Source organism: Rhinolophus sinicus, chromosome X, assembly GCF_036562045.2.
Source record: "Rhinolophus sinicus isolate RSC01 chromosome X, ASM3656204v1, whole genome shotgun sequence".
Taxonomy (NCBI): domain Eukaryota; kingdom Metazoa; phylum Chordata; class Mammalia; order Chiroptera; family Rhinolophidae; genus Rhinolophus; species Rhinolophus sinicus.
The window spans coordinates 114,916,370-115,437,148 of record NC_133768.1 but is presented as its reverse complement, the minus strand read 5'-3'; the positions used below and the strand labels follow the sequence as shown (position 1 = coordinate 115,437,148).

At 40.7% G+C, this 520,779-nt stretch overlaps 7 protein-coding genes and 1 non-coding gene across 13 annotated transcripts; 1 reads left to right on the top strand and 7 right to left on the bottom strand.

The window, feature by feature from the left end:
* Nucleotides 1–6,970: 6,970 nt before the first annotated feature.
* Nucleotides 6,971–13,259, bottom strand: AWAT1 (acyl-CoA wax alcohol acyltransferase 1). The gene is made up of 7 exons (XM_019747949.2): nt 13,119–13,259; nt 12,108–12,215; nt 11,767–11,837; nt 10,704–10,908; nt 9,861–10,032; nt 8,347–8,546; nt 6,971–8,174 (listed from the first exon to the last, which is right to left on the bottom strand). Exons 1-7 carry the CDS (start codon nt 13,192–13,194, stop codon nt 8,020–8,022), a joined length of 987 nt encoding a protein of 328 aa, XP_019603508.2. The 5' UTR covers nt 13,195–13,259; the 3' UTR covers nt 6,971–8,019.
* Nucleotides 13,260–32,584: 19,325 nt separating this feature from the next.
* DGAT2L6 (diacylglycerol O-acyltransferase 2 like 6) lies at nt 32,585–52,394 on the bottom strand. The gene is made up of 7 exons (XM_019747948.2): nt 52,231–52,394; nt 41,362–41,472; nt 40,809–40,879; nt 40,242–40,446; nt 38,706–38,880; nt 34,570–34,781; nt 32,585–34,129 (listed from the first exon to the last, which is right to left on the bottom strand). The coding sequence occupies exons 1-7, from the start codon at nt 52,313–52,315 to the stop codon at nt 33,975–33,977; spliced, it is 1,014 nt and encodes a 337-aa protein (XP_019603507.1). The 5' UTR covers nt 52,316–52,394; the 3' UTR covers nt 32,585–33,974.
* On the bottom strand, nt 44,822–45,025 carry LOC141569777 (small nucleolar RNA SNORA73 family). The gene has a single exon (XR_012493573.1). It is a non-coding gene; the product is annotated as a small nucleolar RNA SNORA73 family (small nucleolar RNA).
* A 13,087-nt stretch (nt 52,395–65,481) lies between the features above and the next one.
* On the bottom strand, nt 65,482–86,020 carry IGBP1 (immunoglobulin binding protein 1). The gene is made up of 6 exons (XM_019748003.2): nt 85,500–86,020; nt 84,828–85,121; nt 79,091–79,286; nt 77,588–77,667; nt 76,749–76,861; nt 65,482–65,943 (listed from the first exon to the last, which is right to left on the bottom strand). Exons 1-6 carry the CDS (start codon nt 85,868–85,870, stop codon nt 65,798–65,800), a joined length of 1,200 nt encoding a protein of 399 aa, XP_019603562.1. The 5' UTR covers nt 85,871–86,020; the 3' UTR covers nt 65,482–65,797.
* A 27,394-nt stretch (nt 86,021–113,414) lies between these two features.
* OTUD6A (OTU deubiquitinase 6A) lies at nt 113,415–114,290 on the bottom strand. Its single transcript, XM_019747904.2, has one exon. The coding sequence runs from the start codon at nt 114,288–114,290 to the stop codon at nt 113,415–113,417; it is 876 nt and encodes a 291-aa protein (XP_019603463.1).
* An 11,552-nt stretch (nt 114,291–125,842) lies between these two features.
* AWAT2 (acyl-CoA wax alcohol acyltransferase 2) lies at nt 125,843–131,770 on the top strand. Its single transcript, XM_074323332.1, is given in 10 exon segments — nt 125,843–125,894; nt 125,897–125,961; nt 129,289–129,418; nt 129,421–129,447; nt 129,824–129,894; nt 130,075–130,198; nt 130,201–130,272; nt 130,530–130,647; nt 131,238–131,414; nt 131,587–131,770. Coding segments are annotated over 10 exon segments (1,020 nt in total).
* A 1,088-nt stretch (nt 131,771–132,858) lies between these two features.
* Nucleotides 132,859–421,762, bottom strand: EDA (ectodysplasin A). Of its 6 annotated transcripts, none has more exons than XM_019747910.2 (8): nt 421,169–421,762; nt 213,594–213,699; nt 148,336–148,359; nt 143,528–143,707; nt 142,215–142,249; nt 141,282–141,333; nt 138,360–138,490; nt 132,859–136,576 (listed from the first exon to the last, which is right to left on the bottom strand). In XM_019747910.2, exons 1-8 carry the CDS (start codon nt 421,571–421,573, stop codon nt 136,325–136,327), a joined length of 1,185 nt encoding a protein of 394 aa, XP_019603469.1. In that variant the 5' UTR covers nt 421,574–421,762; the 3' UTR covers nt 132,859–136,324. The 6 variants fall into 6 exon arrangements, with proteins under 6 accessions (XP_019603469.1, XP_019603470.1, XP_074179803.1 ...); XM_019747911.2 differs by having other exon boundaries at nt 138,366–138,490; XM_074323702.1 differs by having other exon boundaries at nt 138,402–138,490.
* Nucleotides 421,763–489,206: 67,444 nt separating this feature from the next.
* On the bottom strand, nt 489,207–516,744 carry NALF2 (NALCN channel auxiliary factor 2). Its single transcript, XM_019748004.2, has 3 exons — nt 514,897–516,744; nt 492,514–492,685; nt 489,207–492,104 (listed from the first exon to the last, which is right to left on the bottom strand). The coding sequence occupies exons 1-3, from the start codon at nt 515,752–515,754 to the stop codon at nt 491,719–491,721; spliced, it is 1,416 nt and encodes a 471-aa protein (XP_019603563.1). The 5' UTR covers nt 515,755–516,744; the 3' UTR covers nt 489,207–491,718.
* Nucleotides 516,745–520,779: the final 4,035 nt, after the last annotated feature.

Below are 520,779 nucleotides of genomic sequence, written 5' to 3'. Positions count from 1 at the left end.
TTTTCAACTTTAGTGTATCTGCATGAGGAGCCAGGATTTGGGGCTGCTTGAAAGTGGTAGTTAAGATCATGACAAAGAATGAACCCTTGAGTGTGAGAAGCAGAGGGCTAAGAACTGATCACTGTAGTGATGGATTGGGAAGAAACAGATTGGGACTCTGGCATTGTATCAAGGGAAAAAAGTTTGAAAAAGGACTTATAAAAGTTATTTAAAAAACCCTTTGAACAAAAGAAAGATTAAGAGAGTAAGCAAGTGTCAAATGCCTAACAGAATTCAGGGAGGATGAGACACTCAGAAAGATAATGAAAAATACTTGATTTCCTGCCAACCTGGAACTATGCATATAAAAAGTATTAGCCAATGATGTTAACTAAAGAGGCCAATCTCAAATAGCTTTTGCCACCAAGATCTGTTCACATGTATTTATACTCCTCTTTCCATTTGAGTTCATAGGTGCCCCTACCTCTTCCCAAAAATTTAAGAATGACTCACTGAATGGGTTACTTGCCAAAACCTACAGAGCTGAGATTCCCAGTATGAGCTGAGATGTGGCTTGTAAACAAAATGAAGTGCAAAAATACACGAGTACAATCAAAAAGCAAGTCTGTCTATGAGGGCACTATCGTGTGTGTTTGATTGCCAGCGCTTATGTATTTAGGTCACAAAATGGAAAGAAAACAAATTTTCCCTCCTCAAGTCAAAGCGTAAATGGTTAATACGTGGGAATTGTCGAAGAACCAGCTGTACTTGGAAAACTCAAGAGAAAGATCAACTAATGCCCTCTCAGGACATCTTGCTGCTGCTGATACCTGCTCAATTTGTGTGCTTCTCATTGATATTTCACTTACTGCTATTGTAAGCCTCATTGCCTTTACTACACCAATAATCCTTCACCTCCAATGTGAATAAAACGTTTCTTTTTACCCACTCAGACTTATTAGATTCATTTGTCAGAGAGTAGCCATTGCTCTGGTTCTTTGAGGATTTAAGCTAGTTTGCGTTTATCAGTTTTTGTCATTATTTTTTTCTCTAACACAGTTTCCTAATGCATATGTTCCAGGATAGTAAGTAATAGGTGTTACTAAGTTTTTTAAAGGATTCGGTTAAACAATGTCAAGCAGATTTCTTTACTACAGGATTTATCTAGAGCCTTTAACATCACAATGTCCACTGAATTTCTAAGAGGAAGGGGTTCAGTATGTGATATCTACCAAACTTACTGACCAAGGGACCTTTTCTTTCTTCTTTCCTTCCTTCCTTCCTTCCTTCCTTCCTTCCTTCCTTCCTTCCTTCCTCCCTCCCTCCCTCCCTCCCTCCCTTCCTTCCTTCCCCTTTCTTCCTTTCCTTCCTTCCTTCCTTCCTTCCTTTTCCTTTCTTTCTTCCTGTTTTCCCCCTGAAGTGCATCTCAAGAACCTACTGTGCCAAGACACACTTTAGGAGACACTGCTCTAGTAAGGAAAATCTAATATCTTCATTCCACTTAATCAGAGAGCAGGAGTTTTCTTATATCTCCTGCTCTCCTAGATTTGCTGTTCTCCACCATGGGTGGATACGGAGCAAGAAAAAAAAGTACTTACCCCAGCCCCGCAGGAAATCACCTTGCTTTTCAAATCACAAGAAAGGCTCCTTCTCCTTCTCCTAATAAAAAGTAAAAAAAATTTGCTGCAAACCTTTCTCTTTTGAGGTAGAGTGTACCAGTTAGGAATGCATTTGACTGCATGTAAATAAACTCTATTGTGGTAGCTCAACATAATAGGTGTTTTCGTTTGTTTGTTTGTTTGTTTGTTTGTTTTTAATTCTGAGGTAGGCAGTCCAAGGGTGGGTGCAGCTGCCCAAGATAATCTTTACAGCTTCCTGCTTCACCATCTTTTCAGTGTGTGTTTTTCATCCTTATGGTTGTGAAATGGCTGCTCAATTTCCAACAACCTTGTCTGTGTTCTCGACTGGAAGAAAGGAGTAAGAGCATGAGGCGAAGAGTTAAAAGATCTGATCAATGAAATTGTTTTTCTTTGTTAGAGAAATAATAGCCCCCCTAGAAACCCCACCCAGTAGACTTCTGCTTAAATCTCATTGGCCAGAATGAGGTCATGTGGCCACCCTGGGCTATGTGTATGGGAAGTTGGGTTCATTGCTGCCCCAAACAAATTTGGGGTTGTCTGAGTAAGGAAGATGGAGATAATGGGTAACCATAACATAAAGCCACTGTAAAGGACGTTAGAGAATCACTATTCATACCTCAGTGTATATCCTTCTAGATTCTTTCTTATGCACAGATACAAGGGCCATTGTAGACCCATTTTGGCCAAATGCTGAATGGCCAACCGTTGAAGTCAATATTCAACTGAAGCTCAGAACAAAGTTAAATATTATTATCCATTTTAGCGTGAATCTCTGGGACATAAGAATAAACTGAGAGTTTATATAAAAGTAAATATTACTGCAACTTAAAATCTTCAGTAGTAATTTTTTAGAAATTTGACATAACAGTGCAGGAACTATAACGTCTTAGCACTGTGCACTGCTCAGTTCTTTCTATGCTCACTATTTCATACATTTGACATATTAAATAAATGTTCACTTTCAGCTGAAGTCACTGGAAGAGCATGACTCATGGCCTAAATGGAATTAGGTAACTAAAATTTAAATATAGTTCCCAAAAGTTATTTTAATATTGTTAATGCTAGTACATTAAACAGATCTATAAAGATTAGAACTGAGACATAGCTTAATGTTTATAGCTAACATTTTCATAAACATTTATTAGTTCAAAAAGCATTCTTTCTAAAGTAATCTAGATAACACATTCTCCCTCAATGTTCATATTAATTATCAATCTAGTTCTATATTTCGTGAACTACTTGAAAGGTCTTAATTGTTTTTGTGCACAAAATGAACAGTTTTTACAATTATCATTAATTATTAACTGTTACAATTATATATATAATCATAGCTAATCAGCATAAAATCATGATATTATGAATGGGATGTTATTGGAATATTATTAATATCTGAATATATACTTTCAAATATAGAGCATTCTAAACATAATTTGGAGTTAAAAACTTCTATGCTTTAAAATTAAAATTTTATGAAAGCTATATATATATAAATTATATATATTGCTAACACACTCTAGCCAAAGACCAGCAAAAACATATCTGTAGTAGAATAAATCGGGTTTATTACTCATTGCTGTGAGGGAGAACACATGTCATGGGGAACCATGGAGTGTTTTACTAAGAGGGTATTAGAGAAAAATTATTATAGGATTTGGTTTTTGGTGGGTGGTTTGGGGGAAGATCTAAGGAGCTGAGGGTTTGCTCTAGATTGGATACTATCAAAAAGTATGGGGGGGTGAATTCTGTGATTTGGTATCCAAATAAATCTTATTTATAGGGAAGGGAGAGTAGAACGAGGATAAAGTTGTAATTGTGAAAGAAATAGCAGTCATTCACTTTGTTGGTGAGAGGGGATGCTAGGTATTTTGTGCGTGGCAAAGTAAACTTATTTTTCTGTTACTTAGACATTATGAAATGGACTTGTTTTGTTTCACTTTATCATGGTGTAAGAGAACCTAGTCTGAGGTCTGTTTTTTGTGAGATGGTTTATGTCCAAGTTTTACTCTGTTTAATTTCAGTTTTTCTTTTACATAGTTTTATGTTATCTTATTTAGTTTATTTGACTTTCATTGAATAGCATACTTTTGACCCATATGCTCTGACATTATCTCTTTAGTGCCTTTCTTCTATGAAATCTCCTGTGAAACCTCTTCTTCCCCTCCTGGAAATATACATTAGGTGGCTGTCACATGCCAGGCACTGATTTAAACATTGGGAGTGTTGCGACAAGTAAGATATAGTTTTCATTCTCAAGACGTTCTCAGACTTGTAGGAAAGACTTGCCTAGAAGCAAGCTGAATGGGCTTTCCTATGTAGAGAGAACAGGTTTCAAAGGCAAAGAAATGTGAAAATGCTCAGAAAACAGTAGTCCGTGTATTACTTTAGACCATGGTAGGGAGTGGTCAGAGATCAGTAGGAACCAGAGTGTGAAGGGCCTTTGTTGGCCTCCATGATGGACCAATCAACTATTATCTGTATGGGGAGGCATCGAACTTCCTGGCTGATAGCCTGGGTCCAAAAAACGACGACTAGGTACAGCTCTTCCCTCTGAGGGCAGACTTCTGGATACCACTCAAGTACCCTGCTCACTTTCTGCCTCCATGTTTACCTCAGACAGACCCCTGGCTGTTTGGTCCACTAGGGTCGCCATCCTGGCTACTCTTTGGAAATGTTCCTTCCTGCCCTCACATTCCACGATTAAGTCCTACTGGTGAGTTTCCTTGTTGATCACCACATAAAAGTCACCATAACATCCAGAGTATGGAGCAAAACCTTGAAATATTAGAATAGTATCTTAAAAATATTCGGAGGGGAGGAGGAAGAGGGAGAGCAACAGACTGCAATGTGGGGAAAGGGTGGGGAGAAAAGATATGGGGGCATGAATTTTTGAGAAGGAGCAAGTAGCTGATGCGAATAAGAAAGCAAGGGCTTAAACAGTAATCCATCTGTTCTTTTACTCTTTCAGCTATAGCCTCGTTCCCATGTGTGTCCTTCAGACTGTTTTCTGGAAAAATTCTGCTCTCATTTCCCCTTCCTGGACAACTCAAACAGGTGAGAACAATTCAAATCCAATTCCCCTTTTATTCAGTTACCTTCTGGTCACCCCGTACGTGGCCTCCATCCATCCAGTTAGCCCCAATGACTCCTACCAAGGCTTCTCAGAATCCGACAGGTGCTCAAATGAAATGAGCCACTCTCCTTAAATTACCAGCAGCCTTCTCTACCGTGATAAGGAGTCTGAACTTTATCCTATATTTCCACAACCAATATTTCCAAGACTATATTTAGAGGAACCCTAAATGTTCCATGAGACGGCAATAGGTGCTGTTTGAAACAAGGGTTCTATTGTCAGATACCTTTGGGAAATGCTAACTACTCCCTCTTGGGAGTATTAGGCATAACACGTATTAGTGTAGTAAAGACTCTGAAAATATTTCAGTAAATACATCTATATAACTTGGTGTGGTCCAGCATCTCCCATAGTTATTTAACCACAGAATCATTTTTTCCTGTGCAGTATTCATTAACATCTATGGAACATTAATGTACTGAGAACATAATTTAAATTTAGGATACGCTGGTAGAAGCACTGTAGGAGCAATAATAGATTTTAAGCAGAGGACTGTCATGCAGGAGACCCTGCTCGCTGCACCATTTGTCGTGCAGGGAGTCCGGCGGGGTCTCTGTTCCCGCTCCCCACATAAGAACGCAGGACATGGTGAGGCCAAAAAGGAACACTCACGGAGCCATAGGTAGGGGAGTCATACTAATATATTCTCGCTGGCAGCACTATACTCTCACTGAAGGCTGGATCCACACTGTCCGCAACCCGCTGTCCTAACTGCAATCCGCACTTGCCAGCCCAGCCACCATCTTCTTGCTAGCCCCCATTCGCTGCTAACGTAGCCACAGCAGTTCTATTAGTGGCCAATGGCTCACTGGTTACAGCTGACGGCCAACTAGCCACAGCTGATGGCCATGCAATCACAGTTGATGGCCATTTACTACCTGAGCCAGCACCTGTCTATGTGAGGCCGAGAGCCTGGAAACTGCTTTCTGGGGCTCTGCCCCCACACATGGTTATAATTTTTTTTTAAAAGATTTTATTGGGGAAGAGGAACAGGGCTTTATTGGGGAACAGTGTGTACTTCCAGGCCTTTTTCCCAAGTCAAGTTGCCCTTTTAATCTTAGTTGTGGAGGGTGCCGTTTAGCTTCAAGTTGTTGTCCTTTCAGTGTTAGTTTTGGAGGATGCAGCTCAGCTCCAGGTCCAGTTGGTGTTGCTAGTTGCAGGGGGCGCAGCCCACCATCCCTTGCGGGAGTCAAACCGGCAACCTTGTGATTGAGAGCCCACTGGCCCATGTGGGAATCGAACCGGCAGCCTTTGGAGTCAGGAGCATGGAGCTTTAACCGCCTGAGCCACCGGGATGGTCCTGGTTATAATTTTTTTGTGGTGACAATATTTAAGATCTACTCTCTTAGCAATTTGCAAGTATATAATACAGTACTGTTAATTATAATCACCATGCTGTGCAGTAGATCCTCAGAACTTATTCATCTTGTCACTGGAAGTTTGTACCCTTTGACCAACATCTCATTTCCCCCCACCCCCCAGCCTCTGGCAACCACTATTCTATACTCTGTTTTTGTTTTTTTTTAACTTTTTAATTTATTTTAAGTGTGTTTTTCTGGGACCCATCAGCTCCAAGTCAAGTAGTTGTTTCAATCTTGTTGTGGAGGGCATAGCTCGCAGTGGCTTATGTGGGGATCGAACCGGCAATCTTGTTGTTAAGAGCTCGTGCTCTAACCAACTGAGCTAACCTGCCGCCCCCTAGTAGTTCTATTTTTTAAGGAACCTCCATACTACTTTCCATAGTGACTGCACCAATTTACATTCCCACCAGCAGTAGCAGAAGGGTTCCCTTATCTCCACATCCTCCCCAACATTTGTTGTTTGTTGATTTATTGATGACGGCCATTCTGACAGGTATGAGGTGATAGCTCATCGTGGTTTTTATTTACATTTCCCTGATAATTAGTGATGTTGAGCATCTTTTCATTTACCTGTTAGCCATTTGTATGTCTTCTTTGGAAAAATATCCATTCAGATCCTCTGCCTCAGTTTTAAATCAAACTATTATCATTAATTTTTTTTGCTATTGAGTTATATGAGTTTCTAAATGTTCTTTTAACTTTTGGTTCTTTGCCGTGTTTTTAAGTGGGTCTTTTGTTGATTCCATTTAAAAGAAGAGACATTTGTGTTTTTATTTACTCTTTTAAAATTTTCAGAATACAGCATTTAAGAAAAACTTTTAAACAAAACTTAGTAAGCGTTTAAAATGTAGACATAAAGTGGATTTCCCATAGTAGAGTCTCAGGAAGGTATCAGATACCTTTGGATTATGGTGTTAGAGGACCATCACGAGGAGTAAGTGATCTCTGCCAATTGAAAAGTAATCCTGAGTAAGATGCCTTTGATCGATGTGAAAAGAGTGCTTGTTAGCTTAATGGTGTGGACATAAGGTAAGCCTTTGTATTTGGACGCAGATCACCACACAAAAAAATTGTACAGGAATGTTTATAGCAGTATTATTTATAGTAGCCAAAAAGTAGGAACAACGCAAAAGTCCATCAACTGGTGAATCGATAAAAAAATATGGTATATACGTACAATGAAACATTCAGCCATAAAAAGAAATAAAGCACTGATTCATGCTACAACACGGATGGATGGACCTGGAAAACGTTAGTCTAAGAGCGAGAGGCCAGTCATAAAAGACCACATAATCTGCAATTCCATGTACATGTCCAGAATTGGCAATTCTGAAGAGACAGAAAGTGGATTAGTGGTTGCCAGGCCTGGGGGAGATGGGGAAAAGGGAGTGACAGCTAATGTTAACTAGGCTTCTTTTTTGGGGGGGCCTGAAAAACATTCTAAAATTAGATAATGGTAGTGGCTGCACAGCTCTGTGAATATACTAAATACTACTGAATTTTACACTTTAAACGGGTTAAATCCATGGTATGCAAAATATGTCTCAGTTTAAAAAATGCATTAAGGCAACAATAAAAACAAGAGTGGTGGCTACTCAGGCTGCTTAGCTATCCTTTAAGTCCTCCAGGACCTGGGGGCTTGGGCTCAGAGAGAACAGCAGGTAGGGAGCCAGGCAGGGACTGTGCCTGTGTCTGGGCCTGGGGGCGGGAGGGGCTCAGGACGTCCCATCTGGGGAATGAGTGAGAGAAGCTCTTCAGGACTACAACCACAAGGGCTCTGTGGCAAGTCAGGAATGCCGAATGCCCTCCCCTAGCACACATAGCCCCCCATCTCCCTTTCCGCCTTCTGGTTAGCAGCAAATGATTCTTCTCTCTGAGGCACTCACTCTTGGGCATGCAGCCCATTCAGTCACAAGAAAAGCAGCTTTTGGGTCTCTGAGCAGCCATATTGGGTCTTGTGCTGGTCAAACAGTCTGCGCAGGGCATCCATGTAGAGTGCGTGGTATTTGTCCACCATCTCCTGGCTTGGTTTTTCAATTTGGGGCAGTGGCAGAGGCTCCCCGACTGCCAGGACAGATGGAAAAAGAGAAAGGGCAAGAGTTAGAATCCTTTCTTCCTTTAACCTCCTTCTCTTTCCTGGGCCTGATTGTCTCACATCCCACATCAGCTCCCGGCTTCTTTGGTGGGGCATGGTAGGGAGGGTTGAGGTGGCCTTGGGGCTGACAGTGACACTCACCCACAGTGATGATGGGCACCGGGTATGGCAGGAGTCCAACAGAGCCTTGGCGGAAGCCTCGTCCATAGAAGACGCAGAAATAGAAGCCAAGGATGCGACGGAAGCAGCTCTGGAACTTGTGCATGTAGCTGTCCTTATGGAACAGCACCTGATCATATACCTCAGTTTCTCCAAAAGTGAAGGTAGGGACCAGATGCGCCCTGTAGGAAAACCCCGATTTATTTCCCAAACACAGGTTAGAGTGGGAACCACACAGGAAGACACTTTGCTTATGGCCAGACTGCCATCTCTTATGGAATCCTTGTGGCATAAAGTATTCCTTCTTGCACTAAACAAGCCTCCTGTATTTAATGTCTCTTGTCCTGAAATGTTCAAGGCCAGTCAGAGTGCTAAATCTGGGCCAGGATCACAAGGGCAAGATATGGGGGTACAGGGGAAGGGAGAAGAGTTTGGGCAGAGATCCCCAGAGACCCATGTTGTGTAAAGGAAAGTTTCCAGGGGGTGTCAGGGAGAGGAATAGCTGACTGTTTCTGCTAGTAGGAAGCACAGAGATGATGGTCATTTTGCACAGATGCGTCTATGATATGCCCGTCACCCACAGGGACTTTGCATAAGGTATTCTGTTCTAGGGTCTTGGGATTAGAGCAAAGTTGTTTCCCTCTCATGGGCCATGGCAATCGACCCTGACAGTGCCCTAGGTAGAGAATCAGGCTCCTTAAGCCTTCCTGGGAGAGAAGAGTAAAGACAACACAATCCCTCTTATACAAATATTTATGAGTTACTAATAACAATTTCTCAGCATTCTGACATATGTTAACCTACATTTGCTCCAAGCTGATGAACAGGCCACTCAGGCAAGGTCCTTAGAAGAAATACTTCCCTCTTTTCTGAGTCTTCAATAAGACAGTTGTCCCTGTGTCCAGTGAGCCGACCTGCTCACCTAATGGGGCACCTCACAGCTCCACCCTTGGGGTCCTGCTCTTTACCTCCTGTCTGTATCCCTGAGTCAGAATGCCTAACGTTCATCCATCGCTTACTGTGTGCCAGGCACATGGTAGGTGTTTTATGTACATGAAATCATTTAAACGCTACAATAACCCTATGAAGTAGTTAGAATTATTAGTAGCCACATTATAAAGATGAAAACATGAAGGCTCAGAACATTTGAGTAGGCTGACGCCAATCCTAGCGCATACTGGCCATACCGTACTGCCTCTTGCACTTAGCATTAACAGGCCGATGGACACATGGATGTTGATAGAGATCATGTAGGAATCATCTCTATACTGGGGCATCTCTAGCCAATTCCCCTGATAATGAATCTGCGTTTCTGGTATGGCTGGCTGGGAAGTGGTCCAGCTAGCTCAGAAGGAATAGATGACCTAAACATTTTGGAAAGTCTATGGCCATCTCCCCTACTCAGTAGTAATTTCCACGAGGGCAAGACTCATGTCTGGGTCATCTTGGCATCACCTAGCAGGTCATGCTGCTCAGAGAAGGGGACAAACACCTACCCGTGCTGGAGGGCTGTGCGCACAAAGCCCTTGCGTTTCTGGAGGATGAGGGTGGTGGTGTTGGGCACACTTTGCAGGGCCTCTCCCACCCCTCCCACTACAATGCCCACGAGGTTGCCAGTGCCGTGGCTCAGCAGGTAGTCGATGGCCGGCTGACTCACGGAGCACAAACCTAAAGAGAATCAAGGGGCAGAGACAGGAACAAGTGACCAGGAGAGGAGAAAAGGCTGAGGCAACACCCTCCTCTGCTTGTTTGTGTGTCCTCTGTTCCCATGGATCCCAGGAGGAGAGTCAGTGAGATGGGACAGTGTGGAGAAGGGTAGGCTGTGGGCAAACACATTTCACGTGGAAGCACATCTCACTTTGTGGGAGGCACTGGGTCAAATCTACAGGAGGAAGGTTTTCAGTGCAGTAACCAGGACTTTCTAAATTCCAGCTATAATTCTACCCTCTTCTTTTTCTTGATCGCCATTAATAGCAACAGGTATTATTTATTGAGCACATACTCTGTGGCAGGCACTGGAGTGAATACTTGACTTGTATGATCTCATATAGTCATTACGTCACACTTGAGGTCGGGCTATTACCAGCACCCCACCTTACAGATGAGGAAACTGAGACCAATAGGGGTCCAGTAGTTTGTCCAAGACCACACAGTAAGTGACACAGCCAGTATTCAAATCTGGGCAGTTTAGCCCAGAACATAGGCTTTTAACTACGATGCTATGATGACAGGGGAGGGGAGGTTGAAAGGGGGGTGAGAGGTAGGGGATGGGGCTTAAAAAACTGCATCTCCAAGCAGAGAAATAGGCCAGAAGCTCCAGTAAGTGTGGTTAGAAGCACCTTTGGCCATGAGGTAGTCCCTAATCAAGGGGATCTTAAAGAACCAGGACAGCGTGGCCAGGTGAGGAGTGATGCCCGGGAAGATCTTCGAGAAGCCTGTGGCCTCAGTGCAGAAGTTGCAGAAGGCGCCAAAGGTCAAGAGGCCATGGGGGTGAACCCCCATGAGGTAGTTTTGCTCAGGTGACAGGTCCTTAGTCTTCACAATCTGCAACCATGGAGAGAAACAGCACAGGGGTGAAATAAGGTCACACGGGAAGCAACGGGGAAGACCCTTCAGGGAGCAGGGCGCTCTCCAAAGCATGAGTGGGCTTCAGGGGGCTGGGATACCAGTCTCCTCGGCCCCTGGGAAACCAGGTTGCACCTGAGGCAGCTGACTTGCTGGGTCTCTTGCCCGTGGCTGCAGGTAGTCTCGGCCATTTATGGCAGTACACCTTATGTGTGGTATCCTTTTCTGGGAGCACCATTCTGTGGAAAAGGTCAGTGACCTCTGCTCCAAAACTCGGGGCTGTTCTTGTTGTCTACTCCGAAGTGTGCTGAGAGGATCCGTGTAGCAGTCCCTTTCTAGAACCTCTTCCTGGTATTTCTCCACCACCCCCTTCCAGTGCCCATCTAAGTCACTTTTATTGAACTTTGAAAGCCCTGCCTGGATATCACCATGTATGTCTGTGAAGCCTTTTCTTACCCCTCATCTGAACTACTTGTATAACTTGTACCAAACCATAAATATGTACATTACATGTGAGCTCCTGGATGACAGAGGATGGTATCCTCCTCACTTCTCTGTACCCCAAACTTGTGGCACAGAGTAGGCTTTCAATGTTTGTTAAAGCAACTGAACTGTATTTGCATTTCTGACTATGTCATCCGGTAGTTCATGCCAAGGGCATCCAAAGGGTCCTAGCAGAATAACGAGTGCCCAGTAGCAACGTTGGATCCTGAAGTATGTTTAGCCTGCACTGACACTCTCTGGGATGCTCATTTTCCTTATGGACAACTCTAGTCATTTGGCATAAATGCCTACTATTGGGGGGACTGTGAGGAATGCTAAAAAAGAGACACTTACCGTGATGGGGAAATAGTCCCTAATGTAGGTCCAGACACTCCAGTTCCTTACCCAGCTGGAACGCCTGCCACCTGAGACAAAAATATCAGTAGGGGCTAGTGTCTGCGTGTGCCAGACATACCCCGTCCTCTCACCCAGGGTTTCCCTAGCAGCACGGAGGGACCATGGCTCTGCTAGAGAAGGGGCAAAGGAAGGGACGCCAGGATGGCCCTGACTGGCCCAGTTCCTGTGGCTCTAAGAACTTGGATGAGAGGCCTGTGGCATGGTAGGTAGGACTTCCTAGTTACAGGGTAAGATGGAACATTCTTAGGTCCTGTTCTTTCTAGGTCCATGAGTCTTACCTTGTTCTGGGGTCTTCCAGTCCAGGAAAAACCAAGCAAAGTAAAGTGCTGGTAGTGGCCACCAGGATGTAAACAGCAGGCAAATGAACAATGGCTGTATGATCCAAACTGATGAGGGAGCAGGTCAGACCAAATTTGTGCTGCCAGGAGAACTTGACCATGTCCAGCCCCATTAAGAGCCCTTTGAAGTACCCAGGCCTCTGGTCCTGGTCTTCTGTGCATTTCAGCTCCTTCCCATCCACTATGCACGTCTACTCATCCTGCCGACATTTCCTCTATGGTCTGCCACACAGCAATCCTATTTCTCTGCTTGCCTGTCATCCCTGTCCACCTGTGTCCCTGCCCACCTACCATCCCTCTCCTCCTGTTCCCATTCACCCACCAAGTGGTCCTTCTTATCTCCCTCCCCATCCTTGTTAAACACTGGCCCACCCTCCCTTGCCTATCCATACTATCCGTATCTCCCCACACCCCACCCACACAGCATCTGCATCCCTCTACTATTTTCCATCCACCATTCTTGCCCTCTTGCCCTTTACCATTCCTTCCATCATCTCTGTCTCCCCTCATGCAACCAGCGCCCCCCTCCCAGAAAGGAAAACTCTATGGTTTAAACGCAGGCTATACTTCTCTAAGTCTCTAATGCTAATGCTCCCTCTGTCCCATTCTCCACACTCCCTTTTGATCATGGACCTATCATGCCTGTTCTCTGGGCCTCATTTCCCCTCTCCAGACAGGGAGAATTAGGAAGTGGTTGAAATGAGCTAGATCGACTCATATCTGTCATGACCCTGTTCTACCCTCTGCCTGTCCTCACTATTCCCTGGGACTCTATCTCTTCCTTCTCCAGGGCATGCATGGAACTTGAGACTCCTCGGCTTTTCTCTGTAGTGCCATCTGAGATGATGAAAGGCCAGAGATGAAAGTTTTCATGAGCTTAAAAATCACCCCAGATCTGGCCCTGGCCTCTGACTCTGGCTTCTTGCCACGCACTCTTAGATCAGTACTCACATAAGGCAACGTAGCTCAAGGGCCAATGCAGAACTGTCAGACTGTGGAGGCGCGTAGGCTGCTTCATACAACACATGATGTGCAGGAGCCTGAGAGAGCCAAAGATCTCAGAACAGTGTTCCAAACAGAGATGCCAGCAGCGTCCAGAAGCTCACTCAACAGTGACTATGAGGCTTTTCAGCTGCTCTCTTTCCTCCTTGTTCTGCCTACCACCCACTGCAAGGGGGCAGGCTCTGGAGTACCAAGGACTGCCCCGGCAGGTCTGAGCCCTGGGCCTCTGTCCTCCTGCCCTTTGACTCTCTCTGCTGGGATGATTGGGACATCAGGATGGAGAAAGGTGAGGACTGCCATCTAGTTCCAGCAGCCCAGAGACCCAGAGAAGGGAAACATCCCTCACAGACTACTCTGAGACTACAGGGAGACAGACGGCTGGGGGTGTGTGTGGCGTGGGAGCACTTGGGGTTGGGTCTCTGTTGAGACTGACTGTTGACCTGAGGCAGCCTGGCTTGGGGCTGTCCCCCTCTTTTAACGTCTATTATAAAAATTTCCAAACACACACAAAACTAGAGGATGTAAGAAATTTTTATCCTTGTGTTCAGCTTCAAACTATTAATATTTTGCCGGACTTGTTTCCTCTATTTGCCCACTCTGTTTTTCCTCGCAGTATTTTAAACCAATTTGAAGACATCACTTTACCCCTGAACAGTTCACTACGCATCTATACAAAAATATGGATTTTTCTTCCATAATAACAATATCACTATCACCCTGAACAAATTTAACAATTCTCTAATAACATCTAATATCCAGTCCATATTCAAATGTCCATTTTATAGTTGTTTAATTTGAATGAGAATCCAAACAAGGTCCACTGATTGTATTTTGATGTTGTCTCTTAAACCTGTCTGTGTCTCTGTCTCTGTTTCTCTCTCTCTGTTTCTCACTCTCTCTTTCCCTTTCTTTCTTTCTTTTTTTTTATTTTAAAATGTATGGCTTAATGACTGATAAGACACATACCTTGCAGCCACCACTAAGTCAAGAAATAAAACTTTCTCACCCACCCCAGAAACCTCTCTATGTGCCTCATTTCAATCACAAGCTTCTTCCTCTTCCCAAAGTATCCATTATCCTGACATTTAGAGTAATTTTTTCCTTGCCTTTCTGTGGTTTTACTCCTCAAATGTACTTCCCTAATGACTGTGGTTTAGACTTGCCCATTTAAAAAAATTGATGTTTCTTAACTTTTCTCCTTTTAAAACTTTTTACTTTGGAATAATTTTAGATTTATGGGAGAGTTGCAAAGATAATACGGAGAGTTTCCTATACCTTTCACCCAGCTTCCCCTTATGTTGACATCTTAAATAAACATGGCAGAGTTATCACAGCTAAGAAGCCAATCCTGGCACACTACTATGAACTCCAGACTTTACTCAAATTGCACTACATTTTTCTACTACTGTCCATTACGTGCTCCAGGATTCCATCAGGTCTCACATTGGATTTAGTTCTCATGTCTCCTTAGTCTCCTCCGATCTCTGACAGTTTCTTGGTCTTCCCTTGTCTTTTTTGACCTTTTGAAGAGTTTAAGTCTGTTTTAATGTATAGGTTCTCCTCCATCCCTTTCCTTTCCTGATGATTTATCTGATGAAGACCCCATGACAGCTGACTGCACTTCTCTTACTCTGTCTTCGTGCACTTCAGCAGGTTCCTCTCTATTTCCAGTAGATTGGCAGCTGGATACACAGACTGGATTGGACTCCGGTTTCAGCTCTTTGGTAAGCTCTTGATTTGCTTTTAATACAGAACAATCCCCCTTCCTACTCTTCTTTTTTCCCTATACCATTGACATATTGAAGAATGTTTTCACTTGGAGTAAGCCAGTCTTCCAGGCCTCAGCACCAGCTCCCATGGGCAGGGCTGGGTGTGTGGAGCGTGGTTCCTAAGTGAGTCCCAAAAAACAGGCCAAGGTGGAAAGGGGGAAGCAAAGACGCAAAGACTCCATTCCTCTCTCTGACTCCTGTCTCTTACCTTGTTGAAACTTGATGCCCATTGAAGCAAATTAAGTTTGGGGTTGTTTTTTGTGTGTGTGGTTTTGTTGGTTTGTTGTTTTGCTTTTCACACCTGAAGACTGTATGCTTCTAAAGGGGTGAGGACCACATCTTATTGTCAGTGCATCTGCCACAAATGCCTGGAAAGTCCTAGGCCCTCACTAAGTGCGTATCTTAGTTTGAGGTCAGTGATCAGGATGGTGTCATATGGGTCATGAGATCACAGGAGTCCTACGGAGTAGGGTGTCCTGGGGACATGAGTGATGGATAATAGGCTACACAGAAATAGAGGACAAGGGACATGTTACGAAAGAGAAGAAGAATAAGGGAAAAGAAGGCAGGTGCTGACCTTTGAGTCGGTTTGGCAAAAGACAAAATTCTGCATACTTTGCCTCCTCTACACCTGGGGGCCCTCCCCACTCCAGATGTTTCTGCTGATTGGCCCTCCAGCAAATATTAGCACTCAAGTATTGCAGCATCTCCACCCCGCTTGGGTGTTGACATCCCCGTGGCTGAGGCTGGAGACCAGTCCCCGGCACTTTTCATTTTTTCCCTCTCTTTCCTCCTGCCGTCCTGAAAAAAGCAGATAAGTTGTTGAGAAGACACTCAACTCCAAAGACGTAATCTGTACATATATTTTTCCTTTTAGCAGGAGATCCCATCCCTTGTATTTGTTTTTTAATGCTTAAAGTGCCGTGGACTTCCGCTTGATAGTAGTTGTATTTTCCTATCCACTGATTGATAAATATATGATAAAGTAAAGGACTATGGGTACACATCATGACATTAAAAAAATGTACAAGCACATTACTTATGCACTCTAGACATGCTTGGGCCATGTAGGAATTTTCAGAACCCTTGTAATAAAATGACTGTCCCCGCTCTCCAGCAGTTTGCTGCCTACAGATTTGGAACAATGGCTTGCTTGCTTTTTTCAAAATGGAAATCGATTTATTGTTTTTCTTGATTATAAAAACAATCCATATAAATCCTAAAAATATCTGACTACTGAGGAAAGAATAAAAAGAACAAAAGTCACTCATAATCTCACCACGCAGAAATAACCACTGTTAACTGTCAATATCCTGGTATCTCTCATTCTTGACTTATTTCTGCACAATTGTAGTCATAGACATAGTGTCACTGTGAAGAGTTTGGGGTCTTGAGTTTAACATATATAGGTCGGAATCTCAGCGCAGCCACTTAAGTGAACTACGGCAAAATTACTTAACCTCTTAATGCCTCCGTTTCCTCATCTATAAAAGGATGAGTATAATATCTGCCTACATCACAGGGTTGTCATAAGGATAAAGTAATTAATGTAGAGCACTTTACTTAGTGCCTTGCTCATATATATACTCATATTTGAAGCTCACTAAATGTTAGTTATTCTGTATAATTTATTAACCAAGATGGAATCACATTCTTTATACTGCCTTATGACCTGCTTTTTCACCTAATCGTGGACATTTTTCATGTCAATTTTCTTTTATAACATTATACACAACATTTCATTGTATGGATGTGCCATGATTCATTTAACCAATCTCCTGTTACAGAGGAAGCACTAATTTTCAGACATGCCTCTTCCACTAGCTGGGCAGATTTCTAGGTCTTTTAATGGTAGGCGAAAGGTCACTGATCAGAAACCCTCACTTACCCACAGCCCTTTCAACAGCACTGCTCAGTTCCTCTCTCCCAGCAGTTTTTAGGATTTATTGGTGCAGAAGGTCGGGCATTTCCTCAAGCCTCCATTAGCTTGGGTAGGGTCCAGGGACCAGGTAGCCCAGTCAGCAGAATTGGCCTCTCTCTCTAAGCAGATAACTTGGTCTGAAGAGAGGGCTTGACCCTCTTATCCAAACAGGTCTGGAAACAGGTTTCATGAAGGCTCCCCAAATTCTACTACACCTGGCAGGGCTGCTGCATAGATTCACCTCAGCTCAAGCTCAGAGAATGTTTAAATGCAAGCCACTTCCAGGACTGAGCTGCGGCGTGGGGAAAGGGGACTTGTTAGCTGTGGACCACTGAGATCAGCCTGTACCCAGGAAAAACTGAGGTAAGAAATCTGTTTTATCACCATGTTGCTTTCTCTTTTTTTTTGAAAAAGGAATTAATCAGTTCTCGCCTGAACTAAAGGTGAAAGTGATTGTGATTTCCTAGACCTGGAACTTTCTTGGTATGTGGTCGTCCTGGCCACCCTGAATTATACCAACTAAAATGGAGTGAAGGCCAAAAGAAATAAGGAAACCTGGAATGTGAGAACTTGTTAGGAAGTACTAATCACGATCCTTGGTTGATGACAGACTCTCATCATTGTTGTATGGACAGCCTTTTGCCCTTATCTATCTTTATTGATCCACATTTCCAGTAGGGATTTTCCCTTTAGCACTATACATGAGAAGAACTGTCCTTGTCCCTGGCTCATAATTTAGCAGCTAATTGTCTGGTCTGGCCTCCATTTCCTTCTTAGAGGCCCACCTCAGCTTATCCCCCTCTGGCTATCTGCCTGTTCCTTCTAAGCCTGTTTTGCCTGCTAAGCAGTTGGGTGAATTCATGCTGTATGGTGTGTACAAGAATAGCCGAGCTGGGGGCGGCCGGGATCAAGGATTTGTTTAGTGTGAGAGCTGTGGGAGTGAAAACCAGAGTTTGCAAAGAAAGCACCTGTCATGTCACTGAATATGGCTAGGCAAATGCTAACAGGAAGCAGCTTCAGTCTCCCCAGTGTCCTTGGACTCTGAGGAGCTAAGAATCGATCAGTCTGAAGAGGAACAGTTTATTGGCTGCAAACTCTCTGGTGCCTATGCGCCCTCACTGGGTTCTTTCTCACTGCCAAGTGCAGGCACAGGTAACAGCCAGTTATCTCATACATTATGTCCCTGATATAGGAGTTTACTCCACTGGCCCCTTGATGTTCCTGGGAGATGTTACTTTCCCACCCTTTCACCTTGGTGCCAGAGAGACTACAAGAGTCATAAAGAATCATAAAATTCTTCATCTTATCTTTTGGGATAGGTGTCCCACCTTTGTATTGGAAGATACAGTACACTTGCCAAAGTTACTGTAGCTGCTGGCAGGTGGGTAAAGAGGGCTTCCCTGTCCACTGTAGGGTTGTGGGGAATTACATCAGCGTGTGTTGTCCTTAGCCTGTTCTAAAGAATGAAACTCTGTGTATGGCTATTTGGTTTATGGGAATGAAAGAAACGCCTGTCATGCCCCTACACCATGATCTGTTTATCTGCAGGGGACAGGGAGGTCTAGGAGGGGCCCGGGCCTACAAGCAGGGCCACAGGTTGCAAACGCAAATGTGTCTAGGAACCAGAGGTACTAGACATGAGGCAGCAAGGCTGAGAGCTATTAATAGGGGATCGTGGGGATGGTACACTCGAGAGGGCATGCTCCTCCAGGCTTCAAAGTTCATTTTGTCAACGTTTTTGTGTAAAAAAATCAAAACATAGAAGAAAGTTGAAAGAACAGTATAATATACACTTGTATATCATCTACCTCTTCAATTAAACAATTGCGAATATTTTGCATATTTATTTTATCTCTCTATATATGAACGTATATATATATGTGTGTGTGTGTGTGTGTGTTTTCTTTTCCTGAACCATTTCAAATTTTAAAAACAATAGCTGCACTGTCTAAACAAAATGCAACCACAAATAGATTTGGCCCAAGGGCTGCTAATTTGTCACCACAGGAGAGGGACTGGGTATGAAAGTCACAGACCAAGTGTGGCGTACCAGGAGGAAGTCCCAGAGGTCCAGTCAACATCGAGAGATCTGACATGGGACAAAGGGTGGACTCGCAGAAATAGGCGTGGCCTTGTAGCACCTCCCAAGTCTTCTTGTTTCGGAAAAGAGTATATAATCCTTGTCAGATAGGCTCATGTTTTTCTTTTCTTTGTGTTATTGTGAAATGTATCATACATATAAAAGAGTTGAAAGAATAATGATGAGAACATATATATTTACAAACCAGCTAAAGAAATAGTATCTACCAGTACTTTGGAAGGTCTCTGCATGCCTCCCCCTCATCTCTTCTCTCACCACCAATAACCACTATACTGATGCTTCTCAGACATAATCATGCTTCCAAGACATTCTTACACATGTCTATCTTCCCCTTGCTTTTATTTGTTGTTTCGTCACATATGCATGTATATCTCCCTAAACTGTAAAACATTGTTCAGTTGGCCTATTTGGTGTATACACACACACGCACACACACGCACACACACACACACGCACACGCACACACACACACACACACGCATTATGGTATTTCTCTGCAACTTGATTGTTTTCACTCAACACTAAGATTTTGAGGTTCATCATTGTTGACACGTGAACCTCTGCTTTTCGTATTCTGTTGTATGAACGTGGATGGATATACCATGACTTATTCATCCATGATCTTATTGATGGACTTTTGGGTTGTTTCCAGCTTGTTTTTGCTATTACGAACCATGCTTCTAGGACATTCTTATACGTGTCCTCTGGTGCTCATGTGTAGAGGTTTCTCTAGGATATATGCCTAGGAGTGGAACTGCTAGGTCATAGGTCCTGTGCAAATTCAGTTTTACTAGGACATGCTAGATTGTTTTCCAAAGTGATTGTATCAAATGCTTTCACCACGCATGAGTTCACATTGCTCCATATCCTAACACTTGGCTTTAGCTGACTTTTTAATGTCTGCCAATCAGTTTAGTGCTGAATTTTATCTTATTGTGGTTTTAATTTGTATTTCCTTAGTTATGAAAGAGGTTGAGCTTTGGTTCACATATTTATGGGCCATATTTTTTCTGGAAAATACCTGCTTATTATGTATTTTACTCACTTTTCTATTGTTTTTCTCTTATTGATTTATAGGAGCTCTTGATATTGTCCATATAGGAATCCATTGGGAGTTAGGTGCTATGAATGTCAATATACCAATTTGCAGTAAGGTATAGAGGACATGGCCTCTAGGGCCAGGCTACCTGGGTTCAAATCCCAGCTCCACCCTTTACTACCTATGTGATGTCAGGCAATTAACCTCTCTGTGTCTTAGTTTCCTCAATCTCTTTGAGATTTTTTATCATCTGTAGACTAGCTCACTCATAGAGTTATTGTGCCAATTAAATAAGTTAATGTATGTAGAGTACTTAGAATGGTACCTGGCCCATTGTCATCAATCTACACATTTTCAATAGAATGCTCCTGAATGGCGGGGATTTTGTTTTGCTTTGTTCACTGGTTTATTCTAAGAACCATTAACAATGCCTGGCACATAGTAGGTGCTTAATAACACTTATTCAGTGAATGATCCTTCTCCTTGCTTGTGGATTGTCTTTTCACTTTCTTAAAAGATTTTTTTAAAGTTCTTAATTTTAATGTGGTTGACTTTATCAATCATTCCCTTTAAACTTTGTACTTTTTTGTGTTGTTTAATAAATTCTTCTCCACTCTGAGATTATGAAGATTTTTTTTCTATATTTTCTTCCAAAAGTTTAAAAGTTTGTTGTTCTTAAACATTTTTCATAACTTTGGGGAAAACACAAGGATGCAAAAATAGCAGGTTTAGTTAGGTACAGAAAACTTAAAATGCTGCACAAAAGTTGACCTAGTGCTTTTCAGTTTGCAAAGGGGGCTGGGCTAAGCCTCTTAGCTCCTCTTCAACCAGCTTCCCTGTGTTTTTAGTCTTGGGGCTGAGTCTTCCATTCTGGCCCTTTGCTCATCTCTGTTGCCTCACATTTTCTTTAGCTAAGACTCCTTGAAGTGAAGTACTAGTAGAAGGACTTAAATGAAATCTATTTTATATCTTGTTCATTCATTCAACAAATATTTCTTGTGCGCCAGCTATGTCTTATGCAGCGTTCTAAGTGTTGGGTTACAGCAGTGACCTAGACAAAGTCTGTCCTCATGTTACTTATATCCTAGGGAGGGGATACAACAACAACAACAAAATAATGTATAATGTGGCATGCCAAGTGGTGATACATTCTGTTAAGTAAAAGAAATCAGAGTAAGGGGGATGGGAAGTGGGCTGCCATTTTAGGTAGGTTTGTCAGGGAAGGCATGTGGCTATTTGGGGGAAGAACCATTCCAGACAGAGGGAACAGCAAGTATAAGGTCCTGAAGCAGGAGCATACTCGTTCAAGTAATATATTCAAGGAACAGCAAGCAGGGCAGTGTGGCTGGAGTGGAGTTAGCAGCAAGTAGAGAATATAGCCAGAGAGGTGGTGGTGGTAAGGTTAGCCCTGGTAAGTCATTGAGGAAATAAGTTTTCTTGGGTCACCAATGACTGCCTGTTGGGTAGAAGTAAGGCCAAAGGCTGGATCCCTATTCTGGTCTCCTAGTCTCTGGTTTCTCTTCCCTTCTGTACTAGTAACCACTTAATCTTTTGAAAATCCCTATTGTCACTTTCAGGGGCTCTCTATTGCTTATGAGATACAGACCAAATTACACAGCCTCTGAAACCTCATCCATGCTATTCCTTCTTCCTGGAACACACTCTCACCTCTTCTGTGCTCAAGGTCACGTGACCAGTACAGTCAAGACTAGAAGCCTGTTGTCTTGACTCGCAGTCATAATAATCAGAGCATATCAGAACTGGAATGACTTGCATTAGTTAGGATATAGGCTCAGAACATGTGACAGAGAGCTGAAATAAAATGTAGCTTAAATAAGGTAAAGACCTATTTCTCTCTCTTTCAGACACTGCGAGATGTCTGAGCTGTTGTGCAGGTCTACTCAGTGAAGTTGATAGGGGCCCAGGCCCCTTCATCCTTAGTGTTGGGGTGGTTTACATGACCCAAGATGGCTCATCACCACGTTGCCCTAGATGATTGTAGCAGCCTTTTAATGATAGCCCTGCTTTGGTATTTGCCCGTTTTCAAATCGATTTTTTAAAAAGATTTTATTGGGGAAGTTGTCATGCGGGGGACCCTGCTCGCTGTGCCATTTGTCATGCAGGGGATACCACCGACTACACCATGTGTCGTGCGGGGTGCCAGGCGGGGTCTCTGGTCCCGCTCCCCACATAACACAGGACATGGTGAGGCCAAAAAGGAACACCCACGGAGCCATAGATGGGAGAGTTACACCACTGTAGTCTCACTGGCGGCTGGGCGAGACACAGGAAGCAGGTGCCACACTGTTCTCAACCTCACTGCGCCGCTTGCAGGCTCAGCCACCATCCTCTTGCTAGCCCCCATTTTTTGCTAGTGTAGCCACAGCAGTTATATTACTGGCCAATGGCTCACTGGTTACAGCTGACGGCCAACTAGCCACAGCTGATGGCCATGCAATCACAGTTGATGGCCATTTACTACCTGAGCCAGCACCTTTCTATGTGAGGCCGAGAGCCTGGAAACTGCTTTCTGGGGCTCTGCCCCCACACTCCACCCCTACAGGCTCTCGCCTCACAATCTACATGACAAACGTCTTCTGCAAGGGGCCCTGTGCGAGGAACCTGGAGGTGAATGCAATATCCTGGACACAGATAGGCTCTCTGGGCACAGACAGGGTTTCTCAGGGCACCACCAGTACTTCTGGGCACAGCCAGACTTCCTGGGCTTCTTAGGGTACCACTAGTTTTCCCGGGCACAGCCAGGGTTTCTCAGGGCACCACCAGTACTTCTGGGCACAGCCAGACTTCCTGTGCTTCTTAGGGTACCACCTGCCTTCCCGGACACAGCCAGGGTTTCTCAGGGCACCACCAGTACTTCTGGGCACGGCCAGACTTCCTGGACTTCTTAGGGTATCACCTGTCTTCCCGGACACAGCCAGGGTTTCTCAGGGTACTGCCACTCTCTCTGGGAACAGCCCGACTTCCTGGGCACAGCCAGGGCATCTCAGGGCTCAGCCAGACTTCCTGGACTCAGCCAGGGCTCTCAGGGCACTGCCACTCTCTCTGGGCCTCTCAGGGTACCCTGCTGGAACAACAGCGACTCACAATCAAGGTGCTTACATATTCTCAATGGCGGCCAGTCAAGACACAAAAGCAAATATCCCCCAGTTCCACTACATGGTGGTATGTTCCCAAACAAACAGTCAAGCTGTCCATTAAATTAGGGATGGAAGGCAATTCCCCATAGTCCATAGTCATTCACCAGGGCTGTCCTGGGGGTGAGGGACGACCTTGACCTCACCCTCATCTCCCACGGAGGACTCAGCAAGCCTTTCCTCCTGGGACAAGTCCTGCATCCGGGCTGCCTGAGCAGGAACTTCCCAGCCCACAGGGCCGCAATGACCTTTGCTTTCTCCGGCCTGTGCTGGTTGAGGAACCGTCCACATCTTTCCACCTCTCCACGGGGCTCCATCTCTCCAGCAGCTGCATTGCTTTTCCTGTGCTGGTGGGAGAACCGTCCACGTCCTCCCACCCCTCCACGGGGTCCAGCTCTCCGGCAGCTGCTCCGCCTGGTCTTCCAGAGACTGAGTGTTCATACACACAAACTTCTCCACCACTCTTCGGAGAGCTTTGGCCGGCACCATACCCTGCTCGCTGCGCCATTTGTCGTGCGGGAGACCCTGCTCGCTGTGCCATTTGTCGTGCAGGGCGTCCGGCAGGGTCTCTCCTCCCTGCAATCCGCTCTTGTTAGCTCAGCCACCATCCTCTTGCTAGCCCCCATTATTTGCTAGCGTAGCCACAGCAGTTATATTAGTGACCAATGGCTCACTGGTTACTGCTGACGGCCAACTAGCCACAGCTGATGGCCATGCAATCACAGTTGATGGCCATTTACTACCTGAGCCAGCACCTTTCTATGTGAGACTGAGAGCCTGGAAACTGCTTTCTGGGGCTCTGTCCTCACAGAAGGGGAATGGGCCTTTATTATTGGGGCACAGTGTGTACTTCCAGGCCTTTTTTCCAAGTCAAGTTGTTGTCCTTTCAATCTTAGTTGTGGAGGGTGCCGTTCAACTTCAAGTTGTTGTCCTTTCAGTCTTAGTTGTGGAGGGCGCAGCTCAGTTCCAGGTCCAGTTGCCGTTGCTAGTTGCGGGGGGGAGGGGGGGCGCAGCACACCATCCCTTGCGGGAATCGAACCGGCAACCTTGTGGTTGAGACGACGCTCTCCAACGAGCTGAGCCAGCTGGGAGCTCAGCGGCAGCTCAGCTCAAGTTGCCGTGTTCAATTTTAGTTGGAGGGGGCGCTGCCCACCATCCTTTGTGGGACTCGAGGAATTGAACTGGCAAACCTTGTGGTTGAGAGCCCACTGGCCCATGTGGGAATCGATCTGGCAGCCTTCGGAGTTAGGAGCACGGAGCTCCAACCGCCTGAGCCACCAGGCTGGCCCTCAAATCTATTTTTTACAAGACCACTAGAGGAACGCTTGTAAACTATAAGTCAGATTTTGCCATTCTCCTGATCAAAACCAATGATGAGGAGAATCTTTGTCCAATGATGAAGAAGATTTGACGATACAGATGTGGACTGATTTCCAGGATATGTTTAAGTAAAAACAGGAAGATACAGAATAGCATATATAGAGTAATGCAACTTTTCATCAAGAAGGAGGGATACAGATATAATGTGTACATACAAATGCCGCTCATTGCAAAAGGAACTGTAGGAGGAAAAACCCCCAAATTAACAAAAATGCTTATCTGTAGGGAGAGAGAAGGAACAAACTAGAAAGGGTATGGTTGGAATGAGCCTTATCAGTATACTGCATTATGGGAACTAATAATTGTGTCAGAATTATAGAAATAGAAAAGCATTGTACGACCTGTGATGAAATAATTGAGTTATGCAATGATCATCATCGACTGCTAAAATCATGATCAAATCATGAGGTGAAAGGTCGGTGCGGAATGTCACAAAGAAAAAATTAGGCTATCACTATCCACACTTTGGATCAATCTTAGAAATACTAAAATAATGTAGCTCCAATGTCAAGTACCTACCTACCAGTACGTATAAAGCATTCTTACCTCCAAAGTTGAATTTGGGCATAAACAAGCCTCTGGCTAACTTCCAGTTTATAGGAAATAGAAGGAATAAAGGAACAAGTTAAAAGACAGCATAAGGAGGCTAACTGACACATCCAGAACGTGGGGCATTTTACAGGATAATGCTCGAGTTTCTTTAAGAAATCAGTGGTATGAAAAAATGGAGGATGGGAGAGGGAGGACTTCTCTAGATTAAAATAATTTATGGGATGTCATAAACCAACTGTAAAGAAAACTGATGAGGGAAATTTCACTATGGACTGAGTATTAGATGATGCTAAGGAATTATAGTCATTTTTTTAGGTTTGACAATTGCCTTGTGGTTATGTAAGAAAATGGTCATAATTTTTATACATGGGATCCATAAGGGTGAAATTTGTTTTAAAAATAATTCAGCTACAAAAGGAATAGTTGGAATAGATGAAGCAAGTGGCAGTATCTTGATAATTGTTGAACCTAATTGATAAGTTTATGGACAGCATTCATTATACTATTGTCTCTAGTTTTGTGCTATAAACCTTCCAACAAGTTCTCATCTCACTTGGCAGAAAATCCAAAGCCATCACATTGGCTCATAATGTTGTACTTGATCTAGCTCTTGTCTCCCTCTCTTACCTCATCCCCGATGCTCTCCCTGTTCATTCCGTTCCAACCAGTTACCAGGCAATCTTGCTGTCCCCTGAACCTAAATAGATTCCCTCAGGCTTTTGGTCCTTGCTGGTCCCTCTACTAGGACTGATCTACCCCCGGTGTTAACATGACTGCTGTCTCACTTTATTGAGATCTCTGTTCAAATAATCCCTTTCTTGGGAAGGTCACCCTCACCACCCTAGCTGAAATTGGACTCCCCATCACACGCAGATCCCTCATTGGCTTTATTTTTCTTCATGGCACCTATCACTATCTGGTGGTGTGCTTGCTGGCTTGATTATCTGCCTCCTCCAACTAGAATGGAGTACCTTCTGTGAGGGCAGGGTCTTTGTTTTATGCAATGCTATAATCCCAGCGTCTAGAACAGTGCCTGACGCATAGTAAGAGCATTTGTCAAAATAGTGAAAGGATAGTGTCATAATAACTTGAAAGCACCAAGTGATGTGGGACAATTCAGCCTGACACATTTGCTGAACTGCTAATCCTCTACAAACAGCATGTGCTGTAATGATCTGTATCTGTCATATGATGTGAGAAATGTTGGAGATAAAGAATAAGGCATCTCCCAGACTCTCCTTGTCTTCAGGGAGAACTTGTTTGCACAGATGCTTTTGGGCTGTGTCCCCTGGCTTACCTCCAGGCAGTTGGCTTTGTCAAGAGGGTGGAGTGCCCCACCAGCTATCATCTTGACTGCTGTTTTCTGATTCACCAATTCCCTCCCCTACATCACTACATTGGTTTTCTTCCAGTTACTGGGGAAGAGAGGAAAACTGGTTACTGAGAAAAAGCTCCACCAGGTCCTGAGATGTGGAGATCAGGCTCCAAAAAGGTCTTAGTTTTTCTGCAGACATTATGCCTTGAGACTGTGGTGGTTTCTGTTGGGGAGGCCCCCAAAACGGTGGGTTCCCTATGATAGTCTTGGACCTGGGGGCTCCTTCCTCACTGCCCAACCACTTCTTTCCATGGTACCTCTTGATACTCTTTTGTTACGTTATGCAGCCATAGGATAGACATGAGCTCGGGCCTGCATCGCTTGAGGAAAGCCTGTCCGGGGATGCCTGTGCAGAGACCCCGTTTCATTCTTCAGCTCAACAAATTCTGAGTGAGCTTGGCCACTGATTTTGCTGCACGCTCAGACAACAGTGTTGTGCCTTTGGGTTGGGGTCTTGCTTTGCCCTAGAAAGCACCAGGGCCAAGAAAAAATCTCCATGAAGGAAGAGACCATGAGGGAACTGTACGCAGGGAAACTCCAAATCCTGAGCCCATGTTCCGAGGTCCCCTGCATTTTCTTCTGCTGTTTTTCTTTTTTTAAGGTTTGAGGCTTTAAAGGAAAGCATTGAATCTTCTTAGAATATATCTAGACATATAGTATGAAGTGACATTATAGCTCTCCCCCTCAGGTGCATAGTTCTGCTACGATACCATTTATTGAAGAGTCTACTGCTTCCCATTTATTTGTGAGGCTTCCTTTCTCCTGTGTTCAGTAAGGCACACCTCGTTTTAGTGCACTTAGCTTTATTGTGCTTCGCAGATACTGCGTTTTCATCAACACGGAGGCAGACCCCCCTCCAGCAAAAAGATTAGACTTGCTGAAGGCTCAGATGATGCTTTTAGCAATAAAGGATTTTTAATTAAGGTATGTACCTTGTTTTTTACACATAATACTACTATACACTTAACAGACTATAGTGTAGTATAAACATAGCTTTTATAAGCACTAGGAAACCAAAAAAATTTGTGTGACTTACTTGACTGTGGTAGTCTGGAACCAAACCTACAATATCTCCAAGATACGCCTGTGTCTATCTTTCTATATCTATCTATCTAGATATCTATCTTTCTATCATTCTCTCTCTCTCTCTCTCTCTCTCTCTCTCTCTCTCTCTCTCTCTCTCTCTCTCTGTTTCTGGGTTCTATGATCTGTTCCATTGACCTATATATCTATTTTTGTACAAGTATTATTCTATTTTAATGTGTGAATATTTATAATTTTTTTTTGGGGGGGGGATATTTGGGAACAGTGTGTTTTTTCCAGGACTTGAAAACAAGTCAAGTCGTTGTTTTCAATCTACTTGTGGAGGTCGCAGCTCATTGGCCCATGTGGGAATCGAACTGGCAACCCTGTTGTCAAGAGCTCACACTCTAACCAACTGAGCCATCTGGCAGCCCCTATAATGGGTTTTAACATCTAGTTGTGCTAGTTCCTCCTCATAACTCTTAATTTTCAAAAATTGCCTGGTTATTTTTGACTGTTGATTCTTTTGGATGAATTTTAGAATAAGTTTCTCAAATGTCAAAATCCTATTACAATTTCAACTGGAAGTGCATTAAACATTCAATTTAATTTGGAAATAATGTCTTCACAATATTGGGTTTTCTTATCCAGGAACATGGTATATCTCTCCATTTATTTACCCATTCCTTTATATATCTCAATAAATTTTGTAGATCTTTTTCCTACTGTGTTTTAATTGGTTACTATCAGTATACAGAAAAAATGATTTTGAATATGTTACCTTGTATTTAGCCACTACACTGAACTCTTATGAATTCTATTTCTCAGTTTAGTCTCTTGAGTTTTTAAAGGAAACAATCATTGTTTGCAAGTAACTTGTACTCTATTGATTCCTGGACCAAGTTCAGGCATTAATCTCTCCTAAAGTAAACACATATTCTATTATTGCAATATAATGCAGGCATACTTTGGAGATATCCCAGGTTAAGTTACAGATGACTATAATAAAGTGAATATTGCAATAAAGTAAATATCTCAATAAAGTGAGTTGTAACCTTTTTGCTGATGGAGGGTCTTGTCTTCAATTTAAAATAATGCAACATTGTTACCAAACCAAAGTCCTTGTGCCTGATGCTTTGAAAGGCCGAAACTCAAAAGGTCAGCTTGGAATAAGGAAAGCTTTATTGATCGAGAAGTCACCAACCAAGAAGATGGAAGACTTAATGGTGCCTCGAATCCCTCTTTCTCACTGGACCAGGCCAAAGGTTTTTAAGGGGCTAGAGGGAACAAGTGTGCGGAAGTGCTGGCAGGGCAAGTTTTAATTGGAGGACCTGGGAACTTGGCCATTTATGATAAAGGGGCATCAATATCAGATCTTCCCATCAACGGATCCTTGGCTTCTGAAAGCGTCCAGTGTTCAAGTTCTGCTCATGTCCTGGTCCTTTGGTTCCATATGTGTGGAGGAGTAGGGGTGGGGCGTAGGGGAGATCGAGACTTTGGTTCTGGGTGCAGCTGCAGGTCGAAGTTCTGTCCTCTGCACATGCTTCGCTGCATGACTTGTGGTTTTGGTCTGTTGTCTCTGAAAAGCAACTCAGCACCTCATCAACACAGGATAGGACCATTTTGAACTGATTCTGCAGTTACAACATCTGTGAAGCCCAATAAAGCAAAGAAAAATAAAACGAGGTATGCCTGTACATTGGAATTTGTTCCTGAAAACTCATCTCACAGTGTAAAAATACCAAAATTGATAATGAAAAGAAAATCCAAATACATGTTTTTTTTAAAAAAGCCCTTTATTAGCTATGTGAAACAAAACACTAAATAGAAATGCTGCATCATAAATACTTATTTTGGGGGGTTACTTTCCCTCATGGGCTGGCCTAAGATGTCCATGGTGAATATATGAAAAAACATTGAATTTTACACTTTGAAAGGGTGCATTATGTGGTCTGTGAATTATATCTCAATTTAAAATATAAAAGAAAACATAAATTCTTGATGTTTCAAATTAAGATGTCATATTTTTCTGCTAAATATTCATGGAGTAAGCATAGGTATTCTTTATTACTCTCAGGACTTTCCAAGTACATTTTAAAGTAGGGTCATCTTTCTGAAAAATTTTTGCTGTTGATGAGATATGTATTGACACATTGTAAATATTTAGAGCAGGAAAATTTCTATGGCAACTCTAACAAAGACCCCTTGCTCTTGTATTTTAATAAAATCTTTGTGGCTGAGTTCCTTTGAGAATCTAACAATTCAACCACCTCTGCTTCACACCCAGGCCTTGATTTGTATTTTTTGGCATTGTAGATTTGTGACAGCATTAGATGACAAAAAGTCCTGTTTCATTGGTATTAGACACCTGTTTGGAAATGGTAGCCTTCCTCTTCAGTGATTTCAGTTACGTTTGCCAGGAACCTCTTCCATGCTTCTGTGCCTGGCCCTGCAGATACCAACTCTTCTAATTCTGATGTTACAACAAACAGCTGTTAAACCAGAAGCATACTTTGTTCAGGGTGAAATATTTTCCTTTGATACCTCATTGCCTATTTTTTATGTATTCTTAAAGTGAGACAATGTTTTCGTCCAAATTGTTGCTTGGCTCATTATGCATTAATAGAATCAAAAGTCAAAATATCACATTTCAATTTTAAGTTATAGCTTTTCTTCAATTTTAAATTACAGCTTTTCTTTAAAAAATGTTTCGGCATTTCTTTTCACATATATTGCAGAGAGTGAAAAAATTTCAAATTTGAAGAAAACTGACCCCCCCCCCAAGAAAAGTGAAGAATGTTGTAAAGGGGATTAGATATTATCGCTTTCTCATTCAAAACTTTTCATTGGTTTTTCCATATAACTCAGAATAGAATCCAAAGTACTTACCATGACCTCTACCACCTTGTGTAATTTGATCCCTGCCTACCTCTTCTGCTCTTTTCTTATTCTTTTCCTTGGTCACCTACACTTCAGCTTATTATCAATTGATGTTGTATCAGTGTAAATAGGAATTTGGGTATTACTGCAGGGATTTTAGTTTTGATAAGAAAGAAGTCACTTCTAAGCATAATTTGATTGTCTTCTTTTTTATATTTATTCCTCTCAATTCTGTTTCACTTTGTGAAAAAGAAAACCCCAGGGCCAAAATTGTGTCACTTGTGCTAAGGCCTAAAATACCAAACTCGGATTTAATACCTGACCTAATTATTGTTTTAACCTCTCCCAGAAACATAATTAACCAGTCTGGAATTTTCCAGTAATCTGTCAGTGCTGGTCATTTTCATTGAAATGTAAGTGTCTGACATTAAACTTTTGATTTCAAAGACATACATCTCAAATAAACATTGCCAGCTACATAAACAGATAGAGCCAGGCCACTCCACTGGTGAAGTCCCCCTTTCAGAAAGCCCTGGGTAACCTAGATTGCTGACCTTTTGAGTGATCTGGCTTTCCCTTCTCATCCTTTATTTCCCACTCTTAGGTTTTAAATTCACCAATAAAGAGTGAACCAGTGAAATACTAGGCACCCCACCCTTGAGCCCAATAAAGACCAATAAAGACAGAACCCCAGGTCCACATTCTCTGTCTCTCTCTGTCTCTCTCTGTCTCTCTCCTTCTCTGTCTCTGTCTCTCTCTCTCTCTCTCTCTCTCTCTGTCTCTCTGTCTCTGTCTCTGTCTCTCTCTCTCTCTCTCTCTCTCTCTCTCTCTCTCTCTCTCTCTGCCTATCCATAGTGATACTATCAGCTAGAAATGCCTAGGGCACTCACCTGTGCTACTGTGGTGCGCCTCCACAGGCATTTATATAATTTATGCAGTGACTCCCCCCTGACTAGCCTAGTACTCACCTGACACCATATATAATTGTACACTATTATTGACTATATTCCCTTTACTGTACTTTACATCCCTGTGACTATTTTGTACCTACCAATTTGTACTTCTTAATTCCTTCATCTTTTCCACCCATTCCCCAAACCCCCTCCCATCTGGCAACCATCAGTTTGTTCTCTGAATCTATGAGTCTGTTTCTGTTTTGTTTGTTCCTTTATTTTATACTTTAGATTCCACATATAAGTGAGATTGTATGGTATTTGTCTTTTTCTGTCTGATTTCTTTCATTTAGCATAACGTGATTTTTTTAAAACCCATTTTTTAAAAAGATTTTATTGGGGAAGGGGAACAGGACTTTATTGGGGAACAGTGTGTAGTTCCAGGACTTTTTTCCAAGTCAAGTTGTTGTCCTTTCAGTCTTAGTTGTGGAGGGCGCAGCTCAGCTCCAGGTCCAGTTGCCGTTGCTATTTTTAGGGGGCGCAGCCCACCATCCCTTGCGGGAGTCGAGGAATTGAACTGGCAACCTTGTGGTTGAGAGCCCACTGGCCCATGTGGGAATTGAACCATCAGCCTTCGGAGTTAGGAGCACGGAGCTCCAACCGCCTGAGCCACCGGGCCGGCCCCAGCATAACATTTTTAACGTTCATTCATGTCGTATCATGTATGAGTACTTCATTTATTTTATGGCTGAATATTCCATTGTATGGATATACCACATTTTGTTTATTCCTCCATTAGTTGATGGACTTTTGGGTTTTTTCCACCTTTTTACTAATTATTTTACTAAATAATTGTGCTATGATCATCCATGTACACATTTTTGTGTGGCCACGTGCTTTCAGTTCTTTGGGCATATATGTAGGAGTGTAATTGCTGGGTCATATGGTAACTCTATGTTTAAGTTTTTGAGGGACTGTTTTCTGAATGGACTGCACTATTTTACATTACCATCAGTAATGTCAGAGGGTTCCAATTTTTCCATATCATCATCAATACGTGGTATTGTCTGTCTTTTTTATTATAGTCATCCTAGTGGGTGTGAAATGGCACTCATTGTGGTTTTAATTTGCATTTTCCTAATGATTAATGATTTTGACCACCTTTTCACTTTGTGTATTTTCAATGGGAGAATAGGTCTATTCAAATCCTTTGCCCATTTTTTTTTATTGTGATAACACTAGTTTAACTTTATATGAGTTTCAGGTGTGCAATATTTTTAATTGGGTTGTCTTTTTTTCATTGAGTTGTAAGTGTTCTTTATATATGTTCTGGATACTGGACTCCTATCACATACATGATTTACAAATTTCTCCTATTCTGTGGGTTGTCTTTTCATTTTCTTGATAGTGTCCTTTGAAGCACAAAAGTGTTTGATTTTAATAAAGTCCAATTTATCTATTTGTCTTCTTTTGTTAGGTAGGGTTCCAACTTCATCCTTTTCCATGTGAAATGCAGTTGCCCCTGCATAATTTATTGAAAATACTATTCTTTCTCTCCATTGAATTGTCTTGGCACCCTTGGCAAAAAGCAATTGACCATAAACGTATGGGTTTGTTGCTGGACTCTCAATTCCATTCTATTGATACAAAAAGGTTTTTAACTAATAAATTATTCTCCCTGAGGCCTAACCGGGGACCACTCTAAGTAGAATCCATGCCATTTTTGCCCACACTTATGAACTAATTTAAGTGGGGTGCCATGGGACCTCACCGAGGAAAATGAAGCATAATAATAGGTGTCCAGGAAATTAGGAATGGGAGGTGTGGTGGTTGGTGCATTAGAAAGATCTTTGGTTGGTACTTGACATAAAGTAAACTTACAGCAGGTGTACAGTCTTGTGGCTCCCTCCCTTCTGACCCAGGGGGGCTCTGTGGGATGAAGTGACGTGGCCTACTCAGTGGGAACCTGTGCCAATACCCCTTGGTTCTGCTCCTGTCTCCGACACTGTGCAGCAGTGATGGTTCCACTCCCTGACATTCTGTCAGGAGCAATATAAAGGAAGGATGAAAAAGAGGAAAATGACTCTCCACAGACTAGATTTTTGGCTGGGTTTGAGGGAAATACAGTAGTAAACCACAGAGTAAATAGAAAATAGTCCTATCTAGTTTTATGTATCTAGAGCTTTATTTTTTATAAGAGAAACAGCATAACTGCATGCAAAAGTTTTTGCCATTGGAGAACTGTCATAACTGAGGGAATCCTGTCTCCTTGGATCAGGAAACCATGGTTCCTGTCCAAGGTTTATCTTGTGGTGGCCCCCAAATTGTAAGGAAAGGGCCTAGGGGGGAACAACCATCCCTGTTCTCAACAAGGCTTTTAAGCCTAAACCCAAATAGTGGTGGTGTCACTAAGGCTTGGGAGGAAGGGGTATGGTGTTCTTTGGCTTCTCATTCCTCTGATCAGATCATTGGCTGGATTCAGGGGGCAGAAAAGATCTGTGGACTCACAAGATTCTGCTTGCTAAACTGGGTTGTTGCCCAGTGTTACCCTGCTCCTCTGGTTCATTCCCTCAAAGCTGATTCATTTAGTGCTTTGTGGCTTTGTTGGCCTCCTCACCCATCCCTGAGATCCTCACTTCTTCATTCTTCATTCCATGTGGCCTTATTTGGATCCCTCAAGGCTTTGGGGGTTTGGTAATAAGGGAATCCAGCTGCTGTTATATGATGGTCAGCTCCTGGGTCTCAGGAAGGCCATACTGAGCTTTGTGCTCATCAAACAGCTTGCGCAGGGCATTGATGTAGAGTGTGTGGTATTTGTCCACTGTCGTTTTGTTTGGCTTCTGAATCTTGGGGATCGGCAGTGGCTCCCCAACTGTGGGGAAGAGGAGACAAGCATCAGAGCTCCCTCCCAAATCACGTTACCCATCCCTCAGAGGAAGCCACATACTGAAACTCAGTATCTGGGTCCCCTCCCCTTCCTTTGGTTTTTCCCTCTGCTCCAGCCCCATCCTGTCCCATATTCTCCAAATACCTAATCTCACACATGCTCAAGAGAATGAGAGCAAGCCCAGGAGAATGCTGAAGGAATGTAAATGAATAAGGATGCTCTCATGGCAGCTCTTGAACTCTGTCCCACTGTGAATGGCTACAACTCTTATCTGTTCAGCTGTCCTCCCCACCCTGCCCTCAACCACACCCACCGGAATCCCCATTGCCCATCCCAGCTGTGTGCCAGGTCCCCTGGGACTTGACGTATGACTTGGGTGGGGGGAATCAAGGAGCGGTGTGGTTCAGAGATACTAGAAAGCTCACCAACAGTGGTAATGGGCAGATTGAAAGGCAGGAAGCCCCAGGAGTCTTGAGTGAGGCCTCTGCCATGGAAGGTACAGAAATTTATTCCTAAGAGTTTTTTGAATGTGTCCTGGAAGCCTTTTTGGAAGAACCTCTTCCACGTGCCATCAGGGAAGGTCTCTTGATTGTAAACCTCATTCTCTCCAAAGCTATAGGAAGGGACAAGGTACGCTCTGTAAAAAGAAGCGCAGAAGTGTGAGTTCTCCTAGGAAAGTCCGCCCAGTGAAACCCTCACCAAGGTGGGAAACCTCTACAATCTCCCCATTATAGGACAAGAACCCAAGCACTCAAGCATCTCCAGCCTTGTGTCTTATTCTTGCCCCACCCTCCCAACTGAACCCTTTGTGGGGAGCTGCTGCACATTTTCCTGTGATGGGGAGAAACTAATCGCAGGCAATCTAACTGCCTTTATTGTACCAGCATCCAGAGCGATCATCCTAAATCGCATATCTGCACATGTCACTCCTCTCTTTAAAACTTTTTCAGAACTCCTCAGCTTGTACCACAGGGCTTAGCATGGCCTCTGTGCTCCAGCTCTGCCTACCCAGCTAGCTTCCCCTCTCCCCGCCCCTTTTGGCCATACTAAGTGTGTGAAGTTATCTTGTTTGTGTGTCTTTGTATTAGGTTAGTGCAAAAGTAATTGTGGTTTAAAAGGTTAAAAATAATTGCACAAATCTCAATTACTTTTGCACCAACCTAATACATTCTGCTCCCTCTGCCAGAAATGCCTTCTCTCTATCTTCACAAGGCACATTCTATTTTGCCCTTCAGTGCTCAGCTCCGATTTGATAGAAAGACTTTTATCCAGAGTATAAGTTTCACAAATGGGTGACATCTGAATTGTGATATGAAATATTGGTAGGAATTGCCAATCCCCTTGAAGAAAGTTTCTTTGACCACCTCTAATTCTTCCCCCCACAATGTGGGGTAGGTACCCCTCATCTAATGCTCATCTTTCTCCTACACTAACACTATCCTCACTCTAATACAGTCATCTCCTTACCTGGCTGACTCTGCAGTTGTTTGTTAAGGTGATCAAAGGTGGGAACTGTATCATTTATCTATGGATCCCTACAGCCTGGTGCAAGGCCTCATATGTTGTAGGTGCCCTGAGTTCTTTCTCCCTTTTGGTCTGACTGGTAATTCCTACTAATATTTCATATCACAATTCAGATGTCACCCACTTGTGCACCTTCTACTTTGGGTAGAAGTCTCTCATTGGTGCTCTCATAGCACTTTGTATATATCTCCATTATAGCATGTCATTCCTTCAGCAGATATTTATTGAGTTCTTTCTATGTGCCAGTAATGTTTCAAGCCCTGGGGATATATCAGTGAACACAGTGGATTAAAAATAATCTCTGTCATCATGGAGTTTACCTTTTATTGAGGGAAGACAGACAATAAAAAAACCTGATATATAAGTAAATAAAATTGATGGTATATAAAAAGATGATAACTGCAATGTGAAAAATACAGCAGGCTGGTCATGATAGATGATATTGATAAGAGATATTTGAGCAAGACCTGGAAGAGGTAAAAGAATGAGCTGAGCGATTATGTGAAGGAATGGTGTTCCAGGCAGAGGGGACAGCTGGCACAAAGGCCCTAAAGCAAAAGCTTGTGGGAGGAATAGCAAGGAGGCCAGTGTATCTCTAATGGAGAGAGCAAAGGAGAGAGCAGTGGGTGATGAGGTCGGAGGCGTGGACAATGACTAGATTATTTAGTGTCTTGCAGGCCCCTGTAAAGGCTTTTTGGCTTTTGAAGAAAAAAGAACTATAATGGAGGTATCACACTCCCTGACTTTGGCTTGTACTACAGGGCTACAATAATCAAAACAGCATGGTATTGGCAGAAAAACAGACACGTAGACCAGTGGAATAGAATTGAGAACCCAGAAATAAAACCACATAAATATGGACAGATAATTTTTGACAAAGAAGCTAAAAACATACAATGGAGCAAAGACAGCCTCTTCAATAAATGGTGCTGGGAGAATTGGATAGCCACATGCAAAAGAATGAAACTGGACTGCTCTTTGTCACCATGTACCAAAGTTAATTCAAAATGGATCAAAGACTTAAGCATAAGACCTGACACAATAAACTGCATAGAAGAAAACATAGGTATTAAACTTATGGACCTTGGGTTCAAAGAGCACTTTATGAATTTGACTCCAAAGGCAAGGGAAGTAAAAGCTAAAATAAATGAATGGGACTATATAAAACTTAAAATCTTCTGCACAGCAAAAGACACTATCGACAAAATAAACAGGCAACCAACTGAATGGGAGAATATTTTTGCAAATAGCATCTCTGATAATGGGCTAATATCCAAAATATACAAAGAACTCATACAACTCAACAACAAAAAACAAACAACCCAATTGAAAAATGGGCAGAGGACCTGAAGAGACATTTCTCCAGAGGACATACAAATGAAATGGCAAATGGACATATGAAAAAATGCTCAACATCACTAATCATCAGAGCAATGCAAATAAAAACCACAATGAGATATCACCTCACCCCAGTCAGAATGGCTATCATCAACAAGACAAATAGTAACAAGTGTGGGAGAGGCTGTGGAGAAAAAGGAACCCTCATATACTGTTGGTGGGAATGCAGACTGGTGCAGCCGCTATGGAAGGCAGTGTGGAGGTTCCTGAAAAAATTATGAATAGAATTACCATATGACCCAGCAATCCCTCTCCTGGGTATCTACCCAAAAAAATCTGAAAACATTTATACATAAAGATAAGTGTGCTCCAATGTTCATTGCAGCTTTATTTACGGTGGCCAAGACATGGAAACAACCAAAATGTCCTTTGATAGATGAATGGATAAAGAAGTTGTGGTATATATACACAATGGAATACTATTTGGCGGTAAGAAAAGATGAAATAGTACCATTTGTGACAACATGGATGGATCTTGAGATTATAATGTTAAGTGAAATAAGTCAGAAAAAGTAGAGAACCATATGATTTCACTGATATGTGGTATATAAAACTGAAAACAACAGAAGAACAAGACAAACAAATGAAGAAACAAAATCTCATAGACATAGACAATAGTTTAGGGGTTACCAGAAGGTAAGGGGGGTGGGGACTCTAGAAGAGGGTAAACAGGGTCTAATATATGGTGATGGAAGGAGAACTGACTCTAGGTGGTGAACACACAATGGGATTTATAGATGATGTAATACAGAATTGTACACCTGAAATCTATGTAACTTTACTAACAATTGTCACCCCAATAAACTTCAATTTAAAAAAAAAGACTTTGGCTTTTGCTTGGAGTGAAATTGGAGTCGTTGGAGTATTTGGAAGGGTGATGTGATCTGACTCACATTTAATAGGATCATCCTGGCTACAGTTGGGAATAGATGCTTGGATGTGGGGGAGGCCAGGATAGAAACAGGGAATGCCCTTAGGAGACTATTGTAGTCATCCAGGGTAGAGATGGTGGTAGTTTAAACCAGGGGATGGTAGTTGAGATGGTGGGTGTTTGCCTTCTGGATACATTCTGTAATTATATGCGCATATGCCTGTCTTCCCTACTAGACTGAGTTTCTTAAAGGTGAAGACCAGGGCTTCCTTATTTTTATATCCTCAATGCCTAGGACTATGTCTGACACACAGTAGGTGTTCAATAACTGCTAAATGGATGCATTCTATTTCTCAAAGCAGGTTATATGGGCTTTGGGGGGCAGTAGCCATGTCTTACTCATCTTTGCAATCTCCATAGCATCAACCCTAGTGCCTTCCTTGCCCTGAGTAGGTTCTCTAAGCCTCTCAGTTAATAGGTTGATGGAGAATCAGTTGTACTTCTCTAGACCCCCAGCCTACCAGGCTAATGGGCAAAAGTAAAGATCTCCTATTGTTCTTTCTCCAACTTCAAATAAGAAAAGTGCCCACCAAAATGTGTCTGGAGACCCAAACACCTTTACTGTACAGTGTGAAGGAATAGAGAGAATTAATCCTAGTGAAGAGAGAGCCCCCTCTAACGGTTTCCAAGGAAGGACACCATCCTGGAGAGGTGCTACAGAAAACCTATGGCACCCTGACAACAGGGCACCAGAACCAAGGGACTCACCCTGTCTTCAGTGCCAACTTCACAAAACCTTTCCGTTGTTTAAGGAAGAGTGTAGAAGCTCCTGGCTGGCACAAGAGGGATTCAGCAGCTCCACCCACCACAACAACCACGGCATTGCCTGAGCCATTCTGGGTCAGCAAATACTTCAAGGCCAACTCACTCACTGGGCACACACCTATGAAACCAAAGAGTCAAGTGGCATAACAAAGTTGGTGATTGAGGATGGGGTAAGCGGTTCCTCTGGGCTCTTCGTGATGGAGAGAGTTCTGTTTCCTGACTGTTGTTTACACATGCTGGGTTAGCCCTAGCCTGAGGTTGGTCCTTACGGTCAGCTACTTGCCTTAGGAGCCTGTGTTACTACAGTTGGGGTGACACTGAGTTCCTCTGCCTACTTCCTTTTAGCTGAATATTATTTAAGCCCATCTTTTCCCTCTCTACCCATGAACCACAGCCTTCTTCCACTCCCCCCGCCTGACAACACTGGAGACTCACCAGAGTTTTCTCCCTAAGGGTTATCAGGTCTAGCCACCATTAACCTGCTTCCTCCGTAGGGCACCCTGATGAAGGGGAGCCATTGGCTGGGGTTTCTGGAGAGTAGGCAGACACAGGAGCCTGCCCAAGCCAATTGAAATGTAGGTGAACAATGGAATGAGGGTGACACCCTGTTGTTCAACAGCAGTTACAGTCTTTCCTCACTTTTGCTTCCCTCCTTCGCCCTGCACTTAACTTCTGTTCTCTCCTGGGACGGCAGACATTGCCTCCAGTACTCAGTCATGACCACTGCTCTAGGTTCATGCCAACCTCAGAGGGGACTCTCATGGTTCCACCTGGCCCCTCCAGATAAATATATCTTACCTTTTATTATTTGGCTTTGGTTGTTTCCTGGTGATCACAAGAATGGGTATTCATCCAGAAATAAGGACATTTGTAACAGTACCCAGGCGTGAAGCCTGGCATGGGGAGGTTGTCCTGGATTCTGATGGATGCTTATCCTTTATCCCTTGATGTCTTATGCAAGTTTGAAGGGGTTCCCAGGAGATGAAGGTCATGGGCCAGAAGGGTACCAGCTATTACGAAGGACTTTAAAATGTCTTTAAGGTGCCCTGGGATGACAGCTGCTATATAAAGGACTAACCAAAAGAAGCCAACTGACATCCCAGAAAGAGTCTGGCAAAGTTCATCTGAGCTGCCCCATTTATGTCTGATTTCCCCTACATTTGGGTTTGATATTTGGCTTTTGCCTTCTGCTTTCCACTTTGGCTTTGATCTTGAACTTCAGCCTTCTGATCCTCCTTTGAACGTATTCCTGGAAACTTATGAATGGCCATAACTTACGCTGCCGCCTAACAAAACCCTGCCTCCCAGATCGTGGCCAGAACCTGGTGCTTAGCCATATACTACTGGCGCAGTGTGTTCTGGACTCATTTTCTACTCCATCCTCTTCCGGCAGGCAATGACAATTGGACTGACTGTCAGGGCTGATTGGCGTTGGAGCCCTGAGGTAGGTTAGGGAATGGAATGCTTTCTGATACTCACCCAGTGACATTACATACTCTCGCACAATTGGGATCCAGAAAATCCCTTCCAAGGTCCCTACAGAAGGAGTGATGTCCGGGAAAATCCGAGCAAAGCCAGTGGCCTCAGTGGCAAAGTTGATGAAGACACCATAAGAGACAATGCCATGGGGGTGGTTGGCAATGATATAGTTGTGTTTGGGAGAGAGGTCATGAGTCTTCACCAGCTGTTAGAGGGAGATGGAGTCAGAACAGCAGACAGGAAGAAGGAAGATAGGACATGTGAACTCAGATTCCAGCAGGTAGACCTTGTTTCCCTTGGGGCGCCCCCAACTCCTGTTCATTAGGATCTCATCACTGTCGTAGGATTACCAGGGTTATGATGCTCAGAGGCTTTATCACTGTAAGGAAAGGCTGCTATTCGTCCATCTCCTCACCTGCCCATCCATCTTGGGCCTCTAATCTGCATTATGCCTCTGGGCCTTGACCTTCACTACTGGCCACCAAAGCCTTTGAAAACATGGAGCTGAGCGGGGAGGAAGAGTCTGGGCACCAAAGACTGAGTGCGCCCAGAGGAAAGGGTAGTTACCTTTACTGGGAAGTAACTTTGGAAATACTTCCAGAGAGTCCAATTTCGTACCCAAGCTGACCGCCTACCACCTGTGAGTACAAAAGGAAGGGGAAGAAGGGTGAGTGAGATAGTGCCAGTGCTTCTACCTTTCACAGAGATAGAGGGTTCTTCCTCAGGAGCGGCCCCTTTCTCACACTTTTGTATTTCCAGGGCACAGAGCGGTAGGTGCTGTCCCTGAATCCAACCCCCAGGAAGACATAGGAAGCCCCTCTTTTCTGGAGCCAGCCAGAAAGGTGAGAGGGAAACAGTGTGAGGCTAGGTACCTGTGCAGAAACTTCAACCTTCTAATTCTTCCTGGGCTGCCTGGCAGACACCTCTGTTCCTTGCTGAGCTTTGTTTCCCTCTCTCCCTCCCCTTCCCTCTACCCCTTTGCATCTCCCCTTCTCTCCCCCTTTCCAATACTCCCCTTTTCTTTTCCCTTTCCCTCCCCACCCCTTGTCCCTTTGCCTCTCCTACCCTCTCCCTCCACGTCCTTCTCCCTGTGGTTCCATCCTCTTCCCGTACTTCTTACCTTGACTGTGGGTGTTCCAATCATAGGCGAGCCAGGCTAAGGCGAGCACAGACAAGATCCAGTACTTAGTGTACACCAGAAAGTAGGGTATAAGAATAATCGAAATACATCCTGGGGGGGCACAAAGGGTTCATGCACTTCAGTTCTCTTGAAGTTTAATACACCCTTCGTCACTCCGATCTTTGCTCTATACAGAAGGAGCAGGTCAAGGCTGGCGTGAGACCCATTTCTCCCTCTTTTGCCAACGCACCTAGTTCTGCTGTGGTCCAGGGGGACTGCTGAGTCCCTGAATCTGGGCCCCCTTGATGACTGAGACCTTAACTGAGGAAAGAGTAGAACCATGACACTCTCAGAGCAGACCCCTGCCAGAGTCAAAAGACAGCATTACTTGGCAAGTGAAAAGAACAGCACCTCGGGCCAGTGGTTGCCATCCCCATCTGGGACCTCAGAAGTCCCTTCTAAAAGCTTGACCTTCCTTCCTTTGTGAAACTGCTAAGTCAGCACGTCCCAGGGGAGAGGGACTGCCTTGCAGTGTACAAGTTGTTTGGTGTGGAGAGGAAAACACGTACTAGAAACTGCTTGGCTGCATTCAATTTTGTCCCATTCAAAACGTGTCAAAAGTTCAGAAGGGGAAAAAATGATCTCTGTTAGCAAAGGGCCACAGCAGGCTGCGAAATGCAAATGTGATACATGTTACAGGGGTGGGAATTGAATTCCCTTTTTAAATCTGCTTTCATGAGAAAGGGGCTAAGTATACATATAGTGAATAAAGAAAGAGCCAGCTAAGGGAATGCTTTCTTTGACCAGGTAAGCACAGCATGGTGGATAAAATTTCAGAGAAGGGGAAGAAACTCTAGAGTTACCTACTAGCAGGTTTGTCTCCCACATTTTGGACATAGATGAAAATAACAGGAAAAAGACGGAGTGGGCATTTCTTTAAAAAGTCGTGTCATGGAGTAGAAAAAACCTTAGCGACGGACTGAATTCCCCTTACAAGAGCTGGCTGAGATGGTTATTGTAAGCATGTGAATTAAATAGGCCATAGTGGTGGGAGGATTTTATATCTTGCTTCAAATAAATTTAGTTTGTATCCCCAATATTTAGAACAGTGCCTTGCACACAGTAGGTGTTTAACAAATACCTGTAGACTGATCGAAAGATAAATGTTTTCTGTTCTCAAGAATAGATAAACTTAATTAATTTGTGTTTAGTCAGCATTTATGTCATTTAAAAACTTAAAAAGCATAGGTGGATTAACTGTGTGCGTTTTATACACTATCTCCTTCAGTTATACACAAATCCTAAAGGCCAGTCTAACAAGAGCCAGACCTTGATAAACACCATCCCGCCCTGTGGAATCTACTTGGACTACAGGTCTGGCAGCCCAGGAGACTGTAAGTGTCCTTGGAGGGCAGGCCTGCCAGACCCAACCTGTTTGAATGTCATCAGTGTCACTCGTGGCGACAGAAGTATGCATTAAAGAACTAGGAGAAACAGAGGCCAAACATGGAAGAGCTAAGTCTCATGGAACAAGGAGTTCCATGACAAAAAGCAAGGGGCTCTGAGGCAAGAAGGATGAAGTACAACAACTTGTGTGTATGTGTGTGTGACCCTCCCTTAGATATTGTGGCCTTGACATCAGGAGATGCTTCCAATATCTTGTCCATGTTCAAGTGAGGAATCTTGGAGTGGATTATCAAGGAGGAAGTTCATATAAGGCAAGCTCCTATTTTAGTTTGTACTGAAGATGGCCAAGTCATTCTACTAGACGTGTAATGTGGTACTGATATGGGAGAGACCCATATCTCCCTACAGAAATTTTAAGTCGCCTTTTCCCGAGTTTCTTAGCTCCTTAGCCCCTGGCTTTCATTCCTTTTCTGCTCAGTTTCTGATTCCTAGACTAAAGATTGCAACTAGCCTGAGTCACAGGATGTCTCTCAGATAACTGCTCATAAGCCTGTGACTTCCCAACATCCCCCAAGCCATTCTGGACCTGACTCTTGGATAATTCCATCCCAGAGACCAAATAGGCTTTAACATCCCCCCAGGCCAGTATACTTGTTGTTGTTCTTTCCAACCCATTCTGGGCCCAGCTCCTGGACAATTGCTGCCACCTGAATGATGGGTTGAATGGCCACAGGCTCTATAGAGCTGACAGATTTATTAATTAAAATCTATTTTGCCTCATGCAGGGGCCTTGGGGATGCAGAGGATACCGCAGCAAGATTGCCAGTCACAGCCAAAGAAGCCAACATGGTCTTCCAGGCGGATCTCAAGACCTCCCTCCCCTCATCTAAGATCAGATAGGGCGAGAGTTCCATGAATCCCCAATAGGTAGGGACAGCTCTACGCCCCTGCCCAGCAGGAAGCAGACACAGAAGAAAAGACCTTCTGTCCCTCAGCTTCCCATAGAGATTTTATGGGGATCGTGTCTCTCATGGGAAAAACAAGGTAGGCAGTTAGAGATAGACATCAGGTGTGTGTATTACCGCCCAAAAGACCTCCCCTCTCAGTCCCAAACTTCCCCTTTTCATTGTAATTATCTACCCCTAGGAGGAACAAAATACCTAACTAGATTAAACTGGCCACTCACACCTGCGCAGTAAAGGCCACAACGACCTTCATTTCACCTGGGCCTCATTATCAGTCTAAAAAGATGAGGTAATAGTCTCTTGTCAATCACAGGTGTCAATCAAGTGGTCCCACGCCCGCAAAGGAACAGCCCAGTCTAGAGATAAAAAGGATAAAAACTCTAAGTCTTCACCAGTCAGGCCCTTTTGGAGCCTGGGCCCTTGGCCCTTTTTTGAGCCTCTTCTTTTGCTCAGCCCGCTCCACACTCTTTGGTGTTTACTATCCCTTTTAATAATGGCCCTTGAGCCACTGCTTTCTGCTCGGGCCCACTTCTATTTCTTTGAAGTGTACCGTTTCTTCTAATAAACTGCTTTTTCACCACTTTATCTGGGTATCTTGTTCAATTCTTTGCTCTAGACGCCAAGAACCTGGACACCACACAGAGAAGAGCCCACCCTCCAGTAACAGTATCTCATGGCAGTTTTAATTTGCATTTCCCTAATACCTAATGCTGCTTAACTGCTTTTCCTGTGCTATCTGCCTTCTGTGTCTGTTCAAATATTTGGCCCATTTTTCAACTGGCTTGTTTGTTTTTTCACTGTTGCGTTTTGAGAGTTCTTTATATATTCTGGATACAAGTCCTTTGTTGGACATGTACTTTCAAACAGTTTCTCCTGGTCTGTGTTTATCTTTTCATTCTTTCAACAGGGTCTTAGAGCAAAAGCTTTTAATTTTGATGAAGCCAATTCAACATTTTTTTTTAAAAGATTGTGCTTTTGGTGTCAACTCAAAGAACTCCCTACCTGACCTCAGGTCATGAAGGGTTTCGCCTACGTTTTTTACTAAAAGTTTCACAGTTTTGTGTTATTTATTTATTTATTTTTATATGAGATGTTTCCTGCTTGGTTTGTCCCTCAGTGATTGTCCACAGGACTCTGAGAAGCTGTAAGAATATGTAGGCGTAGACTCGAGGCCCAGCTTCATCTCCAATGTCGTGGAAAGGGACTGTATATCACAGGGCAGAGCCCTACGCTCCCCTACGCCACTTGGACAGAGCCCGGGAAGAGTGACCTCCTGGGGGTATCTACGTTGGAAGTGCGTTTTATATTTAGATCTGTGATCCATTTTGAGGTAATTTTTAAATAAAATGTGAGGTTTTCTTCAAGGTTTATTTACTACATATTGATACTCAATTGTTCCAACATCGTTTGTTGAAAAGACTATCCTTCCTCCATTGAATTGCTTTGCATGTTTGTCAAAAATCAATTGGCCATATTTGTGTGGATCTATTTCTGGACTCTCCATTCTGTTCCATTGGTCACCATGTCTATCCCTCCAGCCATACATCACTGTCTTGATTACGGCAGTTTTATATTAAGTCTTAAAATCAGATAGTATGATTCCTCCAACTTTATTCTTCTTCAAAATTGTTTTAGCTGTTGTAATTCCTTTGTTTTTTTATATAAATGTTAGAATCAGCTTGTCTGTATCAACAAAAACTCCTGATGAGAGTTTTTAAATTAAACTTTTTAGTTCGGAAAAAAAAACCCAAACTTGAGATCAATAGAAAATTTGCAAGAATATTTTAATCCCATATTACCTTCACCTCAATCTACCAATTGTTAACATTTTACATTTGATTTATCTCTAAATATAAATGTATAAACATACATATATGTTTGTACTTGAGAGTACTTTGCAGAGATTATAATCCTTTGCCTCTAAATACTTAAGTGTATATTTTCTAAAAAAAATTATCTTCCCTTATAGCACCCACACTGCTATTATCAAATTTAGGGAAATTAGTATTTATGCAAAACTCTTATCTAATGTATTCTACTGGGATTTAAATTAAAATTACATTACATTTACAGATCAATTTGGGGAGAATTGACATCTTTACTATGTTGAGTCTTCCATTCCATGAACATAGTATGTCTCTAAGTCTTTAATTTCATTTATTAGCATTTTATAATTTTAAGCCTACAGATACTGTAAAGATTTTTTTTAATCTACTCATGCGTATTTCATTTTTTGCAGGTATTGAAATGGTATTGCTTTTTAAATTTGTATTTTCAATTGTTCTCTGCTAGTATATAGAAGTGTGGTTGATTTTTACATGTCTTTTATCCTGTGACTTTGCTAGCTTCATTTGTTAGTTCTTGAAGGTTTTTTGTTTTTAATAAATTCCTTGGGATTTTCTACACAGACAATCATGTCATCTGTGAATCAGGACAGTTTTATATTTTCTTTTTCTTTTCTTTTTTTAATTAAAGTTTATTGGGGTGACAATTGTTAGTAAAGTTATATAGATTTCAGGTGTACAATCTGTAATCAAATATATGGTGATGGAAAGAGAACTGACTCTGGGTGGTGAACACACAATGGGATTTATATATGATGTAATACAGAATATTTTATTTTTCAATCTGTATGCTTTTCTTTCTGTTTTTTTCTTCTTGCCTTATTGTCCTTATTAGGATTTTTTTTTAAATTTTATTTTATTAAATTTATTGGGGTGACAATTGTTAGTAACATTACATAGATTTCAGGTGTACAATTCTGTATTACATCATCTATAAATCCCATTGTGTGTTCACCACCCAGAGTCAGTTCTCCTTCCATCACCATATATTCGATCCCCCTTACCCTCATCTCCCTTTTTTTATTATTAGGATTTTGAGTGTGATGTTGAATACGAATGGTGAGAGTACATATCCTTGCTTTGCTCCCAACCTTAGGGAGAAAGCTTTCATTCTTTCCCCACTAGTATAATGTTAGCTGCAGGCTATTTTTGTAGATGCTCTTTATCAAGTTAAGGAAGTTTTCTTCTCTTCCTCATATGCTGAGAGGTGAATGGTGCTAATGTGATTGAAGTTGATGTTTGTCAAATGCTTTTTCGACCTCAGTTGATATGATCATGTGTTTTTTTCTTCCTTGGATGGTTAATATAATGTTTACATTGATTGATTTTCAAATATTTACACTTGCATTCCTGGGAAAAAGCCCACTTGGTCGTGGTATATTATGCTTTGTAATATATTACTGGATTAAATTTGCTAGTATTTTGTTGAAAATTTTTGCATTTATATTCATGAGGAATATTGATCTATAGTTTGTTTGGTTTTTTTTGTACTGTTTTTGTCTAGCTTTGCTATCAGGGTCTGGTCTCATAAATGAGTTGGCTAGTATTCCTTCCTCTTTTATTTTCTGGAAAAGATTATGTAGAATCTGTGATACACAGGCTCTAAAATGTTTGGTAGAATTTGCCATTGAAACAATCTAGGACGGCACATTTCTGTTTTAGAAGGTTTTTAACCTTCCAAAATTAAAATTTATTTTAATGAAATTAATAATTATAGGTTATCTATTTTATCTAGGATAAGTTCTGGTTGTTTGGGGTTTTTGAGGAAGTCTCCAAATACCACTGTTAATTTGTCTATTTTTCTTTTCAGTTCTGTCAGTTTTTTTTAATTAAAGTTTATTGGGGTGACAATTATTAGTAAAGTTACACAAATTTCAGGTGTACAATTCTGCGTTACATCCTTGCTTCATGTGTTTTGAAGCTCTATTGTTAGATGCATACACAGGATAGTTATGTCTTCTTGGTGAACTGACCCTTTTCTCATGTCCCTCTTTAACTCTGGTCCTGACTTTCTAAAAAAAATAAATTTAAACCTGTACAGCCTTGAATTACTAATGATTACTACCTTAAGTTAAAGATGGTGCCAATATGAATCTAAGTCTGTTCTTTCTTCAAATCATCTCTGATTCATCTCGCTTGCTCACTGTCCCCATATAGTAATAGCCAATATTTATTGTACACTCATCATATCAAACTAAGTGTTTTATGTGCATATTTTATTTAATCTTTGTAAAGACCCCATTAGACAGTAATCATTCTCATTTTATGGATAAGTCATGTTGTCTGCTCTTTGCCTGCTGGTCTCTTCCTCTCCAGTCTGTTTTGCATGCTGCTGCCAGATATTTTTTTAAAAGCATAGTCAGAATGTTGTTTGCCTCCTCTGAAAACTTCAATATTTTCCCACTGCTGACAGAATAAAGTCTGAACATGTTAGCCTGGTATCTAAGGCCCTCCATGGACTAGCCCCCCACACCTTCCTAGCTTCATCTCTCAATACCTGTACTTATGCTCTAGCCCAGTATTTCTCAAAGTGTGGTCCCCATACCATTCTAGGACACTACTAGATTATCTGCGGTGGTATATGGATGGAAAGCTATTTTACAGTGTAGTGAACGGAAGTCAATTCATGGCAGTGATATAAAGTTTCCTGTTAAAATACATTAATTTAGGTTGCAGAAATGAGTGAATTTGAAAAAAAAAAGTTGAGTAATAACAGCATAGATGGTACTCAGTCATGGAAAGAACCAGACGGTGGGATGCAAATGGCTGAAGTATGGAACACAAGGCCTCAATCACCTTAGTTTACTAATTCCTTCAACCCACCATGCAATTTCACATGTTTATGACTTTGGAGATGCTATTCCTTATCCCGACTACACTCTCCCTAACTTTCTGCATATCAAAATTCTCTCTAACTTCAAGGCTTAGCTCACATGATACCAATTTGATGATATCTTTGCTGATTCTCTGGTGAGAGGCTTCCTCCTCCACACACCCACAGAACATTATTTATGCTTCTATTTGGCCCTATTTGATTTTGCTGCTAGTGTAGTTAGTACCTCACACATCTGGCCCTTACCTTACTAGACAGTAGCTTCTTTTAAACAGTCTTTATTTAGCACAGTACCAAGCATGGGGAGATGACTTACGATAAAATTTGTCAAATTGTAGCACAGGGAGAAGTTTGATTTGAAAATTCTCCAAGTGGCAGGTGAAAGCTAACAGAAAGAAAAACTACGAATGCCCTTATTCCAAACAAGGAAAGGTTTTCTGAGATTCCAGCGTGTGCATGTGTGTATAAGGCTATAGGCAACCAGTTATTTCCAGTGTAAAGCGAAAACCCAGCATCCAAATCAGTTGGCTCAAAGCCTTCAGAAATCCAAGAACATGACTCGTTTGTCAAAGATGAATTTCTGTGACTTTGTGGTTACTTATTGGATTTAAATTGACTGTAAATATAAGAATCTGTGGGGGTAAAAGGTAATTTAATAATTCAGCAAACATTGACTGAGTACACCTCATGTGAAATCTCTGTACTGGAAGCTGTGGGGACAGGGTTGGGGACTAGAAGGAGGAGGATGAACAGAGTAAGTATGGTAATGATGAAAATAATACAAGTATGGTCATTGAGACCACGTAGCCAGTATTTATCATTAAGAAGAATTCTGTTTAGCCTTTAATATATATCACCTCATTTAATATTCTCATGACCCTGAAAGGTAGATAATTTTATCATGTCCATTTTACATATGAAGAAACTGAGGCTCAGAGAGTTCACTCCAAACTTTGGGGGGAAAAAGTATGGAGCATTTGTTGAATCTTTATTATGTGCCAAGAGCTATCTTAAGTACTTTGTGTGTGCTAACTCATATTAATACATGTGGAAAATAAAATTCCTGTTTTCCAGAAATTCAGAGTCTAGTGGAGAAGACTGATACCATAAATAACAGATGCATGCCAGAGGATGAAAATTATATAGTCAGGGTTCAAATGTCATTCTATGGGAACATAAGGAGAACACCATTCCTTACTAGTGGGGAACCTAGAAAGGCTTCTTGTAGAAGGTAAGATTTAAGTTGAATTTTGGAAGAAGAGTAGGATTTTGACAGCTAGATTAGTGAAGGAAGAGCCTTCCAGACACAAGGAAGAACTTGAACAGCGGTCTGGAGATGGAGGAGTCCAAGGCCCATGAGTAACACCATAACCTCCAAAAGTACAGGGAGCCTGGGGAGCCATGGAAAAGGAGATGGAAGGAAGCTGGGGAGATTAAGCCTGAGGCTGAAGGTAATGGGACACCAGTGAAAGTTACTGAGCAGAGAAGTAGCATGATCATATCTGTGTATCATGAAGATAATTTGGGATTAACTGTGGGAGCAGGAGAAAATAGGCAGATCAGCTAAGAGTTGCAGTGATATAGATGAGGCAATTGGAACCTAAAATGGGTTGTTATTTCTCAAACCAATTTGGACAATAATATAGAGACAAAATTTTTAGGGTTTGGCAGTTGGTTGGATGTAGGGGGTGAAGGAGAGGGATTCTGAGCAAGACAGAAGGAATGAAGGAAAGAGAGCGAGCAAATGAAGAAGGAGATTAGGAAGGAAGGAAGGAAAGAAGGAAGGGAGGGAGGGAGGGAGGGAGGGAGGGAGGAAGGGACACTTTTTTCATATGCAACACTTACTGTGGACTTGGCTGAGAGGATGGGGATACTGATGTTTAAAGGGGTTACAGTGCTTGTCCAAAGTCACACAGCTAATCGTTATCCAAATCTGACAAACTCTAGAGCCCATGTCCTGTTCACCATGCCATACTGCTTCCCTTTTCTGCCTTATCTGATCCTTTCAACTTGGTGTAATGTTTTCTTTCTCGGAAACCCTAATATGGCTTTGTTTGGCTCTTTTACTTACCAATATGTCTTACGTTGTAATGACTTGTGTATATGTCCAGCACTGATATGTAAAATGTGTACAATGGTGGGATGAATAATTGGCCTATCCTTGTTACTAGATAGTAAAGGTCCTGTACTTAATTCATTGTAGTCTCAGCAAGGACAGCGAGTCTTATAATGAGCATTTTCTCTATAACTATTGAACAGATCGAATATCTCAGGCACCTCTGTGTGCATCACAACCCCAATTAACCTCCAAGGCCCAGGATTCGTATTGTAATTTCTAGTAGAATCACTAAAAGAATAGAAACAGAATGTATAACACCTAAACTAGTAGAGGAAGACAAGTGGAATGATAATCAATTGAAAAGAAGTCAAGACAAATGGCCAGCAAGCATATGAAAAGATGATCACCGCCACTGATCGTGAGGAAAATGAAAATTAAAAGCAAAAGGAGACAGCATCTCATGTCCATTAGGATGGTTACTATAAACAAAACAGAAAATAAAGAAGTGTTGGCAATAATGTGGAGAAATTGGAACTCTTGTGCACTGTTGGGAATGTAAAATGGTGCAGCTGCTATGGAAAACAGTATGGACGTTCTCTAAAAATGTTTTAAATGGAATTACCCTATGACCTGGCAATTCCACTCTGGGGTATATATCCAAAAGAATTAAAAGCAGGGTCTCAAAGAGATATTTGAACACCCATTTGTTTAGACCCTTCTCTGAATAATATTTTTAAATTCACAAAATAAAATATACAGATTTACAAAGGAAACTCATCATATTAAAACACAGTTTTGAAAACATTCCAAAAATGTGATATAATAACACGAGCTTCTTGATCTATGCATTAAATAACCAGACCTAATGGTAGTTCTAATAACTAAGAATTTTGAAGTAGTCATGAGCATAAATGAAATGTCGAGATGCCTGCAACAACTGGCATATGATATGCAAATCTCTGTGATTTCTATTACTGACAAATTCACAGGTCCTGCTAATACTTCTGTGGTTTGTTGCTTACAGTCATTGCCATTTGAAATTAGTGAAAATAAAGAGGTAATTTTTTCCATCCAAATTCAAAGTTGTCCACCCCTGCTCCCCAAATTTGAGGTCCATAGGCCCCTGGTTAAGAACCTCTGCTCTAAGGGGTCATACAGCCTTCGATGGGTTGGAACAGGCTGCCTCCTACATGTCTCATTCTTCAGGATGACATTTCTCCCAGTCCAGTTTCCAAGCTTGCCCCTATAACTGGCTGCCCACAAAGCCCTGGTTTCTGGCTGGAAAAAGCTTGGAGCTCTCAGCCTGTTTGTCTAGCACTGATGACTGCCACACCCTGAGTCCACTGAACAAGTGGCCTTTTCTCAAAATTCTGTCTAATGAGTCAAGCAGCCCTCAGGTTTTCTAGAATTCTGTCACCATTACCATATGCTGGAAAATCACCTTACACCTACCTAGTAGCACCAACTCTGCAAGCCACCACTGCCTTTGACCCATCCCTGAATATGACTATGAACTAGAGGGGCAGTCCTGAGAAGGCTGGGGTGATCCTTAAACGAGAACAACCACAGCCTCACTTCTGGCCTTCACACCCCTCAGTTGAGAGGGGAGAAATGTAGTGAACTCAACAGTAGCCATCTCCTGGGTGAGGAGGAACAGTCCTGGCGTGAGGGAGGGGACCAACCTAACCATCTCTTCAGAGCCCTCATCTGGGGATTCCCGGCTTGTTCCCATGTGCTCTGCAGCTCCTGGGGTTTACTCACCTAAAATTATGTAGACTGGGATCCACTGCAAAACAGAGAGGGTTTGGAGGATCTCCTGAAGATCTAGTTGGGAGAGGAAGGCCATGTGGTGCTGTTCTGTTGCGGCAAGAAGCCCAAACAGAAGGCCAGCACCCTTAAAGCTGAGCTGCTTACAGGTGCTTTGCTCTGATCTCTTACCACTGAGTCCCTTTAGCTGTGGAGCTTTTAGGGTTGACCTAACCTTTCCTCTAATCTTCCCCGTTTCTCTGCCCCGCCCCAACTTCCTACACACACATGTTTCGGATCCGACTATCTAACCTCCCAAATACAAATCCTTTCTCCATGTGTGTCAATTGCAATGAGGCAGAAATGGCCTTGGGGTGGTTCTCGCTGTGTGTGTATGTGGGGTTGGGGGAGTTCTTGATAAATTAGGGCAGGAAAAGACAATGGCTTAGGCCTCAAATAGGACCTCTGAAAGCAACCTGCTAGTTTTCACTGCTTAAGAAAGGGACCTGGTGACCACATTCATGCCCTAGTCGCTGCTCTTTGCATTTTCCTGTGTTCTGCTGAGAGCCACCTAGATGAGTAGGGCCTGTTTTTGCATAGATATCTCGACTTCTCAAATCCTTCCTTGTGCCTCTACTCCCAGGGTCTCTGTATCGGCAGCCAGATACTATATGATAGCACGGGGAAAGCATCACACAGAGAGAGCAGATTTGGGTTCCAGTCCTAGGTCCACCATGTTCTTCCCCTGACACCTGTGGAAATTGCTCCATCTCTCTAAATCTGTTTCAGCATTCATTATTGGAAGGTAGTATAAAGGTCAGGGACATGGACTTTAGAGCCAGCTAGCTGGGGTTCAAATCTCAGCTGTGCCGCCTACAAGAGGTGAACTTCTGTACCTTGGCTTGCCCCATCTGTAAAATGGCTATAATAATAGTACCTACTTTATAGGATTATGTTCTGAGGATTAACGGGGTGAATGAATGTAAAGTGCTTGGCAGAAGGCCTGGTACACAGCAGACATTATGTGTTTCCTGTTATTATCCATTTAGTTCAATTAATGTCTACTGAATATCTATTAGGTTTCAGGATAAGAGGCTTGCTTCTGCATACCAACCTTTGAAAAATTAAAGACTGTCCCCAGGTCCCAAACCTCTGGATTCATTTTTTTCTGTTATTATCTATTGAGTGACTAATTGTTCGCCAGGCACTGTTATAGGTGCTGAGGATTCAGTGGGGAAGAAGATGGATATGATTCATGCCACTGAATTTACAGGCTAGTGGAGGAGACAGACATAAAACAGACAAAGAAATCACACACAAAAAAATGTCTATACACTTGAATTTGTGATTACGTGCCCTAAAGGAAAAGGCCAGTATTCTCAGTATAAAGCCTTGAGCATACAAGGTGCTCAAAAAATTATTCTGAATGTAATGAAAAGGGTTGCTAGTAAAATCAAATACAAAAATGGTATCAAGTGTTCTACAAGTGAAAGGAAATGCTGATTCCTTAGCCTTCTCCAGGGAGATTAGCAGAACTCTGTCTTCCTCTCTACTCTCCAACTCTGGCTTAGGCCTCTTGATTAGACTGACTCTTCAGAGTTGAGCTTAGGGAACTTTTTTGGTATGTTGCAGGGGTGTGCTTTTATTCTTCAATGTACCCTAGATGGCCACCTGATGTGTTACCCCTTTCTTCGCTTCTTGTTTCTTTTCTTTGCCCTAGCTAGCTGGGGTTCTTAAGCTGCTTCTTGGGGCTACTTGGCTACATACAGGGTGAGATGTATTGGAGCAGGTCTGCTCGAATTTGCAGGGGAGGAGGGTGAGAGGTAAGAGAGTCAGGCCTGGCTCTTCTTACAGAAAGCACAGAAGTGAAGAGGGATGGCGTATCCAGTATAGACAAGATCCACAATTTGAGAGCTCCACGTCCCCTTACAGATCACGTCTCTACACTCCTTCACTTTCATATTGGTAAATGGAATAGACCTAGAAAGGACTCAAGGTCATACAGTGTGCCAGAGGCAGGGCAAGGTCAGAGTGATTTTCATTTCTGTCTTCGTAATGTCTGGCTCAGGGCCTGGTACAGAGTAGGGACGCAAGTAAATGTTTGTAGAACAAATGAAGGAGGTCTGGTGTCCTAGTTCCTCAAGCAAGATGGACTCGCAGGGCTGGGCCAACATCTTGATTGGCCACCCCTTTCTCCCCCACAAAGATAGCGTGCTGTCTGAGATGCAGCTGTGTTGAGCCAAGTGGACAAGTGTAAATACCAGGGAATGTAGACAGAGCAGGAAGAAGAGAAGTAGGCCGCCAGCAGACAAACCCTGAACAGCCAGCACTCATGATTTCCCAATTACAATTAAACCAATCAAGAAGCAAAAGCTTCAGCTGCCTCACAGTAAGCAGTGCCAAAGGAAAGGTAGCCAAAAAGCGTAAAAGGTCTGCCAATTTCATTTCCAAACATTTAAGGCTGACATAATTCTAACCCTTAAGAAACTCACAGTCTAGCATGTGAGGTAGATGTAATCCTAGCACCTGTGTAGGGTATTTGGGGTGCGCAGGAGGGAAGCATCCACTAGCCTGAGATCAGGGAAGGCTTTATGGAAGAGGAGATGCTGCGGTGAAGACAAAGCGACTAGGCACAACAGCCATGGAGGGCAGTCCAGGAAAGACTGCAATTAGTTCACCAAACTAGAAGGAATGGGGGTCTGGGATAAGCTGGAAAGCTAAAAGCTTTTAAGGAGCAACAGAAAAACGAAGAAAGGAGAAGAATGGAAGTAAAAGAAAATCAAGGTAACCCGGGAGTTCAGAAGGAGTGTTCGAAGTGAGGGTGACCCTGAAAAAGAAGCAGTCCCAGAATTATTTTTCCTGGCTTCAAAGGTTCACCCTCAGTGTTCAGAATGAGTCATTTCCAGAAACCTTTGGATAGCTGAAGTTTTGCAACAATGTGTTTTCTTCAGATCAACCCCTCTTCCACCATACTCTTATTTGGTTAGGTGTTGCAACTACAGCTCAATTAAAAGCATTTGTAGAGAGAATAACAAGATGGCGCAGTAGGTAAACGCTGTGTTTACCTTCTCTCACAACCATATCAAAATTACAACTAATCTACAAAACAACCATTATTGAGAATCACCTAAAATCAAGCTGAACGGAAGCCCTACAACTAAGGACGTGCAGAAGAAGCCACCTCCAGATTAGTAGGAGGGTCAGAGACACAGAACAGGCTGGTCCCACACCCGCGTGTGACCATTAAAGATTGGGAGGCCTATTTTGGCTGCAGGGGTCCTCCCATTCCCTAGAAGGGCAAGAAATCCCAGCCCAGGGCTCAGTGCTGGGGAGAGAAATCCCCATAATTTCTGGCTGTGAAAACCAGCAGAGATTGTGACTGAGTGAGGCTGAGTGCGGCTGCACTCACAGGCGCTCCTCTTAAAGGGACTGCGTGCGGACTTACCCACCAATGAAATCACTCGCTCTGAGCTCCAGCGCTGGGGCAGCAGCTGGAAAGGCAGCAGGGACAAATGGTGGGGAACTGAGTTGTCTGGCTTGGGACGGGGGCTGGAGAGGTGGCTTTCTCATGGACAGGAGAGCTGGCAGAGGCCATTGTTTCTTTGTTAAGCTCTCTTGCCTCCCGACGTGCGAACACAGGTGGCTGCCATTTCCGGGTCTCCGCTGTTCATTTGCCCCACCCTGAACATTCAGACCTGGCCCTGCCCAACTTTTGGGTACACCCAGGGCATTTCCAGTGGCTTTTTCATGCAGACCGCCTGCCTTGGCTCAAGCTGCAGACTCTCCTAGACTCTCAAAGGTTCGCGGAACCCAGACAAGCAGCATCCGCCTTGAGTGTGTCCTGTACCTCTGGCTGAGCAGCCCTAAGTTGGCACCAGCGGCAGCCGGCCTTGGTTCACGGCTTGGCCTCTCAAGGAGCTTCCAAGCACAGCACGGGCAGCAGACATCTGTGGATTTCTTTGTGCCTCTTGCCAGGTGGCTCACGGTGGGACACGTGCTGTGGCTGAACTTGACCTACAGCAGATTCCTTCCAAGGTGGTCCTGGGGCTGGTGCCCATGGTGGCCAGCTTCAACATGAGCTGGAGCATCACCCAGCCGCCTCCAAGGACGACACACCCAAGGGTATATTGGGCAGGCACCAGAGTCCTGCTGAGGCAGATCCTGCTCCACAGGGTCAGCCCCTGCACAACAACTCTTCCACTGTAGTCATGGCCAGTCCTCACAATCAGTGAGCCCATGGGTCAGTCCCTCACACTGTTGTGCAATTATCAACCAAGGCTCAACTATAAGAGGAGGGCACACACAACCCACACCAGGGACACACCTGGAGCGTGTCACTCAGGTGACCAGAAAGACTGTGCCATTGAAGCCCACAGCACAGCTACTACATAAGGCCACTCTACTAAGACTGGAAGACATAGCAGCCCTACCTAATACATAGAAACAAACACAGGGAATGAGCCAACATGGGGAGACAAAGAAACATGTCCCAAATAAAAGAACAGAACAAAGCTCCAGAAAAAGAACTAAACAAAATGGAGACAAGCAATCTATCAGATGCAGAGTTCTAAACACTGGTCATAAGGATGTTCACCGATCTCAGGGAGAACTCAACAGAGAGATGGGAAACATAAAAATGGAGATAGATAGCATGAAAAAGAACCAGTTCGAAATAAAGAATGCAATAGTGGAAATGAAGAATATATTACAGGGAATCAACAGTAGACTAGATGAAGCAGAGGACTGAACCAATGATGTACAAAATAAGGTAGCAGAAAATACCCAATGAGAACAGCAAAAAGAAAAAAGAATCTAAAACATTGAGGAGAGTTTAAGGGGCCTCTGGGATAACATCAAGTGTACCAACATTTGCATTATAGGGGTAGCAGAAGGAGAAGAGAGAGAGCAAGGAATTGAAAACCTATTTGAAGGAATAAGGACAGAAAACTTCCCTAACCTGGCAAAGGAAATAAATATACAAGCTCAGAAAGTGCAGAGAGTCTGAAACAAGATGAACCCAAAGAGGCCCACACCAAGACACATCATAATTAAAATGCCAAACGTTAAAGACAAAGAGAGAATCTTAAAAGCAGCAAGAGAAAATTGGTTAGTTACCTACAAGGGAGCCCCCATAAGACTGTCAGCTGATTTCTCAACAGGAACTTTGCAGGCAAGAAGGGAGTGGCAGGAAATATTCCAAGTGATGAAAAGCAAGGACATACAATCAAGATTACTCTACCCAGTGAGGCTGTCATTTAGAATTTTTTTTTTTAAGGACAGATAAGGCACTTCCCAGACAAGAAAAAGCTGAAAGAGTTCATCACCACCAAACCAGTATTACAAGAAATCTTAGAGGGACTTCTTTAAGATGGGAGGGTGGTTAGGGATGGGTGAAAAGGGGAAGGGATTAAGAAGTACAAATTGGTTGTTACACAGTAGTCATGGGGATATAGGGTATAGCATGAGGGGTATAGTCAATAATACTGTAATAACTAGGCATGGTCCAGATAGGTACTAGATCTATCGGGGTGATAGATGGGAATGGGGTTGGGGGACTGAGTGAAAAAAGTGATGTTATTAAGAAATACAACTTCGTAGTTACACAGTAGTCATGGGCATGTAAAGCATAGGGAACATAATCGATAATATGGTAATAACTATGTACACTGCCAGGTGGTACTAGTCAGGGGGATCACTGCATAAAGTATATAAATGTCTAGCCACTATGCTGTATACTTGAAATAATATGAAATAGTATTGAATGTCAACTCTAATTGAAAATTTTAAAAAGGGGGTGGAAAATCAATAATATTGTGATAGTGTGTGGTACAGTGTCAGATGGTTGCTGGACTTATGATGGTGATCACGTCTTTAGCATAGGGAATAAAATCAATAATGCGGTAATAACACTGTATAGAGCTAGGTAGGTACTATTGAATAACTATGGTGTATACCTGAAACTAATATAGTATTGTATGTTAGCTGTATTTTAATAAAAAAAACTTAAAATAAAAAAAATCATTTGTAGATAATATATTTAATGCCAGGAACCAGGCTAAAGTACGATAAAAGGTACATACATAGTTCCTTCATTCACCAAATTTTTATTGAGGTCCTACTATAAGGCTGGTATTGTTCTAGGTTGACAATTGTATGTGTTGTGGGTCAGGGGGCAGGTAGACAGTGAAGGAAGTGCATACACCATCAACACAAAGATTGGGGCCATCATAGAATTCCAAAGAAGAGCGAGGGGGAAGTCTAGTAGCTGTGTGACCTTGGACAAGACCGTTTCCCTCTCTGAGTCTCAGTTTTTCTCACGGGGAAAAAGGGACTAATTATATTTAGTTGATGTGAGGATTAGTGGTGCTGTTTGAAAAGCTCCTTGGGCAGTGTTTGACACTTGTATTGAGCTGTGGGGAGGTGGTGTTTGCAATGGGCTCCAACAGGCAGAGAAATAGGGAGCATGATCTTTCCTATAGTGGCCCAGTGGACACAAAAGTTTAAAGGTTCGCTTTGGCACAGGGACTAGTTTGGTTTGACGGGAACCTCAGTTTCGTGAAGGGAGTAGGAAAGAAGGCTGGAAATTGGTACATGGGGAGGTTTTCTTACAAATTTCTTTATGTCTGGAGGTCAGCAGGTCTAGAATCAAGTGAAAGCAGACACGGGTGTGGTGGTTGGAGGAGGGGACTGTGGAGGTGGAGGGTAGGGAACAACTGGGTGGGTGTTTCAAAGTCTCCTAGAAGTCACGGGGAGGCTAGGGTGACCAAGCATTTCTGTTCGCCAGGGAGTGGTTGCACAGCACATGGGACTGTCAATGCTGAAACCAGGATGGTCTTGGGCAGGCCAGGATAGCTGGTACCCTAGTTCAGGCCCTTGCCACTGTCTCCTGGACATCAGTAGGATGTTCTCTGCTGGTCTCCCTTCCTTTACCTCCATGCTGTTAGAGGATCACGGTGACGTACAGGTCTTTGTATCTGCCCTGTTTCAAGCCCTCCAAAGTCTCCCATTGCCTCTGGGATGCAGTTCGGACCTCAGAGCCTGGCAGCCACAGCTGTGACCACACTGGTTTCTGCCCTCCTTGAAAATCTCATTTCCCAACACTTTCACCCCACACCAGATACAGCCTCCTTCCCCAGACGGGAAGTGCCCTTTTCAATTCTGGGCCTCTGCCCATAGTGGTCTTTTACCAGCCGGAACAAGGCATACCCAGGCTTCAAAGTGCAGTGAAAATGTCATTCCCTGAGACTCCCTACCCTGCTTTCTCCTCTGGGAGACCCCATATCAGGGAGTTAGTTTGGGAGTGTGGACCCCACCTTATACCCAGCTTCCACGCCAATGCTTGCTAAGCTTTTGGTATATATATTTTGAACAGTCAGAATATTCACAATTCAAAATTCAAAAGGGATGATAGTGAATTCAGCGAAAAGTCTCTGTCCCACTCCAGGCCTCTTCCAACCCAACACCCCTTCCCTCCAGGGATATTTTATGTGCATACAAGGAAATGATGTAATTTATTTTGTTAAATGAATAAAGGAACAAACAGTAAAAACCTGGAAATAATCCACATGTTCAAAATCTGGGGCTGGCTAAGTAAGCTATTATATAGCAACATTATAAACTAATCTGCAGTCATTAAAAGTCATTAAAATTATTGTAAGGCAGACTCTGTAGTATATGATATGTTAAAAGCAGAATATAAAGCACATTCCTACACTGAATGCACTTTGTAAAAATGTGGCCTCTTCAGTGTTAAGATGAAAAGGTCTGAGAGAGAAATGATTGCCGCTTTAAGGTGAAGGGATTCTGGATTTTGTTTTATATCAAGTTGTTTGAATATGAAAAGAAGAGGCTGGATCCTTATGAATATGCCTGATGAAGAAGCGTGATTCATGATGGGACTCATTCATTCAGTAATTCATTCCACAAACATTGAATGCTTGCTTTGTCAGGAGGAAAAAGCCAGAAACAATGCAGAGCTTCTGAGGATGAAGCACTAAGTAGGCGATGTGGACCGAAGAAGCTGTGATGGAGCGCGAGGGGTGGGGAATGTGATGAACTCATTTCAGGACCGTTGAATTTGAGTTATGTTTGTTCATGAAGAGGAACCATAGGATATAGATGCGGGGGCGAAGCAGTAAGGTCAGAGCTATCACTGGCGACAGCACACATGTGGTCAGGAGGCCGGAGGCGGGGTTGAGCTCCCCCAGGGAGAAGGTGAAGAAGACACGTTACCTCCAGCTGGTGAGAAGTCTTTCTGCAGATCTCTCCGTGTGACTGGGCCAGGGCCAAAGGCACCAGGATAGCAGAGGTGGTATCTGTTGGTTAGTGGTGAAGGATCTTAGAGTTCAGGCTGAAACCTTCCTCCCAGCCCTGGCCTCCAGCCTCATACACGGTTGGGCTGGGCCTGGTCTTAGTTGTCTGGGCGGGCCTGGTGGACCAAGGCGGGCTCCGACAGGCTTAGAAAATATGTAGGAGCATCTAAGTGAGAGGCTGTAGTAGAGGGTTTGACAGATTTACTTGTACAAAGACCAGCTGGGCCTGGAAGGGCAAAGCAGGTGGGAATGGAATGTGGGGCTTTTCCCCGTCAGCAGATCTCAGCTGAACTCCTGAAGGGACTGTATTGGAACACTCTCCCTACTCAGCCTCCAGGAAAAGGCGATGGAATTGTTACTCCAAACTTAGAGAATGGGGAGAGGGTGTCCCCAGAGCAGCGTGCCACCAGGCTGTATTGCCCGTCTTCCTGTGTCCCCTGTACTCTGCTTCCCAGGGAGGCAGTGTGGAGCGCTGGGAGGATGTTGCCTCTGGAGTCAGGCCACCCGGAATCCGAGCCCAGCTCTACCACTGACAGCTGAGTGATGTTTGGGAAACCACTTCTCTGAGCCTCAATTTCCTCATTTACAAACTGAGGCTACAACACCATCTACTTTGGGCTGTCGTGAGGATTAGAAATAAAGTAAATCTACTAGTATACAAGGACTGACAATTAAGTTTGCGAACGCACCCTGGAAAAAGTGCTACCTCATTGCTGAATATCACTACGGTCACCTTCGAAGGACTCCCCTTGGGAAGCTGTGCACTGATGCCAGCGCATAGTCCACCATTCAAAGCAATTTTGGGACTCTTTTTCTGGAATGGCCGTCAGAGCTGTCGTCATATTACACTTGATGTCCTGAATGTCATTAAAATGACTTCCTTTCAATATTGCCTTTGTGTTCAGGTAAAGAAAGAAGTCATTGGGGGCCAGAGCAGGTGATCAGGGAGGGTGTTCCAATACAGTTATTTGTTTACTGGTTCAAAACTCCCCCACAGACAGTGCTGTGTGAGCTGGTGCATTGTCGTGATGCAAGAGCCATGAATTGTTGGCGGAAAGTTCAGGTTGTCTAACTTTTTCACGCAGCCTTTTCAGCACTTCCAAATAGTAAACTTGGTTAACTGTTTGTCCAGTTGGTACAAATTCATAATGAATAATCCCTCTGATACCAGAAAAGGTTAGCAACACCGTTGCAACCAGTGTCGAACTTAATTGTCAGACCTCATAGAGTAGGTGGTCAGTATATGGCTGGCCTAGCTCATTGGTGAGGGATTCATTGCCAGCTGGGACAAGAAACTGAAACTGAAGACTTTGCTACATGCGTTTGTCAAAAGGTGGCCTCGTGGGCAGGTATGTAAAAACCGGCTCTCAGTTCCCAGTGCACATAGCAATTCTCTCCTTTGTTGGTCATCTCAGCATGCAAAGAAAAGCATTTCACAAACCTTTTCACTGCTGGTGATACACAGAAGATAGATTGAGAGAGCATCGGAGGTGCAGGATGGAAATGAAGTTGTGAAACCCCGAATAAGAAAAAATACATCCTGTACCCTGTGCCCCTGGCTTCCTAACAGCCTGCCGCTCTTCCTCCTCCCCCATGGGCCCCGTTTGGAAACGTTCAAAGGGCTCCCACAGATTCCACTTCATTGGCTCCTCAGTCTGGGCTGTGAGTAAGCAGGGCATGTGTTGCCTGCACTTGGGAGGAGCTGGGATTCGAAGCCATGTGTTCTTGTTACTGAGCACGAGTGAACAGGGTGAGGTGAAGCTGTGCCTTGGATGAATGGGTTGGAAGCAACCTGTGAGGAAATGATGTGCGGGCATTGGAGAGATTTCTGGCAAGGACACAGTAGTAACTACAGCAATTTGCTGTAGGGTGTCTGACAGACATGGGTGGCAATGCACCTCTTGTGCTGTTGAGTGGACTGGAGGCCCCAGGGAAGCAGAGGACGACTTTGGGGTTCACATGACACAGAGAGGTGGATTGACTTCAATTGTTTCTCCCTTTTCAAGTTATTTTAAAAAATAAATTGTGCATCTATGATTTATTTAATGCTTTGTAGGGACAGAGTCCCAGCGAACTGTTTCTAGGCTCTCAGCCTCACGTGGAAAGGTGCTGGCTCGGGTAGTGGATGGCCATCAGCTGTGACTAGTTGGCCATCAGCTGTTACCGGTTAGCCATTAGCCACTGATGTAACTGCCGTGGCTGAGCTAGCAAGCGTAGATTGTGGTTAGCAAGTGGGGTTGGTTGGCAGAGAAGCAGATGGCGGATTTCGGATCTTGTGGCTCCTGCTTCCTGTGTCTCCAACCCAGCCTCCAGGGAGAATATAGCGGTATAACTCCCCTACCTATGGCTCCGTGGGTGGTCCTTTTTGGCTTCACCCTGTCCTGCATTCTTGTGTGGGGAGCAGGACCAGAGACCCTGCATGACATGCTTCAAGTTGTTTTAAATGACAGAAGAGATGCAGGTGACCTGGGTGGCCCAGGGTCACCCAGCTAGGGACTGGCAGAGTCTCGAAAATTAAGACTCTAAGGGCTCTTCACTCCACTTCTTGGGCTTGAAATGAGCACATTCAGTCCCCATACCCTCTGTTTCTCACAGGGGTGTCAAGAAGGAGAAGAGTATAAAGGACAAATCAATGCATAATGCTCTGTTTCCCTGAAAATAAGACCGGGTCTTATATTAATTTTTGCTCCAAAAGATGCATTAGGGCTTATGTTCAGGGGATGTCATCCTGAAAAATTCTGCTAAGGCTTGCTTTCAGGTTAGGTCTTATTTTCGGGGAAACGCGGTAGCATTAAAAGAAATAGTGCTCAGTGCCCACATTTTCCAAATCGAATTGGCCCGCAGGTGAGAGCTACTGGGGGCAAACGTTTTGGCTCCACTGATGCCTGCCAGGTCTACTTATTAGCTGTGTGACTGAAGTCAGAGACAGTTTCTGTCTCTGTAAAATTAAGGCATCATTTCCTGCCTTGCAGGTTGCAAGAATGAAATAAGCAGCACACGTGAAAGCATTTTGTAAACTGTAAAGCAGTCTTATTATCTGTTGAAAGCTTTGAGTCCTCTCTTCCCCGAGTTGACCAAACCCAACTCACTCTAGGACCCAGAAAGGCTGAGCTCTGGTGGGAATAGAGAAGGTGGTTCTTTTTTGGTCTCAGGCAGTCAGGCAAAACGAACTGGGGAGGGAAACAGGAAGATGGGCTTGTTCACTGCCAGTGTCTTCTTATTCTGAGCTGAGGGGGAAATGGTAGGGGGAGCTGGCATAACCTTTTCTTTGGTGAGTCAGCTAAGAAGGAATTTCTAGAGCTCCAGTGATGTATAAGTGGTGGTTTGGGTTTGGATTTTTAAAGCTGCTGCTTCTTTTAAAGCAGCTTTAAGACATAACTCAAAGCACAAGCAATTGGGAAGCATGTGGAAAATGATAGCATAGCTTCTTACTAGGGTAAACTTGAGAAAAGCACTCAGCTTCTCGGGGCGTTTTCTCATCTATAAAATGGGGATGAGAGTATTGTAGGGTCATTCAGTATTAACAGTATGTGAAAGGGCTGGGTCCAGGGCCCTGTCTATTTCCTTTCCTGTCCTACGGACAGACTGCAGTCATTGAGCTCAAGAGCAGAAAGCACTTATTATTCAGTTGTTTGATTCTATTATCATGACTGTCATTATTCATTTCATTCTCACAACCGTAGGAGACAGCTCATCTACAGACATCCAGGAAACGGGAGCAGTTCAGAGAAATTTTATTCGAACCCACCTTGTCTAGTTTGCTTCTTAGGTATTAGAATATGTGTGTAGGCTTAATCAAGCTGGATCTTCTTGGTCCCATCTTTAAATAGACTCGGACCAAGGGGGCAGCCCCAACCTGGCCCACTTTGAGAATGAACTCAAGGTGAAGCTTCCAGGGCAGGAAAGAGGCCATTGTCAGAGGCAGTCACTGAAAGAGCTAAAAAACGACTGTTTGCTTCCCCAATTCTTTGGGCATTTAATCTGTACTCTACCAGTTTCACAAACTCATCTGAGGGGGAGATGAGTCCTTTATTAAGCAGTATGGAAATGTATTACTGGTAGTCTTCCTTCTGCCATCTCCCACTAAACACAACCTCCTCCTCATCACCCGACAGCCACTTATCACCCTATAAACAAGAGGGAACGGGGAGTCTCCTTTTCAATCCCCTCTGCTGGCTAGACTGCAGAAGCCAGAATAGGAAGGCTGAGTCATCTTCCTCTCGAAAGAAAATCTAAGTGTACCAAAGGCACATAGAACAGAAGTATGTTCTCTATACAGATCATTTGTTTCAACACATGGCTGCTTTTTTAGGGTATCAACCCGAGCTGAGGATGTCTTCTATCTGCTGCACACAGTAGTTCCCTTTCAGTGTCATCTGTGCCATCTCGTCCTCCACACCTGGTCATCGCATGACTGCAGGCACCCCACTAACCGGCAAAATGGCCACATCGCACATTTACCACTTCACACTAAGCCACATATTGCACAGCACAGGCAAGAAGGGCCCGCTTGAGGCCTGCTTCATCCTCGGTTATGGCAAGTAGCTCCATGCGAGTCAAAGCCCTGGCCTCAGATGCAACCAGCAGGATGGCACTCCCAGCGCCTCATCTGTTTCTTTCTCCCAGCCAAGGCTAGGAAGACCAGGTAGATGGGACTGTTCCGTTTCATTCATGTACAGCTGTGATTCCTGAAAATTGTGCTGTGTGGTAGGGAAAGTCCTGGCTTTTGTGCTTGCCCCTTGGAATGTGGTACTGGGTTATTTCACAGTGGTGGGGTAGGAAGAATAAAGCCCCAGCTAGCCTGCGCTGCTCTGCGGTTGGGAAATTCACAGCCCAGGTCAAAGGAAGACAACCAGAATCTGTGCATAAGCCCAGGGACCCACAACTGAGCTCCTTCCCCACAAAAAGCAGGGCATGCCCATCTCTCTGCGCAGGCTCGAGCAATAGAAGAGACTAGCATTATTGTTATTTTATTTGGACTTTCATTATTTTTAAGCAGAATTCATACAGCCATTGATTATACAGTCATTTCTTAGTACTCTTTTCTTTCCACTTAAGAAATCAGAATACACCATGATGAGGATGCCAAAACAAGACTGCTGGTTAATTACCTAGGGTATAAATACACACTTAATTGCTTGACACTTTATTGAACACAAGGCAGGATGAAGCATCTATGCTTTCGTGGTAGAGCTGAAGCAGCAGATGGCACAGCTTTCCTTTGCGGGAAGGTGTGTGCATCCCCATCTTCCCGTCTTGTTGTGGGAAGACTAACCCATGTTCTGTCGGTTGCCATAGCCCCTGGGATGGGTGTCCTTCCAGTCGTCCCACTCCCGAGCTTGCTGGAGTGTTCGCTTGTCGTCCTCTTCCTCCTTCTGCTCCTCATCCTCCTGTTGCCGACCTGCTCTTTTGACCTCTGCCAAAGCAGCAAAAAGAGAAAGCGGGGGTGAGAAACTGAGGCAATGTCGGGGCCTTGGCACCGCTCTGAACACAATGACCTAAAATGAGAACAAGGAATATAGCCAGCTGCCTACCCCAGGCCAGCCCAAGTGGGGAGAGGACATGTTCAACAACAGAACAAACGATGCTCTGAGTGGTTTTCCTAAGAAGGCAACAACAGAAAAGTTGCCCCTCAGAATGAATTCTACTTTGGGAAAGAAGTCTTGGTAAAATGGCCAAACACCACCCGCTCAAAAACAAAAACACACCAAAATACCAACCGACCAAATCCCCAGCAAACCAAAAATATTTTGGATTTATAATTTGTGACATGCAAGGGAGGCACGGGCGGAAGGTGACTTTCCCTCCTCCACCCATTTCCTGTTTGGGTTCTACAATTCTGCGTGTGTGTAAAATGAGTAATCCCAGGGTAACTGAAAGTACCGGAAAGGAGTATCTGTGTTATTTTGCACACACTTGGAATTGGGTCCGAGGTCCACATGCCACTTGTCACACAGTGTACACCCAAAAGAAATTGAACCAACTGCTACAACTCTCTTTTGCATTATTATTATTTTTTGTGACGTGAAGGATCATTTCCTGGTGGCCCTAAGTTGGCCCGTGGGAACAGTGTCATTACTATGATGAAGAATGAAATACATGGCGACCTGATCCTTTTAATAGCTTAGGAGTCTTACGTTCTTTTCTTAAACCCTTTATCGTAAAATAAAGAATACTAGAAATCATATATATAATGTTTCCCTGAAAATAAGACCTAGCCGGACCATAAGCTCTAATGCGTCTTTTGGAGCAAAAATTAATACGACCCAGTCTTACATTATAGTAAAATATAAGACCGGGTCTTATATATTAATTTTTGCTCCAAAAGATGCATTAGAGCTGATGGTCTGGCTAGGTCTTACTTTTGGGGAAACACGGTAATTAAGTTTTTATAAGGGGGCTATACCTTTATAGCTTTCACCTGGGTCAACAAATAGATCTGTACCCATCCCCAAAGCGTCTCCGTGAGCGTCTTGTAAATCACAGGCCCTTCCCTGCCCCAAACGTAACCACTGTACCACCTTTTACAGTAATAACTTCCTGGATTTATTAGTTTTATGACCCAAGTGTGCCTCCCAAGACACCAGACTTGTCCATTTGTACATTCACGTTTTAGTCAGTGATCTTTAATACAAACTTGTGCAACCATCACCACAATCCATTAAAAAACTTTTCTCTCTCAGAAGATCCCTTGTGCCCATTTACAGTTCTTCCCCATTCCCTCCCTCCCCCAGCCCTTGGCAACCACTACTCTGCCTTCTGTGTCTATGGACTTGCCTATTCCAGACATGTCATATAGAGAATCATGTAACACGGCCTTTTGCGGCTGACTTCTTTCCCTTAGCAGAATGTGTCTGAGGTTAGTCTTGCCCATTTAAAATATTTTGCTATCTCTTTAATCTACGGGTGCCTCTTCCATCCAAGTTATGTCTTGAAGAAGCTAGAGCATCTGACCTGTAGTTTCCCCAAATCTGGATTTGGTTGATTGCAGACATGTTCCGTATTTCTGCAGATTGGCAAGTTCATGCACACGCTTGATCTGATTCGGGGTTGATCTCTTCGGTGTGATTACAGGCGGCGCTCTGTTCCCTCATGGGAGGTGGGGCACATAATACTTGTGTCTCATGTATTGTCATGTTACCAGCTGTTGATGCTTGATGCCTGGATCCATTAATTTCCCAGGGGTCTCAAAAAGGTGATACTCTTAATTTCAACATTTATATTTTATTAAATAGACTGGTTTTATAAAGACAGGCTTCTCCTCATCTACTATTTAGTTACCCAAGAGAAAGGGCAAGGTAAATGCTTGCCTCTTTTCACTTTACTTATCACGTTTCAAGATAGTAAATTGGTTCCTTATCATCCTCTGAAGTTTTTGTTTTTAATTATGAACTCATGGATTTAAATATATTTGATGGGTTTCAACCAATTGCAATGATTTCTAAAAAAATACTTAAACTTTTCAGTTTTAGAATTGTTCTAGATTTACAGAAAAATTGAGAAGATAGTAGAGTTCTTATACTTTTGTACCCAATCCCCTCTATTGTTAACATCTTACATCACTATGGTTTATGCATCACAACTTATGGACTGAACTGATACATTATTAACAACTAAAGTCCATACTTTATTCTGATTTCCTTGGGTTTTTGACATTTTTCCTAATGTCCTTTTTGGTTCCAGGATCCCATTCAGGTCATTAACATTATATTTAGTCATCATGTCTTCTTGTCTCCTCTGGCTGTGACAATTTCTCAGACTTTCCTTGTTTTTGATGACCTAAACAGTTCTGAGGAGTGCTGGTCAGGTATTTGTAGACTGGGCCTCAGTTCGGGGCTGCCTGGTGTCTTTCTCATGATTAGACTGGGGTTAAGGGTTTGGAGGAGAAGATCACAGAGGTGAAGAGCCCTTCTCATCACATCAAGGTTCACACCATCAACATGACTGATCACTACTGGTGTCAACCTGGACCACCTGACTAAGGTAGTGTTTGTAGGGTTCCCACCTGTAAAGTTGTGCCTCCCCACTCCCCAAGATAGGAGTATATACACAAATTATTTGGAATTTTTCCGTAGTGGCGATTTTTCTCTTCTCCTCCCACTTATTGATTTAATCATTTATTTCAATCACTATAGACTCATGGATATTTCTTTTATTCCTTGTGTTATATTCCAATTCTGTTATTTCCCTGCTGAAATTCTTCCAGTTTTGGCCAATGAGAGTTCTTTCAGAGCCTTTATGTCCCAGTAACATACCCCAATTGTCCTTTTTGTGTGTGTGTGCACTTGTTTTCTAGGACTACAAGATGCTTCAGACTCATCTTACAGATTTCCTGCCCCATCCCTAGAACCAGCCATTTCTCTAAAGAGCCCTGGTTCCTTTAACTAAAGAATAGTATTAGAAACTAAGATCTGGGTGCTGGATGCACTCGTTGCTACTGGCAATTGTCCTTTTTAAAGCCAAAATGGTTCTGGCCAGTGGAAATACCTTCAAACTAGTTTTTGAGTACTTTTGATATGACCCTAGTAGTCTTTGAAAGCTTTTTCCCTATCTTTTATGACAAGATCTTCCAAGCTCATCTTGTATATTTCCTGCCCCAGACTTGATTTCTCTAAGACATCCTGGTTTCTTTTAATGGGAATGGTATTTCAAGACCACAATCTGAATTACTAGGTAAGCTCATTGCTAATGGGCTGGTCATTGTCTCTAAGCCTTTTCAATGAATAAAGCAAAGGTGTGTATGTGAGTGCGTGTGTGTTTACTTTTAAAGAAAACTTCTCATGAGTTCATATTCAGAACTACAGGGTTGTTTTATTTCTGACTTAAAACTCTTTTGAATTACATCTGTATTCTTCCACACTAAAAGTCTTAGTTGTCAAAGACAGGATGACAGACTCAGAATATCTCCTAAGTACTCACTTCTATTATCTCACATTACACACAATCTTGGAATAACGCTAATAACACACTGTAACCAATATAACTATTGAGAAGTTTTTTTGTATATGCTTCCCCCATTTCTCCATTTAAAAAATACCTACATTATCTGAGCGTTGAGATAAAGGCATTACATACTCTACTCTCTCCCTTTTAACCCTCATTTAGTCTTAGTTCTACAAGTAACTATTTTTTTAGAGCCCGCCACCTGTCCTTATGTTAACGTATCTCTCATCATCTTGATTGTCTGAAGCTCATTCTCTGGCAAATTCCTCAAGAAGGAACAATAGTTCCTGAATTCCTGCATGTTGATAAATGTCTGTAGCCTTCATACTTAAAAGTCAGTTTTACCAGATATAATGGCCTTGGCTCACATTTTCCCCCTTGAGTATTTTAAATATGTTACTTCATTTTCTTTTGGCATAAAGTGTTGGTGTCAAAAAGTTTGAGAGTGATCTAATTTTCTTTCTGTTATAAACCACCTGCTGTTTTTGCTGAAACATCCACAGCATTTTTTCCTTTTCTTTCAAATCTAGTAATTTTATTAGAATGTATCTTGTTATTGGTCATTTGGGGTCAGAATTCTCAGGTACACAGTGCTTTTTCAAATCAAATTTTTTTTTTCAAGTTCCAGGAAAGTTTCCTTGATATTAGTTTTAAGCATTTATTCTTTTTCCTTGCTTTGGTTTTCTTCTCCAGGTAATCCTATTACCCATATGCTAGGTCTTTGCTATCTTTAATATTTGTCACTTTTTCTCTAATCCTGTTTATTTTGATTTAAAACATTTTTCTTTTTACCTTAGTAAGGCATTTTCTGTTGTGTTCACTCCTTGTTTTCCTCTGCCTTAGCCTTCATTTCTGAAATGATTCTTATTTTCCCCAAGTTGTCACATTTGAGTTTTTCTAATCCTGCTTTATATCGTTCTTCCACGTCTTACATAATTTTCTTAATGTCTTCCAACTCATTTTTAAACAGTGTATTTTAGATTTATTTTTTGAGTGTGTATTTCTGGAATGCTTTTGATTCTCTTTCCCCTTATAATAATTTTGTGCGGACTTTGACGCTGATAATTTTGTTCACTTTTTAACAATTTTATTGATATGTATTTCATATACCATAAAACTCACCCATTTACACTGCACAGCTCAATGGTTTTTATTAAATTCAGAGCTGTGCAACCAGCATCACTATCTGTAGTTCATTCATGTGTGTAATACGTTTTCCTGAACTTTTAGAAATAAGTATGGTTCAGGGTGGCTTTTCTAACTTCACAGAGGCTCCCTTTCTGCTGTTTTTATGTGTGTTAAGAACTATGACTTGCTTGATTAGAGTTTCTGGTTCTGATCCTCTATTCTACTTTGAGTTGGACTTTCCTTTTCTTTATTGTGCCTGTTCTGTTCAATCTCAATTCTATTCTCAGCAGTTTCTCCTCAGTGTGGGAACCTGTCCTCGAAGGGAAATCTAGTGGGTCATTTTCAAGAGTTCATTAAGGACCAGACTACTCCATCCCTTTCAGACATTTGGACCATGGATCTCTTGTATCCACAGTTTTTATTGGTGGGCAAAACCCCTCTCGTTTCAACTGCTATTCATAAATTGGACTGCCGCACTTTTTAGTGAGTATGTTTGTTGTTATGGAATTCTCCTGTTTGTCAGATCGTTCATATGGTCTGTCAACTCTTTCTGCTTTCCTTCTACACAGATGCCAATCACTTGTTGATCTTGTGGTTGATCTTATGGGTGATTTCCTTTACCTGTTTTCATTTTGAGGTTCACAGGGATAGTGTCACCTAGTTTTATTGTAAATATTGTCCATAAGTTTTTTCTTTTGTTTTTATTAAAGTAGAATGTACATGTAGGAAAAAACACACATAGTATAGCTCAACAATTTTCACATATGAACACATCCATGTAATCAGTACAAAATTCAGCAAAAAGGTTGAACTAACTATGGGTCTTCAGCCGTAAGTGACAAATATAGCTGAATTTTGTAAACATAATTATGAATGAAGAAAGCTAGATACAAAAGTATATACTGTATGATTCCATTCATATGAAGTTCAAACCCAAGTGAAACTTGTGACTATACTAAAATTTATTTATCCATTCTATTATGTATGGGCATTCAAATAGTGTCCAGTCTGGGGTATTACAAATAATGCTGCTATGGACATTTTGCAAGCCTTTTGTGGACATATAGTCTTATACTCTTAGGTCTATACCTAGGGAGTAAAACTGCCAGGTCACGGGGGTATACATATGTTCAATGTTTGTGTGTCACCATCACGCCCTGTCCCAGATTCTCCATTTCCATTGCTTCCTCTTTTCTATGTACTCTGGACTTATTTTGTCCTTATTTCCCTCAACTTCGTAAAGTAGGACCTTAGGAATTGATTGTATCTGTTTTTTTTTCTAATATAAGTACTGAGAGTTATACGTTTCCTTTTTAGAACTACTTTAGTTGTACCCCACAAATTTTGATGTATTTTCATTGTCAGTTAAAAATGTTTTCTAATTTTCTTCCTGACTTCTTCTTTGACCCAAGGGTTAAGAAATGTGCTGTTTAAGAAATATTTGGGGGTTTCCTAGGTATGTTGTTACTGATTGCTAATTTAATTCCACTGTGGTCAGAGAACAAATTCAATGTGATTTCAATCTTTGAAAATTTATGGAGACTTATTTGATGGTCCAGAAGATGGTTTATCTTGGTGAACATATCATATGAATTTGAAAAAAGGTTTACATTTTGCAGTTGTTGGATATAGTTCTTTAAATGTCAAATAAGTTAATGTGGCTGCTAGTGTTGTCCGTATCTTCTGTGTTCTTACTGACCTTCTGTCCAGTAACTCTATCAATTACTGAAGTATTAAAACCTACAACTATGATTGTACATTTGTCCATTTCTTCATTCATTTATGTCAATGTTTTCTTCATGTAATTTGAAGCTTGTAATTAGGCACAAGCATGTGTGATCGCTACATCTTCCTGATAAATTGCCTCTTCTATTGGTATGAAATGTCCTTTTTTAATATCTAGTAACACCTTTTTTCTGGAAGTCTACTTTATCCGATATTACTATAGCTTTCTTGTACTTACTGTTAGCACAATATACCTTTTTAAATTTTTTACTATCAATCAGTCTGTGCCTTCATAATTAAAACGCATCTCTTATAGACAACTTACAGTTGAGTCTGATAATCTGATTTCTAATTTGAAAGTTTATTGCATTTACATTTACAATAATTATTGGTATGGCTGGCTTTGGCTCTGCCATTTTGCTATTGGTTTTCTGTTCATCTGTTTTTTGTTCCTGTTTATTCTTGCCTTCTTCCCTTTTAATTTCTCTACTGATTATAGCTTTGTTTCTTTGCATTATTTTTTTAAATAGCCTTTTTTAGAGAAGTTTTAGGTACACTGCAAAATTGTATGGAAAGTACAGAGTGTTCCCATATACCTCCTGCCTAAATGTAAGCATAGTCTTTCTTGCCATCAACATCCTGACCAAAGTGGTACATTTGTTGTAAGTGATGAACCTACATTGACATGTCATCGTCATCCAAAGTCCACAGTTTACACAAGGGGTCACTCTTCCTGTTGTACCTTCTGTGGGTTTGGACAAATGTATAATGACATGTATCTACCATTAGAGTATCACACAGAGTAGTTCAACTGCCCTAAAAATCCTCTGTGCTCCACATCTTCATCCTTCCTTCTCCTCTACCTGTGGCAACCACTGATCCTTTCACTGTCTCAATAGTTTTGCCTTTTCCAGCATATCATAGTTGGAATCATATGATATGTAGCTTTTTCAGATTGGCTTCTTTGGCTGAGCCATATGCATTTAGAATTCTTCCATGTCTTTTCATGGCTTGATAGTTCACTTCTTTTTAGTAGTGAATAATATTCCATTGTTTGGATGGACCACAATTTATCCATCACCCACTGAGGACAACTTGGTTGCTTCCGAGTTTTGGCAATTATGAATAAAGTGCTATAACCATTTGTGCGCGGGTTTTTGCATGGATCTAAGTTTTCAACTTATTTGAGTAAATACCAAGGAGCACAACTGCTGGATCGTATGGTAAGAATATGTTTAATTTTATAGCAAAATGGCTGCACCATCATGCATTCCCACCAGCAGTGAATGAGAGTTCCTGCACAGCCTTGCCAGCACTGGTGGTATCAGTGCTCTGGATTTGGGCTCTTCTTATAGGGGTGTAGTGGTATCACTGTTATTTTAATTTGCATTTCTCTGATGATATATGATGTTGAGTATCTTTTCATGTGCTTATTTATCCTCTGTATATCTTCTTGGGGGAAGTGTCTATTCAGGTCTTTGGCCCATTTTTTTTTTAGAGTATTTGTTTCCTTATTATTGAGCTTTAAGAATTACTTGTATATTTTGGGTACCAGTCTTTTATCAGATCTTTTGCAAATATTGTCTGCCAGTCTATGGTTTGTTTTCACATTCTCTTGATGTGTTATTTTTTAAAATGGTTGCTCTAAGGCAGGGGTGTCCAAACTTTTTTCAACGTTTTTTACCAAGGGCCATATGCAGTAAAATACACAAACAGCCGGGCTACTCACTCGAGGTGAAGTACGTATTGCCTCACCTGGTTTATTTAAGTAAACTAAATATATTTTTGGAATTTGCTGTGGGCCAATTAACAATGGATTGCAGACTGCAGTTGGCCCACGAGCCGCAGTTTTGACACCCCTGCTCTAAGGAATACAATATTCCACCCTAACCTCACAGTCTACTTAGAGTTAATATTGTACCATGTGGTATAGGCAGCCTCAAAGATGGAGCCCAATGATCCCAGTCTTCTGGTATTTGTGCTCTTAAGTAGTCCCCTCCCACATTGTATCAGGTTGGGGACCAATGTAATATGGCAGAAGTCATGGTATGTCACTTCCAACATTAGGTTATAAAAGATACTGAAGCTTCTATCTTGCTCGTTCTCTCTTCGATCATTCATTCTGAGGAAGGAAGCTCTTAACCTGTGAGCAACCCTATGGAGACAGCCATATGGGGAGGCCTCTTGCCAACAGCCACATGGATGAGTCAAAGAGCTGGAAGCAGATCCTCCAGCCTGTCAAATTTTCAGAAGACTGCAGCCCTGGCTGACAGCAACCTCAAGAGATCCTAAGCAAGAACCACCCAGTTAAGCTGCTCCTAGATTCCTCACCCTCAGAAACTATGTGGGATAATAAACGTCTATTATTTTAAGTTACTAAGTTTTAAAGTAATTTGTTACACAATAGACAATATGCGCCACTTCATATAAAATAGAAAAATCTCACAAAAAATAGTGCCACTTACCCATCCTTTTTGCTATAGCTGTCGTATGTATTATATGTATATACATTATAAGCCCCCAAACAATATATAATTTTTGCTGTAAGAAGCCATATGTAGTTTTAAAAAGTTGGGAGTGGGGGGAGATAGCCCTTAGTATTTACCTACATAATTACCATTTCTGCTTCTCTTTATTCCTTCTTGAATATCCAAGTTTCCATCTGGCATCATTCCCTTCAGCCTAAAGAACTGCCTTCATTTTTATGGATATTGTCACTGGATATAAAATTCTGGGATGACAGGGTTTCTTCCCCCTGGCCCTTTACAGATGTTCTCTACTACCTCTGGCTTCCAGTTTCTAATGGGAAGTCAGCAATGATTCCCATCATTGCTCTGCTATATATAATGTGTACTTTACACTGGCTGCTTTTAACATTTTCTTTTTTTGGTTTTCAGCAATTTCATTATGATGTGCCTATGTGTGGTTTTCTTTGTATTTAACATGCTTGGGGTTTGCTGCAATTTCCGTATCTGTACGTTTGCATTTCATAGATTTGGGGAAATTTTCAGCCATCATTTCTTCAAACATTTTTTCTGGCCCCCTCTCTTTATTTCTTCTCTCCTACTGATATTCCAATTGTATGTCTGATAGACCTTTACATTGTTCCACAGGTCACTGAGGCTCTGTTTACTTTGTTCCAATCTTTTTTATTTTTCAAATTGGCTAATCTGTGTTGATCTATCTTCAAGTTAACGGACACTTTCTTCTATCACTACCAATTTATTAAGCTCATCCAATCAGTTTTAAACTTCTGCTACTGTAGTTTTCAGTTCCAGAGTTCTTCCCCTTCTCTGCTGAGACGTTTTATCTTTTCATTCATTACAAGCATATTTTTCCCTTTGCCCTTGAGTATAGAAATAAGCTGCTTTAAAGTTATTGTCTGCTGATTTCAGCATCTGAGTCATCTTGGGGTCGTTTGACTGCTTTTCCTCTTGAGTATAAGTCACATTTTCCATTTTCCCCCCCATATGTATAGTGGTTTATGATTGAATTCCTGACTCTGCGAATGCTATGCTGTAGAGATTCTGAATTCTGTCTCATTCCTCTAAGAAGTACTGATTTTTCATTTTAGCAGGCAGTTAATTTGTCTAGAACCAAAATTCCAAATTCTATTCCCTCTGCACTGGGAACCAGGTGAATTCTCCCAGTTGTTGCAGCCCTATCTAGGGTGCATGGAGAATATGTTGTACATGCAGAGCTAAGGAGTCAGCCAGAGATTTGGGAAGGGTTTATATAGAGAATTGGGGTTCCACCTCTGTGGTTCTCTCCTTTTTGGGATACCTTCTAAATTTCAGTTGCTATAGTCACCCTGAACTCGGTGCTCCCATTGTTCAAGCAATAAGACTGCAAGTTTCCAGTTTTACCTACCCCCACATCGCAGCACCTGCTGCCTGTCTATAGGTGAAAGGCCATAAAAAACAGGAAAGCCTTTCCAATGACAATGACCACTCTTCTTTGTGCTCTAGTGGAAACAGTACTGGAACTGGAAAATTTAGGGTCCCGCAGTCTGTATCTGCTGTTGGTCACGCTCCAGTGCCTTCAGGTAGTTGTTTTATAATAGTCTGTCCAGCTGTAATTGTTATCTGTAGGATGGTTGACCTGATACAACCTGCTCTGCTATTACCAGAAGCAGAACTGCTACCCGTGGATTTTTGGTTTTGCTATCTAGCTGCTCAGTCTGTTTTTATGCCACGATATTTGAAGAGATTCAAAAACTATGCTGTCTCACTGCCCCCATCCTCCCAGAAGCATCTGCTATTTATTTTAATAATAGATGAAATAAAATACTGCCTAGAATCTACCACTCAGAATCTTTGTTCAGATTCTTTCTGCTCCTAAAGGACAACAATACTTGGCCTGAACGTAACTGCTAGGGAATAAGGGACCAGTAAGTGTAACTACTTCCCTCCCGCCCCTCCATACCTGATGTTTGCTTGGCTATTCCCTGATCTGGTAATGCTCCAAATTTCCGATGCTGTTCATACCAGTCATTCACCGTCATAGATGCCAGGCTTGGATAACCAGCTCCAAACACTCTGCGAGAATCACACTACTTTTAGAAAACTCAACATAAACAGCACCATTAAAAAGCCTCTTCTCTTTAGCGACAAACCTGTGTCTATTCCATCCTCCCTCCTCTACCCAGCCACCTACTGAGGAGTTGTGCCAACTCCTGTGAGGATATGTAAAAGGGGGCACCCAGAAAGGGGCATTAAAGTCAAGAGCTTTCATGAGAAGATAAACAGCCCAGGATCACCTTCCAGTGAGCAATCCCAGAGGCCAATGCCCCCCAGAGCAGTGATGACACCATGACAGGGGTATTTATAGTTGGTGCATCTGAAAGATGCACAGAGGAAGGAGCCTCCCCTGCCACCCTATGGAAAAACATCTCAAGAACTCAGGGAGGCAACTACATTCTTTTGAGAACTGTAGCTAATGGCAATAATGGGAAGCAATTTAAAAGTGTACAATTGTCTATTAGATTCCTTTCTCGTTTCTGTTTTCAATTAATTAATTCACTAATTACTTTAGCTGGTTTCCTTTTGAGTCTCTTTTTAAGCTCAAGTGTGAGGGAAATGTCTGCTGAAGACAGAGAGAGAGAACATATAACAGATGAGGTAATAGCCCTTTGATGAACAACAGCCCCCCAGGTGGGGCTATGACCTTTTAGCAATGCCCATTCTGTCTACTATCATGCAATACAAGGGAACCCCAACAGCAAGGGGCATGCAAAGGCACCCCACTTTTGTAGCACTACCTACTTGGCTTGGGCCGCATTCCGAGTGAGAATGAAGGGTTTCATTGGAGGCCTGTCCTCACGAGATGAGTGAGAAGTTGATGCCTATAAAGGAAATTAATTTCAGAAATGCATTTGCCTTTTGCCCACCCCATTATGCTGACTCGTAAGTCTTCGGGCGCTTGAAAAGCCTGGATTCAAAATTCACTCACTCCCTACATATCAGTCTCTGAGACGTATCATAACACTAATGGTGGAGGTTGCTTAGCTCTTCTGAGGATGCCTGAGAGAAAGAGAAAGCTCTCAGGAATCACCTCACCATAAGTAAAACATTACTTGGTTTAAAAATATCCCCCTCCAAAGGAGCCAATAAAGCCTTCCTCCATCTTCCATCTGAATCCCTTGGGCCTGGCCTTCAGTGCTAAAGCTGAATTAAGACCCTTCTTCTAAAACCCCTTTCAGAGTAATTATGCTATTAACTGTCAAGAACCCCCCAGGGGACTTAAGAAGGGGCTCTTCCTAACTCAAGGCGGGAAGAATGGCTGAGTGGTTTCCATATATAGATGTATTGAAATGTTTCAAGGACCTTGGCTGTCCAGGAGCACAAGGAAATAGTCTGGTCAAAGAAAAAGTGTTCACTTAGATCTAACTGCATCACTTCCAAAGCCAATCTCAATACCAAATAAGAGCGTTAAAGAAAAAGCGATGATAACATAGGGGGCAGGGAGGACCCAGAAGAGTCCAGCCTCACAAGGTTTGAAAACCACTCATCTACATATGCTCCAGGGCCCTTATGGTCTCAGACCACTCACTGTTCATTCTTTGATCCTTTAACAGGAGGAAACAGGTAGGTGTTACTTCTAGGCAGAAGCTCCTGGACTGATTAGCATAAATTGAATTAGGAGGAGGTTTCTCTGAGGACTGAAATCAATGCCTGTGACCAATTCACGCTGTATCAGAACCATGAATAAGTGGCAGCAGAGGCTGGTTTTCTGAGGTGGGAGCTCCCAAACAGGGTTCTGATTGTGTTACCCCGGGTTCTCTGCCAGCAGTGTCAGAGGGTGTCACTGTGTATGCTTCAATTCGGATTCCTCCCCAACCTAAACACATTCCCCGCCTGTCATTTTATCATCTTCTTTCTACTCTCTCCTCTCCCCCAGTTCCACTTCTGCATTACCACCCTAGTCCTCGGCCTCTGTTTCCACACACAGCCAAGCACAGATTTTAAAGGCCCACCTCCCAGTGCCTTCCTTTAGCACTCATGACCTCCCACAGCCCAGGCCAATTTCCACAATTACAGATCACCCCAAGTGTTACAGGTCAGCAAGCACTGGGGAACACTCCTGTCACTAGAGGGAAAGCCACCCTACTGAACCTTGAGCTTGAGCCTGCAGCCACTGATCTTAATACATAAGAACACACGTTTTTCTGGAGACTCACAAGGATGTTCATTCATCGCTCTCACAGAACGTTCAAACCTCCGCTAGCAGCTTTCTGAGCTGCAGAGGCAGCGCAGTAGCAAGCTCACCTCTTTGGAAGAGTCTTTTCCTTTCAGGATTGTTATCTCCTGGTCAATGCTCTCAATCTCTTCTAAGCTGATGCCAATCCACCTTCGAAGGTGAAGGAGGTAATATTCACGGACACGTTCATCATCTGCCTCACCACTTTCCACCGCAGATTTCAGGGCAGACAGCCTCTGCTCCATCTCCTTCTTCTGTTTGTACCTGTCCCACAGAAAAGCATCACAGTGAACTTCAAAATAAAGAGGTTTCCTTCAAAAGAAGGCCACAATAAGACTTCACCTTTGCAAGTGACCAGCCAGTCAGCATGCCGATTTCCACTTTGGCAAAAACAGACTCTATACCCGAGAACCTGCCACCAAGGCAGTTCTCTACAAGGCAAGACTACAAGGCAAGGACGGGACTGGCAGGGGCTGACCAACACATTGTGCAGCCAGGAAAACAGAGGAAAATAGAGAAGTAACCTGATCTGAGCAACTGCTCCCATCGTCTTTAGAGATGGGAGTGCCTTAGTCATTTTACCTTTCTGTACCATTTTACCTAGTATCAACCTTTACTAGGCTGGGTACTTAGTAGCACACGATATCCATTTGGCAATTACAGCTTCAGAGAATCTCAGAACCTCAGGGGCATTTACCTGCCATTGATGCAGGAATTCCTTGTGAAACAGGCTGAAAAATGATCATCTTTTCTTTTCTGCTGGGCAACACACCTCCAGCTCTGACTCATCCCACTGTAATTTAAAGAGTCATAACGACCCTGCCAACCTTTTCCAGGATGCATTCTAGTATCTCATGTATCATTCCTTTGATAAATATTTACTGAGTTACCTATTATTCGACAGGCACTGTTCTCACTGCTGGAGACACAGCTGTGTATACAAGAAAGTCCTTGGTTGGGGCGGCTGGTTGGGTCACTTGGTTAGAGTGCAGTGCTCATAACACCCAGGTCACCGGTTCGATTCCCACATGGGCCAGTGAGCTGCGCCCTCCACAACTAGATTGAAAACAACGACTTGACTTGGAGCTGATGGGTCCTGGAAAAACACACTGTTCCCCAATAAATAAATGGGAAAAAAAGAAAGTCCTTGGTCTCCTGAAGCTTTCATTCTAGTGGGAGAAGACAGACAAAAACAAATAGATAAGGAGTCAGGTGGTGGTAAGTGTCGTGAAGAAACAAAAAGCAAGGTAAAGTGCACAACGGATGGTGCGAGAGGCTGCTACTATGTACAAAGTGATCAGGAGAGACGTCTCTGAGGAGGTGACATTTGAGCAAAGACTTCAAGGAAATAAGGAAGCAAGCCATGCCAGTATCTGGAAGGGTGTTCCGAGGGGGGAAAGCAAATACAAAGGTCCTGGGTGGGAGCATGCCAGGCCTGACATGTGTGAGAAATAGCAAGGAGGCCAGTATGGCTGGCACGGAGTGAAGAATGATAGAAAATGAGGTCACAGACATGGCTGGGGCCTCATTTGTAAAACCCTATAGGGAATAAGACACAGTATATCAATATATTTTGAGTGAGATGGAAAAGCCACTGGAGACTTTTGAACAGAATACATGACATGAATAGCGTGACATGATAATGTTTTTTTATACGGGCCACTCTGGCTGTGGTGTGTGGACTGTAGCTGATGAGGGCTGGGAGACAAGGGTGGAAGCAGGGGAACCAATTAAGAGGATACTCCCACAATCCAGGTGAGAGAGAGTGACTTGAAACAGGAAGATGGTGAGACATGGATGTATTTAAAACATAAAACACACAGGATTTGCTGATTGATTGAATGTAAGGGCTTGAGGGAAAGACGAGTGAAGGAAAATCTCCATGGTTTCCAAGAGAAGTGTCCTGAAATATCTACGTCTGGAATCCCATTCTTTGCAGGTGTTCACCCAAATCTGAGGTCCACGGAGAGAGGTGCTTTTTTGTTTTTGTTTTTCAGTGGGGGGTCCTTGAACCCTGAGATTTTATACAGAATTCCACATGTATGTGTTTTTCTTTCCCCCATGGAAAACTTCTGTCATTTTTATGGAATTCGCAGTGAGGTCCATGACCCAGGCGAAATCAAGAACCACTGCTTTGGAAACATTCTTTATTATAAAACCTGTTGGGCTCTTCTGCGCCATTTACCCAAAAGTGGGCACTTTGTGTAACGTTACCAATAACTCACAGCATCCGAGGTAGCCCTGTGAGCAAAACAGTACAAAGGTCAATTCCTAGTTCACAATGAGAACTGGGAATTTCAAGATTTGTGTGTATTTCCTAACCTGGCCACTTTACTAGCTATGTAACTTTGGGCACATCAGTTCTCAGAGCCTATTACCTTATCTCTAAAATGTGTATAATAATATTTGCTTCATGGGGTTGTAAAGAGAATCACATGGAATAATACCCATGAAAGTGCTTTGTAAGGAGCAATGTAATACAAATATTAATAGCTGATAAGAAAATTGAGGCTACGAGGGGCTGGAAGATGCCCCACCAATTAAGTGGTAGACGCTGGATTGGTCACCCCAGGTCTGTCTGACTCCTAAGTCCAGGCTTTTTCTGCTACATCATATTGCTTCCATCTTCCTGATGACCACTCTATCTGTCCCTCCCAAAGACACCTCAAGTACCTTCTAGGATCCAATGTCTGGGCTGGGCACCAAGAATCCAAAGATACAATTAAAGTACTAAAGATGCAATTAGTTAAGGTGTCTGACCTTTAGAAATTCCAAGTCTAGAGAATCACATAATTGATGCATAACGTAAAGTACAGTAGCTGGGGGTGAGGGGAGGCGCGGGCGGTGTGGCTGACAGGTAGGGAAAGGCTTCAAAGAGGACAGACTTTTGCTCTCTTTCTGCCCCAGGCTTCTATAAGTATTTCTACATGTACCTTGCTGAGTCTCTTACCTTTAATTGTTCTTTCCTTCCTCTTCCTTCTCCTTTAACTTGTCTCCCAGGCTTTATCCTTGGCGTTTTTCTCTACACGTTCTTCCTTGGCAAACTAGCCACACCCACCAAAGCTCCTAAATTTTTAGCACTAGCTACAAAAGTGCCTCACAGGTTTTAGTTACACATGTCCATTTGTCCATGGACATGGCTATCCAGTTGTCACTTCAGGAATTAAATTCAGTAAATCTAAAGTTAGACTCATCACTTCCCTAGCTTCTACTTCTTTATTGCTTTCAAAAGAATGGAGGTGCAGTTAATCAACCAGATTAATACTTCCTAAAGCTGGGAATTAGAGTAGAGAAGATACACGAAGATCCAGGTTTTGAGAGAGAGAGAGGATGTACCATTTAAGAGTTTTAGGTAGGAAGGCCTCGGTATGTAAAATCGTGGGGTGGGGGAGGGAGGACTTACAAAAAGTCAATCAGACCTGAACAATCTGTTTTCCAATCACATCAGTGTTTCTTGCAAAAGCATTCTCTCTGATAGCGGTAACTTCATTTTTATCACTTCTTCCCAGCTGAAGTAATATTGTAACACATTAACCTGTCTTTCTGCCTCGTTCTTCCCTTTCAACATTCTATACACATCACTTCTTCCACTGACCTCCCACTACACCACTCTGACCTTCTGCCAAACCGGACCAGTCTCCATTCTCTCTACATCCCACAAAGTACCCTGCTTTGGGCTTCTGCTCATGTTGTGCCACTTCCTATCAGTCTATCCCATTTCCTCACCAGCCCCGAACCATACTTTCTTATTCTTTATAGCCCTCACCACCTAAAATTACATTATTATTTACTAGCTTATTGTCTGTCTCCTCACCAAGATAAAAGCTCCACGAGGGCATAGACTATGTCTGGTTCTCCATTACCTAGAACAGTTCCTGGCACACAGGAAAGGCTCAGTAAATACTTGTCAAGTGAATGAATGAATGTTCAGTTTTTTAGATCAGGCCTCTCCTGAGTTTCAGGCTACCAGATACATCACTTGGATGTGTCCTCGGCACCTTAACTGCAACATGACTCAATCCCAAGTTCGCCGTCTCCCCGACACCTGATCTATTCTTCCTCCTCCATTGCCCAGCTTGATGAGCAACACAGCCATCCACCTACGTCAGGAACACACATCTTCCTTGCTGCTTCCTTCTATCCTACATCCCACAACTAACTGATCACCAGGTTTTCTGCAGATTCAACAGTCCTAAATAGATAACTCCCCCGTCCCTTCTGCCATTGCCACAGTGAGGCCTCATCAGCTCTGTGACCTAAGGGGATCTAATCTTCATCTTCATATTGCTTCCTAACTGCCCGAGTATGCTAGTTAAAATGCAAACATGGCCATGCTGCTCTTTAAAAACAGGAAAACTCCGGTGGATCCCAATGACCAATCAAAGTTTCAGCTCTTTGGCATGGCCTAACAGTAACATTTACAGAATATTTACTAGGTGCCAGAGACTGTACTGTGTTCTATGCCTTATCTTATTTACACTTCTTAACCCTGACGTAGGAACCATCATTACTTAGATCTCACAGATGAGGAAAACCAAGGCCAGACAGGTTAAATAAGTTACCCAAAGTCGAATGGCTTATAAGTAAAGCTGGTTCTCAAACCCAGGTCTCTGATTCCACGACCTGTACTCAGCCACAAAGATATGACCATAGCTGGCTGTGAGTGCTTAGACACTGTGCTAAGTGCTTTTTATGTATGAGGAAGGACCTATTATTGTCCAGTTTTACAGAGGGGGAAATTAAGGAACTGAGAGATTAAGCAATTTATCCAAAGTCAGAGTCACTGAATGGTGGAACTGGAATTCAATGTCCTTCCCATGTTCCGAGCAACGAGATTGTTCCTTCACCTTCCTCACACCCCACCTGTCCTTGGTCTGAATGCTGCAATTCTTCGGCATCATTCCATCTCCCTTTCCACCACCCCTAGTGTTCTAACATCAGCCAATCACTTAGTTAGGCCCCACCCACACATCTCCACCCCAGCAGGGCTCTTCAATGGCTCTGCAGCTGGCTAATGCCCTCCTCCCCTCTTCCTCTAGATAATATTCCTGTTCATCCTTAAACAACTGGTCACAGGGTCACCTCTTCTAGGTAGCCTTCTCCTCTCTCCTGCTCCGTCTTTGGTTAGTTGGCCTCCTGTCTGCTCTTACAGTACCTTGTACATCTTCCTAGCACATCATTTATATTGCTACTGTGTCTACGCATCTTTTCCTCAGTGGACTGGATGCTCCTCCACGCAGACCACTCAGACTCACACAAATATTTACACTCAGTCCGCACCCATGGTGGCCAGCATAGTTCCTAGACACTGAGCACTCACTGAATGTTTTTTATTTATTTTAACTGACAATAAGCACCTTGTTTAAGGTCACACGATGAATTTGTGCCAGGACTAAGATTAGTTCAGGATGTTACACTGACGCAGTCCTGTCACAACAGAGCTTTTCAATCAATGGGCTGAAAGCACACCACAGCTGCAAGACGTTGTGCCCTTCAGACATCTGCCCACTGTGCCATGTGACTATTGCTATGCTGTGATGTGCAAGTGATTGGGAGACATTCTGCTAAACCACACAGCTGCTGTTGGCAACCATAGGGGAGTAGGGGGTCTGATGGTGAGGCACGATCGTCTCAACAAAGGCAGAGGTTTCTTGAAAAACTCAGGAGAGTTTGCTCTCGCCGGAGCCTATGCTCAATAAAAACCAAAACAGTGACACCCCCCCAAAAAAACCACAAACAAACCACATGCACGCCCCCCAACAGCAGTGCCATTGGACAGTCTTCAAATTATAGCTATTGACTCACCTCTGTATTTTAGCTTGTCTTTGAGATGCCATAGCAATGAGGTTAGGATAGGCCATGGAGGCCCCAGTGGTGTTATTCTCAGCTGAGTTGTTCTGGGTTTTGGGCAACTCAAACTCTGCCACGTGATAGTTTTGGCACTGAGTTAAGTATTTTAAAAAGTGTTCTCGAGCCCACTGCAGATGATCCAGACGCTTGCTGGCGTTGACTTGTTTCAAGGTGAGCGCTCCTTGAAATGCTGGCAACATCAGGTACTTGAGGTCGGTGGAAGCAATCTCTTCCAAATCTTCATTTGGGCTGCAAAGAGCAAAGAGGACACTGTGAAGCTTGGTCGGGCATTCAAACGGCAGCCCCCGCTACCTGGGGGGAGGGGAAGGCTAGGCTGGGAGTGAGGCAAAGGGAGGAGGTACCGGGAATGGAGGCCGTTTTCCTTCAACGAAAAGTGGCTGAAGGCTCACACTCAATGCCTCTGCAAAGAGCCACACTGGGGAACAGGGGCGCATGTCGTCGACTGCTCGGAAGAGAGGGGGAGAATGTAAACAATGCCCAGGTGATGGCAGTGGGGAGTCGGCAGGAAAGGTCGCCCATCTCAAAGGTGTCCTGCACCCAGGCTCAGCGGCTACCGAGAGGGGACCATTATTACCCTCCTTCTCAGCTGCTAGCCCCTCCCCATACCTGAACAAGTCGAGCTGCGATATCATTTCGGCAGCCGTGTTAAGGAGTTCTAGTCCCTTCAACACCTTCTCCTGGATCCTCCGGGAACCGGTGGGCTCAGCCGCCACTTCCACTTCGTCCAGAAGCTGCTTGCTGGTTTCGAACAGCTCGGGGAGCCGCGGCGGCAGTAACTCGTCTTCCTCGGCCGCTGCCATCTTGGGGGAGGGAAGAGCTCCAAACACCTCACTTCCGGGCGCAGGGGCCACCCCGTTAAAAACCTCGGCCAGAACCGACGAAACCGGAAGGGGCGCTGCTCTGGGCCCGCCGCCCATTGTTACCGAAGCCCCGAACGACTTTGGGGAGCGGCTGGCGGCGCTAGCAACCGTTACCATAGACTCCCCTGACCGGCTGCCCGTTACAGGCGGGCGCCCCTAGGGAAACCAGGACCGCGAGCAAAGCCTGGGCGCCGGCCCCGCCCTGGGGGCGCCCGGCTGAATGCGGAGCGAGCCCGCCGCGCGCACGTCCCGCCAGGCACCCCCCCCAGCTCCCCACGCCGACGGCCCGGGGCCGGCGGGGCTGGACGCGCCCCTCCCGGCTTCCGTCGGCCCGCAGCTGGAGCTCGGGGATCCGCCCAGCCAACCCGCGCCCGCCCTCTTCCCGTTCACGTCATCCTCCGGCACTCGCACCACAACACATGCACACAACACACACACACACAAACACACACACACACACACACGCTTTCAAAAGTTACTTCCTCTGTGAAACTTTCTTGACCCCCTCTCCCCCACCAAGTCACAGAAAAATTTCATTTTTCTGTGCATCTCTATCAGAGCATCTATGACTGTATTACCGTTTAATGATTTACGCCTCTAGCTCCCGGACCCGACTGAGTCTGATTCATGTTTGCACCCCTCTGGCCAGCCCAGTGCCTGGTACTTACTAAGTGCTCAGTGTCATTGTATGAATAGAAAAATAAGTGATCGGTTTGGAAAGCAGCCCAATGATGCAGATCTTGTGCCGTTCAGTATGTAGTTACTGGCCGTGTGAGGCTATTGAGCCCTGGAATGTGGCTATTTTGAATTGAGATGTACTGTCGATGTGAAACACACCAGGTTTTGAAAACTTATTACAGAAAAAGAACATCAAACATCTCATTTTTTACACTGACTACATTGTTGAAATGCTAATATTTTGTATATACTGGGTTAAATATTAAAATTAATTTCACTTGTGTCTATTCACTTTTTTAATATGCCTACTATAAAACTTAAAATTACATATTGCACTCACATTTGTGGCTCACATTATATTTCTACTGGACAGCACTGATGTAAAAATAGAATTCCAGGACTTTGAAAGAAGGGATGTCATTGCTTTGAACAAATCAATATAAATATACACTGATTACCTTACAACACATCCCGAGTTGTCCTGGGAGATTTAAGTTAAGTAGAATGCATGCTGCCTGTCCCGAAAAATAAGCTTTTAAACTATATTTTAAATTAACTACAGCTGAGAAGAAAAAACTTTCATGTAAAAACAACTAGAGGGCAATATAGGACAGTATATAACTCAGGGATATGTCATGTTGCATAGGCTGCTGGAAAACTAAGAAATCACAACTCATTCTATGCTAGGCGTTCAGAAAGCTTCTTAGACATGACATGCAGTCATGGAATTTCAAAGTTGGAAGAGAACCTCAACAGAGGAAAACACTGACACCAGAAAAGTTAAGTGACTTGTCCAACCAGTTGTGACAAGCCAGTGTCTTTCTTCTAAATTCAATTGTTTTTATTCCACCAATCTTAAATTGAGCAGGATTTAAAATGATGGATAGGACCTTTTGTGTGGGACAGAATGAAGCCCTTATCTAAAACCACGCTTTGCAAGAGGGAGAGGAGAGTGGGGGCATACCTGTAGGTTGAAAAAGCTTCCCAGGTGATTCTAATAAACCTCCCCTTGCAATACCCCACTTTAGAAGCTGAGGAGGAAGGCAGGCTCTGGCAAACTACCTAGTATTTGATTTGTCTGGAACCTCTAATGAGTGGACTACACTTTCAGGGTCATCTAGTGAACGTTCAGGGTCATCTTGGGCCAGAAATACAAAGGAGAAAGTACTTGTGGAGGAGACTTGGGGACTCAGTAATGGTGAGACTAAAGAAAATCTGTTCCTGTGCTTTTTGCTTGGATTAAGGCAGTGTAACTGTTGCCTAAGAGAGAGAGAGAGAAAAAACAGAACTTGAATTTGGTCCTGAACTTTGTAAGTCATTTTTCTATGGCTTTCAAAATGATCGTCTTTATGGGAGTAGCCAGTTACTTTCAGAGTGCATATTATACATTTGAATTGTCATTTTAAGCATTGCATCACATCTTATTTTGAGATGATACCAAGATTAAAAAGTGGTTAGAAAAAAGTGATAATAAAAACAAGTTCTTTATTACGTCTCTGTGTGTAAACACTTTATCGTATTTAATTCCTGTTGTGTGTGGAAGATTTTCATAAAATCTTGGTTTAGGGGAACCAGAAGGGCCCTTAGAAATCATGGAAGTATAATAGCATTTAAACTGTTTGTCATAGGAGAATTCTTTTTTCTAAAGCAAGTTTTAGACAGGCCATACTTTCTACAAGGGCTCCTGTGTTTGAAGTGGATACACAGAAGCCTGCTGACTCAGCCCATCTTTTTCCAACCTGCTTGGTGGCACCCAAGACACTGAGGCACCTTTGATGGACTAACGGGCTCTAAGAAACAGTATAAAAAGTACTCATCTAGCACAGTCCCCTCACTTAGCAGTTGAGGAAACAGACCCTGAGAAGTTATGTGAGCTGCCCAAGATCACACAGCTAAGATGAACTGGACAACAATATATACCGTGTTTCCCTGAAAATAAGACCTAGCCAGACAGTCAGCTCTAATGCGTGTTTTGGAACAAAAATTAATATAAGACCCTGTCGTGCAGGGAGTCATGTGGGGTCTCTGCTCCCGCTCCCCACAAGAGAACGCAGGATATGGTGAGGCCAAAAAGGAACACCCATGGAGCCATAGGTAGGGGAGTTAAACCACTAGAGTCTCACTGGATGCTGGGTTGGAGAAACAAGAAACAGGAGCCACACTTTTTGCAACCCTCACTGCGCCGCTTGCAGGCTCAGCCACCATCTTCTTGCTAGCCCCCATCTTCTTGCTAGCATAGCCACAGCAGTTATATTAGTGGTCAATGGCTCACTGGTTACAGCTGACAGCCAACTAGCCACAGCTGATGGCCATCCAATCACAGTTGATGGTCATTTACTACCTGAGCCAGCACCTTTCTATGTGAGGCCGAGAGCCTGGAAACTGCACTTCTGGCTCTGTCCCCACAGACCCGGTCTTATTTTACTATAATATAATATACAATGAAGACTGCATTAAATGAAAGATTACAACCCCTCTTCCTCACACACATTCGTCGTGTGCTACCTGAATGCTAGGCGCTGGGAAATAAAAAGAAACAAGACACAGGGGTTGAGTCCTTAAGGGGCCCATAGTTCAATGCAAGAGACCGGTAAACACATAATCAAATAGGACTTTGCTAAGAATGGAGGGACTAACTCTGGCATGAGGGGCATTCTGTTAAAGGTCTACCTCCATACCTGACTTATACGATCCTTTCTGTTCTGATAAATGACATCCTTTTGCTCCCATTCCTCCATGGGTCCTAAGCTGCACCTCTAGCAAACTCTCCTAGTTCTCCAAACTTATCATATTCTCTTAGGCCTTCAGGCATGGGTTGTGCTTTCTGCTTCGAATGTCCTCTTCTCCCTTGTCTGCCTGGCAAATTTCTGTCATTGTAATAATAATTAGTTCTGGCCTGACTCAAGGCTCCCTTCTTCCAGGAAGCATTTCCCGATCTTTTGCCTGCAGGTGAGATGCCCTCCTCTTAGGTCTTCAAGCACTTCATTCATCTCCCTATGTTAGTACTGGAGTATGGTTTTCTTTACCCACAGCTGTCTCTCCCTAGACAGAGCTGCTTGAGGCCAGGGGGTGTGTCTTATATGTCTGTTTACCGCAGCATAGCACCTGACACCTGTTAGGTAGGGACTCAGTGTTAAAAGAACAATGTTACGTAGTAATAACACTACCTAACCTTCTGAGTTACCTTCTTGGCTCACTTCCTGCCAAGTAACTATGCTAAGTACTTTACATGCATTTTCTCAATTACCCCTCACAGCTGCCACAAGAAATAGGTTGTTATATCCTTGTTTTACAGATGAGAAAGTGTGGCTCAGTCACATCACATATGCTCCCACCTTAGGGACTCCCCTGGCTGTTTCCTTATCCCGGAACCCTCTTCCCACAGACATCCCCATGGCTACCTCTCTTACCTCCTTCAAGTCTTCTCAAATTTTGCCTTCTCAGTGAGGCTTTATTTAAAATGGCACATTTAAAATTGCAAAGCCTCTGCCTCTCCCCTTTCCCTGCTTTTTCTCTACAGCATTCATCACCATCTAACACATAATGCCATCTACTTATTTTTTGTCTGTCTCCCACCACTAGAATATGAGCTCAATGCTAGCAGGCATTTTTGTTTTGTTCACTGCTTTATTCCCAGTGCCCAGACTGTGTCTGGTATGACATACCTTTGTTGACTGAATGAAAAAATGAATGGATAGATGAATGGATGAATGAGTGAATGAAGGAATGCTATGCGCCAGCGCCCAGCTCAATTGAGCAGCCTCTTATGTCAAGGCAGGACCTTAGCCCCATCCACTTGCCTCTCTAAGTAAAACCACAAGGTGGCAGTTGGAGCCCGGACTCCAGCCTCATTTGCTCCCCTCTGCCTTCTCCCTGCCACCTGTCAGTCTTGCCCAGGAATGCCTGACCTCTGTCTAGCACGGCCAGGGGATTTGTGTGAGCTGTTGAAGTTGTCAGGGTCAGTATCTGAAACTTTGCTTTATTTTCTCCTTAGAAAGTTATGAGTTTCTTTGTTGTCATGCTATGTCTCAGATAGAAGAAGCCACAGTTACTAGCCATTGGGCTGCCCCAAAGTCACTGCATCCTCTAGGACCCCAGGGCACCCAGACCTAAAGAAATTTCATCTCTACTTCTGCCCTGCTTCTGCAAACCTCTCCCAGAGTTACTACACCCCTTAAACTGGTAAAAACTAGATACTGAAGTACCAGGGTTAAACCTTTTGAGTCAGCCTAGATTTGGATCTCCACCGTGCTGCTTATTAACCCTGTATCCTGGGTGATGTTGGGTAATTGACCTAGATTATTTAATCTTTAGTTTTCTCAGCTGTAAAAATGAGGATAATAATGGTACGAAACTTATAGGGTGGTGTGACGATTCAATAGGAGTGTCTGGTATAGAATAAGGCTCAACTGAAGAAAAGTCGGGACAAGAGGGGATAAACAAGACCAGACATGACAAAAACTGGCCAGGGAGTATGAGGGGGGTGCTGCCCAGTTGACTAGAAGGCTGAAGCCAAGGAAAGATGGGAGGTCAAGGAAGACTGCACAAGAGACCACATTTTAGTTGCAGCTTGTAGAATAGGTCAAATTCTGCCGGAAAGTCCATCTGGAAAGGGCATTCCAGGAAGAAACAACACAATGTGGACCGGGATCCTTGTGACTTTGATTAAATTTAGCTTTAAATCCTAGCTCTAGAAATCACCTCTCTCTCTCTCTCTCTCTCTCTCTCTCTCTCTCTTTTCCCCCTCCCCCACTCAGAGACCTAGCATCTCCCCTGGATACTCAGCAGCCCCCAAGGCAGCAGAAGACAGTAGCCCGGACCTGACTAATGGTCGCCAGGTTCAGACCTCTGGCAGGATCAAGAGAACACCTTGACCTCAGTTATGTTCTGGTTCCTGAGCCCTAAGGTAGAATGCTCCCCTAGCGACTTTCTCTTGAGACCAGACAGAGGGAAGCTGGAGCAGACCTCAGAGCTCTCCTCAAGACCTGAAGAAATGATTCATTACCCTCACCTCACCTCCGACCAATCAGCTCTCAGCACGACCCCGAACCCCTAACCCACCTGTCTTTTATTTACTTATTTATTTGTTATTATTATCATCATTATTATTAGCTTCAGGTGTACGAAACAATGTCATAGTTAGACATTCACAATAATTGACTCTATTCCCTATGCTGTACTCTACCTGTCTTGTGATTTTGCCCCATAGCATCTGTAACCTACATACCATTGGGGAGTTTGGGCTTTTGAGCATTGGGTTCCCATTCTCCTGGGTGGCGCCATTCATCAATAAAATAGCCAATATTTCTCCACAGCACTTCTCGGTGTTTAGTGTCTGGTTCTGCTGGTGCCACGTGCACGAACTCTTTCTGTTCTGTAACAAATGTACAAATAAAGAGAGGTGTGTAACAGTGTGGGTATATTCCAGTAACTGTAAGTAGTTAGGTATGACTGAAATGCATGTTTTTTTGGGGGGAGCGACAAAATGTAAAGACAGCTAGCAGGGACCAGATGACAAAGGGCCTCAGGTGTCAGGTGAAGGAAGCTGGACTTGATCTGCCTGGCAGCGGGGAGCCGTCAAAGAGTTGAAAGCAAGGAAGTAGATGGTTACAATTGCTGGCTTGGAGGTCCCGCTGCCTTTGAGGAGGGTAGGCTGGAGGCAGGTGGAGAGATAAGCTGGGCTTAGATTAGAGAAGTGGTAGGGATGTAGACCAAGGGATGAAATCCATGGGTCTTTTTTTCAGAGGGAGAAATCAGTAACCAAATTTTTCTAAGAGCTTGCTTAAAAAAAGAAAAAAAAAAGAAAAAAAAGAAAAGAAAAAGAAAAGGAGAGCTAGGGCCAGAGAAGTCATGGAATAGTTTTTGTTTTATGTATATGGGTGATAATTGAGGCTCTTCTATTTCCCACAAGGCCTGGCACTAATTAATTGAATGAGAGGAGGAAGGGGTACCCAGCACAATACCTGCCAAGTGGTAGGGCTTATCCCACATTCAGCCTGGCCCCCACACTCTGACTTCCCGCTCATCTCTGAGCCAGAGTCCCATGAAACGGGCTGAGAGGCAGGCCGGTTTACTCAGTGCTTGGACATCTCTTCCACTGAAGGGGTTTCCTTATACTGGCTGCCAAGGACTGAGGGAAAATTATAGGCCAGTTAGGGGAAGTATCCCAGTTTGTTCATTTCCTGGCACTCCCAAGATGTTAGAAAAGCCCAATAACTCTCCTCTATTTCTTTTCACTTTAAAAGGCTTTTATGCCCCCCCACCTTTTCTGTCTTATCTTTCCCCCAGGGAGTATTGTTGGTTCTTGCTTTTTCCCATCCTATATGGGCACTTCCTGCCCTGGTATAGCTTATTTAAAAGTACCCCAAATCTGGCCCAGGTTCATGGTTTGGAGAAAAACTGAAGGAGCCGAACAGCAAGGCCCCACCTGCTCCTGGCCTTGCTGTCTCTGCAGCTCATGGGCCTTCCTGGCCCAGACTGGGGTGAACATATGGGGGCTTGTGGTGGATAAGACAGGGATAAATGAATAGTTATAGATGCAGACTTAGTGTTAAGTGCTGTATAGATATCACTGTGCTGCATCTCCACAACTACCCTATGAGGGAGGTATTAGTATCGATAGTTTACAGATGAGGAAACAGGCTTAGGGAAATTACAGAATTTACCCAACATTGCTAGGCTAGTTAGTGGTGAAATCAGGAATTAAACCCATGTGTTTTTTACCTTAAAACCCATGTTTATCCAGTAAGTGATGTTTTTTTGGTGGGAGGCAATGGGAAAGGGTTGCAGGGGTAGGAGAACCTCCCTGGTTGACCCTTTCCCAAGGGAAAGGGCTAGAAATAGGTTTCTTCTGTTCTAGGTGGGTGCCCCATCTCCAAGTAAGTGTTACTAGGGATACGTAGTGCCCACCTAAGGAATCCAGAAATGGATTCATTGTTGCCTCTCCCTCTTTTCTTCACACCTCCTTGGTGAGCTCCTGGGACAGAGGGTGAATGGGCAGACTCAGGTGTGCCATGCCCTTGGACAAGCCTTTTCCCCTTTGTAAGCCTTTTGTTGTTCCAGTTTTAAAATGAACATTGTCAGAGAGAAATGGTATTTAAGGTCTCTTGTAGCTCTAGCTAACATTCGAGGATTGTATTGTACTGTACGATTGCCTGATTCATTCATGGATAGAAACAAATTTCCTGTTGCCATAGAGAACAAGGGGTTCTTGAACTAGAAAAAGATACACTCAAGGAGGCAAGATAAATAATGGAAAGGCAATGGGGCTTGAGTCAGCCAGACTTGGGTTAAAACACTGTACCCTAGACAGGTCATTTTGCTTCTCTGAGCTTCTTTCATCTATAAAGCAGGAACCCATGCCTCTCCCCCGCCCCCACCACACACACACTTCTTGGAGATGATGTATTTGACAGTAACAAGAGAGGCGCTCAAGACCTTTTTATTTTTTTTTTGAGTAAAAGGGGTCCAGCTCTTCCTCCTTAACTCCACCCTACTCTCTCTGGCTCACAAGACAGTCTTTTCTCTCCCCAATGCTGACAGCCAGGCTGTGTTTCCTACCAGGGCCTTGGCATCCAAACTTTGCTGACAGGGCTCCCATGGAGTGTGAAACAGCTCTACCTCTCTCACAACCTTCTATAAACCCCAAGGGTGGATGGTGCAACTGAGGCCAGACCAAGGCTTGGACCTTCGGGGCAACCAGCTGGAGGTTCTGGCCTCAGAGGCCCCCAACCAGCTTTACTGACTCAGCTCCCTCATCCTGGCATCCAACCTCTTGGACCGTAACCATCTGGCTAATGACAGAGCGCTCCAGTTTGTGTGTCACCTTCAGGTCTGGACCTCTCAACCAACTGCCTCTGCAGTGACATGACTGTTTACTAGGAGGCCAAACTCAGCTCCTTGGAGAGCCTACATCTCTCAGAAAACCACATGGCTCACCTGGCTTGGATCCCCTTTGCTGCTGGACATCAACCTGAACAGCAAGTGCATCCTGGGAAGTGGCTGGTTTGCCCCTGCTGTGGGAGCTCACTTTGGCCAGGAATTCTTCACTACAGCTCTGCCTTCAGCCTCCTCAACCTGTAACAGCTCCACTTGAGTCCTAACGGCCTATCTGCAGCTGAGGAGCGAAATGGAGCATACCAATTTCAGGTATTAGACCTGAGTCATAACTGGCTGAGTACCTCCCTACTTCACCCCCATCAAATACCATCTCCTCTATCTTAACCTCTTGAGAACCCCCTGGCCTTTCTAGAATCAAATCCCCTGTCCTCAGCTTAGGGGGTTGCCAGTTGTTACCAAGATGTAACTAGGTAGAGTCTGACTGGGAGGGACCATGACATAACATCCAACCTGAATGGCATTATATTGGTATATTCCACTTGATCTAAGTAAGCAGCACACCCAAGAGACTTCTTGGTAGATTTCTTGCCCTTCAGGTCCTTGGCACGGCCTGGAACTGTCTCCAGAATGTGACTGCCCACAGCCCCACAGAATCACCAGTTCCGAGAATAGTCCCTAGTTCTCCACGGTCCTTCTGCCCTTAACATCTCTGGATCTCCAGAGGAACATTTTTCAGTGTTTTCCCAGCTGGTTCTTTGAGATTATGTCCAGGCTGGAAACTATGAATTTGGGGGACAAGTGGTTGCACCTGTTGTTGGATGCATGGTGACATAGGGGAAGAGACTCTCAAAAGCTCCCACTTCCAACACTTCAGGGAGAATTACTAGTGAAGCATCTGGGCTTTCAAAGAAACAAGCCCAGGGTCTTACATTCAAGAGTCTGTCCCTGCCACTGTTTGCTCCCTGGATCTCTCTGGCCACATGGGGCTGACTTGAATCGCAGGGAGTTTCCAAGGTCCGCAGTTCTCTTCACAGAAGCTCTCTCTGTAAGGCATTGGGATGAAGGGCTCCCAGACACTGCCTCTGTGCCTACATGAGCTCAATGCCTTGACTTCTCTGACCACAAGCTGAGCAGTCTTCCCAAGGGTCTTGGCAGTTCTCCTCTGGTTGGTTTGGACCAATAGCTTGCAGGCCCTGAAGGATGTGACCCTTAGGCCCATGGCTAGCCACCTCACAAGCTTGGCTATTTCTAGCAATCTTCTCTACTGCTGGATGCTTTGCTTAGGGCCAGTGTGAGTGAGCCAGACTTAGAGGAAGGCCAGAGTGTGTGTCTTGACAGTAAGAGGGGCTTCTGGGCCTGATTCATGGGTGACTATAATTAACCCACTATGAGACAAGGGGGTCTTTTGGTCATCTGCTATGGTCTGACCACCCTACTGAGAAAGAACCATCGCTTGGCTCTTGGTCTACAGTTTCATAACAACAATTTCAACCCAATGCCTGAGTAGGAAGCTGGGGAAAAGACTGTGGGTGTGATTCTTTGGCAAGGCATGGCCCAAATCCCCTTGGGAGGGGACAAGAGAATTAGGAAATATGTGAAGGAAGATGAGCATGAGCAGCCCATGGGGGCTTTCTGTTTATAGAGGTGGACATGTTTCTCTCTGGTAGCTGAAGAGTGGATCCCCAGAGGACTTTAAAGGAGTCAAGTTTGGGTCTGTAAGCCAGTGTACAGTCAGATAGTAGAGATGTGCAGCCCATCAGAACTGCAAGAGACCTTTAGGCACATCTTCCCCACCCCCATTCCTGAATGGTCATGCAGCCTCTGCTTAGACATCTTCCTTACTCTCCAGGAAGCCTGTTCTAGCCATGGGCAGCTCTGAACCAAAGGCAGATATTTTCCTTGTATTGAGTGCAAATTTGCTTCCATTCTTGTGCTCTAGCTATGCCCTCTGGGGCCACATACAAACACATCTGTTCTCTTGGATTCTGATAGGACTCTAAAGACAAGAGACCCACGCTCCCTTGAATCTTCTCTTCTGCAGGCTAGACAGCCCTAGCCCTTTCAATTTATCCTCATGGTACAGAACTGTCACCCAATGTAACCTCTCTGTGCCTCAGTTTCCTCACCAATAAAATGGGGACTAAATCAGATAATATATACAAAAAGCTTACAAAAGTATGTGGCATATCATGAGCACTCAGTGAATGTTGGTTATTATTAAATTTGTATTAATCTCTGTATGCCCTGTGCTTAGCCCAGTGTCTGGCACACAGTAGACACTTAATTCATGTTGACTGTGAGACAGTGACATGGTCCAAGTCCCTGTTCCATTCTCCTCACTCTCCCTTGGATGTAATATAGTTTCTTCCCTTTAATGCATGGGAATACTGTCCAGGACTGAATACTGTCCAGTCATTTCAGGTTCAAGTAAACCACAAATGTAAAATCTCAGATTCCTAGAATCTCACATTGGGATGGACCTTAAGAGTAATTTATCTACTCCATTGAGACCACCTTGATACTCCAACTCCTCCATCTGATGCTAGAGGCCCAGCAAGTTGTAATATCACAGTGAGCCAGGTTCTGGGAGGACACAACAGAAGAAGAGAAAAGGGGGCGTGGTTTAGCATCCCAACTGAGGCAAACATCTGTGCTCTGAGTAACCTCCTTTCCCTTCATTTCTAAGTGAAATTACCTTTTTAGATATGGGGATGTGTCAAAAGGAAAAAAGTAGGAGTTTCTGTATTTGGGCATATGGGGTGGGCAGTGATGAGAGAATGAGAAAGAAGAGAGACACACTCGGACACACACACAGAGAAAGAGACACGCTCAGTCAGAGAGAGAGAGAGAGAGACAGAGAGAGAGAGAGAGAGAGAGAGAGAGAGAGAGAGAGAGAGAGGAGAAAGTGACACATTCAGACACAGAGAGGGTGGGGAGAGACAAACTTAGAGGTAGAGAGAGACAGAGAGGAGAGAGAGACGAGAGAGACACATTCAGACAGAGAGGAGAAAGAGACACACAGAGAGAGACACACAGGACACACAGAGAGAGAAAGAGAGAGAAAGGATGGAGACACTCAGAGAGGAGAGAGACACACTCAGACACAGAGTGAGAGGAGAGATTGTCAAACTCAGACAGAGAGGGGAGAAACACAGAAAGACAGAGAGAAAGAAGAGACAGTAGAGGAGAGAGAGACTCAGAGAGAGAGAGAGAGAGAGAGAGAGAGAGAGAGAGAGAGAGAGAGAGAGCTGACATAGCAAGACCCAGCATGAAATTCAGGCTGTCTGTGGAGCATGGAATCCTTGCTCGCCTAAGAGATGGTCCTGAAGACTTTGGAGCAACACAGAGATCAGCAACTTAGATTTTCCAATAGGAAGAACTCCAAAGACCAGTCAGTAGCAGACCCTGTAAGTGGCCAGGTTCTGGTTTCTGTCCTATCAGCTGCCCCTGAAAGTGCTTCCCTCAGGTCTTAGTCAGCAGCCTGGGTACCACAGGGATCGCCCAGTCCTTTCTGCAGCCACCGCATGGCAGGAATACATATGCAGGCATCTCTGGTGATGCAGGCCTGCAAGGAGTGTGCCAGTCTTCCAGACCAGGGTGATGCCAAGGCACTTAGACCCACAGCCCAGATACAAATCAGCTAAGTCTGAATTCTGGGGGAGTTTGGACTTGCTGCCATGTATTGTCCCAGCAACCACCTGCTTTGCCCTGTGGTTCCCTAAGTTTTCATCCTCAAAGAACCCTTTTCAAGCACCTGGGGAGGGGTGGGGCTAGAGCAAACCCTGCACGAAAGGACTCCAAGGCCTTTCTGCTCACAGAAGGGTACCAGAAAGAAAAAGCCAAAAAGCTGCTGAGGCATAAAAGGCATGTGATTAACTGAGTGAACAGGTAACCAGGGCAGAATGAATAATCGACCAACACATGCCCATTACGTACAAGAACAGGGATAAATGCACATCTGACAGCAGAGAGTGGACGGAAGCACGGGCAGAGCCAGCAAATTGGTCACTCTTCTAACTCATCAGGAAAGGCCCTCTGGATAAGGTGGGGTTTCAGATTGCTGAGCGTGTGTGCCCTCTCTGTAATGTGATTAAAATTGGTTTAGAGATTTGTGCGGTATTTCAAGTGAGTGCTGTGCTTAAAATATAATTGCATTTGGCCGTGTACTTGACACTCTTGAAATCAGAGCAGCTTGCATGCAATAAGGAAATTTGTCTAGAATGGAATTTGATTTTGAAGCCAACACACAGAAGAGCAGTTGCAATCTGAGCCTCTGGTGGCTGGTCCCTTCAGGGCTGCCTCTCTCTGCACACTTGCACACTTCTTGTTCATGTGGGAACTCTTCTCCAACACTCAGCAGGAGGGAAGTTTCTTGACCTCTGGCTCCAGGAACCACATTTCTCCTGGCAGTCGGAGTCTCAGCAGTCCTGACTCCCCAACCTAGGCCTCCCCTACACATCTGTCAGCCTGAGACCATCTGCCAGGATGGGGCAGTTAGGGATTTTGTCACCCAGGACTTACACCTTGTTTTGAGATCAGAAACACCCAGAGCTAGTGCTATGTTCATCCTGGCTTGCTCTCCTTTGTCAGGACCCACGAGAGCTTATGAGGATTGCTGGCTAATTCTCTTTCTCCTCTGTGCTGGAGGCTGAATGGCCACTGCAGATTCTGTCACCACCTCAATAGGGATGCTGATGAGAAAAGAGAGGAAAAGAGGGGAAAAGAGATCTGTCACGTTTCAGGGTACCACGAACACTTCTCAGGACTCTGGCTGGTTAGCCGTGGCCCTGCCACTGGGAGTTATAGAAGAACAGCCTGCCTTGTGTGACCCTAGAATCCTAAGGCTGAGAGGGACCACAGGGATATCTAGTTAGTCAACAAAATAGTTTGAGCACATTCCATGTGCCAGGTACTGTTAGCTGCTGGAGTTATAGAGCCCAACAAAGCAGGCCTGTCCCTCCCTCAGGAACTTCTAGTCCAGTGGGGAAAAGGCTTCTCTGCAGAAGTCATACTTAAGGTCAAGGTGAGTAGGAGGAGAAGTTAGCCAGGAGAAGGGTGGGTGATGGGGATTTGTGAGGACTCGGCAAAGTTCAGGAGGGGGCAAAGTTCAAAACACTTCATGGATTAATTAGCTTCACAGAAAAACTTTCCTCAGACCAGCTGTCTTGCAAATGACTGCTTTTGGTCATGAGAAGGCCAGATTGTGGCAAGCCTGGTGTAGAGGAATGACCCCGCAAACATGCCCAACAGGCTCAGCGATGTGTTTGACGGACAGCACACGGCGGACAGGCAGAGGGCAGCTTTACTTAACCTTGTGGTCTTAGTTTTGTTTCTTGAGCATGGAATCTGGAGGCCTCTGATTTGGCACCAGTCCAAGGAATAGAGCCCCCCCCCCCCTTAGCAAGCATATTCTGCCAAGCCAAGAGAGGAGAAGGAACACATCACTGAGCACATGCTCTGCATCAAGTGCTTTCAAAGGACATCATTAAATCCTCGCAGTTCAGAGGCAGGTACCTCTTATTTTTACAGATGGGGAAAATGAAGCACAGAGCAGTGAAGCAACTTGCTCAAAGTCACAGAGCTAGAAAGTGGGGGAGCTGGAATTCCAATCTGATGGGATTGATTCTCAAAGCAACCTTTTCCTGCAAGCTCAATACAGCCTCTTTGCGACAGCTCTTATGTTTCTATTTGGGAGCAGACCCCACTGGGTCCTGTTAGTTCTCCATCCTGGGGCATATTTTCATGTCTAGCTGGAGCTCCTATCATCCATCTCATCTCACCTGTGAAGGGCCAGCTGGCATTGACCTTGGCTCCTCTGAGTTTCAATCAGCCGAAGGATTGATCCAGCACAGAGGTGCAATTTGAGTGGGAGGGTTCTGAGAGACAGACTGGTATAGGTCTCATTGGATACCCCTGGGAGTCAGTCTCCCTCCACGTGTTCAGAGAACATTATGAAACGGATGATGCCCTAGAGCCTTGGAAGCACCTCTTCACTCCCCTTAGGTGAGGGAGCTAGTTCTCTTAGTCCTTTCCCCTCCTTGGAATCCTTGGTGTTTCCCACTGCTGGCTCATTTGGCTGTGTGCCCAGGTTGTGTGCAATGAGAGGCTGCCCACTCTTGAAAGTTAGCATGATTCCTTTTGGAGAGGTATTTGTGCTTGTATTATGACAGAGGGTTGGGGGTGTGAGAAAATGAAGTCCAGTGTCCTGTCTGTTCTGTAGAATGAGTGGGTTTTACCTTCCAGTGCCACTTCCCAAGTGGACCACAGGGGTTGAGATGGGGTTTCCTATCGAAGATTATAAACCTGGGCTTAAGTGGTTTTCCCTACTGCATTTTTCCTACTGGATGGGCCTTCTATTGAAGAACAATACTTTCACTGAGCATTGTGACTTCTAGCACCTGACCCTGAAATAAAGGACTCATACTCACTGAAGACTGACTTACACCCAAGACCTGAGCCCAACAACAGTGCTTTCCCAGCAGGTAAAATTCTTGTTTGGGGGACAAAGGTTACTCAGGAAAAGAGATGCCAAATCTGCTTGAGGAATAGAGAAGACGTTGAGGTGTTGCTGGGTGGGGGGTGGCAGTGACGAGCTGGACTAAATAGCATACTCTAAGATCTCCTCCCTCTGGGAAAGTTCAGGATGCCACAAGAATCAACAAAGGCAAACATTCATAGGGGTGCTTTGATCTGGCTTAAGTGACAGCTTGAGAAATAATCCTTTCCCTTTCCAGATGAGTGTCTCTCCCCAAACCTAGGGACAGAGTAGTGGACTTGGGACTGGATTTGTAGAATTAGATCACTTCCTCAAGGCAAAATGGCTGTTTTCCCATCATTAAATCTCCGTACCATTACAACCACTCTCCTTTCCAATTTCCTGCTCTGCTGGAGGGAGAAATAATATGTAGGACTCTCCTGTGGCCCAGGACCTGACTCTGGCCTTTGCTAAATTCACCTCTTACTGCTCCAACAGGGGGTTTGTCCTGTAGTGCACTGGCCAAAAATGACCATGACAAACCTTCTGTTTAATGTGTCAGTATGAGGAGGGATGGCTTGAAACAGATACCCATTGCTAAATGTATTGAATGAAGGAAAGTGAGCCCTTTGTTTCAAAGGGATAAACTTGAGGAAAATGCCAAAGAAACCTTCACTTTGTCAAAGAGGAGGTGGTCTAGGTCCCAGGGAGTCCAGAGGTACCTTAAGAGCAACTGGTTTATTCTCTTGTTCCCCTCTCAGAAACCCTGGGACTTCTACCAAACGGAGATCAAAACGAGGGGCCTCACAAAGAATTAAACGCCCATGCACACACACAGGAAGTTGACGTAGACTAACAGAGCTCCCAGACTGGTACCTGCTAGGTGCGTACCCTCTGCATTTGGCGTTATGCTGGGTCTCAATCCAAACAGCTTATCATTCATTCAGTGACATCTGGTTCCCCTACCCATTTGTATTAATCCTCATGGGCATTGGAGTTTGCAACCCTTATTACAACTCTGCCATGAAACAATGAGTGATAACCGCAATGAAAACTACAACCAGAGCAACAACCCTGACATATGTATGATTTCGATCTGTGGACCAGCGGCATCAGCAGCACACATCTCTCTCCCTCTCCTCCCTATTGCCTGAGATACAACAATATTGAAATGATGCCAGTTAATAACTCTTCAAAGTCCTCTAAGCATTCAAGTGAAAGGAAGAGTGACACATCTCTCAAACTCAAAAGCTAAAAATGCTTAAGCGCAGTGAGGAAGGAGTGTCAAAAGCTGAGGTAGGCCAAAAACTAGGCATCTTGCACCAACCAATTAGCCAAGTTGTGAAAGCAAAGGAAACATTCTTGAAGTAAATTGAAAGTGCTACTCCAGTAAATACACAAATGGTAAGAAAGTGAAACAGCCTTATTGCTGACATGGAGAACGTTTTGTGGGTCTGAATAGAGAGCAAACCAGCCACAACATTCCCTAAGCCAAAGCCTAATCCATAGCAAGGCCCTAACTCTCTTCAGTTCTAGGAAGGCTGAAAGGGGAGGAAGCTGCAGAAGAAAAGTTTGCAGGTGGCAGAGGTTGGTTCACGAGGTGTAAGGAAAGAAGCCGTCCCCCTAACATAAAGTGCAAGGTGAAGCAGCAAATGCGGATGGAGAAGCTGCAGCAAGTTATCCAGAAGTTCTAGCTGAGTAATGAAGGTGGCTACACTAAACGACAGATTTTCAGTGTAGACAAAACAGCCTCATATTGGAAGAAGATGCCATCTAGGACCTTCACAGCTAGAGAGGAGAAGTCAGTGCCTGGCTTCAAGGCTTCAGAGGACAGGCTGACTCTGATTAAGGATTAATGCGGCTGGTGACTTGAAGTTGAAGCCAACGCTCAATTACCATCTGAAAATCCTAGGCCTGATGACAGCACATCTGTTTACAACACGGTTTACTGAATATTTTAAGCCCACTGTTGAGACCTACTGCTCAGAAAAAGAGACTCCTTTTAAAATATGACTGCTCGTAGACAGTGCACCTGGTCACCCAAGAGCTCTGATGGAGGTGGACAATGAGATTAATGTGGTTTTCGTGTCTGCTGACACAACACCCAGTTTGCAGCTCACGGATCAAGGAGTAACTTTGACTTTCAAGTCTTACTATTTAAGAAATACATTTGTCAGGTTAGAGCTGCCATAGATAGCGATTCCTCTGATGGATCCTGGCAAAGTAAATTGAAAACCTGCAAAGAATTCACCATTCTGGATGCCATTAAGAACATTAGTGATTCATGGGAAGAGGTCAAAATATCAGCATTAACAAGAGTTTGGAAGAAGTGGACTCCAACCCTCCTAATGACTTTGAGGGTTCGAGACTTCAGGGGAGGAAGTAAGTGCAGATGTGGTGGAAACAGCAAGAGAACGAGATTTAGAAGTGGAGCCTTGAAGATGTGACTGAGTTGCTGCAATTTCATGGTAAAACTTGAGTGGATGAGGAGTTGCTTCTTACGGATGAGCAAAGAAAGTGGTTTCTTGAGATGGAAGCTACTCCTGGTGAAGATGCTGTGAAGACTGTTGAAATGACAACAAAGGATTGAGAAGATTACATACACTTAGTTGATAAAGCAGTGGCAGGGTTTGAGAGAACTGACTCCACTTTTGAGAGTTCTGCTGTGGGTAAAATACTATCAGACAGCGTCACATGCTACCGAGATGTCATTCATGAAAAGAAGAGTCAATCGAGCATAAGAAACTGCCCCAGCCACCCCAACCTTCAGCAACCACTGCCCTGATCGGTCAGCAGCCATCAGCATCAAGGCGGACCCTCCACCCGCAAAAAGATTACGACTTGCTGAAGGCTTAGATCATGGTCAGCATTTTTACAAAAAATGATTTTTAAATTAAGGTGTGTACATTGTTTTATTAGACATAGTGCTCTTGCACACTTCACAGAGTACAGTGTAGTGTAAACAAAACTTATGTGCATTGGGAAACCAACAAATCTGTGTGACTTGCTTTACTATGATATTCACTTTATTGCAGTCGTCTGGAACCAAAGCTGCAATATCTCTGAGGTGTGCCTGTATATGTCAAGTGCTTAGAGCAGTTCTTGGCACATGGTGCCGCGTTTCCCCGAAAATAAGACCTAGCCGGACCATCATCTCTAATGCGTCTTTTGGAGCAAAAATTAATATAAGACCCGGTATTATATTATATTTATTATATTAGACCCGGTCTTATATTAATTTTTGCTCCAAAAGATGCATCAGAGCTGGTGGTCCGGCTAGGTCTTCTTTTCGGGGAAACACGGTAGGTGTCCACTATAATTATTAGCCATATACATGGTAGTTATTGTTATTCACACTATCCATCAACCTACTTAGTCTCAGTTCTCATTCTAAAATTCTGTGACCTTCAATTGTTTGACTTCTTCCTCTTTTTAGTTTTTAATATTATTTATTGAAGAATAATACACATACAGAAAAGTGTTTATTTCATAAGGGTACAAGTCCATGAGATTTTCCAATGAATATACCTATATCACTAGTGCTCAGATCAAGAAATACAGTACCATAACCCCCAGCCGCCTCACTCTCCCTGCTCTCATAATTATTGCCCCATTTGTAAAAATTTATTTTTAACATTTATGGTTTTTACATAATACCTAAAAATTTAGAAGGACAATTAATTTTATCATAGGTTACCTATTTGCTTGTATGGTCTTGTTTTACAAATTACTTTGCAGCTTTACTTTTCTAATAAGTCCTTAAAATATGAAGTTATTTTTAGGAAAACATTGAGTTTTTTAATTTTTAATTTTAATTTTTCGTTATAATGGTTTTCAGGGTTTAAAGGAAGATTTTAACTTTTAATGATGTTAGCTATTGGGTACAGAGTTAGCACACTACATCATTGAAACATTTAAAAATTTAACATCTAGAGCAAGCCTGTTTGGGGAAATTTTATTCATTGACAAAAAATCACGACTGATTCTTTTTTCATTACAAAAAAAGCATTTGCGATTTAAAATGATTTTTTTCTTATTTAAAGAAAGGTATTTTATTTGCAGTAAAATACTACAAAATCAGTTTAATGAGTCTCTTACAGTACCTAGGAATGTTTACACTGATTTGTTTTTATTAAAATATAATATAAAATAAAATATGTGTTCACTGTCCATAATCTGGAGAAATTAAATTCACCTATAATTCCACTGGGAGAAAACTTCTGTTAATACAGTGGTGTCTATTCTTATCCTGCTAATTCTATGCATACAGAACTGTAAGAGTTACTCCCTGCCATCCTATCTGCCTATTACGCTCCCTGTCTTAGCCTCTGGGGACTTCCCTTGTATTTTCAAAGACCAGTGAGGGGAGTACACGGAGGCAAAAAATCTGACTTGGCTCAAAGTAAAACAAAACAAAACAAAACAAAACAAAACAAAACAAAACAAAACACACACAGCAAAACAAAAAGTTCTTGAATTTCAAAGCTGCTGCTACAGTTTCTTGGTGTCACCAGGGTTCGTGGTTCTGCTTTAGGGTGAGCTATTGCAGTGTGCCTTAGGTCTCTGTGACAGTAGAAGGAGAAGAAAGAAAAAGTGCTTTCTAAATGATGCAAAACGCAAAATACATCGTGGGTCCAAATTCAAGAAAAAATGATATTGCCTTTAACATGTGGATTTAAACTTTATTATCTCTGAGAATCGTTGCTTTCCTTGAAAGGGGTGGGATGTGAGGATGTCAAAGAGAAGCTATGGACATTGGTCAAGCAGTTATGTACTGGACAACTACAGGAGGAAGGATGCAGAGTACATTACACCTGCAGAGAGAATGCCCCAGCCCTACCTACATTGTCCTGCTGAAGCGTCTGTCTTATTATCAGCTGAGTAATTCCCAGTTTGGTGACTGTATGGTTGAGAGTTACTGCGGGTGACTGTTGAAACATGCTTGGCTTGATATTGTCTTTATTTTTTTAATTTTCTATTTAGATAGCTCATGCTCGCTCATATTTACACACTCCCTTTAGTTTGGCTCAGAGGTACAAAAAAACTTTAGTGTACAAAGGCTGCATATACACGAAGCTAGGGATAGTCTACTTGATTGGCAATTTAAAGGATTTTAAGGGCCTATCTCAGTGAACCGTTTCCTGAGTTACTGCAGCCAGAAACCAGAGAATCACCTCTGATCCTGCCTTCGTCTTTACTTTTCACATAAAACAAATGTTAATTCTACTCCCAGCGTCCATCACTTTGGTCCCCTTTTCTCTCTCTGCTGCCACAGCCCCAGGCCAGGTCAGCATCATGGATTAAAAGAGAGCCTCTCAAATCATCTTCTTGCCTCCAACCTCTCTCCTCGCAATCCATCCTTTCCCCCAAATGCCATCAGATTCCTTATCCCTAAAGCATAGCTCTGATGTCTCATTCCTTCTGAAAAACAAACTTTTAATGGATTCTACTGCCTGCCTAGAGTAACACTCTAACTCCACAGTACAGATTTTTTCTAAGAACTTTGAACTCACTCACCTTCAATCCCAGAAAGGCCTTATTAGCCTCTTCCTAGGAGCTAATTCAATTTGGTGCTTTCCCATGGTGGCTTCACCGGAGCTGCCCGTAACTGCAGTGCCCCCACACCACCACAACTGCTCCAGATTGTTTCCCACGGGTTCAAAAGAGCAACAAACACATACGCTCATCAAATCCTGTTTTTTTCACTCTGATTGGACGGGTCCCAGATTCATCTTGAACCAATCACTGTGGCCAGGAAGAAGTGGTGATTTGATTAGCAGGCCTGAAGTGGGGTGGGGCCCTGGCAGTGAACCCCTTTCACCCCAAGAGGGTGACAGAAGGATAGCACCTCAAGAGGCAGGTGGGAGCTCTTTGTGGGAATGGAGGGAAACTGCTGGAGATACAAACAGCTGTTCACTATTGGCGTCTTGCCACTGCCACCTGTGTTTGCCTAATGGCGTCCTCTCAGCCTGGAATAACCTTCCCATCATGGCTGCCTGCCTACATCTAAGCTGACCTTTCAAGGCTACCGGTTCCCTCTTCTTCCCCGCTCCAATCAGCCCCAAGCCGTCCCAGTTCATTGCCTCATTTTCTTAGTGGACCCCAGCACTTATTGGTGGGCTTTGGCTCGGCGGTCACAGGATTTGTGTGAGTCTCACCTCCGAGGCTGTGAGGTTACCTTGGAGAGCACGAACACAGTACTAATTATTTTGGGGCTCTGGCCTTGGCCTTCCTGGGCCCCTACCTAGCCAGCAGTGTCTGCTATTGAAGATACTCAATATATTTGGTTGAACTGAATAGGATACTTAAGAGAACAAGCTGTTTTCAAGCCCCCTCAAATATTGCAGAAGCACTATTTACACACTTGAGAATGTGTTCCAGTCATTCTAGGCTATTCATTAGAGCAGGTCCCTTGAGCAACTCTCCAAGCTGGCTGAAGCAGCAGGTTTGCACTTAGGAACAAGGGCTGGAGTCAACATTGCAGGTGTGGTGTCTCCACATCAGGCTGCTCCTACAGCTCATCCATACTGGTGTGTTCCCAAACTCCTGCAGACTGGTCAGGCCTGGGGGAGGAATTCACATTTCCGTGGCTCTAGAAAGAGGGCTCAGCTGGGTAGAAGGGGCCTAGCAAATCTCCTTTGCTGCTCCCCCAGCTCCCGGGCCAGACTGTCCTATGTCCTGGGGCTTTTCGTGCCTGTCTTCTGGTTCATTCCCCACCTCCATGCAAAACAAATCACCTTGGTGTTCTAATTGCTCAGGTGAGGTGGAAAGCTTGTAAATTGCCATTAGATGCTTGAGTGACTTGAAAGCCTCTGGGAGGGGGTGGTTATCCAGCCTGGGCTTACAGCACATCCCATTACAGAGAGCTCACCACCTTATGAGATGGTTTTTATATCTTTGAATACCTCTGATTATCAGAACAGTCTTTCTTAGGCCAAACCAAAACTGCTTCTCCATTGCTTCTGCTTTGTGGTGCTGTGGGGTCACACACAATGCATTCAGAGACAGATCCTAGATTTGTGTGTGTGTGTGTGTGTGTGTGTGTGTGAGAGAGAGAGAGAGAGAGAGAGAGAGAGAGAGAGAGAGAGACAGACAGACAGACAGACAGACAGACAGACAGACAAAAAGACAGAAGGAGCTGAAAGGCCCTGTAGAAATCATCTCGGTCAGTGGTTCACAAGGTTTTCTGGCAAGATTAATTCAAAAGCAATAAACATTTTTAGGGGACACATTTTTCCCATTCAAAGTGAAGTTGGGACTTGATGATTGAGTAAATATGCATTCGTATAATGCCCTAGGAAAGACCCACTGAAATAAAAAGGAACCCAAAAGAGATGTCTTCTTTCTGAAACTAGGTACAGACCGCGGCAGCATAGCACAACCTTGGTATTTCCATATGCAAAATAATTTAAATCAAAGTCAAAATGAAGACGTCAGGAGAAAAATGCACAAGCTACCTTGTTCCTCCCACACCCATGTTAAAAGGCCTTTGTTTCCTATCTGTTGCACCAAGCGCTAGATATCTTTTTTTTTGTTGTTGTTCTTTTCTTTTTAGTCTTCTAAGTGGGATCATAGGCAATCTGTTTTTAGTTCTACTAGTGGTTATTTTTATAATGCTAAGCACCATGTATCTCAATTTTTTAATTTGAAAAGTGAAATGGTATCTTTGAGTCACCCACTGAGAGATAAGAAAATTGTCACATTCACTCATACCTCCAGGTTTGTTTCTTTTCTGCTTTTTGTCCCTATGTATTTTAGATAAATTATGATTGTTTTCACATTGCACAGCTTGTCTTCCAAGGACTGTACCTGACTGTCAAAGACCCTCACTTTAAAAAAGGCCCAGGCCCAGTTTCACAAGTGAATGGATTATTTCAAATTTTAAAGGAGCAGATAATACCTATCCTATTTAAATTATTCCAGAGCAAAAAGAAGAAAGGAAACCGTCTTAATGTTTTTAAATTAAATTTTCTATTTTTAGATAATATATAGATTAAATTTTCTACATAAAAATTCAACAATATAATAAATAAACAAAACACGGTGAACACACACAGTGGCATATTATTCAGCTCTGAAAAGGAAGGAAAAATTCTGACATATGCTACAATATGGATGAAACTTGAAGACATTATGCTCCCTGAAATAAGCTGGTCACAAAAAGACAGATATTGTATGATTCCACTTCTATGAGGCACCCGGAGTAGTCAAGTTGACAGACAGAAAGTAGAATGGTGGTTGCCAGGGGCTGGGGAAGGGGGGAATGGGGTTATTGTTTAATGGACATGGAGTTTCAGTTTGGGAAGATAAGAAACTTCTGGAGAGGAGTGGTTCTGATAGTTGCACAGCAATGTGAATATACATAATGCCACTGAACTGTATACTTCAAAATAGTTAAATGGTTATATACACATATATACATATACACACACACGGGGGTGCCAAAAAAATGTATACGACTGTGGTTAACATTGCTAATTTTTAAATATTCAAATGACAAGTGGAAAGACCTATTAAGAATCTTTAAGAAAGAAAACAAACTTAACCGTAGAAAATTAAGCAAAACTCAGGAACAGGCAATAAATGAAGAATTATTTGTTTCTGCATGATGAAATACACAGGCTAATAAACACTCAGAGAATTTTCCACCTCACTAGTAGTCAACAAAGTGTCAATTAATACAACATTTTCCATCTAACAAATTAGCAAAGATGATAATTGTCACTGCTGGCAACTTCATAGGAAAATAACACTCTCAGACCCGAGAGTGTAAACTGGGCAATCTTTCTGGAGGGCAGTATACCAGTATGCATTAAAAGCCTCTTCTTTTGACAGAGGTCCCTTCTAGAAATCTTATCAAAAGAAACCAACCAGAAATACAGGCAAAGATTCAGCTACAAGGATATTACAGTGGTCTAATGATGGTAGTGAGAAATTGAAAGCTGTCTAAATGTCTAAGAGCAGAACAAGATAATTCAGTTATGGCAGATTCACAGGCTAGAATGCAGGCGTTAAAATAACCGTACTGAATGCTTATAATGTATTGTTAAGTAAAAAAAATCGCTTGAATCAAATGATGCCAATTTTGTTTTTCAAAGCATGTGCTTGTATGTATGCACTTGTGTACAAAAAGCCAGGAAGGAAGACACTGAGTGGCCTGAGGACTCCCTGCTTGGAAGCCACCTTGCCCCAGGAGGGCACTCTGGGTGAGTTCCAGTGGCTTCTGTTTTTGCACTGCAGCCCAGGAAGCTGTGGCAGCAACAGCTGGGGCAAACAGCCCTGGGAGCGGCTCTGCTTCCACCGCAGAATCTGTGGGAAGAGGCCAAGTGGTCCCAAAAGTCACCATAGACAAAATCAAGGGATGGTTGCTGCCACAGCTGATGTTATGATCTTGGACTCCTAGATAATGAAACTTGAAACTAACAATAGCTAACATCTATTGGGCACTTTATATGTATTTTCATTTAATGCACCTAACATGCAAAGAGATATCTCTAAGATAGGTATTAATTATCCATGTTATTGGTGACGAAGCTGAGGTCCAGAACAATTTGGTGACTTATCCAAGTCACAAAGCTAAGATGTGGATAGAGGAGCTGGGCTTCAAACCCAGATGGATGTACCTTATTTTTGGCTGCTATGGCAAAAGTGGGAAAGACATGACAGTGAGCAAATGAAAAACAGTAAGTAAATGAATGAAAGTGGCTTCTGGAATTGGGTTTTTTCGGGAACAGTGCCCCATAGCTTTTGTCCATGAATAGTCACTGTCCCCAGGGACTGTGGTCACTGGTACAAAATGCAACATGCTGCAAATCCCTCAGGTCCTGCCACATCCCAGTGAAGGTTTGTGGCCCTGGCCCGGGGAAGAATCTGGCTTGGGTTATCTCTTCCCTCTTCTTGCAGCTGAAGGCAGACCCAGGGGAGGCAGCTGGGACAAGCCCAGTGAAATCTTAAGGGTTCCCAAGACTGGAACTTTTGCATTCAGGGAGAAGCCTGTCAAATGGGACTCTGTTGTCTTTGGTATCCTTTGCCAAATAATTTCTTGGGTAGCACCAGCCGCTGCCTTCACTCCCAGCAAAGCCCACATTACCCAGGCAGTGCCCTCTCCTCCAGCCAGGGTCCATGCCCCCTTCCTCAGTCAGTGTACCCTTACCCTGCAACTGCCCCATCCCCATCAAACACCCCTCCTTTATGTGCAGATAACCCTCTGGCCAGTGCCTCCTCCCTAGCCCTTCCCCTTTAAAAGCCAGGAATCCGTTTTTCATCCTATATCAGTTTAGACCCTATACCAGCCAGGCTTATGGTCCTGGTCACCAGCCTGTACCCCCTTCATCACCCATGTCTACTTCCCTAGTCCTGCTCCTTCATCTAGACCTGCTTAGAGCCAGGCCATCCAGGTGGTTCCCATTCTCCATGAAACCATTTCATGTTTTTCATAGACTGAAACATCAACTCAGGACAGCCTCAAGATGAAGTTCCCCCTAAAGCTTTCCCTGAGAAACGCTCCGCTCCAGGCTACCACCAAAGCCGCAGGCCCATTCCTCCTCTCAGAGCCTCATCTGTCCCTCGACCCCTACCCCACAACCCTCCAGATTCCTTTGCTGGGATACAAACTCTGTATGAGCTAAGTCGGCTACATAAAAACAGAGAACCAGGTATTTTGTCAATTGTTTTTAATTTTTAAACAAATCACTTAAAAAAATTTTTTTGGACTGCATATATTTTATATTTTATTTTAGAACATTTAGTGTATATGAAGAATTTTTTAAAACAAATTTAAGTAACATCACTGAAACACATCTGAAGATTAACAAAAATTTAAATTATTTACTGTAAACCATTTCATTTTTACTATTCTTTTGGCAAATTCAAACTATCAACAAGTGTCACATATCGAAAAAAGTATATTGCTCACTTTTTTGTCTCATGCCAATTGTAGATATAACAAAATGGATCATCCGCTTTAATACATTTTAAAATCTTTTACAAATACTTCTCTATCTCTAAGAACTCATAAGAATGAACGAAAATGACTAAGATCAGATCTTTCACATTTCACACTAGTTGTGGCTATAACAAAGTGGATCAACTATTTGAATAAACTCATACTTTTATGTTTCTGAAAATAAAGGAAACTTAGTTACCCCTTACAGCAAGTTAAACTCCCTATCTGTTTGTCTCCTTGCTTCATACCAGTTGTAGTTATAATGAAATAGATCAACTACTTGAATAAAGTCATATCCCTTCCTATGTTTAACAAATTGAGATCTTTCACATCTTAAAGTAAATCTTATCTAGCTTTCAGTGTATATTTATATATAAATCTATATTTAACACTTACATTTAACTTCTAAATTTAACAAACACTATTATTTAGAATTTAGCAAACATAGAAACAACTAAAATTAATTTGAAATCACACATTTTTTATGAAAAAAAGCAATACTAGAGGAGGTCATAACTTGAGAGTTTTCCTGAGTAGGTGGGCTTAAGTGAAAAGGAAAGCAAAAAACAGCCCACGATACATTTTTGTCAAAGAATTAAGCCAAAGGCAATCACAAAGCATTTTGTGCACGTAAACACCAACTTTATCTAAGTAATGCAATACAGCCATGCAACAATCTGAAGATTCTGAGCTAAACTAATTTCTCCTAAATTAACAATGCATCAAACAAAGCTTCCACTTTTATCCTCCAGTTATTGTAACATGACTAATTCTTATCAGCGAGAGAGGCCAAGACCCTTAAGGGCAAGAAGTGGTTGGAACTTATCAAACTGACCTCCCTTGAGGGGTACAACATAGACATTTCCCTGTACTGAGTCCCTGTACCCTGCTGGGTAAAGGACCCAATGAAGGAAGAGAGAAGAGACAGAATGGCAAGAAAGGAAAGCAGGAGGGGGAGAGGGCTGGGGCGGAATTTTGAGTAAAACGAAGAAAGAGAAACCTGAGAAAGAGAAACCTGAGAAACGAAGAAAGAGAAACCTGAAAAAACAGCCTACTGAGGAGGCACAGCAGTGGCTTTCTGCTCTGGTGGCAACCACTACGGCAGCGGTGGCAACAGCAGCATCTGCGGGAACAGCAGCGGCAGCGGCAACATCAGCGGCGGCAGCGGCGGCAACAGCAGCATCTGCGGCAACAGCAGCACCTGGGGCAACAGCAGCGGCGGAGGCGGCGGCAACTGCAGCATCTGCGGCAACAGCAGCATCTGCAGCAACTGCAGCGACGGTGGTGGCGGCAGCAACAGCAGCGGTGGTGGCAACAGCAGCAACAGCAGCAATGGTGGCAACAGCAGCAACCGCAGCAACAGCAACGACAGCAACAGCAACGGCAACATCTGCGGCAACAGCAGCAACAGCAGCAATGGCGGCAACAGCAGCGATGGCGGCAACAGCAGCAACCGCAGCAACAGCAACGGCGGCAACAGCAACGGCATCATCTGCGGCAACAGCAGCAATGGCAACAACAGCGGCAGGAACAGCAACAGTAACAGCAGCATCTACGGCAACAGAAACGGCAGCAGCGGCGGCAACAGCAGCAACTGCAGCAACAGCACCAGCAGCCGTGGCAATGGCAGTGGCAGCAGTAGTGGCAACGGCAGCAGCGGTGGCAACGGCAACAGCGGCAACGGCAACAGCGGCAACGGCTGCAACAGCGGTAACGGTAGCGGCCTAGAAGAACCTCGTGGGGACGCCCCCGACAGCCCCAGCCTCCAGAGGCTTCACCGAGTTGTAGTGCTCACCGAGGTCGCAGGCGTAGTGCATGTAGACGAGGGTGATTGGCTTCCGGGTGTACTCCTCCCCGATGATTAAGATGGGTGCATCGGCCTGGATCACCTCGATGGGGCTCTGCAGGATGTGCGACAAGGCCCTCAGCTCCACCTGGCTTCCCCACGACGCGCTGTACACAACCTTGTCGCAGTAGCGCAAGAAGTCGTCGTGGGTGTAGGCATCGCCGGTTTCAGATTCACTAAAGAAGGGCAAGAACTCATCGACGTGCAACCGCATGTATTCGGCGGTGCGGGCCCGTAGGTTCTCCACAGTCTCGAAGGCCGTCACCTGGTCTAGGATGGCGCGGTACATGCAGTGGCCATCAGCCTGGATTTCCTTCATCTCCAGATTCCTGGCCTCTAGGATGATGGCCAGCCTCTTCTCCTCATCACGCTGGTAGCTGGTCAGCTGCTCGACCTGGGCCTCGGTAAGCCTCTCCTGGCGCTCTCTTTCGAGCGCCGCCTTCCTTTCCCTCCTTTTCTGGGCCCTGAGGAAGCGGGGATGCTGGTTCTCGAGATCCATCTTTGCCAGATCTTCAGTGACGGAAACGAGGCTGCTGTTCTCAGGGAGCGTACTTCGGAAATCCTCCAGCTCCTGCTTCTGCTTCTGCTCCAATTCAGCCTCAAGGCGAGCCACCTCAAGGAGCAACTGCCTTCTTTTCTTCCTGTCACCCTTCGGGACCTCGCTCTTCATGGCCATGATGTGGGCCTGCAGCTCCCTCTTTTCACGCTGGTGGCGTCGTAACATCCGCTGGTATTCATTCTGCGCCTCTTCCATGGTGTTTAATGGTAGACGAGAACCGAAGTGCGGTGATCGTTCAAATACCGGCTACAGTTCACACTAAAACCTCAGACTCCCGACTAGGCCGCAGGTCTTCACCCTCCTCTAGCCACTGCTCCTCCACACCTCGCGGGAGCTGGGTGCCCCACTTTTATTCATGGCCCTCTCAGCCATTGGCTACTGTCTCTCAATGGTCACGCCCCCAATACGTCTCACACTAGGATTGGCTGTTGGGAGACCCTAAATACGCCCCCCGTAGACCCCGTAGCAACGGCCGGTTCAAAATTCGACACGTAAGATTCCGCCTTTGCACGGTACGTGCAGTGATTCTACCTTTGCATGGTACGTGCAGCGATTGGGCTTGTAGACTTTTTCATAGACTTTTACTCTCTACTTCATTTCCAAGGCTGAACACAATTCAGGCACTGGTTGTGCTTGAGAATTGCATGACAAATATATCACCAGCTGAATGGTGCTCTGACACTGGACCTCCCATTACTCCTAATGTTCAAAAAATAATGTGGCTGTTTCCAGCTTTTGAGGTCCCTTGACTGGTGAACCCTTAATTTTGTATATTAGAACAAAGACATTTCCTTGCGTTCCTGGGAACATGGGTCCTTTTGGTTTAGGTCTCGAATCTACCCTGTCCTATTTCAGTGTAAAAAGGTAACAGCCCCTCTCCCTAAAGTCATTCACCACAACTGCACAGACCTCTTGGCTTGTGCTAACAGATTGCACCTTTCCTAACCTCCTCTCCTGGGTTCCCAGCTTCCAAAATGGGCTCCCTAGGATGCTCAGGAAGCACAACAGCTGGCCTTCATCAAGTCCCGTCTTTCTGATTATTCTAAATCTCTAAAATTTCTAAAAAAGTCAACTCAGTTTTAAGAAGCCCCGAGCTCTTTTGAATGTGGTCTCATCGTGTCCCACCCTGCTCAACTGTATCTTGAATTCCCAAATGGGAAGTCCCTTGAGACAACCTCCCCCTTGTTACAAATGAGGAAAGTGGATATTTGTTCAAGTTGTTGCATATATCAAAATTTCATTCCTTTTTATTGCTAAGTAGTATTCTATGATGTGGATGTATTGTAGTTTGTTTAACTGTTCACCTGTTGAAGGACATCTGGGTTGTTTCCAGCTTGGGGTTATTTATAAACCCACTATAAACATCAATATACAAGTTTTTGTGTGAACACATCTTCATTTCTCTAGGGAAAATGTCCAGGAGTGCAAATGCTGGGTCATATTATAAATGTATGTTTAGTTTTTAAAAAAACTGTTTTCCTGAGTGGCTGTGCCATTGTACATTCCTATCAGCATTGTGGGAGGGACCCAGTTTCTCTGCATCCTCACCAGCATTTGGTGTGGTCATTATTTATTTTATTTTAGCCGCTCTGATACATGAATAGTGACATCTCACTGCGGTTTTCATTTGTATTTCTCTAGTGACTAAACATGTTCATATTTCATTTTCTTGTTTGTCATCTGTGCCATATCGTCTTGGGTAAAATGTTTACGTCGTTTGCTTCTCTTATAATTGGACTTTTTTTTTTTACTGTTGTTTTGAAAGGTTTTTAAAAAATATATTCTAGATATTAGTTCTTTGGGGGATATGTGGTTTGTAAATATTTTCTCCCACACTGTAACTTGCCTTTTCATTTCTTTAACTGGTGTTTCACAGAGAAAAAGTTTTATATTTTGGTGAAGTCCAATTTATCCATTTTTCCTTCTACAGGTTGTTGCTGGTGTCAAAACTCTGTCTAACCATAGATCCCAAAGATTTTTGTCCTGTTTTTTTACTGAAAAATGTATAGCTTCAGGCTTTCAGTTTAAATCTGTGATCTATTTTTTGTTTATTTTAAAAAACAGCAATCTTTTAAAATAATTTTATTGGGGACTATTGGGGAACAGTGTGTTTCTCCACATCCCATCAGCTCCAAGTCATTGTCCTTCAATCTAGTTGTGGAGGGCACAGCTCAGCTCCAAGTCCAGTCACTATTTTCAATCTTAGTTGCAGAGGACACAGCCCACCATACCATGCGGGCATTGAACCGGCAACCTTGTTGTTCAGAGCTCGTGCTCTAACCAACTGAGCCATCCAGCCACCCTATTTTGTGTTTATTTTTGTGTTAGGTATGAGGCTTAGGTCAAGGTTCAATCTTTAGCCTATGGCTGTCCAACTGCTCCAGTATCATTTGTTGGAAAGACTATGCTTCCTCCATTGAATTGGTTTTGCACTTTTGTCAAAAATCAGTTGGGCATATTGTGTGGGCCTATTTCGGGGTTCTCTGTTCTGTTCCATGGATTTATGTGTCCATTCCTCCACCAGCGCCATACAGTCTTGATTACTGTAGCTAAGTAATAAGTCTTGAAATTAGGTAGACCTTTTCCTTCAATTTTATTCTTTCTCAAAATTGTTTTAGCTATTCTAATTCCCTTACCTTTCCATATAAATTTCAGAATAATCTTGTCTGTACCTACAAAAAAGAAAATCTTGCTGGGATTTTCATAGGAACTGTGTTAAAGCTGTTTATCAACTCGGGGAGGTTGGCCTCTTTATTTTTGAGTGGTGGTGAAAGTCCTGACTCTCTGCTGCATCCTCTTTGACAGTCATCTCAGGGAGAGAGAGGGGGTACCTCATTACTGCTAGGTGGGGGTGGAATTCTATGCTCCCCACATTATCTCTGCTGGTAGAGCGTGTGGGTGGGTCTTGTTACCTGACAGTGGGGATGAAAGTCTCTTCTCTGTTCTTGGCTTTGTCTGACATGACACCAGCAAGAAGGGGTGTGGGGTGGTGCTCCAGCCTCGTGAAGGTGGAAGCTTAAGCCCTCCCCCTGCCTTAGCCTTTGCTAGTGGAGGTGGGGACAGGGCCATAGTTTGTTTTCTGGTTTTGGCTGGAGTTGGAGTAGGCTTTGGTCAGGGCTCTTTCAGTCTGTGCCTATTGGCGTGTCTGGGTTGTTGACTTTTTCAGCTCCAAGTCTGAGATATATGAGGCAACAAGAAAATTGATATCATTCCTCCCCTCCTGAGGACCTAGGTGGTCTGCCTTCTCTCTTTCAGAGTCTTCTTTGGTTTGTTTTATACATAATGTCCAGGGTTTTTAGTTGTAATAGCAGGACAAATAGGGCAAAGTACATTGATTCCATCTTCCCTCATCTTATTTTAAATAAACAGATATACTTCATACCCTCCCTTACTGTCAATTGTATCTTTCAAAGAAATTAAATACTGTGGCTTAAAAATGAACCAATGCAATAATTTTAGAAAACCATTATGCTGAGCCTGAAAGACACATCTTTCAGACTTTGATAGCATGATAGTTACGGTGACATTGAGTGCGCTTGTTTGCTGCAATCCAGATTACTTTTTCAGATTCAGCAGAAAGGATGACAGGTCTCTTTGAACGTCAAGCCCCACTGTGTGCATGGTTTTCTTGTGGCCTGAAGTGCAGAAAAACCAGCTTTGCAAATGTTGAGTTTTACTGTCTGTAGTTTGTGTTAAGAACCCATAGTTATTACAATATAGAATGTGCTTTTTCCAGCTCTGCACTTAAGTCTACCACCCTCTCTACCCCCACTACACTCCCCCCTCCCCCCAACACACACTGTCCCATCTGGAGATTGTGATCTAACCTCCAGGTAATGGGCCCTGCCCGCATTGTCAAGCAGGACATCTCTAGCAATGGATGGGCTGCCTACTCTTTAGGAAGCTCTCTATGAGTCTCATTTCTCACAGCTCATCTTTTGATAAGAATTAGACAGCCAGGAGTTCAATGTTACTTTTTCCAACATGAAGCAGTGGGAATGGCGATAAGCTGTCTTGCTGATTTAACAACATTTAACAACATATGCTTTGCCGGTCAATGAGGAGGGAGGGGCAAGAGAATGAATGCCTATCTTGTGATGATCAAATGTATGTCAAGCCCCCAGCTCAGTGTCTGGCACCAAGGAAGACAGTAAAGAAGGGCAGGTGCTTCCCTCTACCATACCCTAGGCCCTATATCCCAGCTCCTGCTCCCATTCCATCCTCCCACATCTTCCCTTTCCACTTCACCACCTTCATTCCTCCTCCCCTTCAGAGGCCACCAGAAACAGCAGTTTCCATGGTAATCAGCATCCTCATTAGCTTAGAGTTTAATGGTCCCTAAGTGTCTGTCTGGACTGGGCTCCTAGCTCACATCAGAGGGAGCTTTCCAGTGAACTCAAGGGCTGTTGAGAAATTGTCAAATACAAGCCATTATATTCAAGTCATCCTAATTAGACACAATAGCACACAATGATATTTTGGTGTAACAAGAGAGGATGTGAGGAAATCATCTCATACTATCCAGGACTCACAGCTCCTGGGCATCTGTAGAATCACTTTCCTCCCAGCACTCGCTAATGAGGGATTACATCACTGGGCTGTAGGTGTTGGAATGTGAGTAAGGGCATATGGGAGATTGGGCAACAGGGAGCCAACCTCACTGAAGGTTTCTGAGTACATCACTGAGGACTTGCTCTTTCTTCATCCTCCCAGCTGTCCCTTAAGACTCCAAGGTCACAAGAGTTTCCTGCTCTGTTCATGGTTACTTTCTGTACTGACCCCAACCTTGTTTCTGACCTTGCTCTTACCCCGATCTGCTTTGCTCATTCACTGATTCATTCATTCTTTCAGCCCTCATTTATCATTCCCGCTACATGCCAGACGCTGTTCTAAGCAGTGAATAAAATAAGCAAAGATCCCTAACCTCCAGGAGCTTATAGCCAAGCGGGGAAAGACAGACAAAAAACAAATAACTACAGAATGACATGCAAAAGTTAAGCTGAGCTTTGGAACAGATGTTTACAATCTCACTCGTGACTAGGGTTCTAGCCCTGCTTCTCCCTTTGTTCCTCCTCATTGATGACCTCTATACTCAGAGTAAATTCTGTCCCCATCCACATCTGCTAAGGGACCACATGAGTACACATGAGAAAGTTTTAGACTCATTTCTATTCCAGTGGCATGAGGTTAGAGGTGGAGGTGAGTCTTTTGGGAGAAATTGCCAGGTGATTCCAAATCCTGGGGGCCCTTTGGAAACAGGAAAGTTATCCATTGCCCAGTACGGCAGAGGAGAGCAGCCATCTCAAGTCCTTTGAGGCATTTGGGGCTCGCTCTGGCACCTTCCAGCTGAGTCAGTTTCAGCCTCTCCTTCTCCCATCACTAACCTCTTGTTTTGGTTTCTTGGTCAGGACTCCACCCCTTGATCATTCTTAGTTTGGCAGATGAGACAAAGGGAAAACTGGCACTTGAACCACAATGCCTGCCCAGCAAGCAGAGGAAATGGATGGGATGGGGGTGAGTGCGAGGTGTGCAGGAAAAATCCCCCAGCACAGTGAGGACACCCTTTGAAAGAATTTGACCTAACCATTAAGTGCAGGGGATAGGAGCTAGCCTGATCTCTGGGATAGCTGAGAAATTGAGGGCAACATAGAGACCTCCTGAGCCACTGAGTGGGGTATGCCGTCTGGATGTGATAGACAAGGCCTGGCGTTGGCTGCCACACTGTGCCAACTGCTGACTATGTGATCCTCGGTCTTAGGGTTGCCAAATTTAGCACACAAAGGCACAAGAGTCCATTAAATTTGAATTTCAGATGAACAACAAATAATGTTTTAGTATAAGCATATCCCATGCAATAATTGGGACATACTTATACTAAACCATTATTGGCTGTTGATGTGAAATTCAAATGTAACTGGCATTCTGTATTTCATCTGGTAACCTTACCTGGGTGGGGTAAAAACTGCCATGTAAGGGAAGGACTAGCTTTTAACACATCTCTGAAAGCCCAGGGTCAGCAGGACACACTTTAGAAATAGCAGTGAGCTTGCTTAGCCATCACAGGGCCTGTGTGTCCTGCAGGCCCCTCTCACAAATGGTGGCCCAAACTAAGCTTATAATCTACTCCGTCCCCCTGCAAGAAGTGCTCCTCCTCCCATTTTCCTCATCCTCACTATCGACCCAGGGGCCGAGTCAGAATCTTGGCTGTGGCTCCTCTCACTCCCGCCCCCCCGCCAACTCCACACCAGATAGCCAGGACGGACTATTTCGTACCTGCCAGAGCCTTCTCTATTATTGTCTGTCTCCCAGGGCCTAAAGTAGGGCCAGTGGGGAGTTGAGCCTGGGTCTGAGAGCAGGAAGAGGGATTTCACTGGCAAAGGGCTCAATGAAGGCTATGAGGAGCCCTCCCTGGGTAGCTTGGAATTAGAAATCTCAGAGAAACTTTGCAGTTCTGACAGTCTCTAATCCTCAAAATCTACAGAGATTTTGAGAGGACGAGATGGGGACATGATAGAGGGTGGTAGGACTGAGGACTGGAAGCCCCCAAATAGCCTTGACCATTTCTCTGTCTGGTGTTAGGATGGTGGGATGTGTGCAGATGCATGAGCTGGGCACATGGCCTTCTCTGTGCAGATGGGGAGTCAGAGCTTCTAGAATATTCCAAATGCTCACCCTGTCATTGATTCTGCTCTTGACTTTCTGACACGCTTTCTCCAAGGTAACACTGTTTGCAGGGAAGCACATCCCAGGGTAGGCCCAGTTGAACTCTGGGCTTTCTTTCCTCAGTGCCGTGCCCTCCCCTCCCCACCCCCTTCTTAATGATAGTAACAGCAGCAACCTACAGGTAGACAATATTTCACAGTTCACAAAGCGATTGGCCACCTGTTACTTGTCTGCATTCTCACAAGTTGAGAAATTTACATCTGAGGAAACCAAGCCCCAGAGATTTGCCTAGTGGTAGTCACACAAGTCAGGCCTCCACCCACTCAGGCATTTTTATAACAAACATCAGCGTGTACCTACTGTGTGGCCTGTGTTGGGGGCCGGGCATATGAGAACAGTATGACCCAGTATCACCCAGTTTCTGCTCCTGAGAGCTCCCAGATCAGGGTGTGGGGGTGAGAAGTCAGGGTTGGTGTCATGCAGGGTCTCAGCTCCTGCTCCCCGCACAAGAACGCAGGACATGGTGAGGTCAAAAAGGAACACCCATGGAGCCATAAATATGGGAGTCATACCACTATAGTCTCGCTGGCGGCTGGGTTGGAGACACAGGAAGCAGGAGCCACACTATCCGCAATCTGCCATCCGCGTCTCTATCAACCAACCAACTCCCTTGCTAACTACAATCTGCGCTTGCTAGCTCAGCCACGGCAGTTATATTAGTGGCCAATTGGCTAACTGGTTACAGCTGATGGCCAACTAGTCACAGCTGATGGCCATCTACTACCCGAGCCAGCACTTTTCCACATGAGGCTGAGAACCTGGAAACTGCTCTCTGGGGCTCTGTCCCCACGGTTGGTGAACAGATGCACGAAGAAGGAGGAATAACAAAACACGAGTCCTCAGGGCCAGCTGGATATGAATGAGGACCCCTCAGGGGTGGGTCAATGCACGGGGTGCCAACTCAGCCTCCAGACATTCTTTTTCTCCACTAGCAGGTCTTCCTCTCTTTTCAGGCTGGCCACAGTCTCCACTTGCTTCCTTAGCGCTGGCCCCTGGTGTTTCTGGGCCCCATGCACTTGGCCCACAGCCCACCATGGCAGCTTCTCTTTGGCAGGGAACTTCAGATCCTTTCCCTGCTAGGCTCCCTCTGGGCCTCGCAGAAGCTTCTTCTCCCCCACCCCTGCCCTTTTGTCAAATACAATCTTTGTGGACTTCCATTGGAAGCAGATTAAAAGAGAGCCGGGGGGCGGACGGGTGGCTCAGTTGGTTAGAGCACGAGCTCTGGGCAACTGGGCTGCTGGTTCGATTCCCACATGGGCCAGTGAGCTGCGCCCTCCACAACTAGAATGAAGACAATGAGCTGCAGCTGAGCTGCCGCTGAGCTCCAGGGCTCCCAGGTGGCCGGGTGGCTCAGTTGGTTGGAGTGCGTCCTCTCAACCACAAGGTTGCTGGTTCAACTCCTGCAAGGGATGGTGGGCTGCGCCCCCTGCAATTAACAACAGGGACTGGACTTGGAGCTGAGCTGCGCCCTCCACAACTAAGATTGAAAGAACAACAACTTGACTTGGATGGAGCTGATGGGCCCTGGGAAAAACACACTGTTTCCCAATGAAAAAAGTCCTGGAAATACACACTGTTCCCCAATAATGTCCTGTTTCCCTTCCCCAATTAAAAAAAAATATTAAAAAAATAAAAAAAGAGCCAGTGCTTTATTTTAAGTGGGAGCTGACAAGTCCAGAGTCTTCTGCTTGGCCCCCACTGTGGTTGACCTTGGAACACGTCTCTGAAAGACCAGCTCAGCAGAACACAGTTTAGAAATAGCAGTGAGCTTGCTTAGCCATCACAGGGCCTGTGTGTCCTGCAGGCCCCTCTCACAAATGGTGGCCCAAACTAAGCTTATAATCTACTCCGTCCCCCTGCAAGAAGTGCTCCTCCTCCCATTTTCCTCATCCTCACTATCGACCCAGGGGCCGAGTCAGAATCTTGGCTGTGGCTCCTCTCCCCATCCTCCCCTCCCCCAACTCCACACCAGATAGCCAGGACGGACTATTTCGTATCTGCCAGAGCCTTCTCTATCCCTTGCCATTCACCTTGTTCAGTGTTTATGGACCTTTGTTCCCCAATAGGGGATAGTCTCAAGAAGTTTCCTGAACAGGAGCCTGGATAAGGTATGGGCTATCAAGTCAGTCTAATGGGGAGAAATGGCTAGGCCCATAGGCTTTTCTGTGTTGGAGAAAGTCCCATAAGCCCATCCACTTACTTTGCATGGAGGTGAAGCTGGTCTTGCAAGTAGGTACTAGAGGAGAAAAGGGTGAACCTGTGTGTCAGTCATGGGGGCAGGTGGGCCCCTGGGCCCTGACAGCTACCCTGTGACTGAAAGTCATCCTGATGTGGCATTTGGCACAAGTCACCATCACTGTTCAGAAGCTGATCTCATGTCCTTAGTGCCCATAGGATTTAGCCCAAACTCGTCCCCATGTCCAGACTCTTGGAGATTGGCTCTGCCGCCATTTTCAGCCTCACTTCCTACCAGCTCCTTCACAGAACCACTATTCCATCCAAGCAGGTGAGCTGCACCCCACACTCTGCACATATTTCCCGCAGAACTGGATGGGACCAGGCTGAGTGCAAGGAAGTTACCTGGGCCAAAGTGGGGTCCATGGTGGGTGCTCACCAATGGGACTCCCCCTGTAGAGGCATCTGAGCTTCAGAAAAGAAAGTACCCACGTGGAGCCTCTACTTCAGAGGCGACATCCAGAAACTGACCACTTTCCACCATCCTGACTAGCACCAATCTGGCCTGAGTCACCATCATCTGTCATGTGGAATATTGTGCTAGCCCCTCATAAGTCTCCTCCTCCTTCCCTGGCCTTTTAAAAGCACGAGGCAACCACAAGTTCTCGTCCGCTCCAAACTGTACAATGGCTCACCATTTGAATCAGAGTGCAAGGCCAAGGCCTTACACCATCTGGCCCCAACAAGCTCTCTGACCTCACCTCCTCAGTTCCTCTCACTCACTTTGCTCGAGTCTCCTGCTCCTCACAACCCACAGGGACACCCCACCTTAGGGTCTATGCACTGGCTGTGCTCTGCCTGGAACATTCACAGTCCAGACAGCCACATAGCTCACTTCGTCATCACCTTCAAGCTTTTGGTCAGTTGCCACCTTTTGCAGCGTGGCCTTTCCTGAGTGCTCCTTTTAAAATTGCAAAACCTGCTGCTCTTCCTACCCAATCCCTTCCCCCCTCCAACGGGTCCGTCTTACTCTGTCCCAACGATTTTTCTCTTTTTAGAACATAGCACTTTATAACACATTATATAATCTGTTTATTAATTAACCAATTTCTATCATCTGTCTTTCCTTACCAGAATGTAAATGTCACGAAAGCATGAATTTTTAAATTTCTTTTGCTCACTAATACCACACAGCTGCCTGGAACAGTTCCTGTCATGTACTATGCCCTCGCTGATCATGTGCTGCATTGAGAAACGCTTTCTGCCTGTCACACTTTCATTTGATTGGCCCGTAGCACACACCTGGCTGGACTGAGATGCTTTCACACTCACACATCGCCTTAGCTCACCGACACATACCTGGAGATGCCACCTACTGATGTAGAATATAAGCACGTATTGACGATGAGATACACATGTACCTTTGTACATATAGATGCACACACAAAGGCCAATAGGCATGGTACACATGTGGAGAAACCACATTTAAAAAGATTTTGCAAAATCCTGTTATACAAAATTTTCAAATCTACAAAAGAGTTGAAAGAATTGTACAGTGAACAACCCACAACTAGATTGTATAGATATTTCATTATATTGATTTAGCGCATCTACCATCAACACACCCCTCAATCCATCCATCAATATATCCTATATGCATTTCAGAGTTAATTGCAGCCATCAGTAATCTGCATCCTCAAACACTTAAGCATTAATGAATACAATATTTGTTTACAGATAAAATTTAGATGCAGAGAAATGCACATATCTTAAGTGTGTATTTGTTGAGCTTGACAAATGGGTTTTTTTTTTTCTATTTAAAAAAAATTTTTTTTTTTCAATTACAGTTGACACACAATATTATATTAGTTTCAGGTGTACAACATAGTGGTTAAACATTTATATAACTTATGAAGTGATCACCCTAATAAACCTAGTAAATTTAATAAAATAAAATTAAAAAAAAAAAAAAAAAAGGGAAAGGATTAAGACGTACCAAATGTCAATTATAAAGACAGTGACGAGGATGTAAAGTACACCATAGGTAATATAGTCAATAATATGATAATAACTGTATGCTGTCAGATAGATACTAGGTTTATTAGAACAAATGGTTTTTTGACCTGTGTAACTCAAAAGCTCTCTCAAGATAGAGGACATCATTGCCACCCTCAAAATTTCCACCGTATCCTTTCCTAGTCAATCCCCTAGCAGAGGCAACCAGTGCTCTGGGTTTTTTCACTATAGGTTTGTTTTACTTGTTCTAGAATTTCATGTACACAGAATAACTTGATATGTAGTCACATTTGTTTGCTTATTCAATAAAACATGTATTCAGTGCCTACTATACACTTGTATCTGCTATCTGTTCCTGGAAACTAGTGAGTTCTCCTAGACTGACCAAAAGGCCAAAGTCTTTCTAGGCTGGCCTGTGGCCTCTCTCCTCCCCTCCGTCACACTGTCACCGAGAGACCATAGACAGCTGGGCCTCAGAAACAGGAATGCTGGCTCCTCCCTGCCGCTCCTCCAGCCACACTGGTTCTGAAGGCTCCCATCAGCCCCACCCCCACTCCCACTCACCTCCCACACCACAGCTTCATCCACACTTGTCTATGCAGGTGTGCAAGGGGGTGTCACAATCTTAGCCCAGGCCATGTCCAAGTGGGTACAAGTGCAGGTGGGTAGGCAGCTGAAAGGAACTGGACAAGCAGAGGTAGCATGGAGTCCTGTGATCCTGTGGAGGGGTGGGGAGACTAGGCAGGGGGTGGAGAAGAAAGAATGACGAGAGGAAACAACACAGGCCCCCGAGCCGAACAGCACTTACCTGGAGCCACTGGACCCTGGGCATCATGGTCTTGCCCCCCATGAAGGACGTCAAGGCTGCCCTGGAGGTCTTTGCTATTCCCAGTGGGCTCTCAGCATCTTGGTTATCAGTGAGTCTTCAGCCTTTGACAGGGCGACCAACTGGGTTTGCCTGGGACTAAGCAGGACCTGTGATGCTAAAACCTGGACTGCTCCCAGCAAATGAAGATGGTTGGTCCCCCTGGCCTCTAGCCTGACTTACGTGGGCATGGTACTCGTGGGATCTGTGAGTGCCTATGCAGGGGTGTGCGTACACGTGTGTGTGAGAGCCTTGCTGCAGATGTGTATGGTGAACCGTCCTGGGTCTACACTGTGGCACGGAGGGCAGTTCCACTGAGGCTAGCCAAGGAAAGGGCTTAACGGCAATGGCAGGGGCTTGAGCAGAGCGTTGGTGGGAGACAGTTGTCCTGGTGACAGAGGGAAGCTCTGCAAACCTCTGGGCCACAAGAAATCGTTCACCTATGAATCCACATGTCCCAGCATCTCTGCCACAAACACTGTGTGAAAGTGAGTTAGATGCTGGCTGGAGGCAGGGGGCATGGACTAAATGACCTTGTATGATATCCACGAAGAAAGAATGCTGGCAGGCTCTGTGAGCCTGGGGCTTGCCACTGAATAGGGAGGGTGGGCTAGAGAACAGGGAATGGAGGCTTTAGAGGCCTGATGGGGTGGGTACCAGGACCCCCCAGTGCTGAGAAGAGCAATGTTAATCCAGGAATGACAGGCAGTCAGAGCCGAAAAGACCAGAAGAAAGCAATTCATATGCATCAGGTACTTTGTACCAGGTATTTTCACAGCTATTATTTCATTTTAGCCTCATGCCGACCTTATGAGCAGAGACTATTATTATATATAATAACACATCCTCATGACTACACACTCCTGATGATAGCCAACACGCACACAGTATTAGCGAACATGTATTGCACTCGTTTTCTTTTTTTCCTGCCAGGCACTGTTCTAAGTACCTCATGTGTCCAATAACCTTCATTGTTCAGATGAGGAAGCTGAAGTTCATGTAGAATAAGGTCTGGCCAAGGTCACACAGCTGGGAAGTGGAGGAGCCGGCCTGGGAGCTCAACCTGCTTCTAGCCTATGGGTTCCTTTCCCTACCTCTTGCATGTCCTCAACTCATTGCAGATTGGGAGGGTGGGTATGGACGTGGCCTTGGAGAACATGCTAGACCAGAGAGGAAGGAGGAAGCCAGGCCTTCTGCATACGTAAAAAGTCCTGATGAAACGTGAAAAACAGCCAATCAGAATGGCCTCTTTCTGAGGACAAGGGCCCCGCTGGGCTTCTGCATGCCCCATCCATGTGGCGGCGGCTTTGGGGGCACGCTCTTCAGTGAGGGCTGAGTCCCTTACTGTCTGGTTGCAGTGGCAGCTGTCCTAACTCTCATCCCTTCAGCTACCAGGGCTCAGAAAAGTCTGAGGTGAGTCTGCCGGAAGGGGTCTTTTCGGAGGTGGACTGTTTCAGCACCTGCTTTTCCAAATGGGCCGTAGCTTTGCCGTTTGCTGCTACTGTTCTCAGGAAGAGCAGCTTCGCTGTCTGGGCTGGGGCTTTTTCTGCTTTGTTAACAAGGCCACTTTCTTCCTTGGCCTTGGCTCCAGGTTCCTCAGAAACCAGAGTCAGCATCCTCGTGGCACTTGCAACCAATGTCTGTGTATAGCTCCTGTTCTGATCCGGAAGCTTTAGGATGGTCGGCTCTGTCCTATTGTCTTTCTTGAATTCTTGTCCTAGTGCCACACACTTGGCTCACCCCCAGCCCTCAACGCCACTATGTTCTCACAGAGAGCAGAGTCCCCAAGGCTAGGAGCTGACACTGCATTGGCGAAAGCATGGCCATTTATTGAAGGCCACTCTAGCCAGGCCACATGGAGGGAGGGGCTTGGTGTCCCTCCTCAATCCATCACTAGTCACACTTTTCAGAGCAGTTAAAGGTTTTCTGAGTATATAGCCAGAATTTATAGACACACACGTGCATGCACATATATAGGCACACACCTATGGCCAAGAGGCAGTGAAATATGGGTATTAACAACACAGCCTCTGGAGCCGGGCTGCCTACGTTGAAATGCCAGCTCTACTGCTTTCTATCTCCACACCATTAGCAAGTTATGTATTCTCTCTGAGTCTTGCTTTGTTCATTTGTAAAATGGGCATATCCAAGTGTATTCATTGGGATGGCCTAGGTAGGCCGTGGTAACAAATGAACTCTGGAATCTCAGGAGCAAACCTAGCAAAAGTTTACTTCTTGTTCATCTTGAACGTCCAACACAGGTTGGCGGGAGTCTGTTCCCTGTGGATGCTAAGGTGCAGGCTGATGGAGGTCCCTCCAAATGGGGATGCTGTCAAATGTGGCTTCAGAGACTAGCACAGCAGAGGCAGGACAAAGGATGGAGAATTCATGCACACTACTTCCTCCAAGCCAAAGTGATAGGGAAACAATGAGTTGTAGCCTTATTTCACACTTCCTTAACCATGAGTTAGGTTGAGCATCTTTTCATACGTTGTAAGTACTTCTTTGATAGACTTTCAATCAAGCCTTGAGCGTCACACTTGCTTTTTGTGACACCTGGTGGCTCCAAATTCTGAGTCGTTCCCGGGTTTGCTCTTGTAGGCATTGCCCTGGCAGGTAACTAGCTTTCAGCTCTCTTTGTTCGAAGTCAGTTGCTCCCTCCTCCTTATACTTTCCAGCGTGCAAACATTTTGCTGGTATCTCTAACCCACCAGTGGCATCTCTCTAATTCTCTTTCTCCTTGTGGATATACATCTTTTAAAATATTCTTATGGTAATTTTCATGAGGCTCCCTCGAGGAGTCAATATAAAAACTTGTGTTCAATCTGCCATGTTCAATTTCTATCCTTTCTCACCTTTATTTTGACCCATTTTTCTCTCACACAGTCTTACTCACGGCGATTTTCAAAACAGTCCAGGAATAATTCTAAGAGAGTGTGCTTCCCTATGAGTCATCTCCATTAAGTCTGTCCTAACTACTCTAACCTACAGTGTTCCTGATCTTATTGGAACTTAACACAGCCCCAAACTTGACTCTATCCTAGCCGGCGTGTGTACTCCCAACCTAGCTGGAGGTGGGTCTTCTCACTGGTATTCTCTCCACTGATGGAAAGTGCTAGTTGGAGGCAAACTGTTCCTGCCTCTGTCTTTCTGGGACTCCCAACCTCTGGTGGCCACATCAGTGTGACCCACTACTGGCTCTTGTTGAACGCCGCCCAGAGCAGTGCTGGAGCAGGTCCTGGGGCGTAGAGGGCTTACTGCCTGGGGTACAGCTGGGGAGGAAAACACCTTGCCTTCTAGACCTAAAACACATTTCCTAGGCCAGAGAGCACGTGGGGAACTGGGGACGTGGGCATGTGAAAACGTTGAATGAGTGAGCATGGGTGACAGTGTGTGCCACCTTGGTGGGGACAGAACCCCGGAGGGAGGGCAAGTGTTAGGGACTGTTTGCAACTCACTGATACAACCACTGTGATCCTTCTCAACCTGTACCTGGTGGTGTTCACGCCCTACTGGCCTGTCACTGTGCTCATTCTTACCTGGCTGGCTTTGCCTGGAAGACCCCGGAGCGAGGTAAGGGCCTTGCTGGGGCTGTGTTGCCACATGCCACGTGCTCTTTCCTCTTCTCTTCCTATAATCCTGAGAGGCTCTGGCCAATTCCCAGGTAGCCCCTCAGCCTGTCCCTCCCTGACCTAGAGAAGCTGAGGGGATGGGTCTTTTCAAGGTGCTAGAAAGGCCCAGATCAGAATTGTAGTGGGTTGGGGAGGGCAGCTAGTGAAGCAAAGCTAGGCTTGTCCTATCTTGGCCCTGATGTACCATAGCCCATCCCGGTCATCATTTTAGAGGCCAGGAAGTGGCAGGGTGTGACAGTTCCCTGTGGCAGCCCCAGAAGGACTCTCAAGAAGAAAATGGGGGTGGCAAAACTTGGCTACATTGGCTCCGTTTTCAGGTGGCTGCTGGTTTACCTGGGTGAGGTGTTGGTGCCTATGGAAACAGTACCATGAATACTTCCCACTCCAGGTGAGTAGCCCCAGATCCCCACTTGGGCCCCAGGGCTAGAAGCTGGGTCAGGCTGGGGGTCAGGGACATCATGCACATAGAGGCCCACGTAAATGATGACCCCCGGAGTTGTGCGTTACCCGACCTGTATGGCCGGACATAGCAGACCTCTTCCGTGCCATGCCCCTCCTGACTCCACAGGTTTTGAAGACTTGTATCTCCCCCAGCCGTAACTACGTCCTTGCCCGCCACCCTCATGGGCTCATGTCATATTCATGCTTTGGCCACTTTGCCACAAACACCTCAGGCTTCTCCATGATCTTCCCGATATCACCCCTTAGATGCTCACAGTGGGAGCCTTTTTCTGGGTGTCTTTCCTCAGAGACTATGCCATGTCTAGGGAGTTGGCTCTTTCCTCACCTGACTATGCCAGGTGAGTTGTCTCCTAGTGTTAAAGCCAAAATGAAAATGGCTCCTTGAGGAGGAAGTGTTGGGGGAGTGGGTGAGAGCAAGGCCAAGTCTGTGATTCCCTCTGGTCTTAACAAGCTGCCCCAGGCTCACTTGCCTGATATGATGGTCCCCCCTCCTTTGAAGAGGTAAAAGAAAGCTAGGAGGTTTGGGAAGCAGCCAATGACCTTTCGGCTTTTTCTGCCTGCCAGAGGCCTGCTCTGTGAGCCAGTCCCCCATGGACTGTCCGCTTACCCAGAAAGGCACAGGCAACATGCTGGCTGAGTGCAGACACAGCTTGCCAGGCTCTACCACTCTGCTTTGTGTGCACGGTCCTTAAGCATGGGTAAGGATACTTCTGGTCCAGACTGGGGGAGGGTCCACAAGTCCAACAGGGAAGGTGAAGGCATTTTAAGGAAATGATACCCAAAAAGGGAGGTGGACAGCTGCTTCTGTGTTGTAGACCCTGGGCTCAGTCCTGGAGCAATTTCTGCTTATGAAGAAAGGCTAGAGGGCCCGTCCTGAACCTGGTGTCCCTCACAGTAGCCTCTGATCTGGGGCGGTCCCTCTGTGAAAGGTGATCAGGTGCAACCCCATCTCAGAGAGAGCTGAAATTACCGTGTGGGTTAAAGGGACGCAAGCTGAATGAAATGTTCCTTGGCTCGTGTTCCAGTGTTTTAGATCTGTGGGTTCCCAGGAGAGTTGGGGCATGTTTCCTTTAGCTTGCTGCTACTTTGCCCCCACAGACAGTCTGGGGTAGACCTTGAGGCCCTCCCACTTGGCCTGAACTTAGGCCTAGCTAAGTTAGGGGCTGAGGAGCCTATAGGCAGATCCAGGCTCCAATAGCGGGGAGCATGTCTGCTTTCAGCAGGGTCTCTTCCTTTCTGGCTAACAAAGGACATGCCTTTCCTCTGCAGGGGGGCTCTACTCCCGGCCTATGCCTTTGGGGAGACAGACCTCTACAATCAGTACATTTTCACTCCCGGAGGCTTGGTCGATTGCTTCCAGAAGTGGTTCCACAGTATGGCACACATCTATCCTCGTGCCTTCTATGGGTGCGACTTCACTGAGAACTCCTGGGAGCTGCGCCCTGTGCTCGGCCTATAAGCATCATCGGTGAGTGGGCCCATCTGCTGGCAGCCTTGTCTAGGATCTAGATCCAGTTCTGAGGCTGCACCTGTGTGCACAGGAGGTTGGCCAGGATGAGTGATGAGGTGGGGGACAGATGGGGTGAAACTGGGCTTCAGGGCTGAGGCCTTTTCTCAGGACTGAGCTGTTCTGGTGCTTTTCTCTCTTCCTCGTGCCTCTCCCAGTGCCCAAGATTGAGAAGCTGAGCCAGGAGATGGTGGACAAATACCACATATTCTATATGGATACCCTGCGCAGACTGTTCGACCAGCACAAGGTCAAGTTTGACAGCTCAGACACTCAGGAGATGGTGAAAGTTTGACAGACATCCCCAGCAGCCTCTCAGCCTGGCTGAAAGGTGTGGAACCGCAGAAACAGGGGGACAGAAATCACTTATGGGGCTCCTGCTCCCGATTTGGCCAGCCCTCAATATGACGAGGGGCTGTTTGGTTGTTTGCCGGACCCCTCTTCCTCTTTCCTACCTCTCCTCCTTCCAGCTCTTCTCTGCCTTTCTTTGGGGCTATGAGAGAGGGCCGCAAAAGGCGGGGAAGGCCCTGGGGAGAGGTGCCCTTTAGGATCCCTCACATGTGGCCATTCATCAGCATTGAGGAAGACAATGGACGGAATAAAAAGCCAACCTTCTGATATTGCTTCTGTTCCAACTAGTCTGTTTTCAGGGCCTGGGATCCCCACACACCTTTCCTTCTCCAGCTCTTAAGCAGCCCCATCTCCTGGCATCGAGACTCCTGCAGGACTGGGTGACTTGAGATCCAGTGGGCTTTGAGTTCAGGCTCTACCACCTTCAAGCCATGTGACCTGGAGCAGTCAGTCACCTCTGAGTCTGTTTCTTCATCTGTAAAATGGGACTAGTGATCTCTCCTCTGCTAACCTCAAAGGCTGTTGGGAAAGATCAAGTGATATTGAATGTAATTGAACTTTGTAATTGGGAAAGCTACACAGAATTATACTTCTACAACCATTAAGTCCAGTAGGGTGACCTTAGGTGAGCTACTTAAACTCGTCGAACACTGGTCTCCTCATCTACAAAACTGGATGACATCGTGCGGAGCCGGAGGCTTGATCTACCCAAGCTGTTTTGGGCCCAGGCCTGAAATTTCTGTTATAGACGACACGGCCTCAAGCTGAGGGTGACGCCTTGCTGTGTCTGCCTCGGGATAGTGTTCCTTTTCACAGGACCCGACATGGGGTTACAGGAAAAGACCTAAGGTGATGGGATGGGATGTGTGGTCTGGGCCACAGAGAGGAGGAGGCATTTTCTGACAGGAAATTCAGACTACCATCCCTCTATTGCCCCCTCTGGAATGGGTGCCTTGGTCTTTCCCCGGCTCATGTGTGGCATCACTTACAAAGAAGCACCTAGCACATCGGAAGTGCTCAAGCCGATTTCCAGAACAGAGGGGAAAAGAAGCTTTATTTGCAAAGAATAAACCATTAATTTACACAAACTTACATCCCACTTTATATACATTATGTATAGTTTATGTACACAGTATCTCACACTGGATGCTGACCCCCAAAGCAGCACTGGGCCTGCTCCAGGCCATAACAAAGCCCACCCCTACCCCAGCTGGAAGCTTTCTGATTAAAGAAATGACACATACCCCACCTCCCCTTGGAGAGAGCCCTGAAATGGAGTAAAAGGAAAAACCCGGTTCCTTCTTTGTGCTCACAAGGTCTAGGAGAGCCTCCAGGCAGGAATGGGGCCCGAGGCTGTACCAGGGCGGCCTCACAACTTCCTGGTGTTAGGCCAGTCCAGAGCCTTCCAGACCAGGGGCAGGAGCTGGGAGAATGCCGTAAGGGGAGGAAGAGTTCTGACGAAGGCTGCAGCCACTCTCTCCCCGCCTGGCCAGGCTCCTGAAGGGGGCCAAGCATTCCAGCCTTGAGTCTGTGGGTGGGAGCTAGAGGGGGGCTGCGTGCGACAGGTACTGCTCCACCCCCTCACTCTGCTGAGTCTGCGAGCCGTGGCTCATTCACCTTGGGCAGGCCACCTGCCCTCTCTGGGCCTCAGTTTCCACACGAGTAACAAGGGGTCGAATGTAGGTGGGGCTACATTCCCTCGTAGGGCCTTTCTAGCTGTAAAGTTCTCTGAATCTATTTGCATCCACCAGAAGCTACATAAAACGCACGTACTCACATGTGAATCAAAGTCTTTTTCACCTCCAGGGTTCCTAGCCCTTTCTTGCTCAACAAAAGAAATGTGGCTCAGGATGAAGGGGGATATAAAACTCCTTTCTCCAGGGAGCCAGTATCTGAGCAGCCCCTGACAGCTGCCTTTTGTGCCATGCAATTGTCCTTCAAATCTGTCATCTGCTAGCTGCCCAGTGTCCTTGTCCCATTGTCCATGCCAGCCTTGGCCCACTGCATAATTCTAAATGGTAACTCTAGTTCCACATTCTCTTACTAGTAAATTGCTTCAATACTTCGCCAATATCTTGGCTACAACAGGGCTCCCCAGCTACCTCTAGGGTAGCCTTTGAGGGTTCACAATGAATAAAGGGTCCTGTGGGAATCCTAGTTCCCCTACAATGCCCTCCACATTGGGAGAATAGCATGGGTGTCAGAATGTCCTTTAGGGGCACAATTAGGAAGCCCTTTCCTTCCCTTCCTCACAGCCTTTGGGCTTTAGAACCAGTCCTTGCTCTTTCCGCCATTCCTGAGTGATCCTGCTGGTACCGAGTTGTCTGTGGTATGGTCGGAAGACATAGGAGTCACTTAGTAGCTGTGGGAGGTGGGCCAGCTGCTGTAACCCGTCTGTAAGGTAATCACTTGCAGTGCAGTAGGGGCTCCATATATGAGGGGTGTAAGTTCTGTGGGTGCGAAGGCCTTAGCTGCTTGGACGTGGTGCCAAGATGATTCTTCTGAACACAAGAGCTCTAAGGCTGATGGCCGTTTCCCAATGGTATGTCCTACCATTGTGCCACAGAGCCCCTGGCAGCCAAGAGAACAGGTGTTACCATTAAGGGATGAAAATGAGCATCTCTGGGTTCCTCCCTAGAACCCTCAAGGATTTGGGGTCCAGGTTACCATTTATATTGGTTGTCTCTGGACCCCAAATTCAATAAAATGCGGCAGTGCAATGGAACAGTCTTGGAGTCAGACCTGGATGAATGAACCCCAGACCCGTGACTTAAACTGGGTGAAATCCCGGTCAAGGCACTTAACCTCTCTGCGCCTCGTCTACACAACGGGATTTGTAACATTATCAAAGGAGATAATAGAGAAATACTTTCTAAACTTTAAGGAGAAATTCTCATGTGCTCCTGCTACAAATGAGGACTGTCGAAGGCACTTGATAGGAGCTGGGGTCAGACACATGCCTCACGTTTGCTTCACCTGGGTTTGCAAGACTGACATTAACAATAAGACAATGGTGTCGTAGCCCATCACCTCCTGCCCTGACAAGTGAAAGACCAAGCAGTGCAGTTGCTTAGAAAGGAAGGCACAGCTGAGGCATGAGTACCTGTTGTTCGTGGTAAATTTCAGCTGTCTGAAGGAACTTATTCCCCATCTCCTCAAAAGGAAACTTATTTCAGGAGCAAGAGTAGCAGAGTGGACAAGACCAGACATCCCAGCTTTGGGCTACACCCAGCACCCAGGAGCAGGCTGGGCCCAGGCATTTAGAAGTAAGACCCTTGAATGGTCCCACCATATGATCTGGTGAGAAGCTGCCCTTTCAGGTAAGGCCTGGGCTAATGACCTCTTGACTTGTAGCAAACTGGAAGAAAATGCCGTCCTATTCCCACCTCTTGTCCTTTCTGGGTCAGGCAGAAAAGCTCTGCCTTGCCAAGGCCCAGCGGCAGGCCAGGGTTTGGAATTTAAGTAGGCTATTAAGGTAGCTGCATAAATATTAGGACTTGAAGGGACTTCTGGAGGTCATTCAGTCTAACACTTTGGCCCCCCAAACAACGAGACTAGATGAACATTTGTGTTGCTTAAATCTTAAATGGAAGATTCTCTGTGCCCAGGTAATAGAAAGAGCATCCCAGACTCACATAAGCACAGGTCCCAGGTTAGGCACCTGTCTCAGACAGAGGTAGGCTCTGTGGAGAAAGAAGACAGGAGGTCTAGTCGGGCTGGGAGGAGGGCAATTGGGAGGGGACCCAGGGAGTTTTCTGAGCCTGAAGCACAGCTGTAAACAAAGTGAAACACATGTCGCCCTAAGTCTGGCTTCAGGTTCTCATGCAGGCAGGTTTGTGGCCAGTCCTTGCAACCGCTCCAAGGAAGAGCACACCTCCTGTCCCCAAAGCCTGGCAAGCTGCTGCAACGTGGCTCTTGGCTTGAGTGGGAAGAGCTCTCTGACCCTCTGGCTGGCTGCGGCACAGAGCTGGCGAGGATGCCCGCTTGGCAGGTTTCTCCCTTGGTCTCTGCCACAGGCACCCACCTTTCCCCTCCCTGCCCATCTCCTTAGGCCACAACACGTCCCTGTCACCCACCCGTGCCCCACCCCCACCCTAGAGAGGAGCAGCAGCCCTCTTAGGGTTGGACATTTCCCCCTCAGTCTGGAGTACACCTCTGCTTTCTCTTGCCTGCTGCCCTGGACCCTCACTGTAGTGCAACAAACGGTAACTCTGACACAGGGACATTGAGCTTGAAGAGTCAACATGGAGCCAAGGAAGAAGGTTCTGTGTCATGTCATCCCTGGGCCTCCATCAACTGTCCTGTGAACTCAAGGTCATTCTGGAAAGGCAAGCAGGCCTTGTCATCTTGGAGTCACTGGAGAATAAATAGCAGTGGGGTATTTCTCTCTGCAGCTGCGACACCCATATACCTCACTCCACAGCAGCACTTAGAGGTTCTGGGGCTCCCAGCTCCCAAACCTGGGGCAGGGGCACGGGCGGGGCCAATCGCGGGGAGTCTAGGATGCAGGAGCCTCGCCCAGCCTGATGGCTCCAAAGAAGGTGGTGTGCTTGCTCATGTTGATGGAGATGTCGGCGTGCACCATCTTCACAGCGATCTTCTGCCGGGCTTTGAGGAGGCAGACACCCGCTGTGTAACATGTGTTGTAGTTGGTCTTGCCTGTCTCGATGCTGCGGGTACATTGCAGGAAGGGCTTCTCATCCACCACCACCTCATAGCTGGCAAAGTCCGTGAAGTTGATGTAGTACACCTGGGTGAGAGGCAACAAGAAGGGATTGGGGGAGAGAGGAAAATGGTGGGGCCCTCCCCTGTGACCAACGGATGGGACTTTCCCTGGGAAGGCGTGCTAGTTAGCCAACAGGAAAGGCGGGATGGCAGAATTTTTCACTGTCCTTCCCCCACTTCATGGGGCTCGGGTGGCTGAGTAAACCTCTTTTCCAACAGCACACCCTTTGTGAGGGCAAGGACCACGCCTCATTGGCCTCTTTACCTCCCATTAACCCCCCTTCCCCCACCCTGGCATGAAGCACAGTGCCCTGCACACATCAGGTGCTCTGTCAGTGCTACAGACACAGACAGATACAAACTCACTGCAAGTTTCAAGTCCCAAGGACTATTTGCTGATTAACTTAGAAGTCACTGATTTCCTATAGAGGGAACAGTGACAACTTCCTATTTCTTCAGCTCTTTAATGGCGGCCGCTCACTCAGCTTGCAATGCCCCACCCTGCTCTGTGGCTGAATTTCTTTCACTGATTCTCAGTGTCCCTTGGCCCTCTTGTCTGATGAGTGAGGAAACAGATCGAGAGACATGGAGAGCTATCCACCACAAATGAGATAAAGAATTTGGAAGGGTAAAACCCAGGCCCCTAACTTTACTTTGTGGCAAGAAGGAAGTGCTAACCTATGCTCAAAGGCCGGGTGGGAAGGGGATTTTCCGTTTGCATCGAGTTGCCTGAGGCGACTCCCAATTCTCTCCTAGGCCCAGAAAATTAAAGTTTTTTAATCCTTCACTACCCTTATCCCTCACACCCCACCGCAAGCTTTGAACCCTTCCCCCACCAAATGGAGTTTAGGACAAACAGCCTATAGGACATTAGGATTACATCCATGCGCCCCCTGGGGATTGGGAACCTCATCTGTCACCCTAAATCTCTTAGCGTTGTTTCCTTCACAGGCTCTTCAGGAGGGAGTAGTATATTCAGCTGCCACGTAATTTCTTGGATCAGGTCCCAATCTGTGCCAGGATGCTCGGTGAGCTTAGCAAAGGCCTGTTAACCCACCTACTCTGGCCACTTTCCTGTGAGACCCTTGTGCTGGCTCCACAGTCCTCCTGTCCATCTGCCTGCCTGATGTCCGCCCACAGAAGTGCTAACCTCAAGGTTCAGCTATCTCTAGCTCTGAGGAGCCACCCAGTGGCAGCAACCAGCAGGGGTGGAAGTGGACGGGCACTGGCAGACCTGGGGAGTGGGCCCCGGGCAGGACAAAGTCAAAAACAGAAAGAGAAAAGGGCTGGGAGAACGACAGGAGGAAGGAGGCAAGAATAACAGAGAAACAGAAAGGTAGAGAAACAAATGGGCGAGACAGGAAGGAAAGACAGTCAGAAATCTTTTTGAGGTGGAGAGCACTATTCATTATAAAGCTAGCGATGTGTGTGTGGGGTTCTCAGCAGCTCTGGAACTGCCTTTCAGAGAATGTACTGAGACAGAGTTCAAGTTTGGCAGTAGAACCAAACAGCTTAGCAGGGGAAACAAGGGCCTGGGGCCCTGCAGGAGGGGATCAGATGGCAGGGTGTGGTAGGGACCTCTTTTCAGTTTTTCAATGATATTTGGCTAGGAAAAACAGAACAAAACAGCTCCCTCTCTCTTTCCTCCTTTCAAATCCCTCCCAGTGCGGTGCCCCCCAGACCCCTCACCCGCCAAAGCAGGAAGTTAGCCATTGGCTGGTCTTGGCTGGCTCCACAGTGCCCCTATGTGGCGTGCACCGGATCTGCATTCTGGATATAAGAAGAGTTAGGCCTAAGACCGTACTCACTTCTACCTGACTATAGATGAAGTAGGTGCCGTCCACCAGTACCTCCAGCTCCCCGCTGCGGGGATGTAGCTTAAACACCTTGGGGTTCATAGTGATGCGAGACCAGTCATTGAGCACTCCACCTGAAAGATCTCAGTATGAGAGAAGGGCAGTCACTCAGTACATGTCAGAATAATCTGGGCAACAGAAACAAAAACTTGCAAGCAGTACACACCCCCGCCCCTCTCCCAGTGCAACCTGGAGAGCCCAGGAGGCCAAGCTTCAAGAACAGTATTTGGAAGCTGAGAGAGTGTTCTGTTTGTAAAGCAGCTGCCAGGCTGGCCTCAGGCCCCTGGGGTCTGGAGTCTGTCTTCCTCTGTCTTTTGCTGACCCCTCCATCTGGAAGGGTCTTGAACCAACACCTTCTGGCTGGAATTCGGGGTGGGGAGTAAGAAGAGAGTGGGCACCCTGACCTATTTTCTGTGTTGTTCTGAGGCCTGCACAGGCAAACTTCCGACACTGAGTGGCAGGCTAGGTCTTATTATTCCATTTCACCAGCCACAACTCCTGAATCCCTCTCCTGTCTTATAGGTTCATGGATTTTCTCCTTCTCCTTAAGAGATTCCTGCCCTCCCACTCCTTTCTGCAAAGTCTCCCTGGGCCCCCAGGAAACCGCTTGGCCCAAGGAATTGTCTACCTGGAGAACCTTAGGCATCGGGGTGAGTCAGACTTCATGGCAGCCATAGCGCATGACCGCCAGTAATAAGGCCCCATTGGGGAGAAGAGTATTTATGAGAGGGAGGGATAGACTGCCAAGAAGCATCAGAACCAGCCAAGGGGGTGGCAAGAGTGTCTGGGAACTGAAGCAGCCCTGGCAAAGTATCTGTCTGTCCGCCACACCCCATTTGGGGTGGTGGGGCAGTCCTATTGCCTTGGCTAGACACTGGGACTGAGCATGTGAGGGTGGAGGAAGAAAAGTTTTCCTTTCCAGCCCGTGGAAATGGGGTGGTGCCTTCCCACCACTACAGCAGGGAGTAGAAGCCCATTGGGTCTTTCCCCCTTGGAACCATTCTTCACCCAAGAAATTACATTTCCAACATTCATCCTTGGCAAGTCTCAGGAGGCCTCCCTCTCTGAGGTGTGAGGAAACTGGCCTTCTGGAAAAGGCAGCCATCTTCCCTTGAGGTGATAAATAGATGGGTTAGGAGTTAGGAGGAGTCCTGCTTCAGGCCCTTTGAAACTGCTCTGCATGACGTCCTCCTACCCCTGACCCCTCACTTCTGCTCCTTGTAACTCCAGATCAGCATAGACGGGTTGGAACTTGTGATGTGGTAATGGGAGCAAAATCAGTTGCTTCTGGTACAGAATAAACACAGGCCACCCATCCAGATACCCAGACAAATCTATTTCCTGCCTGTCTCACTCCTTCCTGGACAGGTGGTGATCACGGCCCAGCCAAGGCCCTGGGGCCCAAGGCACCTGGTCCCAGCAGGACTGTTTAGGTTTTGGTGCCATTCTGTTCCTACTTATATTTCTGAGGCTATTCAGTCAGGCATACAGGTGGCAGTCCAGGATGCAGCCAAGGCCAGTCATTAAGGAAGCTTGGCCCAGCCAGTTCAGGATTGACTGGGCTATTCAAAGCTGTCCCCATGCAGCAGGTTTCTGAACCCTCATTTATTCTGTCTGCACTCACAGCCCTTCCCATCCCCTCCGAGCTCTGTAAACACCTGGCATCTTGGCTGGCTTGCTGCTTCTCAAGGTTCCTGGGGGTTCATGCATTTTAGGCTTTGTGTACCCTGGGGTCTGGACATTATTTCAAAGCACTGTTCTTTAATGAATGTTCATATCTCTTTGAGGAAAACACTAAAGCTAATCATTCAGTGGAGTGTACCCACACATCACTGCGGTAGCACAGTGCAGCGGAAAGAGTCAGACAGATAGGGTTTTGAATCCCAGCTGAAACCTTGGGCCAGTTCATTAACCTCTCTGAGCTTCAGTTTCTATCTCTGTAAGAAGGAGCTAATACCTACCTCATAGAGCTGTCACGAGGATCAAATAAAAGACAGCTACCAAAATGGTCACGGGGATGTCAAGTACAGTATGGGGAATATAGTCAATAATATCGTAATAACTACATATAGTGCCAGGTGGCAACTAGACTAATCGGGGGAATCACTGCATGATTATATAAATGTCTGACCAGTACGCTGTATACCTGACACTAATGTAAAATAATACTGAATGGCAACTGTAACTGCAAAACTAAATAAATAATTAAAAAGGAGGAGACATCATTATAAGTCTTTTATATAATAACTTGATAAACTGAAAACTACTTCTCCCCCTAAATAAAAATAAAATAAAAAGCAAAGAAAGCATGTTGAAAACTAAATACCACACAAATATAAGGCCGTGTGAGTTATTATGGTATTACCCAATCTCTCTGGGACTCTGGTTCCCCATCTTTTAAACGAAGGGATTACATTAAGTCAATGTTTCTTAACCTCCTTAAACATATTCCCCCTTTTTGTAGACACAAGGCATCACGTACTCCCTGAAACACTCCCTCCACCCATTTTCTGTGCAGACCCATCAGACAACAAGGATTGAAGTATATGTCGTTTTACCTTCTCTAATGTGTATTGTGAACATGTTGACCAAACTACACATCTCCTCATGGTGACGTGGAAATGACCTCCATCTGCCAAGAATTCCAGGTCTAGATGACATCTCAAGTCCCTTTCAACTCCTCATCAGTGTTTCTAATTACAATTTGGGTGTAGCAACCGGCCTTGGTGCAAGCAATTACCCAGGGCAGACAGCAGAGGGCAAAATGGAGTAGAGGCTGGGCCCTTAGTGCCAAGGGTACCTGGGGGCAGGCAGGAGCTAGGCCGGGTGACCCTGTGGACGCTCCCCTTAGAGACAAGCGACTCGGACTCTTACCATTCTTGACTTGAATTGCTGACCCTTGGCCCTGCAGATGCACCACAGCGGGCTGGGAGGACGAGAAGGACAGAGAGAGGCGTCACTAGGAGAAACGACCACCAGTTTCCATGTCTGCACCTGTGACTTCTTGTCTCCTTCCGTATCTCACTTCTGGTCCCTCTCCCCTGTCTGTAGGATGCTCGTGAGCACATTGCTACTAGACGGCAATATGATTTTGTAGCTCTGTCTCTTCCTAGTTATGTGATCTCAGCCGAATGTAGTGCCTCTGAGCCTCATTTCCCTACCCATAAAATGGGGATTATAAGAATCTCTGTCTGGCCTCTTTCACAGGGATATTTGAAGATCAAATGAGGTGATGGATACAAAATTGCCCTGCAAGCCATCCAGCACTGTGCAGCTGTGGAGATTTAACTGTGGCCACACAGCTGTAGAGAGGGAGGCTGAGATGAGACAAGGGAAGGCAGCAGAACCTGCCAATAGAGACAGATTAGGAAGCTCCAAGACGAGGGAGGAGCCCTTCAGGCCATTAAGGCTGGGCTTGGCCTGGAGCTGGTTGGCTGATTTTCAAGGACATACTCTTAAACTTTTAAGCTCCTGATCCCGGGGGGTCTGAGGGCAGTCTGAGTGTCGACAAGGTGTCTGGGTGGCTGGGGACTCAGAGGCCCAGGTGAGTAGGCCTGTCTGGCTGCTCATTTCAACTGACTACTGAGCTCGGATATGGTGACACTCTGTCTCCTGTGGAATGGGGAAAATGACCATAGCGAGATTCAGTTCCCTGAGCTAAAGGCAGGCCCTGGGGCAAAGCTTTTCTGTCTCTGAGAACCTCAGAACCTGCAGGGTATCCTCACAAATTTAACAGGCAGCAAACTCACAGGTGGCTCAGCCTGTGGCCTTCCCTCCTCCCCAGGAGAAGAGCCATTCCCAGCTAACCTGGTTTTCTCGAGTTCCAGCTTTATCAGCAGCGCCTGCAAAACAGGAGCGTCCGTCAGAGGGCATGCTTTCGCTACTTCCGTTTCCCCTCACCCAGGCAGCCACAGGCAGGGAGCCGGACTCCCTGCAGCCACGCCCCGGGGTGGGAGACACCCCTTCCTTCTCTGTTGTCCCTGACCGGCATCTTTAGTGGGCCTGGCACCCAGTACTGGCCTCTTGCCAATGCTGGCCCCAGACAAGTCCCACCGAGCGCCCATAGAGCCAGGTGAGAGGGCATTGCTGTCATTGTGTGGCCCTGGGATGATGTTGTTTGCTTCTTTAGCCTTTTGCTCCCTTTCTATTAATTTTCTTCATAGAGTGCATTGTCATTTGTAAGTGTCTTGCTTCTTTAATCGTCTCTCTCCTCCTCTAGGACATAAACTCCACAAGAACAAGGACCACTTAGTAATACCGCTCTTAAATGGAGAAAGTGCTCAATTAATATTTGTGGAAACTGAGTAAAAAAACTCCCCAACTGCATTTCTTGTGGGCACAGTAATATTGATTAGCTGTGTGTGAACTGTGAGTCAAAGAATCTGAGTCCTGTTACAGAATTCTTGGACCCAGAGAAATCAGCTGTAAGGAGTCCATTTCTTTAAAGCCCCAAGATACAAGAGGGGAGCAGGAGAGGGACATAACAACTGACCTCAGCCCAGGCAGTCTGACTCCTGTGAAGTCCAGTTAGTCACGTTAGGATCTTCATCTCTACCTCTTGGATGCCCTTCTGGGCACAAAGGGAAAGATGCAAAGAGATTGAATGCCATTCAAATGGGCAATGTGGTGAGGCAAGGAGCCCTTGGTTCCTTGACGGGATGGTCTTGGTGCCTGGATTGCTTCTTTCATAGCCTAAGTGCCTCGTAAGTCTTTAACTCCCTGGCCATCAGCGACTACTTGTCTACCTCTATGAGGAGGGCGCTTTAGAGTTCATGGGACGAGACTGTTGTTTCCAAGTAAACATCAGCTTGTGGAGCAGAGCCAATCCATCTCCTACCAGAACTCCAGCAATCCCTTAGGGCCTCTGTGTCAGACTCATATGAATTTACTGGCCCATTCCAGAGAAACCTAGAGGAAGGGACGGCTTGAGATGGAAGGGTTGAGCAGGTCAGGCCCTACTGGCTTGTTTAATCCCTAGCTCTACACTGAGCCAGGAGACCTGCATTTCCTACAGCACACCAATGCCACCAGCACCATTTGAAACTGCTCCCAGGATCTCCCAGCCATGCTCTATTAAAGTACTGGGAAGAAGCCTGAGGGGTGGAGAAACAGGAGCTCACCAGAAGGTCCCTGGATGCCAGGGGGTCCTTGAGGACCAGGAGGACCTGGAGGGCCGGGTGGTCCCATAACAGTTGTTCCTGGAATTCCAGGAATTCCTGGAATCCCTGGGGGTCCCTGAGGTCCTGGGGGTCCTGGAGGTCCTGGGGGACCATTGGGCCCAGGAGGTCCTGCTTTCTTTCCTGGAAGACAAGATTCAATGTTATATTTGCAGTTATTGACTCACAATGTACTGTCAAGAGTTCTGCAGACTTCTAATGACAAAGTCAGCCCTCTGGGAGTTGTGGCTGCTGAAGAGGTGACACCTTTATCGTCTGTCTCTCTGTCTCTGTCTCTCCCCCCCCATGCCCTTTCATGAATAATCATTTACAGAGCTGAGTTTGAATATATAGAAATAAATGGCCGTCAAGTTGCTTAGTCTAGTGGGAGAACAGACAAAGTCACAGTAAAGTAGAAAAGCTACCTGAATGGACAAATGTTGAAGAGATCACGTCAGGGGAGGCTTAAAACAGGAGGGTACATTGCATCTGAGTCCAAAGGATGTGAATCACCAAGTGGGCCAGACCTACGGGTCACTTCTTAGAACTGAGAGCTGGGCTTTCATGTTTACTTCCCAGTTCAGTTGACTTGATGCAGATGAGACGAGGAAGCTAGGAGGACAGCCTGCCCTTACAGATAACATCAGCTCCGGGAAGGTTTCCTATAGGAGCTGCGGCGATGGAGGTGCTGCTAGCTGGGGATGAGGGACGGATAGGAGTTTGGGCTGTGAGGGGGGCGTGGAGAGAGGGGGTGAGGAGAAGTGGAGTAGAAAGAAGTGATGAGGAGGCAGCAGACAGGTTTTGCTCTCTCAGCTGACATCTCTAAACCCCATTTGTTCCAATGTGTATCATCCTCACTGTTAGGAAGTTCTTCTGTATATTTAACGGAAATCCTTTCTGTGGCAGTTTAAGCTCTTGTTCGATTCTTCGTGTAGATAGAGAAGAAGAGTTATCATCATACACATAATAACCTATGAGCTCAAAGACATTAAGTCACTTATCAACCCCCATTTGTATAGGCTAAATAATCCAGCTTCCCAGAGTCTTTCCTCAGAGTCCCAGCAAATCCCCCTTTCAGAACAGTCTTGGCCCCGTTCCATATTCCAGTCCTTCCAACATTCCCGCCAGGATGTACTTATGCTAACTGAGTCTTCAATCCAAATCTCTAGCTCCTTCTGTTGACTTCCTCTGCTCCTTGCAGCCCAATTCAAGCACTGCAGATGGTCAACAGGTGGTGGTCTCCTTCCTTTCTTCCTTCACCACTTTCTCACAATTTTGTGCAAGTCCCAGGAATGGAAGCCTTGTATCAGACTCCATCACCGTGTCTTGTCGTACTTTCTTAGTTTTAAATATAACTCTCCCAAGTCTCACTTACATACCTCCTTACTGACTCCAACTCCCTGCTCCCCAGACTCTCAGGCAGGAGAATCCTATCCTATCCAGGTCCCCCTTGAAGAATAATTCTGCATGTTCGAAAACCCAATCCCCATGGCAACGTTGCTCAAAAGGCCAGTTGTCCACATCTAAGCACATCTGCATTTGGAATGAAACAAGGGGTCATTGTGGGGCCCTGTCTCCAGGGAAGAAAGGAATGAAGGCACAGAGAGCCACTCCCGGGGTGTCCCTGTAGCCTTAAGGGCCTAGAGGCAGGAGCTTTAGCATTTTCCCTGAACTTAGCAACAAAGACTGGATCTGCCCAGTTTCTAGATCTAGCCAATTTCAAGATGCTGAATGGGAAAGCCATCTCCCTTCAGATTTGGGTAGCTTCCAAGTCAGGCTTATTCGGCGCCCAAGTTTCAATTCCAGCCAGCGTAGTGTAAAGGACACGGAATCTGTAGTCAAGAGATAAGGCTATTAGCCCCAATTCTGCCATGGACACATTTTGGGCAAATCCCTTCCTCTCCCTGAGTCTTAGTTTCTCCATCGGTGAAATAAGGAGCTTGGCCTCAATGATTTCTGTTTCCTCCCAAGACTGAGCTTCCGTGAGGAGAAATGACTTACCCCTGGCAGTCAGGAAACTTCCCTAGCCTGGGTATAAGGCTTGCTTCTCCCATATTGTTCTCTGGGCAGCGTAGACACAGAGGCTGGTGCATATCAGGTTGGGCTATATCCCAGCTTTTCTAGCCTAACACTGATTTTCGAGCAAGAGGGCGTTCTGTGGGTAGTACAAACTTCAGTGTCAAGAGTGAATCTCCTGTGATTGGTAATGTAATTTTGGAAGAATTACAGCCAGAAACTCCAGTCAAAGAGAATAATGGTTGCAGTGCAAATAGAGAATGTTCACTTATGAAATTATTAGAAGGCATTTGGGAAAAAGCTCTTGCTGTGATCTAGTTCTGCAGCTGGGCGTCTCTGCTCCTCTGCACACAGGTTGGAGCACGTGTGCTTCTCATACTTGTGGAAAGTTGGCCCAGAGAGGAGCACGACCCCTGCACTGAGAAGATGACTTTAGAAGATCGAATTCTTTCTCCGATTTCCTTACTTTAACAGAGCACTTCGTGACACAAAAGCCCAGAGACTTTTGTACTTAGAAAGTTACCCTTTGTAGTCTTAGATAAAAGAATGTATACATCTTTTCAAAGCTAACCTTCATGAAAGGGTATTTTGCTAACCTTTTAGCGAAGTCCAAACTGTTGAAAGAACAATGAAAAGTGAGTGAATGAGAGAGAGTGAGAGAGCGAGAGAGAGACAGAGAGAGAGAGAGAGAGGAAATTCCATTAAAGAATGGAAATTAAATGAACAACTCAATTCACCTCTTCAGGCATGTGCCTATTCACTATGTCCGAGGAAATCTATATTAGATGGCTTCTAAATCACTTTCAGCCAAAGTAAATGTTTAAGGCTTATGTGCATTCTCCCCTCAGTAATGGCCCTTATACAGGGTAGCAGTGCCGGGCAGTGATCTGAGTCCTTCCCAGAGGCACTGAAATCTGAGTTTTAATTCCAGAGCTTCTAGCCTAGACAATTGCCTTCTGTTGCCTCTGGCGAGTGTGTTCTCTCGGTGCTCGCCCACTGGGGCCTTCCGCCACCCACATGCCCCATCCTCTAGTAAATCACTAGCTTACTGGCTGTTCCTCAAGCATGCCATGTTCTTTCATACGTCTGAGAGATTTGAGATGCTATTCCCTTTGCTGGAATGTCCTTCCCTCTCTTTTCCCCTCATCCTTCAAAGTCTGGCTCAAATATTGTTTTCTCTGAGATGGGGTCCCTCACTCCCCCAAGGAGAACTACTTGTTCCTTCTCTGTGTGCTCCCACAGCACGTTGTTCACGCTTCTATGATGGTATGTTTTACACTGTACTGTAATTACTTATGTGTACTTCCACGACTCTGACTACACTGGGAGATTTTTGAGGGAAGGAACTGTTTTTCTTCATGTCTGTATCTCTACTCCTCACAAATATAAGATGCTTATTCACTGTCTAGTGAACAACTGAGTGGGGGAAGAAAAAAACCAAAACTAAATTTGGAGCCATAATTAAAAAGTGCTCTCAAGTCTACTTATTAAAAAGAGAAGTCATCCGGGACTTGTATTAAGAGCAGAGAGTATCCTTGTCCAAGCAAGGGGAGCATTCTAGCTTTGTTATAATTTCTGTCTTAAAGGGATGTGTGACAAGAGTTACAAACAACATCATTGAAAGTCAAATTTACTTTCTTAAAAGACAATATCTTGAATGCCCAGGCTCCACAGAGAAAGGTTTCCTCACTGACTCTGGCTCAGGTCTGCAGGAGGCTAGGCCACTCCTCAGCTTCTTCAGCACAGGGATGCAGCTTTCCACAGGGTACATGGCACATCAAGCCACCAAAGTCCCCTCGTGCTCAGACAAGAGGCCGGCAGCAGCTGAAGCCAGTCTTTTGGGCATAGTTTGGGTTGATAATCCATTCTATAAAGCTCCAGAAATCTTAATAGATGGAATAATTTCATTTAAAGCATTCTAGTGAAAAATCAGTAATTTCAGTCTATTTTTCCTCCCAGCTCAGAACACAAACAAATAGGTACTTAGAGTTGGTTTAGCAGTTGGTTCTGTAATCCTAAGGAGGGGCCCCTTTTGCCTGGTCCTGTCTTTGGGAAACTGTGCTGTCTTCGGGTTGTCCTCAGGTAAGCACTTGTACAAGCTCTTGGGCCAGTCCTGTGGCCAGACTTACTGACCCAACGAAGGCACAATGGATCCACTCAACTAGAGCTTCTTTGAAAAGACTAAAAGATCAGGGTATTACTCTAGCGTAGTTTTTCTATTGCAGAGAACATGATATTGAAACCCCAAAGCAAGAAATACCTTGCCTGATTAGCTTAGAAATAGGATAGGGATAGCTTTTAGGCCAAGAATTAGGGTACTGACTTCTCTCAGGAGGTAGTATCCCTAATCCCTACAAGCTGTCTCCCGACTTCATTCATACACGATCGCTGATTTGATAAAGGAGGGGGAAAAAGGAGAAAGGAGAGGGAAGGGGGAAAGAGCAACAAAGAATAAAGGAAAGATATGTAAGCTGAATTGTATGGAAGAGGGAGCCAGAAAGAAAAACGAAACCAACTTTCATATGTTGCCATAGAAGCAATTCTATCATTCATGTATCATCATTGAGAAATGATCTCTATTTCTTGTTCTTTGGAAGCTACAATACTCAAGAAGATCCCATGCGATTGACTAACATAATAGACAACCATCACTGAAAGACTGTAATATAAAAATCCTACTCCCTGGATTTTTTTCTTCTAATTTTAGAAAAGACGTGACATGACAGCAATTTTATAAAATCAGGAGCTTAACTTACCCTTTTTCTTATTTTTAACTGGACCTGTTACAAAAAGAAAAAGGAAAATTAATGCACTGGAAATGAACAGAAAGTTCAAGACAGTCCCAGGAGGAACCCCAAGACGCTGCAAATTTGAGGGAGCATCACGCCAAGGACTAGGTAATTGGCAAGCTACCTCCCAACTATCAAACTTCCCCAGTCTGTTTCTGACTGTTTTCTGACCGCTGCAACAAGGAAGTTGCAAGGAAGATGCTTTCTAAGGGAGAAAAAAAATCTTTCAGGCGCAGTCTTTGGAGTGAGGGAATGGGTGCTACTCCATAGAGCAGGAATGTCCAGAAATGCAGAACTCAACCTTAGGGTGGCATTCCCATCAGTCTGCGAGTCCTGAGAATGAAGAGTCATGCATTCGGGTGAGGAACTGATATGAAGCTGGAAGGAAAAAAGGGTCATTTTCATGTAAGGCGCAGAGCAGCGAGAATTTACTTTTCAGTCATTTCCTTATTGTGATTGAAGTAGTTAGTTATTAAAACAGTGCAACCATACTACTCGTATATTCATATGGGGGCCACATGCACTCTCACTGTAATTTACCAAGAGTTAATGGACACTTTAAAAGAAGTGTCAACAGTTTTATCAGCAATGAAATCACAAGCATTTTCTTGGAAATTACTTCCAAAGGAAACGATTCTAATCAATTGAGGGCACTCAGAAAATCCAGGGCTTTTCTCATATAGTTGGGTGACAACCACTACCCAGACATACACAGTCTACGTGTTTCCCTCCTGGGGACTCAATTCTCTTCATTTTGTAGGTGTATTTGACTTTCTTTAGATACAGGTATTTAAAATCTGTTCCACACCCCCACGAGGACACTATTGGACAGCATTAAGCCACTGAACTCACAGAAAGAATACCAAGCGTTTGTATATTGTTTTATAGTTTATGAAACCTATTTCCATTTATCATCTCATTTTATCCTTGCAACGAGCCTGGAATGATTTTTACCTAGAAGAGCAGGCTGTCTCAGAGGTTCTATCTGAGCAGGCTCGATTAGAAGTCAGTCAAGTCTCTAACCTACAGGGCTGACAAGTGTGGCCAGCCGAGCTGACACAGGTCCTTTGAAAATAGGAAATCCTTTGGATTCTTTCTTTGTTGTCCATCCTTTATGTTTTTAACAGCATTGAGAAATTCCTGAGGCTGTGCATGGAGGTTCTGGCAAGGAAGCACAGCTATACACATACTACTAAGAGGCAGCAACTACACCGGGGAAGGACCACCTCATTGAATAGGAAAGTTATTTGGGGGAGAAGTTACACAGAAGGCCCAGCCCATCGGCCAGTGACCAGCCATCAGCCAGCCAGCTCAGCCTGGGAAAGCACCGGGTGACAGCCATTGCGGCCACAATGCCCTCCCAGACAAGTTGTACCAAGTTGCTGACCATTTCAGCTGGTGAAAGGGTTAGCACTGTCACATGAGATTTCAAAGCAGGCTTTGAGGACATCAGACCATCAGCAAGCACCCAGGTGTTAACCAGGAGGCCTATGGAAGGTTGCACAGTAAATAAGGAAACACAACTCCATCGTCAAAGAACTTGCAGTTGGATAGGAATATACTAAAGAGGGGAGACTTAAGGAATTATACTGGCTAGCTGAGGAAAACCAACTTCCTGCAGGAAGTTTCACCTATATGTACAAGTGCAAAGAGGGAAAGGGAAGTTTAAAAATCTCTAACTTCTGTTATCTTTCTACCAGAAATACCTATTCATTATACAAACACAAATGTACGCATAAAAAAAGGGGAGCAAAAAGGAAAAAAAATAGCTTATTAAACTACACACAAATGACCACTATTAACATTTTTATGCACATCGAGACATTTTCTATGCATATAAATATGTGTTTTTACAAAATGTACTGTTTTAATAACAACTTTAATTACAATCAAATAAAAATGCCTGATAACTTTTTTATGCCAATGACTGCACTTCTACATTATTTGTTAGTATGGATGTACCAGGTAACTATATTCTTCTAGTTGTTTTACAGTTTTGTTTTTTAATTTAAATCTTTAATTAATCTGGTGTAGTATATCGTGTGAGGTAAGCTGTTAACTACAAATTTTATTTTTATTTTCCAAAATGACCATGATATGAAGAGTGCGAGAGCAATAGGGGCTCAAAGCCAGTCCTTTTTTCCACTTCATCTTGTGTCACAAAAGGGCTCTCAGAGAGCTTCTACTCAGTGGACAATGCATTATCCCTTGGGACAAAAGTGAGGATGAAAAAGTATGTAAAAGATCGTCATCAGATGATCACATTTCCCACAAATGCTAGTGAATACACCATCTGAGCAGTAGAGGACTTCCTTTTGTTCTAATATAGCTCAACATGGCCAGTAAATAACTCTGATGAGTTTCAACATGAATCTCTAAGTCCTGGCCCTATAACCGCCATACCCATTTCTTTCCCTTGAGGCCATTGTAGTTTTCCAGCTTCTAGAGAGAAAATGCCAGGGAACTAGAACTATTCCATACTATACATGAGCATCTTGAACCAGAGCAAAAGCAGTATCCTCTGCTGAGTTCTATGATCTTTCAGAGTTATTGACTTATTTTCTCTATATGATTCAGAACCTGTCTCATACCTACTCGGAGCACTACCATTGTCACATGCCTGTTTCCATAGTAACAGGCTACATTTCTATACCATTTTCCAATTCCCTCTGTTTGCAACCATCATGCTTTCTGTAGGCCAAAAGCACAAATGCATTAGAGCAAGACAGACAGCTGTGCAGTCCCTGGGACTGCTTTGAAAGGAGGAAAATTGAGATCTGACAGGTTGGATCAATATGGACAGGCAGTTTTCTATCTGACATTAAGAAAAGGGGGTCTCATAACAGCATCAGGGCTAGCCAGATTCTGGTCCTGACTCAACCACAAACTGACCATAGGACAAATTATCCTTTTCTTCTGATTCTTCCTCTTCTAAATTGGGGAACACTTTGTATATGTTGTCTGTTTTCAAGGCCTAGGGTTCTGATGAAGATAGATGAAATAATAATTAAAGCTAACATTGAGTGAATAGATATGAGCCCTGCACTTTGCTAGTTAAATATCTATCTCATTTAGGTCTTAGAACAATCCAGCAAAGTAGAGATTGTTATGCTTATTTTATAGATGAAGAGATGGATTAAATAAATTGCACTAGGTCACACAGCCCATAGGTATTTTAAGGTAAGCTGAAACGTCAGAAAGATGCATGTTATTCTAGATGTGTTTTGAAAATGTCAAAATAAATGTATATACTTCCAGTTTGTGGCTTGACATGTCAAGAGCTTGGAAGTTGTCACTCCCATACTCACAAGAAGAAAAAAGCTGAATAAACTTACAGTCAACTCTTAGGTTCGTCAGAGAATTGAATTCACAAGGCAAACCACTGTTCTGAATGATGAAGAGACAGACAGGTGGATAAAGAGAATCCCAGATTACGGGGAATAGAAGTCTGCAGGTAAAGCCAGTATCAGTAAGAACACTTTAAAAATGTAATGGAAAGATTGCTAGAGGCTCAGTGTAGACTAGCTTAAGAGCTAAAAACCCAAAGAGGGTCCAGTCTTATAGGGGCCCCCACATTTTCACAAATTTTACCTTTAAGAGCCCTACCAAGTTCTTACTGTGACGACTGGAGAAAAATTCCCTTGTATTTCTGGCAAGGGGAGAGGAACAACAGCTATTTTGCAATATACCCAGACCTCTCTACTCTCGTTAACAAGGTCTGCCCTCAAAGAAAACTATTTTTTCAGAGCCTGACTTGGGTTTTCCCAGAGCATAACTGACCCGGGGGACAGGAAATACCTGATATCAGGTAAAGGATTGATACCTAATCCTAGGACCACCGAACACTTCCTCTCCCCTCACACTTTAGCACCACTTGAACAGGGCTCCTGTGTAATAACGGGATGACAGCTAAGAACACTGCAAGTCTCACATTCGACTTAAGGAGTCTCTAGAGACACCCAAAGACAATAAGAGGAGACTGAAACAAGAACAATAGAAGACATTTTAGCATCTGACACCACAGCTACAGCAAACAGTAAACACAAACTCCTACTAGTAAGATAACTATAAAACCTTATACTATAGGCCTATGTATCTCAGTTACTTTTATCCAGTACATCATGTCTGACTTTCAGCCAAAAAGTCTAAGGCATGCTAAAAGGCAAATATATATATATATATATATATATATATATATATATATATATATATATATATATATATGCTGAAGAGGCCAACCAAGCATTAGAACCAGACTCAGATATGGTAGAGATTCTGGAGATCACACCTGGAATTTAAAATAGCTATAATTAATATGCTAAGGGAAAAACTGGACAACATGCAAAAACAGGTGGGTAATATAAGCAGAGAGATAAAACTCAAAGAATCAAAAGGAAACGCTAACCCACATAAATGTAGTCACTTGATCTTTGACAAAAAGCAAAGGATACAATGGGACAAAGATAGTCTTTTCAACAAATGGTACTGGAACAACTAGACATCCAGGTTAAAAAAAAAATGAGTCTAGGCACAAATATTATGCTATCCACAAAATTAACTCAAAATGGATCACAGACCTAAATGTAAAATACAAAACAATAAAACTCCTAGAAGATAACATAAGAAAAAACATAGATGACCTTTGGTATGACAATGACTTTAGATCCATGAAAGAAATAATTTATGAGCTGGACTTCATTAAAATTAAAAACTTCGCCTTTGCAAAAGGCAATATCAAGAGAATGAGACATCTGGCACATCTGATAAAGGACTGTTATCCAAAACATGCACAGAACTCTTAAATCTTCACAATAAGAAAACAATGCAATTAAAAATGGCTGAAGACCCTAACAGACATCTTACCAAAGAAGATATACAGATGGCAAGCAATCATGAAAAGATGCTCCACATCGTATGTCATTAGGGAAATATTAATACAAATTAAAAGAATAATGATGTACCACTATACACCTATTAGAAGAGCCAAAATCTAGAACACTGACACCACCAAATGCTGTTGAGGATATGGAGCAGCAACTCTCATTCATTGCTGGTAAGAATGTAAAATGGTACAGCTACTTTGGGAGACAGTACCGTGCTTCCCTAAAAATAAGACCTAGCCAGACAATCAGCTCTAATGCGTCTTTTGGAGCAAAAATTAATATAAGACCTGGTTTTATTTTACTATAATATAAGACCAGGTCTTAATATAATGTAATGTAATGTAATGTAATGTAATGTAATGTAATGTAATGTAATATAATATAATATTATATAGAATGTAATATAATATAATATAATATAATATAATATAATATAATATAATACTGGGTCTTATATTAATTTTGCTCCAAAAGATGCATTGGAGCTGATTTTCTGGCTAGGTCTTATTTTTGGGGAAACAGGGTACTTATGGAAACATACTCTTACCACACAATTCAGTAGTTAATGCTCTTTGGTATTTACCCAAAGAAGGTGTCCACAAAAAAACTAACATATGGGTGTTTATATCAGCTTTATTCATGGTTGTCAAGACTTGGAAGCAACCAAGATGTCCTCCAGTAGGTAAATGGATAAAGAAAGCATGGTGCATTCAGACAATGGCATATTCTTCAACACTAAAAAGAAATGAGCTATTAAGCCATGAAAAGACATGAAAGAAACTTAGATGCATATGACTAAATGAAAGATGCCAATCTGAAAAGGCTACATACTATATGATTCCAACTATATGACATTCTAGAGAAGGTAAAACAATGGAGACACTGAAAGGATCAGTGGTTGCTAGGGGTTGGGGGCTGAGGGATAAATAGGTGGAGCACAGTATTTTTAGGTCGGTGTAGATATTATCTATAATACTGTAATGAGGGATACATGTCATTATACATTTTCACAAACCCATAGAACATACAACACCAAGAGTGGACTGTAATGTAAACTGTCAACTCTGGGTGAACTCTGGGTGGCAATGTAGATTCATCAAGTGTAACAAATATACCACTCTAGTGAGGGATGTTGATAGTGGGGGAAGGCTTTGCATGTGTGGAAGCAGGGTATATAGGGGAAATCTCTTGACCTTCCTCTCAATTTTTCTGTGAAAATAAAACTGGTCTATAAAATAAAGACAGAAATATAAAGAAAATGCTTAAAAAAAAACACCTCACACAAACTAAGAGCTGGTTCTTTGAAAAGACAAATAAAATTGACAAACCTATAGTTAGACTCACCAAGAAAAAGAGAGGACTCAAATAAATAAAACCAGAAACGAAAGGGGAGATGTTATAACTGACAACACAGAAATACAAAGGATCATAAGAGACAACTATGAACAATTATTCACCAACAAATTGAACAACCAAGAGGAAATGGATTATTTCCTAGAAAATACAACTTACCATGACTGAATCATGATGAAATATAAAATCTGAACAGGCCAATTACTAGTAAGAAGATTGAATCGGTAATCAAAAACTTCCCAACAAACAAAAGTGTGGGACAGACGGTTTCACTGGTTAATTCTACCCAACATTCAAAGGAGAATTAATACCAATTCTCAAATTCTTCTAAAAAATACAAGAGAAGAAAACTCTTGCAAACTCATTTTATGAGGCCAGCATTACTCTGATACAAAAACCAGACAAGGATCTCTCTCTCTCTCTGTCTCTCTGTCTCTCTGTCTCTGTTTTTTTTTCTCTCTCTCTAACAGACACACACACACACACACACACACACCATGCAGACCATTATCCTTAGTGAACTTACAACAAAAATCCTCAACAAAATATTAGTAAACTGAATTCAACAATACATTAAAAGGCTCATACACCATAATCAAGTGGGATTTATTCCAGGGAGCAAGAATGGTTTGACATCTGCAAATGTCAACGTGATACACCATATTAACAAAATGAAGGATAAAAATGTAATCATCTCAATAGATGCAGAAGAAGCATTTGACAAAATTCACCATCCGTTTCTGATAAAAACTCTCAAGAAAGAGGGCATAGAGGGAATGTACCTCAACATAATCAAGTCGATATATGACAAGCCCACAGCTAAAATCATACTCAAAGGTGAAAAGCTGAAAGCTTTTCCTTTAAGATTAGGAAGAAGACAAGTATGTCCACTCTTCCTGCTTTTGTTCAACATAATATTGGAAGTCCTAGTCAGAGCATTTAGGCAAGAAAATAAATAAAAGGCACCCAAATTGCAAAGGAAGAAGTAAAACTGTCACTATTTGCAGACCACATAATACTGTATACAGAAAACCCTAAGGACTTCACCAAAAAACTGCAAGAAATAATAAACAAATTCAGTAAAGTTGCAGGATACAAAATAAATACACAAAAATCTGTTGCATTTCAATAAATGAATAATGAACTATGAGAAAGAAAAGTTAAGAAAATGAAGCAAATAGAACACCTAGTTACCTCAATCCCAACAGGCCTTCTCCAAGGCACATTGTATTGAAGCTGTCTAAAATCAACGACAAAGAAAGAATCCTCAAGGCAGCCAGGGAAAAGAAGACGGTAACATACAAAGGAAAGCCCATTAGATTATCATCAGATTTTTCAGCAGAAACTCTACAAGCCAGGAGGGAGTGGAACCAAATATTCAAACTATTAAAAGAGAGAAATCATGAGCCAAGAATAATATATCCAGCAAAGATATCCTTTAGATATGAAGGAGGAATAAAGACCTTTCCAGACATACAGAAGCTGAGGGAATTTTCTAATACACGACCTGCACTACAAGAAATACTAAAGGAGGCTATTCGACCACCATCAACAGGGACAATTTGTGGCAACCAAAACTCAAAAAGGGGAGAGTAAAGGCCTGAACCGGAATATGGGAATGGAGAAAGTAAGCGTGCTGAAGAAAATGGAATACTCTAAATATCAAACTTTCTTTTACATAAACTTAAGGGTAACCACTCAAAATAAATCCAGAATTGAAATATATACTGAAATAAAAGAAGAAACAGAGGAAACATCATAGAATACCACCACACAGAAATAATAGACAACAACAAAAAGGCAAAGAAACAATGGAGACACAGCCTTACCAGAAAACTAAAGATAGAATGACAGGAAATCCTCACATATCAATAATCACCCTAAATGTAAATGGACTGAACTCACCAATAAAAAGGCACAGAGTAGCAGATTGGATCAAAAAACTAAACCCAACAATATGCTGTCTCCAAGAGACACATCTCAGCTACAAGGACAAGCATAGACTCAAAGTGAAAGGGTGGAAATTGACACTCCAAGCAAATGGTACCCAGAGAAAATCAGGTGTAGCCATAATGATATCAGATGAAACAGACTTCAAGGTGAAAAAGATAACAAGAGACAAAGATGGACATTTCATAATGGTGAAGGGGACTGTACAACAAGAAGACATAACAGTCATCAATATTTATGCCCCCAATCAGGGAGCACCGAAATACACCAAGCAACTACTAACAGAACTAAAGGGAGAAATTGACCAAAACACAATTATACTAGGGGACTTAAATACATCATTGACAGCTATGGATAGATCATCCAAACAGAAAATAAATAACGAAATAGTAGCCCTAAATGACACATTAGATGAAATGGACATAATTGACATTTATAGAGCACTTCATCCTAAAACATCAGACTATACATTCTTTTCTAGTGTACATGGAACATTCTCAAGGATAGACCATATATTGGGACATAAAATCAGTCTCAACAAATTTAAGAAGATTGAAATCATACCATGCATATTCTCTGATCACAAGGCTTTGAAATTGGATATCAACTGTAAAAACCAAGCGGGAAAAAACACAAATACATGGAGATTAAACAACATACTTTTAAAGAAGGACTGGGTCAAAGAAGAAATTAGAGGAGAGATCAAAAGATACATAGAAACAAATGACAATGAAAATACATCCTACCAAAATTTCTGGGATGCAGCGAAAGCAGTTTTAAGAGGGAAATTTATCTCATTACAGGCCTATCTCAAGAAACAAGAAAACTCCCAAATAAATAACCTCATGTTACACCTTAAAGAACTAGAAAAAGAAGAACAAGTAAAACCCAAGGTCAGCAGAAGAAAGGAAATAATAAAAATTAAAGCAGAAATAAATGAAATAGAGAACAAAAAGACAATAGAAAAAATTAATGTGACAAAGAGCTGGTTCTTTGAAAAGATTAACAAAATTGACAAACCCTTGGCTAGACTTACTAAGATAAAAGAGAAGACACTGATTAACAAAATCAGAAACGTAAAAGGGAAGTTATCACGGACACCACAGAAATACAAAGGATCATCCAAGAATACTATGAAGGACTATATGCCACCAAATTCAACAACCTAGAAGAAATGGACAAGTTCTTAGAAACATATAGCCTTCAAGGCTGAACCATGAAGAACTGGAAAATCTAAACAGACCGATCACCAATGTGAAATTGAATCAGTCATCCAAAACCTTCCCAAAAGCAAAAGTCCGGGACCAGATGGCTTCACTAGTGAATTCTACCAAACCTTCAAAGAGGATCTAATACCAATTCTGCACAAACTCTTCCAAAAATTGAAGAAGAGACAGTACTCCCTAACTCATTTTATGAGGCCAACATTACCCTGATACCAAAACCTGGTAAGGACAGCACAAAAAAGAAAACTACAGACCAATATCTCTAATGAATACCGATGCAAAAATCCTAAATAAAATTCTAGCAAATCGAATACAACAATGCATTAAAAAGATTATTCATCACGACCAAGTGGGGTTCATCCCGGGGCACAAGGATGGTTCAACATCCAAATCCATCAATGTGATACATCACATAAACAAAATAAAGGACAAAAATCATATGATTATATCAATTGATGCAGAAAAAGCATTTGACAAGATACAACATCCATTTATGATTAAAACACTTAATAAAATGGGTATAGAAGGAAAATACCTTAACATAATAAAGGCCATATATGACAAGCCCTCTGCTAATCTCATAATTAATGGAGAAAAGCTGAAGCCCTTTGCTCTACGTTCAGGAACACGACAGGGATGTCCCCTATCACCTCTGCTTTTCAACATAGTGTTGGAAGTCCTTGCCAGAGCAATCAGGCAAGAGAAAGAAATAAAAGGCATCAAAATTGGGAATGAAGAAGTTAAATTATCACTCTTTGCAGATGACATGATGCTATATATAGAAAACCCTAAAGACTCCACCAAAAAGCTATTAGAAACAATCAGCGAATACAGTAAAGTTGCCGGCTACAAAATCAACGCACAAAAGTCCATTGCCTTCCTATATACTAACAATGAAATCTCAGAAAAAGAAATACAAAAAACAATTCCTTTTGCAATTGCACCAAAAGAATAAAATACCTAGGAATAAACTTAACCAAGGATGTGAAAGACCTATATGCTGAAAACATAAGACATTTTTGAAAGAAATTGAAGAAGACACAAAGAAATGGAAAGACATTCCGTGCTCATGGATTGGAAGAATCAACATAGTTAAAATGGCCATATTACCCAAAGCAATATACAGATTCAATGCAATCCCCATCAAAATCCCAATGGCATATTTTAAAGAAATAGAACAAAAAATGATCAGATTTGTTTGGAACCACAAAAGACCCCGAATAGCCAGAGCAATCTTAAGAAAAAGAACAATAATGGAGGTATCACACTTCCTGACTTTGGCTTGTACTACAGGGCTACAATAATCAAAACAGCATGGTATTGGCAGAAAAACAGACACATAGACCAATGGAATAGAATTGAGAACCCAGAAATAAAACCACATAAATATGGACAGATAATTTTTGACAAAGGAGCTAAAAACATACAATGGAGCAAAGACAGCCTCTTCAATAAATGGTGCTGGGAGAATTGGATAGCCACGTGCAAAAGAATGAAACTGGACTGCTATTTGTCACCATGTACCAAAGTTAATTCAAAATGGATCAAAGACTTAAGCATAAGACCTGACACAATAAACTGCATAGAAGAAAACATAGGTACTAAACTTATGGACCTTGGGTTCAAAGAGCATTTTATGAACTTGACTCCAAAGGCAATGGAAGTAAAAGCTAAAATAAACGAATGGGACTATATGAAACTTAAAAGCTTCTGCACAGCAAAAGAAACCATTGACAAAATAAAGAGGCCACCAACTGAATGGGAGAAGATTTTTGCTAACAGTGCCTCCGATAAGGGCTAGTATCCAGAATATACAAGGAACTCATGCAACTCAACAACAAAAAAACAAACAACCCAATTGAAAAATGGGCAGAGGACTTGAAGAGACATTTCTCCAAAGAGGACATACAAATGGCAAATAGACATATGAAAAAATGCTCAACATCACTAATCATCAGAGAAATGCAAATCAAAACCACAATGAGATATCACCTCACCCCAGTCAGAATGGCTATCATCAACAAGACAAATAGTAACAAATGTTGGAGAGGTTGTGGAGAAAAAGGAACCCTCATACACTGTTGGTGGGAATGCAGACTGGTGCAGCCGTTATGGAAGGCAGTGTGGAGGTTCCTCAAAGAATTACGAATAGAATTGCCATATGACCCAGCAATCCCTCTCCTGGGTATCTACCCAAAAAATCTGAAAACATTTAGAGATAAAGACACGTGTGCTCCAATGTTCATTGCAGCTTTGTTTACGGTGGCCAAGACATGGAAACAACCAAAATGTCCTTCGATAGATGAATGGATAAAGAAGTTGTGGTACATATACACAATGGAATACTATTCTGCAGTGAGAAAAGATGATATAGGAACATTTGTGACAACATGGATGGATCTTGAGAGAGTAATGCTGAGCGAAACAAGTCAGACAGAAAAAGCAGAGAACCATGTGATTTCACTGATATGTGGTATATAAACCAAAAACAACAAAAGAACAAGACAAACAAATGAGAAACAGAAACTCATAGACACGGACAATAGTTTAGTGGTTGCCAGAGGGTAAGGGGGGAGGCGGGGGGAGGTGAGGGTAAGGGGGATCGAATATATGGTGATGGAAGAACTGACTCTGGGTGATGAACATACAATGGGATTTATAGATGATGTAATACAGAATTGTACACCTGAAATCTATGTAATTTTACTAACAATTGTCACCCCAATAAATTTAATTAAAAAAAAAAAAAAGAATTTTGTTAGTATTTAAGCACAGAATTATTAAAATTAAATTATATGAACTTACAATTAAGTAAACTATATTAAAACAAAGTTAATAAATATTTGAATATTCCTAATTATTTTCCTACATTTTACTATTATCTATAATCTTGAGAAATACTATCTGATGGTGTGTTACCGCACAAATCTTTCGAACTCCACATTCAGTTATGTCACATTGGTAGATTGAAATCAGTCACAGTGGGAGTATTTATTCCCTGGTAATTGTCAAATGCTATAAACCAGAGCTTGCTTTATTACATTGTTGATTTTCAAAACTAAGATGATAACTTAAAATGTTAATAATACAGATTAATTTAAAGTGAAAAAAAAAAGAAAAGAAAAGAAAAGTTAAGAAAACAATCCCATTTGGTATTGCATCAAAAAGAATAAAATACCTAGGAATAAATTTAATCAAGGAGGTGAAAGACCTGTATATTGAAAACTACAAGACATTACTGAAAGAAATTGAAGAAGACACAAATAAGTTGAAAGATATTCCGTGCTCATAAATTGGAAGAATTAATATTAAAATGCCCATAATACACAAAGCAATCTACAGGTTCAATGCAATCCCTATCAGAATTCCAATGGCATTTTCCACAGAAACAGAACAATCCTAAAATTTGTATCGCACCATAAAAAACTCTGAATAGCCAAAGCAATCTTGAGAAAGAAGAACAAAGCTGGAGGTTATCACACGCCCTAATTTTAAACTATATTACAAAGCTATAGTAATTAAAACAGTAGGGTATTGTCATAAAAACAGACAGATCAATGGAACAAAATAGAGAGCCCAGAAATACTCATGCATATATGGTCAATTAATTTACAACAAGAAGCCAAGAATATTCAATGGGAAAAGGCCAGTCTCTTCAATAAATGGTTCAGAAAATTGAACTGCCACATGCAAAAGAATGAAGCTGGACCACTATCTAACACCATACACAAAAATTAACTCAAAATGGATTAAAGACTTGAATGTAAGACCTGAAACCATAAAACTCCTAAAAGAAAACATAGGTGGTAAGCTCCTTGACATAGGTCTTAGTGATGATCTTTTAAATCTTACATCAAAAGCAACAAAAACAAAAATAATATCAAGTGGGATTACATCGAACTGAAAAATGTCTGCACAGTAAAGGAAACCATCAAGAAAATAAAAAGGCCTTTAATTAAAAAAAATGAACACACAATGTGATATATAGATGATGTATTACAGAACTGTACACCTGAAATCTATATAACTTGACTAACAATAGTCACCCCAATAAACTTTAATTTTAAAAAAAAGGATAACAGACCTAAATTTAAAACACAGAACTCTAAAACTCTTAGATGATATAGGAGAAATTCTAGCTGACCTTGAGTTTGGCAATAGGTTTTTAGGTAGAATTCTAAAAGCACAACCCATGAAAGAGAAAAAAAATAAGTTGAGCATCATGAAAGTTAAAAACTTCTTTGTCAAAAATTATCTGTCCATATTTATGCGGGTTTATTTCTGGGTTCTCAATTCTATTCCATTGGTCTGTGTGTCTGTTTTTCTGCCAATACCATACTGTTTTGGTTATTGTTGCTTTGTAGTACAAGCTGAAGTGAGAGAGTGTGATACCTCCAGCATTGTTCTTTTTTCTTAGGATTGCTTTGGCTATTTGAGGTCTTTTGTGGTTCCATACAAATCTGATGTTTTTTGTTCTATTTCTTTAAAATATGCCATTGGGATTTTGATGGGGATTGCATTACATCTGTCTATTGCTTTGGGTAATATGGTCATTTTAACTATGTTGATTCGTCCAATCCATGAACACAGAATGTCTTTCCATTTCTTTGTGTCTTCTTTACTTTCTTTTAAAAATGTCTTATAGCTTTCAGTGTATAGGTCTGTCACATCCTGTGGAGATTCCTCAAAAAATTAAAAATAGAATTACAATATGACCCAGCAAGGTTTTGTTTGAACATAAGTTTTCACACAAACTCATAAGAATTAAAATATGACCCAGCAATCCCTCTCTTGGGTATCTACCCAAAAAATCTGAAAACATTTATCTGTAAAGACATGTGCTCTGATGTTCACTGCAGCTTTATTTACGGTGGCCAAGACATGAAAACAATCAAAGTGTTCTTTGATAGATGAATGGATAAAGAAGTTGTGGTATATATACACAATGGAATACTATTCTGCCATAAGTAAAGATGAAATAATACCATTTGCGACAACATGGATGGATCTTGAGATTATAATGCTAAGCGAAATAAATCAGACAGAAAAAGTGGAGAACTATATGATTTCACTGATATATGGTATATAAACCAAAAACAACAAAAGAACAAGACAAACAAATGAGAAACAAAAACTCATAGACACAGACTATAGTTTAGAGTGTAAGGGGGGAGGGGGGTGGGAGTTGAGGGTAAAGGGGATCAAATATATGGTGATGGAAGGAGAACTGACTCTGGGTGGTGAACACACAATGTGATATATAGATGATGTATTACAGAATTGTACCCCTGAAACCTATGTAACTTTACTAACAATTGTCACCCCAATAAACTTTAATAAAAAAAAGAGAAATGGGCAAAATATGTGAACAGACACCTCACCAACAAGATATAAAGATTGCAATTAAGCATATGATGTTCAACATCATACGTCATTAGGGAAATGCAAATTAACACAATTAACACTACACACCTAATAGAAAGGCTAAAATCCAAAACACTGGCAACACCAATGTTGGCGAGGATATAGAGCAACAGGAACTCTCGTTCCCTGCTGGTGGGAATGCAAAATGGTGCAGCCACTTTGGAAGATAGTTTGGCAGTTTCTAAACAAAGCTAAACATAGTCCTACCACACAAACCAGCAATCACACTCTTAGGTATTTACCCAAATTTGCTGAAAACTTAAGTTCACACAAAAACCTGCATATGAATGTTTATAGCAGTTTTATTCCTAACTGCCCAAAATTAGACAACCAAGATGTCATTCAATAGGCGAATGGATAAACAAACTGAGGTCCATCCATACAATGGAATATTATTCAGGGATGAAAAGAAATGAGCTATCATGCCATGAGAGGACACAGAGGGACCTTAAATACATATTGCTAAGTGAAGGAAGCCAATCTGAAAAGGCTTAATACTGTGTGATTCCAGTCATGTGACATTCTGGAAAAGGTAAATCTATGGGGACAGTAAAAAGGTAAGTGGTTGTCAAGTGTGGGGGAGAGAAACAGTATATGGGAACTCTGTTTCTGCTCAATTTTCCTGTAAACCTAAAACGACTCTAAAACATACTATATTAATTATGAAAATAAATTTATAAAACATCCACTAGTTTAAAAGCAACACTGAACTGCATGTGGTTCAACACGGACCTCAAAGCCCTGGCTCTGTATCCATCACACCCCCTTCCGCATACCTCTTGACTGTACCATTCTTCATGCCAGCCTGTCGGCCTGAAGTTTCCTTCTCCATTCCATCTTTCTCTCAATGCCTACTTATCCTTTAAGACCCCACTCAGTCAACACAGAATTGTACACCTGAAATCTATATAATTTTACTAACAATTGTCACCGCAATAAATTCAATAAAATAAAATTAAAAAAAAACTATTATACTTATCAAATTGCAATTTTCTAATTATGTGATTATTTTATTTACTAGATTGTTAAATCCTTGAGGGCAAGGTCAATGCCTTATTCATCTCTGTATGTCCTGCACTTAAAAGTACTTCTTTTATAGTAGGTGCTTGATACAATTTTTGTTGAATGAATAAGTGAATAACTGAAGAAAGTGGTAATGTTGGGACGTGAACAAAGATTCTTCTGACTCCAAGGTCATTGTACCTTCTACTGAAACATAGTCATGCTAAGAATACCAGTAATAGTATCAAATTTGCCCATTTGTAAAATGAGCATAATTCTATCAATTTTTAGAGTTGTCTTGTGGCCTAAATAAGTGAAAGTGATGTGCTTATAGTAGGTACTCAATAAATGTTTATTTAATTGTATTTGTTCTTTAGTGATACAGGTAGTAGGCTCTACGATTTCATGCCTTCCTCCATTTATGAGAGCCACACCAGAGAACTGGACGTGGCCAACATTTTTTCAGTACCACAGTGAAACAATAAGTGGGGAATAAGAACAATGGCTGGCAGATGAGGAGGTATAGGATTGAAACTTTTATTAAAAAGAATGAAAACCACCTTCAACATAGTCTATATCTTCAAATATTGTAACTTTAAGAGTTTGTTTCATGTTCTATCTCACAGTATTAGAATTGTAAACAGAGAGAATGCACAAATACGTGTGTCAAGTTTAATACATTTGAAGAAGATGGAAACCATTAGCTTCAAAGAGTGAGAATTTTGAATGAGAACCACATGGAATGCCCATGTTCAGAGCCCAGATTACTGTTCTAACATGTGCTTGAAGCATGGCAAAAAGGCAAGAAAAGGTAGGGTTGTTCAAATTGATTTCCTCCCACCCCACACCAACCTAATCTCTGAAAGTACTTCCGTGGTGAGAATGCTTGTGTTGTTCATCCAAGGATTTCCTCTCTAACCCTTGCACCAGGGGCTCATGCCTGGAGCTTGGGGCTCCAAAAACATGAACTATGATCAGCTACAAAATTTTTTGGCTCAGTTCTGGTTTGGTTTGGGAAAGACGTAAAAATGGTATAAAAAAATATTACTGTAGTTCAGGCAACACTAAAACAAGTCCCACTGACTGCTGACATTTCAGACGCTTAATGGTCTCTCAAACTTCCATGAGATGCAGGTTTCTTCATGTCACCAAAGATGTTCCCTAAGTGACAAGTCTGTATTCTTGCTAAGGAAGTATTTTGCAACACTGAGCTGTTGGTCACTTTAATGGGTAGGATGAAAAAGCCAGGGCTAAGAGACACAATCTCTGAAGAGAATTACAAAGATGAATGGAATGGACTATGCAGTCTAGTGCAGTGTTTTTCACACCATGTTCCAAGGAGCACCACCGTCCTGTGTGATTTAACAGATGTTCTTAGAAAAAGGATTCCTTGGTCAAAAAAGTTTGGGAAACAAAGGATTAAGTAAAAAGAAAAGATTTCTTCACTGAAGACTTCTCACATCTTTTAAAGACAAATGGGAAATGTGACTCTGAAATGCAATATGAAATAAAGCATTTCCCAAACTTATTTGGCCACAGAACTTTTTTCAAGAAATACCTATCTTTTGTTGAATTAATGTTCTGGACTACATTGTTTGGGAAACACTGAGGTTGTGGAAAGAGCATGACCTTTGTTATTCTTTCAGAACTGGGTTTGAATTCAATAGCTGTATGACCTCGGGCAAGCTACCTTACTTCTCTGAATCAGTTTCTTCATTTATGAAAATTGGGACAATCATGTAGACCTCTAAAAGGATGTCAGGAGGATTAGTCAGATAATGCGCAGTGTTTAGCACAAAGCCTGGAACATATAGGTACTCAATAAATAGCAGTTATAATCATCACATTCAGTTTTCATCACCATTATTATCAAGCCACATACTTGACAGGCCTGCTAAGACAGCTTCAAAATAGGTCTGGTCTGAGGACCCAAATGGTTACATTTCTGACTGCTTTGGGAACTGAGTAGGGAGAAGAGAACTGTACTAAGTTGTCCAGAGATACAGCTCTAGGATTTATTTGGTATCTGACCTTGGGTGAATCACTTCACCTGTCTGCATTTCTCTTTCCTTCTGCCAAATATAGGTATAGAGTGGATGACCTCTTACTCTAAAATTTTGTGAACCTCAGCTCTAAAATGCTATATAAGAGATTTATAAATCTATTGTTGAAGAAATCTTTGGTACAGGTTAAATCCAATTACAAAGGATGGTCCTGTATAACAAAGCTATTTTTATGATTCAGCAGATGGCTGGCAGAAAGAGTGCTTTGCCAATCTGGTGACAATAAACTCTGTATAGTGAATAATTCTGTATAACAATTGCTTTCTATGGTCCTTGACCCTACAATCGTCACTCTCTAACATTGCTCTAATCAGCTAAAGAACTTGATTATGTGTTGTTTTCATTGTACACACAGAGAGGGGAGCTAAGCTATAGAATTTCTAGCTGAGATGCTTATGTCCAATTTCATTGTTTTACAGCTGAGGAAACAGTACAAGAGAGGGTAAGAAACTTGTCAGGGGGTCACACAGCTAGTAAGTGCCAGACCTTTGAATGGGTGCTTGGACTGAATGATTTATCATCTGCGAACTCACAGATTTCACTGCAAGACCATATATGAAAATGTTAAAGGAAACCAGAAAGAGCTATTATAGAAACTCCACTGTTTATGCTTCCCAACCTAGCAAGATGGGCGTTTACTACTATCCGTTATCCCTGAGTTTAAGCCCTGTTCATAGGATGGTTCCTCTAATTCTACACTGCATGGTGACACAACTGAAAGCATAATAACCTTTGCTGCAGAGCTTCAATGAAAGGTTTTATGAATGTTTAAATAAATTACATCCATTGATCCCTTCAGATGTATGCACAGCTCCTTCCACAAAGGCCTCCATTAGTCATATATGATTTTTTCATTATTAGTGCATTAAAAAAGAAAACTAGGTTAACAGATAAATCTAAACACTATGAATAGGAAAGGTTAGCCTTCAGGCCCCTACTTTTCTCTAGTTACACACTCTCTCACGAGTATATTTCTTTCCAGGGCTTCAATCCTTATGGAGAATCATACTCCCAAGTTTCCAACTATCACTGTGACATTGACATTGGAATGCATTCCTGTTACCTGGAACTCATGTGCTTCAGACTGAACCCATCTTCTAAGTTAGTGGTTCTCAAATCTGGCTATACATTGAAATCACCAGGAGAACTTCGAAAACACAATGCCTGGACCCCATCCCAGATATTCTAATGCAAGTGGTCTGGAGCTGGGCATGGACATGAGAATTTTTAAAAGCTGCCCAGGTGATTCTAATATATGGCTACAGTTGAGAACCACTGCTATAGGTCAAGCTGTGAGTGCCAGTTTCCTCATTTCTGTTAATGGTAGCGCCATTCTCCTCTTCATTTGGCCTTGAAATCTGGGGTATTCAATCTTTACCGTGTTTCCCTGAAAACATGACCTAGCTGGACAATCAGCTCTAATGCGTCTTTTGGAGCAAAAATTCATATAAGACACAGTCTTATTTTACTGTATTATAAGACCGGGTATAATGTAATGTAACGTAACGTAACGTAACATAATATAACATAATGTAATGTAATACCAGGTCTTACATTAATTTTTGCACCAAAAGACACATTAGAGCTGATTGTCTGGCTAGGTGTTATTTTCGGGGAAACATGGTAGAAATGGGGGGGTCGGTAGATGAGATAATAGAAACAAAATCAAGTTTTGGAAAGTGTGGAGTGCTAAGAAAATGCAAGGAATTATTTTATGCAGTATGCACATGAATCAAGTGGATTTCTTTAGTAGTTCAGAAGTGTTAACACATTGAACATGTTAAAGGTTACACTAGCAATTTATCATCCTTTTTTGCTGGGCAGAGCAGAGGGGTCAGAGAAAAATCTACTTTTGGGACATGACATAAATCCTCAGAGCTACACTATCATCCTGTGGGCAGGTCAACCCCATCAATGGGCTCAGATGGTTGGTACTGGGTGCTGTTCCCAAAAGTAATTCTGTCAGCCTTGCTAAGAGTGGGTGTGTGGTCCCCTGGCTCTCCTTCCCTGGGGAGGAGTGCAGTCACACCAGCTGATCAGCCAAACCACAAACAGCAGTTACACAGAGAACCACACATATGCAACACGGTTCTAGACTTAGTCCTAGAATAGTTCAAGATGGCTGATGTGTTGCTATGCATGTGGTGTCCCTTTAATCAGAGACGGGGCTCAACCTGAGTCACACTGGGTTCGTCTTGCGATGCAACAACCTGGGGATTTCTGATGCTCAACTTGTGTGTACTCTGGTGATTTACATTAGTGCCTGCTCTGGGATGGAAGTGCTGCTCAATACTTTGACTCAGGAAGAAACAATCCAATTTTTTTTCCCCAGAAGGAAAATAAATGCCTGGCTTCATCTGAGGTTATCCTGCAACATAGTGTTAGCCTGTATTTTCTATTTTCAGTGTTGCCTCCCCCACTGTCCATACTATCTTCTACACATTGTAGTCTGCAGAACTTTGTTCCAGGAAATACCTTTTCCCTTGTAGGGAAATTGAATATATAATCGTAAGCCACAGAATTGCATTGAAGTCCCAGTTCTGCCACTTACTAAGTACTGTATGACGTTGATCAAATTGCTTCATCTCTGAGTGCAACCTCATTTGTACAATGGGCATACTAGTACTTACCTTACAGAGTTATTGTAAGGATTATAAGAGATAACATAAAAGGCATGTATATGGTAGTCTCTAGGCACTCAATAAGTACAAAGTCAATTCTTTGCAAAATTTCATAATCATATAAATATTATTCATTCAAAACCCCAGCAAACAGAAAGCTCAAATAACCAAGCCTTTTAATCTAATATGAATTGATGTTCAGAATTATGATCCTAAGGCCCAACTATATTCTGAAATGGCCTTGAAGGATTAAACTTCCTGTAGAAAGTCTTTTTTCACTTCAATTGATTCTTTCAATTATATTCAACTCTTAAATGCTGCTTGAACACTAGGAGTTTAGTAGTATTACACACAAAGGCCTGGCCATCTTGGTGATCTCTTTTATTTATCATATTTTTCAATCAGTTTTCTTGGGTTTTCAGGCTATAGAATCATGTCTGTAAATAATGATAGTTTATATAATTCCCCAATAGTTATGCGTCTTATTTCAGTTGCTTGCCTTATTGTGTTGGTTAGAACTTCAAGAATACTGTTGACTGAACATCAGCAGTTATACTGAGCCTCTTCATCTTATTACTGATTTTGGCAGGACTGCCTCTTACTTACCATTACGCACTATGCTATTCATTAGGCCAAGAAATTCTTTATCATATTAAATAAATGAATGTTCTTTTATTATAAATAAATGTCCTTTATAAATAAATGTCCTTTTATTCCTACTTTCAAAGAATGATCAGAAAAGGATATTACATTTTTATCAAATACCTTTGTGGCATCTGAGGTGATCATCTCATTTATATCCTTTGAGCCGATAATGTAATGTGATATTAAGAGATTTCCTATGATGGAAGCACTTTTGCTTTCGTAGGACAAACCCTACTTTGTCACGACATATTATACTTTAACTATATTTCAGCGTTTGGTTTGCTGGTAGCTTATTTAGGATTTTTATGTGAGACAGCTTTAGTTTCCCTCTTGGTGCTGTTTTTGAAAGGGTTATCAAGGTTATACCAATTTCATAAAATGAACTGGGAAGCATTCCTTCTCTTTCTATACTTTGAAACAGTTTATACTATGATAAGTATTTGTTCTGTCATATCTTGATTTGGGCCTAACTCCTCTGTTTCCTAGGATGTCATTGGGTAGTTTTTCTCCCTGGTAGAAAAAAAAAAAGTAGAAGACCCTTCGTTTAAAAAATGTACTGCTTTTCCTAGTGTGTACCACTTCCTTGAGGAACAACTGATATACGAACTCAGTTGCTGTTGTTTACCAGTTTACTCAGTCACACTAACTTTAAAAGTGTCCATTGATCTCTTCTTACCGGTTTTCTGTGTACTTTCATTTCAGGTACCAATGTCATTTCCTCCAGAGGAATCAGATGTGGGAAGAATGAAAGACGAAGTGTGGAAGGAGGGAAAAGAATGGATGGACTCAAGGAGCATGAGAAATTAAGCCTAAGGGGTTTGCTCTGGAAAGGTTTGCTTTGCGGCGGGGATGCAGCTTAAATTGCTCTTTGGAGGAGGACTAGTTGCTGGCCAAGGTGACTAATGAGGGAGTTGGAGAAGGAAATATGATTTCAGGATTTATTACCATTAATATTTACAAAACTATTGGCATGTCTTCATTTATTAATGCACAACTGTCACTGAAACAGATCTCTTATGGGAATGTAGTGATTACATTTACAAATTGCAGGTACAGAGCTCAGATGGTAAGTATCTTATGTTTCCTTGTGATGTTGTTTGTGGAAAGGTCTTTGCCTTTTGTCCTTAGGAAATTAGCTCCTCAGACCTTTGTTTTCCTTAGGGTGCCCACTCTGGGCATAGACACAAACAGAAGTTTGTGTGCTGGGACATGTGGACTGGTTATAGGTTGTCAGAGAGTGCAGGGTTTCGTGAATTTTAGTTATTCCTAATAATTTGAGAAGTCAGGCCTCAGGAACTGCCCTATATGTGGAACAGGAATAGCCTGGAAAGCCCATCCACCTGAGCAAGTTTGGACTGGCTTCAAGCTGTATATTTCTAATTGGTCTACTCTTTCCCTCTCCCCTTTCTTTGTATAGCAATGCTCCCACTTGCCTAATTTGCTAAGAGCATCTGGGTCAGTAACTTTCTTTGGGCACTTGAGTTTATTTCCTCTGAGCTACAGGGCTGTTATAAAATGCTTGCTGAAATCTAGGCTGTGATTCAGTGGGGTCTGATACAGAGCCTAGATTTAGCATCTGGAAAAATCCCACGTTTCACCCTTCTATTCCCAAATTTGTCACACTGTCTTTAACAAACAACTGGATGGAAGTGTCTCTGCTCTGTCAGGACTCTGTTCCTTCTGGCCTAGTGGTTGCCTCTTTTGGAATTGAGGAGTGAGGTTAACAAAAACAACAACAAACTAGATTTGCCTCTTAATAAAAATTTATAAAAATGTTGAACACATTATTTAAGATAACTATTTTTAAACAAAGCCTTTCCCCCCACATTACCCCAACAGTCTACTGCTGGCTCTTCCCATTCCAAGGAATGAGGTCATGCTTTATGGGAGACATCTGCTTCTGAGGATATTACTGCACTGAGCACAGAACATGTCTTCATTAGAGGGAACAGTGGACCAGGGAGATTCAACAGGAGACTTGCATATGTGACAGCAAAAACAAAAAGAGCCAGTTGAGATTCTCCGCAAGTCTCTAGCCTTCAGGATAAACTGAAGATCTGGTGATTTCACTCTCATATGACTTCCTCTTGCTTTCAGATCATAAACTATGTACGAAAACGTCCAGAAAACGGTAACTCATAGCAACACCACCTGTATTTGTAAATAGAGAAGCTGTCTTCTCTCAAGGGATTGGATGGATTACAGTCTGGGAAGAGACCAGGTGTTTAAAACTTTGGGGTTGCTACTGAATGCACACCCATGCAGAGTAAGCTCTCTTTCAAGAAGCATTGTTTGAACCAGCACTGCAAATGTATACGATGCCATCTTTCAGTTTTGCAAAGCAAATTCAGAACATTAGTAGGGATTTTGGCTTTCCAGGAAGATGATTCCCAGAGCAGTTTTATAGGATTTTTGACATATGTTGTTTATAACCTTAATTTTTAAAATGAGCAAGTCCAATAAATCTGTTACCTACTAACCAAGCTGTGGTCTAGTTGCATCTGTTCCCATTTTATTTGATACTGTAAAGAAGTTTCAATAGACAGCTAAATATTTTGGTGTTATTCATAGTCTTATGCTCCTATTGACTAAGACGTTTCAAAGAAAACCCTTAATATCACTAGCATTTTAACAGGCAATAATTGCTAGCTTAATTTACCAGGCTTTTCTTCTAAAGACTCATGATGCAGCTGGAATCACATAAGTGGAAGGGAATGTTCAGAGATCATGTGGCTAGGTCCCCTTTGACCCAGGAGGGGTAGGAGTTTGGAACGTTATGGAAGGCTGGTTTACAACCTCTTACTATAACCTGCTTTAACCCTGAATCCCACCCAAGTTCAAGAAATTCTTACTGGTATATAATGACAATTGCTCTTGCTACCATTTAAGCGCACTGCCTATTGTTGATTTCATTTCATAAATGGAGAACATCTTGTTTGAGTCTTCACAAAATCCACTACGGAATAGAAAAAAAGCCAGGAAATGTTCCCCTTTCTTTGGTCTCATATACTCTAGCTCTTTTCTGCTCTCCTCCAAAGATCCAATTTTCTAGCCTTGTAGTCATATGGATTGCTCTTTTCCAGAATTTCTTTAATTTAACAACTGTTTTCTGACTGTCTCTCATGTGCAGGATATTGGAGCTAAGTGTTGCAGGCAAAGTGGGGTCTACATCTGGCTGTGTTTAAAGAATTGTCTGGAGAGAATTTTAAAAATACAGATTTCAGGGCCTCATCTCCGATCTACTAAATAAAATCTGGGGTAGAGCCAGAAAATCTGAATTTCAAAAGCAAGCCTTAGGTGATTCTTATGTAGTCAGCCTGGTACCAGCCAAGGATTAAAATTTAAGAATAAGGGCATTAGGGCTGGTGCATGAGGCTCCAGTGGGATGCTGATGGTACAGATATGACAAGAACAGAAACGACTTACAGAGAACAACTGATGGGTAAGAAAAGTGCCACCTCCCTTTGAATATCATTTTACAAAGTGAATTTGCAATTTTTCAATTTATTTAATCCTTACATTAACTCTGTGGGTGGGTGATAGAATCTCCGTTTTACAAGGAATAAAAGATCACTTGTCTAGGATCCTTCAGCCAAAAGCAGGTCAAGACTCAAACTCAGGTTTTCTGATGTCCAACCTTTCATTTTTTGCCACTTATTACAACTTTCTTCATAACAGTCTTGGAAAACAATGGACACTGGTTTCGAAGGAGGAAAAAACGATAGTTCAATATGACACCAACATCCAGTGGTGGCAATATGATAAAATTACACTACGGCTTATATCATATAGGCCTTATATTAGGTGACTTTAATATATGAAATCCATTCCTGTAAAAATTATCTCCTGGCCCTCTAATGAGGGGCAGAAGATGAACCAGGCTCAGGGATTTCTGAACCTCCACCCAAGACCCATACAGAACCTGTGTTTCCTGGCACTCTATCTAGCAGCAGAAAGCATCTCAGTTAAGTGATTTCTTCCCCTGTTAAGTACCAGCAGAGAGAGAGAATGGAGGGCCCAGCAATGCTGAGTGGCCAGAGAACAGGCATGGGAAAATGCTCTCGGTCCCACATTTCTGGCATTCCTAACCCTCTACCTGATGACACTGGGTGGCCAATGGAAGCACCTTATGCCCCCACAGGTGGCACCATCAGAGGCCAAGCAGGAGCTCAAGAGCTCAAGTAGAGCCAGCGTAACACTGTAAGGGCTTAGAAAATTAAATTGTTCTTGGAATTATAGCTCACAAAAAATAGGGCAGAATTGACACATGACACCTAAGCAGTCCTGCTGCTTGCTAAAATAGAAGATTGGAATAGGATCTAGAGTCTCCTAATATGTTATCCAAGGATACAATAAAACAACTCAAAATACCAAGAACCAGAAAGTCACAACTGAATGAGGAAAGAAAATCAACTGATGCAATACTGAGATGAATTAGATTGTTGGAACCATCTGGCACAGGTTTTAAAGCAACCACAATAAATTGTTTCACTGATTAATTACAAATTCCTTTGAAATAAATGAAAAAATAGAAAACTTCAGCAAAGAAATACAAATAAAAAAACAATGAAATGGAAATTATAGAACTAAAAATTAAAATAACTGAAGCCAAAAATCTCCCTAAATAGTCTCAATAGTAGAGTGAAGAGGACAGAAGATAGAAATAATAAACTTGAGGAGAGATGAATGGAGTTTATTCAATCTGAACAACAGAGAAACAATGCACTGATAAGAGTGAAGAGAGACTCAGGGACCTGCAAAACAGTAACAAAATAGCTAACATTAATGTAACGGGAGGTCTAAGAGGAGAGGACAAAGAGTGTCTAATCACTATGATGTTTTGTACACCTGAAACTAAGGAAAAAAAAAGAGTGGAACTGAAAATGCATTCCAAGAAATAATGGTTGACGATTCTCCATATTTTGGTGAAAGACATAAGCCTACCAATTCAACAAGCTAACACCAAATAGATAAGCACCCCCCTTCCTTCTCTTCTCTCTTCTCCCCTCCCCCTCCTTTCCTCTCCTCTCCCTCTCCTTCTCTTCTGTCTCTCTCTGTTCCTGTCTCTGTCTGTCTGTCTGTCTGTCTGTCTGTCTGTCTCTCCCTCCCTCTCTCTCTCCCTCTCCACACCAATAAACATAATTAAACTTCTGAAAACTAAAAGCAAAGAAATTATGTTGAAAGCAACTAGAGAGAAATGATGCATTCCTTTTAAAGGGACACTAATTTGAAGATCAGTGGATTTCTTATCTGAAATCATGGAGGTTAGAAGGAAGTGGCACAGCATTATTTATGTACTGAAAAAAAAGAAGTGTCAAGCACAGGTTCTATATCCAGTAAACCTATCATTCAGGAATGAAGAGGAAATAGAATCCCAAAGGTAGACTAGGAGAATCTTTGGCTAGCAGATATAGCCTTTAAAAATGGCTAAAGGAAGCGCTCCAAACAAAAAGAAAAGACTAACACAAGGCTCAGAGTTCAGAAAGAAAAGAACAATGAATAGGTAAAAATAAAAGTAAATACAATACATTATCCTGATTCTCATGAGTTTCTTAAACCATATATGATGGTTCAGTAAAAATTATAGCAATGTCTGCTGTTGTGCTCAATTTGTGTAGAGGAAATCCTTGAGACAATTATATTTTAAAAGTGGGAAGGATTTAAATGTTCCTAAATGTCGTAAGTTTCCTACTTAATTCAAAATGATAAATTGTTGATATTTGTAGGTGATGATAAATCTCGTTCTCTCTCTCGTTTTCTCTCTCGTTCTCTCTCTCTCTCTCTCTCTCTCTCTCACACACACACACACACACACACACACACACACACCTGCATAAATAAAACATGATGGGATCCTAAAATATGTGCAAAACACACACAGTGAGGAAAAAAAATAAACAAAAATAAACAAATGGTATACTTCTTAAGCCCTAACATATTAAGTTACCTTAAATATAAATGGTCTAAATAAATATACATCAATTAAAAGACTGAGCTTGGAAGCATGGGTTCAAAGGAGGACTGGCTGCATTATTAGGAGATAAAGTAGACTTCTGAGCAAAGAAAATTACCAGAGACAGAGAGGGATATCACAAAATGGTAAAAGTCTGGATACACTGAGAAGACATAGCAATCCTAAATGTGTATGCACCAAACAGTAGAGCTTCAAAGTGCATGAAATGAAAACACAATTGAAAAGATAGACAAATCCCACATTATAGTTAGGGAACTTTTAACACCCCACTTCCAGCAACAGACAGACCTACTAGACAGAAAATTAGCAAAGATAAGAAGAACTGAACACTACAATCATCCAAATGGGTTTAATTTTCATTTATATAACACTCCCCCCAACAATAGCAGAATACACATTTTTTTTCAAGTGCTTATGGCACATTCACAAAGACAGATCAAATCCTCGGTCAAAAAACAAACTTCAACAAATTTAGAAGCATTTAAAGAATACAGAGTGCATTCTTTGAGCAAAAGGAAATCAGACTAGAAATCAACGATACAAAGAAAATAGGAAATTCTACAAACACTTGCAAACTAGAAAACAGTTCAAACAACCCATGAGTAAAAGAGAAGTCCAAAGGAAACAAAAAATACACAGAACTGAATGAAAATACAAACACAACACATCAAAATTTATGGGCTGCAACTAAAGTACCACTGACAGGGAAATTTATAGCACTAAATGCTTACATTAGAAAAGAGGAAAGGTCTCAAAGAAATAATTTAAATTCCTACCTTAAGAAACCAGAAAAAGAAGAGCAAAATATGCCCAAGGTAATCAAAAGGAAGAAATTAATAAACACAAGAGCCGAAATCAATGAAATTGAAATCAGGAAGACAAAGAGAAAATCAAAGAAACATAATTTTGGCTCTTTGGAAAAGAAATTTAACAAACGGCAAACCTGTAGCAAGACTGATAAAGTAAAAAGTACAATAGACACAAATTACCAACATAAGGAATGAAACAGGGAATCATAGATCACGTAGCCGTTAACTGGATAAAAGTTTCCTGGAGTAGACATACCTTTCCTTATTCTTTCCACTAAATACAACAAAAGTCCTGAATACTGTATGATAAAACAAATGTAAGAAAACTCTGAAAGGTGAAGAGAAGAAGGCAAACCGGCTAGGGACCTTGGGACCTGAAGAATGACAGAGTGATAAGTTTCCCAGGTTTTATTTTTGCCTCATATACCAGACTTGGAACCGAAGAAACGAGAAACCCAGAAATACCAACAGGAACAGACAAAGAAAAAGCCCTAACAAAATCCTCCTCTCTCGTGACAAAGGATCAGGAAAGGAACAATCTGGCATGAGCAAAAACTTTTGGAAAATAACATCTCTACTCCAGCCAAACACTACAGAAAAAACACCTGGGACCCCACCCCCACCCATACCAGCAAAGGCCGAGTGGGAACCCTAGAATTCCACCCTTATGAAGTTACAACAAGGTGCCCCAATCCCCGGCTGATATGGTGTCAGAGAAGGCCACGTAGGGAGCTGGGACTTCCATCACAGCCAGCAGGTAACTGGACCCCACCCAACTCACACACACAGTGTCAGAAAAGACTGACCAGGTGATGAGTTGGAACTCCCATTAGTAATGAGAAGCCCTCAGGTGTCAAAGGAGAACAGGTGCGGGACCTGTACTTCTACTTCTACCTGGCAGTAATGAGATGGCAACCCCTTCTTCCCCCGACAGAATAGTGTCACAAAAAGTCAGTTAAAGCAGAATGTTTAAATAAGACACAGAGCCTTAAAACAAAATGTAAAAAAATCGAGGTTTCAATAAAAAACAACAACAAAAAACACTTGTCATACCAAGAACCAAGAAGTCCTGTGCACCTGAAACTAATAAAATTAAAAAAAAAGGAATGTCTCAAACTGAATGAAAAAAGACAATCAATACAAGCCAACAGTGAGATGATAGGATTCTATGACAAAGCTCTCCTTTTTCTTCTTCTCCTTCTATTCTCATTCTCCCCTCCTCCTCCTCATTATTATTATTATTATTTATTATTATTATTATTTTCCAAACCTGTAGAGAATTTTTTTTACCTGCAGAGAATTGTTATGAGTTTATTTGAACTCAACTGTTGTTATGTGCCTGAGAGCAAGATTTTAAATGCTCCCGACAAAGGTTTTTAAGTGTGCCATTATAAGAATGCTTCAATGAATAATTATGAACACGCTTGGAAACAATGGAAAACCTCACAAAAAATAGAAAGTCTCAGCAAAGAAATGGAAGATATAAAGAAGAACCAAATGGAAATATAAGAAGTGAAAAAGAAAAACAAATAAAAAGCTCAGTCGATGGGCGAACTAGCAGTCACATCAAACTGAAGTTCTAAAAACTAAAGACAAAGAAAAAAGCCTTTGCAGCCAGAGAAAATTGAAACCTTACCTATTGGGGAAAAACAATTCAAATGGCAATGGATTTCTTGTAAGAAATCATGAAGGCCAGAAGGAAGTGGCACAACCTTTTTTAAGTGCTGAAAGAAAAGAACTGTCAAACACTGAATCCTATACCCAGTGAAAATATTGTTCAGGAATTAAAGGGACACCAAGACATCTCAGACGAGGAACAACTAACAGAATTTGTCACAAGAAGATCTAACCTAAAAAAGTGAGTAAAGGAAAAAGATAAAAGAAGGAATCGTCAAACATCAGGAAGGAAGAAAGAACAAAAGAAAAGAGTAAAATAAGGTAAATATAATAGTCTTTCTCCTCTTGATGTTTCTGAATTACAGTTGACAATTGAATCAAAAGTTATAACACTGGGCAGGCCGGTGGCTCAGGCGGTTGGAGCTCCATGCTCCTCGGTCCGAGGGCTGCCGGTTCGATTCCCACATGGGCCAGTGGGCTCTAAACCACAAGGTTGCCAGTTCAACTCCTCCAGTCCCCACAAGGGATGGTGGGCTCCGGCCCTTGCAACTAACATTGAACACGCACCTTGAGCTGAGCTGTCGCTGAGCTCCCGGATGGCTGTTGGTTGGAGCATGTCCTCTCAACCACAAGGTTGCCAGTTCGACTCCCGCAAGGGATGGTGGGCTGCGCCCCCTGCAACTAGCAACCGCAACTGGACCTGGAGCTGAGCTGCGCCCTCCACAACTAAGACTGAAATGACAACAACTTGAAGCTGAACGGCACCCTCCATGGCTGGGATTGAAGGGACAACAACTTGACTTGGGAAAAAAAAAAGTCCTGGAAGTACACACTGTTCTCCAGTGGAGTCCTGTTCCCCTTCCCCAATAAAATCTTTAAAAAAAGTGCTTTAAAAAAAAGTTATAACACTGTCTTGTGTAGTTCACAACACATGTAGAAAAATATTTAAGACAATTATAAATGGGGTGGGTGGAGAGTAAAGGGACTTAAAGACAGGTAAGGGTTCTAAAGTTTACTTAAACTGGTAAAATGTCAACACCAGTCAACTGATAAGTTGTGTACTCATAATGTAATACAAGAGCAAGCATTAAATAATCCACACAAACTGATACATTCAAAAACACTACTGAAATGGAATTCTAAAAACTGTCAAGTACCTCACAGGAAAGCAGAAAAAGAAAACAGAAATGAAAAATGGAGAATAAAGAGAAAGAATAATTTGGCAGATTTAAGCCCTAACATGTAAAAAATTACCTTAAATGTAAATGGTCTAACTACACCAATGAAAAGACAGATTGGCAGAGTGGATTAAAAAACATAACTCAAGTACAGTGGTCTACGTGAAACTAACTTCAAATATGACAAGTGCCTATAGAAATGTATTTGAATTTCGTTTTGATCTTGTATCCTGAGACTTTGCTGAACTCATATATTAGTTCTAGGATTTTTTTTTTTTGTAGATCTCTTGTGAGTTTTTATAGTCATATCTGCAAATAGAACGTTTTATTTCTTCTCCAGAAAAAGCATTTACAGAACTATGTTGAGTAAAAATGGTGAGAGCATATATCCTTGCCTTGATGCAATCTTAGGAGGAAAGCATTCAGTGAAGTAGGATGCTAGCTGTAGGTTTTTCTTTTAGATGCTTTTGATCAATTTGAGAAAGTTCCCCTTTATTCCTATTTTGTTGAGGGTTTCAATTATGAATGGGTGTTGGATTTTGTCAAATGCTTTTTCAACATCAAATGATATGATCATATAATTTTTCTTCTTTAGCCTGTTGCTATGTGGGGCTAAATTTATTGATTTCCAAATGTTAAGCCAGCCTTGCATAAAGGCTGCAATAAATCTCACTCATTGTGTATAATTGTTTTATACATCGTGACATTTGGTTTGCTAATATTTTGTTGAGGATTTTTGCATTTAATTTGATGAAAGATATTGGTCTTTAGTTTTCCTTTTTAGCACTGTTTTGTCTGGTATTGATACCAGGATGATACTGGTCTCATAAAATAAGTTGGGAACTGTTCCTTCCTCTCCTATTTTTTGGAAGAGAGTGTGTAAAATTGGTGATGATTCTTAAAATATTTGGTAGAGTTATTCAGTGAAACCATCTGGGCTTAGAAATTCCTTTTGGGGGAGATTTTAATTACACTGAGGTCTTTGTATTTTTTAATTACCTTTGATAACTTCTCTTAGACCCATTGATTATTTTGATGCACGCTGTTTAATTTCTAAGTGTTGGGAGAATTTCCTGCTGGTTTTCTGTTATTGATTTCTAGTTTTACTCCATTGTGATTGAAAAACATACTCTATTATTACAAATCTCTTAAATTTGGTGATGTTTATTCTATGGCCCAGGACATGCTTTTAAAAAAAGTTTTAAAGCTAATTTATTTATTTCTAAAATAGAATATTTGATCCCTCAAATAGATAAGGGAATTTGACGAATCAAACACAAATATACTAATTTCAACAGACAACACTAAAGCAAAGTCTAGAGCACACAAGAATTTCATGACTTTAAATTTTTGACTCCTGAATATTATTTTTTTATTTTCAATTACAGTTGACATTCAATATTATTTTATATTAGTTTCAGGTGTATAGCATAGTGGTGAGACATGTTTTATCTTGATAAATGTTCCATGACTGCTCAAAAAATTGTGTAGTTTGGTGTTGCTGAGAATAGTGTTTTATATGTATCAGTTAAATTTTGTGGATTCATTGTGTTCAGTTCTGATATCCTTGTTGATTTTCTGTCCAGTAGTACTATTAATTGTTGCAAGTTGTTGAAGTTCCAAGCTGTATTTGTGGATTTATCTCTTTCTTCTTTGTTTCATATATTTTGAAGCTCTGTTGTTTGGTGTGCACACATTTAGGATTGTGTACTTCATCCTGATGGATTGATTGTTTCATCATATCAATGTCCCTCTTTGTCTCTCGTAATTCTCTTTGCTTGGAATTCCACTTTATCTTATATTCATATAACCACTCCTGCTTCTTTTTCATTAATTTTTGCATGGCATATCTTTTTCCATTCTTATTTTCAAAGACCTATTTTGTTGTATTCAAAATGAGTTTTTTGTAGACAGCATATAGTTGGGTAATATTCTATAATCCACTCTGCTAGTCTCTATCTTTTATTTGGTGCATTTAGACCATTTACATTTAATCGATCAGTTAGGACTAAAGCCTGCCATTTAACATTTTGTTTTCTGTTTGTTTCCTTTATTATAATTCCTGTTTTCTCTTTCCTGCCTTCCTGTGGGTAATTTGAATATTTAAAAAGAATTCTATCTTCATTTATGATGCTTTTGAGTATTTCACTCAGTCTAGTTTTCCTAGTGGCTCTTAGTGATTGTTGTAGGCATTGCAATACATACATAACTTAGGACAGTCTACTGGGATCAATGATTTAGTACTTCTACTGAAGTCTAGAAATCTTACTTACATTTAGGTCTATTTACCATTTTTAAAATGAAAGCTTTATGGAGGTGTAGTTCACATGCCACACAATTCATCCATTTAACATGAACAATTCAATGGTTTCCAGAGTTGTGCAAACATCAACACAATCAATTTTAGAACAATTTATTATCCAGAAAAGAAACCTTGTCCTCTTTAGCAGTCACCTCTCATTTCCATCCAACTCCCCCCACCCCTCCAGAACCACTAATTTACTTTCTGTCTTTATTGATTTGCCTATTCTGAACATTTCCTGTAAATGAAATCAGAAAATGGTACTGGTTTCTTTCACTTAGCATAATGTTATCAAGATTCATCCATGTTGTACCATACACCAGTATTACTGCCAAATAAAGTTCCATTGTATAAATATACCACATTTTATTTATCCATCCATCAGTTGATGGATATTTGGGTTGCTTCCAGTTTGGGCTACTATAAATAATGCTGCTATGAACATTCATGTACAAGTATTTGTTTGAATATCTGTTTCAATTTTTTGGTTATATACTTGGGAGTGGAAGTGTTGGGTCATATGGTAATTGTATGTTTAGTCTGAGGAATTGCCAGACGATTTTTTCCAAAAGGGGTACATCATTTTACATCCCCACCAGCAGTGCATGATCGTTCCAATTTCTCCATGTCCTTGTTGCCTTTTTTTTTTTATTATAGCCACCCTTGTGGGTGTGAAGTTATATCTGATTGGGGTTTTGAGTTACATATCTTGTTTTAAGTATTTCCTCTACATACATTGGGCACTACATCAGATGGTGTTATAATTTTTGCTTCAATCATCAGAAATGATTTAAGAAAATCATGAGAACTAGCATAATGTACTACATTTACCCCTAATTTCACCATTGTGGTATACTTCTTTCCTTTCTTAAGTTCTGTGTCTTCTTCTGTTATCATTTCTGTTTATAGAACTTCTTTTAGCCATTTTTTAAAAATAAATTTTATTGGGGAACAGTGTGTTTCTCCAGGGCCCATGAGCTCCAAGTCGTTGTCCTTCAATCTAGTTGTGGACGGCGCAGCTCAGCTCCAAGTTCAGTTTCTGTTTTCAATCTTTAGTTGCAAGGGGCACAGCCCACCATCCCATGCGGTAATCAAACCAGCAACCTTGTTGTTGAGAGCTCCAGCTCTAACCAACTGAGCCATCTGGCCACCCCTCTGGAAGCTCGTTGGCAGCTCGTTGTCTTCAATCTAATTGTGGAGGGAGCAGCTCACTGGCCCATTGGGAATCGAACCGGCAACCCTGTTGTTCAGAGCTCGTGCTGTAACCAGTTGAGCCACCTGGCCACCCCTTTTAGCCAATGTTTAAGTGGAGGTTTGCTACCATGTTTCCCCGAAAATAAGACTTAGCCGGATAATCAACTCTAATACATCTTTTGGAACAAAAATTAATATAAGACCCGATTGTGTTATGTTATGTTTGTTATGTTATGTTGTTATGTTATGTTATGTTATGTTATGTTATGTTATGTTATGTTATGTTATGTTATGTTATGTTATGATATATAAGACCCGGTCTTAATTTACTATATTTTACTATAAGACCGGGTCTTATATTATTTTTTGCTTCTTAAGATGCATTAGAGCTGATTGTCAACCTACGTTTTATTTTCAGGGAAACACGGTAGCAACAAATACTCTGATTCATTTGAAAATTCCTTTATTTTTCCCATAATTCCTGAAGGGATTCTCTTGATATAGATCTGTGGTTGACAGTTGTCTTTCAGCATTTGAAAAACATTGTACCATTTCCTCCTGGCCTCGATGCTTTCAAATAAGAAATCTGTTGACAGTCAAATTGTTGTTCCCCTATAAGTAAAGCATCATTTTTTTCCTGGCTATGCTTAAGATTTTTTTCATTCTTTAGTTTTCAGAAGCTTAATTATGATGTGTCTTGGCATGGATTTATTTGGGTTTATTATATTTGGGTTTCACTCAGCTTCTTGAATCTGTAGCTTTATGTATTTGCCAAATTTGGGGAGTTTTAGCCATTGTTTCTTTTTTAAATTAAAAAATTGTCATAAAATTCACATGATATAAAATTTATCATCTTAGCCATTTTGAAATGTACAGTTCAGTAGTGTTAAGTACCTCCACATTGTTGCGCACTCAATCTCTAAAACTTTTCATCGTGCAAAACTGAAATTCTATACTCATGAAATAACTTTCCATTCCTCTCTACCCCCAGCCCCTGTCAGTCATCATTCTACTTTCTCTATGAATTTGACTACTGTAGGTACCGTGTTTCCCAGAAAATAAGTCCGGGTCTTAAACTGTATTTTCCCGAAAATAAGACCGGGTCTTATATTAATTTTTGCTCCAAAAGATGCATTAGGGCTTATGTTCAGGGGATGTCTTATTTTTTTCATGTACAACAATCTACATTTATTCAAATACAGTCACATCACCTTCTTCTGGAACATCATCATAACATACTAAATGTGTCCGTCTGGCTGACAGTCTTAACTGGGACTTATTTTTGGGGTAGGTCTTATTTTCAGGGAAACACGGTACCTCACCTCATGTAAGTAGAATCATATAGTATTTGTCTCTTTGTGACTGGTTTATTTCACTTAATATAATATCCTTGAGTTTCATTCATGTTGTAGCATATGTTAGAATTTCCTTCCTTTTAAAGGCAGCCATTCTTTCTTTGAGTCCTCTTTCGGTACTTTTTTCTCTCTTTTTGGAAACCGTTGATATGAATGCTGGATCTTTTGTTATTGTCCCACAGATTCTCTGAGACTCTGTTCATTTTTTCCAGTCTATTTTCTCTCTGTTATTCTGATTGAGTAAATTCTACTGCTCTGACCTCAAGTTCACTGATTCTATCTTCTGTTATCTCCACTCTATTGAGCCCACCCACTGAGTTTATTTCAGTTATTGTATTTTTCAGTTTTACAATTTCTATTTGCTTCTTTTTATGTAATTTCTATTTCTTTGCTGAGATTTTGTATGTCTTTATTTGTTTTGAGAGAATTTGTAATTATTTGTTGGATCTTTTTTATTATGGATGCTTTATAATTCTTGTCCGATAAAATCTGATTCATCTCAGTGTTGGTGTCTGTTCTCATTCACAAGTAATTTTTGACTGAAGGTTTTTGGGTACTATATTATGAGACTCTGGATCCCATTTAATCTTCTTTTAAAGCAGGCAGTCCCTGTGTCGGGGTATAAAGTGAGGGCTGGGTGCATGTGTACATTCCCCCTGGGAAAAGTGGGGTACTGACTCATACTTCCTTGTTGCAAATGGGTGGAGTGGAAGTTCAGTTACCCCCTTGGCTCTAATGACACTATCCCAGTGAAAGTGGGGTACTGATCCACAGGGCTTCTGGCTTCTGTTATCTTTGAATGGAAATATAATGTCAGCTCCCTGGTGAGCCCTGCTGACACCAGGAAGGAGGGGGAGAAGCAATTAACAACTAGCTCTACCTTTTACCACCTTGTTAAGCCTCATTACTGCTGTTAAGCCTCATTACTCCCCACTGGGCCCCACTGACACCAGGGGAGGGGGGACATGAGTGCTGACTAGCCCTGCTTAACATTGCCTCTTTCAGTCTCATTGCTGCCAGGTGGGTGTGGAGGTTCAGCTTCCCACTGGGCCTTCCTGACACCAGGGCTGGGGGGGGGAAAGTGGAGTGCTTACTAGCTCTGACATGCATCCCTTTGTCTATTTGATGTGAAAGAAGTGGAAGCTCAGCCTCCCCACTGGGCCCCACTGACATGGAGATGAAGTCCAGTGCAACTAGCATTGCCTGCACCAAGCAGCTAACTCTCCTCACTTCTGGGTGGCAATTTAGCTTGTCACTGGACTGGGCTGTCACTACTCTGGAAGAGAATAGGAGCTCCATCTGCTAACACTACCCCAGCAGTGGAAGGAGAGCACACTGCCTGATATTTTATGGGAAGGGGTGAAGTGGAAGATTCACTTCCTACTAGGCCCCATTGAAGCTGTGGGGCAGTAGGGGGGGGGGTGCAATTTTTTCCATTGGTGTTTGTTTGGCTGTAGTAAGGCAGGTATTGCCAAAAAGATTCTCTGTTGTTAGGCAACTCTTCCCCCCTTTCCTTTAGGTATGGGGATCAGGCTTTTCTTAGAGGGTTGTTTGTTTGGTTTTTTGGTTTTGTTTTGGCTGTGCCTGTTGAAAGTTCTAGATTGGAGGCTTCTGTACAGTTCTGTCTGCGATATATGGGAGGCAGAACGGAAACCCACAGAGCCCACTGCTGCATTGTTTCTCAAGTTCCTAGGTAGTCTGCCTTGTTCTGTCCACTTTTTCAGAGTCTTGTTTGTTGTGTCATGTCCAGGGGCTCTTAGTTGTAAGAGGGAGGACCTAGAAAGAGTGGAGTTTCTCCATCTTGGCAGAAACACAAACTTGCCTATTTTCTTTTTTAAGAAAAAAATCAGCAGAGCACAAAACATCCTCAAAAATAGATTTTTTTGATAGCAAAGGGGATTTCTGACAGTAGTAACGATTTAAGGAATAAACCATAGTGAAAGAGTGTCTAGGAAAATTTAAAGAGATGGAGATTCACGAGTGTTATGGAAAGCCATGTAAGATACCGTTCCTAACTTTACTGGAAATTTGTGGAATGTTAAACTGATCACTCTTGGTGTGGCCCAAGTCCTCTTTCTATACAACACTACTCTGTGGGTTTGTAAAGCTCTTTGTGTTTCTTGGGGGAAAGATATAAGTAGCAAGGAAACTGGCTCCTCGAGCAGAAAACAAGATTTGACGTTCACAGTTACTGTTAAGTAAAAGTTAAGAATGGTGGAAGTAGGATCCCCGGGGTGGGGGTTGTAACAGCCGGTGCTTTAAGTCTCAAAAGCAATAGCAGCAACATTTCCCCATCCAGACCATCTCAACTCTAAATACTAGTGACTTTTTGGGATTCTTGGTATAAAGTATACAATTTGAAATTAATCCTTTCAGAAAAGGTGAGGCCCATGTCTTCACTTCGAAGCCATTTTCTGGCCCTTAAACACTCCCCTCCCTCTCAAACCGTATGCTTCAGATGCTATTGCATTATTAGGAGTAGGCTGATTATAGCACTGGATATTACAAAACAAAAAACAAACAAAAAAAACAACAACAACTGTCTGACCATGCTAAAGTCACTTGGAGGCAGTATGGTTGAAAGAACTCTGGAGTCAAGAAGATCTTGGATCAACTCTTGCATCTGCCACTAACGATTTGTGTGGCTCTAAAAAATTACTTAATCTTTCTGTGCCACAGTTTGCTCATCTGTAAAATGAGAATAATACCAAGTCTACAGGATTGTTATGAGAATTCAGTGACATAAAATACATAAAGTGAGGGCCCAAAGTTGGTGCTTAACAACTCTGAAAAAGTTTTTAAAGAACATGACTAACCTCTGACAATTATGTCTGTATTCATCTAATATTTCTACCACTTGACCATATAATGGTTGTCTTCTGCTTCTCCCATGTCTTAAATTCAATCTCTGTACTTATGTATGTTACAGCTTATGGGACCAAGAGCCATCATTCACTTGGAACAGAAAAAGACTGATATGTTCATCTTATCCTAATATTTATAATTGCTTACCATCACTAGTTTCCAGAATATATGCCCAAGATGCTCAAAGAAAGGAAAAAAACAACCAAAATTTTTTCTTTTCCTTTAGGAAATATGTACTTGGCAGATGTTTAACAGCTATAAATAAACTTTTAAAAAATTATGCTATGCGAGTGTAATGCTGAGCGAAATAAGTCAGACAGAAAAAGCAGAGAACCATGTGATTTCATTGATATGTGGTGTATAAACCAAAAACAACAAAAGAACAAGACAAACAAATGAGAAACAGAAACTCATAGACACAGACAATAGTTTAGTGGTTACCAGAGGGTAAGGGGGGTGGGGGTGGGGGGTGGGAGATGAGGGTAAGGGGGATCAAATATATGGTGATGGAAGGAGAACTGACTCTGGGTGGTGAACACACAATGGGATTTATAGATGATGTAATACAGAATTGTACACCTGAAATCTATGTAATTTTACTAACAATTGTCACCCCAATAAATTTTTAAAAAAATTTATGCTATGCAACCTAAACATTTTCTGTTCATTTCTCTTCTATCTTATAGTATAGGCTTCTTTTTATAGTACAAGATTGTTTCTCTGGTAGAGGAATGGGAAAATTGAAGCTAAATTTTGAGTTTTCATGGTGTATTAATGATACTGTATACCACTGGCAGTAATGTCCAAGGTCCTATCCACTAACCTAAAACAATTTAGTGGTAGAGAGAGACGGACATTACCAAGATAGCACTTTGGGGGTGGGTCCATGTCTTGCAGCTTTATTAAAGAGTCTAAACTTTCATTTAAAAAATTCACTTTTATTTTTTCCCTATATCTCTGAGTCTATTTCTGTTTTGTTTGTTTGTTTATTCTGTTCTTTAGCAAAGCTATAGGGGAAAAAAACTGAGGGTTGCTAGATGGGAGGGGGAGAAGGTAAAGGGATTATAAAGTACAAAATAATAGTCACAATATAGCCATGGGGATATGAAAGACAGTTTGGGGAAAATAATCAATAATGTTGTAAAGATTTTTAGGGGGTCAGATGGGCATTTGTCTTATTAGGGAGACCACTTCATGGACGGTGTAGATGTCTGACCACTGCACAGTACACCTGAAGCTGAAGCTGGATAATAATGAATGTCAACTATGATTATATATATATGGATGTGGAGTACAGCATAGGGAATAGAGTCAATGGAATTGTAACAGCTCTACATGATGTCAGAGGGGTAGTAGATTGGGGGAAGGGGGTTATCACTTTGTGAGGGTGTGTAAATGTCTAACTAGTACATTGTTTTGTACACCTGAAACTAATAAAAAGATTCACTTTTACCTTTTTTCCACCCAGAGACAGTAATGTGAGTTGATGCCCTGTAACCCCAGTGGAATGCTTATGGCCAGCAAAAGCTTCCAGCTAAGTAGCTCAGAAAGCTCGGCCTGCCCAAAACTCAGGCAAGAGAAGTGCAACATGAATATTGACTTTAAAGTTAAGATTAGGTCTGGATGCGTCAAAAAGGCAAAACGGACTCCTGCCCAGAGGGGCAAACAAACACAAGGAAGACTTGCTTTTTGTTCTCATCTTTTCTCACTACCTGTTCCCTCTGCTCAAATGAGTTAACAGCTCAGAGGGTGATGCCTATGTCTGTGTAAAATGAAAATCACTTCCATGTATGTGCGGGGCTGATGGGAGGATGAGAGAGCCTAGCACAGTGCTTGGAACAGTCAGAAAGCGATAGATGGTAGTTTTTTCTCCCCATCCCCCCTCTCCCCCCCACAACTCTGAGTCAAGCCGTTGTTCTCGGACTCAGCTCACTGGCCCATGTCGGTCGCCTGCCGTTGGCTGCTCACGGCAACACACAGCAGGTTGAGCCGTTGTTCTCAGTCTAGCTGTAGAGGGTGCAGCTCACTGGCCCATGTGGGAATCGAACCGGTGACCTTGGTGTTAGGCGCACGCACTCCAACCACCTGAGCCACCTGGCCACCCTGATGATAGCTATTTTTCAGAACAGAGTTTGAGGTCTGTATCACAGCACTTGCCTTATTTAGTCCAGGATAAATGAATTAGATGTGTTAAATAGTTTCAATGAAATAATTTCAACTCTGCCTAAAATTAATATAATTTCATGGCTGAAAGGAACCCTGGAGGCCATCGAAGGTCCTTGATTTAAATGTGTAACAGTTTTGTTCTGGCAGAAATTTTATCTCGGATAGCAATCAGCTCAGACAAATTCTTTTGCTAAAACATTCTGTAACTAAGCTATTCTGAAAAGTACAGGTTGCTAGAGCCTAATAGCTAATATCATAGTTAAGTGTTACAGAATAATTACTATAGTAGGTCTTTGTAAGCAAAATTCAATCGATTATTAAAGAGACCATGTATAGGTTGATTAGATGTTAATGCACAGATATCTCTATGACTATAATCTCACTCCATTTCTGCCAACTGTAAGCAGGAAGGAACAGTCTGCATAGAAAGGCGAGGAAGAGGAAACAATGGCTCCTTGTCTTCCAGTTTAAAGTATCCAGTTCTGCAGGGAAGCTAAGATGGCAAAGGTAGACTACAATTGTCAAAGAAGCTATGGAGACCTGCAAGTAAATAGAAAAAGCAGGGCCACTTGAGTTGTGACCGAACATCAAATCACATGGGGAGTAGAAAACATATCCTGCATTTTTATTTTCTAAATTATAACAGAAACAGTAAAAAAATAATGAGGAACACAAGTGAAAAAAGAAAAAAATAAGCTGTACTTCATCAAAATTAAAAACTGCGCTGCAAGTGATACCACGAAAAAAGTAAAAAGACTACCCACAGAATAGGAGAAAATATCTGCAAATCACATATAAGACTTGAATACAGGAATATAAAGAACTCAATAATAAAAAGACAAATAACCCTCTTGAAAAATGGGCAAAGGATCTGAATAGACATTTCTTCAAAGATGATACAAATAGCCAATAAGCCCATGAAAAGATGCTTGACTAATGAGTCATCAGAGAAATATAAAGCAAAACCACAATGAGAGACCACTTCATACCCACTGGATGGCTATAATCAAAAAGACAAGTGTTGGTGAGGATGTGGAGAAATTAGATTCCTCATACACTACTAGTGGGATTGTAAAATGGTGCAGCTGCGTTGGAAAATAATCTGGCAGTTCTTCAAACGGTAGAACATAGAGTTACCATTTGACCCTGAAATTATACTCCTGGGTATATACTCAAGAGAGATGAAAACATATTTTCATTAGAAATGTGTATGTGGATGTTTGTAGCAGCAGTATTCCTAAGAGCCCAAAGTGGAAATAACGCAAGTGTCCATCAACTGGTAAATGAATAAAATGTGGTCTATTCAGACAATGGAACATTACGTGTATTCATCCATAAAAAGAATGAAGTACTGATTCATGCTTCAACATGGGTGAACCTTGAAGACATTATGCTAATTGAAATAAGCCAGACACAAAAAGACAAATATTGTATGATTCTGCTATATGAGGTACCTGGAATAGGAAAAGTCATAGAGACAGAAAGTAAAGGAGTGGTTATCAGGGGGATGGGGAGTTACAGTTTAATGGATACAGAATTTCTCTTTGGAAGGATGAAAAAGGTTTGGAAATGGAGACTGGTGATGGGTTGCACAGCACTGTGAATGTACTTTGTGCCACTGAATTGTATTCTTAAAAATGGTAAATTTCATGCTACATATATCTTACCACGTTAGAAAAAAGGAATGAAGTACTGATACATGCTACAAAATGGATGAAGCTTGAAAACATGCTAAGAAAAAGATCACATATTGTATAAATCTATTGTCCTGAAAATCCAGAATGGGTGAATCAATTGAGGCAGAAAGTAGATTAGTGGTTGCCTAGCGCTGGGGGAGGAAATGAAGGAGCTGGGGAAATGATAGCTAAAGGGTTTCTTTTTGGGGTGATGAAAATGTTCTAAAATTGATTTTGTTGATGGTTGCATAACTCTGTGGACATTCTAAACCCCATCGCGCTGTACATGTTAAATGGGTGAAGTATATATAGTATGTGAATTACACCTCGATAAACTTGCTTTAAAACTAATGAGCATCATAACAGTCAATAATTAGTGAGCGATGTATTATTTAGATGCTTTGGAATTTTGCTGTGTATCATATTTAATATATTATTCTTATTACTGTTTCGGTATTTTAATAAAGTGTTCTATTTTAATTTAAAAAAATAAAAGTGAGCTAATATTTTTTCAAATAAATTACACGTGTGTCTAAAGGCTGGCATTTTTTTTTTACCAACAAGTGCCAAAAGAGAAATGGCTGGATCATATGGTAGCTCTATTCTTAATTTTTTGAGGAACCTCCAAATAATTTCCCAGAGAGGCCGCAGCAATTTACAATCCCACCAACAGTACACAAGGGTTCCCTTTTGTCCACATCCTCGCCAATATTTGTTATTTCTTGTCTTTTTGATAAAGGCCATTCTGACAGGAGTTAGTTTTTGTGTATTTGACACCAATAGCAAGGGAAACAAAAACAAACAAATGGGACCACATCAAACTAAAAAGCTTCCTGACAGCAAAGGAAACCATCAACAGAAGAAAAAGTCAACCAACTGAATGGGAGAATATATTTGCAAATGATATTTCTGATAAGGAGTTAATATCCAAAATATATAAAGAACTCATACAACTCCACAACAACAAAAAACAAACAACCTGATTAAAAAACAGGTAGAGGACCTGAACAGACATTTTTTTCCCCTAAGGAAGACATACAGACGGCTATCAGGTACATCCAAAGATGTTCAACATCACTAATCATCAGGGAAATGCAAATCAAAAGCACAGTGAGATCTCATCTGATACATTTCTGATGTATTGGTCCTGTTAATACCCTTGTGAGGTGATCAGGATGGGTATTTGGCTGTTCCTCTCCCTTGCCCAATAAATTAAACAGAGGCTGATTCACCTAAGTGCTACAGGTAGTTAGAGACTGAATTACATCTGAATTCCAAATCAATTTTCAACCAAATGCTCTGTCTAGTCTACCATTCTGTTCAATAAATTAGATCACACAGTGCTCCAGAAACGGGACACATTTCTATACAGCAAAAGCAAACTAAAAAGGTGAAGAATAGGCCACTAATATGTAAAACTCTCACAGGTTGTCCATTTGTGTTTCTAGATCCAATTTATCTTTTTGTGAGCTCTGATCAAGTTTACCATGTTATGTGCAGTTACGGCTTTTAAACAAAGGCATGGGTAGCATAAGATAAACCCAGCAGGGTTTGGGGCAAATGGGTTTTAAGGTAATAATTTTGTTGATAGGTATTTTCTGGACATGTGTATTATGTTGCTATGGAACTAAACCTAGACATGGTTTCTTAGTTCAAGGAACCGCCAATCTAATAGGAGGAGGAGGCAAGACAAAAACAAATATGTAACCAATAAAGAAACAAACAAATTGGAATTAGGAGTGAAAAGTTAGGTTAAAAGAAAAATGATAACAGACTCAAGGGTAGATAGGACAACTTTGAACAATGGCTAAAAAAGTGTTTCAGAAAAGCCTTGGTTGGAATGCCTAGTTCAAGTCTGCCATTTCGCTGTAAGAGGGCGAGGAAAGAGATCCTACTCAGAATAGCAGTAAGGGTGGCTTGTACTTATTTCTCTCACGCAGGTCTGAACACATGCAAGGGCTGGGATCATGGGAATATGGTTTAAACATTCATTGGTATGCTTCTTAAGGACACGATGTTGAATGAATTCATTTCATTGAATGGACAACAAGGAAACATTTTAAATTATTTGGTGTTTGTTCCAAGAAATGCATCCCAAATCTTTGAACTTATTAATCAATAATGTGAACAAAGCTTCTGTAATCTCCATGGCACTTAGCCCAGTCTTGGAGAGAAAAAAGCTATTCCTTTATTAATGATTTTGTATAGGACCTCAGGGAATTTGGAACGAACATTTTTAAGATCTAGCACATAATCCAAATCTGACCTATGGATTCTTTTTCCCCCTGACAGCTACCTCCATTAAACTGTTTCCTGAGAATAGAGAAAAACCTAAGACTGAAGAAAAATGGATGCATCATGTTTTCTCCAGATCATGACGCTTCCATCAGAAGCCTATTTCATCCCCACTGGGAGAAAGGATCGGGTCCTTTGTTGGAGACCAATACACCAAAGCGGTGATTCTTAGTTCTGGTCTTACAGTATCCCATTGGGTCTCTGATTTGTTTGAGGAGATTCTTGAAACATTAATTTCAGTTCACTTTAGCTTTTTGTATAAATATATGTCAAATGGCACTTCTTTTAGGGAGGAGAAGGAGTCTTGGCCTGGGGAAAAAATCCAAAATCCAGGCAACAATAGAGATTGTAACTCCTAAGGTGGGGATCCCTGCTTTAGCTCTCTGCTTGGCATGGACTTCAAACCATGACTTTTCATTGCAGAGGCCCAAGAAACATTATGAATGGCAGTTGGTCCTAGTTCTCCAATTGCCTTTTGCTCTCCTGGGCTGTAGCAAGTGGAGTGAAAGCTTGGAACAGTAGCAGTGGGTAGGGCCAGGCCCTACCACTCAAGGTTCCTGTACAAATTTGGACGATGCCAACACATCTAAAGAACTGAGGTCCCATCTTCCCTAGACCCTCCATCCTTCTTGTTCTTGGCATTCAATCCCTTTTCTCTGCGTCCCCTAAGTTGTCTTTCTGTACTGGGCCGTGTACAGGTATATACTGGGGGTACTGGCAGGGCAAGAGAAGAGCATTCTCTGGGAGTGGAGGAGAGATGGAGAATTCTAAAATATGGAGTTTTATTTTCTGTCCTAGAGGGCATTCACGTACATGACTAGGAGCACAGTAAGCAGAACTTCTAGGAGTTAGGACTTAGCATAGCTGGTTCTAATGGAAAGACAGGGATCTGAGAGTATTAGCTGGGTCAACTACAAGGAATGATTCTGAAGGAAGAAGTACTGAGGAACAGAAAGTTGGGAATGAAACAAAGCAATCTGTAGTTGAGGGCCTAAGCCACGGGCCAAGTGTGGAAAAGGAGAACAACACAGGTGCACGTGGGGATGCAGACCTCAGATTTGTCCAGGGCTTATATTTGAAATGTGCTTTTCTTTTATTGTTATTATTATTATTATTAGTTTCAGGTGTACAAAACAATGTAATAGTTAGACATTTATACCCCTCACAAAGTGATAACCAAACTCCCCAATCGACTACCCCTCTGACATCGTATACAGCTGTTATGATTCCATTGACTCTATTCCCTATGCTGTAGTCCACATCCCGTGAATATATATATATATATATATATATATATATATATATATATATATATATATATATATATAAAATTATAGTTGACATAAAATATTATTCAGCTTCCGCTTCAGATGTACAGTGCAGTGGTCAAGCATCTACACCATCCCTGAGGTGGTCTCCCTAATAAGACATGTGCTCATCTGATACCCTACAAAATCTTTACAACATTATTGATTACATTCCCCAAACTGTCTTTCATATCCTGTGGCAATACTGTAGTTACCCACTTATGCTGTCTAATACCTTCCCCTTCTCCCTCATCCCCACCCCACCTCCCATCTAGCAACCCTCACTTTGAAATGTGCTTTTCAAATCATACTATATTTAATCTCCACAGTAACCCAGCGAAGTAGCTTTTATGGTTATTGCCATTTTATAGGAACTGAGGCTGAGAGATTAACAAGCATGTTCAAAGTTTCGTAGCAAATCAGTAGCATACCTGCAACTTGAACCCATGCCCCTAAATGTAAAACCAAAGTCTGTGTTACTGTCCCAGCGATTTACAACTAAGTTATTGCAGTGTGTTGGAAATACTTTGTTCCTAACAGAGTACTGAAGTTCACTCATGATTTACTTAAATAAAAACTGGAATAGATTTAATAGTGTTCCTATCATAGTGTCACTCTCATTGGTATTCTGATAGGTTTCCTTGAGCAGGGAAGAAAAGGGCCTCTTTATGGCCAGCATGCTAGGAAAATGCAGAGAACGGCGGGCAGGGACGCCAGGGAGGGAGTCCCTCATGTGAATTATGCTGAGAAAAGGTCAATATCTGCCACACGATGCCACAGCAGTCAGAGAAGTAATAAAACTTGGGGAATGAAGGGTGAGATAATAAAAATGTGATGATAAATTACAATGCAACTTTTATTTCTTCCCTTGTATTTATTTAAATGTGAGAATGGAACATTATGTGTGTTGAACAGAATTGCCCTTGGAAAAAGCCGTTAGTGGACAGCATCATTACTGTGGTACAGGAGTAGAACTGCAAAGGGCCCACAGGTTGCTCCCTCATGAACAAACATTGATAACAACCCTTCCCTCAATCTCTCAATGACTCAGCAAATACCTGCCATTATGTGCAACTCCTGTGGCCTCCGAGACATGTGCACTGTCTACTGCCTATCTCTTAAGGTTTTTCAAATACAGCATTCTCCATTCAAAGAGGGCTTTAGCACGGGCCTATATAGCATGTCTCCTTCCAATCTGCAAACACTCATGAACTACTTGACTGTTTGCTCATCCTATGCAAGTTGCTATGCTGAGGTAGAAGGGATCCCTAACCTCTTGTGGCTCCTCATCTAGAGAAGTCCATGAACGAGATCTACAAACTGCTTTGTAAGGACGCACATGGAAGACTGTCAACTAAGCAGATGAGCTCTCTGAATGGAGGTTCATTAAGGCCATGTAACTTTCAAGCGGGGCCCTGAAAAGATGGGTAAGGATTAGAAGTGGGAAAGTAAGAAGGCAGTCCAGGAGGGGGGACTGATTTAGTAAAAGCAAGAAGTTGTAAGCAGCAGGGTCCGGTGACAAAGGGAAGACCGCTTACTTTGTGGCTGTGGTTGCCACCCCATGGCAATGCTACACGATAGACTAAGTACAAGTAGGCCTTTGGTTTTCTTGTACTTCCCTATTTCTTTGAAACTCCCCAAACCAATAAACGCCTACAGACTATGTTTTTTTTCCTGCATTCAACTTTTACGCGAAGTCACACGTCACACTTGAACCTCACTGTATAGTTTACGTAGGATTTGCACTTATGTAGCATACATCACTTCATTTGACCCTTACAGCCATTCTGTGACACGACAAGGAGGCTGACTTGCTACAAGTTAGAGAACCAGCAAGCGGGGAACTCAGCACTTCAACCCAGGTCAGAGGCAGTCCATCTTCAACATTTACATGTACAGCTTTGACCAATACTTGACATTCATAAGTGATATAATTAGGCTCTTAGAAGATTCTGATATACATCTTACATCAGGAATTATTCAATTATGTCCTGGGTAATTTTTGTGTTTAGCATATTTGATTGTTATTAAAGATTTAAAAATCCTTATGAAATATTTTAGAATTTATTATGTAATTTTAAGACCGTTTCTAATAGAGTTGGTTGAACACACTATACCTCAGATTTCTTTATAATTACAATGAGATATTGTTCTCACCTAACAGCTTTATACACAGTTAACACTTCACTTACTCGGCACCATGTAAGAGGCCCCACATTCGTGGGTTTTCTGGGTAACTTAAAGTACTCCATTAACGGCAGATTTTGAAATGTGAGGGAAATCTTTCTAGAATGTTTTGAGATTTCCCTGTCCTGTCATGTCAGATACAGTTGTCTATTGAGGACTAAGCATCACTATGAAAATGACCTACTGGAACATACAGTGAGACACTCAGTGTTTACCAAGGTGTAGGGGGAAGTTTGAACCCCTACGTTAATAGTCCCGAGTGATTTCATTTGGCCAGTTATTTTTAGAATTCTTCTGTGGTTTGCACTACTAACTGTGCCTTCTTAGGTATCAGTTTTCTCATATCTAGTAGACACCTTCTCGCATTCTAATTAGTTCTCCGACAAGTTCATTATATTGGTAAGTAACTTTTGTTTTATGTATTAGGTTGGTGCAAAAGTAATTGCGGTTTTTGCAGTTATTTTTCACCTTTTAAACCGCAATTACTTTTGCACCAACCTAATACAACACTAAAATAAGAGGCTTCGTGAGATTGGTGCCAAGCCTCTCTTACAGGTACAGAGTGAGAGGCCTCAGTGCATTGAGACTTTGTTCCCAGACATGGGGTTTTCACCCTCTGTCTTTGCGGGGTTCTAGGCTCTGTTCTAGATGTTTGAGGTTGCTAAATAAAGGACCTCTGAATAATTGGGGTGTACCAATAATAATTCCATTTTGTTTACAAAACTCATATTCTGTATATTTCTGAAAGATGGACAAAATGTGATGTAACAATTAAATTATAATAGTAATAGCAGTTTGTGATACCCAATTTTTATTGTTTAATTTTTAATTCATTGGTGGGAGAAAAAAAAAGAACACTTAAGACAACCCTTATTTAAAATAAAGATTCCACCTTACTCTTGGACAGTACTTTATATTTTTTAAGTGCTTTAGTATGTCTTCTCTCTTTCGATCATCACAATCCTGTGAAATAAGCAGGAGAGCTTCTTTTCTCAACTGTTAAAGTGGCTAACTGATTGCAGTGTTTGAGAAAACACCTGTTACGTGCCAGCACTGAATTAGGCATTTTATACTATCTGTGATACTTATACTAGCTAATCAAAGGAAGTATCATCATTACTGTCTTTATACAATGAGAAAACTTATGCTGAGAGAGGTTACATGACTTGGCCAAGGCCACAGAGCCAGGATTTGAAATTAGGTCTCGGTGATTTTAAACCTGAAATCAGGTCTATGTGGCTTTAAATTCTATGCTCTTTCCTTAACCCACGCGGCCTGAGAGAAATCAAGGGTCATAAAGGTTGCTTCCTGATATGAGCTGAATTTTCCCTTCTTGCATGCTTATTTCGTCCATGTCCTGGGAGCTTTACTGTACTAAATTCGGGCCTTGTTTCTGAAAGCTTCTGGATTTGACATACCATGCTAGGGGGTAGGGAGAACAGATTAGCTTCAAAATGCTGAACTGAGATAAAATATGTGCACCACTAATATACCCTTTGCCTTTAAATAGGTTACAATGTAAAGCTATGTTTTTAAAGAGCTTTGGAGATGACTCGTAAAGATAGTGCACTATCCAAACCAATGACTTTATGACTCATGTAAGAAGTTTGTTTTTTCTTTTGAACAAAATAGAGATTTAAATGTGTGACCTGAAATACACAATTTCATTTTTGGAAGCATGCAATTCATACTTTACAATTTGATCATTTCACTGTAGTTTTTTTTTATTTTTTGAAGAGAGGATGTATATCTGAAATTCGAAGAGAGAATCAAATTGCTGTATTCGTAATAACTGAACATCCTCTCAGGAGATACCACAAAGCTATCATGAGAAACACATTCTTTTTCTATTTCCTTTTTAAGAAATCATATTTCTAAATAGATTAGGATCAAAACATAGCAAATTACTAAGTCACTCTTCTGGCACAATGTAAGATCATGATGCCCTGAATTTCATCAATAAAGATGACAGCACTAACTTTTTGGCAGCAAGCCAGGCCCACGAATTGTTTTGCTATAGGGAGAATAGATCTGCACAAAGCCACCTTCTTTGTGGTATACCATGTGACAAACAGCACAGGTTGGTAAGATCCCTGGCTTGGGGTATATATAACCCCAGGGAGGCCAGACACTAAATGACTGACCTAATGCACCACAGTACTAGAGACTGTCTACTGGAAGCAGTGGTAAGATGCAGCCGAGATTCATAAGCCTACAGCAAAGCATCCTTGGTACTTCACCATTTCAAAAAAAGCTCTGTCTACATTTCTATGCATGTTAATGGCATAGGATCCAGGTCTTCTAAGTCAGCTTGGAGTCCATTTCTCAAGTGCATGGAGGGTACAGGAGAGATGTAGTGAGGTAGGGAATATCCCAAGATAATTTGGGATTAAAATGCCATTTATCAAATGCCTGAGTGGGCATTTGAAAGCCTCTCAGGCGGTTCTGGGCTCTTGTTATCTTGTCTGCCCAATGATTCTGGCTTACTTCAGTCCTTCCTCCAAGCCTCCTATGTTACATATTAGGTTTCCTAAGCCAAAAGGAGAGGCAACAAACCTAGGGGATTGGTTGGAATTTTCACTTGCTGTTCCCTTTGTCAGAAATGCACTTTCTACTTTTCTTAATCAAAGTCCCGTTCACCCTCCAAAATCCAATTGAAATGTCACCTTATCCATTCATGTATGCATGCTTAGTATGTGCCAGCCATTGTGTACTTTTCTTGGAGATGTATTTGCTGTATTTGATTGGTCATTCTGTGGCTTCCTCCTCTGTGCTTCCACTGCAATCTTATCATACCTCCATATAAGTACTTATCACCTCTGGGAATTATTTACAAGATTCTCTCTTTGATGAAGACCATGGGCTTCCAGAACTAAGAAACCTTATCTTACGGATTTTTGTATCCCTGGGTATAGTATGACACAGTGCTTTGCAATAGTATATGCTTACAAAATATCCCCCTCTCTTTCATTTACATTTGTTATTTTCTACTTACTCATCTGACTTGACGCTCAGCCCTTCTGTCCCTATTACTCTATTAAAGCTGCTCTCACCAATTTTGCCAACAACATCTTTCTTATTGAATTCAATGGATGGATAAGACACATTTTTTTTCCATTGGCCTTGCTAAATTGGTAAGATGTAAGCTTAGAGCTGCTAGTACGTAGCTATTTTTGCTACCTTATAGGGAGAACCTGCCTGAAGAATGAGGTCAGTACAAAGGAAGGCTGAGAAAGTCTGATGACATCACTTGAGCCCCAAAGTTCTGCCATGTTATAAGCCAGCTTCATCAGGGACTTTAAAGTTAAACGAGCCAATAAACCCTATGCCCTATTTTTAAAAATCTTAATCCAGTTTAGTCCAGCTATCTGTCACTTGTAACAGTGAGTCCTAACATAGCTAACGATCTCCATATCTATATTTCCAGCCCAGGTATTTTTCCTGAGCTTCAGATGCATATCTCTTAACTGCTTACAGGTTTTCTCCTCCCAAATTTCCCACAGATACCTGAAACTCAATCTGTCTAAAACCACACATCTTCCTCCTCTGATCATTATCTCAGTGAATAATACGGTACCTTGCCAGAAACCTGGGTGGCTTCCTTGACTCCTCTTTTTCTCCCTTCAATCAAATCACCAAGTTCTAATTTTTTCTATCTGTCTACTTCTGTCTGCTTTGCTGCTCCTCTAATTCAGCCACCATCGTTCCTTCTGTGTATCATGGCGGCGGCCTCCTGATTGATTTTTTTATCTCCCTCATGTCCCCTTCAGTCCATTTTTCTCCCCATTTTATTCACTCTTTTATTACACTTTTATCAATTACGGTAACACATATTTATTGTAACAAGTCAAACAATACAGAACTCTATAAAGAACCACCTAACAGTCATCCCTTTCCCATCCAACCCCCTTCCACCCGAGGAAATGAGTAATTCCTTTTGGTGCCTCTGTTTCCCACATCTGTTCATATCTATAGATATGTTTCTATCTATATAGCTATATCTACATTTATAAATATTTTTAGAGTTTTAAAATCTTTCTCTTTTGATGAAATGGGATTATATTGTACACATTACTCTGAAACTTGCTTTTTATTACCTACCGTGTTTCCCTGAAAATAAGACCTAGCCAGACCATCAGCTCTAATGCGTCTTTTGGAGCAAAAATTAATATAAGACCCGGTATTATATTATATCTGGTATTATATTATATTACATTATATTATATTATATATTATACCCAGTCTTATATTAAAATAAGACCGGGCCTTATATTAATTTTTGCTCCAAAAGACGCATTAGAGCAGATGGTCCGGCTAGGTCTTATTTTCAGGAAACACGGTAGCAAAGGAACATGGCTATTCTTTCAGGTCCATACATAAAACTCTAACTTATTCCTTTTAATAACTGTATAATATTCAATAGTATGGCTATGTTATAATTTAGTCAACCATTTCCTTATTTATAGATATTAGGGTTATCCCTTTTTTGCCACTAAAAAAGTGCTATAATAAACATTCTTCTATATATATGACCTATGATCTGGTATTTGTATTTCTGTAGGACAGATTCCCAAAACTGTAATGCTGGATCAAAGGTATCCTAATGTTTAATTTTATTAGAGATTTGGATTAATGTCCAGAATGGGTGTAACACTTTGTATTCTCAAATGTGATACACGACATTAACAAAATGAAGGATAAAAATCATGATCATCTCAACAGATGCAGAAGCATTTGACAAAATTCAGCACCCATTTCTGATAAAAACTCACAACAAAGAAGGCAGAGAGGGAATGTACCTCAACATAATAAAGGCCACATATGACAAGCCCACAACTAACATCATACTTAACAGAGAAAAACCAACAGCTTTTGCTCTAAGATCAGTAACAAGACAAGCACGTCCACCCTCACCACTTTTAAACAACATAGCGTTATACTTGAAGTCCTATAGCCAGAGTCATTAGGCAAGAAAAAGAAATAAAAGGCATCCAAATCAGAAAGAAAAAAAGTAAAATGGTCTGTTTGCAGGAGTTATGGAAAAGAAATAAAAGGCATCCAAATTAGAAAGAAAAAAAGTAAAATGGTCTGTTTGCAGGAGTTATGCTCCTGTATATAGAAAAGCCCAGACTCTACAAAAATAAAAAGCAATGGTTAGAAATAATAAATGAATTCAGTAAAGTTGCAGGATAAAACCTCAACATGTAAAATCAGTTGCATTTGTATACACTAACAACAAACTATCCAAAAAAATAAATGAAGAAAATGTTCCCATTTATAATATCATCAAAAAGAAAAAAATACTTAGGAATAAATTTAACGAAGGGAGTGAATGATCTGTACCCTGAAAATTGCAAAAACACTGATGAAAGAAATTGAAAAAAGACCAAAAAGAAGGGGCGGGGAAGCCATCCTGTGTACTTGGATTGGAAGAATTGGTATTATTAAAATGTTCATATTATCCAAAGCTATCTAAAGGTTCAATGCAATCTCTATCAAAATTCCAATGACATTTCCTACAGAAACAGAATAAACCATCCTAAAATTCATACGGAACCACGAAAGACCCCAAATAACCCCAGCAACCATAAGCAAAAAGAACAAAGCTAGAGGTATAACATTTCCTGATTTAAAGATATATTACAAAGATACTGTAATCAAAACAGTATGGTACTTGCGTAAAAATAGATGTATAGCTAGACCAATGGAAGAGAATAAAGAGCCCAGAAATAAATCCATGCATTTACAGAGTATTGATCTTCAATAAGGGTGCCAAGAATACACAATGGGTAAAGGACAGTCTCTTCAATAAATAGTACTGCGAAAACTGGATATCCACATGCAGAAGAATGAAATCGGACCCTTATCTCATAGCATATACAAAAATCAACTCAAAATGAATTAAAGACTTAAACGTAGACCTGAAATTAGAAAACTACTGGAAGAAAATATAGGGAGAAAGCTTGTTGATATTGGTCTGAGCAATGATGTTTTGGCTATGACCTCAAAAGCACAGGCCATGAAAGCAAAATAGACAAGTGGGATTGCATCAAACTAAAAAGTTTCTGCACAGCAAAGGAAACAATCAATAGAGTGAAGAGACAACTTGCAGAATAGGAGAAGATATCTGCAAACCATATATCTGATGAGGAGTTAATATCCAAAATATGTAACGAATTTAAACAACTCAATAAATAGTAAAATAAATGAATGAATAACCTGATTTTTAAAAATTGGCAAAGGACCTGAATAGACAGTTTTCCAAAGAAGACATATGAGTAGCCCACAGATATATGAAAAATACTCAACTTCATTAGCTTTCAGGGAAATGCAAATCAAAACCACAATGAGATACTACCTCACACCTGTTAGAAGGGCTATTATCAAGAAAAAAGACAGCAAGTATTGACAAGGATGTGGACAGAAGGGAACCCTTTTACAATGTTGGTGAAAGTAAATCGGTGCAGCCACTGTGGAAAACAGTATGGAGTTTCCTCAAAAATGAAAAATGGAAATACCATATGATCCAGCTATCCCACTTCTGGGTGTATATCTAAAGGAAATGAAATTAGGATCTTAAAGAGATATCTGCACTATCATGTTCATTGAAACATTATTCACAATAGCCCAGATATGGAAACAACCTAAGTATCCATCAATAAATGAATGGAAAATGAAAATGTGAGAAATACACACATAATGGAATATTATTCAGCCTTTACAAAGGAGGAAATCTGCCACTTACAACATGGATAAACCTGGAAGACATTACTTTCTAAGTGAAATAAGCCAGACAGAGAAAGACAAATATGGCATGATATCACTTTTATGTGGAACCTAAGAAAGTCAAAGTCATAGAAGCAGAGAGTAGAATGGTGGTTGCCAGAAGCTGGGGTGTAAGGGAAATGGGGAGGTGTTTGCCAAGGATAAAAAGTTTCAATTATGCAAGATGAATAAGTTCTGGAGATCTAGTGTACAGCATGGTGACTATAGTTAATTATATTGTATACTGTACTTGAAACTTGCTAAAAGAGTATAGATCTTAAGTGTTCTCATCACAAAAATAAGGTAACTATGTGAGGTGACAGGTACGTTCACTAGCTTGATTGTAGTAATCATTTCATGTAGTCACACAACAGCCTAGCCAACTGTCCCCCGTGTCTTTCCTTAAGGAAAGAAGAGTCGGTGAGACTGTGCCTTTCTGGGACTCTGTTCCATCCTTGCGTTTACACCTTATGTCTCTCTGTCTGGTCCCCAAAAGATGGTTTGCAGCCAAAGACGGGTAAGATATCTGACGGGAGATACAACCTAAGCCAGGCGGAACTGACTGGGGACCCTCAATGAGCTGCTTTAGAAAAATATGGGAAGGGGCCTTGCCTCCCCTTCTCCTTGCCTGGGAAAAGTCATTGCTGGCTCTGCCTTTTCCCTTGCACCTGTTTGTGAGAGAAGTCACGAAGACAATAAAGATCAGTTCTCTCCACCTATCTCAACGGAACTGTTACAATATGAGAGACTTGACCCTGAGAAGGTACATACCTTAATTAAGACATCATGGGACCTTGTGCTTTGGCTGTTGACAGACAAAGGGTAATTGGAATAAACTTTTTTTCTGCTATGATGTATGAGTCTCACAGACCACGTAAGAAACAATGTTACTTTCTTGTATTTGTATACCTATCAATAAAAAACTCCGGTCGGCCTTATTCTGGGCTCCAGTCCTCTGAGACTGACAGACCCCTGGCCTTCGAAGAGATTTAACTGCATTAAGTCTCTGTTTGTTTCTTTCTTAAAAACTTAACCCAAGCTGCCCCTTCTGGCACCCTCACTGCCCGTGTTGCGCTGGACGCGACAATTTCACAATGTATATGTATATTGAAATATCACATTGTACACCTTAAATATGTACAATTTTTAAAATGTCAATTATACCTCAATAAAGCTGGAAAAAACTAAATTTATATTCTTTCCACAAACATATAGGTTTTCCCACCTCCTCATTAACAATGTATTTGGGTGATGGGTAGAAAATGACATATGCATGTTTTACTTATTTAAAAAAATAAATTCATTGTTTATTTTAAATTAGTAACACACACACAAGGTTTAAAAAATTCAAAAGATACAGAAGCATGGAAATTAAGGTGACTCTCTCCCTACCCCAACCTCAAGCACTCAATTTCCTTCCCCAGAGTAACCACAGTTACCAGTTACAGATTTATCATAATTTGTTTAATCATTTCCTAAATAATGGACATTTAGAGTCTTTCCAATACTCTGCTATTACAAATGGTACAGCAAATAATATTACTGTTGGCAAATGATTTCCTACATGTGAGTATATCTAGAAGTAAAAGTGGAATTCCTGGATCCGAGTATGTGCATTTAGCATTTGAGGATATTTCCCATATAATCTATTCTTGCCATTGATCCAGTGCCTCCCCATTGCTGTTAGAATCATTTCAATGCTCCATAAACTGGATTCTGAGGCCCTGCATGGTTTGGCTCCTGTTGGCCAGCTCATTTATTATCACCTCCGCTTTAGAAATGTACACTAACCACACAAATTTCTTTCAGTTCCCCAAATGAGCCCAGTTCCCCTTTACTGGAAGCCTTCCAACACGTGTTATCTGCCTGGTTTACCTTTCCCTCACATCTTCACTTGGCTAAGTCGTTAGGATTGGTCAGGTTGCACGTCACATGTTACTCCCATTAGAACTTGTCGGAATTTCCAGGTCTAGATCAGCTGCTGAGATGTTCCCTACCATGTTTCCCCGAAAATAAGACGTAGCCGGACCATCAGCTCTAATGCGCCTTTTGGAGCAAAACTTAATATAAGACCCGGTCTTACTTTACTATAAGACCGGGTATAATACAATATAATACCGGGTCTTACATTAATTTTTGCTCCTAAAGACACATTAGAGCTGATGGTCTGACTATGTCTTATTTTTGGGGAAACACGGTAGTACCCTGCATGGTTCAAACACAGTGTTGAACCAACTGTGAGATTGACGAGGGTAGCGACCTACTCATATCATGTCCACCACTGTGTCCCCCTAGTGTTCTGAATGGTGATCAATAAACATTTATTCAGCAACTAGTTGGTACTTAATAATAATTTATTGAATGGATGAATGAAAAAAAAAAAAGAAGCTGTAGTAGTTCCTCACCTGTGAGACAGAAAAGGCCCTGCCGGTCTAGGAGTAGACTCTAGAACAAGGCAGGGTAGCATAAACAATACACTACAGAGCCAACAGCAGCCATCTGCCTACACATCTACCTGCCTGTGATATTTTGAGGAGCCACCCAAAAGGGAGCTGGCAGTTCACCACTTAGCCAACAGGTTAACCGTCTCAGCCTTCACTTCTTGAAGCCATGTGCATGCTCTTAACCCTTCCTGAGCCTCTTCATGGATGGTAATGAAAAGGCTCATCTGACCATCTACACTGAAACCCTCAGTGTTTAATCATCCAGACATCATGTAACTGGCTAAAACTACCCAAGCTATTATCATATTATAGAAATCAGGAATAGCTAGGAGCAATTGTAACAGAATTGGAAGAAAACAATCAGACCATCTATTCTAGGAGTTGAATATCGTTTTCTTACTGTTATACATCTGAGGGATATGATACAATCTCATCAGTAATAGTACTACCTCACTATAGATTTCTTCATGGTGTGCAGAGTGCTCATAATTTCCAGGGGTGTGTACACCTTGAAAAACTCCTTAGATGACTTTGAATCTCTTACACCTGAGTTGAGAATCACCAATTCTGGTCTAACCTTTAGGGAAAAAAAATTAAGAGCAGAGAAGTAAAGACTTGCCCAGGGTCATACTGCTAGTATAACAATTGGGACTAGAATCTAGGTCTCCTGGCTTAGAGTTCATCACCTTTCTTAATATTGAGAAAAAAATAACTAGAAGGAATTTAAGAGAGAGTGAGATAGACCAGAAGTACCTTTAGAGAACCTCAGCTCAGGTCAGCTGGGCCTGTGACCCCCTTTAGGCAAGTGAGATATTCCTCAAAGATATCTTTTCTTTTTTTAATTAAAGTTTATTGGGGTGACAATGGTTAGTAAAGTTGCATAGATTTCAGGTGTACAATTCTGTATTACATCATCTGTATGTTGCATTGTGTGTGTTCACCCCCCAGAGTCAGTTCTCCTTCCATCACCATATATTGGATCCCCTTTACCCTCATCTACCACCCCTCTCCCCCTTACCCTCTGGTAACCACTAAACTGTTGTCTGTGTCTATGAGTTTTTGTTTCTTCATTTGTTCATCTTGTTCCTTTGTTGCTTTCAGTTTTACATCCCACATGTCAGTGAAATCAAATGGTTGTCGACTTTTTCTGTCTGACTTACATGGCTGGATCTTGAGATTATTATGCCTCAAAGATATCTTACCTTCACAGCATGTTCTAATAGGAGGCAGGCATGTTCACATTTTACCTTACATTATTTTGTATTCCGTATGTTTGTTACAATGAGTATGTATTATTTTTGTAATTTAAAAAATCTCATAAATATTTTTCAGCAGCCCAATCTTTAACTAACCTCCATATACAGTTCACCTTAGGACTTAGATATGGAAACAGGAGTTTGTAGCTATACTGACCACAGAGTCTGGTACAATGTCTTATAAGTAGCTGCTACTCTAAAAATGCTTGTCAACCAAGTGTCAGCGGTAAACGACTGTAGAGATCATTTACTGCAGTTCCATCAGTGAAAATATAGCTTTAAAGGGCATTTTGAGGGATGAGCAAGCTAAGGCATTTTAGCTTACTTAGTGTCTTTTTTTTAAGTTTATTGGGGTGACAATGGTTACTAAAGTTACATAGGTTTCAGGTGTACAATTCTGTATTACATCATCTATACATCCTATTGTGTGTTCACCACCCAGAGTCAGTTCTCTTTCCATCACCATATATTTGATCCCCTTTACCCTGATCTACCTCCCCCTTCCCCTCTGGTAACCACTAAGCTATTGTTTGTGTCTATGAGTTTTTGTTTCTTTGTTTGTTTTTCTTGTGGTTTTGTTGTTTTCAGTTTTATATCCCAAATATCAGTGAAATCATATGGTTTATTTGACATAAAGCTACTTTACAGAGTGTTTTGCTGTGGGCACCTTGGCTGTTGGCTTCTATGACCAGCAGACAACCCTTAGGACTCTACATCTGAAATCAACATCCTCTTCAAGGGTACACACATAGTAAACCTTCAAAACTTTAATTTTGTCTTATGGACAAGCCCCTGAGGCTCTATCAGCTCTCAAAATTATTTTAGTCTCTTTCATTTGATAATAGCACAGTGATGGCTCACTGAAAAGCAATAAATGCTAGAGCAATACGAGAATGAGGGCACTTCTTAATTCTAGCATTTCTATCGGCAGAAAGTCTGTTTCTTTGAGTTATAGCCTTTCACATCCATCTGTATCAATGTAATGGTAGCTGTGCCCCATTCCATTATTATTGTTAAGAAACAACTGACAAAGGATATATTTCAATCTTAGTTTTTCCCTTTACTCTTTTATAATAGCAAAAAGAATGCCAAGGGTTTTTTTTTAATCACTCTAAAAGTAAAGATAACTACAAAGAAGTGATACTGACCAAAAGGGACACACATCCTCAGCCAGCCAGCCAAACTATACAGCTGTGATCATTTGTTGTGATGAGGGAGGCCATGATTTGAGGCTTCGAGTCTTCTTCCTATGGGCTAGGATAGCATCAGTGAGCTTAAAAAAGGACAATTGGCTGAAAGAGAGTATCCTTGCGGAAATGATAATGATTATCTGAAAATTAATGAATATGTTTGCGACAACATGGATGGAGCTTGAGAATATAATGCTAAGCGAAATAAGTCATACAGAAAAAGCAGAGAACCATGTGATTTCACTGATATGTGGTATATAAACCAAAAACAACAAAAGAAGAAGACAAACAAATGAGAAACAAAAACTCAGACACAGACAATAGTTTAGTGGTTGCCAGAGGGTAAGGGGGGGTGGGGGGTGGGAGATGAGGGTAAATGGGGTCTAATGTGTGGTGATGGAAGGAGAACTGACTCTGGGTGGTGAACACACAATGGGATTTATAGATGATGTAATACAGAATTGTACACCTGAAATCTGTGTAATTTTACTAACAATTGTCACCCCAATAAACTTTAAGTTAAAAAAATGAATATGGGTGCCTAAAATGCCTGAGAATCCATGCTATTATGTTCATGTTCCAGAGAGAACACAGTAACAGCAGTTAATAATTTCTGAAGCACTTTTGCATACATTAACACTTTTGGTTAGTACAACAACTACACGAGGTAAGCAGGGCCAATTATCCTCCTTTATAGCTAAGGAAACTGAGGCTCAGAGAGATGTTATTCCTCCAAGGTCACACAGCTGGATTGGGATCCAGAAATAATGAGTCAGTCTAGTACCTTTTCTATTACTGCACTTTTATTTTTACTGTCTTAATAGGACAGAAACATGGGGAGAGGGTGGGTGTGGACAGAGATTCATATTTTGATTGATTCCTGCAAATGCTCTTACAGGAAGAGAACAAATGGTTTTACAATAATATCGTTAAACTAAGGAAAGTATCTCCATGGGAATTTTGGATCCATGTAATCTGATTCTAAGCCCTCATGACCCTGGGGTGGGGGGTGGGAGATGAGGGTAAGGGGGATCGAATATATGGTGATGGAAGGAGAACTGACTCTGGGTGATGAACACACAATGGGATTTATAGATGATGTAATACAGAACTGTACACCTGAAATCTATGTAATTTTACTAACAATTGTCACCCCAATAAATTTAATAAAATTAAAAAATATATATATATATTCTACACTTCATTCTGACTAGAAAATAAAGTTCTGCAGATTTCTGGAGTGCCCTGCAAGAGGTGACCAAGAAGTCACCTAGAGTTGTGATTACTTCAGAAACACAGCACAAGGATGGGTCCCAGCAGGAAATCCTGGCACGGATTTCTGGAACTGTTGTGACTCACGACACCTACAATGAAGGGATCATGCTTTCCTTGCAGAACAACAACAACTATATAATTAGCATATAATTAGCAAAACTGAACTTAAAACCTGTATCAAATACTTTTAGCCAACTCAAGAAAAGAAGAGTGAATTTAAGGCAAAGCTGTAGTCAAGAAAAAGACTTCACTTATTTTTTAAGAGTTGAAGTTATAAAGTGCCAGGATTTATATCAGAGGGGAACTAACCCTATATTTGGGGCTCCTGTGTCCTACTCAGCACCTTCATTTATAGCGTAATACAAGTGGAGAAATGGAGATGAAGCAATCGTTTCTTGAATAGTGGGTCAGAAAGATTGGGGCAAACAGGGCCATAGGCTTCCATAGCCTGACTTATTCTTGGTGAACCTTGAACCTACACAGCTCCTAAGAATCATTACATCCCTTGCTTTTCCTCAGTATAAATTAACCAATTTTTGGAAAAAAATTTCTCCCACAGGGATTAGTGAAGATCACCAAAATTAATATCTGTAGCTCATTGATGGAAAATCTAGACTCCTCCCCTGATTTGTCTGTTCCGTCATTCATTTAACAAATATTTGAGGGCCTTTTACGTACTGGTAAACCCCAGGACCTAACTCCCCATTGCCTACAAATGTATCTGCTCCCTCATTAAACTGGAAGCTTCTCTGAAGGTCTTGTTCATTGTTATGCTTCTTCTGGTACTGCCTAGAAGGCTTGCTAAATAACAAATAAAGTTTTGTGAAATGAAATGAAATTAAAGGATAGTAACACATCAAAAAAATTATACAAGGCGCTAGAACTGATTTCCCTGCTCTCTTTTTAAACTTATCTCTATTTTTGACTTTAGAAAAATGTTTTCTTCCTGAAATCTCTGTCATGTTCTTAAATATTCAAGGTAAATCACCTTTTCTTTGACGGTTGTGAAACAAATCTGATCTGGATAGCTACATTTTTGTTCCAATATATAAAATCACTTGTGGGTTTAGAATCAACACCTGATAGTTTGTTTGTTTTTATTTTTGGCCTTAAATCACCCCACTCTGATTTACCTATCCCATCCTACCTCTTACAGGGTTTATATAATAGATTGACTCACTTCTTCAATGAGAAGTTCTTTCTTTTCATAAAACAGAGTCAGCTCATTGTCATGAGACATAGTGCAGACTTAAGTATCCGGCTGCCTCTTTAACATATATCCATGCCTAACGGAATTCTTAATTCCTTCTCTACATCCCTTTACCCTGCTCCTCCCTGGTTTTTCCCCCATCTCAGAAATGTCAATTCTACTGGTCTAGTTCCTTATGTCCAAAACTGGGGGCCATCCTTGACTCTTCTCTATCTCTCATACCCCTTATCTAATCAAACCCCAAATCCTGTCAGCTATTCCTTCAAACTCTATCCAGAATCTGACCACTTACCACCCACACTGCCTCCATCTTGGTCTAAACAACCATCATCTCTTGCCTGGATTAGTTATACTCCCCTAACAGATCTTTCTGCTTCTGTCCTCACTGCAGCTATTTTCAGTGCAGCAGCCAGAGGGATTCTGTTAAAACACAGACCAGATTCTGTCATTCCTCCGCTCAAAATCTTCTAGTGGTTCCGCATCTCAGGCAGAGTAAAAGTCAGAGTCCTCACCTTGGCCTACAAGGTTCTAGATTGGGCTTTGCTCCCCGATCTCATCTCCTTCCCTCTCCCTCTTGCTCACTCTGCTCCCAGTCACACTGATCTTTGTGGAACATGCCAAGCCCATTCTTCTGCTTCAGAACATTTGTGTTTACTAGTTCTTCTCTCCTCCTCCCTCCCACCACAAAATATCTGCATGGCTCACACCTTCATTTCATTCAGGTCTCTTCTCAAATGTTCACTTAATAGAAGGACCTTTCCTGATCACGTGATAGCATACCCAATCACTTCCTCTTCCTCTTGCCCTGTTATTATTTTTCTCCACAGCACTTACACCAATTTTGTTTATTGTCTGTCTCTTTACACTGTAAGTTAAACTCTTTGAGGGCAACAAGAAGTATTTATTGAGGGTCTACTATGTGTCAGATCCTTTTCTAGGCAGTGGGGATGCAAAAGTAAACAAAACAGACAGATACCAATATCCTCATGGCATTTCCATTCTAGTACTATATAATCTAGCTGCTATATTTTCTCAGGAAATATTTGATAAATATGTTGCGTAAATATAGCATCCACTCAGCAGAGTAAAAGGAATGGTTCACAAGTAAAGGAGATTTGAATTGGCTTGTCACCCTTTAACTCATTGAAGCACCCACCACATCTAAAGAAATGGTTCTATAGCCTCCCAGGTAAAAGGCTGGAAATCTAATCAAATCTCAGGACCTACAGACATTCTATACTCTTAACTCTATGAGACTCTTGGATTCCTCCCAGCTATACTGTTTAAAGAAAAATAGCCGTGATTACAAGAGAAAGTTGGCATTGGCACAAAGTAACTAGAGTCTAATGACTGACTAGAATATGAGGTCAGGAGGAAATTGGATAAGAAGTGCTAAAACTAGGAAGAGAGGCTTAGGCCTTCACCAGAGAGAAAAACTATTTTGTATCAAAACAGAATAAACACTGTGAGGAAGATCAGTAGCAAAGATGCTGGTAGCCAGATCCAGATAAAGTGGTTTAGGAAAGTGGAGGAAGCTGCCCTCTTTAAGACAAAACGGGAGGTCAGATGAAGAGGTAAACTTTAGAAGTTATTAGACTTCCCACTTGGACAGGAAGGGAAGACCATGCCCACCACATAAGGGGATATTGCTTTTACCATCTCTCTCTTCTCCTCCTTAGTAACCAGGGAATATAAAAGATTTCATGGTACTGGGAGTAGCCTCAGGGGAAGAGTCAATGATGGAAAGACCTACATGCATCGAAGGGTGAGATGACTGCGAGAGGAAAGACACCATGACTCTTAGTTCTGAGCTTCCTCTGCCTTCTGACACTTCTGGGAAACGGGTTGCAAGCAGTATGCAAATAACAGGTGCCTTTTACTTCATGGGCCACATTCCTTAGGCTTAAACTTGGTCATCAATTGTACGCAAAGTGTCTGCTCTAGAAAATGGCCCTACTGGTCCAGTTCTCCATTCAAGGGCTCAATGCTGCTGCCACCTGCATTGACTAGCACACTCCACTTATCTCATTTCTCTGAGTCTCTCTCTTTTTTTATTACAGGGTCCTTGTTCTGGGCTCTTTTTCAGACTTCATCCAGCTCTATTTCTTCTTGCCTCTACTGACAAAATCCTGGCCCCATTTCTTTAATAGCTTATGCCTCCTGGTACTGCCTCCATCATTGGCCCTTACTCACATTGACAAATGTCAGCTTAAAATTTTCATTTTCATCTTTATAGAGTCATATTGCTTTATAACCCCAGACATATATCTTTGGCAGAGGTAGCCAGCACATGCTGCCTCTGAATCCAGATGGCTTTGCAGCAGCCCAGAGCTATGCATTCTGCAAATGCCTGTGCCAAAGAGGTAGCACTCTATCATTGACAGAGTAATATTGAAATAGAGCAATTCAAAGACCCTGCCCAGGAACTAGCTCAACATTTTGTTATGCCCAACGAAATGCACTGCTAATTGACTCAAATCTATTTTACCCTCAGTAGGGATGGTTTTCATGGCACATGATAACCTAGCTGAAGGGGCAATCAACATCATCAACTTACATTATAAACACGAACAATTTGCCACATGCTAGTCTAGATTTTGGGGTTATACAAAGAGAAAGAAATTCCTGCTGTCAAGGAACTTACAAATAAATTCTAGAAGCTCTAGCTCATATTTGAACATGGTAACTGAAATCAATTCCCAGGAGAGATGAGGTCCTTATGGAGGGTGATCTTGAGAGATACAAATGCTACCATGGCTCTCAGACACATACTGTGAAAGGACTGATGGTATCTGGGGTTGCAGGAGGGAGGGTCCTGCATGGTCAATTCTATGTAAAAGGACTGACTAGTAGGATAGGCTGGAAAAACCTTGTTCTATGACCTCGGGTCTGTGGACAATATATGAGACGGTGAAGCACACTTGAGAAGGTAGTTCACAGGATGGTACTCTCATTAACTGAGATAGGATAAAGGACCACCCAAGTAGACTTACCATCTGCTCCTTCACTGCTTTTGCTTCTTTTATTGCGACGAACACGCCTACTTTCTGCTTCAGAATATGACTTTTCTTCAGGGAAGAAAAAATTCAGAAGGGCCATCTGTAAAAATAACCAGTAGATGAGTCAAAAGTTGACCCCAGTCAACCACAGCCAACATAAAAAACTAGTTTTGTGTAGACAGTCTACCTTCACCTTAAATTCAGCATCTAAAGTCTGAGCCCATATCCCCCCCCACTGTACAAATCCTTTTATTCTTGATACCATTAGGCATGGCAGTTTGGCTAAGCTCTGAATCCCCTCTCTTCTGCCCCAAATATCTAAGGAGTAATACTTCAAGTCCCATTTCTCCATATAGTTCTGGGATTCAGAGAGCCCAGGAATGGATTTCTAACGTTCCTCACATAGTACTGATGTCTGCCCAGAATTAGACTTGAGTTTGCTACTCCCTCTTGGACTTCATTATTATGCTTCCATGATTTTTCCACATTCCTATTTACACTAAACTTTTGGTTTGTTCCCAGAATGTTGTGCATTCAATTATGATCGGAAGATACCATTTATGTCAACGCTCTCCTGGGAGTTACTCATGACAGAACGCACACTTATTTGCTCCCTTACAGCACTTGGGTCTCTAAGACTCATTTTGGTACTTGATGTGCTGCTGTCCTTTGATGACTTCTCATAATATTTCAGATGTGAATGGGCCTGGTTCCACTAACGATAATCACAGCTTAAATATATACTTGCTGAAATGAATCATAATCTTTCAGCATGAGTGCCTCTTTGTGGTTAAAAAATGTGCTCGAGGTAAACAGTGGACAAAGTGGTAGGACGAACAGTGCTTCTAATCCCGACTTTGCCATTTATAGCTGTAGAACCTTGGGCAAGTTACTTAAGCTTTAATTTCCTCATCTGTAAATAGGGATAATAAATAGTACTTTGCTCATAAAGTAGTTATAGGGTTAGCACAGTACCAAGCATGTAGTATGCACTCAATAAATGTTAGCTATTACTATTATTAAAATTAAATTTCAAAATTGACTGGTTAGATAGTTTGAGGGTTAAAGAAGAAAAAATGAATCTGTATTTTCACCCTAGTGTTAGCTCAAAAAATAAACAATTCCAGAATCTTCATGTCGGCTGCATCTCTCACTAATTGAAAAAAACATGGGTAGGACTCAAGAAAGCCTTAACATGCTACACAAACTTTCTTTAAAACCCTGTGATTTACTGTTTACATAGAACAATTATACCAAATAGCCTTAATGTGCAAGATTAGCATCTTACAGAATATATTGATGTGTTAAATACAAAGTTAATAAATGAATGTTGAGGTAATCTCCAACCTGCCGTAAGGTTAATTTAAAAACACTGAGGCTGAACCATATGAAAGTGTAATTTTTTTTTTTAATGTTCAAATTTTCAAATTTTTTATTGTGGCAAAATATGCATAACATAAAATTGTCCATTTTAACCATTTTTAGGTGTACAGTTCAGTGGCGGTAAGTACGTTCACATTGTTATGCTACCATCACCACCATCCATCTCCAGAACTTTTCATCTTCACAAACTGAAACTGAGTCCACTGAACACTCTCATTCTCCTCTCCCCTAGCTTGTGGCAACCGCCATTCTACTTTGTGCCTCTGTGAATTTGACTACTCTAGGTGCCTCATTATAAGTGAAACCACACAACATTTGTCCTTTTTTGTGTCTGGCTGATTTCACTCAGCATGAAGTCTTCAATCCTCATTCATATTGTAGCATGTGTCAGAGTTTTATTCCTTCCTAAGGCTGAATACGAATTCATTGTGCATATATATGACTTTTTTTTTTTAATCCATTCATCCCTCAGGGCACATTTGGGTTGTTTTCCTGCTTCTGTCCTTGAACTACCTGCATTCATTTTTTTTTTTAATTTTATTTTATTAAATTTATTGGGGTGACAATTGTTAGTAAAATTACATAGATTTCAGGTGTACAATTCTGTATTACATCATCTATAAATCCCATTGTGTGTTCATCACCCAGAGTCAGTTCTCCTTCCATCACCATATATTCGATCCCCCTTACCCTCATCTCCCACCCCCCACCCCCCGCCCCCATTACTTTTGTATGTCAAAAATGGTTGAATATCAGCAATTTCTCATGGTTCAACTGAGCAGTATTTTTGAGACACTTGATTGAATTATAAAATGCATTTTCCCCTAGAATCAACATAATAAAGTCTGGCTAGGTTTCCAGATAAAGCCCACAGAAAATTACTTAACCCACAACAGAAATAAGCTATTATACTACTAATAATATAAACCCAAACTGCTATAGAATCACAATCATCTGCAACACCAAAAGAACAAATTATTCTGGATAGAAGAGTTTTCTTGATAACTTTGAGTACTGAAACTTATTTTAAACAGAAATTGTACAATATATGATTTAACTCAGGGCTTACTGAATATGTAGAAGATTATTTGTACATTCAGTGGGCCCAGTCCACTATGGTTTTGAGGTTTTTAAAAATTACAATTATATTACAGAACAATACATGCTTTGTTAGAGAGAAATATAAGGTTCTCTGGGAGCAAGAAGAAAAGAACCTAATACAGACTGGGAGTGGACAAGGCTTCTTGGAGGAGGAGCTCCCTCTCTGAGTCCTGAAGAATGTCAAGGATTTAGTGATGAATGGGCAAGTAAAAAGGAATTCCAGGCAAACGGAGCATTGTTTTTAAAGGTTCGGAGGAAAGAGGGAGAATAGCAGTTTTTGGAAAGATAAGTAACTTAGAACAAGTGGTAGGAGGTGGAGAAGAATGGTAAGTAATGAGCCAAAAGAGATGAAATAAGGGCCAGACCCTGTTAAGGAATTTAGACTTTATCCTGCAGCAGGGGCTCCTCTGAAGGATTTTTTTTCCCCTTTATAAATTTTTGTACTTTATGAAAATTTCAGTTATATGAAAATTTCAGTTGTAATCTACATACAATAAAATGCACACATTTTAAGCATCAAGTTGGAAGAGTTTTGAAAAAATGTACACATATTTGTAACCACCACCCAAATCAAGATAGAACATTTCCATCACCCCATAATTTTCCCTTGTGCCCCTATCAGTCATTCTTCAGGGTGACTCCCCACCCTAGGCAACCACTGTTCTGATTTCTCTCACCATAGCTTAGTTTTTCCTATTCTAGAACTTCACATAAATGAAATCATATAATACGATTGCATGACTTTTGTGTGTTGTTTCTTTAATTCCACGTAACGTCTCTGAGACTCATTCATGTTGTTGTCGGTATCAGTTCAATCCTTTTTATCACTAGGTAGTATTGTACTGTATGGATGTACCTCAACTTTTAAATGCATTCACCTGCTGAGGGATATTTGGGTTATTTCCAGTTTGTGGTTATCATGAGTAAAGCTGATATGGGCATTCATGCACAAGTCTTCGTGGGGACATCTGTCTTCTTTTATCTTGGGTAAACACCAAGGGGTGGAACCTCTGGGTTCTATGGTAAGTGTTTGCTTTAAGGAACTACCAAACTGGTTTCCAGACTGACTGTACCGTTTTATAGTCCCGCCAGCAATGTCTGAGGGATCCAGGGCCCTGCATCTTAATTACACTGTTGTCAATATTGTTAATTCTAGCCATTCTTGGGGATGTGAACTAGTGCTTCGTTGTGGTTGTGTTTTGAAAGCTTAAGCTTCTTTTTAATGCTTTTTTGCTTCTTACTTCACTGTCAGCTACAGATTTCACTTTATCTACCTGTAAACATCTTTTCTAGTAAGTTCAAATTTGCTGCTTATAATCTGCTATAGGCTTGACATCTTGTTAAAACTAATTAGAACCATGTACAAACAGAATACAAAATAAACAGGCAGTCAATGAGTTTTTGAATGGCTTTTCCAATACATAAGATGCATATTCTCTGGTGGCTTATAGGCCATTTGTTTATTGCTCGAGTCCTGGCTGTGGTCTGGATGGGTGAATTTGTCAGATAACTGAGTTTTAAATGGGCATGTTATTACACAGTATACACAGTATAACGCTATGTCTAGGGGAAAGGAATTTTGAACTCCACAGGAAGTACGTCTCCACCATCACAGCTACAATTCCAGAATTTCTTTCATACTCTTTGTGTTCCCTCATGGGCTCAGCTCTTATGGGTGTCCTGGCAGGGCCTCCAGCACCTTCTTGCCTCCTGGCGGCAGCAGTAGGAGAACGTGCTTACATAGTAACTGTTCCTAAGCGTCTGATGGGAGCTTGTGAGAACTCAAGCTCCCAAAAGAGGGGACTGAGGGAGAAACAAAGTCGTGCAGACAGCAGAAACAACTCCAGTTTCCATGGGTAGTAGCAGTAGCTTAAAGCCCCTTAAGAGAGTCTATTGATGAGTATGACACATTCATGAACCAAGTGTTTATTAGAAGGGGAGTGCCTGCATGTGACAATGCTTTGAATATAGTTTCTATTTTCTCCATAGAAACCGGAAGAAAAAAACCACAAACCCCTTCTTAGAATGAAAGAGGATCCTTATTCACAGCGCCCTTATTGGAGCTTCCGTTAGGGGCAGGAGGGAAAACTACCCTCCTGCCCCTAACGGACACAAAGATCAGTGGCTGCTCATACCACAAGTCTGGAAGCCTCGCCTTCAGAGGCAAGTTGCAGAGTATAAACAAAGCAGCTTTCTCTCTTTGAATGTTGCTTTCCTATTGCACAAGAGGGGAGGCATCAGGAATGTTGGCCACAGCCAGGCATTTCGCTCAAGGGAAAAAAAAATCTAATTCTTTACACTTTATTAACTGATTACACCCTTGTTTCCTATGGTAAAATTACATGGTAAACAGCACCTGCAGATTACAGGGATCTCAGCTGGAAACAATTCGTTCATCGTGAGACATAGGGATGCATCCATTATTGACTCTCCAGATATTACTACAAAGGTATTTTTCCCTAATATCTAAACCCACAAAATTATTGGGTACTTTTTTCTTTTTACCATGACATGGAATAATTGAATTTATTTTATATTTCATGGATAATGTATTTGATTGTATTAGATAATTCATAGGAAATTACTCATAAGTTTCTTGAGGGTAGAGGCCACATTTTATCCATTTTTGTATCCCCAATGCATCGCTCTGGGCCTGGCACATAGTAGGGCTCTAATAGGTATCTATCTGTTGAAAGAATAATAGTATGACCAGTAATACATCCTTTAGAGGCAGGATTGTTTTTCACCCTAACTGGACCTCATTTCTTACGATCAACCATGGGGACGTAGACTAAGGACTCAGTCATTACTGGCAGTACTCAAATCAAAGGGATCTCAAGGAAGAGAGACTATAGACCAGTGGCATCAGAATCATGAGGCATGAGTGTTAAGGTGCAGAATCCTGGCCCTTCGACCCTCCCCAGTTCTAGATTGAGTAGGCTGAGGTGGGACCCCAGAATGTGACTTTCTAACTTGCTCACCACCGGATTCTGATGCACGTAGTCCTTGAACCACATTCTGAGAAACTGCTGTATTGTTCATTCCTCGACCTCTTCATTATCTGGACACTGAAAATGCTAAGTGATTCCACCATAGCAAAATGTGAGCATCTGAGTACCAATGAGTGAAGTAGGTTTGCCCAAACTAGTTTGATGGATATGTCATGGACAGAAAATGGATAAAGAAGCTGACATTGAACATACTTCCAATCTTGTAAGAACCCTTAACTCAACATGCTCTGATTTTCAACAAAAGGCCTGGAGAAAGTCACTCAGGGTGGTGGTGCCTGCTGAACAAACACTGAGTACTTATCATATGGAGGGCAGTGAAGTCGACATGATCTTTAACAGACAAACAACATGCAAATACTCCTGAGATGCTTTGTAGTGTAATGACAGCACCACAGCACAGGAGGTAGTAAGGTTTTAAAAGCACTGTGACAAGAAGGGAATCGCAGTACGAGCTGTTTGCTGAATGGAGTGTGCCTGCTCCAAGAGAGCACACGAACAAGAACACTCAACAATGATCACAGTATCCCATGGGGCTGCCAACAGCAGGGTGGGGACAGAGGTGGCAGCAATCAACCCAAATGTCAAAGGAAACTGACACCTTTGACATCTCTGGTATGAGTGCCAACGACTGCTATCCCCTGTTGTAAAAATGTCTGACGGCGACTGAAATTATAGAGTAAAGCAAAACATGGAAGCTAAACATAAGCACCATTTGCCACATACAGCTAAAAGCAGTCACTGAATTTTGCTCCCTAGGCAGCTTGAGTTAAAAAATCACTGCTCAACAATGCAAGTGACTGTAAAGTAGAAAGCAAACCAAAAAGGAAACTATCGCTCTTTGAGGATATTATCATAGTATGGAATCAGAAAGAAATTATGCTACAGAACACTTCAGTCTCTGGCTTTTCTTACCTCCGATTTTTGGGCTGTATGGATCAGCTAACACTTAATCAAAAAATGCCTAATGTATCTTTAATATTAATTTTTCTTAACCCTGTTGGTAATAAGCCACTCAAAGGTAGCTCTATTTGGAGGTTCAGAACCTGTGTGGACTTATCCTCTGGACAAGGTGAAATCTGTTTAAGATGCACATTAAGGGGAAAGATGAGCTATTTTCAAAACACAACTAACTACTAACACAAAGGGGGAAAACGGACTCCTGCTGTGATCATCTGTAGCCTAGCTTCAGCTCTATTCCTAACATCCAGAACAGAACTGACAAAATAGAAGCTTACTGAGTTGATTCTCATCAATGGACAATGCAAGCTGTGCCCAGCTTTTGTATGACTTTGAAATTCACACCCACCACAGATGTCACATCTACCTCATTGAGCTGTTTTATTGTCAGAATTGGAGTCATGCTTAATGTGAAATGGCAAGAGAGGACCACCACTACTGAGATTCTGGAAGTCAGCTGCTTTATGAACTTAAAACAATATTCACTGATGACATGTACAGAGATGCAATGACAGAAGGATACCCAAGTATGTTTGGTATGGTGAGCTTTATGGCATAACCATAAGCAGGGGTGGCATACGAAATACTCTAAAGGACGCACTAAAGCATAGCTTCAAATAACATGACATAGTTGTGGGCTGCTTGGGCAAACAGCAGCAGAGACCAGCTTGGAATGCAACACTATGGAATTTGGAAACTCTTTTTGAGCAAAGGGTTTTAGCTGACCACAAGATGAACACAGAAATACAGACAGTGACAGGCTGTATAAATAGCAGCTGCAGCCCTAGTTCAAAAAGCAGTGTGTATGTAAGTCATATAGAAAGAACGTCTGGTGGAAGATTCAGTCTTTGCTTCCCACAAGGGTGGGTGAAATCAGTAGTGACATCTTTGCATAACAAGAAGGGCAGCGATATATACTGCATGTCACTGAGTTCACTTGGGAGTTCCTGCTTATTTAATTTATAATTCCCTACTTCTAAAGTGAAAGGCACTTTGACACATAAGGAGAAAAACATACATTCCCACTTGTAATACCTGGAAATCACTAAAGGCTATAATTTGTGAATCGAATAAGTTTATAAATTAGAATGTATCTATAGAACTTATAGAAGCACCAGGATAAAACCATCCCAGCCAAACCTGAGCTCTTGATTCAGAAAACATTAGCTTAAATGCATCCTCGTAATTATGAATTCTTAAATGGCTCTTGAAAATTTTCTAACAATGTTGCAATTTACCTGTATACAGTTGGACTAATGAGGGTTAGAGTAGCATTATGACCAAAATGAGATTGCCTGTGCAATCTATTTATTTTAAACTATGGTTTTCCCTTGTCTAAAATTTCCCTATGATTAGCATTTTACAAAATCCGTTTTGGTTCCCAATGGAGAACTAAACCACATAAACAACCTCTAAGTGACATTTGACCACAACATTCAAGATTAAAAGTGAGAATTGCAACAGTCAGAAGTTGAGGCAGAGGGGACTAGGACACAGGTAAGAAGCAAATTAAGAAACAGATGGCTATTGATTCTAAGAAGGCACAAATGTTCTACACATTGTAGAAAATTAAGCAGTGAAAGATTTTAGGGAAAGATGAGTCAAATTCAGTTTATGTTGATGTGGAAATGCGTTGCAGACAAAAGTTCAACTATTGTAACTAGGGCTCAGATAATAAAAGGCTAGATACAATGGTCCAGGCATACGTATGGGGCTGGATAGGTAACAGGAATGTGAGTACAGATGGTGAATCTCAGAGATCAGTCCAAAGGGTGATGTGAGGCAGGATAGGGTGTAAGTACAGGAAACTGAATTCAAAGGAGAGTCTAAGTTACAAGGATCTTAGGGGAAGAGAGGTTAATCAGTGGTGACGTAATCAGCAGAGCTTCACCTGTAATAAGTGCCTGTGAAGTAGAAACCTGAGAATTGGGAAAAATGGTAAAGGGTTTGGGACACAACTTCAGAACATTAAACACTGTGAAACTAGAATCACCAAGGGCAGAAAACTGCGAGGCCAGGAAGACCATTCCACTGTGAGGTTAGCTAAATCTAAAGCCGCTGTGCTGTCCTCAGATAACTTGGCTTTTAGCACCTCTTGTATGCAAGTGCAGCCAGGGCCCCCCTTGAGGTAAATACAAGACAATTGGTTATGTGACATGATGGTGAACTGATAGCTGTAAAAACTGAGAGAAATTTTTTTTTCAATACAGCTGTTGATTAGAATCCAGTATCGGGGTGTTTCTATGGAAATCAGAAGAAAATTCTTGACTCTTGCTTATGACCGTGACAGTAAGTGAAGAAAGTCTCATGCTGGGTACTGCCTCATAAATCTTTTCCAGAACATCTCAACAGAGATACCCACTCTAAAAGAAATTAGGATAAAATATAAACAAATGAAATGAAGTATAGCAAAATGGTCTATTCATTAGAGTCAATTTTATGTATATCCATTGTTTGATTGTTAGTTTAGGGACTAAAGCCATCTTTCCACAGAGTAATGGAGAATTAGATTTCATTGCTGTCCACTAATCTCTTTCACAGAGCTTTAACCCTAATGAATCCTCTAATTTCTACTAATGGGTAAACAATGTAGGTTTGCCCAGTTTATAGCTAATTGCTCCTATTTACAAATATTCCCCCCCCCAATCACAAAAAGCTTACAAACTTTAAAATTTGACAAATATATAGACATCTGGATCAAGGCGGCTGACCAAACGATTTTAGCTCGTCTCCCTCTCAAGATTCCATTAAACAAATAAAAAATATACAATGAAGAGAATAATAGAGGGAATGAATCAACAGAAGAGAGATTTCAATGTCTTTCTGAAAGACAAAGTGGATAGGATGCTGACTGGTAAAGAAGGGCAGAGAAAGTGACAGAGGGGGGCTTATAGCCTGGGAGGATGCTGGTCTGCCCTGTAGGACCCCAGAGAAGTTTGAAAATTGAAAATGCCAAGTATGGGAGAGGGTGAAAATGAAATGTGAGGAATTCATTAAAAGCCCGTGTACTAAATAATCATCTCCCACCCCCATGTATAGAACCCCTAGCATTCAGGCATTTATTTCCAAGGCAAAAACACACAAACAAACAAACAAAAATTTGGAATGTTCTTCTCTGAAGAGATTAAGTTATGTAAGAATTGAAGTAGCTACAGTCCCAGAGCAAAGACATCTACATTCTAGAATTTATAGACGCCCCCCCCCCAGTATAATGGCTCTATGTACATGAATGAGGCTTACAGTCCTCATATTTGGGGTAGATAGCCATTTTGCTCAACCCCTAGACACATTATAAAATTTCAGATAATCAAAGATGAAAAGAAGACCCTAAAAGCTTCCAGAGAGGAAAACCATTGACAGGTAAAGGAACAAGAGCTGGAATAGGTTGGTAGTCTCATCAGCAACACTGGGTGTTAGAGAGAACAATGGAGAAACGCCTTCAAAGTTCTGAGGGAAAATTATTTTGAACCTATAATTTTATTCCTAGCTAACTATAAATTGAGCTTGCTAGCAAAAGAAAGACATTTTCAGATTGCAAAGAATCCAAGTTCACCTCTCACTTCCTTTGCTAGGAAGTAAGGAATCTACTTCAGCAAAATGAAGGAGTAAAGAAAGTCAGAGAAACACACTGGATTCTGAAAACAGTGGACCTAAAACTAGAGACTAATAAAAGTCCAAGGTTATACAACAGATCTCAGGAGCATTCACTCTGAATGGAAGCAAGGAGGGCTCCAGGATGGAGGCATCCAAAAAAAAAAAGAGGAGTGGGATCAAAATTGTATCCACCTTTAAGAAATACTACATACAGTGCAAGAAAAAATAAAAATAAAGGCAATTAGAAAAACAAAACTTCATACTAATTAAGAAATGCTAATGTTCTCATAACACTTGACAGGAGAAAAATGTTAAATGCCTATAGTAATATAAACACTGCATATTGATTTTCAAATTTCAGAAATAACCAATATACAAAAGCATGATACTTAATTTTAGAGATACTTAATTATAGATAAAGGACAAAATATAAATGTTATCCCTCTTGGCAATGTGAAGCATAAAAGTACAAATGACATGAGTTAGTAGGTCGAAGAGATGAGAGATAAAGGGACGAGCAGGGCTCATCCTACAAGCAGAGTTAAGAGATACTGTCTATAGTTTATGGAACAAGAAATGAAGGTCTAAGTATGTTCCTCAAACAAACGAACAGAGGAAATAAAAAGCATGACAACTACATTGGGATGAGAGGTAGAATAATTGAGGTAACACCTCATTTATCATAGCAGAAAATTAATAAAGTCTAAAATAGATCAATCAAGTAATAACAGTATATAGGGAAGGATTCACCAGAGGAACTAAACAGAAACAGTTAATAAAGTTAAAGATAATAATCTTAGAGGATTAGGACTGGGGTGGGGAGGGTTAGAACAGTGAAATGTTGCTTACGTTGTAAGCCTTCATGTACATAGTTCATATTTTTTAGAACTACATGCAGATATTACTTGGCTACTTCAAAACCTACCAGGAGACTTGAAACAGAAATCTTTTGCCCCTACTAAACTCAAACCAGCCTCTGAGAACCCTCACCTGAAAACGAGTGCTGGCAATGGGCCATCTAAGCGTAACTCCTGTCTCTATTACTCAACCTGCCTTTCTTCCAACCCTTGTGTTCTTTCTCTCTTAACACGGGAATTTAACACAAACGATGCTTAAATTCTGACCAGCTTCATTCTCAGCCACAGGGATAACTTTTTATGGCTTTATGGGATACAATAAACTGCACATACTTAAGTGTACAACTTGTGAAGTTTTGACATACATGTGGCACCTGTGAAACCATCGTCACGATCAAAATTATGAAGATATCCATCGCCCCCAAAAGTTGATTCCTACCCCTTGGTAATCCTGTCCCACTCATCCCAGTCTCCGATGCCTTCTGCATTCCCAGGCAACCACTGACCTGCTTTCTGCCACTACAAGCTAGTTTTCATTTTCTAGAATTTTAGAGAAATATAATCATACAATGTGCACTCTTATTTATTTTTTTGGTCTGGCTTCTTTCACTCAACATAATTATTTTTGAGATTCATCCATGTTATATATAACATGTATCAGTAGTCCATTTCTTTTTATTGATAAGTAGTATTTCATTCTGTGAATGTAACAGAGTTTGTCCATTCACCTGTTGATGGACATAATGGGTTGTTTCCAGTTTTTAGTTACTACAAATAAAACTGCTATGAATATTGATGTACCAGTTTTTAAACTATCAAACTATTTTCTAAAGTGGATGCATCATTTTATATTTCTACCAACATTATGTAAGAATTGCAATTTCTCACATCCTCATCAAAACTTGATATTGTCAGTCTATTTAAGTTTAGCCATTCTAATAGGTGTGTAGTAGTCTCTCATTGTGGTTTTAATTTGCTTGTCCACAATGACTAATGATGTTGAGTATCTTTTCATATATCTTTGTGAAGTGTCTGTTTAAATCTTTCATCCATTTTAAAAAATTGAATGTCAACTGTAATTGAAAAATAAATTTTAAAAATTGAGTTATTTGTTTCTTATTATTGAGTTTTAAGAATTCACTAAACATTCTGGATACAAGTTCTTCATAAGATATGTAATTTGCAAATATTTTTTCAAGTCTATGTCTTATTTTTAATTGTCTTAACAGCATCTTAAAGAAGAAGAGTTTTTAATGTTGAGAAGTTCAATTTATCAATTTTTTATTTTATGGATCATGTTTTAGGTGTCAGATCTCAAAAATTTTTGCCTGATAGTTTAGAATTTACATTTAGGTCTATGATCCATTTTGAAGGTTTTGTTTTTGTTTGTTTGTTTTTGCATCGAGTGTGAGGTGTTCATCAAGGTTGGTTTTGATAATGATGATGTCCAAATATTCCAGCACAATTTTTCTTAGCAAGACTATGCTTTCTCCATTGAATTGCTTTACGTTTGATCACGTATAGATGTGTGGGTCTGTTTCTGGACTCAGGATTCTGCTCCTTGATCTACCATCTATCTTTATTCTAATACTGTGTTTTCATTACTGTTGCTTTCTAATAAGCCTTGACTCAAACAGCATAAGTCCTCCAAGTTTGTTCCTTTTTAAAGTTGTTTCTAGGTCCTTTTTCCCTTCCAGACAAATGTTAGAATCTCATTGTGAATTTCTCCAAAAAAAAGTTAGGACAGATCAAGTTGGGGAAAACTAACATCTTAACATTATTTCATATATTTGATGCTATTGTGAGAGGTATTTGCTAAATGTCAATTTCTGATTATTTATTGCTAGTATATAGGAATACAATTGATTTTTAAATAGTGATTCCGAGTCCTGAGAACTTGTTATAGTCACTTACTAGTTCTAGTAGTTGTTTTGTAGATTTCATGTGATTTTTACTGTTTACTTCCTGTCAAAACTGGCTGCCTGTTACGTACTTTTTTCTGTCCTTAGTGCACTGGCTAGAATTTCTAGCACACTGTTGACTAGGAATGATGAGAGCAGACATCCTTACTTTGTTCCTAGTCTTAGAAGGAACACTTTCAGTCTTCACCATGAAGTCTGACGTTAACTACAGGGTTTTTGTAGATGTCCTTTATCAGATTGAGGAAGTTCCTCTCTATTCCCAATTTTTTGAGAGTTTTTATCATAAATTGGTATTGGATTTTATTGAATGTTTTGTCTAAATTGATTGGTTTGATCATATGATTTTTCTTCCTGAGCCTTTTAGTAGGATGAGTCACTTCGATTTCCCCCATTTAAAAAAATAAGTTAAGGCATAACTGAGACACAAATTGAAAGCAACCCAGTGGGCACCTACTTCTATATTCAGGGGCCTCAATTAGGACATTAGGAGAGGAGCTCAAATTCTTGTTCTGGTGGGTAGACACTGATGAATGGACATTTTCCCATCCATCCATCCATCCATCCATCCATCCATCCATCCATCCATCCATCCACTGTTTGTTAGGCACTTACTCTAGTTAAATACCGTTCAAGGCACTGGGGATATAAAGAACCTTGTAGACCTTGTTCTTCCGAGGCTTACAGTCTATCTAGTGAGGAGATAAACAGCTAACCATATTAATGGGATGAATGCCATAGTAAGGTGATGGAGGAAAGTCAATGAAATCTCAGAGGAAGGAGTTACTCTGCTTGGGGAAGGGAAGTTGGGAAGGAAGACTTTTGAACTGGCTTTTGAAAAGTAAGTTGGAGACTTATAGGCAGAGGTGAGAGACAAGGGCATTCCAGAAAAGGGGCCATAACTCAGGGCAGTGCTTTCCAAGTTTTCCCACACTTCCCAATGCTGTCCCTACCCATTCTAGAGAAATTTTGCATTGTTAAAATATAAATTTGTTTAAGGATAATGAAGTGCTTTTCTTTAACCCAGAGTAGAATCTATGCTCCAGGAAGGCACATCTTGAACCCTGGCTGACCACTGCCAGTTTGCAAAGCACAGGTCTGTGTGAGGGAGTTGAGGGTCACTGGTAAACAGTCAGAAACTAGGAGCAGCTTCTCGGGGTAGTTGTCTAACCTCAGAATCATGTCAATCAAGCATTAGGCATGCAATTAGAAATACTCTAGCTTCAAAGCTTGTATGTTTGCCTAAGGACCTAAATTATCATTTGCTCATTCTCTGATTACCCCAGCTCCATGATGAGCCAAAACACAGCAAGAATGCTTCTAATAGTTTTAAAGAAGTTTTCAAATTTCTTTGGCAAATCAAGTCAGCTGTACAGTGTCTTGCTGGGGTCTTGAATTGACATTGAACTGGGAACATGCAGAGCCCAGTTCTAAGAAATAAATAATGCGAGGAAATGTTAGTACTGAGATCCTTAAGCAATTTTCATTTTGACTTGTACTAATGGTAACTGTTGAAACAGTAATCAGAGCCCTCATCTCTGATCAGCTGATAGCTAGTTGTGTGGGAAGTGCTGCCATATCCTGCTTGAGAAATGATTAGAAATGTTTTATATTATTTCTTGCCAGTAAAGGTCAAAGTCTGTTGAAACAATATCTTTCCCATTTAATGGAAGCCTCTAAGTGTAAGTTGGTGGCACATTTATTTCTAGCAACATTCAATACAATAGAGCTCAAGGCAATCAAAGAATTTCAATTACCAAGGGGAGTTTGTTTTTTGTAAAGGATATTAGGTTACCAAAACTTTTCTGAGTTCTTACTGTAGTGTTTTTCAACTATTTAAAAATGTAATCTCTGCCTGCTTTAATACATGTTTAACACTTGATGCAGTTCCTCTTTCCGATGGCAACCCATTTCCCCAGGGAAGTATCCCTGGTTTACAATCATCTGCTGTGTATCTGCACCAGCTAAACAGACGATCAGACTGTACTTTCTGCAGTTTGCATTATGAGAACAGTCGTTTTTTGTTTCCAAAAAGAACAAAAATATGACAAGCAACCTCTTCCTTCCAAAAATCACTTCTATTGCTCCCCAAAGATTTAGAAATTATCTGAATAAATTTACTCAAATGGTTCTAAATCTACCCACCCACAGTAACACGAGTACCTGCATTTCCATAAAACCCCAAATTATTCATTTACTAAACACTGACTCATAAAATACCATGGAATCCAGAAGATACTGTGCAATGTAGTAGGAATACAAATATCAGGACGATACGGCCCTTGACTTCTACACAGACACACTTTAGCACAGTGGCTCTTAACACAGGGCAAGTATCAGAATTACTTGGAGAGTCTTTTCGAAATTAACATGGGCAAGGCTGAGACCACCACCTAGGGAAGTAAAGTCTTAAGTGGCTTCTGAAAATTTGGTAGTTTGATAGAGATAGAACTGAAGAGGCATCCGAGGCAGAGGGAATTGCATGGACAAACGTATTAAAGCAGGCCACTTTGCTCTAAATGTTCTTACCTATAAAATGGGACTAACAGTCACCTCCTGGGGTTGTTGTGAGAATGAAATGAGAACATGTGTGAAAGTGCCTAGTGCACTGTAGACGTTCAATCCAGGTTAGTTGCATTCTTTTTTTTAATTAAAGTTTATTGGGGTGACAATGGTTAGCAAAGTTACACAGATTTCAGGTGTACAGTTCTGTAATACATCATCTATATATCACATTTTGTGTTCACCACCCAGAGTCAGTTCTCTTTCCATCAAGTTGCATTCTTCTCCCTAACATTTAAAAGAAAGTTGATTTAACCAATTAACTTTTTGTACCTAGTGTGACCCTGAAGGAATGACACACAGATAAGATGCAATTGGGACTGAAGTGGGTAAGGCCAGTTTGCAGTGTGGAAGGGAAAGGGGGAACATGGCAGTACTAGGTATGCTCAGAGAGGGAGGACCTAAGTTTGGGTTACACGGCAATCAAAATCAGATGCAACTTATAGTTTTAGTTATTACTAGTGAAATGCAATTTAAAATAACAATAAGATACCACCACACACCTATTAGAAAGGCTAAAATCGAAAACACTGACACCACCAAATGTTGGCGAGGATGCAGAGCAGCAGGGACCCTCATTCATTGCCAGTGAGAGAGCAAAATGGTGCAGCCACTTTGGAAGTCAGTTTAGCAGTTATTTTTTACAAAGCTGAGCATAGTCTTAATATACAACCCAGCAACTGCACTCCTTAATACTTACCCAACTAATCTGACACTTATTTCCACATAAAAAGTAGTAAATGTTTAAAGTGGCTTTATTCATAATCACTAAACACTAGAAGCAACCAAGATGTCATTCAGCAGGTGAGTGGATAAATAAATTTGTGTACATACATAAAATGGAATACTACTCAGTGATAAAAGAGCCACACAAAGACAGGGATGAATCTAAAATATATATTGCTAAGTGAAAGAAGCCAGTTAGGAAGGCTACATATTGCATCATTCCATTTACTGTGTTTCCCTGAAAATAAGACCTAGTCAGACCATCAGCTCTAATGCGTCTTTTGGAGCAAAAGTTAATATAAGAGCCGGTATTTTAGACTAGACTAGACTAGACTAGACTAGACTAGACTAGACGACTAGACGACTAGACGACTAGACTAGACTAGACTAGACTAGACTAGACTAGACTAGACTATATTCCCGGTCTTATATTACATAAGATCCAGTCTTATATTATAATAAAATGAGATCGGGTCTTATATTAATTTTTGCTCCAGAAGACGCATTAGAGCTGATGGTCCGGCTAGGTCTTATTTTTGGGGAAACACGGTATGTAACATTTTGGAAAAGACAAAGCTATAGAGACGGTAAACAGGTGACTGGTGGTCGTCAGAGGTTCGAGTAGGAGGAGGGAAGCTTGAATAGGTGAAGCACGGAATTTTTTTAAGGTAGTGAAACTATTTTGTACACTACGATAGCGGTGGATGCATGACTGTGCATTTTTTCAAAACCCATAGAACCTTACAGCACAAAGAGTGAATCTTAACGTACACCAAAAAAATGTAAAAAGTCGTTTAAGAAGTCATCAGGGGATTGATCTCAGGATGGAATGCAGAATGTGACAGAAGAATCTAATTATATTACATACGTATGAAACAACCTCACTGAAGGGAGTGGGGAGAAAAAGAGGTGACCTAAGTAACTTTGGAAATGAGTAGAGTTTGTCAGACGAAATACAAAAATTAGTTATAGATAAGCATGCATTCTAGTTGATCAAGTTGTCCCACGGAGGTACAGGTTAACAATTCTGAAATCACTACACATGTGTACTGGAATTGCATGATTAAGTAAATGGATATTAGATGGGAATGGGAGGTTACCGACAAACAGGGCAGAAGGCTAGAATGATCCATCTGGTAATGGATTCGAGTTGGAGACATCAGTATAAAGTCATGTGTAGCTTAATGTAGGTACAGATGGTTACACATAGAAAAGTTTATAGATATGTGTACACATGTGCGCTAGTATGCGCACAGATATTTCGTCTGTCAGCTGAGAAGACCTAGAAGTAATGACACCCCATTAGCGATAGTACACTGAGCACTGAGATCTTGCTTTTTAATACCATCTCCAATAAAAAGAATCAAGGATCCTTGGAGAACTGGTTGACAATAGGACTGACTGGGGCAGGAAATATGCATATGAGTCTATAGCATCTTGTAGTGCCATCGAGTAAAGAAATATTCAGTAAAAGTTCACGTGGATGGTGGTATGTCAAAAGGACACAGGAGCCAACTGTAAGAGCTCCCAGTGACCAAAGCTGGAACAATTTGAACAACAAAATAAAGTAGCATTGGATTATAACCCAAAGTATAAAATAAATCTCCTTGTGTCTATACTTTTATAAATAAATGATCAAACAAACAAATGGGTGAGAACAGACAAATGAACCACGCAGAAGCACGCCAAATAATTTACATAAATACTTCACCATCAAGAAAGTAGAGTATAACTGCCCATCCCTTAAATGTAGGCTGTGCATCATGACTTTCAAAGAGTACAGCGTATAAAGGGGGAAACCAATAATTTTACAGTGGAGAAACCCGACGAACCCTACCTCCGCCAGGTGACCAAGATTAACATCACCCGTGAAGTATTTACCTTTAATATGATGTGTTGAGAATGGAATTTACCTCTGTGGTCTTAGTCCCCCAAATCTATATAACCCCAGTGTGATCATGGGGGAAACATCCGACAAATTCCAGTTGAGGGACATTCTACAAAATAGCTGACCAGCGGCATTCTTCGAAGCTGTTATGGTCACTGAAAACAAGGAAAGTCTGAAAAATTGCCACAGTTAAGAGGAGAGGAGACATGACGACTAAATGTACTATGGCATCCTGGATGGGTCCTTGTAAGAGCAAAAGGGTATTAGGTAAAAATAAAGGAAATGTGAATAAAGCATGAATTTTAGTTAATGATAATATATCAGTCTTCGTTCACTTGATGTGACAAATGTATCATACCAATGTCATAGGATACTGGGATAATGGGGATGGAGTATACGGGAACTCTGTACTATTTACTATCTTTGCAACTTTTCTGAAAATCTATAACTGCTCTAAAATAAAAAAAGTTTATCTAAAATAATGCATTAAGTATTACTTACCTAGGAAAAAACTCGACAAAGAAGTATGTAATCTAAGCTAAAGCCAGAAGAACTTGTCAAAGCGATGGTGAAGAAGAAGACAAAGATATTTCCAGAGTGGGATCACCCTATGAAGATCCCCAACACAAAGGAAAAAGGACGAGAAAAGTATGCATACAAAAGAAGCTGCTTTCACTGCAGTGACATGCCAAATCTTATCTGGCTGTGGAATGTCATGATAGCACAATAGGAATTAGCCAAATAACTTAGCCTGCAGTTACCCACAGAATAATTTGTTTTCTGAAGAACCACATTCCAAAGTTTACACAAATCATGAAGTCTACAAAGATTTATATTTAGTGTCTTTTTTTCCTTCAGATAATGCTCCAATTGAACTTTTTAAGATGCAAAATACAATTTGAAAGTTCACTATGGGAGATTCCAAACATAAACAGTATGACTTCTGATTTGTTTTCAACCCCAAGCAGAATCCAAGATTTTCTCACCTGCAGATTTGGTCCCTTATTTTGGTGCTTTACAATTGAATTCGCAGTAAATCCTAAAGGAAGGGCTCTCCTATGGCCACTATTGGAATTAGACTTTGAAAGACTCACAAGCACCAATAAAGGCACAATTATATAGACCTGTGTACTAGGCTGGACTTGAAATGTGCTGTAACAATATAAAAGGCAAGACCGTTGGAGAGGGGGTGGGGTGGAGGGCACTCGATGGCATCAGATGATTATTTCATACCACATGCTTGTTAATCTGGACCAGACTAGGGTTGTAAGTGTCTGCGACTGTCTCCTTGAGAAAAAAGTTGGCAGTCTTATGGTTCTGAGTTTCCCTGAGATATTTATTCTGTTATTCCTTTGGGTAATTATAGCTTATTAGCCCTAGTTATATTCTCATGTTGCATAGTAAATTATTCTCCTCTCTCCTTGGTGTTTACACCCTTCAGACAGTTGTGTCCCCACCCCCTCCCTCCTTAGTCATCACTTAGCTAAATTGTATAGACAAAATTCTTTTAATCTTTGCTCATAAATCAATCCCTCTGGCCCCTTAATCATTTTTGTTACTCTTCTCTGAACTCTCTCCAGTTAATCTATATCTTTTTAGTTAATGAGTTTGGAGAAGCTGAATAGCCCAGGTGTGATCCTAGTTATGTTTGGTGTCTATGTGCTTGTAAATGCACCCAAGGGTCTTCTGTAATGGGGATGAAAAACGCAATAAATTAACAGTGGCTTTTCTGCCCCAGTCTATAGTACTCCAAATGGTTAATTATCTTTCAGCTATGGGTTTCATCGTCAATAGCCATTTCTCAAGTTTCAATTCCTGCTAGACTACAAAATCTATTATAGTTCCTCCTGTTAACCAGTCACAAATACTTCAAGTATCTGTCAAAAATAAATCTATTTAGGTTGAACACAACCAGTTACTTTCAAAAGAACCCTATGCTTAATTCTTCCAGAGGTTTTGTTTTGTTTTGCTTTCTTTCAAGCCAGGCTGTGTGTAGAGGTACCACAAGAGTTGACTGCCTTCACTTGAGAAACTCAGATGAAGTTAAGAAATGGTTTTGAAAAAAACCTGAAAGGAAATGAACCCACTTGGCTGTTAAAGGAGTTAAGGTTCTTTCTGTAGGAGAAGGTAACACATTTCTAGAGAACAGTCACTTCATGGTAAGGCAGATTATTTCAGAATAATGATTTCTTTCCAGAGAGTTCAACTTACCTTTCACTTTCAATAGGTTTTCAGCTCTCTTTAGCAGAAACGATGGGTTAGTCTACTCGATTTTGGGAAATAATTCGGTTTGTGGGTAATTCATCCCCATGAGTACCTTACCATCATTAATTCCCTTCCATTTCCTTCCTGCTGATATTCCTTTGTTTTTTTTAAGTATAATTATACCCATGAGAAGATATACAGTTAGTTAATAGATGGTTACTAAGCATCTACATTGTGCAACGTTTGTAAATTACCAGATGTTACAGAATAGGCTATACATGAAAAGAGAACCTCAAAATACATTTGTATGTGCACAGGGATTGGTGATCTTTTTAGGGTAGTAAAAAATCTGAGATTGACTTAAACCATATTGCATTAAACATATTATTATTAAAAAATAGAAAATCCAAATGGCAGGGGAGTTAGAAGTAAAGCGGTGATTAGCATAAAATAGAGTTACACTAGGGATGACTTGGTGGAGAAAATGAAAAGTGAAATTAGTCAATTTTCCTCCTCTGGCATGCAGTTCTTGATAAGAAAACGTGTTCAAACAATAGCTAAAGGAAGGTTTGAGGATGATCTGTGCATCCTATTTATCCAGGTTATGATATTCCTTTGCCTAGGAGTTGGGCTTCATAAGCTTACTGTGGTTCTGAAACAGTCTCTTAGTTTTAAATTCAAACTCTGTAATCTCTATGAGCTCAGATATACAAATGAAAATATAACCCAGTGGGGGAAAGGCAACATATTTTCTGTAAGTAGAAATTACATTTTGATTCATTTTCAAGAGTTTTTTGAGGAGGTAAATAAGGACGTAACCAATGGGAAACAATGGATGCAATTCATTTGGGTTTTCAGTTAAGTTCATTTTTTAAAGATCACACACTGAAGATTGCCTAAAAATAAAAATGAGTTAACACAGAAGTTGTCGGACCAGGGGAACAGTTTTAAAGCTAGTAAACAAAGGAGAATGTTCTAGATGAGCAATTGTATATGATGAGCATTCCCAGATCTGTGTTGGTACTGATCCTATAATTTATTGAGCTCCTACTATGCACTGGGCACCATTCTAGGTATTTTCACACAGCGCTTCTCAATTTTTTTTGTATGAAAGTAGCCAGAAGAGCAGAGGAGACTAATGCTACTAGTGTCTGGGAGTATGTACTGAAATAGAAAATTCCTCCAGTTAATCTTAGACATTCACATAATCTTTGCATTCTACTTCATACTAAATAAGTTTTACTATAAAAATGGTGTTTTAAATCACTTACCATTGATTAAAACCACTAAACAGCCATGGTGCATGTTTAGCCAATGGCAGTTCTGTAATCCCAGCTTTGCATATCTGGTTTCATTTAATTCTCACACCAGCATCCTGAAATAGTTATTATTCCCATTTTTGTAGCTGGGGAACTTGGGGCTCAGAAAGGGTATCATATTCAGGTGTTTCTGCGTTCAAAGTCTGCTTAGGGTATCGTACATCACCACTGAGACCGAAGAATTCACTAGTTAGAAAAAAATGTTGAAGAACACCTTGCCCAACAACTTCCCTTTAACTCATAAGAAAACTGAAGGCAAAAGAAGAGATACGACAAGGAAGCCGCCCAAGTTAGTGGCAGAACAGGGATCAGAATCTAAGTTTTCATGTGGAAGACTCTCGCTACCTTCCGCCTCCCAGACAGGTACTACTGCACCCTGCACTTCTCCTCACGCCCACACTTACTTTTCTTTCAGTGATTGCGTATTGAGTCACCTGACTTTTCCACTAGACTACAAAAGCCCCAGGAGGGCAAAAGCTACGTCTGTTTTGCTCATTATTATACCTCCGGCTCTTAGCACCGTGATAGGTGCAGGGTAGTTTCTGCATGCATCGCACCTGCTGTGATGTTCTTTTTAGTCATTATACCTCACGGCCCATTTTAACATTTTCGCTGGTGATCTGGAAGAGTGTGGTTCGTTTAAGATGAAAGATGACACAAAGTTCTCTCTGTAGAAGATACTATAACAACAGGAAAGCATTACAAAAATAAGACTTAATGAGACTCATGAGAGGGCAGAAAAGGTAAAATTTCCTGTGAGTGTTGAGTAGGGTAATACATTTAGCAGGAATGAGAATAATCTGAATTATGGAAGATTACAGTCTCCAAGCTTCTACTTTTCCATATAGATGTGATATCTATAAGAGCCCCATAAGCTCTTCCATAAAGACATTGCTGGGGCATCCGACAGGTCAGTAGAAAGAAAGGCAAACGTAACTTTCCTCCTCTTATGCAATGAAACCCACTGCTGAACTATGGTTGGAACCTAAAGGCGATTAGCAGGAAGTTGGGAAAGATTTAACGGGCATCTACAGGAAAAATTAATAAAGGTGATGGGAGTAATAGGTATTAGGTGAGGAGAGACAAAAGAAGACTCACTCATCTGGGAGAATAATGCCTGAGGAAGAGAAATTACTGACATTTAAGAGTAACATATAGAGATACTGTGGATTTGGATCCAGACAACCTATATTTACCCTGTAGCTCTGTTACTTTCTAGCCACATTGGGAAGGTCACTTAATCTTTCTGAGTCTGTCTCCTCTTCTAAAATGTTTGAGTAGATACATTACAGGATGGTTCCACTTCTGCTAATGGCCAAATAAGGTCCTGTCAGACTAACCCTCCTGCAGATAGCAACTGTCCTTCAGGATAGAACAGAAAAAAAAATACCTCAAGGCACTGGAGAATAAACAAAAGCAGGCAGATGTCAGGTACGGAGGTGGGGTGTGTGTGATTTAGATTTGAAAGATGGGAAAACGAATGAATTTCCCAGTTTCCAAAATGGCTTTTAGCACCTCATGGGGTGGCCAGAAGTCAGGAATCTGTGGTCTCACTGGCTTGCAGAACTAGAGGACAGAGTTCCAGGGCAACCACAGCCGTTGGAAAGTGAGAGGAATTCCTGGAAAGGAGAAAGCCAGAGGGGTATCCCAAAGTCTGCATATGAATTCTGTCTGACTCTGGTTCACCACAGAATTCTATGCGCAGAGCAGACTGCAAGCAGCCCAGCTAAACCTACAAAGACTGCACTTAGATTTGAGCTGCCTCCCACTGCAGGAAAGACAGGGTTTACACGTTTTCAGCCAACTTAAATTCGTACTTTAAAGAATATAGAAGAACATAATAGAATCGACTGCATCTATAACATAATCTGGCATGATATCCAGTATAGCAATCCAAAATTATTTAACATATAAAAAATGGGAAAGGTGATCATTCTCAAGAGAAAAGACAATCAACAGAGACCAACTCTGAAATGATACATACATTTGAAATCAGTAGACAAGATTTTGAAGCACCTATTGTAACTATACTCTGGGATATAAAGGAAAATATACTTGTCATGAATTAAAAGACAGGAAATCCCGACAAAGAAACAGTAACTGTAAAAAAGAACCAAATGAAAAATTTAAACCAGAAAAATCCAATCTGAAATAAAAATTCACTCTATGGACTTAAAAGCAGCTGTCCCTGGAAATGACAAAACCGTCAGTGAACTTGATGATAGACTCATAGAAATTGTACAATGTGAACAACACAGAAAAAAAATTAGAAAAAAATAAACAGAGCCTCAGAGACCTGTGACATAGCAAACAGTCTAACACCTAAATATAAATTCATAGATTCAAAGATTCAAGAAGTACAGTAAACCCCTAGCAGGATACACACACACACACACACACACACACACACACACACACACAACCACACACACACACACCATTTTACCTGCTCACATCAAAGAAAACCTGCTGAAAACTAAAGTTAAAACCTGTGAGCAATGCCATTGACTTCACAAGCACTTTCAAAAAGGAGCAAAGATAATAGGCATGAAACTACCTAGCACATAGGCAATAACTAGCACATAGCTCAATACCTGTTGAATATTCACTTAAAAGAGAGATACAACAATACCAAACATCTGTGCCAAAGAAAACGCATACTACTTTACCCAAGGTTTAGGAATTCATTATCATTATACTAAGAAATGATTTAGACCAGAAACAGAAATGCATAAAAACAGTTCAAGAAAACTTATATGCATTGGTAGACGAGAGAGGGGATAACAGAATGCTTGGACTATATCCTTAATCTTTTCAGGTGACATCCTAAATGACAAAACAGTCCTAGAGACATCTATAAGACAAAATATTTCACTGTGTGAATGGTGGACACAGAGCAGCCTGCCCCTTCCACAGAATGATTATTGACTTATTCCTTTAAAACTGTGCTTAGCAGTGAGGGTTTTTTCCTCAAGCACATACTTACAAAGGAAAAGAGCAGGCATATTGATAGCTCACTCTGGTGGCACAAAGAATCTTTTGTACAAAGTAGAAACAAGCAGGGCTCTGATGATCACTGTGAGAACATTACTAATTTAGTATATTTTTAAATGGATACATGGGAAGGAAAGAAGGGAGAAAAGGTAGGAAAAAAGGCGAAAAAAACATTTGGGGAAAAAGGCTTTATAGCTCTCTGGGTGTTTCCCCTCTCCAGATGCAGTATTTCCCAATGATTCTTGAAGTGTGACATTCAGCCCCGGTTAGTACCAGGCTGGCCAATGATGAATACATATAACTGTGATTTGAATCTTGCTGCCTATAATTCAAGCCTTCCTTAATTTCGAGGCCTGATTTTGTCATGCACATATTAGCTATGATTTCTAGGTCTGTATGATCTAAAGACCTAACATATACACCTTCAATATCTTGGTCCAAGTTAGTGATAAAAATGTTGACCAGGAGAGTGCTCTATGGTAAGGCACTGCATAGTTATGTGAAGGTTGAAATAAATACAGCGAGTTTAACTAAGGACAAATCCCTCTAATTGCTCTCAAAGTTCTCTTCTGTCCTCTTTTCCACATGGATAACACAAGATGTAGGGTTAACTGTCTTACTGGATCCCTATCTCACTATGTCTCTCCCTTAAAGGCTAACTTAGGAATCCTATCAGGAAATGACACGTAAGTATTCTTTTCTTAAGGACTTATTCTTACAGGACCAGCTTGGAGAGCTCGGTGATCATTATTTTCTTTAATGAATATCTATCAACTTGTCTGAAAATCTATTTTAGAATCGTGCTGGGAGTCACTGGTACATTTCAGAGCTATAGTTTCAGCAACTCACTCCCATTCCACCGCCCCCACCCCTGCTTTGAGAAAATCAGGGCATTTGTCCATTTCTGGTCTTATGGAACTCATCCTTTATGATGCCTCAAAAGGTGGTAAGTTTTGTGATTACCTCTGCAGTTTTTTTCAGTGCCCTTAGATCCTGGAGACTTAAGATACTCAAAATGAATAGATATATATTTTTGGGCCTAGAGACTTCAGATACTCAAAATGAATAGATACATATTTTCTACATTTTCATCTACCTTGAGCTTCACATTGCTTCTTTTTTTTTCACATTGCTTCTTAACCATGTTTCAACCACCCTTTTCTGTTTGAACATCATTCCTATTGATAAAGAACCCTGGGTGAATAATTCTGACAGCTGTTGTTGTTAACAGCATGCCAAGCAGGCCTAGCTCTTCCTTGTTCTGGTGTAAATGGAACTAAATATATGTGCACACTGAGTGGTCCTTACATTTTTTACAAGGCTCTGGTCTTCCTGACATGATTCTTAAAATTATCATAGTCTTCTCTGCAGTGTGCACTTGCTTCTATGCTCTTCCAATTATTGTATCACATAGGAACTTACCAAAGAACTTCCTATGAAGTCACACTGATCAATGATGCTTTAGAGGCTAGAGAAGGGAGAATGCCTCTTTTGGTTGGGTTTCAAACTGCACATTGTTCTCTACAAATTGTGGTATGTGTTCTTGTAGCTTCTTGAGTACTATTACTAGGTATGTGTCATGTCCTTTCTAGTGTTTTGGGCATAAGAAAACGTGAGTATGACAGTTTTAGACACTCCCTTCCTTTCTCTATCACCCAGAAATTAGGAGTATTTGATTCTGAGAATCGCTCATTGTTTAAGAAAATGTGGTATGTCAGGACAAGGGGGACATACTTATCTTTCATTTCCCAAATTTTTAAAATATGTTTTTTAAAGCCTATAAGAGATGTTGGCCCATAAACAACAGAACTTCCTTCCTTCATTACTACAAACTCTAAGATGACACACTCACTTTCTCCCAAGGTTCCTATCACCACTATTTTACCAACCAGCTCGTCCTTCTTGTGCAGCGTTATGACCAGAGTAGCAGTTCCTTGTTTAAATTACTCCACATTCTGAGAAGTGAAATTGTCATCAAGGCAACAATTTTAACTTTGCCATATACTTATTAAATGTCTTCTATGTTCCCAGCTATGCGTGGTAATAAAGAGAAGACACGATATTATCTTTAGCTAAAAGTATTCCTCTTTTTCCTGCATAAATACTGTAGAACTCATACTCTAACAAGCTGTGGGATTTTTTTTTTTTTTTTTGCCAATAAACCTGACTTCATGGTGCTCCTGTCAATTTGCACTGATGACTGGGAATATAGACAGCACCACTGTAATATATCCCATCATCCTGGCTCTCAGGAGGAAACAATAGAAAGACATCCCAAAAGCCACAGCATTCTGTGTTACCACTCCCAATTCCAAACCTTCACAAAATCCAATTCAAATGGCAGATGTGTCAGTGTGATACCCAGAGGAGAGAAGAGGAAGGCAGACACTTGCAAATTTAACTTCAGGAAAGTACTTTCACACCATCACCTCAATGTGATATTTTAGAAATTGCTTTAAAAAAGTGGAATCACCCTGCTTCTTTGTGTCCTTGTGTTCAAAAGCTCCTTCCCACTGTTTGCAAGTTGGGGTAGCCAGTCTGCAGGGTAGAAAGGAGTTGTCCCTTATTGTGCAAACAGAAGTAGAAATGTAAATTTGTGCCCTGTAGGAGGTCAAGCAAGAGACTGACTGCAAGAATGGGACATTGCATGAAATGTGTTGAACCCACGCAATCTTAAAAAAAACCGTGCACAATAAATAAAGGAAAGAATGAGTCAGAAATGAAGGAGGATGATCAGTTAGGAGAGAAATTTGGTGTGAGACGAGGTCACTTGAAGAGTTTCATGAGTGGGTGATCACACAAATATTGTAATTAGACATGGGAAGGTAGTTGAGGGTACCGATTTATAGCAGTGAATAAGACAGACACTTGGGCTGGGAAGGGTTGGTGGGGGGTCAACATTGACAGACTCAGTAAAATGGATCCAGGCAAGAAGAGGTTCTGACATTATACTGTGTACATCTCATTTTCTAACTGCCATAGTTTATATTCTGAAATTCCTCACATGCTAGCGGTCTCTTAAATTTTCAATATCTGAGTGTTATCTATTGAAAAGAAGAAAATAGTCCAGAGTTACAATCATAAAGTCACAGCCCAGAGAAGGGGCTGACCTTAAGACTAGTGACGCGGCACAAGAAATGACCAGTAAGAAAAAGTCAGGAGCTTCATTTGGAAGTTTCTGGACTTTAAGCACTTTTTGTCTTATTTCAGAGGAGGAACCAGACAGCCAAACTAGTAATTGGGGTCCATTTACCAAAAAAAAGATTGTTGAGAGTATTGTGTAAGTATAAAGTATCAATACATAAATATTTAGAACTACCTTAGGACCCAGCAATTGCACCCCTGAATATTTATCTGACGAAATCCAAAACACTAACTCGAAAAGATATCTACACCACTATGTTCACTGCAGCATTTACAATAGCCAAGACATGGAAGCAACCTAAGTGCCCATCAATAGATGACTGGATAAAGAAGAGGTGATATATATATTACTCTGCCATTAAAAAAGAATGAAATCTTACCATTTGTGACAATATGGATCAACCTAGAGGGTATGATGCTAACTAAAGTCAGAATGAAAAAGACAAATATCATATGATCTCACTTATATGTGGAATCTAAAGAACAAAATAAATGAACAAACAAAACAGAAACAGACTCATAGATACAGAGAAGAAAGTGATGGCTGTCAGATGGGAGGGGATTTGGGGGACTCGGTGAAAAAGCTGAAGGGATTCAGAAGTACAAATTGGTAGTTTTCCAAAATAGTCACAGGGATGCAAAATACAGTACAGGGAATACAACAATAATATTTTAAAAACTGTATATGGTGTCAGGTGGGTACTAGAGTTATCAGGGGTGGGGGGTCACTTCATAAATTATATAGATTTCTCAGCTGAACGCTGTACACTTGAAACTTATATAATATTGAGTGTCAATTATAATCTAAAATTTTTTAAAAAAATAGTTGTAAATATAAAAATCTTTGGTCTTAAGTATAAAGTCTGATATTCCTACTATAGGAGAGAGAGGGTAAAGGCAGGAAAAGATAAAGGGCAGCTGAATAATACACCTGGTGCTTAAGGCCACTTCTCCCCACCATCCTAGCCAGTGCACTCCTCATCAATCAGTTGGCTGGTCCTTTCATTTAACCTTTGATTATCCCTGACAAGGATAAAGCATGTCCCACAGAAGTAAGCCTTTTCTGGCAGTGCTGCCTCAAAGCAGAAAAATAAATGTTTTGGAGATTTGTTTTCATTTCCTCAAAATGTACGCGTATTGGGGGGGAGTGGCAGTGAGGGAGTGTAAAGAAACTTCAGAATAGAAAAGGTGAAAGTCAATATGTAGTGTGTCAGGGCCATTGGCTTTCTCATGTAAGCTACAAACTCCAAGAACCATGTCTTCTGAAGCCAACTGCTTCATACTGGGGTCAGCATTCAAGTATTTAATAAACATTTTTTGATGGCAATAATTCAAAGGATATATAACAAAAGAGCAAAGATGCGAGCTCAACTAGCCCTCCTTTTTATTAACGAATACAAGTTAAAGCATTGAGAGGGGCTAGACTACATGATCTCAGAAGACCTTTTCATCTCTAAAGAGCTTTGAATGTGAGTGGTTTTGTTCAGAGAATTCAAGTGGCTAGTTGCATACATGTAAGTAGCATGGCAACAAAGTATTCTATTTGGTCCTGGGAGAATATGAATAAACAAAGAAAAATGAAGTGAGACCCTACGAGATTATAAGATCACTAAGTCTTTCTTGCTAGCACATCTTACAATTGCACGTTTGTCTGAGTTAAGAGTGACTTAAAATGCCTTTTTTTTCACCCAGAATAGAATGACCTCAACCTCTTCCAAAGGAACACAGAAAGCTGATCTCTAAAGTACAACAGCCGCTTAGAATTGATTCAGAACAATAAGTGATTTCTAGCTCCACGGGAAGGGATGCCTCCTCAGGAAAAGGAAGACTGCCAAGTTTCTCAGCGTGCTCTTAAGTTACCAGCCCCAGTAATTACTGGATTTTACTCCAACATCCTGCAATGGTAACTTACTGGGCAGAGTGATGGCTAATATTGACATTCCTTCAGAGTAAAATAAAAATAAACCTAGAAATGTAGATGAAATCCTTTAAAGAAGCAATTAAAACATCAACAGTTGTTAAACTGCCAGATCAAATAACTCTGAATATCAAACGGAATTTTTTTTTAATGTTATAGCTTTAGAGGAAAAGGAACTCTGCCTTTGCCTGAACATGCAATATTTAAAATTGGGAGCAGCTTGTTGTTTCATTACACACTGTTCCCCGTGGTTCAGCATGCGGCTTTGAATCCAGCAGGAATGAATCAGGGAAGGGGTCAAACAGAACGAAAGCAAAGAGGAAGACAAAGAATCAACCGTCAAACTCTACCCCCACCTCTTCGGAAGCAGCATGTTGCTATGTTTTCCTGAGGGAAGCTATAAAATCCGTATTCCCAGAGAGCTTTGTCAGTCAGGGAGCCTCCAAATACCCCATGTACAGAGTGTTTGCAAACTCCCTTTGGCTAGAGCCTGCTCCAACGCAGGAAGATAGAGAAAGAAGAGCTGAGTCAAAGGGAGGAAGACGATATGTCTATAACCAGACTGACCATTCATGAATGGAGTCTCAGCTTTCCATTTGGGATACCACAATTCTGAATTCAACTCTGGCAAATACTTAGTATTATGTACATCATGGTAATTAAGGGCACAGCTTTATAGATGTGACTGCCCTGGCCAATAAAAAGCAAATGGATTCAGCTATGACATCATATCTGATTTTATATCAATGTATGTTGTGTCCTACACCTACTGCGTACTAGGTACTGTTGGAAGCAGATGAGTGAATAAGAAAGCATTTCTGCCTTCCAAGAGGTGGTCTAGCAGGGGAGAGAGGTCACATGTGAAGAACAGTAATACAGGAAGAATGTGTGGCTAGAAGTTCAAAAGGTGCTGGGGTAGCATGGAAAACTCCCTTTGCTTTCTGCTGGGAGCCTGTGCGCGAGTGGCGCTCCCACTTGTCTTCTTCAACCGTTCACTGTGCTTACTTAACGCCACCTTAAACAATCACATATTCTCACACAGACCCATATCTTCCCTGTAAATCATTCTTTCTTCCCTTTTTCTTGCCCAGTTACTTCAAAGATAACCTGCCTTTCAGTGTCTTTGTTCTATTTGTGAACCCCAAATAACTGTAATCATGTGTGATAGCTGTCAGAACACTATTAGTGAGGTACCTGTATCAAGGAAAAGGAAGGCCACCCTTTCTGAAGTGAAATTACACATAAAACCGGTGCCAAATTCTAATGTCCACTGAAAGTACCCAGAAGCACTCTTCAGAAAGAATCTCCCAGAGCCCCCGTCTACATCCCCAACCTGTAATTAACTCTGCCATTCTCATGAGATGGCATTCTTGCACATGACATTGTTTCTACATAGTATGTAGTATTGTACTAATTTCAGTCCCATCACAGGTTAAATCCAATTTTGTGGACTCACCTGGGAGCTTTGCCATCACAATAACATTGCTTGTACAATTGCCAAGCAACCAGACTGAAAATGACCTTCTGGAATAAAATCATCCCAGAAACTGAGGGATTGCCCAGCAAGCTGTGCATAGGATCCACTCAAGTGCTTAATAAATGAGATCTAGCCAATTGACTTCTAAAGTAACTGCTAAAAAAATCTCATTTGCCAATTAACTTATAATATAGTACTTGAAAAACCTTCAAATTCAAACTAGAAACATTTTCTTGTCCCTAAACATAGTATCATGCCATCTTACCAGTGTAGGCCCATTCCACTATAGGCTGGAAACTACAGCTTCATAGCATAAGTGGTAGAAAGAAAAGAGGGTGACTGGGAACTTATTATTTCTTACTCTTGCTAAAATACTTTATGTAGGCTCCATAATTTCACTTGAAAGCCCATTCAGCACTGGAACTAGATCTCCAGTGAATGCTCATTTTACCATACCACATTGATTGACCAAAAATAACTTTTTATATGACGAATACATTCCTACCGAACAAGTACCATGACAACCAAACCACTGGCTTGTGTGATTAGACTATAGAGAACTGATGAATTACATATGCCATATACGTTACACAACTGCCATACAGACACTTCATAGGTCTGAGTTTGCAGCAAAGATGTTAGGAATAAGGCAAGTGGGGGCTCTATGCATCGAGTGTTAGGCTAAGCATGTTACATGGACTCACTCATTTAATAGTCACAGCAGCCTTTTTTGTGTGACCAGCATTTTCTATGTGCGGAAACTGAGGCACAGAGTGCTGGCGTAACTTGCCCGAGATCACACAGTTACTCAGTGGTGGAGTCCAGATTTGAACCCAGACAATCAGCATTATGACTCTGAGATCGTAACCACCACACTGCAATAATGCTGCTACTGACTAATAGAAGCATCCAAGGCAACACTGATATAATGCAGACAATTCAAGACACTGTTCCAAGTACCTTCTACATACCGACTCGTTTCATCACTGAATGACTTGGCTGAGGTCATGCTACAAGGAAGTAAAAGAACTGTGCTTTGAATCCAGGCAGTCTGGCTCCATTATAACACACAGACTCTGCAACGACGAGAGCTGGGGTGTAACAGGCAAAATGTAACGGGCTAGGAGCTGATGGAAACAATGGAGGTCCAACTCTAATATTGCCTAGCTCCGAAATTTCAACCGTACTTTCTTTATCTGTAAAATGGAGAACAATTTTAAACTCACAGGGCTCGCTCGAGTAAGGGTATAACAAGAATGTATGTGAAAGTACTTTGGAGAATGCAAAGTGCTATGTAAGTGTATGGAATTAATCAATAGTGATAGAGTGGGTAGGAACGGTTAAGAAATCTTACGTTTACATATGTCAAGTGTGATAAGTGGACCATTCAGTACTCAGACAGGAATTATGACCTCCATCCTATTTGCAACATGGTCTTTTAGAATTCTGGGTTGTTCTACTAGGAATAGCGTATTTCTGAAAATGTCTCAGGTTTGGTAAACAGACCTGAGGCCTGTAGTCAGGCTAAGGACACTTCATTACAAAACAATCAAAGAGTGTGGTAAACAACAACCTGGAGCAATGCTAAAGCAATTGCTGGTTGCTCTGATTAGCATGGAACATTCGCTAAATCCACTGCGGCAAATCTAGCCCACCAGATATATAGCCCACAGAGCGAGTTCTATGCCTCTGATGAGCAGTGGCGCTGGAGAACAATAGAAGTGGTTCTCAAATATCTGCCTTCAGTACATTCCTCTGCGGCTTATTGGATGCTATGATCTCACAAAAAAACCATCCACTAGAGCTCAACAGTTCTATCCCACTACACAATAGCTCTTCTTCAGAACGATACTTCGTAATAGAGAAAAACACTTAAAAATCACAGTGAGAGTAGCAGCCACCAAATTACGGCAGTGCAAATGCCTTAATAAGTGTAAAAGGAGAAGAAAGCAAGAGTACTTTGTCTGTCAGAACCTGGCTCCAGATACGACAAACATAGTGGCTCTTGCTATTCCAACCAGTGAAAACAAGGATGGGGAAAAGCTGGCGATGCGTGCGCACTGTCACCGTGCAAAGAAAACGTGTTCAATATGTGCCGCCACCAGGGCACCAGGGCAGTTCCAACTTCATCATTTTTAATAAAAAATATTTAAGGCTATAACAACACTAATTTTTATTTTATATACCTAAGATTCTTTTATATAAATATATTCACAAATCAGGAAGAAATTCTTTCTCATAGTACTTTAGAACATTTTTTTAGAAGGTAAGGAACTTTTTATTCAAATAAATTTAAATAGAAACTAAAATTTTGAAATACAAAAAGTAGAACTTTACGTTATTTATGTTTTAAAATATATATATAGGAAATGACAGTTGAAATGACTGTGTAGGGGAAAGACGAGAGCCCTACAGCCAAACCCTAACTGCCAAATCAGAAATTCCTAGAATCTTGAGACAGGAATCACGGCTTTATTATCTCATGTTGTCCAAATTGTTTATTAAATAATATAAGCCTGCACTTATTTTCACTCCATATTCACATCCAGTCTGAGATCATGCCAATGAAATTTAATCTATGTTTCTATCTCCCAGGGAGTCAAAATCATTAAGATTGTGGTGCCACACAGATCTGCTTGACAGATACAGATTTCACTGCCTTTTGCACCTCAGTGGCACAGGCATCTCTAATATTTTAGTGCCTCCCAGTGTTTCTGTCTGCACTGAATAAGTGGGCAACAAGATCAAGCTCTGACACATCACACCAGAGGAAATAGGGACCGAATCCCTGCCCCTCTCATGTCTCCATAAGGGATGACTTAAGCAGATGGCTCTCTTTGTCATCAGCAGGGTAAGAGAGGGACAGCAGGGGGACCATGTTACCCAAAGAGACTCGTTTAAAGAATGGCTTTTTGTCATTAAACACCTATCTCTCAAGACACAGACAACTGGGGATTTAGAGAAAGGAAAGTGTTCCCTGGTCCACTGAGGTAACTAACTGACTGTTGACAATAAATAGCTTATGCCAAGAGTTTAAGTAAAAATAAGCCCTCAAGAATGACATGGAAGACATACCTAGTTTTAATAAATCTTTGGAATGTGCAGATCCTGCACTTTCCAACTCAAAATTCCTCCTACTTTTTGTCTCGGTATTTCACTCTAAAAAGGCAGAATGTAAAAGATTTACAAGTGAAGAAAAGGTACATTTGCAATAAGAATTTTCTTTCCTTTCAGGTTCCAAGGTTTGAGCTTAAATACCTCTGGCTAAAGAAAGAACATTCAGACAGGTTTTACACCACCATTTCAATCCTGCTACTTATTGTCTTGAGAGGGATGAGGGGGGATGCGAAGGTAGGTGGAGAGGAGGGGTGTGTATCAAAGTTTCTACTTTTTGACTTCCTACTGTAAGACGAAAGAGGCCAGGTAAAAAGAAAGGGGAGATACGTAGGTTTGTGCTAATCTTCTTTTTCCACCTTGGATCCCCAGAAGGTGGAAAAAAGCTGAGGTTCCTTTGATTTTTAGTCCTTTGTCTATCCAGCTAAGGACCAGTTCATTTACTTTAGAACAAATCCTGTTATTTCAAAGCAAGACCGAAAAATGTATGTATAAAATGGAAAAAGTGATAAGAAATTAAGCAGAAAATCCCTTCATTTTTTTTCCTTTTCAAAATATGAGTTGTAGAGGAGAATGCGTATAGGAAAATAGAAATAAATATAGTTTTAAAAGAGCTAACTGCATATTTTGTTAGCTCTATCCCAAATGAGAGACAGAGAGCGAGAGAGAGAGCAAGCAAGCGAGAGAGTGCACTAGTGCAAGAGAGGGGTTAAAGACATGAACAAATCAAATGAACTAAAGTAGCAATATGGATGGCTGGCGGAAAGGGCATGGAACTTGGAGCCAGGGGAGCTGTTTTGTAATTCTGCCTCTGCCACTCACTCCATGAGAGCACCTTAACCTTCCTGTGCCTCAGTCTCTACCCCCTGCAAAATGGGGGATTGTACTAAGTTTCTAAAGTCCCTTCTAACTCTAATATCTCAAAATGTGTGAAATAGTATGGTATGTGTTAGGGGCTGAATTGTGTCCCTGCAAATTCACATGTTGAAGCCCTAACTCCCAGTACACGATTTGGAGAAGGGGCCTTTAAAGAGGTGATTAAGTTAAAATGAGACTGTCAGGGCAGGCCCTAATCCAATCTGACTGGTGTCCTTATAAAAGAGGAGACTAGGACACAGACAGACACCAGGGAGGCACACACAGAGAGAAGACTGTGTGAAGAGACAGCAAGAAGGTGGCCTTCTGCAAGTCAAGGAGAGAGACCTCAAAAGAAGCCAACCTAGTTGATACCTTGATCTCAGACTTCCAGACTCTAAAACTGAGAAAAGAAACCTCTGTTGGTTAAGCAACCCAGTTTGTGGTATTTTATATAGCAGTCATAGCAAAGTAATATACTGCATCATTTGCATAAAAACTCAATTTATTTTAAAGGGAATAAACTTTCACATCTTTGCTAATGAACTGTACTCAGGATGATTTCGCTGGAAGTTCAAATTTCCTGGCTCCTCATTCAGACCTTGTAAGCTTCCCAAACTAGCCACAGAACAAATGATAATTGCTGTTTTGGAAAGTCATAGCCTATGAAGTTGAATGTCGAGGGGATCGAAACCTTAGAGCACAATGAAGAAAAACCAGGGTGAGAACAGTTTATCAGAACAAATTTCATATAATGTAAAATCTTTTATTTTTACTCTTTTACCTAATTTATAATCAAAATAGTATTTTGTTTGTTTGTTTGTTTGTTTTAGGATGGTGTTAATATGTCTAAAATCAGTGTTTGATATCTTGGTGTTCCAGTTGCCTTGTTGTTCAGTGGCATCAGTGTCCATATTTGTAGGTCAGGAAAGGCTACAAAGAAGGGGTGGGGGAAGACGGCTATGGATGGTTCAGCACAAATCCATTCTCACTATTGAAAACTAAGCGTAAAGTACCCCCAACCAAGCTAGTGTTACAGACACCTTAGCTGAACAACTAGACCTCAAAGCGGCTGACTAACCATATTAGAATAACTCTGCAAAAACAGAATTCCACGAAGTTGGACCTGGAGGGAAATTTAGAAGTCATCTTGTGCATCTCCCTTATTTTGCAATGGGCAAATTGCAGCCTAGACAGAAGAGACCTGCCCAAGGTCACACAGCAAGTTAGTAGCAGAGCTGGGCTTTGAACTAGAACAGTATTTTCTTCAGACAGCTTTGCATTAACATGCAACTGGGTTTTTTTTTGGTTTTTTTTACTAATCTTTGCTGTTTTTATATAGAGTAATGAAGCTTTCAAAGGAACTGTGACTTTTAAAGGTCTCCATCATGCAAAATAACAAACAAAACTGCTGTTTTTATATAGAGTAACAGAAACCTTCAAAGGAACTATGACTTTTAAAGGTCTCCAACATGCAAAATAACAAACAAAACTAGAGGCAACTTATTATTTCTGTTTGTTCTCTATTTTATTCGGAACATAAACTGATCAGAAGTGAACCATCAGCACAGGATGGTGGAAAAGAAACTCATTTGGGGGTTAGGAGACTAGGATCCTTGAATCAACTCTATCACAAAATAGTCATATTTGGTTGGTGCAAAAGTAATTGCTGTTTAAAAGGTTAAAAACAATTGCAAAAACCGTAATTACTTTTGCACCAACCAATATAATTTTGGATGGGTAACTTAACCTATATTAGATTCAGTTTTCTTATTTGTAAAATGGGGGTGTAATGGGTTGAATAGTGACCCCAAAAAGATACATCAAAGTCCTAACCCCTGGAAAAAGTGAATGTGACATCATTTGGGAAAAATAGTCTTTATAGATATAATCAAGATCTCGAAATTAGATCATCTTGGATTTAGGGTGAGACCCAAATCCAGTAACAGGTATCCTTATAAAAAATAGATAGAGGGAGAGTTGAGACCCTCAGACACAGATGAGAAGGTGATGAAAAGACAGAGGCAGAGACTGTGTGGTGAGTCTACAAGGCAAGGAAGCTAGGAGAGACGAATGGAACAGATTCTCTCAGAGCCTTCAGAAGAAACCAAACCTGCCAACATGTTGATTTTGGACTTCTGGCACCCTAAAGTATGAGAGAGTAAATTTTGTTGTTTTAAGCCACTCAATTGTGGTAATTTGTTACGACAGCTTTAGAAAACTAATACAGAGGGCAATTATGGAATCAGGTGTGAGGGGCCAGGCAGGTAACAGAAATTAATGAAATGCATTACTACATAAAACACAAGTGTAAGTGCAATAATGAATGGAAATGAAACAAGCATCTTTGTAGCAGGGAGAAAATAGAGTGATGATGTGAGAAACACACTCTTCAGTTCCAGCCTAACATTACAATGTAGGCACAGTATTGCCACAGAGTCTAGATTTCAAGAAAAGTTTAAAGTTCAACCTTCTTATTTGAAATCTCTTTATTTAAAAAATTGAGGAAATGAATTTTAATTTGTACAACACTATGTGTCAAACAAACTAAACTTGAGGGCTAAATATTAAATGATTTCTAATGTTCTTATGTTTCAATTGGTGCATACTAGTGTTGTAATACGGTATGAGAGCTGAAAGATTTTTTTGGTCCCTAGCATTGTTGAGACAATAGTAGCTGGGGTCACACAATAATTATGAAATTTTTGTTCATTCATGTCTAAAAGAGAAGCCATAACAAACGCTTATTTTCTGGGATTATTTAAAATTGACAGGTCATAAACTTTTCCTGTTAAAATAAACCTCAGGAAGTATGGTATCTACCTGCATCATTTCCGTTTACTAAAAGTCTTATTGGGTATGAAAGAGAAATGGAAAGAAAATGTAGTATTAGTTCACATGTGGCAAGACTCTTACACCAGAACCCAGGCTGTTCAGCAGAAAAGGCATTTAAAAACGCAGTTACCTTTCTGTATACTGTATTTATATTTGTGCGTATTTACCCAAGAAACATACCTGTGGCTTATATTTGCAAATGGTGAAGTTACACACTTTCTGAAAATGTGATATGTACCTTCCAATACTTTGTAGTGAAGCAGTATCTTACTAAGTTCATTAACATATTGTATTCATGAGAAACATGAAGATTTAACAACCTTAAAGCTGAACTTCTAAAGACCACTACATAAGGGGGGTGGGGGGTGGGGGTGGGAGATGAGGGTAAGGGGGATCGAATATATGGTGATGGAAGGAGAACTGATTCTGGGTGATGAACACACAATGGGATTTATAGATGATGTAATACAGAATTGTACACCTGAAATCTATGTAATTTTACTAACAATTGTCACCCCAATAAATTTAATAAAATTAAATTTTAAAAAAAAGACCACTACATAAGATTTTTTTTCTCTCCTGTCCTTTTCTGACAACCCACACACCTTGTACATTCTCACTCTGAATTAAAGAAAAGGGAAGAGGATGCCAAGACAACTAAATGAAGAAAGAACAGGCTTTTCAACAAATGGTACTGAGACAACTGAATACCCACATGCAAAAGAATGAAGTTGGATCCCTATGCCATACCATAAATAAAAATGAACTCAAAGTAGATCATAGAGACCTAAATGAAAGAGCTAAAACTATAAAACTGGAGAAGAAAACAGAAATCAATCTTTATGACCTTGTGCTAGGCAATGGATTTTTAGATACAATACTAAAAGTACAAGCAATAACAACAAAATATAGATAAATTAGACTTCATCAGAAGTAAAATCTTTTGTGCTTTAAGAACCATGAGAAATTAAAATGAAAATCCAAAGGATGGGAGAAAATATTTACAGTCATATATTTGTATCCAAAATATATAAAGGGGGAGTTGTATCCAAAATATATAAAGAACGCTTAGAAATCAATAATAAAAAAGACAAGAACAATTACAAATTGGGCAAAGGATTTGAGTAGATTTATCCAAAGGATATATACAAGCAGCCAATAAAAGCACATGAAAACAAGCTGAACATTACTAATCATTAGGGACATGCAAATCAAACTACAGTGAGATACCACTAGTCATAACAGTCAAAAGGTGGGAACAATCCAAATGTCCATTAATTAATAAATGGATAAACAAAATGTGGAATATCCATACACTAGATTATTTAATGGAAATGAAAGAGAATGAAGTCCTGATTCATGATATGAGCTGGATAAACCTTGCAGATATTAGCTAAATGAAAGAAGCCAATCACAAAAGACAAACTTTTACATGATTCCATTTATATGAAATATCCAGCAAAGGCAAATCTACAGAGATAGAAAGTAGATTCAAAGCTACCTAGGGCTTGAGGGAGGGAGACATGGGAATGTGGAATAACAGCCAATAGGCATGGAGTTTCCTGTTGGGGAGATGAAAATGTTTTAGAATGAGATTGTGGTGATGGTTGCACAACTCAGTGAACACACTAAAATCCAATGAAGTGTATGTACACTTTAAATGGGTGAGTTTAAAATTATAAGTGTTGTTCTTTTGTTGTTTTTGGTTTATATACCACATATCAGTGAAATCACACAAACAAATGAGAAACAGAAACTCATAGACACAGACAATAGTTTAGTGGTTGCCAGAGGGTAAGGGGGGTGGGGGGTGGGGGGTGGGAGATGAGGGTAAGGGGGATCGAATATATGGTGATGGAAGGAGAACTGACTCTGGGTGATGAACACACAATGGGATTTATAGATGATGTAATACAGAATTGTACACCTGAAATCTATGTAATTTTACTAACAATTGTCACCCCAATAAATTTAATTAAAAAAAAAGATAAGTGAATTATTTTCAATTCTAAAAGAGCAAAGAAGAGAAAGTGAAATGTTTCTTGTACCATGTTTCCTTGAAAGTAAGACCTAGCCAGACAAGCAGCTCTAATGCGTCTTTTGAAGCAAAAATTAACAGAAGACCCAGTCTTATTTTATAATATGACATGATATGATATGATATGATATATGATATGATATATGATATGATATGATATATAATAATACCGGGTCTTATATTAACTTTTGCTCCATAAGATGCATTAGAGCTGATTGTCCGCTAGATCTTATTTTCGGGGAACATGGTATGTATCTCTCAATTTAGTATTATTTTTTCCATTCTCCTTCAAAAGTTAACAGTTAAGGCCAAGCACTATCTCAGCACAGATGTCATTTTGCATTTAGTTACTCCTCACTACAGCTACCATTATCTTTACTACTATATCTAAAACTCATATTTATTTTGACACAATGAGTTCTGTGGTCAACTTATATTGAAATAAAATGTATATGAAAAGATCATAATTCATTAAGATTAGCCAAACACAGCACAGAAATACTGTCCTTCAATAGAAGTAGTTCTGTATACTGTAACAATACCTGGAACAACAATTTAAATCTTTGATTGCTATGTGCAATAGTGAACACAGAGATGACTGACGCCTTTTAAGATGATGATTTGTCAATTTCTATTGTTCTACACACAAGGTCAATCAATCACATATTGTGAGATGCAAACACAAAACACACACGTGCATGCACAGAGGTTAATAATCCATTGTCAAGAGACAAAACAATTAATAGAACCAGGCTCTGATGTGGGAATTTACAGGGCATTTAAGACAACTATAATTAACATGTTAAAGACGTTATTGAAAAAGGTGGACAGCATAAAAGAACATATGAGTAATTTCAGCAAAGAGATTGAAACTATACAGAGTTGGACAATTAAGTTCGTGAACTCATCCTAGAAAAAGTTCTATGTACCTTATTGCTGAATATCACTATGGTCACCTTCGAAGTACTTACCTTGGGAAGCTATGCACCGACGCCAGCGCCTAGTCCACCCTTCAAAGCAATTTTGGAATTCTTTCTGGAATGGCAATCAGAGCTGTTGTTGTATTACCCTTCGTGTCCTGAATGTCATCAAAATGTCTTCCTTTCAATGTCTCCTCTATCTTCAGGCAAAGAAGTCACTGGGTGCCAGGTGTGTAGGGAGGGTGTTCCAATCAAGTTATTTGTTTACTGGCTAAAAACTCCCTCACAGACAGTGCCCTGTGAGCTGGTGCATTGTCGTGATGCAAGAGCCATGAATTGTTGGCGAAAAGTTCAGGTCATCTTTTTCACGCAGCTTTTTCAGCACTCCCAAATAGTAAACTTGGTTAACTGTTTGTCCAACCAGAACAAATTCATAATGAATAATCCCTCTGATATGAAAAAAGGTTAGCAACATTGCTGTAGCAAGTTCACAAACTTAATTGTCAGGCCTTGCAAGAAAGAATGGACATGCTATTAAAAAACAAAGTAACACATATGTCCTTTATTATGCTAAGGCAAATTCCTTTTATAACTAGTTTGTTGAGAGTTTTTATCATGACAGGGTGTTGAAATTTGTCAAATGCTTTTTCTCAATCTATTGAGATGATCATGTGATTTTTATCCTTCATTCTGTTAGTGCAGTGTAGCATATTAATTTATTTAGATATGTTTAATCATCTTTTCATTCCAGGGATAAATCCTGTTTGGTCATGGTATATGATACTTTTGATGTGCTATTGAATTTGGTTTGCTAGTATTTTGTTGAGGATTTTTGTATTTATGTTCATCAGGGATATTGGCCTGTAGTTTCCTTTTCTTATAGTGTCTTTGTCTAGTGTTGGTCTTAGGATAATGCTGGCCACATAAAATGAGTTTGGAAGTGTTCCTCTTTCAGTTTTTTTGGAAGCGTTTAAGAAGAATTGGTGTTAATTCTTTAAATGTTTGGAAGAATTCACCAGTGAAGCATATGGCCCTGGGCTTTTTTTATTGGAAGGTTTTTGATTACTGAGTGATTTAAATTCCTTACTCATTATTAGAAATATTCTATTTCTCCATGATTCAGTTTGGTGGGTTGTATGTTTCTAGAATTTATCCATTCCTTCTAGATATCCAATTTGTTGATATATAACTATTAATAGTAGTCACTTATGAACCTTTGTATTTCTATGGCATCAGTTGTAATCTCTTCTTTCAGTTTTGTTTATATGTCTTCTTTCTTTTTTCTTATTTAGACTAGCAAAGCATTTGTTACTTTGTTTATCTTTAAAAAAAACGAGTTTATTTGTTGTTGTTTTTTTCTATTACATTTCTGTTCTGTATTTAATTTACTTCTGCTCTAATCTTCATTATTTGTTCTGCTAACTTTGGGATTCATTTGTTCTTCTTTTTCTAGTTCCTTGAGGCATAAAGTTCCTTTGTTTACTTAATATCTTTCTTAATGTAGAAATTTATCCTGATAAACTTCCGTTAGTACTGTTTTTGCTGTATCCATAAATTTTGGTATGTTGTTTTTTCATTTTCATTTGTCTCAATGAATTATAATAAAGGCCATATATGAACACTCACAGCTAACATGATACTCAATGGTTAAAATCTTAAAGATTTTCCTTTAAGATCAAGAACAAAGCAAGGATGCCCACTCTCATCATTTCTATTAAACATAGTACTTGAAGTCCTAGTCAAAGCAATTAGGCAATAAATCAAAATAAATAAAAAGAATCAAAATTGGAAAGGAAGAAGTAAAATGATCTGTTTTCAGATGACATGATCATATATGTACAAAAGTGTAAAGAATCTACAAAAAAACTGTTAGATAAAATAAATGAATTCAGTAAAGATGCAGGATACAAAACAAACATACAAAAATCAGTTGCTTTTCTATACACTTATGAGCTACCAAAAAAGGAAATTATGAAAACAATCCCATTTACAATAGCATAAAAAAAGAATAAAATACTTAGAGATAAACAAGGAAGAGAAAGACTTTTATGTTGAAAACTATAAAACATTGATGACAAATTGGAGAAGACACAAATAAACGGAAAGTTATCCCATGTTCATAGATTGGAAGACTTAATATTGATAAAACGACTGTATTACCCAAAGCAATCTACAGATTCAATGCAATCAATATTAAAATCCCAATGGTATTTTTAAAAACAGAAATAGAAAAAAGAAACCTAAAATTCATATGGAACCACAAGGATCCCGAATAGCTAAAGTAATCTTGAGAAAGAACAAAGATGAAAACATCATTCTTCGTAATTTCAAAATACATTACAAAGCTACAATAATTTAAATAGTATAGTACTGGCATAAAAACAGGACTATGGACTAATGTAATAGAAAAGAAAGCTCAGAAATAAACATATGTCTATACAGTTACCTCGTCTTTGACAAAGGTGTCAAGAATACACAGGAAAGGATAGTGTCTTCAACAAATGGTACTGGGAAAACTGGATATCCACATGTATAAGAATGAAATTGGGGTCCTATCTTACACCATACACAAAAATCAACTCCAAATAGATTAAAGGCTTAAACACAATGTGATATGTAGATGACGTATTACAGAATTGTACACCTGAAACCTGTGTAACTTTACTAACACTTGTCACCCCAATAAACTTTAATTTAAAAAAAAAAGACTTCAATATTAAGACCTGAAACTATAAAACTCCTAAAAGAAAACATAGGGGTAAAGCTTCATGACATTGGTCTAAAGCAATGTTTTCCTGGATATGACACCAAAAGCCCAAGTATCAAAGCAAAAATAGACAAATGGGACCACATCAAGCTAAATGGCTTCTGCACAGGAAAGGAAACCATCAACAGAGTGAAAAGCAATCTGAAAATGGGAGAAAGTATTTGCAAATCATACCATTTATAGGGAATTAATATTCATAACATATAAGGAACTCTTACAATGCAATAGCAAAAACACAATCCATCTTTAAAACGGACAAAGAACTTGAATTGATATTTCTCTAAAGAAGAAATACAAATGGCCAAGAGGTAAATGAAAAGACACACATCATCACTAATCATCAGGGAAATGCAGATCAAAAACACATTAAGATGTCTTCTCATACTTGCTAAGATGGCTACTATTAAAAAAATAAATTAAATAAGAGGTAACAAGAGTTGGTGAGAATATGGAGAAATTGGAAACCTGTACACTGTTGGTGGGCATGTAAAATGGTGCAGCTGCCATGGAAAACAGTACGGAGGTTCCTCAAAAATTAAAAATAGAAGTGCCATATGAAATAAACCTTCTTCTGGATATATGTCTGAAAGAATACCAATCAGGATCCTGAAGAGACAGCAGCACTCCAACGGTCAGTATAACATTCTTCACAATAGCCAAAGTGTGAAAACAACCTAACTGTCCATCAACAGACAAATGGATAAGAAAAAATGTGGTATATACATACAATGGAATATTATTCAGCCTTAAAAAAAGAAAAGAAAGAAATTCTGCCATATGGAACAATATGAACGAACCTGGAAGACATTATACTAAGTGAAATCAGCCAGTCACAGAAGGACAAATACTGCACGATTCCACCTATATGAGGTATGTAAAGTAGTCAAACTCATAGAATCAGAAAGTAGCATGTTGTTTTCCAGGGGCTGGTGGGAGGGGGAAAATGGGGAGTTGCTTTTCAACGGGTATAAATTTTGTTATACAAGATGATTAAGTTCTAGAGATCTACTGTGAAACATTGTGCCTACAGATAACAATACCATATTAAAAATTTGTTAAGAGGGTAGATCTCATATTAGGTGTTTTTAACCACAATTTTTAAAAATAGGTAGCTAAAAATACATAGTAAAAAAACATTAGAGAAGTATGTTGAACTGTTAATTAAGGATAGTAGGTAGCTAGCTAGGTAGGTAGATAATATGTATATACAGGTGTGATCGAAAAATACGGTGAATACTGCTGCCAAGTGCCATCCACGTAATGTTAATTGTGTTTTTTGACCCTGATAAAATTCTGTGAGCTGAGTTTGTACCCAGGAACACTGTGGTGAACTCTGAATATTATAAGGGCTTATTAGAGCATTTAAGAAATGATGTGTGTAGAAAACGGCCTGAGAAATGGGCAAACGGTTTTATCCTCCATCATGACAATGCCCCGTGTCATACATCGCTTCTGGTATATGGCAATTTCTCTCAAATAAAAACATTGTGGTGTGTCCTCATCTATATTATTCACTGGATCTGGCACCACGCAACTTCTGGTTCTTCCCCAAAGTCAAAATGACCATGAAAGGTAAATGTTTTGAATCGATTCAGGACACTGAGGCAGCAGCAACAGCGCAACTAAAGACACTCCAGGACTGCTTCAGAAAGTGGCAAGAATGATGGGATAAGTGTGTTCAAATTGAGGGGAAGTATTTTGAGGGGGATTAATAGCAATGTGTCTTTCACTGTAATAATTTTTATTTTTTATTTTAAACACTCACTGTATGTTTTGATCACACCTCGTATAATGTTAGAATACAAGTAAAATCTTCCATAGATGAGTCTGGAAGGCTAGGCAGGGACCAGGTAACTGAAGGCTTTGGGTGCCATCCTAAAGACTAGATTTTTATCATTTAAGCAATGGGAGTCATGAAAGCATTTTAAGAAGGAAAACCATTATCCACCCCACAATGACAGTTTAAAAGATGTTTTAAAGAGGCAGATTAGACTGTATGCAGAGAAAATGTTAATCCTGAAGAAATAGGAAACTCTGAAATAAGGCAGCAGCAGTAGTATGAGAGTAGAGCATCGACTCAAGAGATGCTATAGAGCTAGACCGCATAGGGTTTCGTTCCTAATTGGATGAAACAAGTCAGAGAAAGGGAAGAGTTAAGGGTGACTCTTAAGTTTCTGGGTTAGATAAGTAGCATCTGAATCAAAAAGAATTTCACAAGATGGCAGGGGCTCAAGCCTTTCCTCCTCCTTTAGACCTTGTAAAATGGCAAAAAGTCCAGTTTCTCAGCTACCTTCTGAAATACATCAACTCTACCAACAAGCCACAGCAGTGCTGTATACTGTTATCTTGTCCTTTGGGATATACGGCTACATCCATATGTGCAGAACCAACAGACCAAGGCACTAACCATCTGTTTTTTAGGATTGTCTAAACAATGAATGGGACTCATCACATGATGGATTCAGCCACAGCAATTAATATTGATTATAAAGATGGTGAAAATGAGCAGTTTGGCCATGCCTGTCATGGATCAGTATGCAGGTCAAGTATAGATACAGCCTCAATCACACCCTCACATCATTAGTTATTCTCCACTGCAAATTATGAACACATTTTTATAAGCAAACAATAAACAATACACACTATTTAAAGTTGTGTTATATCCCAGTAGATCTGCTTACATATAATTATTTTCATACTGGTTGTCACTTTAAGAAAGTAACTTTGTGGCATTCTCCACCCGTTCTCACCAACAGTTGTCTCTACAAAGGTCAGTGTGTTGTTATAATTACCTAATTATTCATTTGTTCACTTATTCAGTGCTAGAAAAAGCTTAAAAGAAAGGTCCCTAACATGAAGGAAATTTAGCTAGCTCACAAAACGAGACACTCACCTGTGGAGAGCTAAACAAAGCGAGTCAAACAACAAAACAACCCTATGTTACCAGACAATCTATGTTATGTGTCAAATAAGATCTATACACAGAAAGAACTAAGAGTTCACAGGAAGAAGAAACCCTCGTGGGCTTGAGTGGTAACAGAAAGCTTCATGGAGGAGGTGGGAACCACTGTGGGACTTGAATAATGGGAAAGATTTGGGCAGGAAGGGAGGATGGTACATGAAATTTTGATGGTATGAGTAAAGCACTGAGGAGCAAGTGGAATGAACATTATGTGTTTCAGGGACAATCATGCTTGGCTAGTCAACACACTACGAAAGCAATGAGACATTGCTGCTTCTTCATATCACAAATACTTAAGATATTTTAAAGTGTCAATAGGATGCTCAAAGGCTTAAATCAATTTAGCACTGCAAGTAGAAAGTATTTCAAATCAAAGGCAAAATTCCCAAAGCTTTACATCATCGCTGTTCACAGAGTAACTATGCGTTTGAAAAATGATTAGAAGCAATCGTTCTTGAATCTCAGAACTCCACTACCAGGAGGGATGGAAATAATATGTCCAAATTTAGATGTCTATAAGTGAAGGTCAGTGTGTCTTCATATTTCACAAAGTTACTAACACATTTAGAGTACCTAGATGCAAGAGAAGGTGTGTGGACCCTCTTCCAAGAAGAATGTACTGGTTTCATTTACTATCCATAAAATTGACCTTTTCTAGCTACTGTGTATGTACATGTCACCTGTCCTTATTTTTCCCAAAGGGCCAGGAAGGCAGAAAAAAGACAAATTCAAGGAATGAGTAATGGAAGAGGGAAAAGCATATACAAGATTTAATGATACAAATTTGTGTGTGTGTGTGTGTGTGTGTGTGTCTGTGTGTGTCTGTGTGTGTGTACATGAGCCATATGCTTTGTTTTCTCTTTCACTGCCTTTTCTTTCTCTCTTACTCTCACATTCTCTCTTTCTGGTTTACTTTCTTTAGCTCAAATACACATATATATATATATATATATATATATATATATATATATATATATGTATATATGTATATATATATACACACAAATATATATGTGTGTGTGTATATATGTAGATATATATATTTGTGTGCATTATATCATGCTATATTACACTAGACACATGTTAAAGAGGGGTATGAAACGAATCCCTATCCTTCAGTGGATTATAAATTAAATCATACTTATCATTTAAACCACAATAAAATATAATAGATGAAATGCCAAAATGACTGCTGCTGACAAATTGAAATTGGAGGAGAGTTCTACAGTCCTTTAGAAAAAGGTAAAATCACTGTGGAATGGGAGACACATACGATAGCTTCACCAAGACAGGACTTTAGCATCCAGATTCTAAAGCTGGATTCAAGGGTCTGCATACTCAGGTTTGCCTAAGGATCACATATGGAACATTTGTTAGAATGCATATTGCTGCGCAGTCCATCACCAGAAAGTCTAACTCAGTAAGCTCAGAGCAAGGCCCAGAAGTCAACATATTTAACAATTCCAGATTATTCCAGCGCAGATGTTTCTCAGAACACACTTTGTGTACCACTGAGTAACAACTTGGACAATAAATAGGATTTGAATAGGCTTGAAGGGCATTTCAGAGAAAGGAGAAGACTGGGGTCCCATGAGGGACAGCACACTAAGTGAGGTTGCTGGAAGCAAAGTAGTAGGGGATGGTAGAAGAGAAAGCTAAAAAAGGTAGTGGGAAGAAAAATAATGAAGCATCTGAACTGTCACACCACAAAGTTTACATGTGACCCTACAAATGGTGGCGAGACAGTGATGACTTATCTAGTAGGACCCTTCAGTAAAAGGAATTGACTACATTGATCCATGCATTCTTACAACAATATTAATGCCAAAATAACAAGTCCTAGACTGTAGAGATCCCAAAGGCTTGTCAGTAGACCAATGCATAGTCACACTCAAATTTCAACTGGCCTGTGGTAAAATAAACATAATCAAGACAATGTGCTAATACTTTCATGACGCTACAATTATTTACTTTTTTGATGTTAAAATGGTCTTTTGTATTTAATTAAATATCTTTTGCAAAATAAAAAATAGGCAGCTGAGCATATGAAAGGATGTTCAACATCATTAGCCATTAGGGAAATATAAAATTAAAATCACTATGAATATGCAACTACACATTTATTAGAATGGCCAAGATAAAACAAAACTAGTGACAACACCAAGCGGTGGCAAAGACGTAGACAAAATGGTCCTCTCATACATTACTGGTGGGAATGTAAATTGGCACAGCCACTGTGGAAAACAGCTTGGCAGTTTCTCATAAAGTAAAACATAAACTTACCATATAAACCAGTAACTATATTCCTAGGTTTGTATTGAAATGAAAACTTACATTCACACAAAAACTTGTACCTAAATCTGCAGAAAACCTAAATGTCCTTCAGCGTGTGAGCAGATAACAAACTGTGGTATATCCATACCAAGATATATTACATTATTCAGCAAAATAGAATGAGCTATTGACACAAGCGAAAAGTCAGATAAATCTCAAAGGCATTGTGCTGAATGAAAGAAGCCAGTCTCAAAAGGCCGCATGCATTTACATATGTTTATATAATAGTTTTGAAAGGACAAAACTACACTGACAGAACATATCAGTGATTGCGAGGGATAAGTGGAGAGAGGAGAATATGACTATAAATAGGCACTACAAAAGAGTTTTTCTGAGTGATGGAACTGTTCTGTATCCTGACTGTGTGGTAGTTGAATGAATCTCTATATGTAAAAGTGTCCTTCGATGAATGATTGGATAAAGATGTGCTATATATCAATGGAATACTATTCTGCCATGAGAAAAGATGAAATAGTACCATTTGCAACAACATAGATGGATCTTGAGATTATAATGCTAAGTGAAATAAGTCAGACAGAAAAAGTCGGGAACCATATGATTTCACTGATATGTGGGATATAAAACTGAAACCAACAAAGGAACGAGACAAACAAATGAAGAAACAAAAACTCATAGACACAGACAATAGTTTAGTGGTTACCAGAGGGTAAGGGGGGAGGGGGTGGTAGATGAGGGTAAAGGGGATCAAACACATGGTGATGGAAAGAGAACTGACTCTGGGTGGTGAACATACAGTATGATATATAGATGACGTATTACAGAATTGTACACCTGAAACCTATGTAACTTTACTAACCGTTGTCACCCCAATAAATTTCAATTAAAAAAACCTCATTGAATGGTACAACTCTCCTCCCCAAACAAATAAATTTTACTGTATGTCAATTTAAAAATTAAATAGTAGGCATTTATTTATCAGTTCCCCCAATATTTTTGAAACCATGCTTGTCCAAATGTCTGGTATATCTAGCAGAGGCCACTGAGAAGCATATGTCTATAAGAACCTTGCTCACTGGTGCTAGAAAGGTACTTGCATTACTGCTGTTTTGGATCTTTCAATAATCACCAATAATTCTTATCACAACCCTGGGTTCCATTTCACTTTTCCAAATTCCATACACATGACTTATTCCACAGGGCGATCCATCAGTTATTCAAAAGCATCTAGTCCTGCACTCTCGATAACATCTGAACAAGCTGCTTAGTTACATCTCTGCCGCTCTCATATGCTCAAAATTTTCTGCTCTCTTCGATTTTGCAGTGAGGATTATTAGGTAAGAGCGGGGGAACAATGTAGTTTGTAGCTGGTATCAATGGGTTCCAAAGCACATTTTTTTCTGGGAGTCTGAAGAGACCAAGATTTCCTTTTAGTATGTCTCAGAAATTAATTAGACAAATGTTACTGAAGATTTCCCAGGTGCCCAGAATCATGCAACTATTCCTGGGAGTTATGTATTTGGTAATATGGGAACAAACTGATATTCCTTCTTCTCAATACTAACAAGACAGGTGGGTGGAGGGAGAGACCACATTTTTGTTGTTTTCTAACACAGGTAGTCTCTTCTCACTTTTTTTTCTTTTTGGTGACTGATGGAATTAATAACACAAACAATAACATAAATAAAAAATAAAACCTTCATGACTTATATTTCCCATTAGCCCTGTTTTCAAAAACCTGTTTATTTAAAAATTACCTACTTGAAAATTTCTTTTTTGAGCCTGGCCCTGAGTAAATCAGACCATGTTTGAATTTCAACAATATTGACTCCTGTATTAGTTATCTATTGCTGCTTAACCAATGACCCCAAAACTTAAGTGTCCTAAAACAACAAACATTTATTATCTCACACAATTTCTGGGATCAGAAATTCAGGAGCAGCTTAGCTAAATAGTTCTGGCCTTAGGGTCTCTCATGAGGTTGTAATCAAGATGTCAGCTAGGGCTGAAGTCATCTGAAGACGTAACTGGGACTGGAGGATTCTTCGAAGATGGTGCAGTCAAATTGCTATTGGCAGAAGACCTCAGCTATTTTCTGGCTATTTATAGGAGGCCTCGATTCTAGTCTCTCTATAGAATGCTTGAGTACCCTCATGACATGGCATTGGCATCCTCCAGAATAAGTGTCCAAGAGGCAGCAAGGTGTAAGCTTTGATGTTTTTCATGATGTAGCCTTGAAAGTCACTCTCCATCATTTCCATAGTATCCTACACAGATCAGTCCTATTAATTGTGGGTAGGAACAACAAAGGCGTGAAAGTACCAGGAAATTGGGATAAGTAGAGGACATCTTGGAGACTGGCGATCACCACTCCAGATCAAGGGAAGAGTTTTATAACTTCTCAAACTAAAAGATTTGATCGAGGCCAAAGGCTAACCCATTAACCCTGGCAAAAGAAGGCTAACACAGAAACAATACGTAAGGTTGCTAATTGTTCTTTCCTATTAGGACGTCAAGTATTTGGCAGATAAAGCCTTGTACAGGTTGGTCTGAAGCTACAATTAGGCACTGGGAGACAAAAGCATGTCAAAGAGAAAAATGAAGAATAAGTATCCTGAAAAATACTAATGAAGAGACCAATTTCACTTATTTTCCAATTAGTCAAATGTATGAAGAATGTATCCAAGATTCAGACAGATCTCTGTGTTAAAAAGACCATCACTAAAACCAACTGTAACAAAACTAGATGTAAAATGTTATCCACAAACTACCATACAAGCAAAGTCTCTGTTTCAAATCAAAGACGTAAACTGAAAATGTTTTTTTCCTGTTCAACTGTGTTTGAACTAGAGCTACCCTAATATATGAACATGCTTGAATATGTCTGGAGTTTCTAGGAGAATAACTGTAGTTGAATACACTCTGCATGCTATTTTATGACGCCCATGAAAAGCCAAGTTTATGAGGTTACCAACTGGTGATAATTACTTATTTTCCTTTCTCTCATTTCCTTCTTCTCCACTCATCAGGGCTTTAATTACACATTCCACGAGAATCAAATTTAAGCCTGAAAAGGAGAAATGTACTTACACTGAGGTCACTCCTGGGAAACAATGAGTGGAATTGGGCTGTAGCTGATGTCAATTATGTCAGGTGGCAGTGGGAAATAAACTCATTGGTCACCACTATAACAGGTTTCATCATCCTCATTTCATGCCATTTTTATATAAGATTGAATGAATTGTGCTTGTGGGACTTTGGAGACAAAAGCAGATGTGGAGTGTTCTAAACAAATGTCTGCAGAGGAAAACCACATGCAAGTGGTGGCCAAAGTTGCAGAATCCAACCAAAAACTATTGAGAGAAGGGGCCCTGCATTACACGGTTTGTTCTGCCAGGTCTAGGAAGACTGGGCTTGTGACAATTTAGTAGGCTGATACATTTTTTCCAATGCACCTCAAGCCTGAGGTATAAGGGATAGGCACACAATGTCTAACAGTACTGTGTGGCTGTGTCAAGGCAGGTAAAACTTACCATGTTTGAGAGCGTTACTCTGTACCAGAAATTCAAACACCTTGATTTCTACTAGAAGATCAACACAACAGCACGAGATCCATTATTTCTCACCATTTATATAAAAGGAGCTAATCAAAAGTCCATTTGGATATTTAAGAAGTCAGAAAATAGTTATTCCAATCAATAAGATTTTTCAGAGTTTATCTTTCAAAAACATGGGGATATTCGAGGTTTTCTCATCCTCTCTTCTTTGACCCAATTTTCCATCTCAGTTGGGTCAAAATTGGGCCAGAGCTCTGTTATGGATGCCTACAAGCCATAAAAGGCTAGGTTACAAATTCACTATAAACTACATTTCTTTCTCATTATATTTCCCCCCCTTTTGAAAGTGTTGTCTCATTTATACACTGCTTCATTTTAATGAAGTCTTTATAATCCCATTCAATATACATGATACTTCACAGTTTACAAAGTACATCTATGAGGTAAGCACGGCAAGTCTTATCCCCATTTCACAGAGACGGTAACTGACTTACCCAGCTAATGGGAAGCAAAGTTAGGATGGAAAAATCTGATCTCTTAACTCCAAATCTAGTATGCTTTCCACTGTACTGCATTGACTAAGAAATATTTTACATAATGAAATGAAAGGTATGACAAATATCTCTCAAGATGGAAATGGTCAAATAGAAGAGAATAAGGACAACCTATTAAAATTCAAGTCTTTGCAAAAGAGTAAAATTAGCACATTTAGAGTGTTGAAGGATTGCTGCAGTGGTTTAGTGGAGGTTATATCTTAACTTTTTAGAGAAAATTGTATTCCTTTGTTCACTTATTTTTATCAAATGTAGTTTACTAATCCATAAGCTCCTTTAAGGCACTTTCCTCTTTAGATGCACCTTTGTATATCACACCTTACAGTCTCTAGCCTTGAACAACATAAATGCTTAGTAAACCAGTTGTTCAAAGAAATGAGTTTAGTCTATATAGTAGATGATACAAATATTTTTCTTTCTTCTCAAAGTCAGAGAAGCAGAATGACAAGACTGAAAGAGTCCTATAGAAAACCTATCTTTTCCATTACCTTCAGGTGGGACTACGCTCAGGCTAGTCCAGACTAAAAATTAATCATCCAGATTCCTTGTTACTAACAGCTCTCCTGGGTAGAAGACGCCAAAAACCCTGTTTGTCACAAATTCATTGCTTTTAAAAGTCATCTCCAAAAGTTTATTTCTATAATTCCATAATTTACTGTAATTCACATCCCGTACTGCTTATCCAGCTTTCAATAGAGACTATAAAATAGAATTGTTCTGCCTGAAGGAAATGAATTGCCTTAGTGTTTCTCCAGTAATTCTGTATCCCAACTCTCCTAAACCTTCCATAGTTCTCCATATCCCTCAAGACAAAATTTGGAGCACAAACCTTGGCACTCTAATCATGATTTTTGAAATTTCCGTTGCTATTCTCTACACCATTGTCCATATTAAAAAGGCTAATACATTGACATTTCTTTTGGTCAACTAGACTCCGAGATACATTACTTCCTACATTCTTTTTGACAACATCTCTCTCGCTTCATTCATTCATTCATTCATTGAACAAATATTCACTGGGCCCCTACCATATGCCAGGCACTGTTCTATATATTCTAGAAACGCAAAGGCAAACAAGATAAGCAGAGACCCTGCTTTCATTCTAGATGAATGACTGACCGACAATAAAGAATAAAATTAATTAAACACAATAACTTCAATGAAATAAATCAACAGATAAAAGAATGGGTTTGGAGACCTCTCTTAGGAGCTAGCGTGTGAGGCGAGACATGAAAGAGGAGTGATCTCTCTTTCCAGCCATGCATAAGCTTGGTGAAGAGTTTTCCAGGCAGAAGGAAGAGCACATGCAAAGTCTGAATTAGGAACAAGCTTGGTGATTTTGAGGGGGAAAAAAAAAGTCAGTGTGGCTGGAGCACAGTTGAATTCAGAGCAGCATGGCACCAGATGAAATTCTAGAGGTAGGCAGGAACGGATGCCAAAGTACAGCTATTGAAGAGTTTCAGGCAAGGGAGTGATAAGTAAACACAACAGGTTAAATGTCATCACATTCCCCTTCTTTCTTATAACACTTGTTAACATACTGCAGCAGAGTTTGGGAGAGAATGGGACAGAGAGTCAGTCCATTCTAACTCTTAAATAGTTTTGGGCTCATAACAAATTTGATCACATATTGCTACCCAACCATAGCTAATAATGCCATTCTTAAACTAATTTACCATCTGACTGATTGTCACCTCTTGATGACAGAGTTGGCCTCCTCTCCCTACCTTCACCCTCTATCTCATTCTTTGTCAGCAAAAAATTGTGGCATACTCTCTAAAAAGTAAGGAGGAAACTCACATAGATGGTCATGAAGAGCATATACACAATGGAATATTGAACAGAATATATTTTAAAAAATAACATTATCCTATGACTAGGCAAAGGAGTAAATAATTATTGTGATGTGACAAAGTTAAGACAAAGTAGCCCAGTAGTTTTAGACTGAGATAGGAAAAGGGTGCATGACTTTTCCCTCAATTATTTTGTTAATGCAAAATGATAAAATGAGCATGTGGGACTTCAAGAGCTTCCTGGATGAATGAAGGGAAGAAGCTGAGGTACTTAGGGTAGGAAGTTCCAAGCCCAAGTTATAGCTTTTGGAAAAATTAAACTGTAGGTCTAGGTTAAAAAAAAAGGATGAAGGGGATAAATAAATGCATTTCATGAAGAGAGGAGGATAGATGATGAATAGAAGCAAAAGGAAATAGGCATGTCTGAAGTGGCCTGGTGAATGGCTTTAAAGCCATTTGGACATAATCTCTATAAACAAAAGTAACTTTTGGCCTGTTTGTTACCATACTGTTGAAAACAGCTATATAGAAATTCAACAATTCAATAAAATTGGTATAGTCTAACTTAAAATATAGGCTAGGATGTATCTCACTTAAAATGTTGATTAGTTGGATTCATAACTTTACATATTTTGTATCTGTCATAATATGGGCCTGTCACTATGGGCTCAGTTTGCAGCATGGCCACTTCCAGGTTCCTCCAAGCCCAGCACAGGCAGCTACCAAATATAAGTCACTTCATAGCTTCTACCAGGTGGCTTAGGACTGGGCACAGATAGAGGCTGACCTTGGCCTGCACTGGAGCCCCTCTCAAGAGGATCCAAAGAACACACCCAGTGGCCAGCTTCAGACTCCCCAAAAATATGGGAAACATCCAAAGCAGTTTTAAAAGGGAAATTCATAGCAATACAGGCCTACTTCAAGGAACAAGAAAAGTCTCAAATAGACAATCTATCCTTGTACCTAAATGAAATTGAAAAAGAAGAACAAAGAAAGCCTAAAGTGAGTAGAAGGAAAGAAATAAAGATCAGAGTGGAAATAAACAAAATAGAGTCTTAAAAAACAATAGAAATAATTGATGAAACCAAGATCTGGTTATCTGAAAAGATAAACAAAATATATAAACCTTTAACCATACTCATCAATAAAAAAATAGAGGACCTATATAAATAAAATAAAAATGAAGACGTGAAGTAAAAATTGACACCACAGAAAGTACTATAAGAAAATATTATTAACAGTTATATGCCAACACATTGGACAACCTGGAAAAAAATGGACACATTTCTAGAAACATACAATCTTCCAAGACTGAATCAAGAAGAAACAGAAAATCTGAATAGACTGATTACTACTAATAAATTTGAATCACTAATATAAAAACTACCCCCAAAACAAATGCCCTGGACCAGATGGCTTCACAAGTGAATTTTACCAAACATTCAAAGAAGAATTAACACCTATTCTGATCAAACTATTCTAAAAAATTGAAGATGGGGGAAGGCTCCCAGGCTCATTTTATGAAGCTGGCATTACCTTGATTCCAAAACTAGACAAAGATATTTTACAAAAAAGGAAGAAAGAAAGAAAGAAAATTAGAGGCTGATATCCATGATGAACATAGATACAAAAATCCTTAACAAAACATTAGCAAACCAAATTCAGTAATACATTAAAAAGATCACATACCATGATTAAGTGGGATTTACACCAAGGATGCAAGGTTGGTTCAATATCCACACATTAACGTGATACACCACATAAAAAAAACTGAAGGGTAAAACCCATATGCTTATATCAATAGATGCAAAAAAAGCATTTGAGAAAATCCAGAATCCATTTATGATAAAAACTCTCAGCAAAGTGGGAATAGAGGGAACATACCTCAACATAATAAAAGCCATATATGACCCCTCAGCTAACATTATACTCAACGGGGGAAAGCTAAAAGTGCTTTTTTTTTTTTTTTTTAAGATCAGGAAAAAGACAAGGATACCCACTTTCACCGTTTTATTCAACATAGAATTGGAAGTCCTAGCCATAGCAGAAGACAAGAAAAAGAAATAAAAGGCATCCAAATTGGAAAGGAAGAAGGAAAACCATCATTATTTACAGGTGGCATGATACTATATAGAGAGAATTGTAAAGATTCCATCAAAAAACTATTAGAACTGATAAATGAATTCAATAAAGTAGCAGGATAAAAAGTTAATATTCAGATATCAGTTGCATTTTTATATACCAATGAGGAACTATCAGAAAGAGAAATTAAGAAAACAATCCCATTTACAATTGCATCAATAAAATAAAATAAAATACCTAGGAATAAATTTAACCAAGGAGCTAAAAGACCTGTACAGGAAAACTATAAGACACTGAAGAAAGAAATTGAAGACAATACAAATAAATGGAAGCATTCACCATATTCATGAATAGGAAAAATTAACATCATTAAAATGTCCATACTACAATCTGCAATCTACAGATTCAATGCAATCCTTATCAAAATACCAATGGCATTTTTCACAGAACTGGAACAAATAATCCTAAAATTTATATACAACCACAAAAGACCCCAAATAGCCACAGCAATCTTGAGAAAGAAGAACAAAGTTGGAGGTATCATGCTACCTAATATCAAACTATACTGCAAGTCTACCGTAATCAAAACAGCATGCTATTGGCATAAAAACAGACACATAGATCAATGGAACAGAATAGAGAGCCCGGAAATAAACCCACACTTATATGGTCATTTAATCTAAGACAAAGGAGGCAAGAATATACACAGGGGTAAAGTCAGTGTCTTCAAAAAATAGTGTGGGGAAAATTGGACAGATACATGCAAAACAATGAAACAAGACCACTTTCTTACACCATATAAAAGAATAAACTCAACATGGATTAAAGACTTAAATGTAAGACCTGAAACCATAAAAGTCCTAGAACAAAACATAGGCAGTAAACTGATATTGCTCTTAGTAATATTTTGGCTATGTCTCCTTGGGCAAGGGAAACAAAAGAAAAAACAAACAAATGGAACATCAAACCAAAAAAAAAATTGCACAGCAAATGACATCATCAAGAAAATGAAAAGATGACTAATTGAATCAGAGAAGATATTTGCTAAGGATACATCTGATAAGGGTTTCATATCCAAAATATATAAAGAAATCATACAACTCAATACCAAAAGAACAAACAATCTAATTAAAAAATGGGCAGAACACCTGAAAAGACATTACTCCAAAGAGGACATATAGATGGCCAACAGACATATGAAAAGATGCTCAACCCCATTAATCAGGGGAATGCAAAGAAAAACCCCAATGAGATACCACCTCACACCTGTCAGAATGGCCATCATCAATAAATCAACAAAGAAGTGCTGGTGAGGATGTGGAGAAATGGGAACCCTTGTGCACTGTTGGTGGCATTGCAAATTGGTGCAGCCACTATGGAAAACAGGAAGCGGGTTCCGTAAAAAGTTAAAAATAGAAGTACCAAGTGATCCAGCTATCCCACTTCAGGGTATTTATCTGAAGAAATCCAGAACACTAATTAAAAAAAAAAATGCACCCCTATATTCACTGCAGCGTTGTTTACAATAGCCAAGATATGGAAGTAACCTAAGTGTCCATCGATAGTTAATTGGATAAAGAAGATGTAGTATATATATACAATGGAATATTGCTCAGCCATAAAAAATGAAATCTTACCATTTGAGACAACATGGATGGACCTAGAGGGTATTATGCTATGTGAAATAAGTCAGACGGAGAAAAACAAATACCTTATGATTTCACTCATATGTGGAATCTAAAAAACAGAATAAATGAACTAATAAACAGAAACAAACCCAAATAGAGAACAAACTGATGGCTAGTAGATGGGAGGGTGTTGAGGGGCTGGGTAAAAAAGATGAAGGGATTAAGAAGTACAAATTGGTAGTTACAAAATAGTCACGGGGATGTAAAGTACAGCATAGGGAATATAGTCAATAATGTTGTAATAAGTATGTATGGTACCAGGTGGGTACTAGACTTATGGGGGGGGTCGTCGCTTCATAAGTTATACAAATGTCTCACCACTGTGCTGCACACCAGAAACTAATATAATTTTGCATGTCAACTGTAATTAAAAATAAAATAATATGGGTATAAGTGGTTTCTAAATATTTACAATATTGGACTTAACTTTTTTTCGTTGTGTATGCTCAAGAAACTAGACTAAGAAAATGACACTTTGAAAACGAAGAAATCTGGATTGCCAAAAACTAAAGGCTAATGAGAATTGTGAGAATCTGAAAGTCAGTGTGAAATAAATAACTTAAGAGCCAAACATGAGAGATAGGCAGTTTTGAGGGCAAACAAAAGAGATACATGACGTGACGCTCATTTTGGCAGTTGATTCGAAAGGTAGTGTGCTCTTTCTACTAGAGTAGATGAAATAGATTTTCACTACTATGTGCTACATGCTCACTGAAAGGGAGAGTCTGTTCTTTACCGTTAAGTATACGGTGAAGTTCAAAATGAGGAGATATGTGGCTATGAGAGAGCCTCAACTCCGTTGAAGCCAGACTGCTGATGCAAACAAAAACAGTCCTCAGGTTTCACTGGCTTCTATTTCTTTATTCACAGAAGTAGCACGTTGTACTCAATCATCTTTGAAGTCCCTCTTAGCTCTAATTTTCTGTGACATTTTCTTCTAAATCCAGATGTTTAATATACTGAATATCCTTAAAGCAGAATACATAATAGTTGATATTGCTTGTGATTCAAGACTAAAGCATGCTCATAAGTTTAAAAAAAAGTGAGAAGTCCTTACATTGTTGAGATATTAGGTTGGTGCAAAAGTCATTGCGGTTTTTGCAAATTTTTTTTTTAAACTATTTAAACCGCAATCACTTTTGCACCAACCTAATACTATGGCAGAGAAAGCGAACAGTGGTTTCAAAGAGGAGCCCCAAAGGAATCTAATATCTGTATGAGGTCTGAAATGTGTCACCACTGTCAAGCTCTAAAATGGAAAGGTCAGTTTAAATGGAATGGTAAGATCACATTGGGATCAGTTTCTTAGTTCCCAGGTCCCCCTGAAAGCTTAACTTGGAGAACACCATAGGGAATTCACACAGCACTAGGTCTTACCAACACACATGTCAACAAAGTGTGGTAAAGGGGACAATTAATTCCAAGATAACACTAATTCCCTTGGATGATCCATTTGCTTTCAGAGATCTGCATTTCCTGCTGAGTGTATATCTCCACGACCATTCATAAATCACAAGGTCAGGTACTCTGAATTGCAGGCATAGACTTTCAGTTGAGCTGCTTGTCACATAGAGAACTCTCTGTAGCACGTTATACAGTGAGTAGAAATAGGGATTTATTCATATGTGCCTTGGAGAATAGAAAAAGAAGCATGGTGCTAAGAAAAGCTGTGGTACAATTATATAAAATTACTACAACTCCATTTTTAATTGTTTCTATAAGCTTTCATTTAACTCTGGTTTATGAGTCTCTTAAGCAATGCCAGGAAATTCAGTTAGTCTTCAATACAATGTTCCATCATCCCATGGAACAATTAAAACAAAAGAATCCAAAATGAAAGCCAGAAGACAGGTTCTGCGGCAGTGGCACAGGGTTGTGTGGTGGCACCATGGAGTGACTGCAGAAATAAGGAATGGAAAACTGAACAGGGACGTAACTCTGATTGCAGTGCTTGTTTCAACTGTGCATTCACCTTTAGACAGTTATCTAGACTTTATTTTTCAAGTTTGTTGATGAGATACATCAGACACATTAACAAACTTGCTAAAGAAAAGATATAGCACGTTTCCAATTAGAGAATTAAGAGAATGGCTTATCCAGCTAGTAGATTTTGGGGGATATTCTAAAACAGAATTTTCAAAACTGTGCTCTGAGAAAAGCACGTGTCTCATAAGATACTAATATTTGACCCATAATAAAAGGAGTTCTCATCAAGTAAGTTTAGAAACATTGGCTAAAGTAAGGTAAAGAAAAAATATTTTTACTGCTTTTAATACATTAACTTATAAGTATCCAAGGGGGGAGTACATTATGTGGTGTTCCCCAAACTTCTTTGGCTGCAAAATCCTCTATTCCTCTCAAGTAAAATTATTCATATCTTATGTTACACTAGAGTTCTGAAGAACCAAGTCTGAGAAAAGCTGCTCTACAAACATACACATTCAAGGCTTCAGAATATTCCAGCAGAGGCTGGTATTTGGGGAAACACTCGATTTCATCAAACACTCACTTAGCCCCCTGATCATTTCTACAAGCTTATTTCACATCAAATACTATCCTATTCCCTGTTTCAGGCAAATTTCCATGGGATACCCAAAACATACATGGTCAGTTATCATACTTTTTATTTTTTGAATGGTTAAAAGTCATTTATGATTTTATACAAGTACTGATTTTCCTTGAATTCTTGCCACCCTTCTTTCCTGCCTTCCTGCCTTACTCCCTTCCTTCCTTCATTAATTTCTTTTGATTTTCAGTGGCAATCTTACATGGCATACATGCAAATAATGCTTATGAAAGTTTAGTATTTTGAGGTCTATGCAGAATTGGTTTTTGTTTTGTTTTGTTTTTTAGTTTCTAGGATTTCTCATACTTGGAACTTTAACAGCCATAATGATAACATTTAAAACATGTGGCTAACTTGCCTAATAAATCATTACCTCACCAGCAGCCAGTATTCTGGCATTAAAACACACACACACACACACACACACACACACACACACACACACAAATTTTTCTGAACACTGGTTTGTGGCTTTCAAAGGATCAAAAACCCAGGGCCCAGATTAGCAGGTGTAGACATGAACAGCTTTTTGTCTTTGGAAGGAAACAAGGAGCTATTCTGGCTTCAAATAATTCAGTTAAAATTTGCAGTAAATTCAAGAAATAATTTATTGATGAAACCATTTCGTCAGTGATAATTCATGGCACATCACACAAGAAAAAAATTCAGGTAAATATAAAAAATGTATTGGGAAGAAGCAAAATGAAAAGATAGGAAGAGGCAGCTGGATGGCTCAGTTGGTCAGAGCATGAGCTCTGAACAACAGGGTTTCCGGTTCGATTTCCACATGGGCCAGTGAGCTGCACCCTCCACAACTAGATTGAAGACAACGAGCTGCTGCTGAGCTGCCAGAGGGGCGGCCGGATGGCTCAGTTGGTTAGAGAGCGAGCTCTTAACAACAGGGCTGCCAGTTTTATTCCCGCATGGGATGGTGGGCTGTGCCCCCCGCAACTAGATTGAAAACGGCGACTGGACTTGGAGCTGAGCTGCGCCCTCCACAACTAGATTGAAGAACAACGACTTGGAGCTGATGGGCCCTGGAGAAACACACTATTCCCCAGTATTCCCCAATTGAAAAAAAAAAAAAAAAAGGAAGAAAAAGGAAAGAAAAGATAGGAAGAAAGAATATAGGGGTAAAAGACAGAGGAAGACTAGGACTAATGGAAATATTTGACTCTCAATATCAATAAAAAGTTGACCAAAATGCCTATCCAAAAACATTAGATAATACTGTAGAATATAGAAAATAAAGTCACGGCAAACTATAACACAAGATCATTGCAAACTAAAATGTTTTGATAAAAAGATGTGCTTTTAGAGAATTTATGAAAAGACAAATGTGACTTTGTATCAGTAGAACTGATGAAATTGTCCTTAAAAATCATTAAAGTTAGGAGAAAAAAACATGACTGGTGATTATAGTTGACATGCGATATTATTTTATATTAGTTTCAAGTGTACAGTGCAGTGGTTAGGCATTTATGTAATTTATGAAGCAATCTACCCAATAAGTCTAGTATCCATCTGACACCATACAGTTTTTACAACATTATTGACTATATTCCCCATATAGCATAGGGAATATAGTCAGTGGTATTGTAATAGCTATGTATGGTGTCAGATGGGTAGTAGACTTGTTGGGGTGATCACTTTGTGAGCAGTGTAAATGTCTAATCACTATGCTGTTTTGTACACCTGAAACTAAAAAAAAAGAAAAAAAGAAAAAAGAAAAAAAAGAAACATGACTACGTAGTGAGCCTAGAAGTAAGGAAGTAAGTAGGTGGGGAGCTTCACTAAACCCTAGGGGAAATGCCATAAAGATCATTTTTGTAGTGATTTCAGAAGCAGGTGCTACTATAATGTCTCAGGTGTTTCTATTTTCTGATGCCATCAGTTAAGTAACTAAATTATAGCAAATCACTGGAGGAAGCCCAAGTAACCAAGCATGAACATATATGTTTGCAAACAACCTTCTGTTATGGCCATCATTTATTCTTAAATAAAGCACACAAAATTTTAATTGCAATAACATTCTTTCCCATGAATACTCTAGCTCTTGTTTTTGTATTTTAGAAAACTTATTGAAAGGAGTGTCAGAAAAAGGGCCATTTTTTGATACATTATCAACCTTGGACATCCAAGGACTTGATTTGGGGTGGTAGAGAAGTACCAAACCTCTCTGAGCAAGGACCTTCCAACTCCAGAATGGCTTTAACAGAAAGCCCAACATGTGTGAGAGGGTCTTTGTCTAGCCATATAACAAACATTTACCAAGTTCCTACTTTATGCAAGGCACTGTCCTGAGAATAGGAATTTGACTAGGAATAAAACAGACAAGGTTCATGCATGCCTCCATGGGGCTTACATTTGTGTGGAGAAAGACAGAAAAAAGCAAACGAGAAAATAACGGAATATATAATTGCTCTGAAGGAAATAAACAAGGTTATATGATAGAGAGTAACGGGATGGAGACGGAGGAGGGGGGTGAACTATTTTTAAAAGGATGGTCAGGGTGATGATGAACACACAATGGGATTTATATATGATGTAATACAGAATTGTACACCTGAAATCTATGTAATTTTACTAACAATTGTCACCCCAATAAATTTAATTAAAAAAAAAAAGTCATAAAAAAAAAAAAAGGATGGTCAGGGAAGGCTTTTCTGAAGTGATGGCATTTCAGCTGAGATAGGAGCAATAAAAATGGCACTGTTATTTGAAGCTCTATCTACAGGAAGAATACTCTAGCCGGAGCAAACAGAAAGAGCTCAAGGGTACACTGGGTACCATTGAATAAGATGGTATAACAATTTACAAAGGTTAAGAAGGCTGTTTCATTGGTGGGTTAATGAAAAATATGATATAACAGGAAACATGACTACCATTTAATGCCTTTTCCATCTTTAATTGAATCACGGAAGAACATCAAAATTCATTTAGTCTACCTCCCACATAACACACTCCACATGGTGGTCACCACTCTACTGCTTACACACCTTCAGTGTGTAAGGCATCCCACTCAATTGTGAGGCATCTCAGATACTAGAATATTTTTTTCTTAATCTAAGCCAGTATTGGCTTTTCAGAAATCTCCCTCATTGACTCTAGTTCTGCCCTTTCAAATATTCAAAGGCAAGTATTATATTGCCTCTTAGTGTTCTGCTCTAGGACCCATATCCTTCAGCCATTGTTTAGGGATTCTAGATCATCTAGACATTTTGCTTCCTCTGGACACACTATTTCTTAGTCAGTTACTTTAAAACCATACTACCTCTGGGAGCACCTACAAAAATTTGGAAGGTAAAGAGTTAGGGCCCCAATTCTCAATAACAGAGTTGTGGCATACTCACCAAGTGTATTAAACAATCATCTGTTAAGAACTTGATATATGCAAAACACGATGTTAGGTGCCAGAGAGATTTAAAATTGAATTAAAAATGGTCCTCTCAAGAAGACTGCACTCTAGTGGGAGCAAGAGTCATGCACTTCAGTGCCCTATAGTAGGTATAGATACAATACAATGGGTACTCTGAAGAAAACGTGTTGCAAATGGGCAAGGCACCACTGTCATGCTACCTCATTTTATTAACCATTTGCTGGCATATTAGACTTCCATGTGTATGCTTTACACACACACACACACACACACACACACACAGATCAGGATTTTGGCACTAAAATTTGAACTACTATCAATCTGCGTTAATATTAAAGTTAAGCTAATGAAGGTTAATTACCAAATTTATAAATTCAGGCACCTTTAAATTATTAGTAAGACTAACCACATATTAAGTATTTTATTCCTTGATTGCAGAATATAACATCAATGATATTGGATGAACCTGGATCACAGTTGTGAAATCTGAGATAAATGGTATTTGAATACAATTTTGGAAATTCAAACACTATCATTACTGACAGCTACGCACAGCTTTATTAAAGGCAGGGCATTTGAAATAGACCATGTGAGCGTGCAAGATGGTACTCACAGTAATTAATATTTATCAGAATTGGTCTGTATAAGTAAGTTAGAGGACACTGACCAAGGAGGGTTATGTACAGCTAGATAGCACTGCAGGTGACATAGGGAACCTAATTTATTACAAGCCTTTTTAAAAATGGAACTAGACTCTACAGTAGTTCCAAATCAGGGAAATAAAGAAAAGCGTGCTTGGAAGTTACTTTGATTTTTTGTTTGAAGAGAAGATTGCTGCCTAGCAGCATAAATGTGTGAGTCCACGTGTATACGCTGCTCTGGATTACTTATTTACTTTACTGTGATGTCTTTTACTATAACAGCATTTTTTATGGGTAAAATGCAGCAACATGCTAATATTTCTTCTTTTTACCTTCATTGAGGTGCATAAGCAAAAAGGAACTTCGTAACTTAGAAGGACATGGCAAAACGGGACAATGCCAGGCGTATTTGTAGAATACTAATGCCACCAGCCTGGGAAACCCCTTTAGGACAGAGCTTCTATTCTCAAGTAGCCAGATGTTTTCACCCAGGCCTGAAAGCACAGATGGTGTACAGCTGTCAGACAGCTGTCTTTGTTGAAGTTCTCTAAAAATTTTTTCAGCATATAATAAATGGAAAGAAAGTTTCCTAAAGGTTAAGAGAAAAAGGAAGCAGTGATATACCATAGAAAATTAACTTAAAAGTTTGAAAGTAATAAAAAAGTGGTTTTGTGTTCTCAAAGAAGCTGCATACTTCTAATATTTATGTTGTTTCCTTCCCCTTTCTCCCTCAATAAATATTTCTGTTTATGCCAGGCACTATACTAGGAACTAGGGATTCAAAGATAAACGAGATAGTTCCTGCTCTCTAGGACTTTGCAGTTTATTAGAGAAGATAGTTATAAAGGTAAACAAGTACAATATAGTATAATACATTCTATAGCAGCATAAAATACTACATCCAGTGATGCTGCAAAGGAAGGAATGGCCAGCCATGCTTGGGCTGACAGAGAAGACCTCCCAGAGAGCAGACACGTGAAATGAGTCTGGAAAAAAGCAGCACTTAGTCAAGTTCGGTGTCAGGGGGTGGATTCCAGGCAGAGCGAGGACTTTATGTTCAAAGGTACAGACACCTAAAGCAACATGGCCCACTCAGTAGTCAGACATGCACAGAGCATAACTGTCTCAGAGAATGATAGAAGGTGAGGCTGATAAGACTGGCATGGATTATACCAAGGAGAACGCTTGGAGCAGTGGTCATGAGAAAGGTGGAGAAGATTTACCGTGGCAGCCACTGCCAATAGGAGAGGGGGATAATTAAGGATACATACAAGGATTGCTAAATGGTGTGCCAAGGTCCCAGTTGAGGTCTTTGGAAACCATAATTTTATAGTATTAGCAATCTGCACAGTTGTGTCATTTGTTCCAGCAGCAATCAGCCATTATGGTAAGAGGAACACACAGTTCCATAATCTGGAGAATAAGACCATTAGAAACTACAATTGAATCTTAATTAGAAATACATCAAACACTGTCCCAAAGTAATTCAAATTCTAAAAATATATTTTAAGAGGACCAAAAGCTCTAAGTACTTAAGCTCAAAATGAATAAATTACACAAAAGGAGGCATGGTATTTACTTGCCATTTTGTTTTGCTTTATATATCTCAAAGTACTTCAATATGGTTGTTCTCAACTTATTTCCCTCCTAGTGAGGAACATAGCAAAATATCATCCATATAATTATTATTCCCAGCACCATGTAGACACTCTTCACATATTGCAATGGTAGACATGTCCCCCACCAAACCAAAGATCTCAGTTACTGTGAGGCAATATTTGGCTTTAAGATAGATAAGAAATCTTTAGGAATAAAACCATACATGTTTAAAATAAAACATAACAACTCTATATAGGACTCCTAAAAATAGAATTACATAGTGGAAGGGAAATAAATATCACTACTACATTTTAATTTTCAATATAATGGCAAAAAGAAGGCTCATGTATTTAACAAGAAGAAATCTGAGATTATTAATATCACTACTTTAAAATGCTAGTAGTTATTTTACAAAGCAGAACATGCTTTCCTTTTCCCTCTAGCCTTCTTGTTTAGCTGGTAAGCTTCTACTTTGCCTTCTATTGGAATTTATTTCTAGAGATGACAATTATAATAGAGTCTGATTCTATTTTTGATGTATAACCAATGATAGAGTTCAAGCCCCATCCCTCTTTCTTTCCCTTTTTTGCCCCATTTCAGGGCGAGCTGATAAGAAAGGCCTGGACATGGCTCAAGGTGCTGGCAGAGAAGTTCAAACCATGCCAGTCACACCCAGCATAATAAAGCTCACCTTGCTCCTACCACCAAACCACATAAAAACCAAAGCCACTCACCTTTCTCTTCACACAAGCCATTTTAGACAGGCTTGGGAGCCAGCTCTGCTCTCCCCAGAAAACCTTATTGTATCAGTAATAAAACTTTTCATAGTCTTTTAGCGTGTGTGTGACATCCTTAGTCTCGACATCCAAACCACATTTTGGGTCGGTGGTTGATCCCACCCCTTGCAGGGTAACTACTGTACGACTGGCACCGTAAGTGGGATTTGGGGCCAATAACCCACCATCTGGGGGTCTTTCTTCTCTTGTTCTTGGCTTTCTGTCTGCAGGCCAGGGTGCAGTCTGAGCTGTGCTGCTGCCTGCTGGCCAGCTTGTGCTGAGTTGTGCTGCTCTATACCGTGTTTCCCCTGTTCCTCTGTTATGGATTTAGCCAACATAATTCAGACGTTTCGGTAAATGACTTTTACGGATAGGAGTATGAGATTGGGGCCATCCTTAAAGTAGCCTTGGGTTGTACATACCTTCTGGGGCCTAGCTGTGTGTTTCATATTGAATTACGTGTTTTGATTCTAGCATAAGGCATGGCTAATGCTTGGCTCAGGGGAATGACTCCTACCCAATGACCATTGGTTATACATCTTTTTTTTTAAATTAAAGTTTATTGGGGTGACAATTGTTAGTAAAGTTACACAGATTTCAGGTGTACAATTCTGTAATACATTATCTATATCTCACATTCTGTGTTCACCACCCAGAGTCAGTTCTCTTTCCATTACCATATGTTAGACCCCATTTACCCTCTTCTAGAGTCCTGCTTATATGTCTTAATGAGGCCTTTGCACTAATTTTATAGGTTGCTCAGGGGAACTACTATATCCTATATAATATATGGGCCCATGAGGTGGTTGGTTATTTGAAGAAAAGAAGTCACCATGTGGCAAGCTGAAGTCTACACTCTGCAAATCAGATGGCTCACTAGGACTCTATGAAATACCTTTGTTGCTGCCTATGTCACCAAAAAGATCCTGATCCTCAGGGTTATAAAACACACCCACGGCACCCACTGGCATAGGACCTTATGAAAAGCAGCCTTGAATGCTTCACTCCCACCCCTTTTAAAGATTCAAAGGACACCATGACCCTATTCAACAACTGTAAAAAGGACCAAGAAAGACCTTGGGTTCAATTGAATGCCGTAGTTTGTCAACATGTCATGAGATTAATTCAAACTCAACTTAAACCTAGGGTCATTAATCCCAATAAAGCAACAATCATCACGGAGAGGCCCTTAACTTTGAAGGTACTGAATTGGGACTCTCTGGAGAAAGAAACTTATAAATATGAGCAGGGAAGAGAGGATCTCCACTCCCTAAAATACGTCCAATAACCACAAAAACAAAAGAAAAAACTTGAAAAGAACTAAAACAGAGGTCCATGGTTTTACCCCAATGAGAAACCCAAAATTTACTTTAAAAATTTATGCAATAGAAAGATTTACAGGGTGCCATTTGGCTTTTGCTCTACAACACAGATTCTAAATTAATTTCAACATCCATAGAGATGCACCGATTGGCAAATCTTCATGGCCTTAATCAATACTGGCTGTCAATTTATAATTATACCTGAGGATCCGACTAAATTTAAACAAGGTACCCCCTATACTTTTAGGGGAGTCACCAAACATAAAATAGAGGACAAATAGGTATGCCTCATCGTAACAATTGAAACTATTATCTTGCCTAAATTTCCCACGGTCATAGTGCTCTTTGAAGTAAAATATCCCATAATAGGCATTGATTCTATTACTGAAAGAATAGCAGAATGAAATATAGTTAAGTATTTGGCACTTACAATAAGCTTCACAAGTGGTACCCCAAGGACCTTCCTCCTGACACAGTTAAAATAATTAATGTGGCTCAAGATGATTCACACAAGGCCTATGGGAGTTAAGACCCATTATACAAGATCTGCTGAAGATAGAGGCCATTATTACCCTGGATTTCCCTTGAACAGCCCAATTTGGTCAATGCCTAAAGCTGATAAAAATGAATGAAATTTAACAATGATCACTGCAACCTTAATGCCATGGTACTCCTGATTAAGGCCCCCATATCCAATAACATTAACATTACTAACTCCATCCAATCAACAATTGAAAAATATTTTGCTTTATAGATTTGGTTAATATTCAGTGCCTATTTCAATATCCTTTCAGTTGCAGTTTGCCTTCACCTTCAGAGGGATACAATACACATTTACCTGGCTACCCATGGGATACCTCAAAGTGCTGTTATCAAACACAATATTTGCCAGTGAGACCTTAACTGCATCTAACTTTTCCCAGGAGTGCAAGTATATTATACACCTGAGAATCTTAGTGTGGGGGCTGGCTATGCCAGAAAGACCAATGATATCAATTAGGACGGGGGCTTTGGGTCAGGCAGTATCAGTCAACCTAAAGATTGAGTTCAGCCACATGGGCAATCAATCAACCAATCATATCTACATAATGAAGCCTCAATAAAAAGTGTGGACGCTGAAGCTCAGGTGAATTTCCTGGGTTGGCAATACTTTGTGTGTTGACACATATTGATGCCGGGAGGGTAACTCATCCGAGGACAGTGGGTGTTTCCTATTTGTAAGCCTCCCTGACTCTGCTCTATGGGTTTCTTCCTTTGGTTGTTGTAATTTGCATCCTTTCCCTGTAATTAATGATCTATAATAAATACACAATATAAAAATAAGAAAAATAAGAAAATTAACAAAATAGGGATAAAAAAGATGAAGCTGAAATATAACTCTAAGGTCAGTATAATTGCTGTCACTAGTTAAACAATCTGGTTTGGTATACCCTGTCTGATTCCAAAGTTCACATTCTTTATACTGACACACTCAGGTCTTCTCCTGCCCCCACTTCTTTCTTTAAATGATATCTCTCTGAGTCTTCCCTGTTAGTGATCAGATGGGTGGACATGGATTGCTCTGAACCAATGCACGACAGGAGCCTGTTTCCCAATCTATTCAATAAAGGAAGTAGACCAGATGGTCTCTAAGGTACTGTTGTACTTTGAAAGTATATGGCATTAGAAGTGGTTGCTAGATAAACACACACAGGATCTGGTCTAGATGACTCCTCAACTTGTCTTTAGATTATCTACTCTGGATGGATGGGAGAATTATGGCAGCAGAGGCAAAGGCTAAGAAATCAATTTCCTTTTCTCTATCCTTCAGAATCTGAAATTATTACTTTGTGTTTTTGAGACACAGTAGAGTTATCTAATATGCCCTCCTCCAGTAATCCCTATGTTACTTAGTACCCAGGGAAGAATTCAGCTCCAATCACCCTTATAGTGTGTTTTCCCAGACTGCTCTAGCCCACAGCCATTTCTTCTTTGTCTCATTTCCATCAGCACTAATCTGTCCTGATTCATCAGCACTATCAATACCCACTTTAGCTCTTACTTATATACAGTACTATTTTCTTATTTGGCAGTATTTCATACAATATCTGTTCAAAAATATTATATATTATATATACCATATGATTTCACTTATATATGGAATCTAAAAACCAAAACAAATGAGCAAACAAAACAGAAACTCTCATACACATATATCTATATCTATTTATCTATCTACATATATATATATATAGAGAGAGAGAGAGAGAGAGAGAGACGGACAGACAAAAAAATGTATACACATTTTAAGAAAGCAAAAAAACTGTATTAAAATTGTAATACTCAATAAATACTGATAACAAAAGATGAATACAAGTCATGTGTATACATATTTTTGGCACCCCCAGTATAATAGCAATTTCTAGACACACCTTTATTTATAAATATTTTAGTATCATTGAAAGATAGGAACTCTTTTTTTTTTTAATCCTCCTTCCACCTCCCCCAGCCCCCACTCTGGTTCAAGCCATTGTTTCTCAGTCTAGTTGTGTAGGACACAGCTCCCTGGCCCAGGCTGGTATTATGAGTCTTGTGCCCCACCCTGGCTGAGGCAGTTGTCGCCAGTCATCGGTGGGCCGCTCATGGTGGGTCACGGCAGCTCTCGCTGGCTGCCCACCTCCAGGTGCTCACAGCAGCCCAACTCCAGGAAGAGCCGTTGTTCACAATCTTAGCTGTAGAGGGCGCAGCTCACTGGCCCATGTGGGAATCAAACAGGCGACCTTGGTTTTAGGAGCACGGTGCTCCAACCACATGAGCCACCGAGCCGGCCCAGGAACTCTTCTTAATATAACCACATATGCACCTCTATGTTCATTGCAGCATTGTTTACAATAGCCAAGATATGGAAGCAACCTAAGTGTCCATCAATAGATGATTAGGTAAAGAAATCGTGGTATATACAATGGAACATTACTCAATCATAAAAAAGAAATCTTGCCATTTGCAACAAGGATGACCCTAGAGTGTATTATGCTAAATGAAAAAAGAAAGACAAATACCATGATTTCACTTATATGTGGAATCTAAAAACCAAAATAAATGAGCAAACAAGACAGAAAGAAACTCATAGATACGGAGAACATGTTACATTTTAAATTTTGCCTACGTAGTAGATTGAATCCTCTTAAGATACTATGTCTCAGATTTTAATTCTCCTTATCTAGAATTTTCTTCCTAGTTCCCATTCACAACTGTACGTCACTTAGTCACATTTCCAACTTTCTTTACTCTTCTTAATTGCCTGAGGTGTAGCGGACATATATCTACATAATTTCTCTGTGAAAACATTGGGTAAACAGAAGTATACAATATAAAATTGCATCATTCCTTTTTTGAAAAGTCCAAAGCAAGCTGGATTTAATCAGAATGTAACCAGGTTCTTAACATGGCCTACGAGCCCTGGAGTGGGTCAATCTCTACCTACCTTTCAGCCTCCTCTTACTTCACTCTCCCTCTTCTTCTCTGATCCATCTCCACTCGAATCCTTTCATCTGTTCAAATTTGCCATTCTCTCTCCCACCACAGGACCCTGCATGTGTCATTCCCTCGTCTAGGAAATATCTTATTTATTCCCCTCTCTGTCTAGTTAACTTCCACTCTTCCTTCGGATCTCAGCCTTATCATCACTTCCTCTGGGAAGCCTCCATCATTGTCATAATAACTGAGTCAAGGCACCGTATCATATGCTCTCATGGCATCATATTTCTCTCTTTTGTAGCACATAACACAATTATAAATTTTACATTTATTGGATTTTTGGTGTCTAGCTCTCCCACTAAGTTACTGTAAGCTCCGTGAAGGAAGGGTTTATTGTCTTTTTGTCTCTCCATACCATTGTATCTCCAGCACGTAGCACAGTGCCTTGAATATTTCCAGTACTCAACAAATATTTGTTGGATGAATAAATACGTACTTCCAACAAAATACAAAAGGGCTTAGCTATGTTGATAGTCACAGCATTAAATACTCTCTCCTGTTCATAGAATGAGTCAAGACTATTCATTTAGGAAATACTATCATGACAGGCATACCCTAACATTGACAATAAATGATCTTTCGCCATTATATAGAAAAACTGAAATCTAGAGGATTAGGTGACTTCCCCAAGGCAGAACAAAGTCTAAACTTCAGAGCTCTTGATTGCCTATTCAGCATTCCTTCTACATCACAAAAGGTGCATGGTACAATAGAAACATCATAGATTATCAATTCAAATTAAATTGTGTCATACAATGTGACAATGGGTAAAATACATAACTTCTGCAAGCCTGGTTTTTCTGTGTGTTGAGGATAGTGTCTACCATACAGGGTTTTTGCAAAAATTAGAAAAAAATATATAGAGCCCTCAGCATGATGCTTGGCACACAGTAGTCAATAAATAGTAGCTATGCCAGAACTTAAACCTTAGTTTGTTCATCTTAATATTTAAATTTTGCATATTGGGTTTTCCTATATCAGAGCATGTTATCTACCAAGTGAAACACATGCATGTAAATAATTTAGGAAACCTATTTGTCATTTGTAGAGATGAGTCCTTTTATACATACAGCATGTCCTGATCAGTATTGTCTGAGAGCACAAGCAGGGACCACAGCTGCTTAATTTCAACCAGCATCTTGGGCACGTGGTTGCTTAATTAAAGCATTTTGTGTTGGTACTGAGTTTAATAGCATAACATGTTGTTAATTGTTACAGTGAGTTTGACTTAACCACAAGAGGCAAACCAACATGGAAACTCCTACCTGGGAAATAGTGAAAGGTTTTTTGTTTAGTTTAGCTTTGTCTCATGTTTCTAAGAAAAGAGGGTAAAAAATAAAAGAAAGGAAGGAAGGAAGGAAGGAAGGAAGGAAGGAAGGAAGGAAGGAAGGAAGGAAGGAAGGAAGGAAGGAAGGAAAGAGGAAGAAAAAAAGATTTATTTAGGGGAAGCATTTTGAAAAACAAAAGAGAGGAAGTACCCAGCTTTAAAAATATCCAGTGGCCCAGTGTAACAATATACACCTGTTTAATAATAAAGTTAATTTTATTCAGAACTATTCATTAATTTAACAGATATTTACATACCTTGTCTGTGCCAGGCACTGTACATTCAGTAGTGAACAAAATAAACCTGGTTCCTCTGAGTGTAGTAGAGGGAGACTGACTACATAATTACCCAGGCCACTCCAGAGGCAGGGAAAGCCATAATGTTTGTTAATTCAAGGCTTTTGGAAGCTCCTCCTATACTTCTTGTAGCTCTGATACAGAACAGAATTTGACTTTAAGTAAATTGGTGCAGGACATCTCAGGGGAGTTGGTTAGGATGTTTCAGAAAGCCATTGTTAAAAGAAATCCTCACCTCCCAGCAGTCCCGGAACAGAAAGTCCGGGGTTACTAGAGTGATGTGCTAGAAAACTGTGAACGAGGAGTAGAAATGTGGCTGGGTTCTAGGGCTGTGCCATTTTATGACCTTATGCAAGTTACTTAATGTCTGATCCTGAGTTTTGTCATGTATTAGATTGATGTTCCAGCTGAAACAATAACAACAGTATCAATAACAAAGATTCTATAACAACATTATAATGAGGCTACAGGGTGTTCCAGATTTCTATGCCAATTTGCTGGACACTTACTGTAAACTTATGAAACAATTCTACCTAGTATTAAAAACTACATATTGATTTTGGTAACAGGTTTTATTAACTTATTTTTACAGAACCCAAAATTTGGAAGGAGTCCTAAGAGACCGTTTAGTTACTTGAAGATCATTCCCACTAGCCAATCATATTAGATGATTGCCTATCCTATTTCAAAAGGATTTTCTCAGGAGGGGATTCAGCTATCTCCCTTGACTGACTGACTGATCAAGCATTTAATAAACCTCATTACTGAGCATCTCTTCCTTATGTGTAACTGAACACTCTCAATATAGTTCAAGCCCGTGTCTTTTATTATAGCTTTGTCCTCGTGAGAGAACTGGTGGTTGGCACCCTCTTGAAATAATACTTCATGGATGTGGAGACAATGATTAAGTCACAGCCTCCGCATCCTCAGCAGACTAAACAACTTTATGTTTCCAACTCTGATGTCTATGATCCTTTGGGTTGTATATCTTCAAAGAAATAATCATAACTCTTATCTACATTATAACAAAGAAATATTAGAAAGTAAAGCACACCCTTTCTAAAAGATAAGTTAGGACAGTGATGATTCGAGCAATAGAATTCAGTGATATTAGGGATCACGCATGGCATGTGAACCATTTTTCTAAAACAAATTTTAAAAACTCATCCTTTGAATCATCTTTTTCAAATACTGAAAAGAAAAAATCCATTTCAGTACAGAGAACATTCACAGAAGGGTTGGTATGGATGCAGCTCAAAAATCTCCGTATCTGTATCAGCTATGCATAACTATTACAGCCGCCACAGAAAACCTTAACACACTAAAAGAAGAAACAGCATCTACCGAATCTACTCTTTGATCACTTAGGTTTGCTTGTTTCAGGTCTTTAAATACAGATGGCTGGTTCTCAATCATTTAGAATCTTCCATTTGTAAGCCTAGCAAGATATCAAGGTAGCCAGGGATAGAATAAAGAATTCAAAACAATTTAAACACCATGTGGTCAGGTATGTGTTAAACCAAAGGCAAAGTTTATGACATTGCAAGGTTTTATTTTCGTATTTTATGGCCTTTGTGCATAATTTTATTTTATGAATTTGGGTGAAACTCAGAGAAACAGCACAGACATTACCAGACAGTCATTGGCAAGTGCTTGTTATAGTCTGACAATGTTTAAATAGGCCCAACTTTTGCAGTTGGTTCGTGGCAAGCTAGGTTCTCCTTCTGACTCTACTCCAATCTAAGACACTTCCTAAACCATTTGTAATGTTTCAAATGTATAAAAAGGCACAAAGAATAATACAATGAACACCCATGTCCCTGCTACTCAACTTAAGAAATAAAACATTGCCAGTACAGTTGAATTCGTACCATGTACCTCATCCCTGATAACCTTACCCTTCTTTGCTCAGTAGTTAAATACCATCTTGAATTTCACTGTTTATCATTTCCATGCCTCTCTATATACACGTCTATGTTTATGATATTCATTTATATTGATTCATGTAGCGCTAGTGTATTCATTTCCCTCTACTGTATACTATTCAACTGTATAAATATACTATAATTTATCCTCCTCTTTGTGGAGATTTGAATTGTTTCCAAAGTCTTGCTATTACAAACAATGTGCCTGTAAACATATATTCATGTACACGTCTCATGACTTATCATGAGAGGCTCTCTAGGGATTCACCTAGAAGTGAAAGTGCTGGGTCATAGCTAATATACATCTTCAACTTTAACAGATATTGTCATATTGTTCTCCAAAGTCATTGTACCTATTTCCACCCCCACCAGCAGTGTAGAGAATGTCACAATGTTCTACATTTTGGCCCCAAAGTGAAACTGTCAGACTTGGTAACGTTTGCAAATTTGATAGGCATGAAATGTTACCTTGGTGGTGTTAACTTGCATTTTCCTGATAGTGAAAATGAGTCTTTTCATGTTTATTGATCATATATACTTTCTCGTATGTGAATTGCCTATTCAAACCATTTTTCTAATGGGTGTCTTTTCTTAAACTGATTTGAGAAATTCTTTATATATTCTAGGTAACAATCCTGTTACATATGTTACAAATATTTTCTCCCAATTCTGTAGATTGCATTTTCACACTGTAACGGTATCTTCGATGAACAGAAACTAAAAGTTTGAATGTGTCAAATTTATCAACTTTTTATGTTATGGTTGATCATTGGTTTATCTCAAGCAATTTTGTCAAAGTCAAAATAACCTAATTTTGATCAAATTAGATTTAAGACAAAAAAATCTGTTCCCTTTCCTATGATAGGTGATGGGTACACAGGTATTCACCTTGTAATCCTCAAATTTTATGTATATATTTTATAAATTATCTTATATGTATGACATTTTAAAATAAAATATTTTTAAAAGAAAAAAGAATTTCCCTACCCAAGTTCATAAATACATTTCCCATGCTTTTAAGAGTAACTTCTCAAATATGCTTTGCTTTAAGGAACAGCAAAAGTTTGATACAGAATGAATTCTAGAGAAACAAAATTTATTTTCCTAAAACATAGAGAAATTATCTAATATTTTAAATAAAAAATACACAGTGAGGAATGGATAAAGATGGTTAATATCATAACATACTCTATCAGTGGCTGATGGAACTTTAGACACTGTTTTTCCTTAGCAAAATTTTCTAAGTTTCTTTCCATTACTGTCAGGCCTCTAGCTTCTCTTAGAATATTAAACTCTGTTCCATGCCTGGGAATCCACTGACTCCAGATAGCACTAGAAACGTTTTTGATTGATTATGATGTCTCTTGGTGCTTAACAGCGATATCATAATTTACCAGGAGGTCTCAAGACCTTCTACATCAAGCACTCTAACTTAAAAATTGTTAATAAAGCGTCAGATTATGTTTTTAATGATTTAGAGAATGGTATTAAAAATAAAAAGACATGTGTTCTTTGGTTCAGAAATCGCACTTCTGGGAATTTATCCTTAAGAAATAATTATGGATGTTAAACAAAGATTTATCTACAATAATGTTTACTGTACCACTGTTTGTAAAAATAAAAACTTGAAAAACAATTCTGATGTCTAACAGGAATGGGTTATTAAATATGTCATGGTACATCCACACTACAAAACACCAAATAGTCCCTCTTCTGAGCTTCAAAGACTCTTCTGTTTCACATCCAACTGCCTATTCAACAGTTCCATCTGTCTATCCAAGGGTGAGCGTCTGATCCCCCCCTCCATAAACCTAGTCCTTATCTTAGGGAACAGTACCACCTTCTATCCAGTTCTCCAAGCCAGAAACCTAGAAATCATCCTTAATTTTTCTTCTCTCAACATCCCATTAAATGAATCACCTAGTCTTGTTTATGTATTTCACCTCCTAAATATCTGTTGAATCTAACTTTTAGCGTCTCCACTGCCAACATCCTCGTCTGAGTCACCATCACCTCACCTCACAGTTGCAATAGCCTCCTCAGTGGTGTCCCCACATCTGCTCTAGTCCTCCAAAGCATTCTTTATACTGCAGCCAGAGCGATCTTTTAAACAGTTATAGCTAACTGGTGAAATGCGAAAGAGGTCTGTAGTTTATTAGTAGTGTATCAACGTCAGTTATCTGGTTTTGATAATTGTACTATGGTTATTTAAGATGTTATCACCGGGGAAATATGGTGAAGGACATAATGGAACTCCCCACACTATTTTTGAAACTTCTTGTGAGTCTAAATTATTTCCAAATAAAAGTGAAAAAAACACACACACAACTTTAATGTGAAGCTAATCACAGTATCCGTTACTTAAAGCTCTTCAGTAGCTTCCCATCACGATTAGGCTAAAGGCTAAGAACCTCGCTGTGGCCTACAATTCCCTGCAGTCTGACCTCTGCCTAAGTCTCAAACCTAGTTGTTTTCTTTTTCTTTTTTTTTTCTTTTTAACCACTCTTCCCTTTGTTCTCTGCACTTGCCACACTAGTCTTTCAGTCCCCTGAATATACCATGATATTTTTTTTACGCTACTTGGTCTTGGCACAGGGTGTTTCTTCTATCAAGAATCTCTCCAAGTCACTCCTTTCTTTGCCTCGTTAACGCCTATTCATCCTTCAGATTTCAACTCACGCATTCCTGAGTGAAAAGCATTCATTAAATATTTGTTGAGTTAAAAAATACTGGAATGACAGGTGCAAATAGTGAGCCCCTTACTAAGATATATGTAAAGATATATTGTTTTGTTAAAGCCACTTGGAGTTACTTGGCTTTTCTGTTACTTGTAGCCAAAGGGATCTTAACTGATAAAGGGATCTTAACTGATAAAAGAAAGAAGACTACAAAATAAAACCTGTATCAGAGGGTTTCTCTCATTTTAACTGGGTTCCCTTTCACTCTCCAGGTGTGCCTTAACTTTGTGAAACAGATGTAGCCCTGACTGAGTTAATCAAATTTTTATAAAATTTGAAATTTCCTATTGGCATACATTATTTCATATAACTCAGCTTTCATTTCTGATTGGTCTTCAATTGGATCACATTTACTCTCTCCATCTTATCCCTCTTGTGATGGTTAGTAACATAGATTTTTTGAGACAGGTTTCCTGGGATCAAATCCCAATTCTTTCACATACAAGCTGGGTACCTTTAGACACATTATCTTTCTGTGTCTCAGACGATTTTTTTTTACCTGAAAAATTATAATAATATAGTTCCTATAAAATGGGTTTTTGTGAGAATTAAATTAAGTATTTAATACAGGGAAAACACTTAAAAAGGGATTTGCACCAATACATAAATATTTACATTTTCTTTTAAATTTTATTTTATTAAATTTATTGGGGTGACAATTGTTAGTAAAATTACATAGATTTCAGGTGTACAATTCTCTATTACATCATCTATAAATCCCATTGTGTGTTCATCACCCAGAGTCAGTTCTCCTTCCATCACCATATATTCGATCCCCCTTACCCTCATCTCCCACCCCCCACCCCCCATCCCCCTTACCCTCTGGCAACCACTAAACTATTATCTGTGTCTATGAGTTTCTGTTTCTCGTTTGTTTGTCTTGTTCTTTTGTTGTTTTTGGTTTCCAATGTTCATTGCAGCTGTGTTTACAGTGGCCAAGACATGGAAACAACCAAAATGTCCTTCGATAGACGAATGGATACAGAAGTTGTGGTATATATACACAATGGAATACTATTCGGTGGTAAGAAAAGATGATATAGGAACATTTGTGACAACATGGATGGATCTTGAGAGAGTAACGCTGAGCGAAATGAGTCAGACAGAAAAAGCAGAGAACCATGTGATTTCACTAATATTTACATTTTCTTCTTCTTCTTCTTCTTTTTTTCAATCTGCAGAAATTCCCAAATTATCTCTGAATTCTATCAAGTTCTTAGATAGAAATAGAGAATCCTTAATTAATTTTCCAATATTGCAAATTCAAATATTGTTTTCAAACAATGACCATGGATTGACGGTTGTTGAAGATGGATGATGTATGCATAAATAGGGAGTCCATTATACTATTCTATCTGTGTATATGTTTGTATTTTCCATAATAAAAAGTTAAAAAGCTCAAAGGAGGTACATTGCCCCTGTCATAAATTATGCACAAGCATATATGCCATTCAAAGGGCAATATTTTATTGCAATGCAAAACAAAGCACTGTATTTCACTTATACTACTTCAATTGCCTGTTTTTGGGGGGGATGGGGTGTGAAAAGACTATACAGATTTAGAGCATTTGCTTAAATAAACCAAAAATAAGTAACAAGAAAATTACTGGCTGCCAAAATTTGCAATTCATGCAAGAAATTTTATGAGGCACCTTGGACCACAGGTGAACAGCTGGCACCAGTGGTATATTTATAAATACAAATATTATAGTGTGGAAAGATCAAAGATGGAGAAGCAGATAAACACTGTGCCTGCTTCCTTCCATGAACAAATTAAAATTACAACTAAATTATAGAACAATCAACCTGGAGAACCATCTGAAGTCTGACTGAACAGAAGTTTTATAACTAAGGATGTAAAGAAGAAGCCATGCCAAGACTGGTGGGAGGGGCAGAGATGCAAACTGGCTAACCCCAAACCTCCGTGTGGTGGTTGAGAACCAGGAGGGATATCTCAACCGTGGAGGTTCCCCCTAGAGGAGCAAGGGGTCCCAGCCACACACCAGACTCCCCAGCCCAGAGTACTCGTGCTGGGAAGAGGAGCCCCTACATCTATCTGTGAAAAACTAGAGATTCTGACTACCCAGGTGGGACAGAAGGCAGCGGGAAACACAGGTGTCCTCTTAAAGGGCCTGTGCACAGACTCTCTCACTCCCAGGCACTCACCTTGGGCTCCAGCAAAGGGACAGTCACTCAGGAGGTGTCGGAGACATTTGGGGGGCAGACTGAGTTGTGTGGCTTTGAGACGAGGGCAGGAGGACAGTCCACATTTTTGCTGTGAGTGCTCCTTCTTCTGTGTAGCCGGCAGGCTGGCACCATCTTTCTTGTTCTGAGCCTGCCCCCTAGGCTTATTGCTGAAACTGAATCTGATTGGTCTGGTGAGCCCAACACGGGCAAATCTGAATCTGATTGGTCTGGTGAGCTCTACAGTTCCGTCCTGCTGACTGAGACCCTGCCTCACACCCAACTTGCATTCGGCAGGAGGCTTTATCAGCGGCTGAACCTTAAGGGAGCTGACAGGTGGCAGCAGGCCTCAGGGTGTCCTGGCATTTTACAGAACTACCCCAGTCCCAGTACTGGTGACAGATGCCCTCATTTCATAGCGTGGCCTCTCCCATGTCCCTCCAGGGTTAGCACAGGCAGCAAACAACCATGGATCACTTTGTAGCTCTTACCATGTGTCCCTGGCCAGATACAGGGAATAGGTGACCTGGGCCTGCAATAGAGCCCCTCCCAAGAGGCCCCAGAACCAACACACTTGGATGTGGGCTTCAGACCATAGCAGAGCACTGCCCAATTAGCCCCACAAGTAGCACACACAAAGGGTGGTCTCAACAGGCACCAGAGCCTGCTGGGGCAAATCCCACCCAGTGGTGTAAGCCTCCTGCACAGCAGTCCGTAAGCTGTGGATGTGGCAAAACCCTACAGTCAATCAGCCTGTGGGCCAATCCCACCCATTGATGTGCCAAAAGCAACTAAGGCTCAACTATAATAGGAAGACACACACAGCCCACACAAGGGACAGTCCTGGAACACAGGTACAGGTGACCAGGGAGACTGTGCCACTGTACCCCACAAAGCAGCTACTACATGCCACCTGGCCAAGAATGGGAGACGTAGCAGATCTACCTAATACATAGAAAAAAACATAGGGTAGCTGAATGGATAAGAAAACAAGACTCTTACATATACTGCCTACAAGAGACTCACTTCAGATTGAAAGACACACATGGACAGAGTGTAAAGGGATGGAAAAAGATATTTCATGAAAATGGAATTGAAAAAAAGAAAGCTGAGGTAGCAATGCTTATATCAGACAAAATAGACTTTAAAACACAGGCTATAACAAGAGACAAAGAAGGACCCAGTAATCCCACTTCAGTGTATTTATCCGAAGAAACCCAAAACTCTACTTCAAGGTGACGTGTGAATCCATATGTTCATTGCAGCATTATTTACAATGGCCAAGATGCGGAGGCATCCTGGGTGTCTGTTGATAGAAGAATGGATAAAGAGGAGGTGGTACATATATACAATGGAATATTGCTCAGCCATGGAAGGGAAAGGATTCTTGACATCATGACATCAGGATGGACCTGTAGGGTGTTGTGCTGAGTTGAGTAGGTCAGACACAAAAAGACAGATGAAATGAGATTTTGCTTATATGTGGAACCTAAAGAACAAAATAAACAAAGAAAACTGAAATAAACTCATAGATACAGAGAACATTTAGATGGTTGCCAGATGGCAGGGGGTTCGGGGATGAGTGAAAAAGGGGAATGGATTAAGAGGTACAAGTTGGTTGTTACAAAGCAGTCAGGGGGATGTAGGGTGTAGCATAAGGAATATAGTCAATAATATAGTAATAACTATGTGTGGTGTCAGATGGGTACTAGATTTGTTGGGGTGAGAGGGGGAGGGGTTGGGGGACTGGGTGTAAAAGATGAAAGGAGCAAGAAGTACAAACTGATAGTTACAAAATAATCATGGGATGTGAAGTAAAGCATAAGGAATATAATCAATAATATCGTAATAACTATGTATAGTGCCAGATGGGTACTAGACTAGTCAGGGGGATCATTTCTTAAATTATACAAATGTCTAACCACTATACTCTACACCTGAAATTAATATAAATATTGAATGTAAACTGTAACTGAAAAACTTAAAGGGGAGCAAGTGAAGAGGAATAAGAGGTTCAAATTTCCAGGTATAAGACAAATAAGTCATAGAGATATAATGTACAACATGGGGAATATAGTCGATAATATTGTGATACCATGGTACGGTGTCAGATGGTTGCTGGACTTATCATGGTGATCACTTCTTTAGGTATATAAATGTTGAATACCCCTGAAACTGATATAATGTTGTTTGTTAGCTATATTTGAATAAAACCTTTAAAAATAATAAAATAAAAAATAAATATTATAGTGTGGAGCAGAGCATCCAGAAACTTTGCTCCACTTACTCTAAGAAGACAGTCAGACACTGGTCCACGTTAAACTTATTATTCTGTAATATCACACAAAGGTGGTTGCCAGGTGCGTCATCCTTTGTTCTGCTATACTTGCAGTCCTAAATAGTCTCACTAAATATACAAGTATGATACATGCATTAAGGGACTCCTGGTAGCAGGCTATTTCAGTCATTGAGTTGGTCACAAAATGGATATTCTTTTTGATTAATGAGCTATCAACTGAACTAGGATTAAATAAACTATGTTGCTAAGCAACATAACAGGCAAAAGTAGGATATGATTTCTCTCTCTCTCTCTCTCTCACACACACACACACACCACTTAGCAAAAAAGGACTTAAAATGCCTTCTCATGGCAAAGGTCCTATTGACTTCCCAGGTTTTCTCTGTATATTTTCATTCACCAATCTCTAATGAATACTCACAAATCAGAGATATTAGGGTTGTATAATCTAGTTAAGCAGACACCACACTGACAAGCAAAATAGTACTCCAGATGCTCAAGATACACTGACAGAATAAACCTTCAGAAACATCTTCTAAAGGGCTCTAAAACAGGCCTGGAGTCACAAGCCTTATGTTCACATTAGAGCCAACATTAATACATTGTTTTACCACTTACCAAATTTCCAAAGCACCTCTTTCTCCCTCTTCATTTAGGAAAGCTTTGCCATCAGCCCCTGGGGTGTTAAACTATATTAACAGATTACCTGTCTACTTTCTGAAGCTATGACAAGAGACTATACAACTGCAGCCTGAAAAGTAGACAGTCTTATAAGAGAATGAATACAGAAAAAGGAGGGGGAAAGAAACAAGAAGGGACACAGAAGAAAATTAAAAAAAAAAAAGCAGAAGGAAAACTAGGTTGGCACAATACCAAGGAGACCAATGAATAGTTTTGAGAAGGTACATCAATTATGGCAAAGAAGTCATAAAGAATGAGGATTGAGTAAAGGCCAACAAGTTTGGGGATTTAGCCTGAAATTACATTGATACTGGTTTTCATAGAATGTTGACAGTGGATGAATGCTATACTGAAAGGCATTAAGGAAGGAGGGTAGAGAGGAAGTATAGATAGCTGGCCTAGCGCAGTCATTTGAAAAATGTGTCCCAAGGAATCTGAGATGACTTCCTTACCCAACATCTCTGTTAATTTCATAAATCTTTTGTTTGGTCATTATGCTGCTAAGAAATAAGATCCAGGGGCAAACGGGTGCCTCCGTTGGTTAGAGCGCGAGCTCTGGGCAGTGGGGCTGCTGGTTCGATTTCCACATGGACCAGCGAGCTGCAACTAGAATGAAGTCAATGAGCTGCTGCTGAGCTCCCGGGTGGTAGGAAGGCTTATTAAGCCGAAGCTGTGCCACGTGACGCACAGAGGCGTCAAGTGCCAAGGAAGAAGGGGTTGTCAACAATGTTATGTCACTGAGGGGCAGCAGGATGCTCAATACTGGAGGAAAGCCTTTGGATTGCGAGTCTAAACCGGGTGTCAGTGATGTGTGGCAAGAGGTGAAGGCAGACACCCCAGTGCAAGGGGTCAAAAGGGGTGGAACGTTCCCTTCCTTGTGTCTTCCTCCTTTACCCTCAAAAGCATCTTAGGACTGGCCCGGTGGCTCAGGCGGTTAGAGCTCCATGCTCCTAACTCCGAAGGCTGCCGGTTCGATTCCCACATGGGCCAGTGGGCTCTCAACCACAAGGTTGCGGGTTCGACTCCTCGACTCCCGCAAGGGATGGTGGGCTGCGCCCCCTGCAACTAACAACGGCAACTGGACCTGGAGCTGAGCTGCGCCCTCCACAACTAAGACTGAAAGGACAACAACTTGACTTGGAAAAGTCCTGGAAGTACACACTGTTCCCCAATAAAGTCCTGTTCTCCTTCCCCAATAAAATCTTAAAAAAAAAAAAAGAAAGAAAGATCTGATTGTATTCCTTACTGTGGAGCTCACCAAACATCTCTTCAGCCATTCAGACTGCTCAAAAATTTTCAGATCCTTCAAGAAATGATTCATATTTCATCCAATGAGAACTAGTTCACTGCTTTGCTTTAACTTTTAACTGCAATGGCAGCAGTGTACCCTCCTCCAGTCCCCCTATGTTTAATTTTAATTAAGCTTATTTCTGACATAACTGATATTAATTCCTTATTTTATAATTCACTATTGATCTACAGATATACTTATACTTCACACTTATCAAGACAACATTGAGATTCTGTAGAATATGACTATTTCTTTTACCTGGTAAATGATTCACTGGAAATCATTTGTTGATGTGAACTCAATTACTTTATACAAGAAGTAATTCTGTACTACAAGTGAAGAAAGATGAAAATATCCCATATCACTCACTCAAATCTCTTTTCATTTCGAGTGTGTGTGTGTACATGTTGTTTTGCTCCAGTAATAGTTTGAGAGTTCAGACGGGTTATATTTTAGGTGCTTTGTGAAATCTCCCTGTCCTGCGTTGGCTTCAAAGGTCTTTTTACCTGTTAATTCACAAAAGAGAAGCCAGGCATCATATGTATGCTTTATTGGCTTGCTCCCTAGCCGAGGCCTGTGATTTCTTATAATATATTTAAAACAGAACTCTAGCACTGGGACACCTTGATTAACAAATCCTCTAGGAATAAAGCACCTGTACAATGAAAGTGGCTCTATTTAAAACAAGTACCACTTCATAATCACACAATGCAGCACTAGTTGCCTCATAACTGAGCACAGTTGCTAAGCTACACATTGTGTGGCCACAGAAGATCAAAATAACTTGCGGGCCATGCTCCTTAACCCCTCCTCTTCCCTTCAGTCCAAAGCTCCTTAGTGGCTGTTTAATGTTTTCTAGTACATCTAATGTTATTTATCTATACACAATTGAAAGTAAACAAAACTGTTCAGGGGCCAAGAAGTCAAGTTTTCTGTGTGACAGATGCACCTTTTTACTCTTTTCCCCACCCACCCCTATTCCCATCTCAGTGGCACTCTTAATTTATAGTCTTTTTTTTCCCCCTTATCAAAACAGGAAAGATCTCGATAGCAGTTATCCATATCTCTGGCCACCCCAGTCTGTATTCAGCTCCCTTACTGGAAAACAAGCTGCTTCTGGGGACAAAGTGAGCACTGAAGATTTTTCCAAGATTTAACACCTGCCTCGTCCTCAAAAGTCTGTCCAATATGTCTTTTTTTAATTTAATTTTATTTTATTAAATTTATTGGGGTGACATTTGTTAGTAAAATTACATAGATTTCAGGTGTACAATTCTGTATTACATCATCTATAAATCCCATTGTGTCTTCATCACCCAGAGTCAGTTCTCCTTCTATCACCATATATTCGATCCCCCTTACCTTCATCTCCCACCCCCCACCCCCCGCCCCCCTTATGTCTTTTCTCTGAAAATTCCCTTCCTGCCTTAAAAACTTAACCTTTCTCTCCCCATTCTATGATACTTCAAGATATATATTTCACATGTTCTGAGACATGCTTACTGTTATTTAATATTTTGATACTGTACTTCCCTTTTCTGGTATTTTTGCAATTTATCACAAAGCTTTGGATAATAAACTATGACAATGAATTATCCTCTCTTTTTTAATCATCAAACTTCTGTGTAATAGATACAGTTGGATATCTTGGATACTGGTTATACAGGTTTAAGCAACTATAGGTTTCTATACACCACTTAAGAGGGTCATACAAAGGAATGTACTAGAGAATTGCTCTAATTAGCAAACTTCACTAAGATATTCAAAACATGATAAACTTCAACTTCATAAGAATACCTCTATAGCAGAAGCTGGCACATTTTTTTCTGTAAAGGACAAGATAGTAAAAATTTTGGCCCTTGTGAGTCATACAGTGTCTTTCACAACTACTCAACTCTGCCATTATACTGTGAAAGAAGTCACAGACAATGTATAAATGAATGAGTGTGCTCGTAGCCGAATAAAACTTTATTAACAGACAGATAATAACAAGTCTTGGTAAGGGTATTGAGACATTGGAACCCTCACACACTGATGGTGGCAATGTAAAATGGTTCAGCTACCTTGGAAAACAATTTGGCAGTTCCTCAAAAGGTTAAACACAGAGTTAATATATAATCCAGTAATTCTACTCCTAGGTATATACAGACAGTACCAAAAAATGTATACACATTCTAAGAGAGGAAAAAAACTATTAAAATTGTAATACTCAATATATACTGATAACAAAAGAGGAATACAAGTCACGTTTGACTTCTGCAATTACAAGAGATGCTCAAAATGGGTACCATCAGTATCCAGACACTTGTGAATATGGCAAACTACTGCTTGAGCAATGTTGACCAAAGTGTCACCTTGTATACGTTTTTTGGCACCCCCGGTATACAAGAAAAATGAATACATAACTACACATGAACTTGTATAAAAAAACTTGTGATAAAAAAAATTCCAAAATTGATTGTGGTGATGGTTGTACAACTCTGTGGATATACTAAGAATTACTGAATTGTACAATTTAAATGGGTGAACGGCATGTTATGTGAATTGGATCTCAATAAAGCTTCTATTAAAAAGAACACTTATTTACAAAAATAGGCAGTGGATTGGCTATGGCCTGAGAGCCATAATTTGCCAACCTCTGCCCTATAGGATAAAGATATAAGAAGATATTATAAGATATAAGAGATATTATATATACACCCAGGATTTCATCCATATATGCTCTATTAATGTTTGTGTCTTCCATTATAAATATTATAGAGGCTAAGGGTCATTCAGGTACAGAATTTTCTTTTTTGAAATGCATTCATTTGATTTTTCTTTAAATCGAGGTGAAATTCATAACATAAACATTTTTTTTCTTTTTTTTTCTTTTTTTTTTAATTTATTGGGGTGACAGTTGTTAGTAAAATTACATAGATTTCAGGTGTACAGTTCTGTATTACATCATCTATAAATCCCATTGTGTGTTCACCACCCAGAGTCAGTTCTCCTTCCATCACCATATATTCGATCCCCCTTACCCTCATCTCCCACCCCCCACCCCCCGCCCCCGTTTAGTGAACAATTAAGTGCCATTTAGTACATTCACAATGTTATGCAACTATCATGTCTGTCTAGTTCCAAAACATTTTTATCACCCCTACAGGAGACCCCACTCTCCATTCCTCCCTCCCCACACCTCCTAGCAACCACTAATTTGCTTTCTGCCTTTATGGATGTGCCTCTTCTGGATATTGCATATAAAGGGAATCACATACAGCATGGCCTCTTGGGTCTGGCTTCTTTCACTTGGCACGACGTTTTCAAGGTTCATTCCTTTTTACGGCTGTATAATATTCCTTTGTATGAATATACAACTACTTCATCATCTACTTATCCATTGACGAACATTTGGGTGGTTTCCACCTTTTGGCTATTGTGAACAGTAGTTCTATGAACATTTGTGTACAAGTATTTGAATATCTGGTTTCAATCCTTTTGTGTATATACCTAGAAGTGGAATTGCTGGGTCATATGGTAATCCTATGTTTAACTTTTTGAGGCACTGCCAAACTGTTTTCCACAGTGGCTGTACCATTTTACATTCCAACCAGCAATATATGAGAGTTCCAATTTCTCCAAATCCTCACCAACACATATTATTTTCCATTTTTATTAAATTATAGCCATGCTTGTAGGGTACAGAGTGGTTCTGATTTGCATTTCCTTAATGATTAATAATGTTGAATATCTTTTCATGTGTTTGTTGGCCATTCATATCTACTCTTTGGAGAAATGTTGCCACATGTTTTTGTAAATACAGTTTTATTGAAACACAGCTGTGCTCTTTTATTTATATACTGTCCATGAGCTACTTATGCACTAGAACAGAGGTGAACAGTTGTGACAGGTCCTTTATAGAAAATGTTTGCTGACTCCTGAGATAGAAGTTTGGGCCAGAAAATTATACAGTGTTTTTACTGTACCATTGTAAAGGTTCATAGGTCATTCAGTGGTTTGTTCAATTTCATCACTAAGAAAACTTGGAGTACTAGGAATCAAGCTCAAACAGGAGGTTGCCTTAACTGCAATTTAAAAGTCAAGGGAGATAGACAGCCAGACCTCTGATACTGTGTACGAACTAATGATTATTGTACTTAACAGCCAGCATAAAGATCCAATGAACCTATCAATTGTCAAAACCATAGGATGTAATCATGGTTTACCACAAGCAGTTTTAGAATGTTTACTTAGCAAGCTCTTCAAGACAGGAAAATGAAGGGCCATTCGAAAGCCATAACTGTAAATAGATCATGGAGGAGACATTTAACAAGTACTTCCTGGCATTCAGACTCTGAAACCCTTAGTGGTAGGAGTTTCAGATCACTATTTATCACTGTTTAGGATAGTGGCTCAACTCCTGTCTCCAGTTATTTTCCCTCAATCAGTAATATTAGGGACCAACAGCAAAACCATACTTCCTTTCATTTATCTGTAACTATAAATATCCTCACTTTGGTTCACCAGCTTGAATTCAAATGTTTAATGAAAGTTTCAGCAATATGTAGGGGAGCCTCTACTTGTCAGCATTTCTAAAATCCCAGCACATTAACTTTGACTTTTGTGTCACATTGCTATAATCAAATGTAAATACCACTGGGAAAAACTTATACATTAAAAATTAAAGAAAAGGTTTGGGTTAAATTATAAACCTCAGAAACTCAACTAAATGCAGCCATTATATAGATTCAACAAGAATAGGAATTTAGACTTTGTTACAAAAACCCAGCGGTGACTCTTATGACAGGAGTCATAAATCACACGAAGAGGAAACAATCTACAAGAATGCCTATTTACCGGAGGCTCATGTAAAAATCATTCCCTAAACAAGAAAAGGTATAGGTTTGTTTTCCTATGCTGCATATTCAACTTTCACATGCATTTTTAGCTAAAGCTTTTCTGAAATGCTATTTTATCTTCACTGTCATAAAACTATGTTGTATAGAAATGGCTTATGCTTAATTTGGGGGCAATCATAAAACTTCTCTTTCGCCATAAAACTCATATAGCATCACAAGTAAAATAATGTAGTCTAGTTCAGTTCATGGCTCTGGTCATACCACATGACATATAAGAAAGTGACAGGGCCACCTGAAGATCACAGTGAAAATGATATAGCTATACATGAAAAAGGACTAGCAAAGAGATTAAACAAATACATTTTGAGTCAGTACTAGCCTAGAGGATATTAGATAGTCTTTTATTCCCAAATTAGCTTATGAAACACACAGGTTAAATGTACTAAATTCACTGATGGTAACTCCTAACCCCAAAATGACAAACTGTACATAATTACATTAATTGGGGTCTCATTCACCCAAGATTTTTAAAGAAACACAGGTGATAAATCAAATTTACCACTTACAAAGATACAATTTGCCATGATTTATGGCCATCGTACCAAAGAACTGAGAAACTGTCAAACAAAATACCTAGCCACCCATCCCCACATTCATTAGAGATCTCTATAGACCTTCAAAGTAGCAAGTTTAACCACCGTACTAGACAAGTTTATAAAAACTGTCCAAAAAAATGAAACAGAATAAAAAGAAACCATTGTCATAAGCTATTGGAGAAAAAGCTCAAAGTTTTTATAAAGGAAAATGTCCTTAACTAACAGCATTTGAAAATTTTGAGAAGAAAAAGGAAGAAAAATAAGTTAGTCAAAGGATAAGAGTATTTAGATTTTGAATGGTTTTAAAAAATGTAGTCTCCAGAACTCTAGGATACAGAGGTTCTTCAGGGGTTCTGCCAATACTTAATTTGAAAATCATTCAAAAATACTTTTAGCTATTTTAAAAGCTGTAATAAAAATGACAAACTATCAATACAAACATTTGATTATATTATATACCAAATACATAATGTCGAAGATCACCTACTCATTAACTTCTTTTAGCAAGTCAACTAGTGTCTGTTCAAACCACAGAATAAATCTTGTCCTGGCATTTCTGTGAATTTATTAAAATTCTTCTGGATAGGTCTATGATTAGGAAGGTCATTGCTTCCCTCTTATTCAGGGCTGTGCAGTGCTGCTCATATAAAAATTTAAAGCAAGTACAGTACTATGGCATATGTGCCTAAGACTTGCCTGGCATCAAATGAGCCTCTGTACATCTGTCTGAAATATGCCTTTGCTATGTTATAAGAATCAGTTGTAAAATAACAACTGAAGATGTTAATATATTTTATTACCATTTATGCATTTATTTGTGAGCTTGGGATGTTTGTCTTATAGTAATTCCACTTTAAAATAAGTTTCCTACCACTCTTCTTTTAGGCTTTAGGATCAGTTAATCAAATAATAATCTATGATTGCAAGATGAGCTATTAAAATTTGTTGGCATTTAGAGTTATTCATCTGTGTGAATTAGGATTTCCTCCATACTATGCATCAAAACCAAAATAAAGAAATATAATAGATGTTGAGACAGATACAGGATGTAACTATCATCTATAGCCTCTTTATTTCAAATTTTGGTATTCATTAAAGCAATTTTATTCTAATTTATTGGCTTTATAACAAATGAGACAAAATTGAGCTTATAAAACAAATTATACCAATTAGGTGAGTTTTTATATAGATAATGGAATGAATTTGGTGAGTTATAATATAAATAACTTACAATGTTATATACTCGGAGTTAATTGTATAAGCAAAAAAGAAACGTGGGAATATTTCCGCAAGACATAAAATCTATGTGATATCTTCTAAAGTTTAAAAAGTTTTTAAAAATACAAAGGATTTTCAAGAAAGGCAAATGGAAGGATATTCTTCTTCTCCGTCACATTGTGTTATAAATATTTTAGATACAATACGGAATATTATACGTAGCTCTGGAAGGTGATATATTAAAATAGAATAGAAATAAAGAAATGATCAAAGGGATTAGTATGGGAACAGAAGCAAAGGTTGCTATATGATAATAATAGATTAAAAAGATGAGTGAGGTCTCTTTAGATTTGAAAGTCATACCATAACATGAGCAGCATGGGGGAGGTGAACCCAAACATGTCTGTCACAAGTACTGGAAGAATGGAGTTCTGTTTGAAGTTTCAAAGATTTCAGCCTAGGAAACACTAACAAAAACGGAAGGAATACTTCTCGTGGTGGGTAGTAAAATAACGATGGTTCCGAATGTAAATACAAATAATGCTTTTTAAAAGTTTAGGTTCACGGATAATAAAGCCATAATATTTCACTGGGAGAACTAGGACACATGGAGCTTATCTTAAACATGGGAGATTGGGGACAATGGGAGAATTCATGCTATTCTACAACCCACTCCTTAATGTCTTTGTTTAACATAGAATAATAATTTGAGAGGTGCTTTGCAGAGGGACAAAGGATTCCATTTAGTTGAGTAGGTAGAGCTGGAAAATTAAAAAGTGAACAACTAAGATGATTAGGTTGATCTCCCTATTACCTTTGTGTATTTAACCTTTAAATATGACACATCTAAAGAACTCAAAGTGGTACACATTCAGGGAAGTCTCTGGAGTCAGAGATTTCTCTGAGTAGAGTAACCAGTAAAAATTTATAATTGACAACAATAGGACAGCTTTATTGTTGGTCAAGGCGGAGTAACAGCCTGAAACACCCAAAACAAAACAAAACAATCAAAAAAATTTTAATACAAAATATATAAAACAAAGGTTTTCAAGACTCTGGACACCAGACAGCAAAGAAAAATGATCCCTGAGAGACTGGAAACAAATGAAGTAAGTCCAATGATTGCCCAACTTAGAGTTCTGAGAGAGTTCCTGACTGCAGTGCAGGAAGAACCCAGGTAGAGTTTGGCAGACTCTCCGAGTTGAGACAGAGCTGAAAATCTGAGAAGACCCGGGTATTCTGTTCTTATTCACAGTACAAAGTACCAGGGAGGAGAATGCAGGACAGAAAGAAATCCTGGAGATCTATAAAGTTTCCCACTTGAATATTCAACAGAGTACTGATCAGTGCCCTTGCACAAATGTGAGGAAACAACCTAAAAACCGGAGCTGTGGGGTGGGGTGGGGACATCCAAAAGTATTAGAAGGTCACAGCACCCAGTGATCACACAGGGCCCATGAATAATGCCGGCTTGTGCCAGCTAGAATGGAAAAACTCCTAATTCATGAGGCATTGCGTACAGTAACCAATAACGTATTGCCCAAGGAGTAGGGACTAATTAGTAGTAGACTGAGCTCTACTCTATATCCATCTAATCTTAAAAGCAATACCTGAAAGGATCAAACTGTCTCCTAGAAACTTACTACATCCCCCACAGAGCTAAAGAATATTTAATGGACTACAAAAGTATCCAGCACCCACAAAACCATAAACTTTTATATATCCAAGGACACTATCAAGAGAGTAAAAAGACAGCCCACAGAATGGAAGAAATATTTGCAAATAATATCCCCGATAAAGGATTAACATCCAAAATATATAAAGAATTCCTACAATACAATACTCAAAAGAACATTTCAACTAAAAAAATGGGCAAGGTACTTGAACAGAAATTTCTCCAAAAATGACATACAAATGGCCAATAAGCACATGAAGATACTCAATATCACTAATCATTAAGGAAATGTAAATCAAAATACAATGAGATACCATGTCACAGTCAATGGAATGGGTATTTTAAAAAAAAAGGAAAATAACAAATGTTGGCAAAGACGTGGAGAAATCGGAATCCCTGTGCATCAATGATGAGAACATAACACACTGCAGCCACTGTGGAAAACAGACTGGCAGTTCCCCAAAAAATCAAACAATTACCATATGATCCAGCAATTCCACTTCTAGACACATAGCCAAAAGAACTGAAAGTAGGGACTCAAATCGACACTTAAGTACACCACTGTTCACAGCAGTATTCTTCACAAAAGGTGGGAACAATCCAAATGCCCATCAACAGATGAATGGATAAACAAAATGTGGTATTTTGACACAATGGAATACTATTCAGTCTTAAAAATGAATAAAATTCTGATATATGCTACAAAATGGATGAACCATGAATGAAAATGTTATGCTAAGTAAAACAAGCCAGTCACAAAAGACCATGTATTATATGATTCCATTTACACGAAATGTCTAAATCTATAGAGATAGAAAGTAGATTACTGGTTGCCAGGTCCTGGGGAAAGGGTGAAAAGGGGAGTGACTGTTTAATGGCTACAGGGTTTATTTTGGGGACGATAAAAATATTCTGGAATTACATAGTGGTGACAATTGCAAAACATTGTGAATCTACCAAAAGCCACTGAACTGCACACTTTAAAATGGTTAAAATGGTGAATTTTATGTTATATGAAATTTGCCTCAAAAAAAATATTAGCAAATCTAAGCTACCAATTATATAAAATAAATTTACAGCATGACCATGTAGGTCTTATTCCAGGAATTCAAGGCTGGTTCAACATACGAAAAACAATTCGTATTACTGATTATATGATTTATATGGTAAGTACACCATATCAACAGGATAAATAAGATCATATGATCATATCAATTGAAACAAACAGCATGTGACAAAATCCAATATCCATCCATTCATGAAAAAACTCTCAGCAATTAGAAATAGAGAGGAAGTTTCTCAACTTGGTAAAGTGCATCTACAAAATGCCTACAGCTGACATCATACTGTGTGGTATTGGCAGAGCGATACATGTACACATCAATAAACAAAATAGAGAATCCATAAATGGACCCACAAAAGGTATACCCAATTGGTTTATTTTTTATAACAATTTTATTGAGATACAATTCACATACCATAAAATTCACCCTTTTAAGTGTGTACAGTGGTATTTAGTATATTCAGAGTTGTGCATCCATCACCAGTATCAAATTTTAGAACATTTTTATCACTCCAAAACAAATCTAATCCCTTAATATAATCACTTCCTACTCTGTTTTCACATTAGCCACAGCAACCACTAATCTACTTTCTGTCTTTATAGATTTTCCTATTCTGAACATTTCATAAAAATATTGAATAACAATTTAATGAAATATTGAATAATAGAATATGTGGCCTTTTGCATCTAACTCTTTCACTTAGTGTGTTTTCAAGTTTCATGAAAGTTGTAGCATGTATACATACTTTATTATTTTTCATGGCGCAACTGATTTTTGATAAAGAAGCAAAAGTAATTCAATGTAAGAAATGATGCTGGAGCAACTGAATATCCATTGATTTTTTTTTTTTTTAAATCAATTTTGAACTAAATTTCACCCTTATGTAAAATTCAGTCAACATCGATTACAAACTTAAGTGCCACATGGAAAACTACAAAACTTAAAAAAGTAAACCAAAAAAAACCACAGGAGCAAATCTTCAGAATCCAAAACTAAGCAAAGAGTTCTCACAGTTGGCACTAAAAGCATGATCCATTGGGGAAAAAAAAGCGGTAAATTTGACCTCATCCAAATTAAATCTTTTGTTTTTCAAAAGACCCTCTTAAAGGGATGGAAAGATAAGCTACAGACTGGGAGAAAATATTTGCAAACCACATATCCAACACAAGACTAGTATGTTAAATATATAAAGAGCTCTCAAAATGCAATGGTTAAAAAAAAATCCAATTAGAAAATCAGAAAAACCAGAGGGTAAGGGGGGTGGGGGGGGAGGTGAGGGTAAGGGGGATCGAATATATGGTGATGGAAGAACTGACTCTGGGTGATGAACATACAATGGGATTTATAGATGATGTAATACAGAATTGTACACCTGAAATCTATGTAATTTTACTAACAATTGTCACCCCAATAAATGTAATTTAAAAGAAAAAAAAAAAAAAAAAGAAAAGAAAATCAGAAAAAGACATGAAGAGAAAGACATTTCACCAGAAAAGATATACAGATGGCAAATAAGCACATAAAAAGATGTTTCACCTCTTGATTTTTGTTTGTTGATTCGATTTCATTACAACTTAGGGACTATAGTCAATAATATTGTAATAGCTATGTACAGTGTCAGATGGGTAATAGATTTATTGGGGTTATCACTTTGTGAGGTATATAAATGTCTAATCACTATGTTGTTTTGAACACCGGAAACTAAAAAAACAAAATGAAAGACATGTATAACAGAAAAAAAAATATTTCACCTCATTAGCCATTAGAAAATTGCAACTTCAAACCAAAATGAGACATAACTACACACCTATCCAAATGGCCAAAATAAAAATTAGTGATTAACAGCAAATACTGGAAAGACTATAGAAAAACTGGACCACTCATATGTTGCTGGTGGGAATGGAAAATGATACAGCTAGTCTGGATAACAATTTGGCAGTTTCTTATAAAACTAAGCGACCAGCAGACAACCCAGCAATTTCACGCTTGAACAGTAATCCCAGAGATATGGAAACTCATGCTCACACAAAAACCTGCATACAAGTATTCCAATCAGCATAACTTATTATAGCCCCAAACCACAAATAGACCAGGTATTTTTCAACACGTGAATGGTTAAACTATAACAATAAAAGGAATGAACTATCGATACAAACAACTTGGAACTGTGCTGAATGAAAAAGCCAATCTCAAAAGGACAACTACTATATGATTCCTTTTACATAACATTCTAGAAATGAGAAAATTCTAGAGATGGAGAATAAATTAGTGGCTGCCATGAGTTGAGTATAGGGGAGGGGTAGTGATTGTGGCTAATAAAAGGGCAACAGGAAGGATCCTTATAGTAATGGATTTTTTTTGTATCTTTACCACAGCAATGTCAACATCCTGGTTGTTACACTGTATTACAGTTTTGTATGATGTTACTATTGGGGGAAACTGGGTAAAGCGTGCATAAGATCTCTCTGTATTATTTCTCACATGTGCACACCAATCTATTATCTCAAACAAAGTTATTTTAATTTAAAAAGAAGATGAAATAAAGATGTTGTCAAAGATTCAAGAGCTGAAAGAATTCATCACCAGCATACCCACAGTACAAGAAATGATATAGCACATCCTTCCGGAAAAGTAAAATGACAACAGACAAAATATGGATCTATACAAAGGAACAAAGAGTACCAGGAATGATAATTACATGGGTGAATGTTACTTTTTCTTTTTGTGTATACTATAACCCCTAAAACAACCACTAAAGTAATAAAACAGAATTATAGCTAATAACCCAACAAAGGCCATGCAACAGAACCATAACAATACTCATTTAATCCAAAAGAAAGCAGAAAAAGAGGAGAAAGGATACATAGATGGGATTGCCTTCATATCTTGGCTTATGTAAATAATGCTGCAAACTGGGTGTCCCTGAGTGGATGAATGGATAAAGAAGAGGTGGTACATATATACAATGGAATATTAATCAGCCATAAAAAATAAGGAAATCTTGCAATCTGCGACAACATGGATGGACCTAGAAGGTATTGTGCTGAATGTAATAAGTCAGACAGCAAAAGACAAATGTCACATGATTTTACTTATAAGTGGAATCTACGGAACAAAATAAACAAGTGAAACAGAAGCAAATTCATAAAAAAAGAATAGATGGCAGAAACAGAAAACAAATGACAAGATGACAGACTTAAACTTAATTGCATCAATGGTCACATTAAATGTAAGTGGTTTAAACATCTAATTAAAAGGCAGAGACTGTCATACTAGATAAAAAAAAAAAGCAAGACTCAACTATATGAGAAATATACTTTAAATATAAAGACACAAATAGGTTAAAAGGATGAAAAAAGATATATCATGCTAAGAATACTCAAAAGAAAGCTGGAGTATTTATATTAATCACACAAAGTAGACCTTAGAGCAAAGAATATAACCAGGGACAAAAAGGTCATTTCGTAGTGATAAAGGGGTCAGTTCACAAAGAGGACAACGATTCTAAATGCTTGTGCACCTAATCACAGAGCTTCACAAGACATAGCCAAAAAACTGATAGAACTGCAATGAGAAATAGACAAACAGCACAATTATACTCAGAAATGTCATTACTCCTTCCTCAAGAATTGAAAGTAAGTAGACAGAAAATCAGTAAGGGGATAGAGACTTTACAAACACTACCAACCAAGGTGAATGAATTGATATTTATAGAACACTTCACTAAGAATTTGAAGAGTGCATATTTTCTTCACCTGTACATGGACCATTTACCAATATAGACCATATTCTGGGCCATAAAACAAGTCTCAATAAATTTAAAAGGATTCGAGTCACACAAAGCATTCTCTCATCACAATAGAATTAAAAATTGAAATCAAGAATAGAAATACATCTGGAAAATCATCAAGTAATTGGAAATTAAATAACATACTTCTAACTAATCCATGGGTCAAGAAGGAAATCAAAAGGGAAATGAGAAAAATATTTTTATCTGAATGATGATGAATATACAATATATCAGAAGTAATAATTCAGGGGAAATTTATAGCACTTAATGCCTACATTAGTAAAGAATAAGGAAGTTCTCAAATTAATGATCTCAGTTTCCTACATTAAGTAAGCAGTAAAATAACCAATTAAATCCAGAAAGAAGAAATGTTTGTAGAAATTAACAACTTGATTCTAAAATTTATAAGGAAATGCAAATCACCTAGAATAGTCAAAACAATTTTGAAAATGAACAATGCTGGAGGACTTACACTACTTTGGGACTTAATATAATACTACAGTAATCAAGAGAGTATATTATTGTGTACAGATAGACAAAACAATCAACGAAACATTACAGAGTCCAGAAATAGATCTGCTCTTATATTATCAATTGATTTTCAACTAAAGTGCAAAAGTAATACATTGGAAAAGGATTGGTTTGTTTATTTCTTTGTTTTAATTAAATTTATTGGGGTGACAGTTGTTAGTAAAGTTACAAAGGTTTCAGGTGTACAATTCTGTAATACATCACCTACATATCACATTGTGTGTTCACCACCCAGAGTCAGTTCTCCTTCCATCACCATATATTTGGTCCCTTTTACCGTCTTATGGCAGGATAGTATTCCATTGCGTATATATACGTCTTCTTTATTCAATCAGCTATCGAAGGACACTTTGGTTGTTTCCATGTCTTGGCCACCCTAAATTAAGCTGCAATGAACATCGGAACACATATGTCTTTACGGATAAATGTTTTCATATTTTTCTGGTAGATATCCAGGAGAGGGATTGCTGGGTAGTACAGTTAGCCATAAGAAAAGATGAAATAGTGCCATGTGCAACAACATGGAAGGATCTTGAGATTACTATGCTGAGTGAAATCAGTCAGACAGCAAAAGTCAAAAATCATGTGATTTCACTGATATGTGGGATATAAAACTGAAAACAACAAAGGAATAAGACAAACAAATGAAGAAACAAAAACTCATAGACACAGACAATAGTTCAGTGGTTACCAGAGGGTAAGGGGGCAGGGGGTGGTAGATGAGGGTAAATGGGATCAAATATATGGTGATGGAAGGAGAACTGACTCTGGGTGGTGAACACACAATGGGATTTATAGATGATATAATACAGAATTGTACACCTGAAACCTATGTAACTTTACTAACAACTGTCACCCCAATAAACTAATTTAAAAAACCATGCTTTATTGTATGTCTATTATACCTTAATAAAAGTGTTGAGAAACTGTAAGAAAAAATATAACATAGTTAACATAATCACAATGTTATTTGCAATTATGTTACTATTTTTAAGGATTTCTAAGTTTTTAACATTAAGCTCCAAGAAAAACCTGCTCTTTCTAGCCAAAGGACCAGGAAAATGGCAGACTTGCAAGAGAGAAAACTTTTAGATAATCACCTCCCTATCCCCCCCAAACACCATAGATAAAACAGTGCCCCCACCCACATCACCTTCAGCAAAGGCCAAGTGGGAAACCTAGACTCCCACTTCCACCCAGCTGTAAGGAGGTACTCCTACTAGCTCCCACTGGGGAGTGTCAGAGAAGACTCAGTGGGGAGCTGGGACCTTCATCCTGGCCTGGCAATAACGAGGTTTCCCCCATCCTTGGTGTCAGAAACCATTTGGGAAGTCTGGTCTTCCACCCCTGTCTAATGGTAAACAGGCAGTCCTCCCCATCTCTGCCAGGGTGGGTCAGTAGAGGCCTAGAGGGGAGCCTAAACTCCCACCTCCATCTAGCAATAACAAGGCATCCTCTCCCTGACTAGATTGTCAAGGAAGGTTGAGTGGGGAACCTACACATCTATACCCACCTGGCAGGAAACAGACAGTATCCTCTTCCCCTACAGGTGCAATTTCAGAAGAGGTCTGCTGAAACAGGTTTTAAAAAGATCCAGAACTGACAGCATAATACTCAAAATGCCCAGGATTCAATTAAGAATCACTCATGATACTAAAAACCAGGAAAAACTCAACTTGAAAAAGACAATCAACAGACCCCAATAATATCATGACAAGAGATTAGAATTATCTAACTAGAATTTCAAACCAGATATCATAAAATTCTTCAGGGAGAAATTATGAACACAATTAAAACAAATGAAAAATAGAATGGCTCAGCAAAGAAAAAGAAGATATAAAGAACCAAATGGAAATTTTTGAACTAAAAAAAATACAATAGCCAAATTAAAAACTCAATGGATTGGCTCAACAGTAGAAGGGAGAGAACAAATGAAAGAATCTGTGAATTTGGAAACAGAACAATTAAATGGGCAAAAGATAAAACAAACTATGGTACATCCATACCAGGGAATACTACTCAGTAATTAAAAAGGAACAAATTCTTGATATAGGCAACAACTTGGAAGCACCTCAACATTGCTCAGTGGAAAAAAAGTCAATCTCAAAAAGTGACATACTGTGTCATTTCTTTTATGTCATATTATAGAATTACAGTTTTAGAGATGGAAAACAGATCAATAGTTGCAGAGGTTAAGGATGGGAGGCTTTGAGGTTTACTTTAAAGGGGTAGGTAGCAAGAAGAAGATATTTATGGTGATAGAATAGTTCTGTATCTTGATTGGTTATACGAATCTTCACATGTGGTAAAATGACAAAGAACTATATCCATACATTGTACCAATGTCAGTTTCCTAGTTTTGATATTGCACTCTAGTTATGTAAAATGTAACCACTGGGGGAAGATGGACAAAGGGTACACCAGACCTTTCTGCACTATTTCTGCAAATTCCTGTAAAATTTTTTTAAAGTAAAAGGTTGTTTGATTGAAATTTACATTAAATTTTTAAATACATTATTTTAAAATATAATAATTTATATTAATTTTTATAAGTTACATTAAATTATATCAATAATAATTATTTTAACATAAAATGTTTACAAAGAAATGAAAAATAAAATCAAGACATTGGAAACAACTAGAAGCATAATTCAACAAACATGAACGGTGGTTATGAATGATAGGCAAGATTCTGCAGGCTAGAGAGACTTACTAGAGTGGGAGAGCACAAGCGCTATACAGTAGTACCGCGGTTTCCAAATGTAATCCGTTCCGGAAGACCGTTCAAGTTCTGAAACGTTTGAACACAGCCGACAGCTAGGCCTCAGGATCTTGCGCTCAGCGGAAGCCATGTGACATGTTCGACTTCTGAGGCGTGTTCGAAAACCGAAGCATTAAGCATTTACTTACAGGTTTATGGCATTCGTAAACCGAAATGTTCGTCAACGGAGATGTTTGAAAACCAAGGTACTACTGTACTTCATAATCACCCGACAGAGTACCAAATCATTGACTATTAAAGAGAAATGGAACCGAGGGTAACTCTAATTCAACCATAGGTTATTTGTCACTAGAGAATCGGCATTTTCAAACGAAGAAACATTATCTTCACAATGACAAGGCAGATAGAACAATGGTGGCAATATAGTAGGCCATCAATAAATAGTTGTAGAATAAATGAATGAATGAGCCAGCTCCTTCCTTATCCATGTCACATTCTCTCACAGCCTTAGAAAACTTTTCTTGGGGACGGGGAACTAGGGGAGAACAGAATTTTAGCTGCTTGGTGATACATGATTATTCCTCTCCTTAGGATGGGGTGTCAATAGAATTTTGTTTTCTCCAGAAATGAAATAGTTTAAAACCCACTGTTCCAAAGCAGCAATTTCTAATTGTTAGGCAGTGCCATGCTTACGACAATTTTTATTTGGGGATCTTATCCAAATCATTTTAAGTTAAAGTGACTTCAAATTAATTTTGGTTTGAGAATTTCATGCTAACCATTCATAAGATTATAAATACCCTGGGATGGCACTGTAGGTGAGAAAATGTCAGAGTGATTGAGATACCATCCAAAGAATGTTGTTCCTTGGATATACACAATGCTCTCAGCTCCAATGATTTATAATAGAGTCCCTTTATAAAAAATATGGGAGAAGAGATTATCAGATAAAGGTTTTATTTGGGTAGCATCAATAAAGGTAAGGGGGGGAGTAGAAAGTATTTTTCAAAAATACAGCAAAAACGAAGAAAAACTAACAGTTTTCATTGGTATTTTTCTCTTGTTATGTAAGAGAAAGTATTATGTCATACCCTAACAGGGAATTTCTATTAGGACAGAGGGCCTCAAGAGTAAGGAATGAATGGAGGTGGTAGTGGTGGGATAAAGCTAAAATAAAGGAAAATAAGAAGAGATCTACCAGCAAGGCTCAGTACTAGACCAAGTTAGTGGCAGAGGAAGGGCAAGGAGGGATACAATTTTCTTTTGGTCTAATTCCATTATTCTCTTCTCAGCTCAAAAAATATCCCTTCTGCCCACCTCTCACTTTCTGGCTAGCTCATCGTTTGTCCCTATTCTATCTACTGATACCAATGAAGATTTATTATAGCAGAGTTGCCCTGTAGACTCGGGCAGGTGAATTTAGTCTGGTTTTCTAAAGGAAAGTTCAATGCAGTTGACAGATGAAATGCAATTAAAGTCTAAAACCTCAGATCTCACTGGTTTATTTTAAATCTTAGGCCGGGTACTCACCCATCATCATATCCTGTTTAGCCACAGGGCGCTAAAGCTAATTGATGCATCAGGCAGAATTTCAAACCCTGCTGTTCTAGGGAAATTTGCATAATGTCCCTCAAATACCGGGTTGGCTTCAATGCTCACAAGTACCATAGCAAGTGATGCTTCTCTAGTTCTAGGTCCAAACATAACACATCAAGCTACTGATTGGTTTAATTCAGTAAGTGAGGCTATTTAAACGTTCAATAATTTACCTTCATTATACTGGCAACACTGAAGTCACATAAGGGAGCAGTTGCAGCCTTCTGTAGGCATAATTCATAGCTTTCCATTCAATCTAGATACTTCAGATGCATTGTTATATTTTCAAACTGATACGTCTGATTATCTTTAGACAGCATGCCACTTGCTCCCCTCAGAAAACATTTTTCATTCCCCAATAAACATCTCATCAGAGACATTTGAATGCCCACCAAATGTATGTTCCTCTAATACATACTTATACATGAAAGCAAAAACATGAAAAGCAAATTTCTCTCCTTCTGAAAGATCGTTCTAAAATGGATATAGTGACATGCAAAGCAGGACAACTACTAAAGAGCAAACACTTCTAGAAAATCTCCTTCGCATGAATCATGGCTGGATGCCCTGCCTATTTCTAGAAAATACTTTCATGCCTTTCATGACATCAGGTAAGAGCATCAGGAATTGGATCCTACCAATCATCTTTGTAAATCTTATCTTCAGTCATGGGTTCCAAAGAGCATCAAACCAGAAACTTTCTACCAAAGCCCAATTCAGAGCCATAAGATGCTCTATAATCACAGCTTTATTTTCCATAGACCACAGCTAATCCAAAATCATTCCCATTTCTCTGGGTACTAGGTGATTTGTGGCTATTTCTAGCTAACAATAAAAGTAGCTCCTTTGTTCCAAACTACTTGTAGAAAGAAACAGTTTCCCTTCCCAAGACTATGAAGAATATAATCTTACCTACCAACATTTTAAAGTCCAAAAGTTTTAGTTAGTGACTGTGCTGAGTTCTAAGGGCATTAACTTTTCTTAATTTCATCCTTCAGCAGGGTGGAAAGGGAAATCACCTTTCCTCTTCCTTCTCTATCATTTCCACCCAGTTCAGGTTGCTTAATGAATGCACTAAGTAGTACCAATGGTCCATCATCCTAAAAATTAATTTGAAAAGTAGATTTGGAAAAAAAAATTGTGACACAGATTTCACACTGAGGAGTGCAGTGCTTCTACAGGAACAATGCCCTGTGGATACTGAATAAATCTTTATTAAAAGCCTTCCTCACAAATGGAGAAAGGGAGACACAAGTGAAACGGAGGAGGGCTGTTTGGAAGTTTCTGTGACACTTTCTGTAGGGAAGACTTATTGGAGATGAAAGGGAATGTCTGCAACCTTTCCAGCAGAGGGGACTGGGGACTGAGAGAAGCAGTGACAAATCTCTCTGGAATAAAGGGGGTTGGGCAGTCATTCCAAACATTTGGTAAATAGATTATATTCACCCAAAATTCACAACCTCCTGTTTGTAAAGTATTATTACATTCCCTGTTGCCAACAATAACATCTGTTGTTGTTTTTGTTTTTTTTAAAGTAACGGTCAGGGGTTATGTACTATATCTATATATCAACACCTCACCTTTCTAGGTAACTTAATCCAGCACCTTCAACTATCCAGAATTAGCCAATAACCTAGAAGACAGACAAAAATATACATTCTAAGGATGATCACACTTATGTGCTTTACTCATAAAAATATATAACATAACATTAGGGTTAGGTTTTCATATGACGATCCTCATTTAATATATATTACTCTTAAAATTGTGTCTAACAGTAACAAGCATATTTATCTGGTTTCCAAGGGCACAACTGATTTGGAGTAGGGGAGCTGCCAAATACATCAAGTAGTAACAGCTGACAGCAGTGGAAGAGATTAAAGAACTATAAAAAGCAGATATGAAATTTTAAAAGCATAGCAGTCTGGGGACATTTAGTGTAGGGGCAAACAACCCTATTCATAGCAAATGTCCCCAGTGGAAAAATTGTAGTAAAGCAAAGTAAGAAATTGAGGTTCATAATGATAGCAAAACTCTAACCTCCTGATTTTTGTCATCTGGTGATATTATACCAACAGCTCCAAGCAGAAGGCCTTCTTAAGGCAGTGTGATGGGGGCGGGGGGTGGGAAACAAGGCACTTACTAGTTATATGGCATTAGACGCAGCGCTTAATAATTAAGTCTCAGATTTTTAACTGAAAAATGTGAATATTCACTATTTCCCTCATAGGACTGTCATGATGACAAAATAAGATACTGTATGTAAAAACTTCATAAAATATAAAATGGTAGGTTTCAATGTTCTTTGTTCTGCTTGCCCCAAAATATGATTACAAGCATCCAGAGTGATTATGTTACCTTTTTCCTGACTGTCTGTGCTTTCTAATTGAACATATTTGCAAGGGATTATGGTACTATCACTCTAAGTCAACCAGAACCCCACAGACACCCATGACTCCTCCCTTTCCATTCATATGTAAGCAATGACCCTGCTCATCTTCCTAACCCCTCTTCTAGCTTTCCTTTCCTTTCCATTCTCTGCTACATCCTGGTCCAGGGCATTAGAGTTCATCTCTAACTGATTCCCCTATATCTAGTTTCCCCTCACTCATCTGAACTTTTGTATACATACCTGCTCTAAATACAGCTTTGTGCCTGTCATCCCCTGGAGCAAGTTTTCACTGGCTTCCCAGGGCCCTCAGGATAAAATCCAAACTCACCAAACTGGCATTCATAAAAACCCATGGGAGGAATTTCTCATGGGTCTCAGGAAAAAAAAATCTGTGTTTCTTTTGAGAACTTGGTTAATTTTACCATATTGACACCTGCAAATCTTGTGACAGGTATTTCCGTCCTTGGTCTGTCAGCAAAGACACTGAGAATCAAACTAAGGGCACAACCATGAAGTCCCCAATGCTGTTTACTTGGTGTAAACTTGAACCTGAGCTCTCTTTAGCTTCTTACATTTATTTTCCCTTTAGACTCATTTTGCTGCCAACTTATTAATCCTGTTATTGTATTCATTTCTCAGTTATCAACTCAAATCCCTGTTACAATGAGGCAGAGTATGAAAGGATATTGTGAGACTAAAGGAAATACCTTATGCACAGAGGTGGAGGAGAGTCTGGGTAGTGAAAAGGGGGCAGGAAGGAGGGAGGGTGAGAATGACGATCTTCACTGATGTGAAGGTCAGTGTTAGTTCAATTGTAAGGAAAGTAGAGACACTTTGGGGGACATTTACTATGAGAATCTGTAACGAGCTAACATGGAAACAATGAAGCATTTATTAACAAATTTGTTCCCGACAACACCTGTGAAAATAGGAAGTTCTAATGCTAACCTTTTGTGTTTAAATATTTCACCAAACAAAAATGTAATGAAATCAAAGCTAAGCAGGACATGACAATGACTTACACTTATATTTCTTTGCTGCTTACAATGCTCTACCACGCCAGTGTCAGTCAGATGTCTTTACCTATTCTTATTTTGAGCCTCTTTTCAGACACAGGATCCAACCCTCCCTTCCTTTTCCCTACCCCTTAGCCCCAAAAGAACAGCCTTCCACTTCTTTGCACGCCTGGGCCACTCCCTCTCCAACCTGCACCTTTCCAGGAATGCACTTGTTTTTGAAGCATTTCAGCTATGAAGACCACCCACCATGGGGCTCACTTATTGTTCTCATTCCATATTGTACCGCACCAACTTGTGTCTTTAGATTGTAAGCTCCTCAGAGAAAGGATTTTCTTCTTTGTTTAGTGCAATCAACCTATTATAAAGCACTGTGTATACTTACAGACTATCACTAATGCGGTTCTTCCTGGGTTTCACTGGAATTATCCACTGAGTCATGTGATTTCACTTGGCCATCATTTTTCTTCCCCTGAATTATTTGGGGCCCTTTCCCAGTTTTTTTTAAAGTAAAAAATTAGCACTTTCTGTTTTCAAGAGTGCTGTCAGCTACACATTTGAGTGTACATTCTTCATCCTGCTTTATTCTATTTCTTACAGATAACAGTATCAAATTAAATACCTTCCAAGAGGCTGTTACAAAGGTAAGACACAAAGCCATTTTCCTTCAGGCTAATCTACAGATAATCTTATTCACTCCTGCTGTACAGAAAAAATGACACTGGTCTACTTGGAATGGAGTATATTCCAGCTTCTATTAGTTACAATGCTCTATCAGGAGAACAATGCTGGTTAAAAAATAAAGTCATTGATTTCCCCTGAACAACAAATCCCACTCTTCAATTAATGCAAATATTTAATAAGTTGAAGTAAACTTCAAAAATAAAAAATGCATTTATAGATGATGTAATACAGAATTGTACACCTGAAATCTATGTAATTTTACTAACAATTGTCACCCCAATAAATTTAATAAAATAAAATTAAAAAAAAATGCATTAGAGGCAAACCAGATCAGATAGATAGTACATAAATTCTTATGGGAAATCAGGAGTCAGATTTGATTAAAAACCCCAACCTCGGCAATTGTTTTCATAAATAACAATATGGAAAGAAACAGATGTGGTCTCTATCTTTTTTTCTTTTTCTTCTTTTTTTAAAAATTGTCTCCTTAAGTTTATACTTAAGTATTTGCTCAGAAATTATTTGTTGAATATGAATGTTATCCCCAGGTCTAAGCAACAGTGAAAAAGCCCAAATGTGGACAACGGAAGAGGGAGAAGCAAGCACACTAGGATAATCCATAAACTGTGATTGCTAAACAAGCTCTTCCTAAAGACATAGAGATAACAACTTGACACTGAATCTTCTTTCTCTAGGAAAACCTAGTCTATGTCATTGGAACAATTCATCCAAGATCCCCGTTTCATCCAATTCATGGGCAATAGCCTTACCCCCTACCCCACTGGAACTTGGGGCTTATGCTCAATTATCTAGATGAATCACAATGCCTGGCCCTTGCTCTTTGTGTATCCAGATGAAAATGGACACCTTCTAAATACTGTACCCAACATTTGCAAATAGTCTTAAAGGAAAATTCCAAAGAAGAGCATACAGTAGTAGAATTGGAGGGATAGAAACATTAATCATTTTAGCATCCAAAGTACAATTCAGTATAAACCCTACTTCTGAGTGATACACCACAAAAATGAGACAAATTGGTAGGGAATAATGGCTCCATCACCAAAAGATACTGTTATGTTCATATGTATAGCCACATCAAAAGTAAATTCCATAAAGAGACTGAGCCCATCTGGAGATCTATGCATATTGTTCCATCAATACCTGGCAGTACAAACATATCAGGACAGGTGGAGATCCCATCAGCACTGCCCCTTAGTGAACATTTCAGAGGTGTGTGGCTAATAAAAACTAACATATGACGTGACAGGTGAAGTGAGGATGATTCAAATTTGAATTATTAAAATGACATCCTGACACAATAGCTACAATAGCTTTATTATGAAAATTCAGTTTTCTGTTTACAATGCTTTGCAGTGCCCCTCCAGGTAGAATTAAATGAGTAAGATTTTCTTGCTTATGAACATGTTACTGTTAAGCAGCTAACACAGTATCTGCTGGAATGAAGTTAGAATATATTTTCAGTTATAAAAAAAGAGGTATGGACTACAAGAAGTCTTTAATGTATACCAGGTGATAACCTTTTACCGTGTTTCCCTGAAAAAAAAAGACTTAGCCACACCATCAGCTCTAATGCGTCTTTTGGAGCAAAAATTAATAGAAGATCCAGTCTATTGTATTGTGTTGTGTTGTGTTGTGTTGTGTTACCTGGTCTTATATTATATTAAAATAAGACCGGGTCTTCTATTAATTTTTGCTCCAAAAGACGCATTAGAGCTGATGGTCCGGCTAGGTCTTATTTTCAGGAAACACGGTACCTCCTAAAAGAGATACATTGGGTTAGATGATTTAACATTAAATACTTGGGATCATACAATCAACACTATTCAAAAAAGAGATTTCAACTAACGCTCAACTTTGGAACTAAACTGGCTAAGAAAATGTTAACTGTGAGCTATCACACTTGACCATCCAAGGTTGGCCAGCACCCCCTTAATTACTAAATTATTTGCAGCACACTGTAATTACTAAGGAGACACAGCTTAACTACTTTCTTCTTAGTCCAGCAGGATCTACCAGGACTTTTTCAAGGGCTACATTCAGGAAAATGAGAAAAATCAAAAGAACCAGGAGACTAACAAACACTGGGAAAGAGAAAAGGGACTCATGTTAAATACAGGTAAGAGTTTATCACTAATTGATCTCCCCTCAACTGACCCTCTTGTTTCTGTTTTGAGTAGATTTTTTTATATATATATAATTGGTGTATTGCTGGAAATCACATTCCCAACCCATAGGAGCAGAAAATAAGAGCGCTCACCTCATGCTGTTAATGGTAAATTAGCAAGTGATCACAACCTAGCAGTAATGAGGAAAGTTATAAAAGCAAACCTCTCACACTTCTTCTTCCCCCCACAAAGCAGACACAAAACCAGATATTTGTATTATAAACTAGCTGTTAGTGAATCAGGGCCAAGAGAAAACAAAAAGCAAAAAACACTTCCTTGTATAGATTTGTAGAAATATTGTCCACTGTGGTCAGTGCAATGAAGCACCACCACTATAGAGCCTCCAAAAGAGGATGGAAATGCCTTTGTTTTTGTAACGGGATTTCACTTGAATAAAAGGAAAAATGTCCTGACAGTGCAAGTCCTGAACACAGAAATGACTTAGAAGGTGGTTACCAAATTTCATTCCCAAGGGCCCTTTAAAAGTCACATATTCATCTTTCTAGAAAGGTTTAGGTAGACTTGAGCCTAGAGGAAGGAAGATGGATGAGACCTCTCCAAACCCATGCAGCCCTGTAACTCTAAAAGGGCCTCGATTCTGCTGCACTCCACAGATGGAATAAGACAAATGTGCTTCTTATAATTACTAACCTGAGCCATCCACAGACGCCGACTTTTGCCATTTGATGCTCACAAAGCACCACTTGATAGTTCCTCTAACATAGACAGAATGCAATTGTGAGTTTTTTGGATGGAACTACTTGGTGGAGGGGGGGGAATGCGGGGGAGGAGGATATGTATGTCCTGGTTAATAGGGAAAAAACACATTACGTATGCAATAAATAGTTTAGAGCCACTTCTCCAAGAAAAAGATAAACTATAAGACAAAGGCCTTTTTTACTTCATCCATCTTTCTGACAGAAGTGATAACCCCTTCTCCCCCCCCGCAAAGAGAGAGAGAGAGAGAGAGAGAGAGAGAGAGAGAGAGAGAGAGAGAGAGAAATGAAACTCCAGTGAGAGGAACTGTTTCTGAAAGAACACATTGGGAGTCATAGGTATTAAACTTTGGACCAACAGTGGTTTTCAGGGACTAATACCCTATTAGACCGTATGTCAACAGGGAGTTGTCTATAGTACTTGTATGTAGTTCAGTGATCTTAGAGAATTTAAGGATTTTTCAGCTCTGGTCCTACTTCACAGCCACTCCGAACCTGTCTTTCTCTGTCTTGCCTACTCTATCCAATGAGCTAGTATTCTGGGCCTCCTATTGAAGTGCTTATGTATTTTATCTTTTTTAGCAGACATTAATATGGACACTGTTTTAAGCACTTTATAAAAATCAAAACATTTAATGATCAGCACAACCTTATGAGGGAGGTTCTATTATCTTCATTTTATAGATGATAAAAATTTAGGCTTGGAGAAGGTTAATTAACTGACTCAAACACCATACTGGAAGTAAGTGGTGGGGCAGAGATTAGAACCCAGGCAGCTCAAGAGTCTGTGTTTTAGCCACTATACTATGCTGTTTTCATGAAGGAGACAAATGACGTTTGTTGGTTTATTGATTATCCTAAAGATCAGCTTCTTTCCCTTTTTTTAAAAAAAAGTAATAATATTTATTATTTTAATAATAAATGTAATAATAATAATAATAAAAGGTACAATTCTTTAAAGGCAACTAGCATCACCGATCCTCCCTTGTTTACATGACGCACACTTATACGATAGGCTTTTTTAACACATTCCATAGTAATAAAGCTTGGCACATTTCTGCGAGATGAGCAGGAACAGAACTTTGCAAATCACCTAATTTCTCATCCCTTTATCTAATCAACTCTCTTTTATAGGCAGAAGAGTGTGGTTTTCATTTTCAAAGACTTTTATATTATAGGTTTAACAGGTGTATCTCTGGATCCTATTAGCCTGAGGGCTAAAATCTGTATCTGGATCACAATGAAGGCAACAAGAAACACCAAAACCCTCCCCTCAAACCCTGGAACTCCAGGTTTTCCCATTCTCTCCTGGGCCAGGCAGGATCTCTTCTGTATCTGCTAACTGCTCCCCTCACCTCAGTCTCCAGGAGCTACTCCCCTCCTCCTACACTTGCCCTCTCCACTGGCCACCGTTGAACTGATTGCTGTCAGTCTGTCAAGTCCAGGGCTCTGTCAGCCTCATTCAGACTTGTCCTTTTCTAAATCACTGCCTTACCTGCTAGTCCTAACCACTATCCTTCCATCACTCTATTTTTGAGCTAGACAGTTATAAAACTAGAAACAGAAGATAGTCTCAATTCTTTCCTCTACCTCTACATCCAAGCCATCAGCAAGCCCTGTTGATTCTATCTTCAAATTATAACCCAAATCCTTCCACTTCTCTCATTCTCCCTTTTTATCATCCCAATTCAAGATCACATTATCTCTCTAAGAAAAGCAGTTGCTTCCTGACTAGTTTCCCTGCTTCCACTCTGGACCTCTTACAATACGTTGCCCACTCAGTAGACAGTAATCTTGTTAAAGCACAATCTCATCGATTGCACTATTTAAAATCCTCCAATGGCCTTCCATTGCAATCAGAATGAAATCCAAATTCCTTATCATGACCAATAAACCCCACTCTGAGTGATCTGGCTTTTGCTGAAATCTCACACCACTCATGTTTTCCCTTGGTTCCTAAATAAAGCCAAACCCTTTCTAATCTCAGGACCTTTGAACTTATTTTTTTCCTTTACCTGTGACATCCTTTTCCTCCTGGCTCTTTGTATGGCTACATCCATCTCAGCTGTAAGGCTCAGTTTAAACGTTATCTCCTCAAAGAGGCCTTCTATCCATCCAATAACAAGTATCCTTTCCATCATTATTATCTTTATCTTACTACCTTGTTGATTTCCTTCTTCATATTTATTATATATGAAATTTCCTTCGCTATTTTGGAAATCACCCCCACTCCCCAGTAGGGCTGTAAGCTCTATGGGGATAGGGACTATGTCCATTCATAACTGTAACTCCTTCAGTCCCTACATTTTCAGAACATATTTTTGGGAGTGAGAAAACAGCTGCCCACTGCAGGGCATGGAGGAAGCCTCTGCTAGGGTTAGACCTCTCACTGAAGCTTAGACTTTCCCGAGGTTGCCCTTCTCTACTGTTATACCAGACAGCAAATCACTTCCCACTTGGGGCTACAGCAGTACCAAGTATTTTCTCTCATTCCATTTCTAGAAGCCAGGAAAATACGGCCCAGTTCTCTTGTCACCAGGCAGAGTCTGGTGGCTCTCTTCAATTTCTTTGTTCTGATGCCAGGAAGGGGAAGAGGAATCCCCTTTGGCCAGAGAAAACCTTCATCTTTTCCTAGCTGCATCCCTGGCAGGAGTTAAGACTGTTCACCTCTCACTTCAAAATACTTTTCTTCCACTCCAAGCCAGATTTTATATGCCCAAGACTCCAATTTGTACCCTCTTTTCTGCCCTGAAAAAGAGCATACTGAAAGTTACAAAAGATGTTCTGTTCTGCGGGGGGAAGTGAAGAAGAAAAGAAATCAAATCATAAGAGAAGTCTGAAGAAATCCACCCTTTCCCATAATAAAATTACACCCACATCTCCAAGAAGACACAACAGAAGAAAACTATCTGTAGGAGAACAGACATTTGCGTTGGGAGGGGTAGCTAAACTTCAGAGTTCTGAGCCATAATCTCTGTGTAGAAACTTTCCCTAAATTACCAACCTGAGAAGATCTGGGTGTGATTTTACTAATGGAGAAGGCCAGTTTCCTTAAAAGGCCTACTTGTAATATTTCCATGGCAACCTGGAGCAAACATGACCTCTTTGTGTTTGCATAAAGGAGAGGCAGCTACAATGCAAACCATGGGGGAGAGAGAGAGCAAGAAAAAGAGAGACAGAGAGAGAGAATGAAAGAGGAGACAGAGAAAACGAGAGACAGAGAGAAAATTAGAGCCAGAGAATGAGAGAAAACAAGAGAGAATGAGAGGGGGTTAGGGGAAAGAAAGGCTGGAGGGAGATAGTAGAGGATCTTGGTGGTCATAATGTAGCTTTTATGACTAAATGTTTCTGGGACACTCAATATTTTGGAATACTGATGGGATAAGTCAACTCCATTAGTGGTGCTTTTAGTATTTTATTTGTGGGGTCTTTCCCTTCTTAATTAGCAAAAATAAAAATAACAAAAGACTGCTTTGATGCTCCAGAGTACAGAAGAGCTAAAGAAAATAAAAGCCATGTATTTGTTTTGTTTTTTCTTTTGTGATACTTTTGATTAAAGGTTAGTTCATGGAAGACAGGAGGCAGAATCATTAGCTGGCAAGAGCACCAATCTCACATAGTATGAACTACAAGAACTGCTGCTCTGATCTATTAGTGCAGTGGCTTCCCAACCTTTCCACAAAAGGTTATTTTATGCTATTTTCCCTCAAAGGACCACATTTCTGAAAGGTTTGATCTCCCAGATAAATGGTATTCATTAGATAATCATTCTTTAGATTTTTATTAATTGAAAACATATCGTAGCTTGTGATCAGTATGAGATGATGAGCATTACCATGAGTTGATCGAATTCCAAGATAAAGCATAGAAACTGGACATGTTAATTAGTATGTGAGAACTGCGCAAAGAGCACCATGCCTGTCATTCACAGACTCCAGATGAATTAAGTGTGATCCAAAAAACCCCCACACAGTTCTTCAGTGGAAAAAGAATAAGTGATGAAATACATTTTTCTGTCCATTGAAAAAGAATCCAGAATTCCAAAGCAGAGATGAAGAGGAGTTAGTTGCAAGGTCAGTGCTATCTGGACACCACATTAGGCAGAGTAAGAAAGAGGAGAAAACATGGGTTCTAAGTAGGCAGCCTTAGAGCGTGACTCCCAAGTTCCACAAGAATATACCAGTTTGTGCCCTTTGGCAAGGTATTAAATTTCAAGTTCTTTAACTGAAAATGGGGATGATATCACTTTCAAGTACCATTATGAGGAACAGATAAGAAGTATATACAGCACCTAGCAGCACTACTTGCCCTGCCCCACAACCCTTATTACTCTAAACCGCAATGTCATTTTGCTTAGGCTCTAACATCCCATTTTTCTCAAAGATTGCCTGCTGTCTGGTAAAACCAGTGGCTGGATACCATTTAGGGGTCCCGTCCATAGTACTTCTCTAGCTTCTTGTATTATTTAACCAAACTCTTGTCTAATGTACAACCTTTAATTACCTGTTTTCTCTGTTAATCTTTTGGGTACAAAGATATGCTGGAGTATCTTTATAACATTGCCTTTAAGGGGAGGAGGATGGGGAACTGGGTGAAAAAGGTGAAGGGTTTGAGAACTACAAATTGGCAGTTACAAAACAGTCACGGGGATGTAATGTACAGCACAGGGAATATAGTCAATAATATTGTAATAACTGTGTATGGTGTCAGGTGAGTACTAGGCTAGTCAGGGGGATTACTGCGTAAATGATATAAGTGCCTAACCACTATGTTGGACACCTGAAATTAATATACAATAATATTGAATGTCAACTGTAACTGAAAAAGAAATAAACAATTTTAAAAAAAGACTTCATGCAGTACAGCCATGTATTAGATAGTAAAGCTATGACCAAAGAACACAGTAACAATTCCAATGATAAGGCTTATGGCAGGCACAGGTCAGACACCTGGGTCAGAATTGCATGTCTACCCCCGGCTTGCTATGTAATCTTGGAAAAGATAGTTTATCTTTTTGAGCTTGTTTCCTCCTCTGTAATATTGGAACATAACACCTACTTCCAAGTGTGTCTATAAGGATTCAATGAGGCAACACATGCAAAGAGCATAGCACAATACCGGGCACACAGATGCTCAATAACGGGCTTCCGGTTTTATTATATCACCTTGATATGCTGAAGAGTAAGACACCAATCCACTGTTTTCCTGAAAGACACATCATTCATACAGGGAAGGCTAGAGGGCTCAAAGAAGAGTATTCAAGTCAACGGGAGGCATGCACTTGCTTTCTTCATCAGATGTTACTGATACCACATCACTTGTGCCCAAGTAAGTAATTAAATTTCTCTTATAACACCAAAAGAAGATTCTGGGAACATTATATAACAGTCTCTAAATCTGGTGTCTCATAAAATGTCTCCATCTCGTGTAGCATGAAGTTGAAGTTCATTGATTTAGACCAGATGGAAATGCAACACATTTCCAAAATTAGCTACCTTAACTATTTCCAGATCTTTATAAAATAGAAAACAGGCCATGGATATTCTGCTAATGTCTGGGTATTGGGCATATTCACCTATCTAGGGGGAATTACCCTAAGACTTTATGTGGGCAGTTAACACTATTTTGGTTATACCTCAATTTTTTAAAATCACACAATTTTAGAGATGTACTAGCACCATTTTCACTTGGATGGTGGTAGAGCAGGGCATTGGTTACAGAAAAGCCAAGTAATATCATAGTGTGACACCAAGAGCACTTAATGCAAGTCAGAGACTAACTTGTCCTGTAATCTTAGCCCAGGGAATAAGCTGTATAGGCCTTATTTGCTTGTACACAAAGTAAGTGAATCGACACAGATAATCTCTTCTATCTCTAAAAGTCTACCATCTTAAGACTGTACATTAAGACAAATAAATGAGAGTTCATACATAAAAAATCCAACTGCTGGGGCCGGCCTGGTGGCTCAGGCGGTTAGAGCTCCATGCTCCTAACTCCAAAGGCTGCCGGTTCGATTCCCACATGGGCCAGTGGGCTCTCAACCACAAGGTTGCCAGTTCAATTCCTTGAGTCCCGCAAGGGATGGTGGGCAGCGCCCCCTGCAACTAAGATTGAACATGGCACCTTGAGCTGAGCTGCCGCTGAGCTCCCGGATGGCTCAGTTGGTTGGAGCACGTCCTCTCAACCACAAGGTTGCCGGTTCGACTCCCACAAGGGATGGTGGGCTGTGCCCCCTGCAACTAGAAATGTCAACTCGACCTGGAGCTGAGCTGCGCCCTCCACAACTAAGACTGAAAGGACAACAACTTGAAGCTGAACGGCGCCCTCCACAACTAAGACTGAAAGGACAACAACTTGACTTGGAAAAAAAAAAAGTCCTGGAAGTACACACTGTTCCCCAATAAAGTCCTGTTCCCCTTCCCCAATAAAAATGTTTAAAAAAAACCCCAACTGCTATATAATGTGAATATTAGCAACAACTACTAAATATTATGGTCTAGTCCTTTTCTATATCCCCACAAGTGATGCCTTAGGCAATTTCCCAATGGATATATGGGAAATAAAGATAGTAGTAGTAATAGTGGAGGCAGCAGTGGTGTTGGTGATAATAGTAGGTAAAGCTCTTAATTCAGCTTCCTACAGACCATATCCTGTTAGAAACACTTAACAAGTATTAACTCATTTAATCCTCACAACACTAGAAGGGAGGTACTCTTATTATCTCCACTTTGTAGAAGAGGAAGATGAGGCAAAGTAAAGTGATTTGCTTTAACCACTGGAGGCAGAATTCAAACCTAGAGTTTCAGCTCTTAATCACTATGCAAGAAGAAAGTAGCTGCAGAGCACTAAACCAGGAATTCTATTTCCAGCCAAGATAGAGTAAAATTGATCAGATTTACCCTCCTTCCTTAAACAACTAGAAAACTAGAAACAAAGGTATCAAACAACATTTTTAAAAAGATATTAGACAACATGTAGCACAGGACTTTGATCCCTCTCAAAAGAGAAATAAACGAGGTAAGTGCAATTATTGCCCCAGTTTACTGTGTAGAGGCAGTTTTCAAGCCACAGTACAAGGAGAGGGAATTCGAAAACAGCCCTACTACCGGTCTCATTGTGTTGAAGAGGCAGAGTCTGGAGTTCAGAGGAGCCAATGTGATTTGAAATTGTGGAGGAAAGAATAAGAGAGGAGGGAGTTGCACAGAATATAAGATCCAGAGAGCTACAAAGAGGTCCCCTTGAATCTTTGGCTGATTACCCAATTTGCATATGCATGAGAAGAAGCTACTCAAAGTTGGGGATAAAGCCATCAGAAAGGAATAGGGGTGGGGAAATGACTTCTAGGAGAGTGACATAAAGACCTCAACAGATTTTCAGCCCAGCTAAAGAACCATAATTGGTGAAAAATATAAAGAAAGTTAACAACCACTAAGACTCTCTGGAAATTGTCTAAAGTGTACACAGGAAATAACAAAACATTTCTTCAAGAAAATCTACTGAATTTTAGTAAGAGCAATGAGATTCTGTGGCATGTAAGACATGATGCATGCCCTGTCCCCACCCCCCAGCTCCCCAACTGTGTGACAGGAACTCTACTCTTGCAGTGACAGCCAACAACAACACAGGGCCCTTTCTCCCCCTAGCTCACAACCTAGGATTACAGTGTCATGTGGAGTTGGGTAGGATTCCCATGTTAGTCATCCCCCAACCTTGTGTCTCAGAAGTTCTAATTTGGGTAGGCATGGCTGAAAGTTCTGGGAACCCCTTCCACCCAGCTACCACTTGTAGGGCAGAATCTCTACTCCAGGCATGGCAGGCCAACAATACTGGGCCTCAAATGCCCTCATCTAAGCTCATTTATAAGATGAGGTTCCACACCGGGAGAGGAAAACCAAGAAGTCCAGAAGCTACCACCTCCACATATCACACCATAAATAAAGGAGGGATGTAACAACTGAGAGAGAAGCAGGCCACTGTCTCAACCTCCAGCTTTAGAGGAGTGGTATAGATGTTTTCCCAGGGGCACAGGGAGACCATAAGAATAGAGGACTCCATAACTCTTCCCAAGTTATGGAGTCCTCCATTCTTACTTTATTTGGAACAGAGCATGAGCAAGTTCAAGCCTCAGAGCGCTGTGGAAAACAATGGAGATTTTGAAGGTGACCATTTAAGAAGGGACTGTGTCCTCCATGATAGCTTAACAGAGATAACCAGGGAAGGTACAGCTAACAAGAGGCATCCCAGAATCAGAATAAATCTCAATTACTGGTCTCAAAGTCACCCCTGCAAAAGGGCTTGGATTTAATTGGATCATTGGAGCAGTTTACACCCAAGCACATTGTCAAAAACAATAAAATGACCACATGGCAACAAATGGTGGTAATAGCTGGCTGTGATGCCAATAAAGACAGATACCTAAACAGAGAAATCAGAGAAAGAGACAGTCAACTAGGGCTCTGCTAAAACCACTGCCATCTCAAGGTGACTGTGCATATACCAGACTTGATGTCTCCTCTAAAGGCATCAGAGGCTTCACAACGTGAGAGAAATAGGCTTCAATAAACTAGCAGAGCCAAGTCATTAAACAAATAAATAACAACAACAACAACAAGGGGAGGGCTGTAATCAGTATTCATATTGCTACAACATCATCTAAATTATACAAATTTCAATAAAAAAATTTATAAGACATGCAAAGATACAGAAAGTGTGACTCATACACAGGAACAACAAAGTAGGCAATAGAAACTATCTTTGAGAGGGCTCAGACATTGGACTCAGCAAATAAAGTCTTCAAAGCAAATGATATAAATATTTTTTAAAAACTAAAGAAAACCACAGATAAGAATAAAGCTATGATAACAATGCCTTGTCAAATACAGAATCTAAATAAAGAGATAGAAATGATGTTTTTAAAAAGAACCAAACACAAATTCTAGAGTTGAAAAAAACAATTGAAGTAAAAAATTTACTATAGGGGCTCAATAATTGATTTGACAGGCAGAAAAAAGAATCAGTGAACTTGAAGAAAAATCAGCAGATTATACAACCCAAAGAACAGAGAGAATGAAAGCAAAATAAACAGAGCCTCAGAGCAATGCAGGACTCCATTAAATATACCAACGTATGTAACAGAGTAACAGAAGGAGAGGAGACAAAAGGGCAGAAAAAATATTAGAAGACATAATGGCTGAAAACTTCCCAAATTTGGTGAAAAACATTAACCTACACATACAAGAAGTTCGATAAACTTTAAGCGAGATAAAGGTAAGGAGATCAATATACAATGAAGTCATATAAAAAAATATTGAAAAATTGTTGAAAGGCAAAGTTAAAATCTTGAAAGCAACAGGAGAAAAAACAACTCATCACATACAAGGCAACCCAAGTTTAACAGCTAAAGACCCATCAAAGACAAGAGAGGCCAAAAGACAGTAATATGATATTTTCAAAGTAATGAAAGAAAAGAAAACTCAACCAAGAATCTTCAATCCAGAAAAACGATCTTTCAAAAATGAAGATGAAACAGAGACACTTCCAGATAAACAAAGACTGAGAGACATTTGTTGCTAGCAGACCTGACTTACAAAAAATACTAAAAGAAGTTAGAGGAAAAACTGATGGTTGCTAAATGGGAGGGGAGTGGGGATGAGGCAGAAGGGGAGGGCGTTAGAAAGCACAAATTGGTAACTACCATATTGCCACAGGATATGAAAGACAGTTTGGGGAATACAATCAATAATGTTGTAAAGATTTTGTAGGGTGTCAGATGGGCACATGTCTTATTAGGGAGACCACTTCATGGATGGTGCAGATGCCTGACCACTGCACTGTATACCTGAAGCTGAAGCTGAATAATATTCCATGTCAACTGTAAATATATATATATATATTCACAGGATATGGAGTACAGCATAGGGAATAGAGTCAATGGAATTGTAACAGCTATATACAATGTCAGAGCGGCAATAGATTGGGGGAGGGGGTTTATCACTTTGTGAGGGGTGAAATGTCTAACGATTACATTGTTTTGTATACCTGAAACTGATTTTTAAAAAAAGTTATTCAGGCTGATTGAAAGTGAATCCTGGTAATTTGATTCCATAATAAAAAACACAGAGCACTGGTAAAGGTAAGTATATACTTTTAAAAGATAGTAAAATGTATAGTTTTCTCTTTCTTTTAATTAATATAATTGCATGAAAGAATATGTATATCATTGAATTGTTGGGCATATTACATATAGAAATATAATAAATTTGACAATACTAGCACCAGGAAGGTGGGTGAGAACAAGCTGCTTTGAAATAATGAGAGGATATCAGATGGTAACTTGAATCTACAGGAAGAAAGAGAACCAGAATGGTGGTAAGAAGGTTAATATAATAAACTCTATAAATATATACCTGCTCTCCTTTATTCTCTCTGCTTCTTTAAAAAATATAAATTATTCTATGTGAGATAAGCCAATCACAAAAAATGAAATACTATGGGAATCCACTTATATGGGGTATTATATGGGGAGTTGTTTAAAGGGTACAGAGTTTCAGTTTTGCAAGATGAAAAAGTTCTGGAGATTGGTTGCATAACAATATGAAATATACTCCACAATACTGAATTATATAGTTAAAAATGGTTAAGATGGTAAATTTATGTTAAATATATTTTGCCACAATTAAAAAAATTAAAATGATAAAAAAACAAAAAATGTATAATATAAAGTAATAAATATAGCAATGTATTGTTTGGTTTGTAACATAAATAGATATAGTATGTATAGCAATAATAACACAAAAAGGGGAGGAGGGAACAGAGAAATATATGGGTAAAGTGTTTATATGTCACAGGAATTAAGTTAGTAAAAATATGAACTGGATTATGATAAATTAAGATGTATATGGTAAGCCCTATAAAAACAACTAGGAAAAAAATCATAAAATTAAAATGTTACACTAGAAAATGTCCATTTAATGCACAAGAAAGAATCAAAATACAAATAGAGGGGGGAAAGACACAAGACAGAAAACCAAAAGTAAAGTGACAGATGTAAATCCAACTACATCAATAATAACATTAAATATTAATGGTTTAAACAACCCAATCAAAAGTCAGAGATTGTCAGGAGACGGATGGCTCAGTTGGTTAGAGCGCAAGCTCTTAACAACAAGGTTGCCGGTTCAGTTCCTGCATGGGATGGTGGGCCATGCCCCCTGCAACTAAGATTGAAAACAGCAACTGGACTTGGAGCTGATCTGTGCCCTCCACAACTAGATTGAAGGACAATGACTTGAAGCTGATGGGCCGTGGAGAAACACACTGTTCTCCAATAAAAAATTTTTTTTAAAAAGCTTTAAAAAAAAGTCAGAGCTTGTCAGGCTGTATTAAAAAACAAGATTCAGCTCTATGCTGTATGGAGGGCATATATTTGAGATTCAAAGATATAAATTGGTTGAAAGTAAAAGAATGGGAAAAGATATATCATGAAAACAGAAACCATAAGAAAGGTGGAATGGCTATTCCAATATAAAAAAATTTGACTTTAGAACAAGAAATTTACTATAAAAACAGGTACATTATGTTAACGATCCATCCATCAGGAATACATAACAATTATAAACCATGTATGTACTTAACAACAGAGCCCTAAAATACATGAAGCAGAATTTGACAGGACTGAAGGAAGAACTAGATTATCCAATAATAATAGCTGATAACTTCAACACCACATTTTCAATAATGATTAGAACTAGGCAAAATATCAACAGATACAGGAGGCTTGAACAAAACTATAAATCAAATAAACCTAACAGACATTGCTAGAACACTCCACCTAACAATACCAGAGTATACATTTTTCTCAAGTGTATATAGAATACCTTTTAGATATTTATAGACCAATTGCTAGGCCATAAAACAATCCTTGATAAATTTAAAAGGACATATTTCGCTTAGCATTATAATCTCAAGATCCATCCATGTTGTAACAAATGGTCCTATTTCATCTTTTCTTACTGTCGAATAGTGTATATATACCACAACTTCTTTATCCATTCATCTATCGAAGGACATTTTGGTTGTTTCCATGTTTTGGCCACCATAAATAAAGCTGCAATGAACACTGGAGCACACGTGTCTACAATTGTCACCCCAATAAACTTCAATTAAAAAAAAATTAAAAGGACATAAATCATGCAAAGTACATTATCTGTCTACAATGAAATGAAATTAGAAATCAATAACAGAAATAAATTTGGGGACTTCACAAATATGTGGAAATTAAACAATACTCTTCTAAATAACCCATGGATCAATAAAGAAATCACAATGGAAATTACAAAATATTTTGAGGTATATAAAAATAAAGATACGATATACTAAATTTATGGGATGCAGCTAAAAGAATACTTGAGGAAAATTTATAGCCCTGTGTACATTAAAAAAAAGAAGAAAGATCTCAAGTCAATGACCTTCTACCTTAAGACATTGGAAAAGAAGAGCAATCCAAACCCAAAGCAGCAGAATAAAGGAAATAATAAAGATTAGAAAGGAGATCAACAAAATAGTGAATAGATATCAATAGAGCAAATCAATAGAACTAGAAGTTGGTTATTTGAAAAGTTCGACAAAATTGAGAAACCTTTCACTAGACTGACAAAGCAAAACAGAGAATAATCAAACTAGTAGAATCAGGAAAGAAATGAGGGATAGCACTACTGATCTTACAAAAATAAAAAATAGAACTTCTGGAGATTAAAAATATGATATCTGAAATGAAAAGAATACTAGATGGGATTAAGAAGAGATTAGACACTGCAAAAAGAACAGTAAACTTAAAGAGTAAGCAATAGAAACCACTCCAACTGAAGCACAGAGAGGAAAATGACCAAAAATGAAAGAAGAACAGATCATTGGACTCCCAGGAGATTAAAGGTAGGGAAAAAAAACCAAACCAAACAAACAAAAACAATGGTCAAAAAATTACCAATTTATTAAAAATAAGCATGAAAATACAAGGTTAACAAATCTCAAGGAAGATAAACATAAAGAGAAATACACTAAGGTATCCATAATCTAATTCTTTTAAAATAGTGATAAAGAAGAACTGCTAAGAGCATCCACATTTTAAAAAAATATTTTAAAAAATAACAATATTAGAAGTTCTAACATTCATGTCATTGGAATCCTAGAGGAAGAGAAAGAAATGGGTATAGAAAAAATATTTGAACAAATAATGATTGAAAACTTCTCAAACTTAGTAAAAGGCATGTTTATAAGATTTAAGAAGCTCAGCTAACTTCAAACATGATAAACGCAAATAAAACTATGCCCAGGCATATCATAACCAAAGTGCTGAATACCAAAGATTTGTCTTTATCTTGCAATCAGTTTTTTTTAAAAAATATACACATCATGTATAGTATTTGCTTTCTCAGTCTGACTTATTTCACTTAGCATAATACCCTCTAGGCCATCCATGTTGTCATAAATGGTAAGATTTTATCTTTTTTATGTTAGAGTAATATTCTATTGTATATATGTACCACATCTTCTTTATCCAATCATCTATTGATGGGCACGTCCATATCTTGGCTATTGTAAATAGTGCTGCATACGATATTATTTATATGTGGAATCTAAAGAACAAAATAAACAAATAAACAAAACAGAAACAGATTCATAGGTACAGAGAACAAACTGATGGTTGCCAGAGGGGAGGTGGGCTGAGGAGCTGGGTGAAAAATGGGAAGGGATTAAAAAGCACAAATTAGTAGTTAAAAACAGTCATGGGGATGTAGAGTACAGCATAAGGAATATGGTCAATGTTGCAACAACTACGTATAGTGTCAGGTGGGTACTAGGCTAATCAGGGGGACCACTGCATAAATCATATAAATGTCTAACCACTATGCTGTACACCTGGAACTAATATAAAATAATATTGAATATCAATTGTAACAGAAATTATATATATATATATATATATATATATATATATATATATATATATATATATTTAAAATTACGCATCACATATGTGGGAAGAAAGATTAAAAAATGATGGATTTCCCATAAGAAACCATGGGGATCAGAAAATAGAAGAAAAGCATACTTAAAGTGCTAAACAAATAGAATTGTGAACAAAGACTTCTATATACAGTGAAATAATCTTCAGAAATAAAGGCAAAATAAAGACATTTTCAGATGAAGAAAAACTAAGAGAATTCATCACCAGCTGTTCTGCTGTAAAGGAAATTCCTCTAGATGAAGGGAAATGATATCAGATGGAAACTAAGAAGTTCAAAAATGATAAAAGAGCAACAGAAATAGTAAATATCTGGTAAATATTAAAAATTATACTCAAGCTCTTTAAAATGTGTATGAGTATTAGAAGCAAGACTCATAATATGGTAGGTGGAATTTTCAATCTATGCAGATATAATACACATAACAACGATAAAGTGGTGCAGGGTAGATAGACCCATACAGTTGTAAGGCATCTACATTTTACTTGAAGTGGTAAGATATTAACTCAGATTAGAAGGTGCAATTTTAGGTATGTGGCTTGTCATTCATAGAGCAAGCACCAAAATATAAATATGAAATACAGCAAAATCAGCAATAGATAGATTAAGACAGACTATTAAAAACACTCTAATATTCCAAAAGAAAGCAGGAAATGGGAAAACAAAGGAAGAAAGAACACAGAGACAATCATAAAATAAATAATAAAATGGTAGAATAAAATCCAGCCATACCAACAATTATATCGAATGTAAATTGTCTAAATATATCTAATAAATTGCCTAAACAAACCTAACAAAAGACAGAGATTGTCAAACTGTTTTTTTAAAAAAAACAAACTACATGTTACCTACAAGAAACCCACTCTAAATATAAAGCTTTACATATGAGTTAAAAATACAAGAAAGAAAAATTATGTATCATGTAAACTATAATTCAAATAAAGCTGAAGTAGCTATATTAAACTAAGACAGAGTAGACTTCTGAATAAAGAATATTACCAGGGATAAGTAGGGATATGACATAGTGATAAAAGGATCAATTCAGCAAGAAATCATAGCAATCATGAATATGTATGCAGCTAATAACAGAGCTTCAGAGTACATGAAGCAAAAAGTGATAAAACTCAAAAGAATAAATAGGGAAATCAACAATTACAGTTGGATATTTTAACATTCTTTTCTTAGCAATCAAAACAAGTAGACAGAAAATTAGTAAGGATATAGAAATGTACACTCTATTAATGAACTTTACCTAATTGACATCTATGGAACACTCCACCCAGCAAGAGCAGAATAGTCTTTACAAGTGCACAAGGAGTATTCACCAAGTTAGATCATATTCTGGCTCACAAAACAAACCTCAAAAAGTCTTTTTTTAAATTGTGGTAAAAAACACATAACATGAAATTTACCATCTTAACCATTTTTAAGTGTACAGTTCAGTAGTAAGTATATTCACATTGTGCAACAGACCTCCAGAAATTTTTCATCTTGTAAATCTGAAACTCTATAACCATTAAACAACTCCCCTCCCCACCCCTAGTAATAACTATTTTATTCTGTTTCTATAAATGTGACTACTTAAGATACTTCATATAACTGGAATCATACAGTATTTGTCCTTTTATGACTGGTTTATTCCACTTAGCATAATGTCCTCAAGGTCCATCCATGCTATAGCATGTGACAGCAGGATTTATTTGTTGTCTGTTTAAAATTTTATAATTCAGGTCAATGTATTTGTAGCTAGATTACAGGCTCCAGATTCAAAACATATTTGAGCAGTCCGTCCAAATCAGTAAGATGAAATGTAAATTAATGAATGTAATTTCACACCATTTACATTTCCACAATACCACCAATACCACTACCAAAAGCTATATATCTAGAAGTGGGATTACTAGATCATATAGTAGTTCTATTTTTAATTTTTTGAGGAACCTCCATACTGTTTTTCATAGTGGCTGCACCAATTTAAAATAAGGGTAATGGGGTCAAATATATGGTGATGGAAGAACTGACTCTGGGTGGTGAATATACAATGTGATTTATAGATGATGTAATACAGAATTGTACACCTGAAATCTATGTAACTTTACTAACAATTGTTACCCCAATAAATTTAATTTTAAAAAAAGAGTTCTAATTTGTCACATCCTCATCAATACTTATTATTTTGTTTTTTAATAGTAGCCATCGGAATAGGTGTGACAAAAAGATTTTTTAGGAATTGAAATCATACAATGCTCACTAACCACAATGGAAATAAACTAGAAATTAGTAACATAAAGATATGCAAAACATCTCCCAATATCTGGAAATTCAACAACACACATCTAAATAAACCACTAATCAAAGGAGAATTCTTTTTTTTTTTTATTAAATTTATTGGGGTGACAATTGTTAGTAAAATTACATAGATTTCAGGTGTACAATTCTGTATTACATCATCTATAAATCCCATTGTGTGTTCATCACCCAGAGTCAGTTCTCCTTCCATCACCATATATTCGATCCCCCTTACCCTCATCTCCCACCCCCCACCCCCACCCCTCTTTTTCACCAACCTAATACTTAATCCAAATAGTTGCACATCTATTTTAAAAATTGACATGTTAAAAACCTTCCAACAAGAAAAACTTCAAGAGCAGATGGCTTCACTGGTAAATTCTACCAAATATTTAAGGAAGAAACAATACCAATTTCACACAAACTTCCAGGAAACACAAGACAAGGGAGAACTTCCCAACTCATTTTATACGAGGCTAGTACTATCCTGATACCAAAGTCAAAGAAAAACATTACAAAAAAGGAAACTATAGATCATGAACATAGATATAAAAATCTTCAATAAAATATTCAAAAATTAGTCACATAATTAACCATATCAACAGAATAAAGAAGGAAAAGCAGATGATCATCACAATAGGTACCAAAAAAATTTTTTTTTTACAAAATTCAAAGTCTATTCTTGATAAAAACTTTAAGCAAACAAGAAATAGACAAAAAACTTCTTCAGTCTGATAAAGATCATCTATAAAAATATCTAGAGCTAACCAGACAATAATGAAAGATTTAATGTTTTCCCCCTAAGGTCAGGAACAAAACAAGTATGTCCATTCTCGCCATTCCTATTCAACAGCTGTAGCAGGGCTATGGGAATTTATAGCACTAAATGCTTATATTAGTAACGGAGAAAAGTCTCAATCCAGTAATCTAAGCATTCAAATTAATAAACTGAGAAAAAATACCAAATTAAGTGCAAAATAACCAAAATCAAATAAATAGTTAGAAGAAAATCAATGATTTTTTTAATTGAGAAAAGTTGATGTAATAAAAGTCTCTTTGAAAAAAATGAACATAATTGATAAACCTCTACCTACGCAAACTAAGCAAAAAAGAAGATACAAATTACCAATATCAAGAATAAAAGTGGAGCTAACACAACTCCATGCACACAAATTCAAAGTCGTTGCAATAGACCAATTCTTTGAAAGATACAAAATAACAAAACTCATTCAAGAAGAAGTAGACAACCTGAACAGTTCTATACGTACTAAATAAATTTAATTTATAATTATAAACTTTCCAACAAAGAAAACTCCAGGTTGACATGGTTTCATTGGAGAATTCTACCAAATATTTAAAGAAGAATTAAAGTAGAATAAAACTCACCAATTTTAAGTGAACAATTTGATGAAGTGTGACATATATGACTATCTTCCCAGGATAAAAGCAGAAAATTGATGTCTGGGAGTTAATACATATTCAGTAGCACTATCTTACATAAAGCAATGAAGGGGGTAGGCTACAACTGTCATAAATATTTTTCATTGTGGTCCACTGATAAAAAGTCACAAAACGTAGACCTTCTAATTTACTAAAGCACTCACAACACTGGGCAATTTACCTTTCCAACATCACATACATACTTTTTGAGCTTCTACTGGGTACATAAGACTGAACTAAGGTTTTTGCTTCCAAGGAACTAACAGTCTAGTTGTAAAAGTAAAACTTGTAATGTCAAAAGAGGCCCCAGAAGAGGTACAATTTGAGGGTTTGAAGACTGAATAGGATTTAAAAAGCAAGAAGATAAGGCTACCACTTCCATTCCCATCTTAGCAGCCATCTCATTGGTAAGACAATATGCTTATTGTCCCCCAAACCTCAGGAGCTCATTCTTACAGTCTTGTCTTGATAAATGACACTGCCTCTGTCTGGAATGCCCTTTCCCCTCTTTTCCACCAAGTCGTATCCCTTCATGCTTTGAAAACCCTGCTCAAGACTCATCTCCTCCAGGATGAATTCACTGATTGATTAAGTCACTATTTGCTCATTCAGAAATATTTATCAAGCACCTAATACATCTAGGTACTGAGGATACAGCAGCGAACAAAACAAAATCCCAATCCTGAAAGACGACTGTCATTGTAAGGGGAGAACATAAAATAAAATAAATAAATAAATGAAAACTATGTAAAGTAGTGGATAAATGATATGAAGAAAAATAAAGCAGGAGAACATGCCAAACAAAGATAGTGGGCAGAAGAGTTTTGTGTTCTGTAAAAGGTGGTCCAGGAAGGACGTGTGATTTGAAGAGAGACCCAAAGGAAGTGAAGAAGCAAACCTGATGGTGTGTATCTGTGGAGGAGGGAGGGAAACATTCTAAACAGAGGGATCAGAAAGTGCAAAGGCCCCAAGACATGCTTGGCATGTTTAACTGGTAGTAAGAGTAAAGGGTGCAGTGGTGGAAAAGGTGGTCAGAGGTAGCTTTGTGTAGGCCATGTTAGGGACTGTTGAAATAAGAAGCCAATGAGATCATATGGTATTTGTCTTTCTCAATCTGACTTATTTCACTTAGCATAATGTTCTCTAGGTACTGCCTATTCAGGATGGAAACAGAGACAGCAATTGGGGGAGTATTGAAATAATCTAGTTCAGAGATAATGGTGGTTTATATCAGGGTGGTAGCAGTGGGCAAAAGATGGACTCTAGTGCATAGGTGAAGGCATTGGCTTTAGATAAAAGCACGGACAGTTAACCTATAGTAACAGGAGAGAAGAGAGAGAGAAAATAGGCACAGATACAAGCAGATGAGTGGGTGTGGGGGTAGAAACTTTTGGAGGTTCACAACTGATGGCTTTTTCTTTTCTCAGTAAAAGGAGAAACATGGAGCTGAAAAGAAGAGATGTGATGGACATTTAAGGAGAAAAGAGAGGCCAGGAAATAGTCATCCAGGGATATCCACTCTGAGCAAACTCACCCAGATCCCGTTACTCACTTCACCAAATCCTAAGAACTTCCACATCAATTTCCACCCAGCTGGATGCATTTTACTTATCTGGTATATATTCGTGTATTCTCTGCATTTGCTCTGGTTCCTTCATTAAACCCCCACCCAATGGGGGTATTCTAAATGTGCAATTTCCTAGAGAGAATAATAGATACAAACCATCCACTTATTTATGAAGAGAAACCGCTATACCAAGGGGTATGGATAGATGTGTTCTATCTAGTACATCTTTCACACCTCTAGGCTCTGGGCTCTTCTCTCCATTCCCACGGTCAATACCCTACTTTAGGCCTTCAACATTTCTCACTTGGGCTGTTGCACCAGCCGCCTAACTCATCCGGCTACCTTCCGTCTCCCCTCTGTCCAGTCCGTCCTCCATATCACTGTCAGTGTAGAGTTTATGCAACTCCTCTGCTTAAAATCCTTTATTATCCCCCTTCCTTTCTCCAGTTAAGGACCTGCCAACTTTTCCAGCTGAGTCTGTCACTCCATCTCCTTCTCTTGTCTCACATCCTACACTCTAGCCATGCCAAATTACATTTGATGCCTGAATACATCAAATCGTTCAATTCCCCTGCTTCCTCTACATGAAATGCACATCTGCCCTTTCGCCACAAGGTTGTTTTTACTAGTCATTAGACACTTAGCTCAAATTTCACCTTCTCAGTAGCAGCACAGACAGATGGAATCTTTCTTTTATGCTCACGTCTCCCCTATAGCACTCATTTTACTGTATCAAAAGTATAAAGCTATCTAACTTCCCTACTAGCTGTATTATTCATCCTTTATCATAAGCGTTTACCATAGTGCCTGGCACACGGTATATCAACAATGTTTATTAAATGAGTTGATTGTAGAAGTGAAGATTAAAAACAGCAATAAAACGAAAATATAAGCTGATAGGTGAAACACACATAAAAATTCTTTAACTCATCCAGACAAGATAAATTTCTGTGACATGTTTTAGGAATAAGGAAGAAAACAAACAAACAAACAAACAAACAAACAAAAAACCAGAAAATCTCAGCAATCTTAAAGAAGCAGATTTAACTTTTGACAAAAATGGTAAAATGAGGGCTGGCCCGGTGGCTCAGGTGGTTAGAGCTCCATGCTCCTAACTCCGAAGGCTGCCGGTTCGATTCCAACATGGGCCAGTGGGCTCTCAACCAAAAGGTTGCCAGTTCAACTCCTCGAGTCCAGCAAGGGATGGTGGGCTCTGCCCCCTGCAACTAAGATTGAACACGGCACCTTGAGCTGAGCTGCCGCTGAGCTCCCAGATGGCTCAGTTGGTTGGAGCGCGTCCTCTCAACCACAAGGTGGCCAGTTTAATTCCTCAACTCCCGCAAGGGATGGTGGGCTGTGCCCCCTGCAACTAGAAATGTCAACTGGACCTGGAGCTGAGCTGCGCCCTCCACAACTAAGATTGAAAGGACAACAACTTGACTTGGAAAAAAGTCCGGGAAGTACACACTGTTCCCCAATAAAGTCCTGTTCCCCTTCCCCAATAAAATCTTTTTTTAAAAAAAGATGGTAAAATGAGGCCTGCCAGGATAATGCACAGATACAATATGCTTTTATTTTGAAGTGTTTTTAAGACAAATGTTGACTATAGAAGAAAAATATCTGTAGATTACTGCTCATAATAGTAGAAATAGCCCAAATTACTGTATATTCTACACAATAAAGAACAAAGTCTGTCAAGTGTGTGGATTTGCAGTTTACAAAGCACTTTTACATGTATTATTTCATTTAACTCCACAACAACCCTGTCAGGTAGGTATTTGTCCTTCTAGAGATGAGTAAATGTGGCTTAGAGAATCACTAATGCAAGATCACATAGTCAGTAAGAGATTAAGAGACAGAGCTGAGGTTCTAACCTACGTCTGTCTGACTGTTAACCTATTGCTCACTATACAAGCTGAGTTGATGTTTTCATGGCTTCCCAACAAGTACACTGAAGTGAAGCCGATAAACTGTTGACATATATTTTGTATTTTCCATCTTTTTTTTTCCTCTTGGTCCTTCAGTCTGAATAGAGTATTTTCTGCTGATCAATCTTGTACTTGACCAATCTTCTCTTGAGCTGTGTCTAATCTGCTGTTAAACTCCTGTATTAAATTCTTAATTTTACTTGTTATAATGTTCACTTCCAGAATTTCCTTTCTTTCATACAGAATCTAGTTCTCTGCTGAAATTCTCCATCTTGTCAAGCATTATGAAAATAGTAACCACAGTTAGTCTGAGCCTCCTAACTCTAATGGCTTGGCTTCATGTCAAGGCCATTCTATCATCTGTTTTTTCTTGTAGTCGTATGCCGTAATGTTATGGGTTGAATTGTGTCCTCCCCCAAAATTCATGTTGAAGTTGTAACCTCTATGATCTCAGAATATGACCTTATTTGGAAATAGGGTCTTTACAGAAGTAATCAAGTTAAAATGAGTTCATTAGGGTGAGTCCTAATCCAATATAACTGGTATCCTTATAAAAAGGGGGAAATTTGGACAAAGAGATACACATAGAGGGAAGACAATGTGAAGAGACATAGGGAAAAGCTAAGGAGAAAGACCAGGAACGGATCCTTCTCTCACAGCATTCAGAAGGAAAGAAACCCTGCCAATACCTTCATTTTTGACTTCTAGCATCCAAAACTATGAGACAATAAATGTTCGTTGTTTAAGCCACCCAGTCTGTGGTAATTTGTTATGGTAGCCCTAGCAAACTTATACTGGCAAGCCTGGTAATTTTTGATGAAATGCCAGACACTACATATTAAATGTTAGAGGAGCTCTGGATGATATTATCTTCCTTCAGAGAAGATTTATTTCTGCTTCTGCCAGGTGATGAAGGACAGATCACCTCAATCCTACCTGAGATTGAGCTGATTTAAAGCTGTGTTTTAGTCTTTGTGAGGAATGGTATTTTTCTAGTTCGTCCTTACTCCTAGAGTTTAGCCCTTTGGGGATCCCAACTGAAAACCTGGGGTAATTACCAGGGTCCCTCCTCTTTGGCAGGCTCTAAACTCCAATTTCTGTCTCTCCAGCATTGTGAAATTGCAGTAAGCTATGCTTAGCTACTCAGATATGTATCTGCCACTTTCTGCTTAACTTCTCAAACTCTTTGACCTGTACCACTTACAAACCAGTAAATGACACAAGGGGGAAAGTATCATAAAATACTGGACTGAATTCACTGTATTTTCTTTTGCTTAGACATCTTGGGCCCCGAAGTCTGATTATAATGGTAGCCCTGAACTCTAACTTTTGTCCTTACAGCCCTGTCCTACTGCTAAAACCTCAGCTCAAATTCTTTGTCTCTTAATTACTACTTTCAGTTTGGCTTTTCAGTCTCTTTACCCACACCACTTATACTGGCAAATGCTTTGGAGGGAAACGCAGCACAGAATGTTGGGCTCACTCAACACATCTCTGCTCTCTTGGATTTTGACTCCTAGTTGCTTTGGTAGCTCTCTGATGCTTTCAAACAAATATTTTATAATTGTATCCAGATTTTATGGTTCTTCTTGAGGGATGGTTGGTCTGATACAAGTTAGCCTGTCAAAGCCAGAAACAGAAGTCCCTACAGTCATGGTTTCTAATTCCATTAACATGCCTGCCCTTGGTTCATTCATTCCAACATGTATTGAGCACAGGGTATGTGTCAATAACTGCAATACTCTGGGAAAACAAAAAGTCCCTGTCTTTAAGAAACTCATAGTAGAATTGGTGGGGGTAAGACCATAGACACAAATGGTGAAAATACAATGCTGAAATGTTTAAAATTAGAGGTGTGTAGAAGATGCTATACGGTAGAAATGGAAGTAACTATCTTTGTCTGGTGCAGGGGTCAAAAAATAATCACAGAATAGAAGACATGTGAGGTAGGTCAAGAAGAATATGACAGATGAATAAGAAGTTGGAGAGAGAGAAGAAAGGCACTTCCAGAGGAGATGACATTATTTGAGTAAAGATATGGCAGTATCTCTATTTATTTGAGTAAATATATCATATTGGTGGAGCTGAGTGACAGGGTGGAGTAGAGCATAAAGGAGGAAATGAAGGCAAAGCTCTGACTGTGGAGGGCTGTTTCTGTCCTTAAAGTCACTGCTCAGGTAGTTAATGGATAATGGCATTCCCAGAGGTAGGAGTCCGCCACATGTTCAGTCAGATTCATGGAGAATTCAATAACAGAAACTTAAGACTTCTCCAGCCAATGGCTTGTAAATTCAAAGGCAGCATTATCGTGCTTACAAAGCAATGTAGTAAGATTACTAAGCAATGAAATAAAATCTTTGCGTCACCTGACTAGTTTATAGGGAAAAGAAATAAAACTTCTAAAACACTGTAATAGATACTGTGTGGCCAAGAATTAAAATGACTTGAGTCTCATTTCCTAAGTTTATCAGCTCAGTTATTTATTATGAAGTTCAACAAGAAGCAAAAAAGTTCTAATTTTTCAGAGAAAGTTTGTCCACTTTTGCCCTCAATGACATTGCCAGCGAAGAGCAATCTATTAAATGCCTACTTATTCATTGTGAGACTGAATATGCAGAAAGTCTGATAGGATTTCTCCCTTTTGTAAATACAAAAATCTGAAATACCAGACAACACATATAACTATCCCACAAACATACCAGGAAAGCAGTATAAATACACTGAACAGCTACATAAACTGACAAGAAGTATTTACATGATCTATGCCTCAGGGAGCTGTCACTTCTGTGACACACAGGTCAGAAGAGTTTAATGAAGGAGATGAGATTTCTAGCTCTCTCAGGCTGACATCAGAAAAAGGGTTTGGCAGACAAAGGAGAGGATATTATTCCAGATACATGGTACAATGTAGAAGCAGTCGAAGCAAGAGGATCCTGCACAAGGAAGAAGCCAGGATATGTTTCTCTAAGTAAAGCAAAGTCATGGATTGGGTTAAAGGAAGAGACAAGGAAAAAACAGTGGGCCATGAAAGCCCAAAGAGGGGCAATCTGCAGTTCAGGCCAAAGGGCTCGGTTCCTTAAATCTGTATTTCTGCTGGCAAGTTACAATTCTGTAACTGAACATAAAACAGCCCTAACCACTACTAATCAATCCCCTACTCCCCCAGAGAACATTATACAAACATATAAACAAACCACATCTAGGAATTAATTCACCAATGAAACATCATTAAGAAAGCATAGCACCTATCTAGCCACTGCACGCCACCATTTCATGATACCAATAAGGAAAACACTAGACCTTGTGCTATTTCAATTAGACTCCTAACACCAGAATCTAAATTACCCAATTTAGAATTTGACCATAATGCCAGTGCTGGCCCTCAAAAGTTAGTTACCAAGACCTTAGTTCCAAACACCTCCAAAAGAAAAACAATTTGGAATCCTATTCTCCCCAAGGGAGGAGGTGGAGAGCTAAAAAAAAAATAGGTAGGGGAAAGCAGGAAAGTTGGAATCCCTGAAGAAAACTCACATCCTTAAGATTACATAATACTGCCCAGAACTAACCAAACTACAGCAGAAAAATTTCAAACACATTCCAACATGCCTCTAATTAAGATGGTTTTGGGAGGTTCCAGAATTATAGGTATCAAACATGAAACCTAAAGAATTCACCAAGATTAAAAAGATTATCAACTTTAACTCAGAGGAAAAACACACTGGAAGAAACAGGTTAGAGTAGTCATAATGATGTCAATTTACTGACCTTCAGACAATTGCTACATCAGTTTAGGAACAATCATTAGTGACAAACACCTGAATAACAATGGGCTGGTCACTGTACAAAATGTAAAATTAAATATGATTCTTGTTCAGATAATTCAAATCAAGTGTGTTATAAACTTCCTTTTTCACCAGAGAAGTATACTGATGTACTATAACCATGAATTTACTCTTATTTTAAAACACAGCAAGAAATACAGATAGGACATATGATAATGTGAAATGTCTAACAAGCAAGAATTTTTGTAGCATGTAGAAGCAAGCTGGGTACCCACATGAGGTATGTATTTTGAAGTATTTATGGATGGTTAACCAGAAAGGCTAATTTAACACCTACACATCAATTGCATGGAGACAGAGCTATGGAAAATTTGCATTTACTACTCAGTGAAAGGACCATCATCAGCACTACATTAAGAATGCTAGTCGCAATTAAATTAGATGAAATTTCACAATTTAAAAGTACACAATCTCCTTCCCTGAGAACTTTAATTTACATAAGCTGACTGCAAGGCTCTCAAAAATGAAATTCTGACTATAAAATTATTTTTAAAGGGGAGAAAAGGACAAGTATCAAAAGAGGTAGCTGTAGAAAGTTGTCTATGATCTCAGATTTTAAAAATATATAATAACAACATTAATAGCATTTATTGAGTACTTACTCTTCGTCAGGAACTGTCCTACATTCTTAGTGTTCGTTATCTCACTTAATCCTCATAACCACCCTGTGAAGTTGGTCCTATTAGTAGTAGTAGTAGTATTTGCATTTTATGGAATTGGTTATTTAAGCTTAAAGCTTAAAGCTCAGAGATTAAATAACCAATCCATGTCACATATCTAGAAAGAGACAGAGGTGAGATTCAAACACAAGTCTCTCTGACTCTTAAGTTGGTATACATCGACTCTACTGATGTAACAAAGGAGATATAACCAATGATAATAACCACAAGAGAGTGACAAAATATTAAAAAGGCCAAGGTTCAGAATGACCTAAGCCTTGGAAAGACATATTTTCTGAGGATAATCAGGGGATTCCAAATTGCCATCAGCAATAAAAAGAAATATGAAGTAGGAACTGGGTTGCAAATTCCTATTTTATTTCCATGCATCCTCTGTTAAGAAACAAGAAAGGGTACAACAAATAGTAGCAGAAGGAAACTGAAAACAGAGACACAAGAAGAGATTAAGAAACACTTGTCCTAGAATAATGACATTCCAGGATACTGGAAAGACCTTGGGCTAAGATTTCCAAACTGCTCTCTAGACAGAATTGTGACTAATGAGTGAGGGAAAGAAGTCTGGAGAGAGGCAAACATAGTCTTGATTTTCAAAAAGAAGAACGTCATGTTGCAAGCTGGTGAATTTAATCGCAATTCTAAACAAGTTGTATAGAACACATTATTAGAGAGAAAGGAAGACTTCTGGTCTGGGCAGAATGATGTTTTTTACCTTTCTCCTCCCAGCTATGCACAACTATAAAACCTGAAAATGGCACAAGAGACAACCCAAGGAGAACTCTGAAGGGTAGTAAGCAGAAACTGAGTTGCTGTGGGACCCAGAACTAGAGAAACTGCACAATAACAGGATGTCTTGCATCCCCTCAGCCAACAGAAAAAGGCCACCCAGATTCTCCACCCAGGTACTCATTCCTCTCCAGAATCAAACAGGAGCCCCTCTGACAACATTAGGCAAACCCAGCATCACCAGTACAAAGGAACAATTGGGAATAAAGGGGTTCTGGATCTAATTCTAATGTGTGGATTGGGGAGGTGTTTTAACACCAACACTTCTCCAACACCAGTAGGGTGTCCAAGAATTACACTTAATTCTGATACTATCTACCTGGAGAGAACATCAGATCCTACAGGCTAAAGGTTCAGTCTTACAAAACCACCCTCCTCCCACTTCATATGTCAGTTTCAAGTCCAGGCTTATTACCTTTGCTTCTGATCAACCAGCTATAGATCAGAGGTTCCAATGACTCTTTCCTTGGATTTAATTAACTTGCTAGAGAAACTCACAGAACTCAGAGAAAAATGTTACTTACTAGATTACAGGTTTATTATAAAAGGCTATAACTCAGAAACAGTCAAATGGAAGCGATACATAGGGCAAAGTATGGGGAAGGGCACAGAGCCTCAATACCTTCTGTGAGCATTCCACTCTTCCCAAATCTCCATGTGTTCACCAACCTGGAAGCTTTCCAAATTCTGTCCTTTTGGGCTTTTATGGAGGCCTCATTACATAGGCATGACTGATTAAATCATTGGCCAATGATCAATGATTCAACCTCCAGCCCTTCTCCCCTCCCCAGAAAGCAAGGGGTGGAAATGAAAGTTCCAACCCTCTAATCAGGATTGGTTCCCCTGGAAACTAGCCCCACCATTAGGTGCTTCCTAAAAGTTACCTCAGTAACATACACCCAGTTGTGGTAGAAAGGGGCTTATGAACCACAAGACACCCATTTCACCTTAAGGACTCTGAAGCGATTCCAGGACTGAGGACAAGAGATCAAATATTTCTTTTTTAATTTTATTTTATTAAATTTATTGGGGTGACAATTGTTAGTAAAATTACATAGATTTCAGGTGTACAATTCTGTATTACATCATCTATAAATCCCATTGTGTGTTCACCACCCAGAGTCAGTTCTCCTTCCATCACCATATATTTGATCCCCCTTACCCTCATCTCCCACCCCCCACCCCCCACCCCCCTTACCAAAAGCAACAAAAGAACAAGACAAACAAATGAGAAACAGAAACTCATAGACACAGACAATGGTTTGGTGGTTGCCAGAGGGTAAGAAGAGATCAAATATTATAACAAAAGAAGCTCCCATTGCTCTTATCACTCAGGAAATTCCAAGTGTTTTTGGAGCTGTCAGCTAGGTACCATGAACTAAGACCAAATATATACGAGAAACATAGTTTAGTCAACTCAATGAACAAATACATATTTCTTATAAATAACAATATCACAGGAGCCTAGCCAGAAATAAGTAGCTAGGGGAGGTACTCTCCTTCCCCAGCAGGTCTAAGACTCTCCTTGCCCACCCAGAGATACTGAGATTGACAGGGAGGGCACATAAGACAGACCCAGCTACAGCAGGCAGCCTGGTCTGGAAAGCTTCTTTGTCCCTATGGGCCCCAAACTCTCCACCCCCACCCAAATATACTGGTAGCAAGCAAAGACGGAACCAGAAATGGTACTCAAATCACAAGAAACATTTGGTTCCAGGAAGCTTCTTTGTCTCACAGACCCAATACTCTCCTTTCCTACCAGAGACACTGGGCCAGTGTGGGGATGGGGGACACTAGTGGAGAATCCCACTGTGCCCCTCCCTCACTCAGACACATCTAGTGGAAGGTCTGGGCAAACCCCTTCTGCCCCGTCAGGCACCACCAGCAGGGAACAGTGGGAACCTCAGCAGTAGCAGATAAACCAAGCACCAAAACAACAGCAGAAAGTCTATAAAAATCAAACTGCCATTTGAACCACAACCCACAAAATTAGGCCAAGACTCACATGCTAAACCTAAATAATGTGGCTGTCTGCTAAAATGAAAGATTTAAACAGGACCCAAAGTCTCCTAAAGTGATAGATACACATCTACAATACAGTAAAAAATCACCCATCATGTCAAGAAACAAGAAAATAACACCCTGAAGGAGAAAAGACAATCAACTGAGGCCAACACTGGGATGAATCAGATACTGGGATTATATGAGAAGATTTAAAGCAGCCATCATAAAATGCTTCAAAAATAAATTATTCTCTGTAAACAAATAAAAAAGAGATATAAACTATTTTTAAAAAACCAAGCATAAACTATACAAATAAAAAAATATAATGCCAGAAAAGAAAGATTGCTGGAGGACTCAATAATATAATGGAGATAACAAAGGATAGAATTAGTGAACTTGAGGACAGAATAATAGAATTCATCCAATCTGAACAACAGAGAAAACATAGACTGAAAAAAAAAAACATGAACAGGGTCTCAGGTACCTGTGGGACAATAACAAAAGATTCAATACTTGCATCATTGCAGTCTCAGAAAGAGAAGTGAAAGGATGTGGGGATGAAAGAATATTTGAAGAAATAATGGTTGAAACATCCAAACTTTGTCAAAAGACATACATCCAGGAAGTTGGGTGAATTCCAAACAGGATAAACTCAAAAGAAATCCATGCCAGGCCACATCGTAATTAAAATTTTGAAAACTAAAGACCCCCCCAAAAAAAAATCTTGAAAGCAGACAAAAAGAAATGACACATTATCTATAGGAGAACACCAGTTCAAAAGGCTGAGGATTTCAATTCTGAAACCACGGAGGTCAGTACAAAGCATCACAATATGTTTCAAGTTCTAAAAGAAAACAACTGTCAACCATAGATTCCATTCGGGAGGAAAAGAGAAATAAACCCATTCTCAGGTAAAGCAAAACTGAAAAAAGAATTTATTGCTAGCAGATCTACCCTGAAAGACTGGCCAGAAGATGTTCTTCAAACACAAAGGAAATGATAAAATAAGGAACAATTAGGAAAAAGAAACAATGGAAAGAGCAGAAATATAAGTAACAATAGACTACCAATTTTTTTTGTGAGTTGCATAAATCTTATTTGATGATTGACGTTGACAACAAACAAAAATTATAACACCATCTGATACTCAAGACAATGATAATTTAATGTGGGGAGGGTAAAGAGACCTAAATATAAGTGAGATTTCCAAACTTCACTCTAAATGGTAACTTCATTCTAAATGGTAAAATGTTACCAGTAGATAGTTACAAGTCACATACGAACATGTATATTGTAATACCCAGAGCAACTGCTATAAAAATTATATAGAGAGGCACTCAAAGACACTATAAGTAAACCAAGCTCAAAATGTTCAAGTAACCCATGGGAATACAAGAAAAGGGAAACAGAAAAATGAGAACCAGAGAAAGCAAACAGATAAAATCAATAATAAAATGGTGTACTTAAGCACCATCAATACACATATTGCCTTAAATGTAAATAGTCTAAAATATAATAATTAAAAGACAGAGACTTACAGAGTGGATAAAAATGCATGGCTCAAATATATATTTTTTATAAGAAACTCACTTTAGATTCAACAACATAGGTAAGTTGAAAGTAAAATGACTGAAAAAGGTATACCACACAAACATTACTCTAAAAAATAAAACCAAAAGTGACTATCTTAATAGCAGATAAAGTAGACTTCAGAGCAAAGAAAATTACTACAAAGAGGGATATTACATAACGATAAAGGATCAATCCACCAGGAAGACAGAGCAATTCTGAATGTGTGTACAGTCATGCACCATATAATGATGTTTCAGTCAATCATGGACCATATGCATATACAACAGTGGTCTCACAAGATCACATAATGGAGTTGAATTTCCTGTAAGAAATGGAAGGGTATGTGGTTCCGGAGTAATTTTTTTCTCTCTGATGGGAGCATTATCTGTGGGGCTTGGCAATAGATTCCCTCTCACTTATGGCACCTCGATTTTGAGTGCATAGATTACACCCCAATCAGTCAGCCACCGACCTGTTTCAGCACAGGGGAGCCTAGTGCTACATGTTCCCCTGGTGCTACATATTCAAAGGATACTACAGCCTTTCCAGATCTAGCTCTGTGGTCTTCAGAGTACATTGCTATAAAATCTTTGTTGAGGACTTAAGATCCTGTACAAGTACACAGGTCCACAGGAGTTACCTTAACAAGTTTTCGATGCAACTGCCACTTTGCTTTCTGTGGTAGTGTGCAGCCAGCCTGTCTCTGCACTTTGGAAATATTTTCAGGTTGTAATGGTGTAACGCATAGATAAGTTTTATTTCTTCTATCAGATCAATGACAGAGAGAGCCCTTTGTGCTAGATAGGGTCAATGGAACCAAAAACAAATTTCCAAAGTCCATTACTGAGTCCTCATTTCTATACTCTCTCCATGTGAAACACCCCCTTTTTATGATAAATACCATAAAGTTCCTTAATATGACCAATGCTCCAACATGTAATAGTCAAAACCACATCGCCATGATAATCCCCTGTGTTCCTTTATCTCTCCATCTTGATTCTTATTCCTACTGATCCTCAGGCCACCTTTCACTCCCTCCTGACAAGTCACTATTATAATGATCTACGCCTTACCCAGCCAGTTTCTCCTTGATATTTCCAATCAATCCAGCCCACATCCCTGTTCATGGAGCAGCACTGACAGCTTCGATGTTCTATTTCTGATCCTGTTGGAAGGAAGCAGGGGGAGGACTTGTGGGACAATGTTTATAAAGTCTACAGTCATGTACAGTAATGTCCTAGGCCTTCACATTCACTCACCACTTAATCAGTGACTCACTCAGAGCAACTTCCAGTACTGCAAGCTCCATTTGTGGTAAGTGCCCTATACAGGTGTACCATTTTTTATCTTTTATATTGTATTTTACTATACCTTTTCTAAGTTTAGATATGTTTAGATACACAAATACTTACCATTTTTTACAACTGCCTACAGTATTCAGTACAGTAACATATTGCCTAGAAGGAATAGGCTATACCATATAGCCTAGGTGTGTAGTAGGCTACACCATCTAGGTTTGTGTAAATGCACTCTATGGTGCTTACACAATGAAATTGCCTAACAACACATTTCTCAGAATATATCCCCATCGTTAAGCAATGTATGACTGTACAACAAACAATAAAACCTCAAAACACATGAAAAAACTGATAGAACTAAATGTAGAAATAGAAAAATCAGGATTACAATTAGGGATTTAAACACCCTACACTCAGCAACTGATAGAACTGCAACAGAGAAAATTAACAATGATATAGAAGATCAGAAAAATAAAATCAATAGGAACGAATTCCCACATATAAACTCTCCACTTAACAACAGAAGAATACACATTTTTTTTCAAGTGCTCATGAAACAGACCATATAGTGGCAAATAAAACAAACCTCAACAAATTTAAAGGAATTAAAATCATACAGTATGTTATCTGATCATAATGGAATGAAACTAGAAAATAGTAATAGACAACAGGAACTCTCTAACACATAGAAATTAGAAAACACACTTTTGTATACTACATGAGTAAAAGAGGACGTATCAAAAAAAATTGTAGAATTGAGTGAAAATGAAAATACGACATAGGGAATTATCTGGGATGCAGCTAAAGTAGTGCTGAGAGGCAAATTTGTAGCACTAAATGCTGTCATTAGAAATGAGAAAAGGTCTCAAATGAACAACCTAAGTTCCAACCTCAAGAAACTAGGGGGAAAAAAGAGCAAAATAAACCCAGTGGAAGCAGAACAAAAGAAATGAAGAGCAGAAATCAATAAAATTGAAAACAGGAAATCAATGAAACAAAAAATTGTTTCTTTGAGAAAATAATAAAATTGACAAAATTCTAGCAATACTTACAAAAAGAGAGAGGACAAAAATTACAGTGTCAACAGAGAAAGTCTATCACTAAATCTTGTAGCAATTAAAAAGATAATAAAGGAATGCTACAAATAACCTGACGATCATAAATTTGACAACTAAGAAGAAATGGGAAAATTCCTCTAAAACCACAAACTACTAGCCTCTATCAAGACAAAGTAGACAATCTGAATAGCCTTGTAATCAACAGAAAAATTCAATTTCTAATTCAAAGTTCCTGAAAAAACTCTCTAAGCTCAGCTGGATTCAATGGAGAATTCTAACAAACATTTAAAAAATAATTAATGCCAATTTTACAAAATCTCTTTCAGAAAATAGAAAGAGGAGGTGACATTACCCAACTCACTTCATGAGGCTAATATTACCTTGATACTAAAACCAGATAAAAGACTGTACAAAAGAAAAGAAAACTAAGGACCAAATTGTTTGCAAACTTAAATGCAAAACTCCTCATCAAAATATTAACAAATTGAATCCAATTTGTTATATTTTAAAATATATTTTATATAATACATAAAAGGAATTATACACCATGACCAAGTGGGGTTTTATATACAAGGCTGGTTCAACATTTAAAATCAATCAATGTAATGCATCATAATCAACATGATGAAGAAGAAACATCACATGATTATATTAGTTGATGCACAAAATGTATTTGACAAAATCCAACACTCATTCATGGAAAAAAACAAACAAACAAACAAACAAACAAACAAACCTCTCTGCAATCTGGAATCAAGGGCATTTACCTCAAATTGATTAAAAGTATCTACAGAAACCCTACAGTTAACATCACAATTAATGGTGAACGGTTGAATATTTTTCCCCTAAGATAGAAATAAGGCAAGGATATCTCAATATTCTTACTCATTGTTGTACTACAAGTTGGGGGGGAAAGATGTATAGATTAGAAGAAAGAAATAAAACTATACCTGTTTGCAGACGCTATATGTATGTAAAATAATCCCAATGAAACTACAGAAATACACTTAGAACCAATTAGAAAGTTTACCAAAGTTACAGGATAGATCACCACACAAATATTAAATTACTTTTCTATATACGAAAACAAAACAAAACAAAAGAAACAAATTTAAAAACACAGAAACCAAATTTTAAAACACAATACCAAAATTAAAACATGAAAACACAAATTAAAAACACAATACCACTTAAAATTGCTCTGAACTAAAAGAATACTTAGGTATATACTTAACAAAACATGTACAGGACATGTATGCTAAGATAAAAGAAATCAAATACCTAAATAGATGGAGAGATATACTGTGTTCATGGATTGGAAGATAATCCAGTAAAGATGTCAATTCTCCTCCTAATGATCCACAAGTTTATTGTAATTCCCATCAAAATCCCAGCAATGATGTTTATAGACATGGGCAAATTTACTCCAAAAGTTATATGTAAAGGCCCAGGCCCTAGAATAGCTAGAAAAACCTTGGAATAGAACAAAAAAGTGGGCAGAATCACTCTAGCACATATTAAGATTTACTATATAGTTATTGTAATCAAAAGAGCCTGGTATTATTGGTGGAGTAAACATACAGATCCATGTATATGTTTATACATATGCCAGAACCTGGAAATCGGAATGCATAAATAGGCTCATCTTATTTTTGACAAAGGTTCAAGATCAATTCAGTGGAGGGAGCACAGTCTTTTCAACAAGTGGTGCTGGAGCAATGAATATCCATAGGTAAGAAAAGTAACCTCAACCTAATCTTTACTCTTCAGATAAAAGCTAACTCAAAATGGATCATGGACTTAAATGTAAAAGTGAAATTATAAAAATTGTAGATAAAAACACAGGAGAAAAATCTTTGGGATCTAGGGCTAGGCAGAGTTCTTACACATGACATAAAAAGCATGATCCATAAAAGGAAAAATTGATAAACTGAACCTCGCCAAAATTAAAAACTTTTGCTCTGTGAAAGTCTATGTAAACATATAAAAAGACAAGATCATAGACTAGGAGAAAACATTTGCAAACAACATATTTTAAAAAGGAGTTAATCTAGAATATATAAAGAATTCTTAAAAATCAGCAATGAATAAAAAAGAACAAATAATCCTATTAGATAACGGACAAAGATATGAAGAGACATCTAACCAAAGAGGATATAATAAGTATAGCCAAGTACATGAAAAGATGTTCAACACCATTAACCACTGGGGAAATGAAAATTAAAACCACAACAAGCTATCACTACACACCTATCCATATAGCTAAACTAAAATATAGTGACAACACCAAATTCTAGCAAGGATGTGGATAAACAGGATCACTCATGTGTTGCTGTTGGGAATGTAAACTAGTACAGGGACATTAGAAAACAGTTTGGCAACTTCTTTTTAAAAAACTAAGCATACAACTACCATATCACCTAGCAACTGCATTCCTGGGCATCTATCCCAGAAAACTGAAAACTTATGTTCATATGAAAACTGTACATGAATGTTCATAGCAGCTTTATTTGTAATTGCCCAAAACTGAAATCAGCCTTGATGTCCTTCAACAGATGAATGGTTAAACAAACTGCGGTATATTTATGGAGTCCTAGTCAGAGGCAGATACTGGTTTTGGTGGGCTTGAAGAATATACAAATTGCAAGATCTTCGCTAAGAAAAATAATACAAAATTAGCAATAGGACCTTGGGAGGGACCACGGCAAATGAGGGGCCTTGAAACTTAAGCTTCACTAGCTTCATAGCAAATCTACCCCCAGCCACTGGTGTAGCCCCAGTTCTTAGCACAGCTCCTTGTGCATGGTAGGTATTCATTACAATTTTATTGAATGAATGAATGAATAATATGTATCAGCATTAAAAAGGTTAATATTACCTGAAACTACAATAGCAGACATATATCCATCAAGTCAGGTTAGACCACATCTAGAACATTTTTCCTGTTTAACAATATGAAGAAAGAGCTTTCTCTGACCCCAAAAACCTTGGTTGGAAACCACGTACTATATCCTTCCGGCATTGTACCCATTCCCTTGTCTGTATGTCACACTAGATTTTAAGTTCCAGGAAGTCGGGGACTATGTGTCTCTTTCATTGTTACATTCCTAAATGCTGGCACAGGGCAGTGTCTAATGGCATAGAAGGCATTCAGTAAATACTTGTTTAATGAAGGATAAACCAGAGATCATCCAAATAAGAATAGCCTAGACAGTGAAGAGATTTAATACCATGTTTCTCTCATTCAATCACTTGCTATACATATCAGAGACACTGAAATATATGAGTAAATAATATATGGTCCATGCCCTCAAGAAGCTCACAACTCAAGAGGATGTGTGAAAATACAGCTTCAAAATTATGACCACAATACACAATGTGGAAAGAGCAACAAAGTAACAAAGAAACAGTTGAAAGAAGATGTTTAGTCTGCAGCAGGGGATACGCAATTCAGGTGGACCTGGTGATTTCTGTCTTCGGCTGTCAAGGTGGAAGAGAATTTATGCTTCCGTTGAGGGGAGGCACAGGGTATCCGACTACAGTATTAAATAAGGAATACTTTTAAAACAATTAAATCGGCCTGCAAATGGCAGCGGCTGTCTCCGGTGAGGGCAAATTGTTCATTACTGACACATTTCAAGCCTAGAATGATGACCACTTGGTAGAGACATTGTAGAGGTGATTCTGAGAGGAGATAAGGACTCGAGCTGGATGACTTTTATGTCCGTTCTAACCCAGAGATTCTCTGGTACTATGGGTCTCTGCTTTACATAGACAAAGGGGAAAAAAATCAATCTTTTCAAACAAGAATCCTATACTAAATATATCTGTGCAGCTCTGTCTTACATGAAAGATCGATATTTAATAGAAATTATGTCTCTCCATGTAGTACATGTTAGACTTTAATCTCATCCCCCAAATTCCTTGTTTTGTGAGAGTTTGAAATGCTATCTACCACAATGTACACAAGACGAAGTGAATGGGCTCTTTGAACTCCCATCTACATCACAGTAGAGCTAAAGACAAGCTTCCCAGTTTTTCTGGATGTGACTAGAAAGACACTCCTCCCTTCCACCATTGGAATCAGCCATGTTAGAGGCAGCGCTTGTATTCTCAGACGTCTTCAGAAAACCTATACATTCTATTCTTTCTCGTTCCCATGCTGATTATGGAACAGTGAACCTGAGGCTGATTTATGACTTTAAAACTGGTTGTTATTTTCCCAAAACAGATTTAACAAATTTGTTTCACCTGCTCATTTATGCTCCAGATAACTTTCTTCGGGTGTCATTGAAGTTTTTACTTCAAACCTCAAAGACTGTCCTCCTTTTTAAGTGCTGCTAAAAAGAGTAAAGGTTTCCTAATCCCCTCCCCTTCTCCCTCATTCCTACACCCCTCCCATCTAGCAACCCTCAGTTTTTCTCTATATCTCTGAGACTATTTCTGTTTAGTTTGCTCATTTATTCAGTTCTTTAGATTCCACATATAAGTGAGATCATATGGTATTCGTCTTTCTCCCTCTGACTTATTTCACTTAGCATAATACCCTCTAGGTCCTTCCATGTTATAAATGGTAAGATTTTATTCTTCTTTATGGCCGAGTAATACTCCATTGTAACAGCTATTTACAATGTCAGAGGGGTAATAGATTGGGGAAGGGGGTTATCACTTTATGAGGGGTGTAAATGTCTAAGTATTAAATTGTTTTGTATACCTGAAACTAATAATAATAATAATAATTAACAGAGGAAAGAAATTTAAAAAAGAACAAAGGTTGTGCGTGGGTAACAAAAATGGGATCATGAGAAAAGGTGAATGTGTTTGTCACATCCTCTGGCAAGTAAATTGACTGAGGTCAACCCCTTTCCAACCAAAGAGATTAGGGAAAGGGGAATGGGGGTGGAAGAAGTGGAAAAGGTGATAGGTTTGACACTCGCTACTCTGTTCCCTCTGGCTGCTTAACCATCCTGACTAAACAACAGCTCTTCCACACACACACACACACACACACACACACACACACACGTGCCAAAAGCAATCAGTCTCCAGAGGATGGTTTAGGTGGGCTGAAGTAAAGTGTGGACCAAATGACACACTGTACTGGAACATTTTGCAAATTAAGTGCTAAATATCCGTTATCGATGATGGTGATGATTATGCCGATGATAATAAAATAATTCCACCTAACTCCTCCCCTCTTCACACCCTTCCCTGTCACCCAGCTTTCTCACACAGTACCTCGGGTCACACCCTCCTACTTCATCACACCTTTTTGCTCTCCCACTGTAACTTAAACTTCATAAAGACACAACCAGCAACAACTAATGTTTATTGAATGCTTGCACCATTACACTGACACACACATCCTCATGTGATCTTTACTACAATCCTCTTCAATAGCTACCATAAAACTCATTTTACAGAAGGGGAAAGAAACTGAAGCTAAACAAAATTAAGTCATTTAGCCAAGTTCACGCAGCTAACAGGTAGTAAGTGAGAGAGCCAGGCTGTTTGATTCCAAAGCATTTGGTTTCCTTAGATTCCTTCATACTCAGAGCACTTGAGAACTACCACTAATGAACTATTAGAGATAAAAAGATCTATGGCTTGAATGCTCTCACATTGACGATTGACTTCTCACTGCCCCATCTCTTCTAATTTTGCTCCTCTCCAACCCTGTTCCCATGCCTAATCAAGTCAATTCTCACTATCAGTAAGAGTAATGTCACTTAGCCATTTCCCTCAGACTTCTCGAAACAGTCATTGATGCTTTTCTGCTGAAATTTTAAACCACTTACATAATTTCTCATTCCTTGTGTGCTAACTTGGCTCTTCTATTATGTCAGGTACACTTATTTTGCTCTCCTTTCCTTTTCCATACTTATTTCTTGTTCATGCTGCTCCATATGCCTAAATAAATTCTCACTGTTCTATCGGAAAAAAAGATGAGCTAAAATCATGATTTCAAGGCAGCCACTAAAATTATTACAATAAATATTGAAGTGCATTAAACATATAAGCACGAGACCAGGAATTATAAAGGTTAAAAAAGATGAAAACTAGTCCCTGACTTCAAGATTATAATTTAATAGGAGACAGAAAACACATGTGTACATGTAACCACAATTTATACATGCGGTCATAAGCATAGTTTAAAGTACTAGAAAGGTGAAGTGGAGAGCCAGGACTTTGTGTATGGGGTGACAGGGAAGCTAGGGAGCATTCTAAGTACTCACCCTCGTTTTATAGATAAGGAAATTGAGATACAGAGTGTAGTTTAGGGAGCCGAAGTTTTTCAAAGGCAAAAAAACTCAAATATTTGCAAATAGCAGTCCTTCTACATACTACAATACAAGTAAGCATATGCATCTTCAAACGTTAATGTAACACAATTATTCTGATACCATCTAAAGTGGTAAAAAGAGGTTCAATCCTTAGTGCTTTCCTCCTATTCTTTGAGATTTCTCCTTTAAAAGTCTGTCCTGAATCATGCAAGGACTAGTAAAGGTGTCTGAGTTCCAGTCAAAACCAATCCTCTCTTCATTATGCAATTCTTTTCCGTTTAACAATATCGTTCAGGTGAGTTGCAGGTCAGCTACCCTGACTCCTGCAACCTTTCCCACACGCAGATAGAGAGCAGAGGAAGAGCACCGAGGAGGCAGCATAGAGGTGGTTTCCAGTTCGGCCATTTTCATTTAACTCTGGGGTATCATTAGTTTTGATTAGGAAAGAAAGCCTTTCCTCACCTAGACTTAGGATAAGAATTAGCTTCACAGTTTCATTTGAAGTCAGTGGTCTATCAATTAATCCATCTAAATAAGATCTGACAGCAAACATGGAAAATGTTGGTGCTTATAAATTAACCAATTACATGTAGGTATTTGGGTATAAAAATAAAAGGTTTAATACACAATTATAAATGCTATTTCATTTTTCCAGTAAATCAATTTCTAAGAAAACAGATTACTGACGAAATCAGCATGTAGAGAGATTCAGAGCTGAAGAAAATAATTCTTGAACCAGTGGTTCAGAACTATGATTTCAAAAATGCCTCTTGTCTCAAAAATGGTTCCCTTGATCTGGCCACAAATTCATGACATAGTTGCTGAAAAGAAAAGTCTACAGCAATCTTAGTCTATACTAATAGAAGTCTAATGACCGGATTAAAGGAAGGCATCATTTCGCTGTACTCTGGGCTGCACAAATAATCTCTAAAGTATGAGGTCCAGTTCTGTGTGCTCCATTTTAAAGGAGGAAATAAACAACTGAGTAGGCTCCGACAGAGCTTCCAGAATGATAAAAATCCTGCAAATTATTCATACAAGGAAGGAATGAAAAAACTGGGGATGTTTGGCATAAGGGTAAAATTAAGAGGAATCATCAAAACTACCTTAAATATTAAAAGCACTGATATGAAGAGTATAGAACAGTTATTCTGTCAGGCTCCAGAGGACAAAATTTCTGGAAGTCCTGTGAGATCTTGTTCATTTAACTTCATTAGGTTGAAATTTCTCATCTGTAAAATGAAGGGAATGAATGAGGCAATCCTCCAGTCCCGCCTACTCTAATCATCCATGATTTTGTTGTTACAAAGAATCAGATTTTAGCTCAACATGTTCCCCACTCACCACTAAATTTGTCAAATAATGGAAAGAGCTGCCTCAAGAGAATAGTAAACTGACCATCCTTGAAGATATTCAAGCAGAATACCAAATAATCTTTCTGGAATACTCTAGAAGGGCTACTTGCACTATATTGAGTAGATTGAGGAATGTAGTTCTGGAATCAGACTTGGGTTTGAAACCTGGATCTGTCCATTCTTAGCTATGTAAACCTAGACAAGTTAACCTCTCTGAATCTGTTTCCTCATTTATAAAAATGCAGCTAACCATAGGATACTTTTAGGGTTTCTTGTGAGGATTAAATGAAAGTATGCAGGTAAGCATTTATCACTGTGCCAGGCATACAATGAAAACACAAGAAATGTTCGCTGTCATTACTGCTGAATGGGACTAGATAATCTTTTAAGTATCTTCCAATTCTAAGAGCCTATGGGTCTGTAAACATACTTTGGTAATAGCACCTGTTGTCTCCTGCCTGTTATAATGCAAGAGTCTCTTCATCTACTGCCCTCACAACAATGTCCCAGCCATCAGGGTCTTCTTTTCCTGGTAAGACACTATGTGGCCTAGCTGAGTTGGGGACCTGATCCATCCCAGACAAGTAGAGAACACTAGTTGGCACACAGCAGCATTATAAGATGTGGTGGCAATATATAAGTTAGCACAAACATGGTTTCATGGCAGAAACCAAAAAAGAGAGACCGACAACGGCAGAGTTAGTTGCAATTATAGGACAGGGTAAATAAGCATAGTTTGTTACCAGAAGTAATGTAGCTTGTACAAATCTTAAAACAAAAATTAAACCAGATTTTGACTCTGGGTGGTAAACACACAGTATACTATATAGATGATGTAATACAGAATTGTACACCTGAAACTTATGTAACTTTACTAACCATTGTCATTGTCACCCCAATAAACTTTAACCAAAAAAAATTAAACCAGATTTAAGGTTGAATAGTCCAAAATCCAAAGTTTCAAATGCAGTCAGAGAAAGCTTTAATGAGCCTGCAACACCCAGGTGGGTCATAGCACAGAAGTTATTTTGACAAAGATTCCTTGCAATTAGCTGAGTACTGTGTTAAGTACTTTACACACATCATCTCATTAAAACTTCACAACCACCCTGTTCTCACTACCCACATATTATACACATGGAAATTGAAGCTCAAAGAAGTTCAATAATTTGCCTAAGGTCACACTGCTAGTAAAGTACATGAGCTAGCTAAGGCAGGTCTCTTAAGAATGTATTCTTCTCATCCATTCAGAGTCTTCACCGTCTATCCCATAGGGAAAAATAATATTCTGGCTGGAGTTGGGGACCTGTTGAGATGAGAGGTTGCTCCTGGAAACTCTACTGACATGGACCGTGGGGGATGGAATGCTTTCCTATCATCAGAATTACAACATTTTGTGATCTACTTGTGTCAGGCTGGGCCACGGAGACCCTACTATAACCTAATCATAATCCCACTCTGCAATTCATCCACAGGTTAAAGCCAGTGATGCGGCTCATGGAGCTACATGTCACAACAGCTAGTCAGACACCATCAAATCTTCCTCATTTCAGAAGAATGGAAACATCTGAGCCAAACACCAAGTTCATACATGTGACAATATTCAACCCCTATTTCCAAAGAGGAGTTCACTCAAAGTTTCTAAGAAAAATGTTATTTCCTCAAATTATTAGTAAGCAATGAGGGTGCACACCTATGGAGGAGATTAGGCCAAAGGATACTCAGGAAAGAGAATGCAAATCCTAATAACCGGATGTAGAAACTTAATAAAAAGTAAAATTGGGTCAGAGATATTTTTCTTTACCTAAATAAATTGTACACCACAATTTGCAAGGAGTTTTTGAGAACTTTTATAGCAGTACTAAACTATCGTACAGCTCATAAAAGTTTGTTAAAAGGTCATAATTGTCTCTCAAAAATGTTAAAGCTAGTCTAGTTTGTTTGTTGCTTTCAATTTTATATCCCACATATGAGTGAAGTTATATGGTTCTCGCCTTTTTCTGTCTGATTTATTTCACTTAGCATGACAATCTTAAGATCCATCCATGTTTTCACAAATGGCAGCATTTCATCTTTTCTTATGGCTGAGTAAAGGGCATCAAATATATGGTGATGGAAGGAGATTTGACTTTGGGTGGTGAACACACAATGTGATATATTTGTTATAATGCATCAATGTGATGAGGTATTATAGAATTGTACACTTGAAACCTATATAATTTTACTAACCCATGTCTCTCCAATAAATTTAATCTTAAAAAGGCAATGTCATGGAAAAAATGTTAAAGTTATCTTAGAGATGGTGCTCCCCGTCAAGAAGAGAGAAATTATCTCTATGGAGATTTGATAGAAAAATGAAATTATTACTGAGATAAGAAATAGATGAAAATAACAGAGAGCATGATAGTTTGTTACACAGGATCTCTGTTGTGCTTTTAGACTCACCAATGATTAATATTAAACTACCACTGTTTCACCTGATTACATTCAGAAACTGGTGTGTTCGTAAGTATTAATGAAAAAAACTGAATATCATCTTGGTTTTACAGTAGGCAGACAGTGCAAAAAACATATTTTCAGACTTTTAAATAGAATTCACTTCTAATGCTTACTTTGTTCAATTAGACCCAGCAACCAAAGAAAAATGGTGCAGAATAAAAGGATAGAACATTTTTTTGAAAGTCTACCATGAATTGGTATTGGGCTAGAGATTTTACATGTTTTTTCATCTAATCTTAGAGACAAATCTGTGAGGCAAGCCTCATCTCTCCATTTTATAAATGAGCCAACTAAGGTTCCAAGATGTTAAGAAACACGTGGCTAAAAACATACTGCCAAAGAGACTACTATATAGGGGTTATGAAGCTGCCTTCTAATTATTAATTTGATGCTTCCCTTCTTGAAAGGCTGTTTTATATTCTTTGAAAAGATCAACAAAATTGACAAACCGTAAGTAGCTACATTGATGAAGCAAAAAATAAACAAGACTCAAATTACTAAAATTGAGAGTGAAAGAGGGGACCTTACTACCAACTGTATAGATATAAAAAGGATTATAAACAACTGCATATATGAAAATTGGATAACTTAGGTAAAATGGTCAAACTCTTAGAAAGACAAAAATATCAGAACTGATTGAAGAAGAAATTGAAAATCTGAATAGAACTATAACAAGTAAAGACATTAAGTTAGTAATCAAAAAACAACTCACAAAGAAAAGCCTAGGCTCAGGTAGCTTTACTGGTGAATTCGAACAAACATTGAAAGAACAGTTAACATCCATCCTTCACAAACTCTCCCATGAAACAGAAGATCAAGGAAAACTTCCCCCCTTATTCTATGACATCGGCATTACCCTGATACCAAAACCGGACAAAGACATCACAAGAAAACTATAGACCAATATCTCATGAATACTTGTATATATTGTTATTCAGTCATAAAAAAGGAAATCTTGTCATTTGTGACAACATGGATGCACCTGGAAGGCATTATGCTAAGTGACTATGTCAGAGAAAGACAAATATTGTACGATCTCACCTATATGTGAAATCTAAAAATATCTAAACTTATAGAAACAGAGAGTAGATTGGTGGTTTTTAGGGGTGGTGGGTGTTGGAATGATGAAGGTGGTCAAAGGGTACAAACTTCCAGTTATAACATGAATAAGTACTAGGGATGTAATGTACAGCATGGCGACTATAGCTAACACTGCTGTACTGTATACTTGGAAGTTACTAAGAAAGTAAATCTTTAAAGTTCTCACCACATACACCAAAAAAAAAAAAAAGTAACTATGTGAGGTGATGAATGTGTTAACTAATCTCACTATAGTAATCATTTTGCAATATAACATTAATTGTATACCTTAAACTTATATAATGTTATCTGTCAAATATATCACAATAAAGCTAGAAAAATTAAAATAAAAGAAAACACTTATGAACAAGTTTGAGAAGAGAGTACAAAACTTACATCAAAAACTATAAAACATTGTTTAAAGAAAATAAAGAAGTAAATAAATAGAAAGACATTCCACATTCACATATCAGAAGACTTAATATTGTTAACATGGCAATACTTCCCACATAGATCTACAGATTCTGCATAATCCCTATCAAAATCCCAGCCAGAACCTTTGCAGAAATTTATAAGCTGATCTTAAAATTCACATGCGGCACAGAACAGCAAAATAATCTTGAAAAAGAACAACATTAGAGGACTCACACTTCCCGATTTCAAAACTTACTACAAAGCTACAATGTAATCAAGACGATGTGGTACTGGCATGAGGATAGACTATTTTTCAACATAACTCGCATAAGGATAGACATATAGATCAATGGAGTAGAACTGGGAATCCAGAAATAAACCCTCATATTTACAATCAATTGATTTTTCACAAGAGTGCCAAGATAATTCAATTCAACGGAAGAAAGGGATAGTCTTTAACAAAGGGTGCTGGGACAACTTTATCCCCACATGCAAAAGAATGAAATTGGACTCCTTCTTTGTGTCATATAGGAATATTAACTCAAAATGGGTCACAGGCTTCAATGTAATATAAAAGCCTTAGAAGAAAACATTGGAGTAAATCTTTGTTAACTTGAGTTAGGCAATAGCTTCTTAGAAATGACACCAACAGCACAAGCAACAGAAGAAAAAATAAATAAATTGGACATTGTTGAAATTAAAACCTTTTTATGTTGCAAAAGACACCATCAAGAAAGTGAAAAAATCAACATACAGAATTGGAGACAATATTTTCAAGCCATATATATATATCTGATAAGTGACTCCTATCCAGACTATATAAAGTCTTACAGCTCAACGTTAAACATGTAAATAATGCAATGAAAAAATAGGCAAAGGATTCGCACAGACATTTCTCCAAAGGAGATACACAATTAGACAATAAGCACGCAAAAAAGGACGCTCAATATCATTAGTCTTTAGGAAATGCAAATCAAAACCACAAATGAGATACCACTTCAGACTCATTAGGATGGCTATAATCAAAAAGACAAATAATAAGAAGTGTTGGAAAGGATGTGGAAAAATTGGAACTCTCATACATTCTTTGTGGGAATGTAAAACAGTGTAGTCACTTGGAAAATAGACTGGCAGCTCCTCAAAAAGTTAAACATAGAGTTACCATACGACCCAGAAATTCCACTCCTAGGTACATACTCAAGAGAACTGAAAACATATGTCCACACAAAAACATGTACACAAACATTCATAGCAGCATTATTCACAATAGCCAAAAGCAGATACAACCCAAATGTCCATCAACTGATGAATGGATAAACAAAATGTGGAATCTATACAATGGAATATTCTTTAACGATAAAAAGAATGAAATGCTGATGCATGCTACATCATGGATGAACCTTGAGAATATTATGGTAGGTGGAAAAGACAATAATAAAAAAACCACACATTATGTGATTCCATTTATATGAAATGTCCAGAATAGGTGAATCTATAGAGACAGAAAGTAGATTAACGTTTTCCACGGGCTGGAGCAGGGGTAGATTAGGCGGCAATGAAGAGTGACTGCTTATGGATACTGGGCTTCCTTTGGTGACTATAAAATTGATTTTGATGGTTGCTGTACAATTCTGTGAATATATGAAAAACCACTGAATTGTACACTTTAAATGGGTAAAGTGTATGGGATATGAATTATATCTCAATAAAGCTGTTGTTTAAAACAGTAGTGGATCAAATTGCTGGCACCTAGGCATGAATTAAGGCAGGGCACCGAATTATATTAGCGGCCATTGTATTCTTTACCACCATGCACTTGTGGAAAAAGAAATACTATTTCACTTAAGAATGTTCTTGATGAAGCAGTAGAAATTATAGTTCTTGTTCATTAAAAATGCTATTTATATTAACATGCGTTGGGTTTATTGTTACTTTTAAATAAATGCATAGAATTTTAAAAGGCAATTTGTAGAAATTATAAGAAACTTACGGTGCTATATATCATACTACATTTATATAACATACTATATCCTTCTAAACCGACCTCAGTTTGGTTGTTCAGTTTGTAGAGGTTAACAACTGTTGATCTACATTTGCAACAATGAAAAATCTTCTCCTGCCTTTCTCAGGAGGGTAAAATATATACAAAAATATTTGGGTGGGTATGCTAGAAACCTATTTATATTATTCTTAAAAACAAAGTTCTTTCTAAAGTATGTTGCTTACGGTCTTAATTTTTAAAATCTGTTTCCCTGCATCTTGCATTGTACATGTTGCAAGATGGCCTAAAATGCTAGCTTTAGATGTCATAGTTAATCCAAATTTTAAAAGGATTCTTCCAAATTATCTAGGTGCTAAATCTATTCATTCAAATATTTATTGTATTTGTTTCTATATCATAAAGGCCCAGATATTATCAGCTAATAAAATACAACATTTGAATAAATGTTCCCATGAAATCATTTGCTGTAATCTTGCTACAACACAAAAGTTATTTGCTAACTGGCTCCAAGGGAAAATAAAAAATTAGTTGAATAATTTATTTCAAATATAAGAGCTGTTTAGTATTACAGTACTTTTAAAATTAAATTTTAGTTTTCTCCATTATTCAGAAACACATCGGTTGTAAATGGTTCCATTTCAGGAAATTTTCTTGGTTCTCTCTCTCCCTGGGTAGTCACTGAAAAGACTTAGAAAGATGTAAGTTTTTAGAAAAAGAGTTTAACACGTAATGAATACTGCCAGTCTATTAGACACTTGTGTGTTCCGGCACCCATTATAAAGCAAATAAAACAAAACCAAGAGGTTCAAAATTGAAAACCTTCCAAAATACTTATTTCCATTTTCACTCCAAGTTAAAAAGTTCCAAGTTATTACCCAATCTCACTCAAGCTCAGATTCTGTCAGCATTCCGGTGGGTGGAGAAGTACAGCTAGCTATACAGTCTCTAATAAAATTCCAGGCCACAGTCCTGGAATAAACAAGCAAAGCTAAACAAATGGCATGCCTTATCAAAGAAACACTAACATGATTGAGCATACAGCATTTCAAGCAGCCAACGTCAGTTCTATAATCATATTTCCCATGTTATAAATGTAGTGTGGACGAACAATTCATTCTTTTGGATTTACTGCCTCATGCTGCTTCACCATTGTATTTCAATTCTAGTTAGAGGGACCTGAACAAGAAAGTCTACGCTAAATGCAGGCAAACGTCGATTATCCGTAACCTTTCAGGAATGAGTTAATCAAGTTGCCCAGCTAGTTGAGAGCTTAATGCTGTAAAAAGAAACCATTTTTAATTTAATCTGTTGGGTAGAAATCTAAAGACAATACTCACTGCTTAGATTCATAAGTAGAATATGGTGGGTATTCACAATCTAATAATCTAATCTTTTTTTATGAATTTGGGTCATTATTATGAATACCAATTACTACACTATGTTATAATGCACTGATGCCCTCGAGGCCTATTATTTAAGCAATGTAGGGCTATCAGTCCCACACTGCTCTGAGTCCTTGGCCTTCTATGAGCCTTTCTAACATTTCTAAATTGCCTCTCCACAGCTATTGGCTGGAAAAGACGATAATCATGATTTAAGCATAATGATGAGTAAATAAATTATGAATGAGGATTTGAGGAGCTCACCCTATAAAGTGCATGAGCTTAAGTGCATGGATTTTGGGACACAGTATTACATTATATTATATTATATTATATTATATTATATTATATTATATTATATTATATTATAATTATATTATACCCAGTCTTATATTATAGTAAAATAAGACCGGGTCTTATATTAATTTTTGCTCCAAAAGACGCATTAGAACTGATTGTCTGGCTAGGTCTTCTTTTCAGGGAAACACGGTATTTATTTCACAAATATTTAATGAGTGTTTATTATATGTCAGGCACTGTTGTAGTTATCATTATGCTATACCAACTAAGTATGATCTATAAAGTGTTAGATGGTGATTTAAACACTGTATTCAAAGAGCAGTAAACCTTTACCTTGAACATACATAAGGGAATAGTGAAGGCTAATGCTGAAGAAATAGGGTGGGCTTATACTATGGATGTACTTGAATGTAAGCCAGAGGAGTCTGCCTGCTGAATGAAGTGCAATTAGAAGCCATCAAAGATGAACAGGAGTGAGGAGAGAGGCCAGGAGAGGAAATCAGGTTTACCACTGAACATTTATTAAGAATATTGACATAGCCCAGGTGAAAAGTAATTAAGGGATATAATATGATATAATTTAAATTATGTGAGTTCCAAGAAACAAGATCTCTCTCTCTCTCTCTCTCTCTCTCTCTCTCTCTCTCTCTCTCTCTCTCTCTCACACACACACACACACACACACACCAGTAATTGAAAAACTACAGTTCAGACCAAAACCTTGATTCCTCTGTTTCTTCTCACACCCTACATGCAATCAATAGCAAATCTAGAACCCAACAATCTTTCACCTCTTTCACCACTACATCCCTAGTCCAAGCCATCATCACATCATCAACTCTCGCCTGGCATACTGCAATTGACTCCTTCCTTACTGCCTGCTTCCACCCTTGCCCCACTACAGTCTATACTTAACCCAGTAGCCAGAGCTATCTTGCTAATAAAAAAGTCAAATCATGTAGCTCCTTTGTTCAAAACCCTCCATCGCCTCCCATTTCACTCATAGTAAAAAGCCAATATCCTTACAATGGCCTACAAAGCCCTAGGTGATCTTACTCCTCTCCCCTCACCAATCTGATCTCACGTCCTACTATTTATTTCACTCACTCAGCTTTAGTCACACTGCTCATTTTGCTGTTTCTGGAACACTTATGTTCTCCCCCATTTTGAGGTCTTCACATTTGCTAGTCCTTCTGTCTAGAATGTTCTGCTTGCCCACTCCATGTCTGCCTGGCTCTCTCCTAACCTTCAAATCTCTGCTCAAATGTCACATTCTCAGTTAGCTTTTCTGAAGTATACTATTTAAAACTGTGCACGCACATACACTCTATCCCAATCTTTCTTATGCAACTTTCCCAGTTTTTCTCCATGTAACTTTTCATTATCTGGCATTCTATATATTTTACTGAGCTGCTTGTGAGTCTTCCTCCACTAGAATATCAGCTCCATGACGGCCAGGATTTTTGTTTGTTGTATTCACTCCTATATCCTCGGTGCCGTAAATATTGCCTAGCACACAGTACTTCTCAATAAATATTTGTTGAATTGAATGAATGAATGAAATACTGAATTGAATGAATTCAGAAAAAACAAAGTGAAATAAGCAAGGGACACAAAAGTAGTAGATTTTAAAGAACAAGACAACTGACGGAGTCAATGGAATGAGGAAGGAGAAAGGATCAAAATGTTTCTGTTGTGTCCAGACTCCAGGAATAGCAGTTGCATTATCATGAATAGAATACTTAGGGAAAACTGGGGAGAGAAAATTAATTTATTTTAGACATGATAAATATGTGGTATGGGACACTAATGAGAGATCAAGCAATGCAAATCTAGACCTTAAGAAAGAGGTCACGGATAAATATATAGGTTTAACGGTTATTTTTTTTCAATTAGTTTCAGGTATACAAAGCAACATAATAGACATTTACACTCCTCACTAAGCGATAACCCCCTCCTCCAAGTTACTGCCCCTCTGACATCTTATATAATTGTTATAATACCACTGACTATCTTCCTCGTGCTATATTCCACATCCCGTGACTATGTATGTGTGTGTGTGTAATTATATTTGACATAACAATATTATTATACTTCAGCTTCAGGTGTAGAGGTAATAGTGTTGGAGCGGATAGGACAGAACCTTGGGAAAGACTATATTTGGGGGATTCAAGGAAGAAAACCAGTCAGGGAGGTAGACAGAGAACCAAAATAATATCATGTCATCAAGCCAAGAGAGAAGAGAATTTCAAGAAGGTGATGGTAAATTAGTATTAAATATTGCAAGAGAAGTCAAGAGGGTTCTTAGAAAAAGCAGGTTGATTTGGCAATTAGGAAGCCATTGGTGACCTTTGAGAGAGGTGTTTCATTGAAGTGCCAGTGGCAGAAGCCAAACTCCAAGGCATTTAAGAAAGGTCCTTTTAATAAGCTCAACAGAATAAAAATGCTCATATCCTTTTGCCTATTAAAGCCCCTACTTGGAATTTATCTTTAAAAATAGTTCAACAAAAGAATAATAATAAACAAATACATGAATGCAGGAAGATATATATTTCATTGTCGGTAATAAAAAAAAAAAAGTAAACTACTTGAAATGTCCCACTACAGGAAAATAGTTTAGTAATTTATGATATATTAAAATAAGAAACTGCTTGATAAATATTACAAAGAATATGAAGAAAAAGGAAAACAGAAAAAAATCAAAATATAAACTTAAAATATATGCCATTTATTCATTTGACAATTAATTATGGAGCCCATCCTTGACATTTAATGATGGAGCACATCTAATATGATAGGCACATACTAGATACACGGTGGCAGCCCAAACAAGTAGGCCTTCTAGCCTTATTAAGACGTACGGTCTATGATTAAAACTGAAAATTATATACATATATGCCAACAGAGGAGTATATGCCCTCAATGACAAAAGCTGCATGTTATGATGCTAGGATTATTGCTCTTTTCCCTCAAATATATTTTAAGAAAAATAGCTCTTTCCAATAAATAAGGAGAAAAAGTAAATATTTATAGCAATGAAAGGAAGAAGAACATTTGAGAAGCTTCTTGAGGGGGAAAGCAGTGTTTGAGGAAATGTTTTTTAAAAGAGAAAACCTGAGCATGTGTCAAAGACAAAGGAAATAGCAGAGGCAGAGACTGCAAATTCACACCTCTTTTTTACTGCAACAGCTAATTTAACATATCCATTCTGAAAGTTCTTCAGATTCCTTGGAGAATGGACTTTGAATAGCCTAAAATAGCTGTCGTAGAGCTGACATTTAAACGTGTCTCTTGTGAACATTAATAAAGATCCCATCCTCCATCTAAAAAATGCTTGATTCAGACAATAAATTTCATAGTAAAACTACTAAACATGGAAGAAACAGCTACTGAACATTATTAGCTCTCAGGAATTGCCTCAGACTATAGCATGTATTCACCTCATGCCAATAACTTTGCTTCTAAATGATTTTTTTTAACAGAGTAAAAATTGGCTGGGTGTGGGGTGTATTTTATTATCATTAAAAGAAAGACAATATAATGAAAGTGTGGTACAACCCATATATCTAATACTTTGACCTCTCAGTTCCTTAACCTCATCTACAATGAATTTCTCTTTCCATTCCGTATCAGTCACCCACACCACCACCTTCAAAGTTATCATCACCTTTAACACTGTCTCCAAAATTACTAATTCAAATATGACATAGTCTGAGCACAATATTCCAGGTTGGTGGTTCAACTACTCCTACTATCACCATTCTTAACTCATCAAGATGTCCGGTTCATGGATCCCGCCCCTTCTACTTTCTTCCTATTGGTCAGAATTTTCTTCACTGCCTTCCTTATCCAGCTTAGTACATCACTGTAGTAACACTGCTGCCAAAATCACAAACCTTTTGCCTCACTCTAATGTTGTTGATGAGGTTAATGATGTTTTCATACTCACATGGCCAAAGTCCAACCATTAATCATTCCTACTGACCACTTTCCCTCCACCAGGACCCAGTTGTCAGTGATGGAGCAAATTCACAGAATAGGCAGATGGGTTTAAATACATAAAATCAAACTCACTACCTACAGCAGGGCCCTGAATGTTGCTCACCAATCTTGCTGTATTTCTGTGGTCAATATACTCTTTCTCACTTTCTATCACAACTGTTTTCCAATTTTCTTCACTCTCCTCAAACCTCCAGAACACTATTCTCCAGCTCTACCCATTGTCAGAAAATGACTTTGCCTCTTACTTCCTAGAAGAAACAGACCATTAGCTGCTTAAGGCTGGTACATAGCAGGTACTCAGATATAGTGATAAATAAGGAAAAAGGGATAAAAGCATGAAAAGAAGAAAAACTTGTCATGACAACATTAAACAAAGCACTTCCTTTTCTCTAGGCCTCAGTTTTCTGACCTTAAAGAAGAGGTAGGTGTGTAACATTATCTAAGTAGCCCCAAGCTCTCAATGATATGGTAATAAAATTTAGGTTCACGTCAGGACGTATGAATGCAACCTGTCCAGAGAAAGATTGTCTCAAAAGTGAACAAGCACTTCTTAATCCCTTCACCTTTCTAACCCAGCCCCTCAACCCCGCTCCCATCTAGTAACCAGCAGTTTGTTCTCTGTATCTATGAGTCTGTTTCTGTTTTGTTTGTTCATTTATTTTGTTCTTTAGATTCCATAGTCAGTAATATTGTAATAACTGTGTACGATGTCAGATGGGTAATGGATTTATTGGGGTTATCACTTTGTGAGGTGTATAAAAGTCTAATCACTATGTTGTTTTGTACACCTGAAACTAATAATAAAAAATAAAACAAAGTGAACAAGCAGTAGCCAGGAAATACCATCTTATGCCTGTGTTCCCAATTAGGGGAGGTGCTATAATTCATTGTTCAATAAATACTGAGTTCCTTCTATGTGTAGGGATTTACAGGGGAGAATAAAGGCTATGTAAGACCTGGTTTTTGCCTTCATAGAACTTTCAATCTACTAGGGGAAGTAACACTTCATACAAATATCTGTAACAGGTGACACGTGCAGCAACTTTTAAAACACTAGTGATTAATGACTCAATTCTTATTACCTCCCAATCAAGTGTGAAGATCTCTGATGGTTGTCAAAAAACTGCCGCTTCCTAAGATATGATTTAACGGCATGCCATGAGACTATTCAAAGCTAGATAGGAGTGTGTGAGTAGAGAAACATGGAGTTAATCCTGACTTATTAAAATATTTTTCAAATTTCAAGACACTCTACTTTTTAAAATGTTTTTCAATGAAAGAAATACCTTGAAAACATTTATTAAATCTATTACGTGCAGAAATTTTATGTTCAGTGTAATAAATTTGAATGTATCAATTTGTTGAAAAAAGAAAAGGGAGGAGAAAGAAAAATAGGTGCTGACAGATATATTTCACCTAGCATGATAATCTCAAGACCCAGACAGAAAAAGTCAAGAACTGTATGACTTCACTCATATGTGGGATATAAAACTGAAAGCAACAAAGGAATAAGATAAACAAACAAACAAAAACTCATACACACAGACAATAGTTTAGTGGTTACCAGACGGTAAGGGTGGAGGGGGTCGTAGATAAGAGTAAAGGGGATCAAATATATGGTGATGGAAGGAGAACTGACTCTGGGTGGTGAGCACACAATGTGGTATATGGATGATGCGTTACAGAATTGTACACTTGAAACCTATATAATTTTACTAACCAATAAATTTAATAAAAATTAATAATAAAAAAGTAGGTACTGACATATTCATGCTTAGGGTTCTAAAGCTGGCTTTGCATTAGAATCCCCTAGGGAAACAATTTAAACACATATTCCTGTCCCCCACTCCCACTCAGAATCTCTGGGGTTCAGGTCTAGAAATCTGCATCTTTAAAGCTCCTCAGGTGATTCTGATGTGCTGCCAGGATTGAGCACTAAGGTGAGATCATTTAGACTATTCACTATCCCCAAACCCACAAGAATTTCTGTATTACAGGAGAGCAAAAGAAACTATCGATTTATTTCTAAAAATCGATTTCTTGGGGCAGGTTATGTTTTAATAAAATTTACCGCACAATTGGGTTGCATTTTAAGTGCTTTATGCACATTTTGTAATGTACAGATGTCCCTTGCATAATGATTGCATATGCTACATTTATGTCAATTTTATAGGACCTGGAGCATAATTTTTAACTACTTTAAATGATTAGATATTTACAGTTCTATATCTTTGCTTTTATGCCGCGTCGTTGATTATATCTATGATTTATTTGATGCTGAGTGTTTGGTCAGGAACACAAGCTCCAATTATAATATTGTTCCTGTGGGAAAATATGATCCATTTTATGATGCAGTTTCCAGGAACAGCACGGTAGAGAAGATCAGGGCCTGCCTGTACAAGTGTGGCTCCCTTTTCACAAAAGGTTATGTTCCTGAAAAGTGGTACAAACGGAATTTCTATCAGTGAAGTCATTTAAAATCTACCAAGGACCCAGTCAACCTAAAAAGAATCCTTTAATAAAAAAGAAATACTTTAAGAAAACGAAAACTCATCCTTATTTTATTTACTCTGAAATTTTTAAGTTAATACATTGAGAGCTATTAAAATATGAGTATTTCCATAGAAGCTAGTCAAGGCTATTTATAGTCCAAATGGTATTTTTCTTGAATATCAAACTGCAATCATGTACTTTGGAATCAGTAAAAGTACTCACTGAATCGCCAGTCAGTCCACGGAGGTTAGTTTTTATAATGCTATATATTAATCTGGCAAAGAATGTGAGTGGCAAGTCTGTTTCTTTTTACTCTAAGATTTACTGGTAAAAGGATCAACGTACAGAGAGATGCTCACACAAGGCTCCTGTGAGTGAAAATGGAAGGTGTGAGGATCCTCCTTTATCAGATTGACAAATGCTAGCAAGCACAAGTTGACCTGCACAGCTTAAGTGGTGAAGAATTCTGAACTGCAGACAGGTAAACTAAAACTAGAACCAACTGAATAAGCAAGTTACTTGCTCTCAAGAAGAATGCTGCTCAAAGTAGCCATTTCCTAGAACAGAAGCTGGATGAAATCAGAAAAGACAGGCAAACGTACTTCCTAAACTCTTAAGTACTATGTAAATATAAGAAACAAAGTTGTCAGTTAAGGTTAAAGATGAGGGTGGTGGTGTCAGGGTTTGAGGAGAAAGTATTTTTAAAAATCTGGAAAAGGGAAAGATGGGATCCACTGGGAGGACAGCGTTAAGGGTCTAACTTCAGTTTTGTCAAGAACCAGTAAGAGCGGGCAGTACGCTCACGTGTTTTTCTCTAGCCTCTTTCACTGCAGCAGTACAAGCACAAAGGAGGCAGAAAGTTACTAAGACTGTGATTTTGGCAAGAGAATAAAAGAAGAGGAAGCAAGGGAGGCAAGGGTCCATGCATGCCAGGGGCCTGAATGAGAGTGGTGGCCATGGAAATAGAACAGGATAAGACTCTGAGACTCTCTGTGAAGATCAGGTTGATAGGATTTACCTAAGACGCATGAGATGTTCAAAAATGCCTCAACAGGGGTTGTAGTTAGGCAGTAACAGCATCTGAACACTTGTTGCGCACAGAGCACGGCACAGGGGGGATTTTGGGGGTCAGCTGTCATCCTAGATGTCCTCAAGTAGTACTGAGCTAGCTACCCGAGATGTGCAGATAAGACCTGGCAAAGAGTGGGCTTGGGAAATTAGGAGAGGAAAGCAAAGATAAGTTGGCCTAAATTGGCAATAGATTTGATGGTGGGCAAGGTCAGTGGACAAAGGAGTAAATTATCACCTAAGTGATAGTAAGGCAGAGATACAGATTGGGTTCCTAGGATAAGATCAGTGACAAGACTGGAATCATGGGGCAGGCGCACAAGTATTTTGCTGTGTGTGATTAGGCTTGTCTCCGCTTACATGCCCCTCCCACCTGTTACAGCATAATTTAAATCACAAAGTACAATATATATTCTAATGATGTAAAGAATGGTGGAGAACTTTCTTAAGTTATCCTGCATACAAATACATACAACTGGAATGAATGCAGACACATGGGGGAAGTATGTGGTCAAAAGTCCTTTATATTTATCGAAAATTGATCACTAAAGGCAGGCATTATCACGCTAAGAAGGAAATAGAGCAGAAGAAAGACAAAACGAGATCTGAAGACCTGGCTTGAGTCCAAGTCCTGTACTCTGAGCTTCACTTTTATCATCTGTAAAAGCAAGTAATGCCGCCCTCCCTACACAATCATAAGGTCTGTGCATAGGAATGAATGGGAGATTTCTGAGGGCTGGGACCTTTACTGTCTCGTTTGCTAGTGTACCTCTAGTACTTAGCCTGGTACACAGCAGGAGCTTATGAATATCTAAGTGAATGACTACAGGAAAGGGCTTCTTTTTTAAATCAAAGTTTATTGGGGTGACAATTGTTAGTAAAGTTACATAGATTTCAGGTGTACAATTCTGTAATACATCATCTATATATCACATTGTATGTTCACCACTCAGAGTTAGTTCTCTTTCCATCACCATATATTCGATCCCCTTTACCCTCATCTGCCACCCCCCTCCCCACTTGCCCTCTGGTAACCACTAAGCTATTGTCTGTGTCTATGAGTTTTTGTTTCGTCATTTGTCTTGTTCTTTTGTTGTTTTCAGTTTTATATACCACAGATCAGTGAAATCATATGGTTCTCAACTTTTTCTGTCTGATTTATTTTGCTCACCACAATAATCTCAAGATCCACCAATTTTGTCAAAAATGGCACTATTTCATCTTTTCTTATGGCAGCATACCGTGTTTTCCCGAAAATAAGACCTAGCCGGACAATCAGCTCTTTTGGAGCAAAACTTAATATATGACCAGGTCTTATTTTACTATAAGACTGGGTATGATATAATATGATATATGATATGATATGATATAACATAATAAGTAATACCGGGTCTTATATTAATTTTTGTTCCAAAAGATGCATTAGAGCTGATTGTCTAGCTAGGTCTTATTTTCGGGGAAACACGGCCGTATTCCATTGTGTATATATACCACAACTTCTTTATCCAATCATCTGTCAAGGGACACTTTGGTTGTTTCCATCTCTTGACCACTGTAAATAAAGCTGCAATGAACATTGGAGCACATATATCTTTACAGATAAATGTTTTCAGATTTTTTGGGTAGATACCCAAGAGAGGGATTGCTGGGTCATACGGTAATTCTATTTTTAATTTTTTGAAGACCCTCCACACTGCCTTCCATAACGGCTGCACCAGTCTGCATTCCCACCAACAGTGTATGAGGGTTCCTTATTCTCCACAGCTGCTCCAACACTTGTTACTATTTGTCTTGATGATAGCCATTCTAACTGGGGTGAGGTGATATCTCATTGTGGTTTTTATTTGCATTTGTCTGATGATTAGTGATGTTGAGCATTTTTTCATGTCTATTGGCCATTTATATGTCATCTTTGGAGAAAAGCCTCTTCAGGTCCTCTGCCCATTTTTAAATTGGATTGTTCGTTTTTTTGTTGTTCTTGAGTTGTATGAGTTCCTTCTATATTTTGGATATTAGCCCCTCATGAGACGTGTTGTTTGCAAAATCTTCTCCCATTCAGTTGGTGGCCTCTTTAATTTGTCGATGGTTTCTTTTGCTGTGCAGAAGCTTTTTAGTTTGATAGAGTCCCATTCATTTATTTTAGCTTTTATTTCCCTTGCCTTTAGAATCAAATTCATAAAATGCTCTTTGAACCCAAGGTCAATAAGTTTAGTACCTATGTTTTCTTCTATGCAGTTTATTGTTTCAGGTCTTATGTTTAGGTCTTTGATCCATTTTGAGTTAATTTTGGTACACGGTGAGAGATGGCAGTCTCATTTCATTCTTTTGCACGTGGCTATCCAATTCTCCCAGCACCATTTATTGAAGAGGCTGTCTTTGCTCCATTGTATGTTTTTAGCTTCTTTGTCAAAAATTATCTGTCCATATTTATGTGGGTTTATTTATGTGGTTCTTAATTCTATTCCATTGGTCTGTTTGTCTATTTTTCTGCCAATACCATGCTGTTTTGATTATTGTTGCCCTGTAGTACAAGCTGAAGTCAGGGAGTGTGATACCTCCAGCATTGTTCTTTTTGCTTAGGATTGCTTTGGCTATTCAGGGTCTTTTGTGGTTCCAAACAAATCTGATGATTTTTTTGTTCTATTTCTTTCAAAAATGCCATTGGGCTTTTGATGGGGATTGCATTAAATCTGTATATTGCTTTGGGTAATATGGCCATTTTAACTATGTTGATTCTTCCAATCCATGAACATGGACTGTCTTTCCATTTCTTTGTGTCTTCTTCAATTTCTTTTTAAAAATGTCTTATAGTTTTCAGTATATAAGTCTTTCACATCCTTGGTGAAGTTTATTCCTAGGCATTTTATTCTTTTTGCTTCAATTGCAAAAGGAATTGTCTTTTTTTTATTTCTTTTTCTGAGATTTCATTGTTAGTACCGTGTTTCCCCAAAAATAAGCCCTAGCCAGACAATCAGCTCTAATGCGTCTTTTGGAGTAAAAATTATTATAAGATCTGGTATTATATTATATTATATTATATGTCATATTATATTATTATATTATATTATATTATATTATATTATATTATATTATATTATATTATATTATATTATATTATATTATATCATATTATAGACCCGGTCTTATATTATAGTAAAATAAGACTGGGCCTTATATTAATTTCTGCTCCAAAAGACGCATTAGAGCTAATTGTCTGGCTAGGTCTTATTTTCGGGGAAACACAGTATATAGGAATGCAATGGACTTTTTATACATTGATTTTGTAGCTGGCAACTTTACTGTATTCAGTTATTGTTTCTAATAGCTTTTTGGTGGTGTCTTTAGGGCTTTCTATATATAGCATCATGTCGTCGGTAAAAAGTGACAATTTAACTTCTTCATTCCCAATTTGGATGCCTTTTATTTCTTTCTCTTGCCTGATTGTCCCAGCTAGGACTTCTAATACTATGTTAAAGAGCACAGGTGATAGTGGACAGCCGTGTCGTGTTCCTGAACATAGAGCAAAGGGTTTCAGTTTTTCACCGTTAATTATGAGATTAGCTGAGGGCTTGTCAGGAAAGTGCTTTTATAGCTAAGAATGCTACACAAATATCAAGTATGGACTTACCTCCTTAATCATTCATATGAAATAAAAACTGTTTCTGATTATAGAAATATAAAATTCTCTAATGTTTTGATAAACATATTTAAGCACTATATCTGATTTCTTTCTTAAGAGATAGTTATGAACTGGCAGTAGCTCAACAGGCATCAGTTGGAGAATTTAAGCAGTTAATTCTGAAATTATTTCTTGGACCAGCTCCATTGGCCAGAGGCAAAAGGTCAAAGACAAGAATGATGAACTTTTTGAACAGTGAAGCTACTTTCTACTGGGAGTATTTAAGCTAGAAGCCTGCTGAAAAAGGCAAGATGAAAGATTGTGTAGTCACATATGAAACATATTGAGCAGTTTAAAAGCTCTTTTTTTTTAGCTGTACCAAAAATATGTCCTGGCTATCCCTAATGATCCCTTTACCTTTTCTACTTGCCCCTTACTCCCAGTCAATACCATTTATTATAATTTCTGTCGTCTCTGGTCCATCCATCTTTTATACTTATAGTTATACATCTTATGCTTATGTTTAACTTTAATAATTTTATTTTATGTTTAATTTTAATATTTTTTCATTTTTATATTTATATTGTAAATTCTATATTAACCCCTCAGATTCTTTGTTGAATGAATAAATGGATGAACTTAATCCAGTCTCCAATATATTGAGCCTGCCCCTTTCTCATCTCCTCCTGTCCAGCATATTTATAATTTACCATTATAATCTCTCCCTGCCGTTAAGTTAGTCTGGCAAATCGCTGATCCTGGATAAAATCAACCATTTACCTGTTCTAAATTTGCACCTGAGCAAGCTGAATGGTCCTAGAGGAAATCATACAACCTTGCTGACAAGTTGCACTTAAATTCATTATCACAGACCACAAGCAAGTACTAAATGCTGCCTATTTAGAATCTATGACTTACCTATATTAAGCTTGCTTTCTGGAGAATTTATTTTATATCTTTTTTCTCTCAAACCTCTTCTACCACTTTCCTCTGCCCTCTACCCGGATGATCATGCCTCATACTATTATTTCACATACTACAAGGAGACAAAGGAAACAGGACTGGGTATTATCTTTGTTAATTTATGTCAGAACATGCAACGTTATTCTACTGGGAAGCTTGCTGTAAGCCAATGAAAGTAAAGAAATAATAGCCCTACTTTATAAATCTGTCAGTAAGTAAGTTCCCAATACCTAGTTCCCAGATAGATACCAAAATTGCGTTGTTTACACAACTTAATAGAGTTACCATTTTCCTATTGACTCTGACAATTGGATTAAATATAATAGACCAGGTTATAATTTACCAAACCTCAAGTTTATATGCACTTAAAATTCACTAAAACCATTTCAGGGACTATCATGCATTATCTAATAGTCTATTTCATAAGAATTCAAAATATGACTAGCTCTTTGTTTTGTCATATGCGTTGTGATGCATTTATACATAAAGGTAATAGCTATTACTTACTGAGAGCCTACTAAGTACCAGGCATTATTCTAGGCACATGGGAGACACAGTAAAGGAGAAATAGTCCTTGCCCACACAGAAGTTTATATTCCTTGGTTTCTTCAGGTTATTCACTGCGTGTTAGATTTTTTTGCATAGACGTTTTTATTAAGGTTGAAAATAGAAGGAGAAAGACATATGTTAAGGTTATCTGCAATTCTTATACCAATTGCAGTGGTGGGTCCTTTCCCCACACCAAGCAATTCTCTGTGACACCAGCTGGGTATCCCATAGTTTAACTGAATTCCGACACTATCTACCTAGACATAGCGTTAGATCCACAGGTTAAACGCTCAATCCTACAAGACTTCCCCTGCCCCATTTTCAGATACCAATTGTAAATCCTGGTTGTCACCTGTACTTCTGAATTACCAGCTACAGATTTGAGGTCCCAATGACCTCCTTGGCATTTATTAATTTCCCAAGGTGGCTAACAGACTCAGAGAAACATTTTACTTAACTAGATTACCATTTATTTTTATAAAAGGATATAATTCAGGAACACCCAGATGGAAGAGATGCACAGGGCACAGAGCTTTCATGCCCTCTCCGAGCCACTCTCCTAGAATCTCCATGTGTTCACCACCCTGGAAGCTCTCTGAACCCTGTCCTTTTGGGTTTTTATGGAGGCCTCACTATGCCTCATTTAATAAATCATTGGCCACTGGTGATTGAACCCTAAGGGCTTTCCAACCAAAAGTCATCTCATTAACAGAACAAAAGACATCTTGATGACTCTCAGTATCCCAGTATCTTATCCCAGTGTCTTCAATAATTCTGTACATGTATAGCTTCTACTCCATCTTTTCTAGTATTTTCCTAAAATCTTTTCACCTGCCACTGCCATCTTCCAATTTCGGTTAAGAGAAAAGTCTTTGGAATCAGGGCTAAATTATAGTCTTGGCTATGTTATTTCTTGGCTTTGTGAGCCCTGGCAAGTTAACCTCGCTGAATTGCAGTTTCTTCTGTGAGATTTTCACACTGCAGCTATAGTACTATTTGAAAAGTCAAATTTGATCAACTTGCTGTACTACCTAACAACCCTTCAATAGTTCCCCACTCCCCTTAAAATAAAGACCAAAGTCCTCAAAGCTTCCAAAGACCCTGCATGGTCTCTGGTCTGCCTGCCTCTCTGATTTCTCACACCATGTTCCCTCCTACCCTCTCTAATCCAGCCACTCTGGCCTTCTTTCAGTCTCTCAAATTAGGTTTACCAGATTTAGCAAATAGAAATACAGAATGCCCAGTTAAATTTGAATTTCAGATAAATGCCAAATATTTTCTAGAAGTATGTCCCCAAGTATTACATGATACATACTTCTACTAAAAAATCATTCACTGTTTAACTGAAATTCCAATTTAACTGAGCATTCAGTATTTTATCTGCAATTCTATTGAAATGTGCCATCTCCCTTCTGCACCAGGGACTTCGCAAATGTTGTTCTCGCTTCCTGATATGCTCTTTCCTCAACCTCCAGCTGACAGAGCTGTTACAAAAAATACATGAGGCAAGATTTATAAAGTGTATATCACAGTACTCACCACAAAGAAAATACTCAACAAATAGTGTGATAATAATTAAAAGCTTTCTACTCTTGGTTTATCTTTTATATTGTACTAATTGTGGTGGCATCAATGCTTTGTCAGTTTAAATAAGTCATTGTCAAAGCTCCTGGGTTCTTTATAAGAGAGTTGGCAAACACCAACATACATATGTGGTCAGTAGATATGTAGAGGGAATATGGTTGGTAGTCACATAGCCAAAATCTGCTGCTGGAGAAGCAACCTTGAGTCATACTTTCTCGTCAAAAATAAACAAGTACGGTTTGAGCAGTAACTGCTAAAGAGATGTAATCAGATTTAGGAGAGGTCCCTAAAGCTGCACCTATGCACCAGTCTGAGGAGTTGTCCTCTGGGTGATCTGTCCTCATTATCACACTAAACACAGTCGCCAGCACCATGACATCCGGAGTGGTCCATATAAGACCAAAAGAGTGGCAACCTAATTCTCAGAACTCCCTGCCCCATTCCAGGAAAACTGATGAATATTCCTCTCCTCAGTCAAAATTAACCCAGCCCCCAACCGCCAGGGTACATAAAAATGTTATGCCCACAGACCTTGGGAAGCCATACCCATTCTCTTTTGAAGTGTGCTCCCTTTTTTGCATCAAGCTTTTGCTTTAATAAACCTTTCTGTCTGCAAACTGTTTCGCTCACTTTCTTGATGTCTATCCTGAGAGGGGCAGGGACCCCTATGCCAGTAACACATATATAACATATAGTAGTATTTCCCTTACCAAATACTTTTACATATTTGATTTCGATTTGGTCTTCACAATAATACTGTAATGTAACGTTGGGGATGAAAAACTTCCCTCTACCTTTTTAAGTTCTTCTGGCTGGTCTAAGAATTAAATTGACATGAGACAGAATAACAGGAGAAAATCAAACAAAACTTTAATAACATGTATACCTCCTGTATACGAAGGAGAAACCCAAGAAAATTGAGTGACTCATTAAAATGGCCAAAGCCACCATTTTAACTAACTGCCATATTCAACTGAAGACAAAAGATGTTGGGGGAGGGAGTAGTCAGTTATGGGAGCTGATCAGGAAAGACAGTAAATAAGGGCAAGGTTGTTATCCAGATTTAAGTCTTTGCCTTCTGCATTGATAACAATTTCTAGAGATAAAGTCAACCCCCGCTTCCTGGTACAGCAAGAAAGACCCCCTTACAAATGGAGATTTCCCTCACAAATGTAAATATCTTTTACAAAGAGTAATTTCTACTTTTTAAAATTGAGGTAACATTGGTTAACAACATTATATAAATTTCAGGTATACAACTTTATAATTCTATATCTGTATAGTCCATTGTATGTTCATCACCAAAAGTCTTGTTTCCACCCATTACCATATATTTGACCCCCTTTACCCATTTTGCCCTCCTTCCTCTCTGATAACCACTATTCTGTTGTCTGTATCTATGAGTTTGTTTTGCTTTGTTAGGTCCCTTACTTTTTTGTTTCATATTCCACACATGAGTGAAAATATACCACTTTTTTGTCTTTTTACATCGCAAAAATATCCAATGGAGAAAGAAATGTCTCTTCAATAAATGGCGTTGGGAAAACTGGACAGCCATATACGAAAGAATGAAAATAGACCACTATCTTTCACCATACACAAAAATTAACTCAAAATAGATTAAAGACTTGATTGTAAGCCCTGAAACAATAAAATACATAGAAGAAAACATAGGCCTTAAGCTTCTGGACATCAGTCTAAGTGGTGTTTTTGTGAATTTGACTCCAAAGGGAAAGGAAACCAAAAAAATAAATAAATAAACAAATGGGTCTACTTGGTTTTCAGAGCTTCTCCCATGACTGTATTTCTAAAAGTTAACCAGCCTAAGATAATCTTAATGCCAAAGACACATTTTGGTGTGACAAACTCCGCTCCCCTACAGAAAACATTAGGAGTATGATTTTATTCATTGTACAAATGAAAGAATAACCAGGTAAGTTCTAAGCCACAGCTGATAAATAGTAAAAGCAGTAATGAAACTCATGCCTTCTAGCTATAACGGCAGAACCAGTTCAAAATGGTTCTATCCTGTTCCTAGTAACATACTGAGTTGCTTTTCAGAGACAACAGACCAAAACCACAAGTCATGCAGCTAAAGCATGCGCAGAGGACAGAACTTTGACCTGCTGCATCTGGAACCAAAAGAGGCTATAACTGGAACTTGACACCAGAACCCTTTCAGAAGTGAACGGTCTGTTGTCCAGGAAGATCCAGTGTTGTAGGAGGCTCTGAGGTCCTCCAATTAAAATTTGTCCCCCCAGCCCCTTAAAACCTGCCAGAACCCTGGATCTAGGAGACAGATTTGGGCTTTCTCCCCATCTCCTGGTTTGGCTGCCTCTTGAAATAAATATTTCCTTATTGCATACTCAATGACTCAGTGATTGGTCTAATTACACATTGGGTATATGAAGTTGGGTTCAATACACAGCCTCAAAAGCACAAATTTTTCAGCTATATGGCATTGCCTCCCCACCCACTATCACAGATCTATACTACTACTGCTACCACTAAAAATAACAATAGTATCAACAATAACAACCACAACAGCTAACATTTATTGAACACTTTCTGTGAGCCAGGAACTTTTCTAAGTGCTTTAGATGTATTATTTTATTCTCATGACTACCCTATGAGGTAGATAACCTGTTAGTATTCCGATTTTTCATATAAACTTTAATCCTCAGTTCTTTAAGTAACTTAGTCAAGGTCATAAAGCTAGTGTCAGAACAAAGATTCAAAGCCATGTAGTTCAGCTCTGAAGTCTGAGCTTTTGTCCCCTCACAGTCCAGATGGAATGCACCCCTGGAAGTCCTGACACATGCTTACACCCAAGCAACAGCCGATTCTCCTGTAAAGATGGCACCAATCTCCCAGAAAAGTATCCCTCCATATCAACTTACGGCAAAGGTAATAACTTTTCTCATGAACCAGCTACATTTTATGTCCTTATTATGTTGGTAACAATAGTATGAGTTTATAAAATGACTGGTCTGGCAGAGTAAAACAAACTGGTCCAAGACTTAGCACCAGAATGACATACTTTAAAAGTTGGGAACTTTTATAGCCATCTTCCTCAATGTTGATTTTACTGACTCAAATGTTTTCTACTATTGTCCTATAGGTGTGTGTGGATACACACACGTTATATACTCGCATGTATGTATCCACTCACACATACACATATACTTACATACTCACTTTCCCAACCACCCACATCATCACAAATCCTGCCAAATGCAACAAACTACAAATAACATAATTGCTTTTGCATTTTATAATTGCTACTGCAAAGTATAAAAATGCATAAGCTTATAATTTAGAAAACTTTACATTTCTCAGAAAAAAACTTTGCTAGCAGCTTTGGAACCTCCAAATTTCCAGTTAAAACAACAGAATAGGATATGGTGATAAGGCAAAAAGGCTTAGCAGTTTATGTATCAGAAAAATAACAACAAAATAAAGCATTACATCAGTTCAAAAATTTGTACTAGTTGTTCTCACTTACCAGAAGGGTTGGAATTTGGAAAAGAAACTAAATAAAATCTATGTTGCATCAGATTACAGGCCTTGGCATCAAAATAGACCTGGGTTTAAACCCCAGTTCTCCTACTTTACGTTATTTAATCTTTCAGAGCTCACTTCCTCGTCTGTAAAATGGGGATAATACCTACTTTGCAGGTAAATTGTGAAGACTGAATTAGAATACATGTAAATCTCATAGTCCAGTGGTGGGCACTTAGCACATCGTGGATCCTCAATGATCCAAATCCCTCTAATCCTCCCACCAGGCCTGGTGTTAGTGCAGAATGGTTACAGAATCATGGTAATACTGATTCTATTCCTTTGAGATGCCTTCTTTCCTACCTCCACTTTCCCATACAGTCCTCATTTTCTCCTTCGGCATCCCAGCAGCAGAGTTCATCTAGCCTGTGTCACTGGGGTGCCAGAAATAAGAGGGCCAGTCTCAGAGATTTAGCAGGAGGAAAATGGTTGTGTTGATTCTGTGTGGCCCTCAATTGAGGGACACTCAATTTAAGGTCACTTCACACCCACACCACTCTTTGCCTTATTTCTGAAGAGAGACACACCCAATAGTAGTATCAGTTTAATATTCACCATTTAATTTATTCATAGGTACTATACAATTAATACAAATATTTTAAATAACTATCATTTCTTACATGCTTTTCGCCAGGCAGTATGCTGAATGCTTAATATATATTATTTCATTTAATTCTTACAACAGTCTTCTGAGGGAGGTTCCTGCTGATTCATTCCACAGTGAATATTATTAATTGCAATTAATTGTGGATTGATTTTTTTTCTAAATACTAAGAATATAATAATAAATAGACAAAAATTTCTGCCCTCATGGAGCTCACTTCCTACCATGGGAAGATATCAGAGAAGTCAAGTAACCCACAGATTATCACCTAGTAAGTATTACAGCCAAGATTCAAAGCAGGACTGTGAATAAGACAGAAACCCCAGAAATAAATCCTCACATATACAGTCAATTTTTGACAAGGGCACTAAAATTATCCAAATGGGAAAAGGACAGTCTTCAATAAATAGTACTGGGAAAATTAGATATCCACATGCAAAAGAATGAAGTTGGACCCTTACTTTACACCAATATACAAAAATTAACTCAAAATGGAGCAAAGGCCTAAATGTAAGAGCTAAAACTATGAAACTTTTAGAAGAAAACATTAGAGGAAAAGCTCCATGACATTAGATTTGGCAATGATTTATTGGATATGACACCAAAAGCATAGTCAACAAAGGGAAAAAAATAAATAAATTGAACTATATCAAAATTAAAAACTTTTGTGCATCAAAGGACAACAGAATGAAAAGGCAAACCCATAGAATGGGAGAAAATATTTGCAAATCATATATCTGATAAGGGGTTAATATCCAGAATACATAAAGAAATCCTATAACTAACAACCAAAAAAAACCAAACAATCCAATTAAAAAATGGCCAAAGGATTTGAATAGACATTTCTTCAAAGAAGATGTACAAATGTCCATGAAGCACAAGAGAAGATGCCCAATGTGCCACTAATCATTAAGGAAATGCAAACCACAAGGAGATTTCACTTCACACCCAGTAAGATTACTATTATTTAAAAAAGGAAATAAGTGTTGGCAGGAATGTGAGGAGATCGAGTTCTTGTGCATTGCTGGTAGGAATATAAAATAGTGCAGCTGCTATGAAAAATAAATTGGTGATTCCTCAGATAACTAAAAAGAGAATTACCATATGATCCAGCAATTCTACTTCTGGATACCCCAAAAAAATAAACAGCAGGGACTTAAACAGATATTTGTACACTCATGTTTACACCATATTTGCCCGAAAACAAGGCCGGGTCTTCCATTAATTTTTGCTCCAAAAGACACATTAGGGCATATTTTCAGGGAATATCTTATTTTTTCATGTACAACAATCTACATTTATTCAAATACAGTCATGTCATCTTCTTCTGGAGCATCGTCATAACATACTAAATGTGTCCGTCTTGCTGACGATCTTAACTGGGGCTTCTTTTCGGAGTAGGTCTTATTTTTGGGGAAACACGGTAGAGCACAGTTTACAATAGCCAAATGTGAAAGCACTTGAAGTGCCCATTAATGGATGAATGGATAAACAAAATGTGGTACACACATATAATGGAATATTATTCACCACTAGAAAGGAAAGAAATTTGGATGCATTCTACAACAGGGATGAACTTGAGGACAATATGCTCAGTTAAATAAGGCAGTCACAAAAGGACAAATATTGTAAGATTCCACTGATATGAGGTATCTAAATCAAACTCATAGAAACAGCAGATAGAATGGTGGTTACCAGGGGTAGATGGGGAGACAATGGGGTGTTATTGCTTAATGGGGACAGAGTTTCAATTTGGGAGGATGAAAACATTTTGGAAATGGACAGTGGTGATGATTGCACAACACTATGAATGTACTTAATGCCACTGAATTGTATACCTAAAAATGGTTAATATGGTAATTTTTATGTTACACATATTTTACTGCAATAAAAAATACACAAAACAAAACAAGCAGGTCTGAGACTCTTCAGCCTATACTTACCTACTATACTACAGTGCCTAGTTGTTGCTGTTTAGCCCAGAGAAAGCTTGGTTCAGCACCTTCAGGTTCAAATGTAAAGTTGTGGTGAAGCCATAAAAAGCACACAGAGCACTTGGTATCATCACAACGCTACTTGAGAAAATCACGTACGCAGTTATCAAGACCCAAACGCATTACTGAAAACCAACTGTAAAAGAGCAGGATGATTTGCGACAACATGAGATTATAATGCTAAGCGAAATAAGTCAGACAGAAAAAGTCGAGAACCGTATGATTCACTGACATGTGGGATATAAAACTGAAAACAACTAAAGAATAAGACAAACAAATGAAGAAACAAAAACTCATAGACACAGACAATAGTTTAGTGGTTACCAGAGGGTAAGGGGGGAGGGGGATGGTAGATGAGGGTAAACAGGATCAAATATATGGTGATGGAAGGAGAACTGACTCTGGGTGGTGAACACAATGTGATATATAGATGATGTATTACAGAACTGTATACCTGAAATCAATGCAACTTTACTAACAATTGTTACCCCAATAAACTTTAATTTTAAAAAAAAGAGCAGGCTGACGAAAAACCCTTACTACAAATAGGAAAATAGCTAACTCGACTGTAAATGATTATCAGGAAGTTGTTTTTAAAACAACTCCCTCAAACTGGGGTTAAAACCTGTTACATGAGTTTTCCTAATCTAGCAAATAGTCAGATTCCAAATACTGAACTATTCATGACCTTCTCTTGCTTGTAAGTCACAGAGCCATCAGATGAAAACACTGGCTGTTTTGGTACAACATGATTATGGTTTTTTTTGGTTTTTCCTCCTTTTATGTTCAATTCATAGGCAAAGTGTCAAAATTTGGTGTGTGTGGGGGAAAACTACAATATTTCTTAAATTAAGAAACAAAATGTAAGGGCGGCCGGATGGCTCAGTTGGTTAGAGTGCAAGCTCTGAACAACAGGGTTGCCGGTTCGATTCCCACATGGGCCAGTGAGTTGCGCCCTCCACAACAAGATTGAAGACAATGAGCTGCCGCTGAGCTTCCAGAGGGGCGGCCAGATGGCTCAGTTGGTTAGAGCACGAGCTCTCAACAACAAGGTTGCCGGTTCAATTCCCACATGGGATAGCGAGGCCCCTGCAACTAAAGATTGAAAACGGCAACTAGATTTGGAGCTGAGCTGTGCCCTCCACAACTAGATTGAAGGACAATGACTTGGAGCTGATGGGCCCTGGAAAAACGCACTGTTCCCCACTAAAAATTTTTTTTAAAGTTATTAAAAAAACAAAATGTAAAATAGTTTTCAGTTAATTTTTTGGTTTGTATTGACTTTTGGAAGGAGAGGAAGAACCGAAAGTATCAAGACAATGGAAATGTGTTTTTTTTTGTTAACTTCTTTTTATTAGTTTCAGGTGTACAAAACAATGTACTAGTTAGACATTTATCATTTATATCCCTCACACAGTTATAAGCCCCCTCCCCCATCTACTACCCCTCTGACATCGCACAGAGCCATTACATTTCCACTGTCTCTATTCCTAATGCTGTACTCCGCTTCTTGTAACTATATATATATATATATATATATATATATATATATATATATATATATATATATGAATACATATATATTCATATATATATATATATATACACATATATACACACACACATGTAAAGTTGTAGCTGACATTCATTATTGATCAGCTTCAGCTTCAGGTGTATAGTACAGTGATCAGGCATCTACATCATCCCTGAGGTGGTCTCCCTAATGAGACAAGTGTCCATCGGATACCCTACAAAATCTTTACAACATTATTGATTACATTCCCCAAACTGACTTTCGTAACCCCGTGGCAATCTTGTGGTTACTGACTGTGCTTTCTAATCCCCTCATCTTCCCCTGTATCCCCACCCCTCCTCCCATCTAGCAACCCTCAATTTTTCCTCTATGTCTCCAAAACTGTTTCTGATTAGTTCATTCATTTATTCTTTTCTTTAGATTCCATATATAAGTGAGATCATATGGTATTTGTCTTTCTCTGTCTGACTTATTTCACTTAGTATGATATACTCTAAGTCCACCCATGTTGTTGCAAATGGTAAGACTTCATTGTTCTTTATGGCTGTGTAATACTCCGACAATGGAAATATTTTTTAAGCTAAATGCCATATGATAGCTGTAATCCTCATATAATGGGCAAATGTTGTCTGACATTGGAAATATCATAGAGACCAGGTACCCATGAGAAGGCTCTCTAGGCATTTACAATACTGATAGCCTTTTTCATTGTTACCATCATCACCACTAACAAATAACTAAGAATATCATCTACTTAAGACTGAACAAGATTATCCCCCTTTGTGTTTTCAGTGTCTCATCAGTATAGCACAATACTAATTAAAATACCACTACTGCTACTGCTACTACTACTACCACCTAACATTTAGTGAGCACTTCCTATATACCAAGCACTGCGCTATAAGGTTTATATACATTTCCTCTTTGATTCTCATCATAACTTTATACAGTAGATAGCTACTATTTTATTTTATAGATGAGGAAATGGAGAAGACTAATAGGAGATTAGTGGTAAATGGCAGAGCTGGGATTCTAATCCTGACTTCAGACTGCCATGCCCATGTATCTAACTGCCATGTAGACTACCTTTCTACCATCCTCCACTTAGAATGAAAAATATTTTCATAAAACTACGTTCTAACCTCGTCTTCAGATTTTATATCCACGGCCAGTTACAAATTCAAACTCACTAGTTAAGCAGCCTGAAGCAGTGTAACTCATTTATCTCATATGGGTCTTTCCCAAGGCAGCTAGCTCACTCCTTTAGCCCAGATCCTTCTTTGCTCTCTAATGCCTTCTTTTCTTTGTCTCTCCAACAGGAAAAATACTCAGTACTCTGAGGAAAACCTCCCATGTGCTAACGGAAGGCAATGAGAAAACAGAATTCAATAATATAGAGTTGCACCTTCGTCAGTCATTTCCTCATTTGTCTCTTCTCTATACTGAAGTACACCTGTAGACTACTTGGCATAAATAATTTTTGCACTCTTATATATGCTCTTTATACTTTTTCTCCCCATTCACATTGGATATTCTTGAATGAACATTTGTCATGAATGCTTTAGAATTCACTTGATTGAAGGCAGAGGACCTGGACAAGACATTCTCCTCAAATTCTCATCAGCTCTACTGTGTGATCTCCCAGAGCAACCTTTAAAAAATGCTGATTGAAGAGTGTGACTGTCCCTTCCTTCCAATCCCTTGTCTCACTTGTAAAAATGTCACAACCTTGCAACACGCCATTGGAACAAGATTGAAAAAGTGAGATGGCTTGTCTGACAGAGCACAATTATTCTATTTTCTGTTCATCTCACACAAGCCCAGGTCCCACCAAGAACAGAGTCCTTTCAATAAATGCACAGCTACCATGTTTCCCCCAAAATAAGACCTAAGCAGACAATATGTTAACAAAAAACTACATACAGTCTCAAGAAAGAACAGTTTCCCTGAACATCATTGTGCCTAGGGATGAATGTTATTTGGCTCAGGAATTCATGATAAAGTATCACATTCTCATTCTTCCCTTCAAAAGTTTGAGTAACGAAACAAAACAAGTTTGTGCATGTACTGTGTGTACAACATCATTCTAGGCACTGAAGATATAAAGTGATATAAGACAGGGTTTAGTAGAGACAACCTGTTTAGTAGAGACAACCTGTTTAGTAGAGAAAGACGAATGGTTAAATAACATTCACAGAGTACAGTATATTATAGGTAAGAGCAGTGACAGCAGTGTGCCTAGAATTCTATGGGAACACAAAATAGCATCTATTTTAGACTTGGGAAAGAGTAGTCAGGGAAATTTTTTTGGAGTAGATGACATTTGAACTGGGCTTTTGAGGGGAAAAGCAGAAGTTAAACTAAACTGGGTGAGGGTGACATTTGAGGCAGTATGAAATGAGATGAGAGATAGAACAATCATTAAAGAGGTAGTAGACTCTATATGATTCAGTGTTTGGATTTTGGTGGGGAAGGAATGAGAAGGAGGGATTTAAAACAACTCCCAAATTTTTGACTTGGATAAGTATGGATTATAGGTATTGATTTCAAACTCATTCCCCACATACATGGTGGCAATTAAAGCCATGAGTTTAAAAGAGGTCATGCTGTGAGAATGTATAGAAAAACAAGAAAAAAGAGCCAAGGATGTAGACCTAGAGAATATCAACTTTTAAGAAATGAGCAGAAAATGATGGAGGAGGTAGACTCTGTGTTCGCCCCCTCCCATGATCACTTCAAAATTACAACTAGTTAAATTACAGAACCATCACTGAGAACCATCTGAAGACTAGTTGAACAGAAGTCCTATAAATAAGGATATAAAGAAGAAACCACTCCATGACTGGTAGGAGGGGAGGAGATGTGGAATGGGCTGACCCCACACCCACGTGTGGTGGTTAAAACTCAGGAGGGCTCTCTCAGCTGCAGAGGTCCCCCCTGAGGAGCAAGGGATCCCATCCCCACACCAGGCTCCCCAACCCAGGGCACCAGTGCCAGGAAGAGGAGCCCCCATAACATCTGGCTGTGAAAACCAGCAGGGATTGTGTCCAAAAGACAATGGGCTGTTAGAAACCTAGTCACTGCTGGTCTTTTTATTTGTTAAAAATTTTATTAAAATACAGCTAACATACAATATTATATTAGCTTCAGGGGTACACCATAGTTATTCAACATTTATAGACCTAAAGAAATGATCAGCATGATTAAGTTCCAGCAACCATCTGACACTGTTCCATATTATCACAATATTATTGACTATATTCCCCACGCTATACACTACACCCCATGATTTATTTGTTTTATATCTGGAAATGTGAACCTCTTGTACTGGTCTTAAAAGGAATACACAGAGACATACTGGCTTACAAACTCACTTGTTCGGAGCTCCAGCATCAGGGCGGTAGTTCAAAAAATGCCAGGGACATAGGAGGAGGAACTGAATTGACTTGCTTGAGGGCAAGGACTAGAGGGGTACCTTTCTCCTAGAAAAATGTGCTGGCAGAATCCATTGTTTCTTTGTTGGGCACTGCCCAGTCCCGGATGCAGGCACAGGCAGCCTACATATCTGAGTCTCCAAGACTGACTCAAAAAGAAACAGAAAATCTGAACTGACCAATTACTACTAATAAAATTGCATCAGTAATCAAAAAACTCCCAAACAACAAAAGTCCTGGACCAGATGGTTTCCCAGGTGAATTTTACCAAATATGCAAAGAAGAATTATCACCTATCTTTCTCAAACTATTCCAAGAAATTGAAGAGGAGGGAAGGATCCCAAACTCATTTCACAAGGCCAACATTAACCTCACACCAAAACCAGACAAAGACACCACAAAAATAAGAAAATTATAGGCCAATATCCCCGATGACTATAGATGCAAAAATCTTCAACAAAATATTAGCACCCTGAATCCAGTAATACATTAAAAAGGCCATACAACGTGATAAAGTGGGATTTACTCCCAGATGCAAGGCTGGTTAATATCCACAAATCAATTCATGTGATACATCATATAAACAACATGAATGATAAAAATCATATGATCGTATCAACACATGCAGAAAAAGCCTTTGACAACATCCAGCATCCATTTACGATAAAAACTCTCAGCAAAGTTGGAATAGAGAGAGCATACCTCAACATAATAAAGGCCATATGTGACAAGCCCACAGCTAACATCATACTCAATGGGGAAAAGCTGAAAGGGATTTCCTTAAGATCAGGAACAAGACAAGGTTGCCCACTTTCACCACTTTCATTCAACATGGTACTAGAAGTCTTAGTCACAGCAATCAGATCAGAAAAAGAAATAAAAGGCATCCAAATTGGAAATGAAGAAGGAAAACTGTTTTTTTTTTTGTATCATGTCATTTGCAGATGACATGATACAATACATAGAGAACCCTAAAGTGTCCACCAAAAAACTATTAAAACTGATAAATAAATTTGGCAAAGCAGCAGGATACAAAATTAATATTCAGAAATTGTTTGCATATTTATACAGCAATAATGAAAAATCAGAAAAAGAAATTAAGAAAACGATCCCATTTACAATTGCATCAAAAAAATAATAAAATATCTAGGAATAAATTTAACCAAGGAGGTAAAAGACCTGTACACAGAAAATTTTAAGACACTGAAGAAAAAAACTGAAGATGATACAGATAAATGGAACCACGTACTGTGCTCACAGGTAGGAAGAATTAACATTGTCAAAATGTCCTTACTGCTCAAAGCAATCTATAGACTCAATGCAATCCCTGTCAAAATACCAATGGCATTTTTCACAGAACTAGTACAAATAATCCTAAAATTTATATGGAACCACAAAAGACCCCAAACAGCAACCTAGAGAAAGAAGAACAAAGTTGGAGTTATCACGCTACCTGATATCAAACTATATACTACAAGGCTGTAGTAATCAAAACAGCATGGTATTAGCATAAAAACAGACACATAGATGAACTGAGTAGAATAGAGAGCCCAGAAATAAACCCACACCTATATGGTCATTTCATCTATGACGAAAAAAGGCAAGAATATACAGTGGGGTAAAGACAGTCTATTCAATAAATGATGGTGGGAACGGGGGACAGATGCATGCAAAGAATGAAAGTGGACCACCTTCTTACACCATATATAAGTATAAACTCAAAATGAATTAGACTTAAATGTGAGACCTGAAACCATAAAACTTTTAGAAGAAAGCATAGGCAGTAAACTATCTGACATTGTTCTTCGTAATATTTTTTCTCATCTATCTCTTTGCACAAGGGAAACAAAAGGAGAAATAAGTGGGACCACATGAAACTAAAAAGAATTTGCATAGCAAAGGAAACCATCAACAAAACGAAAAGACAACCTATTGAGTGGGAGAAGATATTCACCAATGATACATTCAATAAGGGATTAATATTCAAAATTTGTAAAGAACTCAACAACAAAAAAAACAAACAATCCAATGAAAAAATGGGCAGAGGACCTGAATAGACATTTCTCCAAGGAGGACTTACACATGGCCAATAGACACATGAAAAGATGCTCAACATCACTAAGCATCAGAGAAATGCAAATAAAAACCACAGTGAGATGTAACTTCATACCTGTCAGAATAGCTATCATCAATAAATCAACAAACAAGTGCTGGCGAGGATGTGGAGAAAAGGGAACCCTTGTGCACTGTTGGTGGGATTGCAGATTGGTGCAGCCACTATGGAAAATAGTTTGGAAGTTCCTCAAAAAATTTAAAATGGAACTACTTTCTGACCCAGAAATTCCACTTCTCAGTATTTATCCAAAGAAATCCAAAACTCTAATTCGAAAAGATATATGCACCCCTATATTCACTGCAGTGCTATTTACAATAGCTGAGATATGGAAGCAACCTAAGTGCTCATCAATAGATGACTGGATAAAGAAGATGTGGTTCATATATACAATGGAATATTACTCTGCCATTAAAAAAATAAAATCTTACCATTTACAACAACATGGATGGACTTTGGAGGGTATTATGCTAAATGAAATAAGTCAGAGAAAGACAACTACCATAAGATCTCACTTATATGTGGAATCTAAAAAACAAAATAAATGAGCAAACGAAATAGAAACAGACTCAGATATAAAGAAAAAAACTGATTGTTGCCAGAGAAGAGAGGTGTTTGGAAGCTGGGTGAAAAAGGTGAAAGTATTAAGAAGTACACATTGGCAGTTAGAAATTATTCATGGAGATATGAAATACAGCATAGGGAATATCATCAATAATATGTTAATAACTACATATAGCATCATGTGGGCACTAGACTTATCACGGGGATCACTTTGCAAGTTATATAAATGTCTAATCACTATGCTGTACACCTGACACTAATATAATAGTGTCTGTCAGCTGTAATTGAGAAACAAAAAAATAATTTAAAGAAAGAGATGAGCAGAAGCGGATCTTCTGAAAGAATCTGAAGAAGAAATAGCAAGAGAGGTAAGGAAACAAGAAAGCCCATTACCACAGAAACCAGGAGGAGAGTTTAAAGAACAAAGGGCTACGACACACAGAATGGGAGGGAATATTTGCAGATCATATCTCTGATAAGGGTTTAGTATCCAGAAAACATTAAAAACTCCTACAATTGAACATAGAATACAATAAAAAATGGGCAAAGGATTTGAATAGACATTTCTCCAAGGAAGATATACAAATGACCAATAAGCACATGAAAAGATACTCAATGTCCTTAGTCTTTAGGGAAATGCAAATCAAAACAATTAAATACCACTTCAGACTCATCATGATGGATATAATCAACAAGAGAAATAGTAACAAGTGTTTGTGAAGACATGGAGAAACTGGAACCCTCATACACTGCCAGTGAGAATGTAGAAATTTTCAGCAATTATGGGAAGTTTAGCAGCTATTATTCAGCAACTTCACTCCAAGGTATATACTCAAAAGAAGTGAAAATAGATGTTCAAACAAAAACTTGTACACTATTGTTCATCGTTCACAATAGCCAAAAGGCAGAAAAAATACAAATGTCGATAAATGGATAAACAAAGTGGTATGTTCATACATTGGAATATTATTCAGCCATAAAAAAGGAAGGGAGTACTGATATACGCTATAGTAAGGATGAACCTTGAAAAATATTATATTAAGTGAAAGCAGCCAGACACATATGATTAGACTTATATGAAATATCTAGAATAGGCAAACCTTAAAGAGAAAGTAGATTAGATTAGTAGTTGATAGGGGAGCGGGGAAAAGGGGAATTGTGGAGTGATCGCTAATCAGTACAGGGTTTCTTTTTCGGGTAATAAAGATATTCTGGAATTAGACAGTGGCGATAGTTACACAGCTCTGTAACTATACTAAAAACCAATTAATTGTACACTTTAAAAGAGTGAATTTTATGGTATGTGAATTATATCTCAATTACAAAATTTTAAGAATATAAACTTTACGTTTAATAAATATTCACCGAGGAACATTAATAATTGAAATAACACTGTCCTATCATCAGTAAATTCATATCAAATGGCTTCCTCTGGTTATTACCAAAACTTTTTAAAATAGCAAATGAAAAAGAGAATAAAGAATTGGACAATATCAAACATGACAGAGAAATAAAATATGATTACAACAAGAGTCCCATTGAATTTTGCAATATGGAGGTCACCAGTGACCTTAGGAGGAACAGATTCAGTGGTGAGTAGGGCATAGAAACCTAACCATAATAAGATGAAGAGTCAATGAGTTGTTAAAAATGTAGACAGCAAGTTTATTCCATTCCTTTCAGAAGCTTGAGTATTAGGAGAAATGGGAAAAGGGGTAGTTTTAGGAAGATATTCAATTGAAAAAAGTCCTCCCACCTCTCCAAGACGAAATGTGAACATGACTATATGCTAAGAAGAAAACTACATTTGAGAGAAAAGATAAAAATGACTGCTAGAGAAAGGGCCATGAAAAAGTGGGAGAGGTGAGGATCCAAACCCCAGGTGAAAGGATTGGTCTTGGACCAAAGGAATATATGTACTTTACGGAGACAGGAGAACAAGAGTGGGTGTGAATGGAGTTGAATTTGCGGGCATTCCAGTGAGTGAGGAGAATGGAACACCTCCAGTTTGGGAAGGTTTGTTAAGGCAGGGAGAACTAGAGAAAAGAAGTCAAGAGATTTGAGAGTTATTAGAAGAGGGGGATTTGAGTGATAGGTGAATGGACGTAGACTGGTAAGATAAAAAGTCAAGCCAGTTCCACATGAGAATGTAATCTGGTTTACCTACATGATGTGGCCACTGCTCTTTAGTTTTATTGGGGTAGTAAGAAGAAAGACCTGATCCCTTTGGCTTCTCTTGTGGGATACAGGCCCCATGCCACCCAAACTACCCAATAATGAAGAGGCCCTACTCCAAACGGAAACTGCAATACTATTAAGAAAAACATATGAAAATTGGGTGGCGAATAATTTACAAATGAACCATCATTTTATATTATATGGCAGCTTATTACACAAGAACTGTTGTAAGACTATTATAGACCAAATAACTAAGGGCCATGGGCTCTACGCCTTTACCCAATCACACCCTTCACTCTACTGTCTCCAAGTCTTTGTTCACATTGCTCGCTCCCTCTGCTCAGAATGCTCATTTGCAATTTCAGCCTGTCTCTAAAGTCAGGGATTTATTTTATCTTTCTGTCTCGTACAGTGTCAAGCAGAGAGTCTGGCATGTCACAAATGCTCAGTCGAGTTCAGATGAAATAGGAAAAAAAATCACGAAGGGCTAAGTGATCAGGAAAGGCTTCACAGGAAAGTGTGAAATTTAAACTTGTCCTTAAAGATGAGAAGTATTCTACCACCAAAAAGGGAATTTTAACAGGAGGAATGATGCAAGTGACAACGAAGGTAGGAATATGCAGTAAGAAATCCAATCTCTATATAACTGGGGTTTCTAGTATAAACAGTAGATAACGGTGCTGGCAAAGCAACATTGATGTGGCTCTTGAATAGCTAGCTAAAGCATTTAGACTACGGTAGCTATTAGGCCAGTAACTCTCAAGGCAGGAAACAGGCTAAGAAAATCTTGGGGAGGGGAGCAACGGGGCTTCTACTCAGCTGCAGTGATAAAATTGTTAATGTTAGAAGAGAACTTATAGGTCACTGACTTCAATTTCCGACATTTTACAGAAGAGGAAATTGAGAGCCAGAAAGGTACAGTGACCTGCCAAAGGTGACCCAACTTAAATAGGGGAATATAACTAGACTCACCTGGGACCCAAACCCATGTATCCCAATTTCCAGTCTAGTTCTCCTTTTACCACACATAGAAAGGAACTATCACAGGTCCCGGCTGAAAGAAAGCATTTGCAAATATCAAAAGGAAGTACACATAAAGGTACGTAATGTAAAGAATTGCAATACTGTCATCAATTCCTGTGAATTTTTGTGGAATATGTAAGGTAACAATCAGAGTAAAAGTTTACACAATTAAGGAGACAAATAGATGCCTTGATCATTAAGTCCTCTAAGAAATAACTGTACAGCTTTATATTTTTCACATACATTAATATTTGTATTTGATCTTCAGAAAAACACTGTGAAGGAGACAAGGAAGGTATTACCTTTCCCATTTTACAAATAAGAACAATGTATCAGTTGCTCAGTGAAGAGCCAGAACTCATTCCAGTACTCTCTCCAACTTCCAGGACAACGCAAATCTCCAAACTAGACGAACACAAGCATGAGGCACTCTGGTTTGGCAGGTGGAAGCGATACTTTGTGAATGAGTAGGTAAAGGCAGAGACTAAGGAGAAAATGGGTTAATTAGAAGTATTAGAGGGCAGTTTATAAAATAGTAGTACTACTTGGTCTTAGGTTTTTAATTATGAATCACATGTCTCCTAGAAATACTTGTTACACAGTGTAACAGAGTAATTATTTGTTTGATTTGATAATTTAATGGCAGAAATTTCAATCTACATACACATTGTTTATGGTTGGTAAATATATCTTTATAATGTCATTATGCTCAGGTCATAATCATGTGCTTTGTGAATCCTGCTAGAGATGGAAATGATGCTGAAATTGCTCTTACTGGGATGATGTCAAAAGACAAAATGATATTACCTACATCGCTGTGATACATAACACGACATCTCTCAGTGGGCAGAATTCAGAATTCTACTTTAATACTTAAATGCATACACACACAGTCTCTCTGTTCTCTCTGTTCTCTCTCTCTCTCTCTCTCTCTCTCTCTCTCTCTCTCTCTCTCTCTCTCTCTCTCTCTCTCATACACACACACACACCAGGTGCACACACACCTAACCACAACCCTGGCTTTTCCCTAGGCCTGTGCTATTTGGAACACTGGCTTGTTTTGTGTTACACAAGATATAAAGAGTCCTTGCGGTAAGTCCTTATCCATATTTGCACATTAAATGAGATACTGTTTAAAAAAAAGAATACATGTTGGAGGAGGGCTTTCGACTTGAAAGAAAACTTGGGTATGGAGCCTTCCATGACCTAGCAAATCAGTTGGGATCTGAAGGCCAAGAAATTGAGGTACCTTCACTAGTTTGTGGGAGAAATTAATTCCAAAAGCACTGGAAAGGCAAGGACTTGCTGGGTTGAGAGAATCAAGAAATACATAACAGGTCAAAGTGTAATCTGAATGTGTGCTCTATGGAAGGCATCTAAAGATATGAAGGAAGGAAAGGAACTGCGGGTGGAGGCTCCAAGGTCCAACATGCTTTCTGGGAGGGTGCATGACCTTAATCAGGCCTCTAAAAGGAAAGAAGCCCTAGTGATAGATGCTATTAACAATCACCAGATCCTTAAGATAGTATTATATTCCCCTCAATGAATGTATACAACTGTGTTTTAGAGTCCAATACTAGGGAGATTGTTTCAATATCTTAAGATTTACTTTCATATTTAGAAGAGTACACATTGGTATTATAGTTGTAGGAGCTACAAAGAAGTGTAAGATTCAGTCTCTGCCTTCAAAAACCTTCCTGTCTAGTTGAGGAAACAAGATAACCTACAACCGAACACAAATGCCAAACAAGGGGTTTAGAGCAGTGTTGAGATGGATGGGCAAGGAAGAATTCACTGAAAGACTAAGGTTTAAGTTGAGCTGTGAAGGAACTCAAGGGATGGATCCAAGAGGCAGGTTGGAGGGAAAGACAATCTGCTTTGGGAAACGTGTGAACCAAGGCCAGAATGTGAGAAGCCTATGAATGGACCTGTCTAGACGGAGAGTAGCAAGAAGAGTGGAACAGCAGTTCAAGTTTGGTTGCAGAGGGGCTTGGAATGGCAGTTTAAGACATTTGAAGAATGGTAGGGAAACATAAAAGATCTCTAATGAGTGACATCACAAAGGAATACTTGAAGAAAACTAATCAGCTGGAAATCCAAGCAGAAACTAACTGCACTAAAAAAATGTGTGTAATGTCATTAAGAACAAAGCAAGTTTGCTCTCCTTGGTTGATCTTATATATAATAGGGACTCAGTGAAGTGGTGGTTGAGTTGAGGGAACTCCTGAACTCTTCGCTTCCTTCACACCCTAAGTCTAACTAACTGTGACAAGTGTTAAGACCCTTCCTTCCATAATAAACCCTCAGAGTTTCCGAAGCCTAAGCATTTAGACTACATAGTAAAAGTGCTTTAGAGGCATGTAATGCTTCTAGACGTGGAGCCTTGTGGATTGATCCAAAACCTTAGTAACGGTCAACATTTTCTTGCCCTTGCTAGCCATTGGTGTGGCAGGATGAAACAAGAAAAGCGATCCACAACCACAGAAAAAATTCAGAAGTAATCTCCTTTTGAAAATCAATTTCATTATGGCTATTTCATTTCAAGCCTTGCTGTACGCCACCACTCCAATAAAAATGACTCTTTATCTGTGAAGTGCAGGCCATCCACAGGAGGCTGTGCATGGAGAAGATTACCCAGCAGCCTATTATTTTAAAGTGGTTTCGACAGCTAGCAGCAGGGAAGTCCCCGTGAATCCACAGGAGACAGGGAACCACCCTCCTCCCTTTGCTATTCCAAGCACACAGGACTTTCATCTGGCTGAGGAACTGGCAACTAAAATCACTCTCTCCCCAAAAGACACAGAATTTATAAATTGATTTCCCAAATGGTGTCCCACAGAGATGGTCATTAAGCATTTACTACCGCTCAAGCTCATGGTCCACTGGTCTTCAAAGGTAGTCCTAGGATCACATATGTTAAAGACCTAATAATCAATAAAAAGGAGCTGGAGTTAGACACAGGGAATCAAATGTTATCGCCTTTATAGTCTTCCTTTATCTTTGCCTTTAGAGCATTAATTCTCAAATGGAATGGGCATTAGCATCACCTCATATCAACATATATTTTTTCCAAACAATATATGCTCATGGTCCCACTCTAAAGACTCATGATATATGTCTGAGTGTGGCCAGGGATGTGTGTGTTTGGAAAAAGTTCCCTAGGTAAGACTAGTATACACCCTTAATTAAGAACCACTGTAATATGTGACCTGTAATGTATGTTTTAATCCTACAATTCTAAAAAAAAAAATTCTTAGTAGGATCTGGGGATAGCTAGCTATTTTTATGAGAGAGAGAGAGAGAGAGAGAGAGAGAGAGAGAGAGAGAGAGAGAGAGATCAAGATTCCTGACTACTGTATGTCCACTGTAGTGCAAGTAGCCATTGGACCCCACATGTACTCCAGTTTCTAACCATACCAAGCCAATCACAATGACATAAATCACAGATTCTCTCCCCAGAGTGCACACCAGAATCACCTATAGACTTTAAAATTATACATGACTAACGCCCCACCCCTGGAGCTTCTGAGTGAGTTGATTCTGGGTTGGAATCCTGGACACATCAATTAGGGGGAGATACGTAGCTCCGAGGGTAATTGCAATGAACAGTCTTGAAGATTCTCTTCCTCTAAAAATAGGTATCATTTAGGAACAAACAACATCTACATATTTATTGACCATATTCTATGTGCCAAACACTTTTAAAAACAACAGTTATATTGTATAACATATAATTCACATACCAGAGAATTTACTCATTTTAGGTGTACGATTCAATGATTTTTAGTAACTACCAAACTGTATAACCATGATGTCTCTTGCATCATTTCCTTTCCTTCTAGTTCCACTGCTACCACCCTGGCTGTGGTAAATCCATTCTAGAATATTTTATTCCATCCAACAAGCTCTCTGATGCCCATGTTCCCTTAATCCTCATTCCCCCCTCCCACTCCAGGTATTCACTACTCTAATTTTTGTCGACATATTTGCCTATTCTGGACACTTCATATAAATGGAATCACACATCATGTTTTTTGTGACTGGCTTCTTTCACTTAGTGTAATATTTTCACTTAGTGTAATATTTTCACTTAGCGTAACATCATCCATGTTATAGCATGTCTCTGTACTTCATTCCTTTTTATGGCTGAATAATATTCCATTGTATAGAATATTTTGTTTACCCATCAGACATTTGGGTTGATTCTACTTTTTGGCTGTTATCAATGTTTGTGTAGAAGTTTATGTGTGAATGTATGCATTCATTTATCTTGGGTATACCTAGGAGTAGAATTGCTGGGTCATGTGCTAACTCTGTGTCAACTTACTGAACTACCAAACTGTCTTCCAAAATAGCTGTATCATTTTACATTCCCATCAGCAATGTATCAGGGTTTCCACTTCTCGATATCTCCATTTCTTATTCTCTTTTTTCATTATAGCCATTATAGTAAATGTGAAATGGTAACTCAATTTTTTATTGAGGTATAATTGACATCAAACATAGATTAGTTTCAGGTGTACAACATAATGATTCAATACTTGTATATATTTCAAAATATCACAATAAGTGTAGTTAACACTCCTCACCATACACAGTTAAAGAAATTTTTTTCTTGTGATTAGAACTTTTAAGATCTACTCTCTTAGCAACTTTCAAATATGTAATAGAGTATTATTAACTGTAGTCACCATGCTATAAATTAGATTCTCATGACATTTATATTATAATTGGAAGATTGTTCCTTTTGCCTTCCTTCACCAATTTTGCCCACTCCCCATGCCCCACATCCAGCAAGCACCAATCTGTTCTCCGTATCTATGAGCTTGTTTTTTTGGCTTTTTGAAAGATTCCATATAAATCTTTTGAAAGATCACATATATAAATGAGATCACACGGTATTTGTCTCCAGTGTGGTTTTAATTTGCATTTCCCTGATGGATAATGATGTTGAGCATCTTTTCATGCATTTATTTAGCCATGTGAATATCTGCTGTGCTAAAATATTTGTTTATATCTTTTGCCCATTTTTATTCTGGTTGTCTTACTATTGTGTTCCAAGAGCTCTTTATATTATAAATTCTGGATATAAATTCCTTATGAATATGTTTTGCAAATATCTTTACCAAGTCTGTCAAATTTATTCCATTTTTAATGTTCTTTTGAAAAACAGAAATTTTCATATTTTGATTAGGTCCAGTTTATCAGGTTTTTCTCTTACTTGGACTGTGTTTTTGATGTTATATCTGAGAAATCCTGTCCAGCACAAAGTCTTGAGAATTTTTTTCTGTTTTTACCTAAAAGTTTTATTGTTTTGGCACTGACACTTTTGTCTATCATACATTTTTAAATTAAATTATTGAGGTAACATGGTTAATAACATTATATAAATTTCAGATGTACAACATTATAATTCAATATCTGTATACTCTCTTGCGTTCTCACTATCAAACTTCTGGTTTCCCTCCATTGAGTTAATTGTGGGGCTAGTGAGGGTCTAAGCTGATCTTTTTTGCATGTGCATATACAAATGCCCTATCACCATTTGTTGAACAGAGTGTCTTTTCTCCCAATGAATTGCCTTGGTACATTTGTCAAAAATCAATTGATCATAAATGTTAGGGTTGTTTCTGAACAAACAATTCTGTTCCATTAATCTATATGACTATCCTTATGCCAGTGCCATACTGTCTTGATGACTTCAGCTTTATAGAAACCTAGTTTTCTGTTCCCTGAATATGCCATGTTCTGTCTCACCTCTCCAGTCCTTTGCACATGTTATTGCTTCTGCCCAAAACAGTTTTATCCTAGATATCTCTTACTTATTTTTCAGGTCTAAGCTCAAAAGATGATTTGTCCAGAAAATGTTCCTTAATTTCAAAAGTTTGGGTCAGGTACTGTTCCTTAGTGCTCCTTAACTTTATCATTACATGATCACATTATATCATATTTGCCTGTTCATTTGACTGTAAGCTCCATGATGGTTAATCCTCTCTAACCAGTTCAACAGTTACATCTCCATAGTTTTGTACAGAATCTGATATATAGGAGATAATTAATAAATAGTTGTTGAAGAAATGATGAACTGATTCTGCTTCTAGTTATGGAAGACTAAGTAATTCAGATCAAATTCCCTGCTGAAAACAACAAGAAAACTAGGGAGGGCTATTACAGAAGAGGTAGCTGAGAGACAGCAGAGCTCTTGACAGGCTCATGGAACTAAAATAACAAACAATGGAGTTCAGGACCCATCAACGAGGGGAACCCTAGAAAAGTCTCAGATGTCAGGTTGCAACTGAGAAAGGATAGATACTGAAAGGAAGGCTAAACGAGCCTTTACATGGCCAGCTTCAAATTATCTCAACCTCAGACTGAATTAAGGTGATAAGGGGTTGCTAGTGCCCCTAACCACCCGCCTGAAGTGAGTATAAATCCTTTCTGGATGAAGATTTAAAGACTGATGCCTCAAACCATCTCTACTATAGTGTTTCATACATAATATCTGCCACTCAACCCAAACTAACCAGGCATATGAGAAAACAAGGCAAAATGATTTAAAAAATCAAGAGAGACAATAGACAATAGAAATATACCCTAAAGGATTGAGATAATGGAGTTCCAGATGAAGAATGTCAAATAATTGTGCTTAATACATTCCAAAAAAGAAAAGATTAAATTGTAAATTTTGGCAAAGAATTGAACACTATTTTTTTTAAAGAACCAAATAGAAATTCTAGAAATGAAAAATGCATGTAAAAAGTGAAATTAAGAACTTAGTGGGTGAGTTTAACAGAAGATTAGGCAAAGCTAAAGAGTCAATGAATTGGAAGATAGGTCAGAATAAGATATCCAGAATGAAATATATAGAGAAAAAAGGATGGAATATAGAAAACAAGGTGTGTAAGAGACATAAGGGATGCAGAGAAAACGTCTAAAAGAAGTTGTAACTGAATATTAAAAAGAGTAGAGTAAGAATAAGGCAGGGACAGCATTTAAAGAGATAATAGCTGAGAATGTTTCAAAACTGGTGAACAACCATCAAGCCACAAACTCAAGTACTATTAACCCCAATGAAGATAAATATAAAGAAAATCACACCTAAGAACATCATGGTAAAATGACTAAAACCCAAAGATAAACAGAAACATCAAAATCAGCAAGAGAAAGAGGCACATTACCTACCAAGAAGGAACTATAAAATTTTCAGCTGATTTCCCAGCAGAAATAGTAAAAGCCAGTAGGCAATGATGTGGAATCTTCAAAGTGTTAAAAAAAAAAAAAAAAAAAAAAAAAAAAAGAATTCCATACTCAATAAAAATGTCCTTCAAAAATGAAGGTGAAATAAAGATATTTTCAGAACAAAAACTGAAAAAAATTATCAACAGCAGATACAAACTAAAGGGTGCGAAGGGAATGTTAAAGGGTGTTATTGCAGCAGAAAACAATTATCCCAGACAGAGGCTTGGGAACCAAAAAAAAGAGGGATAAAGAGTAAAGAAAAGGGAAAACACGGGGGACTATAAATAAATATTGACTATAAAACAACAAGTATAACGTCTTATGTGATTTAAATTATATAATTAAGTTATAAACCAACAATAGCATATAGTTGGCAGTGGGTAAATGGAGTTAAAGTATTCTAAGGCCTTTGCACTGTATAGAAAGAGGTCAAAGAATTAATTTATATTAAACTATAATAAGTCAAGAATGCATGTTGAAATCTTTAGAATACACGCTAAAACAATAGTAAAAGAATGTATATCTACAAAGTTAACAAAGGGTAAAAAAATACAAGATTAAAAATCCAAAAGAAGGTAATAAGGAGATAAAAAGTTCATAGAACAGGCAGGACAAGTAGAATGCAAAGAGTATTATGGTATATTTAAAGCCAAACATATAATTAATTAATTACATTAAATAAAAATTGATTAAATGTGCCAGTTAAAAGAGATAGACTGTATTAAAAAATAAAATTATGTTTGTTTAAAAGAGATGCATTTAAAACATGTAGAAAAATTAAAATTTTTAAAAATGGAAGGTATGTCATGCAAATTGTATCCAAAAGAAAGTAGCAGTATTGATATTAAACAACGTAGAGTTTAAGGTAAAAAGCATTGCTAGAGATAAAGAGGGATATTTCATAATAATAAAAGGTTCAATTGAACAGGAAGATATATTAGTTGTAAATCTGTATGCACTGAATAACATGACCTCAAAATATATAAATCAAAAATTCCCAGAACTAAAAGACATGAATAAACACATAATCATCATGAGAGATTTTTAACACAAATATTTCAGCAGCTTATAAAACAGGTAGACAAAAAAATATTTGAAGAACACAACTTGATCTGTTTCATAAATAATATTACATTATAAGACATTATTTCGACTATACACAGAGCATTTATGAAAACTAATTACTTGGTAGGCCATAAGTTTCCATAAATAGCAAGTATTTTAAATCAAACAGAGATGCTTCATAACCACAGTGGAATTAAGCTGCAAATCAATAACAAAAAGATATCTAGAAAATTACCATGTTTGAAAACCAATAAACTTAAAATGATTAAGGAAGAAACCACAAAAGAAATGAGAAAATATTTTTTTATACTGAATAAGGGAAATACAGCATATCAAAACTTATGTGTCATGCTAAAATTAGACTTAGAGGGAAATTTATACTCTAAAATGCACTTATTAAAAAAATAATTATTTAAGCATCTTCTCAAGAAACTAGGTATTTTTTAAATTAGCAAAAAAAAGTAGAAATAAGAAAATGTAAAAGATAATGGATTAATTAAATAGAAAACAAACAATCCATAGCGTGGATTAATAAAATTGATCAATCCTTGGTAAAACTAACCATTATTGAAAGTGGGATACTGAAGTCATCTACTGTTATTCTATTGCTGTCTATTTCTCCCCTCAGTTCTGTCAATGTCAATATGTATATATATATAAAATCTCTGATGCTGGTGCATGTATAATAGTTATTGATTCTTTTATTATTATATAATGTCCTTCTTTGTCTCTTCTGACAGTATTTGCCTATAAAGTTTGTTTTGTCTGATAAAAGCATAGTATAGGCAATCCCACTCTCTTTTGGTTACCATTTACATGGACTATCTTTTTCCATTCTTTTATGTTCAGCATATTTTCTTAAATGTAAAGTGAATTTCTTGTAGAAAGCATATAGTTGGGTCTTGCTTTTATCAATTCGGCCACAATATTTCTGATCGGGGTGTTTTATCTATTTACATTTAAAGTAATAATTGAAAGGGAAGGATTTTTTTCAGGTTTTTTTTTATTTTATTAAAGCTTATTGGGGTGACAAATGGTTAGTAAAGTTACATAGGTTTCAGGGAAGGATTTACATTTGTTGTTTTCTGTTAGTCTTGAGATTGTTTTATTTGTATTCCCTCTCTTGTTGTCTTACTTTGTTCTTTGATTTTTTTTGTATTGCTACGCTTTGATTTCTTTCTCCTTTTCTTTTGTGTAACTTCAATAGGTATTTTTTGTGGTTACCTTGACTCACACAAAATACCTTGTAACAGTGTATTTTAAGTTGATACCAAGTTAAATTAAATTGCGTACAAAAACTCTACATTCTAACTTCTCCTCCAAATACTGTTATTTTTGTCACATTTTACATCTATCCATATTGTGTATCTTTTAACATATTTTTAGTATAGTTATTTTAATACTTTTGTACTTTAACTTTGTATACTAGAAATAAAAGTGATTTAGCCACTACTATTACAGTAATACAGTATTCTGTATATGTCTATATACTTACTTTTGTTTTATACTTTCTTATGTTACCATTTAGGTATTTAATTTTCTTTCATTTCAAGTTGATAAACTCCGTTTAGCATTTCATATAAGGCAGGTCACCTTTTATTTGTCTAGGAATGCCTTTATAAATCCTTATTTTTGAAGGACAGTTTTGAAAGGTATAGTATTCTTGGTTGGCAAGTTTGTTTGTTTGTTTGTTTGTTTGTTCATTTGTTTCTATCAGCACTTTAAATATATCATCCCACTTGCTTCTGGCCTGCAAGGTTTCTGCTGAAAAATCTGTTGATGAATTATCAGGTGAATCTTATAACTCTGTTTCATTAGGGTCAGTTTCTGGAGATTTAATGTGTTCCTTTGTTTGGAACATCTTTGCTGATTCTTCATTTTGCTTGAATTTCTTTGTTGGTATCTGCACATTACACAAAGCAAGCACTCCTCCCAGTCTTCATGGACTGGCCTTGTATAGGAGAAGACCTCCACCAATCAGCCCTGTCAGAAATTCTGTGGGCTTCTATCAACTCTTCCACCCCTCTAGGGAAAAGGAAGCAGCTGTGGTTTTTGTGTACTCAACTCTGTGCTGAGTGTGTGTGTGTGTGGGGGGGCAAATTGGCATTTGCCAGTCCAAACTGCCATCTCCATTCTCTCCCAGGTGGCTAGACTGTGCCAGATCCATCAGATCTCCAAGACTAGCAAGACAGATGCCAATTCTTTGGGCAGCCCCAGAGAAGTTGTGGCACTGAACACACAGGTCAATTTTTCCATACCAAGGAGTAAGCTGAAAGCTGGGAAGTTTCATCCACTCACTCTATGTAAGCAGGGAGGATCTATGGCATCTGTCAGTCCCAAGCATCATCTCTGTTCTCCCCCAGGAGGCTAGACTGTGCTGGACCCCTCAGAGCTCCTAGACTTGCAAGTCAGATGCCAGTTTTTTTTTGGCAGCCTTAGAGAAGTTGGAGCACTGAACAGACAGCTAGACTCTTTCCTTCCCCAGGCGAATGTTGAGAGCTGGAATTTTTTGTCTTCTTGTTCTGTGCTCAGCAGGAGGGTGGATCTGTGGTGTTTACCAGCCCAAGCCACCACCTCCATTCTCCTCTAGGCAGAACACACAGACTGGCAAGACAGAAGCCAGTCCTAGAAAACTTGAAGTTCTGGGTGTGTGAACCAACCCCTTCCCTCAACTAGGAGAAGCTGGAAACTAGGGGTCTTTTCCTTATTATATGATGCTATGCTGGTAGCAAGGACTCTGGTGAGAGGGTGCCCAAAATCTCCCCACAGGCCTCAGTGAGTCTGCTTTCCTGTTTGCTCCAGGTACAGAAACCTTTCAATTAGCTCCTCAATTTCTTACAAAGGGAATTTGTCAATGAATTGTTGCTGAATTGGTGTGTTTTTTGGGGGAACAGGTTCCAGGACTTTCTAATCCACCATCTTGCTGACATCATTCTGCACAGTTACTCTTTTTGTGTGTGTGGAATGTGACACACTGATTCTAAAATACATTTAAAAAATGCAAAGGGCCAAGAACTTCCAAGATACTTTTAAAGAAGAGGGAAAAGGTGGAAGGACTTGATTTACCAAATATCAAGAGCTTACTATAAAGTCCAGTAGGAGTATGGTATTGGAGCAATGAGAAACAGACTAATAGAACAGAACAAACTGTTCAGAAACAATCTCACACATGTGCAGACACTTGATTTATTACAAAGGTGACACTGTAGAAAGTGGAGAAAAAGACATTCTTTATAATAAAAGTTACTAGGTCAGTTAAATATCTATATGGAAAAGATAAAGCTTGACCCCTATATCTCACCACATACAAAAATCAGTTCCAGATGGATTATAGATCTAATGTGAATGGCAAAAACATAAAACTTCTAGGTAATAACAAAGGATAACATCTATATGACTTCAAGGTAGGTAAATACTTCTTAAATGGAACACAAAAAACAGAAATCATAAAGGAAAATACTGGAAAACGAGACACATTAATATTAAAAGCTTCTGTTCATCAAAGGACACTATAGATTTGGAAAGTGTAACATAAAAAAATACAAAAATTGTTCATAGCCAGGATATATAAAGAATTCCCACAAATCTATAAGAAAAGGACAAACAACCCAATTAAAAAATGGGGGCAAAGTACTTGTATATGTACTTCACAGAAGAAGACATCCAAATAGATAACAAACATATAAAAAGGAATATAACTTCATTAATCTTCTGAGAAATGCCAATTAAAATCACAATGAGATATTACTACAAACTCACCCACCAGAATGGCTATAATTAAAAAGAGTAATGATAAGAAGTATCAGCAAGGATGTGGAACAACTAGAATTCATATACATTGCTGGTGAAAATGTAAATTGGTAAAATTACATAAAAACTGTCATTATCGGGGCAGCCAGATGGCTCAGTTGGTTAGAGCGTGAGCTCTGAACAACAGGGTTGCCCATTCGATTCCCACATGGGCCAGTGAGCTGCGCCCTCCACAACCAGATTGAAGACAACGAGCTGCTGCTGAGCTTCCAGAGGGGAGGCCGGATGGCTCAGTTGGTTAGAGCACTTCAATTCCCACATAGGATGGTGAGCTGTGCCCCCTGCAACTAAACATTGAGAACGGCGACTGGACTGGGAGCTGAGCTGCATCCTCCACAACTACGTTGAAGGACAACGACTTGGGGCTAATGGGCCCTTGAAAAACACACTGTTCCCCAATATTCCCCAATAAAAAAACTGTCATTATCAGTAAATTTGAAAATATGCATTCAGAATGACCCAGAAATGCCAATACTAGGTATATACTCAACAGATACTCAAGTGCATATAACAAAAACATGTATGATAATATTCATAACATCATTATTTATAATAACCCCAATCAAGAAACCATCCAAACATTCATTATAAGCAAAATGAACAAACTGTGGTATATGCAAACAAGGGAGTAATATACAAAAATACAAATAAAAACTACAACGACATGCAAGAGCATGACGTATATCACAAACAGTGTTGAGAGGGAAAAAAATACACTGATTTTATTTATATCAAGTTCAAAATGGGCAAAACTAATCTATGATGCTAGAAGTCAGGATAGTCATTAACTTTAGAAGAGAATGGTATAGAGATAGGGATGGACCGAGCATAAGGTGGGGGTTGTGAGATGTTAGTTCTATTTCTTGACCTGGGTTCTGCTAACATTAGTATGTTCGTTTTGCAAAAATTCATCGAGTTGTACAATTATGACCTATGACCTTTGCTGTATGCATATTATATGGCAATAGAAATCTTTTTTTAAAAAAAGAAAAGATGAAGAGCTAAGTGATGAGCATTTATAGAGTAGTCAGATAAAGATGGGACTCTATGAGGGCCACACTACAGGCAAGGCAAGTGGTTTCTCTTGGTATTATTCTTGGGGAGTAAATGGCTTCAGAAGTTGTCTGTTATAAAGAGAGCTTCTCGATGCAGTAGTGACAGATAAATTACAGATTATTTTTCACATGATCTAAGACAGAAAGAGAGAGATAAGAACTAAAAGCAAATAAAATAAAATATCAAGTGATACATTCCAGAAAGCTTTTTGCACCATCTTAGAGGTAATATAGCTAAGGCTCTTTTCCATTTCACTTTCTAATGATTCTAGAAACCAGTGAAATATTGCCAGTGGAACTATTTACTCACCTAAGCAGAGCTGACAATTCACAGGGTTAGCAAGTCCTAAGAAAAACAGGCTTCTTACATAAAGAGAAAATGTCTTTGTTTCACATAAATATCTCCAATGGCCCAAAAAAGTATTCAACTCAACAAGTATTTAAGTACCCTAACTATAGCAATCACTGTGTCAGGTATTATGAAAAAAGACAAATAAGAAGGTAGATTTCTGAGGAGTTGTAGTATAAAGACACAAGATTTATTAAACAAAACAACTGCCACAACAACTATAGAGTGATCCTAAGACAGGAAATGGCGGGTGGGTTACAAGAGTAGAGTTATTGAGAGAGAAAATGAGATGGGTATAATGGAGCCAGTTGATCAAATGCCTTGAAAGTCACACTGAAAAGTCTAGATTTAAATCTATAGGAAACTATTTTAGCTGGATCCCACATCTTTAAAAAAAAATTATTGGATTTAATGATTCCCTGTTATTTTCTTCATCAACCAGCCTTAATAAATAATGTCAAATCTGAATACAACGATGTTCTATCTAGTTAAACCAAGAGATGTTTTGTGAAACGTTAAGGTTGACTTCTGTGACATCAACTCAACTAATTAGGAACATTCCAAATATCCCCAACAGTCCAGAATAAACCCTTATTGAACAACCTAGGAGCTCTGTCAATTAAGTTCACGAACTTGTTGCAACAATGTTGCTAACCTTTTTTAATATCAGAGGGATTATTCATTATGAATTTGTACCAACTAGACAAATAGTTAACCACGTTTACTATTGGGAAGTGCTGAAAAGGCTGCATGAAAAAAAGTTAGACGACCCGAACTTTTCACCAACAATTCATGGCTCTTGCATCACGACAATGCACCAGCTCCCACGGCGCTGTCTGTGAGGCAGTTTTTAACCCAGTAAACAAATAACTGTATTGGAACCATCTCCTTACTCACCTGATCTGGCCCCCAATAACTTCTTTCTTTACCCGAAGATAAAGGAAATATTGAAAGGAAGATATTTGGATGATATTCAGGACATCAAGAGTAATACGACGACAGCTCTAATGGCCATTCCAGAAAGAGTTCCAAAATTGCTTTGAAGGGTGGACTAGGCGCTGGCATCAGTGCAGAGCTTCCCAAGGGGAGTACTTCGAAGGTGACCGTAGTGATATTCAGCAATGAGGCATACAGCACTTTTTCTAGGGTGAGTTCGTGAACTTAATTGTCCAACTTCATACATACTTCTTAAACCTTAGAGCAGGGGTGTCCAAACTGGGGCCCGTGGGCCGACTGCGGCCCACAATCCATTTTTAATTGGCCCGCAGCAAATTCCAAAAATATATTTAGTTTACTTAAATAAACCAGGTGAGGCAATACGTACTTCACCTCGAATAAGTGGCCTGGCTGTTTGTGTATTTTACTGCATATGGCCCTTGGTGAAAAACGTTGAAAAAAGTTTGGACACCCGTGCCTTAGAGTCTCAGTTTAGATTATCTCTTGGGGCAATCATTTGAATGAGATACTACTCTTATTTGCCTTCTCCTTCAAATAATCTTTCAGGTATTGAAAGATATCTAATAACTAACACAGTGTCTGGCTCATAGCAGGCTTTCTGTTTACCAAACTAGATGGTTAAATTACACCAATTCATTAACCTTAGTCATCTCTCTCACGGTTTAGTAGACTTGGATTAATTATATCCGTCTCTCAACCACTCTCTCTCCAGACTGGAAAAAACAACAACTAGAAAGTCTCTCCACCCTTTTGATTAATTTGATGGAGTTTCTGGGGACTTTTATCAGTTGTTACATTTTCCTGCAGGAGCAGCTATGAGAATTTCCTATATGACTGTGGATGTAAATCCACTTTTGGTCTTTTATATGGAAAAAAATAAGGGTTTTGTTTTGTCATTGTTCTCAACACCCTTCCTGATGATGCCCACTATATTGTCTTTGAGGACCACAATCACAACTGGGCCAACTTCTTCACAGAATGATCAACAGTGATTTGTTTTACTCTAATAATCACATTGTGTATTGTCTAACTCCGAGACTAATGAGATGTTTCTCTTGCGATCATCTCCAGTGAGTATCCAGATAAATCTACAGGTACTCCAGCCGAAGGAGACACTGATGATTCCGGGTCTGAAGTGACCCTCTCACTTTTTATCATCAGCAAATCTGTCCCTAATGGGGAGGCTTTTCTGTAACAATTTCTTGGGAGAACTTTGCTGATCTCTCTGCTATGTATCCTGACTGCCCTAATTTTCTTCTGTATCTTGTTTTACAAGTTTGTAAATTGAGGGATAACATACATACATCTTCAGTGGTTTCTAGATCCGTTTCTTGAGTCATAACTGAGCCCATCGTATCATAAGCGTGGATGGGTTTGAATGACCTTATACAATGAAGTAGCTCTGACTGTTCTGCGCACTGGGTCTCAAGAGATCTTCCTGCAATTTTTTCTCATCAGTTTGCCTTCACTCCTTGCAGACAAACTGGTGAGAAACCTAAATGTACCGCCCATTAAAGGGTGTATTATTTTTATCTTTCTTCCTTTCTACCTAAGAGTTGCTGTAACAGCAACTGTCTGTGTTGGAAAACTAAAATATAAAAATATGACCTACGTGGCCAAATCCTACAAGGCGGTTTACTTCCTTATTTATGAATCAGAATCTGTCAGCACAACTTAGAATCTTGATTGTCAGCAGATACTGCAATTAAATATCCTCGCAAAGCCAGCAGAGGGTGCACCAGGGCACTAGAAATTTTACCCAAAATGTAGCAGTATCAATTTAACTCTAACAGCCAATCAACTTTTTCTCTTTTTGTGCTTTGGTATACTAAAGATAAACTTAATTTGAATCTGGGCTAAAATTCCTTCAAAGCATACTCCAATACTCCTGAAAGTGAAGTTCAGGATGAATAAGGAATACATGGTTAAACTTAGTCTGGCCAAACTGTAGGTGGAATAGAAGAAGACCTGAGCCATCTACTTCGTAAAAGTTCTGCTATGGAGTTCCACCCCACTCTCCGCAAAAGGTTCTGGGACATAGTGTTCTTTAGGGGAATGGGCACTGAACTGGGAGTCAAGAGACCAACTTCCATTCTAATTTTGACCATAGTTGTATGACTTTGGACAAATCACTTCCCCTTAAAGCCTATATGTTCTCCAAGGGTATCAAACAAAATGGATTTGTAGAGTCTCGTCCAACTCTTAAAAAATGGATTCCAATTGATGTCAGCAAATGTAAAGAGCCAGGATGCTTGCTTCTACTACTCAAAAAGATTAGAACAGAGAGAATAAAGGACAGAAGATAGGGAGCTGTATTTAAACCTAGACAGAACTACTTGAAGCACTATGCAAACAACAGGCAACTAAGTGCCATTACAGACCTAAGAGAGTCCTGCATCATCACAGAAGCCCAACAGTCCAGCTGTCCTGCTAATCCGCAGCCTATAAACATCGGTCTGTCCATTCCTAACGCCAAAAAGCCTTGGCCACCATTTGACTAAAGAAGTTCAAGTCCTTCATCTTTTCACAGAATATCAATGTTTAGCTGCTAAGTATTTCTACTGGGCATTGGAGGGGGTGGTGGATAGATAAAGGGAGCCAGAATCCTAGTTAATTATCATTTAGCTACAGTGTTTAAAGTTTCAAGTATGAGAAGCATGTCTACTGATTCTCTTCTTTGATAAGCTGTTATATAAGTTGGAGTGTGCTAGCAAGAACTTTTAAGGCTCAGGGCAACTTTACAATGCACATTACAGAAAACGTGTCAGTCTTAATATTCCGGTATTATCGTGAATGTGACACCAGCTTTGGATGGGTGGTCAAAGTAGCAAAATAATGTTTACAGAGTATGACAATGACACTGGATGTGGAAGTAAATACAGAAGGCCTGGGTCCCTCACCTCAAGGAACTTAATTTGCACAAATTACCCCCTTACCCAAGAGGAACAAATTCACTATTATTCTTTAGCCATCTCAAAAGGATTGGTGGATGCTCCTTTTAAGTTTCACATAAGACAAAATATGGAGGTCAAGAGAATACTTATTTTAAGTGCACTAAACGTACTTGAATAAGAGCTAGAAAAAGTAGAAAACAAACACTGAAGCTAATAGTTTGCTAACAAGGGCTAAACATCATTAAGATTGCAAAAATAAAACAAACAACAACAAAAAACTGGTCTTGAGAGATTACTCCTGAGGAATTTATTCCACTAGTAGCTTCCGGTTCTCAAGCTAGCAGCAGGGAAGATACTTCACACCGTCCCTCTCCATCCTACTCCCGAAAAAAGTCTGAACCGGCATGCAAAGGGTGAGTTTTATTTCCATAGATTTTTTAAATTGCTCTTTAGAAGTTGCCTAGCAAGACGGCATATTTCTACCAGAATTCCTCAGGGGCGCCGATCCTCACTAGAACACCGAGGACAATCAGTCTCAAGTTGCAGGTAAGTGTGAACAAGCCCACGTTCTGGTCAGCGCACAAGGACCTGCTCTGAAAGTACCATTAAAAGTTGTTTCAACGGGCGTGGAGCAGTTACTACAGCTGTTTACAGCTCCAATTCCAAAGGGGAGCCTGCTAGTGCTGGCATCAGCTCTGGACACGAAAAAACAAGCACCGCGGGCAGAGAACCTCACCAGGAGCGGAAGGGCCAAGCTGCTGCCGTTAGTCCGCCAGAGGGGCAGCGCCTGCACCTCCGCGCCGCGGCCGGGCCGGGAGCGTCGCCAACTTTCCCAGAGGCAGCCTGTAGCCGGGGGCGGCGGGCGCCGGCCAGAGCTCCCAAGCCCAGGGGTCCTTAGGAAGTCTGGGTTAGCTGGGCCAGGGACCGGGAACAACCTGCCCTGGGGCAACCTCTCTCCGGCTGGCGCGCCCCCTCCCTGGTCCTGCCCTCCAACTAGGCTCGAGGTGGCAGGGTCCCCCCCCTACTAGGTGACTCACCTGGTGCACGTCCTGGGAGTCTGGGGGGAGTGTGGTTTCTCCCGGTTCTAGCGGCTGCTGCTGAAGTGACGGCTGCCCAAAGTGGCGGGTGATGGGACCGTCGGGGTCCAGGCCACCGGGGCTGCTCAGGGTGCCAGAGGTGCCAGGAGTGCCAGGGGTGCCGGGGCCGCCAAGGCGGGACTCGGCTCCCCGTTCCCGCCGCAACTCGGAGCGCAACTCTAGGTAGCAACACAACGTCAGCAGGTGGAGGGCCAGCGAGAGGCCAAAGAATCCCAGGAAGAGCCGGCAGCTGTTCCCTTCGCCCGCCCGGGCAGGGGCCCCGCGACAGCCACAGTTCTGGCTCCCCCGCTCCCGCGGCGCTGCAGCGGGCAGGGGCTCCCTGCGCTCTACCTCGGGATAGCCCATGGCCTCCGGAGACGCCCACTCTCTGAGGCCCGGGAGCCGCCGCGTCTGCCTTAGCCGTTCACGACCCCTGACAGGCGGCTACTGTCCTGCCATGGGCTGGGGGCTGCAGGGACCCGTTCCAGCGCGACCGAGGCTGGGCGGGACGGAGCAGGGAGCAGCCGCATGTGCAGCTCCACTCCGAGGGGTGGGAAAGGGAGGAGGAGGGGCGGGAGAGGGGCGGCTCGGCCCGCCGAGGGAATGAGGGAGGAGGCCCTGGCCGACCCCGCCCCATCCCTCGAGCGGCTGCTGGGGCACCCAACCAGCGGGCCCGCCAAGCCTAGGTGCCCCGCCCCCTTTCGTTCCACCCCGGGCTTCCAGCCGTGGGGCGGGGCCTGGGGGCGTGTGGGTTCGCCTCTGCCTAGTGGCCCCACCCAGTTCTTCCCGCTTGCCCCGTTCCAGTTGGTGATTGCCTTTGTCGTTCATCCCTGGACTCCGCCCCAATTTAACCCTTTAGCGCCAGTACGGGGAAGGGGAGAGAGGGAGGGGGGAGTCTGAGAAGAATTGGTGAACCTTGGAAAGAAAGTAGAGCAAAGAAAAGGAGGCAGAAACTAGTATTAATAGAAATGTTTGCAATTAACTGCAGTTGCTAATAACATCATCCAGTACTTATCTGTTGCTTTCAATCTTCAAAGCATTTAACAGACGTTAAACTAATTAAAACAGTTCTGGGTTTGGAATGAAACCATGCCTGCTGTGTTTGCAATCCAATGGCGCGCCAAAAGAAAAGGAGACTCAGGAGCCAGGGAGGCACAGGGGGTGAGAATGGGTTGCAACTGAGGCAGCCCCACTCCTGATGTGCATCTGGGGCCTCAATCTAAGTGAGGAAGAAGCCCACCTGTGCCGGGAGGCACTGAAGTGATGTTGCCCCACGCAGGGTATAACAGTCCCCTAGGATTTCTTGATATACTAATTAATTCAACAAATATATATTGATCCCTTTACAATGTAGAGAGTGCTGTATGAGAGAATCTACAGCCAGTATATTTCTCTTCTTCCACCGCAGAAGGCATTTTGAGTGGAGAACATGTGCCTTCAATGAGCAAATGGGGAAACTGAGAGACAGAATGAGGTGGATTTTTACAAGGGTGGCCCACAGAAGGACCAGACAATATTGGCATCTCAATTTGCAGGCAACTGTTCTGGCCTCTCCACCCCTCCCTTCCTCTCCCTGGAGTAGTCCCTGGGGAAGGTTCAACAAGTCAGCCAAATGTTCCAGATGTACACTGCTGCAACCGCAGCATCTTCAACAGCTGCGCCAATCAGAAAAGGGTTCAGAGCAAAACAACAAAAAGAGTGGCAAACGTCAGAACAATAGACCCTGAAGTGAAGGATGGAAAGGATTAGTTGAGTTGCCATTGACAAGAGTTACTAGTCTGAGATTCTAGACAGCTACATGACCATTGAGGGAGGGGCGGGAGAGGTTATGTATACTTCCTGGCCACTAGGCACTCCCAGTCCCAAGTTATGAATAATTAGCAGTTTTATTGACTTGAAGAGAGTAGGCCTAAGTAAGAGCTAGGCTGGTGGGAAAGAAGAAAAATAGAGGGAATACAAAAGAAGAGAAACAACAAAACAGAAACAAAGCATATGGTGGGGAGGTCAATCTGGAGAGCACAGAGGTCAAAAACCTTACATATATTAGCCACAGCCAATTTTTCCTCCAGACACTCCAGGCCTGTATTCATGAAATATCAAGTTTGCAAAGAATACCACCATCACGCAGATAAGAAAATAAAAAGGGGCCTTTAACAACTCATCTCAAGTGCTCCTTGTGCAGTCTAGGAACTCTAGATGCTAGGGAAACTGCCCGGCTGATTTACCTTAATTATCACAGCCCAGAACTATTAGAAATAATGCTAGACTAGGAGTCAGTAGACCTGCCCCTGCCACTGATTTGCTGGGTCACCCTGAGCAAGTCTCTGTGCTTTTGGGGACCTTGGTTTTTCCAACTGTGAAATGAGTAGTTTGAACTTTAACAGCTATGACATTGTGTTTTACCTGTGTCATCATAAGCTGTGCTAACTCGGTTGCATACACAGTTCAAAAAGGCTGTCCCTTCTCCCCCAAGTGAAAAGGGATGAGATAACAGCCATCTCCTGCTAGTGGTGCTCAGGGACCTTACTGGGCTCAGCTTACCATGTTCTACCAGGCTTTCAATAGCTTGACTAAGACACTGGGTTGCACCGTTGCCCTCAGAAGGCCCTACAAGTTGCATTTGCATTTGACCTGGGACCTCATCTTGGTTCCCCAGAGGAAGAACACAAGGTTTCATATGCAGCAGAAATGTTGGAATGGGACAACATAGTTATCCCATTGATGTACATAGTTATTTGTTAGAGTTTTGAAGTGTTATTTCAGTCAGCTGCTATGCTTCCATAAGTATCCCATCCTCTACAGCATAGGTCTCAAAACGATAGCCGGCAGGCCACATCCAACAAACAGCCATGTGTTTGGTTCAGTGTTGGCTAAAACTCTGAGTTAAAAAACAGTTAATTGCCAGCATTTAGAAATTAGGAGATTTTACATGAAAAAGTCCGATATCCTGCTTCTCTATTAACAAATGAGAAAGTCTGCTAACACTGGATCCACATTCCCATATGGCTGCAGTCAGCTAGAACTGCCCCCTTAAGAAAATCGTGAGTAATCGATTTCCACACAGTCATCAGGAAACCTGATAAATTCTTCAAGAATCAGATCATGTGTTCCCTCTGGTTTGGCCCAACAACTCACTTCAAATGGACTTTCCTTTATGCTTTCACCATATCCTGAGCATATCTCAATGATATCCCTTACCACATTGTATTCTTATTTCTCACCACTAAACTGTGAACTCCCTGATGGTAAGAACCATGTCCTTTTCATTTGGGTAGTCTCAGTACCTACATAGCACTTACCACATAGTAGGCACCAGTATTGTTTGTCAAATGAATGGGGCATGAAACCTGCTACTGTAACCTAGACTACCTAGAATTCCAAAAAGGGAAGTGGGCCAAGGGATGCCTGTCAGTACCACTTATGAAGCACCTACTGTGTGCAGAGCTATATAACACAGTATGGAAAGATATAAAAGAAATTGAGCCGAAAGGACAATTGTGCAATTATCCTTTTATTTTATTTAGTATTAAGAGTTGTACACAATCCAGAAAACTAAATAATTGAGAAATTCAAATATCTTTGGTTTGTAGTATTTCATTGGATTTCCATCACATCAAGTTTCCCTTCCTAATTTTGTTTGTCTGGACCTAATATTAAAATAATATTAGTTGACAATACGTGAATAATAAATATTCAAAATGAATTGACAATCTCTGGTGGAATACAATAAACAGTTAGGCAGGAACTGGTTTCTTAATACCTCTTAGCTCTAGTTAATCCACAGAACAAATCATTGACACAGAGATCACAGAGATAACTCTCTGACCCACTTAGGGAGATAGGCCGTCAGGAGGAACACAGGTTTAGGACTTAGATTCTGGTTTGAATCCCAGCATATTCACTTATCAGCTGTGTGACTCAGGACAAGTAGGTTTTGCTTGTCTTACAGGGCCTCAATTTTCTCATCTGTAAAACAGAGATGACAACATGTGCTTTGTAAGATAGCTGTGCTTAAATGGGATGCTATATGTCAAAGCGTCTGGCACATAATAAATGCACAGCAAGTGCTAGTTCCTGCTGTCTAAGAGACTTCCACCAAAAGGAGATGAGAGGAAAAACATATAACAGTATTCAAAAACATGACAGAAATACAGAAAAGCATCTCCATACTTTGCCCTTGCCAAATGCTTGCGCCCTCTTCTTCTGCATTCTTAAAGTTTGAGATGGAACCCTTTGGTTCCCATCAGCCTTTCCTGAACTCTTGACTCGTCTGTCCAACTTCTTCCTCTCCATTTCTGCTTGGATGTCTAACAGACATCTTAAACTCAACATGACCCAAACCAAAGCTCTTCTCCCCTAAAATGTGCGTATTCCTTGGTCTTCTGCATCTCAGCAAATGGCAAGTTCATCTTCCCATTGCTCAAGACATGAAGTCATCCTTGAATCCTCTCTGTTTCGAACACCCCACATTTAATTTGTCAGTGAATGTTGTCAGTTCTGCCTTTAAAGTATACCAGAACCTGATCACTTCTCCCCACCTCCGTCACCATACTAGTCCAAGCCCCCATGCTCCCTCACTGAATTACTAGTTTACCCTTCTCTCAGGTCTCCATACTTTTTGCTTTTGTCCTTGCCACCCTAAAGTCTATTCCCTACCCTGTATTCAGAGGTATTCTGTTAAAAGTTAAGTCATATCTTATCACTCCTCCGCTTGAGATCCCCCAGTGGCTCCCTGCCTCCCTCAGAGTCCTTACCTTGGCCAACAAGGCCTTACATGTTCTGATTGGTAGCCACTTCCTGGGCTCCTCTCCTGCTACTCTTCTTGCACTCTGCTGCACACACGTTGACCTCTTTGCTGTTCCTTGAACTTGCAAAGCATGCTCCCACTTAAGGGTCTTTTTACGTGTATTTCCTTCTGCCTGAAATGCTATTCTTCCAGATAGCCACGTGACTTCTCTCTCACTTCTTCCAGGTCTCTTCTGAGATGTCACCTTATCAAAGAACCTTTTTTTGACCAATATCCCATCATTCTCTGTCCCCTTCCTTGCTGTGTTTTTCTTCTTAGCACTTATCACCATCTGACATATTGTATATGTCTTTGTTTTGTTGTGTAACTCCCTTACTGCCACACTAGAATATCTGCTCCATGAGGGCAGAGATTACTGTCTGTTTGTGGTCACTGTTTTTTCAATCAGACCAAAACAGTACCTGACACATAACACATAATCGACTCTCAATAAATGTGAATAGAATGATTGAATTCCTCCGTTAGTAGAGTAAGAGGAAGGACAAAGAAAGACTGGTCAGATGTGTCACTGGCTAGGTGGGACTTTTCTTCCAACATAGTAAAGCAGGAAGGAACATCTGTCTCATTTTGTATGAGACAACTCCCCCCGAGAAAGATATGCAAAAGGGCCATACAGCTAACTAGACGAGGGGGTCAGAAAGGAAAGGAACATTGGTTGAACATTCATCTTCTATGCACCAGACTTTCTCATTAACTTCTGTGTGAGGTTAGTATTATGAACATTTCACAGATGAAAAATGGAGGCATTTAACCGAGAGGTACAATGACTGGCCCAAATTCGTATTGTAACTTAAGTGGTAGAGTATAAATTTGAATCTACATTTGGCTGGCTCAAAAATTCCATATTCTGTTCTCAACCTTACCAGCTACTGACAGAAAGATCGAAAATTCAGCTTCATAGAACTAGACACACAAAGACTGAGATTTCTGGAGTGGCAGAGTAATAAACCAGCTGGAAGTCAGAGTTTCTTCTTCCACTAGCCTGGCTGCTACTGCCACCACCTTTGTGCTCCAATTCCAAGGCCACTGTGCATACTATGGTTAGATGAATGTGCTGAAATCTGGGTCCCAATCAGGTCATTCTTCTGTAGAGTAACCTTTAATAACTTTCCATTGACTACAGAACAGTAACCTAACTCCTTAGCCTGACATCCAAGGCCCTACAATCTGGCCCTAAACTACCATTTCAGCCATGCTATTGTTAGGCCTTGACAAAATTCTGCCTCTGCATAACTGCAGCTCTCATTGTCCAGAATAAATGTCTACATTCCTGCCTTTCTGCCTTTTGCTGACATTACTCCCCTTCCTCTTTCCAATTTCCTGTCCCTTCCCCTTTGCCTATTGAAAATCAGCACATTCTTCAAGGCCCAGCTCAAGTTCCTTCTACTGACCCTGCCCGCCTCCAGTGCCCCCCACCAGGACACTGCCTATACAACTCCTCTGGCACTCAGAATACAGAACTAACAATTGCTAATTATTCCCCCATTCTGTGTGAGGGTCTCATTTCTCCCCAGATTATAGCCAATGCTCTTCAAAGGGGGGAGCCTATCTTAGCCCCCACAAGGCATACCTTGAGTAGGTGCTTAGAAAATCTTTGCTAATGGATTAAAGACTCTGAAGAGATGAATTTTAAACAGGGTGTTGAAGGCAGAAGCGGTCTGGGTTTGATGGCTGGCATAGAAATATTTGCAGAAATTCATAAAGCAATGATAAGGAGATAAAATTCTTCTTGCTGTAAGGGAGCAAGATGGCACAACATTAACATGGAATATTTATTTTTGCAATAAAGTCTTTGGCTACTCATGGGTGGCTGAGCATGTGTGGAGGCTCTCACTTCATGAGAGGAATTTTTCATTCAAAAATAGAAAACCTTGTTGCTTTCAGAATGTCGTTTGCATCGATCCCCTGCAATGTGTGTCAGCACCACCATTCAGGCCACCAATAGCCTAGAAACAGAGTGCATATTCCACAGACATTGCTACATGTCACAGTGAGATCACAGATTCAGTTTTGGGCAAGAGTAAGGCTTTAAGAAGGTATTCAGCAGTGAGTATCTTTACAGGTTCTCACATCCTCCAAACAACTATGTGTGGTAGATAGAGTAGCCATTTGCCTTTATTTAACAGGGGAGGAAACTGAAGCCCAGAGAGACAGAACGACTTATTTAAGGTCACTCTATCAGAGTACCTGACTCTTGGTCTAGAGTTCTTTTTTCTTACCAAACTGTCATATTTTGCTATCATGCTTATGTTTTCTATTTGGTCTAGCCAAAGAGTTTATTGACTGTGCCCATAGTATTCATTTCCTGGTCAGAATTAGGGAACAGATTTAAGGGTCTGAGCTCGGGAGAGTCAAGCACTTTTAGGATTCAATCTTTTTTTTATTTTTATTTTATTTTTTATTTTTATTTATTTATTTATTTATTTATTTTTTTGACTCTGGGAAAAGCAACCTGAGATCGAATTTGAAAGGCTCTAGAGTTATAATAACTTTCCCAAACTCTCCTCAGCTACCCCCTACCCTACCCCTACTAGATTACATTGAGAGAATACTATTGGCTTTGGAAGGTTTAAGTATCACATGCATTCAACAAATATTCATAGAGTTCCTGCTATGTGCCAGGCACCACTCTAAGTGCTGGGGGATACAACTATTGAATAAGTGAAGAATTAATACAATGTACAATTAGAACACCATTTTTGAAAATTAACTCTGTTTTTCACAAATACAGCATGACAACAGAGTGCCTTTAAACGGCCTTATCTCTTCTCCCACTAAATCTCTGAGCTGGGCCAGACTCACAGACTCACTCTTAAGGGTTGGGAAGTGTCATGTCCTAACAGTTTCTTGGACTCCAAACTACTGCAATTCAAAGGCTTTCCTCTAAACAACTCAGGAAAACTAGCCCTGGGCAAAGAAATGCAAATTAAGCAGCCTATTGTTAGAATTTAAGCACCTCTCTTATCTGCTTAGCACTTGCTGAGTAAAAGCCCAGGGAAGGAATCTACAGGGTAACAGCCTGGTTTCTGGAAGGATGGGAAGTTTGGAAGTGCCTAAGTTAAGTGCCAAGTTGAACGGTTGAACTTGAGTCTTAGGGCATCAGTGTTTAATATAGACATGTGTATGTATGTATATGCGTGTGTGTGTGTGTATATATATATATATATATATATATACACACACACACACACACACACACACACACACACACACCGGGGATACCAAAAAATGTATACACATGACATGTATTCATATATTGAGCATTAACAATTTTAATAGTTTTTTCCTTTCTTAAAATGCGTATACATTTCTTTGGCACCCTCTCTATATGTATATGAGGTTAAACAATTAAGTTCGCAAAGTTGTTGCAGTGTTGCTAACCATTTTTTTATACCAGAGGGATTATTCATTATGAATTTGTACCAACTGGACACACAGTTAACCAAGTTTACTATGTGGAAGTGCTGAAAAGGCTGCGGGAAAAAGTTAGACGACCTGAACTTTTCGCCAACAATTCATGGCTCTTGCATCATGAAAATGCACCAGCTCACACGGCACTGTTTGTGAGGGAGTTTTTAGCCAGTAAACAAATAACTGGATTGGAACACCCTCCCTACTCACCTGACCTGGCCCCCAATGACTTCTTTCTTTACCTGAAGATAAAGGAAATATTGAAAGGAAGACATTTGGATGACATTCAGGACTTCAAGGGTAATACAATGACAGCTCTGATGGCCATTCCAGAAAAAGAGTCCCAAAATTGCTTTGAAGGGTGGACTAGACACTGGCATCAGTGCACAGCTTCCCAAAGGGAGTACTTTAAAGGTGACCATAGTGATATTCAGCAATGAGATACGCAGCACTTTCTAGGATGAGTTCGCAAACTTAATTGTCTGACCTCAGTTTGTGTGTGGAGACAGAGAGACAGAGACAGAGATTGAGACATACAGAGAGAGGAGGTATCAGAGGAACCTTTTTAAAATGGAAAGTGCTATATAAATGTAAGATATTAAGATAATAGCTACCTTGCAGTGAGCAGCTACTATGTGCCAGGCACTATGCTAGATAAAATTACATTATGTATATCTCATTTAATTTTCAGGAACCACTTTTCAAGGGAAGTTCCTCATTTTCCTACATGTTAAAAAAAGGTTCAAAGAAAAGTGAAGTAATGTGCGTAATTTCCCTTCGCTTGTAAATGGTAGTACTAGGATTCAAATCTAGGTCTTTCCTGATTGAAAAGTCCACATTCACTCCATTATGCTATGATGAACAACTTCTTTTGCACATTCAGAAGCCCCCAAATAAGGAGTTTTCTGCAATTTTCAAGGTAGAATCTATTAGATGTTTGATGGTAGATACCCTTTCCCCATCCCAATCTGATTTCACAGTGTAATGGGAAGGTATGATACTGCAGCCAAGCCAAACTAGATCTTGAAAATAACAAAACTAAAAGTATAGCAGCAGAAAATACGAACAGACCCAGGAGATTACAGACATACCTCATTTTATTGCAGTTCATAGTTATTGCGTTTTTACAAATTGAAGGTTTGTGGAAACTCTGTATGAAATAAATCTATCAGCACCATTTTTCCAACAGCATTTGCTCACTTCATGTCTCTGTGTAACATTTTGGTAATTCTCGCCATATTTCAAACTTTTTCATTATTATTATATTTGTGATGGAGATGTGTGATCAGCAATCTTTGATGTTACCATTGTAATAGTGTTGAGGCTCCATGAAGCGCACCCATATAAGATGGAGAACTTAATTGAAAAATGTGTGTGTTCTGACTGCTCCACCGACCAGCCATTCCCCCATTTCTCACCATCTCTTCCCTATTGCCTGAGATACAACAATATTGAAATGATGCCAGTTAATAACTCTACAAAGTCCTCTAAGCATTCAAGTGAAAGGAAGAGTGACACATCTCTCACTTAAACTCAAAAGCTAAAAATGCTTAAGCGCAGTGAGGAAGGAGTGTCAAAAGCTGAGGTAGGCCAAAAACTAAACATCTTGCACCAACCAATTAGCCAAGTTGTGAAAGCAAAGGAAACATTCTTGAAGTAAATTGAAAGTGCTACTCCAGTAAATACACAAATGGTAAGAAAGTGAAACAGCCTTATTGCTGACATGGAGAACGTTTTGTGGGTCTGAATAGAGAGCAAACCAGCCACAACATTCCCTAAGCCAAAGCCTAATCCATAGCAAGGCCCTAACTCTCTTCAGTTCTAGGAAGGCTGAAAGGGGAGGAAGCTGCAGAAGAAAAGTTTGCAGGTGGCAGGGGTTGGTTCACGAGGTGTAAGGAAAGAAGCCGTCCCCCTAACATAAAGTGCAAGGTGAAGCAGCAAATGCGGATGGAGAAGCTGCAGCAAGTTATCCAGAAGTTCTAGCTGAGTAATGAAGGTGGCTACACTAAACGACAGATTTTCAGTGTAGACAAAACAGCCTCATATTGGAAGAAGATGCCATCTAGGACCTTCATAGTTAGAGAGGAGAAGTCAGTGCCTGGCTTCAAAGCTTCAGAGGACAGGCTGACTCTGATTAAGGATTAATGCGGCTGGTGACTTGAAGTTGAAGCCAACGCTCAATTACCATCTGAAAATCCTAGGCCTGATGACAGCACATCTGTTTACAACACGGTTTACTGAATATTTTAAGCCCACTGTTGAGACCTACTGCTCAGAAAAAGAGACTCCTTTTAAAATATGACTGCTCGTAGACAGTGCACCTGGTCACCCAAGAGCTCTGATGGAGGTGGACAATGAGATCAATGTTGTTTTCGTGCCTGCTGACACAACACCCAGTTTGCAGCTCACGGATCAAGGAGTAACTTTGACTTTCAAGTCTTACTATTTAAGAAATACATTTGTCAGGTTAGAGCTGCCATAGATAGTGATTCCTCTGATGGATCCTGGCAAAGTAAATTGAAAACCTGCAAAGAATTCACCATTCTGGGTGCCATTGAGAACATTAGTGATTCATGGGAAGAGGTCAAAATATCAGCATTAACAAGAGTTTGGAAGAAGTGGACTCCAACCCTCCTAATGACTTTGAGGGCTCGAGACTTCAGGGGAGGAAGTAAGTGCAGATGTGGTGGAAACAGCAAGAGAACGAGACTTAGAAGTGGAGCCTGAAGGTGTGACTGAGTTGCTGCAATTTCATGGTAAAACTTGAGTGGATGAGGGGTTGCTTCTTACGGATGAGCAAAGAAAGTGGTTTCTTGAGATGGAAGCTACTCCTGGTGAAGATGCTGTGAAGACTGTTGAAATGACAACAAAGGACTTAAAATATTTCATAAACTTAGTTGATAAAACAGTGGTGGGGTTTGAGAGAATTGACTCCACTTTTGAAAGAAGTTCTACTGTGGGTCAAATACTATCAGAAAGCATCATATACTACAGAGAAGTCACTCATGAAAGGAAGAGTAAATTGATGCAGCAAACTTAATTGTTGTCTTATTTTAAGAAATTGCTTAGCATAATAATCTCAAGATCCATCCACGTTGTCGCAAATGGCACTATTTCATCTTTTCTTATGGCAGAGTAGTATTCCATTGTGTATATATACCACATCTTCTTTATCCATTCATCTATCGAAGGACACTTTGGTTGTTTCCATGTCTTGGCCATTGTAAGTAAAGCTGCAATGAATATCAGAGCACATATATCTTTATAGATAAATGTTTTCAGATTTTTGGGGTACATACCCAGGAGAGGAATTGCTGGGTCGTATGGTAAGCCATAAGAAAAGATGAAATAGTGCCATTTGCAGCAACATGGAAGGATCTTGAGATTATTATGCTAAGCGAAATAAGTCAGACAGAAAAAGTAAAGAACCATATGATTTCACTGATATGTGGTATATTAAACTGAAAACAACAAAAGAACAAGAAAAACAAATGAAGAAACAAAACTCATGGATACAGACTATAGTTCAGTGGTTACAATAGGATAAGGGGCGGGGGTTGGTAGATGAGGGTAAAGGGGATCGAACATATGGTGATGGAAAGAGAACTGACTCTGGGTGGTGAAAACACAATGTGATATATAGGTAATGTATTACAGAATTGTATACCTGAAATCTATGAAACTTTGCTAACAATTGTTACCCCAGTAAACTTTAATTTAAAAACATAGTTAAATTAAAAACATCATGGTGAACAGAGCTGAATGCTTCCAGTTGATAGAAAAAGGCAAAAAGAGAGGCCCATTTGGGTTAGTAAGGCCCTGTCAAAAGGCAAGCTGGCATTAAAGAATAATTTTTAAAGGTAAAATCATGACTCCTATGCAAATATAGTAAAAGGAACACATGTCAAAAATTTTCTAACTCATTAATTAATGAGGGAAGCAGTAAAATGTTACAAGCAGTTCAAAGGAGAATTCAAAGGACACAGATTCCCATAGGCAATTAGGAATGCTAGAATTAATTTTCAAATAGATACAAAACTGGTCAATATCCATGGGACAAAAATCAATTGCATTACACCAGACAAAATTCATTTGCATTTCTATGGATGAGAAAGATTTGTATTCCTCTCGGCTTTCTGTAATTTATAGAGTTGTTAAATAGCTCAAAGCCAATGAAAGGCACATAACTCAGAAGAGTGCATAAGTCAGGGCAACCGATAATCTTTTTTGTCCATTCAAAGTCTTTCACAAATTTCCTTGACACTAGAAAGAACTGTTGCAGCCAGACTGCTATAAGGTCAGCAGTCCCCATAACCCTTGGGGCCCTGGTCATGAGGTAGCCAGGGAGATGGTCTGAGGAAACTCTTGGAAGTATAAGTTGATGCTTAAAAAAGAATTAGCAATGCCTAAAATGGATTAAAGCAACTAAGGTGGCTTGTATGCCAAATAAACTTTAACAAACTTAAAAAAATCAAAGTGCTCCATAACCACAAAAGAAGAAAGACAGAAAGAAAATAAAGAAAAATGGACGGAAGGAAGTAAGGAAAGAAGGAAGGAAAGGAAGAAAGGAAAAGAAAGAAACCAAGGTGGCTCTTCCAAAGTCTCCAGAGATAGAAAATCTGACAAGTGGAAAAATCTACCCATGAGACTAAAAATAGTGGGTGATGGCCTGAGAAGGTCTGTGTAAGAAAATACACATCTCTCTCCCTTATTCTGTCTTGCAGAGCCCAACTCAGGACATCTGGTTGAAATACACCTTGATTCTTGTCTAGCAACAAAGGGCAAGTAAATGCAGTCCCCGTGAGCAGACCCATTGGGAAACTTCAGGAACACATTAGGGAGAATTGTGAAGAATTCTGCCAATTTTTCAAGCACTTCACATGTTGTATAACTGATTTTATATTAAGTGCCTGCACACCTTTTGGTTTTCTATATGCCTGAAAACCAGTAGAAGTCCAGAAAGAAAAAGCAAGCCGCTGTCTTTCCATTGGCAGTGTTCTCGATTCGTAGGCAGTCCTTCGGCTTGCCTTTTGTCTCATCCCTTCATTGACCGGCTTGGAGATACCTGGCATCCTAGCATCTCTTACGTAGTGTGGAAGAACAACACATGGCATGGAGTAACCTGAATGTTTTTGTAGTTGCCTCGTTACCCTTGCCCCTCTCCAGCAACAACCCACACAGTTAAGCAGCTGGAATAGCTATGAAATAGACAATTTATATACAAAAAAAATAAATAAATCACTAGATTATGATTCAGGAGCCACTCAGATCTAATTCCAGGTGCAAGAGCCCTTCCAGTTCTTAATGATGTGATTTAACACATTCAACCATACTGGCACTAAAGAACAATAACCATTTTGTACTTATTAAGTAGCAAATATTGTCAAACACAATGTTGATTTGGCTTGGGGGGAAAGGATAGAAAGATATCTTTATACTGCTCCAGCAGCAGGATAAATTAGGACAATTCTTTGGAAGGGCAGTTTGGCAACACATATCAGAAGTCATAAAAAAAAATTCGTGTCCTTTCATGTAGCAATTCCACTCCTGGAAATTTGTGATTAAGGTAATCATTCAGAAGAGGGGGAAAAACTGTATATACAAATACATTGTATATACCATTATGTACAATCTCAAAAAAACTGTTAATAGTCAAATGTCCAACAAAATCAGAGTAGTTAAGTGAAGTAGGACACACAGATTGAACGGAATATTACGTACGCAATAAAAATAATAATTCTGAAGACTGCTATAAACATAGAAAAGCCTAAACACAATAAAATTAAGAGGTTAAGAGCAAAAATAGCACACAGAATTGTATAGACATTTTCATTGTAACTCTATAAAAACATAGCTCCAGAAACCATTGCATTGGGTGGTAGAATAACATAAAAAGAATTTCTTTTTTTTTCCTTTACAGAGTACAGTTTCTAAAGTAAGTTAAAGATCATTTTAAAGCCAATGAATTAAAAAAAAAACAAGTGCTGGCCTAACATCTAGGAGCCTAATATTAGACTATCTCGTCCCCCTGGCCAGCCCTTCCAGGTCTATTGCCTCCTGCTGTCTGCTTCTAATCCTGAAGGAGGGAAAGAGAGAGGAGATACTCAAATATCTAGAGAGAATATACCATTTTATTCCCACCAGCAGCGTATGGGTAACCCAGTTTCTCTGAATCCTCACCAGCACTTGGTGTTGTCACTACTTTTTTTTTTTTTTTTGGCCATCCTGATAGGTATGTAGTAATATCTCGTTATGCCCACAACACAGAGCAATTTTCATTGTCCTAATGGCTAGTGATATTGACATAATTTCATGAGCTTATTTGTCATCTGCATATCTTCTTGATCTCTTCATGTCTTTTATCCATTTTCTAATTGGATTGGGTATTTTTTACTGCTAAGTTTTGAGAGTTCTTTATATATTCTAGATGCAAGTCCTTTTTTCTTTTTTTTAAATTTTATTTTATTAAATTTATTGGGGTGACAATTGTTAGTAAAATTACATAGATTTCAGGTGTACAATTCTGTATTACATCATCTATAAATCCCATTGTGTGTTCATCACCCAGAGTCAGTTCTCCTTCCATCACCATATGATGCAAGTCCTTTTTTCAAATATGTGATTTCCAAATATTTTCTCGCAGTCTGTAGCTTGTCTTTTCCATCCTCTTAACACAACTTTTTTTTTTTTTTAAAGATTTTATTGGTGAAGGAGAACAGGACTTTATTGGGGAATAGTGTGTACTTCCAGGCCTTTTTTCCAAGTCAAGTTGTTGTCCTTTCAATCTTAGTTGTGGAGGGCGCAGCTCAGCTCCAGGACCAGGTGCCGTTGCAGTTGCAGGGGGAACAGCCCACCATCCCATGAGTGAGTCGAACCGGCAACCTTGTGGTTGAGAGTCCGCACTCCAACCGACTGAGCCATCTGGGAGCTCAGCGGCAGCTCAGCTCAAGGTGCGGCGTTCATCTTAGTTGCAGGGGGCGGAGTCCACCATCCCTTGCGGGACTCAAGGAGTTGAACCCGCAACTTTGTGGTTGAGAACCCACTGGCCCACGTGGGAATCCAACCGTGAGCCTTCAGAGTTAGGAGCATGGAGCTCCAACCGCCTGAGCCACCAGGCCGACCCTTAACACAACTTTTAACAGAGCAAAAGGTTTTCTTTAACTTTGATAAAGTCCAATTTATAAATATTTGTTTATAGATCACGTATTTAGTGTAAAGTCTAAGAACTCTGGATAGTCCTATATCCCAGAAATTTTCTCTTTTTCCCTTAAATTTTGTAGGAATTAGTTTTAATTAGTTCAATTAGTAAAATTTAGTTTTACACTTAAGCTTGTGATCCATATTGAGTTAATTTTGTATAAGGTGTGAGGTTTTGATAGAGGTTAATTTTTCTGCCTATGTATATTCAATTGCTCTAGCATTATTTATTAAAAAGTTTATGCTTCCTCAGTTGAATTGGTTTTGTACCTTTATCAAAAATCAGTTGGATATATTTGTGTGGCTCTATTTCTAGGTTCTCTAGTCTGTTCTATCAATCTATGTGTCTATCCTTCTTCCAATATGACAGTGTTTGATTATCGTGGCTATTTAGTAGGTCTTACTATTAAGTAGAGTGGTTCCTCCCACTTTATTCTTCTTTTTGAAGATTGCTTTAGTCAATCAAGGTCCTGTGCCTTTCTTTATAAATTTTAGAATAAGCTTGTCTACATCTACAAAGAAAAAAAGTAGCTGGGATATTTTAACAGCTTTGTTAGTATACAATTGGCATGTAATAACATTGCACATATTTAAAGTATACAATTGAATAAGATTTGACATATACACACACCACCACAATTAAGATACAGAACACACCCGTTACCCTCCAAAGTTTCCTCATGCTCCTTTGTAATCCCTCTCCATTCAGTCTTGTCTCAAGACAACTACTGATCTAATTTCTGTCATCATCCATTTGTTTGCATTTCTTAGAGTTTAATATAAAAAGAGTCATATGGAATAGTTTATTTATTTTTAATGTGGAGAATATGGACATATCACAGTTTGTTTATCCATTCCCTAATTGAGGGACATTTGAGTTGTTTTCCATTTTTGGCCAGTACAAATAAAGCTGCAATGAATATTTATGTACAAGTATTTCTTTTGATATATGCTTTAATTTCTCTTGGGTATGGTTGGATGATATGGCAAATGCATGTTTAGCTTTTTACGAACCTGCCAAACTGTTTTCCAAAATGGTTGTACTATTTATATTCATTCCCTTGGCAATGTATGAGTTCTGGTTCCTCCACATTATTGCCAGCTCTTGGTATGGTCAAAATTTTAACTCTAGCCATTCTAATAGTTTGCTTCTCATTGCAGTTTTATTCACATTTCCCCAATGACTGATGCTAAGCATATTTTCATGTGCTTATTTGCCATTCATACAGAGGGTGCCAAAAAACGTATACACATTTTAAGAAAGGAGAAATGTATTAAAAGTATAATACTCAATATGTACTGATAACAAAAGATGAATACAAGTCACATGTGACTTCTGCAATTACAAGAGGTGCTCAAAGTGGTTACCATCAGTGTCCAGACACTTCTGATAACGGCAAACTACTGCTTGAGCAACGTTGACCACAGTGTTCACTTGTATATATTTTTTGGCACCCCCGGTATATTTTATTTGGTAAAATGTCTGTCTATATCTTTTGCCATTTTTAATTGGGCTGTTCATTTTCTTAGTGATAAGTTTCAACAGTTCTTTATATATTCTGGTACAAGTCTTTATCAGATATATGCTTTGCACATATATTCTCTGGTTCTGTGGGCTGTCTTCCAACTTTCTACACCATGTCATGTCTTTTGAAGAACAGAAGTTTTTCCTTTTTATGAAGTCCAATTTATCAATTTTTTATGGATTTTGTTATTGGTGTCATATCTAAGAAATTTTTGCCTAATGTCAATTCACAAGGGTTTTTTCTGTTTTCTTCTACAAGTTTTATATTTAGATTTATTATCTTCTATCTCAAAGTATTACATTTAGGTCTATAATCCATTTTGAGTTAAATTTTTTATAGGTGCAAGGTATGGATGGAATTTTGCTTTTCTATTTTCAAATACAGATATCCATCCAATTGTTCTAACATTATTTATCAAAAAGATTATTCTTTCTCCACTAAATTGCCTATTCATCTTTGTAAAAAATCATTTGTCCATATATGTCTAAGTCTATATCTGGGCTTTCTATTTTGTTCCATTGATCTCTTTATCTATTTTGAACCAATATCACACTGTCTATATTACTATAGTTTTAAAAGAAGTCTTGAATTCAGGTAATATTAGCTCTCTTTGCTCTTCTAGAAAGTTGTTTTAGGTGTTCTATGTCTTTTGATTTCCATACGAAATTTAGAATCAGCCTGTCAATTTCTACAAGAGCCTTTGAGGATTTCTTAAAATTTATTATTTTTTCAGTTACAGTTGACATTCAGTATTATTTTATATTAATTTCAGGTATACAGCATAGTGGTTAGGCATTTATCTAATTAATGCACTGATCCCCTCAATTAGTTTAGTACCCACCTGACATCATACATACTTATTACAATATTATTGACTATATTCCTATGGTGTACTTTATATCCCCTTGACTATTTTGTAACTACTGATTGGTACTTCTTAATCCCTTCACCCTTTTCACACAGCTCTCCAACGCCTCTCCCCTCTGGCAACGATCAGTTGGGATTACACTTGAATCTATAAATTATTTTAGAAAGAGTTGACATCTTAACATTGAGTTTTCTGTCCCATAAACATGATATATCTCCCCAATTATTTGGGTCTTCTTCAGTTTCTCCCAGCAACGCTCTGTGATTTTCAGTGTTCAGATTTTTCTCGTCTTTTGTCAGATTCATCCCTAAGTATTTTGAATTAGTTATTAGATTAGTTACCAGTAAGTATTTTGTTGCTATTGCAAATGGTATTGCTTCCTTAATTTGGATTATTGATTTTTCATTGCTAGTATATAGAAACATAATTTTAATATATTGATCTTGTATCCTGCAGCCTTGATCAACACACTTAATGGTTTAAGGAGATTTTGTAAAAATCTCACAAGAATTTCTACTTAGATGATTATATCTGTGAATAAAAACTATTTTACGTTTCCTTTCGAATCTGATGTCTTTTATTTTTTTGTCTTGCCTGACTGCACTGGCTAGAATGTTCAGTACAACGTTGAATAGAGGATAAAAGTGGACATTCCTTTTCCTGTTCTTGGTCTTTCATTAATAAATATGATACTGGCTGCAGGTTCTTTGTAGATACATTTCATGAAGTTGAGGGAATTTCCCTTTCCTTCCTGCTTTGCTGGGAATTTATATCAGAAATGGATATTGAATTTTGTTAAGTGGTGTTTTTTTCTGTATTTGTTAAGATGATCATATGGTTTTTCCTTCTTAGTTTGTTAATATAGTGAAATACATTAACTGATTATGAAATTTTAAGCCATCTCTGCATTCCTGAGATAAATCCCACTTCATCATGATATATTTATTCGCCTTTTTATATATTGTTGGATTCAACTTGCTGAAATTTGGTTTAGAAAACTTTTGTATCAAGGTGGTGCTAGCCTCTTAGAAAATATTTTGTTATCAGTTGTTATGAATTGGGAAACATTCCCTCCTCTTCAATTTTTGGTAAGAGTTGGTGTAGAATTGCTGTTGTTTCATCCTGAATTTTTGGTAGAATTCACCAGTGAAGTCATTTGGGGCCTGGCATTCTTTCTGGGAAGATTTTGTTTCTTTTCTTTTCTTTTTTTTTTAAAGTCTTTTCTTTTTTATTAATTTTCTTTTTTGTTAAAAAAAAATCTTTTGTGGGAAGGTTTTTAAATACCAATTCAATTTCATTAATGTAGGGCTATTCAAGTTATCTGATTTTCTTTATGTGAGCTTCAGTATTTTTTTTTCTTTCAATGAATTTGTCCATTTCATCTAAATTGTCAAATTTATAGGCATATAAAGTCCTGACAATTAAGTTCGTGAACTTATCCTAGAAAAAGTGCTGCATACCTCATTGCTGAATATCACTATGGGCACGTTCCAAGTACTCCCCTTGGGAAGCTATGTTTGGATGTCAGCACCTACTCTACCTTTCAAAGCAATTTTGGAACTCTTTTTCTGGAATGGCCATCAGAGCTGTTGTATTACCCTTGATGTCCTGAATGTCACCAAAATGTCTTCCTTTCAATAGTTAATTTATCTTTGGGTAAAGAAAGAAGTCATTGGAGGGCAGGGCAGGTGAGTAGGGAGGGTGTTCCAATCCAGTTATTTGTTTACTGGCTAAAAACTCCCTCACAGACAGTGTCGTGTGAGCTGGTGCATTGTCATGATGCAAGAGCCATGAATTGTTGGCGAAAAGTTCAGGTTGTTTAACTTTTCATGCAGCCTTTTCAACACTTCCAAATAGTAAACTTGGTTAACTGCTGGTCCAGTTGGTACAAATTCATAATGAATAATCCCTCTGATATCAAAAAAGGTTAGCAACATCGTTGCAACTAGTTTTTGAACTTAATTGGCAGACTTCGTATGAAAATATGCTCAACATCACTAATCATGAGGGAAATGCAAATTAAAACCACAATGAAATATCACCTCACTCCAGTCAGAATGGCCATCATCAGCAAATCAACAAATAAGTGTTGGTGAGGATGTGGAGAAAAGGGTACCGTCCTACACTGTTGGTAGGATTGCAAATTGGTACAGCAACTACGGAAAACAGTATGGAGGTTCCTCGAATAACTGCAAATAGAACTACCTTATGACCCAGCAATTCCACTCCTGGGTATTTATCCAAAGAAATTCAAAATACTAATTCGAAAAGATATACGCATCCCTGTGCTTACTGCGGCACTATTCACAATAGGCAAGATATGGAAACAACTGAAATGCCTATCAATAAATGATTAGATTAAAATGGTGGTACATTTATACAATGAAATATTACTCTGCCATAAAAAAGAATGAAATTTTACAATTTGTGACAACATGGATGGACCTAGAGGGCATTACACTAAGTGAAATAAGTCAGACTGAGAAAGACAAATACCATATGATCTCACTTATATGTGGAATCTAAAGAACAGAATAAATGAACAAACAAAACAGAAAGACTCTTAGGTATAGGAACAAACTGATGGTTGCTGGAAGGGGAGGGGTGTTGGGGGGATTAGGAAGTACAAATTGGTAGTTACAAAATAGTCACAAGGATGGGAAATATAAACAATAATATTGGAAAAACTATGTATAGTGTCAGATAGGTACTAGACGTATCGGGGAGGGGATCACTTCTTAATTATAGAAATGTTTAACCACTACACTGTACACCTGAAACTAATACAAAATAATATTGAGTGTCAACTATAGTTTTAAAAAATATTTATGGTGGGGTAAAGACAGTCTATTCAATAAATGGTGCTGGGAAACCTGGACAGACACATGCAAAAAAATGAAGCTGGACCACCTCCTTACACCATATACAAGAATAAATTCTAAATGGATTAAAGACTTAAATGTAGGATCTGATACCATAAAATTCCTAGAAGAAAATATAGGGAGAAACTTTACAGATATTACTCGGAGTAAGATTTTTACTGATATATCCCCTCGGACAAGGGAAGTAAGAGAAAAAAAATAAACATGTGGGATTACATCAAACTAAAAAGTTTTTTCACAGCAAAGGAAACGATCAATAAAACAAAAAGGGATTCTACTGAATGGGAGAAGATGTTTGCCAATGATATATCTGATAAGGGGTTAATATCCCAAATTTATAAAAAACTCACTCAACTCAACTCCAAAAAAACAAACAACCCAATTAATAAATGGGCAGAGGACATGAAGAGACATTTTTCTAAAAAGGACATACAGATGGCAAACAGACATATGAAAAAATGCTCAACCTCACTAACCATCAGAGAAATGCAAATAAAAACCACAATGAGATACCACCTCATCCCAGTCAGGATGGCTATCATCAATAAATCAACCAACAACAAGTGCTGGTGAGGATGTGGAGAAAAGGGAACCCTTGTGCACTCTTGGTGGGATTGCAGATTGGTGCAGCCACTATGGAAAACAGTATGGAGGCATCTCAAAAATCTGAAAATGGAACTACCTTATGATCCAGCAATTCCACTCGTAGGCCTCTATCCGGAGAAATCCAAAACTCTAATTCAAAAAAATTTATGCACCCCTATGTTTATTGCAGCACTATACACAATAGCCAAGACATGGAAACCACCGAAATGCCCATCGGTAGACGACTGGATTAAGAAACTGTGGTACATTTATACAATGACGAAGCCATAAAGAAGAAGGAAATCTTACCATTTGCAACAATATGGATGGACCTAGAGAACCCTATGTTAAGTGAAATAAGTCAGACAGAGAAAGACAAATACCATATGATCTCACTTATATGTGGAATTTAAAGAAATGAATAAATGAGTGAACTAATCAGAAACAGTCTCAGAGACATAGAGGAAAAACTGAAGGTTGCTAGATGGGAGGGGGCGTGGGGATAAGTGGGAAGGTGAGGGGATTAGAAAGCACAATCAGTAACCACAAGATTGCCATGGGATCACGAAAGTCAATTTGGGGAACGTAATCGATAATGTAAAGATTTTGCAGGGTATCCGATGGACACTTGTCTCGTTAGGGAGACCACCTCAGGGATGATGTAGATGCCTGATCACTGCACTGTACACCTGAAGCTGAAGCTGAACAATAATGAATGTCAACTACAATTATATATATATATATATATATATATATATATATATATATATATATATTTACAAGAAGTGGAGTACAGCATTAGGAATAGAGACAGTGGAAATGTAATGGCTCTGTGCGATGTCAGAGGGCTAGTGGATGGGGGAGGGGGGTTGTCACTGTGTGAGGGATATAAATGATAAATGTCTAACTATTAAAAAACAAACAAACAAACAAACAAACAAAAAGTATAGTCACAGAATGTAAAGTACAGCATAGGGAATATAGTCAGTGGTATTGTACTAGCTATGTACAGTCAGATGGGTAGTAGACTTGTCGGGGTTATCACTTTGTGAGGTGTGTAAATGTCTAATCACTATGTTGTTTTATAGACCTGAAACTAATAATAAAAAACAAAAATTGAAAAGTGTGATAGAGAAAATGCTCGATAAATAGTAAGCAAAAAATCAAATAGCAGGATGATATGTACATTAGTGAGCTCATTTGTGGGGGAAAACATGAAATACATATATGCTTATATATGTGCAAAAAATTACTTGAACACACAAAAATATTACACGTGAGAAATGAGAGGAGAGTACTTTTATTTTTTTACTTTATGCTATTCTGTGCTGTTTTAGGTTTTGGTCATGAGTTTGTATGACTCCTGTAAACTTAAAAAGTTGTTTAACAATACCATGTATTCTGACTCCAAATCCAGTGCCCTTTCTTATACGTCATAGATATATTCTCATCTTCCTATCTACCACCAAGGTCCAGCATTCTGCCTTGCATATAATAAGCACTGAAATAATTGTTGAAAAGCATTCAGAACGGATAAGGACTTATTCACTTTAAGGAAAGGCTAATTGGTGACATACAGCACATTGTAAAAACAGTTGAGAAACTTGTCTCAAAAAAGTAAACTCATTCAGTTGTAATAGACATTGATAAAAAAGGGATTAGGGTAAATTAGAAGTGGGAAGTCTGGTTGCCAGAGCAACCTCTCCCTGATTGGAAGGAAGCCTTCACTGGAGAGGAGCTGCTGATGCTGGCACTGCTGCCCCCATTATCTTGGTTTTCATTTAGCTTTAATCATCAAGCGATGAGTAAGCAAGCTAGAAGCAGTTCTGGGAGTCAGTGTCATAACCACAGCAACAGGCATGCTGGAACCTTGGCAGGGAAAGAGGACAGAGTAGATTGGCAGGCAGTGATGGGGGAAGGGAACTTCTGGGGTATAGGGCCCAACCTAAAGGAGGGAGATGACCAAAAGTCTAAGTTGCAGTGTCCAAGGGGATGGGGCTAATTCAGATGTTATTTACACTTGTTTTGAGAGGCAATTTGGAGTTTGGGGACCAGGAACAGTAGTATTTGCATAGTGGTAATAATCACCGAAGTTTGGGTAGAAGTTTCTAGATTCCAGGGATTGATCTGGTTTGAAGAGGATTCAAGCCCACAGCTGGAAAATCATGAGATGACCCAGTTGCCCTTTTAATTTAGGGAGAGAGACTGGGCGCGGTGTAAATTGGTAGGAGTGGTGGAGTTCAAACTAGCAAATGCCATAGAAGCTCCATGAGAGTTGGGGTCTCTTTTATTCACTGTTGTGTTCCCAGTGCCTAGAATAATTCCTGACACAGACTTCTAAGGTATGTATTCAGTAAACATATGTCAAATGAATGAAGCCCAGTTCTTCAGACTACAGACTTCCTCAAACATACCAGATTATGTCCTTAGGGAAGCGGGCTAATTCTGAACGTCAGCCACCAGTGAGAAGAAGCTACTTATATGTTTTCAGGCTTGGCAGGAGCTGGGTGACGCTGGCCATGGAGGACTCCCCTTGGGAAGTTATACACCGATGCCAGTGCCTAGTCCACCCTTCAAAGCAATTTTGGAACTCTTTCTCTGTAATGGCCCTCAGAACTGTCATCGTATTACCCTTGGTGTCCTGAATGTCATCAAATGTCTTCCTTTCAATATTTCCTTTATCTTCAGGTAAAGAAGGAAGTCATTTGGGGCCAGATCAGGTGATTAAGGAGGGTGTTCCAATGCAGCTATTTGTTCACTGGCTAAAAACTCTCTCATAGAAGTGCCGTGTGAGCTGGTACATTGTCATCATGAAAGAGCCATGAATTGTTGGTGAAAAGTTCAGGTTGTTTAACTTTTTCACATCGTAGTCTTTTCAGCACTTCCCAATAGTAAACTTGGTTCACTGTTTGTCCAGTTGGTACAAACTCATAATGATCAATCCCTTTGATATCAAAAAAAGGTTAGCAACATCGTTGCAATAAGTTTGCGAACTTAATTGTCAGACCTTGTGTTTCTCTATGGGTTCAGTGTCTGTGTCCTTCCACTAGAATATAAGCTCCACAAAAGCAGCAACTTTGCCTCATTCATCACTGTATTTCTGAAACCTGAAACATGGCTCAACACATAATAGGTATTCAATAAATTTGTTGAAACTCAGGCTGGAGGAACCAGTCTAATAAAGATTTAAACGTGAATGTAAGGCCCACTTCCCACTTTTTCTCAGAAGAGAAGGCAAAGTTCAAGTTTAGTTTACACAGTGATTAAACAATTGAGTTTAGTGACAAAGGTATATGTTTATTCTTGTGTGTCTATTTCTTTCCATTTTACTCTATCCAGTGCATAAGTTTCTCTTATATATTGCTTATTGTGAGCAAATGTTTTCTATTTTAAAAGTTTCTTTTGAACCAGAAAAACTGCCAGAGGATCTCATGTGCTAATCTGTGATTATCTCTGTCCACAAGAGAAGAAAGCTGTCTATAGTTAAATCCAAGTTAGCATAATCCTAGAGACAGTGTTTCTCAAGAAGGTCTAAGGACCTCAAACACCAGACTCACTTATCAAAAATGCATATTCCTGGGCCCCATTCTAGAGCCATCAAATCATAATCTGAGGGAAAAGCCAAGAATCTACATTTTAAACAAATTCTCTAGGTGATTCTTCTCAACAATTGTGAAGGGTTTGAGATTTTACTCAACTTGCAAGTTAACAGGTTAGCCTGGGATGGCTTCATGGATCTGGCAGAACTCATGAAATTCCTGTGTCAGAGACAACGGTGGTTGTTGTTGTTGTTATTATTATTATTATTATATAGCTATCATTATTATTACTTAGCAATAACAGTACTCAGAGGATTGGCATGTGTGTCCGTTTCCCATGTCCTAATTCTCACAGGATGACATGAAGAGGGCCAAGTGATGCAAGCACATGCAGTGGGCTGCGTTACAGAAGAACACCAAGCTTAGGGAATCTGAATCTTTTATAATGGGCAGTAAGCATGACTGATCTTTACTCTAGAAGGAGAGATTATCTTTATTACATGAGACAGAAATAAATCTGTCCTTTTCTCTGGAAGGAGATACTATCTCTATCTTCTAAGTCTGTTCACTATGCAAATACCCTTGAAAAGCTAGTCTAGACATAAGCAGTCATGTCCTCTACTCACAAGAAATGCAGAGACCCATAGAGAATTATTTCTGGAAAATTCTGATGTCTACTGAAGTTTGGGAATCATTGCCCCAGAAAGACTTAGCCATATCAACAGCTTTGCATACTTAAGTCTGTTAGATGCTGGCAAATATTCTACCCTTCCCTGCTCTTCCCAGCTTGACCCAGCCTCTCTCCACTAGCCATGTTTTCTTACGTAATGCTGTTCCCTTCAAGGTAACCCTTTGCTTTGCAAAATAGACACACAAGCTGGCTCAGAGGCATTGGCAACTCCCACTAAAGGATCTATTTGAAGAAGTAGGAAAGTACCTAGAAAAAGAGCGCATAATAGTGAGAAAAGGGCTTAAGCATTTATTTGGTAGCTAAGCGAATATTTGTTGAACACCTACTACATCCTAGCACTGTGCTAGGCACTGGGACTATTAAGATTCATTCGTTCAACATGTATTTTGGAAGTGCCTGTTATGTGTCAGGTACAAGTTAGAGTAAGCTTTAAGGAGATAAAAATCCCGTCATTCCCCTCGAGTAGGTTAAAAAAGGAGACAGCTTTAAAAAAAAAGGTGCAATGGTGTGATGAGAGGTACAATGGAAGTAATGTACAAGGTGCATGTGTGACACTGAGAATAGCCAACTCTGCTTAAAGAGAGTAAAGGAGGGTAGGGAATGGCCAGGTATCCCAGGGAATGGAAGAGGAGGGAAGGTTCCCCACAGAGAAGATGACTGCACTGAATACTGAAGCATATGTAGGAGTGTTTCAGGTGGACAGGGAATTCCAGTCAGAAGGAAGAACATGGCCAAAAATGTAGAGGCATGGGACACAATGGTGTGTTTAAGCAACTTCAAGTAGTTTGGTTTGGGTAGCATGTGAGAGATGAAGATATTAGCTGGGAAGGCAGGGCTTGGATCTTGCAGGGCTTTGTTTACTGTGCTGAGAAGGTGGGTATACAAGTATCTTAGAGGTGACGGGGCTTCACTGAAGGGCAAACCAGAAATTACAAAATTAGATTTGCACTTTAGCACAAAACAGCAGGAAAAAAAAAGATGAATAGGAGTTTACCATGTAGGTTCTGTAGAGGGTAGTGAGAGTGGTCCATGGAGAGACCAGAATGTGAAAAGGAACAGCGGTGTGAAAGAATATGGTGTGTTTAGGGAACAACAAGTAGCTTGATGTGGCCAAAATGTCACTGTTTGGGTGGTGAAGAGAGAATGATAAGGCTACAAAAGTCATTTTCTTCAGTTTACTAGCTGTGTGGCCTTGGGGAAATTATTTGACCTTCCTCATCTCACTTTCCTCATATGTAAAATAAAGATAGTTGCAACTACCTCAAAGGTTTGAAGAGGAAATCATTCAATATGCAAAAATCAATTAGAACGTTCCTAGTGTTTAGTAAGTACCATAGAAATATCAGGTGCTCTTAATATTGTAGACCAAGTTAAGAAGTTTGAACTTCATATTTTGTTGTTGTTGCAATTGGGAGGTCTCTGATGGACTTTGAACGGAGAGGGTATATACAAGTGGTGTTTTAGGAAAATTGACTCAGTGACAGTGTGGGGAGGATAGCCAGTATGGGAAAGAAACTAGAAGCATGGAGACTTGTTAGGAGACTATTTCAGAAATCCAGGAGAAAAATGAGAACTGGACTAAAGGCAATGATAATAAGATAGACAGGAAGGGACACACGTGAGAAAGAATTTGGAGGCAAATTGACAGAACTTGGAAAGAGTTGAGTAAAGAGAATGAAAGAAATGAAGGTTCATTAACAGGTAGGGGTCCCAGGTCAGGTCCATCTCTGTGGATGGATTCCTTGCTTTCCTATCCTTCTCCAGGCTCAGGCCCTTCAGTACAAAAGAGGAAACAAAACAAAACAAAACACCATCTGAGATTTCCTGGAAAAGCTGATAGAATAAAGCTGACCTACAGACTCTGACTCAATTCCTTACCTCAGCTGCCAAATACCTAACAAAATAAACAAAGATACATCGTAATAAAAAACTAACAATTTCAACAGCAGCACACAAATAAGAAAAAAGAGCTAAGCTTCAAAATATAAATTTCAAAATGTGGGCAGCCAAGGAAGGAAATTGAAGCCCTTGGGACAGAGCTACAAGGTTCCTAACCCAGTTGACACCCTCAGAACCAGCACTTAGGTGGAAAAAGGCAAGTTAACAAAATCCTGTAAGTTAGCAGTAAACCCCATTTGGAGAGTAATCAACAGGGATTTGGCGTGGGCAAAAGGAGGGGTTGAGGAACAGAGCATTTGGGGAAGTGTCCAGAAATACCGTCAAGAGGAGAAGCCCCAACATATTACTGTAGGATCTCAGCCAAGGCAGTGGGTGCTGTCAGGGCTTGCCATTTTCTGGAGGTTCCCCACTTCCCTATTTCTCGGCATATTGAGCTAAAGCTTTGGGAGTGGAATATACCTCTGGCATTTGGAAATGGGCCACATATGGACATTGAATAAAACATCAGAAGACAGAAATCAGAGTCCAGGTCCCTCAGCAAGAGAGTCACAGCTTTAGCTGAGTTTACCCTTCCCACAATTTACCTGAAGGCTACTGAATAATGGATTGAACAGAACATTCTGCCTTCAAACAAGACCTTGGAGGGATATATGAAAAGGTCCTAGATACACTGGAAGGGTGTCATAGGGAACTCATCCAAATTATATCAAAGCAAATAGAAGCTCTGGCCAGACCTGTCCATGTTCAGCACAAGCAGGGGAAAAGAAATGGTATGGCTATCGTGCCAACATACAACCACAGCCAAGGGAGAGAGGGAAGAAACATAGCATGTAAACAAGAGATTAAATCCACATGGGGCAACAATTACAGTCTTGGGCATTTATCCCAGAGAAATGAAAACTTACATTTACACAAATACCTGTGCACCAATGTTCCAGAGCAGCTTTCCCCATAATAGCCTCAAACTAGAAACAACCCAGATGTCCTTCAACAGGTGAATGGTTAGATGGACTATGGTACATCCATACCCTGGAATACTACTTAGCAATAAAAGGAACGAAGTGCCGACACACACAATAACTTAGATAGAGCTCCAGGAAATTATGTTGAGTGAAAAGAGCCAATCCCATAAGGTCACATACCAATCCCTAAAGGTATAATTTATATAACATTCTAAAAATGACAGATATAGAGATGGAAAACGAATTTGTGGCTGCCAGGAGTCAGGGATAGTGAAAATCAGGTGGGAGAGTGTGGTTATAAAAAAGCAACATAAGGAGTCCTTGTGTTGGAACTGTTCTGTACCCTGACCACAGTGATGGACATACAAACCTGCACACCTGGTTAATTGCATAAAAATAAACGCACGAAAGCAAACGAGGTTAAATAAAACTGGGAAAATCTGAATAAAATGAATCGTCTTGATGTCAGTATCCTGGTTGTGATTTGTACTATACAGTCATGCATCACTTAATGACAAGGACATGTTCTGAGAAATGTGTCATTAAGTGATGTCATCATTGTGCGAACATCACAGAGTACACTTACACAACTATAGATGGTGCTGCCCACTACATACCTGGGCTGTATAGTGTCGCCTATTGCTCCTGGGCTACAAACCTGAATAGCATGTAGACAATTGTAACACAATGGTGAGTATTTGTACATCTAAACATAGAAAAGGTACAGTAAAAACATGGTATAAAAGATAAGTGCAGTAGGTTTGTTTACATCAGCATCCACACAAACACGTGAGTAATGCATCGCGCTACTGTATAAAGACGACTACGATATCACTAGGCGATAGGAATTTTTCAGCTCTGTTAGAACTTTTTGGGACCACCGTTATATATGTGGTCTGTCATTGACCAAAATGTCATTATGGGGCACATGATTGTAGTTTTGCAAGATGTTACCTTTGGGGGGAAATGGGTGAAGAATGCACGGGACCTCCCTCTATTTTTTCTTACTACTGCCTGTGTAGCTACAATAAAATTAATAAAAAGTTCAATTAAAAGAAAAACATACAGAAGAATACATAACCAAAGAAACACAAGAAAATTCTCAGTGTTTTACATGTTAGAAGTCAATAAAACATGAATTCAATACACAAGAATGAAAAGATAAGATAATAAACAATAGAATGAAGATATTGCATAACTAAAGAAACAGAGTAAGAAATGAATCAATACTGTTTCAGAAGTAATAAATTAATTAGAAACACTGTGGCTCAAAATAGCCATGACTGCAAATAACATGAAAGAAAATAGAAAAGGTATGTGATAATCATAGTGAATCAAAGCAAAGGACAAAGGCATTGCATCAATCATAGACAGGATAATAGTCATAGAAAATGAAGACAATCTCACTAGGCTGGCTAGGGTTCCTAAAGTCTATGGAGAAGTCAACAAATTGGGTAGAAAAGGTAGTTAGGAATATAATAGAGAAAATTATCACTGAAATGAAAGAAGAACCACATCTGTAGACAGGAAGGACATACTGTGCTCCACAAAAAATTTAAAAATGTGATTGATATTGAGATCTATTGTAAGTAAGCTTTTAAACATCAAGGATAAAGAAATTATTCTTCAGGTGCAGAGATGGAAAAAACCAAGTTGTTTATATGAAGGAAAATTCAGCCTGGTTCCAGACTTCGCAACAATATTCAAAACCAAAAGACAATTGAGCAGGTCCATAAAATGTTGACAAAAAGTTTAAGTGAGACTCAAAGATATCATACCCAGCCAATTACTTTTTTAAATAAAAAGGCTACAGGCAGAACTCAGGGAATATAGCACTCATAAAACCTTCTACAAAATCCAGCCAACCAAGAGAAAAATCAAATTTAAAAATCTAGGAACAGAGAAACCATGATAAAAGAATACAAGTGGAACATTGAATTCATTTAAGTAAAACATATATATATATATATATATATATATATTAAAAAGTTCACATATTAAAAAGTTCAAAATATATATAAATTATATATATATATATATATATATATATATATAGAGAGAGAGAGAGAGAGAGAGAGAGAGAGACAGACAGACAGACAGACAGACAGACAGACAGAGAGAAATTACATAGACACCGCCTAAATAACTGAGGTGATGCTGGTGGCAAAGCAGCATGTAACACTTAACAACACTGACAGAGTAATAACTTAACTAATAAAAGTCTGAAGGTTGGGGGAGAAGAGATGAGAGGAGATATAACAGTGTAATCTTCTCGTCCATAGTGTGGAGTCAGTATCTCTTGAAGTAAAATAATATTTATCCAAAGCATGAAAATTCCTTTGGTTTCATTTTTGTCTTCTGTTAAATTCAAATAAAATTCGATTGAATACTTTTTAATAAAACTGGCCTGAACATTATGATCCTATTTTCATAAAATCATTTTTATCTAGACATTCATCCATCTCTTTTCTGAATAAGTGCATAGAGAGATGTCTGAAATGATGTTTGCTAAATATTAACACTGATTATTTCTGGATGGTAGGATTTTGGATGATCTGTTGCTTTTTTATTTTTATAAAAACAGTAACATCATTTTCTTTTTAGTTTTTCAGAAGAAAGAACACTGTATTTGTTCTTTGGTTTTACTGGAATAAAATTTTATCTGACATGGCATTGCATTAATGATATGGCAAGGTTTGTATCAGAACCTTGTGTATCCTTAGTTCACACAGAAATGTTCTTCATGATGTAGAATGACACCTGTCTATTGTAGGAGAATATGCATTGGTCAATTAAATACGCAATGAGCACCCACTGTGGGTCTGAGCCTGTGTTAAGCTCTAGACACATGGCTTCCATCCTTGAAATAACTTCCAATTAAGTTGAAAATCAAGATTCATATTAGGGAGAAGTTTCTCACCAAAGGTGGATAGGTCAAAGTAAGTGAAAACAGCTAAACTATTTTAAAAAATAAAATGGCTACTTATATGCCAAGAATTATCCCAGATACAGGAAATATAAGTGCATATAGCACTCTCCGCATTCAAGGGATTTATAACCCAGTTGGGAGACAGAGTATAAACATGTAATTTTATTATAATATGATAATTGCTAAGATATAAGTATGCCAGTGGTGCGATGTGAACAAAAAAGTGAATAAAAGACATTGTTAGTACTGAATCAGTAAACAGAAATTCATGAGTTGGACATGGCTTGAGTTTAACTCTGCAAATGGTTTTGCGCCAGCCTCTTTCTGTTTCCCACGTTTTACACCATGTCAGTATAACTAAGCTTTTGCCTACTATCATCTCCCAAAGTGAGCATAGTTCTTTGACAGTTCAACTTGGAAAACATTTGAGGCCCACTGTGCTGGAGATCCAAAAATAAATATATAATGCACAGCTCCTTCCTCAAAGAAGGGCAAGAGGGAGGCAACTGACACTTGTCAAAGGCCGGCTCATGCCAGGTAATGTGCTAGAAGATCTCATTTGATCCTTGTAACAATCCTATAAGATAAATAATGTATGCTTTTATAGGAGACATTAAGACTCAGAGAAGTTAAGTAAGTAGCTGGAAGTCACACAGCTAAAAAGCGGCAGGGTAGATGTTTGAATCTATGTGTGTACTTAGGGCAGTGCCCACTTAACAGAAAGAACAGGTATGAACAGAGTAGTACTCTGAGTGCTTGGAGGAATCCAAAAAGACTTACCCAAAGTGAGTCATCTTTGAGGAGGAATAAGGGTGGAGCTGGGGCTGAGGGGCATTCTAGAAGATGGAAGAGAATGGATTTCTAAAAATCCAGAACTATTATAATGTCCTTAAAATAACGATTTGATATATAAACCAAAAACAACAAAAGAACAAGACAAACAAATGAGAAACAGAAACTCATAGACACAGACAATAGCTTAGTGGTTGCCAGAGGGTAAGGGGGGTGGGGGGTGGGAGATGAGGGTAAGGGGGATTGAATATATGGTGATGGAAGGAGAACTGACTCTGGGTGGTGAACACACAATGGGATTTATAGATGATGTAATACAGAATTGTACACCTGAAATCTATGTAATTTTACTAACAATTGTCACCCCAATAAATTTAATAAAATAAAATTTAAAAAAAAACACAACGATTTGAAAATTTTGACTGTTCTCCATCAGAAATCTGAGCAGGAAAAAAGTAAATGTAATTTTATTAGCTATATTATATCCATTAAATCATTTAAAATCTAATTAGTTGCAACTATTATGAAGTTCTGGCTATTTTCTCACCTGTCCACATTTATCTTCCATGCAATAGCCTCAAAGGTTGTCGCATTTTTTTCCCATCATTCTAGCTGGGAATTTCCTTCAGTGGCCAATCACGCCCCACCTCAGGGTCTACAGAAAATTCCAGATCAATCTCATTCAGACAAGTTGCCAAAGAGTGCTACTACATTAAACTCCTGGAAGGGTGCCCCCTTCCTCCCAGCCCTCTACTGTAGACCTTTTCAGAGTGTTTTGAGCTCTCTTGGTGTCTCTTTTCCTTTCCTCCAAATTCTGAAAAGTTCCCAGAGCACGCATATCCATTTACCCACCTAGCCATCCATTCACTCTTCCAAGTCTACATCCATATTCATGCACCATCTCACCCACCTACACTCAACAAATATTCATTGAAAACTAATCATGTTCCAGGTAGAATGCTAGGTATCTGGGTTAGAGATAAGAAACAGACCCTACTCTAGAGTGACCAACTGTCCTGAATTGCCAAAGATTAGGTTTGTGTGTGTGTGTGTTGGGGGGGGATGGGGATTCCTGGGATATGATACTTTCAGTGCTAAATCCAGGAAAGCCCTAGGCAAACCAGGATGAGCTGACCGCCCTACCCTTCTCTCAAGGGAATGGGGATACAGGCAATTATGATCAAACAAAAAGGACAGTGTTTCCTTCATTTATGACTAACCCCCGTATACAAAAGAATATCTAGTACTGAAGGTGGGGTAAATATCTGCTGACTGATCAACCCCACGAATGACTAAGAAAAGTGATATAAGAAAGCATGCTTTGGGAAGGCAGATGTGTTCATTAAACAAATACTTATTTGACAGGCACAGTGCTGATCACTAGAAACACAATGATGAGTAAAACGAGACGCGGTCCCTGGCCTTGTGGTCCTTACAGAAGAGGAAGAAAGGTAGACATTTAAATAGTTACAACAAAAACAGTGGATACTATGGGACCACATAGCAGGACAACCTCCCTTAGCGCATTGATCAGGTAAGACTTTTTAGAGGAAATGTCATTTAAACTGAGTAGGAAAGAAAAAGGTGGGTGGGGAGTGGGGGAGAGTTAAACGATCTAAGTCAAATGAGCTCTTGAAAGAGATTTTCCAGACGGAAAGATGTGCCTATAATAGCAACCCCACTTCATCCTCTTGGGTTTCATTTTTCCCACAGGATTATTTCACTCTAATTCCTAACAACTATTTCTTTTTAGATATTCCACTCAAGGGTCATCTCCTCTATGAAGCCTCTCCTGCCTCTTCCAGGGGCAGTCTAGCTACATATTCACCAAACTCTGTTTTCAAATATTCTCCTCAGCATATCATTGGACTGTATCTCTCAGCCCTCTTGCATCTATATGGAGTCACATGACCACATGCTGTATCACTTCTGGGACAAAATGGTTACGAGAACGTATGTCTTCTCCACTCTGGCTCACCCCATATGCCAGCTAGGTGATGCCTAGTAATCTTTAGTGGAAGATGGAACAGGCCTAGATCTCTAAATGACTTTGTGGAGTAGAGCCTCCCTTCGCAAGCTGACCCACAATAAACTTTGATGTGAACGAGAAATAGACTTTGTTGTGTTAAGTCCCTTATATTTGGGAGGTCATACAGTATTATAGCAACTAGCATTACTTACCTTAACTATTACACCATCATCTAGCCTGATTAAATTTATAGCTCTGTACCATTATTAATCATTTAGTACACCTACTTGTTTACATGAATGTCTCATCTATTAGAATCTAAGTTCCTTGATGTGCTTTAGTCGTCCTCTTTGAATCTTCAGCACCTATCAAATGCAAATATTTAACTCTTTGATGAATGAATGGATAAATGAATGCATGATGCCTAAACCTCTGGGGTTTTCCACTCTCCCTTTAAAAATCAGGCCACACTGAAGAAAAAGTCCAATTTTTCAATTTTCCTTAGTGTATTTTATATTCTCTAAAGGGATTTTACTATATCCAAAGAGAAAACAAAATAGTTATAGAAAGTAGTAACAGCATAGTCAGGTTTCTACACTACAGGTTTTGAATTTCACAATCCCAGTAAAAGCAGTGAAAATATTTCTTTACCGAGTTCCCAAACCCTCTTCCTTGTGATAGATGTACTGTTTAGGCCAATGGTTCTCAAAGCTTTCCTCCTGCCTCCACAGCTTTCCCAGGTACAACACACTCCAATCAATAACAGCTCTCTTTACACCCAGGTAACTGAGATGCACCTTTGTGACTTTGCAGGCACTGCTTGTTCTCCTTTCCCTCAATCCCACACCCTACCTGTTGCTTGGTCACGAGTCTGTCTGGGTGTGTCAGCCCCCAAAGTCATTCACCTCCACCTCCCCACTCCCACCTATCAGCTTCTATAAAGCTCAGTTGCTTCAAATTTCCCAGGCCTTGAAAGGGTTCACACTTTCAATTCTGGCGTTTGGCCTGTAGCAATTACCTATTTCACAGCCAGTTTTCTGCAGAGGGATGATTACCTACCTTGCCGTCCCCAGAACTGGCCCTGAAGCCTTCTATAAGGGGTGCAGTATACATAAGAGGTGGACACAAAACAAGCTCTGAACAGTTGCTGTGTGAGCAAAAGGATGCCAGACTGTGATAACTATGCTTATATGATTGATAAGTTTTTGTAGGAGCAAGCAGCCCTTTTTTTCTGTGCTCCCTGGGCCGGTAAATACAGCACAAGCTAAGGTAAAAAAAAAAAAAAAAAAAAAAAAAAAAAAAAGAACCAGATCACAATAAACAGATCCTTGCTGCATGGCAGTGCCTTAGAGTTGAATCTGGACATTGCCCAGACTCTGGGATTAAAGATAGCCATGCTTTCTTTCAACATGGAGCCCAAAATCCGGGATCTACTCCCTTGGTTTAACACAAAGAAGTCTGGGGCTGAGTGAACAATCATGTATTCTATATGGAACCCCTAGCAGCTAGTTTTAGTTCTTGGCATATAGTATATATTTAGTCAATGTCTGATCAGGGGATAAGTTCTCAGCAAATATTCATTCTCTCATTAAGACATTATCCTTTAGGAGCGGAAAGTGGCTAATTCACGATTAGTTGCCAATTTACGATTCATGAGGTTCCAGCCTCACACCCAGGGATTCAGATGGTGAGGGAGAGGTAAAAGCAAAAAGTGACAAACACAAAGCACACATGCTACAACTCCTTTCTCCTTCATCCATGGCAAACATTGCTAATCACTCATAGCACTGTACCACTGAGTCCAGCTGCAGATTCAGACTCCTCAGCACATCACTCTAAGCAATCCCTACCATTCAGTCGGAGTGCGGCATGAAATGTATTTACCACCCTGAATCTAGGCCTCCTTGCTTATGGAGAGATCTTGAACACAGGTCTAACAGGACACTAAGACACCTGTATAGTAAACTGACTTTTGTTTTTTTCATACTCATGGCTAAGATTTCTTACAGGGATTTATTAAAGATACACAGCTAGATCATGAGAGGAAAAAGACACAGGTGGGATCTGGAGGAATCCATGTGCAAGGGCCATGACTTTTTTATGTTTTTGTACCTTTGAATATGCTCTTTATTCTTGAAATGAAACTTTCATCCCTTGTCTTCCTGGTGAACTCCTAGTCATGTATCACGATTTAGCTCCAGTCTGACCTTCTTTCTGAAGCTTGTCTCTCTTTTTCTCCCCATTCCAAAGAGGGTTAATTATCTGTAGCCTATTCTCAGTCTCCGTTCATTCATTCTGCAACATTTACTATGTGTTTACTATGAGGCAGAATTTGTGTTCCTATTTCTTGTCTCATTCCTTAAAGACTGGGGTTCCTCGAGGCTCTGCCCTTAGTCCTTTTCCACATTTCTCTCTAGATGCTCTCCTTGGGTCATCCCATTGACCTACAGGGCTTCAATTATTAACCCTATTCAGTTGATTCTCATTCATTCTCCCTCCCTCCCTCCCTCTCACTCTCCCTCCCTCTCTCCTTTCCCCTCTGCTTCCCTCCCTCCCATCTATTCTTAAGTCTTGCACTTAAGATCCAGAAATCTGTTCGGATGTTTTGCAGACACTTTAAAATCAACATGTCAAAACTCAATTAACTATTTTCTTACACCCTGCCCCTGCCCCTCCTCCAGTGCTCTCTATCCTTGCGCAAGGCATTGCTGTCCACCGAGGTGACTAGAAATCTGGGAACTCTGACTCCTTCCTGCTCCTTAGCCCCCACATCTGATCAATCACCAAGCAAATCCTGTTGATCCTACCACCTAAATGTCTCTTGCATTGCTCTAACTTGCTCCATCCCGGATGCCAACAATCTGAGTCACCATTTTCTCTCATCTGGATCCCTGCACGGGCCTCCCAACTGGTCTCCTTGCATCCAATTCTTGCTTCCGTCCAATCTGTTCCCTATGAAACAGTGAGAAGAAATTTTTAAAATGCAGATAAGATATGTAACTCTTGAAAACTCTTCAGCGGCTTCCCATTTGCCTGGAATTAAAGTCAAAACATGACTTTAAATATGGCCCAGTACACTCAGGCAGCTGCCTCTCTGACCCGCCTCGTCCTCCATTGGTCACCACCCACCTGCTCCCTCCTCACACTCCAGCCACACTACTTTTCTTTCAATTCCTCCAGAATAGATGCCATTCCCTCTGTTACAGGCAAGGCAAATTCTTTCCCCATCTCCCCTAATTCCTACTCATCCTTTAGGACTCAGCTTAGACATCACCCCCTCAAGAGTATCATCCCCTTGGGGGGGCCTCTCTTGACTACACCTACCCATTGAGTATGTGTGATCAAGGGAGGGCTGCCCCTTCATTTGTTCCCACAAAGCTTTGTGCTTTCTTCTGATGGTACCTGAACACTAAACTTGAATATGACTTCTCCACAAGCCTATGAGCTCCCTGAAGCCAGAGACTAGGCTGTCTTATTCTCACCGTACCCCTAGTGCTCAACACAGTACTTGGTACATAGCAGGTGCTCAATAAATATCATTTTACTGCATGAGTGGCTGGAACTCAATAGAGAAATTTCACCCCAACTGGGCATAAGTTTAGAAGGCTGATAAACAACCCTCTTGGAAGTAGTGCTTCTCTACAAGTGTGGTTGTTTGCAAATGTTAATGTATAACTGGCAAGAGATTGACTGGAAGCAGAACAATAGGTGAGAAACAAATTGTTCCCTGGTGTGTGTAGAGCAAGAAATGAGTCAGGAAACAGTAAAAGAATCAGGATTGAATTAGCTAAAACAAAAGATGAGCATGAAATAGCCTGCAGGAAGCTGGCGAGTGGGCAAGGAAGGAACAGACTGAGTGAATAGTTAACTAAGAATAACTAGAACAGGTTATGGTACTTTATGTTTTATGAACACTGTCCACTGAATCCTCACAAGGATTATAACTATTAGGATTAAATGCTCCCTTCTCAATTTTAGCATAAAAGGAAACTGAGGCTCAGAAGATACAGTAACCTGGCAAATCATGCAGCAATCTAATGAGAAAGCCAGGCCTCCGATTCAAGTGTACTAACTGCCCTGGAGCATCTTGGGGCAGGGAGAATCAGGGCAAATGAGGTAGTGATTCTATCTAAGCAGCTCAGCCATTCCTGACCACCTGAACATCTGGGTCAGGGGCCCCTCCTCTGGGGGGGTCAAACATCTTAGGATTCCCAGTATCACACTCAGCATACTGCATTGGAATCGTGCTTATGAGTCTTTCTCCCCTGTTATTATTTATACATCTATGTCTATGTCTATCTCTACGTCTATGCGTATATATCTATCAGCACAGCACCTTTAATTCATGGCACAGAGTAAGCTATTAGGCTATGCCTAAGGAGTGCGTGCTAACAGGAAGGGGCTGAATGAAAAAGGTAGGGCATGGGGCTCAAGCCAGAACAAAAAGCTCCAGGCCAGTAATTGTCCAGTCTCCAGAGAAACAAACCATTCAGCCCCTTCAAAGGCCTGCCCAATGAGGCTGAGATCCATACAGCCAAACAAAGGGAATCTCTCGTAAGAATGCCAGTATTCCCAGGCCATTGGTGTGCAGGGTCCTGCAATGGCAATTCAAATGAATAACAGACCACAAAAGACTATAAACACAATCAGAAGAGACACAACAAAATCCGTGAAGCTTGAATGGCCTCATTTCTTAGGCAGGAGGTAACAAGGCAGAGGGCTTCAGGGGAATTAAAGGAGAAAACACCTTGCAGTGTGTGGTAGGCTGAATAAGGGCCCCTAACAGATATCCACATCTGTATCCCCTGAACGTATGAATACTGTCTTATATGGCAGAAAACGACATTGCGAATCTGATTAAATTAAGGATCTTGAGATAGGGAGATTATCCTGGATTATCTTGGTGGGCCCTAAATGAAATTACACTGTCCTTATAAGAGGGAGTCAGAGAGAACATTGACGAGGCAATGTGACCACAAGGCAGAGATTGGAGTGATGCAGCCACAAGCCAAGCAATGCTAGCAGCCACCAGAAGCTGCAAGAGCAAAGGACTGGATTCTCCCCTAGAGCCTCTAGAGAGACCATGACCCTACTGACACCTTGATTTTGGCCCAGGGAGACTGATTTTGGACTTCTGACCTTCAGAACTGTGAAAAAATAAATGTGTGTTGTTTTTAGTCACCAACTGTGTGATAATTTGTTACAGTAGCCACAGGAAACTAATACAGAGTACAAAACATGTACAGGCATTTTCAGTTATTGTAGATGCTCTGTCACCAATGTAGATTATACACAGTGAACATAGATGCCCAGCCTCTTTCTACTACCTTCTCACCTGCCCATTAGATGAGAAGTCTGGGGTCACTGATCTGTGTTCTTTGCTCCAGAAAGAAAGAGAGTGTATAAATCTAGTGGGCATTTTTTTTTCTGAAATGCTTCAGAAGCAAGATTTTGGTTGGGCAGGACATGACTGGGCAAGGCTTAGGTGAAAGTGGGCAGGTGGGATCTGGCCTAACTGACAAGCTTGGTTGCTTGTTATTAAAGCAGCACCCAAAATTAGTCTATAGCAAACAGTATGCCTGGGTGTTGAAGAGAGAAATGGGCATATGAGATCTCTAAGGGAAGCCATTTTTCATTAAAGAGGGCCAGTTGTGAAAGTCATATGTCCGGAACCCAAACTCAAGGTGTTAGAACGTATGAGCAAAGAGACCAACCACTGGGAGCCTGGTGTTAGAAAGTCAGAGCAAGACTGGTGATAAAGCAGACTCCATGTTACATCTTCTCTTCCCCTGCTAAGGTCAAGATTTGTCCCTCAGAATGAGGCTGGAGTGCAGCCTAAACTAGCTAATTCCTCATAGCACTTATCGTTTTCCAGGCATTGTGCTAAAGAGGTTCACATAGATTAACTCATTTAATCCTCAGCACAGCCATATGAGGTAGGTAACATTGTTTCCATTTCAAAGATAAGGGAAGTGAGGCCTGGAGACATTACATAACTACTCAAGGTCACACACAGCAAGTGGAGAACACAAAATTCAATCTGGAATTTGAAATCAGGGCTGCCTGACTTCAGGGCCCATTTGCCAGTGCATCTCAATCTCAGTCACAAATTATGAGTTTTAAGAAATAATCCAAAGATTCTGCCTTAATTGGCATTAATTTTAAAAATCTCCCCAGGTGATTCTAATAGCAGCCAGAGTTGAGAACTACTGGACTAGGCTATATTGATTCTTGAATGACCGCTAGTTCCTCCTTCAAATTCTTCCAGAAGTGTTTGCTTGTTATTGAAATAAATCTCTAATGGGTGGAATTTCTGGCCAAGTTGGGAAACATAATAACTATAATGATGATGATTACGGTAATAATAACTATTTATAGCTGTGTAGGCTTTGTCATTTACAAAGTGCTTTCATATGCATTCTCTTCCACTTAATCTGCACAACAACCCTGTAAATGAATGATTGTTAGCTCCATTTTGCAGATTATCAAACTGAGACCCAAAGACATTAATAAACTTACCCAAAAGATCAGAGTTAGCAAGCAGCAGAACTTTGGTCTTCCGACTTCAAATTCTCTACTCTCTTCATTTCAGCACAGGTACAGCCTGGCCAGGTGACAGATTTGCAGAAGTGGGAGCAAGCAGACAATAAGCACACACGTCTCTCCAACTTACCCCTTGTTTGCCATGCCAGCAGCCTCAGCCTCAGCGTCAGCTTTCTCTCACTTCAGCACCATCATTTTGTGGGGATTCCCATCTTGGCACATTTTCAAGGTCGTGGTTCACTTTGTCTCCCACCTATCAACTTTATTTTTTTCCTTATTAATGACATAAATGACATCAACATAAATTGAAAGAAAAAAAACAAAACAGTTCACTGATAATCCTGCCACCCCGATGAGTCATGTGTTTTCATTGTTTTTTTAAACTTGATATTATTATTTGTATTAGTTTCAGGTGTACAAAACAATGTAATAGACATTTACACCCCTCACAGTGATAACCTTCCTCCCCCAATCTACTACCCCTCTGACATGGTATATAGCTGTTACAGTACCACTGACTCTATTCCCTATGCTGTACTCCACATCCTGTGACTATGTATTTAATTGTAGTTGACATTCAATAGTATTCTACTTCAGCTTCAAGTGTACACTACAGCGGTCAGGCATCTACACCGTCCATGAAGTGGTCTCCCTAATAAGACATGTGTCCATCTTTTATGTTCCCCTCTCCATGGCTCAGCCATATGCATACATCATTTTTACATACTTGTAACAATAGCTTAGATGCAATTTCATATTCTGCTTGTGTTACTTAGAATTATATCATAATCATTTGCTGTGCTGCAACAGCGTCTTCATGATTATCATTTTAATGGCTACATAATATTCCATTGAGTGGATGTACTGTCACTTAAATATTTCCAATTTTTCACTATTATAGATAATGCTGCAATAACCATTGTTACACATAGAGCTTTTTTTTCTTTTGGATGGTTTCCTAAATTGTCTATCACCTTAAATACACCTCTTCTTCTCATTCAGTCATCCATTCATCTACCCATCATTCCGTCTAACAAGCATTGCCAGGCATTGGGGCGCATGCTCAGAACAATCAGACGAGGGCCATGTGTTCGGTCTGGTGGTAAGACAAACACCTCAGCAAATAATTGTGACATGCTGTAAGTGCTATGAGAGCCCAGTGTAAGGAATGACAAACTCTGTCTATTTCTCCTGGGGTGGCTTGTCATGGTCCTCTTACTGGGACTTTGTCTCCTACCTGACAGCTCCAAGTAACCTCATTTCTCCAGTCTTGTCTTTCTCTGTTGGCTGGCCTTTCAGTGTCCCTAACTCACAGTCCCCATCCTCTGAGCAATCTGCCCAACTTGACCCTGGAATGCACACTTCATACAACTTATAAGTTTTCTTTCTTCCTTCATTCAAACATCTCTGAGACCACCTCCTCTTAAGAAGCCTTCCTAAAGGTAATCAAGCAAGGTCCTTAGGCCAAATTGGGCACGCAGATTTGTTTGTTTGGCACAGTGTTTCCAAAGGTTGGAATTGGAGTGCGTATGGCATGCCTCTTCGCTTCCCCCAGGTCCACCACTGCCTACTTTCTCAGATTATGTGAGCTCCACTCAGGAATTTTCCTTACTTTGTCTGAACTGGCAAACTAGGCTCCCCTCAACTAAACCTGGAAGTTTGATTATCTTCTCTCACTTCCTTACTCCTCTAGCACAGGAATTTAATTTCCCCTATCTTTCAACCTTTGCACATGCTGCTGTTTGGTTAATGTATGTCCATTTGCTTCACTCATTTATTCAGCCAATTGATTGGTCAGTGAAGGAATCCTTACTAAGCACCTATATTGTATCAGGTCCCCTGTGGAAGGCTGGGCATACAGAAACAAACGACAAGTGACCTTTTCACTGGCAGTACTCATGGTCCAGTGTAAACATGCCCTTCATGGATTTGGATTGTGAAGGCAAACAATCCAGTTGGTTAAAACACTTTAGGTAGACTCTTGCATAGAAAACAACTTATTCAGTACACTTTGATGAGAACTTTGCCAAAGCAAAGGCTATTCAAGGGCCATTCTACTTCATCATACCATGTCCCAGTGACGTTTAGCTCGGCAGGAGCAGCAGCTGACAAAATTCCTATTCCTTCCAGGAAAAAACTGGTCATCTGGAAGAGACTGGATGATTATCCTAAGATTTCTCATTAGTAAGGATTTTGCCCCCTCCTCTTGTTTGGCCCAGCCTTTGTCTAAACAAGCTTCTGTTGTGTTCATATACTCCCAGGATTTTGCATAAGTATAGGTCCTAGGGCCTGATTATGATAGCGTTCAGACCCTCCTGCCTACTAAGGACCACAGCAGAGATGTCTCTTTACACAGGCAGAAGAAAAAAACAGAGGAGGAAAGAAGAAAGGCGGTCCTATTCTTTCCTGGCTTGCCCATGGCAGAATGGACCCTTGTTTTGGAATACTCTCCTGATCTGCTCCTATTTTACATGTATCTGCCCTAGTTCTTGCTCTGGGTTACCCTATCTCTGGGACTTTTCCTTTACAGTTGCCTCTGAGGGCCATTCTTCCTCTGCCCAGAAGAAACCTTGTACACCTTAGCCATCACCCCCCAATTTCTCAATCCTCACCAGCCCTAGGCAACCACTAATCTACTTTCTGTCACTCTGGATTTGCCTATTCTAGACATTTCATAGAAATGGAATTATACAATATGTGGCTTTTTGTGTCTGGCTTCTTTCACTTCGCATAATTGTCAAAGTACACTCATATTGTGGCATGTGTCAGAACTTCATTCCCTTTTATGGTTGAATAATATTCCATTGTATGCATATACCACAATTTGTTTATCCATTCATCCACTTATGTACAACTTTTAGTGTGGACATGTTTTCATTTCTCTTCAGTATATACCCAGGAGCAGAATTATTGGGTCAAATGATAACTCTACATTTAACCTTTTAAAGAACTACCAAAATGTCTTCCAAGGGCTTTTGTTCACTTTTTTAAAAAGTTGCATTAAAGTATAGTTAGAATAAAATAGTATATTAGTTTCAGGTGTGCAACATAGTGATTCGACAAACTCCACCTTTTAATGTTGCTGTTCCTCTTCTCCTCTTAACAATTGCTATTTTCTAAATCTCCATCTCCAGTTCAGATTTCTGTCATAATCTACCAAACACCAGAAAAATACTAGACTCCTTTTCTCCCTCATTTGCCACCTCCTAGTCATCTGTTTGCTCAGGAAGCCTCCAATTCACCTCCTCTTCTTCCAACACTCCACTTATGGTCCCATTTTGCCCCAAATTGTAGGCTTGCATCTAACCCCTGCCTATCTTTTTCACCATCCTTCCAAATCATCCTAAATATCACTGCTAATGTGATAAGCCAGTTTCTTGCTCAAAAACCTTCAGTAACATGCCTCAAATTGTAGGATTAAACTTACCTTCTTTGTCTGATATGGTAACAGGTATTGCCCCAGGAATATTGAGTTAGGTATCCTCTCTCATACATCTGTGCTATGTACGTACTGTTTCTTCTGCCTTGAAGACTGTCCCCATACTTGTTCACTGAGCAAATTCCTACTCATCCTTCCGATCACAGATTAAATGCTGTCTCCCATGTGAAGCCCTCCCTGAGTTCCTCAGGTAGACCTTGGTCTCACTTCCCCCACATTCCCACTGAGCCCATGTATGAGGTATGATTTAAAAAAATACAATGAAAGTTTAAATTAAAATGAAAAAATTACAGTAAAAGACACATTTCCATTAATCCCTCTCAAAATAACTCCCCCTCGCTTCAAACACACTTATCCCATCGTTCTCGCCACTTTCTGAAGCAGTTCTGGAAGTCCTCTTTCATGAGTGTCTTTAGTTATGGGGTTATGGCTGCCTCAATGTCCTGAATCAATTCAAAACATTTATCTTTCATGGTCATTTTGACTTTGGGGAAGAGCCAGAAGTTGCATGGTGCCAGATCCGGTGAATAAGGTGGATGAGGACACACTGTAATGTTTTTCATTGACAGAAATGGCCGTACCAGAAGTGATGTGTGACACAGAGTGTTGTCATGATGGAGGATGAAGTAAAGACACTCAGGAAAGAGGCTTCCAGAACTGCTTCAGAAAGTGGCCAGAACGATGGGATAAGTGTGTTTGAAGTGTGGGGGAGTATTTTGAGGGGGATTAATGGCGATGGGTCTTTTACTGTAATAATTTTTTTTTAATTTAAACATTCACCGTATGTTTTGATCACACCTCATACACTTTTGTTAGAGGCTTCATTGTAAATGATGTTTCCTTAAGTATTATCTTTTCTAGACTGCAAGATACTTGAGGGCAGGGACTGTGTAATTTCATGTCTGAATACCCAGCCCCTAACAGAGTGTCCAGTGTCAGGCACAAAGACACACACACACACACTCACACATTGAAGTAAGAAAAAAAGAAACTATGCTTTATTGACTTTATTTTCTCTTTGACCACCTGCTCTGGGCCAAGAATGTTAAATACTTTATTATCTCATTTACTCCTCACAGAATCCCTATCTCGTATCTCCATCTTAAAATGTGGAAATTGGGGCTCACTGAGGTTAGGTAACACGCATAATTTCACATTCAAGGCAGAGGCAAAGGTGTGTGTGTGTGTGAGAGAGAGAGAGAAACAGAGAGAGAGAGACAGAGACAGAGAGACAGAGAGAGAGACAGAGAGAGAGACAGAGAGAGACAGAGAGAGAGAGAGAGAGAGAGACAGAGACAGAGAGAGAGAGAGACAGAGAGACAGAGAGAGACAGAGAGAGAGAGAGACAGAGAGACAGAGAGACAGAGAGACAGAGAGACAGAGAGAGAGACAGAGAGACAGAGAGAGAGAGAGAGAGACAGAGAGAGAGAGAATTGACGAATTGATTGAATTTCCCCAAGGGTAGTCTTTCCTGCAAAGGGCCCCAACCTGAATCCTCACCAGCTCCATCTTGCCTTCAGCCCCAAAGTCCTCAAATGGTGCCCTATTTATAGACAACAGTCAGCTGCAACTCCTCTTCATGAGAGAAAAGTCTGGGAAGGAACTTCAAGTCTCACAGAAATGCAACCTCCCTGTCTACCTTGCTTTCATCTGTTCATCCCAAGACTTCAAATGGTCTATCACAACTGCCTGCACTCCTCCATTCTGGGAGCTTGGTAATCTTCCTAACTATCTTGACCCATCCATGTGGCCAAAAGCCTTTTTGCTTGAACCAATCTGAGACAAGATGGGAGTTTTCAAAAGGAACTTTTCTCAGAGGCTAAGGAGAACACAATTTTTTTTCTTTTAAATTACAAAACTAGAAATAATCAGTTTGCAGAAGACCAATTCCTTTTCCTAATGGAACTCAGATCTTTCGACTGATGAGCTTGGCTGGCACAGTTTACAGGGCACTCAATCCCCATTCCTATTCTTGGCCTAAATCTTGTCTCAGTTGGATGCTCAACTACTGCTACTCAGACTTATTGCCTGAGTTGGTGCCACCGTTAGGGCTGGTGGGATTCTCTGTCCTTTCCAGAACCTGCTTTATTAATTTAGCTTTGGTGGGGGTGGTGAGGTGAGGAACATTTCCAATTACTTCCTGGTCCTGGGAATTTCTGTACTTACCCTCAGAGAAGTACCGTGGTTCCTGGGCCCATGAGTCAGGAAGAAACTTCCTCATCTAGCCCTAGAAAGGACTTTGCTGCTCTTCAGGAGGCCTCGCAGGTGTTTCTATAACTCCTCTTAGAGGTCTCTATGGCTCTGGTCTTTGAAAGGCCCACCTTAATCCCAGCCTGTTTTTCTTGGTCCTTTTTGGTTTTCCTGAGGCATGTCTGGGCTAGACATCACTTGGGGTGGTGGTTTGGCTCACAACCACACCCCTGTGACAGTCAGTTGATGGTCTATCCACTAGCTATTTCTGCAAACAGATGGAAGTATGCTGGGTTCTTGATGATGAATGAACCAATCAATCCCAGAACTCCATGGCTCTGGGCATCAAATTAACAAGACAATGAATTTCCCTCTTAGCTTAAATTACTTTTTAAGGTGTTTTCTATCAACTGTAGCTGAAAGCATCTCTGGGAATGCCCCAATGCACAGACCCAATGGTCACGTCTGCCGTATGCTATAGGACTCTCTCCTCCCTCCATCACTTACTGTTTCAGGGTTTAAAAATCTCTTCCAAGTTTGTCCAATCAACTTCACTCTCTGGGGAATTTGAAACTGGTAATGGGAGACACAAGGCATGGAAGCTGGTCATTGGAGCTGATTCACACAAATGGTAGTGCTCTAATGAGGAAGGGTCAAGTAGTTAAGTAGACTACTCAACAATGAGTTAAGGACACTTAAACTACTGTTTAAGTCTACAAAGCTGTTCGGTTCCTGCCTTTCTTGAGGGCAACTCTTCCTTCTGTTGCTTGCTACCAAAAGAGCTTTAGATGATGACATCTAACCAACAAAACATTAGGACTACTTCTACCCTTTTGTGACACAGCTCTTTATTTTAGGCCTGACATTGCTTTCAATTGCCTGTCAATGCTGATCCACTGGTAGCAGTTTCCTACTCACTCAGTTGCTGTAGATTCAGCATTGAAGTTGGGGTGCAGTGACCAATTAGCAACGTCCACCGTAGGCACAGGAGTAGTTAAGTGGCACCAAGAATTTGCAGACTCTATCTAGGCTCTGTGAGGCTGTTTTCTCTCGTAGCCTATGTGACGTCTTTCTAAAGCCTGTTCATCTGCCTAGTTCACTAACACAACTTTGTGATCGTGGAGAAATCACTTTCCTTCTCTGAGCTCCAGTTCCTTAAGTGTAAAATGAAGACGTTGGGTCAGATGACCACCAAGTCATTTCTAGTTCTATGACTCAGGTGGTACCCCCCTTCAAAGGTGGGAGACAGAAGCAGCTTCCCTGACTTCTCTTTCAAAACTCACTCCCCTCCCTCTATTCCAGCACTCACTGAGTTCCAGCGTCTTGTCTGAGGAATGCCTCCAGTTCTCAGTCTATTGGCAGAGGACAGAGGATTGGCAGGTCTGGAGCCCAATGAATCATCAGGCCTTTTCCAGTTCAGGTTACGAACTCCACCCACTTCCCCAGGGTTTCTCTGATGATTCATTCAGGTGCCTCTTTCCTATCCTTGGGAATGACCTTCCAGAATTTTATCTCTCCAGCTTTGCAATAAAAAAAATACTTCACGTGCTGAGTTATGATAATAGACAATATCCATCAACAGTAAGAGTTGTTCTCTCAGGCCCTCCCTCCTCTGCCCCCCTCTATCATCCACACGATGTGCCACCCCAATCAGGTCCTTACCCCACCTCTTAGCTGCCACTGCACCTCCCCTCCCTCTCGTCTTTCAGACAAGGTCCTGGATTCCTGAGGATTTCCTCTCTTAAACCCCAACTGCCTGCACCTCTCCCCTTTCCCCACACTGGGCTCTGGCCTTCAGTGGCAACCCAGCCTTTACCTTCTCCCCACCCTGCCACCCCCACTCCAGTCTCATTGCCCCCCTCACAGGGCCTCTCCCTCTGCAGCTGCTGCAGTCTGAATAAGCACAACAAAAAAATTACCACATGTATTAAAGTGAAACTCTTGTTGGACAACTGCAGATTTCCCTGGGCAGCATTTCAGTTTGATTTTCTCAGGTTCCTATGGAGCCTGAGCTCCTGCCCAGACCCACCCTGCCCCCACCCCAGATGTCTGGGCCTGTAGGGAACCAGGACCCTGGCCAGTCTCGGAGGACCAGTCCCCTAGAGCTTCCTTGTCTACCAGTGAGGGGCCAAAGGAACAGAGAGGGCAGGGGAAAGTCAGCCAAATGGGGCAGGGAGCAGGAATCTCGCCCTGTAGGGAAGTTTAACTGAGAACTGGGGGCCTGAGGGCAGAGAGCCAAGCTCCCCCTCACTGAAGCAGAAACCAATCTTGCAAATAAACACATAAACAGATTACCCGAGAGTCAGGAAGGGCTGCTAAGGGGCTGGAGAGCTGAGCTGTCCCCAGCCCCACCCCTGGCACTTCCCCGAAAGCTTAGGCCCCAGCTTTGCCCAAAAAGGATTGGTTCTCCAAAGTCTAGGCCCCACCCAGCCTCTCAGTTGCTGAGGGAAGCCCTGAGCTTGGCCAGGCCTGGGCCTCTCTTCACTGTTGCCCCTTTCTCCCTGGCTTCTCCACCCAGAATCCCACTCCAATTCTTTTTGCTTCTCAAGACTGGGCTCTTGTCCATCTCCCTTGGGCACTTCTGCCATCTCTTGCCAGTTTTTCACTGCTCCCAGCCACTTTCCCAATACCCTTCAAGCACATTTACCATCATTGTGCCTCCCTCTCTGGGCCTCCTTTCAAATACCCACTATGGACCTTGAAAAGGGTCCTAGATAACAGTCACCTCCCCTCTCCACCCCCATTCTTACTCTTTCAGAAACCCAAGCAGAACTTTCAATTTAAGCTGTTTGGGCCTCAGTCTGTCCCAAGATGCTGAGAGCCATGCCAAAACCCCACAAGCATCCCTGAGGAATGCCTACATGCTATGGAACAGAATTGCAGTGCCGGGCTGAGGGCCTCCGAGAGATTTTCCCAGCATGTACCTTTCTGTCAGTGCCCTTTTCTGCCATTCTCATCACAACCATTAGGGAATAGCACCAAACATTCAGGTGCTGGGAGGGCCCAAGGGGGTTCTGTAACAGGTCATGAGGCATGCCTCCAGATTTGGCCAGAGGAAGAGACTCCTGCCCCTGGTCTAGGCTGCAAGTGCCATAGCTCTGTCTATGCTTCTTACTGTGTCCTCAAAGGCTAGCACAGTGTCTGGCACATAGAAGGCGCTCAACAAATATGTGGGAAAGTTCGTGCATAAATATCTAAATAAATAAAGCTTTTAGCAACAAACTTCTAGGGCCTGGGATGGTGATTCTTCATATGACTAAATCCCAAGGCCTCTGTATGAGTTTTCTATGGCTGCCATAACACATTAACACAAACTTAGCAGGTTAAAACAACACCTATTTAGCAACTCACAATTCCGTGGGTCAGAAGGATGGATAGCCCATCCTTCTCATAAGATCAAGATCAAGGTTTCAGCTGGCCTGGGCTCTTATCCAGAGGCTTGAAGTAACAACCCACTTCCACCCTGATTTGGGTCGTTGGCAGAATCTACTTCTCATTGATGTAGGTCTAAGGCCCGATTTCCTTGCTGGCTGTCAGCTGGGGCGCCGCTCACTGCTTTGAGGGAGATCTTTTTTTCCTTGTGCCCCCCTCCATCTTCAAACTAGCAACAGTGTATCAACTTTGACTTTTCCTTCTGCCTTCCTCTTTTGCCATCAGCTGCAGAAAGTCCTCTGATTTTAAGGACTCCTGTGATTAGATTAGGCCAATCCACAGCTTTCTCTCTCCTTCTCTCCCTCTCTCCCTGGGACATAATGAGAAGGCAGCCGTCCGCAAGCCAGAAAGAGAGCCCTTTCTGGGAACCAAATCAGCTGGCACCCTGATCTTGGATTCCCAGCCTCCAGAACTGTGGGAAAATCAATTTCTGTTGTTTAAGCCACTCAATCGCTGGTATTTTGTTATGGCAGCCTGAGTAGGCTAAGACACTGACCATGATATGCAACAGCACAAATCAAGATGGAAAGAAAGCTTTCACCCACTTGTGCAATCCTACTCTATGTCTTTGACCTTTATGGCATTCACTGAGAGCCAGCCTGGGTGTCCGGCCAGCCCTGGTTCCAGGGCATAGAAGGAAGGGTGGAAAGGCCAGTTTTTGAGGCTCACGTTGGCCTGATGCAGCCACCTGTGAACTGGATAGGGCTGCTCGAGCAGCTGGGGCCCCCCTGGGTGCGAGGCCACCTTCCCAGGCAGGCCCAGGAAGGCTGCAAGATGAATTAGCTGCAGCTGAAAATCTGCAGCAAGAAGCAGGGCCAGTGCATAGTGCCATCAGTGTGCAGTTGATTTGTGATTGTGAACAGCATATTTGGGATGCGACAGACGACTGCAGGGTCAAGCAGCCAGCCGAGCTGTGATGGTTTGGAGGGAGTTCAAGCCTCTGAACTGAAAAACCATATTTTTGGGGAAAGACCATGAGCATCTGTTTCAACTCCGAGGCTGGCTCCTCCCCACTGATGTTGCTGGTTTCTTTTGTCACAATGTGTAGGCCCCCACTGTGGCCCCTGGAAGCAAAACTCCCAGCTGTTCAATGGCATGTCATCCTTGGGTCTGTGCCTTAGTTATCTACTCCTGCGTAACAAATTACCACAAACTGAGTGGTGTAAAACCACACAAATTTATTATCTCATGGTTTCCATACATCAGAAGTCCAGGCACAGTTTAGCTGGGTCCTTAGGTCCTCTGCTCAGGGTCTCATTAGGTTGAAATCAAGGTGTTCACAGAGCTGCTATCTCATCTGAAGCTTGGGGTTCTCTACCAAGCTCACTGGTTGTTGGCAGAATTCAGTTCCTTGCAACTGTAGAACTTAAACCCCCATTTTCTTGCTGGCTGTTGGCCAGGGATTACTCTCAGCCCCTAGAGAGGCCACCCTTGGGTCCTTGCAACATGGCCCTTTCCTTGCACATTCTCTCTCTCTCTCTTTCTCTCTCCCTCATTTTTAACTTTATTTATTTATTTATTTATTTTTTAAATTTATTGGGGTGACAATTGTTAGTAAAATTACATAGATTTCAGGGGTACAATTCTGTATTACATCATCTATAAATCCCGTTGTGTGTTCACCACCCAGAGTCAGTTCTCCTTCCATCACCATATATTTGATCCCCCTTACCCTCATCTCCCACCCCCACCCCCCTTACCCTCTGGTTAACTTTTTATTTTTAAATAATTATAGAGTCACAGGAAGTTGTAAAGATAGTACAGAGAGGTGCCATGTATCCTTTATCCAGTATTCCCTAATGGTTACACCTTAGAATTACAGTTCAATATCCAATCCAGTCAATTGATGTCGGTAAAATGTGTGCATGTTCTATGCCAGTTTATCACATGTACAGATTTGTGTAACCACCACTGCAGTCAAGATTCAGAACTGTTTCATCACTTCAAAAGTCCCCCTGTGCTGCTCCTTTATAGTCACACCCACATTTTTCCCTCCCACTGTCTCTAACCCCTGGCAACTACTAATCTGCTTCCCAATTCTATAATTTTGTCATTTTCAGAATGTTATATAACACGCAATGTGTGACTTTTGGAGACTCACTTTTTTCACTCACCACAATGTCCTTGAGATCCGTCCAAGCTTTGGCATGTATCAGTAGTTCTTTCCTTTTCTATTGCTGAGTAGTATTCCACGGTGCGATTATACCACGGTTTGTTTAACCATTCACCCTGTGAGGGACATTTTGCTTGTTTTCAGTTCTGCCTATTACAAATAAAGCTGTTATGAACAATTGTGTGCAGATTTTTGTGTCAACATAGGTTTTCATTTTTCCAAGATAAATGTATAAGATGGCAATTGCTAAATTATATGGTAAGTGCATATAAAGTTTTTAAAGAAACTGCTCTAGTCTTTTCCAGAGTGGCTGTACTATCTTACATTCCCACCAGCAATGTGTCAGTGATCCAATTTTTCACACCTTCACCAGCATTTGGTGTTCTCACTTTTTTGGGGTCTATTTTAGCCTTTTGGATAGGTGCTTTAATTAGCAATTCCCTAATGGCTAATGGTGTTGAACATCTTTTCAAGTGCTTACTTACCATCTGTATATTCTCTTCAATTAAATGTCCCTTCATACCTTTTGCTTCCTTTCTAATTGGATTATTTGTTTTTACTGTTGAATTTTGAGAGTTCTTCGTACATTCTAGATTCTTTTATCAGATACATGGTTGCACAGATTTTCTCCCAGTTTGCAGCTTGTCTTTCCTTCCTTTTAACAAGGTCTTTAATAACAGAGCACAAGTTTTTAATTTTGAAGTAGTCAAATTTATTAATTTTCTCTTTTATGGATCGTGCTTTCCATGTCAAATCTAAGAACTCTTCACCAATTCCTAGGTTGCAAAGATTTTCTCCTATGTTTTCCTCTAAAAGTTTTATAGCTCTACCTTTTATATTTAAATCTACAATCCACTTTGAGTTGTTTTTTATATAAGGTGTAAAGTTTATGTCAAGTTAAATTTTTTTGCCTATGGATATCCAAATTCAAGAGCACCATTTGTTGAAAAGTTATTGTTTCTTTTAAGAACTCACATGATTAAGTCAGATTCACCCAGCATAATCTCCCTCTTGATTAACTCAAAGTCAACTGATTATGGACCTTAATTACATCTGAAACATCCATTTTTTAATATAGTAGCATAATTATGGGATTGATAGCTCATCATATTTAATGGTCCCATCCACACTCAAAGGGAGAGGATTATATAAAGGTATGGATCATTGGGGGGGGGGTCATCCTAGAAGTCTATCACATGCTGAGAACACCCATTCACACCCATTTTTTTTCCTCCCCTGGGTTTGAGAAAGACTGCCTAGCCCTAGGGTCTTGTCCAAGTGAGGACTGGCTGGTTTGGAAAGTTCTATAGGGAGCTGAGGGTAGATATGGGTACATGTGTGCATACCAAGCCCCAAGCAAAATATGATTTGGCTGTTCCTTCCCAGAGTTAGGGCTGGGTGGTCTCACTCTGGACTAAACAGCTCTGATGATGAGGTGAAGCATGGGGTGGGGGGAAGGTCATGATTACATGGGCCTTTTCTTTGAAAAATAGAGCATGGAGTAGCCAACTCAGAGCAGATATTTGTGTTAGGCACAACTAACATAGGGAATGCCCATTTGCTTGCAATCTATTTTCTAACCTTCACTAGAGTCAGTGTTCTGTCACTGATATTCAGCAGTGTTTGGGGCCCAAAGGTGAAACTTCTTTCAGCTGTGACTTCTTTTAGCCATGGGACTCCTTTTGTCCCTCTGTACTTAGTGACATGGTGAAATCAAGTCCCGATAGTGTGCTTTCAAGCTGGGGCCCATCAGAAAATTGTATGGAGTAAGTGGCCAAGAAGGTGGAGAAAAACTGAGAGAAAAAGTGAATTTAGAAATATAAGGGGAAGGCCATAAGAAGAGACCCACCTGAAATGAGTAGGATCCAAAACCTGTATGTTAATCGGTTCTTCATGAAGCCAAAGAAACACCGGAAGCAAGAAGAGTGAGCACTGAAATCTCCTATGGTCACAAACATCGTCTTAATCTCTCACTCCCACACTGCTCTGGACTTTCCTCTTCATCACCCCCATCTTTCCCAATGTGAATGGCACCCCTGGAGCTGAGCAGTGTGGCAGCCCTGATTCCAATGTATGCTCTGTAAATGCCACTCTATGAGTGCTCCCTGGACCTCCTGCACTAATTCCTAAAATCCGCCTCTTCCTGGGCACAATACTTCCTCTTCCACATCCCAACAGCTCATTGCCTCAAAGTAGGATCAGCATCACCTAAATACCTGCAGCTGCTCCCAGACCACTGTTCTCCACTATTAGGCAAAATCCCTTCCTCCTTCAACCCCGTTTCCATCTGATATCATCAACCTCTATCCTCCTCCCACCGTCATCATCGTAGTCCATTCTCCCACATTCTTACAGGATTTTGATCCCTTCTGGTTTATATTTTCCTCTCCATTCCAACTCCTGTTGTCACACTGGCTGATTTCAACATTCATGTGGATGATTCCACCTAATTCTGTAGCCCAGTGGTTCTCGATCTGCAATCCCTTGGAAAACTTAAAAAATACTGATGCCTCGGACCAACTCAAACCAATTGAATATGAATGTCTAGGGATGTGGCTTTACCATCGATACATATATTTTAAAGCTTACAGGTGATTTTAGTGTGCCAGGATTGCAATGAATATTTCCATTATAAGCCGGGGTTGAGGACCACTGTTCTGGCCTCAAAGATCCTTCACATCTTCAACTCTAATGAGTTTCACTTTCAGAACACTTTAGAAAACCAACTTTATGGTCATATCCTGACCTTGACATCACCCAGAATCTTGCTACCTCTAAATTCTGTCACCCCAAGAGCGCCACTACAATCTTGCACTTCCCTACTCTGGTACTTCTTTCATCTCATTACAACTTCAGACCTTGACCCCACCATCTTCTCCTAATTTATTAGCAGTCACCCATCCTTGCTTCTTTCTCTACATAGTCTGGCTCCTATGGTGGATCATTCTCACCAGTATAACTTCACCACCCAAGTTCTCTTGCCTGTCTATTGCACTTACCTTACAAATCAACTGGAAAATCTGCCTTCTCTGTTCTGCCAGATCTTCTGGAGAAAAACGGGATGCCAGTCAGATGGGTACCACTACAAATGTCTGATTTCTAATTTTAGTTGCTCTCTGAACACTGTTGATCCTTTGATTTCTATTCAACTCTGTCTCCCATTTCCCTTGGTCACTATTCTAAACCATTGCCCCTTTTTGTATAGAGGCCATGGGTGTGAGCTCCCCTTCCGCAGCTATAAGCTCATTTGCACCTCCTAGAGTCCTTTCCTCTTTCTTTTTGCTCTGAGAGGAGTGTTCCTTTTCCTACACGAGGCTAATTAGTGTGTGCTCTGGATCCTATCATGACTCCTTTACTGAGTCTTTAACCTCTGCTGCTTTCTTCCCCTGAGACTACGCACGTGTACACACACACACGTGTCTCGTGTTCTAAAAACTCTCTCTCGAGCTTGTACTTTCCATCATCTACCATCTTCATTTATTTGATCTCAGCTAAGCTTTTGAAAGAGTAGTCTAATTCAGTGTCTCCATTCCTCACTTCTCAGTTGCTGCTCAAACTACTGCTACCAGGCTCCCACTGCTCCACTAACTCCATGGGCAATGGTCAGGGCGGAATCCATAGGGACATTTCCAGATCTTTCTTTCATTGGAACTCTTCTCCACACCACCTGTGCTAACCAATTCTGCCTTTTGAAGACTTCCTTTGGCTCTCATGATTTTCCTCTACCATGGCTCACCACTTACCTCTCGGACTGCTTCTTCTGTCTTCATTGCTACATCAGACATAGTCTTTCCCATATTTTAAACGTTGGCATATTTGAATGTTCTGTCCTTAGCCCTCATCGTTTCCCTCTAGTATATACCCTTCCCCTAGGTAGCCTCATACTGAGGACTCCCAGAACTCTGTCCAGTCAAGCCTCTTGGCTAAGCTCTAGACCTATGTATTTAACTGTCTACTGGATCTCTCCTCCTTCTCTTTCTCCAATTTTACGTGTCCCAAACCAAGCTCATCATCTCCCTAAATCCTCTTCCCTCAAACTATGAAACTAGAGCCCATGTTTTTCGTCCTTATTGGTGACACCATTATCCACTCAGTCGCTCACAACAGAAAACTGGGTGTAGTTATCTAGAGTGTCCTCTCTCCCACAATCCCCACCTCTGATTAACCATCAAGTCCTATCAATTCTATGTCCTAAATAGGTCTCCAAAGTGTCTATTTGCTCCATTTTTGCTGCCTCCATTCAGGTTTTTATCTCTCATCACTACCGTGTTTCCACAAAAATAAGACCTAACTGGAAAATAAGCCCTAGCATGATTTTTCAGGATGACATCCCCTGAACATAAGCCCTAATGTGACTTTTGGAGCAAAAATTAATATAAGACCTGGTCTTATTTTGGGGGAAACACGGTAGTGATGCAGTCTCCTAACTTCTCTCCCTGTCTGCACTCTTGCTCCTCAATGATTACTTCACCCAGCAGCCTTTAGAACAGTACTTGGGACATACTAGGTATTCAGTAAAGTTTTGTGGAATGAATGGATGTCCAAAGGCTCTCTGGAGTGACACACAAAGCCTGTTCCTCCTTTCCAGCCTCATTTCCTCTCTTATAACTTAGGTTCTAGCTCGTAAGTACAAGAGCAGATCTCATATCAGATCTTCTGATTCCAAGTTTGAGTGCTCTTCCAATTACAGCCCAACGGCTTCCCTTTTGGCCTCATTTTATGAAAGTCTTAGAAACCTTCTACTTGGGGGCATTTGGATGCAGTCCCAACCGGAGGCAAGAGGACAGACAGTATGATCTCCCATTGTCACTTCCCATGAGGGAATGCTATGATGTTAGACCCGCAAGGGAAGGAAAAAGGTAGATTTTGAAGAGATCTAAAGCATGGATGAATTCAGACCACAATTATTGCATCTATTAATTCACTTATTTATTCAACAGGCATTTACTTTGTGCCAGGCTGTGTGCCTAAAGGTGTGATGGTGGGCTCCACTGCCTTCAGGAGTATTGATGGACAGTGACAGGAGTTTTGACAAAATGGGAAGTAGAAGGGATAACTCTCTGCAGCATGAGTTTGGTGGTGGTGGGGAAACAACATTGCCCATGTCCCGGGAGATTGGCCAAAAAGCTGCTCCAGGACATGTCCTGGTCCACTGCAGTACCAGGACAATGGAATGTCATGAGACGGTGGGCAGAGAAGGAGTCTTGCGTTTGGAGCAAAACCTTATTTCTTCAGCCCCTCACTCCTTGTTGTCACCACCCCTTAGAGCAACAATTATTCCCATCTCCCAGGGTACCTTAGATGTGGCCAAGTCAACCTTCTTAGCAGTGTCCAAGGTGGGTGGCAACATACACTTCCCTGGGAAGATCTTATTGTGTGCAAAGCAGCATGTTCACCACAAATGGCCCGGGATTCTTCCTCAGTCAGTTTCCCCTCATAAGCCTCTGGCTCTTCACTGGTGACTCACTCAGGTGGTCCCCAAAGAGGCTCTTTCTGTTTCTGTTTATTGGGGTAAAGTTACATAGGTTTCAGGTGAGGGTCTTTCTTTTATCCAGAATCCTAGAACTTCTTGGACACTATTGAAAAAACCACTTTATATACCAGAGAGTTGCTTTCAACATTGTTGATGGAGAAGGGCTGTCTCCTCACAGTGTGACCTGTGAGGACCAGGGCAGGCAGCAGGGATCGAGGGTGCAGTTTAACTGGTGGAGGAATGTTTGTATGTGACCCTGTGCCTTCTCCCCAAGGGTCTGAGCCAGACCCCTAGGTTGGCTCCTCTGTGCCCTTCCCCTTGCCACCCCCCTTTCTGAGCAGGGCTGTGCCAGACCAAGAAGACACTGCCCCAGGGGCTCATAACCTGAGTGAGATAGTCCAATTATCTTCAATTTATGGAGCTCAATTGGAGTGAGTTCAGAAAAGAGCAACTTGAACAATTAAGGGACCAGAGGGCTCAGCTTCTGGGGCAAGATAAAAGGCAGGAGGTGAGAGGCTGCAGTAGTGGTTTCAGAGGGAGTGGTGACTAAGGGGGAGGGCTCACAGGAATGTCTGCCAGCAAGCGGGTGTTGAAGGGGGTGAACACCTGGGAGGGAGGGGCTGAATGAGCTGGAACAAGGCAAGAGATGTGAGTCCCCAGGAAGGGCAAGCAAGAGGCTCAAACCCAGCCTCTGGGAGTCAGGCCATGTTGAGTGAGTAATAAATTCTGGCTTTCTTAGCCCAGGTCCTGGCTTGAGGGAATCCCAGCAAGTCCCAGAGAACACAGCAAGCAGGAGGGTGGTGCCTCTCACAGAAAGGAGCCTAGGCCTGGGGTCTGTTGAAAGCTTAGGCCCCGTAAGATGGTCATGTGATGGAAAAACTGGCGGTTTGCTGCACTGGTTGAGCTCCAAAGTATCCTGGGATTATCTATTCCAGCCCTTCTAAGATCCCACAGGGCAGGATGCACCTAACCCAACTCAATTCTTAACTCAGATTTTGTATTCAATATTTAAGATGTATAGTGGGCATGGCCTAGTACTGGACCAGGCTGTACTTCTGCTAGGCTGTGTGACTTTGGGTAAGTCCTTTCCTTTCTCTAAGTCTGTTCCATTCTCTGTCAAACAGGGAGAACCTTTTCAAGCAGCAGAACCCTCCCCTTCTAATGAAATCTTACACAGAATCCTACTATATAAAACATATAAAAGCAGTGCTTTGTTAATAGAAAGGTGTTTATTGAGTTTAAATTTATGTCATTTGCCTTATTATCAAGTGAATCAATCAGAATTATTGGGTGATTTTGATCAAATCAATGGTTTGAAATGAAGGGTTACAGCTCATGGCTGCTGTCCGAAATCTGCTAATGCAGCCAATGTTTGCGGAAGCCCTGAAGCTCTTCTATAAAGCCCAAGGGCCCCCTTGGAATTCAGGGTGAAAGCCATCATCTCAGTTATTTCCCCAGATTCCTTTCAACTCAGACTTTTTCAGAAAACAGACTGTGTGTCCCTAGAAGGCAGGCACTGTGTCTTGTACCTTGCATCCACAGCACCTTGGTACCTTTACACCTGGCCCAGGGCTTTGAAGAGTTTTTTAAACAAAGGTTTAACAGTTCTGTTGGATTGAATTGGGGACCTTTGGTCAGGTAAAGGAGGTGTGCCTTGTTTGGGAAGGCGCCCTCCCCAGATGCAAGGGCTCGCTCTGCCTGCTTGCAGCTCCCTCCCAGACAACTGGGAGAAGCACTTTTGGAGAAGGAGGGGCTAAGTACTGGTCTTTGGGTGCATCACTCTTGCCAAATCCCGTTTCACTTTGGCTGCCATTCCCAGAAGGCTTCACTTCTGGGAGCCAAGGAGGCAGCCCAAACCAGGATTTTTTTAGAGGTTCAGTAAAGCAAGCTGACCAGAGTAAAGCAGGTGGCCTGAGCAAGAAGGACCAGAGTGAAACTGATTTAAGTGCACTTGGACATGGAATGATGACTGGGGAAATGACTTTCCAAAGCAGCTTACTAAACAAGCACTTGGGTGCTACAAGTGCCAAGTCGTTTCCCACGCAGCCATCCTTGACTGGCAGGTGATTTCATGTTGTCTCTTGAAAGACTTTGGAGTTAGTGTTGTTAGTTTTTTGTTTGTCGTATTTTTCCTTTTGTATCTACTGCAGAATTTCTTAAAATGAGATATACTTTTGGTTAGCTTCATGATGCAAAATTTTAAAAGAGTAAAAAGATATATATTGAAAAAAAACCTATGTCTCCTTCCTTCCCCAGTCACACAATTCCTTTCCCCAGAGACAACCATGGTCCCTAGTTTCTTCACATATCCTTCCACAGATATTGTATGCCTATGCTATATTCATATATCCTTCCAGAGATATTCTATTCAAACACAAATACATATATACCCATTTCCCCTCCCACAGAAATGGAAGTAGTCCATATACACTGCTTTTCATGTTTTTTTTAATGGCTGCATAGTATTCCATTGTGTGTATGTATCAAAATTTATTTAACTAGTCTTTTATTGATGACATTTGGGTTGCTTCTAATCATTTCTATTATTCACAATGCTATAATACTCTTGAACATACATAATTTGGTATATGTGTGGGTCTATCTTACTACCCTTGAGGCAGATTTTAAGCCCAACTGTGAGGCTGTAGGAGGGAATTCTCTGGAATGTCATGGCCTAATTTTGCCTCCTTTAACCACTTTGCTTCTTTCCTTGACCTTCAAGCGGGTGCATCTAAGTGCCATTTCGGGATTGTACACCTGAAATCTATGTAATTTGACTAACAATTGTCACCCCAATAAATTTAATAAAATAAAATTTAAAAAAAAAAAAAGAAGAAGAAGGCAGGCAAAGGCATGGTAGGGGTCTAATCCCAAGTGACTAACGATGCCTCCGTTGGCTAAGAATTCCTACTTGGTGACATCTTTATGCCATTTAAGCAGCAGCCGGATGAGAGACTAGTTTTAGAAACCAGAGAGACAATGGAAACACATGAAGCAAGCTGCATGTAAGATGATAAATGGCAACTGATACCTACCTTCTGTGTCAAGGACCAAATGGGGAAGTGTGGGGCTGAGGCTGACTAGGAGAGAGCACACTTCATCTAAAGAAGACAGATTCAGTTCCAGCTGGCAATGGGGGCCCAGTACTCTCAGACCTTCTGAATGTTTAAGAAGCTAGAAATATGGATTGTATGCGAACTCTCCTCAATTTATATACAATAATAATAATAGTGAATACCTATACAGTACTTACTATGTGTAGGTCAGGCACTATTCCAAGTGCTTTAGATATCATAACTCAATATTCATTGTAACTCTATCAGGTAGAGGTCTATTGTTTATCTCCATCTTACAGATGAACAAAGTGAGGCACAGAGAGTTTGAGCAACCTTCCCAGAATCACAAACAGCAGACTCAGGATACAAATGCAAGCCATGCTCTTAATGACTATACTCTTACTGAACTTTTAGTAAACACTCTTATTAAATATCTTATTGCGGAAACCTAAGTCAAATGTAAGCACTGCATAGACCAACAATGCCAAGCCAAACAAAATACCTCTGAAAGCCTCTGGTTGGAGACCTCAGCTTTAGAAGGTGTCTGGCTTAAGGCTGGCTGTTGCTCTCCTGGCCCTGCAGACCTCAAGTGATTCCCCTTGCCATCCTTCAGACCCAGGCCAGGTGTCAACATAGCCTGGAGCCAGGTGAAAGCCCTTTCTGCTGTTTCAGTCACACTGCCTGTGTTTATATTCGCTCTTGAGAACAGAGTGAGGGTACAGGGCCAGGGCCAGTTGGCCTAGCTTTGGGTCCTTAACAGGTCACGAAACTGTGGGTGAAAAGATGCTGGCACTGGTCTTGGAGTTGGAATTCTTGGCTTCTAGTCCCAGCCTTTGGCGCTGTTTTGTTTTTAATGGTTTTCTGTTTAGGGGGGGGAGAAGGAGGGTGGGTCTTTGGGCCTCACTGAGCCTCAGTGTGTTCATCCACAAACCCAAACTAAGAATCCATACCACACAGGGCTATTGTGAGGAGCAGGAAGACACTGGGTGTACATGTGTAGTACACATGGAAGGAGATATTCTTAGCAGGAGAGCTTGTTAGGGGCACAGGAAGCTGGCACTTCCCAGGGGAAGCTACCTCAACATGGAGCCAGGAAAGATGAGCTGTCTCCTCTGAGCCCCCCCTTCTCATGATTAAGTTTTTTATCCCAAGCTCTTTTGTCCACCAGGCCACTTCTATGACCACAAATAAGCCATCTCTAACTCTGGGCACGGATTCCTGGAGTCCAAAGGCATAGGAGAGCCTGAAATTTACCATCAGGGCTTTGTTTGCCAATAAATCTGCCTTTGTCAATTTTCCTGTTCACTATTGTGCTTTTCCACGTTCATTTACATGTTTGTGTGCTGGGTTCAACAAGGCTAAATTCAATATAGGCGTCTCCAACCTTTGCTCACGAAGAGCTATCTATCTATAGCCTTAGCATCTGTGACTATTAGTCTCCTCAAGAAAAAAACTGCTGAAACTGAGACTCAATATTATGGAGAAACCTGGTCATGCATATCATCAAGTACTTTGTGAAAGGGTGGTGTATCCTTGTTGAGAAAAAGCGTCATGCACCAGCAGGGGGGTCATAAGGGAGTGGGCCACGTGGCTGGGAAGGGGGACAGAGATGGCAGGTGAGCAGAACAGATCCAGTGGACAGGCGAGACAAAGGGAGGGGGAAAGGGGATCAACGTGGATGCGCTCCTGTGCTCTAGGGGAGGCAGTGCTGAGTTCTCTGCATCTCTCCAATCTTGTGACAGTGTGATGGTGAGTTAAGGCTGTTCAAACAGATGCCGGTGGAGCCCTGTACAGAGCCCCAGCGAGCCTCCCACTGTGTTCAGTTCCTGTTCTAGCTCCTCTCTACTCAGGGCCACCTACCTTTTACTGTAGATGTGAGTAGAGGCGAGGCCAAAATGGTGAGGTCAGAGTGTGGAGGGTCTTGAAGGGCAGCTTTGGATTTTTCCAAGCAGCTGGAGCTGTTCCAGGGGTAGGATGCCAGGCCACCAGTCCAGGAAGCTCCTAGCACTGTGAGCGGAAGTCTGGGCTGCAAGGACAAGAGGCTGGAGGCTGGAGGCAGGGAGGCCAGTTGTGGGGTAATGAGGAGCTGGGCAGACAATAGCAGTGAGGATGGAAGGATCAGCTGAGGATACAGAACATACACAGAGAGGTATAGGACATCTGGGTTATAGAGGAGTAGGGGACTTAAAGGGACCAAAGGAGGAGTCCCAGATGACTGGTTTCATGGTCCACAGGCCAAGAGGAAAGGCAGGGCTATTAACATAAACGGTGAATTGGCCCCTTAATGGCTCTGGCATCTTTTCATCAAAAGGCCGCCCCTGCAGCCCTGACCTCGCTTTAGTTAGGGCCTGGCTGGACCCGGCTCAGGGTGGAGGCTGCAGGAGCTCTGTCTACTCCTTGGGGTCCAGGAAGGCCTGAGGCCTGGATGGGCTGAAAATAAAGGGCGCCACCCACCCCAGCCGCTCCGGCGTCCCGCCTCTGGCCCCACTTTGGCCTGGCAGGTCGGAAAGCCAAGGACCGCCAGAGGCGGAGGGAAGCAGGCAAGGGCCGGCTAGGGTGGGGGTGGGGGGGGGGGTGGGGGTGGGAGTGGGGGTGGGGGTGGGGGCGGGAACGGGCCTGGACGCCGGGCAGCGCGGAAGTGGGAGAAAGAGAAGGCCTAGAAAGAGCTCGCTCAGCAGCCGCCGCCGGACCCCGCGCCAGGCCCGGTTCGGCGGCTGCGCCTCCGCCTGCCTGACGCCTCCAGCCCGGGTAGGAGGAGCCACAGCACCACCCAGCGGCCGGTGGCAGGGAACAGCAGTCAGGGCTCTTTTGTGGCCCCAGAACAGTCGGGGAGCTCAAAGGAACAGAGCCGCGGAAGAAGGCCTCGAGGCAAGCTAGTGGGAAGCTGGGGGCCATAGTGGTTGATGGACTCTTAAAGCAGACTCTCCATTCATTGTACCCACCAATTCATCCGGCACGTGGCACTAGATAAATCTTACTGCAGGTGAATTGGTAATATCCCTTTTAAGCTCAACAATCTTCCATGGCTTCCGGTGAGTCTCCGTATAAAGCCCAAATTCCCTAGCTTGACCTTAAAGGCCTTCCATGTTTTGAATGCAGGATGTCTTTCAAGCTTCACCTCTCGCCACTCACTCCACACATCCTACTACCGCTCACTCCTGTGCAAATAAACCACTACTCACCCACATCCACATCCATTCACCCAGTGAACTTCTACTTCAGGCCCTGGGAAGACAGGGCACACACACATTGTTGTCTGCTCAGAGCTCCCATTCACAGAGGGAGGCAATGGACAAGAAAACCAACGTATAAACAAGATCATTTCAAGTAGTTACCAGCACTCGATCGCATAAAAAGCCGGGTGATCTCGTAGTGTCTGGGGCAAGAAGGGCACTACCGGACCTAGAGGAGTCAGGAAAGGCCTTTCTGAGAAAGTCACATGTGAGCTGAGATCTGCTAATGAGAAGGAGTCTGCCTCGCAAAAATCGGGAGGAAGAACATTTCAGGCTGAGGAAGGGCATGTTCAAAGGTCTTGAGATAGGCACAAACTTAGTATATCAGGAAAAGAAATAAGGTGGCTTGGCTGGAGGATAGTGAAAGGAGTATACTGGGTGAGATTGGAGAGGTAGGCAAGTGACAAGTCGTGGAGGGAGGGCTGTGTGGGCAATCGTAAGGACTTTCAACTTTATTCTCATTGAGACGGGAAGCTACTGGAGGATTTTAGCAGGGGAGAGACATGATTTGTTGCATTTTTAAAAGATCACCCTGGGTGGACTGTGTGTGTTTGGGGTGAGGGGCTTGATTAGAAGCAGGAAGAGCGGTTAGGAGGCCACTGCAGTGGTCCAGGAGAAAGTGGACGATGGTCTGGTCTAGGTGGGAACAATGGAGTTGGGAGAAATTGCCACATTCTAGAGGTACTTTGAGCAATTTTCTGTTCATGTGTTTTCCTCCCAACCAACCCAGGAGTTTCTTGAGGGCAGATTCCTTGTCTGAGTGATCTTTGGATTCTACACCCCTTTGCAGTTAGTCTAATAGGTTCTCAGTGTTTAGTGAACCTGCACAGAGAATATGACAAGAGGGAATAGTACTAAGTCAGAACTTTAGCCTGGCAGAGGTTTGGGTCTTCTTTCTAGTTACTCTGATGCCTTTCCCCCCTTTTCTTTTTTTGTCCTTCCATGTCTTCTAAAATAATCTAACAGTGTTTTGGGAGGGAAGAAAAAGCAGGAATTATGAGTTCTTGCTCTGTGCTAGGAACTGTACATAACATTTTCAGATATGTTACTTCATTTAAGGTCACTTATTTATTCTTTATAACAACATCTAATCCTATCCCTTCATTTTAGAGGTAAACAGATTAAAAACCCACAAAGGAAAAGGGACTTTCTGAAAGGCAAAGTTGTGTAGCACACAATTTTCACTATTTTGAGTCCTCCCCTAATACTGTTTATCCACAGCCATCATCTAAGGTCGTTTTCAGCCTCTTGTTAATTATTAGTATTGTGCAATGCAAATAAATTGCAGAGTAGAAACTGCAGGCCTTGTAAAAGAGTCAGGGTTTCATGAAGTCAATGAAAATGATGTCGAAGACCATCTCTAATGTCATGTAAAGTCCTTGATAAATGGGATTTGGCAGAAATAGACCAGTTACCCCTGGCAGAAGAGTAAATTGACCTGGGTAATGACAGGATCAAGGCTTCAAAGAGAATGATTGAACTCTCAAAGGATTGCAAGAGGTCCTTGGGATAATTGAAGAAGCTCTCTAATTTTGGAAAAACAAAACAAGGCTCTGTTTATGATTGAGTTACAACCGACACCACAGAAATACAAAGAATCATTAAAGAATATTACGAACAATTATATGCCAACAAGTCTGACAATCTAGAAGAAATGGATAAACTTCTAGAAGCATATAACCTTCCAAGACTGAACCAGGAAGAAATAGAAAATCTAAACAGGTGGATTACTAGCAATGAAATTGAAGTAGTAATCAAAAAACTGATTATGTCATTATGATTGTGCGGCCAAAGTCAATGTCGTGCTCTCACGCACTTTGGTCAGGAAACTGTGATTCCCCCCAATGCTTGCTTCATTTTTGTTTATTCTAGAAATAGTGCATATTTGTGATTGTTTACACATTTTAAATTTAAACAAAAATATTTTCCACATTTTCAATTTTATTTCTCAAAGGCAACTCCCAATCAAACTCTTTTCCCCTTTTCTCCACTCTACTGTGAAATGTTGGTACCCACTTCAAGTGGATTCATTATAAGTGACCTTTTTCTAGTACCACTTATACTCAAAATAACAAGGACTTCATGTACTTCCAGCCTTCTCTTCATCCCATGATTGTCAAGCCTGGCTGCACATTAGAATCACTTATGGAGTTTCTTACACAGTACTGAAGCTGGGACCCCAACTCAGACTAATTAAATCCGAATCTCTGCTTGGGGCCAGCGTGGACACTCTCCAGGTAAGTCTATTGCACAGCCAGGGTTGTGAGCCGTTGCTGCCATGCCTCCTTGCACATGCTGAGGCTGGAAGACATGGAGGCTGTCTACAGTTAGATTGAACTGAAGGGAGAACACCAGGGCCTGGGCCCAGGTCAAAGGGGTTGCTCAGAGTGTTGGGTTGCAGCAGGCCAATGTCCAGGAGTCAAAGGACAATCTGTGGCTGAGAGGACTACTTCTTCGGCACAGCCATTGTGCTCTTTACTCGCTCAGCAATATGGCTGTGCAGTCTCCTCTCATACCTTGCCTCTCTTTCCCGTGCCCAAGACCAAGACAGCCCAGCACCCCTCATGGACATGTGGTAAGACAAAAACTCGAATGTTGTAGTAAGCACATTATGCTTGCCAAACACATATCATGTTATCTTGTGGGTCTATAATGTCTGTCTATTACGGCTGTCACCCAGCACCCAGCACAGTGCTTCACTCACAATAGTAACTGTTCAATAGGCATGTTTTAAATGAATAAGCTGAATACTGATAGAATGTAATAAATACCACGATGAAGGTACAAAGTGTTACAGAAGCACAGAAGAGGACGAGACAGTTTTCAGCTTGGGAGATGGAAAATGTGCAAGTTTTCATAGTGGAGGTGGCATTAGAGCTGGACTTTGAACTGACTGGGTAAGGCAGCGATAGGCAGTGATGGAGAGAGGACATTCCAGGCAGAAGGAACAATGTGAGCAAAGGGCAGGAGACGAGAAGCTGCAGAGCTTATTCAGTGAACAACCAGCAGTGAAATGTGGCTGGAACATGAGTGTGTGATAGTCTGTGGTGGAAGATCAGAGCGGGAGCATAGGATCAGAACACAAAGAGCTGCGGAAGTCATGCTAAGAAGTTTACATTTGATTCTACAGGCAATATGGGGCCATCTGATGTTTTTGATCACGGGTGTCATGTGTTCACTTTAGGAAGATGAGATGTGTACTTTATGGCAGCAGTTCTTTGAACAAAATATTTATCGAGTGCCTCCTAAGTGCCTGAGTGCACTGTGCTGGGGGGAAGGTGGATTGGAGCTGGAGTAATTGAACAAGAGGTTAGTTGGTAGGCCATTGCAGTAGTCCAGGCAAGAGCTACTGAGTGGGAGTGGCGGTGGAAAGGAGGGGAAGGGTTTGACATGTAGCACAGAGGCAGAATTGAAAGAATGTGGTGACCATTTTAGGTGGAGGTGAAGGAAAGAGAAGAAAGACTGAGTGACTAATGACAATAACAATGATCAATATTCGAGCAGCTTCTTTGTGCCAGCTGTTGTGCAAAGTGCTCTGTGTACATCATTTAATTCTCACAATAACCCTTTTGATACATGAGAACATTAGGCTCAAAGAAGTCGAGGAACTTGTGCAAAGTCAGAAAAGTAGGTGGTGCTATACTTTGAACTCATACACTGCTTTGGGAGACCACTTCCTAACATCCGTGCTATGCTGATTTCAGGGGAGTTGCGGTACTTGTGTCTCCTTGGCAAAGGAATTTGACAGCTCAATGAGGACACCAGATTCCCTCCTAATTCACCCTCTTCCCTCCCCCCATTTAAGTGAAAAAGTGGTAATTGTGGATGGCTTTACCTGATGCCCTTCCAGCAGTTCTTCCTGAGTGCCTTTCACTCCTGTGGTGGCAATATGGGCCTGGTAGACTAGAACCAAAGGCTGCAACAAATGTGCAAAACTGGCCATGCCCAGGCTATGTGGGACCTGCAGAAGTATTTAGTCCACACAGAGGTTTATTTGTTTTTGACTTGAACCAACATTTAGAAATTAGAGGGCTTCATGTAAAAACCCTGAGTCCTGACTCCCCTTGAAGAATTAGAACAACTGACAACATTGGGCCCACATTTCCACAAGGCCACCCTAAGCGGGAGCTGTCCTCCATACACTGCCTGTGCCCTGTGCTCTCACCTCTCACAACACTGTGCTGTGTACTTCTACCCTGCCCGGCTCACTCACTCACTCACTCACTCACCCACCCACTCACTCACTCACTCACCCACTCACACATTTATCTGCCTGATCTGTGCAGAAGACCAAGTTCATGACTCCTTGTCTAGAATGGCCTACTCAGTTTCCCCTTTTTTTTCTGAGACTTGAGCCAACAAGGAGCAAGCCTCCTCTGGTCCTACCTCCTCCCCATGCCATAGACTTTTTCCTCGGGCAGCGTTTGACATCACAGAACAAAACCACGAAGGGAGGGTCATCATCAAGTCTTACCATTTATTTCTTTATGGGATTTGAACAAGAGCAGAGAGGACCTCTGCCCCACAATGCAACAAAACAGAAAGCAGTACACACACAGAGACTCTCACCGAAACACAGAGGCAGGGGGAAGGGGCAAACTGAATCATAGCCGGGTGAGGGAGGAAGGGACAGGGGACTAGTAGGAATCCAGCTTGGAGACTCAGTCATAGGAACTAGTGCAACAAAGTTCTACTCATGAAGCACAGTGTAGAAAATGGCATAAGAAAGCTGCCCAGCTCTGCTGCCTGTGGAGGAAGGCAGGGCAGATTGAGGGGTGGTAGGAGATCTGGGTGGTGGAGTGGATAGGGACAGTCAAATGACTTCAAGGTGGAGTGAGGTGCCCCTTTCCCCTGCCACCGGGCAAGGCCCTGGGCTGGTCTGAGCCAGGGGTCTCCTGGGCACTTGGTGAGGGGGAAGAGAGGATGGGAGTCTCCAAGGGTCCATTGCCTGGGGCCCCAAGGTCCCCCTTTACTTCCCAGTCCCTTTTCCCCTCCTGAGGATGCAGGAGTTAGAAGGCAGTACCTAGGTTCTCTCACGTCCACATAAGAATCTCTGGAAAGGAGCCAGCACCTCTTTCCCTCCCCAGCTGAAAAGAGCACTCTAGGCACGGGGTATGTGACTAGGCCCGAAGTGCTGAGGGCCAAATGGGGAGTAGGGGAGTATGTGGGTAGGGCACATGGGTGGGGGAGGGGATCTGCTGTGAGAAATGAGAAAACTGGCAGGGAAGGACTCCCCAGTCTCACTAAGTCCAATTAGGACCCAGCTGAGGCCCTTGAATGATTCCCTCTCTACAAGGGAAGTCTCCCATTTATCTCCCAGTCAACCAATTTCAGCTGTCCTGTCCCATCCCCTTCTTGGTTTCACCTAATGTGGCTCCCCTCCCCTTAAGTCACTGGCCACACACTCTAGGACGCAGGCCCTTCTGGCATCAAAGGCTCCTTGGCCTGTCCCAGGGACATAGTTCTGGCTCCCTTTCTTGTCTGCTCCTATTGGCTTTGAGATGTCCAAGCAATGTGGCCTTCCGCTCCCAGGAGGTCAGCACAAGGCTGTTCCCCAAAGGGCTCTCGATGACTCTGCTCTGGCTCAACCCTCTAGCCTGACTAAACAGTTCAAGTCTTTCAACCAAGGGACTACAGTACATTCTCCTTATTCAGCGGGTCCTCTTGCCAGTTCCTGGATGTTCTCCAGCAAGGGGCACAGGTGGCTAGATCAGGGGACCCACTACAAGGTGAGGAGGAGTCTGGTTGTTCCACAATTGAGATAGCAACCCATGGGGTCAGGGATGGGAAGGGATCGACACTCTTTGGTAGGCTGGGGACAGGGATATGGTGGGGATGGGGGAGGCTCATCTCTGGAAAGCCCAGGGGCAATGCCACCAGACTCTCCTTCATGGAGGCCTGGGTTAGGACAAGATGGGGGAGTATGGGGACCCAGGCCAGGCCTGACCCACTTGGGCTTAAGTCCCTTCTCTCCATGGAGATCAGAAATGGAAATGTCTTTGGCCTCAAGGCCAAGATCTCCAGGGCAAGACTGGCCCTTGGGAGTATGTGCACCTTCTGTAAGATATGGCCCTTCAGACAGCGGCAGTCTGACCATGTGCCCTCAGCCTTCTGTTTTGAAGCCCAACGACGCAGTTACTGCGCTCTTTCCCCAGAGGGCTCCTTATACAACCCTTAGTGATTTGGGGAGCTGCCCTTGAGCTTGGCTCAACACTGGTCATCCACATCCCCAAAGTCAGGTGGCCACAGCCCATTTAGCCATCTGTGTAAGCCCCCTTCCCAAATCCCTGACCTTTTCCTCTTCCCTAGCTTCACTCTCGCCACTCACTCTGCACCCCACCACTACCCCTCATTGTGTACAGTGGTGGGCCACAGTTTAACTGGGCTTCTGACCTAGCTGCGACTGTGTTCCCCTCGTCTCTCAACCTGGCTCTTCCCTGTGGCAGCCCCACGTCCATGTGGGGCCAGGGGCGCTGGAGGAGGGCCACTGCACCATCTGCCGTTGCCTGTAGGGGTATGGGCAGGAGGGAATTAAGGATCTTGGCAACAGAAGGAATGTGGAGGGGGGAAAGAGCCTCTCCCCTCTGGGCCCCCCAACATTCCCTGCAGGACCAAGGCTAGGTGAGCAGCCGCCTTCCCTGGGGTCAGGGCTCTCAGCACGGGTGGGCATTTCCAGCCCCAGCTCACCCCCTTTTGTTTGCTAAGCCCCACCACAGATGGGGGCCTGGGAGGGGGCGCCTGCTGCTCCTGCCTTTTTCTCCTGGATGAGTTTTGCAGCTTCCTGGGGCCCTCGGGCACTTCTGTTGGAGCTGCTTTTGGGGTAGGGGTAGGTTGGGGACTATGTGTGGTCCCCCATTTCCCCCCCGCCCCTCACCTGGTCCTTTATCGCCCACGGGAGGAGCCCCCTCCCCCTCCCCCTGGAGGAGTTAGAGCTGACGTCAGTGTGTGGTGGAGGTCGGTCCTCCCTCACCGCTGTCACTCTTCCCGAGTCACGCCCTCATCTAGGGCAGGCAGTGCCTCCAGCCCCAGTCCCCCACCACCCTGGCTGCTGGAGAAGGACACCATGGTATGGAGGAGCATGAGCACAAGGACGTAGAGCCGGATCCTGCTGGGGCTGAGGCGGGAGCCCCCGGACACCGGCAGCAGGGAGGGCTTGTGGCTGATGCGACCCGGAGGGTCATGGAGGGGGTGGTAGTGGCGGTACTGTTGGTGGTAGTGATGGAAATAGGAGTGGTGGAATTGCTGGTAGTGGGTTTTGGGGGCCTTAGACTCCTTGAACTTCTTCTTCTCCGAGTCACAGGAGACCCACTGCACGTCACAGCACTTGGTTTCCGGCTGCTTTGGCGAAGTGTCCAGCAACCCTGCCGATGGATAAGGAAGCTGTGGTGGGGGGCTAAGGGGGCTGAAGGCTATGCCTTTCCGAGAGAGGACAATTTCAAAGCTGGGACTGCTGTGGTGGCCCTGCCCAAGACTCCTTTCCTCCTGCCCCTTATCACCTTCCCCTTCTGGCCACACCTCTCCCAGGGACCCCAGATGGTTTCTGTGGGATGACTCTCTGGCCAGGCATGTTCTGGATAGAGATGGCCTCTCTGCTGTCTGCCCTCATTCCACTTGGCTCTATTCCAACCTGGGGACCTCACTGCCCGCTCCTCCAGCCACTAACCTTCTTCTAACCTGACTTCCCTGCTGTCCTCCCTGCTACCACACCCCAGACCTGGTGCCTGCCCTGGGCTCCAGCCTCCTCCCTTCTCCCCAGTGCCCTGCCTTTACCTGTACATATAAAACCAGGGAGCCCTCCGTACACCATTTCCTCATTGTCGGGGAGTATAAAAGGGCACCGGGTCTGCACCTCCAGGCAGTATTGCTTGCAGGGCACCCAGCGCTGGCATTCCTGCTGGGTCACGCTGAAGTATTCTGAGCACAGCCAGGCCTTGTAGACAGCCTGTGGGGAGAGGAAAGAGCATTAGCCAGGCGTCAGCCCCTTCCCACCTCAGAGGAAAGGGGTGAGGAGGGGTGTCCTTGTACTCTTTGGGTGGTGTGGTCACCAACCCAACCCCAGGATCCCGGGGGTGGAAAAGAAGGATTTAGGTCAAGACCACTCCATCATAACCCCAAGAGCTCCCATCTCATAGCCAAGACTCCCGAGTCCCCCAGTCTGCAATCATCCAAGACTTAGAATTTGTTCATTGGTAAAATCACAAAGTTATTTCTATGTTTGAGTCGGAGGCGTCCTGACCAATCATCCCATCCAATCCTACCATTTTACAGTTGGCTTGTCTGAGGTCACCTACAATGGGGTACATTTCAGTTCTAGTCAATTCAGCAAACATTTCTTTGGCTGATGGTGTTAAGTTTCTAAATTTGAGAAAGAGAATAATCCTTGCTGTATCTCATTAGGGTGTTGTGTGGATCAAATAATAGGACACATATGAAAATGTTTTGTGAACTTTAAAGTGTAATACAAACGTGACGGGTTATTTTTAATAAAAACAGGAATGTGCTTTTAAGCGCTACCTAATCCATGCTCTGTCCTGTTGGCTTCAGCCCTGGTGTGCAGCAGACACCACGTTTCATGTGGCAACTTTGCTTTGCAGTTTCACTTCATGGGTATATTTCCTGTCCCTCATCTAGCCCACTCCTATCAGGTACCGGGTTCCTAGTTAAGAAAGGTTCCCTGCTCTGTAGTCTTTGGTGATCATCAAGCCCCGAGTTTGTCAACAGCAACACTACTGACATTTTAGACCAGGTAATTCTCTGCAGTGGGGACTGTCCTGTGCATTGTAGGATACTCAGCAGCATTCCTGACCTCTATCCAGTGGTTGCCAGTTGCATTTGTCCTCACACACCCCCAATTGTCACAACCAATAAATGTCTCCAGTCATTGCCAAATGTCCCTGGGGAGGAGGGGGCAAAATCATCTCACACTCGGAACCACTAATTTAGCTCCTTGCTACTCAAAGTGTGGGCCTGGATCAGCAGCATCACCACCACCTAGAAGCTCATGTGAAGTGCAGAAGTCCAGGCTCCACCCCAGAGCCAAGTCAGCAGCTGCATTTTAACAGGATGCACAGGGAACTCATGCATGGGGTTAGTTAAAGCCCTGCCCACATTCAGTCCTCATATCTTCAGGGGCATGTTCTCATACTTGCTCCTCAGAGCAATGGTTCTCAGACTTCAGCGTGCCTCAGAATCCTCTAGGCCACTTGTTAAATATGCACATGGCCCTCCACCTCAGCTTCAAGAGGCCTGAGGTGGGCTCAGGGATCCGTGTTTTGAACAAGGGTCCTGGTCATTCTGTTGCCGAAGGCCTTTCAACCACATTCTGAGCAATATGGTCTGAGCTTCTAACTCTTAAAATGGCTTTGAACATTCAAACTGCAACACAAATAACTCTACTATGAACATGGACTTTGGCAATTTAATGCCACAGTGGCCTTTTCCAAAGCCATCACCAAAGGGAGGGTGGTGATGCGTGGTCCTGGGTAGTGGTGCAAATCAACCCCCTGAGGACCAAAGCATTCCTTGGGATTTTGATATCTCACTGGCATCTGAAATTTAATATGCTCTAAATCATTAAATGAAATTCTCAATTTTTTTTTACTCCAAAGCTGCACTCACCCCCAAGTCTTGGCCATTTCAGGTAAGTGTCATGATCATCCACCCGGGTGTTTGAGCCAGAAACCTAGGTGTTAAGCCTTCGTTCCTCTCTTTCCCTGCGTCCCCACATACATTTCATCCGCGAGGCATGCCAATTCTCATTCCACTTCACTGCTTTGTGCAGTCTATTGCCATTTGTCACCTGGATGACAGTCTCCTATCTGGCCTTCCCGCCTCCACTCTTGGTCTTTCCAATCCACTATTCACACAGCAGTAAGAGTGATCTCAAAATGCCATCGAATCATGTTACACCCTTGCTTCAAACTCTTCAAAGCATTTAGAATAGAACCCCAACTTTTGAACATAGACTTCAAGCCTCTGTCTCTCCAACCTCACTTTCTAACTCTGCCTGCAAGCCCACCATGCTCCACATACAGAGGTTTTCTTGCTTTTCCTTGCACACACCCTACTTTCCCCACCTCAGGGCCTTGGCACACACTGTTCTCTTGGCCTGGAATGCTCTTCCCCCTCTTTTGGCATGACTAGGTCCTTCTCATCTTTCAGGCCTCAGTTCAAATGTCACCTTCTTAGAGAGGGTCTCCCTGACCACTCTGGATAGAGGATGCTCCCTCATCATTCTCTGTCTCTTAACTGTTTCTTCACCACAGGTATGACTTTGGCTGCGTCCTTCTTTTGTTTTTCTCTGTCAACCTCACTAAAAGGTGGGATTCATGACAACAGACATGGGTTTGACTTATTCACCATTGTGTATTCAGCACAATATACATAAAAAAAATCTCTCTTGATTGAATGAACAGGACAAGTAAATAAAGACATGTCCCTGCTCTCAGAGAAATTGCAGTTTTATGGGTAGACACATCTAAATTTAATCTCTGGCATAAGATCTATACTACAGAAGAGGTTAAACCTGGCCACTGGAAGCAAGCAAATAGAAAAGTTGGGAAACATTTTGGCAAGGGGATAATAGGTGAGCGAGGACTCATGGCAGGATTTTAGATGGCTGGGTAGAGATGGCACAAAAGGGCATTCTAGGCTGAGGCAACAGCTTCAGTGAAGCTATGGAGGTGAGTGAATGCATGCTGTGCTAAAAGAACAGAGAATGATTTTATATGAATGGAGTGGAAAGGGTACCAATCTTCTGTGGATGGACATTTATTATTTCCAAGTTTTCACTATTATAAATAATGCTTCAGTGTATATCTTTGTATACATGTCTCTTGCATACTTGTGTTACATTTTATTTATATTATTGGTATAAAAGGTAGGCACAAAGGAATGATAAGGGAGTGAGAGGAGGGTGGAAAGGAAGAATTGAAAGTAAGAGGCCAGGTAAGAGAGAGCTGGAGGGGTCAGAGAGGAGGCCGAGGGGTAATGGAGAGTGGCAGTGGGGTAAGGGGGCACAAGGGAGGAGCTGGGTAAGAGAGAGGGCAAGTAAGAGTAGCCAGTTGGAGGATAAGAAATGGTGGCAATAGTGAAGAAATAAATAAAATAAATAAATGAAGCTCTATAAAAAAAAAAAAAAAGAAAAGAAATGGTGGCAATAAAGGGGGTAGGAAAAACAAGGTTGGGGAGAAATAGCAGAGTAATAATAGATGGAGGGTGTAAGGGAAGTAAAGAGGTGTAGGGAGGGTGAAAGAAGATGAAGGGTAAGAAAGAGCTGCAGATTGTGTGATGTCACCTCCTCTTCCACCGGTGGGGTTCAGAGGCCCCTATGGGATTCTCCCTGAGCTCTTCCTGTTCAACATTTCTACTTCTAGGTGAGGAGGCCCTCTTGGAGTGCCAGCCCTCCTCCCACTCACCTGCTCTGGATGAGAGGGAGGGAGTCTAGGGAGGGAGTCTAGGGAGGGAGACTGGGGAGAGAGAGGTGTCTTGACAGTGGGAGTGTGCCCTTCCTTCTTAATAAGACGACCCTCCCTGAAGCCCCACAACCCCCAGCCAGAGTCACTGTGGCAACAAGTGGGTGAGCACACTGCCTGAGGAGGATACCAGGGCAAGAAAGCAACAGGCAAGGAGCTAATGAGGAGAATGGCAGAACAAGAGCGGTGGGTTGAGAGGTAATCCAATTCCTTGGCCCCACAGACAGCCAGCTGAGGCCATTGCTGGCTCACCTGCTTCAGAGGTGGCCTGTGGTTCTTCTCAGGTGAAAAGTCTGACTGTCTGTGCTACCATCTGGGCAGCAATCTGGCCTTGGTCTCTGCAGCCCTCCCTGCTAGATGGGCCTAAGTAGCTTGCTGTGTCTCATCAGGGTTAGGACTGAGCCAGAGGGGGCCTGGGCACTCTTCCACAAACATGGGGAAGAGCCATGGTTAGGCACGCTGTGGGGCTGGCTGCGGCCGGGGCATTCAGGGAGAAGGAAATTTCCAGGCAACAGTCAGTTGGGAGACCCAGTGAGCCAAGACTCAGGGCCAGAGGGTTGGAGATCATTTGCTCTAGTTTGTCAACTCTGGCTGCATATTAGAATCACTCACAGAGTCTTTTAAAGATTCTCCTGTTTGGCCCACATCACACTCCAGACCAACTAAGTCAGAATGCTTGTGGGTGGGGCCCGCACATCTGTAGATTTTCAAAACACCTCAAGTAACTTTAATATGCAGAAAATTATCAGCTTAGCCCCACTTCATGTTATAGTTGAGGAAACTGAGCCTAGAAAAGGGGGAAGGACTTGTCTATAGTCATAAAATAGTGGCAAAAGGAGAAACTTTGAAAGTTGGTTTTTCGACCCCAACTCCCGGGTTCTTCCTACTGGACAATCCTGCCAGTGCCATTGAAGTCCAGACTCAGGGGGCAGGACACAAGGGCGTGGGTAAAGGAGGAGAGCTGAGAACCAGGCCTGTTCTGGGCTTTCAGGCTCTTCAAACTCCGGCCCTGTCGGAAAAGACTTCTTCATGTCCTGTCTTGTGACCTTAACCACCCTGGACCCTCAAGCAGTAGAGGATGGGTGCTCTTCTTTCCCTACAGAACCCCTATCCCACCTGAGGCAATCAAGTTCTATATGCTACAGCCAAGTTGATATGGGAACTGGGAGGGGACAGAAGCAGGGAGTAACTAGAGGGAACACCAATTAACCCCAAAAGGATGCTGGAAAGGCTGTCCCACCCCTCCTTCCAGTTGGGCTGCTAAGCCACTCTTGACATGGGAGTGGGCAAGATAAGGGGGACTCCCACCTCTCCTGGGCTCTGAAGCTGCCAGTTTAGGGAGGAATGGGAAGACCTGGAGAGTCTTACCTTCCTGCTCCCTGGCTGGAAGCCCTGGCCAGGGCATTCTCATCCCCATGCTCCTCTAGAAAGAAGCGCCTGACTTCTGGCCCCCATGGTGCTGTGTGAATGCATCCAAGTGTGTGCGTACACACACAGCCCAAAGCCAAGACTTGGGCCAGAGGGTTTAGAAAGAGGAGGCCATCCTGGACTCCTGCGTTTGGGGCTGGAAAACCCTCTGGAGAGGAGAGCTTCAGTTCTTGACAACCAGGAAGTTGGCAAGTTCCCTTTCGGATTGCAAGTGGCTTCCCTCCATAGGGGCTGTTTCTCCATCCAAGTTGTCCCTACAGACCTTCTCTTCGGTGGCTTGTTTTGTTGATAGACCCCTGGGACCTTTGGCCAGGAGCTGCAGCTGCAGAGCCTGTGCAGGCACAGCGGCAATCTGGGCTGGGCTTGGGAATGAAACCCACTGTCCACAGCACACCAGTAAGCACCCCACCCCCAGATTTTACCAAGGAGAAACTGAGGCCCAGCAAAGGGGATTGGCGCAGCCAAATCAGAGGCATGCAAGAAATCAACTACAAAGCCAGGGCTGGAAGGGAGGTACTCTGATGACTAATCTGATGCCTCTTTGCACTGCATCCATCAGCACAGCTAGAATTGTGTGAGGAACCTCCTTGGGGAGGGTCTGAAAAGAGCCATATGCCCCTCTTCCTGATTCTGGGCTTTCAAAGAGTTGGATGAAAACAGGGTAAGGTCAAAGTCAGTCCCTCTACCCCAGGGGGAGGAGATCATGGGCATGGCGCTGCTCGCAGCTGTACCTCATTGGGGCTGGCACAGTCAGATTGGGATTAGAGGCATTACAGGGCAAATCCAGGTGGATGATAGAGCTTCACTTAAGTGCCTGTAAAACTAAGCAACAGCTTTCATGCTTCTCAGAATGAGCAGTCATGAGTCAAAGTGGTCTGGCCTGGCCTGGCTTGGAGGGAAGGCAGGGGAGATGGCAGGAGAGGTGGGTGAGAACCCAGAGCCAGTGCAGTTCCAGTGGGCCCTCATGCCTGCAAGCCTCTCAGGCCATCTGCTCAAAGGCCAGTGGCTGGGTGATCCTGGATTGGCCAGGCTCAGCCTGGGGAGTGGAGAAGTAGTGTCCCTAGTGCAGGGGCACCTCTTAAGGAGCTAAGATGATCCATATCAATCAGGTAAACAGAGGAGGCAGGCTCACGTCCACTCCAGAATGGAAGGGACTATGAGAGGCATCACTCCACCTTCCTATCTGTGGTTGGAATTTCCACTCCAACATTACTGCCAAACACTATCCAGCTACTCACTGTAAACCTCTTGTCACAGGGCACTCACTCTGTCCTAGGGCAGTTCATATCTTCAGACAACTGTAGCAGTTAAAGAAGATTTTCCTTCTTTTGAGCTGAGATAATGGTTCTCTGTGGCTTTACTCACGGCTCCTACTAGCTCCTCTGGGGCCATGCAGAAGAGTCGGCTTCCTGTCCCTCATGCCAGCCCTGCAGGTGTTTGTAAACTTTCCTGAATCAGGTCTTCCCATTCATTTGTCCATGCAATGACCACTTTCTGAACATTTTCTGAGTGCCTGGCACTGTGCTAGGGAGCTACAGATCATAGAGGTAAGACAACATTGCCATGTTCAAGAAGCAGGACAGACAACCATGTGAATCACTCATTGTAAGTCACAGTGATAAGGCCACGCATATACTATGTTCTGGATGCTGAGGAAATGGACAGCCTTTACCAAGTTTTAAATCATTGCTTTTTAAATGACAGTTTATCACTTTTGTGACTAACTTTCCAGACTTATGAGTATGTCTGAAAGTGTGTATGACAGAGTGTAAGCATGAAGACTGAAGATGGGGACACCAATTAGGAGACTATTGCAACAATCTGAGTGAGAGACGATGGGCAGTAGCAGCAGAAGAAATAGAGAGAAGGAAGAGTGGATGTGAGAAGAGATGCCAAGGAGGTAGAATGAACAGGATAACTTGTGGATGTGGGGAATGAGGGAGAAGGAGGGGTCCAAGATGACAACGAGGTTTCTGGCTTGGGTGGCAGGATGAACAGTAGTTTCATTCATTAAAGAAGGGAAACCGGAGGAGTAGATTTGGCAGTGAAGAAAACGAATTCAGTTTTTGGTCATGTTGATTTTGAAGTATATGTGGGTCACTAGGTAGAAATGTCAAGGAGGCAGTTGGATATCATGGTCTGAGCTCAGACGGAGGGTCTGGAGTAGACATCAAGGTTTGGGAGTCATCGAGAGTTAAGGGGTTAATCATTAGGAACATAGTAGGACTATACTTTCCCACACTCTTTGATGTTTGGCATGGCCAATGAAATGTAAGTTGAAGTGACACGGATCACTCTTGGGAAGCAGCTTTAAGAGCTAGTGTTTGATATGCCACATTCTCTTCCCTCTGCTGCTGACTGTGGAAGCACTGTTGAAATGAACCCTCTACTAGCCGGGGTCTCTTGGTATTCTGAGCAAGAAATAACTGTTGGCTGGATTAAGCCTCCGATACTTGGGACTTGTTTGTTACCACAGCATAACCTAGCTCACCCTGACTGATAAAGCAATACTGGAAGCCAAGGAAGTGAATGATATTGCCTAGGGAGTGTGAGTACAGACAGAAAAAGGATCAACACTGCACCCCTGGAAAACACATTTAAGAGGCAGATGGAGGGGCTGGCCTGGTGGCTCAGGTGTTTGGAGCCCTGTGCTCCTAACACTGAGGCCCCTGGTTCGATTCCCACATGGGCCAGTGAGCTGCACCCTCTACAGCTAAGATTGTGAACAATAGCTCTCCCTGGAGCTGGGCTGCCGTGAGCTGCCATGTGCTGCCAGGGGCAGCCAGTGTGAGTGGCTGTGTGCTGCCATGGGCTACCATGACTGGCCAGTGGCTGGTGTGAGTGGCCGGCAGCCAGTATGAATGGCCGGCAGTCGGTGAGCGCTGCTGAGAGCCGCTCTGAGCGGCCGACCGGCCGACTGCCTCAGCCGGGGGCAGTGCAAGGCTCATAATCTAGCTGTGTCCTACACAACTAGATAGAGAAATAATGGCTTGAACTGGAGTGGGGCAGGAGGCGGAAAAAGAGGGGGAAAAAAGAGGTAGACGGAGGGAGGGAATCTGATGAAGATGGAGGAGTAGTTTAAGAGATTGGAGGAGAAACAGAAGACAGTGGCATTCCGTAAATTAGGGAAGGAGAGAGTTGAAAGAACAGGAGTGGTCAGCAGATACGTCCTTAGACAGGAACAGAAACATGTTGGCAGTCTCACCATGGTGACAGCAGTATCGGTGAAGCGGGGGGGACAAAACCAGACTGTAGCCAATTTAAAATGGAACGTGAGGGAAGAAAAATGGAGGTAGTTATGTGAAGACTCTTCCAAGAAGCCAGACATGCCCAGCTTTTTCAACTGTTTCATGGGATGTGGTTTCCACTTCTCTCTTCTATATTGGTTGTTCCTATTCAGATGAGTTCCTATTTTTCCCTTGCAACTGAGCACAGTCCCCAGATAGAGTTTATTAACAAAGTCAAGTAGAAATATCAGCCCTCCTGTTCTGGAAGCTCTATTTCTGTTAATGCAGCCTAAGATGTCTGGGGGACTGTAATGTCTGGGGGACTGTATGGTTTTCTTCTGGTATTCAGTGCAGACGGAGAGGGGAAGGCCTGCCTAGAGTGTGGGATCAAAGACAGCTTAGATCACAGTCCCTGCAAAGAGCCTGAGCCTCCTGGTGAGATATCTGTATAAATTAAACATCCTTGAGACCCTAGGCTCCCTGAGGACGGCGATGGTACCTTACTTATCTGTGTATTGCCTTCTGGGTTTTACATGGAACTGGGTATAAAGAAGAGGGGCCTGCCATGTACTTGAAATCCAAGCCTCCAGCTACTAGCCCACATCAGAGCAAGGTGGATAGCTCCAGAAAAAGGTGCAAGTAATGGGTTGTTTAATGTTTGCATGAATATACAGTACTGATAGAGAACTTGGGGATGCACTGGCAGTCATAGGAAACAAAGAAAACAGAAACAAAGAGGCAAGTATTAACTCCAGGAAAACAAGTTGACCGAGGAAGCAGATGTAATCACAGTATTCTACACGACTCAGCTGTGAACAATGTTTATCATCCTAATAATGTAAACATGGAATGCTGTTAGAACCAGAACCTGTGATGTGCCCGTACTGGACGTACGAGGAGAGGGGAAGTATTTGTGCTCATATGGTGCTTCTAGTAATGACAGGACCAAATCCTCCTCTAACAAAATACATACTTAAAACAGAAAAAGAATTTAAGAAGCAGTATTGGCATGCCATTTAGACATTTAGAGGTAAATATCAGAAGAAACAGCTAACAGATTTGCAAGTACTTAACTCTGAAGAGTGAGGTTTGGGGTGGAGCAGAGGGCTCTGTTAATTATAAACATTGAGATCTATATTTATTATTTAAAAGACAGGTGAAACTACAAGGATATATATATATTATATATACATATAATATATATACCATATATATTATATGTACCATATATTTATATATATATATATATATATATATATATATATATATATATATATATATATATGTCATATATACCATGTTTGCCCAAAAATAAGACAAGCTGGACAATCGGCTCTAATGCGTCTTTTGGAGCAAAAATTAATAGAAGACCTGGTCTTATTTTACTATAATATAAGACCGGGTCTTTAATATAATATAATATAATATAATATAATATAATATAATACCGGGTCTTCTATTAATTTTTGCTCCAAAAGATGCATTAGAGCTGATGGTCCGGTTACGTCTTATTTTCGGGGAAACAGTATATATGATATATATTAGCATATATATGCTAACAAGGATCCATATATGATATATACATGTGTATATATGTATATGTATATATCTACGTGTGTGTGTGTATACACACCCACACATACATACACAGTTATTTAAAACAGAAAAGTCAAGAAATGGCAGTATTGGCATACCACCAGAAATATGGAGATAAATATCAGAAGAAAAAGCTAAGAGAGTTTCAAGTGTGAAGAGTGAGTGTGTGTGTGTATATATATATATATATATATATATATATACACACACACACACACATATATATGCAGCTTATAAATGTCTTAGAATTATGAAAATATATTATTTTAATAAAATACAATAAAATAAAAAAATATAAACTGAACTTACAGCCATGAACCTCAAAAAACAAACAAACAAACAAACAAAAAAAACCCCAAACAAAATCCCCAAGCTGACCTGAGCAAGCTTGCCAGACTCAGCCCCAAAGTGCAAAGCCTCAGGCCTCTCACTGCCCAGTCCCGGATCACTACTCCATCACTACTGTCTGGGCCATGGGTTTGGGCCAAGTAAGCTTAACAGGCCAAGAGAATGAATGAGTGGTCCCAGAGCCAAAGAGAAGAACTAATGAGAGGAGGCGAGCTTCAGGGCCTTCTGTGCCCAATGGCTGTGCAGGCCACCACCAGAATGACAGTGACAACTACAGCTTCCTCTGAGCTGCACACAGATAGATGTGCGTGGCATCAAATCTCCCGGCCCCCTCCCAGGCATGTCTGTCTGCCACGCATTGCTAGTCCTGGGCCCAGGCCCTTGAAGCAATGTCTGGTCTTCTGCAGGGATCCTCATGAAACCAGCTTCGTACCCCTGCCTTACCTCCTTCCGCAAATACAGTGCCTTGCTAGACAGAGGAGAGGCTGCGGAGAACAGACCTGAGCAAAGGACCGGTCCGCTGTGCTTGGTGTCTGGGGATGAGGTAAATCAAGGCCTCGGCCCACCTAAGCATGTCTTTGCGCCCTCACTCACTAGACTCTCTCCAGGTGCCTTGTGGTCCCTAACCTCCCACCTCCACATCACATAACTTCACCTCCTGCTCCCAAATTACCTTTCCCTTCTCCTAAGCAGTATATCCCAAAGCTGTTAATCTGAACTGGGTATTACGCAGTCATTTGGATTAAACAGATCTAATGAAGGTGAGAATAATAATGGCTACCATTTATGAAGTGCTTACTAGATGCTAGGCTCTGTCCTAAGCAACTGACATTTATTAACTCATTCAATCCTCACAACCACCCCGAGGTTGAGATATACTGGGGGTGCCAAAAAAATGTATACACATGACTTGTATTTATCGGTATATATCCAGTATTATGATTTTAATACAGTTTTTCCTTTCTTAAAATGTGTACACATTTTTTGGCACCCTCTGTATTTACAGGGGAGCACAGGAAGGACAAGAGAGTTTAAATAACTTGCCCAAGGTGACACAGCCAGTAAGAAGAATGGTAGCTACCATTTGTTGAGGACTTTTGATCTCACAAGCATGTTGTATGTGATTTAAGCCTCACAATAATACTATTCCTTAGTTTCGAATGTTAATAAAGTGAGGTTCCAGGGGATGAAAGAATACATTCAAGGTCTCAACAACTACTTTACGGAGAAGACAGGCGTTAACCTGGAATTTGAAGCCAGGTTTACCCGGACTTAGTGCCCGAGCCGTGTGTACCATATTTCTCCTTGGATGGTTCTCCCCTTCACTATCACCATCAGCGTCATTAGCTTGTTACTCAAATCTTTTTGATGCAATTTCAGGTCAAGTTGCAGACATTTCTAAGACTGGATGGGAGGATGATTTTCTAAAATCAGTGTATTCAGCCCATTCCCTGTATGAGTAAGGTTTTCTTGGTAGCAGAGTATGGGGGGAAGAACATTTGGGCACTAGGGGGCTACAAATGGCCATTCCCCTATCAAAGCACTCCCTTCCAATGCACGCACGTGCATGTGTGCACTCTGGGAGATAGAAGTTGAAAACAAGCAACTGCTGCTTTGTTTCTTTCAAACTCACCAACTCCCTACTCAGAGCCCCAGGTTCACTATTACTGCTGTACTCTTTGGCAGCTAGTGAAGGGAGGGCAGCGGTCTCCCTGTCGGAAGGTTTTATTGCCCTTGGACATGAGTCCTGTCCCAGGTCCTATCATTTACGGGTTTCTGGAACTGCCTTGCCCTAGAAGACTCCAATGCCAGAATCTGTTCCTTCCGAAAGGTCTTGGGGCAGCTGCACACTCTACCTAATTGTTCTTTCTTCCCAGCTTGCTCCATAAATGTTCATTGCAAAGCCTTTGCTCCAGTCAGATGGAGTGTTAGCCAGAGCTGGGTTCAGATTCTGGCTCTGCCACTAACTAGCTGGTGGTCTTGGACAAGTCACCTATAAGGAAGCAGGGACTCAGCTACTAATTCGCTGTGTGACTATGAGCAAAGTACTTGCCTTCTTTGGGCCTCAATTTGGATCCACAGAGATGGTCCCTGGGGAGGCAGCATATAAGGGGTGAAGACAGGGTCAAACATCTTTAAACACAATCAGTCCTGCAGGCAAATCTAGGGTCTGCTTTTAACAGTTATGAAACCTCAAGCAAGTTACTTAAATTCCCTGATCTACATTTTCCTCATTTGCAAAATGGAGATAATAAAAGCACCTATCCTAACCTATCTGCAAATGGTATCTGTAAAGCAACTAGCAGAAAGCTTTACCTATAGTATAATTACACTGACACAGATTGGGTAGTAGCATTGCCTTCTGGCAATCAAATCCCTCGATTTGACCTGGATTCAAATCCCAGCTCCAACTCTTACTAGATGGATGACCTTGAGCTAGTTACTTAACCTCGCTGAACTTGTCTTCTCCTAGGTCAAGTGGGGATAAACACACATGCACTTCGCAAGGCAAAGGTAAGAATTAAATGAGATAAAGTATATAAAATGTGGCTGGCATAGTTCCTTTCTTCCCCATTCCCTCCTTTTAGCTCTAAGATTCAAATAATAAATGGAAAAAGAAACTGCCACAAATGTGATCAGAAAAGGTTAAAACCATTAATACATATAAAACAGTACACAGAGATCAATAAGAAAAACATAAGACATGAACAGACAATTCACAAAACAGGCAATACGAATGGCCTATAAACAAGAAAAACAAATGTTTGACCTAAGGAATGCAAATTAAAAGCCAATGTTATAAATACCACTTCCAACTCCCAATTAGTAAAGCTTCAAAAATACGATACCCAATACTGGAAAAGAGAGGGAAATTAGTCCCACATTTTTGGCGAGGGTATAAACTAGATTAATCCTTTTTGGAAAGAAATTTAGTAAGAAAGAAATTTGCATGTCAAAAAGCCTTTAAAAGGTTAATACTCTGACTCTGTAAAATTAGTCCCAAATGTTCATCTTGCACAATTAATGTTTATGCTCCCATTTGTATGCAAAACAAAATAAAGAAAAAGGCATTTTGTGTGCAAATGTTTCTGTAAGCTCTGAGAAAGGGGCGGGAGGATACACACAAACTGTAACATCAGTGACCTCAGCGAGTGGAACTGGGAGATGTGGGAATGGAAGGATTATTAATATTTTCCTTGTAAGTCTCTGTATTGTTAGAATTGGTACAATGAGCATGTATTATTTTGTGATACAACGAGCATGTATTATTTTGTGATTTAAGAAACTCAGCAAAGTAGAGAAATAAGAAAAAATAATTAAGATAGTACTTATTAAAAAAAGGAATCACAGATCTGACAAAGATTTATGAACAAAGACATTCACCACAGCATTATTTATAATCGTAAAAGTTGGGAGTAAATATCTAACAACAGAGGACTAGTTAAGTAAATCGCACTATATTTATGTGATGGAATATTGTGGTCATCAAGAATGATGTTTATGAATATTTAATTACATGGAAAGATACTCAGTATAACTTTAGCAATATGTTAAAAAGAGCAGGGTAAAAAAATCTATATGATTTTAACTATGTAAAAATATATAGTCACATTTATTAAGATGGCTATCATAACAAAATGGAAAATAATAAGTGTTGGCGAGGATGTGGAGACATTGGAACTGTTGTGCATTGCTGGTGGGAATGTGAAATGGTGCAACTGCTTTGGAAAACAGACTGATGGTTCCTCAAAAAGTTGCACATTTGGACCCAGCAAGTCCACATCTAGGTACATACCCGACAAAATTGAAAGGAGGGATACAAATACTTGTATACCAATGTTCGTAACAACATCATTGACAATAGACAAAAGGTGGAAGGAAATGAAAACATATGTCCACAGAAAAACTTGTCCATGAATATTCATGGCAGCTTTATTCATAATTGCCCCAAAGTAGAAACAACCCAAGTGTCCGTAGCAATGAATAAACAAAACGTGGTACATCCAGGCAATGTAATATTATTCAACCATAAAGAGGAATGAAGTACTGACACAGGCTACAACACGGATGCACCTTGAAAACATTACGTTAAATGAAACAAGTCAGACACAGAAGGACAATATATGATTCCATTTATGTGAGGTACCTAGAGTAGGCAAAGGGCAAAGTCATAGAGTCGGAAAGTAGAACAGAGGTTATCACCAGGAGCTGGAGGAAAGGCAGGAGGGATGTTATTGTGTAATGGGTGTAGAGTTTCTGTTTAGGAGAATAAAAACATTTTAGAAATGGATAGTGGTGATGGTTGCATAACACTGCAAATGTATGTAATGCCACTGAATTGTACATTTAAAGGTGGGGGGTGGGAGATGAAGGTAAGGGGGATCAAATATATGGTGATGTAAAGTGGTATATTTAATGCTATGCATATTTTACCACAATAAAAAATTATTATACACATATATATGATATATTAAGACACAGAAAGACATATCAGGAGGAAATACACTATAACATTAAGAGTGTCTCTGGGACGTTTTTTTCTGTTATACTTCTATTTTCCAAAATTTCTCAAAGACTTTTTTTTTTTGTAATTGGAGAGAAACAGAAACTCATAGACACAGACAATAGTTTAGTGGTTGCCAGAGGGTAACGGGGGCGGGGGGTGGGGGGTGGGAGATGAGGGTAAGGGGGATCGAATATATGGTGATGGAAAGAGAACTGACTCTGGGTGGTGAACACACAATGGGATTTATAGATGATGTAATACAGAATTGTACACCTGAAATCTATGTAATTTTACTAACAATTGTCACCCCAATAAATTTAATAAAAAAATAAAAATAAAAAAGAAAAAAAGAAAAAAAAAAGAATGGGTATTTTTAAAAATATTCTGAGTCTATAATAATTTCGAAGGATTAACTTGTTTGGAAGTTTTAATTGAGTTCAATATTAAGCAGATATGGTCACCTTTCACAGATCAGCCAGGTAGATATGCTATCTACTGAAAATGAAACAATGAAAAGACAGGAAATAATGGTGACATCCACCACTGGCACACAACCCTCTCCTGGCAGAACTTGGGGCGTTGGCCCTTCCTTCTAATCCCAAGAGAAGCCTAGCCGTCCCAGGCCAGGGCTCACCAAAACCCCGCCATGGGAACTTCTGCACTAAGCAGGCTCTGGGGGTGACGAGGGACCTTCTCTTCTCCTGCCCCAGGTGGTCCTTCCAGCAGATTGAGGCTGAGAACACAACAGATACTTTTTCTCCAGGCAAGAGGAGCCCAACTCCTCCGTCTCATTTGTAGAGCCTGCAGAAAAAGGAGGGAGCAAATACCCCCCTTCCTCATGCCCATCCTCCATCACTGTCCCAAGAAGATACTGGTGATTGGCACTGGGCCTCAAGAACATGAGACTAGGGTACTGAACAAAGAAGATGTGGGTGGGTCCCCACTTTGGATCCAAGACCCTCCAGGAGGGCCCTACAAGCTGGACTTCCTCTGTGGTCAGTGCAGCTTCTCAGCCCAGTCTCTCAGCAGCCAGCTGTGCATCACCTCAGATGGCTGGAGGAGATTATTAACACGTTCCTTTTACACGTGAGCACTGGGGAAAGGACAGCCAGACCTGGGTTTCTAGCCCAGTCCTCCTGCCTTTTAGCTGTGTGGTCTGGGTAGGTCACTCTTCCTCACTGAGCCTCAGTTTTCTCACTTGTGAAATGGGGATAATGATAGTACTTGTCTGCTAGGATGACTGTCAGAATAAAATGAGTTCATGGACACATACAAAGACCCTGGCATCTACCAGGCACTCAAAAAGCTTGCCATTTTCTTCTCCTGTTTCCCTTTCTGACCCTTTCTTCTTTGGTGCCAGCCTGACTAGCTTTCTTGTCCAGGGACTTGTGGCTCAGCTTCCAGCTCCTTTCTCCAGAATCCTTTCGAGCCGGAGTTTTGGCTCTGGCAGCCCCTGTGACTCCATAGTAAGTCCTTCCCTTCCCAGGGCCAGCTGTAGCACATCTGGTACCCTTGCTCTCCCTTCTAAGCACCTGCCTGGCTCAAGGTGTCAAAAATGTAGCCTTTTCTGAACCCGCTCTTATGCCCAGGGAGAGAAGTCTAGTCCAGCATCTCTGGTCATTTGCACACACTCTGCTCTGCATATCCACAGGAACATGACATACCTGTTCCCCAGAGAACTCCCAGGTCAGCATCAGAAAATGGCACTTCTGGACGCCCATATTTGTCTAGACCCCTCAGAAGCTGCCCCTGGCTTTGTAGCAAACACATGCAGCTGACATCTGCATGTGACTGCGACCTGGGCTGAGGTGGGGTGGGTATGATGTCCAGTCTGCATGGACACACAGCAGGTAAAGAGCCTCAGAGGACGGGACACGAAGGAACTGCCCTAAAGGAGAAGTTTTTCTAGGGCAAACTCCCACCTTTGAGCCTGATGCATCCTCCTACATACGCACCCACACACAACACAGAAGGCTGAGTGTGCCCGTTCCCCTAGGTACCAATGCCTGGGGAGGAGACTGACATGTACCTATATGGTTTAGAAGCTCACACTTGTGATGTGTCCGGAGATCTGTGACCCTCCTTTAATCTCCGCCCCACCCACTATCTTCCTCTTCCTCACCCTTCCCTCTGCTGTGTTCAGCAGACTCTTCCAGCCAGACCATGAGACTGGGTGGGAGGCTGCTGAGTTCCCTTCCTCCACTTAAGGCCCCCCACCCACCTTCAGGAGACACCACTGTATCCTTCTTGGAGGTTCCTGTTGCTATGGTGACTATAGTAGTCAGGCACCAGCCTGTGGGAAGGATGGGAAGTAGACATGAAGACTGTGCGTCTGTGTGAGTGTGAGTCTACGTGTCTAAGTGTGTGCATGCACACGCACATGTCCACCGGAGCGGGAAAGAGAGAATGTTGTGAAGAGTAAAAGAGCAAAGAGGGAGGGGGAGGGGGAAAGAGGACAGGAGAAGAGTGGACCAGAGGATGAAAGGGGGGGCAGGAGGAGGGATGGGGATAAGGGGGGTGAACTGTGAATGGGCTGTGAGGGGTGTGAGAGGTCAGGGGGCATGGAGGAGTCGAGGGCAAGAGGTTCACTGCCAGGAGGGCTGGGGTGAAGGACCTGGGGTAAAGGTTGGGAGGCGTATGAGATAGAGATGGGAGATGAGAGGAACAGAGAGGGGTGGGAGAAGGGAAGGATGGGAATAGAGAGGGGCAGGGCAGGGCATGGGGGAAGGCGAGGAGCGAATGAGAGTGTGGGACGGGGCAGAGGTAACTGTTGGGAGGAGTGGGGTGTAGAGGACTGTAGGTGTGGGGTAAGGACTAGAGAGTGAGGTGTGGCTGTGGTTTGGGAAGGGTCTAGGGTGATCTAACATCAGAAGACTGGGAAGGTTGTGGGGTCATAGGTATATGGACGGAGGGTGCTGAGTGTGGGTGAAAAATGAGGGGCATATAGAGGGTGACAGTAGGGGGGCTCAGGCTGGGAGTCAAGGGGTTTTGAGAGGTGTAGGCAGCACCTGGCCACTGTCCCAGTCCCACATTGAACCCACTATATCCTTGTCTGAGCTATAAACATTTTCTCTTCGCCATCCGTGCCTCTTCCAGGAAAGCTAGTGCTTACATTCCTTGGCAGTGAGCTCCCATGGATGTCGAGGCCCGTCCCCAGGGGAGGCTTTGCCCTGGTTTCCAGGAGGTGGCTTCTTGACTACTGCCCTTTTCCTCTACCCCCAAACAGCGACCATGGCACCTTCTCTGCCCGCAAGAATCCTAGGTCAGGGAGGCTGATTGTGGGGCACTGCTCCCTGCCTGCAAGCTTGGGTGACAACAGGGACCAATGGCCAACTTGGGGCCCCTGCTCTTTGCCCAGTTCCCTGAGCTCCCTGCTCTCAGCACCAGCACTAGCCCAGGAGTCCTGCTTGGCAGGAAAGCTGCGGCAGGTGGGAGGAGAGAGGAAGGCAGTGAGGCAGAAACAGCTGCCAGCCAGAGTGGAGGAAGACCAGGGCCCCAGTGGGTATGGGCAGGAGGCGAGGCGAGGCTCTGGCAGCCCCCCTCCCCCATGTGTGGGTGTTAGGCCTCTTTCCCCAGCCTTTCCCATCTAGCGTTCCTGTTCAGAGAGCAGGCTGTGCTCATGCTAAACTCTGGGCTGAAACAGACCTCAGAGGTCACCTAGTTCAACTCCCCCCTTACTCTGGAATTAGGGTAATCTCCACAGTATTTCCTCCAGGGGTCTGCCTGAATCAGGCCCCACATTTCCTGGAAACAGGAGCTCACCTCCTCCTAAGGCAGTCTGTTCCCTCTTTGGAAGAAAACAGCTGTGAACTGAGTAACTGTGCTGTGCCAGGCGTAGGTACTGTGCAGACTCATTACTAACAACCTCACAGGTTGTTCCTTCCATTTTATAGATGAGAAAAGTGAGACTCAGAGAGGTGAAGTCTCTAGCTCAAGGTCACACAGATAATACATAAAAGAGCTGGGCTTGAACCCAGGACTTTCAAAGTCCTCCTGGGGCCCAGCAGGACAGGCCTCTTCCTTTGTACTACAGCCTTCTGAGTCTCCTCTTCTCCACATCAAACAGCCCCTTGAACTCTGTCGAAGAGAACCTGGGTTCCAGCTTCCTCCCAACCTGCTCAGTGTGACACCCAGAACCAAACACACAGTCTTCTAGGTGTGGTTGAGCCAGTTCGGAATAAAGCACAAATACCACATCCTTACTCGGCACTGACCTTCACTGATGTGGCCCTATGGCCAGTCAGAGAGCTGAGAACTGGCCTTCTCTTGGGCTTCTACCCCCTCTTGCTTGGGTCAGAGCTGTGAGAGAAGAGGCCACGGTTTTGTTCTCACCTCCGCCACGCCCCTCAATCAGAATGCCTTGAATTTGGAGGAGGGAAGGGACAGAGGTGGGGAAGAGGCAATCAGAACCAGGCAGGGTGGTGAGGATGGAGAGCTGTGGGGAGTGAGGTGGTTGTCCAGTAACCCAAGGCAGGGCCAGGAGGGCCAACGGAGGGGGTGGTAAGGGCTTTGGGGGGTATGCACAGGGATATAAGGGTGGGGTGGCATGGCCGCTGGGGTTGGGAGAGGCCAGGGTGGGGATGGGCATGGGCCTGCCTAAGTTCTCATCACCCTGCTGTGCGAGAGAGAGGAAGTCAGTCGCACATTAAAGAAATGTTGCAGCTGGTACTAAATTGGGAGGTGTCACAGGCAGCAGCAGTAAGGACAGGTAAGATTCGTGGGGCCCTGTGTGGCCCAAAACAGGGACAGACACTGCAAAGGGAGAGAAGAGGGTTTCTGGGGCTGCCCAGGAAAGATCTGTCTGAGACACTCAGGACAGGGCTGCGGAAATGGGGGTCACCTGGCCCTGAAGCTTGGGTTCTAGAAGTCGAGGAAGCCCCCTTGTCCTGGCCTGGGCTGTGGGCTCACCACCCAGGAGAAACTTTGTGGAAGGGTATCATCTCCAAGGGATCCTGTTTGGGGTAGGAGCTGAACAGGCAGGCTTGGAGCCTGGGGGCAGGCTCAGGGGTGGGCAAAGAAGGCCTGGGATACAGGTGGGGTGACAGGGTAGAGAGAGAGGGGCTGCAGCAAGGAGGAGAGCAGAGCTGGCTTTTCCCTTAGGGCCCACAATACAGCGGGAATCAAGAGCCCTTTAGGTGTAGGCCTCAGCTGAGAGAGAGTGCATTGGAGAGGGGTAGGAGAGATAGGAAGAAAGCCGTAGAGCTGGCACGGCCCTTCTCCTGGCACAGCAGGCAGCAAGAGAGCAGGTGGAGTTCACTTGAGAGGGAGAGCGAGGGAGAGCGAGAGAGTGAGAGAGAGGAGACAAAGGACAGGAGGGAGGGCCCTGGCCATCAGGAACTTGATGGAGGCCCTGGGAAAAGCATGAACTTAGCACCAGAACATGCGCTTTGGAGGCCGGGCCCTCCTGCTTATTGGCTGAGTGACCTTAGGGCAAACTGCTTGATCTTCCTGCATCTCAGTTTGCTCATCTGTAAAATGGGAATAATGGTGCTGGGATTGCCAGCAGTTGTGATCTCATTACATATGTGAGAGAGGTTGAAAACCCTAGGCATTACATCAATGTTATGTGTCATATTATTATTTCAAAATACTAAAGCTAACCCCTTCCCACTTGAATCTCACAAAAGACTCAGGATGTGGGCAGAGCAAGGATTGTTATCCCTGTTTTACAAATGAGGAAATGAAAGCTTACAGAAAGGAAGTGACATGCCCAAGGTCATACTGCTAACAAGTTGTAGAGGTGATAAGACCCCTGAATCCAGGAGACCAGTGGTCTTTCTCCTACACCAAACTTCTTGGTAAAAATAATCAACATGAGCGATTCTGATTTAGTGCGGGATCAGATAGAGTTTGAAGCCAGCTATAACATGGGGAAAACCCCACAGGAAACTTGTGGCATGGTCTCTCATTCATCCCGGTGACTGAGGAAAAAGAAATAGTTGGGGCCAGGGGGTCGGAGGGGGGGCCACAAAAGACAGACATTCTTTATTCCTTCTGCTGGTGGACCATGTCCCGCTGCTCCCACTGTGTGTGTCTATATAACAAAATGTGTCCTTCATGTCACAGTACCTCTGCCTGTGTGTCTCTGACATTGTGGGGAAATGAGTGTGTGTGATACGGTGTGTGCTCCTATGGCACTATTTGTGGGTGTGACAACCTCTCTGTATCTCTGTGTGACTTTGCCCAGGGTAGTGGTGGTGGTGTACAGCAGTGTGTGTGTCTCTCTGTCTGTACACCTTTAAGAAGTGGAATATCTCATTTGGTAGTGTGAGTGAGGCAGTGAGTCAGCTGAGGCTGAGGGAGGCGGGAGGGAGACTGCTAGGTTAGGAGAACAGGAAAAAGGAGAAGGAGAAAGTGAAGTCAGAAGCAAGGAGCTACCCCTTTCCTCTCCAGTCCCCTGACCAAATCCCTAAGGAGCCCACCAAGAGCATGCAACCCGGCATAAGTCCACAGGGGTCACGCTGGATGGAAAGGAGCACTTTCTGCCCCTCCCCAGAGCCTTGATGGGAGATGAGCTAGGCTAGGAGGCAACTGTCTCCCTCTCCAGCTCTCAGCCCCCAACTAGAGGATGGGTGAAGTCTCCACCCCACCCTGTCTCCTTGTCACTTGACCCTTTGACCTTGCTGTTCTCTTTCCTCCCAAAGGCAGGCCACCTGGCCAGGCTGACCAAACAGGGTAGCCCCACGTCCCAAATGTTTACAGCCCCCATACACCTATTGTCCAGAATGACCCTGCAGAGGGTCAAGAAGTTTCTCAACTCAGCTCTGCCCCATGGCAGGCCGGCTCTGCAGCGGCCTTGCCTCGCCTCGCCTCCGGATGCCTGTCCCCAGCATCCAGAAAGCCAGCTGTCCTTCCACTGCCACCCCAGGGCGCTGGGAAGGCACTGGGAGTTTGGTAATGCACCAACCTTCAGCAGCCCTCCCACAAGTCGCTGTGCTCTGTTCCCTTCTCCTTCTTTTGTCAGGGAAGAGGAGCTGGCAAGGAGCTTCTCCTTGGGAGAAGACAGGCAGCCCTGGGCTCCACCTGCCTAGGTTCTGACCGGTCACCACAGGTCATGTAAGGTCACCAATGTGGCGAGCCCCTCTTCTCGCCCATTTACAGGGGCCAAAGGGTGAGGGTTAGGTTGCCAAATATTCTTCCTTAGCCTTTGGCCTCCCCACTGCACCAGGCGGTCCCAGGACTTTCAATTCCAGCCCAGGAAAAGGAGGAGGGCACGGCTGACTGAAGATGGAGGCTGGGGGAGCCGGATCCCTCTTTCCACCCTTTTTGCTAGTCCAGGGCCCCATGACCCCTCCCTCCCCAGGCGGGGCGGGGCGGGGCGCCAGGAGGCCCCAGTCGGACTGTGCCCAAACCTGGAATTAATAGAAGTTGGCCAGGTGATGACCTGACCTGATTCCGAGGCCCTCGTCTGGGGAGGGTCCCACGGTAGTACTCGTGGTGCCACACTGAGAACGGTGGGGGTGATGGGAGGAGGTGGGGTGGGCAAGAGGGAGACCTCCTTTTATCTCCCGGTCCCACCGCCACAGCTCCCGCTGCCCAAGCAGTCGTCATGGCCGCGGACCCCAGTCCCTACCTTACAGCCTTTCGTGCAGGACCGGATTGAGTACTCTTCCGCCTGTACGTATTTATGCAGCACGAGGTCGAACTCGTCATATTTTTCCTGAGCATGTCGGTCGAGCCGCTGGTACGCCTCGATACAGTTGCTACACACCTCCCAGGCCCCAGAGCCCGGGCTGGCCACCACAGCCAGCAGGTCCCCCAGCAGGGTGTCCAAACTGCAATCCAGGCTGTCGGGACGGTCCATGCCCAGAAGCAAGTCCCAGACCGTGTAGGTGTCGCAAAAGGAGAGAGTGAAGTTCCGAAAGTGGCCTTTGAGCAAGTTTTTTTTGGCGGAGGGGAACTCGGCCGGAGCACGGGAAGGGGAGTCAGGGGGCCGCAGAGGTGGGGCTGGGGTGGTCGGTTCAAAAAGTCTCTGCAAAGATTGCAATTTGGTGCAAGCTGCGTCCAGCCCCTTGGGTTCTCGGACGCCGCCGCAGTCCGGCCCGGGACAGGCGGCGGGGGCGGCTTTGGTCAGGTTGCTGTATCGGGGGCCGCAGGTGCCCGGGGAAGCGCTGGGCTCACCGGGCGGCGGCGGCAGTGGCAGCGCCCCGCGAGGAGGCACTGGCTGCCGCTCACGGCCGGTCCCCCAGGGCGGCCGCATGGCGCTGCTCAGCTCCCTGGCCCGGGGCCGGGCCCCCGCGCACAGCCACAGATGGTCAGCGAGCAGCACGGTGAAGAAGAGCAGGGACGCCAGGGACAGTCGCCATCGCTGCGCCCGCTCGGAGTCGGCGCAAGGTTTGTCGCTCGGCCTGGGAGCCCAGCAGCAGCAGCAGCAGCAGATAGTCAGCGCGGCGGCGTCTTTCCCGGGCCACATCCAAGCGCCCCTGAACATATTTCAGGGGGGTCCGGGCTGGAGGGAGCAGGCAGGCGCGAGGCCGGACGGCCGTCTTGGGCAGGCGGGCGGGCTGCGCGCCGCTCCGCGCTCCTCGGCGCCGTCCAGGCACTACCTCGGGGGCTGCATGGTGAGGCGGGCAGGCCGGCCCGCCCCGGGCCCCGCTCAGGCCGGAGTCGCGGGGCGCTCCGGTGCCGTCCCCGCGCTCCTCCCGCGCTCCCTCGCTCGCAGCCCGGGAGCGGCCGCCCGGCCCGCTAGGCGCTGCCCGGCGTCCCGGCGGGGGGCGGTGCGAGGCACAGAGGCGGTGGCGGTTGCGGCGGCGGCGCCGCGCTCCTCATAGTGTCGGGCCCCTCAGCTGCCCTCGGCTCCGCGACACTCCACTCGGCGCCGGCGGCTGCCCGCCTCGCACTCTGTCCCGGCCGTCTCGGCTCGGCGCAGCTCTGCGCCCCTCAGCGCCGCCGTGCGGGCCCGGCCGCCGCGCCCCGCTCCGCTCCGCTCGCCCCGCGCCGCTCCGCTCCCGCCCGCTGCCCGCTCCGCGCCGCTCCCTGCCTCGCCCGTGCCTTCCTAGGCCCGCCGGCCGGCCCGCTGCCTGGCCCTTCGGGCTTCGCTCGTGCTTTGGCCGTTCTCCGGGGCCGGTCCCGGGCCGGCTGCGCTCCGGCTCCTAGCCCGCTGCTCCCGGAGTTCCGGCTCGGGCGGGCCACCTGGCTCCCGGCGGCGCCACAGGCGCCGGACGCGGACGCCGGGCTTTACTTAGTGCGCCTCTCGCTTCCGCCTCTCGTTCGCACCGCTGTGGCGGCCGCCGAGCGGCACGGCCCCATGGATCCCGCTGGCCATGCCCCCTCAGTCTGTCGCCATCTTCCGCTGTGCGGAGAACACCTTGAGAGTCCGTGTGCGAGTGTGTTTGGGGGGAAGCGGGGCGGAGAAAGAGGCACCGAGAGGAGGAGGAGGGAGCGGGACTGGGGCCCCGACTGCGCCTGCGCCTCAGGACTCTTCCCACCCTCCCAGCCCCCGCCGGCCGCAGCCTGTGCTGTTTGGGGATGTTTCCAGTCCACCCCCAACTCCATTCACTTCAGCGCCTCCGTTCATCCGCCCGCTCCCGGCGTGCACACGCCACAAGCTGAGTCTCAGGCCTTGGCTCTGCCCCTCCACTGCCAACCCGGGCGCCCGCCTGCCCTCCCAGGGCGGCCACTCGTTACCCCCGTAAGCTAGGGGACTTCTGAGGGTGATTTTTGGAGGCAGGAGGTATCTCCGTAGCGTCTCGCTGCCTCCCTGGGTCGCCTCCCCCGTCCCCGTGACTACGCGACGCTGGAGCCGGCTGCAGATCGGACCAGTCCCGTGTCCCTAACTCCGCTGTCGCCGTCACCGTCCTGCCGGAGGCCAAGGCGGCCCTGGTGCTGAAGGACAGCTCCCAGCTTAGCTGCTGTAGAGGACAGAGCTTGGAGAGTGTCCTGGAGGGGGCAAGACTGTGGGCTAAGGCGGGTAGTAGTGATGGGGTGTCGTTTCTGCCCTTAGTAAGATTTCCAGCAGCCTCTCCCGGGTCCTAGCTTCCTGGCTCCCCCTATAGGCTGCTGAGAATAGCTCAGCGAGAGTCAGGGAAGCTGAGCCGCCCCGATGGAACCATGTGCTTGGGGCCCTCACAGAGTCACATGGCACCAGGAACTCAGACGTACAAACATCCTGCCCCGCCACTAACCTTGTTTAGATTCCACCAAATCTCAGACTGGTCCGGTTGCTTACTTCCTTTCCTCACTCCTTCCCACTCCCAGTAACTCCCACACTGTAATTTTTAATCAGCAATTACCAGTAAGGATTTGTTAATATTAAGAATAGTAACAACAAAGAAAGTAGCCTTTATTGAGTGTACACTAAGTGTTAGGTTACTGCTCTAGGTACTTTACAGGCATTATCTCATTTAAACTTCACAAAAATCTTAGGAGGTAGACACCGCTGTTATCTTCATTTACATATAGGAAGCTGAGATTTAGGGTGGTTAAGTTACCTAAGGTCACACAGCTAGTAACCAATGAAGCCAAGATAGAAACCCAGGCAGCCTGACTCTAGAGCCTTCTTGACACTCTAGTAAAGCCCTGGAAAGATGAAGGGGTGGAAGACGCAGTACTGCCTTAAAGGAAATTATAGTCTACATGAGGAAACAAGGCGTATATGTTGGCTAGTGGGAAGATTCATGGACTGGAGGCTTGGGTTCAGGTAGTGGTTCTACCACTGACAATGCTGTGTGCCCTTGAGAGAGTCCTTTCTCTCTCTGAGTCTTGGTCTTCTTCTGAGTGACATAAGGGCACACCGAGGGCTAAGTGAGATGGGTGCGCATCATTAGCACTACTCACAGTGGGCTGGAGTGGATGCATGAAAAGTTTCTGGAAAAGAGAGAGTTTGAGTTGGTTCCTAAAGAAATAGCAGGATTTGGGTGGGTGGTTGTGTGGGAAGGGAAGTCCAAGCAAGAAGAATGCAGGTGAAAAGTGTCAAGGATGAAAAGGAGCCTTATATGGTTGTGAAGCCAAGTGTATGACAGTTTGGCTACATTGGTGGTGGGGACTTGTGGGGAAGGGAGTATGGGGATATGAGACAAGGGACAAAACTCTCAGGCATTTGGGAGGCCTGTTCATTCATTATGTTCCAAGCACTATGCTGGGGACTAGATAGGAGATTGTGGTGGATCAGACATGGCCCTGCCCTCGACATGCTCACAGGTGATTTAGGAAGGCTGACATTTTAAAGAAGGAATTGCAACCCAGTGTAATAAGGAGGATATGAATGGGAGGGAAGAGAGATCTTCCTCCCATGGTGGGGGTGCTACCGATCTACTCTGTCAGCTTCCCTCAGAAAATTTTGCACACAGCTACTTGAGTTGGGGGGCATTCATTCATTCGTTTATTCAGCAAATGTCTATTGAGGATCTGTTATATTCTAGACCCTGTGCTAGGCATCTGAGATATAGACATAAGTAAAATACATGTCTTGGGCTGAGGGAGTTTAGTTGAAGTCTTAAGGGATGAGTAAGACTTGGCTAGACAGATAGGAGAGAAGGTGATGTGTGCAGGGTGTTCCAGGCAGAGGGAATGTCATGTGTAAATGCCCAGAAGCAAAGCCAAGAATGGCATGTTCAGAAACCTACAAAGTAGTTCATTGGGACTAGGTGTGAAATGGGAGCCAAAAACGAGGCTACGGATTTGGCAGGGACCGTATCATGAAAGGCCCTGGGTGCCATGCTAAGTAGTTAGGACTATCCCATGGGTACTAAGAGCCACAGAAGAGGTTGAAAGATTTTCAGTAGGAGGTGACACAATCAGATTTGTAATTTTACAAGATTGATTTTGTTGCAGGATGGAGACTGGATTGAAGAGGTGGTTGGGGGGAGAACTGAGGCAGGGAAACTGGTTAGAAGACTGATTAATAGTCCAGGTGAGAGGTGTTGAGGGCTGAACAAAGACAGCAGCAGTAGGGGTGGAAAGAAGAAATGCACTTGGGAGGGAAATGACAGAGGTAGAATTGAAAGGACCTAGGACTGGCCTAAATGTAAGGCATAAAGTAGAGACAGGGCCTGAAGAAGGAAGATGAAACTAAAGGGTTTGGGTTAGTGACATTGGCATGACTGCCCCCTGCCCACCTAGCAACTGCCTTTCCAGAGCCATTCTTTGTTTAGTCCTCGGAGGGTTCAGTGTTCTGTTTAACAAAGAAGGCTAATAGCTTACAGATACCTAGTTCATAGCTGATTGGCAGGGCCACAGTGATTGACACCTTTGAATGCCAATGAAAGAGCAGCCTGCCAGGCCTAGGCTATCAGCTCTGAGCACCTCTGGAGCTTTCTGTGAGAAGTCACTCAGGCAAGACTCCCTCCCTCTCACCCAGCACACACAGGGCGAAAAGTGTCTCACAAAGGTCCATTTATCACAGGAGCACAATATAACAATAACTTACCCACACAATACCCGCTGCACACAAAAGAGAAACGGTAGCACACCAGTGGTCCGAAGAAGCTCTCATTCTGTTGCTCAAGATACACAAGAAATTGGGATGGGGGAAGGGAAGGCATTGGCCTCTCATCAGACCCCTGGAGCAAAATAACCAGGTGGGGAAGAGGGTTGCTTCTCCCCAGAGCTGGTGGGTCCTAGCCAGTCTTCTTCCCTTTCTTTCTACCCACTCTCAGGTCAGCAGAGGCTAAAGCCAGGGGATAGAGGTGGGTCATTTCTGAGGGGACCCAGACTTCCCAGGAAGAGTGATATAGTGCTCTCAAACAAGGCAGGAGTGGGGGAGACAATTTAAAGTAGAGGGAGGAGGGGAAGGTTTTCCACAGTGAAATTCTGACAATTAGGAAGAAGAAAAAGTGGGAACCGTTTAAAGAGACTAATGTGGTTACACTTTTGTTAAATTTCCATGAAGCTCTCAGATTTTAAAAGGTCATGGGCAAAAGATGGGAACAAGAGCATGGAATTAAGGGTGGATCTAAGAACCTATAAGAAGAACATCAGGACGCCTAAAGCACAGCTGGAGCTGAAGCTTGACAGGCTCTGCCTGGACCCCACCCTCTGTTCTCCTCCTCCCTCCATAGTTGGAGTCATTTTCCTCCCACCTGCAGACTATACCTGTCCTAAGACAGGAAGGATTGAATATCCCCACCCTGCACACCGGAACTCAGCACCAAATAGTCCCTTTGACACCAGTTGGAGTCTGATCTCAAGTTTCCACTGAGCCTCTACCTTATTGTTAAGATCTGATTCCTGGCCATCTGTCTCATGTCCTGTGTCTGAGTCCCCCAGTCAGAGACCTGGCCTGACAACGAGCCCCCTGTCAAGGCCTAGGCCCAGTCATTCTCTTTTAATCTACCATCTAGGGAGAGAGTCCTGGCCCTGAGGAGCCCCAACCCCGTGGCTGAGGCCTGATGGCCTACTGATGGACTCCTCTGATCCCACTTGTATTTCTAAATGTCTAAATTCCTGCAGTCATGTTAACCCTCCATCTGGATCCCCAGTTTTCCTATGTTGTAATCCTATGTTAGTTAGGTATACT

Bases quoted from the DNA above. Each gene is read 5' to 3' on its own strand.
- IGBP1 (XM_019748003.2), bottom strand. From the start codon at position 85,870: ATGGTAACGGTTGCTAGCGCCGCCAGCCGCTCCCCAAAGTCGTTCGGG. The intron at 77,668-79,090 runs GTGAGCTTGCTA...TTTCCTTTATAG, and splicing joins GAAAAGACTCTTCCAAAGAG to GCATCAACTTCTCACTCATC. The intron at 65,944-76,748 runs GTATGGAGGGGC...CTGCTTTGGCAG, and splicing joins AATAGCCAAGCAAACATCAG to AGGTCAAAAGAGCAGGTCGG.
- EDA (XM_019747910.2), bottom strand. From the start codon at position 421,573: ATGGGCTATCCCGAGGTAGAGCGCAGGGAGCCCCTGCCCGCTGCAGCG. The intron at 148,360-213,593 runs GTAAGTCTACTT...TTTTTGTAACAG, and splicing joins AAGCAGTGAAGGAGCAGATG to GTCCAGTTAAAAATAAGAAA. The intron at 136,577-138,359 runs GTGAGTACGGTC...CCTCTCACCCAG, and splicing joins TCATCTATAGTCAGGTAGAA to GTGTACTACATCAACTTCAC.
- NALF2 (XM_019748004.2), bottom strand. From the start codon at position 515,754: ATGTTCAGGGGCGCTTGGATGTGGCCCGGGAAAGACGCCGCCGCGCTG. The intron at 492,686-514,896 runs GTAGGGACTGGG...CTCTCCCCACAG, and splicing joins CCTGCACGAAAGGCTGTAAG to GCTGTCTACAAGGCCTGGCT. The intron at 492,105-492,513 runs GTAAAGGCAGGG...ATCCATCGGCAG, and splicing joins CCCTGGTTTTATATGTACAG to GGTTGCTGGACACTTCGCCA.
- OTUD6A (XM_019747904.2), bottom strand. From the start codon at position 114,290: ATGGAAGAGGCGCAGAATGAATACCAGCGGATGTTACGACGCCACCAG.
- DGAT2L6 (XM_019747948.2), bottom strand. From the start codon at position 52,315: ATGGCCTTCCTCTCCCAACTAGATCTTCAGGAGATCCTCCAAACCCTC. The intron at 41,473-52,230 runs GTGAGTAAACCC...GTGCCCCCCCAG, and splicing joins CCCAGTCTACATAATTTTAG to GATGTATTTCGATTATTCTT. The intron at 40,447-40,808 runs GTAACTACCCTT...TCCCTCTAACAG, and splicing joins AAAGTTACTTCCCAGTAAAG to CTGGTGAAGACTCATGACCT.
- AWAT1 (XM_019747949.2), bottom strand. From the start codon at position 13,194: ATGTGTTGTATGAAGCAGCCTACGCGCCTCCACAGTCTGACAGTTCTG. The intron at 11,838-12,107 runs GTAAGACTCATG...TTTTTGTCTCAG, and splicing joins CTGGAAGACCCCAGAACAAG to GTGGCAGGCGTTCCAGCTGG. The intron at 8,547-9,860 runs GTAGGTGTTTGT...GTTTTCCTACAG, and splicing joins CGCACAGCCCTCCAGCACGG to GGCGCATCTGGTCCCTACCT.